This window comes from Acanthaster planci, linkage group LG13 (assembly GCF_054643075.1).
Source record: "Acanthaster planci isolate LZ-2023a linkage group LG13, COTS_SCS, whole genome shotgun sequence".
Lineage (NCBI taxonomy): Eukaryota > Metazoa > Echinodermata > Asteroidea > Valvatida > Acanthasteridae > Acanthaster > Acanthaster planci.
The window spans coordinates 7,216,151-7,641,161 of NC_141789.1; the positions used below are offsets into that span (position 1 = coordinate 7,216,151).

The window sequence follows — 425,011 nt, forward strand, 5'->3', positions numbered from 1 at the left end:
ATACACAACTGTATTTGTCCTTAAAGCGTTGTAGTATTATCAATCAAACCGAAGCTGTTTCTGCAATGGAAAGTTGTAATTAGAGATGTTAGAGCTCAGATGTTTTATAACAGACTTATGTTAAATGAGAGTAAAACAGAGTTTATTTGTCTTGGGATAAAACAACAATTGTCTATTCCACTGCTGTTGGTGAATGTAATACCATGCCAGTACATTATGTTTAGAATCTCGGCTCATGGTTTGATTCATTTATGTCAATGTCCACTCATATTACAAAAGTCTCATCTGCTGCTTTCTATCATCTTCATAATGTATTATTCGGCCGGCTGCTGGATAATACAAGCAAGGTTCTCACTGATACGACCGTGATTAACGGACGACAACACTGTCTCTGTCGTTTACTCTACAACTGACAGAATATTTATTGAAGCTCTCCTCAATAAAATAGAGTTGACAGTTTGATTGGATGGTCTATGGGTAGACGGACCAATCTGATGGGTCGACAGACAGACCGACGGACCCCTGGATATGCTAACTTGGCTTCTCTCCTACTACTGGCTACATCTGCCTCGACACAATTCAACACAGATGCCACTTGAGCCCATATGGCTACTGTGTGGACTCGAGTGTCAGGCTGTTGACCAGTGGTCTGCTGGGTGGTGGTGCAGACTGAATTCTGACCCTGGCACAAGCCCTTGAAAGCCTGTTACAGTCTCTTGATGGACATTTCCATCAGGAAGAGGTAGCCGTGCTTTCTCTTCAGCCACTCCTACACCCCTACAGAATAATTTACTAGCTGATATTAGAAATCTGGACACACAAAGTCTTTTTGAAACTAAACTCAAAACTTGTCTTTTTCAGCAAGCATTTGGTGACATGTAATATGGTGTGGTTTTTAAATATCTGTTTAATTTTATTGTAAATGTCTTCTGTATAGATGATATTCCCCATGTTTGCAGGTTTTATTACTGCCTTGATATATTGCCTGTCAGCGTGTGCACTTCCTGTTTTCAGGAGTACTGTGAAAGTCTGGGTCTTGCAAGGGGCATGCTATACATTTGTGTGTAATGTTGTATGTCACGGGCAATTATTATTTTTATTTGGTATTGTAACAAAAATTAACTTGACTTAATTTTGTGCGAGTTCTTGTGCTCCATATCTTTTGTTTAATGAATAATGATATACACGTACAAATTGCACTCCATACCATTTGACCCGCTTTTTAACTTGGGGCTGTACTATTGCTCTTCAGTTCCAACTACATGTAATGGAATCAAGTACTTGTTTAATATACTAACTCCATCATTGTTGAAATAATCCTTATTCTTTACAACCTCTTCAGCCTACGGGGACTGAAGAGAAAGAGCTCAATAAGCTGAATGGTCATTTGTTGTTGCATAGATTCTTGGGACTGTACATGTTATTTCATTACTTTCATTATTGACTATCTGGCTGGCCATATAAAACCAGTGTTGTGGGAAATTTCCTTAAGGACAGACCTGGGAACAGCTAGAGGCATGGGATATTCCCATTTATCTTTTTGTTCTGTATGCAAGTTTTTGGTATTGTTTCTTTAAGACTTGGGTCAACCTGTTCAGCCACTCCTTTTTGCTCTAGATTTGCATGTTCTTGTTCATGTGGCCAGGGTATTCCTTTTCTTTTACAGGACTGTTTCAGGGGAGGGCGTTGCCAACATTTGGAATTTGCCGACATGTATAGGAACATATGGGTCTTTAAGTCTCATTGCGCCCTGTTTAAAACAGGGAGCAACTAGCTTAATAATAATTTAATTATGTATTACTCATTTTAGTAAATTATTTTGTAGACATTTAATAAATATTGAAATAAATGATTTAAGCTGCTAAAGGTGTTATGCAGCGAGGCAGATTAGCCTGTTCATACTTTAGTGGTTCATTTTCAGTGGTTTCCCTTTGTTGATACATGTAGTAAATTGGAACTCACAATTTTATACTAGCGGGATCCTGCTGGGATTTCGTTACAGTATCTCAATGGATTTTTCGTTTGCTGCTGTATTTTTAGGCACTCATTACATATTACAATTACATATCTTGCTTAATGTTACTAATGCAAATTTGTCTGGAATTTTTTTATTTGTATGTACTGTGCTCTTGAACAGGTTGATCCTGGAGGGAGTGCAATATAAGTCCAATATATTATTATTATTATAAATTATGACATACTTGGTCAGTACACAAACATGTACACACGACCAAAAATGCCGACCATCTACATGTATGCAACAGTTTTGATGGCCAAAAAAGAAGGAAGGAGGCTGATGTAGACCCTGTCATGGCTGCATTTATTCAGATGGAATACTCCTGAATGCCAGGATGGACTTTACATATTTGCAAGATAATGAATATTTAGATATCATTACAGAAGTCTGAATGTTGACAAGGAATTTTGAATATTTGGGATGCTTTCGGGTGGCTTTATCACCTGAGAATGGGTGATACTGCCAGATGCCAAGTTTTTTGGGGGGATTACATGCTGTTGAAACCCAACTTGAAAGACGGCTAGAATCCTAGCTTTGGAGGTTTTTTTTAAATGAAAGTAAACTGTGACATTTCAACAGGGCAAACTTTCATGAGGCACTAGTGGTAACTAGTTTCCTCTCAAACCATTTTCTCACAGGGAAGTACATGGATATCCCATGACAGTTGTGTAATAAAAAACAAAACAACTTGAAAACATACCCAAACCTAGAGCTAAAGGAGTGATTTATAACTGGCATGCATTCGCATAGATGCCCATGAGGGTAAGGGAGCGCGAGGGTCTGGTAAAGCAAAAATTCAAGATACCTGTTTCAGCCAGGATTACCATTAAGTAGATTTTTGGCTAGATTTGACAGATTTTTGGGGGGCAAAAAACCCTCTTTGACAGGAAATGAGTATTTTTAGCAGATTTATATCAGAACTCTAACAGTGTTTTTTATTCTAGCAGACAAGTTTAGCTGATCAATGTTTTGAGCATTTTTATCCCAACAAATTATAAATTTTCTTGAAATTCCAAAGCCATGCATGACGAGATAGGCAGGCCAGTCTATGTGTTGAGGCTTTCTGAAGTCCGGATGTTATAATACACAGTTATTACCAAAACATTACCTGGTTATAGACCCGTGCACACTGAACTGTAAATAGAATTTTCCTAGTCTTTAATTATATTATCAGCGGCTGTTACATGTATTAATACCCATCTGTATGTAAGTATAACTTGTTTATAACAAATATCATATCGTAATTAGGCAATTGTTTAACATGTGCATGTGACTTAAAGCATTTATAATGCATTTTGTTAATTTTAGGTGATTTACAGATTTTTGTCAGATATAGCAGAATTTTGAAGTGCATCTAGCAGAATTGCACCATTTTCATCAGGTCCGAGTCACCCTGGTTCCAGCATTCCTGCACATGCTGTCATGAGAGAGCTCCTTTAATCTTTAACCCTTACATTTCTGGAGATTGGAAACGTTTACGTTTTTCATGGAAAACCTTTGTTAATGAATTTGCTGTAAATTATTGCGACTCTTTGGTTCGCCTTGTATTTGGCATCTGAGGGTCTTTTTGTCAGAGTGGGTTCCATAATTTAATTGGTGGCCATTTTTCTGAAGGGGCATCAACTTCCATCATACTTCTAGTATACATCGCTATTAACCTTCCCAGCAGACCTCTTCATCTAGCTCCCAGTAGACCTTTTTCCCCCAAGGCTGACTTCACTTGTCATTGTCCCATATCTGGCTTCATTTGTAAAAACTTAATTTCTATAATCCTGGACTACATGTACACACTTCTGTACTTTTGTTTAGGCAAACTTTTCTAACAGTTCTTATTGCCTCCGTGGTTATAAAATTGGTAATGTCAGTCTAGCTGTAGTCATGGAGCGTATTCACAGAATTTTCTTTTTACAGAAGTGCATTTAGGATGTGAAAAAAATTTGAAGAGTCAGAGTGAACTATGAAGTTCGTAACCCTGTACATTTTTGATGGATTGCTTACACTCGAAAAAGAACTGGAAGTTTACATGTTCACCTAGCACTAATGTGACAGGTCACTTTTTATGTTCTTTGCCTAGTGCCCTCAGTTGGCTGTGCCAAGTCAACTGTTTAGTGCAAGTTCATTCTGAGACCCCCCGAGGACCTTGTGAGTTCATTCAGGGACCCCCCTCTAGGCACCTCTGTAGCACATTGTCCTTTGTTTCATTGCACACCGAGTCTTCAGCCAATAAACACTAAGAGTTCACCCTGCTAAATAACTACACCTAGCATCAAGTTCTCCAGAAGTTTCAGATAGCCCAGGCTGGCGTAAGTTTATTATATTGTACATTTATAAAGATTTGTAATTGAAGGAAAAGATATTTAAGGAATGTAGCCTATTTTTCCTCAGTAGATTGACTTTATAAATGTATCGATTCTTGGGTTGTGTGCAGTGTAGACCAACTATACCCATTGGAGATAACTTCCAAGTATGACTGAATTGTTGAGATTCCTCTTGCACATACTATTTAGACTCAAATCGGGCTTGTGTCAATTAAATATCATCCCATGGGATCATTTATTTTATTCACTATTTTGATTTGATTGTGGAGTTAAGTTCCCCTTTTATTAAGGACTTGAATTAAGATTATTTCAGCTTGTTTCTAGTACAACTTTACCTCTTTCCTTCTCTTTGTGCTTTATGTAGCAATTACAGTGTACATGCATCTTGTTTTGTTGGGTTTTTATATGAAGCTAGAGTCTTATTTTCTCTCAATGTGTGTCTCCTTGCTCTGAGGCCTAGAGCAGCTCTCTTCCGTGTCCATGCATGTACATGTACACTGTACCCCTGTGTTACATAGGCTAATAGGTGCATAACTAATGAGAGCCACATTCTAGGAACTGAGCCTACTGTTCACACTGCTAGAAGGGCTGGAGTGAATAGTTCATTGCCCTTTAAAGTGCACCCATTGTTTACTGGACATATGTTAACATTAGACTTGCACAAGTCCCACTACTATTATTACATGTAGAGGTGATTTTAATTCTAGTCACCACTGTTAGTTTTAGCTGTATTAGTTTCTGATTAGTTTAAGGTTGGCTTATTCCTTGTGTGCACTTGTTTCTGATTACTGATGGCATTCTATAGTTGGTAATTTCATGTAAAATCTTTGGAATGGAATAGCTGATGGACTAGGTCAAGTTTATGCATTGCATCTCTTCGCCCAGCAAGCCAGTGCCGAGTTTTGTTTACCTTTTATTAAGTGGATGACTGCCTGGGCTAGCAAGCTTAAACATTCATGTGCCTTGCTTTCCCTCCTGTATTAGTTGTGTAATAGAAGGAATTGAGATTATTTGTGTCTTTTAATGTAGGCGTCATGCTATAAATTGGTAATTTCCAATGCAGAGGTGTACAGAAAGCAGACCAGGTTTATGTTGCAGTTTTTGTCAGAGTTTATATTTGTATTTATGTTTAAGCACAATTTGCCTGAGCAGTTTGCTTTGACATAATTATTTGAACTGCTTGTCTCTCCATAATGTAAGTTGTTATTTCAGGGCATATTCTTGTAATATTTGTTTTTGTTTTGTATCTCTTAGGGTCGTCTTTTCCTGCAATGCAGCAATGCCATTAAAAGAACCAGACTAGTAAATGTACACCGTCCTTGTTGTGCATTTTCTTGTGTCACATAAAGAAGGATAATTTTTCCAAATTTCAAGCCTGAAGTTTCAAATTCGGCTGCAGTATTTAATTTTCATTTCACTCTCTAAGATAAAGCAATGTCTTAACACTTTTATGATTACTTGCAGCACCGTATAAACTTGGATGCTGGCATAAAGTACAGAAGCAGAAGCATGCTATACAATGTCAATGCCTACATGTATGCATGTTGTCTGGAAGGGGTAAAGCTCCTTTTCAAGGGGGAGGAGTAAAACAGTCAGCAGTAGCAAAAGGGCCTAATTTCAGGGTATTTTGAAGCATATTAGTGTGTCACCCAAGCTTTCCTACTCTTTAGTTCCTTTTTATCTCCTCCCCTTGCTACATCCATGCCTAGATGTATGCATTGTAATTTCAACGAGTCAAAAGATGTTCATTATTTTCAAAGAACTATCAGCAATCTTCAAAAATTCAACTGATAAGCTGATATTCATACAAGCAGCATTAAACATAAGATTAAATGCCACTGAAAATGAGGTCTTTCAGGATGTTCTTACATATCCACAGCATCAGCACATTTGAATAACTTCCTGCAAACAATTTAGAGTAGATTATAAAAAATTTACAGGTAATTAAAACTTGTTACATATTCAACAGAGAATTTCATGGAAACAAGAAACTGATGTTTTTTTAGGTGATTGCTGCAATTGAAGAGCCCGCACCCAGAATGTTATTATTTTAACATGTTGGAATGAAATGTTAATACAGCATAAGCTTGTATCTTGTACAGTTGTGATCTATAACGGTAGGTACGTTTACAGCTGTATTATCACATTTGTATGCACAACTTTCAATTTCTCTCTCCACACCATACACATCATTGTAACTGTACAATTTACATGTATTCTTCTCCTGAATTATCATTTACATGTACAGTGAATTTTCAGCCAGAAAGGACTTTGATTCACCGTTGAAAGAGAGGATGGCTTTAGACAGCAAATCCTCCTACTATTAGCAACCAGTTCATTAAAATTGGATCTATTCAGTGATGTGACAACAAATAACACAGTATTGAGAGGAATTATACACTTTTCACTGTTTGATATTTATGAAATAAGAGTCTTCAAGAAGGAATGTCTTTTGGAGGGCGCAAACATGCTTTTACTCATTTTATTAGGCAGATCCCAGGAGATGCCATTCCTGTGGGGCTATCTCAATCACACACAGGTCTTACCTTGATTGCGCATGTGCACTTTGAGCAACTCACTACACTCATTTAATTTGATGACCTGGATCTGGATGCGTTTATACAAAATACTAATAAAGCAGGTAGACTGCATCACATTAGAGTGTGATGAATCATGACTTGGCACATAATGGTATGAGTAAAAGTTTTCAGATGGTTGCAAGAAAGTATCGTGTGACAATTGTCACGTGGTTTTGGTGTCCTTAAAAAAAAAAAGGCTATTCTTCCTGTATGCTCTCTGATTTGGTTAAACCATTACTAGATAATAATCCAAAGAACCTTCTCCATACATAGACAAAATGACACTGTAAATGTATGTAACAGTTGCTCCATAGCACTGCTTTGATTATTGCTTAGCATGTTAGATTTTGTTGAAATAATGGTAGCTTGAATTAGGTGCCACATTTTATTGAGTCGAGGCCATTTTGTCCAACTTATTGTGTAAATAATAGATATTAACAAGAATTGATCAAGTGTTCATTATTCATGCAACTACCAGTCTGTTTCATTAAAAGGATCCCGTTTCTGAGTGAACTGGTAAAACAGTGTATAAAAACTAACAGGAAAATTGACTGCAGCTACACTAAAACACTCACTGTTTAAAACAAGTCTCCTCGTCTGATGCAGATGTCTCCATATGCTAATGTTTGCCAAAGTTTAATCAGCTTTAAGGCAGCATAATCTGAAATTAATGAGAAAAGTCAGATAATAACAAAAAGTGGAATACAAAACCCATGAAAATATCAATTGCAAAATGGTGATCCAGTAGATGTCACAACATTTTCTATTTTTGTGCTTTATTTGAACAAATCTTGAACAAGTTTCTTGTATTTGCAAGCTTTTAGGGTTAGTTGCAAATAACACTAAACGTTATCTAAGTTCTAAGAGTAATGTCAAACTTTGTGCAATGTTTTAAAATTGAAATCTGAAGGAGGCTGTCAATCTATGCAGGAGCAATATTCCATCTTCAATAGTAATGAGAGCACTGATAAGAATAATGTAAAGAAATTACTGATTGAATATTTGATTGCATGAGGCAAATGAATATATTCTCCCATTTACGCAAATTAAACGATAATTTTTCCCTGTGTGTAGAAGTCACATTTCAGTCAGTCAGTAAAACTTCTACTATGTACACATACTTGGTTCCTGTTTGAAGGAATTATAAAGAAGGGTGACAAAAAATCAAATCACAAGAAATATCCCTAAATAAACATACATGTATGTAACATATGAAGGAGTAGCATACAAATGAAATTAGTGGAGAAATGCCTACAGTCAGGGTGAGAAAAGAAATAAAAAACAGCAGAAAAGAAAATAATTCATCCACTGCGTTAAGTGTGGGTCAGGGCTACAAGAGAATACCTACCCAAACAGTCACCACATGTGCAAATTTTCCATGTGCCTATTATTACTCGTCGTAAAAAACCAATCACCCAAGTGCTTCCTGACCTCCCACAATGCAGCATGGTCTCGCTGCCATGATAGTCCTTCTTTTTGAAAGCAACTCAAAAGGGTCAGAGCCAAGTGGGGAGGATGGGCGGGAGAGGACTGTTTGGGTAGGTATTCTCTAGTAGACCCGACCCACACTTAATGTGGGGGAGGAGTCTATGGTGCTCTACCTACCCAAACAGTCACCAAATATGCAGAGTAGCACCGATCTACGTGTACATGTAGGTGGGGGGGTTGGAAACCACACATAATGCCAAGAATACACCTTCTCATATAAATAAGACAGAGTGTATAAATTTAAGAAATAGTCAATGAACTTCGTGATGAGTTGTTGTCCATCCATCTCACAGGAGGTCCCCTTGATCTCTGCACTGTGGACAGTACGAATGTCCTGCCATTTGCGGTGTCCCTCTGCAGGACATCCCTCAAGTAGCAGGAGATTAAAGTAGAGGGAGACTCCAACATTGCAACATGCAATGGAAACATCTCAAGGGGAAGACCAAGATGCACCATTCTTACATCAATTAACCCTGATGTAGTATTGACTATGTTTAACAGACCTTGAATAGAAGTATGGTAAATAATCCTAATCTAGCCAGCAAAAGAAAATATGAATGGGCCCACCATTGTTGGTGTTAAAGTCAGTTTCTGTTTGGTTTTGAGTGCTTGTGATGAGGGCCTCCCTCTTGACTGTTCAGATGTCCCTTTAACGCTACCTTCAGATAAGTAGGCTGCAATCAATCAGGGCACTGTCACCAAACAACCAGAAGTTCTTGTCTGGGCTGTTGCTCTTCATGGGCCTGTCTGCATTGCAAAATGGACAGTGCTTCTACAAGGTAGGGACGACTCGGCTGGTCGCGGGCCTGTTTGCCTCGCCCAGCACGGACAGTCAGAGGATTGCCTCTATCTAGGCAAAGTTGCCATCTGCAATTTTCACAGCAAATGATAATGATATACACACCCTACAAATAGCCACTTCTTCTCATAAATGAAGCAAGAGGGTTTGATCGCCTGCCTTTGTTACACGATTTCATAAATATATAATAATTAATCAAGGCTGATCATAGCTACATTAAGGCTACATGTACCTTATAAAAGATGCACACCAAAATTAAACAAGTAAGTTTCACTGTCCAAGTATCATTATGATGCCTCACTAAGACGAGGATCTTTAGATAATAATATAACTGCCATTCAGTGTTCAAAGTGACACAAACTGTACAAGAAAACAATAACAGTGAGCTCAAACTGCTGGCAGAGATATCGGTTATTGCTCCTGGAGCCCACTGCCGGTCCAAAACCTGGTCATCAGCATTTTAATTAATATCTGCAAGCTTGTGAAACTATAGTTTGCAAAGCTTGCAATCGATGTTAGAGTGGCGTATATTTTAAATTCCGTGGGGTTTGATCACATGACTTCACTGTTCAGAAGATAATCCTCAGAATGCCCAAATGATATAAAAGACCCGACCATGGCGATATAGATATTCATCCGGAATCATGCATTATTTATTAGTTCTTATAGTACACATACTCTCTGGGTATACGACAAACACGCACAATACACACATGCAGCAGTCTACAAACACGGGACACACAAGTTATTTATTGAAGCTTTGCAGGATCTGTTGTTCAGACAATACTGACACTCATACTATTGTTTTAGTCAGGTACCACTTCAGGATATGAACAAGGCACCACAGTTTATCCACATCGTCTCCAGGATGTAAGAAGATGGAGGGTACAAATATATTGGAAGGATCAAGTGGGTGAGTCTGGTCCTTCATCAGGAAGCTAATCGAAGGAATCGGCAAACGCTATGCAGCTCCCAACAGAGACAGCTTTCGGCAACGGGAAGAGTGTGTAGTTCGCTGCCTTCTCTAGAGGTAACCATTATCAAAAGAAAGTCCAACCTGACGCTGGTGTGCATAAGAGAGGCATCATTTGGGGCTCAAAGGGAGGACTGGAAAGCATCTAGAGAACCTAACTTTGGTCTCAAAACCAGAGGAATGTTAGGGCCGTGCCGAATAACCGAATATTCGACAATCGATCGAATATTCAAATATTATTTTTTGAGTTTGAATATTGGAATGCAAAATTCATGAAAAGTAAGGGAAAATTTCTATTGTTTTAAATGAGAAACATTGCACTGTGGAGACTTGTTTCAAGCAGATTCAAATAAAAAGCATCAGAAATCTTACAACAGTTTTACAAGTTAATTATTCATTAAACAATTTAAAAGGAGTAGAAATTTCCCACAGGGTTATATGTCTCATTCATCTCTTAAATCTTGCCAAATTGTGGCTGGAGATAATCCTAGATGTGAGAAGGTATTATATTGATAATAATGTACAAATGTGTGTGTTACTGCAACTGATTTTGTATAAATATGGAAATCTATTATAGCACTCAGCAGTATTGACTGGAACCAAAGCCTATCCCATTGCAGCATGTAATGAGATGCTAAATTCTGCTGTTATGAATTCAACAGGTGGGCAGACGACACCCCCATGCAGCCATGGCATCACTAGAAAGTCTCATGGAACAGAGAGATCGTTGGACAATACCAAATGTGTTAGGAGCAAATCGTCAGGAGCCGGGTGGAAAAAATCCCAATCTTGGATAGCAGAGGATGTCCGGTCTTGCCGGGAGGACAAACGGATGGCGAAATAGAAGTCCAGTGAGTCAGGGGAATCAGGCCTGACACAGCCAGAAAGGAGTGATCAGGAGTATCCGACAGTGATCTCTTTCTATTTTGGAGAGGACTTGTGGAAATAATGAGATAGACAGAAAGGCACACCCGAGCATGTCCATCCAATCAACTGAAGGGCATCTGTGGCTCATGCAAGGAGGGAGAGAAACTCCCATGCAGAGTATTGGGAGTAGAGCATTGTTCGGAGAAATCAAAAGGTGGATGTGAGGCTGCTCTATCATCCTAAGGAGAGTGCGTCCGCCACTATGTTGTTGGAACCTGCAGCTGTCATGTAGATTGTCTGCAGGCCGACTGCATGATCCCTTGTCCTTTCCGTTGATGTGGCTTTGGTTGGCAGTGCAAAAGAAGAGGCAAGAAAACTGCAAAACTTACTAAAAGACAGAGAAGACATTATCATTCAGAGCCCTTAGAATAACTGTAATGAGGTCTGGACAGTAAGGAGAACTCTCTTTTCACATCCAAGGAATTTACCTCCATAAGAGAAATATCTTGGAGACAGAGACAAAGACTGCAAGTAACTGAGATAAAGTTGGTTATCTTTATCTTTGCTAAGTCGGATGCATAAATTGTAGCAGCAGTGTATAGCTCCTCAACATGCAGAAGGGTGTTGAAGACATTCATGTCAGATTGGGGGTAAGTGTTGTCCTGTACCCAGTGTGGCTGCCGGTGCCTCAGCTACGATGGAAACTTTAACCCCTTCACAACGGGTGATTGCAAATACAGACCTGGAGAAAAGTCTAATTTCCGGGTGTCTGCGGTAGCCGCATACCACACCTGCAACTTTTATTTAGTGTACACCTGTAGTTACTGGGAGCTTTGCAATGAATGGAAATCTGGGGCAACAAGGAGAGTTGGTCGACCCCACGATACCCAGTAAATTGGATTTTATTCATCAGAACACCCCCTTTGTCTTCGATTGAATACCCTGGGTAATCTCCGTGGAGTGTCGCTGATTCCGCTGTCAGGGCTTATACAACGCGCTTTGTGTGGGCCCGCAGAGCGATGAATACAGGCCATTGACATGGTGTGCATGCCATTGTTTATGGCCCTCCTGGGCCCTGAACACGTGCACAGCACCCCAGCACCAACACTTGGGATATAGATGGTCCTTGTTCAGCATAATTGGGCATTTGTTTCATCCAAAAAGGAGTGTTTTCTGTAGCGCTTGGTATATATTTTCCTGGCTGCTCCCCGGCCCTTCAGTTGTGTTACACAATGTATTCCAGTGAAGAGGAAACTCTGACGGCGACTAGTGGTTCAGATTTCACGTCAGAATTTGAATATAGTTCAGAAATTGAAACTAGAGACAGTGATTCTAACGGGCAACCATCGTTAGCGAGGCCTGCCAAGAAGAAGGTCAAGACTTCGTCCATTCAGTGGACGGCTGATGACAACTTCCCCTGCCGACACGGCTTTCAAGGCACAGAGGGTGTTCAAGTGCAAAATCTGGATGAGAACAGCACTCTTGTCGAAATCTTCTAGCAGTTCTTCACCCCAGAGTTGACGTTGCACATTGCCAACGAGACCAACCCCTATGCCGCTGAACACCCGAAAAGTCAAGCAGCAAGTCCAAGTCATATGAGAAGCTGGTTCGACACAACACCAGATGAGACGTCAGTGTTCCTGTCCATGATAATTGTCATGGGACTGATGCCAAAACCAGAGTTGAAGTCCTACTGGACGAGAGACTCAATACTTGAGACTCCATTTTTCCCTAATTCCATGCCCAGCGACAGATTTATGAACTTGATATCCCATCTGCATTTCGTTGATAACAGCCTTGCAAATACAACCAATCGACTCTACAAGCCCCGCCCAGTGATAGACGAACCGACCGAGAAGTTCAAGTCCGTTTACATTCCGTCTAGCAACATTACTACCGACGAGTCCCTTTGGAAACTCAAAGGAAGACTGAAGTTCAAGCAGTACAACCCCAAGAAGCATGCGAGGTTTGGCATCAAGGTGTATCGAGTCTGCCAGAGCACAGGAGTTGCCGCTGGATACACCTGGAACTTCAAGGTTTATACCGAGCAAGACCAGACTGTTGGACTGGCAAGTACAAAAATCGTACTTGACTTGAACGCCGATCTTCTTGTTAAAGGGTACACCATTTTCCTGGACGACTGGTTCAGCAGCCCTGAACTGTACCTGAAACTACACAACCAGAAGATGAACATTGTTGGGACGGTGAGAGGCAATCGTCAAGACCTGCCCAGGGACTTGTGCTCCTTGAAACTCAAGAGAGGTGATGTTGTTCACTGCTCTTGCGACCAGGGCTTGCTCGCCTTGGTCTGGCGAGACAAAAAAGATGTCCGTATGCTGCCCACGATGCATAGAGCCGAGATGGCTGACTTCGGAAAGCGGAACCGCAACAGCATCGCTTTGGAAAAACCCCAGGTGTATACTCTACTACAACAAGGGGATGAAGAGTGTGGACATTGCAGACCAGCTGGCATCGTCGCACTGTTCAGTAAGAGAATTAATCAAATGGTATAAGAAAGGGTTCTTATTTTCGCTTGATGTTGCTCTTGTGAACTCTTATCTTGTGTATGAGGAAATTGGTGGCTGTTTCCGTGGAACTGCCCATAGGTAAAACCTGACTGAAGGAAAATGCTAATAATTTCCGCTCATGGAAAGGATCACCAAACACAAAAAAACACTTTGAGATTGTTGCAGACCAACTGACACCTTTTGTGGCGGACCAGCAGACTGGCCTGATCAGATATGGAATTGACCTGGCCTAACACCACAAATATATTTATTTAACCTTACGCAGGAATGAGCCGCTATCAAAATGCAAGGGGGATATCAGTTAACGAACGGTGGACTATGCCTTAGGGACTGACGTTTACTACCGCTCTGTGATGAAGTAATTGATTCCAATGTCATTAAAGGTTACAACAAATGTCAATACTCATGATACAGGACTGGACTAAATCTTAATTTTCAATTCAAGGTCAGAGCTTCAGTTACTGTTCATATACAAAAGCAATTAATCATGTACAAAATGATCTTCACGGGTAGGTAGTCCTTAGTGGTCAACTGCACCACTAACGTGATTAGTTAAGAAACTTATCCTCAACCTACACCAGGGTAACCCTCATTGTGATCAGGGTAACCCCTTAAAATAACCAGGTAAACCTCAATGACCATGTAACTCTCAAGTCAACAGGTAACCCTCAAGTCTAAATAATTTACTGATGGCTTATAACTGATGAGTCTTGACCACACAAGCAAAGACAATCTGCGTAATTATACAGCACAACAGGGTCGACTTATACGAAAATAATCTGTACTGCATTACTAAGCAACACAGTTCCCAAACTGCAACAAGGTTCGGGTGATTTAAGTAACCTTCACACCCACTTCAAGTTATTATGAAATAACACAGGGTCAGTCAATTAAGAAGGCGATTATAATAGTCTTCACCGGTCTCTATTAACAGAAACCTGCACCCAGTAAACTTCAAAGAGGAAAGCACGCTCTCAGATAACGATTGCAATGAACCGTCACTATGCTAACAAGCGTGGAACAACATACGATTCCTCCAGTCTAAGGTTTGCCAATTCCCCAATTAACTGGTTCACACAGATTCCCTAACCTTACAATCCAGCACTTCTTAAATAAACGGGACTGTCAAAACATATGCCTTTCTTAATATTTATGCCGACATCACATTTTGTGAGCCAGAGCGAGGCTATGGGCGGTACACTTTCAAGATGGCCGCAAAGCACTAGGCAGTTCCGATGTGCTCCGCAAACAAAAAGACAGCTCTGCCAGAAAGAGGCTTTCATTTATTTCCAATAGAACTCAAACACCACTAATTGTGGATACTGAAGATCAGACAAGGAATCTCTGCTTTTAGCAGTGACACCGAGAGATGGGGCCTTCAAGCAATTTCCAATGAAGACTTAGAATTTTTCAGACCATGTCTCATGACCCTATGTCTCGTACTGAGTCATGTCAAGTGAACTCCTTATACGGTCCACATATCGTAAGTCCGACACCTCATAGGTCTGATGCCTCGAGAGTCAGAATTTTCAGACTTATGAGGTGATGGAATAATGGGGCGTCAGATTTATGGGCAATTTTTTTTTTTTTGCCTCATGCCTAATAAAGCCGGTGTCGGACCAACGAGGTGTCGAGATTCAACTTTGTTCCCAACTCATGCCTACGGTACTGACCCTGTTAGGAAAACTAAATCAAGTGGACTACCTGCATAGTTCGTACACTGGTCCAGTATTTTTTAAATCCAAAATACCACTATGTGTAAGAATGATGTATGATACTTCGCTAAATATAAAAAGCATTTTTTCGACTGTAATACTTTTGAGATCTTAAAAATGTTTGTATGTGTCATCAATAGTACACCATACTTGCACCAGGAACTAGTCTTGTTCCCAGCGCTGTTTTCATATGCTCATAATGAGCGTCAATTCAAACATCAGACTTTCGAGGTGTCGGATTTTTGACGCATTGGATCTATGCCATGGGCCAAAAAAAAGTTGGAACTTTGAAATGCATTTGTCAGACTTACGAGGCATCGGACTTACGAGCTGACCCCTATGGAACTCTTTCCATATTGTGTAATAACAGGGCCTAAATGGGAGATGTTAATATGGAGAAAAATATCCGTAAATGCAGGCTCCTGGTTGCCTCTGAATGCATGGCCCTTACACACACAATTGCCTAATGACAACGTCAACGTTACATGCAACCTGGAGGTAGGAAAACAATCCTTTTAAAAATAATCACTCTTTTAATCGTGAATGTACACCTGAGAGAAGTAATTGGTAACCGGTTCCTTTCCACCGCTACAAAAAGATCCCCCCGTTGACCATTCATGCGTGATATGCTTGTCATGTTTTCCACATCCTTGGCACCATGACACTGACTCTGCAATGCAAAGTCTTGCTCCTTCTGTGACTGGACGGTCTCCCAGTTGGTGTAGTACACCTTGAAGTTTTTCAAGCAGGTATCTCTGCTGTCCCAACTGTTGTTTAAATACTCCTGCAGTTCTTCGTTGGACAACAGACTGCAGTACTCACTGTTCTCCTTTAACAAGTCCTCGTAGTTTGTATTCGACTCAAATCTCACCTTGGTCGTGCTTATCATTCATGAAAAATTCAAGCCTTTCTGTGTTTGACTTTATTTGCCTAAATAGCTGTGACACACGCTTTGCTTTCATGTCCTTTTGATAGGCAAGTCCTTTTTCAGTTTGAATTTGTGCCCGCGATGATTCATGAAGTGCAGTGTCTCCACTGTGTGTGTCAACTTTCTCATGCTCATGGCTTGTAGCTCCCAGTGCGTTAATGTTGTCCGCCCCCTTATCCATGTTGATGCTAAACGTCAATGATGAATCTGCCAAAGGATACACACGCAATGCTGTACATGTATAGTGTGCACTTCAGATCCAGATGTTTAATGTTTCTCTTCTTGTTCATGTATACAGCTTGATGCACAGGCACAGGATCAGGCACAGATTGACTAAAATAAAATTAAAATCAAACAGAGATCAAGAGTACGGTACATCCGACGTCCAGGTGATAATAATACATGTATGCCCACTTTGAACATGTAAATATACATGCACCCAATGTTTACTTCAACCTCAATTATAACTTGCACTTAGGTGTATCTAAGTGACACTCATACATGTATCTAAGTTCCCCTAAAAGAGTACGATGCCAAATATTTAAATTAGACAATACGAAACCCAATAATTTTGACTATAGCTCCAATATGTAGGCCCCCCATGTACGTATCTATATTATTTACTATTTACAATAAACTATTCCACCGATGTAACAGCATGGCCTAAATGAGTGAGTTTTGGCTTATACAAGACTATAAATAACCCAGTAATTACTTAATCAAATTCTTTGATTTAATATGAGAATCCTGAGAATAATGAGCTCTAACTGTTTAATAAACTTCGGCAGGATGGGCGAATCAAAATCTGTCAGATGCAAAACGTGATGGAGCCATCTCGCTTTCAGTGCTGTTTTTATGGTCCCCGCTTATAGCGCCCTCAATTGGTTAGAAATAAAAATGACTTTGGCCGCTACACCTGCCAACCTACACAGCCAGCGCCCTGACCTAAGGTAATACCCGCTTCTAATGCTGCTCACATGTTTAATACATGATTTCCAACCATATGAATTATTGACCCAGACTAAAGTCTAACACAGCTACCCTGTTTCGCCACACTATCCAATATTTTGAAAATGCATAACAATGGAAAGCACTTATTTCAGAAATTGACAGGGCCTTAGGGAATAACCCTCTTCGTTTCGATCACACTGGGTGTAATCGGAAGATGGCCCGGGTCACCATCACTGCAAAAAATGGGCTTATAGCAGGCCTACTTTTGACAGGTCTCCTAATAGTCACAGTGACTAGACTTTGAATATGCCCATTTTAAGAAAACATGCACCCACACAGTGTGCATGGCAGACTCTGTGGCCACTTGGAGCCACATAAACGGTTCACTCATTGCCCAGGGCCCAATAGGGAGCTGGAAATAGTGAAGGAAATACGTCACACACGGTCACAGCTAATCACGCACAGAGTATTGTGGGTAAATTTCTACCAGGCACGCGAGCTCACTCCCATGTGCTGTTATCAATAGACTTTATGCCTCTGACGTCATCTATCCTTAGTAACTGTAGGGTGCCCTCGCACAGAGGACAAGCAACTGTTCTGATCTGCGGTACAGTCACGGTACGACAAATACGTCGAGCTACGATTGGGTCACTTGCCACTCGGAACTTTGCCGCGTTGACTTTCTTGTAAGGCCACCTTATATTATTTGTGTCTGAAAACACTGAATATGGTAAATTTCTGTTGTGTCTTCGGTTGCTCTAACCGTAGGAATAGAGATAAAGGAGTGTCCTTTTTCTGTATTCCGGCTGTTCTTGAACACCTAGGGGTGCACGCAGCAAAACTCTCTCAACTGCGGCGAGACAAGCGGCTGGCAAGCATAAAATGAGAAGAATGGCAACTGTCAAAATCATGACGTGTGTTCGGCCCACTTTGTCAGTAGTAAGTGGGCCTACCATTGCCAAAATTAATGCTTACAATTGCCCATTAAGCATGCTTCATCATGATCAAAAGTCTCAGACGAGTTGGTCAAAGATGCATCACTCAGTGCCCGTACACCTAACCTAAAAATATGCAAGCTTTTTTCAAAACAAGTGGATTAGGCTTAGTCTTCAGCTTTGATGGTTCCAGCCAGCATTCCAAACAGCATGCCAAGACTCCAAAGGGAACCAGCGAAACCAAAGACCAAGCCTAATCCTGGGCCTGATTAAATTCAACTACCCTTTGGTCATGGTGGTATGTAGTACCCTGTCTCGCTCATGGGTTTGGGTGATAGGCTAGTGATCCGTATCTATGGTAAGGCCCTATGCCAGGGTTCATAATAGTTCACTCCTACCTCTGTGCTCTCAGTAACAACTGTCATGGTGGTTTTTCTCCATTGAAAAAATATCTGGTTAATTCTGGGGCCTTTAACTGTTGAAAAAAATATTATCTAGATGTATTTTTGCGTTGGGGAGATGTTAATTATATATAACGGGTTTGCCCTTACCCAACGTATATTTATAAGCACTGTATGCTCAGTGCTTGCCCGAGAACTTGCGAGAACTTACATGGAGACCCGTTATATATAATTAACATCTCCCCAACGCAAAAAAAAAATACATCTTGATAATAGTTCGCGGTACCCGCTGCTTCATTTGACTCGGACCGGCCAGCCGACCCCGGCAAGCTCGGTGGTCGAGTGGTTAAGACATCTGCACTAGTAAGCAGGAGGTCGTGGGTTCGAGTCCCACCCGAGTAAGCTTGTGAGGTTTTTTCGCAAGTTCTCGGGCAAGCACTGAGCATACAGTGCTTATAAATATACGTTGGGTAAGGGCAAACCCGTTATATATAATTAACATCTCCCCAACGCAAAAATACATCTTGATAATAGTTCGCGGTACCCGCTGCTTCATTTGACTCGGACCGGCCAGCCGACCCCGGCAAGCTCGGTGGTCGAGTGGTTAAGACATCTGCACTAGTAAGCAGGAGGTCGTGGGTTCGAGTCCCACCCGAGTAAGCTTGTGAGGTTTTTTCGCAAGTTCTCGGGCAAGCACTGAGCATACAGTGCTTATAAATATACGTTGGGTAAGGGCAAACCCGTTATATATAAGAAAAAAATATTGAAAAAAATTATTTGGTTGATGACCGGAAATGTTTGTTTTAATTTTCCCATTTGTGAGTTCCCCAATTCATATACATATACATGTACAACCTCAGGAAGAAATGTACATCACGCTGCATTTTATAAGGGCCCGTTAATCAGTCTGCAAAAAAATAAGTAAATAACTATTTTCTTTGCGTGGCAGCACATCTTACGTCTTTTTTCTTTTTACGGTACTTCTTCCATTAGCACTGAGCTGTTCTTCTACATTCACTGGTGTCATTATTTCAAAATAAGAAAGTTCAGCAATTTTATTTTGAATAAAGCAATTGAACTGAGCAGTTGAACCAAGAGTAGTTGAGCTCAGCATTGGATGAGATTCCCTGGCTGTCTTTTTTTTAATGATTTTATTGAGTTTATAGACTTTAATGAAAAACTGTTTGACATGGCACTTCGATCAGAATCGCCCGACATTAAGGAGCAACTAAAATCCTCAAGCCTTGATGAGAATGACTTCAAAGGGGACAATTCTAAACTCAAGTTCTGCACAGGACTCCCTTGTTGGGGAACTTTTCTTGCCCTGTTTAATCTTATTGCCTCTACTCTGCTCAGCAGTGGCAAGCTTTCTCAATTCAGTAGAGTGTTGCTTTTCCTAATGAAGATGCGATTAAATTTGTTTGATGAAGATTTGGGTTACAGGTTTGGAGTCAGCCAGTCGACTGTTTCACGGAACTTCCATAGCATCCTTGACATAATGGCTGTTAAGTTGGAAAGCATAATTCCCTGGCCAGGTAGAGAATCCTTGAGGTTAAGCATGCCATGCTGCTTTCGAAGATTTTTCAAAAAATGTGCTGTGATAATAGATTGTACTGAGATTTTCATTGAGCAGCCATCTGACTTGCTAGCAAGGGCACAGGTTTGGAGTAACTATAAACACCACTCTACTGTAAAATTCCTTATAGGTATAACTCCACAGGGCTCGATATGTTTTGTAAGTAAGTGTTGGGGGGACGAGCTAGTGACACAGAAATCACACAAAACAGTGGACTTATTAACAAATTAATCCCAGGTGACTTGTTTATTGCGGATAGGGGCTTTTTTGTCGGTGAATATTGTGGCATGGCGATGGCCGAATTCAAAAGTCCTCCATTCACCAGGGGTAAGAAACAGAGAAGTTAGAGGTAGATTGGAGTCGGGAGCTGTCATGTGTGAGGATACATGTGGAACGTGTAATAGGAATGGTTAAGCAGAAGTATACCATCCTTCAAAACCAGTTACCAATAATACTAGTTAGTAATGGAGCATCTATGGAAGCTACTGTTGTTTGTGCCCTTGTTAACCCTCCTATGCTAAGATGCATTCTTGACACAGTTGTCATATCAGTCAAAATCAGTCAAATTTCCCATACGTGTCTGTGTACTGGGGGAAATCAATTGGAAGGCATTTTTGACTGTTTTTGATGGTTAAAACAGAAGAAGGGTTAATCTCTGCCCAGGGGTAGTTCCAACTGAATAACTTTCAGAAACACATTCTCAGACATTGATGGTCATTAAATTCCTGATTAGAACAGTCTATGTTAAGGTAGTTTTTCTAATAATCATGCTTGTCAATTCTAAGAAGCGATTAATTTCTGTGCAGCACTAAGATTTGACACCGTGTACAAGTTGTTGCCCTACGATTGCATAAGATTGCAATTAATTGGATGTTTTGAAACCTAAAAAAAGTGGTTCTGCACCCAGAACTTGCCATGATCTGCAACTAAGTTATTTTAAAATGTAAAACTCAACAACCAAGAATAGTGGCTGAAATATCAAGATCATTTATTTCACCTTCCATCATCATTTGTATATGTCTTTAATTCAAATGCTGTACATTTTGAAGGCTTATTCTTAAAATAAATTATTTGTATGACATTATTATTGCTGTGTCCAAGCTTTTTTGGCCATGTTACACTTGTCTTCAAGACTCATTTTGCTGTATCTGACCATTTTGGGACTTCTTGTCAGAATACTTAGGCACTTTTCTGCAGTGTGGACAGAGCCATTTTCCTTTGGGAGGTACGCGTATCAGAAGTCACTCCATGTGAAACAATATTATGCTGCACTTCTTATTCTCACATTTAATCATCTGTCCAAATGATGGTTTTTCACAGTAGCACTACAGCCTCTGGTTGTTGCCTCTGGTTCTGGTATCTGTACATTTCCTGTCAAAGATTGCACTGGTTTCCGACACAGCCATTTCCCAATCAAATCTGGAAGGACACCAGTTACAAATGATGAGTTCACTGCCCCCATAGCATCTTTACAAAAGAAGGTATCTCTTGTGATCTCCTGGCCAGTAAGGCCTTCCCTTGTCCACAACACAAACACTCCTATTTCTACATCACAAACATTCAATTGGCATTGAACTTGGTAATAATACTGGTGGCCCATTTTCAGTTGCCAGCAACCATCTTTCCTCCCCATACAAAGACCTTTTGGTTCTTCTGTGATAGGAAGGCTATCTGGTATGCAGTAGGGGACTCGATTTCAAGGAGACGAGGTTGGCAGCATTTGCAGATTAGGAGACCATCAGGGGATGCCCCTACAAAAGGATGTTGGGGGCTGATGTAGAGGCCACAATATTTCACCACCAGGTCTTGATGCTTAGGGCTCTCCTGACAGCAATATGCATCCTTTGCTTCCTTCTCACGATCACATCCCCACCTGTGATTAGAAATTGAAATGTAACAAAATAAGGAAAGGATATTGTAAGACGGAATTCCAGGATAAAAAGCTTACCTTGCATACTGTTACCACTACAATAGAGAACAGGAAATGATTGGTAAACACCAAAGAACCTACATGTATCGGACAGTAAGGGGGGAAATACAAATGCCAACAAAATTTAAAAAATGCTGCGAACTGCTTGCTGACTAAAATGACGCTCGTAATTATTCCAATCCATTGTCATTCTTTTCAATAGTTTGTAAAGTAACATGTTTTATTGTCAATTTCAAAATATCCTAGCTGGCAATTCCAAAATCCCCCCTCCCGTGAACGGGTTTTTTACCTTATTGTCACTACATAACTAACACAGTACACGCATGTACCTTGTTGGTGCAATTGAGAACCGAAATGCCTCTGGATAGCAAATTTTCTCGATGAGACTTGCTGATGGCATAGCAGGATTTGTTCTTGCAGCACTTTTGGAATTTGAAGCAATAATACAACCAGCTCTCTGGGCAACCAGATCTTGCAGTTAGCCTGACCATTAGTTCCTTCTTCCACAATTTGACACTGCTGTGTTGTTATCTGTGTTGAATAGAAAATATACTTTGGCTCAATACATTTGTTACTACATTCATCTTTTCACTGAACAAATATTTTCATCATATCACGGGACTAAAACTGGTAATCAAAAAAGGAATTTTTAGACTTGGAGGCATTCTATCAGCACACTTATTTAAAAAACTGATGTGAACTGTTGGTCTTGTATTTAACCCCATACCTTGAGTGAGTGATCTAGTCTCAGTTGGGCATACTTGCTGTAATGCAAATGCTTGTTGCAAATGCAAGTCTGACTTCTGAATAGCTGCTCAAATCATTGTTATTGCTTAAGTTGATTGAACGCTTATATTCTCCATTCATGGAGGCTAAAACTATTTCAAAAAGACGATTCTTGATTTTGGGTGTATTCTTTAGGTTTAAAGGCCATTTACCCATGTGACAAACATGTAGTGAAATTACAAGAGGCAAGTTTTCAAAAGTGACAAGAGTTCTGCTGGGTGGAAAAACTGTACCTTTATTGAGTCACTGACAGTAGCACATTTCTGAAAAAGTTGAGGGTAAGTCAGGTCCAAACTGTCTGGGTCATAGAGAGATGAGAGGGCCTGTGGGTACTTGACAGTAGCAGAAGGGGGAATAAATTCTTGGGCATATGCATCCATGACACGATGAACAACTGGCTGAGCTGATACTTGCTGGAGAGATGCATGGAATACGGCCAGTTCATATGATGTAGGGGGTGCTATAGCAGCTTCTGTCTGAGGTTTCTTGCAGGTACTTGAAGGCTTTCTAAAATTGATGTGTTTCACTTCTGCAGCACATACCTGTAATTGAAAAAAAAGAGAATACTCAATGATTGGGCACATTATGCAAGAAATAACAGCTGGATAAGGGCTTCTACATTGGAAGGTTATGAGAAACAGTTTCAGGTTGTGATTATCGTTGCCTAAACCAGCCATTTTTCCAAATATTAAATGAATACTTTCCTCATCTTTTTCTTATATTTCTTTTTGCTGGTAGCCATGCACACTTCTGAGAAGTACAGGCATCTGATCCTGGAGCTTTCCTCAATTGGTTGGCTTTTACAACACTTGATATTAATGCAGCAATATGGCTACAGGCTACTTCCATTCTGCAAGGGTAGTAGATAACAATTGATAAAGACAAACATTGAATATCAGAAAGGTCAGTTTGCCTAACGGACATATCACTCAGACAACCAGGGTCATTTATTAGTCATACGCAATACGCATGAATACTTTTCACTTCACAGACAACCTGCCAATTAGGAAAATATTTTTTGGCTAAGTGACATTAACATGTATCTTCTCAGCAGCAAACCATGGAACCAGAGGGGTTGCTGTCATTCTCTAGCCGAGTTTCACCCTGCCAATCACCACATATCTGGTCTTCCCGGACCCAGATTGGTTTGTGTGAAGTCGCATATCGTGGACCCATCTAGCCTTGACAAAACAATCTGATCCTGTCATGGATTTCCATGCCTGCAATTTATGGAGGGAAAAGTGCATCTTACAAACAAAGGAAAAATTTTCTGTCCAACTACAACATCACTTTGCCTACAGAAAATTTCTTCTTCCTTGCTGGACTAAAATTATTAATATTTCCTGATGTAATCTCATCATTAAACCCAAAACACACTAGGTCCTAGTATAAATCTAGGCTTCCAACTATAAAGTAATTCACCAACCATGACAACAGTTAACAAACACTGTTAAGGGGGGGCTAATTACTAACGTTATAGTTACTGAGTTAGGAGCAGCAATAACTAGTAGAGGGAATGCATTTTGTGGCAAGGCTAGCATGACTAGATCCTAAAGCCTAGGGCAGGCTTTTCCTGGGGGGGCTTGAGTAAACCCTGGATTGCGACTAGATTGAAAACAAGAAAAACAGCCTGACTCCGCTTTGGTGCAGTCAGTAGGCCACAGATCTGGCTGTTTTCGGACTGAGTTTGGTGGGGATAAAGTTCAGTTATAAAATTTAAACTTAAGTTGAACTAGAAAGGATCAATGTTCATGACGTTTTGGAAATTTGTTCTCTAAGGCCTTTGTTTCTTTCTTTTCTTTGGTTTATTCAAATTAAAACAGACCTAGGCAAACAAGTTTTTACTGGAAAAAGCAGGAGTAATCTTACTCTAATGTCTTCCTTTGTGTGCTGGCTCGGGGTTGAAATCATGTAGATGTACATGTACATGTCATTCCACTGCATGTCAGGAATTATTTCCGGTGCAGCCTCCAGCTTTTTTGCGTTGACTTGATACGGGTCCTGTTTCAGATTACATGCCTCTAGTTTTTCTATATATCTCGCTTTAGAAGCACCCATCAAGCCTTTAGCATAGGCAGACAAAAAATCCGACATGGTAACAGTGAGGGAAACAAAGTATCGCTCTGTGAAATACGCTCTTTATTCAGGCTTTGCACCGTGTGATTCCCGGTACAACGTGTACTTGCACTAGTTTGCGTTAGCACCTGCACTTCAACGAAATTGCGCCGCCACTTGACCTCGAAGATGGCGATGCCATTGGTCGTTAAGTTGGCAGTGACGTCAGTGCATAAGGTCTATTCGATATTTTTTCCTCTTCTTCCTCATTGCTGAAAATATTCTCACAACACTTTATTAGTTCATCCAAAATTGATCAAAATGATCAATGATTTGAAATATATTGCCCAAAGACACCTGATCAGTGATACTTCATGAGAAGATACTTTGTGATTGAACCAAGGCCATGGTTCACCGTGTAAAATGACACATTTGCCTATGCCTAAGCATTGTCATTGGCTAACCAAGAACTTAAAATGGTGCTTCCCTAACATGAAGTGATAACCTCACGTTCGGAGGTTGTGTACAGTGTAGCCAATCACAGTGCAAAAGCCATCAGCCCTTCCTAGCACCCTGTTCAGGCACTGGGTGACGACTGAATGTAAACGGGGGCCACAGAATGGTCACTAGAATAGATTTGTAAAATTTCTTCTGGAGGGACCCTTCGAGAAACTCTGGGTTGCAGGGTTGACAAGGGGCGTGTAAAAAACCTCAGGGCTTGAACATTGTTAGGTTTGGATGCCTGGGGATGCGGACTGGAGAGACACAGTGGTAGGTCTGCATCATGATGGCAAATCCACTGGGGCAGAGCTAAAAATGATGGGGGGACTGCCTGGAAAAAGGTATTTGATTGTTCCTGTTGGTGCCTGGTGATGTAGTCTCGAATGAAGGTAAGAATGCCTCGAAAAAGGTATTTGTTCATTCCTGTCGGTGCGTGGTGACTTAGTCTCGAAGGCCAGTAAGTTTAGCCCTGAAGAGGTCATTAAGTATCACCAGGTGAGGCATGGACTTGCTTCCATGCGGCCTGTATGGACCAACTGATAGCAGCGAGAGAAGGCTGTGACGGAACTCTGGAATAGGGTCCACGTACCTATTGCGTATTCACTGGGGCAGCGATCTCGGAAGTTGGCCTGGAAAGTCCTGTCTCGACTATGCCTGGATGCCCATGCTGTACATGTCAGGCGTAGGTGTGTAATGGCCACCTGGTTAAGTGGGGCTGTGGCTCATGTTCATCTGAGGAGGGAGCCTCATGGACTACCGTAAAACATGTACAGTCAAAGACAAATGAGAAGATAATACAAGATCATATTTATAACAAGGAGAATTTGGGGGGAGGTGCCAGGTATTCATTTTTTTATATTCAATAACTGATAACATATAAGGTAATTTGTAAAGTCCCAGTGACCTTGTAACAGTGTTCCACTGTAGTTGTCTTGGAGAAGTTCTAGAAGGCTCAGGATGAATGGCAGGTGACGAGGAGATGCACATTGTGTGTTGCCCTGCATTGTACATGCCAGGGGCTGCTCCAGATAACAAAGAGCTAGGGAGCAGTCCGGTATTAAAGGTGAATACATGTAGTCTACTTCATGCCTGAGAGCCCTGTAGCAAGAGTGTCTGAAGGTGGAGGTCAAAGATGTGGGGTTGGTCGACTGGCACAGGTGTGGTCGGTGCCTTGCTCCAGAAGGGAGGCTGACGGAGAACTAAGAAACTTTAACATGTCATGGGGGTGAGGACACCGATGCAATCAGTGTCGTCTTTAACCGAAGACATGGTCACCTGCTTGGACTGAAGTAAGGCTGTGCTGTAGTCAGAGCCGAATGTGCTCTGTGTATTGACGGATGGTCAAGCAAAGGATTCTGAGGGCTGGAGCAGACCCTGATGGATGCTGAAATCTTGCTAGAGATTAAAATATCTCCACGTATGAATGATCAAGCGGTAGTTCTTAAAAGATTGTCCTGCGAGATTCCAGTAGTGCTTAGTGGCATTTGAACAAGCTGTGGTTGGTGTCCTCTTCCAGTGGAGCGGCTGATGGTAGGCAGAGCACTTGAATCATAGTCCCGCTGAAGGAGAGGGAAGTGGCCCTCAGCCAGAGTGAGAGTGCTGATGGAATCAACTTCAACCTCCGCGGAAGAAAGTGTTGGTTGCACCATTAAAGACAGGGTCACGCCCCATGCCAAGCAATGTGTGGTCCCAATGGGGAGAAGCCTGCTGGTGTGACTCCGGTGTGGAACCCTGTCTGGTGTCATCATGGCTTGTGGCTGAAGAGGGCGGTGGAAGCTGGTGGTGGTCTATTGTCGAGGTGGCGAACGAGGGAAATCAAGGCTTCATTGATGGATAGACAGGCCAACAGCCATGGCTCAGAAGTAGGCTCATGATGATCGGAGTGGTGTCTCTTCTTGGGTTTCAAAAAGCTTGATGAAGAGGAGGAGCGCTTGTGCTTGCCTTTCCCAGAAGCAGCTGATCCAGTGGCAGTTGGGGCCGCAGGAGGCAGAACACCTGGGAGCCTTCCTGGGTGTAAAAGCCAGGTAGGCTCCACGGAACCTGAAGAATAATTAGCAGGTGCCAGGGTGACTTGGCTTGGCGGTGCACCAGGCAGGGTGGGCCCTGGCACTCACAGGGAGCCCTGCCCAGTGACTTTAGTATCAGGGCAAGAGGGAGTATGACCAGAGGCTGCCGGAAAAGTAGTTTTCTGATGTTAACCAGCAGGTGTCGCTCTTCGGAGTCATCAGGGGAACGCTGTTTGAACACAGCATGGATTCCTCTGGGCCAATTTTTTATCTCTTTTTCTTTGACACATTGAAAATTGTAGACTCAGCAAACAAGCACGCACATGGGTTGCTGGTTTTTTTCTAGAAGCTTCACATGTACACATATTACAAGGTAGCCCACAATTTTGCCCAAGATTCAAGTGTGGGTACTCTTATGCTGACCACGTTATTCTCTATGGTGTATGAATGGTCTATATTGCCACTGCATGTGAGCACAACTGCATTCTCACATGTATGCCACGCAAATTCTGTTCCTCTTCACTTTCAACGTCTCGTGTTCTTTCATTTCAAAATAAATCTCACAATTATTTTGACCAACTAAGAGTAAGATTTTAGGTTGATGCATCTTAGAGAATACTGTATAATTTTGTGCATTTTCTACATGTCATCAAAACTTTTCCCCCACATTAACTGTGTGGGTCAGGTCTACTAGAGAATACCTACCCAAACAGTCACTACGTATGTAAATTTCCTATGTGTGTATAGCAATTCGCTGAAAAAACTTTATCATCCGAGGTGCCCTTGACCTACCACTATGCACTGCCCGTATGCGGTCACACTGCCAAATTCCTCCTTTGCAAAAGTGACTAAAAGTGTTGAAGCCAGGCGGGCAGGACTTGCGGGAGAGGACTGTTTGGGTAGGCATTCTCTAGTAGACCGGACCCACACAGTTAATGTGGGAGGAGTCTATGGCGCTCTACCTACCCAAACAGTCACTACATATGCAGAGTGGCACCGGTCTGGGGGGTTGGCTACAGAATATACAATAAAATAAAGGGATAATTGCCCATGTAACCATATGGTAGGAATATACACCAATATTGATGGCAAACTTATGTGGTAAAGGAGGTTACAAAAATTAACTCACCCTAATGGGATTTTCAATGTGTTGTCATCTGTCCTTGCCGCAGGAGCCTGCACTGTGGACAGTAAAATTGTCCTGCCATGTACTGAGTCCTTTTGCAGGACATCCTTCAGGTAGCAAAAGGTGAAGGTAGAGGGAGACTTCGAATATGCAGCTATACATGTCTGCAATGGGAACACCTTGAAAGTAAGACCATAATGTAGAAACTGCTCTAACGTGATGAGCCCTGATGTCGTATTTACTACTGTACTGAGTCTGGTTTTGTGTCAGGAAACCACCAGCTGGGATGAGTAGGACCCCGTGAGGTTCCCAGTGTAGATGACCGTTAGCCACTGAGAGTGCTTGTAATTCACAACCTTCTTCCGGAAGTAACTGCTGCTAGGAGAAATGCCAGCTTAGTACTAGTGTGTAAAAGAGTTGCGTTACCTGAGGGTTTGAAGGGAGGACTAGTAAGCATCTGGGGAACTGTCCCACGACACAACCAGTTTCTTAGTGAAAGGACATTGTATGAACATCCCACTTCAGGTGGTGAAGCACCAAGTTGTTAGAAATGGCGGAACCATCTCTGAAGCCAACATCAATAGCAGATGGGGCTGACCTGTAATTACAAATTGTAGAGACCTGCAGCCCGGACTCTAATACGTATATAAGGAAATCAGTGGTGGCACTCAAAAGGGCGTCAGTTGGAGCCAAAGCCTCTTTGTCACACCACTTGGCGAAATGCTGTATTCTGCTATCGTAAATCTTGCGGGTGTACAGGTATCTTCCCCATGTGGCCATGGCTACAGCATTGCTAAAAAGTCCCGCCAAGCAGAAGAATTGTCAGACAACGTCCAGCAAATTAAGTGTAGATCCCTTGGTGCCGGATGCATAATTCTTGATTTGGGTTAATGAAGAATGTCTCGTCTGTCTGCGAGTACCAGCAGTTGGCGCAGCAGGAGCCTTGTTAATCTGGGGAACCAGGACTGGCACGACCAGAATGGGGCAACCAGAAGTATCCGGCAATGTTTGCACTTGATTTGGGAGAGAACAATAGGGATATGGATGGGAAGGCATACCCCAGAGGGTCCAACCAATCAATTTGTAGGAAGTCCATGGCCCAAGCTTGGGGTGTGAAGTTCTCCTGTAAAAAAACAAAAGTTAATAGTTGTCCAGTGAAGCGAAGAGATCAATGTGTGGCCTCTCTATCATTGTGAAGAGGATCTTGACCATGTCTGGATGAGTCCATTCCGTTGGGCATATTTTGCAGCGAGAGAGTGCGTCTGCTATTGTGTTGTTGGGCCCAGCGATGTGGAGCGCTTGCAGGTTGACTGCATGTTCTCTTATCCACTCTAGAATCTCCCACGTGAGAGTGCACACCTGGAGAGATCGAGTGCCGCCCTGATGATGCTACTGCTGTTGAATTGTCCAAACATACCAGGACGTCCTTCCCTTTGATGTATTGAAGGAAGCGTTGCAAAGCATGGAATACTGCTTGGAGTTCTAAGACGTTGATGTAGTTCACCTAGATGGAGGGGGCCAGGTTCCCGAGATCTGGTGAGGAGGGAGGGAAGCCCGGCCCCAACCCAGAGACGACACGTCGGTTGTTATCACTACATAAGGTTTTGCGTGTAGGAACAGCAGGCTGGCTATCAGCTGATGTTCCCCTAACCACTATAGTAGATCCCGGCAGATATCCTCCAATACGGGAACAAAGTGACTGATGGGGTCTTGCTTGGGTCGGTAACAGGAGAGCAGATGGAGCTGAAGAGGTCTCATACGAAGCCTGCACCAAGGTACTAGATCAACCATGCTCACCATCAGCCCAAGGAGTCGAAGCCAAGTGATGGCTGGTGGTAACTGAGTTGAGCGAAAAAGGGACACACACTCCCGGAGGTTGGTAATGCATTTGGCCGACGGGGTGATAATGTTCCTGTGGAGGTCGAGACTCGACTTTTCCCAATTGATGATGAAGCCAAGGTGGGAAGAAAGATCGTAGGCTAAGCAAGTTGACTCTATGGCCTCCTCTAGGGTGTGGCCTACTATCAGCCAGTCATCAAGATACTGGAAAATTAACACATCCAGCAGTTGCAGATGCATGACAACAGTTTTCGCCAGCCGATTAAAACTCTGGGTGACGCTGAAGGGCCAAAAGGTTGGGCTCCAAATTTGTACATCATTTCTCTTGTACATGAACCGAGGAAACTTGCAATCTGCTTTGAGGATGGGAATGTGTAGATAAGCATCCCGGAGGTCGATCATTGATGCCAGGACGATGTCAGTATGATTTCCATCCGCATTTTCTTGGGGCAGATTTACTTGTTGAGTGGCTTGAGATTGATGATTGGTCGCCACTTGTTGGGAGTAAGAAAGAAGGTGGACACCAGGCATCCCTCATGTGGTTGGGTTGAACGTGACTGATGGCTTGTTTCTGGAGCAGGGAGTATAGATCAGCCTCCATGGCCAGGCATTTGCTTCTCTTGCATGGCACTGGGATCGGACGTAGTATCACTTCAGATGGAGGGTGCTCATAAACTTGAGGAAGTAACCGTATGCAAAAGTTGACAGGACCCAGCTGTCTGAGGTGATCTCTTGCCAGAACCCTGGAAACCTCTGTAGACAATGGCCGACAGGTTCTGAATCGGCAGCCGCTGAAGGTGAAGTGATGTAGTCTTCGACAACATCCCCCAAAGGAGCAAGAGGTACGCGATGAAGATCCTCAACCCGATCAGGTTTGGTTTGACCTGGTTGAGGTGTTAGTGGAGGGCTTGAAGCTGGGTCAGTTGCAGAGTGTTGAGAGGAGTATGCCATAGTTGGCGGTGGCTTAGGGTTCTGAGGCCAGTGGGGCTGAGTTTGCCCTTAGGCCGGGGTCATTGGTTACCAGAAGGAAAGGAAGGAAGGAAAGCGGTGATATGCCAAGGCCCGGGGGGAGGGATGAGGCTGCCAGCGTGGGAACTTACAGATTGAATTGAAAATCTCAATGCAGGAACAGTCAAGCCAGATTTCTCCAAAAGTTGGATCCGAAGATTCCAACCTGGTTACATTATGCTTAGGGCTGGCAACCATTTAGACCCGGTTTAAAAAGGGCCCCCCGGTAAGCTCGCCCTGTTGCAAAAACCCCTTTCATACTGGCCTGGCTACCGGCCTTGGATGCTGGACTGGTTGTTGATCTCGAACTTCTCCATCCTGGGGTCTATTGTCTGCAAGTACTGGTACATGTAATCTAGCCCAGAAGGACCGTGCTTGTGGTTTTTAATCCTTCAGCTCTATACAATGTTTACACTAATCCGCTTAGACCCCTATTCATCTGTGGAAGCATGGTGGGGGAAGCCTTTCATCAGGGACTTTGAAATGCCAATGTGCAGACAGGCGTGATACCGGCCTGGAGCAGCCTGAATACTGGGCAGGCATTATAACGGGTGGGCTACCGGGGGGCCCTTTTCAAACCGGGTCTAAATGGTCGCCGTCCCTTAAAGGAAGCATGTCTGGTGTCCAGTTCTGGAGGAGAAGGCACTGGAAGACCGAGGACCTGGATCATGTCTCATTGAAGAAAACAAAGATGTCCTTCAGAATGGGTAAGCTTGTTAACAGAGTTGATGTCATCTTCCTCCAACGACGTGGCCTGTTGCTTGGACTGAAGCATAGCCCTGTTAAGGTCAGACCCATGGATGCTCCTGTATGTTGCAGAGTGTTCTGGAGGGACAGTGCTGGATTAGTGTAAGCGTCAGTGAGTTCCACGCTCTGAGTAGTCATGTGTGACTGCAGAATGGGTTGAAGGTGGAGGATCCCTGGGAAGTAAGTCCACGTCCGGAGCAGTAGAAGCCGGCAGGGATTTACTGCTCAGACAGTGGACGAGGGCGGACAGAGATTCATTAATAGACTGAAATGCTGTCATGCATGGTTTAGGTGGAGACTCCTGACTTGCTTTGACTGGCATCTCTTCTTCGTTTTCAAAGAAACCGATGAAAAAGAAGAACGCTTGCCCATGGGCCTGGAATGTGGGGCTGAACTGGTGGCCGATGTGGAGAGGCCTGTCCCCCGGCAGGCAATTGGAAGCTTGGCTGTTGCAGGTGTCATTGTCTTGGGGCAATGGACCAGCCGTAGAAAGTCCGGTTTACTGGGAATACCGAGCTGAAAGCCAGAATCACGTATGGCTTGTGGAGGTCGAAAACCATGGCAGCGTAGTAGCCTGGTGGGCTCCACAATACCCGGTGAGTTTTTGTTGGATGTCATGGTACCATGGACCAAGGAGGTATTGGGCAGGCTGGACCTGATGGAGTGCAGAGTGCCCATCCTGGCATTACTGGTTTTAGGCTGACTAGATGTCTTCTCAGTCGATGATACCGAAGAAGCAGCTTTGCGTGCTGAAAAGCTACGGTGATGGTAGCCGTTGCAGGTGGTGGGGGGATGATTGGTTGCCCCGCAGGCTTTTCTGAGCTATCGGTGGAGACGATGGCTTGTTAACTCAGTTGTGTGTTGGAGGGCAGAGAGAAAAAATGGTAATGAGTCAGGAATGTTCCAAGGGGGTATCCAAGCTCGCCGTTAAGGCCTGAGTCCTCATATGAGCCACCTTGAATACGGAGTGCCCACTCATACGGCTTGACCTTTGCCCTCATTCTCTATAAGATTGGAGCTCCATTGAACAACGCAGGCTCAATCTGCTCCTTCAGTCGGTTCTGTGCTTGACTGCTGAACAGGGGATGTCCCAATGGGAAGTCTCCCATTTGCAGCTAAGACACATATTCTTGTCAGATCCAAATAGGAGTGTATCACTCAAGTGGATATTCCTCCCTGTCTGACTGCTTTATAAAGGAACGCCTCTATCCACGAACAGCTGCTTAAATAATGGAGTGCCCACTCAAGTGGTTGGACAAGAAAAAATGCTAAAATTACATTCCACTCTCTCATGCAGCTAGGGATTTTGTGGATTAAATGGGCCGCTAATGTGTGAAGTGCCCACCCAAGCGGCAAGCCCTATGGAGACTGCAGGGTTGACCGCTCCTTGTAACACTGACGGTAAACACCTGCAGAATGCACACAGAAAAAGAGAAGAGAAAATAAAAAAAAAAAGAAAGGCAGTTACACTCTTAACACCAAGATTAAAACCATACAAGGTAATAGTTTATTCGGGATAGAAGATCGGATGCTTCAAGTTGACACAGGACCATGTAGCCAAAACGGAACTCGAAAAACTCGAAGATGTCTAAAGGACACGTCTGTTGCAACACGGGGCTGACAAAAGAAAGACGAACACGGTGGCATGACTGCAGTGCATAGTTGGAGGTTAAGGGGCACCTCGGATGATTAAGTCTTTTCAGCAAATAGCTATACACGCATGGGAAGTTTGCTCATGTAGTGACTGTTTGGGTAGGTAAAGCGCCGTAGACTCCTTGTTTTAGTGCATTTGGGCCTCAACGATGCCAGTTTACATGTATCAAACTTCATGCATGCTTAATGCATTCGTGTTGAGCCTTCTTCCTGTTACATCATCAACCCAATACAAACACAAAGTTTTACCTCAGTAGTGGAGGGGGGGACAATGTAGCACATTTTGACCTTTGCTATAGAAATATGAAAAGAACATAAATATGCATAAGCATAATAATATGCGCATGATCTGAATATATGAAAATGTGTTTAAAAATTCTGGCGCACATTGACCTTTTATATGGTTAGAAATAAATTACACAGAGGGTAGGGTAAAAATTAAAGTACAGTTTGATCTTTTGTAAGGGATGAATAGAAATATAAGAAACTGTGGCACAGTTTGACCTTTCCTACGAGCAAAAATGGCATAACATCATGCAATTCGATGATAAAATTAGGTTCGACAATGGGCTGCAAGCGGCACCTGGTAATAAGGATAACCTTTAGGACAAAGGACTGTGCACGACGCTGAGTAATGGGGATAATTTTTTGGACAAACTGCAAACGGCACTGTGTGTACTAGTGTGTACTCCAGAGTGAGCTTCAGTCTGATTTAATTCTTGGACACTACATGATAGGGCAGGCACATTTTAAAGGTCTTGCGCTTGGCTCACTATGGTTATGGAGAAAACCGGATCGATACAGGAAGAAGGCCCAGCTGGCCCCTGCTGAATTTCTTAATCCTTTAAACTAGTATTTTACGTCGTATTACCCTGTACGTGTACATGGTTTTGGCTGTGACTGAATTTTTTTATGTTTTGAACTATTGTTTTATGTCCATGTATACGGTTTTTGCAAATTCAAACAGTGGAGTGTTACCGTTGATCTTTAGTATGGAGTACATATAGAACAGATACATCACGGTGGCAAGATATCAGTTCAGATTTGCACACATAGCAAAGAGGCAAATTTACCCATCGTGCTATGGAATAATGTGCAGAAGTTCCCTGCCGGTATCTGACCCGAGAATTATTACTCAATAGTCATACGGGTCAGTAAGAACACAAACCAAATTCAGTAGCCTACACATACTGATTCAAGCACTGTTTTTATTTCTCTTCTTTTTTCATCATTTTTTTTTACAATCATCACACTAATTTTAAGAATTACTACAGGAGTGATTACCATCAGTTTGTTGAATTTCATATCAGAGGCACTACATGCACTCACTTCCTTCTGGAACCATATTTTAGTCCATCAAATTGCTACAGAGGACTGCTACTACCGCACCATTGTGTGAGGATAAGTGCATACCACACATACAGTCTATTCACCATGCAGCTGCTGGTTCAATGGGGCCTGCTGCTGGACAAAGCCCTCCATTCAAGGCATAACACAGCCCAGCAAAATAATCTCGGCGTGAAGGGGTTAAGCATAACCCTATTCAAGGCTTTGTTGAATTCCATGCCTTTATTAAGTTTTTCTTTGAGCTTGTCCACAATGTCTTGGTGAGTTTCATTATCCTTCAAATGTGTGAAATTTGACAGAAACTCCTTATAGTTGTCGAAAAAGTGTTGTTTGACTGCCTAGAGGGTCTTTCTGTTCACCTTTTGCTTGACGTGATCTTCATCCATGCCTTTGTTGACGTACTTGTCATATTTTACATCCCACATGTCCATATTTCTTTCCCTGGCTTCAGCCAGCCAATCTTGGTAGGTGGCATTGTCTTCCAATTCTGGACTTTTCTCATTTACATGTACTCATGGAAGGAACAAAATGAAAATGAGTAAAGGAGCAATGTAAATGAGCAAAAGAACTATAAAATGAGTAAGGGGTCATCTATTTTTGTTATTTTCATGAACCCACAAACCGTACGCTGGGGAAGGGGGTAAATTGGTCGCAAATGCTTTAGGAACATGTTCACAATGACGATTATCATAGACCGGCCAACTATCACCCCCCAACTATTGTGTATGTGCAGCGAGCGCGCAGTTCTCATACAGGCTTGAGCAACGGCTATTTTGTAACCACTCGATGACTATGCCTCGTGTCCTACAAAATGTATATGAAACCAGTACACACACGGGTACCGGGCAAAATTCACCAACGTTGAATTCACTGCCACATGTGAAATAGTTTTCAAACTTCCCCTAAAGCTCCGCTGTGCCGTGTGTGTGTGGAAGGGAGATTTAAATATTTTGGGGGGACACTTTTTCTTTTACAAACTTCCTTAGTTTAGTCAGCAACTTGTCTGGTACCCTGTATCATCCTATAGTTAGCACTGCTTATTAAGCCTCCTGCGGTTAACTATTCAGTTTTGTGCGTGCTACTGAAGAGTGAGCATTACCACTCCCAGCTCTCTTCATCCTTCCCACATTTGCACTTGTATGCTTTTGTCCCCAGTTGCAGCTGGGCTTGTGTCTGATTGATCACTCAAGTAATCCACTTGTGGCACTGTGTTGAGTTGTTACCACTTTTTCCCCCCTTTTTTTACTTTAGTCAAGTACGCATTTCATATATTATAGAGGACCACAGGAGAGAACTATTTTTTTCTTTGTACGGCCAGTATTAGTAAAAGATGGATCTCAGTTAAAGTTCATTGGCTAACTGTCAAATTCTTTCTTTTTTATCTTGTCCTGACCCTCAAAAGCAATCGTGACCCAGTTCTCATGAATCAGATGTCTTCAGATCTCGTTACTTTCTCAAAGTCTCATGTAATTAATTTAATGATGCAAATTTCTAGGATACATTTTTGTCTCTACAATTTTTTTGGAGCCAGAACCCGGGAAGACCAATTTTCCTAGGAATTTAGCCATTTTGTCACAGTTTTTATGGAAAGACAATTTGACTCCAGAAATGTATACAAATGTAACAATGTTACACATGGCACACGTGTCATAGCAAGAGCATGTACTGTGTGTGCCATTTGCACGAAGAGACCAAAAGTCATACGAATTTTAGCATTTCAAGAACAGACAATCTTGTTTGTTTACAAAATAAACAGCTTTATTTACTTCTAAAAAAAATAGGTTTGTAGTTTGGTGTCATGTAACATCCGCTCTTTCATGGAGTACCATTGGTGATTTTACAGGAACGCTAAATTCTACGAAATTAAGCTTTTGAAAAAGAGACCAACTTCAAATGTGATTTTCTCAAAACCTCTGTTTTGAAATCCAACGAGAAAATTGTCTTCGTGAAAACTGTGACAATTTGTTTGTATGGTAAAAAAAAAATAAAAATTCATCAGCCCAGCACAGTGTCATAAGGTGGGGAGCTCTTGTGGTGCATGATGGCATCAACTCCATGCTGCCAACCTGACTCCAACCTACCATACTATGGCCCGGACGATAGCCCTCTTCTGCCACTACCCATGATGCCACAAGCAAGTCCACTCTTCCAGCTGTCGCAACCAAGGGTCACACCCAGTGAGCAGATCCAAGCCAGAGGTGATCAATCCACAAAGATGCAGCCTCCCCAGATGGTGTCAGAGGACCACCACGAACTCTCTCTCCCGTCAAACACCAGTAAGTATGTGCCAAGTCTTCAGCAGCCAAGTCATTTGAAGGATTTGAGGAGTTCCTTGACACCAATCCGGTCCCACCCTCATCAAACAGGACTCTCTGACCAGCAGAACCTTGTTCCCCTACAGTTGGCCAGTTTTGATCAACCCCTTCCAGTTGCCGAGTGCCATGTACCGTTTGCATATACCAACTCATCAGGTCAAAGACGTTGCGATTTGTTCTCAAGGTCAACCTCTGAGAATCATGGTATAAAGTTGAAGATTGGGCATGTGACATGTCATACTTGCTTGAGGCTTGAGGGACCACAACCAAGCCAGGTGCAGTTCCATGAAGTGGCGAGGGGAAAGCACGCGATGTCATTTTTAAATCTTGAGAGTCGAGGAGGAGAAACGAAAGCAGAGGCAGCTGTTACAGAACTAGAGGAATTCGGGGAGGGCTGTACTGCAGTGATGTCAATCGCTACATTCTTCCAGGCAGCGACTGGATGAGAACCCAACTGAGTTTGCAATTGCATTGGAGGCACTGTTAAGGCACACAGAAGATGTTCAGGGAAGACAAGGAAGGAAAGTATCACTCTTTGAAGACCGAGATTCGCTACCGACGACACAGTTCATGACAGGCCTTTGAGATGAAACTATGAAGCAGTGACTTGCTCCGATGTGGCGTCGACGCATGAGCTTCAAAGATCTCCGTCAGGAACTACAGTTGATTAGCAAAGAACTTCACCAGGCGAGGGATATGAGACAGCAACGTTTCCAGTTGCACCAACAAACAGTCAAAGGAGAAACAACTGGGACAGCACAGGGGCAAGGCAAGACAAATCAGCGAGGCAACCAGAATGCAGGCAATTCCAAATCAAGTAAAAGTAAGTTCACCAGTGACCAGGTCACCAAACTGACCACCCTAGTCTAACTGCAGTTAACCACATTGGACCATTTGATACAAGGGCAGCAATACCTTGGTCAATGAGTACAGGAACTGGAAGGACGCATCTCAGGTAGCCAGGTGAATCAGCAAACATGGAGACAATCAACAGGCCCATCCACTTTGCATAGGCATGACAACTGTTACTACGTGTGTGGGGCACCAGGCCATTTTTCTCACCACTGTCCCCAGCAGAATGGTCAAGGCAGGCAGCAGTTAAACTAGAGATACCAACTGATGAGGGGCGATTACAGGGTAATTTGGAGCTGAGAAGCCCAGACGACAAAGTGGAGGAGATATGTATGATTGCCTCACAGGGCTTAGAAAGCAATAGGGAACAGAAATCAGCAGATGAGCACATTGTGGGTCCTGTGAGCACTACTCGTGTTACTGTGGCTGGGCAGACATGTCAGGCTCTGTTGGACACTGGATTGCAGGTGACTACGATCACAGATCAGTACATGTCAACACACCCCAAACTGCAAGATAAAGTCATATGCAAAACAGATGTTCTTATCTATGGAGCGAGTGGCCAGAGTGTCCTGCATGGCGGTTACATCATGCTGGTCATTGTTGTTTTGGGTCAGACAATCTGTGATGTGCCTGCCTTTGTGGTGCCACCACAGACTTTCGAAAATCCACTCCCGTTCTCTTGGGAACCAACGTCGTTGTGGCCCTACATGATAGAAGATCAAAGATACGAGTTGAGGCAGAGAAGGAAAGCCAACCCAAATGCAACACCCACTCAGCTATATGAAATCAGTCGACGGTAGAACCCCAAGTCCCAGAGATTGATGTAAAATATGAAAACCTGACAGACAAGCAGGCACAACAGTTTTTCCAGCTATTCTCTGAAAACCAGAATGTCTTCTCCCAAGATGATCAAGACCTCGGCTACACCCAAACGGTAGAATATGAGATACCACTGATTGATGATGCCCCCTTCAGGCTGCCATACCGCAGGGTCCCAGCAGGACAGTTCCAAGAAGTCAGACAGCATATAGATGGGCTGAAGGCATCGGGAGTGATACAGCTGAGTCAGAGCCCTTATGCATCTCCCATCGTAACTGTACGAAAGATGGATGGTAAAATCAGGTTCTGTGTTGATTATCACCAGCTGAATGCCAAGATAGTGCGGAATGCATTTCCATTGCTTCATGTCGGAGATGCCTTAGATGCTCTGAGCAGAGCCAAATACTTAACAAGCCTGGATCTGACATCTGGGTATCTCCAAGTCAAGGTGGCTAAAAAGGATCAACCCAAGATGGCCTTCAAGTCCCCCATGGGCCTGTATGAGTTTATCAGAATGCCCTTGGGCTGATGAATGCCCCGGCAACATTTCAAAGGCTGATGACAGCTGCCCTTGGGGACATGAATTTTTATTCCCTCCTTCTGTACCTTGACAACATAATCATATTCAGCAGTACTGTAGATGAACACCGGGAGAGGCATACAAAGGTTTTTGAGAGGCTGCGTGAGCATGGCTTGAAACTGAAACCATCCAAACGCCACTTTTTCCAGTCACAAGTCCATTATCTTAGCCATGTTGTGTCCACAGATGGTTTTGCTACCGACCCAGAAAAGACATTTGCCGTCGTGGATTGGCCCAAGCCAAAGACTAAGAAGGACGTCCTTAGTTTCTTGGGGTTCAAAGGCTACTATTGGCTTTCCATTCACAATTATGCTCGAATTGCGGCACCGCTTTTTGCCCTGATAGGAGGCAGGCGTGGAACAAAAGATTCACCATTCACCTGGAGTCTGGGGTTTCAGAAAGCTTTCGAACTACTGAAGCAGAAAATGACTTCAACCCCGGTGCTAACTATTCACTCCCATTCACTGTCCAGACAGATGCCTCAGCTGATGGGTTTGGGGCAGTTCTTACACAGATGCAAGATGGATAAGAATGACCAATAGCATTAGCAAGTCACACCCTTACACCATCAGAGGCCAAGTATCCTGCTCAAAAACTGGAGTTCCGTGCTCTCCCTTGGGCAATAGTGAAGTTCCCCGATTACCTCTATGAGTTAGTTTCAACTGTCCACGACGACCTCATCCCATATACAAGTCGTGGTCAGGGTGTTGACCTCCTCACAGCACACCTGAAAGATGAAGCCATCTCCAGGGTTATATACCTGAAAGGCATAAAAGAAGGAAGACCAGGCATGACTCAATGGGGCATCTTGGTCTCGACGAGACACTACACCAAGCTAGAGAGAGATATTTCTGGCCTGGTCTCTATTCTGAAATCTGGGCCTACATCAAGAAGTGTAGACGGTGCACACTCAGGAAGACGCTGGAAAGTATCCGTACTAAACGCCTGCTGGAGTTAGTCTGCATCGACTTCCTGGGCCTAGAAAGGTCAAAGGGCGGCCATGAACACATTCTGGTCATAACCGATCACTACTCCAGACACGCCCAGGCGTACCCCACTAAAGACAAAAAAGCAACAACTATGGCCAAGGTGTTGTAGGAGAAATTTGTGGTCAATTATAGGATTCCAAACAGGCTGCACTCTGACCAGGGCAAGTCCTTTGAGTCGGATGTGATAAAAGAGTTGTGTAAGGTGCTTGGGATGAAGAAGACCCAAACTACATTATATCACCCTCAGGGGAATGGAATGATGGAACCAGATGCAGATATCAGTGTTGGGGACACTTAATCCGGAGCAGAAGGTTAACTGGGCTACACATGTGGGTGTCCTGACCCATGCATACAACTGCACAAAACATGAGTCTACTGGGTATTCCCATTTTATCTGATGTTCATGCGGAGGCCCAAGTTACCCGTAGACATCCTCATCCCATCAAAGATGACAAAGCAGAGCAAGGGCCTGACCACGATTATGACCATGATGTCTACCGGGAAGTCCAGACATCAGCTGAAAGGGCCGGGATCAAGCAGAAGGCCACATATGATCAGCGGGCGAGTGACTGCATCCTCCAGGCTGGTGACAAGGTCCTTGTAGCCATCAAGTCTCAGTGAGGAAAAGCCAAACTGAAAGACAGGTGGGAAGTAGACTCCAACATCGTTGTTAGGAAAAAGCAGGGCATCTCAGTCTATGTGGTCGGGTGGATAGGCTCTCTTAACACCAAGACTCTTCACCGCAACATGCTCATGCTCTACCCATTCGACATAGTATCGGCATCAGGAACTTCAGACTCTGGACGGTCACAAGATTAACCTCAGCTGAGGCCAGCAGGACCACCCTCCGCAGATGACAGTACAGAGAATGGTCAGTCCCGTGACAGCTCAAGATCTGAATTGTCAGGTCAGCGTGAGTTGGAAGGAAGTGGCCACATCGATGACAGCACTAAGGTTGATCAAGGCCAGGACAGCAGAAGACACCCGCCTCTACCAAGACGCCATAGAAGAGGACGGCCTGTAACACCACAGCTGGAAGAGCCTGGCTCCAATACAGACACCGAGAACAATGACTTGTCATCAAAGGAAGTGCTCTCCAGACAGCGACCACAGCAAAGGCGAAGACCACCTCAGCGCTTTGGGGAGTGCTGTACCGTAATAACTTTGGTTATATGGTGTATCACATGTATATAAGTTTCCATTGTTGAGGACAAGAAGGATTTTAAGTGGTGGCAAGTGTGGAAGGGAGATTTAAATGTTTTTCTATATGACACATTTTGTTTTACAAGCTTCCTTAGTTTAGTCAGCAACTTGCCTCATACCCTGTATCACCCTATAGTTAGCACTGCTTATTAAGCCTCCTGCAGTTGACTGTTGACTGTTCAGACTGGTGCGTGCTACTGAAGAGTGAACATTACCACTCACAGCTCTCTTCAGCCTTCCTACATTTGCACTTTTATGCTCTTGTCACCAGTCACAGCTGGGTTGGTGTCTGATTGATCACTCAAGTAATCCACTTGTGGCACTGTGTTGGATTGTTATTACTTTTTTTTTTGGTTGTTTCTTTAGTCACATATGCAATTCATTTATTATTTTCCTTAGAGGACCACAACAGAAAACTATTTTTTTCCTTTGTATGGTTGGTATCAGTACAGAGACGGATCTCAGTTAAAGTTCATTGGCCAACTGTCAAATTCTTTCTTTTTTTATCGTGTCCTGACCCTCAAAATAAATTGTGACCTTGTCCTCCTGAACCAGGTGTCTTCAGATCTCATTACTTTCCCAAAGTCTCATGTAATTAATTTAGCGATGTAAATTTCTAGCCTTTATGTGCATTGAGGTTTGGTTCCCAGACACAAGTGTATTTTACGATCAATTTATGTATGGTACACATTTTCCTTTGTGTGGAAAGGTGCCCTGATAAATACACAGCGTGCTTAACACATGCAAGTTTGTACATGGACGTGTACATACCAATGCAAAAAAATCATTGTAACCACATAGCTGTATACTTTTTACCACTTTTTATAAGCTTTTGTGAAGAGAAAAAAATCAAATCAAATGTACATTTGCTGACTGCTTTTCTTGGCCACAAAAAATGGACACTTTTATTTAAGAAACTAGTACCTGTCCATTGGGCAATTTATCCGAAATTTTTACTGACCCAAACTGAGAGAAGAAATCTCTCCCAGGCAATCGGAAAACGGCGAACGTTGAGGCCTGTCATGGGACATTGTTTTTCCTCCTGCCACTATTCTTTGTTCATCTACTGCCAGTCATACTTTTCGAGTTAGAATGGATCCTCAGGCATCATAGAGAAATCACCATTTTATTGTGTACTCTTTTAGAGGGGGCAAGAAAAGGGGGTACGCTTTGTACGCTTGAGAAAATGATCACAAAAATGGATGACCCCTAAAAGAACAATGACAATGAGTATTAAAATAGGCAATGAAATGAGCAGATATATATTGTACTAATTAGTCTGTTTCTTCTCATTTGGAGATATAACTTCCAAGATTCAACCTAAATGCTATTCCCACACTCAAACATACTCTATGCTTGTCACCAGTGTGACGACAGCTTTGAACAAAAAATGTAATCTACACAAGCACATAAAAAATATCCACACTGAAGAGGAATCAGACATATGCTAATGCCTTTTAATGGGCATGATGTCATCCAAGGCACTGAATCTCAATGTTGCACTGGTTTGTGCACAGAAAATTTCTGAATTTGCTATGGCAGATTTCATTTTCTTTGGCAATATATTGCTGTGTAAATATATGGCAAAAATCCTGCAACAATCCTGTTCACAGAAATATTCCCAGATATTAAATTTGAGGTTCACAATTTGACATGAAAACATGCAACCTGAACCATGTCTTCCTTGATTAACATCAAAGCAAAAGCGTCCTCACTTGTCCGGAAATGCTTGGTCAATTTTAATGTTTGAAAAAGTGCACAGTTCAGTTTACGTAACTCAAAAAAATGTCAAACTATCCTCATACGTAGAAAAAGAGTACAGAGATTCACAAAAAGTGATTCTAAGAAAAATTCATTTCCTGGATCCTTTAAAGAGTGCTCCTTTAATCTCATGTGATTTGTCATCTGACGATGTCATCATTGCACCAGGTCAATTTGGGTCTAAAATCTTTCCCTTTCTAGCCACACACAAAATTTCAACCCAAACGGTCAAGCACTTCATGAGATATAGCACTTTAAGAGTGCCCCTTTAATGTCACATGATTTGCCACCCGATGACATCATTATGACAAACTTGTACAGCAACCTTTCTAGCTTGTGGCCTGAGTGTGTGCCCCTAACACGAACAAGGATAACAGTGCAAAAGCAGTCTCCCTATTGAAAAACATGTACAAAACCTATATATATGAGGGACAAATAAAATATTCAAAATTCAAAAATAAATCATGTGATGACATCATCACGAAGAGTTTCTTCTACAGTAGGGCCTACCTGACATGATTATCTAAAGGTTTGCCAAGTCTGAATTCAATCAGATGTATAAATCTATTAAAATAGAGGTCAAGGGCTTTTTTGCACTCTCTTTTTAACTTCGATCGACCGATCAACTGCATGAACCTTAACGAAAGCGTAACATCATGTCCGTTTCTCTCAAGCTACCTGCAAGGTTTCAACCAAATGGCACATGTACTTCAGAAAATATTGGGCTTTAAGGAGTGCACCTTTAATGTCACTACATGGCTTGGCTCCTGATAACGTCATCATTATTCAATATACGTCTGTAACACTTCCCTTTCAAGTTATATGCAGAGTTTCAAACCGATGGGACATGTACTCCAGGAGATATAGGGCTGTAAACATTCATATTGCATGACTTGTCTCCTGCTGACATCATTATCAAATGAGGTCTTTTTTCCTTTTTCAACACTTTCCTTTTTAATTATGTGCAGTTTGGAACAGGTACGTCAGGAAATACAGGGCTTTGATGGGTGCACCTTTAATGTCACTTGACTTGTCACATGGTGATGTAATCATCATATCAGGGCAGTACTCGTCTAAAGTACTCCGATTCTAAGATATCTGCAACATTTGAACCCAATCACACATGTACTTTAATGAGATACAGTGCTTTGAAGAGTGCACCTTTAATGTCATATGACATACCGTAATAATCTGATGACATCATCATCAGTGTCAATTTTCATCTGTAACACTTCACTATCTAAATACCTGCCAAGTTTCAACCCGATCGGACACGCGCTTCAGGAGATATAGCACTTTAAAGGATACACCTTTAATGTCACGTGACCCGTCTGCTGATTTAATTGTTATCACATGAGGTCAATCTCCGTTTATAAACCTTCCCTTCCTAACTGTCTGCAAGGTTTCGACCCAATCAGACATGTACAATACAAAAGACAATACAAAACATTATTGTTCAGATTAGAGATTGCAAACATTTTTCCTGTTGGCATCCCATACAATGCAATCTGCTCTGAGCATCATGTGCTTGGTAATTTTCCGACTGCTAAGTATATGCCCTATGCACTGTGCGCTGCCTATGTTACAGGCAGATATTATGTGTCCACACACACAAACAGTAGCCGATGCACACTATGAGAATGGGATTTGAGTTTGCAAATATTGTTACGGTTTTTGTCCTCTCATGTTTCATCTGTGTGAAGAAGTTCACCACTTGTGCACTTCGTGCAGTTGACTCCAATGTTTTAGCTATCATCCTCATGCACAATTCACACTTGCATCTAATACGGTTGATTTTTTCCCGAATTTTCAAGAATAAATAACTTTTTACTGTAACTTCCTTGTAACAGGACGTAAAACACTAGTTCAAACGATTGAGAAATTCAGCCAGGGCCATCCGGGCTACTTCCTATATTGATCAGATCATCCCCGTAACCATAGTGAGATGAATGCCATGCTGTTAGCATGTGCTCGTCCTATCTTGTTTAGTGTCCACGGATTAAATCAGACTGAAGCTCACTCTGAAGTACACACTAGTCACCACACAGCTCCACGTGCAGCCCTAAGTTTGTTTGAAAGATTAACCCCCATTACCTGGTGTCGTGCACAGTCCTTTGTCCTAAAGGTTATCCTTATTACCCAGTGTCGCATAGAGCCCATTGTCCACCTAAGTTTATTATTAAATTGCATCATGTTGTGCAATTTTTCTCACAGGAAGAGTCAAACTGCGCCATAGTTTTTTACATTTTTATTCATCCCTTACAAAAGGATAATCTGTGCCAACATGCTTACCCATTCCTCATTGCTTTTTATTTCCAAAAAGGTCAGCAAAGTGTGCTGGATAGTACCACCCACTACAGACCTAATGTTCCCAACATCGACCCAGTTGGTTGTGGACAGAAAATGCCTCTCTTTTTTTATTTTCAGAGGCTAAATTCATTGTATACTTGTTTCTGGGTGGCCGATCTACCTCCCAACTCCCTAGATGTCACAAAACTTGAAGCCTTTTCTGTACCTCTTTAAGCCCTCCACAGGTTGCATATAGCAGTAGGTAGGGCAGCTTGTTCATTTATCCCAAAAAGGCAACAAAAAATGGCATATCTTACCAAGACATACACTGAACACCTTGCTTGCATCAGTACAAGTCGTAGTTACTGGTACCAGATCTTTAAATGTTATTGTCTCATCAGCTGCAGTGAGATGAGCAATTTCTCTGTCAGTGAAATAAGAGCATAAAACCCTGACATTTGTTAGAATCAGCTGTAAACTCTCTCTTGGAGCAGAATATACCTCCATTCAATTCATACCCATTCCTACATCAGCAGGTGTGAAATGCAGTGTAAATTTATAGTATAAAAACTTGTTCAATCAGTTAAAATGCGCTCTCAAAAGTTATTTCATCTTCACAATACAGCAGTGATCGAGCTAAAAACTTCATGAATTATAGTTGGCGCACTCTGACCAGATTCAGAGTAGTTTTAAACTGCTAATTAGACATTGGTGGGTTATGTAGCATGGCCCTTTACTTTAGTGACAATGATACATTTCTAAGAGTAAGTTTCTGTATGTGTTTATTTTTGTCAGAAGCCTTGGGATGAGGTTGATTAAGAACTGAAACCAACGAGCAATTTCAACATGCTTCATTTCAAATTTGTTTCTTTGGCATAAGATGCTTTGTGAGTCATATTAATTTACAAGTAGCACATTTTTCTAGGAAAGAATAAAAAAAGAACAAAATGTGGATAAGGAAACAAATATTAATTCGCTATCATAGTGAAATACCTCAGTTAATTTGTGCCTTTATCTTTTCATTTGGAATGGTCAGAATTACAGATAGTAAAACAAAAAATAGAACAAAGTGTTTTTGAGACCATCACAAGACAAGACACAAGACCGTGCACAAGTAACAGGGTGAACAATGACAAAGGAATGTTTCTGTTGCAGTTTATTTGAATAACTTGTGGCTTGAATTCAGACTGGAGGTCTTGTGTTAGTCTTGTGCGGTCTTGTGAAGGTCTTAAGTGGTCTCGACTACAACACCAGTAGAACATACACTCTCAATCACAGGGAAAACTCCCTGCACTGATTTAAACTGAATTAAATTTGAGACAACCCTTCAAAGATCATGATAAAAGGAATTTTTCAAATTAAGATAGTCATGGAGCAGGCATACCATTAATGAAAATTTACACAAACAGGAAGCTAAATTTTCCGACCACTAGCCCTACCTGAAGGTGTGTGGAGGGCCATAAGTGATCTGCAGATCAACCTTGCCAGTGCATTTAATACTGGCAGTCAGGAATGTCCTGTGTACCATGGATTTTTGCAAAACAAATTACATGATCTGTACTTTGAGTGTTAAAATGAATAGCATTTTAAACATTTTTCTTAAAGCAGTGAACTAAAAAAATGAAATAAGTCGGGGTAATGGTACACAAAGCAAATAAACCCCAAAATAAGCCAATTAAAGCAACTGCAGTACATACATGTACATGCAAATCATGCACACTACTTTTAACCATGAGACAGAGGTGCCACTACTGTCCTAATGCTACTTTGCTAAATGCACGCTGACATGTTATGTTCAACCTGATTGCATTTAATTTCATGTTCAAATTGCTACTGTTGTCTAGTCTGTGTATGTACCTTCCAATCATTCCTAATGTGTATTTGATCAAATAAAAACCACAAAGACCTTGTGTATTATTTTAATCTTAATTATTAAATGAAAAATGGTAAGAAGTTGTTCTCGTTCCCTTTTGTTGGTATTCTTTTGAAGAATAGTAAACAATGCAACCCTTTTTCATTTCAAAAACTATAAATGATAAAACCTTTGTTACACTGCTTTTTTTGTTTTTAAATACAACAAATAAAATAGGTTCATGTGTGTTTCAGAGTGAGTCTAACTTGATCAGGTGATACTAATTTCATGACACCACAGAAGTTTTGCTGCAGTAACCTCTTATTTGAGCAAAATAACCTCTTTTGTGTGAAATTTATGCTTTTGACGTGTTCTTTAGTTCTTCAATTATGTTGGCCTGAGAAGAGTACACTTTTAAGGTAATGTCAGGTTGCATGACTGCCTCAACACAATGTATAGACAAATGTGATGAGGCACCATTCTGAGGGGCCAAATTTACACTCACCCAGCTGTCTCAACCTGAACACATGCACTGTGACAACTGACTACTGCTTATTGGCCAAGGAAGAATCCCATGTGCACACACCGCTTGCGTGTGAACAGGATGGCCCTATAGTAATGACTTCAAATTGTTGTCACTGGATTTGTCTATAGCTGTGATATATCCCTGCATACAACACTATACTTTACAGCATAAAAACACCAGGTTGCCCCACTATTGCACCAATATGCCAAACCAACTAACTTGCATCTCAAAATGGCTGCTTTGCCAACTTCTTTAAGGTTTTGTATTTGTTACATTATTCCCACTTCAGAAGGAATGTGTCCTCACATCTTCTTTTCTTGTCAAAACCTTGAACCGTTTGCCATGACTGAATTTTTTTAATTTAACAGTTACAAAAGCCTTAAGCGAACATTTTAACATTAGTAACAATACAATTTTGCTCTTAACCACTTCCTGCTGGGGACTCCGAGATCGGAGACGTATGGTTTATATGGGTGGCCGGGGTCTCCGAACTCGGACAAAGGAAACAGGGCCCTGTAACAAAAGACCGTACTCCGAACAAAAAACCAGGCTGCTGAGCATTACCGACATTTTTCACTCTCAAAAGTGATGATAATCCAGCCTTGTTCTGAAACCGTATACCGGGGTTTTGGGCATTGAGAGTGAGTGGATTACCACCGGGGACAAAGGCGCTCCACCACCGCAGTAATAAGCCACACAGCACCGCTGCATGCTAATCTGGCCCCTATTGAAAAGAGGTCAGCAGTGTACTAAGCCAGGTTCGTGAACAAAAGACAGTTATACAAAACCGCACAATCTGGGCTCTGTTTACAAGGCTGCTGGCGTGGCTGAAATACTCGGGTGTCAATGAAGGTCACCTGTCAACTTAGAGTAGTGCCTAAAGATTACTTGTTGCGGCTATAAACGACCGTTAAATGAAATGATGAATTTTTGAAGGATTTTGAAAACGGACAAAAATGATAGTCATGCCGGCCCAGCATCATCAACATTGAAAAATGCCCCGGCATGAAGTGGTTAAGAAGGGTACAGTTTAAATAAACCCTGAATTTAAGCAAAGAGGCCTGAAGATGAAAGTCACTTTCAGAATCTTCGGTTGTTTTGTTTACAACAAATAACTGGTTGACTTTACAAGACTGACACACTTGAAATGACAATGTCTTTTGCTTCATTAGCTAAATTATTTAAAGTATAACTGATGAAATAGAAGTGATAAATTCTTAGTTTAGAAAATGCTCTCTTTTCAAAACCAATGCCTCTTCCCATTTCAAACCATAGTTGAGGTTAATAGGAAGATCAGTCTCTCTACTAAGCATCGTTCTGTTTGGACTTTGTCCAGTGCTCACGTAAGGTGAGGCCCTGTGTGCCATCATAAATATTAGTCCCAATCGTTTTGATTTGCTCCAAGTATGACCGCAAAAAGACAAACGTCCTCAACTCGGGCTGCTACCGTTCACTCCAGAAAGAGCCCACACCTTTCATCGGGAGGAAGCTCCAAGACAAGCTCCTCTCCCTCCAGCATTCCAGCAACATCTCTCAGCCCTTGTGGGCCTACAGACAGTTCTGGCCATCCAACTCCAAGTGCCCAAGGTTCTTCAGCCAACCCAAGATCCACAAGACAGGTACTCCACTACACCCTACATTGTCACTTCAAGAGGACACCTTACCTACAACACGGCCAAACATCTTGCCAAGATATTGCACTCCTTGGTGGGCAATATCAAACATCACATCAAGAATGCCAACCTGTTAGCCAACTTCATCCAAGGCCTCACTCTCCAGTGGAATGACATCGTGCACAGTGGTTTAGGATGCAGACATTTGTAAAAAAAAAAATTCTTGAGTTTATGCTTTTTTCTGTTCAGTGGTATCTAATAAAATTATTTTTGCTCTTGAAACGTTTTCATCCATGATATTTCTTGTATAATTTACTATTTTTCGTAATGATGACTTTCTTGTTCTGGGTTGGACATTTTACAGTGGGAACTTTCATGCAACATTAAAACCCCTCTTTTCTATTAAATAATCTAATATCTAGTAATAAACCTTTACGTTATTTTGCTGCCTATTTAACACTCTTTCAGATGATGTGACCTTTGATGTGAAATATCTAGTTGAAAGTGCAAAAATTCGCTGCAACTTGGAATGGTAAATTATGTTGCAGTTTTCAAATTAGCTTAATATACTCACCAATGTCTTTGATGATACATACTTAAAATCGGCCATTAACGGCCATGGCAAAAATGTTTACTTTATTCATAAATTGGTAAATTGATGTTTTAGCTACAAAGATAATCAAGCGGAAAATTGCCGCAATTCATCGTTGTGCCGAAAAAAATAATTTTATGAGCAGTCCTCGGCCGGAATTAACGCGCGTTGACGAAGAAATAAACAGCGCCCTCTGGTGCCGACATTCGTACAACACATTGCACGGGATCGCTATCGCGCGTTCAACGTCGTCGCTACAGCTAGACAGGAACCAGCTTCGTTTTAAGAGAACAATTGTCTCGGAAAACGACCCAAGAATATAATTTGACTGACGTCTGTCATCGTTTATGGCTGAAATCCGACCCAGTAGTGCGCTCCTGTCGTTACACCAACAACTGTACATACTGCGACGGGGATCATCATGTTCGCTCCTGCCCCAAGAAAATGACAGATTTCGGAGTCCACATCTAAGACAAACTTTTTAATTCATTCCTCATCTAGATAACCTACTCTGACAGGTAACATTTTATATATTGTTTCCTGGAGAAAAGATCAGCTGGAGGAAATATCACAGCGATATTTATTTACGTGGGCCTGCTCGGTTTGAAAGAAATTAAAATAATCAACATACCTTGTTACTTTTGCTATTGGGTCATTCCACAAAGTTGAGACACACTTTGTTACGGTGTTCCTTGTCACATCCGCAACCTTAAACATATTTTTCCAGCATGTGGATTCGAAATTGACATTGATATAAATTTTGCAAGGTTCTTGCAGGTTGTGCTTTATCCTTGCAGAGTAATATGAGTTAACTCTGTGGTAATGTAAAAATAACAGGCTGTAAGGGTTGTTTATGTAACAAGGGACACTGTCACAAAGCGTGTCTCAACTTCGTGGAATGACCCTATTATTTCATTTAGAGACCACTCAGCGAAACAGAGAACAAGATACAGCAATAAACTTACACTTCTGTAAGAACAGCTCAGAGAACACAAAAGTATGTTTTGTTCTTGTTTTGCCACAATTTTTCCTTATTTTGTGATGAACACATTTTGTCACTTTTTTGATATCAAATAACGTGACTATCCGTTTGTAATGTGAAACATCCACGAAGCAAATAGTGGCGCGTGAGAGACATTTCTTCAGAAAACCTTGTCAACAGAGGGCGCTATCGTTTACTCACGACGGACGATTTTGGCGAGCTTTTTCCATATCGCGTCTCGGAAACACCTTCCTTCGTCTAACTTGAGTACCTGGCAGACTCTAAATAACTTCCAAATACCTTTGTAATTGTTATTATAAATGTATGTCGAAGTATTTCAACTGTATTCTCTGATGTCCGGGTCAGGTACGATTTTAAACCACTGTGTCGTGGTCAACTTTTGATAGTGTCTCCCTCTTCACAATGTCCCCACCTCTGATGCCAATACTATCAACAAGGACAGCACCCTCAAGGACCACACAGATCTCACTCAAGACCAGCTTCATGAGCTGCTCCTCACCTGCATCAACTCATTGAGCTTCTGCTGGTGGGATAAATTCTATGAACAAATGGCTGGAAAAACCATGAGATCCCCTATATCCCCCGTTCTGGCCAACATATTCATGGAAGAATTTTGGCAGAATGCCATCACCACAGCATATTACAGACCCAAGACTTGGTTCTGGAATGGGAACGACACCTTTGGAATTTGGCAGCATGGGCAGGACAGCCTCCAACTCTCCCTGGAACACCTCAATGAGCTTAGCTTCACAGCAGCATCCAGTTCACCGTGGAACAAAAAACGATGGCAACATCTCATTTCTTGATGTTAAGGTATCCAGATCACAGGACGACAGTCTTACCTGCCATGTCCACTGGCAACCCACTTTAACAGATAGATATCACCATAGTGTTTCCTTCCATCACCATAAGATCAAATTTTCTGTCAACTGGGCTCTTGTTCATAGAGCAACATCTGTGACAAGGAATATCTCACTCAAAGACTCAAAGACACATGACCAAAGCACTGTACCAAAATGGATACAAGTCAAGCCAAATCAAGACTCAAGACCCAAGACCTGCCCCTGACCGAAGGATCACCTATACCCAAAGCCAACTCTTTGGGGCCCCTAGTCCTAGGCAGTATTTCCCATCACATCCAGTGCATCCTCCACAAGCATAGTATTCAAGTGTGCCATACAGCCCCCCCCCCAAAGATGGAGAACCTGCTAACCTTGCACAAGGGCTAGCCTTACCCACAACACAAGTCAGGAGTCTACAAAATCCCCTGCCAAGTGGTCAAAGTGTAAATCAGCGACACTGGCAGGGACCTCCCTACAGACTCAATGATTATAAAGCCCATGACTGGAAAGGAGAATTTGAAAGTCAGCCATCATTAAGCACTCTCACCCCAGTGACCACCTGATCATCTGTACCCAAGCTGAATTAACAATTAACAACGGCACCCTTGTCACATCAGAAAAGGCATAAAAATCCTCAAAGCACAACACAGTTCCCCAAAAGAATGGTTTCAACATCAGTGACATCAGGCACCCCATCCTCACATCCCAGCCCAAGGGGTTTCCTTGGGCCTAGGACATGTTCCCAGCCTATGGGTCTCCTATACCATTGGCTACCTTCCCCCATGCTCCCCTCCTTCAAACTGACACACCTAACCGATTGCACAGCATCCTATGTTCTGCTCAAGTGCCCTTGGTTGGATCATGAGTTGGCATCCTCTCCAAACCTCACTGCCTCCAGACACCACAAGCTACTTCAGCCGTCTGCTGACAGCCACAGACAGAGCATATGGTCTGAAATGTTGGGTACCATCCAGGTCTTTTCAGGACCACACATACTGACAAGAAATATCTTTGCATGATGCGACCACAAATTCTTTTCCCTTAACTTGCCGCCTTCATCATGAAAAGCTTCAAAGCACAAGCTATATGTGGTTTCTTAAGGCAAAATGAGGAACATTGCCCAAAACCTTAATCTGAGTAATTAGCATTCGAAGTCAGACATACGTAAAAAATGGGTTCAAAATCGTTTTTCACATTTTTGGGTAGCTTAACTATCAAAGATTTCCCCTAGCTGTGTCAAATGTGTCGGAAAGACCAATAAAGGTGTCTAAAATGAGGATTTCTGAAGTGATTCTGAGTCAGTATTTATCAAAAAATCATTGTGATTACCTTTCAGACACCATCTATCTATATGATGCAGTGTGCTAGCAACGTGTACTGTGTGTGGCTGTGGGATGGGCAGTTGCAACATGTAAAAGGCTCACATTTCAAATCGCCAGAGCAATGACATAGTTCCCTAGAACCAACGGCTCTGAAATCACCAGGTAGGAAACGTGGCCCTGAATATCATTTCCCGAAAGTTTGAAACCTGCATCTTTTTTAACTGAAGAAAAATTTGAGTTCAAAGTGTCCACGCATAATGTTTACTTGAGAATTCAAAGAAAATCCAAGTCTCGTGTTCCATCAAGTGTTTCGTTGTGAAATTCATACTTCGATTTCTCATCATTTTCGAAAAATACTGGTGTCAAACTTTCAGGATATCACATTTAACTCATGATTTCATCTGAGCTAAAAATTATAGTCCCTAGGTGACCACAAATGTGCCATTGCTGTGGGAATTGGTAGTGCATGTACTTTTAAACAGCCCGCGCAATGTATGTTGTAGACAATTGGTGGCATAGTCCGTTACCCTTTTTTCGAAGGCTGTTTTCTCAAAAACTAAATTCGGCTCTCCTGATGACACACGTTGTCTTTGTTGCTTCGTATTTTACGACACAAGTGGCACAGGGAAATAAATTTGGTACAATTGTAAAGCTTAATAAATGCTCTTTATTTTCCTGCCTGTATCTCAAAAATCGGATTTGGGGATCAATCCTCAAAATGCCATGGTAGGTCACATATACTGTATATCCTGAAACAAGGTACTCTCAAATTGTCTCAAATCTTAGTCAGTGTGGAGCTGATGGGGTGCACCAAATTTACACACAAACTCATTAACGAACACTTGGGAAATGGTTTCTGCATCAATAGAAGGAACAACATAGGCTTCAGACGACTTTGTGAAGTGGTCTAAAGCTGCTATCACATAGTGGTTGACTCTATGAGTCTCTTGAAAAGGTCCTGTTATATCTATACCAACTCTCTCCATCGGTACCCCCAACATTTGTTATTGGAGCTTCACCCTTGCATGACGGTTAAGCATCTTCTGGTGGGCGCATGCCAAACAACATTGACACCAGTCTGCTATAGTGATCAGCATCTTATACCAATAAAAGCAACTTCACATGTTTGTATATCTTATTAACTCCAAGATGACTTCCGGTTGGGCTGGGCTGTTGTTCGAATTTGTTAGGATCTCCTGTTGCAACTCTGATGGAACATCTACCGAGAAAATTACAGTCTCATCCATGTCATCCTCCCATTTCTTGTGCAGAACACCATCCCTGATGCATAACTGGTTCCGGGCACTCAAGTGCCTTCTACAGAAATCTCTTGTCAAGTCGGCCCTGTCTTTTCCAGATTTCAACCATCCAATAACTTTACTAAGTGTCTCATCTGCTGGCTGCTTCTCTCTCAGTCCAGCATTCGTGAAACCTGTAGCCAGTTGGTCTCCACTTCCTATGCTACACAACACGCTTCATATGTTGGAAAGGTTTCTGAATTGATAAGTCATCCTTGGGTTGGCCAGCAAAATCTTTATATCTCCTTGTTGGTTCTCCTCTACAATGAGGTGTGCTGTTGCAAGTCTGGTGGGGTCTTTCCCTCTGAATCTGATGGTTCTAGGCCAAGTGCACTGCTGGCATGGCATTCTTGACACAGTGTCTGCGTTACTATGATGCCTGCCCAGTCTAAGGTGAATTTCAATCTCATAGTCAGCTAGAAGTTGGATCAACCCATTGGTTTCTTAAATCCAAAGAGCCATTTCAATGCCACATGGTCTGTTTGGACAAGAAACTTTCACCTATATAAGTAATGGCAGTAATACTTGACGAAGTACATGATCACAAGTAGCTCTTTCCCTGTAACACAGTAACTGTCATTCTTTGTCAAGGCTTGAATGGAATAGGTGATTACTTTCCTGACCCCACATGTCTTGCTTTTGAGACAACACAGCCCCTAAACCACAGTCACCTGGTGTCTGTGTCAAGTATGAAACTGTCATGGCTTTAGGGTATGCCAAGATAGGGGAAGAAACCAACCTCCTCTTCAGGCTGCCCAAAGCAGTCTGACATTCCTCTATCCAGTTATAGGTGAGTGATGTCTCTGTCAGGTGGTTAAGGGGTCAGGCCAGCTAGGCAGAGCTTGGTACAAATCTCTTGTAATACAAAACAAGGCCCAGGAACCCTCGCATATCAAAGACATTGGTGGAAACTGACCAGTTCTAAATCTGCTGAATCTTGTCAGGATCTGTGTTCACAATGTCAGATGACACGACATGTCCAAGGAAGGCTGCTTCCTTTTGGAAAAGATGGCTTTTCTTGGGTTGCAATCTAAGTCCAGCAGCCTTTTTCTGGTCAAGGAGAAGTCAGAGACATTGCAGATGCTCTTCGTAGGTTTGACCTGAAATTTTTTGAAATGTTACCATGGGAACCAGTTTAATTATGGTACAACCTATAACAGAGCACCTGTCGGGTGCCTTGAAATCCTATGCACAAAGTGCTGTCGTTGTTGTCGTTGTTGGTAGGCATTATTTTCAAAATGGTGACATCCACGGTCAGCATATCAATACCACAGGCCGGGTTTTTCATGGCGCCATATACCGGAAAATATACGGTATTGGAAAACTTTTGGGGTGCTCGTATGAAAGTCTGAACTCGGAGGAATACAAGTGTGAGTAAAATTGTTGATTCATTCTGATTTCAAAAGATATTAGGATTCAAATTTTTTGACAATTCTGCAGTTTGGATTTCAGGCATTAAAGTCATGCCTTGAAGTAGGGCTGTGATGGAGACAGAAAGTGGCAAGTTTCAAAAGAGAGCAATCCACAGCCCTATGTATGAGGCTAGCTCTGTACTGTAACGTGACAAAGGGCACTAGTCACTAGGCGCGGTGCAAAATTATAGATGCCGCTCTGCCAAGTAACAGAGGCAGATGTGAGGCGTGCATAGCTGTGTGTAAAGTGAGCGCGGCACATAGGCTTCGCCTTGTGCATAGTGTGCCTTGTGAGCACGTATGCGTGTGTGGTAACAGCCGCGCGAAGGCTATAAAAGGCACTCACAGGCAAGGTTTAGTCGTCCTGATCAAGGGCTGATCCTGTGGTAAGGGTTGAGAATCCGGTGCAAGGGTTAAAGTCACCTAGCCTAGCATGACTGTGCCTAAGTCCCGAGTGATCCTGAGAGGAGCTTGCGTTCGACATAAGGGCAGATTGCTATCTCATGATGTGAGTTGAGTGTAGTGCAGCCCTGACAATAAGCCCTGTAGACTTGCTAAAGTCCCTGATTCAGCACTGGATGCCCACAATTAATTGTGGTGTTCCCTGCTCTGGGCGAAGTCCACTCACGTGTAAATCACACAGTCTCCCCGGTGTATTGGTTGAGTGTGATTGAAGGAGTGTTAACGAATAAACCAGCCACTTTGATTGTTGTATATCAGTCAGGTGTCCTGGCGAAATTTATTTCAAGTCAGGTCTGTCCGGGTTACGTCACTTAGTTTCGACCAATAAGATTAGCCATCATCTTGATGAAGGCCAACTTTCTTGGGGGACAGTATACTTCGCTCTGAACGGACTCGGCCCTAGCCGCTCAGGGACTCTCTGGCATGCCGTCCAACGCACCGCGCCTCAAGGAGGAGGGCACCCCCGCCTTCGTCGGATGGGTGTGGCGCCACAGTGCCTTCACAGTGCAGTTTTTCTTGAAAGAGCCCAGATTTTGTGGTGTTACGTGATATTCTTTTGTTCACGAACCTGGCTGAGTGCGCTGCTGACTTCTTTTCAATAGAGGCCAGATTAGCATGCAGCGGTGCTGTGTGGCTCATCGCTGCGGTGGTGGAGCGCTTTTGTCCCCAGTGGTAATCCACTCGCTGTCAATGCCCCAAACCGTTGTATACTGTTTCAAAACAAGGCAGGATTATCTCCACTTTTGAGAGTGAAAAAATGTTGGTAATGCACAGCAGCCTGGTCTTTTGTTACAAGGCCCTGTTCCCTTTGTCCGAGTTCGGAGACCACGGCCACCCATATAAAGCATACGTGTCCGGATCCGGAGTCCCCGGCAGGAAGTGGTTAACCCTTCCCATGTCACCATTTCTTTTTGACCCAAACCTGAAACATGTTTATTTTTCATTCTTCTCTGCCCCAACCGCAGAACCATTATTCTTGTTCAAAGTGTCCAACCAGTGAAAAGTATTAATTCTTCCCATCTCAGCATTTCTTAATCCAAACCTAAACCATGTGTGGTTTGTTACGATAATGCTCAGTGCCCTCTTGTGGTAAGACCTTCGGGGTGATTGACCGGGCTGGGGAGGTCACGTTGTTGGTAGCTGTATGCCGAGTGTGGACGAGCATGGAATAAAGCAGTAGCTAATGTATCCTTAAATTGCCTCTCAAAGCTGAAGCCCCTTTATTAAGCTGCAACACCACAATACATAACATGGTGTCAGACGCTGAGGATCTTTCTTTGATGCTAGTTGGAGCTCTCCCTTAGTGAAATTCCAACGGATGAACTCATGCTGTTGCCACGTCAACGACGCTGTCGAACCACACGGTTGCCTGTGTGTGTGTACATGTACGCGATGACCGGAGTGGACATGTCATGACATGTGCTGTGGATTTGAACAGACTCTGAACTGTATGGACGGCATCGGCATAATCGGTGTGTGTTTGCATTCAAACCACAGTGAATAGTAGTAAGAGGTGTTGGCTACATGTGTGTACACGTATTAAGAGCCATGATTAGATTCTTCTATAATTTTGAATAGGAACACAGTATTCAGTAAAGCTAGACTCGAGTTTGTTCTAAGCAGTTCCACTTAAGTCCTAAGTTTGTGGTGTTCATTGTATCTATTGTATGCTGGGACACACAACGCTTGAAGAATGCCAAACCCATCAGAAGACACACATATGAGTCGCATTCCTCCCCCTAAGCCTTTGCAGTTGACTGGAAATCTGAAGAAAAATTGGGAGAAATTTCGTCTCATCTGCGATAGCTATGAGGTCATAACTAACCTTTATAAAAGCCCAGACAGGGTAAGAATTGCCCACTTTATTACAGCCATAGGCCCTGAAGCATATACATAATGGATTGCCATTTAAAAGTGAAGATGACAAGAAGTCGTTGAAAGTGATCTTGGATTTGTGGGAGAAATATTGTGTTGGTCAAACAAATTTAATAACTGCTCACAGCAAGGGAAAACATTTGACAACTTCTATGTTAAGCTACGCACGCTAGTGGCTACATGCGATTTTGGTGAATTAGCAGATGATCTTATTCGTGACCGCATTGTTTGCTGAATCGCGGATAACGCTACAAGAAAATGGCTGTTGCAGAAGCCTAAGCTGACACCATCAAAGTGTCTGGACCTGTGTCGAGCCAGTGAAGCCTCCAAAGTCCATCTGAATGCTATGTCAAATGATTCCAATGGTGTTGACACTGCAGTGCATGCCTCATGTGCGAAGAAAGGGAAACCACAGAATTACCATATTGAGTGTCTGTATTGTGGTCGTAAGCACAAATTGAGTAGAGCAAATTGCCCAGCCTATGGAAAGGAGTGTAAAACGTGTGTGGTAAAGCAAACCACTTTGCTCAGAAATGCAACCAAGGTGCACCACGTGGTACTAGACATGTTAAAACAAAGAAAAAGGGCAAAGTTCATACTGTTGAGGAAACTGAATCCTCTGAAGAAGAGTGCATTTGTATTACACTAGAGGACAGTGATGCTTGTGTAGTGAATCAAGTCACTTCAGATTTGAAGAGCAAAATTTATGCATCCATGGAAGTTAGAGGTGTAACTAAGCCTGTACACATGCAAATTGACTCAGGGGTCACATGTAATGTGATGCCCTTCCGTTTCTTGCCACAAGGTACTGTTGCAGAGAAAGCAAATCACAAGTTATGCATGTATAATAAAGAAACTATGCCAGTTGAAGGAACGTGTCAGCTGCACTTGAGGAACCCAAAGAATAGGAAGAAATACTTGGTACACTTTGTTGTTGTTCAAGGTCAAGTTCAGTATCCACTACTTGGGACTAAAACTGCTCAACAGATGAAACTAATCAAAGTAGTGTATGATAACATTGCTGTGGTCGAGCAGACACAAGCTGAACGTGCCAGGCCAGATACATCTGACTGTCGACCAAGATGCGAAACCTGTGGTAGTGCCTCCACGCCATGTGTCAATCGCGATCAAGCCAAAGCTGAAGACGGAGCTCCAAAGACTGGAGGAACGCGATGTGATCGAAAAGGTCACAGGCCCGACAGATTGGGTATCAAGCATGGTCACTGTGGTCAAGCCCAGTGGTAAGCTGCGATTATGCATTGACCTACAACATCTCAACCTCGCATTAAAGTGTGAACAGTATCCTCCCCCAGTAATAGAGGATGTGCTTCCACAACTCGCGAAGGCCAAAGTCTTCAGTAAAGCTGATCTGAAGGAAGGATTTCTCCAGTGCAAACTGGACGACAAATTGGCATGCCTCACTACATTTCAGACACCATGGGGGAGATACCAGTGGCGCCGTTTGCCATTTGGTCTGTCTCCTTCGCCTGAGTTGTTCCAGATGAAACTGGACCAATGCTTTGAAGGCTTAAGCGGCATACATGTCATAGCAGATGACATCCTCATAACAGGACAAGGAGAGACACTGGAAGAGGCCATTCGCGACCATGAGAAGAACATGAGGAATTTCCTCTCCCGATGCAAGGAAAGGAACATCAGACTCAATAAGGACAAGCTTGAGTTCAAAAGTGACAAGGTCACTTTCATTGGTCATCGTTTGAAACAGTTCGAGTTAAGACTGATCCGAACAAAGTTGAAACAGTTTGCAACATGGAAGCTCCTACATCTGTAGAGGAAATCCAACGCTTTGTCGGCATGGTGAAATATCTGGCAAAGTTCCTGCCTGACTTGTCAGAGATGAGCGAACCACTGCGACGTTTGACATAGAAGGATGTCAAATGGACATGGACAAAGGAACAGACGGATGCATTCCAGCACATTAAACAGTGCGTCATGTCCGCTCCAGTTCTGAGGTACTTTGATCCTGTTGTCGAGGCTGAAGGACAAGGCGATGCATCTGACAAAGGCCTCGGAATCGTATTACAGCAAGAAGGTCAACCAGTCACATACTTGAGTAGAGCCCTCACGCCTGCGGAAACGAGATATTTGCAGATAGAGAAGGAACTGTTGGCCCAAGTGTTTGGTTTGAAGCGGAACCACCAGAACACATACACAGTGGTGCTGTGGACAGACCATCAGCCTCTGGTGTCCATAAGCCGTAAACCACTAGCAGTAGCGCCCAAGAGACTACAGTGTTTGCTCATCCGACTGAAACAGTACGATGTGGACATACGCTATAAGCAAGGAAATGTATCTCACAGATACATTGTCTCGTGCGTATCTAAAGAACACTGAACGTTCACCAGTAGAGGCAGAGACAGAAAGCATCCACATGATGGACGATCTGTCCATCTCGACGAAAACCCAGGAACTGATCGTGCGCGCCACAGAAGAAGACGCGAACCTTCAAACCGTCAAAGGCTTCATCGCAACAGGCTGGCCCGACAGCGAAGGCCAGCTGCCAGCTGTGGCACGCCCCTTTTTCAGCATCCGCGATGAACTGACATACCTAGATGGAGTTATATTCCGCGGTACATGCTGTGTCATCCCAAAGGCAGCAAGACCACGAGTGCACGAGCGTCTACACAGCACACATACAGGAGTACAAGGCACACTAAGAAGAGTGCGAGATCTTGTCTATTGGCCGGGAATGACTCGTGACTTATCAGACTATATCTCAGCCTGTGAAACTTGCAACAAATACCAACCACAGCAGCAGAGCGAACCCCTGATCTCACATAAAACACCAGATCGACCCTGGCAGAAGATTGGCATAGACTTATGCACTGTTGACAACATGGACTACCTGTGCAGTGTTGACTACTTCTCTGATTTTTTCGAAGTTGACATTCTGCCCCACAGCAAAGACGCAAAGGCTGTCATTAAAAGACTGAAACGCCACTTTGCTGCATAAGGCATACCAGAGACAGTGTACTCCGATAATGGACCACCATTCAGCTCCAAGGAGTTCGCGGACTTTGCCAATGAGTACGAGTTCACCCATGTCACCAGCTCTCCACAGTATCCACAGAGTAATGACAAAGTTGAGAGCACGGTAAAAATTGCAAAGAGGCTCATTCGCAAAACTAAGGATAGTCATGGGGATATTTACCTCGCTCTGTTAGCCTGGAGGAAAACTCCAACAGGAGGCTTAAACAGCTCCCCTGCTCAGCGTTTCTATGGACCCCGTACGAAGACCAATCTGCCTACAAAAGCACAACCGCTGGTGCCATCACAACAACCCCAACAGGCCATCCTTGCCCAAAGGAGCATCAAGCAGGCCAAGCAGAAACCGTATTTCGACAAACATGCCAAAGCCCTACCCCGTCCCCAGCCTGGAGACACGGTACGCATACTTCCCAAAACAAATTCCGAAGTTTGGGAAAAAGCACAAGTCTAGGAGCAAGTCAATATCCGTTCGTACAAAGTGATTACAGAGGATGGTCAGGAATTTCGCCGTAATCGGAAGCACCTCAGAAAGATACGTCCCGCCCTGCGACCCGCAGTTTCAGTCAGAGGGCCCAGCTTCAGAAAATCAGAGCAGCCAGGCTGACCAAACACATACACAGAGCAACAAAATCCACGACGCAGCACACGTGAACAGAAACCATCAAGCTATATAAAGGACTGTGTCACATGAACATTGGACAAGGAGCACCATCAGGAACGGACTTTATTGACTTTTGGAGTTTATCTAACTACATACCTGTATTGCAAGTTGAGGTACAAAAAAAATGGAGAAAAACAAAAAACAAATGAATGCACACCTCACCATGAAAAAAAGGGTATATTGGAAAGTTAAAAAAAAAAACACAAAACAAAACAGGCTAGTGCCTTAGGAGCATTTAAGTGGGTCTGTTGTATTGTTAATTTAAGAAGTTAAAACATCGGTCCTGTATTAAGTAATGTAAGTCCTGATAAGTCGTTATTTTTGTTTGTTTTTAGAAGGAAAGGTGTTAATATAATGCTCTAGCGCCCTCTTGTGGTAAGACCTTCGGGGTGATTGACCGGGCTGGGGAGGTCACGTTGTTGCTAACTGTATGCTCATGTATCCTTAAATTGCCTCTTAAAGCTGAAGCCCCTTTATTAAGCTGCAACACCAAACGCATCACATTGTTTTTATTGCCCCACAGCATAATCAATATTTTTTATTCTGAGCACCCAACCTACCAAAAATAATAATCCTCCCCGTCTCAGCATTTCTCTTCAATCCAAATTGGACCATGTGTGTTTTAAATTTTTTTTCCCACCCCACTGCTTAATAATTTTTATTCCAGGCATCCAACCCAACAAAATCAATCCCTCCCATCTCATCATTCGTTATCCAAACCTGGATCATATGTGGTTTGTTTTTTTTTGCTGCCCTACCACTAATTAAAAAAATTATTTTGAGCATCCAACCCACTTAATTTTCCATCTAAACTTGGATCACTTGTAGATTTTTTTCCTGCCCAGGCGCTGAATATTTTGTTATTTGGAGCATCCAACCCACTAAAATTATTGATCATTTCCATCTCAGCATTTCTTTCCTATCTAAACCTGGATCACGTGTGGTGTTTATTTTTTTCCCTGACCCACCACACTTTTTTCTGCATTCTTTTTCCAGGCATTCAACCCTCCAAATATTTTGATTCTGCCCATCTCAGTATTTCTTTATCCAAACGTGGATGACATGTTGTATGTAGTTTCTACTGCCCCACCCCTAAATATTTGTTTTATTCCAACCACCTAACCCACCAAAAATGTTAATTCTTCCCATTTCAGCATTTCTTTATCCGTACCTGGATCACATGCGGTGTTTATTTTTTGTTGCCCCACCGATAAATACATTTTTTTCTTGAGCATTTGACCAACCAGAAATATTAATCCTTTCCATCCAGGCATATCCAGTGGATTTTTTCTTTCTACAAATAATACTTCATAGGTAAGTAGGAAAGAAAGTAATCTGTATATTTATTTATCAAATAATAGCAACCAAAACTAAGAAAACAATGCCATTTGTTTTTTTGCTCCCTCACCATCATGTTGAATGAATGGAAGCCTCATTCACTTTTGAATATGCCCCCCCACACTAAAAAGCTGGACACATTGCTGTGTCCATCTCAGCATTTCTTTATCAAAACGTGGATCACGTGCAGTTTTTACCTTTTTTAATTCCCTGCATTGTCATTCAAAACCTCCTTTCTTCTATTTTACAAATGCAGACATATTAACATCTCACTGAGCCTTTTATGTATAATTGCCCACAATACTAATGATTGAGGAGTTTATAATACAATAAAGCAATAATATGAAGGAGGTCATTGATGCTTGTTTGGTTTGAATGACCCAAACCCCAATTTTTATAAGAATGCATTTAAGCCAGTGTGTTCCGTGTAATGTGTTTTCAATGTTGTCTTAAAATCAATGTCATCAATGTATTTGCACTTTCTTCACACTAAAATCGTGTTGTAAATTGATATTTCCAGAAACGCTTCATTTCAGATCCACAAGACTTGTTTAACCATTTCATTTTATTTTTTACTGAAAGCGTAAACCCCGGCAAAATACAGCTGGCTTGATAATGAGAATTTGTATTTGATATTAGTGGTTCTTGGTTAACAACAATCAATTCAAGATGGAAATGGAAGCTATTTGTAATGAAAATTAAAGGTATTATTTCATCTCTAATAAGCCCAAAACCTGCAATGTTTTGAAAGCCATGCATTCAAATAGAAGAGGCCACTGGGGTTAAATCATCTGTCCACCTGAGTCCTGACAACACTGATGAGCTAGCTGGCCCCTAAAACTACCGTATAGTTTGTCTCCTTTTTTTGTATATGCCTGTTAATGAAACACCTTAATTATCGTCAATCATTGCAGTTGGGATCTAATCGAAAAACTAATTTTTTAACACTTCACTTGCGGTTTTAAAAGTTAATGCCAGTGGTGAATATCCGCATCTCTTTATTCATATTTAAATTACCGATACTCCTGCAATGCTGCCAGCAGATTATCTGCTGAATGTCAGCCATATTAATTTAATTGCTAAAACATCAGTCCTGTATTAAGTAATGTAAGTCCTGATAAGTCGTTATTTTTGTTTGTATTTAGAAGGAAAGGTGTTAATATAATGCTCTAGCGCCCTCTTGTGGTAAGACCTTCGGGGTGATTGACCGGGCTGGGGAGGTCACGTTGTTGCTAACTGTATGCTCATGTATCCTTATCATTGCAGTTGGGATCTAATCGAAAAACTAATTTTTTAACACTTCACTTGCGGTTTTAAAAGTTAATGCCAGTGGTGGATATCCGCATCTCTTTATTCATATTTAAATTACCGATACTCCTGCAATGCTGCCAGCAGATTATCTGCTGAATGTCAGCCATATTAATTTAATTGCTAATTTACATGAGCCAGCCATATTGTGTACCATACACAAACTGGCCTGGTTGTGAAGGGCTCTTTTGTTTGGTACAGGTGAGCATGCTTGTGTAAAATCTGCAGATTGTCTGCGTCTTTGAACGGGTGGTCAACTTGGGGACAATGTCTATTCTTTTCTTTATTATTAGTATTATTTATTTCTGGTAATGACACCAAGGATTCCTCAAAAGTGCCCTAGGCAATGTAGCTCACAAGCCTGAAAAAACCTGTAGAGAGGAAACAATAAGAAGCAGTTACAGTTTAGAGGTGGGAGGAAAACCCCTGGGAAATATTCTGGGTAAAACCCATGGAATCAGATCAAGACTGAAAACCCAACCCACGTGGGCACGGTGGGCTGAGCCTGGAATTTAACCCGGACTGCAGGTCTGAGGCAGGGAAAGAACCACTATGCTTATGGGCTTACCCGACACCTGACACCCTGCAATATAACAGTGAACATCGGACTGAGAACAGTGTTTGGTCACAAGTATTATATATTAAGTGTAGGTCTTTGGCACACAGAGTAAACACGCATTCCAAAAGTGTAGTACTCACCTGATTACATTTGGGTGTGGAACACTGATAACTTGATCTTCCTCAGAGGCACCAATGTCTGGGGATTTATGTACTTCAGGTATGTCTTGCAATGTCTCTATCTGATGTTCTGGGAGTATCTCATCTGGTAAATCCATGATCAACATCTGGTCACCAGGAATAGTTACCTCTTCCTCAATACTCTTCTCTGTCAGACGACGCTTGTGCCTAAGACAGACCATAAAATATCCATAAGTTTGTGTTTCACCTGATGTAAAGTTATCCTTGAGAATGGAACAGATTTTTAACAGGAAGACATCTATTAATAACTGATGATAAACAAAATTGAGTCTTTTCCCTTTATTGGTGAGGGCATTTTGTTATTTTATAGACCAAATCTACTGCGACAAAGATCAGCATGGAACTGAATCAAACTGTACTGGTCATTATGAATGTGCATCCATGATGAGGACTATGGTAAGGTGGGAAAGTTAGGAAAGATAATCATCGGCTAACCATATGTGACGGCAAAATGTTCTTTTCTAGTGGCTACAATAAGTTTTTATTTACTCGGAATTAATAATTTAAAAAAAAGGTTGGTACAGTAGCTACACGGAAACAAAGAAGAAAGAAGAAAAATCTGAAGTAAATTCTAAAATCAAATCAAAATGATGCACATAATCGGAAGGCAAACAGCTATTACTCTGTAAAGAAAACATAATATAGTTTCCCCAAAGTCATAACAGTGTCCTTCATTGGGTACAGTTCTGGCAGATCTATAGTGCCTGGCTCAGTTGCCTCCCCCTAAATAAACAATTCACTAGCCACTGCTGCATTGTCCAACACTGCAGTAGAAAAGACTAATACATACTAATGAGCAAGGAACAGGTGACTATAATTAAGCCTCCTGCCAGGAGTTCATAAACACTCTACTGGACCTTGGAATGCACAACTGTCCCACTCACGGCATAGAGATGGTGCAGTGACCACATATCAATTATCGCCACAGTATGTATATGCAGTATAGCTGCTCAGCGCCACAATATCGATATCATCGCTAAAAGTCTTTTGAGCAATACAATAAAACTAAGAGTTGGCTACATATAATTACACAACATTAAAGTTTCCACCTTAGTAAACAAGACTTGGCAAACAACTAGTCCTTAGCAAACAGCAAGAGTTCTGCACGCATACATAAAGGAAATACAGAAAAACTGAAATGGCATGATGACTTTTCACGATTGAATGCAAAGAATCTCCGTACAAACATGAATTGTATCATTGCTGGTGGCAAAGAAAATCCACTCTACTTTTTCAAGATCAAGATTTCAAGAAAATAATACTTCCACAGTGTGACATCGTAAAATAACTCGACCCTTCACTTACATGTACACATAGGAAGTCAAACAGCAGAATAACTCAAACCAAAAATAACAATGTGATCCCAAGTCTTCCAAACACTAGAAACTTACTTTTACTCTGAAAGGACTCCAGTGCAGCTATATACATTGGACAAAACCAAAAGTCAATGCAAAAACTAGAAGTCAACGAATCCCAAGTCCTTTCAAGAAACTGGAAATTGTGAATGTAGCTAGAAACTTCCTGAGGAATCTTCACAGCGAAATATCTAGTCTCTATCCTTTAGTATGCACTTAAAATACAATATGCAGTAAGAAGCTCCCCCTAAGATATGGAAAAAAAAGTAAACTCACCCAAGAATCCTCAAAGGAACTTTCTGAACATATACAGTTGTAGGTTTAGGACTTGGTGTACCCGGTGTCACGATAGCCCAAGTAGAGAATAAATGTATGTGTGTCCATGTATTAGGCTATTATCGGAATGATGATGTGGCAAGATGAGCCACATTGACCAGTAGACCACACCACAGGAAATGGCCTGTGGTTTACCTAATTGCCTATTCATGAGGTTTACTTGGAAGAGTCTCCCCATCTGTTGCATTACTTAATAGAAAATATGGGGGACCATGCAGAGGAATTAAAGCACACTAAAACGTAAGAAAAAAAATTATCCTGTCACACATAACCCTGTGTTCTGTCTAGTGAAGATGATGAGGGCTGGCATGTGCAGCTTGTATAGCTACATCTCTTGCCGTCAGCAACACTGTTCTTCCAGATTAGCCCTCAGATTGCCGACATCGCAATCCAATCTGCCAAGTACAAACATGCACACGCTACACGTAAACCCCAGAACAGCCAGGCCTTTGTTGACCGGAACAGTCATTTTCCTAGTTTCCCACAACAAAATGTATTCAATGACTGTAGCTCAAGTTAACTTCAAATTCCAGGGAAATGTGGTCAGAAGTTTACCTTGTATGTAGCAGGCATAACAAAACCATTTTTCAAGATAAAGCATTTTGTTAGGCCATACAGGATTGATGAAAGTGCCATGAAGGCAACACTTTTGGTTGATGCTACAAAAACATCTGAATCAGGCCCAGAAAATATTCGAGCGTGAACTCAAATTTTCAACTGAGACAACTATAACTCGCACTTTTTGTGACAAAGCATTTCCTAAAATAGAGAAATCATTTTGTAAGAAATCCACAAAAAATAAACGGGGTTTGACCTCATCACTGCGGCGATCCTAGCATACACAGATAGTTGTTGCTGTACTTGCACTCAGTGTGTTCAAAATCGTGTAAATATAGATTCAATGTGAGGTGGGGATTTTTCCCATCAATTTTCATCTCGGAGCTGGAAAATCTACCAAAAGAAATTGCTCTGATTGTGACAAAATTATGACCAAACTAAACGGCAAAGTTCACACCAAAATGAAAGGAAGTTGGGTCTGCACACTGGCTGCACACAATGGACAAAGTAGCACCGATGTGAGCTTCATAAATATGCATGTCGTGTGACGTGAAAGGGCTGTACCTTGCATTTGTTGGCACTTTATCGAAATGAATATGCAATACAATGATTTCGATTTATGAGTAGTGGTTGGGATGAAAGTGCTTGGGTGGATTTTGTGATTGCTTGGTCGTGGCATAGTCGCAGCACAATGTCTGTTGGTGTGTGGCAGCAAATGAAAAATCAAGTAAAATTTATGCAAGTTCAGTAGGTATTTTTTTTATTTCCTGGAATTTTGATACATGAAGTAAATTTCCATAAATTAAGTAATACAACACTGTACTTCATTGTAAAATCAGTTTGTTATAATAGTTCTGGCTGAGGAATGGATTTCTTTTGTGGTTATAAAAAAGTTTCTCGCACAATCAAGAATTGCTTAAAACTGATCTAGCATTTACCAGCAAGAAAAGCGTCGGTATTATTCCAGTCAATCCTGTGAGTATTAAAATTCAAAGCTTACATTTGGGAAAAAGTTGTGTGGTATCTAAACACACACGGTGGACTACTAGCCAGTTTCACTGAAATTTGACATTTTCCAGATGTAATACGACTGAACAACTTTTGTGATCCAAAACTACAAGAAAACGGCTGTATCATACATATTTCAATACTTTAAGATGGTCATCTTGCCAGCCAGGCGCTACATGTACGTGATTTCACTTATTCTGTGCACTGCCAGACAGTGTTCATGTACATGTACACTGTACAATGTACATGTGCTGTACATGTACATTATTCCCAGACTCAGATAAAGGGACTTAGGAGACAGTTCATTGTGTTTTATGCCACAGCCACAGAGAAGTGTTTTATTCCGGATACCAGAGGTAGGGCATACCGGTTGAATTGTCAATTAATTGTTATAGTTTTAATAAAGGACAACACCGGGCCAAACCAGGAATGGACAACACCAGCCCAAAGCCACAACGGCATACACGAACAACGAACAGACATTATGAAGATGATATACGCATACATGTAAGAACGGACACATATGAAACACACAACTGCAACACAGCCATATGCCCTCTGGGCAAGACCAGGCCTGACCAGTAGGCAACCATGTGTCTAAAGCCACAGCGGCATAGATGATGTAGTGGACAAAAACGATATACATGTATACATTAAATTAGTAAATATATGGCAATAATTGACAACCAATAACATTGAACTTGAATACCAAAATATTATCTTCCCACTGATGATACATTCAGTCGGGAAAACATAGCCTCTTATTACTTTAGAGTGCTATGGCAAGTTTTATAACATAACAAAATAGAAAAATAAGAGATTTAACTGGATTATGAGCCTCATAACACGTGCCCACCGGGCTAGGAGGCAGACAGCCAGGCGCAATCAAGAATGGGTCCTCTAGTCAGGGCACAATATGGGACAAAATAAACTGCATCAATGTGGAAGTGAAGATATGGTTACCCCTTAAAGGATAAATGCACTCCATCATGCCAAAACAACGCAAAATCTGTACACGTACCGTGCCCATCTATTAATTGTGTGGCACTTGCATTCTAGTGCAGGCTGTGAGAACACACCAAAATAGAAAACTCGTGGCAGAATGTCTGACCACACAATCCTCATAGTGGGACACCAGGCGGCACCGTCGTGAAGCATGACTGAAACCCTTTGCCGCAAGGCATATTCATCTAGTCTCACTATGTCATTAGAACCCAAATGTATATGTAATGTATATGTAACGCTCCATATGAAAATGTGACAAAGCATCCACAATTGTATTAGACCATCCTGGCACATGTGCCGCTTTAACAGACACATTAAAATGTAAGCACTGTAGCACCAACAGCCTAAATAGTTGCATAATCCGGGCGCCGCCAGCCTGAAGATTTCTTATTGATGATCTCTATCACTGCCATGTTATCAGTATTGAAAATGACTTTGTGTCCCACTGGTAAAGGGCCCCAACACAGCAAAGCAACATACACTGGCACAAGGTCAAAAGTGCTATTGAAGGGCGTTTGCGCAACAAGCTGGTCGGCCAATGGCTTTGAACCCATTTCCCCTGGAAATATGCCCCGTACCCAATGCTGGCCGCTGCATCAGTGAACAGGGACAGGGTATCGTTAGATTCCCATTCACTAGCTGGAAAAACTGAAATGCCATTAAACTTGGACAGGAAGTCAAGCCATGTCACTAAATCCAGCGTAGCACCTGTGAAAATGCAAACCCTGTGGTACGGCTGATGAAGACCAAAACCCAACCCAATTAAGCGCCGTAAAAAGTCCCGCCGGGGCGGAATAGCTTTGCACAAAAAATTTAACGACCCGACTTGTGATTGAATGTTCTGCAAGGAAATTTTCTTCTCTGACAATGATTGTTCAGTGAGTGTAGAGGTGGCTACTACTTTGTCAGCTGGCACACACACGGTCTGTGTCAACGTGTTAATTTCTAGGCCCCAAAAAAGACAATTGTTGGGCCGGACCGAAAATCTTTTCATTCGCCAAAGGGACTCCCAATGTTGTACAAAGAGATTGAAAGCAAGACAACAACTGTTCACAGCCTGCAGCTGAAGATCCAATAAATAAGAAATCGTCCAAGTAAATGGGTCACAAATTGAGACTGGCTAAATTGCTTGACCTGATATTCAAGAAATGAGCAAACATCTGTCATAATAAAACCTGCCTTGGAATGTGAAAACCAGCAGTTCATAGTCACTAGGGGACATGGGAAGTAAACGAAATGCGGATTTAATGTCAGCTTTTGTTAACCATGCCCCTGTACCCGCACTCATAGCCAGAGCAACAGCATCATCAAATGAAGCGTAATTTACTGCACATAGGTCTTTATCAATGAAGGTATTAATTGACTGACCCTCTGGGTCAGTCAATTAAGAAAGAGAGGTGATGAATTAAGCAAAACGAATTTGGTTCGTGTTTGGGAACTAAACCGGGGAGCACTGCAAATTTGGAAAAAGTTGCTCAGCAAATGGACCAGCAAGCCCACCAAGAACTATTTCAGCTTCCAAAATCTTATGCACCACCTCTGGTTGAACAGCCGCCGAAATTAAGCATTGTGAATCTCGAGGTAAACGGGGACCTGTGTAACCCAAAGTGAACCCTTCTGAGAAACCTTTCAACAAAAGGCTGGTATCCTCCTGAATAGGACAGTCAACAAGCAAAAGTGAAACACTGATTGGTGCTGGAAGGACAAAAGGAGTGGGCCTGGTTGGCTGGGCTTGATGCTGGTAAAGGCTTAGGATTGGTACTCACTGGCGTACCACGCAACGATACATACGAGCAGGCTTTAGTCATGTTAGCGGATGCATCATTATCATGGGGGCTCCATGCAGGGGACGGTCCAGATAAGTTTGCATTGGGACTCGTTGTCCAATGCATTTGGCCTGCCAATTGGCAATGGGTGGCCCTATGGCCAGCTCGCATGCATTTCTGGCAAGTGTGTGCAAATTTACAGTTAGGGAAATTGCAGCCTGATGTGGAATTGTAAGCAAAGCAGTGGTCAGGTCGGATATTTTTGGGGCAATATGTGGGTGGACGAATATTCAAAACACCTCTTGTTGCAGGAGAAGTGACGCTCGCTGCTGCAACTTTGAGCCACAGCTTGAAATCAAGTTCCCCCCAAGCACGCGCAGGGTTGGCCTCCTGCCTCAGACAAAATTACTCGTCCAAAGCTCGCCAACCAAGCCCCGGGAATTGAATGGATGCAGTGCAAATGAGTTCTGCATACTTAAGAAGCTCCAAACAATGGGCGGGTGCTTGGAGATGTAAATTGTCATGAATACATTAAATGCTGACTGCCACATGTCAAAAGTTTCTATCTTTTCCAGTGTACTCCCGGCTTCTTTAAGACTACATTGCCCCCTTCTACTGCGAAAGTCAAATTTGTGGCTTGATGTTCATTGGACTCTGCAATGATGGCTGTAGCAGCGTCATTATATAATGGCGAAAAATTGACAAATACCCTTAGACAAATTTTGTCGCACACAGCCTGGGGGACATGTATGCCAAGTGGGGAGACAGCACTGGTTGCTTAAAGGTTGGGCAATTTTGCCAGGTTGACGGAACGTTTGATACGTCAATGTCGGCGGCTAAAAGTGTTCAAACTACAATTATTGCAATGAGGGGTATGCCCAGCACTCACAATTGTACGGGTAATTGTGGGAAAAGAAAATTGCGGCCCGAAAGGCCTCAACTCACCCCAGCCACTAGATTAGCACCATTGCCACTAGCAATGTCACTGCTACTCCTGTCAACATGGGCAGTTTGTTGTGGCCCAAAACTAGGTGGTTCCAACTGCCCTTCCTAGTACACGGTGTCACTACAAATGAGGTGAGGCACGCCTATTGTCAGTGTGAGATTGTTCAAGTTTGCTTGAATCCGACAAAATGGTCTGGTTGCACTGTTAGACAGCAGCCTGTTGGATGTAGGTGGCATGGCTGGTGGGCTTGATGACGACAGGGACATACTTGTCGCTGCTGAAGGGGCAAAACCTGCAGGGGAGTGGCCCTGGCTTGATGTCATAGAGATTGACGCCGGCTGGGTGGGAAACAGCTCTGCCGTGGTGAAGCAGGCAGGTGAGCGAACGAAACTCATTCTGCTTGATCAAAAGACTGGTACGGTAGGGATCAAAAGACTGGTACGGTAGGGATGAAAATTGTTGTCCCAGGCTGGTCAGGTGGGGACGGTTTCCTCGGGGATAGCCAGTGGAACTCCTTCTGGTATGGGGAAGGAGTTGGCTGACCAACGTCCAGGTTTTGGTGCCCTAGTGGCCTGTCTAACCGCAGCCAGTCCACCAATGGCTGCTGTCTTCTTCTTCCTTGTCTGCTTGATCATGGGGAAGCATACTGTGGTGTCCGTAAATCGGGCCGGTTGTCGATGGGTGCACTGCAAACCTCCTCGATTCATGGTGTCAAAACTAGGTAGCGGTCGGTAACGTTAGGTCGAACTTCGACAAATTCGAAACTTAATTTGTTGGGGAAAAATTCTCCTCTGTTTAGTCCTTGGGTGGCTGTGACGAAGTGACCACATGCTTGCTTCAAGCATGCTTTTAGAGACCAATGGGCCCTACATGGCTGAACTATTAAAAAGATTTATGACGATGACTCTGCCTTGGCATTCCTGAGCCTGCCCCTCCCTTGATAACCCCCACAAAGAATTCCGGACACAGTGTCTCCTCGACCACTCAATCACTCAACAACTGCACAGGTTCTGGTCAAATACCCCTTTGCTGAGAATATAACCTTTTACGGCATGAACTGGTAAAAGGGGGGTATGTACAGTGTTCATGCATACACAAATCTTGAGCTACGGCTCTGCGTGTGCAGTGGTTCACTACACGTTGTCGGTCACCTTTGTGGTCTGCGGTAACAAGCCCTGCTCAGAAAATGAGGTCCGGGGTCAGGCTTATCGTGCATTGGACCAACAATGCATGGTAAAAACTGCAAAGCGTGTATTGAACAGCGTGTCAGGTTCACTGATAGTGTTAAGCGTGTCGGCTAAAATTCTGACATGAGCATGTTTTAGCAGCCCCCTTTTTGGACCAAAAAATGACGATATAGGCCTACCAGATAGATCTGTAAAAAATCAGTCTCAGCCCCTTTTCAGACCAAAAATTACCATGTGCATTTCAGACCAACAAAGAACAGGGAGGGCGAATCATTACGGAGTAACAGTGTAATTAGGTGGGTCATCCTTTTCTAGTCTTTGATAAACCCTTACAAAAATGTCCCATGGGACCCCATGTGTACGTCATGGGACTGGCAAAAAACAATGTTGGTTGAAGTGATCACCATGGGACATTTTGTGGATACCATGGGAACACCATGAGGCTTTTATGATCAGCATGGGAACACCATGGGGTTTTTATAATCAGCATGGGAACACCATGGGGTTTTTATAATCAGCATGGGAACACCATGGGGTTTTTATGATCAGCATGGGAACACCATGGGGTTTTTATAATCAGCATGGGAACACCATGGGGCTTTTATGATCCGCATGGGAACACCATAAGGTTTTTATACTCTACATAGGAATACAATGTGATTTGTATGCGGACACCATGGAAATGCCACACAAACACTATTCAAATTTTTGCAATCATCAAGAGAACACTGGGATTTGCATTGATATGGCATCTACACAGGTACTTAATTGTTGTATTGTAAACCACATTAGCTGCTGCCATTACAATGCATTGGCATGAACTACAGTACACAGTTTGGAATGGAATGTTGATTTGTTGACTGCAACTTTGCTTGTCACCATGAGATGCACAGGACACTCACCATGGGAGGCATGGGTAAATCACCATGGGACGCAAGGAACAATTGACATGGAACAATCACCATGGGATGCAAGGGACAATCGACATAGGAAAATCACCATGGGACGCATGGGAAAATCACCATGGGATGTATGGGACAATCACCATGGGACAAATGGGGCAACCACCATGGGACAACTGGTGCAACCACCATGGGATGCATGGGAAAATCACCATGGCACACAAGGGTAAATCACCATGGGACGCATGGGTAAATCACCGTTGGATGCGTGGGAAAATCACCATGGGATGCGACAATTAAATCACCATGGGAATATTTTGGGAGATTACATGGGGTTCTTGAAATACGCATGGGCCAAATCCCATGGGTAAAAATCCCATGCTACATGGTGGCCAATTCACCATGTAATCCCATGGGAAATTTTCCCATGGGATACCCTCATGAGGGAACCCCAGGGGCAAACACAGCTACATGTCTCTTTCTGTCTCTTTGAATAGGCGATCTCTTTGAATAGGCGATTTTTTTGTCTCCTCATCCAGCACCACTGCAGCATGCTCTTTTCTTGCCCCAGCCCTTATCTCTGACTTCATTTGGTTGAACTTGCGGAGCTTGTCATTAATCAGTCAAATTTCTTCATCAGATATCCAGCCATCCATGAGCACACCTGAGACATGGTCTGCGATGGTATTCAGAACCAAATGTCGTCGTGTTTGTTGGCTTTTACTAGGAGCCGCCGAGAGAGGTACTTCCAAGCAATACCGCCCAGACCACAAAAAAGCACAGCCACCTCAAGCACAACGACAACAGGTGCAGCTATAATTGTGGAGGGCAGGCCCACGCCCGCCGCACCCATCCCAAGACTAGATGCAACCAGCACTGTGTTGACTCCCTCAATTACATTGACGGTTCTGCAATGCTTTTTATAGAGCATGGCTCTTTCATCTCTCTTGTGCTCTAGGTGGTGCTCGAGATTGTGGGTTTCAGTCAGGCAAAAGTCAGACCCCCTCATCTTGCTGCATCTTAGGTTCAGTGGGCAGTTCTCGATAAACTGATTCTACCGTGGGTGGGGAAGATGGCTGCTTCATACTATAATATTATGTCCAGTTTTAAGAGTCTAACAAACCAGTTTTATGGTTTGTCTATATGTCTAGTTCAGTTGAGAGGGTCACGGATGCACAGTCGATTAGTCTGGCACCCCCAGCCCATGCAAAGTTTATTATATCTCTAGGGGATAGCTCAAGTGTTAGTTCAAGAACTTGAGTTTCAGATCCTTAGTTAGGGGACGAGTTTGCACGATGTATGTATTGCATTACCTCATTGATTTTAAACAAATAAAAAACTGAAGAAACCCCCATGCTAATAATTCTGCCTGGAGCCATCATGACATATGTACAGTCGTCACCGCCAAAAGACCAGGCATCGTTTTCATATCCCACCCACAAGGCTATTAGGGGCTTGCGGCGAACTACATATCTTTTTGTAGCCGCTTCCTGTGCGGTGGTAGGGTCGGCCAGGTCAGTGATTTTGTGGTCGCCCCACGCGATGTCTCGAATGGGGGTTGTACCATTGAGCGAGAAGACTGTAAGTTTGACCAATTTTTCTGTCTTATGTTCTGACCAAAACTGATCTTTAGAGTCTATATATTCTTTGTGTGCGGCTTTCATAACGAATTTCTCCCATTTAAAAATCTTTCAAATCTCCACATCCTTTTCGAAGAAAAGATTAATGACAGCATGTCTCCTTGGGGATATAGGTATCTATCCAATCACTCAACATCTAACCAATCCAGACTTGCCTGTACAAGTGGTCAGTCTATTGACTTGGCATTGCCCCACCAATGACTATGCCACAGAACCACAGGTCAACCATGGGCCAGATAAGTTCTAGCTGCAGTGAATGGCTCCTCTGGGAGTATTTTACACAAACTGGTCACAGAAAATTATAATAAGGGGGAAAAAGTGGCCTACATTTACATGTACACAGTAAAAGAGTTTACCAGTACATGTGTACACAACACTTGTGGAAATACACGTACATTGTACATGCACAATGCAAATACACTTTGTAGAAGTACTGCCTGTGTGTTCTGGGATCCCATCTCGAGTAGGGATGCTACATACATTGTCCCAAGTACTTTTTGCTGGGTTCTGAAAAATATAGGTCTATTATGTACAAGTTTATAGGTTTCTACAAGGTATGAACATGTTCCTTTTCCTTTGTATTTACACTTTCAATTGTCTATTTTATTCAAGGTGTTTGTGGGGATGGAGTGGGATGGTGTTCATTTGCCCTTGTATATTTCAAATGGTCTCAACAATTCTTTCATGTTTGTATAGATTTTTGATGCTGCATTTTTCGAATAACACACCAATGTTGATTCGACTCCATAAAACCACAAAATAAACAAGTATTTTACTCAAATTCAACTAATTTTTTTTATTTTGAAAGAATAAAAGTGGGTAGTATAGCTTCACTAATATTTACAAAATCAGAGATGTGATATAAACACACTTAATTGAGGATGCAAAACCATACAGCAAATGTGAGTCCTATTTGACAGTTTTACCAAATTGGAAATAAATTACAACTAGGGAATAATGAACTTCATTTAGTTACAGTGGCGTAACTAGGGTGCCACAGCTGAGGGGGCACCTGGGGGTGCACAATTTTTTTCAGGGGGCACTGAAAATAATTGAACTAGGTATATATATTATTTATTTCAAAGCTTCAAGGGGGGGGTTGCACCCGGAGCACGGGCCTCTGTTGGGGGGGGGACGTGCACCCCTGTGCCCCCCTGTAGTTACGCCACTGTTTAGGCATGTAGAAGTGACAAAAGACTCCGAACACTTTACACTAATATAGTAATACCGGTTTAAGAAAACAAAGTGTGTTGTCTTTGTAAGATGTATATAAATTGGTGAACTATTAAAAATTTTGTCACAGAAACAGTTTCTGTAGCACATCAGTATAATTAATCAAGAAACACGAGAACATAATAATAACCAGTTTTATATAGCACCTTTAACTAACAAAAACTGACAAAAAAAAAGAACGTGGCTATACAAAATTGAAGCACAATACACAAACAACACACCTGAATTATCTTAATTAATACTAGAACAAACAAGTTATATAACCATAATCAATCTGAGGTAGTTCGGATGACAATCACTGTCACACATAATGCATAATATTGAGCATTTTAACAGATTGTCCTGATTTACCTTTTATCCTTCTCTGTTTTTTTACTGAGGCTTGTCAAACAGGATTTTTTTACTGAAGTGTTTGTCACAATATGTTGGTTGCTGATTAATTTTTCCCGAATAGTTTGTTAAGTTTAGTAAGTTCTATTCCATAACTGGATATCTCTGGTGTATGGCCTCTCTTACAATATCTGGCATTTTCTTTGAATTGATTACTGCTTGTTCGTTGACAAGGATATGTACTTTACATTGCCTGGCCCTTAGTGTGGGTGGTTCATCATGGGATAGTGGCAGGACGACTGGGGAACCATTTGTTTCTTCACTCTTAAAGTAAAACCATATTTATATGACTTATTAGCAAATACATGTAGATGGATGCACGTTTCTTTCAATATCCTGTACAGTCAACAGCACTTTAAGACTTATATTTTCTCTACATTAATCTCATAATACTTTTTTATGTTGCTTTTTCGTTTTCCTCTTTTTCATTGGTTGTTCATTGGAATCAGTACTTTCTGTTAAAGGAAATCCCAAAACACAATATAAACATCAACAAAATAGTCAATATTTAGGAGTCATGACAAAAATCAACAACAAATTGCATTCTGAGTTTTTAAATGTATTAAAAATGCATTTGCAGATTACTTCTGTGTATAGAGTCCAAACAGATTTCATTAACTAATATAAAGATAACAGAAAACATATCCAAATAGTTAAATTAAATCAAACACTAGAGTCACCTTGTTATCAAATTGCTCTCCTGGTTGTGAAAACTGGGTTTCCACAGAAAACTACATTTCATGACTTTTCCAGGATTTTTTAGGAATGAGAAGCTTTAAAAATGCATGACCAAGATGTATGTAGGAAACCCTAAAACATTTATCTGAGTAATCTTTACCTGAAAAAGGAAATGTTTTCAAGGTTTACTGCAGTTCCATCTTGCAGGACAAAGGTCCTTTTGAAGGGATCCACTGTTAGAATAGTGCCATTGTGTCCATCACTTGTTTCAACCTGGTCCCCTTGCTCTCAAAAACTGTACTGCTTCCTTTTACACTTTTGTGACGGTGATTTTTTTTGTGGCTTGCCTGCGGTTTTCTGTAACAAAGATATATGATATTTGTTGGCTGTAATGCTCACCCATGTGAAACTGTAAAATATTCAAAGGTAGAAGTCTGTGATTTATGAAGACGGGACGACTTTTCAAATATCTTTCTAGGGTTTTATGGCATTTCATTACATCAACAGGTAACAATTTTTTACATGTACCACAGAAAACTTGCCTACCGCAAATATTCCGATTTACTAATCCTTCCTAAGTGGGTTTTTTTCAGAAACATGTACAGTGCATTTACAAGGAAATAACAAATTTGTTATTTATTCATTAATTATTTGTACTAGTACCGGTATCTTTTGGAAATACATATTAATTTTTAAATCATATTGCTTTCGGATATACCGGTAGACCAGCAACTAAATGTTATAATGGAAGATGAGCATGTTACTTACGTCTCTGATGATACTCTTCATAGGGAGGTACTGGATGTCTTACGGAATGTTCATCCACCCAGATATCATGCCCAGTATATCCAATAAAACTCACTAGGTATGACCATTCTTCATCTTTGACTACTTTAGCTGCACACCATCTTCCCAACTCATCGAATGCCTGGACGCGACTTCCAACTGAGAATTTTCCTGTCATTTTGCCTTCTTTAGAAACTGAACATTTTGAGAACAGCACCAAGGCAGTAAAATGATGGATGATGAAGATGAGGAAATCACCTTAACCTGGCCCTTATATGGCAGCCAATTTACTCTTGGAGACTCCATCATGAAAGGAAAAAAGGCCTCAAAATATTTCATTTTAACTGATGACACAATTATCTCGTTGATTTTCTGACTGCAAATGATTACTTTGTTACAAATTGCTTTTTTATACGTGCACCAAACAATGAACTCTAAATTCTTATTTTTTGATTTTCAAATCACTACGCACTGACTGAGCATCAAGCCAGCGATCAATCCAGCAATGAATGACCACAACCAGCAAAGGATGACATAAATCTGTCATTCACTTTGTACCAAGGACTGGTACCTTTAGCAGAGGTCAAAAGCATAGGACCACTGGTTTATCACCACAAGGGGGCAATAAAAATTGTCCACTGGGGAAAGCTGTCATTTCAGAATGGATGTGTTCTTTCCGAGTTAGAGAGGTCTAACTCGGATTCGTTTAAATGGGAGAAATTCGTAATGAAGATACGCGTCAGGGCTGAAAATGCTCATCACGTGACATGATCTCGAGCGTCAAAGGTATAGGAAGACCGTAGTTATTTAATTGCTTTCCAGTATCACTACGTGTACCTTTAATGCATGTATTGTTCAGTCTTGCAAGCGCTTACACTCTGGACACTCAACTCGAATTGTGCCGATGTCATAGAATGATGGACTCCCGGGCCCAATCGTTGCAAGAAAGGTGGATGGGCCCCGTCTACCAAGTTTGCCGCAGTATTGATCTGCTCTAGATGTATGCGGAAGAGTTTTGTCATTGCAAAGTTGACGTGGTGGTCTCCGGTATAAACGCCCTTGTCGATATCAGCCCCCCCCAGCCCAGCTCATCTGTCATTTTCACAGAAACTTCAATAGCTATGGTCAGAGTGATCAGGCTGTTGGCTCTGCTGACCTTGAGCATGCCGCCATCCCAGCTGCCCTCAATAGCTTTTCATAACATCTCAAAGCTGTACAACCCTGGGTTGATGTGTATGGTGTCAGTATTGGCGTCAAACCATGAAAACGATTGGCTGGTCCCTACATTGTACCATCCAACTGTGTAGTGGAGCGAGCAGAGCCCCACCGGTAGGCCTCCCCAATGGGTGTCTATATTGTTTTGTAGACATACCGCACCCCCTTTGCACATTAGTGATGGTTTGAAACATGGTCAATGGCTAACCAAGCATATGCCTTTAACAGAGATGTGACTGACTATTTACTGTGACAACAGGGGACTTAGAACTGCAGAATGTGTACCTACAGGTGGCTATCAGGACGGAAGGCTTTGGCTCTGCCTTTCCAGATATCTTGTCGGTTGAGCCGTACAAGTTCCCTAAAGGTTGTCTTGGACAGGTGGCTCTCAACCTCAATGGTGTTTTGGCAAAATAAATCAAGTTTGCTGTGTAGTGTGCTACAACAGGGTGTGGTGTCTCTGCAGAGGACCATCTTAGCTTTGAGACCCTGATGATATGATTAGTCTACCGCTTTCACATGTACTACCAGATCTGCAGCATTCGATGCCTTTGACACCCCATACAACCAGAGGGCGTCTGAGCAAACCTATGCGGAGTTTGGCGTCTCTCCACACACCAACTGCCAACGAAAACAAGGCAATAACAGTGACCTGGGAATGCCATATGGCTGGTGGTATGGTAAGAAACAACCTATCAAATATGTGACACGCTCAGAAATGTCCTCGGCTCCAGCAAATGTCTGTCGTCAAACACACACAAAAAAGACTTCATGTCGTTTTCTGCATCTGGTATCACAGGAAACCTATATAATGTTTACTACATTAAAGCAGACAAGGTATGAAGACATTTGTCCTCGACAAATCAGAAGGGTTTACCCAGCCAGGGTCATTTTGGGTTCACAAGCATAGATCCGCACAAGCATTATCGGCACAGGCACCACATTTGACACCCAGAAGCAGTTCTTGGTGAACGTTAAGGATGCAATTTCAAGTCCCCTAGACCTCCAAAGTGCATAGCGCACTACCAGGACGTGCTTTGATATGCTTGCCCTAAAGTAGACTTTGCCTTTGGGACCAGGTTGTACATGGCTCCCAGCAACATGGATCTGCAGATTGGAACCATTCAGGACTATAACAATGAGATAGTCACTGTGGGACTTGGACAAAAATTGGGCATGAAAGACGACATAAACACAGCGGTTGTTCCGTCGCAGCTGCATTCAGATACAGAGGGACAAGCTGCAAGGCTAGCACAGCCTGCACAACCCTAGCCCATGCCACCCTAGCCTGCACCACGGCCAACTCCTAGCCTGCCTGACGCCCCCACGGCAGAGGATGCAGCAGCCCACTATGACAAACTCACAGCACTCGTCGTTTGTGCCATTGCTATTGGACTCGGCTGGCTTGCTCTACGATAGCCATTTTTGCACAAATACAAGCAACAGGCCCCGAATGGCAATCACGAGCCAGCCAGTGGTCTTACCTAAGAAGCTGAGGAACCAAGACAGAATGCTCCCGATGAAACCTGGGAGGGCTGCAGCGGCTTTCCCAGCTAGTTTGGCCAACAGGTGCCCAAGGGATAAGCGAAAGGGCTTTGTGGCACTGTGAAAGGAATGTTGAAAAAAATATAATTATACAATCAGTGCTCGGAAAGCAGACAATCTGCTTGCCCTGATGATGGTACCAAGTTACCAAAAGCTCGGCAATAAAATAATTCAGTATACTGATTGTATAATTATATTGTTGTCAACAGGAGCCCAAGGGATCGCAGGTATTTTTTATTCCATTCTTTGGCCCCCGAGGTAGGTGCTGCCGTAGGTGCTCCTCCAGCAGTGCCTCCTCCAGCCATGGCAAGGACCAGTGTGCTGCTGATAAAGCCTGCCGCGGTAATAATGCTGACTAGGGTGACCCCCTGTTTGTGGAACGGGGTCCACAGCCGCTCGATCAGGCTTGTGTTTCTGTCTAAGACCCTTGTTGAGGTCTCGCAGATTTGGCAGATCTGTGACCAGAGTTGTAGGTTAAGGGAGTCAATGCTGTCTGGGGTTGCTCGAGGCGCTCTTCATTTTGTATTTCACGCTCGATTAGGTCTGCTTGCGCAGCCATTGTGGGGCACTCACACTCTCCACAATAGCCCTTGAACAACTGATGGAGTGCAATCACTTTGCTTTCTTGCACCGCTTTTGTACCACACAAGGTTTTTAGGGTTGTGTTGAGTCCTTGAAGCTCTGTCAGGGGCAATAGGTCAGTCGGTAGGGTCTCTGTGGTCATTGTTCAAACAGTGATCATTGATATGCTTTTAGTATATGGATGATATAAAAACGATCTTAAGCAAGAGACCCGAAAACACTCAAGTCTCTGAACCCAAACCAAACGTCATAGTTCGTTTATGCACCGTTGTTTCTTCGGGCGAATCTAAAAAATACCTTGGAAAATAATACTCTGTCAAAGAAATTGAGGCACTTACTTCTGCCAAACAAGAAAAGTCCTCCCCCACATTAGTGTGGGCCGGGTCTCCTAGTGATACTTACCCCTGCCCAGCCTACATATGCAAATTTCCCATGAGCCTATTCGCTGAAAAGACTCGATTATGCATGCTGCCCCTTGACCCTCCACAATGCACTGTGATCCCTCCGCCATGATCGTCTTTCTTTTTGAAGTTGAGAACACCACCAAAGCCAAAGTGGGGTGATCTCTTGATCGTTCGTCCACATGAAGAGCTGCCACGCAAGGGTGCAGCATTGAGGGGAGCGAGTGCTGCCCTGGCGGTTGATGTAGGTCACTGCCGTGAAGCTCTGGACTCAAACGGAAGAATCCACAGAGGCATGGAGTGGAAAGAGAAAGGCCCCATTTGACAGCAACACATCCATCATCACAGTCACATCTGGACCTAGAGGTACAAAGGGGAGGCCGGCCAAGGGTGCTTGGTGATGGTCCACCACCGGACATTACATTGTACTATGTTCAATGTGGCCATTTGAATCCTGAAGTTGGAGGACTACGGCCATATCATTACAAGCACAGGGAATTAAGATCATTCTGAATGCATTGCAAAAACAGAAAAATTGCAGATACGGAGCATCCAAAGATGGCAGACTGCTCCATAACCAAGTACTTTCGACCTACATCATATTGAAGCATTAAAATATTTCCATTTACTCACTGGAGTAGAGATCACGTGTGCATAAAATGGTGAAATAGAAAACCGCTTGCCAAGTTATCCTTTTCGTTTCGATTATGCAGGGCACAGTAGGAAAAGGCAACAATGGGAAACCATTAACAAAAGTGAGTGCGGATAGTAGGGACACTTTTTTGTCAGACCTTGTTACAGTCACAGTATATAAACTATGGACACGCCCACGGAAGAACTCATGACCGGAAGGCAATGTGGGGAGTGGCCAGACTGAGTGGGAGAATATATGGAGATTTGCCGAATTAGGGCAGTCGAGGCGTGGATACTGGATTAAATGGTGTGATTATTGGTCAGAGATAGAGGGGGGCCATACAGAGATTGCTGTTGATTGTTACATGCCTGAGTGCCTTTGATGACGAAGTTTTAGACATCGGAGGGCTCGATGGGTCTGCAGGTAGGGCGATGACATCTACCGCAGGCATTAATGAACAGAAGGCCTATGGTCAGAATAAAACACACAAGGTAGGCTGATTGTAGTGCATTTTATTCACTGGGACAGCTCCACAAAAAGGTGAAGCGGCGCCCAGACAGCAGATTTCTCTATTTCCCACCTGGCTGGCCCCCAGCACGGGAGTCTCGGGTGCTAGCCCGCGGTTTGATGCATAGTGTAGCAATAGGCCTATGAGCAAACGTTCAAGCCGCGGTCAGGGCTTAGTATGCGTGACCTAGACTCACAAACACCGGGGCCATACAAGCAAATGACGTAAGCCAACCCAGTAGAGTGTGCATGTAGTTTCTACACATCTGGATGCCCCAAAAACTGGACAGATCAAGGCAGTGGCATAGGGGTGGAGCTAAATTTGAGTCGTAAATAGGACCCGATTAAGTTGAAAAATTATTATTATTATTATTACTATTGAATTAATTTAGCGCAAATTCAACATAAAACATACATGTGTAAACAGGCACTGTCGTCATTACTGGACCGAGCTCAGTCTAATGTGGCTTTTGCGAACCCGGGTTTCCCGGGTTCGCATTCAAGACCACCCCGCCGAGTTTATGGCCTTTCTAGTGGTAAACGACCCACGATATAATGGCTTCAATCAGTACACGGCCATGTGTGTCCACTTTTAGGTCTGATTTATGGCGGTGTGGTTTGTCTGCAGTAGGCACTGTATGTGTGGTTGCAGCGCGGCCTGGCTGCAGGCAGGAAAGTGTGGTAGTGAACTTATGTGTGAGTGATCAACGTACATGTATGTACATGTACAGCAACTAAATGTACACTGTACATGTAGCTTCATCTTGACGTCCTGTACATACTTACATATGTACATGTACAAGCACATGTACTGTACATGTACCTGTACATGTGGGTACTTGTCATTGTGTTACCACTTGCATGAAATTCCGCAATAATTCATGGCCAATATACAGCGCAATTTGGATGGTCAAGATGTCATATTTCTTGTGTATTCGAAAACAACATTACTTCTTATAAGTTCAATTGTTTTCCTTTCCTCGGCTGTCTCAAACATAAAGAGAAAATGGGCTCAATTTGACCACTTTTCCAATCATAACGGAATTGTCTGAGAGGATCAAAACTGGAACAAGAATACGCTCTCATATAAGTCTTCCCTGTTTCTCCACCCTAGTCATTTGTACGGTGGGGGTAATTTACAGTACAGTGAAGCTCAACTGAATACATAATACACTACTCAAAAGAATTTAAGGACCAAGAGAACAGAATGACATTTTGAGTATATTGTTTGAGAACCGATTGACAACACCTGAATGATTTTCACATAACTTTACTGCCTCTTGTTCCAAAACGGTAGCCCATATAGACAATGACAAAAACATTCTGTTCTCTTGTTCCTCTAATTCTTTTGAGTAGTGTATTCAAAACCATGAAGAAATTACTGCAAATGCAAAAGTTGAGAAAATGCTTTGCTGACAACAGACATGCATGGAAGTTTGGTCGGCCCGGCTGGCCGGGCTGCTAAGGATTCAAAGCTGAGAAACCATCATGCAGCCTTGTGTTGTTCGTAACATAAAAGCCAACATCATATCTTGTGCAAAATGTTACCGATGCCAGTGATCGACCCATGTTCTCAACAATATGAAAGGTGGAACAGCGTCTCGTAATGCACTGCCTCACAAAAGATATCCATGCCGGTGTCAAGGTTGTGCATTTGCTCTGTGCATTTGCTTGGTGAGGAATTTACACAAATATTTTACTGTAAAGTGACACAAAGACCAGATCTCATTTACTTCTGCCCTCAGTCCTTAAACAGACGCACTACATTTATACAGACTGAAATTTAAGTCTAATGGCCGATGTGAAACATCAGATATCTTCAGTAATCTTTCCTGGACAGACTCATAAACCTTTAAATTAATTTTCACCGCTCCTGTTTGCATTCACGGTATGCAAAAATGTCCAAAAATATTATTCCACAAAAACTGCATTTATCTGTTCACCCTATTAACTCGGACTTGGTATTACAAGTGTGGACATGGTAATTTTTGTATGCCCACATTGTGTACCACCGTGAAACAATAACGAAGTCGTTTATTCTTTTTTTTTTATTTGATTACATTTTCACCCACAACCTCCTAATTTTTTTTAGAGTACCATGGCACGCCATAGTCGCTTAAGTTAAGTTATGCCAAAAATATAGGCTTCCTATATGCAGTTTCCCGGGGAGGGGGGCTATTTCAAGTTCCCCGGATCTTGTTCCAGCTCGACTGGAGAAAAAAATAGGGAGAAATAGGGATCAGAGAACATTGGGACTGGCAAACATACGGATGCGGAAAAATTGAGACTGTGGGTAACATGGGGACCTTGCGAGTCGCAGCCTGTGTCTGTGTTGATTGTATCAACTGTACTGACACTGTAAGATCAAATTGTACATGAGCCACTTAGATGAAATTTAAAGCTAGTGCATGACCCGCCCCCATTTGATGGAGGCGAGTGCCTACCTCACCCCTGATAGATGGAGGCGCGTTCATTCACAGTTGGGTTGTACATGTACAAGAAATGTAAAAGCGTGCATTGACTATGCCCCCGTTTGATGGAGGCAAATGGCTGCCTCGCCCCCGATAGATGGAGGCGAGTTCATTCACAGTTGGGTTGTACAAGAAATGTAAAAGCGTGCTTTGACTATGCCCCCGTTTGATGGAGGCGAGTGGCTGCCTCGCCCCCGATAGATGGAGGCGAGTTCATTCACAGTTGGGTTGTACAAGAAATGTAAATGCGTGTGTTGACTATGCTCCCGTTTGATGGAGGCAAGTGGCTGCCTCGCCCCTGATAGATGGAGGCGCGTTCATTCACAGCTGGGTTGTACAAGAAATTTAAAAGCGTGTGTTGCCTATACCCCCGTTTGATGGAGGCGAGCGGCTGCCTCGCCCCTGATAGATGGAGGCGAGTTCATTCACAGTTGGGTTGTACAAGAAATGTAAAAGCGTGCTTTGACTATGCCCCCGTTTGATGGAGGCGAGTGGCTGCCTCGCCCCTGATAGATGGAGGCGCGTTCATTCACAGCTGGGTTGTACAAGAAATTTAAAAGCGTGCGTTGACTATACCCCAGTTTGATGGAGGCGAGTGGCTGCCTCGCCCCTGATAGATGGAGGCGAGTTCATTCACAGTTGGGTTGTACAAGAAATGTAAAAGAACTAACTTTACTGGATTTTTTCAGGAATTAAAGCACGTTGCATGTTCTGTATAACCAGGAATGAAAATGCTGACACCGTGGGATTTAGTGAGGATTACCTTATTTGCTTTGCAACTTTCGCACTGTTGGTTGTCACTAGTAAATGTGTACAATAGAACATGATCGCATGCCTTTATTGCTTTGTCAATGTCAAAACACTAACGGTTCATCTCCTGATTGATTCATGAATATTGCAAGGGAAAGAACTTCCATGGATTTGCACGCTCGTTCCTTCCTCCGTGGTTATTATAGAACAAACAAAATACGAATGCTTTCCAGAATAAATAGTTTCAAACTTAACTAGAATAGGCCTACAGGGGTAATAACGACACAAGCATGAAACAGAAAGTAATATGCTTAAACAAGAAAATATAAGTATTTCTCCCATGATATCATTCACTGGTGCACCCTAATTATGAATGGATGAGGCAAGCAGACCACTGTGCCAGTGCCACTGAAATAGAGATCATGCAGTGGCCAGTGCACATAAACCTATGCAACTTGGCCCTGTCCGCTTTGGGGTCAGCTGATTGATACTCTCACTCCTGCGGTTTCTTCTCTTTTGGGATCACCTGTTACCCACAATTTCAGCGACAAGTGATATATACCCGTTTAGCGCTGGACCCCCATGAAAACGAAGAAAGCCACATTAGACTGGGCTCGGTCCAGTAATGGTATCAAACAGACCGATGGAGCCCGATGTGAAGCTGGAGATTAAAATGGATCTGAAGCTGGAAGTGAAGCCGGCTACAAATCCGGAAGGAGATCCTCACACAGGGCATCCAGATCCAGGCAGTCACCAGGGGAGTGGAGATTAACTCAAGGCGGCTGGCTAAGGTGGACAGCGTCTCCAAGAGAGTGGACTGCCGTCATTAAACCCGATGAAGAAATATCTTGCTAAGGTGTAGAGTGTGATTTCTTGCACTTACGCCTCTTATGTGCAGTAATCCGGTCGTAAAACCCAAAAGAAGAACCTAAGAGCCCAGAACATCAGCGGCATGTCTGGAATGCAGGTCTTGATAGGTTGAAGTGCGACAAGCCGCCAGAGAGCTGAGACAGAAACACCATGGTCAGACAGCCCTAGCTGGTACCCAGAAGCCACAGTGATGAGTGGCGTTCGAGAACCAGGGCAATAATGCAATTCTGTAGCCTGAAAAGTGGTCAGTGAAGGGCCCACATAGGTAGGTGGTGCCTCTGAATTGGCCACCCCCGAAAACAACGGGCAATCAGCCCGAGGCGTTGTAACTTCCAAGTCACCCCTGGGTGAACTGCTGAAAAGTTCATCTGGCAGCCGTAGTCTGTGGTGTGTGGCAGTTATTGTAGCTGGCTAGGGAGGCATGGGGCCGTCCCGGTGTGTAGACTGGTGAGCCATACAATGAATACATGTCTTCCACGGTAGGCACTGGTAGTAGAGAGACCGCCAGAGGAATTCAGAGCATGGAACTGGGGGTGAAAGTCAATTCCCAGACCCCGCTAATGGGGGAGTAAGTTTACTCGCCCCAATTGCAATGCCAACAGACAGAGCCACCACGATCCAGGATATGATCGGGGGCCGGGTCCCGCTAGGGGAACAGATCTGGCTGGACAACAGATCTGTTTAGGGAGGAGGGACGGCTGTGGGGATTCGGGTCCGGTGCCGTCACCCCTGGCTGAGGCTTGGAGTCTAACTTGTGGGTGAGAGAGGTGAAGGCCTCCGAGATGGACTGGAGGGTCGTCATCCACAGGGGTGGATCCGGATCAAGGTGGTGTTGCTTCTTAGCCTTGGACGAGGAAAAAGAAGCCAAAAAGATGCCTTGGCCTTGCGCTCTTTAGCCCCACCGGTACTTGGTAACCAGAGGCCAGGATAGCTGGAGGAAGGACTGGGCGGGGGTCCCCCGAGTGGTCGGTCATCTCTTACGAGGAGTGTCCCAGGTCAGAATTGGTAGCCTTACGACCGGAGTCCATCGGCAAGCTAAAGCTGCAGATGGGGTGTGGAAACCCCGGTGCCGTAGCAGTCCAGAAGGGGGATCATTGCTTGAAACAACGGGAGGCTGATGTTAGGGAACTCGATTTTAAGTTTGTATGCACAGTATTTGGGGTTAGCCACACCCGTCAAACTTTTAGGATATAATGTCGATTTAAAATCGGAAGACGACTTGGCCAGAGACTTGAATGACGACCTGATAATTTCTCAAACGATGGGACACTTGCTAAGTGAAATATGTTACAAGTACGGAGCATACCTTTCACCCTTGGTCACCACATTGATTACAACAAAGCATTTGTCAATCAACAAAAATGCATATATAATAAAAGAAGATGGAAACAAAGACAAAATCTTAGCACTCGAGGCCAGTGAAGACTCCTCCAGCCCCGACCTCCAGCACAGTCAAGACTCACATAGAGAAAGTCACAAAAAGTAGAAACCTTAAATGTGTTGAGCAAGGCAAAAGGTTGGCAGAACAGGTTGGCACCGAGCTCGCCTGTACACAAGACTTTAGAAATGGAGTAAATTAAAATCGTTATATATTAAAAAGACCATGAGTAAAGCAAAAATCGACGTCAACGGAATAGCAAACACGGTATACTACACCGCTGTTGTCAGCAGCATCTCGATGGGATATGCCATGCTCGGTAAAAAGCTGTTAAAAAATAAACCACCCGACCTGGACTGACTAAGCATCGAAGACGCAGCTAAGATGAACGCGATCGCTAGTGGCATGTTGGCCACACAAGGTTGGCTCTTAGCTCAAGGTATATTGCCCGGGAGCTTGCCCAGCACCCCTCGGGTTAAAAACCTGTTTATTATAAAATAAACGGCTCAACAAGGCAGAAGGTGGATTTGACCCAAAAAATACCTCTTTTAGATCAAGGATGTCACAATGTGTTCTGAAATATATTAAATTTATTATTCTTTGACTCACATATACCTTGCACTGTGTTTGAGTCCCCCTCTTTAGCAATGAGGTTGACCCAGGGAGTATCTGAGTTTATCTTTCACATGGAAATCAGCATTAGGCAAATTAGGTTTTGCTTCAGTGATTTTGTTTAACACTGAGATGCCATGTGCATCCCCCAAGTCACTGCCTTACTAGCTTGCACTGTGAGCAGTCACCTCCTGTGTGGAGTGTACTTTACATTGGTACTGTGTGTACCAGGGAGTGGCCCATGATTTAAGCCAGTATACCATAACTGGCTTTCCCCCCCGTGGGTACTACATGAGGCTGGGTTGTTTGTCCTTAGTGGACCACCATTTAAAGCTTAAAATAATCCTGAGTGGATTTGGTGTGAGGTGGACGACGAGTCTACTCCTGAGTAGGGAGAGTCCGCCGTGTACAGTTGTACACAAAGCTGAGTCCTGTGTGGACTGGTGAGTTGGGGCCCGCTGCCTACGAGTACCTACCAGCCGTGTACCTACCTCAGGCGTGTCAGGCCGACGGTAGCTGGGGAGACCAGAGAGACTACTCACCGGGGAATCTGCTGCAGAGCCAGGCCATATCTTCCCTACAGTAGTGGCCGTGGAACAACCGCCAAGTCCCTGTTGAACTCGGACACTTGTCTGCTGCTGAGCATATTCCTATGCAGTGGTGGGCTAATCCCTGAAACCTGGTACCGGTACCGTAGAATTACAATATCTTGGCCCCTTTAGACAGCAGTTGTATATATATATATATTTATTTATTCTCTTGTTGATCTTACTTTTGGGATAATAAATTTACGAAATAATTGGCCTGTTTGGGATAAGATAGATTTGGTACTTAATTAAATTAAGAGTTTATTTTCTGAACACAATTTTCGCCCTCCTGAGTTTTTCCTTACTAAGTGCACACGTCTCTCAACCTTTACCGCTGCAGTCCTCCATGGGAAAGACGGACCCATGTTGTGACAAATGGGGGCTTGTCCGGGAAATCGAAAATTTCTTTTGATGTAGTGGATTTGTTGATTGATGTAAGTGGACGGTAAGGTTTAACCAGGTTAATACACTTGTAAATTGCGTAGGTTCAAGTTGAGTTTAGAGACTCTTTGCATGGGTTATTGAAAGGGTCTGTCTCTAATAGAAACCTATGTCCCTCCCCCTTTGCTTCCCTTACACAGTGTGATTGCGCGAAATTGTTGAATTATTCAAGCAAAAGGACAGTTGTTCCTGTTGTCAGAAGTGACTTTTTTACCATTGACATTCTCACTCTAAATTGCTGTTCGGTGCCGGTGTTGCATTGCAGATCTCTGCGATAAGGTCGATTCGCGATTGCTGCTTCATCGCTGTAAAGTTGCATGCGTCAAAGTACATGTGCTTATATATTGTGTCCAATGTTGAATAACTTGTGTATTGTTGTACTTTTAATCACTCAGTTGACCATTAACATGGAGTTTGAGGATTTTTTGAAATTAGGACAGGAGATAGGTCTGGAAGGGTTAGAGCTGGTTGAGTTTGCTCGTGAGCGAGAGCAATTGCTTGAAAAGAAACAGCAGGATCACTACGACAGGGAAGAACGCAGAATTGAACGTGAGGAGAAACAAAAGGTAAGAGACCACGAACGTGAAATGAAGGCGTATGAACTGCGGATTGCGCAGGAACATGTACCTCCTGTTAACCCTGCTCCTGGAGCCTCGAGTACATTGATGTACACTCGGAGCTCGGCGAAACCCCCCAAACTTCCTTGTTTTAATGATCAGACAGATGACATAGATGCCTACCTCAGACGATATGAACAGTTTGCAGAACTGAACGGTTGGCCTGAAGATGAGTGGAGCCTGTCTCTTAGTGCCCTTCTTAAAGGCAAAGCTTTAGAAGTATTTTCACGATTACCAGCAGAAAAGGCTAAGGACTTCTCTGAAGTAAAAACCGCACTTCTTAATCGTTTCAGACTTACAGAGGAAGGCTTCCGGCTGAAATTTAGAACGTCAAAACGGGAAGTGGGTGAGCGATATGCTCAATTCGCAGATCGGTTGAAAGGATATGTGGAAAGGTGGGTTGAATTAGGGAAGACAGAAAAATCGTATAATAAAGTTGTAGATCTTTTTGTTTCTGAGCAGGTCCTCGAAGTAGCGGACAAAGACCTCGCACTCTACGTGAAAGAACGAAAGCCGAAGGACCTTGCTGAATTGACGAGTATCGCTGATCACTACCTAGAGGCACATGATTGGTTACAGAGAAAACCTGACATGAGAGCAAAGCCATACACCCCTAAGGGTCAAACCCAGACGGGAGGTAAGTACTCGGGTCATAAGAGTCAAACCAATCCACATGACAACCCACACTCTAGTAGACGATGTTACAAATGTAATAAAATGGGCCATATTGCTCAGCACTGTAAGTCAAATCCAAATAATTCCCAACAGTCGAACAAGTCCAATAAGGTTGCAGGTCTGAAGGTAGATACAGAGGCCAAGGAATCAACCCAGACTGGAGCAGCCTGTCTGAACGCGACGGCAAGTCAGTCAGAGGAGATTGAGAAGATAAAGGTTCTACAGACTAACGGCAAGGCGTTTCCATTTATCAGTGCTGCGTGCACCATTGAGCCTTCTATGCCGGTGAGGAAAGGGCTTGTTGGTGAGTTACCTGTAACAGTCCTCAGGGATACAGGGTGTAGTACTGTTGTTGTCCGCCGAGATGTAGTACGAGATGACAACTTGACAGGGCGCATTCAACCGTGTATCCTTTTAGATGGAACAGTCCGGCGAGTGCCAGTTGCCCAAATAGATGTGAACTCTCCTTTTTTCAGTGGTCATGTTGAGGCCTTATGCATGGATAATCCTTTATATGATTTGATTATTGCAGTGGTGGGCTAATCCCTGAAACCTGGTACCGGTACCGTAGAATTACAATATCTTGGCCCCTTTAGACAGCAGTTGTATATATATATATATTTATTTATTCTCTTGTTGATCTTACTTTTGGGATAATAAATTTACGAAATAATTGGCCTGTTTGGGATAAGATAGATTTGGTACTTAATTAAATTAAGAGTTTATTTTCTGAACACAATTTTCGCCCTCCTGAGTTTTTCCTTACTAAGTGCACACGTCTCTCAACCTTTACCGCTGCAGTCCTCCATGGGAAAGACGGACCCATGTTGTGACAAAGGAGAAGAAGACCAAGAAGAAGATCAGCAATTTGCAGATGATAAACCAAATTTACAGGTATCTATGACATCAAAGAGCCTCCCTTTGAAAAATTTAGAATAGATCGAGATGCCATTTTCTTTAATAATGTAAGACTTACAAATATAGCAACTGGTAAATTTTTAAAATGAAGTTACATTGAAGAATTAGCTAGAGATGCCCGTTATAATGGGCCAAAATTTATTCGAAAAGTGTCAGGAATTAGAAATTATGGAACTAAATTTCAAAACAAGTTTAAACATCAAATACGCATCTAAAGTTATTAAAGATAATTAGACCTAAACCTAAACCATTTGATGATATACAAGTACAAATACTTACAGATCCAAATGACGAAACAACACCGGTTCTTCAAAATGAAGCAATTGAAGAAACCATTCTAGATACAAATGATGTGATCGACAATCTAAACACCATTGATACAAATAGTGCACTTCAAGAAGAAACAGTCAATCAACTCAGGAGCAGAAATAACAGAAATCAATGAATTATTGACTAAAACTCAATTTAAAATTGAAGAAATAGATAATCAAATATCACAACTCTAGACAAGTGAGGGTACGTCCGAAGAAGACGAACAACGAAAAGAACATTTATGCGATTTAAAATCAAAGGTAGAAGAATTAAAATTAACAAGAGACTTGTTATTGTATTGAATACAAAGTCAATTTGAACAAATTAAAAGTGTTTTCAATTATGTTTCGACATCAGATGGCATGCTGTGTGAAAAAATCAGAAAGTTGTTTTAATAAAGAACTGGGTGTGAGGATCGTATTTTAGTAGTGTTGGGTTTAGCCATTAGTACTGTCGTGTTTAGCGTCGTTGCCACTCTCAGAGGTGTCATTGCTCCTACAGATATACCCGTTCCTACGCCTGTGCCTGAACCTCCTAAGCCAGGTGTTAAAGATTGGATTCAAAGACAACAATTTAGCAAATGTACTCAAAAAAACTTTGTGTATCTGCACTGGGGCTTTACCTGGCATCATTGGAAGCATACTTTCTTGGTTACTAAATTTGGCGAGTGAAGCGATAAGGCAGATTGCTGATCACGTGTGGACATTATTTGTCGGCGTAGGTGTTATAATTTTGACTTATGTTCAGAAAATGTAAATTTGTCAAGAGTGAATATGAGACTATATTTTTTGCTTTGTATGTTTTTTTTTTGTTAAACGGAATAACACTCTAAGTTAACACTATATACCATGAAACGATAGCAACAATGGCTAAAGCTCCAACCGTTATTGTCATCTTTTCTTCGTTGAGAATATCAAGCGTTGTTTTTTTCTTTATGCTTTTGTGCTAGTGTGGCAGAGCCAGAAATGTTTATGTTAGTAAGTACACGTTTTTACATAGAAGTAGTTCCCCTTTCCCGCCATCTGCAAGTTGTTATTGTGGCTGTCAAATGTCCTGATTCTCAGGTCCATGTCGGATGGTACGAGATATAAGCCAGGTGCTACGACAAAATTAGGGGGGGTTTTAGTGTATCGCAACGAGTCCAGGAATTGGTTGATTGGCGATAGAGACAAACCGATGAGCATCTAAACCGGAGCTTGGTGCCAATACGTTTCAGATCCTAATAACACATAAACATAAGCTCTGATCGATTCGTTAGCTTGAGTCACGCCTATGTCAGTCAATTTAGACTTACATGGAATAAAGTCCCACCAGGCCAACGTGATGGATTCCGACTGCTCAATCCAAGTTATGGTATACGTACTCGAGTGATCCGAACCCTTTAGTGGCTTTGCCCTTTCAAACCCCATGCAGGTGGAGCCGGTATATTTACCGTTGGGTATGTGTAAATCATGGGTGTTGCAATTTTTGCCTGGGACCGGTACGTAACCTGTGTTGCCTGTGTCATCATAATAAAAAGCGGTTCCTAATCTGCTACTCAGTGCATCTCGCCTTTGTTAAAAGACTTGGCCAAACGACATTACACAGACGGCAAGTGTCAATGAACTTTTAAAGAGGAGGAGCGGTAGGTGTTGACCTCTCTTGACTATCTTTACTCTCCTTGCTTTATATGTAGGACAGACACTGTTCTCGTTCAGAGTATTTAACTGACTTGTTAAAACTTACACTCACTCGCCAAGTTTTTTTATAAGATTTTTTTTTTAAATTGCTTGTCATTGCTTCGACTTTTTCTTTGACTTGACGGTCAAATTCAGCCTTATCCATTGTCTAGGCTACTTCTAATTTGGTACTAAATTTCGCTCTGATTTTTTCTTTCAGTTCATTAAATTTGTTCGTTCAGACAAAATTAATACAAAATCTTCTTGTGACTCATGACCATCTTCAATAGCACAAGAGACGTATTCCTTGATCGTATTGAGCTTAGCGTCTGCCAGCAGTCTGATTTGGTCGTTGTTCTTAGTTTTTGTTGTCAAAAGGTTTAAATGCATATTTGAGCAGGGCATAACAAGCATGCATGTCTATGCTTGCCCCCTCCAACATAAGACCGATCGGAGCGCTTATAACTCCCATGATGGCGGGGATGGCCACTGCTGTCATCACCACTCCCAGGAGTTTGACCTTATGTCCTACATTTTATATCGCACATATCCACCTCTGTAGCTTTTTGTACAAGATCTCTCTCGCATTACGTTCCCTCAAGATCTGAGATTGCTGTCTGCGATGTTTCGGGGCCTGTAGACTTTGGTTTCTGCCGCTTCATTTTTGTAAGAGTCAATGCTGTTTAACTCTTGCACAGGATAAATGTTTGACTGAACCATAGTTGTCATCTCTTCTTTTTCATTATATATGCGTTTTTAAAAACTTAGCCCTCTAAAACTTCTAGTTCACTCAAAATTCCAGCGCCTTTGTTGTTTGCGAGTTCTCCTTGCTCACTTTTAACAAAAAAGGTCAACTTGCTAATTTTCCTGTCTTTTAGCTTTTGGGGCATTTTCCACACCTCAGGTATTGAGTCTGAAGACTGCTCATTGTAAAAGTTGACATCGGTGTTTAACTGACTGCAATGAATAAATGTGATTTTCACTGGGTTTAAATCGTACTTGCCTTCATAAATAATGTCAGGTAAAAGTTTGACTTCGGGTAAATTCAACAGCTTAGACACTTATTTATTTAGCCTTGACTTGAGGTTGGGGTCCGTGATCACTAATGTCACCCTTTTAGACTGAGTGAACTTTCAAAGACCTGGCCAGGAATGAGTTTTTCAAAAAGTTAAATCAGTCTATGCTATAAAAGCCAGGGGACACCATGATGCTTCCTCTTTAGTCTTGCAGTAATGGTTGAAATGAGTTTTGAGAATGAAGCCCATTGTATATAGGTTCTCTTAACCCCTTGAGAAAAAGTCTTTCAGCTATGTAATCATCTCTGTCTCTCTTGGGTTGGTTTCGGTCTTTCGCAGGGTTGGTTGGAGGAGTCCCTTCATAAATCTCTTCTATGGCTTGTCTCTGCCCCTCAAATAATTTCATTTATTTCATTTCCCGGGAAGAACAAGTTACAATAAACAAATACAAAAACAATAAGATGAGAAGAAAATAATTACAAAAAATATTTCAATCAGCCCCCGAAGGATTGCCCAAAAGAAATAAATTCTGTCAAAGGGGCTCTCCAAACTAATTGAAATAAATACAAAACATATACTACATGTATGATAAATAATTATTCTCTGATAAAAGGAATTAAGAATAAAATAAAATAAAGAATTAAAAAATAAATAAAAAGAAATAAATAAAACAAAAATTGTAAAGAAGAGGGGGGAATAGAACATTATGTTATGACTAGAAAGCTTGTGAGATGGGTTCTTGGTTAAAAAAGTGTTCACATAAAGAGCAAAGAAATTCTTTTGGAGACGGTTGAAGGCACATAATCTGGAGGCTAGAAGGAAGAGTGTTGAAAAACCTGGGAAAAGAGACAAACAGTGAGTATTGAAGGCAGTTGGTCCGACTGTATTGGTGAATGAAGAGTAATACATCAGTTCTCCTTGTATTTGGCTGAGGAAGTAGAGTTGAAGGAACATCCATGAGGCATTTCACTACAAAAGACATGCTCATATAAGTTAGCCTGTTGTAGAGGTGTGGGAGACTGAGTTTCTGTAAGTGCTGTTCGTAGGAGAGAGTGTGTGCAATATTATATGAATAAGACTTGAGGCTATGCATGGCGAAAGTACTAACTATGTGAAGTTCGCGGTGACACCATGTAATCAAATTCTCTCTTGGAGTGTGTGTGGTTCTGAAAAGAACCGGGGTTCACTCGACGTTTCGAACAGTGTGCTCTGTTCGTCTTCAGGAGAAAGAGTGCCGAACTCTGGAGTGTGTGGGGCTTAAGTACCGGTGGAGAGGATTCAGTGCAGTGGAAACTCGTTGATGCGGAACAGCTTGGCTGGTGGTTGGATCCTAATCTTGTGGGTTACTGTTGGAGGTCTCAGTGAAGCGTGTCATTGTTGCCGTGGGTGCCGTGGGGGGAGGACTGTGGACGTGGGTATAGGTGACCCATTGGTCTGTAGGGGGAGTAGGGGGCGCCAGATGTTGCTAATGTTGAAACCGATGTCTTGGGGTACTGTGTTGTGCTTGTAGATCTCGATGGCTTCTCTGATGCGTCTTGGGTGCCATCTGTTGACAGGAACAATGAGTTCTGCGTCTTTCCAGTTGATGATGTGGTCCTTGGCGTGTGAGTGTTTGACAATGGCAGATTTGTCATAGTCTCCTCTGCGTCTGTGGGCAATGTGTTCTTTGAGTCTGGTGGAGAGATCTCTGCCAGTCTCGCCGATGTACACCTGCCCACATTCACAGGGGATCCTATACACTCCAGCCTTGGTCTTGTGTTCTTGCTTGTCCTTGTGGGTCTGCAGGCTGGCTTGTAGTTTCTTGGTCGAGGAGTGGTACACCTTGATGCTGGCTTGATAAAGGATTCGTTGGATTTTGTGTGAAGTACTACCTAAGTATGGGAGGTTGACTATGGCCTTATAGTTGGGGGGTTGGCTTTGGGTATAAGAGACCTGACAGCCGGGGTGGTCTTGGGTCTTGACTTGACGCTGATGGTATCCGTTGAATTGGAGTGCCATGGATATGTGCTGGAGTTCATGGTGTAGGTGCTCTTGGTCGCAGATCTTATGCGCTCGTTGCACCAGGGTTCGGTTGACTGAGGACTTCACCCTGGGATGATGGAAAGATGAGCTGTGGAGGTACCGGTCTGTGTGGGTGGGCTTGCGGTAGACGGAGTGCCCGAGGGTACCATCTGCCCGTCGATGGACCTTGACGTCAAGGAAGGGAATGGAGTTCCCCTCCTCCTGTTCCATCGTGAACTTAATGCTGGGATGCAGGTCGTTCAGATGGTTCAGGAATGACTGGAGGTGATGGGGTCCATGCGCCCAGATGATGAAGGTGTCGTCTACGTAGCAAAACCAGGTGCTCGGACGATGATCTGTGGAGAGTAGTGCCGTGGTCTCGAAGTCCTCCATGAACATGTCAGCTAGGACCGGGGATAGAGGAGATCCCATGGAGGTCCCAGCCAACTGCTCGAAGAACTTGTCTCTCCATCTGAAGCTAGTCGACGAGATGCAGGTTAGCAACAGGTCATGGATTTGGTCGGGGGAGAGGGCTGTGCGCTCACAGAGAGTGGGATCATTTTGTAGACGTTCTTTGGCAATGAGGCAGGCCTCGCCTGTGGGGACGTTGGTGAAGAGGGAAACGACATCAAAACTGACCATGATATCGTTGGGCTGTAGGTTGAGGTTCTGGATGTGTTGGACGAATTGGTCTGAGTTGGTCACATGATGAGGGGTGTTACCCACCAAGGGTTTGAGAATTTTAGTGAGATGCTTCGCAGTGTTGTAGGTAGGACCTCCTCGTGAGGCTACAATGGGACGGAGTGGAATGTCGGGCTTGTGGATCTTGGGCTGGCCAAAGAACCGGGGGCAAGTGGAGCTAGAGGGTCTCAGTTGTCTGTACAACGAGAGAGGGATAGCCTCAGAACGCTGGAGAGCCAATAGTTTGGTGGCAATCTTACGCTCAATGGCTGGCGTGGGGTCCTTCTGGAGGGGACGTTAGGTGGGGGTAGAGAGAATGTCTGTGACCTTCCTGTCGTAATTGACCTTGTCCATGACTACTGTTGCGTTACCTTTGTCTGCCGGTAGGATGTGGATCGACTTGTCTTGGCGCAGATTCTTGAATGCAGCCAGTTCCTGTCTTGAGATGTTGGTCTTGGGTGTCTTGGCTTGCTTGAGGGCTTGGTAGAGCTGGATGGGGACGTCGTCTGCTTCGGTTTTGCTGAGGTGTTGTAGCGCTGGCTCCGTTGATTGGATGATGTCCTCAACCGGGATCGTCTTCGGCGGGAGGGCAAAGTTCATGCCTAAAGACAGGACTTTGCTCTCGGTGCTTGAGAGCGATCTCTGGCTGAGGTTCAAGACTGTCTTCTTGTTGAAGGCTTGCTGAGAGCGGAGGTGGGGCTTGGGGCTGTGCGTACGTAAGGATATAGAAGATCCTATTGTACGACTTGGGGGGGATGGAAAAGGAGATATAGAGCATCGCCTATTCCGGAGGGGGTGTGTCAGGCAGAGTTTGGAGAACTTCTTGATCTGCTTGCGGCGAGTGGTCTTGTAGATGTGGTGGCTGGACGCATCGGTTAGGGTTTGGATCTTGGTGAAGTCTCTCGGTTGGGTCGTGCTTTGGAGGATCTGGCGGGTGCTGGCTATCTGCTTGTCTAGTGCAGCTAGCTGGGATCGGGTGCTTGAGATCTGGAGTCGCAGGAGAGAGAGGCTAGATGCTTGGAGGATGTGGGCTGATCGCTGGCTGCGGAGGGGATCCCTTAGTTGTAGACCATTAGGGATGATGCATGCGATTTTCTTCACACCATTCATTAATCAAGTTGAGATCTTCTTGTAAAATGCACTGTCATTATTGGAGTTGATGATTCTGTATACAACCGTGTCGCCTGCATATTGGGGTAGCAGAGACTGTACAAGGTTTGCCAAGTCTGTGTTGAAAAGATTGAATAAGACAGGACCAAGGACTGATCCCTGAGGAACACCAGATGTTACAGGGATCCAGTCAGACTTGGCACCTGAAAAAAAATGACCCATTGTTGTCTTTTGGTAAGAAATTTACTCAACCCTGGAAGAAGATTGCCACATATACCGCAATAATGTAATTTGGATAAGACAAGTGAATGGTCACATTTGTTGAATGCCTTGGACCAATCAAGAAAGATGGCATCAATTCTCTGAGGTTTAGGTTTATCTAAAGTATGGGCCCAAGTGTCAAAAAAAATGGTCAGTTGAGTGGTACATGAGCACTTAGGTAAAAATCCATGCTGAGAATCAGGGATAATGCTGTAAAGAGAAGAACGATGGAGTAAACGCTTTGATATAAATTGTTCCAACATTTTACATGGAACAGATGTCAGAGAAATGGGTCTATGGTTTGTCGCCATGTTTAAAGAGAGCAACAACATTTGGCATTCTCCAGCACTGTGGCACATCACCTGTTGAGAGACTCAGGTTAAATATTAATAGAGAAACCCGCAAGTCTAAGCATCTGTGTGAGATTCCATCTGATTAATCACTTTCAGCACATCACCCTGACTGATTTCAAGAGAATCAACAGGGTGGATTCCTGGGTGGGCTTCACATCCCTAACTGGTAGGGATCTGGAAGGTGGTCTGAGCAGGTGTAAAGTTACTCTGAAAGAAAATGTTAAATGCATTTGCAATTGAATTGGGAGAATAAAACTCTTGGCCATTCAAATGAAAAGAATTGACAGGTTGGGATTTACATTGCTGTTTAACAATAGACCAAAATTGTTTGAGATTTCATTTACAATCCACAGCAAGGCTTTGAACATAATCATTATAGGAGTTTCTAACCAACAGCTTAAAATGGGATCTTAAAGTCTTGTACTTGTTCCATAGGTTCACATTCTCCTTGTTCTCTGTGGCCTGATGGTATGCTCTGGTCTTTTTCCTGGATGCTTGGACGATCTCGCGCGTTATCCAAGGGGATCTTCGCTGACCTTTGGAGATGACGATGGGAACTATATCCTACTATACTGCAGCATGGACCAAGGATGCAAAGTTGTCCCATGTTTCATGTATGTCAGACTCGTCATAGAATAAGTCCCAGGGGATACACATTGGGATTTCGTCTTGTTGGAAATGAGACCAGTTGTGACATGCCTAGGGATTCCTCAATGCTCAGAACTGCTGCAGAGTGACCGCTAACACTGGGTGGGTTGTGTTCATCAGAGGCAGAAGAACACGGTATTTTAAGGTTGAAGTCTCCAAGGAGAAAGATGGCTTTGTACTGATGAGAACAAGGAAGGATGTAATTGATGGAGTAGAAGAGTGCCTCATTGAAGCCTGGGGTTGAAGATGGTGGATGATAACAAGTTCCTAACAGAAGCTTGCCTTTATTCTGAGGGAGGATAACTTGAACCCAGACCAGTTCGCACTGTTTATAGTTGGCCTGGATATTAAGGGACAGCTCAAATTCAGTTTTCCTCGACGCTTGAAGATTTGATTTGCAGGCAAATAATACACCACCTCCATTACAATTTCTGTCTTGCCTGAAGATCTGGTAGTGTAACGGATTAAGAACTTTACCAGCATGAACGTCAGGGCATAACCATGTTTCAGTTATGAAGGCAAAATCAATGTCATTCATGCTTAGCCTGGTCTGGAGCTCAAGAGTCTTGTTGACAATGCTTCTTGCATTTAGAAGAACGCATTTCATTTGAGATTTAGACTCAGCTGGAGGTCCTGGATTGAGTTCGATGTCATCAGATTGAAGTAGCTGCACTTGAAAAGTGCAAATGGAGTTGCTGTAGTATAGAAATCTACATTGGCTTACTTAGCATGTCCAGTTGATCCTTTGACAGATGATGTGCTGATAACAAAGGCTGTATGATGGTCAGGGCTGATGAATAAGAGTGTTGCTAGAAGCAACAGCTTAGCCAGATAAACAGCCATTGTGTCATGGCATAGGGTAGTCACAGTTCACTGAACAGCTCCCTCCTGTAGGCAAAATGGCCACTGTTCTCTGTAGAAAACTTGAAGATTCAAGATGAAATCCATGTCAAAACTTCACAAGTGTGATGAGTTACTAGGTAGAAATTGTCCAGCAGAGACTATGCAACTGAATGTTGTTGATAATGGCAAAACTTTTGCAAAACTCACTCTCAAATAGAGTGAAAATGAAGTGTAGAAGTATAGAGCTCTGAGAAAGTATGGTGCCGCGTGGTAGGTTACTCAAGTCCATAATGATATAACGTTAGCAATTCGACTTTTTTATTGTTTTCTCAAAAGCTTGTGTGTCTTTGACCTAACTGTGCTCCTAAAACTTTGACTTCTTAATTTAGCTGTTCAATTAGCTCAGCGATGGTTGTTAGCAGCTCTCCTTAAGTACCTCTTCCAATTGCTTGTAACAATCTGTCTTTAGTTCTTTTTACTAATTTTAAATCTGGTTCTACATTTCTTCTATGCTCTGAGTTTATTCCAGGTGGTCTTTCGCCTCTGACCCCAGCGGGTCACCTTAAAATACCCAGCTTTAAACTGTATTTTTTACTCTAGTGACTTTGTTGCCTTTTGTGTTATTTTTCATTGATCAAAGTATAAAATTGTTCTAAATGTGATAGGAGATAAAAGCGAGTCACTGTCTTCTATAATTACACTGTACAATATATTTTTTAAGTCCAGTTGTTAAACCACCTTGATACAGCTGCACTGTTCAGGAGTCATGTGTAAGTTCCCACAGCAAGTACATTTTTTAGTTCCACTCAAATAGATACAGTGCAGTGACGGTATATGCCGATATACTCATTTGTCCTTGAAAGCAGCTACGTAGTTTCTCTGACGCTGATCCAAGTTTCCCTAAATATAAATAGACGCAGAACAGCTTTCAATCTCGCATTCTTTCGGTGATCGTCAACATTATGGCATTATACATCACCAATCACTCCGTTGTTTTATCGATAAAAGATGCAGACATGAACTATAACTCCATTTTCCCCATGATTACTTGATGCTTGTCAATTCATTGCTAAGCACTGCGTTGTTTCCCCTGATGGCTGTATGTACATCGCTAAGCATTCCGTTGTTTCCCTTGACGCTTGTATGTACATCGCTAAGCACTCTGTTGTTTCTCTTAATACCTTTATGTACATTGTTAATCACTCTGCTGTTTCATCAATACAAGTATTACGGGAAAAGGGAAACAACAACATATTTTGATGAGTGGTTGTCGTTTTCTTGTAGTCGTAAACTGATAGATGACATCATATAGACACAGACTTTAACTCCATTCCGCCATTGTCACTTCTACAGTACATCGCTAAGCACTCTGTTGTACGCTGTGTATTTTACTTCCTCTATGATATCACAAACACATGAGTTACTGCAGATTGAATGGAACCGAAAGTACAGTCACTTCCATCAATAGGCTGATCTTGGTTGAGCTGCAATGTAGACTCTTTGCCTGTAGGTTTCCTGGCATAAAATATAGCCCAGTTTTCCCAAGGATAATGAGGCTTATAAACATGAGCTTACAAGCAAATCTAATGAAGATCTTTAATTCATTTTAGGCCCATTGGGGCTTCAAATAGTTTATTGCCGCTAGGCTGGGTTGCTGGAGTAAATCCCCGCTGACCACACAAGCTGGATTTACGACCCAACTGTTTGGTTACAGCTTCATAGGCAGAACCAATGTGTATGCTGGTCACTTTTGTCTGAGCAGTTTGCCAGGTCGGTTCGTTCGGTTTATTGTGGGATAAATAATCAGTGCTGTTGTAAATTTGCAAAGCCCACCACCTCCCCTTCATGCCGCCAAAGCGAATGTCCATGGGATTTATTTATGTCCACCTTTGAGACCCAGTCCTGAAGCTTTTCTTGCTTGGTTGCCGAATTGCTCGGAGCCGGAAGGGAATTTTCCTCCTGTTTCTCCTCATGCAGGCGAATTGAAGAAAGTCAGAGCACTAAAAACAAGCCATCGAGGTTTTCAGGAGTTTTTCGCCCTTCCCTGGATGGGATCCTTGGCTTTTAATGGCGGAATTTCATTCTTATCACCGTCATGGGCCTTAGGATTATGAATCAATATAGCTATATAAAACCTATGCAATCAACGAATTCTTACATACATGGAAATAATATGAAGTCTATATATTGTTTATGGTTTACTTTGCAGTTTATAACCCAGATGGAATGAGTAGCCTATATACGTGTACGTACGGGTGTGACGTGAATAATGTCTATTCCGCGGATAACGCTTCGACCGGGAATGATTATGCTAGTACTTACTGCTAAACCCGATGTTATGTTTCGACCGGACTTGCTTTAATAATCGATGTTACGTCTCGCGGCTTACGTTTAGACCGGGGACTATTTGCTGCATTGATTTACAATGTATTCTGTTTTTTCGCGGCTTACGCTTCGACCGGAGACTGATCATGCTTAAGTGTCTCATACTGTTGTCCCGCGGCTCACGCTTCGACCGGGGACTTGTCTCGCGGCTTACGCTTCGACCGGAGACAGGCTATGTTTAAATGTCTTATTCTGTTGTCTCGGGGCTTACGCTTCGACCGGGACTTGATAAGTACAGCCAGTTACAGTTCGCGGATTACACTTCGATCGGGACTTGATACATTGTAAGTGCAGCCAGTTACCGTCCGCAGATTACGCTTTGACCGGGACTTGCTTAGTTTAGCTTATTTACAATGTTGTCTTGTGGTTTACACTTCGACCGGAGATATGCTAAACTAACATTTACATAAAATGCTATTGGTTATCGATCTGGAATTAAAACTACTCTGGCCGTAGGATAACAAAAGAATTAAACTTGCGCTGGTGTAAGATTTCATTCATTTTGTGTCTGACTTATGTGGCAATAAATTTGATGATTTTAATATATGTTATTTATTTAAAGTTTGTTTTTAGTTTACTCTGAGTTGTTGCTACTACTGTCAAATCCTCCTAAAGTTTGCAATGCTATTTTGCTTGAAACAATACTTGCATTGTTTGAAATCTTTAACACTGCATCATCAACTTTATATCTGACGCTGGCACTGCAAGACAAAGATCCGTGTGTGCCGTAATAGACGTTTTTGGGGCAGATTAATGAAACGTCGCACTGTTTACCAATATATTTGTTGAGTTGATCTTGCAATATTCGATTTTTATGATGGTCAAACAACAAGGTCGTACTTTGTAACTTGACATACATGCGGTTTTTTTTGTGTAAAGTAGTTTAATCACAAATTCTTCTACTTTTCTAAGTCCTTTTAATCACGACTGGCTTTGTAAGCATTAATCGTATTCGGAATGACAGAATTTTTAGTCATGTGCATGCCTATGTATTTGTAAGCTGCAAAGTTTATTTGGTCAAGTATATCCAATGATATTTTGGGGATTTTTTCTTTGACACCAAATTTATAGACTGGGTTTACACCGTGGCAGATTGTTTTTGGCATCATAATCAACAGAGGCTTTTCTTTGTTGTTGTGATTATAAAAAATGGGTGAATAACGCTGTGTATGTTTTTCACTCTCTAAAGGTTCTGCTATCATGAGTCTCTCAGGGTCAAAGGGACTGTATACAACGTTTGGGTCTGCGTTGTAAACATTGAGACATTCATGGTCATTGGTTATGATATAAGTTTGGTTAGACATGGTTTAGTTTTAAAGAAAATAAAAACAGTTTTTTATCTTTAATAATCAAAGGGCATCGGTCTGTTGCATTCTTAGAATTCACAACCGTGTAATCTGTCACAACAATATCAGTATTTGCAATCTACACATTCTTCACAATCTTGGCATTCGATACAATTTCCCATACTAAGCAATTTACACAATAGAAACATTTGTTAGATTCTATTGTTTGTTTACATCCTTGACAATCTGTACAATATTCCCAATCAAAACAATAGTCATGATGATGTTTTTGTTGGTAACGGTATATAGTGTTTAATATTAACTTTGTGATTCTGACTTGACATCTCGGTTTTTGGTTTGGTGGCTTTGATATAAGGTGTAATGATAATTTTTCCATCTTTTCAATGAGAGTGAGAGGGTTTAAACTGCCCTGTACGTGCACTCAAATATTTTCCTAAATGCACAATACAGTCCTTAACTTACAAAACATCACTGACAAAAATAGACTGACAATTTCCCACTGAATAGGCTAATTACTTCCTATGAACTATTCATCAAATTACCTTCAAGGATCAAAGAAATTTTTTTATTAGTGTACTCCATAATTTTTCAAACTTCAATCTACTGGTCCCATACACACAACTGCATGAGAACATTTTACCTAACAAAGGCATGCCTTCTGTACTGACATAGACCATAAAAATCCTTGTATACTTTGCCACAGTTACTCCTAAATCACTTTACAAATATCATTTTCGAAAATGCTTAATTTTGTTCAAACTGTCATCAAACTAATCTATAATCATCAGTGGATAAAGTAAGATAGATTAAGATAAGCAACTATTCCATTAATATGTAAAAAGTGAAGCAAAGGAAATCATGATGAAAAAATTTGTTGCAGTTACCTGTGAAAGTTGGGTGGGCACTGCCATGCGGTCCACATGGTCTGAGGCATGCAGTTTAAACACATGTACTTCATGTCTAACAGTTCAGGCAAATATGCAGGGCCTGGGTCTATGACAGTTTGGATTTAGCACAATGAAAATTAAGAAATGATGTGTAATTTCAATTATTAAAAAACCTCAAATAATGTGCCTTATTTCAAATTCAGTGTTGTTTCAATGTCCAACATTACACAAAGTCAGTGAATGTTTGTTTCCCATGACCTCTAGTAAGTTTTGGTGAGTTACAGCTAGGATGGCAAACAGCCGTAAAAGTGAGCAGTTTGTGTACATTTTGGAAACAGGGATTTAGAATTAAGATTAGAAGGGATACAACTGGGTAAAGGTAAATGGAAAATCATAACATGAATACGATTATTACGATTATATCAGTAATTTAGTTGCATGGGACCTCTTCCTTACAGTCAGAAGGAATGCCATAATTATAGTACATTGCATTTGAAAGTTAACACCAAAATGGGAAACTCTTTTCATATTTTTCTTTTCCCAGGGAATTCCTTTTCATTTCACAAATTGTGAAAAAGTGTGCCAAAAGTGGGCAAATTTTTTCACACCTTTTCACACAAGTGAGAAAATATTTTCACAGATTTCCCCCCATTGGGAAAAGATTTTCACACTTGTTTTCTCAAGTGGGAAAAGATTTTCACATATTTTCTCTGGTAGTGGGGAAATAATTTTGTAAACTTTCTTCATTAACCCTAACACTCCAAAATCCCCCGATTTCAACATGATTTTACATACACCCTTGGGGTTAGAGATAAGTAGTATTTGTGCATGTACATGTAGACATAAGGACGTTTTCTTCTCTGTGGTTTCAAACATGTGCATATCTGAATATAGAAAGAGGAGGAAAATCAGTCTGAGACAAATGTACTTTAATTCTCTGGAATAGCCAGAAGATTACTTGAGGAAGACAGCATTAAAATTTCAAGGCAGTATGTTTCTCTGTTTTGAGCAAAATATAATGTGACGGGCAAAATCAAAGCTGGCTATGGTGGAGGTCAGAGACCAGCACTGAACATCAAACAGCTGAAGTACAGTAGATTCCCGTTACAGCGCTCTCAAGGGAACCTAACAGAATTGAGCGTTATAACCACACAGCCCGGCAAAGAAGCCTGGCCCCATCAAGGGTTGTGCTTCATGACCCTTTGTGGCTCCTTTGGACGGGAAAAAGAGGACATCTGAAACACTGCTCCAGTGACAGAAGTCATGAACATGGAGTTGGTCGTGAATTGCTCAAGAGTCAGGCAGACTGTTTTCTTTAATAAATTGATGAAATAAAGCAGATGGAGGATGGGGAAGGAAAACCCTAGAAAAATGGAATGAGAAATTTAACGATTTGTCACCAAGATCTGTTTAATGATCTGTCACCAAGATCTGTTAACTATCAGACACCAAGAGAAAACAAGAAGGTAAGACAATCTAACACCAGGAGAAAACAATAAGGTAAGACAGCCGACACGCTGCAGGGCATGCTGGGTACAAAGCATGGTGGGTAGCCCATTGTGTGAACTCTTAGATGATGTATTGTGCCCTCCAGGGAAATATGCATAGTTAGTGGCTTATGGGTAAGATGAGCACTGTAGACTTGACAACTTACTCTTGGCCTGTGGAAAACTGCTCCTTTTAAAGGGAAAGAGACCAGTTCATCTGCATATTGACCCTGTGTGCACATTGTTCACTCACTAGGAACACCCTGAGGAGTTTTGTGCAAGACAAAGTATAAGATCTTTGATTGACCGTTGAAAATGCACAGTGTTTTTCTTGATTTCCATCCAAGCCGTTCACTCCAAACACGAAACAAGTCAGTGGAATGAAAACTGCAATAAATTTTAAATCCCCAAATCAGCCAATCTTGTGAAATTAACCATTTCCTGCTGGGTGCTTTTTAAAACTGCAGTACCTACATGTACATATGGGCAATTTTCAAAAATTTATGTTTTCAAAATTCTTTAAAAATTCATTAACGGGATGTTTACACCCATACAAATGACTGTCTGGTTGCTACTCTAATCTGACAGGCAACCTCCGCTGACGTCTAAGTATTTCAGCCAGGACTGCTGCCCAGTAAAGAGAGCCCAGAATTGTGATGTGTTATGAATTTCCTTTGTTCCCAGTGAATGCCGGTGGCATCTTTTCAAACGTGGCTGGATTAGCGTGCAGTGGTACTGTATCGTGGGGCACTTCTGTCCGCAGTGCTAATCCGTGCTATGCCAAAAACAGTAGTACACTGTTTAAAAACAATGACGGATTACCTCCAATAAATGCAAGCTGAGAAATGATGGCAATATCCAGCAGTGGGTCTTTTGTTTTGAGTACAGTCTTTTGTTACAAGGCCCAGATCTTTTGTCCGATTTCAGGCACCCCGGCTACGTGTACAAACCCAAGGTACACAAAACCAGCATATGGTTTAAGTTCCAAACCAATGGTGTATTCTACCTTTCAGAAAAATTCTGTCATAAAAATAACTTCATGAAAATGAACTAATATACCTATTTATAACCCAAATGAAGAATACTTATGATAAGCAGCTATCTCAGGCTAAGCAGCATTACTACTGGCTAAAGGTTCCAATAATGAAGCCTTTTTCTTTCAAATAATGTTAAAGTCATGCAAGAGCTACCAAACCTAAGATATCTCCCTTTTCATTAATTTTCCCAACACACCTACAAAGTGCACCCACACACACATGCAACATAGGAACACAGAACAGATATGTCTTTACTCTATGGTCACGCATGGCTTCTTACCAACAAAGTTAGTTAGATAGCTGCAGTTAGTTTAATGGATGATAATAATTAAGTCTGATTAATTGGTAAAAATTCCCAAATCAAAATGACTACTGATGAGGAGAAAAAATCTACGAAATCGCTTGTTCACAAATTTAGAAATACAAATACAAACACATTCATACCTCAGTGTGCTTTGTTCCATCTGCAGACTTGAAGGTTGTGTACTGTCTCTTGATTCAGACAAACGGCTCACATCTGTAATTGAATTAAATTATAAACCACGATTGGCGTACCAAACAAATTAGTAATTTTCATAAACATATGAACAGTGTGACATTTTCAGTTCAAAAGATATCCTCTAATTCCATAAGTTTTCTATGTGTTATACATTTCGGTACCTCTCTAAACCAGTCATTTTAGTCATTCACCACAGGTCAGGTCAAGAGTTAATTTATCCCAAGCAAAGTTACAAGTTGCTTTTCCCAAGTGAGTATTCAGCCTTAAGGCTGAATTTGAAAGTTTGTATGAATATGAAAGAATTAAAAAGTTAGATGTAAAAAAAAATGGGCTCAAACAATTTGTTGCAAAAATGAATTGTGTTATTCTTGTTCTGCAAGGTTTGACAGCTGGGAAATTGGAATGGAGGTTTGGATAGATTATTAAGAATTCTGGTTGGAGCCCGGCTCCATTATTTTGAGACGCACTGTCAGGGAGAATTTCAACAAAACCAAGACATTTCATGTATGTTTGCAACACAACATGCGGCTTTTTCACATTTCTAAGCTTAAAAGTAAAAATGTCCTTGACATGTTTGCTTATGCCAAAAACATGTAGTGTTAGAAAACGTGCACAAAATCTATGGGTTCTGCATAAAATCTGTTTTACGAAATGAATGACTTATCTTGATTTCATTCAAACATTCCACACATTAGCCTTAGTTAGGCCTACTGTGTTTAGAATGAGTGCACCTGTTCACGATGGCCTAGCCCACGCGCTGTGCATACGTTCATGCTTTTGCACCATGTGACAAAAACATTGAAAATCAATATTTTTTCGATCTGGAATTTTTGCAGTCATTTCAGGTACATTTAATTCAAGGAACAGGTTGGTAGAGTATTACAGCCAAGCAAGTATTACTAAGCAAGCTCTGGTCGTGTCAAGATGCTGTGTGCATGCATGGAAATAATACTGAACGTGAACATCTGAGCGCGAGTTAAAGATGACAATATATAACAATTTTTTCGTGCATGTATGATCTCACAAAATTACAAAAACTGTGTAAAAGTAATAGGGCAAAATAATAAGTCCTCAAGGTTTTACAATCTCTCAAAGTGTGAAAAACTGTTATTAATGAATTACTCTTTGAATTAAACAACAAATATACAAATTAGTGTGGATAAGCATTTTTCCAATTGTACTTTGCATGACTTCGCAAAAAAATCCCCAAGTCCATAAAACAAAAATGTTTAAAAAATAATGCACGATGAAATAGGTCATATTTTAAATTGAATTTTACTCGGATGTCCGTTTTGCACAAAAGAGAGGTTTTTTCAATTCATGAGATCAATGATATGTTGTGTGTCAATAGTCACTATGCACAGTCACTTGTACATGTCCCAAGCTCAATCCAGTCCCTAACCCAATGCCTTGATGGCAAGTTGTCCCAAGCCAGTGGAACCCATTATGGTGATGATGAAACAAGCAAAAAACATATTCCATTGGCCAGTGCATGACATTTGTCATGTTGAAAGACCAACTCCAACGATGTTGATTTTTCTCATATTGGATCCTATTCTGAAGAACCAAGTCTAATAAAACTGGCACTTATCAATATCTCCCTTGCAATACATGTTTTTGTGTTATAATAAAACAGAGGTTTTGTACTTATTTCATAGCATGTACTAGGCTAATTATACACATGTCCATGTACTGTACAACTGTACAATCACAGTAAACATCGTACCAAAGAAAGTATTGAAATAATGAAGTCAATGTGAATCGCTTTACTGAAATGTCTCTGCTGTTTTTCTTGTGTATGAGCTGATTTTGACACTAATATCAGGAGCCCCAATTTACTTATGTCTTACGGTTAGTTTTATTACCCCTTGTGGGCCAACTGTGCCTTTCCCGCAACCAGTGGTAAGCAGGGCTCAAGGAGGACTAGAACAAGGGCGGATCCAGCCTCATTAACATACAGAAACACACAGGGGTGAGGGTTCCATGGCCCCCTTTTGTTCCGGCCTGTCCTTCGTATTCCTGTATTTTAATGGGGCTGGATCCGCCTGTCGAGACGGAAGGCCCACTTGGCTGTTTCCTTGACAGAGAATGGACCTATGTACTGATCTTTATGATGATGTTTACACTCTGTTTCCATGTGTGCTTTCCTATGGTACTCAGTGGACTGTGCCCCCCCACCCTCCATGCGTGGAGGGAAAGGTGGGGTGCGAGAAGGGAAAAGGGGGTGCGGAAACAAATTTGCGTGGGGAGTATTCAGTATTGTTGAGTCAAAATCGAGGTTCAAGAACGAAAAAGAGGGGTAAAAGAAGGGAAAAGTGGGATGCGGGAGTAAATTTGTAGTGTGCAAAGTATTCAGTTTTGTCGAGTCAAAATCGGGGTGTGAGAACAGAAAAGAGGGGTGCGAGAAGGGAAAAGAGGGGTGTGAGAAGGGAAAAGAGGGGTGTGAAAAGGGAAAAGAGGGGTGTGGGTGCAAATTTGCATTGTGTTGAGCCTTCAGTTTTGTCAAGTTAAAAGTGAGGTGCCTAAAGGGAAAAGAGGGGTGCGAGAAGGGAAAAGTGGGGTGTGAGAAGGGAAAAGAGGGGTGCGGACGAGAATTTGCAATGTGTTGAGCTTTCAGTCTTGCTGAGTCAAAAGCGGGGTGCGTGAATGAAAAAGAGGGCTGCGAGAAGGGAAAAGAGGGGTGAGGGCACGAATTTACGTGTGGGGAGTATTCAGTATTGATGAGTCAAAAGCGGGGTTCAAGAACGGAAAAGAGGGGTGCGAGAAGGGAAAAGAAGGGTGCGGGCGTGAATTTGCAATGTGTTGAGTCTTGTCAGGTCAAAAGTGGGGTGCGAGAGGGGAAGAGAAGGGGCGCGGGTGTCAATTTGAAGCATGTTGTGTCTTCACGTTTGTTGAGAAAAAGAACAAAGGGACTGCATGCGGTATTGTCTTTGAAGCTGGTGGTTGTTGGTCTGTCAGTCAGTCAAATTTTTTTTTGTTTTTGCTTTGTTGGATCGTCACCTTCGTTGTTGCTACTTAATGTTGCCCAAATACACACTCAAAACATCAATCCCGAGGGTTTTCAGTGGATAGAGCTTTTCTGTTGTAGTTTTCCTTTTCTTCTCTGGCAATGCACGTCACTCCTTGCAAATGTTTTGATTTGCAGCTGTAAAATTCACCGTACTTGCTAGAGCTTGTTGCAAAATAAATAAGCAGAGTACATGTATTTTGATAACGGTGACTTTAAGCAGTGGTCTTGAGATTTTGTTTTATTGGATTGACATGTTACAGGTTCACATTTATGAGACGGGAAACAGTGCTTTTCAAGCATCATCGTCAACGTCAAATGGATTTCGTAATGAATTAAAATTCATAGCCATATTGTTGCTCGATCAAACTTCATTTTTACTATATTTCAGAATCCCCTTTTTATGACATATGTATGTTTATAACCGTTTTCTTTCTTTCTGTGTCACCGGGGGGGGCAGGAAGATTCTTCAATGATTGGAGCAGTTGTGGCGGAGCATCCTTCAGTTTTTGCATGCCAAGTTGGTAGTTATTGACACCTATATCATGGCCATCTCTGGCACAGTGGTTCAAGTAGTCATTGGATACAACAATCCACCCCCTCCGATATCCTTCTGCAAGATTGTGTGCAACGTGTCCTGGATCCTTATTGTACTCAGCTTGAGATGACACAACTATCCACCTTAAAGGAAATTGTTCATCTGGCAACGTGCTACCTCTCCATACCCTTCCACCAAGGCGTCTTATCTAAGAAGATACTGTATCCTGGGAAGCACTCAGCTTGCCAGCAAGGACGAACATTTGGTTAGCTAGAATGCTCTTCGTCTGCAGTGCATCTTCATTTCCAGTGCCATCTTCAGATGCTTGATCTTCTGCCATACTCAAAGGTCTGTTTTCTCCATCGCTGTGACTCTCTTCATCAACATCATATATTGTCAGATGGTCTTTAACAAACTCATCAAAAGCCACAACAATTTCAGATGGACAAAAACATCTCCACTGCCATTCGAACAGAGCTTGCAAAACTGTGGGTCTGTTTTTACCACTACCTCTCAAAGTGTGTTGATAAAAATATGTCATGTTTAAGTAATGCTGGTGCTCACCGGCTTCTTCGCTAGCCTCAGCATGGAATGAAAAGGGAAATTCTCCAACAGTATTGGCACAACGTCAATGAGTTTCATCATGTATGGAGTACATCAAACTCCCCAAGCTGTCCTCCTTGCTCACCCAGATTCACCTCCAGATGGGGCCGTGTGTCTTTAAGAAAGAAAAGATTGGTCATCCATACCTCTTTTGGGCTATGAAGTTTCACGCCATTAAGAACCTGCGAGTTGTTGATGCAAGTGAAGCCTATCAGACGGGTTTGCTCCCTTCCTAACTTGCTAGGTCTGCACCCTGAAGCCTTTGAGTACTTTCCTTTACGCTCATTGCCAGTGCCAAACAAAAGTCTTCCTTCCCCCCATTGTGCACTCTTGCTACTATGTTAGCGATTTCCTTCTCTTGTGACTCATTTCTTAGAGTTCTGAAAGCCTTTGTCTGCCTATGTTCTTGAGATTGGGCCTCGCGGGATATCTGAATGAGCTTGAGTGTCACGGAGCCCTGGATGCCTCCTGGTGCAATTCTGCCCATTTTGCTCAGGCTGACCAGCTTTTTCGACGTTTATTTCTACCTCATTGTCTTGAAGTTCATTATTATGACCTACGTCCACCTCATCATCTTCATCACTCACTTGAACTCTGACCGCACGTTCACCATCAACCACATCATCAATGGGAGGGAATCCTCCTATCAGAGACTGAACACATTGCCCTCTTACTCATGCAATTTTGTCTAAAAATTTGTGACTTTCCCTCTTCGTTTACAACACCCTTGCAATCTTGAAGTGGAGCTCCACCAAATAGAGGGGCAAGAAATGCCTCAATGGACAAAGCTTTCCTGTAATTGCCAGATGTATTAATATGGTTCTGAACATTCAGTTTTTGTTTAGCCAGAAAGTTTTTGAACAGACCCCAACCCTTGTGTTTTCTTCGGTTATCATGTCCCAGAAAACGATGAGGTTTCTCGGAGTCAATAAAAACTGTATCATTGACTCTGTAAGCCCGGACATTCTCTTGCCAGAAAGGAAACGACAGCATGTTGGGACATTGTTTTCTTGTGTCGTGTACATGACATTTCATCATTAAATGATCAAATGCATTATTCTCACCGCTGTTGTTGTGCGCATGTGGTAAAAAGTACTATGCATATTAATGAGCTGAAAGGGTCACCTTAATTAAATCCTTTTTGAGAGGCACTGTATAATGAATATTTATAGAATAGGCTTATTAACAAACACAAAATTGGCCTTTAAATTGTCAGTACGTTTGGCCATTTTGGTCGCCGGATACGCGTGAGAAGAGTGTCTAAAAGTTAACGTCTGTTGGTGATTGATCAACGATTACGGGATTTTTGACAGTTGTTAAAGCCTCAAAAGCATTGCTCCTAGAGTTTTGCCAGTCTAGGCTCCACATCCAGCATGAAGAACGGACCTTTTATAATGTATTTGCGCTCTGTGAACTGTGCAAACCTAACGGTATGCATTTGCAAGGTATTACACGACACGCCAATTTTTGCATTGATACACAACATCTTGTAGCAATATCTACGAGAGCTATACGTGCGTGATGGTTTCATGGGTGTCCTCACCGTGAAGGAGTTGCTCCGAAGTACATGCCGTCAGTTACGTATCTTCAAATAGCATTGCTTTTAACAAGTTTTACAAAGACATACATATACACTACAAATAGGCCTGTGTGTTTACACCATTGCAAAGTACATGTACGTTCATTTATAAATATGTCAGCTTTTGGTTTATGTTATTATTATTTGCGAACCGTGCTTACAACATAGCTAAGGCTATGCATGCCTCTACAAATCAAAAGTTACTGCATGATTGGAATATCTCTTAATGGAATATCTCTTAATATCTTCTCATCAACAGGTGCTGAACTTTGTGGATTACTGCAGTCATGTCTTTCTGCATTTTTGAGCCAACTGCTTTGGTTGCATTTCTTGCACTTGACCCTCCCATTCATGAGGACATTCAGAAAGCATTTCTTGGCAGGTTGGATATGCAGAAGGCTGATTTGCTTCTTACATACTGGGCAAAGAACTGTTTAAGATGACGATTTGGAAAACAGCTCTTCTAGGCATTCCAAGCAAACAATGTGCTCACACTGTGTTTCAGTAGGTCTGTTGAAGATTTTGCAGCAGTACTTGCAAATGAAAGAACTATCATCTGACTGAAAATCCTGCCTCATTGTCGGAGTCTTTGTTTGCCTAAGCCACTCAAAGTTCCTCTGCACAGTTGCCTTGGCTTTCTCCTCTTCCCTGTCAAGAGTCATAAGACGAGCATGATTCCCTTTTGAAGGACGACCACCTCTTTTGGAAATGTTCACCTTGTCACAAATGAAGCAGGGGCCTGTTGGAGGGTGGGGGGGGCAATCATTTGGCACAGGATGTATCTTTGCAAGATAAAAATTTGAACTGCAAAGATTGCACATGAAGGGAGGGTGGCAATGTGGCTCATCAGTTTCTACATTGATTTTATACTTTTCTTGTATCTTCTCTTGATTTTCTGAGCAAGGCTTAGGTTGCCTGTTATGGATTTTCCATGGATTTCCAAAAGTCTATCAATTAAAAGTAATAAATGTACATGCTTGTATCCTTGAAACTTTCGTCAAGAGTAGCTTTGTTATTTCCTTTTTGATTGGTATGTAGCACCACAACCATTTTTTTTATTTAAGGTATTAAAAGTGACAAATTAAAACAAACAGTTTCAGTGTAAGAAAACGATTTCAAATTTTCTTTCAAAGCCTTTCCAGTAAAAGTGATCCACATGTTATGTAGTTTTTGAAAGTACATGTACATGTATTCTGAATAGAGGACTATTTCATTTATCAACCTCTTAGGATGTTATTTAAAATACCAGTCATTTAAAGGTTTGACAATACCCCACCCAACCTGTTTATATATCAGAAAGTGGAGGTTATTTTGCACTGCTGGGAGGTCATAATTTACCAAAGAATATCGAGTTAAAGTGCTTGTTGCCCCACATTTTTTTCTAGTCAGGCGGGTATGCAGTAGTCAGTCAGACAGATCGTCTGCATGTGATGTACATGTAGTCTGACACCGGTACCGCGCTTACGCGGGCTACCGAAATGGTGGTTCAGGCTGAAAACATCACCCATGTAAAGTCCACATTTCTCGAAAACCTTGGGGTTTGCACAGAAGAGAAAATACAGTTTGTAAGATGGAGAGTTATTTTGTGGCATTATGTGTTGTTTTAGGCTAGGAAAACTCTAGGTCATATAGAATTTTCATCTGTAAATCTTACCTCGCCAGAAACACAAAATCGGAGCAGCTCCGTTTAGCTTTAAATTTCGTGCTTAAGAAATCCATTTCAGTTCGCTTCTCCTGTTGCACTTGTCAGTAAAAAAGTGTAAACGTGTGGGAGTGATCAAAAAATTTCATCAAAATCGTGAATATTCAGAATTATTATGACTTTTAGGCAGTGTTTACAAAATGGGTCAAGATTCGTGAATTATGCAACTAGCCTGTACTCATCAAAAAACTGATGCATGAGCACAACTGGTGTTCCCCGTTCAACACAGACGGATACAGCGGTGTTCTCAGTATTCCATATAAGTGTTCAATTGGTTTGTCACAGACAATTTCATTAATGAGATGCAACAATATGTTCTTTGAATTAATTAATGATAAGATATGCCAACATCGGCTAAAACCAAAGCACATTAGAAGATTTGTACATGCACAGATTATGCTTACACAGTACATGTATAAGTAATGCATGTATTTGGATGTACTGCTTATTTACTGCACAGAATGCCATAAGCAATTCTGTGTCAACACGGGATCCTGTACTATTGTAGGCAGCTAATCAGCTGCTTTGAGGCAACATTGTGATGAATATTCATTGGGCTCTGCCAGTGCTGTAGGCAGAGTGTGGAAAACATACATCTTCATGAAGGTGTTTGCAATTGGTTTCTGGTACATATGTGTGTATTTCTCATGTGTGTAATAGTTGGTGTGCATTGTAACACTTTGCAAGCAATTCTGTGTATTAGCATGGCTCTGTGAAGCTGACTAGCTAAATGATCCAATTTTACTGCAAATTTGGACAAGAAAAACTGAGAAATCTCTCCTATGCCTGACTACAAAGAAGTAGTTCTTGAACTATTGGGTAGTGTTTTTTTACCAGCTTTCCTTATCTGCAGGTATATGTGGAATTGGAAGGGAGCATCTTGGTCAAAATATCTTTATAAAATTAGTAGAAAACGCATAATTCTAAAAAGGATCCACTGAATGATTAGCATAATGTGTCAGGCATTTACCTTAGAGAATTTACACCAATAAGGGAACTTCTGAGACAAAACTTTTAACAAATGGGACACCTTCTTAATGGGAGGCAGGGGTTGATGGATTTAGGGAATGTAGTTTAGGGTCAGTTTTGTCACAGCCTTTATAGGTTAAAGATTTAATAGACAGTGCAACTTCCAAACTTTTGTTTATTCAGTTTTGATAGCATTTTTCTTGGACTTTATGGTATGGCCTGCATAGGGATTATAATCTAAACAGGCCATTCACTGATTTTGACTTCACTTGATTTTCATCACCTTTGGGCTTTACTTTGAGGACCTTTCTGGAAGAAGATACGGCGTAGTAGGCCTAGTTAGGCCAGACCATTTCACTGGATCTTACCACTTTTGAGGAGGACTTTTCCTGCCCTTCTGCAGAGGATTCGGCTGGTCCATTTCTCTGGATTTTATCACCTTTGAGGATTAGGCCTACGTCTTTCTTTACATTATAGCATGTACAGTATTTCTGCCTTTCTAGAGAAGGATTTGGCCATTCGACCTACCTCAAAGGTGATAAAATCCAGAGAAAGAAAAAACCGAGTTGTAAGCTCTGCGAACAAGGGCTCGGTAGACAGATGACATGATTTTTGTGGTGATGGAAGGAGGACATGTTCGACAAGGCTTCCAAACACGATTGGACGCGACTGCAAGAAAGATCCTTTTGTTGACGACCAAGCATGCTTATCGCTGTTGCGAAACTCCCGGGGCTGTTTCTAAAGAGAGCTCCATTCCCTAATGTCAAGTGGGAGCTGAAGAGAGGCAGTATCGGAGTACTTAGAAATGGTCATAGTGTGTGTATTCACATGGTTTTAGTTGCATTACCTGCAGGATTCATGCCGTAAATATTTCCAGTTAAATTCTTTTTCTCTCGTGTAGAACCACTTCACATGTGTAGAGGCCTGGCTTAAAAACATTCAGTCGCAGATTGTTTAAAGTACTCAGTTTCTCGCGTAAACACTGTCATAATTATATTATAAACCATTGATTTTATATATTATATTCCATTCCAAACCGTCTTCAGTTTGCATGTTTGGATTGTACATTAAAATAAGAACATTGCACAAAAGAAAAACCCCTGAATTGTAACCTTTATTAATGTTTATACATGTAGTGGAAATGGGGGAGCGTCTTTTCCACAGAACAGCTGTTGGTATTCATGAGGTCCATAGAAATCATGCTTATTCATGATGCTTTTTGTCACAATGACAAAAGGGTGAATGGCCACCCCGCTCATTAAACACCGCACACTTCAGCGCACACTTCCGTCGCATCCATGGATTTTCCCTCACTTAGCAACGCCAGACTGATTGGAAAAAATGCAGACAATGCACGAAAGAACGGTCAGTCAATTTGGAAATGGCGCCTAATTTGTAGGTGTATCTTCATTTTAAGAGCAAATCTCGTCTTTTCGCGGACTGTGTTAGGCGTGACATGTAGGATCTGTTTTCAGTTGGGTTTTCTAATGACGTATAACTTCCTGTGCTCACATGGTTATTGTGAAAAGTAGCGGTCGGTATGCCGTGGTGGGTGTAGATGCAGTTTACGTGTCTTCCGCGATGCAGCATGCATGAGGTCCTGTGTCCAAAGAGATTTGGTGCATGAAGGCACGATTAGAAACGCACGTGAGCTTTACAGATTTGTGTTGTGTCTGGTTCGCAATTACTCTATATTTAGGGTTATCATGCATGCATGCTTCACGAACATCGACAGTACATATACATTACGTAGGGCCGTGTCCAAATCACACGGCTGTAAGCCATGGCCGCCAGCGTAGACAGGTGATTCGGACTAGGCCAGGATCTTGCGCATGTGGTCACTGTGATACATCAAACGCAGAGAGGGATTGAAAAAGTTCTCAAGATTTTGAAAAATAGAGACCTAACTTTATGTAAAATGTCGTAAGCACACCTTGGATCACATCTTGGACCAAAAAGGTCCCACATTCAGGTTTACAAAAATTAGGAGGAAAAATGATGTTTAGGTCTACTTGGTCCTTTGCAACAGCCGCAATATACAAATTTTTTTCCCAAAAAATTCCAGACCGGTCCCTCTAATTCCACAAAACTTGATGTAAGATGTAAGCACCCATTGGATCACATACTGGATCACAAAGGTCCACATTCAAGTTTGCAAAAATTAGGAGGAAAAATGATGTTTGGTCTACTTGATCCTTTCCAACAAAAGACGTTTCCATACAATGTACAACCCCATTGCACTTTTTTCTCGTGGTTTCTTTCAATATGCGTGCATTAATGTACATTGGTGTTTAATTAATAAACCAAACTGTCCATTCTTGAAAGCTTAACGTCAACAAACAGCATTGGCTGGAGAAAGTGTTTGAGAAAACTTTGGGGAAAACAACATGACGTAGAAAGCTTCCTGTTCCCTTCATTCCCTCACGATGCTACAGACCTAAGATAGCGGCCTTTCAATACAAATTTATTCAAACACATGAGAGGTAAAATGGATGCTCTCTCGAGTGCCAGTATGTGTGCACTGGCGCGGGGAAGGAAGAAAATGCACAAGCGTGAACAGCTGGGACTAAAGTACATGTACATGTACCGACAAACGCGTGCTTGAATCACATGTACTGTAGTTGTGCCTAAACAAACACAAGTACGGCACCTCAAAATCGATCTTGCAAAATGCACAAGAACGGGCACAAGTTTAGTTTTTGGACTCACAGAATTATTGGTCATTCGAGAATGGAGTTCAAGTTTTGGATCATTTTTAACAATGCTGCATAACAGGTTTTGCACCACACGGTTCTTCCATCCTTGTCTAATCACATAAATCCTATTTTCAGCACAATGCGTTGCATAATTCATCCAGCAGTTGGCTTTCAACTGGTTCTGGGTATGTTATTGATACATTTCCAGTACCAGTATACTATCCGTTACCGCATGTGATTAAAAAAATGAAGGGAAATGCGGTTGAACGGTTGTGCGTGCAAGCACAATGTCAGCGACCGTATCTCATCCAAGGTCATTCCTGTCATTTTCGTTCGGAACGTCGGGGGTAATCATGCCAATACTGAACAGCAACTGGCAAGCGCCAAGTGGACAAAACTGAGCAGGCCCGTTGCCTGACCAGAGACTGGGGGCGTTCGTCAAACCCAAAAGTGAAACTTTTGGCACTGTGAACACATATTTTTATACAAAGGCCTATCACAATGTGCTTTGGAGCATAACATCAAACAAGTTCCATGTTTGTTGCAAACCAAAGGATGCATGTAAGACTTGTGTAGGCCCCCTTACTTCAGTTTTCAATATTCCATCGTAAATTGGCCTGGTAATGAATTCGCTACTTCACCCTGCACCTTGAATTGGGCACTGGGTGACGGTGAGCGAATGATATGAACATTATTATTTAAAAAAAAATCTCAGAAAATCCCACAAAAAATTTCAGAAGTTCTAAAAAATTGATACATTCTAGCAAATCATTACTACCTCCACTCACCTAACTAAAAATGGTAAAACAAATATTTTTGGGGCACATTGCATTTTGCCCTTCACAAAAAAATCTGAAAATTGGACCAAATTAACATGTCACATGGAACTTTGTAGCGGGTATAAGAAATCGACATTTATACATTGTGTAAATATTTGAAGTTTGATGACATTAAAATGATCAAAATGAGTGTTTTCATAACGCGTAAAATTTCTAAAGTCCTAAAAAATACCAATTTTAGTGGGCTGGATTAGAGTCCTGAGTCCTAGATGGGTGGGCCATGCAGCTGTCCTTTTCAAGACCAGTAAAATGATAAACAACATGGATTACACAACTGGAAAAGACAGAAACGAACAGACGAACCATACAATATGTAAGGTGCGAACAGTACTTACAGGGCATTTACAAGTCGATTCAGTCTTTCTGGATTGGTTTCATTATTTCCAACACGTAAGTAGAACCAACAAAATCATGATTGCCTTGTCTCCATGCCCGGAACGGCCTGGGTAAGGCTGAACTGAGGCACGGAACAGCGTTTAGTGCAAAGACTGTATAGTGCCGTGCTATACAATATTTGGTTTAGTGACTGATTTTGTTCTTTATATGTTGCCGTATAAAATGCCTGAAGTTCATTATAAACCACAGAGATATTTTTCATGTGAGAATCAATGTATAAACCGCAGCTTACATTCCGAAAATTATAGTATATTAAAATATATTTATTACCAAAAAACAAACACCAACGAGCAGAACTCAGAAGCGAGCGGGGAGGTTTGTTCGAACCCACGGACACCCCCCCAGCCTACGTACCTGCTGAGGTCTATATTTGAATATCATTTTCCTAGAACTTTCTGTAATATTCTTTGTTCACCTCCCCATTGACAAATTCCCACCTCGTGGTGGCGCTCTTCCTGGCTTGAGTTCACATGAGATCAAATGCCATGTTTGCACCTATTTCAGACACTTGTCAGCCAAGTGGAGTTACTAAATTGCTGAGATTGGATGAAAATGTCAAAAGTTGGTTATTTTGTGAGGATGATACACTTCTTAATGGTTGTATGACTTAAGGAATGTCAGCATGTTGACATTTTCTAGAATCAAAATGCTTCTTTTGCTGTTGACAATATTTCCAGCAGCAAAAAATATTCGCTCTGAGGGAACAGATGTTACAGGGATAGTGAGAAATTTCTGTGCTAACTTTGACATATGAGGGAAGAGAATACTGTTATCTCGCCACCAGATCATCGGGTCTACTTCATTGTCCAAAGAGGGTCCCCGCATGTATCCATCAAACTCTGCTTGAGCTACTGTAGCTGCGTCAACCTTTGTATGTGCATTGTCTTCACTGGTTCAAAGCAAAAAGTCCAAGCCAGATGCTGATCAGGCTTTTTTCAACGGTGTTGCTTCTTCTGTGATAAAAATGATCTCTCTCATTTGGCCAGCCTCGGGCACTTGACCCGGATCCCCTTGCGGCCGTCCCTTCTCCCTCACATGGGGCCTTCTTGAAGACCAAGGTGACTTCTATTCTCCAAATAGAACTGTCTCCTCAGCGAGACCCGGCGAAAGAGCAGGCCTCAGTTCATGGTGACTCACTCCGCTTGGAGCACGGCTCAGTTTTCCCTTCTGCCAGTCTTCAGCCTCTCTCCTCAGAGGATGGTGACATCCTCTCTGTGGCTGGTCTGACTCAGCCGGAGGGCCGCCTCCCCCTTCTTGAGCGCAACATGATCCACGTTCTAGGGCTCCCGTCGTCAGATCCAATGCCGACTGAACAGGGACACACATCGTTCAAGTGCCACCCTTCATGCCTCAAGTCAACTGAGCCAGTCTTCCCGGAGATTCCTTTGGATTGTTCCTGTGTGGAGATGATGAATGCCCTTACAAAGGCTAAGTGCTGGTGTGCAACTCCTCCCAGGGCCGTGTCTTACTTTCATTTTCCCCAAGAGGATGTCTCTCACTTCCTGTCAACCCCAGATATTCCTGACGCTGCCAGAAACAAGATCTCGTCCGATTCCGGCAAACGCAACACCTTCCGGGATAAGGACAAGGCCAACTTGGACGCAGTTCTCTGTTGCCTAGATATGGCGTCCCGCTTCGGCCTCCTATGTTCAGTCTTCCTCCTCCTTCTATCAGAGTACATTACCTGAGCCTGTGATGAAGACTCCCCTGTCTTCCCAGACTTAGCAGCCCTGGCCCTGTGAAGGCTCGACGAGGGACTTAACTTGGTCTTTGAGCAGTTCACTCATATCGAGGGACTTAACTTGGTCTTTGAGCAGTTCACTCGTATCGAGGGGCTTAACTTGGTCTTTGAGCAGTTCACTCGAATCTCCCTTCTGGCCACTGCTAGCCGCAGAGCCATGTGGTGGACGCCATGAATATACCCTTTAATTACGTCAAATACAAACTCATGGATCTTCTGCTTCTTGGGGACGATCTCTTCGCCGGGAAGTTCACCAAGGTCCTTGAATCGGAGGTGAAGTGTATAGAGACCGCCATGAATATCTTGCTTTGTGAACCCGCAGGTCCTTCATGCCAGCAGCCTCTGCCTCCACAGAGACGACTGGCGAATCCGCCCCTGTCTTCCGGCAGCTCTTTCATTTGTCTGCTTGGGGCAGCTACTTGGTCATCGGACCACCGGCGAGCCCGTTACTACGCAAACGAGCCATCATGCCAGTACACCCAAGCCAGCTATCCACCAGCTTCCTCTTGTCATTTTTCGTGACTCCCATGAAAGAACCAGGACAATGGTGACCGATAATCAACTTGAAACCACTCAACAAGTTCATCAAGCCAAGATGGTTTCGGATGGAGACCCTGAGCGTGGTCCTACGCTCCCTACCAGTCCCGTGCTGGGCTACCTCCATAGATTTATGGGACGCATATCTCCATATCCTGATAAACTATCAGGACTGCAAGTTCCTCCGCTTCGAGTACTCTGGCCAAACCTACCAGTTTCCAACTCTTCCATTCGGCCTTTCAACCTTCCCAAGGGTCTTCACCAGGATCACAAAGACTCTCACCGCATATCTACGACAGTGCAACATCCTCATTTTTCAATATCTAGTGGACTGGCTGGTTGTTGGTCACTCCCCTGACAAGGCCAGGGCCTGCACTTCTCTCACCCTCGACGTCACAATGCGCGTGGGGTTCCTCATCAACCACGATAAGTTGGCTCTCAATCCACCACAAAGGCCAACCTATCTCGGGGCGGTCCTCGACCTCTGCAAAGGCATTGCAGCTCCCACACCGGACCGCATCCTCAACCTGCATCAATGCATTCTTCAGTTTCTGCAGTCCAAGGCACCTTCGGCGTTGGCTTGTGTGAAACCCCAAAATGTGACACAACAAGGATGTTGGGCCACTCTTCTGCTTAAGACATTTCTTTTTAATTCTCTGAAGCAGAACACTTTAGCACAGCATTCCACAAAATAATACTTTGTTTCTCATCAACAAAAGATCAACATTGTTTAAAGTTTTGAGAGAAGGTGTTTGTTATTGAGTAGAAACATCTGTCCAGCCTTTGAGGTTTGCTGATCTGATTGCACAATATTTTCTTTCGGTATGTGGAGCCTGCCAATACTGAACTTGAAGAAAAAACATTAGTGCTTACAATGTCAGCACTCTTCGCACTAGAATTAGGGGATTTTGAGCCCTACCAATCACATTATTTTCATTCCAGGTTGTATCCTTCCCTATCATAGCACATAATCGCCTTCACAAATTTATTCTACCATTTCAGAGTTTTGTCATTGAGATCTAGGCAAAAACATTGTAGCCCCCAACTGGCTGCTCTTTTTAAAGATTTTTAATCTTCAATTTTAAGCACCTCAAGCAACAGATTATTCCTGCCTTTGCACATTTAAAAAATCCAATGATACTTGTGCTTCGCAGGTTTGGAATTTATGTTTAATTTGCTAAACTTTTAGCAACTTTTCAATTTGCCATTTAACCATTTGGCCAACACCAAAAAAACCCCCAAACAAACAAACAAACAAACAAACACCCCAACAAACAAACAAACAAACAAACAAACAAACAAAAATCACAAGCCGCCGCACGTCAGCTCTGTTTCCACCCAACAAGTGTGTTTTTAATGCATGTACAGTATGTAGCTCAACAAAAATGCATTTGTGGTTGTCCGAGTGTATGCCGGTGTGCTGTTATTGACGAGTTGCTGCAATTTATCACTGTGTAATTATAAGAAATATATTCATTTGGGCCGTTCAGCAGAATATTTTTCCTTCCAAAAAGGTGAATAAATTTTTGTGGAAGAAGTTGTTTATAATTGTTAAGGTGTGGAAAATGCTATTTTTCATAATTTAATGTCAAGAGAAGGAGGTGAAGGAACATTGTTTAATTTATCCAAGGCTGTACAACAAAGTCTGGCTAGCGGCCAGGCAGAGTCCAGGCAGAGGCTTGAAGGGGCTCAGGATTTCCCATGGTGATACTCTTTCTTGGCAACAGTGGCATAACTTGGGACTGCGCAAGTGTATCCTACCAATGGCTGCTTTACTTGCTAAGAATCAACTTAGTAATTGACTGAGGTTTATGATCAATGTATCAGCCCCCAAGTCTTCTTATGAAGAGCGAAGAGGGGGCATCTTCAAAGATAGCCTGCATGACCCAAATACTTAAAAAGATACATTGTGTCTAATGGAACAATAGAGCTGTCAATCACTCCTCAGAAGATTTATTTTCCTGCAGAGCTGGGGTGGATTTATTCTAGAAGTTTTTATTTTCCGGATTTGCCGAGCCACTTGTAAATAATCATTTTTAATAGTCCCAAGGTTTTTTTGAGTGTATTGGCATCTAAGTCAATTAAAAATTTTAAGACCTTCAACAGTTAGTTCTGTTTAAATGTCTTGGAAAATCTCTCTAATGGATTTAATTTGTTTTGTTGAAATGGTTAAACATTTTAATAAACTTCTGACCCTTCTTAAATGGTTTTTAAATTTTCCCAGTACCTCTGCATTTTTTCATTCGGAGCACCCAACCCGGCAATAATATTAATGCTTCCTTCCTATCCTCAGCATTTACTTTCTATCCACACCTTGACCACTTGTGGTTTTTGTTTTTTTCCCAGCACCACTGCATTTTCGTCAGAGCTCCCATCCCAACCCATCAAAATATATTCATTGTTTCCTCCTCAACATTTATTTTCTATCCACACCTTGACCACTTGTGCTTTTTATTTTTTCCCAGCACCACTGCATTTTCTTCGGAGCACCCATCCCAACCCATCAAAATAAATTCATTCTTTCCTCCTTGACATTTATTTTCTATCTACACGTAGACCACTTGTGGTTTTTATTTTTTCCCAGCACCGCTTCATTTTTTATTCAGAGCATCTATCCCAACCTATCAAAATGTATAAATTTTTTCCTCCTTGGCACTTTTTTCTGTCCAAACCAAGACGTTGTCTTTGTTTTTCCTGTACCTGTTCTCGTTCTTTTTTGCTTATTCCCAGCATCCAACCCGTCAAAATATATTATTTCTTTCCTCCTCAACATTTTTGTATCCATATCTTGACCATGAGGGTTTTTATTAAGATTGTACAAAATGTTGGAAGTCGGTAAATCAAAGGGACAGAATGAGCATTTATAAGAGGGACAAAAAAAAATCTTATCGGACCAAACACTGTTGACACTTATTCAGCCAAGGCTCAAGAACAGCTTGTATGCATGTTCTTCGCATCTTTGTAGTGACCCAGCCGTTCTCCCATGTGCAGGAACGGCCAATTAACATAACAGTACTCTCTGAATCACTCGTGCAAGTGGACAGGCTGGAATGCATTCTGAGGTGCTCTTTGGAACAGGGGTTGAACGGGAGGGCGTGCAGAATGGAAGGGAATGCATGCAAACGGTCTCTGTACTGATCCCGTCCCTAAATTAAGCGGTCATTTAGTTATTCCCCTCAGCTATTCCGGATAAATTTTTCGAAAGAAATCCCTCCAAAACAGGACAAGGCCCAGTATACGACGAAGATGCATTAACCAGAACTTAGAAGCCATGCCAACACGCCCACGCCGACTTCCAAGTTCCAATATGCTTGCTTGTTTGCACAATCAGCATTGCAGCATGAAGCTGTAACGCCAGTTACACAATTTAAAGGTTCTAATCACGGCAATTTTGAGGCAATTTCTTCAGTTTTGATTGTACAATCTGTGATTTATTTCTGTAATGATTAGAATTACGATACAACATCATCAGCCATCTTTAATCATAGCCCATCATGCTCTAATTTCCCACGATCCCCCCAACTGATTGATCTTATTACCATACAGTTCGTGACATGCAGGCAATACATGTAACGTCCCGTTACTCTGTTCCCCACTAGAATCGGCCTGGGCAAGGAATGGAAAAAAAAAAAAAAAGCAAGTGTAGACGCATAGCCAACTCTTCATACAATCAGATCTGGTCTAAAGGGTGATAAATGTAGCATGTTTGTCGTCTTCATACGTCTCACCAAAGAGAGAACCTCCAAATGTCCTCAGCTCACAACAGTTCCGCGTCTATTTAAATATGGAGATGATGTTCACTCAAAAAGGTGTTCTGTTCACTATCCGGCACATATAATTTGGATCCAAAATGTAAAAGCTACAGAATTATAGGTGTCACTTTGTTTCGCTTGTTATCACAGTTTTAAACAATTTTTTCTAATAGTTTTCTTATTCCTGATTATTCTAGTGATTTAGTGGAGGTTTTTTTTTTCTTTTGTTTGTTAATTTTTATATTTTTTTGAAAACCGAACAAGACAGGCCTTTTCACAAACAAATGCTGTCTTCTCCCGATCATCAGGGTTGAGGACCATCTGGTGGTATCCGCTCTTCAGATCAAGGGAACTAAAGACAGTGGCACCATGCAGGGACTCTAAGATGGAGTCTATGGTTGGCATTGGGTACGCATCAATTTTCGTGACACGATTGAGGCCCCTATAGTCAACGCATAGCCAGTAATCACTAGGCTGAGATTTAGGGACCATCACGACCGGTGAGGCCCATGGCAGGAAAGAAGGCTCAATGCGACCATCAGACAGCATATCCTGCAGTTGGCGCCTAAGTGACAGTTGTCGGTCCGCAGACAAATGGTATACTGGACCTTGAATAGGCTTTGCAATCCCTGTATCGATGTTGTGGTAGATATGGGCGGATCTGCCCAGTGTCTCTGAGAAGACCTCAGGATACTCCTCACAGAGCTGGCTCATTTCGGGAAAAATATCAGCATTGGACAATTGCTCTGCAACTGGCTCTGTAGTGTCAGCAATACATATCTCTGGTGTCACCTCACTAGGCAAGGGGGTTGGGGGCACCGCAACATCAGCAGTCGGGTTCCCCTCTGTGTCCTGGATCAGAAGGAGCCACTTGAGACGGGGCTCGTCTGGGCCAGACTCAATCCAGTATGAGTTGTCCTTGAAGTGGATCAGCAACTTTGCCTGTCGAGCAAAATCTCTTCCCAGCAACACTGGCACAGGCATCGTCTGGACCTGATGAAGATTCACCGAAACATCAACTCCGGTGACCTCGATTCTGTCAACAGCAACACCAGAAGTGTAGAACTTGGTGCCATCTACAGTGGTTAACGGTCCTAGGGAGGACCCCAGGGTTACAGCTAACCGTACATCGGTACACAGTTCTTCTTCGATGAGTGAAATGGCAGAACCAGTGTTCAGTAATGCTTTCACGTCGCGACCATTCGCTCTCGCAATGATGTACAGGCCACCACTGTTCTTGCCTGTCTCAGGTTTCGACATCCTGATGACATTCACCTGGGACCCCTCAATGGACTTTACAGTCTTGTCTGTGGACTTGGTCTGCTTCACATCAGATACTTGTTTCATGGTTGGCGTTGCCCTTGTTGGGGGGTGGGAGGGGGCAATCTGCTACTTTGTGTCCAAGTTGGTGATATGTTCCAACACTACAATTGTTGTTTATTTCGGATTCAACCGTCACAGTTTCACAACACCAGTTTTCCAAATTCCAAAATGTCTGACTAGTGGGTATGAGTCATACACGAGTTGACCTTTCAACCTAGATAATGATATGCACGTAGACTGATTGCCTGTCATATGTGAACACGAAATCCCTCCCCTTTTAGAAAAGACCTTCTCATCGGTCGATTATAATCGAACAGATGGTGAATTAACGGTAACAAGTTTATCTACATGTAAACACTCTAAAACTACATATATTTCTTGCAATAACACAAATTTGGGTGAACCTTCTTTTGCTCCACTTACTTTTGAGCAGTGTTAAGCTAATGTTTGACTGAGTATATGTAATACATGAGCGTCAGGCACAGTATCTGCCTCTAATGAGATTTGAGATTAAACACCGGCAAATCCACAAAAATTATCTGTCAGGTTTATGGCCAAAATTTAACATGCAGCTTATCAAGCCTGGGATAGAACATATTAAGCACAGCAACTAGCAACAGTAAATATTTTGCAAACACTGAAATAATGTTCCAAGCATAACTTTAGATATGACACATGCACAGGACAGGCTTTCGAGTGTCAATGCACTCAAGCAGTTCAGGTCAAAGTTCAGTGTCCATTCAGTCCAACACATAGTCTTTGTATTTAAGAGGCATGCCATATTGTCTCTTGGGTCTGCTGATGCGTGGATTGGACTGTTCACTCACAACTGGTGGACTTGTAATGGGTGGGGTATCTATCACCCCCTTTTGAGGGGGTGGAGCATGATCCTAGAGTGTGTCACTACTGTCCACAGTTGGAGGTTGCTTGGTAGTCTCCATTCCAGGCGGTTTGATGTCGTTCACGTTCTGTATGAATTTTCGCACATGACTTGTATTGCGCGAATACTGGGCACCTTCAGGTGACGCGACTATGACGCTGTTGCCAGATCTGCTCACAAAAGTGAATGGTTCGGGGTTGAATGGGGTGGAAAATTTGTTTGTCTTCTCCTGCCTCACAAGGTCTTCATCTCCGACTCATATTTTAGTATTTTGCTTTTTGACGAGCATCCACGTACAGCTTGGCTTTTCCTTTGTTCTCCGCATCCCTATCACGGATTTCCAGGTCAGTGCGGTCCCATTCCTGGAACACCGGTAACTTTACGCGGATTTTTCGATTGAACAACAACTCGGCAGGAGTCTTTCTCGTGGCGGGATGTTCAGTCGCGCAGTATTTTGCCACATATTTTCGAAGTTCTTTCTGCCAATTCTGGCCTGCAGCTTGTGCGATACGAATTCCATCGAGTCGTTTTGGCGTTCCACCTCACCGTTTGCTTGTGCCCACTTGGCTGTGACTTTCACTGTTTGCCCCACAAAAGCCGCGAAACTCTTGCGAGCAGAACTGGGGACCGTTGTCAGTTTTTAGTGTCAGTGGGAGGCCATGACGACTAAAAGCCTCCTCGAGGGCATCAATGACTTTGTCCGAGGTGGTGGAACCCAGTATCGGCTGTAGTAGTCGACCAATACTAGTACTGAGTGTCCAGATGGCAGCGGTCCCAGGAGATCGGTTGCAACTCAAGTACTGACGGTTCTTGTGTTGGCCCAGCATCTCTGCCTTGCACAAAGTCTGTCATAATGACGGCCTCAGTGTTCAGATTGACCTTCAGAGACTACAGGCCTTGAATCAGGTAGTCCCCTTTGCCCTTGAGAGAAATCAGATGCCTGCAAACATCAGGATGGCTGTCAATCAGCATTGAGAGCAATGCAGACAAGCCAGCCAGATCGACGGATGAGGTGCTGATCCCTTGGTCCTTGGATGACAGTTCCCCAGAAACTGGCGATGAGGTGGCATGGGTATTGGTGGCTGCAGGCGATAGAGGGGCAACCGTCAGTGAGAGGACTGCCAGTGGTGGAAGGGATGCAGGAGATGGAGTGGATGGAGGCAATGAAGGGACAGCTGTCTTTGAGAGGACTGTTGGTGGTGGAGTGGATGCAGGTAATGGATGGGCTGTAGGCAACAGAGGGGCTGCCCGTGGTGGAGGGGCTGCAAGCGATGCAAGGACTGCAGGCAGTGGAAGGGCAGCAGGTGACGGAAGGGCTACGGGTGATGGTGGCGATGAAGGGGCTGACTGCTGAAACAGGAGCAGTCTTACGCACCAGCAAGATGAGGGGTTTATCGTCTTCATCTTCTGATGACTCAATTCTTGGTCTCTTCGGTGCTGAAATGAAATAAAATCTTTTACTCATAATAGCTGTTAACTGGAAAGCATTTCAAATGTAATTAACATCAAAGATGTTAATTACACTTTGGACATTTTATAACCGATGGATAAATATGGTATATATATGTACTTAAGTTATGAAGTCCGCATTTACGTGCTCGTCATCATATCAGCGTTTGACTTAAGAAATTATTCAACGAATTAGTGATCATTTGCCAAGATGTTGCAATCTGTGCAACCCCCAGGTCGTCCTCGGCCGCAAGCGGTCTAGTCTGAGGCAGCCAAGGGAGCAGGCCTGTTTCAGGGCAGTCTACCGCCAGGTGCAGCAGGAGAGCAGCACAGGCGCACACTGGGGTAGAGGACAGGGTGGGACACAGGGAGCACCACAGACACAAATGGACACGTCTGCCTAAGATGACTCTGGTTTAATAACTGTTCACACCTCTCGAGGCGCTACTTATTACGCGACCTCCACAGGCCCTGGCAATCTCCTAGTCAGATCTTGGTCCTATACAGGTCTTGATCCCTATACAGGTGTAAGCTAAGGGCACAACCTGTTTTACATCCACCAAATCCCCTTGTAAGATTACCGCCCCGTGGATGGAGTTCCCCGAATAAACTCGTCCCCTAATTATTTATATTAAATCTAAAGATCCCCCAGTAAGTTGCTTACTTACGGGTAGGGCCTGGTAGTTCTCCCCGGAGGGAGCAGTAAAGAAACCATATGGCAACTCAACGGCACTGGAACTAAAACGGCATGTGGGACTAACTGCGAAGGAATTGACACACTTGGCGTGCGATCGCACTTATATAACTCGCGGGCCACCAGCCTGGCACCACCAGCCACAGTGCACAACAGGTCCCGTCGACGTCAGGGAATAAGCCCTGGGCCTAACTACGACGGCTAAGAATAAACACGCAAACTACTATTGCGCCACAATATCTTTTGTAAGCTGCTGATTACAAGAATTGATGAAAACCAAACCTTTGTGTTCTGCCATGACTTTTATTTGGAAATAAAAGAGTGGATGCAATGAAAGTGGTGTTTCCCTAATATACATGTATACTCACATTTGGGTTGAAGCACTCATGCTCTGTACGTCCCAGATTTGTACAGGTACAACTACACCTTCTTCCAGCGGATCTCGGCACTTGATTTGGCTCCTCTTCACCAGTTCGACGATACCAGCATATCTCGTTGGGCTAAGCCAACACACTTTGACAAAGTTGTTCATGTTCGATGGTGTCCGGTATTCTCGATAAGTTTTGCTGAATATTGAAGGAATGATGCTATCCCAGTTTGCACCTTATTTTTTAAGATCAATGGTAGCCGACACGAATAAAAGTAGAAAGCCGGGAAGGGGGCTTACCGACAAACATTGAACTTTAATGAGAGGGTTACCCTAGATGTTGCATCCAGTGTCACTGAGGCTTTTAATAAACCCTGGTAATGGTGTAAATGATGCCGACTGTGTGTCATTAAGTTCATACAGCTTTTTAAGTAGCATGATGCTGTCAGCTGAAACTCAATAACCTTTCTGACCCAGAAGGATTCATAGCCCTGTCAGGGGTAACAATTATTTTATGCGGATTATGATCAAAGAAGAGATCTATGCAAAACAATCACGCATCCGTGAAAGAACGTTACAATGCAATCCTTTAAAGTCAGAAAAATTGAAACAATAATCATCACCAGAACAATTATTTTCTAGCATTTTAATACTTAATGAGAAGACATAACATCTTAAAATTAGCTTTTCACCTTTTACTTCAGTCACCTTTTACTTCAGATTGAAGCGAAGCAATTTCGACGACATGAAAAATTTGTTACAAAATTTCACTTGAGTTGAAATGCGTTGAGGCCGGTTCTTACTTCCCACAAAACCGAAAGCGGGCATGAATTTGTGAATATTTTATGAATTTAAAATTTTATGAATTAATTAATTTTATTTTATGAATAACAATAGCGTGCTTAGCCTCCAGGAAGCTCATGTAAAAACACCATGAAACTACAATGAGCTTATCCCCGCCAAGCTGGCTCGTCTGCACTGTGAAAATGGTCATACTTTGCCATGTAAGAAAGTTTCCTGGTGAATTAAATGTAAAGTATATTTTCATGGTGTTGAGATTTATAGTGATTTATTGCCCAGAAATGCAGCGCTGGAGAGCTTTTGTCCTTGGTTGTAATCTTTCGTATTGAATGCCACAAATAGTGGTATAGTGTTTCCAAAAAAAGGACGGAGTACCTCCGCTATTGAAAACTGAAAAAATGTTCTTCCAGTCCCAGCAGCTCGATCTTTTGTTCAGAGTACGGTCTTTTGTTGCTCCTTTGTCCGATTTTGGCCTACCTGGCTATGTGTATAGACATAAGGTACCCGATACCAGGTCCTCTAGTGCAAAGTGGTTAGCTGCCTGCTGCTTTCAATGAGGTAATTTCCATTATGAGTAAATGCACAATGCTTGCAAAGGAAATGGCAATTTAATTTTGCAGATGAGAGGGCAGTGACATGGCTTCACAAGGCTATTAGTAGGGGAACCCCTTCAGAGACAACGCTGTTCAAGGAAAGTAATGGTCATTTATTTTTTTTATATCCTGGTTAGATTTACACAAAAATTTGTCAAAAGGTTTCTTACCTGAAAAGGTGAGTGCAGCTGGAGTTTCTTCCAACCTAGATGGCCTAGCAGATTCCACTGATATATCTCTGAGTTGCTCTGGACTTGCTGTCATTTCGTGCTTAGAATCTTGTACCTGAAAAAAATTCAACCAATCCTGGTTTCTGACAAATTTGACTTCAGAAACATGGAGGATTTTTAACACAGATCCTTGTGATTTAATTGCAGGGAACTCATATATTTTGACCTTCAATATTTCTGCCATTTGGACTAGGGCTTAAAAAGTCCCACTTTTTGCCACTCAATATTTGTATACAATAATGCATCCACAAACTCAGCCATGTTGATAATGGTGATTCTGATGGTTTTTCTTAAGTGCAACATCACGCCAGAGGAGGCAAACCTAGTAAGTTGTAGATATCAATCCCTAAATGCCACAGAAAACAATCTTGAAAACGACCCCAACCCAAACCACACAAAATCAAACAACAGAGCAGAACTTCAGCGAGATATTTCCAAGGGCCAAAGCTATAAAAGAATGCAAACTTCTACAATAATGACTGCAAGTATAACATGAAAATGTGAAACACATGTTCGAAAGAAATACCACACGCAAACAAGTTATCACCTCATAAGGTATTCTCTCGATGGATATCAAGAACAGAACTGTCAACATTTAAAAAAAAAATGGTTAGAACATTGCCAAATGTTCCACTGAAAGAGGAAATAACCAAATGATAGTGTCATTTTATACTTCAGATAAAGTTGAAACAGACTTTTGTCTGAGCATTGAGGAGATTCCCTTAATGGTTCAAGAGCAGGTCAAGCACACATAGCATTCAATTGCACTTCGTACACATATTAAAATCAGTACTATGGCTGATTTCTGTCTCCTAATGAATCATTCTGTTGTGTATCAGTAAAGAAAAGTATGGAAGTATGCACATTTACATGTAAGCATCTGGATAGAACTCCAGTTGGTAAAGGTGAAGTACTTTAGCGGGGATGGGATGCTAAAAAGTTCGCTTGGTAATTTTACAGGGTGTGGGTGTGTCCCAGTCTTCTGTCAATTCACACACGCTAATAAACGTTAATTTGCACAATCTGCTCCCAAGTGGTTGAAAGCACACTTGCCGGGACCTTCATTTTTAGGAAAATATGTTAGTCTATGGACGCGTTAGGAGGACCAAATAACAGACAAGGGAAGCCAGGGTTAAACAATTAAACACTGATTTCAAGAAATACTTCGGGCTATAACAGATTATTACCACGATAACAAGAAATTCTTCACACAAGGATAAGAGATGGATGGAATAATGAATTATGTGCGCAGCTCAATTGAAAACCTGGAGGTACTCTAAATACAGGGCACCACTTCTTCAAGCGGTGGATCAAAGGCACCTCAATACAACACCTCCAGGAGGGGTCTCTTTTCTCTGAACAATTAAGTGTCAAGTGTTCTTGAATTATTCCAAATTAACTCTTTAAAGTAAAAGGTTGTTTAAATACAGAAAATGCCTGACTGGAATATGACCAGACAGTGCCCTCAGTTGATGTGCCAACTGGATATAAAACTTTTGGGCTGGTAATTTACACTAGTGACTGAACTCAGCAGGCAGCAACTTAGTTATTTAATCATTGTGGCCTAGTGGTTAGGGTTTGTAGCAGCATGTTTTGATCCTGGGCAAGTCACTTTACTCTTATGTGCCCCTCTCCACCCAGGAGTAAATGGGTACCTGTGAGGGCAGACACGGTTACATGCATGTTTAGCCGTTTGTGCCGAAATGGCAGCACTTGCTAATATACTCCCAGAAAGCTGAGATGCATGGTCTCAGGAATGTTCAGAATTACGATGTGTGAGCCCAATGTGCAGGGACAATAATGGCACTTTGAAAAGTTGTGGAAAGCACATTACAAATGTTGTGATGCTAATTATTATTATTATTACTAAATTTTGTGCTGCCTATTTGGGCTACAAGAGCACCAAAACAGGCTTTGCTTATATCCTAAAAATGCCTACGCACGTGCCAAAGAATAAGATAAAGTGCACCTAATTAGGATTTAATTATACGTGCCCACACCAGCTATCTACATTTACAGCAGAATGCATTGTGGCAAAGGCCCACTATTAGGAAATGATTTGCACAACTGTGTTATGTCAAAAGAAAGTATGCATGCACAGAGACTGTAGTTTCCTTTTCCTATTAAATCAATATACTACTGAGATTGGTTGAATTTGTGTGAATAGATATGTAGAGTATTGTGGCCTTAAGTGCTGCTCAATTTGTAGTCTGTGGGGCATGGTGCTTGTGCACTCATTGCTTTTCGGGCAGATCTGCAGGCATGTGTAGGTGGCAGGACTGGTTCATGGGTTGGGCGCAGGGTTGATTCGTCGCTAGATGGCTGGACGGGTCCATGGGCTGATGGAAGGACAGGTACGTGGTTGGGTTGTAGGACTGGTTCGTCAGCTGGTTGCGGGACTGGCCCGTTTCCAGGTGGTTAACAGGTCCATGGTCGGGTGGCGGGACGGGTCCGTGGTTGGGTGGCAGAATGGGTTCGTGGGTGGGTGGCGGGACGGGTCCGTTAGTTCTCGCAGGTCGTTCATCAGGCCCATTAGTGGATACATCAACTAGTCTTTGATGAGAGGGATGGCTGTCTCTTTGCATCAGTCTTCCTCTGATGAGTCGTGAAGTGCTGGTCATAACATTAGCAATCTTGACAAATCTTCAAGACGTCGTTCCTGCAGCACATGAATTGCTGACGTCGTGTTTTTTTGTTGCTCCAGGATTCGGTTCATCATTTAAACTATCACCTCATTTTCATTGATTTGCTCTGGCCTGGGGATCAATGCAAGATGTTGGCTATCTTTGTTGTCAGACTCATCAATGGTCTTCTTGCAATATGCGGAGAGGATGACTGAGGCTGGCGAACAAAATCTGTAAAACAGAGGGCAGGAAAGGACACCTTGAATGTTCGCACTGTTCACTTGCAAGGTTCTGCCACAAGTGACCAGTACAGCCACACAATGTCAGTACCCTCCCATCCACTGCTCAGCCAGGCATCTTCCATTTCTGTAAGAGGGGTGACTCAGTCAAATGCAAGAAAGGTAGAGACTCGTCCACTTAATAAAAAAAATGGGGGTGTTCTTAAATTGACAATCTCTACACACTCCCCTGCAAAATTAAATGTTGTCTCAACATTTACATCATTAGGGTCAGGGTCAATGGGGTCGTGACTTCCATCTCTCCTCACCACACAACCTTGAACGTCAGTTCAGATGCCAGAGGAACACAAACTTGATGAAAAGCAGAGCACTTCTGTCCCATGACCTCATGCACTACCCCTGAAGCTGGAGAAGGTGTTCTCCTCATGTCCATGGGCGGTGAATCATAGGTCTCCTCTTTTCACTGCGCAGTGGTTGAGCTGTCACAAGTGCTGACTTCAGTCTTCTCGGTTTGGTACTAACTTGACGAGTTGGTGGGACAGCCTATCCTTGCTGCGGGTGTGGGTTCATCGAGGGTGTTGTAACTCAAAGGGCTTGTTGCGCATACATGTAAGGTTTGAACCATGGTAATCTTGGGCCCCTCCAGGGTGCAGGCAGCTGCTGGGCAGGCATTGTCCAAGGGGTGGGAGTGGAGACCCTTGGATGGCCATAAAGTGAGGGTGTATGTGTTGCCATGATGGTTTCCCCCAAGTGGTTGTAGCTGAAGGTCATTGGGGGGTGCTGTTCTCTGCGTGGCCTCTCATCAGTTGGTTCTTGCTGGTCAGGAGGCTGTGGAGCATGGTCACCAACTGTCTGTTGTGTAGGATCGGCCTGCTGTTGATGGTCATCAGTCACTGCATCCTGGGTTGTCTCTGTGGAGGTAGGCAAGGTAGGACAGTCTTCTTGATGATCCATAGCTGTCAAAACCTCTCAGCCAACAGCTTCAAACTGATCCTCCACTGGGCTTTGAACAAGGTCTTCTACTTGTGTTGGTTCAAAGGGTACTGCTGCAGGATCCAGAGTCACCCAGTGCATGTAAGTACCGGAGGACTGCTGACTTCGGGTATGAGGCTGATACAGCACTGCTCCAAGTCCGTCGTTAGAGGCATCAGTATGTAAGAGGAATGGCTCCTGGTAGTTGGGAAATGCCATGACAGGTGGTGACACAAGGAAACCAAGAATCTTCTCCAGGATACTCTGATGATGGTCCTTCCAGTCCACTTTCTGTTCTTGCCTTTGGTCTATCCTTTGGCGTTTGTCCTCTGCCCAGCGCCAGGTGTCACCTTCAGTAGGTCGTAAAGAGGTCTTGCGATACGTGAAAAATCTTGGATGTAACTGCAATAGTACCCAATTCAGCCAAGCAATTTTCTCACGTCTCTAATGCTGTCTGGTCTTCTCTCACTGAGGGATTTGATGGCAGCAATGTCAGATGGGTCTAACCGATGGCCCTCTGCTGACATGATTTGGCCCAAGTAACGTACCTTTGATAGAAAGAGCTGGCACTTTTTAGGTCGTAACTTCACACCATGAGCCTGCAACCGCTTCAGAACCTGCCTCAGGTGATCAACGTGGTGTTCGAAGTTGTCACTAAAGACCACAACATCGTCGAGGTAAGTCATTGCAATTTCCCCATTGAGGCCATCTAGGCAGGTTTCCATAAACCCGTGGAAGACTGCTGGGGCATTTGTGAGTCCAAAAGGAATTTGGACCCACTCTTTAAGTCCCCAAGGTGTGATGAAGGCTGTAAGGGGGCAGCTTTCTTCAGTCATGAAACCCTGGTGGTAAGCTTTCCCCTGGTCAAGGGTAGAAAACCAGTGGTTGCCCCCAAGCCATCTAGCACATCCTTGATCAGCGGGATTGTCTGACGATCAGGTATGGTCTTTCGATTCAACTCCCGGTAATCAATGCAGAGTCAAAGGCTGACATCTTTCTTCCTTACGCAGACCACTGGAGATGAATATGGTGAGGTGGGTTTAGTAATCCAATCCCGGCTAATCAAGTCTGCCAGGTATATGCGGACCTCTTGATACAGCAAGCGTGGCATGGACATGTACGTCTTCCGCACAGGTTCCTCGTCACGCAGCTTGATTTTCATCTGGAGGTCATGTATGCAGCCTAAATCAGTTTCATCTTTAGCAAATGCTGCCGATTCTTCTCGGAGTAGATTTTCTGCAATAGCTCTCTGTGCTTGTGTCAAATGGCTCAGGTCCATCAGTGGTAGCCAATTGCTCTCCGATGATACACTGTTTATTACAGTGTGATGCTGGGCATCAGTTTTGGTAGGACATGGGGTCCATTTGTGGAACACTGAGGGTTCTATGGGATGTACTGAGTGGATCAATCGAAGGTGTCTCAGGAGACTCCGCTGACGCAATGTAATGTTTCAGCTTGTGGTGTTGGTCACTCTGATCGTTACAGGGCAATGGCTACCTGGAATCAGGTTTACGACAGCCTCGTCCACTTGGAGACCTTCAGGTAACTGGCTTTCAACTGCAGGTTCAAAGAGTACTTTCATCTTCTCTGTCAGTCCTGTGTGTGTCTGGCACCGGATACCAGTGTTACTGTGGCTCAGGATGGTTACATCGTTTCATCCGGACTTAATGATGCTGATCTCCTCTGGATCATTGGTCTGGATCAAGTTGACCAACTTTTCAGCTCGGGTTGGTTCAAGGCTTTTGATGGCCTCCCCCACTATGCTTCTTGCATCCCCAACCGGAAAGTTGGATGACCATTGCTATTACGATGCAACCTATGATAGGTTGCTGCAGCTGGTCATTGGTCACCAAGGCAGGAAAGGACAGCTGCAGCTGAGTCTTGGGTGTTTTCATCTGGATCTCCATCTCAACCCAACCTTCAAATGGAACTGTCGTACCGTTAGCAGCTCGGAGATCAAGATTCTGCTCATACTGGACAAGTTCTGAGACTGGATGAATAACAATCTCAGGCAGGTTGTGGCGAAGCCAGGTGATGCTAACCAAAGAAACTTGGGCTCCGGTGTCACACAACACAGTTGATGGAATGTCGTTGAGGTAGCAATCTATGGTGCAACAGTGACCCACAAGCTTGGTGATTTTGTGGTGATGTCGAGGCGAGATGTGACAGACGGTACACATTGAAGGGGATGTTTCTTCTTTGGACTGGGATGTTTTTCTGGATCTGGCTACACTCTGTCCCCTGGGCGCAGCCTTCTGTCGTTTCCCTGATGTGTGGTTCTGGCTTGACGGCAGCCCCGTGCAAAGTGTTCTGCTGATCCGCATTGCAGTGGTCACAAGTTTCTCCTCTGCCGTTTTGCTGGCAGTCCTGGCATCCATGGCGCACACATGCTTTTGACTTAGCCACAGGTTGGGTTCTCCTGGGGTTGTCACTCAAGGATGCTTGGAGTGCCGCTACTTGATCTTTTAGGCAAGACAACTCAGCGATGCCTTTCTTCAGATGATTAATCTCTGCAAGCAGCAGGCCTTGTTTTGGGGCTGACTTCTTGTCTGGGCCCACTTCCTGGACCTCACTGAGGGTTGCCAACTTGGTTGCACACAGCTTCTTTTTCCTTTCTGCCTCGAGGCTTGAGCAAACATTTAGCTTCTCAAACAAGGCCTCGTCAGTTAGCTCGGGGTCATCCAGGTGTAGTCGGAGTTCCATCTTGATGGCATCACTGCGCAGCCCCGTGAGCACACTGTGACAAAACACCTGCTGTACTAACTGTGGCTCATAAGACAATGGGGAGTCGGCCTCCTGGCTGGCGAAAATAAATTTTTGATGCAGGTCAAGTGCACCACGCAGGAAAGCCTGTGGTGACTCCTTGGGTTCCTGTGTCTGTTGAGACAACTGTTTATACAGTTCAGTGGCCTCCTTCTCCTGGAAATGAGCACGAAGTATGCGACGCAAACTGGGCAACGATAACTTGCTTCTCCCTTCCAGATAACTGCACAGGGGGGAACTCGGGACAATAGCGCGAATCACTGCTCGGACAATATCCCGGTCCGAGTAACCCTTCTCCAATCCTGCCTCCAGCTGGTAGCTAGGCTGATGAAAGTGAGGCGATCTTTCTGGCCAGGATTGCCAATTTGTCCAGAGATCTTTTAACTCCCTCGCTAGCATCTGCACCATCTTTGCATAAGATTTCACCCCAGCTGTAGGAGTGGGTGAAGTGGCAGCCGTGGCTGTTGTGTCCGCCTTCGTTCGTGTGGGTTCCTCGGCCACTGGAGCAATGGGTGGGCGTCTCCTCAAGCATTGTGGATGATGCATCAACACCCTGCAAATATTTGGTGATGCCCTGTAGCAGTCCTAGCCCCTCAGTTGTACTGCTACTTGCTCAAGCTGAGCCGTGGTGAGACAAACAACTTGGTTGTTACCAACTCGTAAGCCTACAAAGAATCCTCCATCTTTGCTGTGACAGGTGGGTCCTGTTGCCTAGCCTTGACCACTCTCTTGGTCAGGTTACTTAAGGTACAACTTCCTCCACTCATCCGGTTCCTTGTGCGTCAGGTTCAGCCTCCTTCCACTGTTACAACCGAGTAGGACTCACCGGCTCATGCTGGAAACAACCGCTGGGTCCGCATCACTGGATGACCACAATGGCGCCTCTCTGCCCCAGGGTGATGAGCCAGAGTGACATGCTCATCCCTCTCGTGCCTCCAAAATGTAATATGCGGACAGGATGACTGAGGCTGGCAAACAAAATCTGTAAAATGGAAGGCAGGAAGGGACACCTTGAATGTTTGCACTGTTCACTTGCAAGGTTCTGCCACACGTGACCAGTACAGCCACACAAGGGCACTACCCTCCCGTCCACTGCTCAGCCAGGCATCTTCCATTTCTGTAAGAGGTATGACTCAGTCAAATGCAAGAAAGGTAGAGACTCGTCCACTTAATAAAAAAAAATGGGGGTGTCCTAAAATTGACACTCACTACATTCTGACGCTTCACTGTCAAAAACAAAAAGAAAGAAAATCAGAATGAGAAAAGCCAACAGTACAGATGTCGAAAGATAGCATTTTTCTCTAGCGATTATATTAATTGTTGTGGGTCAAAATCTCTGCGTTTTGTGTTTTCACGATGAGTCAGAGCTTTTGGTGAAATTCACAGAAACATTTGAGGGTTTTTACTGCATAATTCTTGTGTTTTGGTTACTTTTAGTTTTGTAGTTTTGAACTTGTAGAAACCTTCGGGCAGATTTTCTTACAAGCCAGTTTTCTTTAAAATCTGCACGTGGTTCTCCATGAAAACAGTGACGGTATATGCAATTTAGGTCTATCTTTTTATGCTTACATATCTTTTGGACAAGAAAATTGGCATACTTACAAATTGGTTGGATATCCATATCTAGACTCAACCTTGCAAAATTCTGGTGTTGAATCTTTGACTTTGCTTAAAATCTGGACGTTTCAAAACAGTTCTGCATCATTTGACTGGAAACTATAAGCAAATGTATCTATCAAACACAGGGAGGAAAACACCAGTCTATTTGTATGTAAATTGTGCTCATTCAACTAATAAACTTCTTTACATCGGTTCAGTAATTACAAATTGGAAGGAGGCATTCTGTTGTTATGGATCCACAGGCAAACATTGGACAGCGTTTGGGGCTAATCAAAATAGTTATATTTGACCACTCATCCATGCTCACATGTACATCTAATCTGACAGGTTGTATCTATAAAATTGAGTCCTGGCGGACACAGGACCCTTTTCTTCGTTTGATGACCTTTACGAATACAAATCTGATGACTCTTGGCTGTTTGACGGAGAGACTGACATTGAAAACGACCCCGTCAGTTATTCCCTGCAAAGGTACGTACATGTATCCCAACTAAATAAAGGGGTCATGCTAAATAGCATCAACTAACATCAACAAAGTGCCAACTAAATATCCAGGCATTTTTATACAAATATTTTAAATTTACAATATTAGTAAGGCTCCTGCATATCATACTTAACGTATCATATTATCGAAAATAATATTTGAAGGTGGAAATTTGAGCGACGAAATTTGGGCCTGCTTGTGCAGCCTGACTGGCCGCCGTCTTGTTTTTGCATGGACAGTAGCGTAAAGAAAGATGGCGGCCTCCATACATCGCGAACAAGTTTTGTTTTTCTGCGTGAATATGGAAGGGAATCTCTAAATCTGGTTAAAACTACTTTAAATCCTAAGAGTGTATTTTCAAGTAGTTGATACTTTGTTGATGCTAGTTGTATGTGTTGACGCTTGTTGAATCCAGAAGGTGCCTGGGAAAAGAGTATTTCATCAAGGACATCGAATCTCTAATTCCCCCAGAGTAAACAAAGCTGTTTAACTTGTACGATGTATGATTCGGGAAAGAAATCGTCAAAACTTCGGGCAATGTGATTTTGAGTTTATACGTACCGATTTTAGGAATAACCACTCCTATCGACCTGTTGGGGTTCAACGTAGATTTAAAATCGGAAGAAGATTTGCCCAAAGATTTAAATGAAGATCCTATTATTAATCAAACAATGAGCCCTTTCTTGAGCGAGCTGTGCTGCAAGTACGGGGCGTACCAAAAACCACTAGTAGCAATGCTAATAACAACAAAACATAAACTATCATTAAAAATCCATCTCTTATAAAAAAAAGATGTCAACAAAAGCAGAACTACCACCACCACCACCACCGTGCCAAGTGAAGCAACAGGTGCAGACTGGTGATCGGAGGAATAGCTCTAGCGTTGTTTTTAAAAGAAGAAACCTGCCGCGGTAAAAGCTCAAACAACAACAGTCCAAGCAACACTAGTTCAAGCCGTAGCACCTGCGCAAGAAATTTTAGATATAGAGTAAAAATCTGTATATAATAAGAATGAGTAACGCAAACATCAACGTAAACGGGATTGCCAATATGGCATATCACGGTGCCATAATTACAGTGATTCCAATGGGATACACCATGCTCGGTAAAAAGCAGCTTAAAATTAAACCTCCTGATCTAGACCAACTGTCGGTGGAAGACGTGGCCAAAATGACCACCGTAGCCAGTGGTGCATTGGCTACTCAGGGTTGGCTAGTTCTGCAAAGTATATTACCAGCCATTTTGCCCAGTGGTTAAAAACCGAATAAAAGTAAAGTAACATGGCAGAAGGCGGATTGGACCCGGAGGAAGAAATGCCCCTGTTGAATAAAGGGGGAGAAGAAGAAAAAGATCAACAATGTACAGATGAAAACTATTTCCCGATCAAAAAGAGACAACATTTATAGAAGGTCAAGAAACAACCATGATAAAACCCGCAGAGGATATGCTAGAACGAGTAAGAACAATATTTATAAATAATGCCAAAGTAGACAATTTCTACAATAATTTCAAACTTGCTGGCCGAACAGATATCCTGAGGCCCAAATATGAAAATTTTAAATATAAAACTGGGGAATTACAAACATGCCGGTTATCACTGGGAAGTATTATTAACCAACAAACGAAACCCACATGAACTTGTAAATCTGTCCACGATAGCACCGCATGCTAGAAAAGCCTGATATTCAAGCGGATCAAGTTTTATTTGAAACGAACTAGGTTCGGAGGAGGAGGAGATGCAAGAAGCCCCTAGAGAAGCAGATCGGGAGCTTACTGAAAACCGAGAAGCGCAAACCAAAGGGTTAAACTATAGAGAACTCGTCTCATTTGACAAATCCCTAGACGGTCAACGGAGAGCTTGTATTAAACCAGGGCAAATTGGATGAGTTGGAAGCAAAGATTTAACAAGTCAGAAACAAATTAGAGGAAGCGCAATCAGCAGCAGAACGTGCAGAAATTCGATAACAGTTGGACGATTTAGAAGTTGAAAGACAGGGTAGGTTAGAAGTCATCAATAGAAACACCGATCAGATTTGTACCCAGATCAATCGCATCAAAGAAACGATCAACGCAGTAATGAATGGTTATTTAAATTTGCGCGAGAAAATAAGGACACTGTTTAGAGAGCAAGGCAAACAGGTTGTGAGCATCTTGGCGGCTTTTTCGCTGTCTGAATTACTGTAACCAGCCACCTTGGGTGGACTGGTGTAATCTTGTCCTAATCAGTGAGTGATGGGAAGCAGTGAGGTGAGGTCTAGTGGCTGCATGCCTCAGGGCAATTCCACAGCTAGCCAGGGCCTGCACCCAAGACCAACAGGTCACTTTCCCACAGACTGTTGTTAGGAGTAGACACACGTACTGCACACCTCTAAACTGGACACGTAAAGCCGTATTTTGGGAACAATTGCCAATCCACCAACTCCTTTTATTTTGCCTAAGATCGTAAGTGGTTGTTTGCTAATAAAACAACCTAGCTTGAGGAACCTGGTCCGGTTACATTGCGTCGTAGACAGGATTCAAGCAAAAAGGGGTTTGTAGGAAAACATTGGCAACCTTGCAGGGAATGACTGGGCGTGTGATAGACACCACCAACACCCACCATGGAGGAACTGGAGGAGAAGATAAAGGAGCTCACCAAGCGGCTAGAGGAGCAGGGAGGGCCCCACCAGAAGACGAAAGTTGTGGTAGTCCCAAGAGAACGGGGCTCCAAGCTCGCTGGGCGACCCCGCACAGAAAAGGACCCAGAAGTCACAGAATGGGTTGAGGATATGCGCCGGATGACAAGTGACCTGTCAGCGGCAGAGGGGGTACAGTTCATACTGGACCATCTTGAAGGCGCAGCAAGAGATGAAACACGACTTTGCCCCGCAGCTGACAGGGACACCCCGAAGAAGAATCTGGACCGTGTGATCAAGACCCTGTGCCCGCAGGACACTCCATCGTCCCGTTGGGGTGAGTTCTACGCTAGAGTCCAGCGAGGGGGGGAGTCCATTCAAGATTTCTCCCTCCAACTCATGAAGTTGTTGAGGCTGGTCGTCCTGGTAGCCTCAGCAGACAGCATCAAGGACCAGGACGCTGTTCTCTGCGAGCGCTTCGCAGCTTGCCTGGCAGACCCCACACTGCGAAGGGAGGTTTGGAAGGTTGTACAAGAGAACCCTGATATGAAGTTTGCAGAATTACGCAGTAAAGTCATCTCCTGGGCGACACCCTCCAGCACGACAATGTCCAGGGCAGCCAAGACCACGGAGCAAACAAATATGCTGCAAGCCCAGCTTGACCGCCAGGGAGCCCAGTTACTTGCGACTCAGGAGGCAGTGACTAATCTCTGCGAACAAGTGTCGCGCCTACTGTCGCAGCAGGATGTCCAAACTCAGAGGCCTACTAGACCACCGCAGAACCCCCCCACCCCCGTGGCCAAACCTACCAGGAGGTCTGTAAAGTGCTTCAACTGTGATGGCTTTGGCCACTTCGCGAGAGAATGCCCCAGCCCCCAGTAGAAGAGACAAGCGATGACAACACCAGACCACTGGGCAGATGCACCAACATTCCACCCCTCCCAGAAGGATTACGAAGACCTGAAAATGTCCCCAAAAGCAAGCCCTCCATCGTAAGGAGCCAAGCGGTGGAGGGGAAGGAAGATGGCTCCCCTTTTGGCACTTGCAACACGGAGATGTTCCAAAGGGCAGTCGCAAGGAGCCCTGAGGTGTCCATATCAGTCCTGGGACAGAACGTTCGATTTGTCCTCGACACTGGAAGTGAAGTCACCATCCTGCCAGAGGCTATCTACCACTTGCTGGAGAATCGGAAACCTCTACAGGATATATCTGGTTGGCTTAAAGTGTACGCTGCCAACGGCATAGAAGTTCCGTATCTTGGCTACACAGAACTGGATATGGACATCCTTGGGATCCAACTAGGTAGGGTGGCAGTGCTTGTTTCACCAACGTCTGCAGCAAGCAGTGCCAGCCTCACGGGTTTGCTGGGCTGTAATGTGATCCGGGAGATTTGCTCAGCCCTGGTTAAGAAAAATGGCAGTAGTTATCTTCAGACCGTTCCGGACAACTCGTGGACAGATGCCTTGCTGGCTTGTAAGATTGAGGACAGGGCAGATGCCAAGGCGAGGTTCGTCAAGGCTGCTGGGAGGCAGCCGATTCTTCTACCGGCACAGAGTCACCGAGTCGTGACATGCACATCAACGGGGGCACCAAGAAGTCTATCTTCAAAAGAGGTAGTAATCGAGGCACCGCATGGCCACACTGGGAATCTCCCACGCAACATAGCAGTGGTCAGTACCTGTTCGTCCATCCAGAATGGGCTAGTGTCGGTAAGGGTCACCAATATTGGTGGTGAGGATGTGTGGTTACAGCCACGGACACGCCTTGGAGTAATGAGTGGTGGACAGGTTCTTGAGGCTGAGGGATGCAGTACTCCAGGAGGAAGTGGGAGCGGCACCATTGATCCAAGAGAGGTGAAGACGGCCCATGTGGAACGTGCCTCTACACACGTCAGCTGAAGGCAGACCTTTACCATTCTCTCTCGACATGGACAACACAACAATGAACCCAGACCAACAGAGACAGCTCACCAAACTTCTGAGGAGTTACGAAGATGTGTTCTGCCATGATGACGAGGACCTCGGCTACACCGCCACGATAACCCACAAAATCCCAACACATGATGAGAGACCAGTCTGCATGCCTCATCGGAGGATTCCGCCACACCAGATGGAAGAAGTAAAAGCTCATCTGCAGAAGCTCTTGCAACAAAAAATAATCAGACCATCTACAAGTCCGTACGCAGCACCGGTTGTGGTTGTCCGGAAGAAGGATGGGAGCATTTGGTTGTGTGCGGACTATCAGGCTCTAAATAAGAGAACCGAAAGTGACGCCTACCCCTGCCTCGCATCGATGAAGCACTGGACTCTCTACAGGGGGCCAAATACTTCAGTTCCATCGACTTGGCCCAAGGATATCACCAGGTGGCCATCGCTGAAGAAGACATCCACAAGACAGCCTTTCGTGGAGGCACAGGGGGCTTGTTCGAGGACTTGAGGATGCCTTTTGGGCTAAGCAACAGCCCTGCTACCTTCCAGCGGCTTATGGAGGTGATCTTGGGCGACCTCAACTATAATAGCTTGCTCCTTTACCTAGACGACATATTGATATTCTCAAGTGGATTTGAAGAGCACCTACAGTGGTTAGAGGTGGTCCTGGAATGCCTGAGACACCATGGCCTCAAGGTAAAACCGGGCAAGTGCCATTTCCTTCGTCAGGAGTGCCAGTGCCTGGGTCACATCGTCTCTGCAAAAGGAGTGGCGACAGATCCAAGTAAGACGGAAGCGATCAGCAAGTGGAAACTACCCAGGAGCGAGCAGGAGTTACGGTCCTTTCTTGGACTTGCAGGATATTACCGGCAATTTGTCCAACACTTCAGCCGAATAGCAGCACCACTCCACGCTATGCTGACCAAAGAGGGATCCAGGAAGAAAAGAGGATGACACCAGCCAAGCCCAAGTCAGGAACAAGACTTCCTCAGCCGTTGGAGCCCTAAATGCACCCAGGCCTTTACAGAGCTGCAAAAGAGATTGACATCCCCACCAATCCTTGGATACCCAGACTTCAAAAAACCCTTCATCTTAGAAACCGATGCCAGCTTCGATGGCCTGGGAGCAGTGCTGTCCCAAGACCAAGAATCAGGAAGGGTAGTCATCTCCTATGCCAGCCGAAGTCTCCGTCCAACTGAGCGCAACATGGAGCGATATAGCTCCATGAAACTCGAGCTTCTGGCCTTGAAGTGGGCAATCACGGAGAAACTTCGGGACTACTTCTTGGGGGCGGAATTTCTTGTGTTCACTGACAACAATCCACTTTCTTACATCCAAACGGCAAAACTTGGGGCAACAGAGATGAGATGGGTGAGCCAGTTGTCCCAGTTCAAGTTCCAAGTCAAGTACCAGTCTGGTAAAGCGAATGCGAATGCTGACGCCCTTAGCCGCAACCCAGTAGACATCGAAGATGCAGCAGCGGAGCTGACCCAGTCTTCATCCCTTCATGACATTGCCAGGGTGCAAGTCAGGATGGCGAACATACGAAGCACCACAGCTCTGGAGGCACCCCCTACAGCGACCACCTTACCGGGCTTCACGCAGGAGAAAATAGCAGAACTGCAGGTAAAGGACCCAGCCATTGGAGGCTTCGCAAGGAACTGGAGATACGGCACCAAGCCTACTTGGCTGCACCTGAAGCACGGCTGTCAGAGCCCTTGTGCGAAGATGGGACAGAGTGATCGAGAAGAAGGGGGTACTCTACATCAAGTGCCATGACCCCCTGGAAGGTGAGCGTCACCAGTTGCTATTACCCGCAGGACTCCAACCAATGGTACTGGAGGCACTACACAACCAGGCTGGCCACCAAGATCAGGAACGCACCCTTGCACTCCTACAGAAGAGATGTTGGTGGCCTGGCATATCCGCTGATGTGGAAAAGTGGTGCAAGAACTGCGAGAGATGCACGGTGGCGAAGGCACCTACTCCAAGAGTACGTCCGACTGTTGGCACACTTCAGACAGACAAACCACTAGATGTTCTTGCGATTGATTTCACCACACTGGATAAGGCGTCGGATGGGCGAGAAAATGTGTTGGTGATGACAGACGTCCTCAGCAAGTTCACACAAGCAGTGCCATGCCGGGACCAGAAAGCTTCCACTGTTGCAAGGATCCTGATCAAGGAGTGGTTCCAGAAGTATGGAATTCCTCGCCGTATTCATAGCGACCAGGGCAGGAACTTTGAGTCCCAGCTTGTGAAGGACCTGTGCACAGCATACGGAATCTCCAAGAGCAGAACAACCGCCTACCACCCTGAAGGTAACGGACAATGTGAACGGTTCAATCGGACTCTGCACAACCTACTTCGTACTCTACCCCCTGAACAGAAGAAACGCTGGCCAGACCACCTACAGGAGTTAACCTTTATGTACAACTGCACCCCACATGCATCCACTGGCCTTTCCCCCTTCTATGTATTCATGGGCCGGGAACCGATGCTACCAATTGACCACATGTTGAGGTTTGGCGAGGATGACAGGGAAGCACCACCAACTGAGCCTTGGGTAGCCGCACACCAGTGGAAGCTACGACAAGCAGCTGAGATGGCCCTGGAGAAAATCCAGGAGAAGAGCACGGCCAGGTGTGAGAGACGGGACAACAAGGCAAATGACAAGGGCATTGCTCCAGGGACGAGAGTGCTGCTACGGAACCACGCTCCTGGTAGAAATAAGATTGGGGATCATTGGAGGCCGATGCCCTACAAAGTCATCGCACAACCACAAAAGAACGTGTACCTGGTACAGCCTGCCGACGGCACTGGACCCATGAAGAGGGTGACACGAACGGAGCTCCTCGATACAGGAGACAGCGTTCCTCAGAGTACCCCAACCAAGACTCCCCCACAAGGTATCCTAGTGGATGACAACGGCGTGGTCAACCTGCATCCACCCGAGTTTATAATAACCATGTACACTGGGAATGCAGCACAGGGTCCAGTCAACCACGCTGCAGATCTACCCTCGCAACAGCCCCATGATCCTGGCATAATAGAGGAGACCACCCAGCAGGCTGCTGAGGAGCCAGCATGTCCAGGCATGCTCCCCCATTCCGGCACTCCGACTGTGACTGCCAAAGCCTCCGAAGAGACGACCACAAACTCCAGTGCAGCAACCCCATTCCCCAGCTTGGCCCTGATGATTCTGGCACCACCGATGCAGCACAGGATCCAGTCAACCACGCTGCAGATCTACCCTCGCAACAGCCCCATGATCCTGGCATAACAGAGGAGACCACCCAGCAGGCTGCTGAGGAGCCAGAAGGTCCAGGCACGCTTCCCAATTCCGGCACTCCGACTGTGACTGCCAAAGCCTCCGAAGAGACGACCGCCAACTCCAGTGCAGCGACCCCCATTTCCCAGCCAGGCCCTTCAGGTTCCACTGGGGGAGAACCGCCTGGATGTTGTGCCAAAGTTGACCAAATTCCTCTGAGACGCTCCACAAGGATAGGGGCTGGGCAGCACTCCAACCCCTATCATCTCCCATCTTCAGCATCGAACAGAATAACACGTGTTGACAACCTTGCCTACCGAGAATCAGCCGGATTCCATCAGTAACGGGTCAGACAATTAACAGGTTTAAAAAAAAAAAAAAAAGCCGGTCTCCTCACCAAGTAGAAGAATACCCCTGATGGACACTTTACTGAGAACTGTTGAGCTGTTGTATTTTGTTGCGTTTTGAAAATTGTATTTTGCACCCTATTTACCGTGATTTTAGTTAGTTAATTAAGTTATCGCCATCATTGCTGTGGAAAGCAATGCTTTAATAGAGGAGAGTTGTAACCAGCCGCCTTGGGTGGACTGGTGTAATCTTGTCCTAATCAGTGAGTGATGGGAAGCAGTGAGGTGAGGTCTGGTGGCTGCATGCCTCAGGGCAATTCCACAGCTAGCCAGGGCCTGCACCCAAGACCAACGGGTCACTTTCCCACAGACTGTTGTTAGGAGTAGACACACGTACTGCACACCTCTAAACTGGACACGTAAAGCCGTATTTTGGGAACAATTGGTGAGTGTCATTGTTTCCTTGTCTTATAAATCACACGATATATCAACTAGATGATTAGCCTGATTGAATTGACTGAAACATTTAGAAAACAGGTTCTTTTGGTTATTCTCTCATTTCATTTGCCTTTCAAATGGTTTTGATTGCTCTGTGACCAGTGATTATTAAGAATGTCCATTGACTGTGTAAACCAATCTAAAGTAATTATTTAGTTACATGAATGTAGTTTCTGTATAGGAATTAGATAATCACCTATATAAATTTTGTACTCGGAAGGGACCATCTTGGTTGAGCCAGTGGTGGTTTGAAACTGCAATCTTTTAATGATCATTTCAGATGCCAGTGTACGATGAATTGTTGTTTTCACTGTATTGCATTTAAGTGTGATTTTGCAGATTTGCTAGGGTTGAAATGCTCAAAGTTTGTCATGTTTTTTTGCTGAACTTTCTATGTAGTAATTGGCTCAGATCATGAGGCCACAGGCCTGTGTCTAATGTGTGTATAACACTGTTATAATGAGCAGTGCCTCTGCTTATCATCATTCCTGATCAGACACCACATGTGGCAGGGTTCTGGTAGAAATAATGAAGTTGTTATTTTGTTGGAGCCTACTGGAGTAAAAAAAACCCAAAGGCCATCTGGCTGAGTGTAATGTTGGTATTTAGGAAGTGAGCTTATCGATTGTTGTATATCCATGAACTGTAGGATTGCACCATACTGTATGTATCAATATTGCTGCTTTAGAGTTGAAGTTGTTGTGTTTCAATTTTAGTTTGCTCCAGTAACTGATATACGATCATTGCCGCATCGCTGCACAGGTTTACCCAGGAACCACTGATGATTGAAAACCTAAGTAGCATTCTGTGCTCAAGACTGTGTTCCACCATATGCTACTGCTTTTTGCCTCATTAGATATTCGCTCTGTATCAGGTCTATTATGTTTCTTTGTGGGTATATAGTTCCTGATGCATAATTATCTGTTCCGAAGTGTGTTGTGCTTAAGTTTCCATTTTACTTATTGCATGTATTTCCTCTTTTTTTCTGTTTCTAGCCAATCCACCAACCCCTTTTATTTTGCCTAAGATCGTAAGTGGTTGTTTGCTAATAAAACAGCCTAGCTTGAGGAACCTGGTCCGGTTACATTACGATTGTGTTGAGTGCAGTGGCTGCTCTTAGAACTGCTGGTACCCCTGCGCCTACGCCAGAACCAGCTCCAAAACTGGAACTACCAGATTCAGGAGGGTCAATGGGCAGCTGCGAAATTTGGCAAACGTGTTAAATAAATTGGGCTTGAAAGTGCTTGCGCATAAACCTGCACTTATTGGAAGCATTCTTTCTTGGCTGTTTAACATGGCTAGCAAAGCTGTTGGTTGGATTACTGATCATGTTTGGACCTTGTTTGTAGGTGTAGGTGTTTTGATTTTGACTTATGTACATTCGTTGATAATAGTTTTAACTTAGACAAAAATTTAACCCATTTTCCATGGGAAACAGGGCTTTTTTAATGCCTTTTACTTTTTTGTTTACTCTAAGTTAATACCTTATACAACAAAAACCACCAAAGGCAATCGCTCCTACGGTTAACGACAATTATTCTATGTTGAGAACATCCAGCTGCTTCTTGTTCATTGATCTCAGGGAAGAGTCACACGGTTCAATAGGACTTTGGCCGAACGATTGTTTGGTCATGAGCACGTGCAGGAAATGTTAAATGTTGGAACGCCTAATGTAGAATTTGTAAAACGTCTGTCCCAGGTCATAAAATCACTAAACAATGAGAAAAAAAACAGATTAATAGACGAAGAGCCCGAGGAAGCTATCAAACAAGACCAAGTAAAACAAGCACCAGCTGCCCCCATCCCAAAAAGAAGAGAGATAGAACTTCCTCCAGATGCTGCCGTTCAGTATGTATATTACCCTGGTGAACAGGAAGGTGGTACTGTCAGGAGGGCAACCGATCCGATCTGGAGTGTTGATGTTTATCAAGTGGAAAAACGTATGAGTCAGTTTAAGTGGGTCAACATTAAAAAGGTTTAATAAGCCCAATGCTGTATTACTTGCTAGACGGGCCCAAGCACTCTTTTGTGAGAAGAGCATCAATTGGTGCCAGAGGACACCGAGTTACTGCCTGCTTCGATAGTTTGATCGGTTTTTATAATGGTCGTAATCTAAAGTACTGACGCCCTTTGATAACAAGTAACGTTTTGTGTCCAAAGGCCATAGGCTCAATTTGTTTTGAACGATGGTGTAAACCACGTTTTTCTGCGACCTAATGCGATGTTGTCTCGTAAAAACCTGCTTACAACCAAACAATGCTTCTTTGTAAGCTTCCTGATGCAATTGCTTCTTATTCACAACTTTTGTTACGCCTTTAGCTTTTTTCAAGTTAACCTAACCTTTAAGTAAAATCAAATACATTTTAGGGCATGAGCAAACGACTTCTTTCACCAATTGGCCGCCAAATTCGTCTTTCATCTTACCAATGACTTTTTTGTTTTTCGGATCGTAAAGCACGTTTGTGGACGGGTAGTTTGAAAAGTCAAATAGGTCATGCTTTTGGTGTAGGTAACCTCGTAAGTCGTCGGTTTGAATCTGAACGAGTAAGCTGTCGGTGTCGGTGTACAATAGACAAAAGTCGTTGCCAAAGTCTGATTTCAACATATTGTAATAAAATTTGTACATTAACGTTCTAGACAAGTCGACCACGCTTACGCCACAATTGATTGGTCTGTTCAACTTGGTTATTATGGGATACATTTCGACAAATGAGAGATCCCACTCTGGGAATGGTGTAGTGAGGTTTAGAAACCAAGCGTTTGAACTGCTCGGCATCCTGTAAGTCTCTCAACACGTTTTCCATTGTTTTGCCAAATACTTAGTTGTTCATCAGTTTAAAAACTCTTATTCAAAATAAGAGTTGGCTTGTTTGCGCAACTCAGTGTTTTTGTCGATGCAACTTTTCTTCCAAGGTGCTTGCACAAAAGACATTACATGGTGGACCACCTTAAGTTATAAACCGAGTTCCAGATATTTTTGCAATGTGCGGTAGTGAACGACGTACTTGTGTTTTTTAGTTGAAAGTGTCGCCACGAGCTTATCTACAGAGGTGATATATTCCCTGTTGCATATCAAGTTCTTTTGGTAGTCAGACAGCCATTCACTTGGGACTGAAATGTTTTCGGGTGCGAGCGGAAAGTCGTTGTGTAAGTCGTGTAAGTGCTGGAGATAATCCAAGGTGACTTTGAACATATAACCTTTTCTAGTGAAAGGTGAAAGCTTTGAAATGAACTAGGGGGTAAACTTGTCCAAGGCTTTTACCCATTCAAGTTTTCCCATTGGTAGATACTGACTCATGGCCCAACCTTACAATTTATTTGCGCCGAGGTACATTATGTGTGATGTCGGTTTGTCTGAATCATAGTCTTTTAAAATGGGGTTATTAGCTTGTGCATAACGTTTTGCTCCAACGCTCGAAATGCCAACGTGTTTAGCCCATTCGAAAAAGAGATACTTATCAATGTTTGTCAACAGCTCGAGTTGAATGTTAGAGTGTTTCAACAGCGCGGCCCATGACAAGCCTCACGAGGTATAGTAGTTGGCTGGGCCTAGGCCATAATTCGTTTTGGAGACCTTTCGAAAGTTTTCAAACACACACGCGAGTATCATGCTAGTCTCTGAGGGTTTGACACCTAAACGTTTGCCATACAGTTTTGGCTCTTGCGTATTCTTCACTTACGGTCTCTTGCTTCAACGAGCTATAAAATGCATTTCGGGATGGCAGACTGGTTTCTTTGAACTTTTCAAACGAGTTCATATTCTCATATGGATGGATACCCTTGTCTAGCCGTAGCTCTGTGTTGTTTGGAAACCTTTCATAAAGTAACTTAAATCTTCTCTGGTGCAGTTTTTGACCAATTGATCTACTGAAGCGGCCAATAAATGAAATGAGTCTAGAAATCTAAGCTGACCAAAAGAAAACAAGATATAATTTTCCGAGTTTTTAGCGATGACTTTGATTTGACTTCCATTAAACGCGCGACCACCCTCTGTGATCAAATGTGCGTCATATTTTTCCAAGTTGTGCAACATGACCGGAATAGGTGTTTGTTTAGGCCCAACTCAGAGTTTGAGATTGCAATTGGCCTGTTCTGGGGCCCTGTACTTACTCGTGACGTGACAGTGTTCGCGAACTTTCCTAAACTTGTTGATGGGTTTCTCGCAACTCATACAGATGTAATTGGTGTAGCAACGGTCGCTTATAAAATTAAAGTCTATTTTTTTGAATTCGGTTTTTGGGCTTTGTGGGATGGGACATTTACACTGTGATTCTTTAGTTGGATATATACATGTACACTTTTCACAGATCCAGCAGATGTTGCATTTGTCTTGGCGTTTCTGTAGCTCAGGCAACCAAAGAAGCTGTTTTGGAACAGCCAACGTTTCGTTAATTGTTTTTGTTTCTCTTGATAGCGATTTTAGGAAATGAGTGGCTGCATCTTGCCCTTGGTATGCTTCGCGACTTGTGCATACACCGTCACAGCGTACATCAGGGTAAGAGTAGCCGCATGGTTTGTGGTGTTTTATTCTAATTGTGTTGGCTTGTTCTGATGGGAGATGCTCTAAAACAGATTCGAAATCTGCATAGATAACAAACGGGGCTTCTTGTTTGCTTTTGTAGTTTTCAAACTTGATAATGTGTTCACCTTTTTTGGAAAGTACAGCTTTAGCAGGTGCTGCGTCTATTCCTTGACAGTCTTCTTTGTAATTGTTTAGTCTTTCTTGACTTTGAAAGTGACACATACAATTAAAGCAAAAATATTTCTTACCGTTGTGATTGTTGACATCGCCCATCAATCTAGAGAAATTTTTAATCCAACAATAATGGTCTTTTTCACCTTGATTAAAACAAAGTAAGTTTTTCGGCTCACCTACAGCTTTGGTTTGTAAAGTATAAACACACCATCTTTTCTGGTGTAACTAAACAATATGTTGATTGCCAAGTTGTTTTGAGCTTCGATGCGTGAAATCTGTAAAATTGGAGTAGGAAAGTCCACATTTGTAAAATTTCAACCGTCTGTTGTTGTGTACGTTGAAGTTCTTTCATTGTTTATTTTATAATCTGGATTGCTTTCGAGTTGATGTTTGACGTTGTTTGAATATAATCCTAGAGCAACACTTATTGCCCAGCGTACGCACTTTTGATCTTTCACATTTTGAACGTTGATGATCACAGTTTTTACCGCCAGTTCTTTAGGAAGTGGAATGTAACTGGCACTGATGGGGTTAAAGAAAGCCATGTTGATATAAAATGTAATAACTTTGTCAAACACCCAGCCAGAACCCCATTGAGTATGAGCTTTGACATCTTCCAATTGTCTTTCTGTATGTTTTTCTAACACGTTTTTGACCTCTCATTTGGAAAACACTGAGATATTTTTACTCCTGAACATGAAAACACCAACTTTGGTTTCCGCTTCAGGCCTTTCTATTTTAAACTGAACCTTGATCGCAGTTTGCAACTTGTACATTCCTATCTCGCAAAATTCAGCCAATGCTTTCTTTTCGATGTAACTTTTGTAGAAATCGAAAAAATTTACCAAGTCGTCTGCAAAGAAACTAGGCTTCAGTTCCCAATTTCTGTAGTTACCTGGAAAGCGTCAGACATTTTGGACGTCTGCCCCTGCAATCGCTTCCGGTTGAGTATAGGTTTTAATCCCAGTAATGAGATCCTTCCGTAGCACGTTTCAGTTTGCACCAGTGCTAGTAAAGGGTATGTCGTTATCTTGCGCTACCTGTAAGAGTTGACAGTATGTTTTCCGCTGTAGGTTTCTGAACAAACGCAGGCTCGCTTGGATTGCGCGTAAAAGCTCTGGTTTCGTATGACCCCTTTGACCCGGATAGTGAGGTGAAGGTAATGGTATGTTGTGTTGCTTGATAAAGTCGGATAAAAATGATTTTTCAATTCGATTAAAGCCTGAAAACACAGGACGATGTTGTGATCTGGTTTGGTTTGCAAACACAAACGTCTGTCTTCTATTCAGATCTGATCTGGTCTGCCCTACCTCGATTCATCCAGCATCCTCACACATCAAAATCACACATTTTACCTTCCAGTTGGCAAAACACCTCAGTGTTATCACCCTAAATTTACAAAACCATAGCTTTTATCATTGCTGCTGCTAGAGATAAAACAAACCACAAGATTACTGAAAAGTTACAGACTACCAAAAAGCTGTTGGTGTTATGTGAGCAACATCAACTACATGTTGAATAAAGAAAAGGGTATCAAAGATGGCAGCCCGCTTGTTGAGAGTTTGACAGTTACATATGCGGTGAGCCACATCATAGGCTGTTGAGCTCAGTTCTTCCCACAGAGCATTGCAGGACTTGTAAGGAACCACAAGTTTCTGCACGTTCTTTGTGAGAGAGTCTGAGAGCTGAGCACCATTTGCCAGCAACGTAGCTTGAGAGGTATCCAAATGCCATTGTTGGTCCCTTTTTGTACTGGAGCGGTAGGTTTTCCTGATGTTTAGTCTAACAACTGTACGGATCATGAGATGGTCGGTGAAACAATCTGCTCCATGCAATGGAACGGGTAGAGCATACATGTATATCACTTAAATCGGCTCTGCAATCCAGAACATAATCAAAGAGATGTCATGTTTTGGACCGAGGGTGTTGCCATGAGTTGAACCACTTGTCCGGCATTTCAAAAAAGGTGATTGTATTAACAGCAAGATCATGCTCTGTACAAAGTTCCAGTAAAAGGTAACCGTTTGAGTTAGCTTTTCCACGCCTATGAGGACCCAATGCCCGGTCCCAGGTAATGTTGTCAGCTCCGACACAAGAGTTGAGGTCCCCTAGCACTGTCCACCTACTCACTCAAATATACACACATGGCTAAGATCAATCTCACATTTGTTTCAAATTTACATATTAACTCAGCTTTTAATAACTGAAGAACTCTAGAAACCAGTTGGAATCAAGAACACTCGACTTTAGGAGCCAATTTGGGACTCAACATTTTGTGGACTCTCTTAACAATGGACACTCAGACTCTAGCCTGTGTATTGTAAATGTTTTATCTTAACCAGTTTATTTCTGTTCTAAACATGGGGAGATGTTTTGTTAGCAACATGAACTACATGTTGAATAATGACAAGGGTTCCAAGATGGCAGCCGCTTGATACGACTTTGACGGTTACATATTCCAGTTATTTCCTTTATACGAGTACCTGAGATATAACAGCTGGCTGCAAGGACTATTACATAACGCTCATCTGGAGTAACATAGATTAGTTCTAAAGTGATGCAGGTAATAGTATTGGTAGAAACTTCAGGGCTTAACCATTTCCACAAAAGGGGATATACAACAAATTTTTACAGACGTCAAGATGATGAACTAGTTCGAGAATCATCCTTGGATGACTGATCGAAGGTCTGCCAAGTTTGAAGTCGATCAGGTGTATGAAACAATCGAAGCCCTATGGGACAAGAAAAAACGTGTACAAACTCTATGGGAAAAGTCTGAAAAAGGAAAGAAAAAAAAACAGAGGTCATCTGTCTGCCAACAGAACAGAGGGCTTTTTCGCATCCCTTTTAAAGTTGAACAACCAATCTACTGCACAAACCTGATGGTGTAAATCTGTCACTATGACCACTTGGGTGCAAGGTTTCAACCCAATATCAGGCATGTACTTCAGGAAATGCTGTGCTTTAACCCTTACCCTACATGATGCTAAAAATTACTAATTGTAGTAAAATGTAGTACTGAGCGCTGTCGCTTGTAAGAGGACATGACTTTCTTTTTCTGTGAAGCCATAAGATACTATAGATAAGACAATGTACCATACAGTGCTGTGGCACTATGAATGCATGGCTTCATTGTTCTCTGTACAAATAACAATTGAAGTAACCTAGCCAGAAGCAGTAATCTTAGCACTAGGTCCTTCAGGCTCAGACTTATACTTAGTATTTTGTAGTACTGTGTAGTGTAAGCCAAACAATATGCTTGTTGGTTAGGGTGAAATAAAATGTAAATTGACTCCTCGTCTGATGACATCATCATCACAACAGGTACATTTTCGTCTAAAACACTTCCTTTCCTTGTTATCTGCAATGTTTGAAATCAATGGGATATGTACGGGTATGTACTTCAGTAGATATAGGGCTTTAAACAGTGCCCCTTTAATGTCACATGACTTGTCTTCTGATGACATCATCATCACATGAGGTGAATATTCCTCTAAAGCACTTCCTTTTCAAGATATCTGCAAGATTTGAACCCAATCAAACATGGAATTCAGGAGATATAGGGCCTTAAAGAGTACACCTTTAATGTCACGTGACTTGTTTCCTGATGACGTCATCATCACGAGGTCGATATTCCTCTATAGCACTTTCTTTTCAAGATATCTGCAAGATTTGAACCCAATCGGATATAGAATTCAGGCGAGAAAGAGCCTTAGAGAGTGCACCTCTAATGTCACGTGACTTGTCTCCTGCGACAAGAAGAAGAAAAAACAGCACAAAAAGAATGCCTTTTTTGCAAAATTGCAAAAAAGCCAAACAAAAAGAAAGGAACAAAAAATAAGGAAAACAATAGCTGTTCCATCTGACAGCCAAAACAACTAAAAATGAACTTCAAGATGCACACAACAGGTTACGATGTTCATGTTATAACCATCTTTTACATGTCTTAAGACCACAACTAGGCTAATACTTGAATCATGTCATTTCAACGCAGTAACATAATGGAGCATGACTTACATGATTGTGGTTCTAGGGAGAGTGACAATGACAATACAGTCTACTGACTCAATGCTCTTGGCTGGAATAGGAGATTACATGCAAAATTTGTCGAAAATCCGGCAAGAAAGTGGCTGCCTTCACATGTGCTTCAGGTTGCACTACACCAAATACGCGCCCATAGAAAACAGTGCAAAATCGGATCAAAATAGTGCCGCCTGTTGACTCTCGTGAAGAGATTGGCCTCCGTTTGTCACTGGAAATTCAAGATTATGACCAGAAGATAACTTTTCGTTTCAATTTCATGGGGGTCAGCAATGAAAGTTTTTTTTATTGGCCTTTGAACGAAGATACCCCAAAAATAGCAGTAAAACTAGGCGCTCATTTCTGAATGTAGCCACCTGCCTCTATCCAAAATAGGCCCGCAATTTTTATTTTTTTGTGTGTGAAAGAAATACCTTGAACTGGAAACTATCAGTCCTAAATTCAGGATTGATAGAAAGAGTTCTTTGATGCCTCCTGATTATGACCTGTCTTTATGTAAAAATCCTGTGGGATCACAAAATATTAATGAGCTCGAGTGCAGAAATATAACAATTTGGTGGAATGCACCCTTGAGGAAAAACCTTACTTGCAAGGCCATGAACAGTGCCTTCAGGTGTCCTGTAGTAAGTAACTAAAGGAGAACTATTAGATGTGAAGAGCACCACCAGTATCTTGTGGTGGAGAAAGGAAGGTTGGTCACCAGGAGCACTACAAGCAGGGTTATTAATATGGAAGATGCTTTGATCCGAGTTGAAACCGCTACATTAAAAGCTGTTCGAATTATTATCATAACAATCTACATCTGGAAAAAGTCAATTAACAAATGTTTTTATGAACTTCTTTGATTCACTTACTTGAGGTGAGGAGCTCAATGGAGAAGGCTCTGTCGCAGTGGATGAATCCTTGTCTCTTCTTACCTTGAGAACATCACTTGAAATGCTTTTTCCAGCCACAAGTTTACTTTTCCACAAATCCATCAGTGTCTTGCTCTTTGTTAGGCCTTTTGATGAAGTAAAGACATAAAACAACTAAAGATGTTTTACATCTAATAAACCACAATTCGAACATTTGTAGACTACTTTTAATCAAGACCAGGCAGAGTGAAGAAACTGTGAGTTTACTGTAGCAAAGGATCTCATCTAGTCATAACAATACCCACATCAGCAATGCTGAAAATCTTAGACATTAACCCTAACTCCCTAGTGTGTATGTAAAATCATATTGAAATCGGAGGATTTGAGACTGTTAGGGTTAAGATTTAAATTTTTCTGTTAGTTTGGTAGTTCAGTTAACAGAGTTCTGGTGCAGCATTCTGGAGGTCCCCAGTTTAAATTTTACTTGACTTCTATAAGGCCAAACTTTTTTCCGGGGGGGGGGACAAAAACTTAAAGAATTTTCATATAACCTTGCATGGCCTATCAAAGGGATAAGGCTACATTTTGGGGCTTTTTACACACTTTTGAAAGGGAAGTGCTAAAGACAAAACACTCCTTTCCCTCTTGTTGTCGATGGTGAGGGCGCATGGCCCAGGATCTATCCCTGCTCATAACTTTTGAGCAATAAAAATCGAAGATGACTTGATTGAAGTATTCATGGGGTGCTCAGCCTCAGTGAATGTCACAGAATATGCAATTTCAAAGTGTACCCATGTGTAAGGGGCGACTGCAGTGTTGTAACGAGTCACTAAATTTGGTGACTAGAGTCGAGTCATTTTAACATTGTGACTCAAGTCAATTCTATAGTTCAAGAAGTTGAGTTGAGTCAAGTCACTTTGTGTAGTCAAGTTGAGTCATGTACCAAGCTTGAGTCACAAATTTTTGAAAAAAAAAATAAAAACACAACTACATGTAAGTCATTTTGGGGTATTTTCATTTTTATTTAGACATACTGAAAATAAATTAGGGTGTGAGATATCTAGCCAACTAAAATGTTGCTTTTAATTTTTTTTGAGACTTGAGTCTTATAAGCTTGTACTTAAGTCGAGTTTCCATGAGAGATCCGAGTTGAGTCATTTGGTTGCAGAGACACAAGTTGAGTCATTTACCCTTCAGGACTCAAGTTGATTCGCCAAAAATTGTAACTCAAGTTGGACTTGAGGTGAGTCCTTGACTTGAGTCATTACAACTCTGGGCAACTGCCATCTTTCTTTAATACTAGCAGAAACGAGAGACAACCAAGGACAAGATGGTTGATGTAATATGGTGTGCTCGACACAAGCTAGAGTTGTTCTGATGCTTGCTCGGTTTATTGTGTGTCAGATGCAGGGGTACAACTATATATTATATATACATGTACACTCTATACATGCTGACATGGGGCTAGGTCTAGTGGGGTACAATGACTGATGTATAGCAAGTGGGGCCATCAGGATCCAGAGGAAGACAGAGCGACAAGGACATTCTAAAAAGGGTACCGTTGCTGGGAAGGGAAGGGTTATTGTGGTCAGGAGTGGACCTGTAAGAGTCCAGGATACTACATCCCTCCTCACCTTAGAATGAACAAGTGTGTATTAGCCTGTGAATGAATAAACCCAGTTGAGGATACAAAACAGGTGTTTGCAACTCTATTGTTAGGGTTAGTTACTTGGTTGATCTTCTTAAAGATCTTAAATTCATATAATGCTTTAAGTTAAATATAACAGGAGAGGTTACTCTTATTATTGTGCTGTTATTAACACAGTCACTGTTGCTGCTTTTCCAAGGTCAGTGTTGTTGGTAACACAATGGTGTTGTTGATGACACGATGGTGTTGTTGATAACATGGTGTTTGTTCATGTTATTACTTGTCTTGCTGATAACACAGTTTAGAATGCGTATTCCTCCTCCATGTCGTCTGGTGAGGTTAGATCCTTGTTCAGCTGTGCTATGCTAAATGTGTTCGCTTGTAGGGTCTGATCCTTCATGCTTCTGCAATACTTTGCAAAATGGTTCTTCTTGTGGGATGGCACTTGGGTCGTTGCTGGACTGCATGGATGGATTGAGTTTTTCCGGCCATGTGATTCAGTTGCATTGATGCATTCGTAGCAGCTCGCATGACGGTAATGGCTTTGTCTAGTGTCAGGTCAGCATCTCTCAGTAGACGTTTTTGGATGCTTTGATTATTGATGCCCGGGATGATGCGGTCTCGGATGAGTGAATCTCTTAACTCTCCAAACTCACAAGTTTCAGCGAGGGTTTAAGGGCTGTTATGAATGTTTCAATGGTTTCTCCTTCCAGTTGGTTGCGGCTGTTGAATAAGTAGCGCTTGTATGTTGTATTCATTTTGCCTGTGCAGAATGTGGCAAATTTGTTGAAGACCTGGTAAAAGTTGTTCTTGTCGCTTTCCTCGGCCCAGGTGAAGGTGTTGTATGTATCAACAGCATTTTGGCCGGTAACAGCTAACAGAGTGGGAACTCATGTGGTGTCGTCCTTGTTTTGGACTCCTGTTGCTATGGCAAAATTTGCAAAGTTTTGCGCAAAATTTCTTCCAGCTCATGTCCAGGTTGTGATCTGCATATCTAATGGCGGTGGTGCTGGTATGTTGAATTGTGCCACGTTGATGTACACTGCGGACTGTTCAATCCCGTCCTCATCGACAACGTAATATAGTGTGCTCAACACAAGCTTGATTTGTTCTAATGGTTGCTTGGTTTATAGTGTGTCAGATGCAGGGGTACAACTATATTATATACTATATACATGTACACTTTATACATGCAGACATGGGGGTAGGTCTAATGGGGTACAATATTGTGATTGATGTACATGTATAGCAGGTGGGGCCATTAGGATCCAGAGGAGGGCAGAGCTACAAGGACATTCTGAAAAGGGTACTGTTGCTGGGTAGAGTTATGGTGGTCAGGAGTGGACCTTTAAGAGTGAAGGATACTACAGTTGACCTCAGTGGGATGGTACATCACTCTTAATCCATTTTGTTACCTGCACCACATTCACCAAAATCAACAGAATATGGGCATCACAGGAACAAATAAATTAAGACCAATAGATCTGTCAGCAGTTAGAATTTTACAATAAATTTAATATTTACATGAAGGAGAAAAAGTATACTTTGATGGACTCCACTTCAAACGATATCTAGGGAAAATATACACAAACTGGATGGCAAAGTATAGATTATATGCATGCAATGAGTATAGGTGGGGCTCTGATGTGACAGGGAATCCCTGGGTAGAAAAAAAGCATTTTAGTCAGGACTGGTGATGGTAAGCTCATCTACGGAGAGCACTGAGTCAGTCTGGGCCAAGCCTTCTAGGGAGAGCACTGGGCAAGTCTGGCCCAAGCCATCGCAGATACCAGACAACAGTAATGCTGGGTATGACTCACAACTATTGAAGAAGTCTAGTGGCCTGGTGGGCTAAATGTGAGCCCACTCTAAGCAATGTTTTGACTCAGCAGCTTGTCTTGGATGTTGACAACTAAAATATACTAGCACAGGACACACATCACAGTGACAAAGGGAAGTGGACGAAGCCTCCAGCTGACCCCATGGTATAGCTTAGCATGTGTGCCGTGAATATACTCGAGCCTGGCAACCTTTTATGTTTGCTGAACCCCAGCCTAACAATACACTGTGCATTCTACAGTCATTTGGGACAAAACACCTGATGCAGATTCAAAGAACACTTTCGTGTACTGTATACATGTAAGGTGGAAGGCTTGCGGTACATGTAGCACCATACAAGGATACCATCTCTTAGGATGAAGCTTTGCGAATGCCTATTGGTAGAGTATTCCAGATAGCTAGTACTGTTTATGAAAATGCCCTATTCCCATAAGTGGTTGGTGTCCTTGTGTGCGTATCATAAGTCTGACGCCTCATAGGTCCGATACCTCAAAAGTCCAAATTTTCGGACTTACGAGGAATAATGAGGCGTCAGATTTCTGGGACCAACAAAGTGTAAGACTTAATATGAGGCGTCGGTGCAATTGACTGTGAAACAAAGAGAAGTGCGGGCCCGAGTGACGCGTGCTCTTGAGCAAGATTCAACTTTGTTTTCAACTCATGCCCATGGTACTGACCCTATTAGGAAAACTATATCAAGTAGACTACCTGCAAAGTTTATACACTGGTCCAGTATTTTTTTTATCCAAAATACCACTACGCGTATGTACTGGGTCAGTATTACGTGTAGCCAGTAGAGACGATAACATAATCTTTGCCAGCTAGTGTCAACCACAAATTAAGAAGGTCAGGGCTTCAGTTTCCACTCAATTTAATGCACGGTGAACTGCATAAAATAAGATAAAACAATACAAAACACTAAATATCTAAATCTTACAAAGTCATCAAACTATGAACGAAGCTCAAGGAAAACTTTCCACAGTTCAGTCGATGCATATTAAATACAAAGCAACCTAAAATGGGGAGCATCGATTAACTACATATAGATGTACGATACATGTAGGCAGAAAGCTACAAGATCATTATATGAAGGCCAAACTTATTTTGCCACACAATTGTCTGTAGATATCTACATGTAAAAGCCCATTAACCCCTTCGTGCTGACAAGCGGCTTTCGCCACTGTAAAAATTGAAATCTTCAGCCCGCTTTTATTCTCGGCCCACGCTCTAGCGAACACGGTGAAAGAAGGCAGACCCTGGCTCTTGTATATATGGTAATTGGTCTTTGTGCGTAGCCCAGAAATTAAAAGACCAATTTTGCATCATAATCACCAGCTTCACAACAGTCCCCAATTTGAAAAGAGGCAACGGGAGGTGGCCTTCGTAGCTAAGCGAGGCTGGAATTCTTGGAGTTGACTTTCGGGAAGAAATTCCCGTCGCGTCGTCAAGGGTTAACTAAGGGAGGATTGAACTATCAATAATCGTCTTAATAATGTCTGGTGTCAAAATTTAATCAGTTGTCAATGAAAACTACCGGCAGGCAGACCTTTAAACACTTAATCATAAAGAAGTAAACTTTTCTTAATCTCATGCACATACATGTGCCAAAATCTAAAACATCTAAACAAAGAAACTGGTGTCTGCTAGTTGAGGAAAACAGCTTACTTGACTGTGGTTCTGGAGATCAATCATGCAGTTGACTCAGTAGAGATGTCAGAGGGTAATGGTTCAAGTGTAAAATAACAGAAATTTAAAAATCCGCTCATAAAAAGAACTGAATAGCAGAGCTCGGTGACCAAGACATTGAGGTGTCTGAAAAGGACGCCGGCATGGTGTTTGACCTTATGACCTAGGAAGTTGAAGAGCGCCACCATGAGGTGGAGTATAACAAGTAAATACACAAACAATGAATATTACACTCCCCGTCTAAAAGTCAATCTAGGGAGAATTTTTACAGAATAAGCAAAAACATCATTGTTTGTCTTTGGCACATCTCTCAGTCAGTTACTGGATGTTATTTCGTGTCAGATGCCCCGAGTTCACAATGGTCCATGCTTCTGCCATGAAGGTGATGAGGCCATCGTGGGTGAGTTGATGTTTCCCAAGTTGAATGAACATCAAATCTAAGACTCAACAGATGATTCCAATCTGTCATTCCCAGACACCTCTGAAGTGGGAAGCTCTGGGGAGGTTGAAGACCCATTCAAAGTTTCTCAATGTCAGATATCTGGTGATCTATTCTTGATTGAGCGTTCCTTTTGCGCCGATGAAATTGGTCCCTATATCACATCTCAGTCGAGCAATGGGGCCCCGGAGAGAGACAGACCTTCTAAGTGCAGAGAGCAGGGCTGAGGTGTCCATGGCTTCGGTAACTTCTATGTGCACGGCTCTGGTGCTGAGGCAAGTGAACAGCACCAGCCCATCTCTTAGCTTCAGCCGAGCCACCCCAAATATTTCTTGTAATGACAGTCCATGGGCCAAACACGTCCATTACAATGCTGGTGAATGGTGGCATCGCTTGCAGTCTGTCTGTGACAGGTCATTTACATATAGCCCTTGCGCAGCGCCCTTGTTTGATAGCTATGCTTTTTCAACATTAGTTTATTGCCAGCTCTTTGTTCAGTGAGTCATTCACCCCACAGCGCTGGTACAGACAACACCACAGTAGTCCAAGATCTACGTCATGTTAGTTGCTGGCAGAAGTTTCATTTATAGCCTTTACACCTCGTGTTAGCTCTAGATTGACTAGGGGATATTCTTGTGGCGACACCATAATAAAGAACTTGAGTGAGATAATGCACACTATCCGTGTCAATCACATCTTCTCACTATTACATTTGGCGTCGTAGACAGGATGGTGTGCTCAACGCTACAGCCCCTAGCCCAGTGAGGTGAGCTACGAGTTTCAGCTTCTCTGGTTGACGAGTCGAGCTATAACTGAGGCAGCAAGTTCACTGGAGGAAGATGGAGTTGGAGGAGCTGCGTAAGGAGCTGGAGGCCGTGAAGGCAGCACTGCAGGCCCACGAGAATAGTGCAGTTGGCAGTTCATCCACCCTGTCATCAACCCCATCATCCGCCGCGCCCAAGCAGATCTATGTCGCCTCAGGACGGAGATTGGAGCGTTTCCGGAATGCCCCAGAGAAGTCCGGAGCCCCGTCCATCCGGGAGTGGGTTAGCGATGTCAGGGGACAACTGGCATCCACGCAGCTGACCACTGAAGAGGGTGCTTCGTTCATCCTCGACCACCTTGCTGGGAAGGCCCGTCAGGAGGTACTAGGGCGAGGAGACGAGGTGGCAGCCAAACCCGAGGAAATCTTCAGGGTACTACTAAAGGTCTTTGGGGATGGCGACACACTCCCACAGTTGCAGCAGAAATTTTTCTCATACCGCCAGGAACCACAGGAAGACCTACTCACTTGTTCGCTTGAGCTGGTGGAGCTCTTCACCAGAATGGCGAAACTAGATGAGGCTTGTGAGGCATCTAGAGAAAGGACACTCAAGGGCCGACTCGCGGAGGCAGTTCGCGATGAGGGCCTACAGCGGGAGCTACGCAGGCTCAATATGGAAGCCCCCACCCTGTCCTTCTTTGATGTCAGGGATCGCGCTATTGAGTGGCTGGGTCGGAGACAAGGAAATCCCGGGAAGGAGGCTGCAGTGCAGGAAGTAAAGGCTGCAGATAGTACATGTGATATGAAGGCTTTACTCGAGAAGCAGGGGCAACAGCTGCAGCACCAACAGCAGCAAATAGATGCCCTCATCAAGGCCCTCAGTGAGAGACCACGGGGATGGAGTCAGCCGCAACCCCGCAGGTGCTACACTTGTCAGTCAACAGGGTATTTGAAGCGTAACTGCCCTCACCGCCCACGTGGTAATGGATCTCCTTCAGAGCAAGCCCAACGAAGTATGTTCAATCCCCGTGCTCAACAGTTTACTCCAGAGCAGTCCGTTCCCCAGCAGTCTACCCAGCCGCAGTTTGTTCCCCAGCATCCTTCCTCCCAACAGCCATTAAACTAGGTCGGCCTGCCATTGTGAGCCAAACGACAGGCCACCAAAGTTTGCAAGACAGAGGCTCGATTATCCAGAAAATAGTAGGGGACTACCCAGTTGCGCAAGTAAAGCTTGGAGGCACCGAGGTGATATGCCTACTTGACACCAGAGCACAGGTATCCACACTAACTGAATCCTGCTTTAGAGAGAACTTCTCCACGGAAGAGTTGGTTGATGCATGTTGTACAGTGCTCTATCAGGCCTAGCAATGATGTCTACCAAGCAATGGTTGAAGAACTTGATGTGCACACGAAGCATCTTCCGAAAGGTCTGATGATTGCACCAACCCTTGTCAGTGTTGATAAGGCCGACAGAGTCCCCGTTCAAGTTGCTAATTTCAGTGACAGTGACTTGTACCTTCAGCCGAAGACATCAGTTGCAGTACTCTCTCGTGCATTCCACGAGTACCCCTGCCCTCGAACAGTTGCATCCGACTGTGAGGTTTCTGCCCATCAAACCCCTGAGAGTGATGATCTTGTATCCGATCTGATGACGCAGTTGACGATCGGTGAGGACATCAGCGACGAGCAGCGCTGTAGTTTGAGAGGACTGATTTCTAGATACTGTGATGTCTTTAGCAAAGATGAAGATGACATCGGTTTCTGCAATAAGATAGAGCATCGGATCATCACTACTTATAATATACCTGTCAAGGTGCCCCACAGACGTATTCCCCCACACTTATGGCCAGAAGTTAGAGACCACATTCAGGCGTCCCTAGACCGTGGCATCATACGAGAGTCTTCAAGCCCATATGCCTCACCAGTTGTCCTTGTCCGTAAAAGCAATGGGAAACTCAGAATGTGCGTTGACTACAGGGCCCTGAATGCAAAGACACACGAGGACGCGTATCCCCTTCCACGAATCGATGAAGCACTCGACGCACTGAATGGGGCCAAGTATTTCTGCAGCCTCGACCTTGCCCATGGGTTCTACCAAATCCCCATCGAAGAGAGAGACATCGAGAAGACCGCCTTCCGTGCAGGTGTAGGTGGCTTGTACGAGTTCACACGAATGCCGTTTGGGCTCTGCAATGCACCTGCCACCTTCATGCGTCTCATGGACAAGGCCTTTGGAGATAAGAATTTCCAGTCCTTGATTGTCTACCTCGATGACATTCTTGTGTTTGGCAAGACGTTCGACGAGACACTTGAGCGACTCCAGATGATGCTTGATCGCCTCCGTCAATTCAACCTGATGGTGAAACCAGAAAAGTGTCACTGGTTTGCCAACAAGCTGAAGTATTTAGGCCATGAAGTATCAGCGGATGGAATTGCACCAGATCCAGAGAAGATACGTGCTGTAGCTGAGTGGAAAAGACCAACTAACGAGGGTGAGCTTCGAAGCTTTTTAGGCCTTGCTAGCTACTACCGGCGCTTTGTTCAAGGTTTTGCCAAAGTCGCCGCCTCACTTCATGCGCTGCTTGGTGGTCCAAAGAACAACAAGGGCAAAAGAGTCCTCCCATCCCAGCTTCAACTTCCCGAATCATGGAATGAAACCTGCGAAGTCTCCTTCAATGAGTTGAAGTCACTCCTAACGTCGGCTCCTCTTCTTGGCTATCCTGACTTCAAGTGTCCATTCATCCTGGAAGTTGATGCCAGCCATCTTGGTCTTGGTGCTGTTCTGTCCCAGGAACAGGACACTGGTCATGTAGTTCTTGGATATGCCAGCAGAGGTCTCCGCGGGAACGAGCGCAACATGGACAACTACAGCAGCATGAAGTTGGAGCTTTTGGCACTGCGGTGGGCAATAACCGTAAAATTCCGTGACATTCTGCTGGGAGCCGACTTTGTTGTCTACATGGACAACAACCCCTTGAGCTACCTCCACTCCAATTCCAAACTGGGTGCAGTTGAGACGAGATGGGCCACCGAATTAGCACAGTTCCGGTTCAGCATCAAGTATAAACCCGGGCAGCAATGCTGATTCTTTGAGCAGAAAGAGAGAGCACGGTGATGAACCAAAATCAGTACGGTTTGAAGAGACCACAGCTGCTGCTGCCATCAGTGAAACCAGTGCTACCAGCATCCCTGTGAATGTGAGACAACGCATCAGGAGTACCCTACAAGAAGCTGGCTTAAATGAGGTTCGTGCAAAGCCAGCTGTGACAGTTCCTATGGCAACAGCAACACTACCGTCTCTGTCACCGGAATATCTAACCGCACTTCAAAAGAGTGATGAACCTTTAAGCAGGGGAGTATGTGACAGGTCATTTACATATAGCCCTTGCGCAGCGCCCTCGTTTGATAGCTATGCTTGTTCAACATTAGTTTATTGCCAGCTCTTTGTTCAGTGAGTCATTCACCCCACAGCGCTGGTACAGACAACACCACAGTAGTCCAAGATCTACCTCATGTTAGTTGCTGGCAGAAGTTTCATTTATAGCCTTTACACCTCGAGTTAGCTCTAGATTGACTGGGCTAGGGGATTTTCTTGTGGCGACACCATAATAAAGAACTTGAGTGAGATAATGCACACTATCCGTGTCGATCACATCTTCTCACTGTTACATGTCTGTGGACAAGTCTGCCATCACCTGGGTAAGTGATTTGCCTTGTAGTTTGCAACATACAGTGCAGTGATTGATCACTCTTTGGACTAGGTCTTGGGCTTTGATGATCCATTTTCCTCCAGCTCGTACTGATGCAAGAGTTAAATGTTGTCCCTGGTGTTCTACCCCATGGTGGAAATATTGTATCATCAGATTGGAGATGTGGTTGTGCTTGGGTAAGAGTACACGATGGCGTCCCTTGAGGTTGAGATCTGCTCTTCGAAGCCTTCCTCTGACTCGAATGATTCTGTTTTCATCTATGAATGGGCTTAGTTTTTGGAGGGGGTTATCCTTGTTCAGGGCATTTGTTCCACCTGAATTGAGAGCGGCCATTTTGTCATGGAAATGCTCCATCTGAACAGTGCGGAGGATCACCTTCTCAGCCTGCTGTAGCTCTCCCGGTGTTATTTGGAATCTTCTTGGTCTAGGAGGAATTTGTCTCTTGCATGGATCTCTACAATTTTGGAGGTGTCTTCTTGGTTCCTCTGAACCACATTGTTGCATTCAGCTGGCTGGCCAGGACCGATTGAAAAGCAAGATCGGCTGGGTTTTCATCGTTGGGGACGTGGTGCCACTTGGGGAAGACACGCTGTGAATCTTGTGCACTCTGTTGGTGACATAAACATGGAAACGCTTAGATTCGTTAGAAATGTAGCTGAGGACGATTTGGCCGTCTGTGTAAAATGAAGTCCTGTCGATAGGCATTCAATCTTTGAACTCAGACTGGATGATCTTTGCTAGCTCCATTGCCAGCTCCAGACGAGGTATTGACACCACATGTTGGGGTGTTACACGTGCTTTGGCTAGTAAGAAGGGGACGTGTGGTTGGTTGCTGTCATTAATGAGCTTCAGGTATGCTACGGCTCCTGTAGCATGCTCACTGGCGTCTGGAAAATGAGGATCTCTCTCCACTTGGTGTTGCCAAGAAGATGGATTTTCTTGAGATGCTGGGTCCATCTGGAAAGGTGCTTTTCTGGTAGCGGCTGATCTCAGACATCTTGGGGTTTGCTCAGCTCTCCCTTTGTATCGGATATGAGTTGACAGAGGATGCACTTCCCCTTCAATCGTCACTGGAGTGGCAAGGCCCATTGGGTCAAATATTGAACTGGTTACTGATAGTACTCCCGTCTTGAGAAGGGTTTGTCATCTAAATTGATCTGGAAAGTGAGTGTCACGCTCCAGTGACCAGTGGACGCCAAGAGATCGTTGCATGGGTAGTACGTCATGAGCAAGATCCAGGGTTCTCAAATCCTTGGCATGTGTGTCTTGTGGGAGGGACTACATCACATCTTTGTCATTTGAAACAATTTTGTGAAAACCTGTCTTCTTTGTTGCCAATGCATCTCTGGTACATCTTATGAGACTGACGGCTGATTGGGCATCAGGACAAGATGTAAGGCTGTCGTCGACATAGAAGTCACGCCAGACAAAATCCAGCACATCCTCACCGTGAGACTCCCAGCAATCGTTGGCAATCATCCTCAGACCAAAAGTGGCCACTGCTGGTGATGATATGTTGCCAAAGAGATGGACGTTCATCTGGTACTGCACTATCTGCTTGGAAAGGTCGTTGCTTTCAAACCACAGAAAGCGTAGGAAATCTCTGTGCTACTGGTTAACATGGAAGTTATGAAACATCTGTTCGATGTTCCCCATGATTGCCACTTCTCCTACCCTGAACCTCAGCAGAATGCCGAGTAGGCTGTTCATCTGGTTGGGGCCCTGTAGCAGCACCTTGTTTAGGGAGACATTGTTGTATTCTGCACTTGCACCAAATACAACTCGGATGTCACGTTTCTTCGTATGACGGACGGCAAAGTATGGGAGATAACACACTTTGCCGAGCTGACAGGTGAGTTTGTTCTCGGGTACTAGAGATGAATGACCCCTTGTCAACAGCTTATCGAAGTACATAATATACTCTGCCTTCATTTCCGTTTTGCATCTGAGGGTCTTCACCAGGCTGTTGAGTCTACTCAGGGCTAGAGGATAGTTGTTGGGGAGCTTGGTAGATTTCCCTTTGAAAGGAATGGGAAATTCTAGATTTTCATTCACATTGATGTGTGCGCCTTCGCATTTTAATGAAGCGCCGGCCTTCTATAGACATTGCTCTCAAGTTGTCATCACAGGCTTCTTCATATATGTTAGTTATGGGCTTGGCATAGTGGGGGCTGACAGGACCTCTTTCACCTTGATGTGATTCTCACAGGTGTCGGGCTGAATGACGGTGCGGCTGACAGTGGCGTGAATTCATCCATTTGCACCAGCCATGCAGATTTTTCCGGAAACTGTCCAGCCGAGATCGGTGTGCTGTGCCCAGGGTGTACCTTTCGGCCCATATCATGACTCTTATCTTGAGGGGCTCAGGACAACTGCTGTCAATGAGTAGTATGATGTTTACATTGTCTCGTATCTCTGGTAAGTTGGCCACTACAGACTTTAGATGTGGGAATTTTACGCAGACTTCTGAGCTGGGGATTTCTCTTTTGTCTCCGGGGATGTGCGCGTTCTTGATAGCTGTTCGGAGTCATTCAGTTTTTCCTTGGGGGATTCCACAACAATACTGCTAGCTCGGCGTCCTTTGGCCTTTATTTTATTACCGCCGCAAGTGGAGAGCTCATAAGGGAAGGACGGACCTTGTAGTTCCAATGCTTCAAAGACTTCTGGGTCCGCTAGGCAAACATTGCATTGATCATCTAGTACCATGTACCTGAGGATAAATTTTGAGGAACAATCCTTATGATACAGTTTGCACAGGACAATTTTGGAGCATGACTATGCAGAGGAGCACAACAGAAACATGGTGCACTTCGTAGTCGTTTCTTTGATCTTCAAATCACCAGCAGGGGGGTTGACAGATTGCTCCCTGCCATTCTCCTTTGGGATTGTGTGCATGAAGGAGGCATGATTCGAACTTTGGCGTTTTTTGCACCGCACTTTGGTGTTGCAGTCTTTAATTCTGTGGCTGTCACCGCACTTGAAGCAAAGGCCCTTGGTTTTACAAAATTCTCTCCTTTCTTTTATGGGCTCATGGCGGAATGCAATACACGCGGAGATGTGGTGGCCCTGTTTGTCATGATAAGAACATCTGCTCACCATCTGGGGTGTAGACAAAGACTTTGCTGGTGTCAAAGTAGCCATCACTTGAAGAGATGAGCTGGGACTCCAGTGGGCAGGTGTTCTTTCTGATTTGTTGTTCCAATGGGTGGAAAGGTAGAGCTCAGGGTTGTTTTGGATTCTGGCCTTTTCTTTGATGAACTTCACCAGCATGGAGAATGGTGAGTAGACTCCGATGGACGTCTTGTACTCTGATGCTCTTTTCCTCCATGCATTGTGTGTGGGGAGTTTTTCCAGGATTGGGTGCGTTTTGAAGGAGTAATTCAAGATCTGGCTGCATGGTTGGAGCGACTGCCGTTTTACGTCCCCAGCACGTCGCGATGAGATCATCATACAAAGCACACACATAAGTACATTAACATTTTAGGTGGTAACCAACATCAGTGCTGCGCTTGTTGCACAAAAAGGGCAGGAACCAGTTATTGGTGGTGTGGATCAGCCAGTAGAGGGCGAATAAATTATTGAGTATTGTACGTGCTAATGTAATGGATAACAATACATTTGCATGCAGCTGGGGCCCCCAAAATGCTCGTCTTAAACGGAATCTCATAACATGCGAGCTCGTATAATGGATTTTTTTCCTCATAGGAACGTGCATAATTCAGTCGGGACCAGCAAATATACTGTCTTAACCGGAGTCTCGTCTTATCCAAGCTCATATTACCAAGAGTCGACTGTACTTGTGTCCAACTTCTGTCTGAGGGCCTGCTGAGTCATCTTCCACAGCTGTTACAGTTCTTTCTCAACCACTTCAATGGAAGTGATTTTTTTTTAATGATTATTTGGGACTGATGAGGTGTTGGAATTATGAGGCATTGGACTTACATGTCCTTGGGATCACAAGAAGACTCTTGTTTGATGACTGTTGGCTGCGTTGAGGAATGTATAGTGTGATAAGTTCATCCAGATAGCCTGATGCTAATCCTGCTGGGGACTCCGAACTCAGACAAAGGAAACAGGGCCTTGTAACAAAAGACCGTACTCTGAACAAAAGACCAGGCTGCTGGGCATTATCAACATTTTTCATTCTCAAAAGTGGTGATTATCCAGCCTTGTTTTGAAACCGTATACCAGGGTTTGGGGCATTGAGAGCCAGCGGATTACCACCGGGGACAAAAGCGCTCTACCATTGCAGCAATGAGCCACACAGTACCGCTGCACACTAATCTGACCCCTATTGAAAAGAGGTCAGCAGTGCACTGAGCCAGGTTCGTGAACAAAAGAGGGTTATACAACACCGCACAATCTGGGCTCTGTTTACAAGGCTGCTGGCCTGGCTGAAATACTCCGGCGTCAATGAAGGTCACCTGTCAACTTAGAGTAGTGCCTAAAGATTTCTTCGTGCTGCTATAAACAACTGTTAAATGAAATGATGAATTTTTGAAAGATTTTGAAAACGGAAAAAATGATAGCCATGCCGGCCCAGCATAATCAACATTGAAAAATGTCCCGGCATGAAGTGGTTAAGAGTAATATTTTGAATTGTATTTGCTCACGTACTGGCAACCAGAGTAGTTTCTGTAGAACAGGTGAAATGTGATCAAATTTTGAGGTCTTAGAGAGGACCCTTGCTGCTGCATTCAGGGCATGTTGTAATTTTTCTAGATTTTGTTTCGAATATTAAATAAAAGAGAATTTCCAATATCCAAACAAGATAAAACAAAGGCATGTACTAAGATCAAAGCTGATTTGTCATCCAGAGTTCTACAAAAACTGTTGATGTTTGTTATAATGCACAGACTGACCAATTTTCTTTACATGTGTATTCATAGACATATTAAAAATAACGCTAAGATTTTGTATAGATGCAGCAGGGGTGATTTGTGCACTACCAATATTTACATGTTGGGTGTTTATCAAATGCTGTTGATACTTTGACAAAACAATGAGCAATTCTGATTTAGATACATTTAACTTGTTCACAAGCATCCATGATCTCATATCTGTGAAGCAGTTTTCCAAGCGATGATTTGTGGACAATTCACAGGCTGGGTTGGATGGCTTGAAAGGTACATACAGTTGTGTGTCAGCAGCGTACAGATGAATAATTAATCCATGTCTTTGTGCAATGTTTGCGAGAGGAGAAGAATATATGATGAAAAACAAAGGTCCAAAGACAGATCCTTGGGGGACTCTGAATTTCAGCTCAGTAGTTGACCGAGGCTGGCGAACAAAATCTGTAAAAACAGAGGGTAGGAAGGGACACCTTGAATGTTTGCACTGTTCACTTGCAAGGCTCTGCCACAAGTCATTTTAATGGATAAACTCAATCATGTGAATGATATCAAAAGAAAAGTTACTCTGAACTTAATGTACAAGGCCAGTGAATAGATTTATATTCAAAGATTTCGTCCTTTTCCATGCTAGGGTTAATGAACACTCTTAGGAATCCTATAAGTACACTATACACCGTAACACCTTTGAGAATTCCAGTGGCCAAAGCTCTTATTCCTCTAAGAAATCATTCCTAGCCTGGCACTTGCCTTTTAAACAAAACAAAGAGGGAGGTTGTACACAACAAGCTAAAACAACAGATTATCCCAAGCTAGCATGGACACTACCTTGCCTCAGGCTGTAATCTGCCTTGGAGGCTAGAGTAAACATCTAATAAACAAACCTTTGTCTCTTTCTTGGAAAACCCCACAGTGTCTAATCCACAAAATTTGTAAGCCTACATGTAGCCTTACACTATGCATGTCTTTGTGCACATGCATGTACATGTACCATGCTTTTACACTGACATCAAATTTGTGCACATACAGTAAATTTACATGTGAAAGTCTATTCTTAATTAGAGAATAGAAAGTAATATCAGTGGTAATAAGAACTATTCTGTACATTCTGAACTTTCTAGCAATCTAATCACTTCTGTAAAATAACTTGGATTTCACAGGTCTAATCAAAAGGAACATCCTCACTCTAGTTCATGTGTACTACGCAAGTTACACTGTGATGAGAACTTGTATCATCACAATCTAAACTATTCTCAACGTTTCCTCAAGTTTCGGAGTAATTGCACAATACCCCGCCATGCGAAAATTACCCTTGCCCTTTCACAATTTTCGTTGCGCATTCGTCCGTTTCTTAACCTTTTTCATTTGTGTAACTTCACTTGCTTTCCATCAAAAACTAATTCCGTGTTAGCGTATAGTCCACAGCGTGTGACAGAGTATTAAAAACGGAAGCAAAGTTTGAAGGGACAACGTACTAGGCTGAACATTCGGTCCGATTCAAGGTCGTCACGCCAGTAGAACTCCGCACCCAAAACACCGCAGGGTCACAGGCATGCCGCCCCAGCGCGCCACATTGCCACAGAGGGTGCGCTCAGCAAGCCAGCACATGCGCAATACCGAACTCAGTGACCTTTCGGGCTCGGCATTTCCGTCCGAAAAGATGGATCAAGCGCTAGTGGGAACGCGACTTGCGGTTTCGTTGCCGTAAGATAACGATCACACCAAAATGCTGGATCAAGATCTACCTTTTCCCAATTCAAGTGGGAACGCGCTGTTAGTCCCGGTTGGCAGCTATGCGGATAGGATGTGATGGTGGCTAAAAAAGGACTAAGGAACACAAAGTGAATGGGATGTGTAGAAAATATTTTAAGTCTAAATCGAGTCCCGGTTGGCGGCTATGCGGATACGATGTGCTGGTGGCTAAAAAAGGACGAAGTAACACAAAGTGAATGGGATGTGTAGAAATATTCTGAGTCTAAATCGAGTCCCGGTTGGCGGGTACGCCGATTCGATGTGGAAGTGGCTACAAAATGCTAATTGTATGAATTGACGCTAGTTGACGTTGAATAGTATGAATAATTGGGAGATTAGCGGCGGACTACCCAAAACCTTGTTGGGGTCAATCACGGCTTGGCAGTTGAGCAGTACTGGAGGCAGATAAGCATGTTCATTAAGCATCTCCGGCAATCGTTGTCAGTGGCTCAAAAGAATGAAATTGGAGTGTCAGTAAGGCCGGTATGGTTTGACGTTGTTGCATGGATGGCAAAAGAGAGGTCGCATAAGAAAAGGTAGAGTGTGTGAAAAAATGGGTAGATTGGCAACAGAGCCAAAAAAAATGTCGTGCCCAGTCTGGTAATGGTAGATTAGCAGCAGGGTATCCAAAAGTTTGTGGAAGTCAAGCATGGTTTGCCTGGCTATTATGAGAAGCACTGGAGGTAGAGTCAAAAGTTTTTTTTTATTAGCAAGTCTTGCAACGCTAACAGCTTAATAAGGTGTGGTTTTTGATCACTGAAGTATATATCCCTTTTGTTGGTGCAACATTCCTTGCTGATGGAAAGAGGGGGATTGGAAAAGAAAATAAAGCCAGTTGAAATTAAGGAAGCGTGGGTTAAATAACCCAGCCACAACTAGCTATACATGTACTTGTAATCTGTCATGTATCGAAGTGAGATTTTTTCGTTGCAAAATGAGCAAGTTTGTTAGAAAATGTAACGATGGAGTCCAGCATGGCAGTTCAAGCACCAAAGACAAAAGCACCCAAGTTGTTAAGGGTCCCTCATCCTACCAGCGGCATCAGGATAACTGCATCGATGAGAGATTCATGACATACGACAGGTTGTGTAGAGAGGTTTTACGGAGCTTCGACACCACTGTAGCATGGTGCCAGAACATGGGCTTAATTGCAACAGAGATGCTCTGTCCTCACTGCTGTGAACAGCAGCAGACAGATTGGACCACCAGAAATGGGAATGCTGCCGGCAGGTAAATGGGAAGAGGCATCGCTGTGAAAAGTCCATCCGCAGCGGAAATTAGTTTTCACAGAGCAACTTGTCACTGGAGGAGACATTGAAACTAACATACTGGTGGTGTTGCGACCTCACCCAAGAACAAATTTGGATGCAGTTGCAGTTAGGAGAGCACACAGCTGTGGACTGGGACATATTTTGCCGTGAGACGTGCAAAGTAGTGATGTTAGACATGGATAAAAAACAAATCGGAGGGCTGGGGAAATGTGTTCAAATTGATGAAAGCAAGATTGGGAAGCTAAAATACTACCGGGGACACCATGTGGAGGGGCAGTGGGTATTCAGCGGCATCGAGGAAGACTCCAGAGAATGTTTCATTCTCACTGTGGAGAAGCGTGATGAGGCTACTCTTCTACCATTGATACAGGACTGGATTGCCCCTGGCACGACCATAGTATCTGATTGCTGGAAGGCATACACAAATTTAGAGCAATGTGGATACGTACATGAAACTGTAAACCATTCCAAGGAATTTGTCAATAAATTCGGAGGATGCACTAACAAGATTGAAGGACAATGGAGACAAATGAAGGCCAGTATGCCAAGTCATGGATGGCGAAAGTGTCATTACTCTTCGTATTTAGGCAAATTTTTGTACCGGTACAAAAACAAAGGATGGGACATATTCATGTTGTTTGTATTGGACGCAGCAAGGTTATATAATCCAGCAAAACAGTAGGCGATAACAATATGTAAGAAGACTGGGCAGCTTGGGTAAGTTGATCTGTGGAATGGTCCATGTAGGTTACATACTCATTAGGGAAGAAGTTAGGTATCCGTTTTTCAGTAAGAACAAATGTTTAGTTTTGCTGCGTATTACCCTTGAAAGCAAAAACGAATCAAGGAATTACCCTTAAAAGCAAAAGCTAATCTTTTACCCTTAAAAGCAAAAACAAATCAAAGCCGCTACAGCAGATTGTGCAGACATGCCACGGCTGCCGATTCGAACACGGGCAGTTCCAATTGGGCATTTGGCGGCCAATTGTGATTAGGTGAAGCTATGGGCTTACATACAAAAAACATTGAGTGCGTAGCGAAGCCCCGTGTGAGCAGTCAAGCGCGATATCGTAGCCGGCTACAATGTGGGAGAGGTGAGTGGCGGGGTATTCTGCAATTGTGCCCAAGTTTCCATCAAAGTTCACTTAAGTACAGTCTAAAGGAGATGAAGGAATTCTCAAGGCAATGTGATAAACCATAAACAAGAACTTGATATCACCAGCAGAAATCCCTCAACAATATATATCTGTTATCTATTCAAGAAACTGCATGAAACTTTAACAAGTTCACAATCTGAACATTACATTTCTATTTATTAGTTATAAGGTGTATAATCAAGGAAATAAGTACATACCTGTAAAACAGAGGGCAGGAAGGGACACCTTGAATGTTTGTTCACTTGCAAGTTCTGCTACAAGTGACCAGTACAGCCAAACAAGGTCAGTACCCTCCTGTCCACTGCTCAGCCAGGCATCTTCCATTTCTGTAAGAGGGGTGACTCAGTCAAATACAAGAAAGTAGAGCTCGTCCACTTAATAAAAAAAATGGGGGTGTCCTTAAATTGACACTCTCTACAGAATCACAGACCTTGATCACCTGCGATCTGTCCTTCAGGTATGATGTAATCCATTCAAGGACAACTATCCTTCTACTCCGAATGATCTGAGATGCTAAACTAACAATGTATGGTCTACAATGTCAAAGGCAGATGATAAGTCTAATAACACAAGAAAGGCTGCCTTCTTGTGAAGTGCACAAAGAATGTCACTAAAGACTCAGACGAGGGCTGTGTCTGTCCCATGGCCTTTCCTGTATGCAGACTGGTAGGGCTCAAACAACTGGTGATCAGTGAGATGATCAAACAGATGTAAGGCTACCACCGTCTCTAGTATCTTTGAGATAAATTTGAGATTAGAAATGGGTCTGTAATTTTTCAGTTCTTCAGGACTATCATGACAACTTTTTCAGTAGTGAGTAACAACTGCTTGCTTAAAGTCCTAGTGTTCAGAATGTAGCGAAATCCATCACAATATTCTTTAACATTGACAATTTTTGCCTTGTTACTGACATGATACAATTCAAATGAAGAGTTCAGTTGAAGATTGCTTATTTTGTTACTCACCATGCTATTCATGTGCGTAGCCATCCTTGTGTTGCCAACTGTACACGCACATGTGCTTTCTTAAGGAGGCGGCCATGTTTGTTTTGGGGCATCATTGTTTTGGTCATGTGACTTCATAAAAGCTAGTTCATTCGCAATGTAAAAGGTTACCTAAAATTATGATTCTATAGTTTGTCCTTAATTAATGTTTCCTTGTAGATTATAGTGATTGTTAGAAATATTATTTTACTTTAGTTTGAGCCATCCCATAATGCTTCACTCTGACTACACTTGGCATGATTTTCAACAATGGGCCCAGCAGATTGCTACCTTGAAGATGATTTAATTCCACTGATTCCATAACCATCCTGCATTATTTTTAGCTACCCAACTACAGGCCCACGAGGTAAATACTTGCCTTACCTTATTGTTCAATTATTAATCTTTAGTATATAGGATTTGTGCTAGAAAATGAAGGTTTATTAGATCAAAGTTTGTGTCATTTCTATCTATATAAGCCCATGCATTTAACATGCAAGTTTATTCTAGAAATATGGATATGTGTCTTGGATGAAGTCTCGAACCTTTATCATGCAAATATCTCATCGCTTATTGTCTGTTTGAACATGCAAGATTCTTAATTTGGGGAGATCTGTTCTCAATACTGTTATGTTACATGTTTTCAATTGTCAGATATCACGATGTTCACCAACGTTCACGATGTTCACTGACATTCATGATGTTCTACCGTTCAATGTCATTCAACGATGTTTCACTCGGAATAAATCACATGTTAAGTTACATCCGTGAGAGCGTGTCCGCCATTGATTGCTAGCTTGGTAGTTGGCGCAGCTACAGTGAGATCTCGGGATCATCATTTCGCTAGTCTTCGCATGAGGTGGACCACACCAATGATCCTGTCTGAACCGGCGATGCTACACAAGAGTGCCGCATGTCTATCGTAGGCCTACCGGTACCATTCGTCCTTCACCTAGCCCCATCTCGGACATCATGGACCAGGTGAAACAAGTCTTTGACCTCTCATCAGGCTTTCTGTCCACACTTATTGGCCCAAGCTTCAGCAAGTTCCAGAGACAGGAGAGTTGACCGGCATCGAAAGTTCAGCAAGTCCAAGACTAAGTCTATATGAACTGTGCAGAACTGTACGCAGAACTTAACAACGAACAGTCAGTTATTGACAATAAAATCACATAACGCTGTGCCATGAATGTCATGTAGAGCATAGCGTATGAAGTTCGTGTAAAATTTGCTGTAAGAATTTAAGAACCGATTGCATACAACTTTCCAGATCAGCCGTGGTTTGGGAAACATTTTTGCTGCATTTTGTTTACTGCACAGTGAAACACCATTAGCCTACGTGTACTCTCACATTGTTTACATTTGTGCAACATTGTTCACTACTGATTTGAGTCATTGTTTGATGCATAATGAGAGATTGTTGATTTGCATATTGTTTCATGTTACGTGCACATCACCGGCATTTCACCCATAGCGTACTGTGACATTGACAGAATATTTTCTGTGTACTTTATTGAGAAGTGTGTTGCTGCTGAATTTAGTTGCTTCTTGATATAGTTAAATGCGCACACAGTCGTAGTTAATAGAGATGCCTGATGTAGTTAGGGTGCATTTATGTATCATTCTACAAGCACATGTTATTTTTGTTGACCGTAGATTTACAGAAAGTGTGAAATTATCTTGCATTGATAATATTGTTCCCAAGTTAATGTCATGGCTAGCCAGGAAGTAAACGACCAAGACCAAGTGAAGCAGCTTGAGGAACAGATTGAAGAACACACTTCAGCTTTAGAGTCAGTAGAGGATCCTGCAGAAAGAGAGCGAATCTTGAAGGAAGTCAAAGTCAAGCAGGAGCAACTCCTCCAACTCAGCAAGCCCTCTGATGGCAAAAGAAGGAAAAGCAGCAGAGCAAAGGAGCCCACGGCCAAGATGGCAGAGCTTCAAGAATTAGAGAAAGCTAAAAAGCAAGCAAAATTGAAGAAAGCTTTCGCCCAAAAGTATGAGTCGTGGAAGGAATGCTGTAAGGCTGCAAGACGGCAGTTGAAGGGTTATTGCACGAGCCACACACTGACTGAAATCTTTTCATCACTGCATATCACCAGGGACGACCTGATAGATTCATACGATGCTTGCCGAGAAACTGGAACCCCAGAACAAGAATTGCGACGTAGAGTTGACACATGCTCAGCTTTAACGCAACAGTTGTTGAATATTGTTGCTGTCAAGGAAGATGCGGGAACAGCATATATCTCCAGGGAACTAACACAATTGCTACATGCTGACAGTAACGCATCAGTGTTCTCCACGAAAGCACCAAGCCAAGGGTCCTTCGGCTCATCCGAGAGCATCTCGAGCAGACGAGCAAAAGCTGCTGCTGAATTGGCAGCTCGTGAGGTAGAAATAAAAATGCTGGAAGTAAAACAGCAAAAACAAGCAGAATTGGATGAGCTGCAGCGGCAAAAGGAAGAGATGCAACGACAACAAGACAAGAAACAGAGAGAAATAGAACGACTAGAAAAGGAAAAGGAGCTGGAGGCAGCACGCGCCCAATTTGAAGTATACGACCGGGATTGTAATGGCAGTTAAGACGATAGTCAAGTAGGTGCCCTACTTGATGAGCCACATCTTGAGCCAACTGACGTGCAGGAACAGTCACAAATGACACAACCAAGCCCAGCCAAGTCATCAGGAGGTGGTGATGTAGCTGCACTGGCTATTAGCCTGAGAGATTGCATGGCAATCCAGAAGTTGCCTCCTCCAGAACCAACTGTGTTTGTGGGAGACCCAATCCGCTATGTTGAGTGGAAAACCAGCTTTAAGACACTAATTGAATCAAAGGCTATCTCCACGCCAGAGAGAGTATACTACTTGAAGAGGTATCTTGGTGGAGAAGCGCTTAAGGCAGTGGAGGGCTTCTTCTACAGCACATCAGCGGAGTCATATGAAGGGGCTTGGCAGCTACTTGAGGAGCGTTACGGACACCCCTTCAAAATCCAGAAGGCGTTTTGAGATAAATGATCTAAATGGCAGAGGATAGGCCCGAAGGATGCTAACGCTCTGCAACAGTTTGCAGATTTCCTCAAGGCATGTAAAGACGCCATTCCTCATGTTCCTGCCTTGAAAATACTGGATGACTGTGAAGACAACCGACGTCTTCTCTCCAAATTGCCAGACTGGGCTACAGCTCGATGGAATAGGAAGGTTACACAGATGCTTGATGAAACAGGTGACTACCCTGGGTTTGAAGAGTTCGTAGAATTCATTCGTAAGGAAGCTAGAATAGCATGCGATCCCATCTCTTCATTGCATGCACTGAAAGCGGCAGACCTACCAGAGTCAGAGGAAACACGAGGAGCTAAGAGAAGAGCCAACCGTAGCAGGGGCACAACTCTAACAGTTGGTTCTCATGAGCTGCACAAAAAGCCCAAGGAAGGCCAGCTCCCGGAGCCATGCCAGTTTTGCAAGAAGACTGATCATCATTTGAGTAAATGCCCTGGCTTTGACATGAAGTCTCTCGTCGAAAAGAGAAAGTTCGTCCAAGAAAACAGGTTATGTTTTGCCTGCCTGAAGAGAGGTCATATGTCCAAGGACTGTCATAGAAAGCTGAGCTGTGATAAGTGTAAAAGGCGACATCCGACAATTCTGCATGATGATGCCCTGGCACAGACAACTGAAACTAATCCCAAGGGAGAGAATTCCAAAGAAGAGAACTCCAAGGAAGTACATGCACATGTGATGTCATGTGGCATGCAGATGGGAAGTGGATGTGGAACTTCGATGATAGTCCCAGTATGGGTCTCATCTACAGATTCTCCTTCAATGGAAGTGCTGACTTATGCCCTGTTAGACACTCAGAGCGACTGCACATTTATCCTGGACCACACTGCAAAGTCCATTTCAGCCTGTTGTGAACCAATACGACTCAAGCTTTCCACAATGACATCAACATCTTCCACGATCTATTGCAGTGCCGTCACCAGCCTACAAGTTAGAGGCATACATTCATCCAACAGAGTGCAAATTCCTCGAGCATACACAAGGGATTTCATTCCAGTGAACAAGTGCACCATCCCTACTCCAGACACGGCACGAAGATGGCCTCACCTTGCTTGCATAGCCCACGAGATGGTTCCCGTGCAGAATTGCGAGGTCGGCATGCTCATTGGCTATAACTGCCCACAAGCCTTGGCACCAAGAGATACCATAACTGGTCAAGACGACGAACCATTTGCCATCAAAACAGATCTTGGGTGGACAATTGTGGGCTACGATGACTCCAGTTCCAGTAATTACGCCACAAGTGTCTGCCATAGAGTCTCGGTGACGGAGGCTCCAAGCATCACTCCTTTGAATGTGATAAGAGCACTGGAGACAGACTTCTCTGAGAAATACCATGCCGAAAATTCCATGTCCCAAGAGGATATCCAATTCGTCAGCATTTTGGAAGCCAGTATTCGACAGACCGAGGGTGGCCACTATACCATGCCACTTCCCTTCAGGGGGGGAAAGCCAACACTGCCGAATAACAAGAAAACAGCTGAGGCACGTCTCAATCATCTTAGTAAGAAGTTCAAGATCAATCCAAAGTACCATGCCGATTACACGAAGTTCATGGAGGAGGTCATAAGCAGGGGAGATGCTGAAATGGTTCAGGGCCAAGGAGAGAATGGCAGAATTTGGTATATTCCACATCATGGAGTATATCACCCCAAGAAACCTGGAAAAATCAGAGTCGTGTTTGACTGTTCGGCGCGTCATGACGGAACTTCTCTAAATGGTCATCTCCTGACTGGACCAGACCTCATCAACAACTTGATTGGAGTACTACTTCGGTACAGAGAACATCCAGAGGCCATCATGTGCGACATCGAGAAAATGTTCCACCAATTCCAAGTCAACAAGGATGACCGCGACTACTTGCGGTTTCTGTGGTGGGAAGGTGGAGATCTGGGCAATGAACCAAAGGAGTATCGCATGAAGGTACACCTCTTTGGTGCAGCTTCGTCACCTGGATGTGCCAACTACGGCCTGAAACACCTAGCCAGTCAACATGAGAATGAATTCCCCAGTGCAGCAGTCTTCATCAAAAGAAACTTCTATGTCGACGATGGTCTTAAGAGTACGGAAACAGAAGATGAAGCAAGGAAATTGGTAGTAGAGGCTCGTGAGCTGTGTGCCAGAGGAGGGATGCGACTACACAAATTTGTGTCAAACAGCAGGGCAGTCATTGAGGACATCCCAAGCGATGAACGGTCAGCCGGAGTTAAGGATGTAAACCTGAAGAAAGATGATCTTCCTATGGAGAGGGCCCTCGGCATCAAATGGTGTGTCGAGTCAGACATGTTCCACTTCCACATCGAGACCAAGGATCAAACGCCAACACGCCGAGGAATCCTATCAACGGTGGCCTCTATCTATGACCCTCTTGGTTTCCTTGCCCCTTTTGTGCTAATTGGGAAAGGAGTTCTCCAGGAAATGTGTCACAATGGAGTAAGCTGGGATGATCCACTTCCTGATGACTTGCGCCCACGGTGGGAGAAGTGGAAGAATGATCTGCTTAATTTGAAGCAAATCCAGATACCCGGGTGCTACAAGCCAAATGACTTCGGAAAGGTCATTGCAGTGGAACTACATCACTTCTCCGATGCAAGTACAAGAGGATATGGCCAGTGCTCCTATTTGAGATTTATTGGAGAAGATAAGGCGCATTGCACACTGGTGTCGGGGAAAGCCAGAGTTGCCCCCATCAAGGTAGTCACCATTCCTCGTCTTGAGTTGACAGCCGCAGTTGTATCGGTTCAGATGAGCCACATGTTAAAGAAGGAATTAGAGTTGGTCATCGACAGGGAATACTTCTGGACAGACTCTCAAGTTGTCCTGGGATATATCCTGCAATGAAGCTAGGCACTTCCATGTCTTTGTTGCCAACAGAGTCCAGAAAATCAGGCAGTTTTCTGATCCCAGTCAGTGGCACTACATTTCAACAGAGCTCAATCCTGCTGACCACGCCTCACGAGGAGTCTTCGCTAAGGAGTTGCAGGACTCAAATTGGTTCAGGGGTCCCAAATTCTTGTGGGACAAGGAAATGGTGATCACTGAGAAGGAACCAGTGCGTGAGCTGAATTCCGACGATCCAGAGGTGAAAGGGATAACGTCGCTCCAATGCACTGCCTCGCCAGAGTCCTTCGACTGGGAGGACTGCCTGTCCCGATTTTCAGATTGGTCAAAGCTAGCGGGAGCTGTGGCACATATAAGACGACTTAATAAGAAAGAGAAAGGTCATGTTGGCCTCTCCACTCCCCAAGAACGAAAGGAAGCAGAAAGGCTCATTGTGAAATCCGTCCAGAGGCAAGCGTTCCCAGAAGAAATCCAGTCATTGAGTGACACAGATAGAGTGAGGATGACTAGTAAAATCTGTAGCCTGAATCCTTTCTTAGACGATGAAGGCATTCTAAGAGTTGGAGGACGCCTCAAGAACGCAGAAGTTCCTGACAGCATTAAGCACCCAGCCATTTTGCCAAGAGACGGACATCTTACCAGACTACTCACCTCACACTTCCACAAGAAGGTGCATCACCAAGGAAGAGGAATGACCCTTACTGAAGTGAGGGCCAATGGATATTGGATTATCGGGGGGGGGTCAAAGTAGTTGCCAGCCACATACACAAGTGTACAACATGTCGCCGTCTACGACGGGCAGTTGAAGAACAAAAGATGGCTGACCTTCCTAAGGACAGAGTAGATCCCTCCCCACCATTCACATCTTATGGTGTAGACTGCTTTGGTCCGTTCACTGTAAGGGAAGGCAGGAAGGAGCTTAAGAAGTATGGAGTCCTGTTCACATGTATGTGCTCATGTGCGGTGCACATTGAAATGCTTGATGACATGACCACAGATAGCTTCATCAATACACTTCGATGTTTCATTGCCCTGAGGGGCCCTGTCCAGCAATTGCGCTCTGATCAGGGATCAAACTTTGTGGGAGCCAAAAATGAATTTCGAAAGGGTTCAAGGAGCTTGACATGGAGAGAGTGAAGGTTTTCCTGGCGAAGAGTCAATGCGAGTTCATACTGAATGCTCCACACGCAAGTCATGCTGGTGGTGTGTGGGAGCGACAAATCCGAACAGTCAGGAGTGTTCTGATGTCCATCATGCAGCAAGCTCTAGGGAGACTAGATGGATCCACCTTGCGCACCTTTCTCTATGAAGCCATGGCTATCGTAAATAGTCGTCCACTAACAGTGGATAATCTGAGTGATCCTCAGAGCCCTGAACCACTCACCCCGAATCACCTTCTGACAATGAAATCAACAACAGCCTTGCCACCTCCCGGGAAGTTTGTCAAAGAAGACCTGTACATCAGAAAACGTTGGAGAAAGGTTCAATACCTAGCGGAACAGTTTTGGGCAAGATGGAGAAAGGAATACCTTGCTTCTCTCACTTCACGTCAGAAGTGGAACCAAGTTAGACGAAACGTTAAGGTGGGAGACGTGGTGCTGTTGAAGGATGAAGATGTCCCTCGCTTGGAATGGCCGTTAGGTCTTGTGATCAAAACAACAGAGAATGATGATGGCTTTGTCAGAAGAGTCAAGGTACGGATTGGTACTAAGAAGCTAGACAAAGAAGGGAAACGAGTGGAGAAGCTACATGTGTCCAAAAGTTAGTTCTCCTTCTTGAGGCAGAGTAAATGAGTTACCCTGGAGGCCAGATCCATTCCATCATCCTGTATGAGATGCTACTAGTATTCTTAGTTTGTCTTTATTCATGCCTGCTTAATTCTTGTCAGTTTGTAGTTAAATGTAGAGTTAAATTACCATGATTTACCTTTAGCTGTTACATGTATTTTAAGGGATGCTTCATCTTGCAACAATACGTTAAGAAAACAAATAATGTAATGTTTGGACTCGGTGTTTAAATCATTGGTAATTTGGTGGGAGTGTAGCGAAATCCATCACAGTATTCTTTAACATTGACAATTTTTGCCTTGTTACTGACATGATACAATTCAAATGAAGAATTCAGTTGAAGATTGCTTATTTTGTTACTCACCATGCTATTCATGTGCATAGCCATCCTTGTGTTGCCAACTGTACACGCACATGTGCTTTCTTAAGGAGGCGGCCATGTTTGTTTTGGGGCATCATTGTTTTGGTCATGTGACTTCATAAAAGCTAGTTCATTCGCAATGTAAAAGGTTACCTAAAATTATGATTCTATAGTTTGTCCTTAATTAATGTTTCCTTGTAGATTATAGTGATTGTTAGAAATATTATTTTACTTTAGTTTGAGCCATCCCATAATGCTTCACTCTGACTACACTTGGCATGATTTTCAACAATGGGCCCAGCAGATTGCTACCTTGAAGATGATTTAATTCCACTGATTCCATAACCATCCTGCATTATTTTTAGCTACCCAACTACAGGCCCACGAGGTAAATACTTGCCTTACCTTATTGTTCAATTATTAATCTTTAGTATATAGGATTTGTGCTAGAAAATGAAGGTTTATTAGATCAAAGTTTGTGTCATTTCTATCTATATAAGCCCATGCATTTAACATGCAAGTTTATTCTAGAAATATGGTTACGTGTCTTGGATGAAGTCTCGAACCTTTATCATGCAAATATCTCATCATTTATTGTCTGTTTGAACATGCAAGATTCTTAATTTGGGGAGATCTGTTCTCAATACTGTTATGTTACATGTTTTCAATTGTCAGATCTCATGATGTTCACCAACGTTCACGATGTTCACTGACATTCATGATGTTCTACCGTTCAATGTCATTCAACGATGTTTCACTCGGAATAAATCACATGTTAAGTTACATCCGTGAGAGCGTGTCCGCCATTGATTGCTAGCTTGGTAGTTGGTGCAGCTACACAGAACACAGAGATTCTAATGATTTTATCTAGGGCCTATGAGGTTTTTGTTTGGATTTGTAATTAAAGAAAAATATTTCCAGACTGTGCCCTCTTTCTCATTTGGACCACATTTGGACTCTGTCCACAATTCTAAAATTAACAATCCTGACTCTGCCTAGCAAGTTGGCACTTGCCTCATCTAACTTAGACAGACAGGGGTGGGGGGGGAGTTCACCACAATATGACATGTACTGTCTCAGGCTAGTCTAGCTACTAGTCTTCTTTACAATAAATTCTAATGAACCACTTGCGAGACAGCATTTACACGCAGAAACAGGATTAGCGTGCGAACTGTGATATTTTGTTTCATTTTCAGGAGTGATGACAATAATGAATAAGTACTGTGATATCTTAAAATTCAAAACACGTATTAATTTCTATACAACACCTTAATGACTGAATGACTTAAGTATATGCATGTACTGATATTTTGATGAGCATATGTCCCAACATTTTGGAAACCTGTGCAAAATGATGCAGAATCATGTGGGCATGCATGACACCAGAACTTTAGGCGCCTCGAACCAGTTGTCACAAAGCTCTCTTTCAGTGGCAGGAAATTTTGTTCAAGCTGCAAATTTACAGTGAAATGATGCTACCGCAAGTTATAGTGGAACTTGTTAATCACTACTTCTGCTCATGCAGAAACGGCTGCAACAAGTCTCACTGACACAAATGAATATTGATATTTCGTTGCCAGCCAATCTCAGCACACTAATCTGATGGTCCGAGGATGCTGTTTACAAAGCTCTGTGCCGATGTGTGCATTACGTGAAACTTCCATTAGCCAAAACCTCAGAATGCAACTCACCAGTTTCATCCTGACTGGATCAGCAGTAAGTAATTATAAAATAGACAATCACCCCGGCGCCCACTTCCCCCTAGGCCAGTGTGATTATTGCCCTGTCAATCACGGCACACTGGCTGCGACCTGCTGTTGGTGTAAAATAACGGAACTGTTCAAGAGCATAGGTGAAGTTTGACTGTTTTTATTTCATTTCTCGGGATATACATGCATTTGGTCAATTGTTATGATTCAATGTTGCTCTCCCAACAACTTTTCACACTTTTCTCAATGCCGTACAGTATAAGCAAGAATCTAGTAGACTTTTGTAGATTTTTTTGGTCAGAAAACTCACAGGCAGTGCCATCACCAACCGCCTGTTCATACTTCAGTAATTTTTGATCAGAGAAGAAACACTGGAATGCAAACTGCTGGATCCAAAACCAGTGAGTACTGGGTCTGCTCCAAATGGGTGATTCACTTAATGTGGACATGCACCACGTGCAGGATGTTCATGTATGTGTAAGTACATCTGCTGGTCAGTACAAGTACTCCATGTACATTTACATGTCAGTAGACATTGCATGCATGCAAAGTACACAGCCGTCCTGTCTCGTCAGTCGATGGCAATTAATAAAGTGGAAAATGAAATTCTGCATGTGCAACAAAACCACGGAGATCCACTTAAAAGCAGAGATTTCACACCCTGTAGTTATATTTATTCCAAACTATACAAACTCGAAAGTGTAAAAATCAATTTATGAACACTCCCTTTTCCCATAAATCTCGCACCACAAACATTTCTGGTACACTGTTGCCTGTCGATACATTGTCATTCTAAGCATGTATATTTATTTTGTGTTTTATTTAATGTTAACTGCCTTCTTTTGTCATTCTTTGAAGAGGAGTTATTGGCTTACGATAACTCAAAACATGCAGAGGAGGACGACAGACGTACTCCGCAGAGTTACATAACTCCATGGCATATTCAGACTTCAACCAGAAAGCTGTTCCTAGCCAGCTTTGACCCACTGCAGACTCATTATAATATTGCTGTTATATGAATACCTCTGTGGAAGGCTGGCTAGCTAGCTGTTGTGACCTCTGGTGTTAGCTTACATGCTGACTAAAGTCAGGCGCCAGTGAAAACCAATTCGGAATCGTAGCCAGTATGCAGTTAGCATCCGTTCTGACCGAGAAGTGGCGCTATATACAATTACAACCACAGTTCTTTTTGGTCTTGGTAATCGTGAATGGATTCGATGTTTTTGTGGAAAATACCATAACAGTTTTTTACTGTTTTCTTAAGAAGTAGGAACTGAAACATTAACAAGTGACTTGAACTGCATCTTTGTCAATAATTTTGCCTACCAATCAGCATTCCTTTGACAAAACCAATCTATGACCCTACCTTTACACATTTCAAAGTTCTGCAGAGCTATGCAACAACTGACAATAAAAATACGAGAAATCTCACTTCCATCAAGCTCAAAAGAAGTATTAACTTTAAAGTAACTCACTTAATACTCAAAACTTCATCTAGGTACTTCAATTATTTAATTATGCCAAAAATTAAGGACAATTCCCCACCTCAAAGGAAAGACAACCAAGGACAAGGCAGATGATCTAAGTGGGATGGTACAACAGTAAAGCAAGCTGGACCACACCACTCACACCAACACACTGTCCGATCCAGGGGCCACTCCAATTTAAAGAGGGGGTGTAACTACTAATTGTATGTACAGTCCTCACAGGTTTGGAATGAACCAACATGACTCTGAGAGAGGAAAAAAGAAATCTTGGTGGGGGTGTTAAGTTTAAACAATACCTGTAAAAGGTGCCCTCTTTTACATCCTCCAACTCTAATTTATTGACATCCCTGCAAATAACTAAATGACACACAAATATTCGGTTAAAATAACACCACCAGTAGTAATCAGTGCCCTCATTATGTCCATCTTTGTGACGCCTTGGGTAGATCTTGTGTATTTACGCCTAACTAATGGTTCTTGCATTGGAGAGTCTGCTTGGACTGATATGACTGGTTCTGCAACTTCTACTGGAACCTTGGCAGGGCTAGCAGACAGCTCTACTGGAGTTCATCTCTGGATACACCAGCCTAGTAGGTAGGGCACCATGGGGAGACATCTGTGGGGAACCTGAAACTGCTCACCAGTAACTGGCAGAGTATGAAGCCATTGAGTTTACATCCCAGGGTCTCTGATTCGCATTCTTGCAGGTGGACCAGGTAATAATCTGCGTCAGGTTGTTGGGTAGGCCATGGGTATAAGCTATCCACAGGCAGGGAGGACTTGAGCATCTTGATCGAGGTTGGTGGATGGGCTGGGGTCGGGCGTGTCCTCCACTACACTGGGTGAAGCAGGGCCCGAGATAGCGGACTCTGAGGTAGACTTGAACTTGCACACAGTAAATGCATTCTGATGAAGTATCTTACATTTTTTTGTCTGCTCTTGTTCAACTTCAGAGACCAGTATTACAGCGTGTGGCTTTTTGGCAATGGTGTATAGAACAGGCTCCCATATGTTGGTCATCTTTACCCTCTCAGGCCTCTGTTGCACACAAGGAGGCATTCCTCAAGGATAAGGGGCAGATCTCTCACCTTCTTGTCAAATGCTCACTTCTGATAGTCTGTGGCTATCTAGAATGATCTCTTGACTAAGTAGACCAAGAAAACCACTTATGAGCCTCGTGTTTGCAGTTGGTGTCACTTTAACAGTACCTGGAAATAAACGGAGCTCCTATAATTGGACCTCTTTGTATATTATAAGGCTGGTGGGCTGGTTAATAATTACTACTAGCCCGAATTCGGACAGTTCAAAGGGAGAGTTGGTCACTTGTCCAATGCGCCGCCGTTACATGACTCTCAGCCGATCCTTTGAGGATGATGCAGGTGAGTCGGGGCTTGACAAAGTAGACCAAGAGGCAGGTAGGTAACCGTGTCCCCCTCCGACGGACTTGCTGTCCCTATCCGGCCAATGTAGGACCTGGCTTGATCGTGTCACAGTACTCGAAGAGGTCCAATTATAGGAGCTCCGTCTCCGTAATAAGGAGCACTGAAATATTGAATAATCATACCCATGTTTGCTAATACACATGTACATCTTACGGCAAACATTTGTGCACCATTTAACCGTATTACTAATTTTCCATACCCAAAAGGAGATATATAAAAGGAGATACAAAAGTATTTAAGGCTACCACTGCTGGACAACACCTCAGTGAGCAGGCACTATAAAACACTATTCAGGTCCCCATGCCTGGTGTGTACCCATGCGGGTGTTAACCATACAGGACCGCACCTGACTTTGCATGAAAGGGCATATAAGGAAATTTGGCCAACTTGGCAACATACAGTTTGTGTCTTTAAATTAATCAAACACTTGGTGTAAAATATCACTGACTTGTGACACCCATATTTCCTTGCTGGTCAGGAAGGTCTACCATTAGGTCAAAAGGAAGCCTGCCGTGTTGGCCATACATCGCATAGTAGGGGTATACCCAGTGGAGGAATCTTCTTGGGTACACATTGGCAGCATCATCAGTCTCCTCTCCTCCAGCAGCTTTGGGTCTCTCTGATGACTCAACAGATTTCGCGTGGGATTTACAGTAATAACTCACACATGTGCATGGAAGCTGCCATACTGACAAAACATTCTATTCACGTACACCAGGAAAAAGGTCATGCAGTGACCCTTGACATATGCAGACTGTATGCAAATCTCTTGATACTAAATTATTCATGACTAGTATACATGTATTAAACTATGCCAGTGCGGTTCCACCTTACAAATATATCACAATAGAGGATGCTGGCAATGCACTTGAGTCTCTTACTCTCCAATAAGAGGTATGGTCTTTAGACTGAACTTTCTTTGCTTTGAAGTATTTGGATACCTGCCTTCATTGATCAGCTGCCACATCAACGTCATGATCTTCCTGCTGGAGCCTGGACATATCTGCCAGGTTTATTTCCAGGTACTGTTAAAGTGACACCAACTGCAAACACGAGGCTCATAAGTGGTTCCCACCCCAAAAGCCTAACAGCATGCTTTCACAACAGCAACCATGACCTCCCTTTCATGAAGTTTCTATATCACCAAATGGTGTAGACTTGTGAAGCCTAGAGAGGGCATCACCATTGTCGTTCCTCTTACTAGGGCAATACTTTATATCAAAATTGGAACTGGACAACAGTGCCGTCCATCGTTGTTTGACTGTCTGCAGGTTTGTTGTGTTTTTCCATAGTTACCCAATGTTGATTTATTGTCAAAATCAGGTAGGCCTACCGGTAGCAATTTTATCAGCCTGAATTAAATGTTTAATCAACATTAAGCCGGTGATGTTGATTTGCTGTACGGTGTCACAATCAACAACCATAATTTAATAATCAGCCAACATTAGATATAGTTTCCGTTTCAAGTTCACATAGTTGTAATTTCAAAACTTTAATACTTCTCATTCAACACAAAATTGAGTCACCATAACCAATATTTTTTATCAACCAGAACTTTGTAACAACTGCTACGGCATGTGTGTGTGTTCCACATTTCCATCATGTAATCTTCAAGTGAGCAGTTTTTCGATTTAATTCAGAATGAATGTATAAGAAGACTCTTTGCTTTGTTCCTTTCCAGGACTTTCCAACACTATTTCAAGAAAGGGGGATTTTTATACATGAACACTGTCCATGCAGGAATCAATTAACATTCGCATCCAAATCCATAAAATTACACAAAACTGACAAGCCATGGATGACTGTTGAAATTAAGTCCTTGATTAAGCAGAGACAGATACTATTTTCTTGAAGTAATTTAAGATCGAAGTTAATAGGAAATACTGGTAATTGGATGGTAATTTTCCAGTGTGTCTTTTTGAAAATCTGTTTGAAGTGTAAAAAACTCTGTCATTTATGGGTTAAGGGTTTTTCTTTTGAAATTGGCATATAGAAATAACTTTAATTCAAAATTTCCTGACAAAAGTTTCAAGCTATGAGTTAATGTTCATAACAAAGTTGTTTGGCCATCCATGTGTGATATGTATAAATATTTGAAAGGAAAGTTGAGGTCGTAATACACGGTGTACAAACCTTTCCCACTATTAAATTTATAGATCAGCAAGTGTGACATGAACGTACAAGAAGTCCTGTACACGGAGTTGACATATCAAAAATTATGCTGAATTCAAAGCACTTCGTTTAACTGCATTATCCCATTATGGGGATCCCAGAATCCTTTTGGAGGAATTTTGGTTCCATTTACTGCATTCCTCAAGTGTGCATCCTGGAATTCATACTGAACATGAAGAGTAAAAAGAGATTCATTTCTACAAGAATGCACGCGTACATACTGTATATGCATAGATCGCTTTTGAGCAGTGCTCTATTCCTTTCATCTTTTCTATGAAATTCTTTTTATTTTTAATGTGCAGATTGTGTTTAAGGGTAAGAAGACAAATGTACTTGCACTTCTGTTGGATGTAACCACACTTCTGTTGGATGTAACCACAGAGCTAAACATAAACACTACAGCCCTAGCTACTCCGCACAAAGAAAATTGAACAGCACCCTGGGTGCCATTAAATTTTGTGCTTGTGGAACATTCGAGATCAGATAGAATGAATATTGAATGATGTACATGTACTTGATTTTTTTTGCCAACATAGAATGAACGTCAATGTATAGCTATGTGTGTTGATTTTATTCTTGTATTATTCCTGTCATCATGTGTCATGTTCACTTATTGGTAAGGATTCAAAATCATAAACTTGTATTCAATATATATTTGATGCTTCAATGTACCTTTGACAACGTGGCATTAATGCCAATTGGATGTTGTGCTTGAAATGCTCATTCAATGTTAGGGACTCCACGTGAGAAAAAAATTTCCAATGCAACCATCATTCAACAGTCGTTCTAATTACGTAACTTTTCAAAATGGTATCAATGTCAATATAATCAATTTGAGGCAAAATAAATTGCAGCTTCAAATAATTTATCACCGCAGGACATTGGAGGCTCTTGTCACTAAGTGGGTCAGTAGTGTTCACTTGCAGTTGCTGGCACGGTGATTTAATGCCTCGAATTAGTTACTGGCGTGACCTTAAAATGGTAGTAGCACTGGAGAGAGTTACTCCCGGTCACTTTTGCTTGAGCAGCTGTGGTGTTTGGTTGGAAAAGAGAAAATCTGTCTGTTTTGCAAAAGCAACCCTCCTCCACCCCTTTCAGTGCCACCAACTGTCAGCTGTAGCTTACTTTTATACCTTTTTTTGCTGCCTTGCAAAAAAATGTTGATGCCATTCCGTCGGTAGTCCACTTTGCCCATTCTAGAGTAATTGACAGCGATCCGGTAAATCCTGTACTCGGTTGCCAGTTTTACGGAGCCAGAAGAGGAATTTCCCCCTTTTTTCTCCTTAATGGTTTTAGGGGGTTTTCGCCCTTCTTAGAATGGCAAAGTCACCGACTTAGGTGGTTGTTTGGCATGAATTTCATTCAGGGACCACAAATTGACCTCGGTTTAAAGGCACTGTATTCTTATTTATGACACTTATGGGAATGTGCCGAAAGGAAAGACCCGATCCCTTCCTTTGTCGGGGGCGTCACTAGATTATTAAGGGCCAAATTAAGAAAAGCCAGTTTCCAGACCCAGTCTTTTCAGGTCTCAATACCCTGTAATCTTGATATTTTGTCTCGGTATCGTGAGTTAAATACACACCTAACTGTATACCTGCAGAATCGAGTATACTAACTCGAAATAGTATTTACCTGAATCATACACGACGTAGTGTTCTGTTCGCCAACATGTAGTTACAGAAAAAACCTTTTTTTTTTGCCCGTGTGCACAAGCTGGGACTCAGTATTGCGCGCTCGCAGGTTTTCATGTGTAGGATCGAGGAAGACACGTACACGAACTACGCGCTTTCTACTTCAAAGCTGCACCTGCACAATTTAAGGATACAAGTACATCTTTTTCTTGAAGTCAATAGTACATGCGGGCACGTTGCAATGTGTTTTGTACATACGATTCTTTTGTACTCTTTGAATACTTTGTGGCTGCACAAAATTCTTGTTGGAAAAACAAACATGTCGGGTTTTATACTTATCTCTGGTGTTTGACTTTACCTATTAAATTTTAATGCACTGTAAATTAAAACAATAAACACAATTTAATCTAGTGCTGCAGGCGAACCGCCGAACCCAGGCAAAAAACATCAAACAAGGCACTTTTGAACCGAAACAAACTGTTTAGTTCGGATGTACGGCTTTAATAAGGCATTTTATTGATGGCACGCGGGAAAACATACAAAAATACAAGAAAACTTAATAAAAAAAAACACAACGAAAAATGGATAACGAGTTATACAGCGTGCTCCACACGTGCATGAACATACTAAAACTTACAATGGCCCGCATCATGAGATGGTTGTAAAAAGCATGTGGTGAGAATCACTCAGAAATCAACCAAGAACACGCCAACGTACTGCATTGTCGCTGCATAACATTTCTAAATTCTCACTACATCCAATCGTGCTCATGTATATTCAGATGTATTATTTTATTTGCCAATCTACGATAGCCACGCCCTTACGTTCCATATTAAGGTAATGACGTTCCATATTAGGCCAATGGTCTCATAAATGGAATGCAAAACAAATTTTGGTTGGATGCCGATCACAGTCGGACTCGCGCTCGATCCAAAGCATCCCTGGATGAAAATTTTGCCAAGCGGTTCGGTGCATGCTGTGCTTCAGCGCAGCGCGAGGGGATTTTTGTTCGCGCAGTGGCCTAACTTGCCTTTCAGTTGACCATGAAGGGTTTGATCGTAGTGCAGATGCGTTGTAATGGAATTTGCCAGATCTCAAATAACAAATGCTGTTATTCCTTCAAAAGAGGCTGATGAAAAATCGCCCCTTTGGTCACGTGCACGCTGTCATCGGAAAGGTTCCCCCTCAGATATGCAATGAAAGCCATTTTCGTAGTTTTCAAAAGCCATCTATTTTGCAAAAATAACCAAAACACAATTTGCTCGAAATTTGATTTTAATCTTGTATTCTGTACTGGAGGAAAGTCCTAATTGAGCACGCTATTTTTTTCTATTTGCACAAAGCTTACGGTCGTTTTGTTGAGTCAAGCGTGGTCCGAACTCAACCGCTTCTGGTCAGCAAAACACGGTCGGAAACTGTCACACCCTCGACGATAACTTTATATGTACTCGTAAACAAACTCTGGGGAAAAAGTTTATAAAAAAAGGTATTCAAATCAAAGTTGCTCGCGGATCGGGAGAGATAGCAGATTCATAATTTTACACGTAGAAATACTTTATAGGCCTTTGCAGCACGATCGTAGCAAGCCTTTCATGTCTCAGTGTGCATTGTACTTGTACATGTGTGTACATGTCCGAACCCAACCGATCCGAAGTTCGGCAAAAAATGTCCAAGCCCTGTCTGAACCGAACACATACTTGCAGCACTATTTGATGCGGAGTTTGACATTTTTTTTATTACCTTCAAAGAATATGGTACACGGGACAGAAGTTCCAAATAAATTCACATTGCTTCTACGTGAATATTTCCTTTAATAGACGATAGATTAGGCGGTAAAATGAGGCAACTGTGTTTGGCATTCCCCGTCACTCCCATATAGACGCATTTATTTTCCAGTCTAAAAAACGCTTAAACACGAACAATTATCTTGGGGCGATGCTTTTTTGTCATGAAATACCCACTCAAAACGTATCTGAAGCTAGATAAATGTCTGTAGCCTGGAATGCAGTTGATTTTGTGTCTTCCTATCACAAGGCGTTAACCACTAATCCTCACGGCCAGCCCAGGAAGGCTGACCAGGGCCAATGAAGTTCTCCCTGAATAGGATATTTTGTTCACAACCATGGCTGTGTAAGCCACAAACTCCATTGTTGTCAGGGTTGCTCGTGAAGCCAGACCGTCCAGGTCAGACGGTTCTTTTCAAACCGTTGAACTGTCCAACACCAAAAGACGAACGGAATGAAGGGGGATTAACACCAACCGTTAAACTGTTTCTAAACCGTCTGTATTTTGACCGCACGCCTAAACAATGTGGCATCAATGACATCCTTCTGAAGATGTTGTTGAATGTCCATGTCAACTGACAAAGCTTCTTCAGCCTTTAATTTGTAAGGCATTGGTGGCCTACTTTGTGTTATATTGGCCAGTCTGTGTTATTGACCAGTCCATATTATCAACAAATTCCAATTTGTATCTAGATACAGCCTGTAGTATAATTGGATCAGAAGTTAGGTTTCCCATTCATTGACATATGACCCCAACAGCCTAAATTGTGGATGAAACTTACCCACCTGTTCTGCTGTACTTGGCTTTTTTTTCGTCTACTTCTTCGTTGGAACTGAGGAAGTTTCGGTGAATTTCTGCCGTAGTTGTAGGCTGGACGATTTGCATCTCTGACCTTGGAACTGAGGGGGATTTGGCTTTCCCCTGTTGTATCTTGAGAAGTTCTGACTGCCCCCTAAGAAAGGGTTTGAGCTGCTTTTCTAACCCACCAAGGCTGCTTGGAGTTGGAGTCTGCTGTTTGTAGTCTTAGGATATGGTAGATACCTGCTGCGACCTTGTCCCGGCTTGGCATATTTCAGCACCCCAAATGTGGCCTTTTGTGCCTTTTGCATTTCCTTGATCTGCTTGCCAAGATCCTTGCCAAATAGTTGGGACATAACTTTATTGGATGGCTTGCACAAATGTGCATATCTTAGATTGAAGTTGGGCTTGATCAGTTCCTACTGCAGACAGTTCAGTTCAAAATTGGCTGTGGCTATAAAGTAAGCACCCATGTTCCTGTTCAAGAGTGCATGGCCCATTGCAAGCTTGTGCCAGAGTAGTGATGCCTTTGATCAGCAGCTTTGCACTCTTTGAAGCTTAAGGTCACGAGACCTTGAGTTCGCATTGGTATTTTCCCAAATTTGGGGAGTGACTTCGGGCACAACAAGCACCTTGCAATTTTGGGGACAATTGACTGTCTTGAGTCATGGTCACTGGTAGTGGCAGTGCAGGTGGCAGTAGTAGGCCTATCCTCAGACATGTCAGAAGGGTATTCCAACAAAGGACCTTGGTCATTTTCGATAGAAGCCAATACTGGCGAGTCGGTGTTTGCAAAATCTACATTAGTGGAATCACGATCTGGAAAACTGGTGCTGGCATCATTGTCATTATCATCAATAAGTGCCAGTTGACCTGTTACAGCCGCTACGATGGTTTGTCAGAAGCTGTCATTGTCAGCCGCCTGCTGCTTGACAATCTCTTCCAGTCGAGCAATGCAGTGACTAACATCACTAGCAGTTTCACTTAGCTATGATGGAGTCTTGGATTTCAGTGATCCTGTGGGAGTTTTGCCTGGCTAGATGATTTTGTGATTGCCGCCTGCGACTTGGATGTGCCCGGTTGCCGGACATGAACTTCCCACACAGCGCCATCAGCGGGCTTTGCCGCCAAAGTGCGAACCTCAATTGATGAAGATTTGTCATTCTTTGGCCATGAAACATCGATCTGCGTGGGTGAAACTTCGGCGTGTGGCAGAGAGGCCGTGTCGCGGACATTGTGTACTAATTTACTTCGAAAAGAGGCCAATTCTGGTGTAAATTTATCGATGCAAAAATGATGAACAGTTACTGCTCTTCCTGTGCACAATGATATGCCCTCGCATGCGCAACTGGAATCTCACGGAATCTCTTGTGAGATTTTGAAATAAAATGGCCCTTGCCTGTGGCTCAGGCCATTATTGGCAACCAGGCCCTTCACCGTTATAAACATGCCCCACCACACTTTTATTCCCTTGTAAAACTGAAGCCTTGGAGAGCTTAGACGAAAGTTTTCATTGGACGAAGATTGCTGAGTGAATAAACGTAAATGACAATGCATTCATAGCAAAAACTTTGGATTAAGACGTGGAGCACATTGAAATTTTTTTCTTCAAGAGTTCATAAAATGATATACAGGTTTAGAAACAAGAATGAACATGGATAAAATGTACTTGGTACATGGTATGCACTTTTTTAGTGTCTGTTTTTGTAAGAATTTCACCAAATGTGAGTTTTCTCAAGGAAAAAACAACTGGAGTAGGGAACACAGGAATTACAGGAGGCTGTTGCCATTCTTTTTGAAAGCAGCGCACCTCTGCTAGACCTCTGGGTATATACATGTAAACTGCATGCCATTCAAGTCACGTGCCATATAGTGGGTATCAGCTTTCAACAAATATGGCATCCTGCACATAGAAAAGTGTGTTTTAAGTGATATTTCCCCCCCCCCAAAAAAAAAAAGCTGTGAAGGACCCATTGGCCATCATTGTGTCACCCTTTACAGTTTACAGTATTGTTTCAGAAATTACTCTGCAGCATGTTGTGGCGCTATTTAAGACTCCCATACAGAAGTCAGGAGAAAGTTCGTTGACCAGACAGCCATTTTCTCACATGCTTTGCTCTAAATTTCAGTAGATTTTCAAAGTTTTTTTCTTCAGATCACACCATACATAGTGCCATGGACCATTATTGTTTAAGAGCCCTATCCGGGAACACAGTCATGTAACTTACGTTTGTTTTCTTGAGATTTTGAAAGCTGTAAAGCCACAACTTGTAAGCTTATTTTTGCACGTCTTAAGTTTAGGCCAACAAGTTAGGTATAATAAACAAGACGATTTGTGATATATGTTTCTTTTAGACTTACGGGCCCCAGGTGTGGCCCTATTTATTATCCCCGGATTAAAATAAAGATAGTTCTAGAGTTAAAGTCATGTTAGCTGTTGTTGAGAACAATGGATTCTGAATTTTCATGATTTGAGATTATTAATTGTCCCTACACTAGTACATGTACCTGTTTGTTGAGCTCTCCAGCTTTTTCTAATTTATCTAATTTAAGAATCTACCTGGCAGGTAGGATATATGTTGCAGGGCTGTATTGTGCACACAGATTACATTTTAAGTATTATTACTTTTATTGATTTAGTCACATATATTAAAACTGTTCCAAAGATTTATGATTGTTAAAACATTTTACTTCCACAGTTCACCGCATCGAATAAAGTGTTTACGGAATCCAATGCCCTGACCTCTGGCTGTGTGTTCTTTGTTTGAAGTGGTTAAAGCTGGCTGGCAAATCCAAGTTACCCTCCCAGCTACACTTGTGGGAAATCAGTACAAAAGCTTATTTTCGTGATAGCACTCAGCACATCAGCAGTCTGAGAACTGTACCACCTGTCAACTTTATTTTTGGTAAATGTAGAGATATATGAATATTCATAACCCTGTATATATGTACAGTGCATGCGCACTGGGGATGTCTGCCCATGCGGGCACTTTATGGAATAAACATGCAGACATGACTTAGTCCACACAAGCCACCTCCGTGTTCCATCTTTATTCCACCCTCTCGACAGTAAATGACCCTTGTGATACACTTTGCTATGGGAGGATGCCATTTTTGTTGATGTTTAATTGATACCCAACATCAGCAACACTATAGGTCATGTCATTTGCTGGGTACAATCAATAGTCTGTGGAACAATTGGTCTACAGAGTCTCAGTGACAACTAATGCTTATGTGAAATCTATCTCCAAAGTTTAATACTACTTGATCCCACCTCTGGGAAAGCATTGATTTTCCTGTATGCTCACATATATACATGTACACATAATTACCTGTTCTTCCAGGCAACTCCAACAGTTCTTTCGCTTTCTGTATCGGCACTGCAGGAAGAACCTGAAAAGAAAATATGATGTGTCAAAGAAACATTGAGCTTCTCAACTGAAAATTAAAATTATACCACTGTAACCAACCATAATTTACCACTGTCTTTCAATAATCACTGTTTTTGTTTTTTTTGTTATGAAGAAATCTAGGTCAGCTGCAAATTGTAATGGAACATAAACTACAAGTTAGTCATGAAATCATTAACCTTAGGTATGTATGTTTTGGCTCTAGAAAAAGCCGAGTCACTCACACTTCCCATACTGGGGAATCCTGGAATATGACTGGTCAGTTCAGTTTACCAACTCCTGTATGGAAGAGGCAATTTGCACTTTGTCTGTGGTAGGCAAAGTATGCATAAGGCAATGTAAGGCTGGGTTTTGAGCAGATGATTGCATGATTCTTAAGTAATGTAAACACTTAAAAGTTCTCTTGATTATAAATAGAATGAGAAGGCAGATGAAGCCTTATGATGACTATTCTAGATTTATTGATTTACACCTATGTCCATGTCCTAGGGTTGGATTGATTTGGGACAATCCAATTAAATGAAACATGAGTGAAGTTCCCAGGGTAATTAAGGCACCAAGTCAAAATAGAAATGGTTCATGAAGTGGGACACGATGGACAAACGATAAGCTCCTTACCTGCTTTAGAGTAAAGCGGGCAACATACCGGGGTCTGTAGCAAAATGGCTTGCGGTTCGATGAACACCGCTCCAGGGTGATTCTTTGTAACAATAGGGGCCTTAGGGATTACATTCATTGTGGCTGGTGGATGAGTCATTGAGCTGTTCACCAACAGCTGGGACCCCAGCCCATTGATATGTCAACATTGTTTAGGGTGTTTGGGGGAGGGGTTTGCACTACCGTTTACATGGATATTACAGACTTTTTTTCTTCAGTTTGCCACACTGCCCCCAAATACCAACATTATTCGACTTTTCTTATTTACTTTTTAGATTGATTTTGAAGTCCCGTGATTGTTGCATCTATAATGTTCAAGAAAATATGCTTCGGTTTTATACATGCGTGCAGTCCTCAGTTGCCTATTCTTTCACTCTGTAATATTGCGTGTGGAAGACAACACACCCAAATAATTTTACTTTCAAATAGGCTCAGTAACGGGCTCATGTATGAGTCATTTCTGTTCTTTTGTTAAACCAGCCACCACATCTCATGGAAGAGTGATGTATACGCTTTACTTTCGTTTCTACAGAATCCACAGGACCTAGTGGAACTGTTCATTGTCTTCAAGGCGAAACGCTTTGCAGTGTTTTTGGTGTATTGCATGAAAAGATCATATTGTGTTTTAAGCGATGTTTGTGTGATGGACATGACCACATGATCGTGGCTGATGTGAAAAGGGTCCCTCTGTTACGATTGATCAAATATGTTGTGATTTGTTAAGAATAATGAACCTCAGTGCTACATGAAAATATATTCGATTCACATGTGAGATAGAAATAAAAGCATGAACAATGCCAGGGACCTTCAAGACTGTTGGACGAAACAGATGACAATGAAACAACACCGAAATAAGCCCGCGGCATGTACATGACGTGTACCTGCATGAATGTGAAAAACCATCAACTGGAGGTTCCCAATGTACATGTAAGTAGTCTTTCCAGCACAAATTGTGTCACGGAGAGACGTGTCTATTTTATTTTCCGTCCATCTTTTTGATTTACGAAACCTCTCACCAGACGTATTGATGAAGCTGCTGAATGTCGAAAGGAAGCATTTTGATTGGATACCTATGTACGGCAGGAATACGTAATTTAAAGCGCACAATTTCATTGGCGGGTGCAGTAGTTTTCTTTTCAGCGACATTAATAATTCAGCAATTGGCAATTACTCCTGTTGCGTCGTTTCTTTTGAGCTTGGGCCTTTGGTACATGCGCTCCCCCCAAAAGAACATATTTTTATACGAATTGAAGAATGAATGTTTTTGTATCAGGGGTTGTTTCAGGGGTTGCAATTTTTTATGTTTTTTTTTTTACTTGATCGTGAGAGTACAAAAAAGGGGTAAAAAGGTTTCGTTGCAATGGTGAAAGGACTTTTCTGTGTTGTTTTCAACTTTTTCTTTGCGTTTGAGGGCTTGATTTTTAAAAAAAAAGAAATTACTCTGAAACTGTTCATCTAGCTGACTTGTTCGGGGCTGTATTTTAATCGGAAATAGAAAAGGAATGCTTTATGGGAAGACGTAAAGGACTTTTGGGGGAGGGCCTCTGGATCTTTATTTGACAGCAAATCCATCTCTTTTTTGAAATATGGTGGCTCTGAAAAGAGCCGTTGGCTTTTCCTTTGTTGCTGATGTCTTGCTAGTGAAGAATTTTGTCGTGGCGATCCTTGACGGCTCTGCTCTGAAACACCTTTCTGCAGCCATGTTTGCATCTGCGATGTTCTCCCTGTAAACTTGAACTGAGCCCTTATCCAGATCCATTTTCTTGAGTTTACCCGCTGTTGCTAGAGACGCCATTTCTTCCCATGTCTTGTAGTGCCCCGGATACTTGTCTGATGGCTGGGGAGTAAAACAACACCCACCCCCAAACTCCCGAAGAAATGTCATGAGAGTGCGTGCTCGAATAGGTTTGCTGGAACAATGACGACAGGTAGTTTCTTGACACTTGACAAATTCCAACTGATGGGACCGCTGCACAGAATGCTTGCAAAGGAATTTGTACTCCTCAGCAAGTATTTTCAGTGAATCACCGCTGGAGATCTTCTTCTTGCTTGCGTCTGTTAGTTCATCAATGGTGGATTCGTCACTGTAGATGTGCGATGATGCAGATTTGACAGGAACTGTTTTAGCTTGAAAAGAGTCAAAAATTCTCCCCTTGAGGCAGCGCTGAACATCACTAATTGCAACGTCTAGAGCAGCGGCATCCTTGCGTCGTCTTTCCTTGCTGGACAGGTTGGTTTGTTCTTCTGGAGATTTCTGCTCTCCGGGAACTATAGCCAGCAGCTGAAGTCCTGTTAGCCACATCGTGAGCGGAGCCCAACTGTGCTCAATCATGTTGAACCAGCTATCTCCTGGTGCGTAGCTTACGATATTTAAATAGTCAAGTTCAAGATCCCGCCACAGTTGCCCCATCATCAACACAACTTTCACGGAGTGGAAGGGGATCTTCATGTGAAGATAGGAGAGATGTTGATCGCCTTTTCTCTGGACTTTCAGATCTTGATCGTTGGTTCCGCAGTTTACTTGTTGACTGCTTCCGCAACTCCATATAACCGCTGGGAATGATTTTATACCCTGTGGCGAAATTGTGGTCAGGATAATGTATCATATCGTCTTTCATGAAGTAGGTTTTGAAGGACATCCTCCGGTCAACATAGGGTCCTCCTCCTAAAAGTAATTTGTTTTTGTCATCCACTGACCAAACCGTAACTTCGTTTTTAAAGCAAGCAGCCATCTCCAATGCGTAATTTACAGAGGTGCGGCAGAAATGAGATGCAGGGTGACTTTTTCCGATGTCGTTTTTCTTGATGCCAATTTTGGCATCAATAATGCCGTGGTAATACTTGGATGCTCTGTGCTTTTTATTAGGAGCAACGAAAAGCCGTTTGACAGTGCTCGCAGATACTGATGCCGCAAGCCCAGGGATTTCCCTTGCAACTTTTTCTCGTAACCTCTCGGCAGACACTCCGACTGATGACCAGGTTTCAGACCTTCTTCTGTGTGCAGCAAATCCATGGTCAAGAAGTGAGCCTCCACAGTCGGCACCAGTTCGTCGTATTTCTGGTTGTACGCTTTTTTGGGAAGGCACTGCGTGCTTCAAGTGGAACTTCGTCAAACAGTCGCTTCCTTGATGCTGGACACTTTGCAGCTTGATCAGGACTGAGCAGCTCCAGTCTAATCGGAGAGATGCTGATTTCTCCATGGACAGGGCTAAATGTATGATCGCATCGCATTGGACTCAAACTGTACTCCATCTTTTTGGCTGGTTTTACAAACTAAATCATTTTCATGTGGGTCAAACACTGTGTGATTAAAAAACAAGAAGTTGGCATCGTTTGTCCAGTGGCCACGCTTCACATCATTCACCCTTTCAGCAAGCTCACCGATGCTTGAACAGTAATCCAATAATCGCACTTGTGCACATACGTTTCGGGATGCATGCACATTCATGCAATCAAGCCCTCAATACATGAAGTCCCTGAACTTTACAACCACTGTACTTTTTAGGAGTGCGACATTGATCAGTGGAAAATGGAAAGCAGCTGCCAAAAGAAACGTAAGTACATATAAGTTGTTTATTCTTGAAATCGTGTTCCAAATGATTTTGGTGTATAAACCTAAAACCCTTTGGAGAAGATTGACAACTGGAATCCGTACACTGTCGACTATGGAGCGTCAAAAAAGGACCACCTCATTTTCTGCTAGTAGATGTTCTTTTTTTTTAAGTTGCACCACCCATTTTCACAATTTTCATAGCAGAAATTCAGATTTTACTTTGCCGACGAGGTGGTCCAAAAGTGGACAAGTTAAAAACGGAAACGACCGTAGCACTCCCAACTTTACAAAACCCGAACATCTACTCTCAGAAAATGAGAAAATGGTGGAAATTTGAAGTTTTCAGTTGTCCACTTTTGACGCGCTATAAAGAATCGTAAAACAGCCTAGTGCATATAATAATCATCTACTAAAGATTTAGGATTCCAAATAAACTTGGTAATAATGGACTAAAGATACTTGCACCGAAAAGCAATATAAAGAATTTTGACTAAATGGGAAAGATCATAGAGAAATCACCAATTTAAAAAAAGTCACAGTTTCCAATTTTCAAGGCCCCGATTTTCAAAGTCATAAGAATATAATATTTTCAAGGTTATAACTGTGTTTGATGGACAGTATTTTTGCTCTGAAAATTTAAACTTTTTTTTTAACTGTTATCAGGGGTGAACGGATATGACAGTGAAGACTCCGATGATGACAACGTTGCTCTGGCTGGAATTCAGAAACGAATGCAGTCAGCAAACCAAGACAAAGTCAAGGATGTGTTTCATGGCATGAGTCATCAGGACCAAACCCTGGAGCTCATCCTTGATTTACTTGGAGACATCCAATCCAAACTGGCAGCGGTGGAAAAGAGACAGGAGCGCATGGAGCAAAAACAAGACCGTCTCCGCGAATTAGTCAAGCTGGTCCTGGTCAGGGAAAGGAGAGAGAAAGCTGCCGACCCACACTCCCTCACAGAAGATACACAGCGGGGCGATCGCCATCAACCACAGTCTGAAAATCACCCACGTGTGTTGTTCGACTCGCCGGCCGTATCCACTGCAGAGGCATCTCCCACACCGGTACCCATACGTTCCATGGCTGCAACCGAGACACCTCAAGATGACAGCCGGGATCCCAATGAGTCGGAGAAATCCGTCTCATCGCCAGCAACGTTGATGCCTCGCACTGTGACCGGTCCGGAAAATGACACCTATCTACTTGGCGGGAATGAGGGTATGGTTCGCGCGGTTGACGACTACAAGGTCATCCTGAAAGAGGTGCAGCAACGCAAACAATGCACGGACGATGACAGAGGAAGGCTAATGTGCATCAACCTACTAAAACGAGAGATCCCAAAGAAAGAGCTGGCCGCCCAAAATTTGACTGGAAATTCCAGAGACGAAAATAATAAAAGATGAAAGATCCCTCAAATAAACCGTAGCATCGTACATAGTATTTTCAGTCAAGCAAAGTTGCAGTTTCCAGGATTCACTGACTGGTACACGGACAGTGGATGTAAAACGGTTGAGGCACTCAATGAATGTTGCAAGAGGGCTAGATACGAAGTGATTATTCAAAGAACATAGTTTGCCAAGTGTATTTATAAACCTGCCATTTACTCCAAACATCTGTCCATATTACTTTAAAAGATAACTCATGCTTTCATGTTCAAACGTGAATTCCGGTTGGCTTTAATAGTGTTTGTTTTGTAGTAAAAATAACATTGTTCAAACTCTAGGACAAGATGTATACATGTACATGTAATCGTCAATCTAAAGTTTATTCACTTTATTTGAATTCATTCCAAACTACTGAATAGGATGGTGCAAAACTACATTGTAATTCAAGTCTCTTTATCCTTGTGGCTTATCAAAAGGTCCCAGTATATAATTTCCACATTAGACAGTCATACTTTTACGTATCTTTATTTCATTACTCTCACTTTATTCATAGCTTCCGTAGAAGATTTTAATCAAGTAAGATGAAGGGTTTAATTAAGTTTTAAAAGTATTGCTTTTATCCTTAGTTTTATTATGAAAAACCTCCATACATTTAGAGGCATTTGGATGAAAATTAATTCACCAGTTGTAATAGAAAGGAGTGGAAAAAAACGTTATTCTAAACTAAACTAGAAAACTAGTGTTAACGTTTCAATGAAAATGTTTCAAGTCCAAGTCAACGGGTAACTTAAAACCAATCTTCAAACAAGAAATGGATTTTAAGTAAAACAAAAATTGGGAAAACGGGTAAAAAGCAAAAAACAATGTCATGCAAATTTAGCAATTTGATCAAGAAGGTAATTGTGCCGATGGTAAAAATTTAAAGTGTATGTGTAAATAAAGATAAGAAACAGTTGATGCTGTTGGCTGATGAAAATACCTTCAGTGATGTAAGACAGTTTTCTTCTCCATTTTGTCTATTGTCTATTCCAATCTTTAACCAACCTATAATGTGGAAATCACTGCCTGACAGTGCTAGATTTGGGGAAAGAAAACAACAGATCTTAATTCAATGACACGAGAACTGATGCACGTAAGCCTGCAGACTCCAATGGACTTAGTCTTTTGTTCAAAGAGATTAGTTGTTTCGTCTGTCTAAATAAGATGTGCTAAGCCTGTGGAGGAACTGGCTCAATTTACACAACAAAGATGATGCACAATAACCATTCATGGCAAGCTGGGAGTCAGGGCTTTTGTACCAAGGTGGGGGAAATGGTGGTATGCATCAAAGAGGTTGCTGCATAGCCAACTCCTTTTCGGGAAACGCTCTCTTGCAATCATTGCCCACTTGCAGTTGAACTGGGCAATGGTTTGAAAGGGGATTAAGGGTAACCATTTCCCGCTTGGTGAACCGTTTCTATTTTGACTTGGGGCCTAACTGCATAGAGACTGAGACATCCACCTTATTCCATACCCTTCTTACTCCGATTCTGGCCACTTCCACCAGTCTGTGGTTTTATCACCCAACAAAGAAGTCATTTGGGTCTGTGGCCTACATGCCACTGCAGGATACTACACCATTAAGTCAGCATTCTGTCGAACCAGCCAGATTAAGGAGAGCTGATCTGCCATATGTCACAATATCAAGATTTGGGGAATTTGCTCTTTACTTTTTTACCCACTCTGTGTGCCCTATGTAAAAGTACCCCCAGACTCATCAGCCGCAAGGAGAGAGAGGCTGGTAGGGACTGTTTCAATTGGGTGCCCAGTCTACACACTGAAAACTATGCTTTGTTTAGGTGTCTATGATTTCAACAGAAATTGGTCACATATGCTCAGTGCAGTTGCTCAGTGCACACAGGCAGTTTGTCCTCACCAAAGGGACATCCTAGCAAGTTCACACCTATCACAATTGTCACAGGTTGTAGATTGGAATTAACAATCTGTAGTAACAATATCAGGTTCTTCAAGGAGCTCAAACTTAACCCAAAAGGTCATGCAAATTTGCAAAATGAATTCAAATTATTGAAAATCATGGACATCCACACACACAGTTCTAGCCTTTTCATGGAACTCACTTGACCTGAGCCAATTAAATTACCACATGTGGAATGATCCTGTTTTGAACATTTTACAATATGCTGTAACTTTCCATCCCATAGTTTGACTAAAGCCATGTCTCCACTGGACTTTCTTTGGTTAACTTTCATGTAGAATCCTTCCCCACAGCAATGTAGACAGAGTCTGCTGACAAATACCTAGAAAACTCTCCACAAATCTGTACCAGTTTGCATTCAATTGCCCCCCCTTTTCTTGCAGTTATGATTGTTTGTAAATTGAGGGTTTCACAAAAGGTGGATTTTAAAGAGGATTCTGGCACTAATTATTCATAAAGTGAGCCAATCAGAGTTACTTGAGCATCAACTGGTAGCCAATCACTGCCCATTATTCTGACCACTCACAGCCCATTGTTTTAACCAATCAGGCAATGGGTCAGATTACTTCTGCCAGGCGATGCTAGTTTTAGGAGGCAAATTCTCATGTGAGGATCAGTCTGTCACAGCTTGTTGGGCAAGGTAGGTTAATTGGGTCACCACCACCCCAGCACTTTTGAGAAGAAAATATCTAATATCCATGTTAGGCTTGATAATTTAACTTAAGCCGCAGAAAGCCAAATTTCCAATCCAGTACCTGAATCGCCTTTGTTGTGTGGCATTTTGTTTGACCAATTTCAACCACTAAGTAGGTCACAGGTTGAAGAACTTGTGAAGTCCACAAAGAAATCACATGATCTGGATCCAATGCCTACTAAGCTGGTGAGCGATTGCCTTGATGTCTTGCTTCCAGTTATTATCCGAATTATCAACTCTTCAACGCATTTGTGACCAGCTGTCTGGACTATTGTAATAGTCTTTTGTATAGTTTATCAGCAGCACAGATAATGAGATTACAGCGAGTCCAGAATGCTGCAGCTAGACTTCTTACCAATACACCCAAGTTTCAACACATAACACCAATATTGTATCAACTGCACTGGTTACCTGTTTTGTACAGGATCAACTTCAAAATCATCCTGTTAACATACAAAGCCATCCGTGGTGTTGCTCCTAGATACGTAATGAATCTTGTCATCATTAAGGAGTCTAGATATCATCTCGGGTCAGCAAGCAACGGTCCTTTATTAAGTTACCCTAACGGTAAAATGCTACCCACACTTGGTGACAGGGCATTTGCAATGGCTGCTCCTAAATTATGGAATGCCTTGCCATGGAATATACGGTGCGAGCAAAGCCTTGCCGTTTTCAAATGTAAAGTGAAAACTTACCTTTTTAATGTTGCATTTGTACAGAGATATATTGCACTGCAAGATTTGTGATTTTAATAATTTTATCTTGTAGGGTCATTAGTATTTTTGATTTTAACTTATGTTTAGCTGTGATTCATTATTTTAGTGTCACCGTGTCTGGTATACTTATCTTTATTTTATTATAGGTAAGGTTAGAGGCGTCTGTTGCCAGGAAAAATCGAGACATCACCGATGCCAGCAGAGTTAGGTTCTCCCTGTTGGTGGGGCAGATGTATCCCCCATATTGCAGTTTGGGTACTAGCTCGGTGACATTCATTCATTTATCCTTATCCTTTCATTTCTTAAATGTATTATTTTTTACTTTATTTTTAATTTTATGTTAACTTGTACTGTGCCGTTTTTAACCCCTTCGCACTGGGGAGCGGCTATAGCCGCCGTAAAAATTGAGGTCCTCAGCCCGCTTTTCAGCTATTATTCTCGGCCCACGTTTGAGTGAACACGGTGAAAGAAGGCAGATCCTGACTCTTGTATATACGGTAATTGGTCTTTGTGCATAGCCCAGAAATGAAAGGACAAATTTTGCATCATAATCACCAGCTTCACAATAGTCCCCACTTTGAAAAGAGGCAACAGGAATGTGGAAGGGTGGGTAGAGTCGCATGCCACCGCACAATCAGCCTTTTCACTGTGTAATTCAAAGAGTGCAGAGCACGCAGGGCCACAAACTGAGAATATGGGGTTTGGCAGGTTGCTTTCGTGGCCAAGCGAGGCTGGAATTCTTGGAGTCGGCTTTTGGGAAGAAATTCCTGTTGTCAAGGGGTTAACAGGATTTGAAGATAGCCACTTCCTAATACATACAAGATGTGACATGTATATGTTGATGTTGATGTTTGCCATAATACACTGTAATTTGTAAAGGGTCAGCCACACCCTCTTATGTACCCAAGGGGGTGGGGTGCTGTATATTCCACAGCACATCCAGCGCTGGCCCCAAAAGGTTGGATGGATCATGTTATTACTTCATGATTATTCCTTGGGCCTGGGAGCCCTTTCGTTAATGGTTGGCCTGTAAGCCAAATGACAACAGATGTACATGTACATCAGACCTGGGAGTTCTTTGTTTGTTTGATGTATGTTTTGGGGCCTACCAGCCCGTATAACTGATATCTGCTTGCCCAAAACAGATGCGGTATCTGGAAAAACAATAAATAGTTGAAGCTGTGGCAAGAAACAGAAAATATAAATATAGAAAACTACTAAATTCTCTTACCTCGTCAAATGTATGGCACAAATCACTGGATGTTGCCATATTATTCCGAATGTACTGTTTAGACAACTGTGTAAAGTCATCCACAACATCAGAAAATAAAAGCTGACGCCTGTGCCCATGCCGAATCGGGGATGAGGGAACAACAGGTGAGGGATGTAAAGGTGACAGATGCAAGACAGGGATCTATAAATGATTAATGACCAAATAAAAATAACTGGGTAAACAACAGCTGAATTTCTTCACAGTGGGTTTTAGCATAATCTGATGATCTCACTCAACTAAAATACAGGAATTGTATGTATTGTAAGATTATCAAAACGTAATTTAATAATTAAAGAGCTGGCAACATTAAAGCTTCTTATAAGTGAAGCCTAAAACTGTTGTCCCCTTACCTACAGGTAGGGACAAACTACAAGATAAATATAATAGACAAACACAAAACAGGTGTTACACACACACAAAAAGTTGAAAATTATATCTGATTTTAGTGTTACAGCTGATGAACCCAACCAAAAATAGTAGAATGTAGCTTTTAAACCTGACCAGTCTAAACCAAACCAAGCCAGGGTTTCTTTTCTTTTAATGTTTAAAGTAAACAAATTAGATTTTTTATTGAAATCATATTTCCCAAATTCAAACCACACTGGTCAGTTTTGATATTCAGCATTTTGGGTGCATGGAATGCTCATTAGACAAGGGCAACACGCGCAAGAATGAATGACAAGTTTTTCCGTTGCTTTTGCCCCTTATTATAGAAATCTTAGCAGGCTATATATCTGTATGCCTGAGACTGAAACTTTGTCAGTCCTACTTTTCCAAAATTTGAAGGAATTTTCCATTCTAGCAAAAGATACCCTATGCATATATGTCCACACATAAATGCACAAAACTCGTTGAAAGAGTCACCTACGGCACACCATCTGCACCTCCTGCATATCCCAAACAAAGGGCTGTGTAGCACAGGCAGATCCTATTTTTTTTTCTTCTTTTAATAATTCAACTGGAAGGGATGATAAACAGTGGTGAGTGTTTCCTTTCTGGAATGAAAATATCCTTCGGATTCCAATTTAGAAAACAAGTCATCTGCTTTCCTGCATTTACAGGGCAGCACCGCAACATAATAATGAAGGAGATTAGGGACTTGCCGAGTTAACAGAAGGTCTAAACTGAACCTACAGAAGTGACAAGTTATGTAGACATACCAAGGAGCTGCCTATCTATTTTGAGCTTTGCTGGTTTTGCAGGCTGCTGATTGACCAACCTCCTGGAAGTTGCCTGCCTGTAAGTCCCTCAGCTTGTGTGACATCTTTCAGGGAAAATTTGAAAGTGGCTAGGTTCTTCCAGCAGACAATTTTATATTTGAAGTAGAAAGAGCTTGCACAGGGCACCGCCATTTATTCTCTTCCACCAATGGAAATCATGTCAAGCTTGGGGGGGGGGAATCAGCTCAGCTAGCTGATTCTTGGTAAGAAATCTGTTGGTTTAGACATACACTGTGCTGGGATCCCAGTGAATGTGGCCTGGCTGTATCAATAAAGCTTGGATTTTGCTAACTCTTGTTGAGCTGCTGCTGCTGCAGCAACTAGTAACTTTTTTTATTGTAAGCTGACAAAGAGAAGAATTCTCTGCTTGTTCAAATGGATTCTTTGCAAGAGATGGGAGAACAGTACCCAGATTCCACAATGGTATGGATTTCCCTGTAGGGGACTGTTTTATAAACATACCTCATAGCAAGTGTGATTACGAAATGGGCGTATTTGAAGAGGTTGTTGAGCCATCATGGAAACTGTTTAGGACAACAATGGTTTATTTTTAATCCTTGATAGTGGAGAGCTGGGGAGTTTAATATGTAGACAAAATCCCTAGCTCCAGCTACAGAAACAGAATGGGGATCACTGATTCTTTCCTTGCATCACTTAGTGAAGTGAAGGAGTCTGCTATTGTAAATTTGTCTTGTGGACTCCTGTCTATCCTTTGATGCCAAGGCTGTAGCTTTTCCAAACCCTCTGCTGCTCAGAGGAAGATTTTTATATCATCCAGGCGTAAGGATGAAAAGAAGCCAAGTCTGGATGTACATATTTAGACCTGGTCCGAGTCATAAGGTCTGGGTGGTTGGTACGGGCGTAGCTAGACCATTTTGAAGGGGGGGGGTTGCCAACAGGCCATCACACAAAACGAGTGTACTTTATCCCCCATCATTTCTGCTTCATTCTCCATTCTTGTTTGTTCATTTTGCTGACAGACCATGATTTTCTTGACAAAACTAACCAACTGGGGTGGGGTGAGTGACACCCCCGACACAAGGGACACCAGTGGTGGTTGGGGAGCATGACTAGTGACAAACAAGCAGCCCCTCAGGACAAAGAAACCAAGGCTGCTGTGACCAAACTGGGGCTATGAAAATTTCTCAGGAAAATTTGGCCATTTTGTTAGACCTTGGTGTAGTAGGGAGATGGGACCCTTGATTCAAATGACTGCAGACGTTCTAAGTGACTGAAACGAACTCTGATTTGTTGACCTAGTATTGTCAACAGTGACTTCTCCAGCCATGTACTGAGGCATCTGTTGTGAGAGTAATCAATTGGGAGGGGTGGGGAAATTTTACTTCACACTCCATATTATAGGTTGTTCACGGTTAACCACTGTCAGAGGGCCTTGACTGTATCCTGGAAAGTAGTGCCCACTTTAAGCCAGTCGTCCAGGTACATAAAAAGTTAGACATGTATTTGATGCAAGAATGTTGTCACCCTTTTGGTTCTTGTGGAAGACCTGAGGGCAGTAGAAAGTCTGAAAGGGAGACAGAATCTGATACAAAGTTCCCTGGTACACAAACTGAAAGGAACTGCTACTAATCCACATGGATAGAAATAGGAATGTACGTGTCCTTCAGGTTATAAGAAATTACTCACCAACCAGTCATCTGAGACTAAACAATGGATGAAAGGGTCTCTATCTGGAAGCAGCAGCTGAGCAGTTGGAGGTTGATAACGGGCAGTCATTCTCCGAACATCTTTGTGCAAGAAAGAATGTTGCAGTGAAACCGGAGGTTGTCCTTTAAAGAAGAACAGCAGTGGCATTCTTTTGTCTGAAGGGGATCCATATAGGGACAGGAGTTAGTGGTCAAAGGAGAATGGGAGGTTCACTGGTAAATTCCAGGTGACACCCTGATGAAATTGTCCAATGAACTTGGCTATCTGAAGTTGTGCAGAATCACTGGTGACTGAAACCTGAGTGGATGTGCACACTTGTAGCTGACAGAAGCCCATTTTGGCTTGTGACCCCGAGAATGAGGGGAACGGGCGTATCTGGGGGCTCTCCCTTGTTGTAGGCTGACGACAATGATAGGCCTGCAACCCTCTTGGATCAATGAAACGAGCCTTAGTTGGAAGAATATATTTTGTTACTTCCATGCCAATTGGGAAGTGGTGGAAGGGCACCTGGCCAAATGCCAACAAAGATCCAACTCGTTTTCCATTGTGAAACAATGGTGTCCTGAATCATGGCCTTGATGAAGTTATTGTCTGACAGATTACCCCTCTCAAGAGGCAGATCTAATAGGTGGTCAACGGAGCCAACTAATGGGAGGAACAAAATGTCAACAACAACAGAAAGTTGCGGCAAAAACCCAGTGCAAACTCTCACAGGCAAAAATCTAGGCAATCATCAAGAAAATGAAACACCTTCGGCACACCACTTGCATGTGACAAGGAAGGATTTTCATGATATTGAGCAAGAACAATGGAAAAGGATAATATTTGGCCCTGCAACATTAATAGTAGTCTTAAGCTGAAAGTCTGGTTTCTAATGTATTGGTCTTAGCATTAACAATTGCCTCTCAAGGAACAAATTCTTACATCTGTCAGATTTTGCTTTATTGGTGGGTTTTTGTTAATCCTGTCCCTGCTTAAAGCTTTATTTATAATATCTGATGCACACACTATCTATCTACAGGGAAAGTAGGCTGTTTAGGTTTAGATGTCCCTGCATTAGAAGTCTTGAAAAAGCTGAACTGGAGATGAAAGGGGATTTGAAGCAGCTTACCCACCTCTTTAGAAGTCTGTTGGCCCGCTAAATAATGGAACGGCTATCTCCGATCAATGATTGGGTTTAGGCCTCTGAAGGTGATCTGGAACACAGATACTGTATATCAAGTCCTATGCCTCAGCTGGGACAGTGACCAGTCATGAGAAGAATGACTCTGCCTCCGATGTCAGTCTATTGAGGGCAAACAAGACAGTGAACAGATGCATGTAGGGGAGGGGGAACCCTTGCAGCTGAATGGCTGGTGTGGTCATCAGAATGACTTGGAGCAAAGGCCCCCATCCCAGGGATCAAATACATTGTGAGCAATCCAAAAAATATGGTAAATTCCCACAGTGTGGGTATAGCAATGAGAATATTCAATTCTGTGCTTTTTTGTGTGACCATGACCATCTTGGGGAACAAACTACAATTTGGTGGGGAGGCAGGGCAGGTGAGAATTGGTTTGACGTCCAAACATGCGTTGGGCAGGACTGGTTGACATGCCTTCAGTGGGAGCATTACACAGGTTCAGCATGCCAAGGTGTGGGTCTTTATGCATAGCTCTGCATTTCAGGAAGAGCTGCTTGATGATCTTTACAGCAGCTTCAGCTTCACCGTTCGCTTGGTGATTTCCTGGTCTTGACATGATGTGTTGGAAACCCCAGTTTATGGCAAATTTCTTAAAGGTGTCAGATGTGTACGGTAATCCACTGTCACTGATTACAGTGTTGGGGATACCATAATGGGCAAAGTGGTGTTTCAGCTTTGTTACGACAGTCCGGGTAGACAAGTCAGGCAGGAAGTCGACTTCAATGACGTTACTATGACAGTCACTGGTGACAAGGTAAAGTCGCCCTTGCACTTGCCAGATGTCGGTACCAATCTTCTGCCATGGTCTGACCGGTATCTTGTGCAGAAGAACAGGCTTGTGGCTTTGGGACATGTGCATCGCATGTGTCTCGCACGATTCAACATACTGTGGAATGTCTCGGGACATCGCAGGCCAAAAGATGAGGTCTTGTGCTCAAAGCAGACAGGTGTTGATACCTAGGTGACCAGCGTGTACCTTTTGCTTTATGTCTTGCACATGAAAAGAGGAATGCCAACTCTTGTCGCTACGGAGGACGATGTCATCTTGGACAGTCAGTTCATCATGATAGCTGAAGTACGGAAGGAGAACTGCCAGAAGGCTCTGCTTTGTGTCGGGCCAATCGGTCTTGATTGTGTCCATGAAGCAACTCCTCGTTTCATTGGCCTTAGTGGCTGTGTGTAGCTGGAATTATTGATGAGCGGAGAAAGGAGTGTGCTTGAGGTTATTCACGATGACTTTTTCCTCTGCGACCATGTCATTGAGTGGTGCATGTGACAGTGCATCAAACAGGTGAACTTCCTTGCCAGGATGGAAAACAAGCTCAAATTTGCATACCTGTGTGTGAAGCAGTAGGGACTGTAGGCGCTTGGGGGACTTAGACAGGGGCTTCTTGCCGATTGCAAAAAGAGGTTTGTGATTCGTGACAACAGTCTGGACAGAAAACAACATCGAGCATTTCGTTTTTGATCCGAACATAGTTCCACTTGCTGGAAGTAAGGGAGTGACTGGCAAAGGCAATGGGCTTACCTTTTTGTAAAAGGGCAGAACCAATGCCATAGTCACTGGCATCATTCTCAAGAGTCAGTTCTTTGGCTAGGTTGTAGTAGTGGAGAGTCGGCGTAGATGTAATGACTTGTTTGACCGTTGCGAATGCATTGTCCTGAGAGGAAGAACACTGCCAGGGTATGTCACACTTCAGAAGGTTGAACAGAGGATGGGTCATGTCAGTCAGATTGGATATGTACCATGAGAGGTGACTGACCATACCAAGGAAACAGCAAAGTTATTCCAGGTTCATTGGAGAAGGAAACTTGTTGATGGAACAGACCTTTTCAGGGTTGGTCCACAGACCATCCTTGAAAATGATATGGCCCATGAATGAGATTGCTCCCTAATTGAGGTGGAGTTTGTTGCAGTTTAGCTTGATGCCCTTGTCAGCGCACCTTTGCAGGAACTTGTCGAGATTGTCGTCATGTTCTTGCACGGTACATCCATGGATCAGCACGTCATCGGCTATGCATAAAATGCCAAAGAGGCCTTGCAGCATTTCCGGTAGTTTGAGTTCGAAAATCTTAGAGGAAACAGATGTACCGAAGGGTAGGCAAAGCCAACAATAGCGGCCAAAGAGGGTCTGGAAAGTTGTGGAGAAACTGGACTCCTCAACAAGCTGAATGTGACAGTAACCAGACGAGAGGTCAGTATTTGAGAACGCTGTAGACTTCCCAATTCATGTAGGCAGTCAACTAGAGCGGGCATGGAGTATTGCTCATGGAGCAAGGCTTGGTTGAGTCCCCTCGGGTCAATGCACATGCAAAGTTTGCCAGATTTCTTTCCAGGGACAACCATCTGGCTCATCAAGGGAGTTGGTGCCTCAACTGAAATGATCACACCATTTTGACTAAGTCGATTCAGTTCTGCCTTGACTTTGGACTTGATAGCGACAGGGATACCACGCTTGGCAGGGTGTGACTGTTGGTTGGACAGATGGGTTGGTTCTCAGGTGTTGTATTCCCGGGAGGGTGTCCAAGGATCCGTCAAACACAGTGGGGTGCCTGCTCACTACGTTGTCAAGAGTGATTGCAGCAATGGGTTTGAAGTTGTTGACAGTAATGTGGTGTAGTTCTTGCCAAGTCTTCAGGCCCATTAATGCAGAGAACGAGTCAAAGCACATGGTGAAATGAGTCATAACAGTCTTTTGCATCAGAGGGTTGGTGAGAGGCAGGTCACAAGTGCCCAAGGACTGAAGCTTAGAGTGGTTCCAGTGGTTGAAGGTGAGGTAATCTTAGTCGCAAAACGAGCAGGAAGAAGGTTGGCTGAGGAGCCATTGTCGACTTGAGAAGGTCACCTTCTTATCGACAAGCATGATGCACTTGATGTCGTGGCTGGCTGGGTTATGTACAACGTTAACCAAACTTCAGAGTCAGTGTCGTCATCTCCAAAGTCTTTGACAAAGTTGACCTTACAGCCTAAGATGGGGCACTTGACAGTGAAGTGATTTTTCTGCCCAGACTTTTTACACGTTTTGCCGCATGCTGGGCACTGTTCTTTGCGGAATGGATGAGAGTAGGGGCAGTAATGACATGCCTTACTGGGAGGGCTACTTTTTCAACAGAGGGTGTTTTAGGCCCCTGAGCTTTAGCCTTTGAACGAGTAGGAGACAATTTATGAATAGGGTCTGCATTCATTGCTTGCTTGTGTTAAGTAGCATTTTCAGGGGCTCTGCGAAGGTCAATGCACTTACTCAGGGTGAGGGGCCACTCGCCTAGAAGTGCTGTCTAGACAGTAGACTCCTTAATGCCTAGCACAGTCCTGTCTTGAAGGATACTGTCCTTACATGTGGGGCAGAAGTTGCAAGTTTTCAAGAGACTCCGAGGAGCAGCAAGATACATTTCAAAAGCTTCACCTTCTTGCTGGTTTCGGCAGCGGAACTTAACCGTTTGTAGGTTTCATTTACCTCTCTTATGGCATAAGTGTCAAAGTGTTCAATGATCTGCTTGACTGAGTGCAGGTCATCGGGTGTGTCAAACTTAAAGTCACTGTACATCATCACCAAGAGAGTGCAACAACAGTGCAACCCGATAGTGATCTGGCTGCTTAGTGAGATCAGTCAAAGTAGTGCATTGTTGCCACTTTTGTTTGAAGAGATTCCAGTTTTCAGCAGCATTCTGATCAGTATTAAGAGCCTAAGGAGGGCAAATATCTGAAGTGCTGGGTTTAGGAGTGAGTACAGGCGTCGCTGGCTGAGTCACGGCTGCTGCGAAGTCCGGAGATTCAGTGTCAGCCATTGTGTGAAACTGCATCATTGCAGTGACCGTTCTGCAGCTATTTCGACCTCAACACATGTCCATGGTGAAAGTACAGCAATAGCAGATCATGTTTCCTGACAAAGCAGGTGGATACAGGTCTTTTACTCTGAGAACAAAGTTTAATGTAGCTAAGCTTGTCATGACAACATGAGAGTTACACAGGTCAGGGGTCAAACATGCCATACATCACTAGGTGGCGCTACACTGCTAGTGACAGAGTACACTAAACATGGCTTGAACTCACAGTTCTCTGTCTTGTCACAAGCACAGTGACATTCAAAAAAGCTTTAGAGTACTCAATCAATGAAGAAAAAAAATGTGGGGAGTATCTGTGTTACACTGCCTTTTGTGTAGGACTTGTATGGAGGGTTTGGCTTAAATGACTTATTCAGTGAGTTTTGTGTGCTTGCATGCTGATATGCAAATGTAGGTTAACAGAGGTGAGTTGTTTTCGAACGCACGCACCTTGTACATTTACATTGTACGGAGCTCTGGAAGTGCCATCTGACATGTTTACATCCTGATATATTGTTTCTTGGGATAATGACATGATACAGGTAAAATGTTCACAACCTGAGCTAATTTATCTCTAGATGACAACATTGTTAAAGTTGGATGGCGACATCCTGCGATAATTTATCATGGGAAGAAGACATCGTAAAAGGGTAGACATCTCACTTGCAGGATGTCGTTGTCACAGAATAAATTATCTAAGGATATCAAGGCACTTCCAGAGCTCCATAATGTTGTTTTTGTATAGAAAGTAAAATTGAGACAGATTCTAGTTATCTCTTTTCTTTAATCTTCAGCCCAGTGATGACTTCAAGAGTTATGGAAAAGTTAATTTGACACAATATCCCAAGGTTATCAAAAAGCACTGAGAATCATAACGTTCCCAAAAATATGCAAATAATTTTTTGAAAAACTTCAAGTTGATGATATGATTGAAAATAATACTGATTATTCATCCTTTCACTTCAAAATGAAAATAATTTGTTATGCTGGGAATTTATTAACATTACAGTGTGCCGTGTACATGTGACATATATCGAAGTTTCCAAGTGAGAAGGGTTAACAGTGCTAAAGAATTTAAATGAAACATTCTGTCACAATTTCATAAAACCAGTTAGTAGTAGGGTAGGAGAGTTCAAGAAACATGTTTGTAGAACTCATCCATCCTGCCTCCCATTGCTCAGTCTCCACTGGTTGATGCAGTTGGACTAGAGGTCCAAACTCGGGATAGCAGCGCAGTTAAGTTGGGGGACCAGTCTAACCTGGTGAATCAGAGTTAAAAGCTGTGCTGAGCAAAGTCAAGTGTGTGTTAATTATATATAACGGGTTTGCCCTTACCCTACGTATATCAACAAGTTTGTGTGTTCATTCAACTGAGAGCTTCCTTTGTTAAGCAAGGTCAGCCTATTGTTGGAAGTTACTTTCAGTTCTATTCTGTCTGCAGTGACTCAGTGAACCACACTGTTATTGCTTTACAAACTAAACCCTGATGATGTAGTGGGATTTATCATTGCAGTGTGATTTGTGCGAGGTCGATCTATCATCACGAGTTATTTTTGGTTCTATTCAATTTATAGTGCCTCAGCGCCACGCTGTTATTGCTTTACAAAATGTCACTGTGACGCAGGGAATTCCTCATTGCAGTAGTCTTTCATTTGCGGTTAACCCTAAATTATTTCGACATTAGCCTTTGAAGTGACTGCAAGTGTTGTATCTCTGCTGTATTGAGATGACTTTTACATTGTACAGGAATGAAGATAGAGTGGTAAAAACGTCAGTACTGTATTGATTTGAGTGGTGCGTGAGTCAGAAATATTAAATTTGGACATGTATCTGTTTAGCAAAATGTATCTAACATTTGCGACAAATTGTACAATGATTTGAGTTGTGTGTGGGTTAGGCGTGAGGTCAAAATACAAACGCTTTTGAAAGCGTCGAACGCTTTGTAAACGGTAAGCCTCACGGACGGTCAACATCGCACAGACGAACGCTTCAGCGAGGCTGGCCAAACTGTTGCGGTCGAGTACACCTTGCACTCTGCAGCTTCCAGTAAACAATGGACAGCTCATCGCATAACGGCATCATAGACTTCTACGGTCTGGCGGATTAGTCATAACAATAGCTCTTTACTTTGCAGCTCCACAGGAGGATTTAGATCGGCAGACTGTTTTAAACATCCTGATAAAACACGTGTATTGAGTATGTGTTGCGCTGTCAGTTTCCAGACCCAGTCTTTTCAGGTCTCAATACCCTGTAATCTTGATATTTTGTCTCGGTATCGTGAGTTAAATACACACCTAACTGTATACCTGCAGAATCGAATATACTAACTCGAAATAGTATTTACCTGAATCATTCACAACGTAGTGTTCTGTTCGCCAACATGTAGTTACAGATAAAACCTTTTGTTTGGCCCATGTGCACAAGCTGGGACTCAGCATTGCGCGCTCGCAGGTTTTCATGTGTAGGCTCAAGGAAGACACGTACGCGAACTACGCGCTTTCTACTTCGAAGCTGCACCTGCACGATTTAAGGATACAAGTACATCTTTTTCTTGAAGTCAATAGTACATGCGTGCACGTTGCAATATGTTTTGTATGTACCATTCTTTTGTACTCTTTGAATACTTTGTGGCTGCACAAAATTCTTGTTGGAAAAACAAGCATGTCGGGTTTTATACTTATCTCTGGTGTTTGACTTTACCTATTAAACTTTAATGCACAGTAAATTAAAACAATAAACACAATTTAATCTAGTGCTGCAGGCGAACCGCCGAACCAAGGCAAAAAACATCAAACAAGGCACTTTTGAACCGAACCAATCTGTTTGGTTCGGATGTACGGCTTTAATAAGGCATTTTATTGATGGCACGCGGGAAAACGTACAAAAATACAAGAAAACTTAATAAAAAACAACGAAAAATGGATGACGAGTTATACGGCGTGCTCCACAAGTGCGTGAACATACTAAAACTTACAATGGCCGCATCATGAGATGGTTGTAAAAAGCATGTGGTGAGAATCACTCAAAAATCAACCAAGAACATGCAACGTACGGCATTGTCGCTGCATAACATTTCTAAATTCTCACTACTTCCCATCGTGCTCATGTATATTCAGATGTATTATTTTATTTGCCAATCTACGATAGCTACGCCCTTACGTTCCATATTAAGGTAATGACGTTCCATATTAGGCCAATGGTCTCATAAATGGAGTGCAAAACGAATTTTGGTTGGATGCCGATCACAGTCGGACTCGCGCTCGATCCAAGGCATCCCCGGATGAAAATTTTGCCAAGCGGTTCGGTGCATGCTGTGCTTCAGCGCAGCGCGAGGAGATTTTTGTTCGCGCAGTGGCCTAACTTGCCTTTCAGTTGACCATGAAGGGTTTGATCGTAGTGCAGATGCGTTGTAATGGAATTAGCCAGATCTCAAATAACAAAATGTTGTTATTCCTTCAAAAGAGGCTGATGAAAAATTGCCCCTTTGGTCACGTGCACGCCGTCCTTGGAAAGGTTCCCCCTCAGATATGCAACGAAAGCCATTTTCGTAGTTTTCAAAAGCCATCTATTTCGCAAAAATAACCAAAACACAATTTGCTCGAAATTTGATTTTAATCTTGTATTCTGTACTGGAGGAAAGTCCTAATTGAGCATGCTGTTTTTTTCTATTTGCACAAATCTTACGGTCGTTTTGTTGAGTCAAGCGTGGTCCGAACACAACCGCTTCTGGTCGGCAAAACACGGTCGGGAACTGTCACACCCTCGAAATAACTTTATATAGAATGTACTCGTAAACAAACTCTGGGAAAAAGTTTATAGAAAAAGGTATTCAAATCAAAGTTGCTCGCGGATCGGGAGAGATAGCAGATTCATAATTTTACACGTACAAATACTTTATAGGCCTTTGCAGCTCGATCGTAGCGAGCCTTTCATGTCTCAGTGTGCATTGTACATGTACATGTGTGTACATGTCCGAACCCAACTGATCCGAAGTTCGGCAAAAAATGTCCAAGCCCTGTCTGAACCGAACACATACTTGCAGCACTATTTGATGCGGAGTTTGACATTTTTTTATTACCTTCAAAGAATATGGTACACGGGACAGAAGTTCCAAATAAATTCATATTGCGTCTATGTGAATATTTCCTTTCATATACGATAGATTAGGCGGTAAAATGAGGCAACCGTGTTTGGCATTCCCGTCACTCCTATATAAACGCATTTATTTTCCAGTCTAAAAAACGCTTAAACACGAACAATTATCTTGGGGCGATGCTTTTTAGTCATGAAATACCCACTCAAAACGTATCTGAAGCTAGATAAATGTCTGTAGCCTGGAATGCAGTTGATTTTGTGTCTTCCTATCACAAGATGTTAACCACTAATCCTTGCGGCCAGCCCAGGAAGGCTGACCAGGGCCAATAAAGTTCTCCCTGAATAGGATCTTTTGTTCACAACCATGGCTGTGTAAGCCACAAACTCCATTGTTGTCAGGGTTGCTCATGAAGCTAGACAGTCCAGGGCAGATGGTTCTTTTCAAACCGTTGAACTGTCCAACACCAAAACACGAACGGAATGAAGGGGGATTAACACCAACTGGACAACTGTTTCTAAACCGTCTGTATTTTGACCTCACGCCTTAGAGATACTAAAACCAGTCTCGTCTCTGTTTGGCAAAATGTATCTAATAGTTACAGCAAATTGTACATTGATTTAAGTTGTGCGTTGGTTAGAGATACTAAAAGATAAACCCAGGCATGTCACTGTTTGGCAAAATGTATCTAATAGTTGCAACAAACTTGGGAAAAGCACTTTGCGAGGAAAACTTTAAACAGTAATTTCAAAACTATTTCAACATTATCCTTTGTTACACATTTAAATGAAAGCCAAAAGTTTAAAGTATACAGGAAAAAAGTTAGTAAAACAGATGAGAATTAAACTGCTTTCATTTTATTCTTTTTCTCAGACAGAAAACTACCCACCGACGTGAAGGATGATATTGCACTTTAAGTTTTTTCGTCACTAGCATGACTTGCAACTTCTTGCAATAAAAAAGCATATTGCCCAGTGGGCTTTTTTCTGCAAAGAGTATTTGAAGATAAATTTAGAAAAACGAACTGCCAGAATGCTTTTCTGTGAAGAGTTTTGGGAAGCTAAATTTAGAAAAGTGAACTGCCAGTCGGCTTCTCTGGAAAGAGTTCTTTGAAACTAACTTTACCAACAGAACTGCACTTGTGTCTTCTGCCGTGTTTGGGGTTCGTATTCCCGCACCACAGCATAGAAACACATTATTTTTTATTTAAAAAATTAAGTATGAAATTAAAAAGACAATGGCTCAGTATTATGTACTTCCACATTTAGAACAACAATATAATTTGTTGAATAAAAAGCCTCCACTAGAAGCGTTTGTGAAAGTGAAAATAAAAGAAGACAGTTGTAAACATGTCAATAAAAGGATAAAAAATGGATTTGTTAATTGTTTTGATTTTTGTAAAGGACTACAGCCTCATGCAGACATTGAAGCTGAGAACATGGGGGTCAATACAATCAGCATTTTGTTTTCAAAAAGCCAAAGTCTGAAACAAACAAAGTCTTACATCAACAATACAATTGACAAAAGATCAAGCGGGCCGCACAAAACATAATGTGACAGCTCATTTACATATCCCTCCTGGGCAGCGCCCTCGCTTGACCCTTGAGGTAAATCTCAGACTTAGCCTTTGTCTTGTAATGGGGAAAAATGGCACACTTCAAATAAGAATTAAAAAAATAAAGAAAAGACTTGAAGAAAATAAAACACTAAGGGAACTCGCTAAAAAAATACTTTCAATAGGATCAAAAAAGGGAGGAGTCGCAAGAAGTCTAAAAGAACAGGGATGCGGAAGCTGAAAGTTGATTCCAACAACAACAAAATCTTTTATTTCTTTTAAAAATATCCCCCCAAAAAAGGAAAGTAATTGAAAAACTAAAAAAACCAGGACTGTGTCAAAAATCAGATTTAAAAATATTCACCCAAAGACTTGAAAATCTAGCCAAAACAATTGCAGAAACAAAACTTAAAATTTAGGAGAAATATGACCAAATTTTAGAAATTAGACCAATCCTAAACCAAAGTAAACCCACCACAGAATCAAGATAAGGCTTAACCAATCTAAAACAAGACCAATCCAAACTAAAAGAAAAAAAAACAAGAACCAAAAAAACCAACACAGCACCTAAGAAAAGTTACAGATCAATTCAACTCAAGCGTTAACTACCAAGCCCACTGCAGGTCTGAGCTTTCAGGGCAGAACTTGACTGGTATTAAATAGGTGTGTTACTTCACCGACTGCCAACCTGCTTACTGAGACTTAGGCTCAAAGCATGCCCACAGTGCCTATCCAGTTGCATGAGTCATCATCAAGTAAACAATTATGAGGGGCACAATGCAACTTTAGGATGGGTAGACTAGGGGTTGCTACTCCTATACAGTGCGCGGACTTTTGCATTGACTACAAAGAAAAAAACTAAGTTAAATCTGCCCCTGCTACACACACTTGCTTTAGTTGTTTCCCATTTTTGTCTTTGCAAGTTAAAGCATTCACATACCTTGTATTAGTTCAATTTTGGAATTTAACTTGACTCTACTGTTAGAAGTGAATTGTGTTCTTGAGTTTGACTTATCTCTATTGATTGCAGTAGATTCTTTGAGGATTATTAGGTTTCTTCTTATAATTTATTTTGCTGGATTAGTCTTTCTGAGAGCATTGTATTTATATGGAAATTCTATTTTTGTATCTTTTCAGGGTTTCAGTTTCCCCACCATTTTAAGATGCAGTCACCAAGAAAGAACTAGACACGGTAATGTACACCGTCCTTGTCGTGTCACATTTTGGGGTGTCACAATAAGTTAAACCAAGATTTATTAGGCAAGATCTCGAGGGGGCAAGTACTCAGGTCATTGGTTGCAGTGTGTTACCAAGACTTGTATGCAGGCAAAAAGAAAGACCAAATGCCGAATAAAGTCAGAGACCTGTTTCAAGTCTCAGCAAAACTGGACAGATGCTGTCAATAAACTTTCTAGTCTCTAGACCTAAAAAAAGACCACTAGAGGGGCGCTGTCTTTTGAAAACCCCTTTATAGTAAAAGAAACTTTAGATAACAAATCACAAACGCATTCTTTTTACTTGAGTGAAACTGAGCAGACGTTTAAATTGAAACACATCAGCAATAACTTAAAAGGCAACAAAGTCGTTAGAGTAAAAAACCTACAGTTTGAAGCTGGATATATTAATGTGACTAACACTACTGAAATCCAGTAGCATACAAACTTAGACAGCAGACCTGCTGAAAGAGCACACGTTAATGGCAGACCCGCTGAAGTATGTATTGCAACAGAGCATAGAAGGGAAACAGAACCAGATCCAGCAGTGGTACATGGAACTAAACAACTCGCTGTTACAAGCAAACACACAAAGTACTCTAGGAGAGCAGCTCACAATAATCGCTGAGCAAATTGAACAGCTAAACCAAGAAGTAACAGCGTTAGAATCGCAGTTAGGACAAGACAAACAGAAGACACACGAGCAAGTTTAGTTGCACAGATCAATCACAAAAAAAAACAACTTCAATGCTCGAGGGGCAGAGACAAGCCTTAGAAGAGATTTACGAAGGTACTGAGACAACAGAGGGTTCTGAGGCAACAGAGGGCGACCCCCAGTACAGCTTGCAAGAGACTGAAATCAACGCAGAAGAGACAGAGACCATAACACAGCCCAAAGGCTTTTTCTACCGGGGATAAGTAGGCCTGTGCTTGATAGACTTCACCCCCAAAGCTCGTCTCAACCAATACCCCAGGGCGAAAGAGGAAGCATCGTGTTTGTAGCAACTACCAAAGCTAGCAATTAGTGGCAGACATGCTCTCACAGATGTAGATTAACATGTCATTTATTCTCGAGTGAAACATCATGGAATAATACTGAATGGCTGAACATCAAAAATGTCGGTGAACATCACTCATGGAACATCATAGAACATCATACTCATAGAGCATTGTGCGATCTAACAATGAAGAAGATGTAACCAACAGTATTGAGAACAGATCTCACCAAATAATTAAGGATCTTACATGTTCAAATAGACAATAAACATTGAGATATTTGCTAGATGAAAGTTCAAAAGACTCAGTTCAAAAGTTCAAAAGACTTCATCCCAAGATATAACCATATTCCTTGAACAAATTTGCATATGAAATGGATGGGTATATGTAGATAGAAATGACACAAACTTTGATCTAATAAACCTCTGTTTCTAGCACAAATCGTATATATTAAAGATTAGTATTGAGCAATATAAGGTAAGACAAGTATTTACCTCGTGGGCCTGTAGTTGGGTAGCTAAAAATAATGCAGGATGGTTACAAAAACCAACAGAATTAAGCCATCTTCTAGCAGCAACCTGCTGAGCCTATTGTTGAGAATTATGCCATGTGAAATCAGTGCAAAGCATTATGGGAAAGTTCAAACTAAAGCTACATAATTTCTCTAACAATCACTATAAAGTACAAGAATACCTTAATTAAAGACAAACTGCAGTATCACAATTTTAAGTAACCTCTTACATTGTGTATAAACTGCTTTTCCATGTAGTCACATGACTATACAACAATCATGACCAAAACAAACATGGCCGCCTCCTTAAGAAAGCACCTGTGCATGTTGAGTGACAAAAAAAAGTGATCTTCAATTGAACTATATCAAAGTCAAGTAGCAAGGCAAAAATTGGCAATGTATGAGAAAACTGTTTCACTGGATTTCGCTACAGTCATGACAGTGGTATCACCTGGCTACTGCAGCATAGACTGGTTTGACACTCGATCCCAGGTGTGTCTTTCAAAGTACACCAAGCGTCCAAAAGGGTGACATTAACGCTAAACAAAGAAGTGCCTAATCTGTTGAGCTTACATAAAGTTAAACTTTTGCCCAACGTTATTTATGAAGGCAAGCACAATTTAAAACTCGCGTTTATTCATTGTGTGAAGGTCAATTTACATAACTCCTTTGCTCAGTGCTGTCGCTTGACAGTTTGGCTGAGACCGTACAGTTCATGTAAGTACATGTAGATAGCCATAAGCTAGTGGTGAGTCATTCACCTTTAAGCCACAGTAGAGCCAACAGGCACTGTACACCTTTAGTAGTTGACACTTTCTTCAAGTTTCCATGTGCTACTGCAATGCTCGTTGGCTGGGGTAAGTGTACTTTTTTAACATACTCTGATGATGTATTTAGTGTTCTCTTATAATGTATAATGTTTCCGATTAAAGGTATAATGGTTTTCTTCAGGCCAACTTTATTGTCTAAAGTTTAGCTATGAATTCCCTGGTGATTTCAGATTAACTCTTCCAGTCCTTTGATAGTTAACAGTGAATTAGGGAAACCAAGAATTAGAGTTGTTGTATTTCATGGCATTGAAAGATGAATAGTGTGTATGAAAAATTATTAGTTTGTATAACATATTTGTAAGAGCTCTGTGTTTGTTGCATTTCTTATTTACGAAGTACTTTTAGAACAATCCAACTTGATTTGCGAGGAGGCAAAGCTCAAGCCACTTGGGGAGTGTCAGGATCAGTTTAGTTTCTTCTTATATTGATTCATTTCTTCCCTTAGACAGTAAGAACAATGTACATATGTGGACTAGTGAACTGTGTGGATTTATTCATGCTCCATGTGTTAGGTGCACTGCATGTGTGGCCCATGGTACAATGAAGTTTCTTTAATCCTCAAGTGGCCGCATATTTAATGAAGTGTAAACAGTTTTGCCCTCCCTTCAGTGCAGCTAAGGATCAGCCAGACACCAGTTTTATTACCCAGTACTGGGAAGCCTATTGTTCATGTTTAGTTAAGCAACTTTCCCCATGTCACAACTGCAGTCAGTTAAACACCATTGCCAACGTTTATAACAGTCGGTCTTCAGACATGCTAGATGTGGTATCTACTGAGCCTCTATAGACTCAACGACCGAGGTGTAAAACGCCTAAAATGCCAAACATTAGAGAGTTGACCTGTTCCGTTAGCAATGAGCAAGGAGAACTCATGAACAAAGGTGCCGGAATTTTGATTGATCTAGCTGTTTTTTAACTTATGTTGTAGAGAGTTGGTCACGGACTACTTTTTTTAAAATGCGTACTGTATATAATAAAAAGACGAAAACAAGATGGCAAAAAACCCTAATCCTATGCTAGAGTTAAACAGCTGTGACCTTGCAGTTATGGAAATAAGAAAATAAAATTGATTAGCAAATTTGCTAATCATACTGTCATTTGATTAGCATTATGATGAAATTGACTAGCCAAAAAAATTAAATGGGCCTAATTAAGAACCATTACATGTAAACATGTACCATGGTATACAGAATGATTCCCCTCATGAAAACATCCGAAAAATTGTGAATGGCTTTGATTGTGGCCTCTTACAATCTACATAACTCACAATGAAGAACAATATGTCTTCCAACTGATTCTCTTGTTTCAGCCATATTTCTACCTCCATATTTCAGCCATGGCATATCTCTCTGCCATTTTTCAACGGTACATTTGGACGGTGCTTTTGGCACTTTTATTGCGTATTGATCACCACGAAATGGCAAAAGTCAACATGTGCTTACATATGTGTGAAGGTATTGTGCTGGGGTGTATGAACATATGTGTGCTCGTACCATACAATACGTGCTATATAATCCTACCAAATTGCTGCAACCTCATTTCCCCCACGATCTGTGGGCCTCGTGCTGTGCCAAAGTAGGACAAGAAATTGGGGGCGAGTTTCTTTTGTCAAACACTTCATTTTTGCAGTGAAGCCGCTTCGCTGGGCCACTTTCGATCCGTGCTGTGAGCTCACGAGGTGCACGGTGGCCAGTGAGGATGGGTTGTGTGGCCATTGCCATGCATAAGTTTAAAAAAAATTTCTATTCCCAAAAATTGCACATCAGTTTCATGTTTGTTTTGCTTTTTGTGCAAAATGTATCACATTTTGTGATGCCAATCCAGCTGTTTCCATCATTGCCTTGTAAACACAGAAACCAAAGTTTACAGGCTTCAAAAGATCAAAGACAACAGTGGTAGCGGGTTTGGAAGCACGCTGTTGATTAAGTCTCTTTCTTTTACGAGAGACTCTACAAAGTGGGTTGCAGCATCTGGGCCTCTGTAGATTTCACTGTTTGTGCAGACACTGTCATATGGCACAACAGTGTAAGAATAACCGCATGGCTTATGAATGTGTGTGTGTTAAGGGTGGTGGTTGTTGAGGGTTGGCTGAAACAGTCTTCAGTGGTTCTAACACAAATTCACATCAGCATAGATTATGAAAGGAGCGCTTTGCTTGTATTTGTAGCTTTTAAACTTCAGCATGTTTTTCCTTCTTCGGGTAACTCAACTTTTGAAGGAGCACTGTCTGGTCCTCGGTATCTTCATTATGTTGGCCGAGTTATTTTTGTTTGTTAAAATGTGACAGACAACGATAACAGAAATGCTTTTTTCCACTGTGGTGGTCTAAACTGCTTGAAAAAAAAGTCTACAAAAGTTTTTGATCCAACAGTAGTGAGAAACTGTATGTCTGAGTCTTGTTCTGTTTCTTGTTTTGGCTTGCCATCAAACAAAAGCAGGTTGATTTTTTTTTGTCGAAAAACCGTTTACTAATGTGTAAGGGCAGCACACCGTCTTTTTTGTTTTGTAACTGTACACGTTTATCCGTAAATTTTTTTGACATTCAATGCGAGAAACTTGACACACTGGGGTAGGAAAATCAACATTTGTAAAATTTAACCGTCAGAATCTGTGTAAGTCTAGGTTCTTTCTTTATACTTCGTTTGATTCTACTTGTTGTTTGACCTTGTCTGATTATAACCCAAAAGCAGCTCTCAAACACCATCGTATACATTGTTGATCTTCGTTTGTTACGTTCATGATGGCTTTTAAGTAATAGGTCTTTGGGAAGGGGTATGTAAGAACTTCCTCCCAAGGGATGATATCGCATCACATTGATATAAAATGCCTTGACATAATCAAGTACCTAGCCAGATCCTCTATGGATAAATGCTTCAAACTTTGCTAAAGGTTCTTCTCATTGCTCAGCCAATACTCAGTTTGGGTCTTGCATGCTTAACACGACACTGTTCTGACTTTGAAACTTAAACCACACTGTGATGACGTCTTCTTCTTTTGGTCTTTCTTTATAAAACATGACTTTGATCACTGTTTGTAATTTCAAGCTGCCCAATTCTCTCAACTCAAACTTAACTTTACCTTCTATGTCTCTTTTGTGTGAACGAAAAAATCGTATCAGATATTAATATACGTTGAGTAAGGGCAAACCTGTTAGATATAATTAACATTTCCCCAACGCAAAAATACATCTTGAAAATAGTTCGTGGTACCCGCTGCTTCATTTTACTTGGACCAGCCAGCCGACCCTGGCAAGGTCGGTGGTCCAGTGGTTAAGACATCTGCACTAGTAAGCAGGAGGTTGTGGGTTCGAGTCCCACCCGAGTAAGCTTGTGAGGTTTTTTCGCAAGCTCTCAGACAAGCACTGAGCATACTGTGCTTATTAATATACGGCGGGTAAGGCAAACCCGTTATATATAATAATATATACCATTTTTTATAAAATTACCCCATTCTCATATCAAGAGAATGTCTTTTTTATCTGTGTGTTTACAACTGTCATCTTCTTATTTTCACATGGCTGTCAGTGGAGGGTTTTTATTGATCAAAGTATAGAATTCTTCTAGATGTGGTGGAAGGTAGTAATGGGGCATTGTCTTTTTAATACCAGTTTATATTTTTTAAGTCTAGTTGTTTTTGGTCCCCCGACTTAACCGCGCTGCTAGCCCCAGTTTGGACTCCCTGACTAAAGACTGTGCCTCTGGCCTGACTGCATCAACCGGTGGAGACTGAGTGATTGGCGGCATAATGGGTGAGTTCTAGAGACATGTCTCTTGAACTCTCTTACCCTACTACTGTAATTACATATGCAATCAAATACTACCATATTTAACAATAAATTTGAAGGTACATTCTATAAAAATAAAAGTTCCAGAAGGAACTGTGACTTTTATCACAAAGTAGAGTTTCACTGCAAAGCTACATAAAGGAAATACAGTGTATGGAATGTTCAGGACTGGGAAGAGTTATTAATTTTTGGATTGTATAATTTGTTTCAACACACATAGCTCATCAGAATGGTCATTACCAGTAAACACTTTTTATAAAATCAATCTTACTTGCATAGGATGCGTTGGTGTCACTGATTCCAAATGAAGAGCAGCCTCCTTTTCTAGATCAAGCTCTCTTGGCGGGGGGCCTTTGGAAGGAGATTCAGATGGAATCTCTGCTTGGTCAGACACCTTTGTTCTTTTATTGCTTAATAAAGGAAACGTAAGATACAAAAGATTATCAGAATTAAAGAATTGGCCTCATTGATGACAGACCAAGCAGCATGTTCATCAATCTTTGCATCATAAAGTTTAATAATAAACAAGCTCCACTCTTAAAGGGAGGTTACACCTTTTTTTTTTTTGGTCATGATTTTACAAGATTGGCTGATTTGGGATTGTACATTGAAATAAAATCCCAGCAGAACCCACGTGTGTTCACTCAGGCCTGCGGGTGTATCAATTTAGTTGGGATAGTATGGGGTGGCACACAACAGAGGTAGTCATCTGGTCCTGTCTTCTGCGATACGGCTTTGAATTTTGATCAAAAGAGGCAGCGGTGGAGAGGCGTAGCCAGTGTTCAATACTTGTGCATGCCGTAGTCTCACATTTAGACGTCGCACCGCGTGTTGCCAACATAGAGTACAACATAAACCATTGAAAATATTTCTTGTAGGGGTTTTCCTGAAGATATACCCAACATATATATTTGCAGTGGACATTTTTAATGACACACATGATCAAGCCAAATTTGCAAAAGTTTTTTTAAAAGAGATACAGCCGACTCTCATTAATACAAGGGCCTTGGGACTTTCTAAATTAGCTCGTATTATCCGGACCTCGTCTTATGCGAAAGCTGCTGTCCAGCTTGTCACGTGTGTAAGCGATCGACTGCATCGTTAAGCGTACATTAACATTTTAGGTGGTAACCAACATCAGTGCTGTGCTTGTTGCACAAAAAGGGTGGGAACCAGTTATTGGTGGTGTGGATCGGCCAGTAGAAGGCGAATAAATGATTGAGTATTGTACGTTTTAATTTGAAACAGCGTGTGGGTTTGGTGAAAAATTAAGTGAGGGATGCAAATTCAATGGATTGACTGATTGACAAGTTACCTTCAAAAACACTTGTGGTAATTAGATGGATAACAATACATTTGCTGGGACCCCCAAAATGCTCGTCTTAAATGGAATCTTGTAACACGCGAGCTCGTATTATGCATTTTTTTCCTCATAGGCATGTTCATAATTCAGTCCGGACTGGCAAATATACTCGTCTTAACAGGAGTCTCATCTAACCCGAGCTCGTATTACCGTGAGTCGACTGTATTTGATTCCACCACGCCTAGTTTGACTGTTCCATTAGTTGGAACTGAAGCAGCAATAGTACAGCCCAAAATTAAAAAGTGGGTCAAATGGTACGGAGTGCAATTTGTACGTGTATATCATCATTCATTACACTAAATTTATGGAGCACAAGAACTCACAAAAAAGTAAGTTAAATAATTTTTGTTACAATATTTGGGGACCCTGTTCCTGTCTTACAGAAGGGAGACCTACATTTTAACTTTTGGATTCACTTTGTTAGATGACTATGTCATCATGCTTCATAACTGTAGGGTTGATGTTGTGAAAAAAGGAAAATTTCTGTGAGTGTTTTGACACATGACACATGGTGGAGTCAAATTTGCATGGCTTGTTTAAATTTATCAGTAAGAAAGTCACATTTTCTTACAATTTACAATCTGAAATTTAAAAAAAAAAATAGGATTAGCACAATAAACAGAGTGTTACCTTTGGTTTTGGGGGACTGCGGACTAGTTTTGCAAAATTAAATTAACAAAAAAATGGGTGGGGGTTGCCTAACTATACAATCCCCAGCTGATTTAGGGGTATGCAGTTAACTACAGTTCTCGGTTCTCATTCCACCGACTTATTTCATGTTTGAGAAAAATCAAGGAAAACACAGCAGCCCTTCCCAAGGTCAAATTGAAAATCTCATAATTTCTCTTGCACAAAACCTGAGCACTACAGGGCATTGCAAGTGAGAGAACAATGTACTCACAGGGTCCGTCTGCAAATGAACAGGCACTGAAGCGCCCTTGCCCTTTAAAAAGAGTATTTTCTCAAGGCTAAGAGTAATCAGTAAATTTTCCTTGAACTTGAAGTAATACACCTCTTTGACAATGCAACACTATGGATTCAGGTAAACGGCTTTGATATCCGTGATGTGACATGATCCTGTACAGTCAACTCACGTTATTACGAGTGCCGGCGGACTTTCACAATTCTGTCATTATAGCCGGAGCGTCGTTAAAACCGGAGCTTAATTTTTCAAACTCATTTTGCACAAGTTTAAAGCCAGTTTATGTCTGTTGTAATCATGTACAGGTACACTGATACTGCACACATGAAAAGACGATGTTATCTGTCTCTTATTGATGCTTAATTTTAATCTAATGTTGATGAATAAAATGACATAAATAAAGTACATTTAAAAGTCAAATATTGGACAATCTGGATCAGAAGAAACTGAGAAGAATAGCCGAGTGAGAAGAAACATTCAAGTCCATGCTGGTAAGTATGTCACACGTCCCAAGTGTATATTTTGCTTTCGTCATGAATTGGCTAAAACCAGTCAAAAGAGGGTGCCACTATTACTGGTATGTCCAGGGTTTTTGTTGAGATGTAGATAAGATCATTTTTCTAGTGGAATTTTTCTTTTATACACACAACAACAAAAGACAATGTGATTTATTTGTGTAGTTAGTTTTAATAGCCAGAAATCAACGGCCACCAGATCACTTGCCTAATTGCTTCCTCTTGAATAGGAAGCAATTAGGTAAGTGATCTGGTGGCAATAGTAAGAGCTACTGCTTAAAATGTCAACCCGTCTTTTCTGAGTGCCCCCATTGTCCGTTTGCAGGAATAAAAAAAAAGAAACTTGGCCCACATGTCCGCACTTGTGGGCCTATTCACATTGCACTTTATCACCATCTACGTATTAAATTGGTTAAAGATCGGCGAGATGAAACAGGGTTACCTTCTGTGCGCCCCTATTGTACCTTTGCAGGAATAAAAAAGAAACCTGGCCTGTGAGTGCTGCACTTGTGAGTCTATTCACAGTGCACGGTCGGGAAATCGCAGGAGGGGATTAGCAACAACTCACAATGTAGTGTATCACCATCCATTCAATTGAGATAAAGATCGGCGAGATGAAACAACATTAGGGAAGGGATCTTCCGGGCACGGCCTACAATGTTGGAAGAAGCCGTGAGGGCAGCCTTGGCGATCAAAGGTTTCCACAAAATAGAGGAACAGAGAGAGGGTAGAAGGCCAAAATATGCTAGGATATTAGATACTGACACAGAGCGTCTTAGAGGAAATAAAGAAGGAGATGATGGCAGTATGTAAGCGTCTTGAGAATAAGATCAACCAAAGTCATCAGGAAATAAAAGAGCTAAGGGGAGAAGGGCGCAACCAAGGGGAAGGTAACGCTCGTCCAGCAGCTCAGAGCACTACGGCTGACAAAAACCATGGAAGGGGAGAAATACCAGCCGGCGACCTCATTTATTATAGGTGTAGGCAGAAGGGACACATTGTGAGAAACTGTAAACAGTCTACTGGGCAAAGCAGACGTTTTACGTGAAACGAGGATGGCTGGAGGGGCAACAGGTTCAGTAGGTGATGGCATGACAGGAAAGACAGATAGCTGCATGAAAGATAGCCATCTTCCCACAGGACCAAAGATGCAGGGCAGGGCACAAAATGGCTTATTTGTCCCGGCAGACGTAAGGGGAAGGGGAGTGCAGCTACTGGTAGATACGGGTGCGACCAATATGGTGCTTAATTCCATTTTGTTCTATGGAATGTCCCCAGGTAAAAGACCTCGGCTCAAGAGGGAAAGAACAGGTATAAAGACAGGGAATGGTGGACTACTGAACACTATTGGCAATGCAAACTTGAAAATGCGAGTGGGTAAAGTCACCTACCTGGTTAAGGCATTTTTTGGAAATTGGCCCCCTGGAGGGAATCCTTGGAATGGATTTCTTTTTGCGGATGCAGGGGAGTTTGGACTTTCACACTTTGGAACTCAGGATTGGTGACGAAAAGATAAAGTGCACAGACACCAAGGAAGATCGGTTTTGTGCCAGAGTCATGGTGGCAAGAACGACCGAAATACATGAGGCTATTGTTCAGGGGTATTTGGCCGGAGGGATCAAGGCGACTAGTATGGGCATTGTTTAACCAGCAGAGCGAAGTGAGATGGCAGATAAGGGAGTGATTGTGGCAGAACTGCTGGTGAGAGTTGGAGATGATGTGGTGCCCATTAGAGTTTTTTAATCCTGGGAGGAGATTGTGTGTTGTGATACGAGGTGAAACATCTCATTGACTTGTACAGCTGGAGCAAAGAAGGAGCAGAGCCACAGTATCATCATGGAATAGCGAAGCTTTTGCACGACTACTAGGACGTATTTTCTACCGGAAGCACGGACATCGGACGGACTGGCATAGTTCAACATGCGATAAACACTGCTAATGCTCCTTCATGAAGGGAAAGGCCATGAGGATATCCTAAACAGGAGCAGGAAGAGATCAACCGGCAGGTGAAGGAGAAATAGGCTTGCGTGGTGAGAGGGGGCTTGTGCTCACTGCATGTAATGCCCTTTGGGCTTTGCAATGCCCCCTCCACCTTTGAGAGGCTAAAGGAGCGAGTTCTTGTAGGGCTCCATTGGGAAACACTTCTTGTCTACTTGGACGATATAATCGTCTTTGCTGACACAGTAAAGGAGGAGCTTAATCACTTGAAGATGGTGTTTGAGAGACAGCGAGAAGCTGGGCTAAAGCTTAAAGCCTAAGAAATGTGAATTGTTCAAGCAGCGAGTCCTTTACCTTGGGCACATAGTGACAGGCGAAGGGATCTCGACTGATCCTGACAAAGTGAAGACAGTCAGAAAGTGGCCAACCCCCAGTCCGTGAGAGACATACAGAGCTTCCTTGGGCTCGCGTTGTACTACAGATGGTTTATAAAGGGGTTTGCGGACATTGCTTGACCCCTCTACTGTCCGACGGAGAAAGGCCGGGAGTTTCAACGGTCACCAGAAGTGGAAGGTGCTTTTCAAGAATTAAAGTGGCGACTACATGGATCACCTATTCTTGTCTACCCTGACCCGCAGCTCGACCATGTCCTAGATACAGACGCAAGTGACACTAGCATAGGAGCCTTTCTGTCCCAAGTACAGGATGGTAATGAACAGGTGATTTCCTATACGAGCGACTAAAAAGTCACAGGCAGTAATTCCGTCCGCTGATGAAGAAACAAATGGTCCAGACATTGAGAAAGAACCTCAGACAGAGGATGTAGGGACTGACGGAACATCGTTGGGACAAGCGAGTACACAGACAGCAATGCCGAAGGTTGAGGAAGAAAATAATGGCTCAGACACTGACAAAGGGTCTGGGACAGAGCAACTAGTACCTGATACAGCGTCATCAGAACAACCAAGCAGTAGGCAGATGATGCCGCCGCCGAAGCAAAACCCACCAAGGCAGCGTAGGATGCCGCAACGCTACCTGTAATAGCAGTAATTACAGTAGTAGGGGTGTACCTGCACCTGAAGGGCATCTTGGGGTGTGCCTAGAATAGCTTTGATTGGGTGCAGGGAGAGTTACACTGTTAACAGGATCTACTATTTCTATTTGTTTGCAGAAAAAAGTTCAGAGCTATAGAGCTATTGAGAGATGGGCGGAAGTGACAACAAGTCAGAGAAGGAACGACCTTAGTCCAGCACAGTGGACTGTGCCCAAAATGTCACAAGCTGATGCACAAGAGGAGCTTGGATCAGCACTTAACCGGTGAGCATGGTCCGCGACTCTTCTATTGGTGTTTTTGTTGCTCTCATAAAAACAACCGTCGGGATAATCTCAGAGCCCACTACAAGGATTGCCACCCAGACAAGATCTTTGAGGTGGAACATATGAAGGGTGAGACTTTTGAAGAACAGGAGAGGAGGAACTCCATCCCTGATAGGTCTACCCAGGGATTGACAGAGAGAAAAGAAAGCGTTGCCCTAGGAAGGAGACTAGGGATGGCAAAGCCAGTAAGTATGAGAAAGATCCCAAGAGGAAGTCTAGTGAGGACAGTGAAGAGCAAAGTAAGGACAAGAGGCTAGGGGGAGTAGTCTTAGCACCATCTACATGTAGCACTGTCTCCCGGCTGCCGGATGACACCACAATGGATCTTTCGAGCCCACGTCAGCATTCACCAAGTCCAAAGAAGGCCGAGAAGAGCAAGGAAAATGTGACAGCTGCACCTAGGAAGGTCCAAGGTGAAGCTCCTGCCAAAGAAGGCCACAAGTGTACAGAGACTGCCATTGATGTACCTGAGGCAGTGAAGGAGTTGGAGATTGGTAACCCAGGACACCGGGTGAATGAGGCTCTCAGAGGGCTTGACAAGATAGCGTTATCTCTGACAACAATACTTTGGGATCAAGAAGAAGAGCCCACTGTTGAGATACCAATGGCTAAATCTGGCGGTAAGCCGCTAGGGACGATGGGAACGCTCCAGAGTGAGTCTGCTGAGGAAAGCGTTCCTCACGAGAAGAGTAACCGGCTGCCAGGCTAGTCTCAGCACACGGTACCAGAGGAACCTACCTGTATGCCAGGGAAGGACATACCATCTGCGGCAAAGTGCAGAGAGAGTTTGACATCGTCTACTTGAAGTCACTGCTTAAACTGAAGACCAGCGAGTCTGGTCCATCGCAGAACACCATTCGACTTTCCTGACTGATCTGCTGCGGAAACGGCGAGGAGGAAATCTTGGGCACGCCAATGGATCATGATGATCTGGTGGGAGCAATGGTCGGCAATGTAACCCAAGTCCGAGAGACATCTTCGAGGAGCGTGTTCCAGGAAGGCCGAAAACTTACAAAAGACAACCCGAGTGTTTGATGTGAACTTCCGGACTGGGCTTAAGGAGTATACTTCATCTCCCAAGTTTTATGGTTGGTCTCAAAGAAAGCATTTATAGGAGTTGCATCTTGTAAAAGTTCTAAGCAGAAGTTATTGTTTGTTAAAAGTTCTGCTGTTTTATCAAGTTATTTTCAGAGAATGTTTGTATCATGACCTAACCAACTACGAACAATTTTGACTGTATAAGTTCCATTCAGTTAACTTAGAAAGTGTATAAATTGTGAATCAGGGAGTCAGGTGATTTAGTGCAAGGCGAGCCTATTTATGCAAAAACCTGTTTAGATTAAGACTTGTCTGAGGATTTCTCTAAGTTTTCAGATTTCCGGTCATGGGGACTGACCAATCTTGGGGCGTGGCTTTGTAGCAAAATAGGGGCTTAGGGCACCCCCTTATGATGCTTTAGGGGTGATAGTGGGACCATAACTGTTATGTATCCTAAGTTAAAGAACTGTTACACTCCAAAGACCTGTTCATAGAACCTCTAGACTCCTTTATTCTAACACTAAAGGGCGCCATCACAATGACTATACAATATACTACACCGTATACACACAGTATTCTACATTCCTCCCTTACCCCCCAAAAAAGTGTGTTAAAATGAACACACTCAGCAAAATGAAGTGAACATACCGTATAACACACAAGTTATCATAAGCTTTTAACCATCAACCTTCTTGACAAATGTGACATTTCAATGTGAAAATATAACTTCAAAATTTGTGCTTTGTTACAAAAACCTGTTTACCTTCTATGTGGCAAATTTTGAATTTGTGTGCACAAAATGTAGAAAAGATTAATAACCAACCCCTACAATTCTCCCCCAACGTGGAGTGGGTCGGGTCTCCTAGTGATCCTTCCCAGCCTACATATGCAAATTTCCCATATGCCTACTATCATTCACTAAAAAGATTTGATTATGCATACTGCCCCTTGACCCTCAACAATAGACTGCAGTCCCACAGCCATGTTTGTCCTTCTTTTCGAAGCGGTGAAAGCCACCGCAGCCAAAGTGGGGAAGGATGGGCGGGAGCAGCTGGGGGAGGAGTCTCCTGTGTTCACATACCCCTGCCCAGCTTACATATGAAGAGTGGCACCATACCCTGGAGGTAAGTTGGAGACGGGAGTGTAATAACTAAGAGAAGAAACATAAGGAGGGTGTCGCAAGAGCGGGTGCTCACCAGGAAAAACTCCTAAGTTGAGCTACCCACCACCCGGTCCGGAACAGTGCTGGACGCTGTCAGGACCACCAAGTGCAGGGTCACTCTGCCAAGGGCTGTTAGCACGCAGCACAATTTTCACTTTGTATCTCAGTCAAAAACAAAATTTCCATCATCAGATTAACAAATTTTGCCACATCACATTTCCATCTTCAGTTTACTTCCAAGTCTTATTCAAAATTAGGCCTATCATAAAAGCAAAGTAGTTTACCTACGATTGTCATGGCAGGCTCTGTTTTTGGACATTGGCTTAGATTTGTGCATGGGTGATATGAAGCTACCCGAATGGGGACCGTTCTCAAAAACGAACATAGCATTCTGTGTGGAATGTCACGTTCCAAATGAAATGACCGACCGCTACGGAATGAGAACACTGCGTTCCAGTGGAAACGTTCGAACAGTTCCGAATTATGAGACGCTCCCTAAAGTAGGGTCATCCCACCGCAAGCATTATGAGTCATGTTGCATAAATGGGATGGCCTGTGACTCACAGTGGCTCTGTTGCCCGGGATGCAGGGGAAGATGTGCCCGCACAGCCCAGTAAGCAGTTGTCGATTGTCACATTCCTTCCTTTGTTCAAGTAAATATGTTAATTTCACTGACCGGGTACGAATTAGAACATATTTGTTTTCTTCGAGAATAATGGGCAGAATGTACAGCTGTGGAAGGGGCGGAGAAAGGTGTAGTGGAATGTGTTGTGATGCATGTAGCATACCGTCAGGGGGGTGCGCAGGGTATAGGAGATTCACTTCATGTTGGTCTGACACAGGCGAGACACGCTTTTTATTTCTATAAAGATTTGAATCCTTGTTCTTCATTTGGCGCTATCTGTTTCAGCAGAATTTTATTCATGAATATACTAACAATATTTGTTATCTTATAGCTATGTCAAAGACTTTGCTGAAACCAGCAGTGTTCAAATCTATCTAGTTTACTTGCAATAGACCAGTTAGGTGCTGACAACCCTTCCTTGTCGATCAGGAAAGCAACATTGTCTAATGCCACCTCCACCATCAACAAGCAACAGAAGTTGATTTGCTTGGCTGATTTCATCGCATAGGGTTAAGCCATGGTTATGGAGTATGAGGAGTATCAGCTGGCTGCAGACCAGGATGACAACAAGATTACCCGTGCAGAAAATTGAGCTGCCAGAAAGATTAAGCAGAAGAGGGTAGCAGAGGTGGCAGTCGAGCAGACTAAGAAGTTCGAAAGCTCTTACGAACGGCCTGCTTCTACTTTTCGTCCCTCTGAGCAGCCCCAATATTATGGTGCCCAGGTCAACAAGCCTTGAGATTTCAGAGGAGTGTGTTTTGTGTGCAGGAGCATCTCTCATTGGAAGGCAACCTGCCCCAGCACAAAGACCGAAGTGGATGTGTAAGCTCAAACCCGTAAAGTTAAGTTCCATTCTGATGTTGAGTTGTATTCTGATACTATTCCATCTCATATTATTGACAGTTACTATGAATATGAAGAAAACCCAGGCATCTGTTCCATTAGGGCTGCGGATCGTCTTAAAAAGCATAAGGCCCTTTGGGATCTACTGCGCCCACCAGAATTTGTTTCCAACATAGTAAAAGAAGATTATGCATTGTCGTTGACTCGCGAGCCTCCTGAAATTTGTCCACTAATAACCAATTGGCATTAGATAACAGTGATTTTGATTCAGAGGCAATCTCTTAATTGGTATTAGAAAGTACTGGAGTGTAATATACCAGACCATAGAGGGCGCTAGTCAGTCACTCCTTTCGGATAGTTCTCAGAGCTCACGTTGGAAATAAAAGAGTAGATGAAGTTGTCACCTAAATGCAGGTCGTCCTGGCTCCATAATAACCCTCCACACATAACATGGTGGCAGCGCGCTCCTACCTCGCCATTTGCACTACCGATATTCACATCATCGCCTAAAACAAGGTGAGATTTGACTCGGAAATGTGTTTCTGTGAAAATGACTGAGTGACAATCCATGTGCGCATGTATACATAGACTGTGTGTGTACAGTAGCCTCGCGACGCCTGTGTATAGCTTAGGATCGTCACGGTGCAGCATGTACTGATACTCGCATAGTCTATTGAGGTCAGAGGTCATCTCAACTTACAAGAAGGAACAATGACAGACTCAGTTACACCTCGCATGACCTGGGATGACCCAGATTTGCCTAGTGCCATACAGATTTTTCGGCAACAATGTGAGCTATATTTCTCTGTCAAAAATGTCAAACCAGAGAAACAAGTCGACCACATACTTCTCTTCATGGGGCCTACTGGACTTCGCATGTATAACTCATGTAGCTTACCTGAGGCTGATGCGAAAAAGCCTGACATTGTTTGGGATCGCTTCTCTGGACAGATCACTCCGAGAACAAATTTCCGTGTTGCTCGCCTGTACTTACAGAAATTTCAGCAGAAGGATCGTGAATCTGTTGACGACTACATATCACGGCTAAAGCTACATGCCCAAACATGTCAATTTCGTGACGACAAGGAATTCGCAAACAGAATCATCGAACAGTTTATTGCGGGAACACGTCACCCAGATCTGCAAAAGCGACTTTTGGCTCGCGATGACACCTTGACCATTGATCAGTGTTTGGATATTGCTCGTACCCACGAAGCATCCTTGTCACACATGGAACAGCTAACCAATGTTCATCATAGTCAGTCTTCCAATGATGCATTACAGCGCTGACGCACATGTAGGAACTGTGGTAGGCAACACCCCCTGATGTGGGGGACGAGTCTCCTACGTTCACATACCCCTGTCCAGCTTATATATGCAGAGTAGCACCGTACCCTGGAAGAGGGTTGGTGACAGGAGAATAATTACAAGAGAACATAGGCGGGCACTACTCAAGCGAACACTCACTATTCTAGAACAAAGGAATAGCATCTACGATGAGGAATTCTTTGTTCAGTGAGGGACAGCACTGGATGTTGTCCCAATCGCTGAGCGTAGGGTTGCTGCGCCATGAGTCGTCTCACTCCGCAGGACATCCTTCAGGTAGCACTCGGTGAAAGTGGAAGGAGATTTCCAACAAGACGCCTGGCTAATGTCTGCCAAGGAGACACCTTTGAAGAAGGACCAGAACGCAGAGGCGGCCCAAACATCATGGGCTCTGATGTGATATCGAGTCATCTCGCCGAATTGGCCAGTCTTGATTTGCAAAGATGATCGCCGAGACCGCCCAACGAGCTATGGTGTCCTTCACTGCTGGATGAAAGGGTTTTGTGGTTGTGATGAAAAGTCTGGAACCAGTCTCACGGCAACACTTGGTCCTCCCGAGATACCATTTGAGGGTATGAACCGGACACCATTTTTGTCGGAGCTATCTATTGAAAGAAGGGTTATGTCAGGGACGAAAATGTCTGGAGGCCAGAAGACAGGTGTCTGGTTCTTTGTCAGGAATTTGATGGCTGGGATAAGACAAACTCTGTGTGGCTCCCAGCGTATGTGACCTTCAGCAGTTGACAGGGCATGCAGTTCACTGCTGCGTCTGGAGGTAATGACCGCGAAGAGGAATGCCAGCTTGATGCTAAGATGGAGATCAGATGCATCGGACGGCAGTTCGAAGGGGGGAGCGGTGAGAATGTGAAAGACGTTGCCAAGGTCACAAAAAAGAACAAGGCATTTGACATAAGGATGCTCGACAAACATTCCCCAAAGTAGATGGTGGATGGCAGTGTTATCAGAAATTGTTGATCCATCGTTGAACCCTGAATGAACAGCTTCAAGACTGACCGATAGTTGTGGATAGTCCCAATCTGGAGGCCCAAATGAAAGAGATACATGAAAAGTCTGCAAATGAGCTTACAGAAGCTTCGGGTTGGAGAAACATCGTGGTCGTCACACCATCTAGCAAAATGTTGTATTCGACTGTTGTAAATTTTGCTTGTGGAGGGTTGTCAACCCCGTGCTGGATGCAGCATCTACAGAAAGGCCTGATGCTCTGGATGATCGTTGGACAATGTCCAACACGACAAGTGAAGATCGTTCGGAGCTGGATGGAGGATTCCGAACCTGGGTTGACAAAGAATATCCTCCCTGTGCAGAAGGATCAGTGGTCAACAAACCAGGAGCCTTGTGAGTTTCAGGAACCATGGTTGTCGAGGCCAGAACAGGGCGATGAGGAGAATCTGGCATGGTTCTAGTTCTATCTTGGATAAGACTCGAGGAATGAAGGATATTGGAGGGAAGGCGTATTGCAGGAGGCCAGACCAATTCACCTGAAGAGCATCCGTCGCCCAAGCTCGTGGGTGTGGAAACTTGGAGCCAAATGTGGGAAGATGGATATCGTCGGCGGATGTGAAAAGAATGACGTGGGGGCGCTCGATCTCTGCGGAGGTTTGGGTAACCACACTTGGATGTAGAGTCCACTCCGTAGGGTGGACAGCACCCCAAGAGACAGCATCTGCTATGTTGTTGGACATTCCTGGTATGTGAACGGCATGGAGAGTGATCCTGTGATCGATTGCTCACATGAAGATCTGCCATGTAAGGATGCATAGCTGGGGGGAGCGAGTACCGCCTTGGTGGTTTATGTAAGCTACCACGGTGGATTTGTCACTCTGGATTCGAACCAAGAGACCCACCAACTGCTGCTGGAAGTGATGAAGAGCGTTGCCTGAAGTTCCAGCAGGTTGATGTGTTTTTTGTGGAAGGAAGAGTCCCAAACTCTTGATGCATGAAGTGGAGGAAGGGAGGCCCCTCGTCCGAATAGCGACGCATCCATTGTCATTGTGATGTTTGGCTTCGGAGGAACAAACAGATAACCCGCCTACAGGTGCTCGCTGATGGTCAACCACTGGACGTAGTTGTGAACATCTGGTAGAAGAGGAACCAAGGTAGAAATTGGATCACTCTTGGGGCAATACCGAGACAGGAGATGTAGTTGAAGTTGCTGCATCCTCAGTCGACACCAAAAAACAAGGTTGACGAGGCTCGCCATAAATCCGAGAAAGCGGAGCCAGGCCAGGACTGGAGGAGCCTTTGAGCACAGGAACAAAAGGGCACATTGTTGCAGATTGAGGATGCGTTCTGGTGACAGAGTCGTAACACCTTTGAGAAGATTGAGACCTGCCCCCAGGTAGGTCAGCCATTGTGATAGATCGAGGGCTGACTTGTTGTAATTGATGAGGAACCCTAGGCGTGTTGCGACATCGACAATGAGAGAAGTGGCAGAACTTGCTTCGTCGGGGCGGCAGCCGACAATCAACCAGTCGTCTAGATATTGAAAAATAAGGAAGCCGGTGGACAGCTGGTTGGGATGCACCAGTGTGATGGCTAATTTGCATAAAAATGCTTCAATCTCCTCCTCCAGAGCCAGGCACTTGAGTTTGTTGCATGGAGGATTGGAGCGGAAGACCATACTGGACGGTGGGGAGCTCTTGAACTTGAGGGAGTAGCCGTGAGCAATGGTGGAGAGGACCAGCTGTCTGTGGTGATTTCCCGCCAGAACCCGAAGAAGTTGCCAAGGCGGCTGCAAACGGAAGTAGTCACCAATAGGATGGAGGGCACAGCGTGAAGATCCACGGCCTGGAGGGTGCAGCTGAAAACTTCTGGGAGCCGATGTAGGAGGAGCTCGCTGCGGGGCTGATGACCGAGTAGCTGTAATATCCTAAGGCGTTTAGCTTAGAATGAGAGAGTGAGACATACGCGCTGTTTTGGTGGCTGTACTGCAATCACGAGGAGTGCGTGACCCTTGACCTTTAATGCTTTCCAAGAATACTACATCCCTTTCCACTTTGAATAATAACTGTATACATAAAAGAGTGATTTTGTAAATGTGAAGCAGATGACTAATTAAACAAGATTAAAAAAAAATGGAAATTAGCTGTCCGTTTTTGTACTGTCTCCAAAATATATGCCTTATTGTTATTATCTTTGTTTTGAGCTAGAGTCACAGTTGGTTACTATTATTACTATTATTATTTTTTTGAGCTGGTCACAGTTACAGAGTTTCATTTTTTTTCAGCCATTTTTACTTTTTCCAAACTTGAAGTTCTCTAAACATAAACAGGAAACAAATTGGGTAAACACACTTGTGCAGATGTTCTCAAACAAATTAAACAAAAGTGTCCAACATGCAGGTGTCTTTCCTACAGTCTTTAAGTCACATAGTCTTTTAGGTGAGCAGGTGGGTGGCGATTTCGAGCAGGGTTCTGGTGCAGTGCTGGGGCTCGAGTGGGAGTGTGTGTCGGATTTGTCACGTCCTCAATGTCGGATTTCTCAGGATCCTGCTGGGTTGGTGTCTTGGTCTGGATGCGTTTGTATTGCGAGAGGTTGCGTGTGACTGTGAGTGCCATGCTGAGCTGTTACCATGGATCCTTTCTTGGCAGTCACAGTGTAGGGGTGAGTATGGTCTGAGGTTTGGTGTTTTGCGACTAGTCCATCGCGTCGTAGAAGAACTGTATCACCGATTTCAATGTTCTTGGGACGTGCATGCTCTCTGTTGTCAGCCTATTGTTTCATCACGGCTTTCTTGCATTTGTCACGCGATCTGACAGGTTCGGCTCGTGATTTGTGCGTGGTTTCAGGGAGACGTGTGCGAAGAGGCCTGCCAAAGAGTAGTTTTGCGGGTGCAACTCCTGTCGTAGCATGCGGCGTCACTCGGTATTTTCGCAGGAACTTATAGAGAGTTTGTTTCCACGGTATTCTGTCTGTGATTGCGGTGCGATATGTCTTTTTGATTGTTTTCATGAACCGTTCCACCTTCCCATTGGCACAGGGCCAACGTGGGGTGACTTGCCGGTGGTGGAACCCGAGGTAGTCTGCAAAGGATGAAAACTTGGTGCTGTTGAAGGGTGGCCCGTTGTCAGAGCGTACTACCTTTGGAATGCCGAACGTGGCGAAGATACGATCCAGTTTGGGAATTACCAAACGGGCCGAAGTGGAAGTCACATGACTACGAGGAGATGTTCTCCTGTGGGGAGATCACAGAAATTGATGCTGACTTCGAGCCATGGGCCGTCTGGGAGTGTAGACATAGTGAGTGGTGTTCGAGTGTCATTCGGGGTTGTCAACTGACATGAGAGGCAGTCGTGAACCGTGTTGTCTACTAGTATGTCCATGTTGGGAAACCACACTTTCTCACAAAGTAGCTGTTTAGTATTTGTCATGCCTTGGTGTCCTTCATGAGCAATGTCGATAATCGATTGTGCGAGTGCTTGTGGAATTACGATACCATTTCAACGCAGCAGCAGGTCGCGATCAGTTGTTGCCGTTAGTTCTTCAAGCACTTTGTGTAGACTCTTGAGGGTCGCAAGAGTCTCTTGGTTGTGGAAAATCCTGACCTCGCTGGCGTTGGTGGGGTCAGGAACTTGTTGGATGGCTTCGACTTTCTTCTTGTTGGAAGCGTTGGAGTTTAATAGCAATATTGACGTTTCGCATGTGCACGCACATACGAATCTCACCTGGTCGATTAGGTTTTTCGACCACATGTGTGGGTGAGACCCACAGAGTTGGCTGATTGCGTACCGGCTCAATGATGTCAAGGCGAAGTAGCTTGTCAAGATCGTTCTCAACTTTCTTGCGGACATGGAACGGGATACGACGGTGTGGCAGGGGAATCGGTCAGACAGTCTCGTCCACGTGCAGCTTGCACTGAATGTTCTTTAACTTGCCGATACCAGTGAATTGTTCCACAAGACTGTCCATGGGCTTATGGGAGTTGTCGGGGTGAAGGTTGTAGGCCACATGGATGACGCGGAGAGCAGACGCTGTTTGGAAACTGATCAATGTGTCTCCAATGGTTTTGGTGACACAGAAGGTGCAGTTCACTTGTGACCCCTTATAAGCAATAGAAGTGTCAAATGTGCCAACAATCTCCAGGGGTGTTGAACTACCATAGGCAAAGACTTTGGCTGCATTGTCCTTGCACAGTGGTGGTTTGGAGGACAGTTTGTTGTATACAGCCAGACACATGACATTAACTGACGCACCTGTATCAATGATGGCTGGCAAGGGAGTTTCGTTGACTGTTACCGTGATAACCGGATGTTTGGTGTGATCGCGATGGCGATACTCCGAACACATACTCATCGTCAGGTGAGGTTGTAGCACTGACAGTATGATCAACTGCATGCACCGTTGCCCTGTTCTGACATTTGGCTGATTTGCCACGACTTAAACAATGTTTGGCAAAATGATTAAGTTTACCACACGAGTGGCATGTCACCCCTTTTGCTGGGCAGTGTTGTTTGTGAGGAAACGTACCTCCACAGTTGCGACAAGGTACAGAGCGTCTGGGCTTAGACGACCGTGAGGATCTGCTCGGTTCACGTTCCTTCATATAGGTCTTTGCAGTCATACGGTTGGTTGCGTCTCTGCTTGAGTGCTGGGAATGCTGTTCCATGCCTTTGGATTGGCTGTCAGCTAGTTTGTAGGCTCAAGCTGTAGTGAGCAACTTTGAGAGGCTGAGCTCTGTTTCTCAAAGTGTATAGAGTCTCAGCTTTGATGAGGTACAACCATGGATGATTTGTGATTTCACCTCACTGTCCTTGTCATGGAATTCACAAGTTTTGGCGAGTTGTTGCAGGCGGGTTGCAAAATCTGCGACAGTTTTGCTGTGTTGTTGTTTTGCCTCACAAAAAACAAAGCGTTCGTACTCGATGTTCTTCCTCCACAACACAGAAAAATCCCAGACTTGTCGCCAATTGTGATATCCTAAGGCGTTTAGCTTACAATGACAGAGCGAGACATACACGCTGTTTTGGTGGCTGTACTGCAATCACAAGGAGTGCGTGACCTTGACCTTTAATGCTTTCCAAGAATACTACAGTAGCCACCTGGAGTGGACAGCTAAAGAGATACGCAGCTGGTGGTGCCTAGTTCGCTTGTCTTCTCGGCCGTGGTGGAGGCTGACAGTGTGGAGGTGCAGGTTCAGCAAGTGAGTTTTTTTTAGCAGTCTCAATAAGTTTTATCTCCGACTCAAGGACTTAGGTGAACTTCCCAGCAAAGAGATCATCCCCCAGAAGGGGGAGGCCCATATTAAAGCCCTTTCTTGATGGACCCATGGGGGATATCTATGGCGTCCACTGCATTGTATCTGTGGGTAGAAGTGGCCAGAATGGAAATGCAAGTGAACTGTTCGAAGATCGAATTAAGGCCTCATAAAGATAGGGCTGCAAAGTCTGGAGAGACCGGACAGTCTTCTTCACAGGCCTGGACAATATACTCTGATAGAAGGAGAAGAAAGGCTGAACTTCGGAGGACAAAGCGGGATGCTGTATCAACACAATGGAGAGACAGGTCAAGGGTAGTCTTGTCCTTATCCCGGAGGGTTTTCTCCTTGCCGGACTCAAATGAGATCTTGTCTCTGGCAGTGCCAGAAATATCTGGGGTTGACAGAAAGCGAGAGACATCCTCCCGAGGAAACTTGTAATAAGATGAAGCTCTGGTCGGGAATGTGCACCAGCATTTATCCTTTACCAGGGCATTCATCATTTCCACACAAGAACGGTCCAGCGGAATCTCTGGGAAGACAGGTTCAGCTGAATCAAGGTGTGAAGGGTGGCGCTTGAATAAAGAACGTTCATGTTCTGTCGGCGCAGGATCCAATGACAGGAGCCCCAGAACATGGATCATGTCGCGTTGCAGAAGGTGGAGGCAGCCTTCCACTTGAGTCAGACCAGCCACCGAGTCGATATCATCATCCTCAGAAGAGTAGGGTTGAAGATCAAGTTAGGAGGGAGGCGGATCGCTTTGAGTCGAGGCTTGGTCCGGCGCCAGTACTTGTTGGGGAGACAGATCTGGACGGACAGAAGTTGCCCTGGACTCAGAAGGAGGCCCATGAGTAGGAGGTGGAACAGTCAGGAGAGGATCCGTATCAGGAGCCATCGCCGCTGGCTGAGGCTTAGAGTCTTTCTTGTGGGCGAGCCACGAGAAGGCCTCCAAAACAGACTGGAGATTCGCCATCCATGGAGGCGGATCCAGTTGGGAATGGCGTCTCTTCTTGGCCTTGGACGAGAAAGAAGCCAAGGAGGAGGACTTGGCCTTGTGCTTCTTGGACCTCGTCGAAGTGGGGGGGGGGCTGGAGGCCAGCACCAGCAGAGGAAGGGCCTGGCAAGGATCCCCCGAAAGGTCAGTCGTCTCTTGCAAAGAACGTCCAAGATCAAGATCAGTAGACTCATGACCGGAATCCACCTGCGGGTTGGAGCTGCGGGTGAGCTGTGGCAGATGGAAACCCCAGTGACATAACAGTCCAGAAGGGGCACCATTGTCCGAGGCAGCAGGAGGCTGGGGAGCATGCAGGGTTGTAGGCTCACCCATGACTGAAGCGATGGAGTGTGGTGATCCCGTTGTGGAGCCAGCTGTCCGCCTGGAGGGAGCCAACTGGCCTGACTTCTGAGCGGATGCCGCCTGGCGAGCAGGGGCCGGTAAAAGGCCTGTGGCAGACGGTGGACCGTTGCCCCGCTGGCCCTGCTGAGCCATCGGTTGGTAGGGCCGTCCGGGGATGCGGTAGGAATGCCCAGACCCTGCAGCATAAAAGGAAGGGACGGCTCATTACTCCCAACGGTAGTGATCAAAGGCATTGATGCGGAAAATCCGCTCGACCCAATGAATAGGTGTACCCTCGTGGCCTGCCACCTCGGGTCCCTGGACTGCTTGGCCGCACCGCAGCCGCCGGTCACGGTGCCGAGGGTGGGCATAGAAAACGACAGCAGAAGACCAGGAGGCTTGGCTTGGTGTTGGGTAGGTGGGTGGTAGTCATCAGTGATCAAGGGCTTTATTACGGAACCACACCCGGCCTACTTGGGTCTCTTCTCATCGAGGCCACTAATTGGAAAACGCAAAACCACACCACGGGGGAGCAGGGCCGGCTACCATTTAGACCCGGTTTGAAAAGGGCCTCCTGGTAAGTTCGCCCTGTTGCAAAAACCCCTTTCGTACCGGCCTGGCTACCGGCCTGGGATGCTGAACTGGTTGTTGATCTCGAACTTCTCCATCCTTGGGTCTATTGTTGCAAGTACTGGTACATGTAATCTATCCCAGAAGGAACCCGCTTGTGGTTTTTAATCCGTCAGCTCTGTACAATGTTTACACTAATCCGCTTAGACCCCTATTCATCTGTGGAAGCATGGTGGGGGAAGCCTTTCATCAGGGACTTTGAAATGCCGATGTGCAGACAGGCCTGATTCCTCTCTTTCACGTTATCTACAAAGCTTCAACATGATAGAACATGTACTTCATGAGATATAGGGCCTTAAAGAGTGCACCTTTAATATCACGTGACTTGTCTCCTGATGATTTCACGATCACATGATGTCAATATGTTACACCCGTGTATGACCGAAAGGGCATACATGTGCAGGTGTTACATTAAAATATGGTGTGATACACAGTCCTGTAAAAATAATGGAAATACACCAGTCAGGAATATAGGAAAGCTTGTGACTTTAATGAAGATGATGTTGCCTTGAACATTGCATGAGAAACAACGAAAAAATGATTGAGTCAGTACAAAAACTGGCAAAACACATAACGCAAAGATAAATTCCTTAAAACTCTGACTGCCTAGAAAACACTTGCGATATCGATATCTATCCATGAGCTAACCTATCAACCTAACACAATATCGATACTAGCTAGCCTTAGCAATTATCAATATGCTGTTCTCTGGCATCCTTGCCCATACATAAGTCTATCACCATCACACAGCCCAACTGCACTTTCCCACAGGTGGCTGAGATAAACAATCCGAGATTATATCTGGCTGAATGAACACGAGTCATGTACTGGACTCAGCATGGCCTTGGCTGACCCATGTGCATGTCTCAAGTTCCTTTGTTCTAAGTAAAGGTAGTACGGCAAAATCACAAGACACATGTAACTTACAACAACTTCTAATCTAAAACACAAATGATTGTTCAGAAATCAGTCTTAACTAAAATCACTATTTATACATAACTAATTCTGGCATCCAAGAAACCTTGCAACAATCCTTGGTCTAAATTAAGTAAACTTCACAAATCAGCTGTCTTGACATGAACCATAATTCATCATATTAAAATCATACTATCACAGCTGTCTAGAACCTCATCTTTCAGAAAACTTGGCAAAAATGCAGTAAGGTTCCAAAGAATACTTTAGTCAAGGAGGGAACCTTGTTATTCCTACAGAAAGCTTCACACTCTCAAGGAATTGACTATCTCAATGTCTCAAGACTAAACAACTGATTTCTTCATGTCGCTTGTTAGTAAAATAAAGTACCAAAATAACAAAACACAATTCCAATGATATCTATGACAAGGTATAATACAGAAATGAAAGATAAAATGAAAATCAACATACCTGTAAAAATAATGGAAATACACCAGTCAGGAATACAGGAAAGCTTGTGACTTTAATGAAGATGATGTTGCCTTGAACATTGCATGAGATGGAGAAACAATGAAGGCAACTTCCTGTCCCTGCTGATGTGGCACTTTTGGTCAAGTCCATTATGTTACAGGGGAGAACAATTCTGGGTCGATGCATTATAGGAAGGGGGAAAAAGTTAACCAACAATTAAAAAAGGGGGGGGGACTTTCCATGACCTCTACAAATATTCCTCTAAAGCACTCCCTTTTAAAGATATCTGCAAGATTTGAACACAATCGAACATGTACTTCAGGATATAAAGGGCCTTAAAGAGTGCACATTTAATGTCACGTGACTTGTCTCCTGATGACGTCATCATCAAACAAAGTCAATATTTCTCTAAAGCGCTCCTGTTCCAGGATATCTGCAAGATTTGAACCTATTTGAATCAGAAATATTCTTTGGGAGGTATAGGGCCTGAAAGAGTGCACTTTTATTGTCACATGACTTGTCTCCTGATGAAGTAATCAGCACAGCAGGTCAACATTCGTCTGTAACACTTTCCTTTCCAGTCATACGCAAAATTTCAACAAGAAAGGATATGTCCTTTAGGAGATAAAAGGCTTTGAACTTCATGCCAAGTCAAAAACATGTAAAAAAAACTATGGGGAAAATAAAATATTCAAAAATCAGTATAAAATAAGCTGATGACGTCATCATGATGACATTCATTTTAAATCAATCTTGCATCTGGGTCTTTGTTGGCTATCACTTTGTCAACGATTAAACATTCTAAAGTTACCAAAATTGTGGCTGGAAAACATGTACAAAGTCAATGGGCTATGAACTCATTCGCAGAAACACTGTCATGTGATGTGATTTGCACTTAAACTGAAATACTTTTATGAAATACTACTTCATATACGGACTCTTGGGCAAATTTCAAATCAACTAATAGAGCGTAAAGTACCCGATTTCTCTTTCGTTCTTTTTTATAGTGATCTTGAGGCGAAATAAAGGACTAATCGTTTACTAGTGATAAGTAGAAAATGTGTACAAAACCTATGCAGAAAAATAAAACATTCAAAAATCAATATAAAATAAGGCGATGACATTATCATGACGTCATAAATTAGGCTTTTATTTTGCATCATGGTCTTTGCCAGCTGTTACTATGATGACGAATGAAGATCACCAAATAACCAAAATTGAATCTTGAAAATCTTGTTTTATGCACATCTTTGAACCAATGACCCTTCAATGATGTAAGTTTGATGATGATCCAAAGTTGCATAAGGACCAAAGTTGATGGCAGAAGAAACGAGCACAAAAGACATAGCTTTCGGTCAGAAGAGGCAGAAGAAGCAAGAAACAAGAGCTTTCTGCCTGTTTGCAACATGCAGAGGGCTTTTCCTCTTTCATTTTGACTCAAAAATATTGAAATATCTTGACTGTAACACTTGACAAGTTAATAGTTACGACATGATGTTGTTAAACATTAAACGAATATTCTGAATTAACTCTATCACTTGAGGCAAAGAGCAAGAAAAGAGATCGCACAGACGGTTTGATGTTTTGAAGCATACTATCTTGCCATACACTAACACCTTTGAAAGCAAGTTAATATCTCCAAAGCTGTCCCTTGAACATCCTGACCATTTTGTCATGTTCCTGGAGGCTGTATGCCTCCCTAGAGACTTGCCATGTGAGCTCGGGAGGTGTGAGGCTGGATGTAAGCATGTTCGCACAGGTAAGACTGACAAGGACGATAATAGAAAGAAGGTACATCAAAGGCACTGAGTTGCCCTTTAAAATGTAGAGCTTGTGATGTTTTGAAGGGCACTAACATTTTCTTCTCATAAGTCAATGAAATTTTTGAAGGTGAAAGAACAAACAAGTAACGAATGTGATTGAGAAATAAGACGTAGTAGCGTAGGAATGTTCCTTGTCCGTAGTAATGGGATTAAGAAAAAGAGGAAAAACATGGCAGCCACTATTCGAGCGAATGGGGGCACACTGCTGGTGATCGAAAATTTCGCGAATGGAAGTGATGGATTAGGAAATAATGTATGTATTGGTAATCTGCATATGTTGCAGGCAGTAGACCTTAACTTTTCAAAGTCCTAAAAATTACCAGTTTTGATGAAATGGATAAGTGTCTTGGCTGGGTGAGTTTAATTTTATTTCATTTTCTGAAAACAGTAATAAAAAACATGGATTACATAACAGTAAATCAAACAAAAACAAATGGTACTAACAGTACTGCAAGTATATTTGCTCTCTCTGGACTGGTTTCATTTCTTTCCAACACATAAGTGGAGCAATGCCAACCAACCAAAAAACACGGCATGCATTGTCTCCAGCCAGAACGCTGTGTCACTGCGCTTGCATGAGGCTCGCCAGACACCTGACAGCTGTGCTAGGTTGCACTCAGGCATGGCGTAGCATCTGTGACTGATTTCATTCTCCAGATGTTGTCGTATCACCCAGAGTATAAGCTGCAGAAACATTTTCAGCACGGGAATCAATCAACGTATAAGCCACAGCCTATATTCCAAAAATTACAGTACGGTACTCTCTTTGCCAAAAACGTGTGCTCATAGTGTGAATTTGACTGAACAAATGATGAAATTGGTACAAGTGCTGATGCAAATCATTTAATAGTGCTTCGACCTTTCTCTGCAAATGCTCTACCAAAGAGAGAAAAAGTAATTCAGTAGAATAAGTTTGCCAACTTAGTGTTATTGTAATGAGAAGACCTCACCCAATGCATTATTCAGGAGGATATGATGTACATATGGTAACAATGGCACTGGAGTCGTAAGTACCTCATTAACTTTGCAACACATGACTAGGTAGAGCCGCAGGGTTCACAAACTGGAGAGTCCTTAGTAACAGACGAATTTCTGCGTAAATTCACAACGGTTCGCAGAGTTATTTTTGAAAAGAACCCTAAGATATCAATGCATTCTTCCTCTGTTTAATGTGATAGGCTGATTGAAGACAGCAGATATTATTATCACTGAAAAATATGTCAGTGTTGATGGGCAAAAAGGGATGTTTTATTTTACACAGTTATGGTGACTATAACATGACTTGTCTGTGCAAAAGGGATGACATATTCATCAATAGACAATCAATTGAGCTGACACAAAGCCCATTCACAGGCTCCTGTAATGCATTTACCTTAACAACTAGTTACGGCGTTTCAACTACACAAGTGCGATGACTTGTTTTATAACGTGAACTGACAAAACTCCTTTTCATCGGCCTATATTGTATGTGTGATGTGGTCAACCATGATTTGGATCACACATTAAAACAAATTATTATTATTAAATTTTGACCATGTCAAGAGTCGTGAACAAGACCTCAAGGTCCTTCTAAAATCACTCTTCGGATAAATGATATAAACGATTAAAGATAAAATAAGAAACACTAGAACTAAAAAGCTAAAACTAAAAACCAAATAAAACTATGCAAAACAAGAAGAAAAATGTTGTTGCATCCTAGGCAAAAGAGATGATAGCAAGATGCAGAGCTAAACTTACGGGGAAAAGTTCAACAGGACTTCAGATGTGCTCATGGTCAGGCATGACTCAACATTTGTAACATTTATCATTTTACAGTTTGAACGGACGAAAAAGGGTTTTTATGTTGGGGAGACAGGAGCTTTGGCCATAAAAATGGAAATCAAAATCTCTCCGCCGAAAACATTAATTATTTGCACACACACAAAAATTAACCCAAAAGGCAGACCTGTCCATGATCATACATTTCAAGCTCTAAATGATCAAGCAGCATTATAAAAGGTATACACTGTCAAGCGTTTGCGAGATCGGCAGTTTCTGGACTTGCCTTAGACTCAACAAGGATCCAATCAAAAGTTGCTTTGCATAGTCACTGAATGTCATCATTTGCCTATATTGCACGTCAATGTGTGCCTACCGGATGACTGACTTGCATGTATTCTGCATATACTTTTGTACTATTGAATGTAGTGGGAATTTGGCATAGTCACACTGTCATGCAGTAAAACAAATCAAAAACTTTCTTTCTTATCTTTACTCTTAAATACATTAGTTTAATTGTAAACTGGATAATATTCAATCTTTTATGACCACCTCAGGAAAGGTAATCAAAGAGCTCTGGGGAGATACTAGGGGGTCTTTTTGCCATGCACGTACGATGCATGCTTGTGGAAACTTTTCCCTACTTTCACTATGACCAGGACAGCACCTGAAACTGCAAAAATTCAACATTCACACCAACAAAGTGTGCCATATGCAGATTGTTTCTCCAAGCAGAAAGGCCAATGTGTTTGTGTACATTGTTTGTGCTGTCGTGTAAATGAAATGTGCACAGCGGTGGCACATGGTGCTGTACACTTCTCCAAGGATATTGATTAACCATGTTACTGCACTTGCGCAGTCACATTACCATTCACAACTATAGGATTTGGAAGTTGAGTTATGGTTACCAAAACTACAGCCACTGCATTCATTTTAAGATGATGGCATGACAAGCAAACCCTTAAAACATTGTATGCAAAGAACATACCCATCTACTACACTGCACACTTCCACAGGCTCAACATCAGTAGTTTCGGTCTCAGGTTCTTCAGTCTGGGAGTCCTGGAATTTCCCCATGGCCACTTGAATTTGCTCCATGAATTCTTCTATGTGCTCTTCAAGTGCAGGCAGGTCAGCATCACCAGGTATCTATATGGTATTTAATTATTTCAATAAGGGAACTGCAATACATTTAAAATTTGTTCTGCATGTACATGTGCAATTTAAATACTGTGTATATGCCATGCAAACAGAGACCGTATTGTAACGAAACAGGGTAGGCATGAATGCCAGTCTAAGCCATGAATTATTAAGCATTGCGTTGACCAATCAGCGTCGCGTAGAGCACTAGGTCTGGGCGCTTGCGGCGTGCTTAGAGCGCGCACAATCAGTTGGTTTTTTTCGCTGCTGGGTCGCAGAGTGGCAGGATCGTGGAGGACGCTTTCTACCGTTCTGTGCTGTGACTGTGCGAGGTATAGTGTGGACGTTGCACCAGGGGCGCTGCGTGTAGTGACTATAACTGGTAGGTGTAGTAGCGAACCGTATTGGGTCTAGATTACTTTAGTGATACAGCTGAGTGTCGTGAACCTAGGCTGGGAGCTAGTGGTCTTTGCTGTTGGATTGCTTGTCGTCTGTAAGCACTGATAGTGGGGTGACGGCTGGAAGGCAATCTTGTCATTGTGCTAGCTAGCCTTGAGGTTTACTTGATGTACTCAGATCGCTGTGAGGGTAATTTCCCTTTCGTTAGATCGACCCTGTTTTGCATGACACTCTGTGTTATTTGTGTGAGGGCTATCACTATTTAGAGAGGTAACCCTTGGGTTGTAGGCTAGCTGTGTTTAAGTTAGTCGGGTGGTTAGTTAACCACGTGAGGCATATTGTATTGCCTTGTGAGGTATATTGTGTACATAAACCTTGGGTGATTTATATACCTTATTGATTTTTATTGCAATAAATCAAATACTTGATTATTGTCCTTGGAAATCCTGTGTCACTGTGAGGTTTATTTAGGTTTCCCTGTGTTTCATTACTGTATAGCCAGATAAATCTAGTCTTTCCTAATTGGTGGTAAACTTCCACCCAACGAACTGCCCCTAGGCTTAGTCCGCCGGTCGTTTACTGATATCCCCCCTTGTGTCAGGGTAGCCGCTCATCCTTGCTCAAGGTTAATAAATATATTTGTGGGGTTGGGCCAGGTCAATTCCATCCCTGATCCGGCCGGTTACTGGGTCCACCACAAGAGGTGTCAGTTGCATTCGCCACAGTATCAACCTGATTACCAACATTTGACGAAATTAAATAAAACTATCAAGCACACTTGAAGGTCAAAATGCAGTCCTGATTTGAAGCCCATAGGCATGAAAAAAGCACACCTGGGTTTTTCAAAGCATATGAGTACTAACACTAAAGTATGTTCATGCTAGCAGTATAAGGAAACACATCATATGGAACTCACAAGTGATTATTTGCACTTGTTAAGTGTCACAGTCACTTCTGATGACTACCTTGTACAAATCAATGTTGAGGAAACATGCCATACACTCCAATAAAATAGATTAAAACCACTTGACAATTCTCTATCACCTATGTGCACTTCAGTTGAATTTACATGTACTTCCACCACATCTTTAAAAAACTAATGAGTTTTCTAATACATATATGTATGTATCATTTAGAAAAATTTAGGTGCACTCGTGTGTTAAGACTCCAGCACAACCATTCAGCTTCTGATTATCTATACCTACGCAAATTTTGGGTGTTATCTTTCCCAACCCACATTAGGTCACACTTAGAACCTTCATAAATCAAACTTACTTTGAAATTTGTATACAGAGAAGGCAATCTAAAGTAATGTGCAAATCACTTGATTCGATTTCAAATTGAGGTTAACTTTCAACTATTTTCATAATGCAGTTTTCAGACTTGTTGTATCCATACTTGTATGTTTTTTTTACACCAGCTCCTCAATTTTAGTCAGTTTGCGACCATTTTCCAGGATATGTTCAGTCCTTCACAATCCCAATTGTCTCTCTGATAAAACTTGAAGTTCTATATGTCACTATCAGATAAATCTCTAAATATCTTTTCGTGAACAATTTCAGACTGCATATCATTGTCAATCTCCACGTTTAACACCAACCTTTATACTTCAAGTATAAATTTCCAAGGTCTTTGAATTTACAAAATGGACTCCAAAGAACCACTTTTGATTCGAACTCATTATTAATCCTCAAAACCTTTGATAATTCTTAAAATTTCTGCATCTCAATGATACACAAAGATTCCAATCCTCCTTTTTTCCCCCCACAAAATTCAATTCCAAGAATCTCCTGCAAAATCCTTAAACTAAGACCAACTTGAAATCCGAAATTGAAAATCATAGTCACCCTACATACTGTACTAAATTGTTCAAGATCAGAGAATTTCAGTCACAGCAGAATCATTAAAACAACACATTAGTGATTCAAAATGTTCTTTGAGCATCAAAGATCTGCACAGTTCTTAGTCATGTTAGTGAAGTTGGCAATACTTGGGCAGTTCCCCACTCTGTCCACAGTGCTGTGCTCTGATTCTGAGCCACAGAGTAGTTATATCACCTCTTGGATAGTGGTCAAAAGAGAAAGTTGATCCCAGCACCCTTGGAGATGATGCCAAACTTCAAAACTTATATTTAAGTGCCATCTACCAAAATCAATAAACAATAAACTAAAGTGAGATTTACTTAATTGAACCTTCAATTTTACTCCTCAACCTTACACTCCTTCTTTTGTGTGTTCTTATAATTTGGCAGAAAATGCAGACGAATCAAAAGAGAAAAATTAATGAACTTTGATATGAAATTGAACCAAATTAATTTAACTTATGATTAGGAATATCAATATCAAACTGAATGGTGAATTGGTTCTGCATGTCAAAGGATAATGATCAAACTCAACAGTCTTCTGGCACTGACACACTGGCTTAGGTTTGAAAACCACATGCTGTTCAACGGTCTTGTAAAATCATGTCAAGCTGTAATCCCAAGTGACTGAACTGCACCCAAAGAAATACTCGCAAATATGTCACAACTATCTAACTACATTCTTGTACATACATGTACATACCCCTACACCATTATACATACCCATCGTTAAGTGTGAATACAGTCAGCAGTCGATAATACGAAGGCCTCCAGACTTACTCAATTATCTCATATTATCCAGAACTTCGTCTTAAGCGAAAAGTATTTTCCCACCCATATGCACTGTTTGTCAATTGTACTACTGATGAAGGGTAATGAATTTGCTTTTAAAACAGTTCGAGCATGTTCTTTATGAAAGTGTAATGTACATGTAGTTCTAATATAAAGGTATTGTAATAAAATATGTATTATGCTGTGATTGAGAAGAACTTGATGAAGTGGAAATTTAATGAAATGCAACAACTGGGCAAGCAGACTCATCGCCGGTCACTGTCAAAACTATTCAACCTGCACAGCATGGTCGCTGTTGTGAGCGAACGCACACAGAAGTACATTAACATTTTAGTTGGTGACTGACTAAAGAGATGCAATTTTAAACATGTACAAAGTGAAAGAAACCAGTGCATTTTGGGTAGACAGTAGCAGTTGTAGATCGGGGCCTGGGTAATATGTTTCTTGTGGGAAATGAATTTTTTTTTAAGTTTTGGGATTTAAACTCGTAAATTTGACTTTCAAAATGACATACGAGTGGATTTTAATGACAAATGAATTTTACATGGGTTTATGAGTTGGGTAGAGGCATTTTCTGCTCTATTTTTCGTGTTTTGGTGGGGAGTTTGTATATAAGAGTTTGTTCTGATCGGGCTGTCTGGTGGCCTTAGAATCGCAACGCCCACTGTCTGTCATGTTTGTTCCAATTGTGCAGCTTGAAAGCACCTACAAAGAAAACCCGTTGATCACTTTGGATGTTAAAATGCCCCAAACGGCAGTTGTGGATTAGCAAGCACTATGACTGACCTAATACAACGGCACCTGTATTGAATGGGTTCGTTGATTGACGATTTTTTTTTCAGAATGCTCGTACTATACATCTGCACTTGGCCGGACTAGAAAAAGTGCCCATTTTAACCAAAATCTTGTATTACCCAAGCTTGTAATATAGCTTTTTTTTCCTCCGGGACTGGCAAAATATGCTCGTCTTAACCGGAATCTCGTCATAACTGAGCTCGTATTATCGAGAGTTAATTGTATTAGAGAAATAAAACACACACATATAGACTAGTTTTCACTGGGATCTTTTATTCGCCTACAGGGAAAGCACACACATACTGATTAAAAAAGAAAAAAACAGGTTAAATGTGACAGGAGTACAAATGAGTGATAATATGCAGGTGTAATCATGTGCCTCAAATCAGAAGGCCCTCTCCTGTACGTAACATACATTCAAACATGCCATTTGATGACCTTATAACTTTTGTGCATACCAAAATGACTCCAGCAACAGTATGGTGATTTATGTAATGCTACTCATACCAACTGCACTTGATCAAAGAGAACAGCTTGAAACGAAACATCCAATTGTTGATTCTGTCATCAACAAAAGGGGAGCTGTTCTTTTCCAGTGGCTGCAATATGTTTTTATTCACTCGGAATATATAATAAAAAAGAGGTTGTTCACAGTAATCAAGGAACCTCAAAGAAACTTTCTGAACATATAGACTGAGGACTTGGTGGTCAAACGATGGCACAAGTGGAAAATATGTGTGTGCATGTACCAGGCTAGCATCAGAATGATGATGTGGCGAGATGGGCCACATGGACCAGAAGACAATACCACAGGAGATGGCCTGTGGTTTACCTGATTGACTATTCATGAGGTTTTCTTGGAAGAGCCTCCCTCCCAGGCGCTCAGCCAATACCTCTCCGAGACTAACAAGGGCTTGGCTAAATTAAGCAAAGTCCGGCAGCGAGGTTGTCAAATCAGTTACCATGTAGTCGCTTGTTATGCCGCGGATTGGAGTGTTGACCTGCAGTTGCACAGGTGGATCTCCTTGGTAGTAGTGGCTCAACACTGACAGAAGGAGACTGGGATGTCAGAGGGCTCTTGGGCTCAACTGCTTCATGAGGCTCCTAGGGCTGGACCATCACTAATGAACCACTCTGCTTGGGCTGATGCTGGTCCAAGGTTTCCACAGCAGCGAAAGGGCTTTGTGGTTCCAGCACCTCAACTTTGCTGTCCTCTAAAGTGCTCTGTGGGGCAGCATTAGGGGTCTCCACTGCTTCTGGAGTCGGCTGACTGGGTTCCACTAGATCAGGAGGACTCGGCAGTATGGCCGTCATTGGTTGGGTATTTCCATCCTTCAGCAAGACTTTTACATTCTGTAGTGGCGGGGCTTCCTCCCCAGTAGTGTCCGCACATTGGCTGGTTGTCGCTTCTCCGACACTCTGGTCCACTCTCCCGTCGGTGCTCCGTGGTATCTGCTTTCTGGCTGTCTGGGTCCTCAGCCACTGGGGGCACTCTCTCTGGAATTTCAGCAGGGGCACTTCTTCTGGAGCCTCTTCTGGGTCGGGGTCATCCTCCACAACCTCCAATGGGGGCACTCTCTCGGAAACCTCAGCTGGGGGTGCCTCTTCTGGAATCTCAGCTTGGGGCACTTCTGGTACAACCTCTCGAGTATCCAGTATCTCCGTCCTTGTCACTCGCTTCTTCGGGCTAGTGCCATCTGCTAGTTGTACCTCATACACATTGTCATAGGGTCTGGCTGTTATCTTGTAAGGTGTTGCCTGCCAGTGGTTGCCAATCTTATTTCGCCCCGGTAGCTGATTCCTCAGCAGTACCCACATTCCCACTGCAATGCCCTTATCATTGGCCTCCTCTTCATTACAATTACACCTCGCCTCACTCCTCTCAAGTTGCCTGCTCCTGGAGGCCTCTGTAGCAGCTCATAGTTTCTGCTGGTGTTCCTCCACCCAGGAGTCACAGGTTAGCGGTCTTTCAAAATCTTCTTTTGGGTTTAGAAGGAGATCAATGTGAAGCATTAGTTATTGTCCCATGAAGACAAAGAAAGGGGACAATGTGGGGAGTACAATTGTAGAGGAATACCAGCTCCTGGATGTGTTGGGCCCATCTCTTTTTCTGCTCAGGTGGGAGCGTGCACAGGCGGTCATGAAGTGTTTGGTTGAACCCCTCGCATTGGCAGTTGCCTTGCGGGTGATAAGCAGTCGTCCTACTCTTTTCAATACCACAGATATGGCAGAGATCCTTCACCAGTAGCGATTCGCTGTGGATGTAGCGTGGAACCCCAAACGTCTGGAACTACTCCCGGACAATGACTTGAGCCATCATTGATGAATTCTGATCTCGACAAGGTACAGCTTGGGAAAATTTACTGATGACATCTGTCATAACAAGAACATTCTCCCTGCCATCTGACGAGTTTTCAAGAATGGTAAAATCAACTGCTAATATGTCAAGTGGGCACTCCACTAGTAGCCTCCCCATTGATGGTTGGACAGTACATTGCTCACAACTCAGGCACCATTTCTCAACTGCCACAGCCATCCTAGGCTGGAAGAATCTCTTCTTGATTAGGGCCAGAGTGTGCTCCCATCCTTGGTGCCCTGCCTGGTTGTGGAGCACTTCCATAACCTTTGGTTGAAGCTCAGAAGGTAGAAGCAGCTGGTGAGAGTCGCCCTCAACTGGATCATGAGACCGAACATACAGGACATTGCTTAGGAATTCAATTCGGTCCCACCTCTTGACAAGAGCCCTCAAGGCACTAGACTCATGCCTCATCTGCCGACTTCCAGGTTTACCTCCTCGTCTCCACAATTTCAAGAACCGTGATATCAATGGATCACTCTGTTGTAACTTCGCCAGATCTTGACAGGAACAGCCTGGTATAGTTGAAGTAGCAGACGGGGCCTCAGCAGCCATGGTCATGCGCAATGTCAATCCATTGGTTGCTGTCCCAGGCTGGATATCATGCATTGCGGTGGAACAAGTAACTTCTCAAAGGGTTTGCTCTGCATGACTTTGCTGCAGGCTGAGGGCATCTGCATTGGTGTTTGACCTTCCGGACCGGTCCTTAATTTGAAAGTCAACCTGTGCCAATTGACTCAGCCATCGCATTTCAGTCGCACCCAGTTTAACCGACTTCAAGTAGGAGAGAGGGTTGTTGTCAGTATATACGATGAACTTTGCCCCAAAGAGGTATTCGTGGAATTTCTCTCTCACCAACCACTTCAGCGCAAGTAGCTCGAGCTTTATGGAACTATAGTTTTCCATGTTCTTTTGTAACGGAGCAAGGCCTCGGCTGGCATAACTGACAACAACTCACCCACCTTCCTGCTTTTGTGACAGGACTGCAAGTAGTCCCTCCCTGGATGCTTTGGTCTCCAAAATCAGTGGTTTGGTGAAATCTGGATATCCCAACACCGGTGGTGATACCAATCGTTTCTTCAACTCTTCAAAGGCTTGGGTGCAGTCTGGGCTCCACCTCTCTAGAAATACCTGCTGCTGCTGTGCGGTCGGTCGGCGCCACTTCCTCCCCTTCTGGCATCCCTCTTTAACAGAAGTGCATGCAGCAATGCAGCGATCTTGCTAAACCCCTCCACAAACCGATGATAGTATCCAGCTAGCCCAAGAAAAGAGTGAAGCTTCCTCTCAGTCTTAGGAAGTGGCCAGCTCTGGATGGCTTTGATCTTGACTGGGTCAGTTGCTACCCCGTGTGCTGAGACAATATGCCTAAGGTACCTGCACTCTCTCCACAGCAGGTGACATTTACTTGGCTTGATCTTCAAGCCATGCTGACGAAGTCGCTTGAACACCACCTCAAGCCTCTGCTAGATACAGAAGAAACGTACTGAAATTGAGGTTTCCCATCACAGCCTCCATCAATCTCTGAAAGGTAGCAGAGGCATTGCTCAGGCCAAAAGGCATCTGTAGGTACTCAAACATCCCACCAGCGCCCGCTCGGAAAGCTGTCTTGGGAAAACAGTCGACTCCCGTGATTACGAGGGCTGGCGTACTTTCACAATTCTGTCATTATAGCCGGAGCGTCGTTGAAACCGGAGTGCAATTTTTCACACTCATTTTGCACAAGTTTACAGCCACGTACATGTCTGTTGTAATCATGTACAGGTACACCGATACCGCAAGCCGAACACATGAAAAGACGATGTTATGTGTCTCTTATTGATGCTGAATTTTTATCTAATGTTGATGAATGAAATGATATAAATAAAGTACATTTTAAAGTCAAATATTTGACCACCTGGATCAGAAGAAACCGAGAAGAATAGCCGAGTAAGAAGAAACATTCAAGTCCGTGCCGGTAAGTACATGTACATCACATGTCCTGAGTGTACGTTTTGCTTTAGTCATGAACTGGCTAAAACCAGTCAAAAGAGGGTGCCACTATTACCAGTATGTCCGGGGTTTTTGTTGAAATGTAGATAAGATCATTTTTCTAGTGGAATTTTTCTGTTATACATGCAAATAATAGCTTCGGATTATGTTGATACTTTTTGTAGGGCATATTTTCCTGCACCTGTTTTAAGGGGGGTGCGTTTCACATTAGATTTGCATTTAATGAAATGGGACAAGAGAAGGCACAATGTCATTGATTAAAGATCGGTGAGATGAAACAACATTATGTTGAAGTTCTTACAAAGGTGCATTGATAAGGCCTTGAATATAATGCCCGAATCGGGACCAAAGGTTTGTCGTTGACAGCTGCAGATAATACGGTTTGGAAAAAAGTCGCTGTAAATGGGTTGAGAGCAATACTTTTGCTCGCATGCGGTCGGCACAAATCGTCATTGTAGGCGGAGTCTCGCGATATCCGTGCACGTAATAACCAAATAGTTCTCCATAGCAATGAACACAAATTGTTCAGGACTGGGAGAATATGCTTGTTGCATCCGGGTTATCGTTATGACCGAGCTTGTAATAATGGGAGTCTACTTTATCTGTTTCATCGATGGCAACTTGGTTACATCCCTGGGCCAAATCAATGGAACTGAAGAGAGTGGCCCCCTCAAGAGAATCCAGAGCCTCTTTAATTTGTGGTAGGGGGTATGCATCCTTGCGGGTCTTGACATTTAGCATCCAGTAGTCAATGCACAGGGCAAACTCTTTTCACATGGCCCAACCCGCCGCATGAATAGCACGTCAGGCCACTGAATTTCTGCATGGCTCCCATGGGGGATTTGGCTGAAGGCTTTGCAGCACGTGAACCAACTGTTGGCAGAGCTTATCCACGGCTGCCTGGGTTGCTTGAAGGTGTTCCGCCTGCTGGTCCAGACACTGCTGAAGTTTTTCATAGTCTAAGCTAACACAAGCTGACACGGCCCTTGAAACGGGCAGTGATGGAGTCTCCCATGCCAGAACTTTGCTACGGAGTGTGGCAAAGCTCACATCCTGGTGTTCCTGGACATACCACTGTAGATCCCATTGCAATGTGTGATCAGCCAGGCCAGCAGCAAACCTCTCGCACAAGATAGTGTTTTACTTCTGCATCTGGGGACAGTCCTTGGGTGATGTGAGCTCTACCCGCCAAAGGAGTTTCATAAGCTGCAATGAATAGTCTTGCAGAGACTCTCCAAGCTGCTGTTGTCTCCCGTAAAAGTCACTCCATCTGGTTGATGGCGTCTCATGGCAAGTGTATGTTGTCAAAATCCAGTTGATGACATCCTCTGCTTTCGTTCGCATTTCTGGGGGGCAAAGCCTGACTTCATCTTGGGCATGTCCAGTTGTCAAGGATAAGCTGAACACCCTTGGCATCAGTGAGGTCCTTTGTGAGCTTCTGCATGTCCTCCACCCACTCAACAACCTCAGGGTCTCTCTCTGAACTGGGCTGTCCCAAAAGCTTGGTAGCCCTGTCCCTTGGAACCACAATAAGCTTGGTAGCTTTCCCCTTGCTCTCCATTTCCCTCAACTTTGATGTGAGGGCCTTGAGCCGTGATGCAGCTCCTCCATTCTGCAGCTGCTACTGCACCAACCCTTTTTTCTGAGTAAAAACCACCCGATCCTGTCTACGATGCTACTCATCAAATCATTTTACTCATTTTCCGCATTGAAGTCAAACGGTCTCAAAGTTAATTTGCTGCCAGTAGCTTCAACTATATATTGAAAGTTTTGTTACATTTTTTTTTTCAAATGAAATCAGAATAGAATTGCTACAATCGTGAAATATAATTTTGTACATTCAGAACACATTTTCTAATTTCCAAGAGTGGTGAATTAATGCAAATTACCTACCAAACAAAGAGTAATAGAAACCAATTCTAGTGATATTTCCATGTCAAATAACTAAGGTCAGGTGTGACAGGGACATGAAAATCTCACACTTTTGGACCCCTGTTTTCTAGAATTACCCACATAAAAAAATTGAAGTACTCTTACGCTTATTTCTGTCTTTGCTTCTCGTGCTGCAGTCAGTAGTATGGACGGCTTCCTTGTCCATCGTCGCAGGTTTCAATATTTCAGTTTTGCGTCTCAGCAGGGAGTGTGGTACATGTAAGTGTTGTCATCAAGGAACAAATGTGTCATTGACTTTCTTTCAGGCTGATCGGCATTGATGCGTGTAGCGAGTTTAATAGACGCCCCCCTTTTAATCCGTTTTAATGGATTAAGGAGAGAGCGTCCACTCTTTCTGAAATCAGCAAGTGTTCTCACCCTATAAAAGGCGATAAACGAAAACTGTACATTTCAGTCTGTGAAAGATGGAGAAAACGGAAACGGACGCTCTTCAGCGGAGCTACATCAGAGGCTCGAGGTACCTTGCCTAAAAAATGTGGCAGAAAACCTTATCATAAAAAATTTGATGCGCTGGTGCCAACTGTTGAGGCAGCCCTTTTAGATCATGGGTTTGCAGCTCAAAGGAGGAAATCTGAGACCTGGTCATCGGTGGGAGTGTCAGCCAAGAAGTTACGGGACGAGCTTGTAAAACAAATTCCAGCACTTCCAACAGGTATTTCCGAACGGCTGTTTGTTGCTCCAAATCGAAATCATAAGGCATCCATTTTATCATGGCATCATTAATGCCAAAGTTGGTGTAAAGAGAAATGACATAAGAAAAGCCACGACGCATCTCACTTCTGCTGTGCAACTGTCAGCTACGCCTTGGAGATGCCCGCTTGCTTCGACGATGAGGTTACAGTTTGGTCAGTGGACGATAAAAACAAACTACTTGTTGGAGGTGGGCCATGCATTGACAGGAGGATGGCGTTCAAGTCCTACTTCATGAAGGGAGACATGGTGCATTACCCAGACCACAACTTTGCTACTGGGTACAAGATCATTCCAAGTGGTTATATGTAACTGCGCAATAAGTCACCCTCATCCAAACACCAGAATCAGCGATCAAGGTCCCTCAGCCCGGTAAAAACACAGGCAACATCTCATCGTTCTTCCCACGAAGACCCGCTTCCACCTTAACGCTGCGCTTCATCCACGTACCGGCAGGACAAGTTTGGGCGTCGCCATCTCATCTATCCAAGAACCGGTCCTTTAACGATATGTCTGAGGGGGAACAAGTTTCATAAAGCTTCCGTTTACAACCATCACACGGACTTGATGCCTCTACTTCGTAGTTCATGGTGTCTGCAAGAAAGGGAAATAAAAATGCAGCAATAATTGTATGTGATAATGGTCCAGACTGGAAAAGGAATAGCCTGAAAGTTGTAATGATGATGGGCAGACTTTGGCGGGATCTTGAACTGGACTATGTGAATGTTGTCAGCTACTCTCCAGGAGACAGTCAATATAATATGATTGAGCACAGTTGGGCTCCCGTGACAATGTGGTTAACAGGTCTTCAGCTAATGTCCACATTTCCGGGTGAGGAGAAAACTCCAGACGAACAGAGAAGAAAGGCGACACAAGGAGGCTGCTGTCCTTGACATCGCAATCAGCGAGTTAGAGCGATGTCTCAGAGGGAGAACTTATGATTCTTTTGAAGTTTCACCTGTTGCAGTCCCTTCCTTATTGTCACATATCTATAACGATGAATCAAGCATTGATGAACTGAACGACGCAAGCAAGAAGAAAATCAACAGCTCTGCTTCACTTACCGCTCTCGTCGATGAGTACCTATTCCTCTCCAACCATTCAATACAACGATCTTATCAGCTAGAATTCATCAAATGCCCAGAAAAGACGTGTCATCGTTGTTTTAAAAAACCCATACGGGCACGGGCACTCATGACCTTTCTAAGAGAATTCAGCAACAGCTGTTCCTTCACTCCCCAACTATCAGACACGATTCCAGGACACTTCCAAACTTGGCTAGAAATGGCAACACTGGCAACAACTGGGAAACTCAAGAAATCTGATTTAGACGACGGGCTGAGCTCCACTTTTTCAGGGGAAGATCGGCGATGTAAGCATGGCTGCAGAAAGGTGTTCCAGACCAAAGCTGACAAGGAAGGTCATGACAGGCTCCTTTACTAAGAGAAATTAAACCAAAAACAAACGGCTCTTTTCAGAGCCACACATCCAAAAAGAGATAATCTGATGCAGTCTGTGTCAGAGGAGGAACCAATAAATAAAAAAGAAAACCATAATTCTGTTTGTTGTCTTTATTTTCCGGTTGTTATTTAACAGATAAATACATCTTTACCGCACCATTTATTGAATATTTAAAAATCTGTAAAAGAAAACTTGAAACATATCATATAGGGAAAGAAAACTTGAGGAATGTATTTAAAAAAATCAATCAATCTGAACTCAGTATTGATGCATAAGCCAAAATAACATATTTCTTATTAATATAATAAAAAAATGATTTCTTTATATTGTTTATTGGGCATACATTTACAGCCTTTACATGCATTCATTTAATATAAACAAACAATTAAAATCACATTAATCTTTGGGCTTTGACTTTTGTGAAAAAGGCAGAGTATTAGCCTGTAACCTTGCATGATCATATGAAAGAGGAAAAAATATGAAACCATTTACTGATAGATCACACAGAATTTAGACAGAGCTTGGATTTTTTTTCTGTTGGCAGGAATTGGGAAACAAATTTGTTCAGGCAAAATGTCCACAACCAGCAAACTGTCAAGATAATTATCCCCTTTCCTGCATTGCGTTTCAAGTTAATTCCACTAGAATTATTAGTTGATCATTGAAGAAAAACATACAACACAGTGGGGGGATCTTTGCGACCAGGCTGCTATTTTCATCGTGAAGAGTACGCGCAGAGAAAAAAAATGAAATGCAAACCACTCAAACCACCACTGCAAACCTGAAATCAACGCGATGTCTTTATGCCGCAGACACATGTCGAGTTGACTAATACAAAATTAGTCCACTCGTTTTTCTATTCCTCATTTTTTTTAAGGTGATCAAGGATAGAATGCGGTTTGTAGACGTAATTTACAGTTCTGGAATCTTATCTTGAAGCCAAAACGAAAACAAAATGCAACGTGCGCACATGTACTATTGACTCGAAGAAAAAAGCAGGTGCAGCCGACGCGAAAAGTGAAAAGTGCATAGTAGACGTACCGTATTCGCGGCGTCCCAAATTTCAATCATATTCCCCAACGTAGTGTATTATTGGAAAACATTGAATTCAAAGAACTAGACTTTATTCTACGATTTTATTCCGACCCCCCCATCAGCTGGTACCATCCCACTAAAGGTGTAACATTTATACTGTACGTTCAAGAACACGACTGAAATTGGGGACGCCGCGAATACGGTCTGTTCGCGTACATGTCTTCCTCGATCCTACACATGAAAACCTGCCGGTGCTTACCGCTGAGTCCCTGCTTGCGCAAGGAGCAAAAAAAAAAGAAAAAAGGTTGTATCAATAACTGCACGTTAACAAACAGAACACACTCTCAAGTACGATTTGTGTAGATTTCGAGTGAGTATGATCGATTCTGCAGGTACACAATTAGGTGTGTGTTTGACTCATGATACCGAGACAAAAATAATACTACGATAACAGGGTATCAAGACCTGAAAAAAAGGGGGCTGGAAACCGACAGCATGGCTATTTCGCATTTTATAAACGATGCAACTATTCAATATTGTCAGGAAATTAAAACAGTCTGCAAATCCTGATGGCTGTGGAGCAATTGGAATGACTCATCCACCAGACCGCAGAAGCCCATAATCCGATAAGTTGTCCATTGTTTACTGGGAGCAGTTTGTCGCAGGGAGCAATCAACCGTGAACAGTTTAGCCAGCCTAACTGAACCGTTTGTCTATGCCATGTGGACCGTCGGTGGCGCTCAGCGTTTACAAAGTGTTGAACGCTTTCAAAGGCGTTTGCATTTTGACCTCACGCCTAACAAGGTTAAATAGGCGGCAACAATATGCACTATACAACACACTGTGTGGGTGTACTCTTACAAGGAAAATGCAGTGAGTAATGTGTCTAAGAAATGGCAAACAGGATATATACAGGAAATTAAAAAAAAGTTATCAAAGTTAAAAATTAAGATTCTGAAAGCTAAATTCAATAAAAGAAATGAATGCAGATAATTCAAGTAATTGTGCAGAAAACACTACAATGCATTGCAATGTACATGTACATGCGATCTGGGAGTCCTTCCATTGTTTGATGTATGTTTTGGGGTCTATCAGCCCATATGACAGATGCCAGCTTTCCCAAGACAGATTTGGTGTCTGGCAAAATAATAAATAATTGAAACTCTGGTAAGAGACAGGAAAATAATTTGTCTGGAAGTTTGTACATTGGTGAGTCCAAGTTTAAATTGAAATGTTGTTGCTAAACGATTGATTTACTGCGAAGAATTCTTTGTGAATCGGGTGTAATTTCAAAAGTAACATTTGTCCAGGGAGTCCTTTCTTTCGTGAAGGTAAAGGCCGATTTGCAAAGACTCCGCCACCATAGTAAGGGAAAAAGGCAAAGCACTGTTTGCAAAACTCCGGGCCGCTCTTCGTGAACGATGCGCAAACATAAGCTGAAATTCACAAACAATGCCTAACGTTGAAACACACATAATGTGTACCTCCATGTTCAGACCTCAAAAGAATTCACCAACGGAAACACCTCCACAAGTCACGAACATAATAATGCCCAGAATTGGAAGATTAGCCCAGAATTGGAAGATTCGGTATAATAAGTATTGTTGTTATAGTATTACTATATTGTGACAGGTCATTTACACATAGCCCTTGCGCAGCGCCCTCGTTTGATAGCTAAGCTTGTTCAACATTAGTTTATTGCCAGCTCTTTGTTCAGTGAGTCATTCACCCCACAGCGCTGGTACAGACAACACGACAGTAGTCCAAGATCTACCTCATGTTAGTTGCTGGCAGAAGTTTCATTAATAGCCTTTACACCTCGTGTTAGCTCTAGATTGACTGGGCTAGGGTAAGTCCATTTTGTTCTCGATGTTTCTAGATTTTTACACTTGTGTATTTTCAGAAAGTTATTGTGGTTTTCAGAGTTAGTTGAAGCTCAATTACATGTATTACCTTTGTTAAGTGTATTTTAGATAGACTTAAGACAAGTGTATCTTTGTTATGATAAGTGTGTGCTTTACTCTCAGCAATTCAGAAAGTTTAGTGTATAAATTCTTAGTTTCTTTGTTCTGCATTAGTGTCCATAGACAGTGCAGCCCTTAATCCCTTAGTTTGCTGCATGTATAATGAGCTGCACACATTTTCTTGGAAGTTGCCCATGCCTTAGTACAGGGAGACAGGATGTGAGCCACAAGGTTCATTGCCCTCTAGAGACTTCACAGACCACATTGTTTATTGGTGTGCGTACAATGGAGGTATAATGCCACTACATTGCAGTTGCTTTAGTAGACTTGCATACTAGCCCCTAAGATTCTGCTAATACTAGATGGTGGTGCAGACATGTGTTCTTATTATTATAAAATTGTGTGTTCTTTTTCTTTGAGTTTGATAATATGCTAGTACAGTATCACCGTTGCTTTGACTTGTTGAGATAAGTTATATCCTAAGTCAGTTCTTCATGGATCCTTAGGTTATAGTTATAATGCTGAGTGGACAGATTTAAGTTTGTGGCTTGGCATGCTTAGACAGTGGAAGTTGTTGCACTTTTCGAAGTTAATTCCTTTCTTGACTGCAAGTTAAAGCATACGCATGCCTTGTATTTTTAGACTGGAATGTAACTCTACTTAATTCTAGATTGGTGAACTGCACGACTTCATTTTCTGTTCTTTGATGATTTAGAATATTTTGCAGTTATAATAACTTTCTTTCCGAATTTACATTGTTTAATTGGAATTCTCCAAGGCATTGTATTTACATGGAAATTACTTATTGTATCTTTCCAGGGGTTTTCTTGTGGCGACACCATAATAAAGAACTTGAGTGAGATAATGCATACTATCCATGTCGATCGCATCTTCTCACTGTTACATTATCAACAATATTACTATAGTAATATACTAATATATTATATAATATTATATACTAATATACAATATATTACTATAGTAATACTATACAGTATTACTATATCAACAATAGTAGAGTAGGCCTGCCATTAAAAAATGCAAAAAAAAAAGACATGCTGTTCTTTGGTAGTCGGCAAACTTTTCGGTCATGAAACCCATTTTTTGACAACTCTCATGGCACTATTAAAACTGCTTGCATAATAAAAACTCCTTTCCACCTTCCCATCCCTCCAGTAAAACTAGTGTGAAAGATTTTTCAACCTCTTCGCAATGACATTTCAAGCTTTCACACAAAATTTGGATGCATTTTTAATTGAAAATTAACATGTCATATCAATGAATTTGCTTCTGGAATCAAGTCTTGAACCGCGTGCTTGGCAGTGTCTACATTGACATAGCGCCCATTTTTATTGGTCGTCAAAGTCTCCGTATGCCGCATAACAAATTTTCCAATTGGATGAAACTTCCTTGTGATTTCTGAGATGTCCTTAATACAGCCACAGCAAGAAAATTCACAGCGCCGCGACTGGCAATCTGATAGCTAGTGACATTTATTTATTTCTGTTTTGACCAATTTGCGCCAAAATGTTATTTTTCTTGCTTAATTTCTGTTGAAAGTGTGATTATTGCAGAAATATAAAATATTTTTTTACAATTGACAGATCGAACCGATCAAAAATGAAATGATTCCTTATTGAACAGAAATTCAAGTGATAATTTATTTTTTTGCTTTAGAGAATTCGGGAAACATATTTATTGATCTTAAATCTTAAAATTTTGCTTTGTTGGCCTGTTTTTTTCTGTTTCCAGTGATATTGAATTTGGTGTTAATTTTTTATAAACATTTTAAACTGCTAAGCTCTGCAGTCATTTTCATTGCCTTCTTTACATTTGATTTTTGTACATAAGGGACACGGTAAGTGGTGGCCTTGCCTTTCCCCGATGCGACGAACACGGTTCCTTCTATGGTTCTTGTTATCTTTTATCTTTGGGGGAGGCAAGGCTGATCGGTCGGGGATTAAGATGATGATTTTTTTCTTTATGTTCTAGACAGGGTCGGTGGTACAAAAATAAAGGATTTTTCTTGGTTGAAAGTGCCAGAATACGTAGAGGGTCAGTGACATTTTGTTTTCTAAGAGCCACAAATAAGGGTAAGTCACAAATGAAAACCATAGAGGTAACTACGTTTGACATAGAGAGGAAATGAAGAAACTTAATTATTTGATGTTAAGAAGCTCTTCCAACAAGCTATTTCATGTGTTGTGTCACTTGTGAACTCTAAAGAAATTCTTAAACAGTAAATGAAAAAAAAGTGTTAAGTGGTGCCGAGTAAAAGGGACTAGTTGAGTATTTTTCAGCTTTCAGTTCTTGTACTGAGTGGGAAATTTAAAAATGAACGAAGTCAAAACACAGCAAGAGCTTTGAACATTAAAACAGTATCAAATGCCTCACCAAATTATACTAGCATACATGAGCAAATATGCATGATAGAGACACAGATAGACCTGGCCCTAACTTAAACTACATGCGCAACATGTATGTATCCATATTTTGCAGAACTTCCAGGGACCTTACAGCCTCTTCTTGGGATGTATTACTTTGTATCAACGCAGTAAACGCATGTGTCTGCCAGTAGTCTAGTACATGTATGCATACATGATACAACATGCCCGTGTGTATCTCGACATGAATAACCCTGACTTTGATCGCCATCTTAAATAAGCTTTGCATGCATGTAGGCTAGATCTGTGTAAATTCTGAATTTTTACATCAAAGTTAGTATACTGCTTTCCGATTATGTGCCTCACAGTATGATTGATCCAGTAACCCTAATATGTTAATTTCAAGTGTTTCCTGTGCAATACCAGTCATACTTGGTACTTACTGTAACAAAATATTGAATGCTGCGTACCAGTCTGGTACTGGTACCCAGCTTGGTGGTTCCACACTGCATGGGTCTTTGCGCTCAATCGTGGCTAGTATAAAGGCAGTGCGCACTGGCTCTCTTGTCCCCGCTTCGCAGCATGATTGAGTGAGACAAACATAGTTACGGATCGGTATACATGCAGCTGTGCGGCTGAGTGCAACCTTCGGCGCTGATTCCAGGGTTTTGGCAGCAGCTACTTAAGCCCTCCAAGTGGGCTTGTTCATTATTGGAGAGAGTGGCCTCGGCGGTGAGTGAGCCATCTAGCCAGGAGCTTAGAATAAATAAATTTCTCATAAGTTGACACCTCCCTAGGAGTTGCCTGTAAAGGCACAGAAGAGAATAAACCAGTAGAAGATACAACAGTAATTAAGCCTAGATAGTGAGTGTTGGTGTGAGTGTTATCTGCCCTGCTGCGGTGCCTGGGGGTATATTTCTCCCAAATGGAGTTGCGTCCCGGGTCTTCCCGATAACCGCTCCTCGGGAGGGCCTAATCCCAAGCATATGTCTGGCGGTTTCGAGAGTCAGCCATATGCTTCAGTACTATTTCTATTTCTTCCCATCACTTCAGTTGTTCTCCAAGGCATAGTAAAATGTTGCTTCGCTTCAAAAAAGTAAGAAACGAAATGAAATACAACAAATGAAAAAACCCTAAGAAACTTGGATGGAACAGTCGCAGTCGATTTGTGGACTCCAATGTAGGCTGCTTTCAGCAGCACTTGGTTTCTTGCCTTTTTCCCAGATTTTTTTTTCAAGCCCTCAATCTTAATCTGTTCCCACTGAAGTTTTAGTTGGGTATGTAGAAATTAATGATGTTACACACAGTGAATCGTGGCTGTCTGCATAGGGTGCTTTTTATCCATGGGAAAAAAGACACTGTAGGCTAGATTGGTCCCATATCTATGTCCCTTTTCTTGATGCAAAAACGCAATGCGGTTTCCTCCATATTCCATGGTTAAAAAGGACACAAATTCACTTATGATCATCGAATATTATCTTCACTTTGAAAGTACACTACTTTCTGACCTTCCCCTTCTCCGAAACGTGACAACTGTTTTCTTAGGGTACTGAAAACAAATATAATTTTTCCATTTTGTTTGCCTTCTTCTTTTAGTGTTGCTGACCAAATCTTGAGGCTTTACAAGCTCCAGCCTACACCAAAGCTTTAGCCTGGATTATGCATGGCTGGCCCACGAGTACCGACGGAGCTTGTGTTCATTAGATTCACGGATTACCTGGCAATGCACTTTTATATAGATACATGTGTATCGCATACATACTGTACAGCACATATTTAGGGTGACGCCTAACCCTAATGTGCATAGCATGCATAGCATGCACATTAGGGTTATGGGTCACTCTCAACATGTACTATTCAGTATGTATGCAGAACACATGCATGCAGTACGTATAAAGTGCATTGCCATAGCATTTCTGTGGCAACGAGCTGGTCCGTTCCTCGGGTGGAGTGATCCAGATGTGTTCTTTGCCGATGAATATTCCAAACCCAAAAATAGCCGTCTTTATTTTTTGATCAGATGAATATATTTCGAACAGATCGTCAAAACATGTATAACACTGCCGTTCTTTGGAAATCAAATGCAAAATGTTCTTGTACTGTACCCATGAAGGAATCACGATTCAACTAAGCCAACACTATATGAGTTGGATGGGCCCCGACTGTCAACCTTTTTACTCTTTTAGGCAAATACAAAAAAAATCCAAATTGCTTACTGGCTGTCATGACTTAAAATACACAGTACAATTCGAAAGAAATAGAGGGCTTGACATTTCAATCCTAGCAGAATGTTTCCTTTTTTTAACAGCGGTTCTATTTAATTTACACGTCATAATGATTTGTAATAATTTCTTTGTATAACCAAAACAAAGGATAACCCTTTCATAGAATAAAAGGAAAAGTACCATATAATGAAAACTTTACGAGTAGATGCCACCATGGTGCAAACAACACGACAGATTTGTCCTTCATGCATGGTACAGGCACATGCATGGGAGATCACCTACAAACTGTCCTTTAAACACTTACAGATTAAATTTTGCAATTGATTTATCTTTCGAAATGAATGGCGGTGTTCTATATGTCATAACAATTTGCAAGAATATATTCATATTAATGGTCAAAAATAAAGACAGATATTTTAGGGTTTGAAACACACTGGCATCAGCGGAACGGACCAGCTCATTGCATGCCACAGAGCATCCACGGCAATGCGCTTTATACTTACATGTGCTCTGCATACATACTGTGTATGTTGAGAGTAACGCCTAAACCTGATGTGCATGCGACAAACAGAGCACAGGTACACGGTGAAACTAATAAACACAAGCTCGGTCAGTTTTCGAAGGTTAGCCGTGCATATATAGACAATTTCACCAACCCTCTAAATATTTTAGCATTTTCAACCAAGAAAAATCCTTTATTTTTTGCGCCACCGACACTGTCTAGAGCATAAAGCAAAAAATCATCATCTTAATCCCTGACCAATCAACCCGGCCTCCCCAAAGATAAAAATACAAGAACCATATAAGGAACTGTGCCCATCACATCAGGGAAGGGCAAGGCACCACTTACCCCGTCCCTTACGTACAAAAAATCAAATGTAAAGAAGGCAATGAAAATGAAAGGGAACGAAATGCATTAAGTTGCCGAGAAACCCCACGCCAGCTTTAATTGTTCATCAATTCTCTTTATTCTGTATTCAACTTTACCATCTGACCATAACCTTGTATACAATCTGGACTGTTGTCATTTCAGCGTAAAACAAATTACATGTACATGTATTTCATGTTGACTTCTGCAACTTTTTTCTCCCATTTAGTGGTCTGTACAGGAAATGAGGGGAATTTTATTCTGTTTTTCGTTTGACAAAGTAATATACTTTTTACTTTTTGCCCTAAAAATAAACTCCCTCTACCCATTCTATTTATTTAAAATCCAAGAAAAAAAGAAGGTTCCCGGAGAGAGATGAACAACAGAGTTTCTTTTTAATAGAAAATGAAACATTTGTAAGGATTAAAATGTACGGTAAAAGAAACATTCTCTGAACTAGCAAAAGTTTCCAGTGTCATCCTTAGTCTCCGGGAAAATTTCAAGCACAAGTGTGAAGGCAATGTTCATGTTTTGCGGAGCCTAGTAGCTTAAGATATTTGTAAGAAAAAAAAACACCAAATTCAATATCACTGGTAACAGAAAAAAAAAAGGATGAAAAACTTTAAAAAGCAAAATTTTAAGATTTAAGATCAGTAAATGTTTCCCGAATTTCCTAAAGCAATAAAAAAAATTATCACTTGAAAATCTGATCAATAAAGAATCATTTAATTTTTGATCAGTTCTCTGTTAATTGTAAAAAATGATTTGATAATTCTGCAATAATCACACTTTCAACAGAAATTAAGCAAGAACATTTTGGCGCAAATTGGTCAAAACAGACATAAATAAATGTCACTAGCTTTCAGATTGCCAGTCGCTGTGAATTTTCTTGCCACGTCTGTATTGCGGATGTCTCAGAAATCACAAGGAAATTTCATCCAATTGGAAAATTTGTTACACGGCTTACGGAGACTTTGACAACCAATCAAAATGGGTGTTATGTCATCGATATGACATTTTGTGTGAAAGTTTAAAATGTCATTCATTGCAAAGAGGATGAAAAATCTTTCACACTAGTTTTACTGGAGGGATGGGAAGGTGGAAAGGAGTTTTTATTATGCAAGCAGTTTTAATAGTGCCATGAGAGTTGTCAAAACATGGGTTTCATGACCGAAAAGTTTGCCGACTACCGAAGAACAGCATGTCATTTTTTTGCATTTTTTAATGGCAAGCATACTCTTTTAATATATCGGCGATACAGATCATACCGAATCTTCATTATTATCGGCATTATCATGTTCATGACTTGTGAAGATGTTTCCGTTGGTGAATTCTTTCAATGTCTAAACATGGAGGTAGGCATTGTGTATGTTTCAACGTTACGCATCGTTTGCGAATTTCAGCTTATGTGTGTGCATCATACACGAAGAGGGGCCCGGAGTTTTGCAAACAGTGCTTTGCCTTTTTCCCTTACTATGGTGGCGGAGTCTTTGCGAATCGGCCTTTACCTTCGCGAAAGAAAGGACTCCCTGGACAAGTGTTACTTTTTGAAAATGCACCTAATTCAAGAAGAATTCTTTGCAGTAATTGATCCCGAAAAGGTTCTATATTTCTTAGAGGTAGTGTTCTCAATGCTAATATTGGCTTAACGTCAGCAACTCAACTTCAAATATACAAACCAATCACTGTTACGTGCGGAGAATGCACGGCAGAAGAAAAATCAAAAGACGGGAATCAGGACACTAAAACATACGAGCAAAGGACAATAAAGGAACTAATTTGGAATAACATTTAATTATTAACTTAAATCAGCAAAGCAGTAAATTAAAACAAAGTAAATCTAGTGGTTTGCTGCAACTTAAACTTCTCATGCGAGAACATTGTGAATTTGAACAGTCAAAAGCATAAAAGGAAATTATTTACATTAGCACAGCCAAGCACAATTAATTACACTGAAAATTAGCTAGCCGGCAAAAACATATTAATATGCGAAGAGGCAAATTATATTCGGCCGAGTATGATTACCTTAAGGAGCCAACACAAGAACAGAAGAAAATTAGGCCCCGCCCAGTCAGTGCCATGGCTAAAAGAGCGCGGTCATCGGGCCAAGCACCTCCGCACTCCGCGCCAAAACAGCCCAGTTCAGACAGGCAGGTCAGTGTCGATCCCCCGAGATTCGGTTTCTACATGGAGCCACGACACTCCAGGGTCCACCGTCCCTCAGCGGTGTCAGCCTTGGCCACGGTGCGGCAGTAATCGAGGCGTAGACGACAAGGAGGTGCTGACCCAACGCCGGCTATTTCGAAACGCACATGCTAAAAGCTGTTGCTACGGTAAGCATGCTTCATTACCTGTTTATTATGAGGAGTACCATACATCCTCAGCAAATTTGTAAAGCAATTTGAAATTTGGCAAGATTTATTTGAAATTGCTCACCAATAAAGTTGGTGGCTCAGAAATTTCTTTGATGCTGATCTCGGATGCACTCGTGACAGTCTGAGCAGTGTGCAATACTGTAAAACAAGCAGATTAATCACATATATAAACAATGCATTACGTGCAACTTCCATTAACCAAAATCTCTAATGCTACTCACCAGTTTCATCCTGACTGGATGGCAGTAAGTAATTGTAAGATAAACAATCGCCCTGGCATCCACTTCCCCCAATGCCAGTGTGAACATTGCCCTGTCAATTACGGCACACTGGCTGCACCTGCTGATGTTGTAAAATGACAGAACTGTTCAAGAGCATAAGCAAAGTCTGACCCTTTTTTATTTAATTTCTCAGGATATACTTGGTCGATTTTTATGATTCAAAGTGCTTACCCAATAACTTGACACTTTTGACACTTTTCCCAATGCCGTACAGTGTAAGCAAGAACCTAGTAGACTTTTCATGCTTTTGTATATTTTTTTCTTGTCGCAAACTCACAGACAGTTCCATCACCAACCACGTGTTCAAACTGTGTTAACTTTTGATCAGAAACATTGTAATCAAACGGCTTGATCCAAAACCAGTGAGTACCAACCTGGATTTGTCACAGGCAAACTTGGGTCTGCTCCAAATGGGTGATTCACATAATGATAATTATGTTTTTAAAAAGTCCATTTTGATTTAAATGCTCTTGAGATGTTCCTAAACCACAGCAGTTGCTTCTGTGGAAAGTACACTAGAAATAGCACACTAGGGAAATAGCCTCTAAACTTTCCACTAAATTGCAATGTTGACACACCTTTATTACCAGAAACTGACCAAGTAATCTTGTGCATGTTCCTTAATACGACTTACCTGACCTACACAGTTAGTGCAGTGCACGTACCTGCTGCAAGATTGATATGATACTGAAGTATCATGGAGAAAAATGTCCTCTATTGGCAAACTACATTGTAGCTAACATTGTATGCGTCGCACGGGGGCCTGGTTTTGCTTGAAACAACAGCTAAGGACATTTGGATCCAAGACTAACTACTACTGCAAAATCAACCACGATCATGTAAAGTGTGCAAGCACGACGCGGTGAATTTTTTGCTGAATTTTGCAGTGAATCAACACATTCAGGAGACAAAAAAATTATTGCAGATCATTTCAGATGATGTAAACTCATGAGGAAATGAAAATTTGATGGAATCGCTGAGTACAATGCGTCACTGAGTTTTACTTATTCAACACGATCAACATTAACTGCTCCAGTTTTGTTTTCCTTGTAAGGCTTGACCACAAAATTGAATGTTCACAAGGTCAGCAAAGTTTGTGAACTAAATTTAATCCCTAGTTACCAGCCAAAAGCATTTGACAAATGAAATCAGTCAGTAGCTGTGCCTCAGCACAGCCTCATCCAGGTAGCAGGCTGGCCACATTGCAAGTGGCGCAATGCTTATTTGGGGACAAGACAGTCCTGTTTTCAATGGTTGCTGTTAAATTACAACCTACTAACATGTTGGAAATTGAAACCAGACTAGAGGGACCCAATCAAGAGGAGTGAAGAGGAAGTACCTGTACTAAGGTGAATCTCTTCAAACCAAACGGTCCTTTTCAAGACCACCACATCTCTAAAAGAGAATATTTCTAGCCACTGCTTTCTTACATAAACATGATTTTAATAAAGGAGTATAACCACAAACCCCTCAAGTATTCCCTATTTTCACTTCCTACATAGTGAATTGAGGAAAACAACCACATACCCTAAGCAGTATTCCTTATTACTACCAATCCAAAAGTCAAAGCAATGGCCAAAATAAAACTACATAAAGAAAAGAAGAGAACACACAGTCAACGGAAAAAGAATAGTTTCTCTACAACATGCCAAATAAAGGCCAAGATTACCAAATCCAACTAGATAAGTTTATTAATGGAACAATATAAAACCTTCATAAACAACCTATCCAAAGTGACACTAACATAAACCAAAAAAGACCGTTTTGGGAAAAGATCTCAACTTTGTTCCCATTCTCTCTAACCTAAATTACACCATGCTCATAAAGGACACAAACGCCTTTATTTCAAGACTCAAAATTGCATTTCTAATGCGTAATGACGATCCAAAAACCATCCTTTCAAACTTCCATCAACGTGGCATCCAAAATCAACGCCTAGTGCAACATTACAAAAATACTTGGAAGCCACCAAATTCAAACTTGCCCACATCAGAGGAAGACATTGGCAAAAAAATTTCAAAATCAGAAGTAACCACTCTCACAAAGCTAAAAAACAACCCGGACATCATAATCAAACCCTACAACAAAGACAGAGGCATGTGCATTATGAACATCCAGGACTACCTCAACATAAGTTATCACCATCTTCAGTCCCACCATCACACTGAATTGGACCAAGATATTATCTTGCAAACCATAACCCTAGTTCACAACACACTCATTGAAATGAGAAACAATAACTATATGGATAATGCTACTCTGAGATACCTACAATCCTGAACAAAATAGTTGGAACCGTGGAAAGTACGGTGAAAAGATCCCCCCTCTCCCCCTTTCAATGTCGCGGTCATTTATTGGATCAAGATTCGGCCAGACTTACCCAATGACAAACAACATTGACAAGGCACGAGGGGGGGAGGCATATTCCAACGAGATTTGTCCAGGATTGTCTGTGTACAAGGTGGGTATGTGTATCGCGCGTGATCCAAGTTTCTGGCTAAGCTGAGGGTTGTCCTTCTTGAGGAGGTCAATCAGTGGTGGTTGGCGCGAGACAGCAGGAGAAGCATTTGCCAAGATGGTCTTCCATGGGTTCATTTCCCCTGAAACTTGGGCCCACATTTGATATTTGCAAAATAGCGGCAAATGTTTCGGTGAAATTGCTGCATTATGTCAAGTATCCCAAAGTTCAGTTCACCGCATTTGTTCCAGTGACTCTGGTATTGACTGTTGTCGCCGTGGAAGAGGTGGACGGAAAAGAATTTTGACTGGTCGAGAGGAGCGCCTGTTGCAGAGAAATTTGCTGAAACTTAGAAGAACATGAGGGAGTTTACGTCGGCGAGACTACATGTGGATTCATGCATGTTTCGGACAGGACTATTAGACGCGCTATGAACCGACTGGGATTCTGATATAGACAAGCGCGTAAGAAAGGACTCGTTACGAACACTGACCAGAGGAAGAGGGTGCAATTTGCAAAGAAAACGCGTCGTGATTACCCAAGAAATGCGTGGACAAGGCGTATTGCATTTTACCTGGATGGCACGTCTTTTGCTCACAAAACGAACCCGCTGGATCAAGCACGAGCACTGGGAGCTCGGGTATGGAGAAGTCAGAGTGAAGGACTGGACCAGCATTGTACAGCGAAAGCAAGCAACCTACATCTAAAAACTTCTGGAACTCATTCTCAACCGAAAATGTTTCCATTTCGAAAAACAACTTCTTCCTCCAGAGAACTGGATGTGCAATGGGCTCCACAGCAAGCCCAGAAATTTGTGATAATACTTTTCATGAATTTGAGAATGAAATATTCAAAAGAGCACAAAACGTCCTCACATGGTGGTGATACAGAGATGACATACTAGTCATCTACAATGGAAATGTCACTCAATTCCAAGATTTCATCGCTCAGATGAATAATCTTCACCCGACTTTGCAGTTCACTTGTGAGGCCTCCGACACAACCATAAATTACCTTGACTTAACCATTTTCAAAGGAGAACGCTTACGTGAAATAGGTATCCTAGACAAAAAGGAACACAACCCAATTTTCAGAGAAACTACTCACTAGAGGTTACACCCCAACAGAAATTGAAGCAGCGACATCCAAAATATTACATGTCTAATGTTCAAGGCTAACAAATAATACAAAAGATGTTACGAACCACAACAAACCTAAAACACACAGGTCTTCGTTACCACCGACAACCCAGACATTAACCACTGTGATCTGCATCAAGCAATAAACAGATGTGACAGGATATTTTTTTCTTACATTTTAGTGGCCTTTAATTCCTCTGCATGGTCCCCATATTTTCTATTAAGTAATGCAACAGATGGGGAGACTCTTCCAAGTAAACCTCACGAATAGGCAATTAGGTAAACCACAGACCATTTCCTGTGGTGTGGTCTCCTGGTCCATGGGGCTCATCTTGCCAAATCATCATTCGGATAATAGCTGGTACATGGACACACATACATGTATTCTCTACTTGGGCTATCGTGACACCGGGTACACCAAGTCCTAAACCTACAACTGTATATGTTCAGAAAGTTCCTTTAAGGATTCTTGGGTGAGTTTACATTTTTTTCCATATCTTAGGGGGAGCTTCTTTCTGCATATTGTATTTTAAGTGCATACTAAAAGGTCCAGAGACTAGATATTTCGCTGTGAAGATTCCTCAGGAAGTTTCTAGCTACATTCACAATTTCCAGTTTCTTGAAAGGACTTGGGATTCATTGACTTCTAGTTTTTGCATTGACTTTTGGTTTTGTCCAATGTATATAGCTGCACTGGAGTCCTTTCAGAGTAAAAGTAAATTTCTAGTGTTTGGAAGACTTGGGATCACATTGTTATTTTTGGTTTTGAGTTATTCTGCTGTTTGACTTCCTATGTGTAAGTGAAGGGTCAAGTTATTTTACGATGTCACACTGTGGAAGTATTATTTTCTCGAAATCTTGATCTTTAAAAAGTAGAGTGGATTTTCTTTGCCACCAGCAATGATACAGTTCATGTTTGTACAGAGATTCTTTGCATTCAATCATGAAAAATCATCATGCCATTTCAATTATTCTGTATTTCCTTTATGTATGCATGCAGAACTCTGTTTGCTAAGGACTAGTTGTTTTCCAAGTCTTGTTTACTAAGGTGGAAACTTTAATGTTGTGTAATTATATATAGCCAACTCTTAGTTTTATTGTATTGCTCAAAAGACTTTTAGCGATGATATCGATACTGTGGTGCTGAGTAGCTATACTGCATATAAATACTGTGGCGATAATTGATATGTGGTCACTGCACCATCTCTATGCCGTGAGTGGGACAGTTGTGCATTCCAAGATCCAGTAGAACTCCAGGCATGAGGCTTAATTATAGTCACCTGTTCCTTGCTCATTAGTATGTATTAGTCTTTTCTACCCCAGTATGGAACAGTGCAGCAGTGGCTAGTGAATTGTTTATTTAGGGAGAGGCAGCTGAGCCAGGCACTATAGATCTCCTGTGATGTAAAGATAGAGGCCTACATGTAGCTCATGAAGTTAAGGAGATTAAGTTTGAGGATTTTGCATTTTTATCTGCCAGAACTGTACCCAATGAGGGACACTGTTATGACTTTGGGGAAACTATTTTATGTTTTCGTTACAGAGTAATAGCTGTTTGCCTTCCGATTACGTGCATGATTTTGATTTGATTTTAGAATTTACTTCAGATTCTTCTTCTTTGTTTCCGTGTAGCTACTGTACCAACCTTTTTTTAATTATAAATTCTGAATAAATAAAAACATATTGTAGCCACTAGAAAAGAACCCTTTGCCGTCACACACACAATGGCACCTCATTCAAAGCAATGCACTGCTCTTGGAAATCATTCTGGAGCCTCCATTCATCGCTTTAAAAAACCTAAAACATCAGAGAAAAACTAGTGAGAACTAAACTACCACCACACGGAGCAAACCCAATCTCTACGAACAACTAGAAGAACAAGATGAAACACAATAATGTACTGCTTTTCCTCCTTAAACAAACCGAAATAGAACAAAATGGCTGCCCTATAACAACAAACAAATGTGCCTACTGTTGGCTCACAAACCAAATCTCAAACCACATGCAAGTTTCTACGATTCCGTCCCCGGAATCACCCATAATGCAACTGACGAGTCCCATATGAAGGGAAAAATTTAAAGCATGCTATTGTTACCAAGAGGATCTGAAATATAGTACTCTACTTGCACCACCAATCAACTAACAAGTAAACTGAACAATTGGTCACGTTCTTATGTCCGCCCACAATCAAACCTTTATTCAACTTAAAATGGCCAGATTTCTCTTATGCTCCAACCAGGAGTTATTGCAAGTCACTAGAGACGAAATGTCACTGAATGAATTTCCACACACACGTTGGACACTGAAATCAGTTTAGAGGGACAGAATAGACTTGTATTTGTACCCTAAAGTGCTGTTCACAACTCACAAATCATGTGGGGTGTCTGTTTGTTTTTATTTGTTTTTTGTTGTGAAATCCACATTATTTATTGTTTCACTAGTCAACAAGCCTTTTGCGAGTTAAATTAAAATAAAATCTGAATAAAACATGAATATTCTGTTCACCCCGCCTTCAGAATGCCCTACCCAAATTTAGGTTAGGTCATTTAAATATCAATATCAACTGGAACGTCCGCGATTGGAATGGCTGATTCCATGACCTGTGTGTACCAAAGAGTCCGGTCAATCCCCGATTGGAGCGGCTTGTTCATTATAATGGTTGGCTATCATGCTAATCTGAGTTCGGAACTCCTGACGTGATGATACTAGGCCCGTGCGTACACAGTACCCACCAGGCCCTGCAGTGCACAACACACACTCACGATTGCCTGTTCTGAGTAGCCACACGCTGGCAGTGTACCATGCCCATTGAATGTACACACTGTCTTCTTTATTTGTCAGAAATGTTATTTTACAAATCAGTGTTTAATTTTGTGATGTGTGGTTCCAAATTCCAAGTCCTCCACCATTGAAATCCTCCCCCCACAGAAATGTGGATGAGATCTGCTATTGAATACCTACCCCAAACTGCTAAATATGCAAATTCCTCGTCTGATTCAATTCGCTAAAACTTCTGATCAACCGCAGTGCGCCCTCTAGTCCCATGACGCATAGTGGAATGGCTGCCATTTTCATCCTTTGTTTCGGTATTAAAACTGTCCGAGCGATTTCTGGGGGAAGGTGTCTTCTGCTTTCCCCCTACTCCAAACAGTCACTAAATATGCAGAGTAGCACTGAGCCCTTGAAGGGGGGGGGGTGCGGCGAGGACGCACTACATAATGAGAGTGCCAGAGGAGTATGAAATTGTCCAAACTTTATTGCGGACTCACCAAATAATGGAGTTGTTATGTCATTGCAGTGGTGGGCCACTTTGATGAGGAACCCTTCAGCATCGATGTGGCTGATGTTAGGACCGCTCTGCCATGCGCAGAGTCCTTTTGTAGAACATTGGTGAGGTAGCATGTGGTGAAAGTAGATGGGGTCTTCCAGCATGCTGCCTTTAATATTTCCTCCATGGTACACCCCTGAAGGAGGCCCAAGATGTGGAAACTGCTCGGATATCATGAGCCTTGATGAGGCGTAGTGTTTTATTGTCCACAAAGTTTGGCCAATCTGGGTTGGCAAACTTGATAGCCGAAACTACCCATCTGACTATAGTGACTCTGGTCACAGCTCGGTGAGGTTTTATTGTGGTGATGAAAGATAAGTTTTTTCGTTTTGGCTAAGTACCATTTAAGAGTCAGCACTGGGCACCATGGTTTGTCATAGGGAGTCCCAGTGTGTTTTGTAATGTCTGGTACAAAACTTTCAGGAGGATGGGGGAAAAACTGACTGGTTCTTGGTGAACAAAACCAAAGCGCTGGGATGAGACAAACACCATGGGGTTCCCATCGGATGTAGCCATCTGTGATGGACAATGCCTTCAGTTCACTACCGTGGCACGACGTAGTAACTGCCAGCAGGAATGCCAGTTTCACCGATAAGTTAATCAATAATGCATCGCTGAGAGGCTCAAAGGGAGGACAACCAAGCAGTTGGAGGACAGCTGACAAGTCCCATGAAGGAATAAGTCTCTTAGTTGGGGGATTCTCAAGAAACATCCCCCGGAGTAGATGTTTAAGAACAGTATTGTCGGGCATGGTTGAATCTGGGAAGCCATCATGTATAGCCGCAATAGCTGACTGGTAGTTACGGATAGTTGAAACATGGAGATCTGAGTTGAACAGGTACATGAAGAAATCAGCTATAGAAGTCACAGAAACTTCAGCTGGAGAAAGACCTTGCTCTGAACACCACAAAGTAAAATGTCGTAATCTGGAGTAAGAGATGCTGCGTGTAGACTGGTGTCGAGCTCAGAAGACCCATCTGATCTGAAGGACTGTTTGACAACAGCCAACAGGTCAGGTGTAGTGACGTCGGGTGAGGGTGAAGTACGCCTGACTTCGGTTGATGTAGCAGATCCGGTCTGTCGAGAAGGATCACCAGTACCCGGACAAGAAGTCTGGTCAGACGTGGGAACCATGGCTCGCCTGGCCAGAAGGGGGTGATGAGAAGGACACGGCAGCGTTCCCTTTAGATCTTGGAGAGAACTGCTGGTATTAGGGATATTGGAGGAAAAGCGTAGGCCAACATCCCTTCCCAATTGATTTGATGAGCGTTCATTGCCCAGGCTTGCGGGTGGTAAAATCTGGTGCAGAACACTGCCAGTTGGGCATACTCCGCCAAGGCAAAAAGATCGATGCTCAGTTTTTATACTTTGGCAAAGATCTGTTCAACTACACTGTTGTTCACAGTCCACTCCGTGGGATGTACCTTTCTCCAAGAGAGAGCATCTGCTCTGGAGTTGTCAACACCAAGAATGTGAGTTGCCTGGAGGTTGATGCCATAATCCTGAGCCCAAAGGAATATCTGTCTCGTCAGGAGGCATAGGCGGGGAGAATGTGCACCTCCCTGGTGATTGATTTATAACTGTGGAGTTGTCAGAACGGATGAGACTCGTTTGCCTATGATGCTTGGGCGGAAAGCCTCCAGTGAATTGAATACGGCCTGAAGTTCCAGTATATTGATGTGACTCCCTTGGAGTTGGAGGTCCCATGTTCCCGATGCTTTAAGCGGCGGTAGAGAGGCTCCCAAGCCCAGATGAGAAGCGTCCGAGGTTATAGTTATTTCCGGGTTCACCTTGGGGAAGGGAACTCCGAGAGAGAGGTGCTCCTTCACTAACCACCACTGAAGATGGGGACGGATGAAGTCAGATATGGAGACCTGGAGATTGATTGAGTCCCATTTCGGTCTGTAGAGTGTAGTGGGCGCATGTACAGCCTGCAGAGGGGAATGAGATCTACCATGCTGGCCATCAAGCCAAGGAGACGGAGCCAGGCGTGGACCGGAGCAGACTGCTCAGTGAAGAAGACTTTCACGCAGTCCAGAAGATTGTCCACGCGTTCGGTCGTCAGTAAGATTATGCCTCGTTGAGGGTCGATAGATGCCCCTAGATAACATCAGGTATTGAGTTGGGGTGAGATTCGGCTTCCTGTGGTTGATGATGTAGCCCAGTTGATTTGTGATGTCGAAAGTAAGGGGGGTAGAAACCTCTGCTTCGTTGAACGATCTGCCGACAATCAGCCAGTTGTCCAGGTACTGGAATAGCATGATGTCCCCCTTTGGAAGGTTAGCAGTGACGATCTTTTCAACCCTCGAGAAACACTCTCGGTGAGTTGGACAGGTCGAAGGGGAGAGCCGTGAATTCGAAGAGGTTCCCGTTTTATCAGAGACGTAGTTATTTGTAGCTTTGTGGGTGAATTGGAATGTGGTAGGTATCTTTCTGGTCTACGGAAGAGGCCCAGTATGGAACCTGTGGAGATTGGGTGACTGTCCGAAGGGTGTCAATGTGGAATTTCTTCAGGCGGATAAAACGGTTCAGAGGTTTGAGGCTGATAATAGGCTGCCAGCTGTTGAGTTACTTCTTCGGAGTGAGGAAGAACACTGAAATGAAGCCCTTTTTCGCTTGAGATTTGGGAACTGGGCGGATAGCATGTTTCTGAAGGAGAGAATCTATCTCGGACTCCAGTGCCTGTTGTTTGTTTTTTTTCCGTAGGAACTGAAGTCGGACGGAGGATAGGTACAGACGGAGGGGTGCTCATGAATTCAAGGGCGTATCCATTACAAATGGTAGCCAGCACCCAGCTGTCCGATGTGATATTCTCCCTAGACTCGGCAAAGAGTTGAAGTCATTCGCCGACGTGTCTGAGATCGGCAGGTGGAGGCAAATCTGAATAGTCAGTGACGCCTACCCCCAGGATGTCAGGGGTAGTGTGGCTCGGTGGTTCTTCCCTTGAAGCTCCTCTGGAGTGACTAAGTGAATCAAGAGGAGGATGGACGGCCACGATTCTTCTGGTAACTGGGTTGATGAAAGGGGCAAAAGGAACCATATTTGCCCTGACGTGGAGGTCTGAAGGGTCGAGCCGGGCGATCATCAGGGCGGTATTGGCAACGTAGAACTACCGGTGCAAAAGGTCACAGAAGCTAAGTTTACATGTTGTGTCAATGATCTTAACTTTAGACTCCATCATCTCCATGAACTTCCCCGCAAAAAGGTCTTTGCCGTAACGGAGCGATCCAGAAGGGGCCCTGGAGGTTTTGCGTGGTAAACCTCGCAGGGCCGCTGGGTTTTTCGAGGTTTCTCTTATCGCACTATAATGAGCTTATTATCTACAGGTCAGCCCACTACAGGCAGCCTTGGTAGAGGAACTTTTTTGATTAACAGCCATGCAGACGACCCCAACGCAGGGACAAAAGAGTAATTTAAGCCTCAAGATAATCTCCTAGTAATCCTTCATCTACAGAAATAGGCTTTACACTTTGTGACACAGGAAAGCGCTGAAAAGGGAGGCTCTTATAATTGTAAGCGAGTATGGGAGATTGAAATTTCTTTCTTCACATTTTCTTGAATTTCTTTTTATCTCTTTATGCAGGATTTCAGTCAAGAATAGCGATATCGATGTTCTTAATCTTCTCCGTTCCCTCACTGTCAGAATTCTCCATTAATTAATTCCATATTTTATTCCTATTTTTCTATCAGGTCAATTAATGTCAGATATTTTCTATTTCAGTGTCAGCTCCTGTGCCCACACTTCTGAACTAAACTTTAGCATGCATTATTCACTAGACTTTGGGGAGTCAGGTTGGCAAGGTAGTTTTTTCCTCACCTTCCACCTCTGTGGTCCCGGGTTCGAATCCCGGCCCAGTCCACATGTGGATTGGGTTTTCAGTCCCTACCTGACTCCGTGGGTTTTACCCAGAATATTCCTCTGGGGTTTTCCTCCCACCTCTAAAACTGTATCTGCTTTTTACAGTCTCCCCTTGACTGATTTTGGTGAATGTGGGTCGTTTGGCGGCTGCCTAAGGAGCCCCTGTATGCCATCGGCTCAACCATGTTTAAATGTATTGTACGCTTAATGTCTTCATTGTACAGTGCATTTGAACATATCCATATATCCATGCGCTTTATGAATGAATAAATTATTATTATTATTATAGACTTTCTATTCATGTTTAATTCATTACTTTACTCCTTCAGGTTACACATCAATGACCAGGGCCATGGCTTTCTGTACTCACATGCAAATTTTTCACCCACTGTGACGAGGAATTTGGATGCACTATCTTGCCCTTTTGTATTGCAGTGGAGCTTTCCTTTGTAAAGACTTGTCACAGGTTGTGTGGATAAAGAAGTTAAGGCTGGAGTTCTGTAGGCGATTTGAATGTGAACAGAGTACAACTGAGTATAAATGTGATGAACAGTGACAGACAGTAGAAACTGAGAGATGCGTCATGATGATGAAGTGTGTGGGCTGAGTTGGTAGTCCCTGTCCCAATGTTGCACGAGTTTTGTACTTTGGTTGCCGTCAATAGTCCCAACTACACCTTTTTAATTAAGAAAAGTTGGTGATGAATGCTGAAGTCTATTTTATTTGGGACTTGTAACTCATGCCAGATTCTCCATTATTAAGAATTCAATGTAAGGAATGCATAGCACCTGTAGATCTACTTAACACAGAATGGGTCAGTGGTTATTGTTCTGGGCTGAATACCTCAATCAAGCCTACCAGTCTTGAGATTCCTAACCCTTGTAATCCTTGTAATTGGAATGTTCAGCTCTTAAGTGTTCTTTTATTGTACTTTAATTGGATCTTTCCGAATGGGGTAAATACCTATTGTGTAAATAGTGGGTATATAAGGATTAGCATGCCTTGTTTTGGTAGAGAGCCACATTGACACGGTGGGAAGTGGTGGTGTTTGGACGGCCTGGCAACGGTGACTCTGATGGCCACAGACTACCGGACAGCTAGCTACCGCAGGAGCTACACTGAATCCTTCCAGCATCCACCACCACATACCCACCATTCGTGTCAATTAATTACTTATATCTGTACACTTCCTCAAATCGGCCAAGACCAGGGGCTTTTACGTCTGGTACTCTCAAGCTTCCTGGTTTTTTGCCACGGCTAGTAGCAGATTTGTCAGGCTGCTTATGAGGTAAAATTGGTTGTGAGGATCATTGTAGCGGCTCATTGACATTCCAAGATCAGAAAAATGCTTGGCTCAAAGACTGGTTGAGTTCCATTCCTCCTTACGCTCGATGGCTGGTTCTTGAATTCCGATGTAACTTTGGTCACAGCACGCTGCAGTGAGGGTTCACTTCTAAGTTGCGGAGGTGGTCCCGCAGATGTGCCAGAGTTGATGAGCAAGCTAGCAAGGGCGGATTCTTGTAATCAAGGAGGGAGGAATTTGATATTAATCGAACTGTATGTCAGACATTTTAAAATTGAGAGCAGACATAGTAATAACACTTGCAAGTTTTGACTGAAAGATCTTTCACTACATGCCTTGAGCCTTTCAGATTATTCCAGCTTATGGTATACTTTTAATCAACCTTGTTTTCTCCGGAGTTTATACTGCAATTTGCTGGGCATTTCGCCTAGTGAACTAAATTCCTCCATACCTGGTAAATTCATTGAATTGATACTGACATTTGTCTGGAAGTTTTCTTTTGAATACTGATTTTCCTCGGAAGAACTTCGATTAATAATTCTTTTATTTTTAAGTGCTTTTCAGAGCTGAAATTTTACAGCATTAAATTACAAGGGATTGAAAACTATCAAGTATATATCTCTTTGATGCACTAGATTTGTGACTTTAAAGTGAATTTGAAATTTGAATTCACCCATGCTTACCTGTAAATACTTTAATTGAAAATACTGATTTTCATGCGTGTGTGAATAGACACATTCATTTGATAAGTTTAATGTAATTTTGACCACGGAGTTGTAGCTACGCTCACTTGAGAGACATCTGATTGTAAACACAGAATTGTGTATATTTTGTATGATAGAATCAAGAAATTTTGTATATTAATTCATATCAAGTATTGTGAATAGTACAGATTGTGTTTTGTTACAATCATTTTCCGGCCTGCATCTAATCCTTCTAGTTACTCTAAAGTGACTCTAAAGTGAGCAAACTGTGACACTCACCTTCTACTCACAAGAACTGCTTCCATCTAACGTACTTAAGATGTTCATCTCAGAATTCGTTTTTTAATGTAGATGTAAATTTGCTACGGAGTTTGACAATACAAAGAACAGGCACTGATTCCTAAGGACACAAAGTGATGTTTCCATGCACATGAAATATTTACTATGGTTTGTTTCCCCGCGCTGAAATATTTTAACAAAAAACAGTGATTTTTAAAATTCTTTAACAAACCATAAGGATGGCAAAAATTAATTCTACTAAACTGTAATCCCAATTGCTTTTAGTTTTTGGTTTAAGCCTCTTTCTGAACTAGTATATAATCATAAAACAGATAATTACGTGTGATCTCGTAGGAAGACAAACACCATTGCGATGTTTTGGAAGCCATTATCGTGAGATTCAAAAAATGGAACAAATTAATCAAGACAGGCACATGTAAATTAATAGATATAGTTTGGCACAAATAGGATGACCTGTGCACATGTTTTCGTACTACAAAGCGATTGTTGTTCTAGCTGTGTCGGCATTAGTCATTAATTACTGCTCAAATCTGTGAAAAATTCTTGCCACTAACTTGCCCAGGAAACTCTAGCTCAACTTGGTCTAGCATGGCCAAGACTAGTTGTCTATCTAAACGTTCCTTTGTGATCTGTCCGTCCTTGGTCAAAACGGTAGAACCATCAAAGTTCGAACGTCTCATGACATCTGCCATGAAAAATTGGGCAACAACCCCCTCACAAATGTTGTCGCCTTTGCCAATTTTCTGCCAAGAGATTCTTAGTTTCTTACTCCTCGGCATTGATTTCAACTGGTTGGTACACTGCGGCGGCATCAGCGCTTGTGTCTCGGTTCTGCACCGGGATGCACACCTTCCCTTCCACAACAGTGACAAGAGGCGGCCTTAGGGACGGCATGGGAGGCTCCCCAGTCGGCTAACATGTAGTCTGGGGATGACCAGGTAATGTTTGGGCTGGTGTGCAGGATTCGGCTGTGGCCTTGCGGCTGTTAGATTCCCTTCGCTTAATTCTGCCCTTGACAAGGCCAAATATATTCAAAATAACAGCCATGACATTCTTAAAAGTCTCAAGGATTTTGCGGTTTTCTTCTGCCTGGCGTTGCTGTTCCTCTCGAAGTGCGTGAATCTCTTCTATTAGCAGCACTCGCTGATTTTTTTCCTCCTCGTGTTGTTCCTGCAGAATGCGAAGAGCCTGGGTCATGTGTCCAAGCTGCTGCTGGATCTCGGACAGCGTGTTTTTTGACACGTTGTCCATCGTGGATTCTTTCTGCCCTTTGGCAATGAACGAAAGTGGAGTGTCATCGTCGCTCTCCGACTCGCTGGATGTCCTTGGGCGCTTTGCTGTAAAGAACAAAAATAATAACATTAACACCAAACGTCTATAAGAGTGGTGACTATCGACTATGGCATACAATTAATTTTTAAAAAATAACTAAAATCCTCTTCACTAAAAATGAGGAACAATGCCTAATTGGTGACACTTTTGTTCTAACATTCACAAGGTAATCTAAAATTACAGATTTTGCGCACCTTGAGAGAGGGTGTTCAAAATCTTAGAATGGAAAATGAATCAATAGCAGATACTGCAATCTGTTGAGAAACATCGACCCGGACATATTTTTGTCATATTGCAAATAATTCATGTTTCAGACATTTCCGTTAACAGATAATTGTGGGGAAAATCATTCATAAATTTAACCTTAACGGTTTGCATGCTGACGCAGAGTGTTGGTCAAGCAACAAAATCTTTGGGACTGTTGTGTCAAGGAAGAGGCAGCAAGTTACGGAAGAATGTTCACTGCACTGTACATTCAAAAGGGGACGATATAATTATACAAATTGGGAAAGGGGTTTCTGTAGAGACGCGCCTTCATAAGCTACATAGTTGGCTGCCATGAATGGTGTTTGTGAGCAGGAGATGCCGAGATTTAGAAGCAATGATGCATCTCTATAGATGCAGATGAGTGCTATACCCAAGATACCGCTTTCGAAAGAATCCTCAGCGGTGGGGGGGATGCATACTTGTGTATGGTTTAGAACTCCCAGAACACTATTTTACTCTTGTATGTTCACGCATCCAACTATCCCAGCTCGTGTTCTCCAGTAATCTTCCTTGATGTTATAAATAATAAAGAAAGGAAAGATGGATGATAGTTTCTCCTCCCTAGACTCTTGGTTCAGTACATCATTTGACGATGAATGTGACTCCTCCAGAGAGTCCTGGCTGTTTGGAGGAAGTGACGTTGAGAACAACCTGAGTTACGAGTACAAACCTTTGCAGGTAAGGCTGGTTTTGTTTCTGTATAATTCAGTGTTTGAATGGGTACGATTACATGGGCCCTGAGTTGGAGACGCTGGTGTCCGCAAACTAGACCAGATTCCGGCTGAAATGACGTCGTCTGGCTATGCACAAATCTCAAGTTGATACATGGGATAGGTTATAAAAGAAGGAATTCACAAAACTTATAGGAAAACGTATCATTTTCGTTCCATTAAATACACATTTACTTCTAAACCAAAAATCTCAAAAATAACAAAACGACAACTTGGAAATGATGAGCTTGTTGTGGACAAACAAAAGCTAAACAACTACCCATATTTCTCACCATGGAATTTGATCATTAAAATGTCCCCCAAAAATGGAGGTTGTAATTAGTAGTCGATGCGATGCTGAATCTGCGTCCTTTTTTTCTGGTAGGTATTCAGGTTGCCTGATTTTACAGTCTGCTACCCATTTAACAATCACCTCATGTGACCACTTGTATAATACTGGGTACTAGATATGCACAAGAGCGACCGATGCAGCGCGCTGTGTAGCAAGCTTGCTACGACATGCAGTTTAGTACGCGCACATGTATCTGGTACTTTAAATGTAACTCGGATGTACATGTCAGAGTTGAATAGTAACCAAAAACGTCTCTGTTTGAATGTCTCAGAACTGGGAACCAGACGCAGTCTTATACAGCATAATCTTTGCTGGTTCTCTGCAACTATTGCTCCCCTGTATTCTGTAAAATATAAGCTCTTAGAATCCGAGAAAAACAGCCTTGTTTTACAAGAGCTTTACAATGTGGAAAATGTGAATTTCACTGAAACTGTCTCTAGGACTCATTCTACAAAAGTTGCTTACTTTTTGAATATTTCCACTGTGCCACTTCGTACGCCCATTTACCCACTGATCCCGACACTAACTGGATAGGTTGCATGGCCCAGTGAATGAAGCCACCGCGCGGGCATGTTAAGAGGATGGATACAATGCCAGGCTTGCGGCCACCAGAGGTCAGCAATTATAAAAATATGTGACGTCAGGACCTGAATGCCAATTCTTTTGATCCTCTCTATATGCCTGCGCGGTGGCTTCAGGGCTGGCCAAGGAGCCATTGGGCTTTAACGTAATTATAAGATGAACAATTTGATTCCAAAACCTGATGAAATGTTGTTCAAACATGAAGGGTGTCCCTCCCTTTTTTATACCTTGAGTTTTAAGAATGTGAGTTCTTGCATTAATTATTTACTCTTATCCCCTTACAGTTGCTGTCACTTGCCCGAAAATGCTGAGATCCAAAACCTCGAAACAACGGCTAAAGAAATGTCACTGGGCAGCCAGCTCTTCATGAAATATATCCACAACTGGTGGATACTGCCAAAGATTTCATCACTCAGCACAGCTACGCTGCAGACCCCAAAAGAAGGACGTCAGTTGGCCGTGCTTGCAGAACCTCCATTCCTGCCCTCAAGAAACATCTACAGAAGGAGATTCCAGGCTTGTCCATCAGCAACTCAACCTGCAAACGACTCATGGTCGCACTGGACAAGAAGAGGAAGTCTGCAAAGGACTACAAGTGCCTTGTACCTGCAAAAGTGGCGGTGAAGAAAAATAACGAACGCACATTTCACATTGACGCCCACTACTGCAACTGCAGAGTTACATATTGGATGGAGTTTGCTGCGAAATTTGCCAACGAAGTGGCACTTCTGTCATGTGACTGCATGAATACAGTCCATATTGGAAAGACGGCGGTGAGTCGTTATCACCAGACCTCGCGATTCCACATTTTGAGTGATTTGCTGAACTACCCTGATCACGACTTTCCTCGTGGAGATGGATATTTAATTATGCCTTGTGGATCCATGGTCCTGCAGCAACAAAGTGATGACACTAATGGGACAGTAAAAGACAAACTTGGCTGTTGCCACCTACACACTTCAAGAACTGGACCAATCCACATTGTAAACAGAACTCAAAAGCATCACAAAATGACCATTCAGGAGCATATCAATGACCTCCTTCCCATTGATGACTGCGCATCCCAAGGTAGAACAGGAGTGGTACTAATCATGGATGGCGGTCCCGATTGGTGTGACTTCTTTTCCTGTCCCGACTTCTTAAACGGATCAATCTCGATTTCGTCTGCATGATGAAATATGCGCCCAAGAATTCTGCTCTGAACCCGATAGAACACGGTTAGGCCCCGCTTAGCAGAATGCTGACATCAGTCAGGCTAAGGAGCACCCTGGAGGATAAGACCGAGTCACTGAGTACGCAGCGGGGACTGTCGGACAGCGAACGAAGGGAAAAGGAGTACGCAGTATTTGACAATGCCATGAGGGAATTGAACACGTTTTGGGATGGCCAGCACTTCAACGGACATCCAATTTCAAGTTCATGTCAACCTTGCAACACTCAGTCTACACCATATGATGATTATGGTGATATCCATCCCATTCTCTCCACGGGATCCAAGGCAAAATGCATTGAAAACAGGGTCCTACACCAGGAAATGAAGTTTGCGATAAAGCATGTCTACAAACGGCCGTGGGAACTCTCACTTGTAAAGTGTAAAGAGCCTGACTGTACGTTCTGTATCGCACATCCCGTGGATGTGGTATTTTGCTACTCCCCGAACAGTCACCGAGTGAATACGGCATTGGCCACTATAAGACTTACCTTGAAGTGTCCAATTCAATGGCTGATGTCCAGACGCAGGAGACAATGCCGTCGTGAGTGGCCAAGGGTCTAGGGAAATGCCCACATTGTCAGTGCTGTTTTTTTGTCGAAGCAGGACAAAAAGAGACACTTGAGCATATTTCATTCCTAAAGGAAACTGCTACGTTTAAAGCAAGGTCCACTACCAATTTTTGCCGCTCAGATTCCATGCCTTCAATCTACGTCCTCATAAAGAACCCAATATAAATTAATATTCAATCATAAAAATGGAAGGCTTAGGGTAAGTTACAAATAAATAAAACTGCAGTGATTTTAAACTAATGCTAAGATAATTGTAAATGGATATTTTGCCCATTGCTCATGGCGTATTTCTTAACGCTTCCACGAGGAAGCAACTAGCAACCATCTTGGACGACAAAAATAATATGCCTGTGTCTGCCTGCAGTATATCAGTAATATTATTGAAGTCCTTGAAGAATGAAAAGAGTGCACCATCCGAAATCTTTGCCCCTCACAATCCAACGAAAGATGTTCTGGTATTACGTAAATCTGGCATTCTAAATGAAAATTAGAATAAATGAAAATTAACGGAAATTAAAAATCAACCAGGGATGCAAAATTCCCGCATTTAATTATTTTGCAAGCTCGAAGTGTGAGAGTTTTGATACGAGTTTCTTCAGAAAATAAGCTACATGATTACACTAGTAAATATTGTGATGAAATGACAGTGAATGCAATTATTATAATTCCATGTGGATTTGATGTTATACAAAATGGCTTGTCTATTGTATATTTCTCATCACTCTTATTTACCAGTGATTTTCCGAAAAGCAAAAGCCCTATGGTTGAGCCATCTGAAAGAATATAATTATGACACCTATTTAATTTGCAAGCTCAAAGTGTTAGGGTTTGATAAGATTTTCTTCAGAAAATAAGCTACTTAATTACACTTGTAAATATTGTGATGAAAAAACAGTGAATACACTTATAATTCCATGACTTGTTTATTTCTCCCACTTTTATTTACTATTGAGTTTTCTTAATAGCAACAGCTAGCAATCTGACAAATTTGAAGTATCATCTCAGTCCTCGACGAAGTGCCTGCAAAATAAAGAAAGATAGGTTAGTATCAAACGAATTTGTTGCATTTATGAACTCCCACGTATAATTGTAGAAGTACTGGTACAACTAAAACTGAAACAAGAAAGTCTACATGTAACGAGATGAACGCTGTGTTTGTTGGTAAACAAACACTGAGCTTTTTCGGCTTTTTGTGTAAATGCTGGTTGTGTGTTTGAAAGATATAGATGATTTGTGTTTATTTATGAATGAGACCATAGATGGTGAGGTTTGTGGCATATCTGTGCAAGTTTGCTGCATTTTCTATGTGTACAAAGTCTATGGGGGAAATTGAATATTCAAAATTCAATTAAAAATCATGTGATGATGTCATTGTGACGTCATTCATTTTTGTGTAAACCTTCCATCAGGGTCTTTGTTGGCTATCACTTTGTCCATGATCAAACATGGCAGAGTTACCAAAATCATGGCTCGAAAACGTGTACAAAGTCAACGGGCCATAAACTCGTTTGCAGAAACAGTGCTCCTTTAATTTCATGTCACATGATTTCCCTTATTGAAGAATTTTTACGAAATATTACTTCATATTGGAACTGTTAGGCAAATAACACACAAAGGTACCCGATTTCTCTTTCGTTCTTATAGTACTCCTCAGCTGAAGTAAAAGACTACTCATTCACTTGTGTTAATTAGAAAAACGTGTACAAAACATTGGGGGAAAAATAAAATATTCAAAAATCAATATAAAATAAGGAGAAGACATCATCATGACGTCAGCCCTTTCCAATAAATCTTGCCTCAGGGTCTTTGTTTGCTATCACTTTGGCAACGATCAAACATCTTCAAGTTACCAAAATTGTCGCTGGAAAACGTGTACAAAGTCAATGGGTCGTACACTCGTTTGCAGAAACACTGCTCTTTAAGGTCCATGTCATGTGATTTGCGCTTAAACTGAACAATTTTTATGAATTATTACTTCGTATTCAAACTCTTCGCCATATTTCAAATCAAATTACACAGCGTAAAGTACCTGATTTCCATTTCGTTCCTATAGTAATCTTGCGCCGAAGTAGAGGACTACCCGTCCACTCACGTTAATTAGATAAACGTGTAAAAAAACTTATGGGGCAAAATAAAATATTCAAAAATCAATATACAATAAGGTGATGACGTCATCTGTTTGCAATAAATCTCGCATCAGGGTCTTTGTGGGCTATCACTTTGGGAACGATCAAACATTGCAAAGTTACCAAAATTCTGGCTCGAAAATGTGTACAAAATCAACGGGCTAGAAACACGTGTGCAGGAAAACTGCTCCTTTAATTTTATGTCATGTGATTTTTGTCTAAACTGGAAAAAATTATGGGCTGATTTTGATGTGTCAGTTGAAGCAATGCATGATTCCATTGTGCAAATAAGAGAGAAGCGGAAAGAAACACTGCAAGGTAATAATATTTGAAATTTAGAACAGGCTACAAGATGTGCTTTTATAAATGGTACATTAACCACTACCAGCCTGGGACTCCGAAATCAGAGCTGTATGGTTTATATGTGTGGCCGGGGTCTCCAAACTCGGATAAAGGAAACAGGGTCCTGTAACAAAAGACCGTACTCCAAACAAAAGACCAGGCCGCTGGGCATTACAGGCATTTTTCACTGTCAAAAGTGGTGATAATCCAGCGTTATTTTGAAACTGTATACCACGGTTTGGGGCACTGAGAGCAAGCGCATTACCACCGGGGACAAAAGCGCTCCACCACCGCAGCGATGAGCCACACAGCACCGCTGCACGCTAATCTGGCCCCTATTGAAAAGAGGTCAGCTGTGCACTAAGCCAGGTTCGTGAACAAAAGACAGTTGTATAACACCGCGCAATCTGGGCTCTGTTTACAAGGCTGCAGGCCTGGCTGAAATACTCAAGCGTCAATGAAGGTCATCTATCAATTTAGAGTAGTGCCTACAGATTACTCTGTGTGGCTATAAACGACCGTTAAAAGGAATGATGAATTTTTGAAGGATTTTGAAAACGGAAAAAATGATAGTCATGCCGGCCCAGCATCATCAACGTTGAAAAATGCCCCGGCACGAAGTGGTTAATAGAGATGAAATGATCGTTTTAACTCTTTTTTGTTCCATTTTACTGTTACAGAGATGGTCATCTCTGAGGCCGAGGCAAACTCCTAAGCCACAAAGAGCTTAAACACAGGGAGTCAGCATCAAGTGAAGAAAAAGAAGACCAAATTCCAGCTAAGGTGTCGCGTCTACTGGCCAAGTACATGTACTGTAGACACAGAAATAAAAGTGGAGCACTGGGCGAGAGGGAGTCAGCTAGTAGACAGTTTGCAAGGTATTTGGAAGCTGTGTCTAACCCGACTGTGTTACCACTAGTGCTCTGCAGTTCTGGCAGGAAATGGCCAAGAGACTTCCATCATTGTTCCAACTGGCTTACAAGGTGCTTGTAGTCCCAGTGGACAGGATGACAGAGGCTGGCGAACAAAATCTGTAAAACAGAGGGCAGGAAGGGACAAAGGTAAGAAAGGTAGAGACTCGTCCACTTAATAAAAAAAATGGGGGTGTCCTTAAATTGACAATCTCTACACACTCCCCCGCAAAATCAAATGTTGTCTCAACATTTATGTAACTAGATTACACATACAAGTACCAAAGTCCTACATTCAGTTAATCAGAGGAACAGTTCATTTTGTGTTCATCCATCGTGCATAATCCATGCAGAGGTCACACGTTCTTCCTCCACATGACAGTCATTAGGGTCAATGGGGTCATGATTTCCATCTCTCCTCACCACACAACTTTGAACGTCAGTTCAGATGCCGGAGGAACACGAACTTGATAAAAAGCACAGTACGTCTGTCCCATGACCTCATGCACTAACCTTGAAGCAGGAGAAGGTGTTCTCCTCATGTCCATGGGCGGTGCATCGTAGGTCTCCTCTTTTCACTGCGCAGTGGTTGAGCTGTCACAAGCGCTGACTTCAGTCTTCTCGGTTTGGTACTAACTTAACGAGTTGGTGGGACAGCCTATCGTTGCTGCTGGTGTGGGTTCATTGTGGGTGTTGTAACTCGAAGGGCGTGTGGCACATACATGTAAGGGTTGAACCATGGTAATCTTGGGCTCCTCCAGGGTGCAGGCAGCTGCTGGGCAGGCATTGTCCAAGGTGGTGGGAGTGGAGACCCTTGGATGGCCATTAAGTGAGGGTGTATGTGCTGCCATGATGGTTTCCCCCAAGTGGTTGTAGCTGAAGGTCATTGGGGGGTGCTGTTCTCTGCGTGGCCTCTCATCAGTTGGTTCTTGCTGGTCAGGAGGCTGTGGAGCATGGTCACCAACTGTCTGTTGTGTAGGATCGGCCTGCTGTTGATGGTCATCAGTCACTGCATCCTGGGTTGTCTCTGTGGAGGTAGGCAAGGTAGGACAGTCTTCTTGATGATCCATAGCTGTCAAACGTTCTCCGCCAACAGCTTCAAATTGATCCTCCACTGGGCTTTGAACAAGGTCTTCTACTTGTGTTGGTTCAAAGGGTACTGCTGCAGGATCCAGAGTCACCCGGTGCATGTGAGTACCGGAGGACTGCTGACTTTGAGTATGCGGAAGAAGGACCACAGGAGATTCCTCGTCGGAACTAGAGTCACCAGACCTGGGAGAAGAAATCTGGCAAGGTTGTCGATTGGAAGTCGCTTTGGGTGTACCTCTCCGCTAGGTGTTGCTCGGCTGTGGATCATTGTCCAGTGCTGTTGCAAGGCAAAAGGAGATTGCGGTGAAGGACTTGAAGTTTGCCGTTACCCTTTTCCCGACGGACTTCGTACACAGGGGAGTCAATTCCTTTTCTGCACACGACAACGTAGACATTGTCTTCCCAGTGAGAGACAAGCTTCCCAGGGCCCTCATGTCTGCCCACATTCCGGACCAGTACCCAATCTCCAGGTTGAAGGACAAAGCTGTAGGATTTACGATCATGGTATGTCTTCCCTCGCTGGGTGGACTTACCAGCTTGGAGTGCGGCTATGGAGTATGCCTCCTCCATTTGGGCTTTCCAGTTCCTCACAAACTGGTTGTGATCTGTGGTACCTGTTCCAGTATTTGGATTCAGGCCAAAGGCAAAACTGACTGGCAAGCGAGGAGATCTTCCGTACAGGAGGAAAAATTTGGCGTGCAGTTGTAGGCATGGACGACCTTAGGTAGAGACTCCTTCCAATTTGCCTTCTGTTCCTTGTTGAGCGTCTTTAGCATTGCCAGAAGAGTCCGGTTCAGTCTCTCGCATTGGCCGTTCCCTTTAGGGTGTTAGGGTGATGTTCTCAAACTTGCCACACCTGTTTGTTCTCAAATTTGCCGCCTTGATCATGGTGGATGCGGTGGGGATAGCCAAAGCGAAGGACAAAGTTGTTAAAGATCTTCTCAGCTGTGGTTCTACCAGACTTATCCCTGGTTGCATATGCTTGGGCAAATCTTGTGAAGTTATCGATTACCACCAAGATGTATTCATATCCCCCTTTACTTCTCTCCAGATGAAGGAAGTCAATGGAAATAACTTCAAAGGGGGCGGTAGTGGCAATTTTACCAAGGGGTTCTCGTGTCTGCTGGGCAGGTTTCCGGTCCTTGAGGCAGGGACATACCTTCATGCAGTACTTCTCCACGTCCCGCTGCATGTACGGCCAGAAAAAGCAGTCCCTGGCCAGGTCAAGGACACGCCCCGCACTGATGTGTCCCATGTTATCATGGAGCTCCATGTCGACCATTGGACGAAGCTGTGGTGGAACTATCACCTGGGTCTGGGATCCTTTCTTTCTGAGGAGAAGGCCATCCTCGAGACTAAGATAGGCCCAGTCACGTAACAAGGCAACTGTGTCTGGATGGTCCCGTGTTTGTTGCTTTCTGTGTGGCCACCGATCCTTCTGGACATAGGAGATCACACGGGCGACAGCCGGGTCCTCTTCTTGAGCTCGTTGGATGTCATCCCTACTGAGTATCTGGCCACTCGCAGTTGGTGTTGAGGATGGAGGGCTTATGGCAATGGTTGCAGCCCACGTGGTCATGCCGTTCCCTTAGGCTTGTATGGCATTGATGGTGGCGCCGAGATCTTTACAGGCCACTTCAGCTGTGCAGTCATCCATAAACTTTTCTACGTCCAGCAGTAACCTGGATAGTGTATCTGCATCAGCGTTGTTCCGGCCAGAACAGTACCTTATAGTGATATTTGAAATCGGCTAACTCAGCCACCCATCAATGCCCTGTGGCATTTAATCGAGCCGTGGAGATGATATAAGTCAAGAGATTGTTGTCTGTATAGACAGTGAACTCTGGTGAGTAGAAAAGGTAATCCCTGAACTTTTCCGTTATCGCCCATTTCAATGCCAGGAATTCAAGTTTCCTAGAGTGAAGGTGACAATTCCTCTCGCAAGACTGCGTGCTCGATACCCATAAGCGATGACTTGCATTTTCTCTTGTTGTCGCTGATATAGTACTGCTCCAAGTCCCTCGTTAGAGGCATCAGTATGTAAGACAAATGGCTCCTGGTAGTTGGGAAATGCCATGACAGGTGGTGACAAAAGGAAACCAAGGATCTTCTCCAGGATACATACTCTGATGATGGTCCTTCCAGTCCGGATCTTCTCCAGGATACTCTGATGATGGTCCTTCCAGTCCACTTTCTGTTTTGACAGCTTTTGTCCTGGCTTCATCTTGCCTTTGGTGTTTCCTCAGGTGTTTGTCCTCTGGCTGCCCTGCCCAACACCAGGTGTCACCTTCAGTAGGTCGTAAAGAGGTCTTAAGATACGTGAAAAATCTTGGATGTAACTGCAATAGTACCCAATTAGGCCAAGCAATTTTCTCACGTCTCCAATGGTGTCTGGTCTTCTCTCACTGAGGGATTTGATGGCAGCAATGTCAGATGGGTCTAACCGATGGCCCTCTGCTGACACAAGTCGGCCCAAGTAACGTACCTCTGATCGAAAGAGCTTGCACTTGTTAGGTCGTAACTTCACACCATGAGCTTGCAACCGCTTCAGGACCTGCCTTAGGTGATCAACGTGGTGTTGGAAGTTGTCACTAAAGACAACAAAATCGTTGAGGTAAGTCATCGCAATTTCCCCATTGAGGCCATCTAGGCAGGTTTCCATAAACCTGTGGAAGACTGCTGGGGCATTTGTGAGTCCAAAAGGAATTTGGACCCACTCGTAAAGTCCCGAAGGTGTGATAAAGGCTGTAAGGGTGGCGGCTTTCTTCAGTCATGAAACCCTGGTGGTAAGTTTTCCCCTGGTCAAGGACAGAAAACCAGTGGTTGCCCCCAGCTATCTAGCTCATCCTTGATCCGAGGGATTGGCTGACGATCAGGCATGGTCTTTTGATTCAAATCCCGGTTATCAATGCAGAGTTGAAGGCTGCCATCTTTTTTCCTTACGCAGACCACTGGAAATGATTATGGTGAGGTGGATTTAATAATCCAATCCCGGCTAATCAAGTCTGCCAGGTATGTGTGGACCTCTTGATACAGCGGGCGTGGCATGGACATGTACGTCTTCCGCACGGGTTCCTCATCACGCAGCTTGATTTTCATCTGAAGGTCATGTATGCAGCCTCAGTCAGTTTCATCTTTGGCGAATGCTGCCGATTCTTCTCGGAGTAGATTTTCTGCAGCAGCTCTCTGTGCTTGTGTCAAATGGCTCAGGTCCACCAGTGGTAGCCAATTGCTCTCCGATGATACACTTTTTATTACAGTGTGATGCTGGGCATCAGTTTTGGTAGGACATAGGGTCCATTTGTGGAACACTGAGGGTTCTATGGGATGTACTGAGTGGATCAATCGAAGGTGTCCCAGGAGACTCCGCCGACGCAATGTAATGTTTTGGCTTGTGGTGTTGGTCACTCTGATCGTTAAAATGGCTACCTGGAGTCAGGTTTACGACAGTCTTGTCCACTTGGAGACCTTCGGGCAACTGGCTTTCAACTGCAGGTTCAAAGAGTACTGTCATCTTTTCTGTCAGTCCTGTGTGTGTCTGGCACCGGATACCAGTGTTGCTGTGGCTGGGGATGGTTACATTGTTTCATCCGGACTTAATGATGCTGATCTCCTCCGGATTGTTGGTCTGGATCAAGTTGACCAACTTTTCAGCTTGGGTTAGCTCAATGCTTTTGATGGCCTCCCCCACTATGCTGCTTGCATCCCAACCGGAAAGTTTGACGACCATCGCTATTACGTTGCAACCTATGATAGGTTGCTGCAGCTGGTCATTGGTCACCAAGGCAGGAAAGGACAGCTGCAGCCAAGTCTTGGGTGTTTTCATCTGGATCTCCATCCCAACCCAACCTTCAAATGGAACTGTTGTACCATTGGCAGCTCGGAGATCAAGATTCTGCTCATACTGGACAAGCTCTGAAACTGGATGAATAACAATCTCAGGCAGGTTGTGGCGAAGCCAGGTGATGCTAACCAAGGAAATTTGGGCTCCAGTGTCCCACAACACAGTTGATGGAACGTCATTGAGGTATCAATCTATGGTGCAACGGTGACCCACAAGCTTGGTGATTTTGTGGTGATGCTGAGGCGAGATGTGACAGACGGTAGGCATTGAAGGGGATGTTACTTCTTTGAACTGGGACGTTTTTCTGGATCTGGCTACACTCTGTCCCCCGGGTGCAGCTGTCCATTGTTTCCCTGATGTGTGTTTCTGGCTTGACGGCAGCCCCGTGCAAAGTGTTCTGCTGATCCGCATCTGAAGCACTGGTCACAAGTTTCTCCTCTGCCGTTTTGCTGGCAGTCCTAGCATCCACGGCGCACACGTGCTTTTGACTTAGCCGCTGGTTAGGTTCTCCTGGGGTTGTCACTCAAGGATGCTTGGAGTGCTGCTACTTACTTAATCTTTTAGGCAAGGCAACTCAGCGATGCCATTCTTCAGATGATTAATCTCTGCTAGCAGCAGGCCTTGTTTTTGGGGGCTTACTTCTTGTCTGGGCCCACTTCCTGGACCTCACTGAGGGTTGCCAACTTCTTTTTCCTTTCTGCCTCAAGGCTTGAGCAGACATTAAGCTTCTCAAACAAGGCCTCGTCAGTTAGCTCGGGGTCATCCAGGTGTGGTGGGACTTCCATCTTGATGGCATCACTGCGCAGCTCCGTGAGCACGCTGTGTCAAAACATCTGCTGTACTATCTGTGTGGCTCATAGGACAATGGGGAGTTGGCCTCCTAGCTGGCAAAGATTATTTTTGACGCAGGTCAAGTGCAAGAAGCAGAAAAGCTTTTGGTGACTCCTTGGGTTCCTGTGTCAGTTGAGACAACTGTTTATACAGTTCAGTGGCCTCTTTCTCCTGGAAATGAGCAGGAAATATGCAAAGCAAACTGGGCAACGATAACTTGCTTCTCCCTTCCAGATAACTTCGTAGGGGGGAACCCGGGACAATAGCGCGAATCACTGCTCGGACAACATCCCGGTCCGAGTAACCCTTCTCCAATCCTGCCTCCAGCTGGTTAGCTAGGCTGACGAAAGTGAGGCGATCTGTCTGGCCAGGATCGCCAATTTGTGCAGAGATCTTAAATCCCTTGCTATCATCTGCACCATCTTTGTATCAGATTTCATAACAGCTGTTGGAGTGGGTGAAGTGGCAGCAATGGCTGTTGTGTCCGCTTTCGTTGGTGCGGGTTCCTCGGGGACTGGAGCGATGGGTGGCGTCTCCTCATGCGTTGTGGACGATGCGTCAATACCCTGCGAAAATTCAGCGATGCCCTCTAGAAGTCCTAGCCCCTCATCTGGCATCTCTTGAACTTCATCACTGCTCAAGTGATTGGTGATTTGTCTAAGAAGCCGTAGTCAGTTATCATTTTCCTTGAGTACCAGCTTCAGTTGTACTGCTACTTGCTCAAGCTTAGCCGTGGTGAGACAACTCAACTTGGTTGTCACCAACTCGTAAGCCTGCAAAGCATCCTCCATCTTTGCTGTGACAGGTGGGTCCTGTTGCCTAGCCTCGACTACTCTCTTGATCAGGTGACGTAAGGTACAACTTCCTCCACTCACCCGGTTCCTTGTGCGTCAGGTTCAGCCTCCTTCCACTGTTACAGCCGAGTAGGGCTCACCGGCTTATGCTGGAAACAACCGCTGGGTCCACATCACTGGATGAGCACAATGGCGCCTCTCTGCCCCAGGGTGGTGAGCCAGAGTGACATGCTCATCCCTCTTGTGCCTCCAAAATGTAATATGCGGACAGGGTGACTGAGGCTGGCGAAAAAAATCTGTAAAACAGGAAGGGACACCTTGAATGTTTGCACTGTTCAATTGCAAGGTTCTGCCACAAGTCATTTTAATGGATAAACTCAATCATGTGAATGATATCAAAAGAAAAGTTACTCTGAACTTTATGTACAAGGCTAGTGAATAGATTTATATTCAAAGACTTAGTCCTTTTCCATGCTTGGGTTAATGATCACTCTTAGGAATCCTATAAGTACACTATACACGGTAATACCTTTAAGAATTCCAGTGGCCAAAGCTCTTACACCTCTAAGAAATCATTCCTAGCCTGTCAATTGTCTTTTAAACAAAACAAAGAGGGAGGTTGTACACAACGAGCTAAACAACAGATTATCCCAGGCTAGCATGGACACTACCTTGCCTCAGGCTGTACTCTGCCTTGGAGGCTAGAGCAAACATCTAATAAACAACCCTTTGTCTCTTTCTTGGAAAACCACAAACCATGTGTGCCTACATGTGGCCTTACACTGTGCATGTCTTTGTGCACATGCATGTACATGTACCATGCTTTTACACTGGCATCAAATTTGTGCATATGTAATAAATTTACATTTGAACTTTCTTTAGTCTATTCTAAATTAGAGGATAGAAAGTAATATCAGCGATAATAAGAACAATTCTATACATTCTGAACTTTCTAGTAATTCAATCACTTCTGTAAAATAACTTGGATTTCACAGGTCTAATCCAAAGGAACATCCTCACTCTAGTTCATGTGTACTATGCAAGTTACACTTTGTTGGGAACTAGGATCATCACCATCTAAACTATTCTAAACTTTCCTCAAGTTTCAAACAAAGTTCACTTAAGTACAGTCTGAAGGAGGTGAAGGAATTCTCAAGGCAATGTGATAAACCATAAACAAGAACTTGATATCACCAGCAGAGATCCCTAAACAACATATCTGTTATCTATTCAAAGAACTGCATGAAACTTTAACAAGTACAGAATCTTAACACTACATTTCTATTGATTAGTTATGAGGTGTAAAATCAAGGAAATAAGTACATACCTGTAAAACAGAGGGCAGGAAGGGACACCTTGAGTGTTTGCACTGTTCACTTGCAAGGTTCTGCCACAAGTGACCAATACAGCCACACAAGGTCAGTACCCTCCTGTTCACTGCTTAGCCAGGCATCTTCCATTTCTATAAGAGGGGTGACTCAGTCAAATGCAAGAAAGGTAGAGATTTGTCCATTTCATAAAAAAAATGGGGGTGTCCTTAAATTGACACTCTCTACATCAGCTCCTGTGTAAAGGATCTTCAACAAGGGCAGAATCATCATGCGACCCCATGCGGTACGTTTATCAACAGACATCTTGTCCAATCTGATGTTCTTAAAATACAACAAGGGAGTCCTTTAAATTAATCAATTAATTAATATTTATTTATTTACACTCAACCAAATAAGAAGTAACAAACAACAACTTGGTTACAGTGAAAGAGTTTAAGGAAAGATTTGCAAGGAAAATCTACTGGAACGGGAATACAACCTGCAACCTCTACAAACTATGACATCAAGCCTCACATTGGCCGCATTCCCAATTCACCTGTAATTGAACATATTTTTTCAAGAAACAACTGCTGCAAGGCCGTAACATCACATTGAAAAAGTTTGTTAAATTTAAAAATATAAAGTCATCATGATGCATTAGCAATAACTTGTTCAACCTGCTGTTCCCATTTAGGATTGTTTTGAATCTTAACCCCAAGAAGCGTGAGTGATGAGAAAATTCAGTTGCACAATGTTAACTTTTAAATGTACAGGGGGAACCTGACCTTGCAAAAAATATAATACATATCAAACCATGCAAGTGCTGTTCCGCTGTCATTCTTTTTTGCCATTTTGATTTTTGATTTTTTTGCGGTTTTTGAACACAAGGTCTCAGATTTTCAGGTCTCGGTCTTGGCTCTAACTTCAAGGTCTCGGTCTCAGTCTTGGGCATCCAGGTCTCGAGTACAACACTGTTTGTAAGTAATTTAACTGCAGCTTTAATAACAAGCAGAACATGGAATGAATCAAGGGCACCACTGGCTCCGTAGGAAAAGCACAAACGGAAATAGAAGAGGCCACCTGTAGATACAATGTGCATTTGTCTTCAAATTATTTCTGTCTCCTTTGCAGCTGAAGCAACATAGTCTTTGCTCTCGGTCTATTTGTGGCTGTTCAACTTGATATTGTGATGTATGTTGAATATGGTTAGACGGTTTCTACGCCACAATAATTGATGTTAATTTTAAAGTGATAAAACCTTGTCTATTCATAGGCAGGGATTGCCTTCAAAATATTAAGGGCCGTTAATTCTGCACTGTGGAAAATTAGCGCAATGAGAAAGAGCCTTATGACTGCGTGATGTTGGAAATAGCGTATGGTGCCAAACATTTTACATGTACATACTGTAGCTAACTGGCACCTGTTAATTCTGTACCTTTATTGCCAGAGAGCGTGCCACTTGACTCTTGCTATTTTTGCTTGTTATGCACTATTTGTGGCCATGCCATGCTGTGAATTGTCATTTACCAGAAAACCCGAATTTAGCAACCTGAACTCCGGATTTCTGGCAGGTCCAACCAGGATTTAGAGGATCTCTTATCAGCTACTGTTATCGCCCTCAAGGGATTTTGTTAAAAGCTGAGTGCAAAACGGCAGCTGGGGCTTGACCTTCGCTTGACTGGGTGGTGAGTGGGCTTTGCCTATTGTTTTCTCAACAAACATCCAGTTTCATGATATGCTCAAAACTAGTGTGGCATTCCATTTTGACCATTTATGAAACCATATTTTCCCATTTTGATCGCTAAAATCGGTGCTCAAACGCCCGAGTTACGTTACATCTTTGCGCCTTGCAAGTGCATGAATAACACAATGCAATAGAAGGTGTTTCACGCGATGTATAATAAAATGAAACTGAAGTATACGAAAAATGGATGCTTAATTGCCTTTCTTCACATTCTGACTTAATTGTTCACAAATCCTCAATGAATCTCATAGGTCATTTATCCCAAAGTTTAAGTCGGACTATAGTTTCTCGACTATAGATGGCGCTGACGATGCCAAATACATTGGGTGCATGAATGAAGGATCAAAGTACAGTATACTTTCATATGAGAGCAGAAGGGCGAAAAACTACGGTTGAAAAATGGTCCCAAGTGCCCGAGAAAGTTGAGGGTTGCCACTTGAAAAATGGCTGCAATCGGACTTCGGAAAAATCACTTTTTTGGGGGGTGACTTTGTTTTGTGGGAATAATTAAAAATGTAATGGGTTAACCCACAAAAAATTGAAAAGAAATTGAAAGATAAATGACCAGACAAGAATTTCATTTGTGTTTCAGAAATCTCAGGGATGTTGGCGTGCATGCTATTGGGCCCTGAACGGTGCTGATTTTACACTGTTTTCAATGGGGCTTGAATTAGTGGACTGGGCCCTGTATGTGTGAGCAGAAGCAGTAACTACCAAGCTCCACTATACCTCGTGATAGTGTAGAGGATAGAGAAATTAGGCACCCCCCAAATTTAAATGGACCATTCCTAAAGTTATTTAGTGGCCCTACCCCTTGACTTATGGTAGAACCCAAAGGACAGGATGTTTGCTCTGTTGACTGTGCTGGTCACTTGAGGCACACCATTGCTTAAGTGAACACCATAGTCAGCAAGTGTCCTTTTCTGCCCTTTGTCCACAGGTGTGTTTCAAGTTCAATTCCTGTTTTATTGATTCTTTCCTACATTTTTTTGAGTTCTTTGTGTTACGTCAAGTATAGCTGTTTATGATAATAGTTTGGTATGTAAAGCTACAATTTTATTGCCTCTATTCTTGTATTTGTTTGGCAATGGACTACTTGATGTTGGATCCAAAGTATATAAGGTTTTATATAAGGTTTCCTACACCCTGTACTGACAAGAATACAATGCCATAGGAAGTGTGACAAATGCACCAGGAGGATCACTCCTAGTGAGTAATTCTAGGTGAATTATATATCCTTGATATAAATACAAATCTCTGTTTAATTCAAAGTATCAGAATTAAAAACTTGAGGCAGACCATTACTTAAGTGAACACCACAATCAGCAAGTGTCCTTTTGTGCCCTTTGTCCCCAGTCGAAGATATTGATTCCAGTTTTATCTACTTGACACCCCCCACGGGGGTACTACAATAGCACACATTTCACTGTAAATTTGCGGCTGGAAATAAAGTTAGTAAATTTTCACTTTTGCTGATAGAAGGCTTAGTGAACTGGTGCAGAGCATGTTAAGTTCGTATGTCATGCATTATCGCACGGTTTGCATCGTTTTGTGCGGGCTTTCAAACAAATTTTTCATTACCAGCACACTGTCGTAGAAGTTAGTACCTTAATACTTCTACACAAACACCCCTTGCACAAGGGGTTTGTGCACAAATCCTGTCAGACCTCAAGTATCCACTCCTAACCACGTTCAATTAACTCGGCAGTCACAGGGGAGTTCAGAGTCAGTGACTGCTGAAACCGCAGGGTATGCTGAACACACTATAAAAGTATACACTACATGTGTTTATGCATGCTCACAGTGCACATTGATTATGTCGGTGACCAGGATGGTACCAGAAGGCTGTTTCAACCTCTTCTCGTTTTAACCCTCCACTTTTCTGTCGGTTGTAAAAAAATGTAAATGCAGGATGTTTCGTCATGGGTGTGGACAGTTACTGTTGAATAAACTTCATGCAGCGGTAATTTTTTGCCAACATTTCACCAGCTTGATTGCCCAAACCTTGTTTGTCACAACTCGTCCTGTTTGTTTTCGTTTAAATGTGTTTATAAATTTACAAACCCTGATCACAGAAATTTATGAACATTATAACGCCAACTTTATTAGTTCCTTACCTCATTATGTTGTATACTTTATGCTTCAACAAAAGCTGTTTCCTTTGTGGAATTTGCTCACTTCGGAAAGGGTTACAGTTTGCAACAATGATCTAAGCTTCATGACTGTCTTTCGTGTTATTGAGTTCAGCTATAGCAGATCAATGGGCATAATAATTGTTTGAAAATGTCATTACTTTTCCATGGACGACTGGAATTACTGGTGTAATAAAAATTTCGATGCGGAGCCCATAAATGGATCAACACTCACATTCCTTGATCAAGATCGAAGACGACGCAAAAAAAAGTTGGAACCATTTGACACTTTGAGAATCAAGGACTTGTTGCAAGGTAAAATTTTTTTATTTAGGCAAGGAGACCACCAAAGACGAGCAATATCACTGACGGCCTTTCTAAGTTTGTTGTTTGGAGGTAATTCCCTCCGGAATGATAGCAGCGTTGCAGAGTCAGAAGACGTTAAACAACGTAGAAATGCTGTAAAATCAAGATGTATACGTCTTCTTTCATTTTCAAAAGAGCCAGCAGGTAGACACTTAAAAAGCAACCACGAGACACGCCAATGAATGATACAGCAGCCAAAAATTACACTACGCCTAACATACAAAATGAGCAAGAACAGCAAGGTAGAAATGAGACTGATCAGCTGGTCACCTCCGGACAGGAGAAGCACGTGATGGTGAGCAGCCCGCAAGAGAATTCCCTGACAATAATCCCCTGCTTGCAGAAAAAGAACATAATCCAGACATTCTTGACAGCTACAGAGTTCCAAGTTGGAAATGGTACACTTCCACATCACATCAGAAAGCGAGGCGCAGAGAGGAAAAGCAACAAGTCATTGCATAAGACAGTTACCAGTATTGAAAAAAAATGTGACAACCCAGATCCCCGAAACTGTGACTGCGGATCCAGAGAAATTGCCAAAAGATTAAGACAGTAGAGGGAGAGTGTCATGGGCATTGCACGCGACATTAATTTTGGTGAGAAAGAATATTTTTTTACTACGTATGGCTTTTGACTGTAGTCTGCAGAAAGGGGAAATAAATGAAAACGTGGCTGCTTGGAATGGCCTTCACGAAAGGAGACATAATTTCTATGTTGAAGATGATAGAATTGAGAGATGGATTTTCTCTGTATGATGACATTGTCCAGGTTAACTCTGCACGGCATTTCCATGTTTCCATGGAAATAATCAAGCATCTCCGACAACTATTGCCTGGTTTCTTTGCTCCTAGAAGACAAACTGCCACTGTGAAAGCTGAGATGAATGCAAGAGTTACCTATTCATCATTCTAAGCACAGAGGCAGTGTTGCATCTTGTTTCAAACTTACATGTATGTACTGATTGGAGGGTTGAGTATTGACAGGACACGCTAGAACAATTTCTTGTCGCAAGTAAAAATATGCTAAGCTGGTAAAACAACGCAGGATAATAAAAGCATGTGTAGAAATGGAAAAATAAGCCAAGGGATATGACCCAACATGCATCGGTGAATTCAAACAATACTACTTATCAATTCCCCACTTGACTGATCGTGTTCATGCACGGTGGTAATGTTTGCTAATAAATAAATGAATAAGAGTGGGTTTCGGCTCAGTAATTTAAAACCCACACTTTCTTTAATAGAAACCCTTATTTCGTGCGATGGGCTGTGTACAAACATAAGGATAACAAAAGAAAAATGCTGAAATTAAAATTTCATTAAATACATTTCGATGGAACGTTGAATATCAGTATGCATGCAACAATTGAATTACAAGTTCACTTTTGCTGTTCTATATTGATGTAATACCGATAATTTTCAGTATTTGGCAAAGGTAAATTTTAAGTGAAGTTTATTAAATCGTTTTCCAAGTAACAACATTAAAGTTCATGCTGGCGATTACAACTACGGACATTTTGAAACCATCTTTTTATCTAAGATGTTATAGCAGCCTCATTATATCTCCTTTATATCAGAGGTATATTTAGTATTATTTTCATTTGTAGAAATGAATGTAACGTTAGAAATAATTGCGACGAAAAGGGTACTTCTACAGGTTCAATCGAATTGTCACCTCATATTAGGCATGAGCCCCCTACTGAATAGAATGAAAATTCCACTTCCCCTTTCTTCCACCGGCAACCAGCTGTCTGACACGATTAATCCGGCGAGACATTTCGCATCCCTTTCTCAGCCCACTCGCATCCCCTTTTTTACCGGCAGCCAGCCCAGTCTGACACGGTCAATCCTGCAAGGCAATTCGCATCCCTTTCTCAGCCCACTCGCATCCCCTTTTGTCACCGGCAACCAGCCCCGTCTGATACGATTAATCCGGCGAGGCAATTCGCATCCCTTTCTCAGCCCATTTGCATCCCCTTTTTCACCGGCAACCACACTTCAACACAATTAAATGGAAAACTGTGACTTCAAAACTGTCCACAATTAAAGGAAGCCTTAATTTCTTGAAATTGGGGACTCGGTCAACTGAGTCCTATTCCAAATATATAATTCGGAACATTGTTTTGCAAGAAAAATCCCATATAGATTCCATAAATAAGGTCTTTGGAATGAATGGAAACCGAATATCAGGAGTTGTACAAGAGGGAAAACCATGTGATAAATGAGAGCTTGAGATGTCAAAATGTAACAAATTTGACTGCCAGTTTTAGTCCTAGTCCTTTGTAATTACAGTCTTCAATCGTCATTGCAAGATCCTAATGGAATGGTCTTCTCGTACTGTAGCTCTGTGAATAAAATAAATCCCTCTTAATTCAGAACACTTTACATTAAAAGCTTATTTGATAAAATTTTGGACCCTTCATTAAAACCTTTGATTATACAAATACATAGTTGGGGGACGAATAACCGAGGCCCATACAGCTTTATAGAATTTATGTCCCCAGCGGATTTCAAATATTTGGGTATGGCAGAAACAGACCCTTTAGACGGCCTTTTGCGGCTTTTAGATAATTGATACAAGAAAAAGTTCACTTATATTCCAATCCACGAGACATGTGGGTTTGATTCTCTTTTTTCATGCAATGTACCGGTAGAGAGAGGTTGTTTAAAAAGTCTGTTTCCTGGCAAATTTTTCTTTCTTTCTTAGTTTAAATTAATTTCTTTCTTTGCGTAGTAATTTTTTGGAAATGTCTTGAAAAGAGTATATATTATAAATCAATGCCACACCATGTACTATGGGGCAATGTTCATGATAAACATAGTACATAAAATCGTCAAACTCAGAATAGCATATTAAAATCATTTTACAAATCAACTTTTTTGCTCATCACAAAAAAAGTGTGGGATGATTCCATGGCCCATCATTCCACCACCAAAGGTGGGGGGATACATAACCTACCCCCTCAGGATTTGTGTAAATGAGAAAAATAAATTATTGGCAACAGTACTTTCCAACATTACTTTAGTCTAATGCCAGCCCCCAGGAAATGCTGCGTCAATACTGTGGCGGTTTCCCCTCCGTAGTCCACGAACCCTTGGCTCGCCGGGCCACTCAGCCCGGTCGCGGCGCCACTCGCGCGTGATTTGGCCAGGGCCTGGATCCGTTTGGGCTGAAATATACCGCCCGTTACACCAAGGACAAGGGACTCTGAACGAAATGGCCCACCCGGCAAAGATATGTGTGATACCGTCTACCTCTAGCGGGTTTATTCACTTCCACTCACTTCCTCTATGCGTGAGGTACCCTAACTAACTAGTGTTAAACATTTACAAATGGCAAGGAGGGGGCACGAGGACCCATCGCGCACCCCTTCGCCCTGCCGAAATGCACTGTCGCAAAATTAAGTAAAGGTAGAATACCGGTTCATGTACTCACATGAATTAATTACAAACGTCCCGTCAGTACCCAATCCTTGTGCACAATCCAAGATGAACTAACAGTTTGGTCACAATCGTCCACACATTAACTAAATCCCGGTGCCAAAGTTGTGTTAGTCGATCCAATCTGAACTCCTCGGCAGCTCGGCTTAGACCGACTAATTTTCCCCTTTCTGACATTATTTAATTCCCTCCCCTGTTTTCCACAGTCTTGAAAACACCATCTTAGCACAAAGATGCAAAACAATGGTCCACAATACCCATTTGGACCTTTCTTCCATTTACTAATTTTTATCGTACTCCGGATATTGTCAAACTCTCCCTCCTTTTTCCATCATGGCAGTCTTATTAGTTCCGTTTCCCACTTTCTACAACATAATTTACTCACTAAAAACACGTTGTCAATCTCCTGACAGTTACCCCAATACCCCCTTTGTTCTATATCCCCCCGACCTGACACACTTGACAGCCCCCGGTTTCCAAACTCCCGGACCTAACCCGAAACCTAATTAAACGCATCACCGGTCAACCCCACTGCCATTCCTCTAGAGTTTAAAGGGTCACCAGACATTCGAGTTACAATACTATTGAGGTGACTTTACAACATTCTGTGCTGCTATGCACTGTTGCTATACCCATTTCACTTTGTTAACCAATCAACTATGGCGATTACCTGACCGCAAATAACGTGGGCTACTGCCCAAGGCCGCCTGCAACTCAACCCCCCCAGCTCTCGTTTTTAACAACAAAAACTGCAAAACCCAGTATAAAGAGTAAGTTAGGGCAGGATTAAGGTACCAACTTTTACGACAGTGTGCTGGTAATGTGGACATAAACTCATCGAGATGTCGGAGCAACACAAATGATTGTACAAGTGTCCAATGAGGTTCTGACTTGGCTACAGTTTTGAGACCGATTCTCAAGTCACAAATCCCCGGAAATGGACTTGTATTCAATACACCGTTTTGTTAGACGGGTAGGCGACACAATCTGCACTGGGGTCAGAATATCTGCAAGCTTGGATAGGCAATCTGCATTCTCGTGGTTAGATCATGTGGGAAATTGCCAACTAACTCTACAAACCTCAATATTTACAACTTTGGTATACCTATTGCTATGAATCAATTTTGCCTTCGGGAATTTCAAATAAAATGTGAACGTAATGAATTTTTGCACCACAAAGCAGTTATATTTCAAAATTTTCCCGGGGCCCTTGACATGAAGCGAATTTCTCTTTTAAAAATCCGGCCCTCTCTGCAACCAGGATTCCTAATCTACTATCAATTACGCCATCCATCAACACACTGCAAGTGGCCAATCCGACTTTCTGCTGGATCTACTTTTCCACAACCTCCACCGTGTGGACTTTCTTATTTCATCTGTACACACTGCCATTAGTTGTGATTGCGCCCTCTTGTGTTGGTGACCCCTGACCTCATTCTCGCTTTTTGTTTTACTCAATTTCCGTGTTTTGCCCGTGTGCATTAAACCTCCTCTATATCCAACAAGGCGGTTTCCCACTAGTGGTTCTTGTGTGTCCAGGGAAACTCTTTCGTATTACAACTTTTATTGTCCATTCCAACCATTTCATATTGCACAATGGCATCTACCCACTGTGCACCGAAGCAGTGGTGCTTGAGTGAAGTGGAGGCGAAAAATATCCTCGAGAATTGGCGACAGAACTTGAAATACATCCTCTCACTCCACCCAAACTTTGCTCCATACTTAGCTGCGTGTGGGGAAAGAAAACCAAAACTGCTCCCCTGCGGGACTTTGCTGATGACACAGATACAATCCCAGTTGATAAACGGAAGACCGCTCAGCAAAAAGTCACTATGCTTGTGTTGATGCTAGGACAGATAGCAAACTATTGCCCGGTGATTGCCCGCAACACAATACACTGTAATAAAAAACTCTACTTCCGTCCAATCCATAAGGCAAGCCATACGCCTTCATTATGGTTTAAAGTCAACTGGTGCCCATTTCATTGACTTCTCTGACATCCACCTCCGCCCAGAGGAATGACCTAAAGATCTGTACCAATGCCTCATGGCCTTTGTCGAGGACAATTTACTCTGCTCAGACAGTGGAATTTTCCATCACGGCTAACTGTTGTCAGAAGACAAGGAGCTCTCCCCCTCCTTAGAGAACTTTATCGTTCTGACATGGCTGCGACTGATTCATTCTGGTCTGCCTAAGTTAGTGAAACAGCGTTACGGCACCGAGCTCTGGTCACGCACACATCCATAAAACCACAACTGTCCCAAGCCCTGGATTCCCTCCTCGAAGATCTTTTTGCCTGAGACAATACCAAGGCCATGCGTGCTGCAGCCTCATGCCTACCACTGACACGTCCCTCTCCCTTGTAGTTCTGCCCCTATCGATGCCAACCACACCCCTCCTGCTCCCAGAAATCTTGCCCAATCTGCAAACAAGTCGGACGGAGTGATTCCAACCACTTCCTGAACGAGGGCCCCTACCTTCCCAAGCAGGACTGACGTTTCATCTTGAATGCACGTCCGATCCCAAATATCATTGATGACGGTCCAGATGACGAGCCCCACATCCTACATGAAGATGAGATTGGTGACACCAGCCACAACATACACACCTACTCCTCCTACTGGGTCAAGACAAGACAATCCCCATACTTAGACATCTTCTGTGGACACCACACTATTAGTGTCCTCATCGATACTGGTGCCACAGGAAACATGATAAGTGCAGCTCCTGCAAAGCGTATCGGGGCCCCCGTCAAAAAGAGCTCCCAATCAGCCCACCAAGCAGACGGTTCTTCCCCACTCACGTTGACGGGCGAGACGCAAATCACCTTCTCCTGTGACAGGCTCGAGTTCCTGTTCGAGGCCCTGGTGGTCTAGCACCTCGATGTCAATGCACTTTGTGTCATGCCCTTCATGGTAACAAATGACTTGGCTGTTTGACCTGCCAAAGACACTTTCGCCCTCGAACCCCGATCTTACACCCTTTGTGCCAACCTAACTGGCCCCGCCACCACCTGGCCACCCCCAGACATACCAATTGACAGTGTGGCTGGCAGAATCTGCATTCCTAACCTGACTGCAGAGCCATAGGTGCTGAAACGCCACAAACACTTTTGTCAAGTCTGCCCTGTGTTCCTGCCCAACAGGAAGATGCAACACGCAAGCATGACTCCTACCATGACAGTCCAATCACCCCCCACACTCCGACAAAGTCTTCCTCGACCCTGACAAAACTCTACCTGCAGAAGCTAGAGCTGCTTTCCAGTCCCTCAACCTTGTGTTTGATGAGATTTTTAACCCAGACTTCAGTGGCTAAAATGGTTGTGCTGGATGGTTTGAAGCCATTGTCAACATGGGCTCTGTTCAGCCCCCTCTACGCAAGGGTCGACTCCCACAGTACTTTAAGGACAAACTACAGGAGTTACAACAGCCGTACCTCAAGGAACAATCGAAGCCAATAATGGCATATCACAAGTCAGAGGTCAATCCAAAAGTAAAGATAAATTAATTACTATCCAACAGTTGCTTGTGCCACCACACCTGCATGTAGGACGTCCGATTCTTATTGATAGGATAATTCCAATTTTATTACAAAATTAACAAAGTCTTCACTTCTGCGAGTGATGCCAGACACAATACATATCTACTGTTCAGAATTCATGCAATCAGCCATGAATCACGAACCATTTACTTAGGGATGTGCAACTTAAGCTCAGAACTGGTTCAGTGCGTGTTACGGCTGCCACAATATCAAAGCAGAAATTCAATTAGATTATGTAACACTTTCTCTAATAATAAAACACATATTCCTGTCTACCACTGTTTTTTTGTAATATTTTAAGTCAGGGTACACCCTTTCTTAATATGCTGCTCAAGATATTTCATCCTATACATTCCGTGAAAAGTGTGCCACAAAATTGGGAATTTTGCCTCATTAAAACTTTGTCCGTGAAATCGATAAATGAAGAAGATTTAAGCACCGCATCGGCGCGTCCTCTCGGCACAACCACGGCTGGACTCTGCATGCTGCAACGCATGCCATATGGTCAAATGTTTTTTGAGAAAGTCAAGAGCGCCTGCAGGGGTAATAACAATCTGTAACACACGTGGAACCAAGGTCGCACGTGTATTTGCACTTGGGCCGCTCGCGGTTGCACATCCCTGGGTAAATGGTCCATGCATGAATGAAGTCTCTGATGTCTTTGGGCACCTCTCACATCTTATCAGCTTGAAACGGTACTCCAGCCTACTGTCTTTGGAAGTACATATATGGCGGACGGTCACTAGACAGCTCTCAGCTTTCTAGGCCCTCACAGTGTCAAGGACAATCCGTACGACCCTCGTCTCATCTCGAGAGCAGGCCGGACATCGGAGCAGGCCGTGATTACTGATCAAAATTGTTGACTCGTCTCCCTCAAGCCAGGTTGAAAACAAACATCAAGCAGAAAATTACTCGGTAGCCACTCTAGAAATTCTACTTTTTAGCAAGCTGCTGCCTACTACCAACCAGACTGCTTGTTATTACAATCTTAGAGCCTGGATTGCCCTAAAAAAGAAAAATCATGTCGCTGCAGCAGAGCCAAGTGACACACATCTATACAGATGGAATTCAAGGAGACACTGTCTCATTTCCCACCAATTCTCATCACCTGTACCACCCTTGGCATCTCATTTCCATCCCCTCAATCAAACTTAACATCATTTCCATTCACATTTAAACATACACTCATGAATCTACAAAAGACTATCCTGGGTGTGCAGAGAAAGCACAGATGTGTATTGTGTGTGTGGAGAAGATGCTCTCCCAAGCATTGTGTGGAAGGAAGCTGTATTGTTATCATGATCACTTAACCAAGGCTTGCAAGATCCAGCCTGTTATAAAGAAACTCATAGATCAGAACGAAAGGGTTGAACAAAATACAGTCGAATCTCGGTAATATGAGCTCAGGTAAGACGAGACTCCGGTTAAGACGAGTGTATTTGCCGGTCCCAACTGAATTAGGCACATTCCTATGAGAAAAAAAATCCATAATACGAACTCGCGTGTTACGAGCATTTCAGGGGCCCCAGCTGCATGCAAAAGTATTGTTATACGTCTAATTAGCACAAGCATTTTTGAAAGCAACTTGTCAATCAGTCAATCCATTGAATTCGTAAAGGCGCTTCTGTAATTGATTGTGTACAGCAGTAAAGCGCTGCAGTTTTCACTCAATTTTTCACCGAACCCACACATCGTTTCAAATTAAAACGTACAATACTCAATAATTTATTCGCCCTCTACTGGCCCATCCACACCACCAATAACTGGTTCCCGCCCTTTTTATGCGACAAGCGCAGCACCGATGTTGGTTACTACCTAAAATGTTAATGTACTTACATGTGTGCGTTGTATGACGATTTCATCATGGTGTGCTGGGGACGTAAAATGGCATCGGTCCAACCATGCATCCTCCAACTCGACTTGACCGGTTTCTCCGTTCTTGTAGTATGTTATTGTTCTTTATTTCAAGTCTTTGTTCATAAAAAGTACAGTTACATCTCACTTTCATAAACATAAACTGTTTTGAAATAAAATTCCAAACCACGCGTACGTGCATACAAAGTACATGTAGGCCTACATGTACGTACAGGAAGTTGTCCATGATGTACGCTGAACGATGCGGTTGATCAGTTACACATGCGACAAGTGGGACAGCAGCTTTCACGTGATATGAGGTCCTGATAATACGAGCTAATTTAGAAAGTCCCAAGGCCCTCGTATTAACGAGAGTTGACTATAAAATGGAAAGAAAACACATTTATTTATACTGTGGAGTACAACAGTCATAAAACAAGGAAAGTGTGGCCTTACTCTGACGAGGACACCATCATCAAAGAGCTGTCAAACACATAGTCCAAGAGGCAGAGAAAGGGATGAGACATCTCGTTAAAGCAAATCATCTTACATATGTTGAATGGGTGACTGTGTTCTGTCAGATAGCCTGTCTTGCACATGTCCCCCCACAAATTCCTGGTGCCCCCCAGGTGCCCCTCCCCCCTGAAAAAACGGGGGAATGGATATTGAATGAGGCTAATGACACAAGGCCCCTAAAAAAATACCACTGAAAGCTTGTGCTCCCCCATAAGATGCTGGTGCCCCTTTGTCCCCCTCCCCCACCAGTAAAGTCCTCGCTATACCACTGTGTGGGAAACGGAGACGCAGAGAGATCTGCAATGCTATGGTAGATGGGTTCTGGTGACGCTGGGTAGAATGCATCCACAAGCTATCACCATGATGCCAGAAGTGGCAACAGTCAGCTGAAAATGTACAGGTGGGTGACATTGTGCTTGCTATTGGTGAGGACGAGAAATGCAGTTCTTGCAAAATGGTGGAAGTTGTGAACACCTACCTAGGGAATGATGATCTTGTGAGAATCATTGACAACAGGTTTGCCGATGATACTAAGGTGAAGAGGCCGGTGATCCTTCTCATGAAAACATCAGAACTATCACACACTGAAGAACAGTAACTATGTTGTGAGTTACAAGGTATTTTGCCATTCCATCACCTTTGAGGGATGGGATTGGGTGCGTATCATAAGTCCGACGCCTCAAAAGTCTAAATTTGCGGAATTATGAGGCGTCAAAATAATGAGACATCGGATTTATGGGCAATTTTTTTTTCAACCTCATAGTTCCGATGTCTCAAAGGTCTGATGCCTCATAAATCTGACGTCGGACCAACGAGGTGCCAGACTTAATATGAGGTGTCAGTGCGATTGGCTGTGAAACATGGAGGAGTGCGGGCCACGGGCCACGTCGCCCGAGATTCAACTTTGTTCTTAACTTGTGCCCACGGCACTGACCCTGTTAGGAAAGCTAAATCAAACAGACTACCTACACACCTCGTACACTGGTACAGTTTTTTTTAATCCAAAATAACGTCATGTGTAAGAATGATGTATGATACTTCGCTTTATAAAAAAGCATTTTTTTTACAGTAATACTTTTGAAATCTTAAAAATATTTGAATGTTTCATAAATAGTACACCATACTTGACACCAGGAATCAGTCTTGTTCCTAGTGCCATCTTCATATGCTTGTAACTAGTGTCAAATCAAATGTTGGACTTTCGAGGCATCAGATTTTTTGAGGCATTGGATCTATGCCATGGGCCGGAAAAACGTTGGAACTTTTAAATGCATTTGTCAGACTTATGAGGCGTCGGACCTATGAGGCGTCGGACTTATGAAGCATCGGAATCGTGAGGTGTCGGACTTACAAGCTGATCCCATGGGATGTCATGACATTGCACGTTGTCCATTATGTCTGGTACAGAGTCCATTTATGTGCATCTCGCATAGAGACCAGCTTACCACGTGTCACATTTAACCTGTTTTTCTTTTTTTATTAAATGTACGCTGTTTTACAAGTGAATAAATTTTCCTGTAAAAAACAGTCTCTCGGTGTGTGTTTTATTTCCCTTATTCTCATTGGTAAATAGTTAAAGCCTCATGAATATTAAATTAAGTGTATCTTGATTTCACTGTGTTAGTTTAGTTCAGTAAGTCTGCCATAAGGATAGTTATGCAGAGTGGATGTGTGTGTTGTCCAGGGAATGCATCTTTTGTTCAATGCCATGGTTAGTCAAGTGTGAACATTTTTGCCAATTTTTCTTGGGGTGTAGTCCAGTCAGTCAGGAGTCAGAGCCAGCAGAAGAAGGATTTATATTGCAGAACCTCTAAAAATGTAAAATTTCGTTTTTAACCCTGTTGGCAAAATCTGGAAAAAGAAAAGCTTGTTGAGTTAAATCAAACCCTAAGACGAGCAGATTTCTGAACTGCCTGCAGTTATTTGTCAAGGCCTCTATCCATGGCACGTAATAACTGGTTTTGAAGCGGATTTAACTAAAAAGGGTACTTGGATCCTTTTGCTGTTTCACCTGACCCATGACAATCGTCAAAAGGGGCCTATGGCTACCATTCCTTCATGGCTAAGATGGAGTGACGTACAATTGTGGATTGCTGTTGGTGTAAAGGTTTTCAGTTTTGAATAATTTGAATATTTGATTCCTTGTTTTCAAAAATGCATTCTTAAAGCAAAGGCATTTGGTATTCTCCACACTTGCATGGTCTAGCCTTGTTAATCGCATATGCAAACTTGTCACAGTGCCGATTTCAGTACCCTTAACATCGGTCTAGTTTGTTCACTCATGTGTGTCAATAACATCACAAGCTGTATACCATTGCAAAGAGGGCATTCTGCCCTTTCTACAGATATATTTCTCTTTCCCATATATAAAGTAGTTTTGCTATTAGAGTAATTTTTATCTCGGTATACTGTTTATGTGGACACCCTGTAGTTGTACTGGAGTTAAGAGACCTTGGAACTTGTCGAAAACTGTGCTGAGAAAAAAGTCTTTCTTCAAGGGGAATCAATTTAATTCAAGTTTTTAAAGGAAACAAAAATGTAGAGTATTTTTTTCCATTTATTTTATGATTGTGTACGGTATATTTCTTCAACATGTATTTGTCCGAGGGAGTCATCAAAAGTGACCATGTGACACCACGCGCCACTTATGCACACTCACGAGGTCACAAAGTCACAAGTCTCATAACCTTCTGGATTCGGTTGATTTTCTCCTTCTTATATACTCTATATAAGGAATCATACACAGATGTTGAATGTTTTTTAGCATGAGATTGAACACCATTAATTATTATGAAATGAGGAAACTGCAACAATGTTTTCACCTTTGTGATTTTGTGGTACATTTGGGGTGCCCAATGCACCCTGACTATGGACATACCATGCATGCCAGAAAGCAGTAATTGGCCGGATGTTATAGCAGGGGCATTTCAAACTCCTTGTGTCCGTCTTCCATGATTGAATGTACCATTATGCCAGAACAATGTCAAAAGGCAGTCATAAAACATAACCTATCAGGGCTTATATACATTAATGTGAGTTAAACAAAATAAACAAATTGTGGATGAATGAATATTATACATATACTTACTTTCATTTATCCTACTAAGTTTTGGGCTGATGGTATGCTCTGGGGTCATAATCACTGGAAATAGTGGTCCCACATCTTGAACAAAGTCCTTCAAAAGAATAAGTGGCAACCGATATTTATAGGTACACATCTGCAATTTTATAGTCTTCCTATTAAAAAGTAGACTGTTCCACATCCCTTTCTAGTTAACTGCATTTAAAAGTGTGCTATACAATGCTTTTCTGGGCAATTGAATGTATTCTGCCTGTGATGTGCGAGTCTGGGAAGACACTTTTTAGCTTTTCTGTTCAAATTATCAACCCAAAATTTCATCATTAAAACACCTGTGCAAAAGGGTTGCAAATGGGCCTACTGCCAGCTAACATAACTTATACAACAATGAACACACCAGTTTTAGAAAAAAAAATCTTAAGAAAGCTAAACATGTGAACTATAGAGACCTTTTGTTGCAGAAAATAATTTCAATATTAAAATTTCTGCCCAGGACAACATTGGGGCAAAAATTCACTAATGTTCAGGCTGGATAAGGTAGGACAAAAGATACCAGAGCCCAGTTGGAGACTGCAATGATCTTGCCTCGAAGGTTGTTACTTTGTGTAGCCTATCACAGAGTGCATCAGCTACATATAGGATCCTTTCATAGAAAGAACAGCTCCATGATCAAGTCTGTCATACGCAGTGCAGCCTGATTCATCATGAACAACTTGCCTAAAAGAGAACAGCGTCAACGCCATGCCTAACAGACTGGCTTGGGAAACCTTCCAAAATCAAACGGCTTCCAAGTTAAACTAACGTAATGACTTATCTACCAGCTCAGTGGCATCTCTGACAATCAGCTTATAAATTCCCCTCAACTCATGCACTAGACAAGAGCTGGAAATTCCTGGTCCATTCATCAACTTTGCTTGGACTCTTTCCTAGACGAAATCCTTCCAAAAGGCCAATCATTCCGTAAGCCTCCAACTGTGAATGTGTATGCAAACTTAATCCCCTATTTGTTCGTGCACACACATACACATCCACACACACAAACATGTTTTTTGGGGCAATCGTGGACGTTCCTATTGTCCTCTTTTGTTCATACTTTAATTTCTTTGGAAGGCCTCTAATATGTTTTGTACATGTTTGGCAATCATGGACATATCGGGAATCGTGGACGGTCATTAATTCTTCTGTTTAACGTCCACGATTGTTTGGGAACATCAGTGCACCCACACGCTCACATAACATCTAAGAATATAGAGAGATCATATTGAACTTGGTAATTGTACACTGCCTGCAGTGTGGCAAATATTGTTCAATGGCAGGGCCTTGAAGAGTGGTAAAGTATGAAACTGTGAGAATTATCGCACAAATATTGCAAAATGACTCAATCTTCAAGAGACAGTACTTGTGGTGTGTAGCTGCATTTGAAGTCTGCGGATAAATCTTGCCATATTTCAAAAGTCTGGATTAAAGCAAAAAACAGTATTCAGTGTTGTGTAGATGCCTTCAGACTCCCTTTGTTTCGTCTGTGCATGGTCTCGATTACAGCACTGACAATACTGTCTATAACTGGTTAAACTGTAGTGAAAAAATTCATGCACATACCACTGTACATCATGTAGCAATTTGTGATTGACCAAAAAAAATGTTATGCACGATGTCCAAAAGATTTTAATCGGCGTGCCACGAGCCACTGCGAGCTGCTGCTGTGCCCCACAGCGTATTTTCCAGGTCATCTGTCTCCACTCTACATATGGCGCAGTGCAGTGCCCAGACCAGTCCCCAGCTCATTATTGTCAGGAAATGGAAAAATGTATAATTGTGTGGGTTCAAAATCTTATGTTTCTTATTCTGCTCCCCTCGTTCCAGGGATACTTTCCAACCTTATACAACCCAAAATGGAACTATCTGTAGTATGCAATTGTGGAGGTCATGATGTTTACCTCACTTCCTAACCCAGTCCATTGTTTTAGGGGAACTTTCCCACAGTCCTGACCAAGTATTTTTAGAAACAGAATGCCGGTTTTCATTCTTTGGGAGATTCATCAAATTGGAGGTTGCAGGTTGTTGGACCCTGGGAGAAAATCTGCTGATTAGCAGAGTTAAACAATGAACCTTCAAAGATTTGACCAATGGGGAAGCTTATATGTAAACCAAACTTTGAGGAAGGGTTGGTCAAACTTGCAAGTGACAAATCATAGTCTTGATGGAAATGTCCATCAAGAGACTATAACAGGCATTTAAGGGCCTATTTCGGGGTCAAAATTCAGTCTGCACCACCACCCAGCAGACCACTGGTCAACAGCCCGACACTCGAGTCTACACAGTAGCCATATGGGGTGAGTTGCTGTCCTTAGTAATCTACCTGTGTGTAACTTCATTTTTAAATTTATTTTGATTACTTAGTATAATAGACTGTGTTACTTCTGAAGTTGATGGACTTGTATTGTTAGCTTGTTTTTATGATCAATCACAATCATGGCATTCACATGAAGTTATTTTACAGTGTACTCTTCTCTCCATTTGTTCTGATTATCCCCTTGTTTGGCACACTTGATTCAACAATGTCCCAGTTTGTAATTAAGGATGATTGTACACCTTGTAAGGATAAATTTCTGTTCTATTATATAGCTCAAGTGGCATCTGTGTAGGAGAGAAGCCAAGTTAGCATATCCAGGTTAGCTCCAGAATTATATTGTATATTTACATTCCAAGCAGTTTCACACTCTGACTTTTGCAACTGTTTTTACATGATTTTGTATGCCAGATTGGAAAGTTAGTATATGCTCACCAACACAGATTAAGAGGTTTTACTTTTGTTCTAAGTCATTTTGATGTGTTGTGTGACAACTACCCAAAGAAAGTGTTGTGTAATTGGTCGCATTCCTTAAGTGGTCCAAAAGGTTTAACAGCTGTGTTTTGGTTATAACAATAACTCAAGGCTACACACTCCAACCACTGTGTATGACCCATGACTTTTTACTACCAGTGTGTTATTTGCACCATGCAGGTTGTGTGTAGTAAGTGTATTATCTACTGTACATGTAAGTAATTGTATTATTTTCCTAATATTACAGGGGTCCGTCGGCCTGTCGACCCATAGACCATCCAATCAGTCTGTTAACCCTATTTTATTGAGGAGAGCTTCAATAAATATTTTGTCAGTTGTAGAGTAAACAACACAGACAGTGTCGTCGTTCGTTAATCGCAGTCGTATCAGTGAGAACCTTGAGCTTGCGGCGCAGAAACCTATCCGGTAGCCCAGCCGGATAATACATTAACAATCCTTGTTGTGGGTTTACTATTGTTATGTTAATGAGTAGCATGAATAAGGAAATCCCTCTCTAACGCAAGGCTTGCCGCGGTGCGCCAATGTCCATTGTCAATTTTGGCCACAGAGCAAGTCCTGTAGAAGCAAGTCCCAAGTTCTAAGCAAGGGATGGTGGGAGGGAACCCAGAAAAGTGTCTGAGTTTTTGAAATGTAAGCTGATAGAAAGTTAAGCCTGAATTTTACAGTCTGAGTACAGTCATTATCCTACGTCTAGATCCGAAAACTATTCAGTCTGCCTTCAGCTCAAATAGATCTCAAAGTCCAGTGAAATGTGTTAAGTACCATGTGAGCCGGAGACACATGTACATTGTACTACAAAACTATTTCCTAAAGGTAAATTTTTAATTTTGGCAGAGGATCGACAACATTAATGACGACACTCTATTTCAAATAAATTCTCTGAAGAGCTTTCATTAAAACAAAGACTGACAGCCAACTGACTGAATAAAATGTATATTTCTGCGAGGTAATGGGGCCAATTGCCTTTTTAAGGAGCTGCGTCTGTTAATTGACAAGGCCTGTCTCAGCATTTCTTTTTATTTATAAACCTAGACTACGTGTGGTTTTTATTTTTCCCCGTCCCACCGCGTAATGATGCCAAGCATCCAACCCACTGAAATATTACTTCCCCAAGCAGCATTAATGTAAATCTGGATCACGTGTGGTTTTAATTCTTCCCTGCCCCATCACGTTCTCATTATTTTCATTCCACACCTTCAATCCACCAAAAATATTAATCCTCCCCATCTCAGTATTTCTTTATCCAAACCTGGATCACATGTGGTTTTAATCTTTTCCCTGCCCCACCACATATTCATTATTTTTATTCTGTGCATTCAACCTGCCAAAAATATTCCTCATTTCCATCTCAGCATTTCTTTAACCAAACTTGGATCACGTATGGTTATAATTTCTTCCCTGCTCCAATGGGAAAATATTCCGAGGCCACAGTCCAGTTAAATATTACTGAATCCAGCATCCATTATTTTAAATCTAGGAGAAAAATATTTTTGAGCGAAGTAAAAATATTTTGAGTCCTGAGAAAAAATTGGTAGTCTGGTGAAACATTCTTTAAAGTCCAGGGAAAATATCCATGACAAGGAAAACTACAGGGGAGGAGAAAATATACATGTACATGTATTGAGCTCTGTAAAATATTTTTGAGTGCTGGGATTACATATTCTGAGTCTTGAGAAAAAAGTTCTGAGTCTTGTGGACAAATTGATAGTCTGGTGAAACATTTGTTCTGATGCAGGGAAAAATATCGTGGGTCAGGAAGAAATATTGCAAGGCCAGAGAAAATTTTTGTAGATATTCCTAGGTCCGGCATATAATATTTTGAGTCTTTGGAAAACCTTCCGAGTCTGAGAAAAACAAAAACTTTTCAAAGTTTCTAAGTGTGAGAAAACATTCTAAGGCTAGCCAGAAAATTGAGCCCAGGAAAAAATATTTCCAAGGCGGAGGAATAAATTTCAGCATGGCCAAAACTGATACCCAATGAATATATTCGGGCCCTCTGGTAATTTAACTGGTTTTGTCTCCTCTCTACCTTTCTGTCAAAAGCGCCAACTACAGTAAGGGGAATGTAATCAATGATGTCATTGTAATTGCAGAATTTCATTTCCAGCCAATGGCTGACACTACCCTTAGTTGATAATTTGGGTATCAGGCTTCAACTTTTACAACCAATAATAAATAAGAATATGGTAATATTGCGATTGATTTCTTTTTCTCTCTATTTTATGTCTCAGCGATTAGAGCATTGACAGCTGAGCATGAAGGAAGATGGAAATGAGGAATATTTTTGGCAGATTGAATGCACAGAATAAAAATAATGAATATGTGGTGGGGCAGGGAAAAGATTAAAACCACATGTGATCCAGGTTTGGATAAAGAAATACTGAGATGGGGAGGATTAATATTTTTGGTGGATTGAAGGTGTGGAATGAAAATAATGAGAACGTGATGGGGCAGGGAAGAATTAAAACCACACGTGATCCAGATTTACATTAATGCTGCTTGGGGAAGTAATATTTCAGTGGGTTGGATGCTTGGCATCATTACGCGGTGGGACGGGGAAAAATAAAAACCACACGTAGTCTAGGTTTATAAATAAAAAGAAATGCTGAGACAGGCCTTGTCAATTAACAGATGCAGCTCCTTAAAAAGGCAATTGGCCCCATTACCTCGCAGAAATATACATTTTATTCAGTCAGTTGGCTGTCAGTCTTTGTTTTAATGAAAGCTCTTCAGAGAATTTATTTGAAATAGAGTGTCGTCATTAATGTTGTCGATCCTCTGCCAAAATTAAAAATTTACCTTTAGGAAATAGTTTTGTAGTACAATGTACATGTGTCTCCGGCTCACATGGTACTTAACACATTTCACTGGACTTTGAGATCTATTTGAGCTGAAGGCAGACTGAATAGTTTTCGGATCTGGATGTAGGATAATGACTGTACTCAGACTGTAAAATTCAGGCTTAACTTTCTATCAGCTTACATTTCAAAAACTCAGACACTTTTCTGGGTTCCCTCCCACCATCCCTTGCTTAGAACTTGGGACTTGCTTCTACAGGACTTGCTCTGTGGCCAAAATTGACAATGGACATTGGCGCACCGCGGCAAGCCTTGCGTTAGAGAGGGATTTCCTTATTCATGCTACTCATTAACATAACAATAGTAAACCCACAACAAGGATTGTTAATGTCGTATTATCTGGCTGGGCTGCCGGATAGGTTTCTGCGCCGCAAGCTCAAGGTTCTCACTGATACGACTACGATTAACGAACGACGACACTGTCTCTGTTGTTTACTCTACAACTGACAAAATATTTATTGAAGCTCTCCTCAATAAAATAGGGTTAACAGACTGATTGGATGGTCTATGGGTCGACAGGCCGACGGACGGATGGACCCCCGTAATACTAGGAAAATAATACAATTACTTACATGTACAGTAGATAATACACTTACTACACACAACCTGCATGGTGCAAATACTGCCCAATAATTGCCTGAAATAACTCTGAAATATAAAGCTAAATGCTTACCACTTTTCCCCTTCCCCACTGAGGTTACGATTACATCTGTGAGATGACTACATTCTTCATGTATGGTGTGACAGGATATTTTTTTCTTACATTTTAGTGAGCTTTAATTCCTCTGCATGGTCCCCCATATTTTCTATTAAGTAATGCAACAGATGGGGAGACTCTTCCAAGTAAACCTCACGAATAGGCAATTAGAAAGTTGGATATGCTGAAATGAACATGGAGATCCTTGGGGTTCAGCTCAACCAAGTGGGAGCACTGATCTCTTCATGTAACTCTGCATCCAGCTGTCAGAAGGACCTTCTAGGGTCTAATGTGTTGTGGGAGCTGATGCTCATAGTGGTGAACATCAGCTCATCGCTAATGTTCACCACTATGACTGGAACCAGTCCTCGTTTGGCTGTTGCGTATGTGTCAGCAACTGCTATTCCCCTTGGTAGGTTAGACTCCCCGTGGATGGCCTGGACTGCCACCACTTGTGTATCTACCTGTCTAGTGATGCAGGTGACAATCCGTGCAGTGTGAGCAGGTATGCACAGTGGTTCCCGGCCTCCAACCTTAGCGAATGATGCCTTGGCCTTATGTTGCTCCTCGAGGTCATATGTAAACAATGCACCAGCCCACTGCATTTCTCCCATCTCTTCAACTTTCTTCCTGTAGTGCCTCCCATGCTGCTCCTTCATGGCTGTGTCTAGCTCCCACAACACATTAGACCCTAGAAGGTTCTTCTGACAGCTGGATGCAGAGTTACATGAAGAGATCAGTGCTCCCACTTGGTTGAGCTGAACCCCAAGGATCTCCATGTTCATTTCAGCATATCCAACATAGGGAATGTCAAGGCCATTGGCCCCATAGACTGGCAACCATCTCCACACATCCTTTCGTATGGGCACACAAGCTTTCAGATGTTGGAAGAGGGTGTCCAGCAGAACAGTCACTTCACTTCCAGTATCCAAGATGAAGGGAATCTCCTTGCCATATACTAATATAGGGACTTCTGGACTGCTGGTGACTGCTCTGTCAAACACCTCCTGTCTCATTATACTTGTTGAGCCATCATTACCCTCCACCATTTGGCTCCTTACGATAGAGGGCTGGCATTTGGGGACTTCTTACTGATCTTTGGAGATGGATCCTGGGTGGCGGGCATGAAGGTTGTTGCACTGGTGGCTGGTGTAAAGGGAGCTGCTTCCACCCAGTCACTATGGGGTGTCGATGTCTGGCCACTGCTGGTTGGTCGATGGCCCTGTCCAGTTGGTCTTGGGTTGCATCCTCTTCCACTGGGGCAAACTCGTTTCACATGGCCCAACCCGCCGCATGAATAGCATGTCAGGCCACTGAATTTCTGCATGGCTCCCATGGATGGAACTGGCTGAGGGCCTTGTAGCACATGAGCCAACTGCTGGCAGAGCTTATCCACAGCTGCCTGGGTTGCTTGAAGCTGTTCTGCCTGTTGGTCCAGACGCTGGTGAAGTTGTCGATAGTCCGAACTTACACGAGCAGACACAGCCCCTGACACGGGCAGAGATGAGGTGTGGCAAAGTTCACGTCCTGGTGTTCCTGGACATACCCCCATACATCTCGTTGCAGTGAGTGATCAGCCAGGCCAGTAGTGAACCTCTCACACAAGATGGTGTCTTTGTTCTGCATCTGGGGACAGTCCTTGGGTGATGCCAGCTCTACCCGGCAGGGAGTTTCATGAGCTGCAGCGAATAATCTTGCAAAGATTCTCCCTGGCGCTGTTGTCTCCTGTAGAAGTCACTCCATATAGCCGATGGTGTCTCATGGCAAGCGTATGTTGTCAAAATCCAGTTAATGACATCCTCTGCCCTCGTTTGCATTTCTGGGAGGCAAAGCCTGACTTCATCTTGGGCATGTCCAGTTAGGTGGTCAAGAACAAGCTGAACACCCTTAGCACCAGTGAGGTCCTTTGTGAGCCTCCGCATGTCCTCTGCCCATTCAACAACCTCAGGGTTTCTCTCTGAACTGGGCCGTCCCGAAAGCTTGGTAGCCCTGTCCCTTGGCACCACAACAATCTTGGTAGCTTTCCCATTGCTCTCCACTTCCTCCAACTTTGATGTGAGGGCCTTGAGCTGTGATTGCAGCTCCTCCATTCTGCAACTGCTACTGCACCAACCTTTTTTTCTGAGAAAAAACCACCTGATCCTGTCTACGACGCTTTTGTGATGGCAAAATGTTCTTTTCTAGTGGCTACAATAAGTTTTTATTTACTCAGAATTTATAATTAGAAAAAAGGTTGGTACAGTAGCTACACGGAAACAAAGAAAAAAAAGAAGAAAAATCTGAAGTAAATTCTAAAATCGAATCAAAATGATGCACGTAATCAGTAGGCAAACTGCTATTACTCTGTAACGAAAACATAATATAGTTTCCCCAAAGTCATAACAGTGTACCTCATTGGGTACAGTTCTGGCAGATGAAAATGCAAAATCCTCAAACTTAATCTCCTTAACTACATGAGCTACATGTAGGCCTCTATCTTTACATCACACAAGATCTATAGTACCTGGCTCAGTTGCCTCTCCCTAAATAAACAATTCACTAGCCACTGCTGCACTGTCCAACACTGCAGTAGAAAAGACTAATACATACTAATGAGCAAGGAACAGGTGACAATAATTAAGCTTCCTGTCTGGTGTTCATAAACACTCTACAGGACATTGGAATGCACAACTGTCCCACCCACGGCATAGAGATGGTGTAGTGACCACATATCAATTATCGCCACAGTATGTCTATGCAGTATAGCTACTCAGCACCACAATATCGATATCATCGCTAAAAGTCTTTTGAGCAATACAATAAAACTAAGAGTTGGCTACATATAATTACACAACATTAAAGTTTCCACCTTAGTAAACAAGACTGGCAAACAACTATTCCTTAGCAAACATTAAGAGTTCTGCACGCATACATAAAGGAAATACAGAATAATTGAAATGGCATGACTTTTCATGATTTAATGCAAAGAAACATAAACTGTATCATTGCTGCTGGCAAAGAAAATCCTCTCTACTTTTTCAAGATCAAGATTTCGAGAAAATAATACTTCCACAGTGTGACATATTAAAATAACTTGACCCTTCACTTACACATAGGAAGTCAAACAGCAGAATAACTCAAACCAAAAATAACAATGTGATCCCAAGTCTTCCAAACACTAGAAACGTACTTTTACTTTGAAAGGACTCCAGTGCAGCTATATACATTGGACAAAACCAAAAGTCAATGCAAAAACTAGAAGTCAACGAATCCTAAGTCCTTTTTCAAGAAACTGGAAATTGTGAATGTAGCTAGAAACTTCCTGAGAAATCTTCACAGCAAAATATCTATTCTCTGGACCTTTTAGTATGCACTTAAAATACAATATGCAGTAAGAAGCTCCACCTAAGATATGGAAAAAAAATGTAAACTCACCTAAGAATCCTCACAGGAACTTTCTGAACATATATACAGTTGTAAGTTTAGGACTTGGTGCACTGGGTGTCACGATAGCCCAAGTAGAGAATACATGTGTGTGTGTCCATGTATTAGGCTATTATCCGAATGATGATGTGGCAAGATGAGCGACATTGACCAGTAGACCACACCACAGGAAATGGTCTGTGGTTTACCTAATTGCCTATTCGTGAGGTTTACTTGGAAGAGTCTCCCCATCTGTTGCATTACTTAATAGAAAATATGGGGGACCATGCAGAGGAATTAAAGCTCACTAAAATGTAAGAAAAAAATATCCTGTCACACCATACATGAAGAATGTAGTCATCTCACAGATGTAATCGTAACCTCAGTGGGGAAGGGGAAAAGTGGTAAGCATTTAGCTTTATATTTCAGAGTTATTTCAGGCAATTATTGGGATTAAGTTAGTGAATTTCTGCAGCAAGTTTGCATGTGTTATGCACAGGTTACGTTGGAATGCCATGCGAATTTACATGCGCATGGGTTCTCGAAATATATGTAAAGAACATTACTTTTTGGGATTCTCGTGGATTGGATTGTGGTCTGAGAGTCCTGCTTCTCTTCCACACATTCTTATTTATTTCTGTAGCCCTTTAGGCTGACTCTGATTATTATTTAGATAGCTGTGATAAATAACCTTTCAGAGAACACTACCTTAACCTTGAGAATGTGCATGTTTTTTGTAATGGCGTTATTGTAGTTTAATATACAGCGATGTGGTTTATGTTTTTACTGTTCTTGTTGACCGCATGCATGTTCATGGATGGGAGTCACAAGGAGTAAAGACCAAGAGTGACACGCCATAGACCTGTGCGTGTCCAACTTGACCCAATTCCACCCTGGAAATCCCACTGAGAATTTTCAACCATGGTTCAACAAACTGGGAGGGCAGTCAAAAGCGTACACAGATGCCAGGCGTCAGACCTCCTTAACAAATACAGAAATAATACACAGTAACAGAAAAATGTGTGGCATGTAGACTTTCTGTAAAAACTGATGAGCCAAAAGCCTTCTTGTGAGTGAGCAATTAATTGTGACAACTCCACAATTTTGTTTAACCTCTTGGACAACATTCAAAGGTGCTTTTTCCAACAGAAAGCAAACGCCTTTAATAGTGAAAATTGCTGGCATCAGATGAGTGTCTGATACTGTCGGCACGCCGCGGCTGGCAACAAGTACTCCGAATGTAGTAATCCGTGAAAGCATTGTGCAAATCTGTACCTTTAGTTATGCAGGATTCCCAAATAGGTCAGCAGTGCTGACCCTTGGCACTGTGGGGTGAGCCGCAGCATGCTGATTTTAATCTTTTTGACATCGTGCCTAAGTAATATACTCACAATGTAAGGCAAATTAGAAGGGTCAATAGCTCTCTCATCTTGAAATCGCATTACTCCAAAATCAGATTCCCTCATGTCAATTAATGGGTCTTGCAACGTACAAAATCCACTTGTCCTGTAAAACAGAAGGATCTAAAATTGACTTCAACAGTGAGTTTAAGCTTTGCCTTCAGACAGACTTGCATTTCATTCAGCCCACTGCCAGTATCAATGAAGTTTTGGTCTTTTCAAAGGCCTCTACTTCAAAACTTCATAAACACTTCCTTTTTTAAACCTTGATTTCTGTCAAACTCAGCAGACAGTCAGAATCTAAAGGTATATACTTAATCCAATCAGTAAGATGATGTTATCAAGTTACACAACACATTAAGTTTTCAGCAATTTTGGCAGACCAATATCTCTGCAGATGGGATTTCAAGCTATTCATGGTGACAGACAACTGAGGTGGAAGGCTTGCGGTAGCACCATGCAAGGATACAATCTCTTGTGAGTCTGTATGGTTCTGAAAAGAACAATGAGGAAACTAACGTTTCGGACAGTATGCTCTGTCCGTCGTCAGGAGACTGAAGAATGCTGACAGAGAGTGGGGCTTATAAGCTAACTGGGAGCACTGGAGTGTGACGGATCCTTCTGTGTAGTCAGGTGGAACAAGGATGCAGCTGGTGGATCCACCTGGGTACTGATGCATGTCAGTTGGTCATGGGCTGTGGCGGGGGAAGGTTACCTGGGTATAGGAGACCCATGGGCGGGGGGGGGGGGAAGGGAGGGCTAGGGTATAGAGGACCCATCAGACCGGGAGGTGAGCAGGGGCTGCCAGATGTCGCTGATGGAGAAGCCGATGTCTTGAGGCACTGTGGGATGTTTGGAGATTTCAGGCCACAGCCCATGACCTACTGACATGCATCAGTACCCAGGTGGATCCACCAGCTACATTGTCATTCCACCTGACTACACAGAAGGATCCATCACTCTCCAGTGCTCCCAGTTAGCTTATAAGCCCCACTCTCTGTCAGCATCTCTTTAGTCTCCTGACAACGGACAGAGCATACTGTCCAAAACATTGAGTTTCCTCGCCGTTCTTTTCAGAACCATACAGACTCACAAAAGAGATCGTATCCTTGCATAGTGCTACCGCAAGCCTTCCACCTTAATATCTCTGCAGCTAAAAACCTTCATTGGGTGAGACTTATATGTATATGTACATGCATCTCCTTATGTAGTTGCCCCCAATATTGTTTTCCGTCAAGTTACCTTATTTTGTTTGCCTTACGTCATTTATTATTGCTGCGTCATTTGAAAACTCTGGTAGTTATTGTGAAAAACCTCTGTCATGATGTTTTAAAGCAGTACCCTACTCCAACATGTGTTAACATTCCCTTGATGTGGATTATGTGTGCACTGTCTTGGGCTAAAAACAAATGAAATCAAAGGAAAACCTTGCTATACTTTTGCATCCGGATCTTTGCCAAGTCTGTCCCTTCCTCAGTGGCTTGCAGTATCTGTTTAGCTGAAGCAAATCGCATGTATAGATCTCGAACTTCAACTGTTTTTGAAAGAAAAAGAAAAACCAATAGTGACATTCAAAAACAAAAAGAACTGACTTATGTCTTCATGGCATTATCAAATGTAAATAATCAAATTATTCATAAGTAGCAAATTGGCAATGGATTGCTTCCTGTGTTCATTTTAGGTGTTGTGCAGAAAGGATAGCATTACCGTAGATAATAGCTTCCTGCACTGTGTTTACCCTACCTGTACATGTACAGGTACATACTGTGGTGCACCTGCGAACCTCGATGGTGAAACTCTAGCGCCCCTATGTTTTACTTATTCTCATTGCCTTGCATTCCCAGGGTCTCTTATTTAGCTCAGCTATGCACAGAGAAATGTAGCAAAAATTCTAATTTTGAATTAAGTTATTCATGCTGCATTCTGGTGTGATCGCGTGTTGCTTCACTCTTTTGTCTTTGTGTTATCTCTGCTCAGTTTGGCATGTTGGAAATTCTAGCTGGTGGATTGAGTTGTAGCATTGTGGCCCATCACCCCTATGTCTGAACCATTTGCCAGGTGAGACACCCCCATGTCCCTCGCCACTCTGATCCTGCTAACTAGCCCGGTCCTCTCTGTCTTTAAGCTGAGCCAATGGTGCATAGTGTAGGGATTCAATCATTGCACTCATCACAATGCAGCATTAGCGGCAGTGCAGTTGGACCAAACATGTACCACTAGCCCTGTCCAGCTGTTGCTTGTCACCATGATGGCCCGGAACAGCTTCAACCACAGCCAGATCAGTCTGAATGGTGAGATGTGCAATACACCCTACCGTAACCATTCTGTTTGGAATTTCCAATGGTTCTGCCAAGCTCCAGTTTAGTTACACACAACTGCACCTCGTTAACTTTGCATCTCATGTGTTGCACCCAGTGTTGTAGTGCTCGTACTGGTACTCGAGTACTGTTTTCAGAGTACTTGTGTCTTAGAGGGCAACCTAATGCAGGCCTTTTTATAAGCTGGTCTACAAATTTTAAAGAACAAATTTCAAGGACAGAGAATAGTTTTTTATATCGGTAAATTACTTTTTGGTGGATCCCAGATTTTTACAAATGAAAAACTATTTTTCCGTTTTCGAATCTGAAAGGTAGACTGATCTGAGTACAAAAAAACAAAAAAACAAGAACCACTTTCCCTTACCCAACGATAAATCACGCTGACCCTGGTTCCTCGTTATGTACAGCATCAGGAGCACTTGTAAAGTCCGGCCCCCAAAAGATGGAAATATTGTCTACTGATGAATTAAAGTATTCCCTCCTGATGATCATCATGTGAGCAAATTTGGTCAAAAGGGGTTATGTTGAACCTACAGATAAGTGGCTGCAGACTTAAATGTTAGGCCTGTGATAATGCACATCAGCGGGAATGAAAATGAAATAAAACGTAAGCCTTTTCAAACAAAATTGTTTTGTTTGTGGAATTTACAAGGTGTCTGTGGGCCATTACACAGCAGCTCAAATGTTAATGAAATAAAAAACAGTATTGCTTATAGACCTACATGTAAAATAAGCTACCAAAATTTCTTAATATCATTTGAGTCCAACAACTTGTGAAAACTCACAAAGGCATTCAATGTGTATGAAATAGACCATGGAGGAATGTTTCTCTTCCTCCATGATTAGACAAAACATTGGTATGGTTGCCTAAAAGACATTCTGGAGTAATATCTATGGAGATCATTTTGTTGAAGAAGCGACTTGACAGCGAAACTTAGTGCATACCTTGATCTGCCTTCTCAATTATGAAGTAGAACTCTGATGGCGAAGTTTAGTGCACACTTTGATCCGCTCTCCCAATAAGGGGCAGAATTCTGATTACAAAGCTAAATGCATACTATGATCTGCCCTCCCAATTAAGGGGGCAGAATTCCGACATTGAAGTTTAGTGTGTACTATAATCAGCCCATACAAAGTTAAGTGTGAACTATGATTTGACCTCCCAATAAGGGGGAAAAATTCCGACAACAAATTAAGTGCATACTATGATCCGCTCTCCCAATAAGGGGGCAGAATTCTGACAACGAAGTTACTGTTCTTTGATCCTCCTTTCATGTAACCAATGTATTTGGCAACGTCAGCACCATCTACGTCCACAAGAAAATATAGTCTGACTTTAACTTCGTTATCAATTACCTATGAGATTCATTGAGGATTTGTGAACGATTTAAGTCAGAATGTGAACACAGGTAATTAAGCATCTATTTTTCGTATACTTCAGTTTCATTTTATGATGTATCATAAGAAACTACTTCTATGGCATAGTACTATTTATGCACTTGCAAGGCGGCTTTCATGCGTGCTGAGTAAGTTGTGACCCACACAAATGACTACACAACTCAAAGATTTAACGTAACTCGGGTATTTGAGCACCGATTTTAGCAATCAAAGGGGGAAAATGTGGTTTCATAACTGGTCAAAATGGAATGCTACACTAGTTTTGAGCATAGTATGAAACTGGACTTGAGTTGAGGAAACTACAGGCAAAGCACACTCGCCACCCGGTCAAACCAAGGTCAAGCACTGTCTGCAGGTTCAAGCCAAGCTTGTGTGATGCAGGAGTTATTTTTACAAGTTTATTTGATGGAAAAAAGGGTTGATGGGCAAGCTACAACAAAACCAAAGAAGTAAAAATAATAAGTAAACGTAAAATTACCTAGATAGTACGTGGAAACGAGCAAAAGCTAAAAGGGAAACTATTAAACATAAGATTCAGTCAAGTTGAAGTCAAGTTTCAAGTCCTGAAAATTCTCAAATACAAATTCCTAGTCGAGGGAAATAACAGAGTAATGAACACTATTAATGGAAACAGGGTCCTTAGTCAAGGATAACTTGCTTCCTAATCCACCTGATTAAATATTTGCAGCAGTCCAAGCAGAACAGTAAAATTGCTGGCCACTGTCCTTCTGAACAATGAGTAGTGGGCCAAAATCTTAATACATACTAATGAGCTAGGGAGTAGCCCCCACCAGAGGACTCTGGTAAAACATAAACAATCCCCACAGGTGGTCATCCTGTGCAGGTTGGTGTGTGTGCACTGATCACATAGCAACTACTCAAGCTGTACACAATCCTACTCACACAGCATCAATAAATTAACTTTCACAGGGTTGCGTGATGTGCCCAGGTAGCAAGCTTATATGGGGCCCATATGGGAAAAACCAGGGGGACGTGGTCATCTGGGAAAGGGGGATGACCCATGCTTATCCCATATAGGGCCCATATGGGATTTCTCATATCAAGATCTACATGGGCTGACCTATTTGGGTCAGATCTCATACGGGTCAATCCTGGGAAACCCCATATGAGATTCCACATGGGCCGACCCATATAGGTGTCATATAGGAAAAACATGGGCACACCCACATGGAAAATACCTGGGCCGATACACATGGGTAGTACATGGGAAAAATATGGGCACACCCATATGGGAACTACGTACGTGGGCTGTCCCATATGGGAATCATATGGATTAAACCTGGGCACACTCACATGGGAACTACATGGGCTGATCGACATGGGTATCAAAAGGGAAAAATGCAAGTACGCCCACATGGGAAGTTTGTGGGCAGGCCCATATGGGTATTGTATTGTATTGTATTGGAACAAACCTGGACACAACTCGGGCTGATCCATGGGTATCATCATATGGAAAAAACCTAGGTACACCCACATGGGAACTACTTGGGCTGGCCCATGTGTGTATCAGATGGACAAACCTGAGCACACTTGCTTGGGAATTACTTGGGTCTATCCATATGGGAAAAGGACAGGCACGCCCAAATGGAAGTACCTGGGGCATTCCACATGGTCATATTAGGGGAAAAACATGGGCCCTCCTACATGGGAACTACCGTGGCTGACCCATATGGGTATCAGGTGGGACAAACCTGGGCACACTTGCATGGGAATTATCTGGGCCTACCCACATGGTTATCATATGGGAAAAACATGGGCACACCATATGGGTATCATAATGGGAGAAACCTGGGCACATGCCCCATATATGGGAACTGTGTGGCTAGCCCATATGGGTATCATAAAGGGAAAAACCTGGGCACATATACCCCACGTGGGTATTACCTGGGCATATCCACATGGGTATCATGCGGGAAAAACATTACTCTTACATGAGAACTACCTGGACCGATCCAAATGGGTATCATACGGGGAAAAAAATGGCACTCCTACATAGGAACTACCTGGGCCGATCCACATGGGTATCATATGGGATAAACTTGGGCACTCCTACATAGGAACCACGTGGGCTGACCCGTACGGGTTTCAGATGGGGTAAACCTTGGCACACTTGCATAGGAATTACCTGGTCGTATCCACATGGGTATCATGATGGGAAAAACATGGGCACACCATATGGGTATCATAATGAGAGAAACCTAGGCACATGCCCCATATATGGGAACTGTGTGGCTAGCCCATATGGGTATCATATAAGACAAACCTGAGCAAGGCTAATAGGAACACAGAAAGTGCTATCATGTTCTCTTGAAGTGACTGAAAAAAGGGCAAGGTGCATTCCTTTCATTACAACACAACACCATCCTTGCTCTCATAGTGTCACATAGTTTCATAATCATAATGCTGGATCATGGCCGGCAACTGGCAAAGCATGTCAGCACAAATACAAAACAATATGCATGTACATGTACATGAAGAACGCATCCACCAATCCTGTGATATGCATGGCTTTTAATCGAAAGGCGGCAATTGTAAATGGCTGCGTTTCTTGAATTTGTTTTATCATCAATCATTCTTGAAAAAACCCTCACAGATTCCAAACTCAACGGGGGAAATTGTTGACGAAAAGTGGGTACATCGAGCATTGACAGGAGCCAAGGTACTGTACATGGGGTGTTTTTCACACACACAGACCTCCGACAAAGCTGGGTTGACCTATGACCTTCATGGCTGTACATTCTGTGCATGATGTGTGCTAGCTTGCTGCACGTTTGAATTTACCGTTAGGCTTCCATGAACATTGTATGCGCTTACGTCAACTAACGTATAAGTTCGTGTAGTGTTTGGGCAAAACTCCGGATTAAAACTTTCATTTTTGCACGTGACAATGGATTGGTTGACAGTGTGACTGAAGAAGAGAGTTTTGTTGACGGGTGTTGTTGTGGATTGTTGAAAAATCAATACAACTAGTGTACAAGAATTTGTTCGCGGTGTTGTGCTACTGCCAGCGTGCATGATGTTAGCCATCCTTGCTGTGTGTAGAAAGCATAGCAAAGTTGCCAGGGATGTCATTGACAAGGAATGTTAGTTTCAGTTAACGCACTTCCATGCTTAAACCCTAACTGTTTTGTATTCAAATGTCATGATTTTCATTTAAAGCATTCTTATTCAATGATCAGGGTTTAAAGTAGGCTAACCAGTGCCAGTATTCCAATTCAGTTCAGATTTGTCAATTTGATGGCTGTAAATACAAAAGGCCAACAGAGTGCAGAGCAAAACTTCCATGAAATCTGTATGAGCTACAACCTTGTCACATTTAGATGGCGCTTGCTAGCCAGGCTAAACTTCACTTGTAATTATACTGCGTGTATATATAGGCCCAGTTTACATTTAGCCTTTTGTCACAAAACTTAATAAGCACAATAAAATATGCATTGGATTATGATACCTTAAGACATTGGAAGTAATTTATTCAGCATGATTCTGCAAAAGAGTTCCATATGTGGACGCCACTTCAAACCCTGTGCACAAACCAGAGTGGTCTGAAAAAAAGTCAAGTGTTTTCTAAGTGGGGCCTAAACAACTTTTTTTTCCCCTCCTAAATTGAATTTGTCTGGATATGTTTCTGCTTTCTGATTGCTAGGTCACTATAGGGAATAATTACCGGCGTCCATATATGGACTCTTCCCTGATGCTGTATACGTACATACCTATGCCTACTTGCATATCATGAAGGATTTATTTAATACGCACAAATTAAAGCCACTTATGAGTTGTGACGTTGTAATGTTTAAGTTGAGTTTACATGATTAAGTTTCTTGTTCTGAAGTTCACATGGGCATGTCTTAGATCTTTCCGCTTTTCCTGTTTTTTTTTTTGCATGACAGGAAGGCTGTGTTTTCAATGTTGATTTTTTTTTGGAGGTGTTAATATAGTGTGTGTTGATTCAGTTATAAACTTGCATACACTTTCTGAGAAACTCGTTACATATATCTGCACATTTGTTGAATAAGAAAATCTGATTGTCAAGAATTCCTTTTTACCAATGCATCGTATATGTATTCTTAAGGTGTTAGTTATATCAGTCATTGCACAAGCACAAGTGGAACACGGAAAATTAAAATGTACTGAGTCTGTGTTCCATGAACATAGTAAAGGATGTAAAGGGGCCTTTTACGTGCTTTACATCAAAAAGAAGACAAAAGATATACAGCGCAGAGAAAAAAGAGCAACACCAATGTACCATAATTCTACAATTTTATCTTGGGAGCATGGGAATTATTTGTGTTTCAACTTATTTCATTAACATTTACAGCAGGGTTTTATACTACAGGTAAAAAAGGAAATTGTTAGAATTGTGTGTGCATTTTATAAACACATGTTACGATCAGCATGAGCAAACACGCCACTTTTGAATTTACAGTCAGCTGTGAGTTTGCTTTTAGTGTAAAAATAGCGTAATGTGTCGAGTTAAAACAGCACATGATGCAGGGTTTGATATGGACCATGCAATATGGTTAAATATCATCATGCTTGTCATGAATCCACCAATAAAAACTGATAATTTAAGTTTGCCTGAAGACAATACTTTTTACTCATGCATTCTCCTTACCTTGAAACTTTAGAGCTCCATTTCAACAAACTATAAATTAAGAGGCTCTTTTCTATAGAAGAGATAAACATAATCACCGTGGTAGATGACAAATACAGGAAAAAAATAATTGATGACTCGCGGTGTCGTGTTGCTTGTAGCGACGTTTCGGCTGCTGGTGCTGCTAACCTTCATCAGGCAACTGAAGTCTAGATGCTGCAGAGTCCGCTATATACCGCTGGACTGCGTCCTCCGCGTGCCACCCGCCGTGTATTGCAGACGCAGTACGGGTGACCTCAGCGGGCGTCGCACGCTCCACTCCATGGGCGTGAGGGGGTGTGTCCTCGGTGTGGCTCCGTTGCGCTCCGGTGCTCTTGTTGGCGGATGGTGGGGAGCCAGAGCCCAGGGATGTCGATGCCACTGTCCCTGTTGATGTTGTGTCCATTCGGGCGGATGTGGATGGCCTCCTTGACGCGTCTTGTGTACCAATGCTGGTCTTTGTCTACGCACTGCACGCTGTCCCCATTGGGGTGGTGACCAGCTCCCCAGGTGTGCTCGGCTACCACTGACGACTCCACACGGGAGAATCTCACGTCACGCTGGTGCTGGAGCAACATTAACCGGGAGCAACGCATCGCCCTGAAGGCTCTACGGCAAGATCGTTCCATCGTGATCCTCCCCGCCGACAAGGGCCGTGCCAGCATTATCCTCGATGCCCACACGTACCGGGACAAGATGGGTGAGCTCATCTCCACGGGCCCTTACCGGAAATTGGCTTAGGACCCCACCGACCGACTCTGCAGGAAGATCACAGCCCAGCTTCTCGGCCTTAACAAGTCCGGAGATCTTGACGACACCACCTACCGGAAGTTACGCCCCATCAGCAAACAGCCTCCCCGGATATATGGTCTACCCAAGATCCACAAGCTGGGGACACCCTTAAGACCCATCGTCCCAATTGGGGTGGTGACCAGCTCCCTAGGTGTGCTCGGCTACTGCTGACGACTCCACATGGGAGAGTCTCACGTCGCGCGGAGTTCCTCTGTGGGCAGCACATCGACAGCCATGAGGTGTTGATCTCTTTCAACGTCATATCTTTGTTTACCAACGTCCTCATAGATGGCGCTTCCTGTGTGGCCCTTCGTCGCCTGGAGGAAGACCCTGAGTTGCCTGACCGGAAATCGCTCTCCCCTGCCGAGATCGTCTCCCTACTAGAGTTTGTCCTGCGTTCCACGTATTTCCTGTACGATGGAGTGTGCTACGAACACACAGACAGGGCAGCCATGGGTAGTTCGGTGTCAGTAGTTATTGCCAATCTGTACATGGAATCGTTCGAGGAAGAAGCCCTGCAGAGTTGCCCACCCGACTGCCGTCCTACCCTGTGGAAGCAGTACGTCGATGACACCTTTGTCATTGCACCACGGGATCAAGCCAGCCGTCTACTCAACCACCTGAACAGCCTCAAGCCCAGCATCCAGTTCACCATCGAGAGTGAGCAAGACAACAGCATCGCATTCCTGGACACCATGGTCCACAGGGAACCCGACGGCAGCCTGACCAGCACCGTGTATCGCAAGCCTACCCACACTGACCAGTACCTGGCTTTGACTCACACCACTCAGTGTCCGTCAAGAGTGGCGTGGCCAAGTGCCTACATGACCGCGCCTCACGCCTAGTCACCATACCCCACCACACAGCCGCCGACATACCCCACCACACAGCCGCCGAAAGACGCCGAATCACCACTGCCCTCACGGTGAGCGGGTATCCAACGTCCTTCATCCAGCAGTCATCAAGACCCAAGACCAGCACCGAAGTGGAGCGACAGGAGTACAAGGCTTCCACCGTTCTTCTGTTTGTGGACGGTATCTCCGGACGGCTGAAGAGGATCCTGAAGGACCACGGTGTCCGCACCGTGTTCCGATCATCCACCACCTTGAGGAACCAACTCGTGCATCCTAAGGATCCCATCCCACCCAGAAGACACTGAGGAGTGGTCTACAGGATACCATGCAGTGACTGTGACAAAGGTATACATCGGCGAAACTGGCAGACCAATCGGCGAGAGAATCAAGGAGCACCAGCGCAACGTGAGACTCTCCCTTGTGGAGTCGTCAGCGGTAGCTGAGCACACCTGGGGAGCTGGTCACCACCATAATTGGGCCGACATGCAGTGCGTGGACAAAGACCAGCATTGGTACACAAGACGCGTCAAGGAGGCCATCCACATCCGCCTGAATGGACACAACATCAACAGGGACAGCGGCATCGACATCCCCAGGTTCTGGCTCCCCACCATCCGCCAACACAACCACCGGAGCACCAGAGCGCAACGGAGCCACACCGAGGACACGCCCCCTAACGCCCATGGAGTGGAGCATGCGACACACGCTGAGGTCACCCGTACTGCGTCCGCAATACACAATAGTGGCACGCGTACGACGCGGTCCAGCAGTATATAGCGGACTCTACAGCATCTAGACTTCAGTTGCCTGATGAAGGCTAGCAGCACCAGCAGCCGAAACGTCGTTACAAGCAACACGACACCGCGAGTCATCGATTATCTTTTTCCTGTATAGGTTCTTTTCTTTTATTTTCAGGTGTCCTTATTTTATCACTGGGATCAAATTCTACCCCAAGCTCTCCACAAAGCCAACTCTTCTTGTACAAGTGTACACATTGAAGTTCCAAGACAACCATATGATGACTGGATGAGTCTACGCGTATTTCTGAAAATCTTAAAAGAGATTTATTCCAATGTCTGTTCCGGTTTGCTTTAGCACCCTACATTTATGTGGCGTTCATAGACTACATGTATAAAGCTGGATTACTACTGCCCCCCCCACATGGAAATCTCGCGTAATGTCAATGTATTGCCCATATTATGCCTATGTACTGCTGTCCAATCTGGGCCCCAGGTTAATCCCATGTAATGCCCATACTACTAACCCCGGACCCCACGTTATTAACCCCTTCGCGCTGCGAAGCAGCAAGAGCCGCGCCCTGAGCCAAGTCTAGTAACCGGGAAGCGGCTGCAGCCACATACCATACCTGTAACTTTTATTCAGCGTACACCTGTAATTATTGGGACCTTTGCAATGAATGGAAATCTGGGGCAACCTAGAGTTCGATGATCCCCTGATACTTGGTAATTTTTTTTTCATCGAAACACCCCTTTGTCTTTGCTTGAATACCCAAGGTAATCTCTGAGGAGCAGAGCTCCAGGCAGTGGACAGGGCTTATGCAACGCATTTTTTGAGGGCCCAGAGCGTGATGAATGCAGGCCATTGACATGGTGCGCGCGCCATTGTTTTCGGCCCTGCTGGGTAGGGAACACATGGGCAGCACAGCAGTACCACGCACTCGGGGTATAGACGGGCCATTGCTCAGTGTAATTGGTTATTTGTTTCATCGGAAAGCTGCTTTTTCTGTGGTGCTGGGTATATAGTTGCCTAACACGATGTCTTCCAGCGACGAGGAAACTTTGACCGCGACTAGTGGTCCAGATTTCATGTCGGAATCTGAACATAGTTCAGAAAATGTAACTAGTGACAGCGATTCTAACGGGCAACCACCATTAGCGAGGCCTGCCAAGGTCAAGACTTCGTCCATTCAATGGACGGCTGATGACAACTTTCCCGCCGACACGGCTTTCAAGGCACAGTGGGTGTTCAAGTACAAGAACTGGACAAGAACAGCACTCCTCTCGAAATCTTTGAGCTGTTTTTCACCCCAGAGCTGACATTGCACATTGCCAAAGAGACCAACCGCTATGCCGCTGAACACCCAAAAAGTCAACCAGAAGCAAGCCCAAGTAACATGCGAAGCTGGTTCGACACAACACCAGACGAAATGTCAGTGTTCCTGTCCATGATGATAGTCATGGGACTGATTCCGAAACCCGACTTGAAGTCCTACGGGACGAGAGACTCAATACTTCAGACTCCGTTTTTTCCTGCAACCATGCCTCGCGACAGATTTATGGACTTGCTGGCCTATCTGCATTTCGTCGATAACAGCCAAGTAGACAGATAAGAAAACATTTTGCTGTAGAAATTCCCCCAAATGGAAAACGAGCTACATTATACAAATGGTGTGATGTTTGCTCTAGAAATGGCAAAAGAAAAGAGACCAAAGTGATGTGTGAAATTTGCGAAGTGCCACTTTGCGCTGTTCCTTGTTTCAAGGAATATTACCCTTGAATAATTGCTTATTTGTGCAAAGTTTCCTGTATTCCAAGACATCATAAATGAAATAGTACATGAAATTTTCTGATGCTGGTTCTAATAAAGGTAAAAGAAAAGTGACAAAATTGATGTGTGAAATTAGCCAAGTTCCACTTTTTGCTGCTCCTTGTTTCAAGGTTTATCACACTTGAATCAATTGCTTATTTATGTAAAGTTTCTTGTATTCCAAGAAATAGTACATGAATTTTGAAGCAAATCCTGCAAGGTTTATTATACTTGAACCAATTACTTATTCATGTACAATTTTGGCAAACTTTTTCACAAGAATTTTCTCCTGTGTCAAGACATCGTGTAATGCAACTACTCTCCATTTTCTTTCCTTTTTTGGCTAAGTTTTTTACAACAGTTTCCACTTATTTGACAACATGGTGTAATGCAACTACTCTCTTTTTTTTGCTAAGTTTTTACTAGAAGGTTCCTTTTTTTTTAATAAAATTGAAAAAAGATAAAATGATTGTAAATATGAGAAAAGAGAGAGAGAAAAAAAAAGAAATGACAAGTCGTCAAGAGAAGAAGAAAAGTGAGAAATTTGTCTTTTTTTTGTGTCTGTTTATTTTATAATTATGGGGAGGATTAGTTTGGAAAGATAGTTTTCATGGGAAGGTTCAAATTTAGAAGGGGCTGTTTATATGGGAAGGGGATTTGAATAGAACTTGCAAAAAAAAACCAACTTAGAAATGTTTAAGACAATTGTGACAGGTCACTTTTGTGTGTTATTTGTATAGCGCCCTCAGTTGGCTGTGCTCAGTCAACCATTCAGTGTGAGTTCATTTAGAGACCCCCTCTGGGCACTTGCAAGTTCATTTAGTGACCCCCTCTAGGCACCTTTGTAGTATATTGCCCTTTGTTTCATAACACACTGAGTCTTCAGCCAGTAAGCACCGTCCAGAGTCATCCTTTAGCTGCCACATAGCCAACAAGTGCCATGATGCCTGTCCCCGCAATTTAGTCCAGTTCATCTTTTGTATTCTATCCAAGTTTGACTGGGGTAAGTGTACTTTCTTATATTCTTATTGTGTATTTAGTGTCCATCTTATACTGTATAATTAGTGTCTTTAACTTAACTGAAAGTTTTATTATTTTCCTTAGCTCGATTGACTTTTCTTTAAGTTTAGTTAGAAACTCCCTGGCTGCCTTAACTTAAATTATCTAGTTCTTTGATAGTTTTCAGCGATCTGGGGACAGCCAGGAACGTCTTTGTTGTATTTTAAGGCATTGAAGATCAATAGTGAACATGAGTGCTTTTAAGATGGCATTTTGTGTAACATTTATGTGAGCTCTGTTTGCTGCATTTTCTATTTTTACATTTTACTTTTGAATCACTTTTTAAATAATTTACTGAAATCCACGAGAGGCAAAGTTAAAGCCATTTTGAGAGTGGCAGGATCAGTTTTTTCTTTTCTTTTTTATAATGATTTCTTTCTTCCTTTACGTATTTTGACTATACCATTGTGGTTTAGTGATTTCTTGAAGTTATCCATTTGGTGCATGTGTAAGGCACACTGCCCATGTGGCACATGGCACAGGAAGTCTTTAATCCTCAAGTTGCCGCATATTCAATGATGTGTAAATAGTCTTGCTATCCTTTAGTGCAGCAAGGAGGAAGTCAGCCACCACTGTTTATTGCCCCTTACTAGGAAGCCCATTGTTCCTGCTTAGTTAAGCACTGTGGGAAGACTTAGTGGCAGTGCATGTAGGCTGGATAGACTGGTGTGCCAGTCACCGTGTGATTTGTTTTTGTTGCTTATTACTGGCATACTGTAAAAGCATATACGTGCCCTGTGCGTCTGAGCCTAGTGCATCATGTTGTGTTTAAAGGAACTGCAGATTTTTTTATAACTTTAATATGTGTTTGATTGTTCTTTGCCAGAATGGTACATCCATTGGTTTAGTACTTATCTTGCATTATTTTGTTTCTCGTTTCAGGGTTTTTCTTGTTTTGGTTTTAGCTTTCTGCACCATTAAAGATTTGGAAAGAAACCAGACCATGCGTCAATGGCCTTGACTTTCCCCTGTGTCACACAATTATGAGCTCAGGTGGCTTGTGTCTGGTTTAGAGCCATGCTTCCAGAACACACAGAACTGGGAAATAACTGGGTCTCCATCCTGCAGTCGGCCCAGTTCCTCTGGAGTATATCCTGGCAGGGCAGCCATTGCAGATTGAGCCTCTACTGCAATGACCGAATGAGTGATGACACGAGTTGCCCTAACGGCTGCCTCTGTAATCTCCCGGAGTGATGTCGAGTTGGTCACATCTGACAGGGTCTCCTTGGCATACAGTCTGGCGACTCAAAGCATCGGTATTTGCATTTGATCTACCAGAGTGGTACCGGATTGGGAAGTCAAACTGGGCAAGCTGGCTCACCCACCTTATCTCTCCTGCGGCGAGTTTGGCCGACTTGAGATATGATAATGGGTTGTTGTCGATAAAGACTGTGCATTCAGCTCCAAGGAGATAATCATGGAACTTCTCGCCAACCGTTCATTTGATGATGTATTTTTGCGTTGGGAGATTTAATTTATATAACAGGTTTTGCCCTTACCCAATGTATATTAATAAGCACTGTATGCTCAGTGCTTGTCCAAGAGCTCGCCAAAAAAAACTCACAAGCTTACTTGGGTGGGACTTGAACCCACGACCTCCTGCTTACTAGTGCAGATGTCTTAAGCACTCGACCACCGAGCTTGCTGGGGTCGGCTGGCTGGTCCGAGTCAAGTGAAGCAGTGGGTACTGCGAACTATTTCCAAGATGTACATGTATTATGCTCCATCCTGATTTGACATGCCTTTGAATAAAATCCACCAATCTAAAACCATTGAACAATATACGCAAGTTGATCACTGGATTGTGCTGAACATATAGGACTTACATAATCACTGTTAATCGTCTTTTCCATCATTTGGACATAAGGTCACCATACCAAAATGTTCAAAGCGGCCATTTGTAGAGTTCAAGTTTCTTGGGATATGTCAGTGCAAATTTAGAGCTAATTTGAGTGAGCTCTCTTCCCCTGACATCACCGTCCAGACTTAGCACAGAAAGTGCAGACAAAAACTTGCAATTGAGAATGTTTTGTAATACGTATACCTTTGCCTAACAGACCCAGTTCCAGCACTTCATCCATCCAGCTTCTAAACCCAGCTGCCCGCTGCGGTACGTGTAGTTATTGGGCTTGGTGCACCCTTGCTAAAGATCATTGTGATCATGCCTATTCGGTGTGTCAACTCCTTCTGCAATTTCTTGTGCCAGTGCATGAATTTGGTTTCAGTTCAGCTTTTTGGGGATTACCTTGGAATCCTCTGATCAAGCAAAATCCATTAAGAACTCAATTGGTGTAATTTCAGGTCTGGGAAGTCCCAAGAGGTCCTGAGAAAACACAATCCATGTGTTGACGCGAGACCGCGCAAATGGTTAATACATGCATGGACGATTTTGTGTTGAGTATAAAAATTGGTTATGGTCTTCAACATGAAATCTTCGAGTTCATGCCCCCCCAATATTTTGCATGACTTTTTTCACAACGTTCCAGCCAAGTTATCAAGATATCATGTAATAAGACTGTCCGACAATGTTCACATCTACCGATCGCGCACAGGTCAGCTGATCCCACAAAGTACGGACATGCGCAGACGCTTAGGCAAAACAGCACTTGTATGTATGTACAAAGTCAATGGGTTTCAAAAAGTGTACAAAGTCGATGAGAGAAATTAAATCTTCAAAATTATATAATAAATCTAATTATGATGTCAAAGTGACGTCATGCTCTTAGGTTCATCTATGCTGCATGGTCTTTGCTTGTACTAAGTTTCCTTTGTGAAGTGGTCAAAGTCTACGCCATTCTGACTGTTTAAAAAACATGTACAAAACCTATAGGGAAAATTAAATACTCAAAATTCAATAAAAAATCAGATTAAGACGTCATCACGACGCCATGATTACCGGCATATCTATATTGATGGTCTTTGCTTCTACCAAGTTTCATTTTCTGAAGTGATCAAAGTCTATGCCATTCTTGCAGTTGAAAAATGTGTAAAAAACATATGGGGAAAAATTAAATGTTCAAAATTCTGTAATAAATCGAATAATAACGTCATGATTCTGCATACATCCGCAGGTGGTAGTCTAACAATGTGCCGGGTTTGAAGTAAATCGGCCCAAAATTAGGACCAAAAGTGGTGTGCAGAATGACCCCATGTTATGTCAATAGCAAAAATTTGAAAAAGAAGACCGAAAAAGCTAAAAAAAAAATAAAGAACAAAAGCAATGCCTTTTTCGCAAGTTGCGAAAAAGCCAAATATACCATCCCAGCAGAATCAACATTCATACATTCATAAATCCCCCAGCGCGATGTGGTTAATAAGTGGAAGTTCCCTGTGACCCTCAGAAATGGAGACAAACCACTTCAAGTTGAATTTGCAGTATTAAAATGGTATCTGAACGTTAAGATCATTTTAACTCTATGACCGACCCCTGTGGTGAGCAACCATTTCAATGTTTGCAGGTTTAGCAAAAATGCTGGCTGAGCGTAACCTCATCTTGCCACATAATCATTGTGATGCTTGTCCTTGTAAATTAACCCACATCTGTTTTTGTATCGTGCCATTGTTTAAGCACCAAGTTCTCAGCCTACATGTAAAATGTTTCTCTTTGAAAATCTTTGGCCACTGGAAAAGAAAATGTTTCCATCACATGAACTAGGGTTACTTGTTGGCTTGTACTTAGACAACAAGAATTCACCAAAGGAAAGTAACTTTAGGGCACCAAAATATCAAAAATTCAGCAGTTTTTGAGCACAATTTAAAAAACATGGAGTTTGCCTCTTGGAATGGCACAATGGCTTCCCCTTGAATATGTTAATATGCTAATTTGCAGTAGCATAAAAAGCCAAAGAGGCACCAAAAACTCTCTCAAGTAGCAAAACAAAAATAAAATTGAATTGGACCCTTCAATAAAACTCAATGGAATCAAACATTTAGGTTTGCAATTACTCAACTTTTCTTTTACACTATCAAACAATATTCTTTTTTAGGCTTACCGCTTAGAAATTCCACTTGTTTTCTGTATACTCTGGTCACACCGAACATAAGCTGTGAAGACAGGTAAAGTGAGAGACGTGGGCGAGCTCCATGAGGTTTAAGTGGCTGACCCTCAAGGCAAATGTACTTCAAGATATCATCACTAAAAAATTGAACAAAATACATATGTATTATAATACTTCGGTGAGTTGTCCTGTTACAAGCTGGTGCAATATAGACAAAGAAGCAAACAAACGCATTTTACATTCAAGTGTCAGCAGCATCCAACAATTAGTTTACTCTGAAAACATGATTTGTCAAAAATAAGCAGCTTTTGACAGAGTTTGTTGACGCGGTTACGCCTGACCTTTTCAATTATGAAATTAAAGGAACGTACGAAGAATTACGTGCAGAACCAGATATGAATAGCTTTAATTATTGTCAGGAAATGGAAAAATGTAAATTTTTTGTGTGGGTTATCTTGCATTTCTTATTCTGCTTCCCTCATTCCCGGGATATTTTCCAATCTTATGCAACCTAAACGGCACTATCTGTAGTATGCAATGGTGGAGGTCATGATGTTCACCCCACTTGCAAATCCAGTCCATTGTTTTAGGGGAACTTTCCAACAGTCCTGACCATTTTTTTTTAGAAACAGAATGTCAGTTTTCATTGTTTGGGAGAATCATCAAACTGGAGGTTGCAGGTTGTTGGAGCCTTGGAGAAAATCTGCTGATCCTGCTGATTAGCAGAGTTACACAATGAACCTTCGAAGATTTGACCAATGGGGAAGTTTATATGCAAATCAAACTTTAAGGAAGGTTTGGTCAAACTTGCAAGTGACCAATCACATTCTTGATGGAAATGTCCATCAAGAGACTGTAACAGGCATTTAAGGGCCTACGCCAGGGTCAGAATTCAGTCTGCACCACCACCCAGCAGACCACTGGTCAAAAGCCCAACACTCGAGTCCACACAGTAGTCATATGGGGTGAGTTGCTGTCCTTGGAATATTTTCTAGTAATCCACCTGTGTGTAACTTCATTTTAAATTTATTTTGATTACTTAGTATTAGAGACTGTATTACTTCTAATGTTGATGGACTTGTATTGTTAGCTTGTTTTTATGATCAATCACAATCATGGCATTCACATCAAGTTATTTTACAGTGTACTCTTCTCCATTTGTTCCGATTATCCCCTTGTTTGGCACACTCGATTCAACAATGTCCTCGTTTGTAATTAAGGATGATGTTTGTACACATTGTAAGGAGAAATTTCTGTTCTATTGTATACAACGTCACAAAATCCTAAATACAGGTTTAAAAATATATAGATACAACTTTGGCATTGTTTAGAAGAAATCATACTCTCGATTGTCTGCCGCATTTAATAAAAGTTTCCTATAATGCCTTTTGCAAGTTGCAATTGTCGTCATTCGACAAAGAGATCTGATTTGGTTCCAGAGAAGGGGTCCCAGGTATCAAACAGTGGAAAGGTGAATAGACGTTGTGACGCTATCAAGATGAAGCTTATTTGAAAACCTGGTGTTATAATTGTGAATATCAGTGTTCCTTGCAAAAGAGATTTAATATTCAGAGGCAGTATTCCCTTTTCAAACTTAAACATTAAATCACACAAGTGATATTTGTAAAGGTCGTAAATAGATAAGGTATTAAATTTGACAAATAGCGGGCCTGAGTGATCTTGAACGCAAGAACCATTTATAAGCCTTAACGATTTCTTCCAAATTACAAATAATTTCTCAAGGCAAGTTTTATGAGTATTTCCCCAAGCTAGTATACCATATTGAGGATGAGACAGAGATAAGGTATTATAAATGGAAAGCAAAATATGAGAGGGGACAAACTGGATAATCTTTCTAAGAATAGCAAGATTTCGAGAAAGAAGTGTAAGAATTTTCTGGCAGTGATGTTTCTAAGTTAATTTATCATCAATTATTTATAAGCAGGGAAAACCAGGTTGAAGTGTGCACCCCTTTACAATTTAACAAGTGCATAATTAAATACAGCTCACTCCTCACAGCATCATGTGTATACACTGGCAAACTATGGGAGTAATACTGCATGCTTCACTGATAGACTTAAGTGGGTAGTGCTTTCTTATGGGAGTAATTTTGTGCAGGTTTAGCCAGCCTAGGGAGTTTAGCCAATCAGATGTCTAGTTCCTTGACCAATGGATGATCAAGGTCAAGATGGCTTCAGCCAATGCATAAGACTGTAGGATGGTAGCTAGCAATGTTGGGCCTAGACCAATAGTAGTAAGGGTTTCTTGAGCAGATTAGGGAAAAGTTGGCAGGAAAAACTCCATGTGCTCACTTATGTCTCAGCCTTCAACAAGACAGTACGTGTACTTTAATTTGAGTAATAAATTAAAATAAGTATTGCGGGCATAATTTGATAATCATGACACCCGCTTACATTATTTATTTGTTTACCAGATTACGCCTTTTATTATCTGCCAATCAGCGAGAATTAATTTATTTCCAGCTAAGAAAGCAAAAGGGTTTCGCATGCTGTACGAAAATACAAATATCCTCACTTTAGACAATACATATATTCAAAAATGATGAGAAAACCCCAGGGATTCTACATGTATTTCACAAAAAAAAAAATTATGAATTAACAACGAAAATAAATAAAGGGCCTATCTTGAAGATGATCTATGCATTGAAGTTGGGGATGGCTTGTCTTGGCTTGACTTGGCACGTACCTGTGCAGCTTGCAGTTGAAGGACTTTCAGTTCAAGGGACGTGAATGGATGCCGAAGATCATGGGCCAAGTACAGATGATGTGCACGGCTCAAATGTACAGTCTCTCATTCCCCGGCTTGACTAAATCAGGTGTGGGAATGGAATTCATGTGACTCTGGTCCAAGCCACTCACTGTCCAGCATTTATGCTGCTCAATAGGCTCACTGAAGTCACTCTAGTGATGTCTTTGCTTAGAGCAGGACAGGGACGACTTTGTAAGTACGGCAGATTCATTGAAAGGAGAGGTCACAGAGACAATAGTCTCTGATCAGTCCAGTAGCCAAGTCAAGTACTAGCTGTACTAAGTAAAGTAGTTGTATGGATTATCGAAAGTGAAAGTCCCTTTAAAATGCTACACTGCGTGTAAGGTTGTCATGGTTACCACTGCTGGTCAATGTCCTCGTCTACCTGAGAACTGTTTGTGGGTGTGTGTGGGTTGGTTCACACAGAAATGACTAAGGTGCTACAAGGACAGTACACCAAGACCGGTGTTTTAATTCAGGAATTATAAGGTTACAACTGTTGCGGTCAAACTTTGGAACTCTTGAGTTTGGGGAATTTGAATGACTCATAATCAGAAGGTAAAACTTACATGTAATTAAGATTAAACATTAAAATTTCAAGTCCTGAGCAATCAAATCGATTTAGAGCAAACGATTAAACACCCGGATATGAGAAATGAAATAAAGAAAAACTAACTACTGAATATATGCAACTATGGTAAAAACTAATTAAAGGCGAATCAAGTCAAAGGATTGAAACTTATCAAATAATAAAACACAGAAGAATGTTGCAAATTCACAAACTTAATTTGCACAGGAGGAAAACATACCTCTCTTCACTTTAGTCAAGAGAATGTGATTGTTCAATGCTAGGAGTACTATATCATGAAAACGTAAGGATGATATTATTATACAAGTAATCCTAGAAGTCAGTTCTTTCTAAATTAGGTTTTAATTAGTTCAGGCTAGTTGCCAGAGGTCTTTTTACATGAGAATGGTAAGCTTCCAAATGAATGGAAACTCATACAGGAAGTTAAATTCATTCAGTGTTCAGGGACCATGAAGTCAGAATGTTTGGACAAATCGTGGAAGATATCGCAAAAGAAATGGTGTTTGTATTTGGAAACAACAGAACCTTAAAGAGATGACAACATGGATAGAACTTGGTCTAAGGAACAGACACTTCAATCTAGGCATAAATGCAAGACAAAAGTATCATTAAAACTCACCTAGAGCAGAACAGGGATGAATTTGCAAGTGTGGCAGATTCAGTGAAAGGAGAGGTCACAGAGACAACAGGACAATCTCTGATCAGTCCAGTAGCCAAGTCAAGTGGAAGGTCACTGGCCACTGAATTTATCCGCTCCTCCTCAAGGACTCCTGTGGTTGGTTGCAAGTTCTGCTACCAACCTGCCCACACGCGCTGCCAAGCAACCCACACATTTCTAAGCAATTGGACGACCTAACTCTGAGGGAGTTAGAATTTCAAAAAAATGGGGAGCACAAAGTTCATCCTATTACATAAGGTTCAGTATTTCTTCTTTTTTTGTCTCATTTTGGCAAGAACAGTCGCATTTCTGTCAATGTTAACTTTCAGTTCCTCATTTGTGACTGTTCAGTGTGAGGGGTACTACCTCACTCCTTCTCGAGTCCAATTCCAGCAAAAATAGTGGCATTTCTGCCATTTCTGGCTGGGAGTTACTCAGTTGCGACTGGTCAGAGTGAAGTGTAATGCTACTGCACACTTTTTAGACTTTCCCTTCTGGAAAAATGGCCCTGCGCTGTTGGCCTTGCAAATTCCTCCTGGAATCCAATGCTGGCAAGAACACTTGCATTTCTCTCATCTTAACTTGGAGTTACTCAGTAGCAACTGTGTACTGCGGCACACACTTTGGACTTTCCATTCTGAACTCTTAAGCCTGCCCATCTGTGAGGACAAGATGCCGCAGCCCAAGCAGAAGCCTCTGCCTCCAGCAAAATTCCATGATGGTCCCGCTGCCATGCCTACTGTCACATGTCCACCCGTCACATGAGGGCGCAAGACACTCTAACCATCATGGCGGAATAAAGCAAGGGACAGTGTAGCTGTGCGTGTGTGTTCTCATTCCTTAGGCCACATGCTAACATGGTGGCAGCGGTAAACAACTGAATTCTAAATCCAGGACACATTCCTAAGTAATCACTGATCATTCTTACCGAACTTCTGGCATGATATTTCGTCAGAAATAAGCCGTTTTTCACTGATTGTTTTGGAATGATCAACCATGTGTGCAGCGTGACTGAACATGTACATGCCACACCGCGTGCGGCAGCAATAGACCCGAAGCAACATAGCGGCACGACTCCATTGTCCCTGCATGAGCCAAGATGTGTTCCAGATGTGCATGGACCAGTTTCTCAAGTCATGTCCTGGCACGATCGGCATCGCCGATGACATTGTGGTGTATGGTGCAACAAAAGACGAGCATGATTGCAATCTCCATCACTTGATGAAGGCAGCCAGCCAGTATGGGTTGATATTCAACAGCGCAAAATGTGCGATCAAAACCCTGAGCATTAAGTTTTTTGGCATGATCTACAACAAGCATGGTGTGCGTCCTGACCCAGACAAGGTTGCAGCCATCAAACAGATGAGCCCCCAACAAGACAGGACAACACTCCAAGAATTCCTTGGCATGGTCACGTATCTCAGTCCCTTCATACCCCACCTGTCTCAATAAACAGCTAACCTCGGAGGGCTACTGAAGAGAGATGTTGACTTCGTCTGGTCTCCTTCACACCAGATGGCATTTGAGAAGGTCAAAGATTTCATCTGCACCAAGACAATACTTACCTACTTTGATCCCTCGAAAGAAACCACCATCCAGGTTGATTCATGGAGCAGAGGTATAGGAGCAGCCCTGACCCAAGATGGCAGAGCAGTCGCCTCTGCATCAAAATCTCTGAGCGAGACAGAACAGAGGTAGGCCACCATAGAGCGTGAACTCCTTGCGGTTGTGTTTGGGTGTGAGAGATTCCATACCTATGTTTACGGCAGTAGTTTTAACATTGAGAGCGACCACAAGCCCTTGGAGATGATTCAGCGGAAATCACTGAAGTAAGCCCCTCCGTGACTTCAACGTATGCTTCTTCGTCTCCAACCCTATGACATCAAGGTTGTCTACCATCCTGGTAAAGAGATGTTACTACCAGACACCCTATCCCGTATTCCGGTCCCAGATGACCACCACATTGACCTTGACCTACATGTGACATTTGTCAGATTTACCCAACCCAGGCTGCACATATTGCAACAACACACAGCCTCAGACATGACCCTCGCAAACCTGAAGGATGTCATCGTTAGTGGATGGCCAGGATGACGACACGACTTATCCAAAGTTCTCCATCCTTATTGGCCCTTCCGAGACAAGTTAGCTGGAGAAGATGGCCTGGTTGTCAAAGGTGAGTCCGTTGTGATCCCTGCCACACAGCAGCAGCATGTGCAGCATTCCCAGCTCCACGAAGGCCACCAAGGTAGCAAGAAGACTAAGCTCCGAGCAAAAGACTGCGTCTACTGGGTTGGTATAACAAGTGACATTGAATCAGTAGTCAAGAACTGCCAAACTTGTCAGCGTTTCCAAAAAGCACAACCTTGGGTAACTCTACTTCAACACACTATCCCTACTCGACCATGGCAAGTTGTAGGCACAGACCTGTTCTGCTTTGAAAGTGAGAATTTTCTCATCATAGCTGACTACTATTCAAAGTTCCTGTTAATCTGAAAGCTTCCAGTCCCTTGTACCATTGACAATGCACAACACTATGATTCCTCTGAATCCAGGCATTTCTTTGAAACCTGGGGTTTCGACCACATCACTTCTTCACCCCACTACCCCGGTCCAACGGTTTCATCAAAAGAGCCATACAAACTGTGAAGAAGACATTGACGAAAGCCCAATCCAGTGGTGGTGACATGCAGATGGCATTGCTATGCATCTGTACAACACTAGTTGACCATAAGATCCCTAGCCCGGCACAACTCCTGTACAACAGGAAAGTTCGTGGCAACCTCCCTGCGAGACTCAAGAATACTCTACCCTCGCGAGACGAGATCCAAGATCATCTCCATCAGCCCCAAGTGAGCCAGAAACAGTATCAGTGACCTAGAGCCAGTCAAGAAAACAGTGACCTTCGCTCTTGACCTCCCAAGCCGTCAAGTACCATCATCTGATTCACCAAATGCAAGTCCAGCAGAGACAACTCAGACACCTACTACCCAGGCGACAACAGAGCAACCCTACAAGACTCGCTCTTGAAGCCGAACAGACTGTCACTGTGAACTCTAGTGTCTCCTTCAGAATTTCCACCAATTAGTCTCCTTCAAATTTCCAGTCTCCTTCAGATTTCAAATTATTTCCCTAGCATAACACTTTAATTTAAATTCATTTGACTCAGGTCACCCACCTAACAGCAAAAAACCGAATCAGAACAAAACATCAGTTTTTGCAGAATTCTGGCACATTTTATTTTTTCTTAAATTTCGTTTTTTTCCATTGGATCACCATCATTATCTCCTAATTTTTATTTTTTACCAGTTTAAAGAGTAAAAGAACAGTTCCTTATAATTTTCCAAATATCCATACTGCTACTTTTTTTTTCTTTTAACAAAGAAGTCATTTTTTGTTACAGTGGATGCCTGTCGTTTATTTAGTTGTTTATTTTTCTTTCAACATTTTGTTAAGTTTTACTTTTTTCTCTAAGAAAGAGGGATGTCACATCTCCACCTGTCACATGAGGGCGCCAGACACTCTAACCATCATGGTGGAATAAAGCAAGTGACAGTGTAGCTGTGCGTGTGTGTTCTCATTCCTAAGGCCACACACTAACACTTACTACACCTCCAAGGAAACGGACATGAAGCTTGAAACCCTGCACAGGTTAGCAAGTAGCCCTGGAACTGATGGAGCCTGCAACAGCTCCAGCCGGAGGACAGTTTACCCTGCGGAAGGACTCTCACAGTGGTAGCGGTGAATGTACTTCAGTACCTATTACTAATGGCCCTGATTTCAATTTTGATAGCACATCCACCAGTGCTAATATGCCTAGTATTACTAGCCCAACTTTGAGCGTGTCAGACACTGTGACAAAGGTGGGAGCCCCCACCCCACCTTCGCTACTTGGTTCTTCCACCCCTCTAGGGTATCTCGTACTACTTTCAAGGCAAAGATATGGAACGATTCTTATATAGATTTTGTTCTTCTGTATGATGTGGGTGCGGCTGTCCTCAGTAAAACCGATGACGTAGAATTCAGACTGGTGGTGGAGGGCAACCAAATGGTTGCCTGTAAGACCTCTTCCATACGTAACAAGAAACTTGATTCTGTAGACAAGTGGGCATCTGCTTTCAATACTTTCACGGCGATCCATGTGATGTGTCACCCTAAACACACAACAGAGCTACTTAAGTATGCAGAAACGGTACGTCTGGCAGGCTGTCAGTTTCCAGGTTTCGGTTGGCAAAATTACGATGAACAATTTTGTCTGCACCAAAAACATGATCCATCTCGTTCATGGGGGTAATTGATACTAAGTTGTGGCTGACGGTCGCTGCAGCCGTTACAGTCTCCTCCATGGTTGGTGGAGCACACACATTGCAGCGCCTACCTAATGATAAGGTTTCTAACATGTCATCAAAGGGGGTGTGTTTTGCATTCAACGGGATGCATGGCTGCCTTTTCTGCACCTGCAAATACTCACACAAATGTAGTTGATGTTCCCGCACTTGCCATGGCGCTTACACGTGTAGAGTAAGTGCTGCATTGCCTTCAGGAACCCATACTCGTGGCGCAAGGATGGCCAACCTAGAAAATCTGCATCAGGTGACGTGAATCAAAACACGCGCAAACAGGGCCAAGCCAAGGTACATCAGGTCAAGGGTCCAAAGTACCCTTTACGAGTTCAACTTCTTTTCATTCCCCCAACACCAATTAACACTTGTGTTCTGCAGAAGTGGCTGAAGGGTTATCCAAATGGGGAAGATGCTATTTTTGAGACAGGGTTTTCATCTGGTTTTGCTTTGCAATACAATGGCCCTAGATGTAGCCGTCAAGGCTGACTGCCTTTCATCTGCTGCAGCCAGACCAGACGTGGTGAAAGAGAATCATGCAAAAGAAACTAGCTTGAATAAAATTGCTGGTCCATTTGAAGTTCCTCCTTTCGCCACCTTGTAATGCTGCCCTATTGGGCTAGTACCTAAGCATGAGCCACATTCATGGGTACAGTGCACTAATTCAAGCCCCATTGAAAACAGTGTAAGATCAGCACTGTTCAGGGCCCAATAACATGCACGCCAACATCCCTGAGATTTCTGAAACACAAATGAAATTCTTGTCTGGTCACTAATCTTTCAATTTCTTTTCAATTTTTTGTTGGTTAACCAATTACATTTTTAATTATTCCCACAAAACAAATTCACCCCCCAAAAAGTGATTTTCCGAAATCTGATTGCAGCCATTTTTAGAGTGGCAACCCTCAACTTTCTCGGGCACTTAGGACCATTTTTCAACCATAGTTTTTAGCCATTCTGCTCTCATATGAAAGCTCAGAGACCAGGGAGTTGATCCTGGCAAGGATGTACACAATCTCACCATTTTGGGGCCCAAACAATCTCCTTGTTCAAAAGATACTGTGGGGGGTACTTTTAATGCTAATTAGCAGGCCAGAAATTCTCACTTGAATTAGTGGTCTGCACCCTCATGGCGCCTCATTCATCATCTCTTTTTCCTTTGGGGAGTCTATAAATGACTTCATTGACAAAGTTGTATGCAAAGTTAATTATACATCATTTGATGAGGTGGTCGATTTGGCAATGCAAGTCGGACCTGGGGCATGGCTAGCAAAATCTGACATCAACTCCGCCTTTCGGTTGCTCCGTTTCCCCTAAGAATTATGATTAGGTGGGTTTTACTTTTATGGTAAATACTATTATGAGAAGTGAAGCTGGTGATTATGATACGAATTCGGTCTTTTCATTTCTGGGCTACACATAAAGACCACTTACCATATACTTAAGAGCCAGGGTCTGCCTTCTTTCACCGTGTTCGCTCGAGCGTGGGCCGAGAATAATAGCTGAAAAGCGGGCTGAGGATCTCAATTTTTACGGCGTGTTTTAACGCGTCCTGGCGTGAAGGGGTTAAGTTGTCCTTAATACTTGTATATGAAGTGGTTTCATCCTGCAAACATGATGTCATATAGGTTGAAGGAAGAATTATATAAGTGACTAAAATACATGTACCTGTACATGTATTTATGAAATTTCTTGTATTATCTTTCTGCAGATCCCTTGCAGATCACCAAGTATTGACTGTTATTTTTTTTAATATCTAAGAAATAATTCACCTGTAAAAAATAATTCAATCTTCTTGTACATAACCCCATACACATTGGAACAGAAATAAAACCACATACATATATCTGTGCCAGGATCCTTGTGCCGCCACGTTCCTGTTCATTTTTCTTGTGTTTGTTACCAAATGGGGTTTAAACGTTAGCCTACGTGCATTATCAAACAGGCGGCAATTCGGTATCTGCAGGCACCACTTGAAGTTCTTTCTGATGAAACTCCATTTAGGCCTGTTTAACAAGTAATACAACGTTGGCCCTGTTTTCTGCTTACGCTTGTTGACCCTTTTATACCGACTCATAAGCTTTCAATTTGATAAACGTTGACACTCCAAATTGGATCAGTCGCCCTTCTAAAGGTGCCACCTTCTTGCTCACCTGAGTAATATAGGTACCTAAGGACCGCATGTGAAGATAATTCAATTTTCTCTTTTTTTGGGGGGACTGGTGCAGTAGGTGCTTGTTTTATGTGGTCTATTTAACAGCTGATGTAGGTTCTTTGTCAATCAACCTGGTCTTTTCTTCATTTAGCACTTTTATAACCTGTGGCAATCGTTCTACCCATTCCACGTTTCTCGTACTGACATTTAACATTTCTTACACGTACTGATGCCCAAACAGCCGTTTGGCTAAAGTCCTATCGAACCTTTTGACGATTCCCTGGGATCTATGTATGCCGGGTTCACCTACTTGAATTTCTATCTTGTTTTAGTAAACAGCTTTTTAAACTTGCCTTTAAATTCCGCCCCTGCATCACATTGGGCAAATTTAGGCCAAGTCAAAGGTGACCCTTTATAAATCCGTTTAATAGCTTCTGACGCTGCTCGGCCGTTTTACTGGTCAACGGTTCAGCCTCTTTAAATGTTGAACCCACGTCGACGACAGTTACCGCATATTATAAGTTTTACAGTTTACCCGATCCCAGGGTAGGTATCCTGGGGCAGGTAAATAAATTTGCCAAATGGCCTGTTTCTTTAGCCAATTTCATATAACTGATTTATCCGCGTCCATCTTTTCGTGTAACTGGTCAACAGCACTTTCACCGCGCCAGTAATCCTGTGGACTGTAGAACAACCTTGAAAATTTGTTGTCCATTTTAAATAAAGTTAACTATACTGATACATCAAAAACTGACCAATGTGGTTCCCCCAACATTCCACACCGATTCACAAATTTTCTGATCTTCGGAAGGCATGTAGAAATCCGAAAACTTGGGCTCGGGTGGTAAAGGTATCACATTTTTATCGGTCAATTCCAAATAAGCATGTAACGCTTCGTCCACGTTGACAAATGTCTTGACTCATGCGTCTGTTTAAGAAATCCAACATGAACTTGCTGTGTTTCCTAGTCTTGCTTCGCTTGTGCCAGTTGTTCCAAAGCTAGGTCGTGCCGTTTGCATTCCTCGTCGACTTTTATATTTTTAGGTAAACTGCTGAATAAAAAATTGAAGCCCATAAATGCCAATGTGTTTACTTAGCTCCTCCTACCATCATTAAAGCACTTGCCATTTTTAAAATAAATAAATTAAAAGATGGATCAAATTAAAGATCAATTGGCCAACATCAGTGGTGATCAAACAAACATCAAATCTATGCCAGGCGATATGCGAGCCTACATTGATCACAACTCTGACATGGAGATCCAAAACGTGTTCGCAGAAATGAGACACAAAACGTTTCACAAGCATGATCTATTGGGTAAGCACGAGGACTTGTTTTTTGCAGCGGGTGTATCTCTGATCGCGATTTCATTTATGTTTGTAATTTGGAAGTAAACCGGTTAAAATATAAAATTGTCTATTATAAAACAAAATATCAAGTCAATACACTAAAAAACAGAACCCGAGTTGCAGGCTTAAATTTCCACGTGCTATCAAGGCGAAGGACGCGAAGTCATATGCTAAACATCAAATTTCCTGCATTGGGTATAGACGATGTTGTCGTGCCCGGTACCACAAAATTAGTGTTTAAACTCGAGCTAGACAGAGCACTGGATGACAATTGAACCATTTACAACAACCTGGCACGTAACCCTAAAAAAAATTTCAGAACTTAATGTTAGTTTACAGGGCAATAAAACTGTCAGTGATTGAGATGCAGACGTCTTTCACAACTTGAAGGACAACTGGCTATCCCTAACATGGAGTAAAAACAGGGCTTACTTTGGCCTCGAATGCGAAAACGTGGCTAAGTTGCGATTGGGCGCAGCAGACGCGGTGGCATCAGCAAACGACGGTAAAGACAAAGTGATCGCCGACGCTCATAAGAACCGATACGTGATTCCGTTGGACGTACCGTTGTTAACATACCCGGACCGTTTTTTATCCCTCAGGTTTTAAAGAGCCGTTGACTTATCAGCTGACTTTTAATTCACACGATAAAGTGGTTAAAAGTACAGACACGGTTGCGGAATATTCCATTTTGGATTTAGGCGTGAGGTCAAAATACAGACGGTTGGTGTTAATCCCCCTTCATTCCGTTCGTGTTTTAGTGTTAGACAGTTCAACGGTTTGAAAAGAACCGTCTATCCTGGACTGTCTAGCTTCACGAGCAACCCTGACAACAATGGAGTTTGTAGCTGCACAGCCATAGTTGTAAACAAAAGATCCTATTCAGGGAGAACTTCACTGGCCCCGGTCAGCCTTCCTGGGCTGGCCGTGAGGATTAGTGGTTGACACCTTGTGATAGGAAGACGCAAAATCAACTGGATTCCAGGCTACAGACATTTATCTAGCTACAGATACGTTTTGAGTGGGTATTTCATGACAAAAAGGCATCGCCCCAAGATAATTGTCCATGTTTAAGCAATTTTTAGACTGGAAAATAAATGCGTTTATATGGGAGTGACGGGGAATGCCAAACACGGTTGCCTCATTTTACCGCCTAATCTATTGTCTAGGAAAGGAAATATTCACATAGACGCAATATGAATTTATTTGGAACTTCTGTCACGTGTACCATATTCTTTGAAGGTAATAAAAAAAACTTAAACTCCGCATCAAATAGTGCTGCAAGTATGTGTCAAGGTTTGGTTCGGTTCAGACAGGGCTTGGACATTTTTTGCCGAACTTCGGATCGGTTGGGGTTTGGACATGTACACACATGTACAAATACAATGCACACTGAGACATCAAAAGGCTGGCTACGATCGTGCTGCAAAGGCCTATAAAGTATTTCTACGTATAAAATTATGAATCTGCTATATATCCCGATCCGCGAGCAACTTTGGTTTAAATACCTTTTTTATAAACGTTTTCCCCAGAGTTTGTTTATGAGTACATTCCATATAAAGTTATCATCGAGGATGTGAAAGTTTCTGACCGTGTTTTGCCGACCAGAAGCAGTTGTGTTCGAACTACGCTTGACTCAACAAAACGATCGTAAGATTTGTGCAAATAGAAAAAAAAACAGCATGCTCAATTAGGACTTTCCTCCAGTACAGAATACAAGATTAAAATCAAATTTCGAGCAAATTGTGTTTTGCATTCCATTTACGAGACCATTGGCCTAATATGGAACGTCATTACCTTAATATGGAACGTAAGGGCATGGCTATCGGAGATTGGCAAATAAAATAATAAATCTGAATATACATGAGTACGATTGGATGTAGTGAGAATTTAGAAATGTTATGCAGTGACACGGCCGTACGTTGCGTGTTGTTGGTTGCTTTCTGAGTGATTCTCACCACATGCTTTTTACAACCATCTCATGATGTGGGCCATTGTAAGTTTCAGTATGTTCACGCACGTGTGGATCACGCCGTACAACTCGTTATCCATTTTTCGTTGTGTTTGTTTCTTATTAAGTTTTCTTGTATTTCTGTATGTTTTCCCGCGTGCCATCAATAAAATGCCTTATTAAAGCCGTACATCCGAACCGAACAATTTGGTTCGGTTCAAAAGTGCCTTGTTTGAATTTTTTTTGTCTCGGTTCGGTGGTTCGCCGGTAACACTAGATTAAATTGTGTTTATTGTTTTAATTTACTGTGCATTTAAGTTAAATAGGTAAAGTCAAACATCAGAGATAAGTATAAAACCCGACATGTTTGTTTTTCCAACAAAACTTTTGTGCAGCCACAAAGTATTCAAAGAGTACAAAAGAATTGTATGTACAGACCTGAAAAGACTGGGTCTGGAAACCGACAGCGCAACACAACTACTCAATACACGTGTTTTATCAGGAAATTAAAACAGTCTGCCAATCTAAATCCTCCTGTGGAGCTGCAAAGTAAAGAGCTATTGTTATGACTAATCCACCAGACCGCAGAAGTCTATGACGCCGTAATGCTATGAGCTGTCCATTGTTTACTGGAAGCTGCAGAGTGCAAGGTGTACTCGACCGCAACAGTTTGGCCAGCCTCGCTGAAGCGTTCGTCTGTTCGATGTTGACCGTCCGTGGGGTCAAAGCGTTGAACGCTTTCAAAAGCGTTTGTATTTTGACCTCACGCCTTAACGTTAAAGTACAAGGTCATCACTAATTGAGACCTGGCACAGAGTTTGAGGCAAAAACATAAGGGAAATTGTGTACTACCTGTTGGACCGCATTTGCTCGTGGAAGAAGCAGCTAGTTAATAAATCGGACACATTGTGGAACATCAGCATTGATCAGACAATTAAAAGCTTAAAGGCATTTTGATCTTGTTCAAAGATCCATCATTCTGAACAACGTTCACAAAAAAATGACGTTTGAGACATAAAATACGATTCATGATGAAAATCTAATGCTCAGAGTTAATTTTAATTTTATTTTCAGCAGAGTTATCTCCTAAATAACCGGTAAAATGAAAATTACACATGGAATTTTCGAGCACTACATGTGACAGCATTTTCAGCATTCTCGAACGTCATGCAGTTTTTGTCAAAATTCTCGAACGTCATCAAAATTCTGTCAAATATGGTGTTCACAATGAACATATTGTACTCATTATAAATTTTTGATGCAGCCAAACTTGAAGATAATTTTTGGTGGGCGAAAGATACAAGACCTGGCAAATATGTTGGTATAGTGAGAGTGATTATTAACGGTAAGAGAATGAAGAGAGCCAAACTTTTCTCATCATTTTCCATCAATTTTGTACTTTTTTTTCATGGCTTATATTTTTAAAGTTATTTCTTAGGTGTTTTAAAATACACCAGTCGAAATATATACTGAATTCTCCTTCTTGTTGAGAGAAGTTTTGAAATCCAGTCCTCTGGTGTAAACACTTCAACGTAAAACTTTAAATGAATTCAACTCCATTTGATTTGCACTGGTAGCCAACCAAATGTCCACCATAAGTACACATTATACCTCATTATTCCCATATAATCATTTTTATAAATCTGAAGGTGCTAATTTGTTTTTTACATGATCAAAGTCACTCTTTTAGAAGTTTTGAAAAATGACTTCCGGAGTTGCATTTTGGTCCATTTTATGAAGAACATGCCCTATCCTTCATGGCCGCACACACTCCCTGTTTTACACTGCCCTCTGTCTGTGGGCACAAGTGGAACAAACCTTCCAATTTACCGCATATTTCAGGCTGTGGTCTTGACTTTCAATTGCTCTGCATAGCAACACTGCAGTATACCAATGCACTGGGCCAATTCCCGGAACAAATGAGGAATTATGCAACAACACACAATGGGGCTCTACACTGAGTGGGCAGTGTGCCTGCAATACTCAAGCATCAATGAAGTTGCTTGTTTGACTAGACTTACCACAAGACAGTCATTCTACAGGGTTTATACACATTCAGAAAAAAAAGGTATGAAGATTTTTGAAAACTGAAAATATTGAAAAACCGCCCAGCAGTGCATACTGCAAATACAAAATGCACCCGGCAGCAAGTGGTTGAAATCATCATGACACAGGAGAGAACAGATGAACAAATCTGCTACATGGGCAAGGCCAGGAATTGAACCCAGGAACACAGTCCTGAGAACTGATCAAGTGCTTAAATTTAAAGCATAAGCTAGCCATGCCAGCAAGCGCTGTAAGTATGTCATTGTACTGGTTATGTTTGGTTTAACTAACAGTACACGTGTATTTGAATGTATAAATAGAAACAAACAAAACAGTAAGTTACCATGTTTCAAGTCTTACCATGTTTTAGAAATGCTTACTGTGCAGTAATCTCGTCTTGATAGAGACACAGGTGTACATTTTGTAGCTGCAAGCCTTGAAGGAGAAAAAAAAATCTTAGCTTAATAATGAGAATGGGCAGAACATTTTACTCTAAGTTTCAATGTGCTTAAATATTTCATAGCTTGTGGGACAGAAGTGCAAAGTTGGTGAAAACGTGCAATGTCATGCACTGGAACTCATCTCACAGTAGTTCATGCTGAGTGAAGTTATCAAAATAGCATGCAATGGGACCCCATGTGTATGCCATGGGACTGGCAAAAAAATAATGTTGTTTGAAGTGATCACCACGGGACATTTTGTGGATACCATGGGAACACCATGAGGCTTTTATGATCAACATGGGAACACCATAAGGATTTATGATCAGCATGGGAACACCATGGAGCTTGTATGATCACCATTGGAACACCATGGGTTTTTTATAATCAGCATGGGAACACCATGGGGTTTTTATGATCAGCATGGGAACACCATGGGGTTTTTATGATCAGCATGGGAACACCATAGGGTTTTTATACTCTACATGGGAATACAATCTGATTTGTATGCGGACACCATGGAAACGCTCAAACACTATTCTAATTTTTGCAATCATCAAGAGAATAATGGGATTTGCATTGATATGGCATCTACACAGGTACACTTAGAGTCTTTGTTGTATTGTAAACCCCATTAGCTGCTGCCATTAACATGCAGCATTGGCATGAACTACAGTACACAGTTTGGAATGGAATGTTGATTTGATGACTGCAACTTTGCTCGTCACCATGATGCACAGAACACTCACCATGGGAGGCACGGGTAAATCACCATGAGACCCAAGGAACAATTGACATGGAACAATCACCATGGGGTGCAAGGGACAAGCGACATGGGAAAATCACCATGGGACGCATGGGAAAATCACCATGGGATGCATGGGAAAATCACCATGGGATGCATGGGACAATCACCATGGGACAAATGGGGCAACCACCATGGGACAAATGGGGCAACCACCATGGGATGCATGGGACAATCACCATGGGACAAATGGGGCAACCACCATGGGACAAATGGGAAAATCACCATGGGATGCATGGGACAATTACCATGGGACAAATGGGGCAACCACCATGGGACAAATGGGGCAACTACCATGGGATGCAGGGGAAAATCACCATGGGACACAAGGGTAAATCACCACGGAACACATGGGTAAATCACCATTGAATGTGTGGGAAAATCACCGCGGGATGTGACAATTAAATCACCATGGGAATATTTTGGGAGATTACATGGGTTCTTGAAATACTCATGCGCAAAATCCCATGGGTAAAAATCCCATGCTAGATGATGGCTAATTCACCATGTAATCCCATGGGAAATTTTCCCATAGGATACCCTCATGGGACATTTTTGTGAGGGCGCATTTAGCATGTAGACTTTTGACAATAAGGATGTTGTCAAATTCATAATTTTGGGGGGTTAAATACATCCAGACGATTGCACAATAGCAAATGCCTCCGCCAAATACTCTTTTATTATCAAAGAATTCTCAATCATTTTAAGGACTTATTTTTAGACAAGGAAGATATTCCCATTCTAAGGGGAAAAATGAGCAGTTTGTAAGTAGATTCACTTGGCCCAAAATCAATATTATTTATACAGCCGATAAATAACACAAGTGCAATGACAAGCAATTACATAATCAAAAGAATGCTAGAACTGAAAAGGAGCCAAAGGAAAAAAAAATGACTAGACAGAACTGCAGAAAGCAAGAGTAAAGGGCTGAAGAAGGAGTAATCTTAGGCCAATACAGCAGAACTTTACGTCACGTCACTTTACTTCACCAAGCTGTCAATTGGTGAAATGAAGTCACGAGAGGGTGCAACAGAAATTGCCGTGCATGGCATATCATGCTTGATAGAGTCCAATGTCGAGTTCTACCATCTCGGCCAAAGAATAAAGAAGGAGGGGAAAAGGAGCTTTCTCATTTGGAAGTTGTCCTATTCTTAATCAGTTATTGCTTCAACATGCCGTGAATTCTCATTTATCAGAAAAACCCAAGGTCGGCAACCTGAACACAGGTTTTCTGGCAGGTCCAACCAGGATTTCGAGGATCTCTTATCAGCTACTGTTATCACCCTCAAGGGATTCTGTTACAAACTGAGTGCAAAACTGCAGCCGGGGCTTGACCTTGGCTCGACTGGGTGGCGAGTGGGCTTTTTGCCTATAGTTTTCTCAACACACATCCAGTTTCATAAATGCTCAGCCCAAGTTACTTTAATTCTTTGAGTTGTGGAGTTATTTCTGTGGGCCACAACTTACTCAGCATGCATGTGTGAAAGCCGCTTTGGAAGCTAGTGCATGAATAACACTATACCATAGAAGGTGTTTCATGCGATATATCATATAATGAAACGGAAGTATACGAAAAATTGAGACTTACATTTAATTGTCTGTGTTCACATTCTGACTTCAATCGTTCACAAATGTTCAATGAATCGACCAGACATCACTGATCACAAAGTCTGACTACATTTTCTTTAGGATGTAGATGGTGCAGACGTTGTCAAGTACATTGGGTGCGTGAATGAAGGATCAAAGTACTTTGTTGTTGGAGTTCTATCCCGTTATTGGGGGGGGTGGATGAAAGTATCCACTGAATTTCGTTGTCAGTTGCCCTTACTGCGGAGGGCAGATCATATAAACACTATAAACTTCGCTATCAGAATTCTGCCCCCTTATTGGGAGAGCAGATCAAAGTGAGCACTAAACTTTGTTGTCGGAATTCTGCCTCCTTATTGGGAGAGCGGATAAAAGTGTGCACTAAACTTGGTTGAAGGAAATTTACTCCATGATTGAGAAGGCACATAATGGTATGCACTAGATTTTGCTGTCAGAAAGCCAAATTCTTCAATAAAATGATCTCTTGATGTTTTGTCTATTCATAGAGGAAGAAAAACATTCATAAGTGGTCTATTTTATACACATCAAATGCCTTTGTGAGTTTTCACTAGCAGTTGGACACAAACAATATTAAGAAATTTTGGTAGCTTATTCTATATATCGCTCTATGAAGCAATAATGTTTTTATTTGATTAACATTTGAGCTGCTGTGTAATCACCCATGGACACCTTTTAAGTCCACAAACAAAACAATCGATTTTGTTTCAAAAGGCCTACGTTTTATTTCATTTTCATTCCTGTCAACGTGCATTAGCCCCAGACGGGAGAGATCTAACACAGACACATTATTGCCCGTTCTTTTGGGCTTCACCACCGAGTTCTGTTTTATTTAACTTTCAAAAATTCTCTTGAAACCATGATGCCAATTCACAACATACAAACCAGAAGCTCAAATGCTCGGTAATTCTCCTGAGTTAAGGAATTCACAAGCTGATACACTAGAGGATAATTTATCCTTTTAATGTTCACACAGAGTACTTCAAGATGTACAAACAACGGCTTAAAACTAGAACAAGGAAAGTCCTAACTTTATAACTATATGTCAACAACCCAACAACTCTTGATTAGTAATTAGATTTGTTTGTCCCATCCAATTCGGAAGATGTGAAAGTTAGGCATCCCACAAATCACCTGCTAACTGTCAAGCAAATTTCGTGGTCGCAAGAAAATGCAGACCTCCATCCGGCAGAATTGTGTCTGCACCGGCCAAACTTCCAAATTGGGCCCTGGCCCCATTCCACCTATGCAAGGCATGCAGAGGCGTGGCCCAAGAAGAAACCTCCAGGCCGTAAGTGATGAGCAGATTCTTTGTTTACCTAGCAACTATTTCTTTCTTTTTCCGTAAATCAACTAACCTATATTCAAACCCATCCTTGTGATTGTCTGAAATTTTAAGCCTTGGGCAAAAGCAGGCCCCCTCAAGCATCCATCTCGAGCCCTGCTAAGCCTAATTTGTTGACAGAAAAATGTTTTATGACCCAACCTGAGCTGCCTGCACTGCAATAGAACCAAGATTTATCTCTACGGCACAACTGTGTCACTTGACATGGCAAGCACCCATACTTAACCTCACCCCGTATCACCTCCTCGGGGTCAAACATAATCCATAATCCAAAACTTGTGTGGCAGAGCCAGAAATGTTTGTGTTATTACGTACACGTTTATACATAGAAGTAGTTCCCCTTTAAAAATGTTTAACTTTAGTTTAGATTTCTGGACTTTTTTCTTTTTGTGCCCCCCTGTTTATTTGTTTAAGCCCCAGCTTCCCCCACATAGAGTTACCACATGGTCTGGTCACACTCAGTGTAGCAGATCAGCAGAGACCAGTCACCTTCACATGTACCTATGTATTGTTCCTCCTAACTTGAGTGTGGTTTTTCTGCTTGAGCCCTATTCTGCTAGAAGTCAGTGACTGAAGTCTGAGTGTAAACTCATAAGGTCCATTTTACGCACTGTGTTGGGTTTGGGTTTTGAGTCTTTTAAAGTCTTAGTCTTTGGGTGTTTTTAGTCCTTGAGTCCTTTTAGTTTTTTGCATTTTTCCTGTACTTTTTCATTAATAAATTATTTTTTGGTCCCTTTTTTGAAGTCAAATATTGGTGTCTTAGTCCTTATTAATTCAGTTTCCTGCGACTTTTCCTTAAAAAATTCTTGGTTTAGTTAGAGTTTTTGTTGTTTTGCGGTTTCCCCCCAGAGTTGTCTTCTTTTAGTGTTCGATTTTTCCAGGTTACACTTGTAATTCTATAAACCCGAAAACCCTGAACAGGCACCCAGGCCTAAAAATGCCCCATTTCAGCCCCACAGGGGGCAAGGCCTTATCATTCTAGTCGCTTGATAAACACACTGCACAGCACCCAGGCACCTGACGAGCCCAACCCCTAGGCCTTAACTCCTACAGCACAATTCCTGTAGGACAAACATGGCTTAATGGCTGAACCAACACAAAGCCCCAGGCTAGGAATGCCTCAATGTCAACCCAATTAGGGCCCTCTGCCTTAAGTTGCCTAACTGGGTACGGCTCATAGACCTCTAGTTCAAACTGAACATGCACAGCAGGCACCGACTACCGTAATTTTGACTTTACCCGCAAAGAGATATCACATAAACGTTGGGAGGGTGGGTGCTAATTTTTGAGAATGGTGAAGTTGTGGTGAAGGCTGAGAAGAAAAATGTTTCCCACGTATGCGACATGCTCACTTTTCTTTTGTGATTGGCCACTCGTGAGTGTGCCTTGCTAATGCCATGACCATACTCCCTCCCCCGGAGCTAAAGGGCATTTCCAGAGACAAGCACCAGAAAACTGTATTATCACAGGCCTAGCCTTTAACGACTTCCTGCCGGGGACTCCGGAATCAGAGACATATGGTTTATATGCGTGGCCGGGGTCTACGAACTTGGACAAAGGAAACAGGGCCCTGTAACAAAAGACCGTACTCCGAACAAAAGACCAGGCTGCTGGGAATTATCAACATTTTTCACTCTCAAAAGTGGTGATAATCCAGCCTTTTTTTGAAACTGTATACCAGGGTTTGGGGCATTGAGAGCGAGCGGATTACCACCGGGGACAAAAGTGCTCCACCACCGCAATGATGAGCCACACAGCACCGCTGCACGCTAATCTGGCCCCTACTGAAAAGAGGTCAGCAGCGCACTGTGCCAAGTTCGTGAACAAAAGAAAGTTACATAACACCGCACAATATGGGCTCTTTTTACAAGGCTGCAGGCCTGGCTGAAATACTCGGGCATCAATGAAGGTCACCTGTCAACTTAGAGTAGTGCTATTACTTTGTGCAGCTATAAATAACCGTTAAATGAAATGATGAATTTTTGAAGAATTTTGAAAACGGAAAAAATTATAGTCATGCCAGCCCAGCATCATCAACATTGAAAAATGCCCCTGCATGAAGTGGTTAAGTCTGCAGCCACTTATCTATAGGTTAAACATGACCCTTTTTTGACCAAGCTTACATAATGATCATCTGGAGGGAAAACTTTAACTCATCAGTAGACGACACTTTTGGGAGCCTGACTTTACGAGCGCTCTTGATGCCGTACATAACAAGGAACTACGGTCAGCATGATAGGTCCCAGGTTAAGGGACAGTTTTTGGGAAGTTGTTACTCAGATCAGTCAACCTTCCAGATTCGAAAATGGAAAAAATAGTTTTTTATTTTCAAAAATCTGGGATCCACTGAAAAACACATCGATATAAAAAAATAATTTTCTCGGTCCTCCTCGAAATTTTTCTTTAAAATCTGAGCACCAACGTATAAAAAAGGCCTCCATTAGGTTGCCTTCTAGCTTTTTGTGTCTTGGTTTTTAATTCATTCCATTCAATCAATATGTACTTTTCTATGACAGGAGACTACACTTCGAACTCATCGGAAGCTTCCCTTAAAATAATCCTTTAAAGGATTATCAAATTTTTGTAGTCGAGTTTCTCCAGCAAGATACATAAAAATGTATCACCTTCTGGTTGGACCAACACCATGTACACATACTCAATGTACGTGTACTGTGTACTGCTGTGCATAAGTCCAACCATAGTGAACACACCATGTGCAATGTTTCAGTGCGTATACAGATGAAATAAGACAGAAGGTCGGAATGGCCACCTGCAGTGTGTTGAGGATGGCGTAGTTGATAGTAGATAAGGACGCCTTCCCTGGGGTATAGATTAACATTGAAATCCTGTTTGCAGAGAGGGCCGGATTTTAAAAAGAATAATTTGCCTCATGAACACAAATACCTGGGTGTCTCGCAAGTTGCTTGTATCATATTTAATTTCTTGTTGGCATGTCAATTCCCTTATTCTCATTTCAACATACTGCTAAACCACGCAGCTTGTCCACACAGAAAAATCAGAGCTAGCTAATTTCTAGTTTGTGTGCCAAAGCTCCAAACGTGTTAAACCTTTGCTTCCTCATCCGGGTGTAACCCTGGTCCCATTTAGGTCCAGGTTACTAGTTTCATCTTTTATACATGTATATCCCTGAATATCTTACACTTCCTTTTAGATCATTACCTTTTTTATTTCTTAGTTTTGGACCCTTTTATGTCTGTCATCAGTATAGCCTTCAACCACTTTATGGCGGGGCATTTTTCAATGTTGATGATGCTGGGCCGGCATGACTATCATTTTTTCCGTTTTCAAAATTCTTCAAAAATTCATCATTTCATTTAATGGTCGTTTATAGCCACACGAAGTAATCTTTAGGCACTACTCTAAGTTGACAGGTGACCTTCATTGACGCTCGAGTATTTCAGCCAGGTCTGCAGCCTTGTAAACAGAGCCCAGATTGTGCGGTGTTGTATAAGTGTCTTTTGTTCACGAACCCGGTTCAGTGCACTGCTGATCTCTTTTCAATAGGGGCCAGATTAGCATGCAGCGGTGCTGTGTGGCTCACTGCTGCAGTGGTGGAGCGCTTTTGTCCCCGGTGGTAATCCGCTGGCTCTCAATGCCCCAAACCCTGGTATACGGTTTCAAAACAAGGCTGGATAATCACCACTTTTGAGAGTGAAAAATGTCAGTGATGCCCAGCAGCCTGGTCTTTTGTTCGTTTGCATGATATGATTTTCGCCTGGGACTTTAGGGGTTTGAATTTTATAGCTGCACAATTTATCTACAAATTAATTAAACATAAAACTGTAAAGGATTCTTGCTGACTCTGCAGTGATGGTAAGTTTTCGTCTTGGCCAGACAGTAACTCTCCGGCTGTCTTGCCGCTGAGAAGACTACGGGACAACACCAGCCTGACCCTCTCGCACACTGATCTTGACACTGGTCTTAAGGTGTGCCGTGGGTTTCTGCTGGCCACAGTCCTAAAATCCGACTGCTAGTCTGTGACCGGCCAGCCGACCCCGGCAAGCTCGGTGGTCGAGTGGTTAAGACATCTGCACTAGTAAGCAGGAGGTCGTGGGTTCGAGTCCAACCCGAGTAAGCTTGTGAGGTTTTTTCGCAAGCTCTTAGTATAGTATACTTAGTACAGTTAGTAATTCACTTCACTTGGCTACTGGACTCGACAGAGACTGTTCTGTTGTCTCTGTGAGCTCTCCTTGCATTGAACCTGCCACAGTTACATATTCATCCCTGTCCTGCTCTAGGCAAAGACACCACTAGTACTGAAGCACTAGGGTAACATCAGTGAGTCTATTGAGCTGTATGTACTGCTGGACAGGGAGTGACTTGGAGCGGAGTCACATGCATTGTGTTCCCCACACCTGATTTACCCAAGCCAGGGAAGGAGAGACTGTGCAATCGAGCCCTGTACACGATCTGCACGTAGCCAACAATCCTCAGAATTCATTCAAGCCCCCTTGAACTGCAAGTCCTTTAACTGCAGACTCCCTAGCTTATTGCTAAGTGAAGTCACGACAAGTCATTCCCAACTTCAACACAACTTCCAGCTAGGCCCTTTATTTATTTTTGTTGTTAATTAATAATCATCTTCTGTAAACAGAATCCCTAGGTTTTTCTTGTTATTTTAAAATACATGTATCCTTTAGATTTAGGATATTTGTATTTTCGTGCAGTGTGTGAAAACGTTTTGCTAGCGTAGCTGGAAACGCACTAATCTCCACTGGTTGGCTGACAATAAAATGGCGTAAACTAGTAAATTAATAAATAATGTAAGCAGGTGCCATAATTTTCATATTATGCCCGCTACATAAGCTTTCTTGACGTTTATATAAAAATAGGGTTTCATCCCTCCCCTTGAAGAGAATGGAAGTGTTGAAGTCATGTGAACGTGACTGACAATCCACGACGCACCTCGCCCGTCGACATGCATTATGCAGAGATGTAAACTCATTTAGCATTCAGGTGAGCTATTCCTGTGCGTTGCTTAAGCTTGCCATGTACATGTACATGTTGTACGTAAAACACCACGAAAGCAACGGTGCTTTTGGTTAGATAACTCCTTTTATATGAAATTTATTAGTTTAATTTTTGTCATGCTACCAAGAACACAGCAGTGGTTTGGAATTTTGCACGTAAGCTGTCGAAATGGCGACTCTCAAAAGTGACAAAACTTGCATTGATCATTTGTAAAAATATATCTAAAACCATTGATTCTTAAAATTGTATGAACAAAATGAAGTTGTGATTGCATGTATTACTCAGAATAAGCGTGGAAGCACTATGCATTACAGTCGGGTCCACATGGACAACGAACCAAAAACCACGTGCATATAAATTTCTCAAAAATTCACCTCGCTGCATGAGTGTATCGTCTCTTGTGAGAGCAGCGTAAACTCGAAATAAAGACATTATAACAATGAAAACATACACAGAAAATACAAAATCATGTTCGTGGATTAAATCTGCTGCTAATTCCCTTCTCCATCAATGTTTTTTTGACATGTTTACGAATATTACACTTGACAACTGAAGGGAGCCCGCAGCCCGATTCAGCGCGCGCAGCACGCAGCCCAGCCATAAACTGGTCCCTGTCCTTCGCTGTTGCAATCGTAGCACTGTGTCACCGGCCGGGCGCCCGTCGGACATAAGCACTGCACATAAGCACCTCTGCGAAGTTGTTGATTGCACTGCAGAACGGTTAAGGTTTTTTCCAAAAAGTGGTAGTAAGTAAGCAGAGAAGTAAAGAAGGAATATCACACGGTGTTTCTGACAAAAGATTTCATCTAAAAAAAAAAGCCTCATATTTCGTTCATGATAGCGTAAAAGTCCAACCATCCAAATGGAAAAAGTGAAACACACAGAGTGACATTATCCAAAATTAACCCCCCTGTTATTTTAATGTTATGCAACCGCAGACACCGTTTTTTAATGGATAAATAAGCAATGCAAATAGTCGCCACAACTACTAAAATACACTAGTTGCCCACACCTAGAATGGACATGTCATGCATGCTCTCTGTATACCCTTGAACCGCCAGCTACTGGCACCAGACCTATGCAACCCTGGGCACCATTGCCATGAAACCCTGATTTGAGCCTTGAGGACAGCCCAAGGTGCTGTGTTCTGTGGGGCCCATAGCTAAAACTTGTTTTTCGGGTGGACACTACACTCTTCCATGGCAGCCGAACACTTGTGCTGAGTGATGAATGAATTACTCCTAGTCCTGGCACCTTTTCTTTTTTTTTTCCTGAGCTCAGTTTATTTTTAAGTTTTGTGTTTCTTTATTTTTCATAAAATTACTTCAGTGATTTTCATTCCATGTATTACTTCTGTCGAATAAAATACATGGGTGTGATATGGGGAAAATGAAAAATCCATGAAATATTCATTCGAGGGTTTTGCAAGTCGCGTCGGCCAAACCTTCCCAACAATTCGCATATCTATTTGATTATAGGAGGAGATTCAGGTACTGAATGTAAGCCACCACAAGAGCTGTTCTTACTTAAAAGGATACAATTATAACATTTTCTGCGACAAGACCCTTGTCCTCATTCACTTCAATTCCAACTATCCATGTAAGCTATAATTGGTGACAATCAAAGACTTAGAAGTGTAATACACACACACGCAGTTATCCGTAATCTACAAAATTCTATCACAATTGATTAAAACTGAAAACTGTCTCATACAGAGGAGTACTGCATTACCAGTGACACCAGGGCATATAGTTTTTGTGTTGACTACAGTGGCAGGCTTTGATCTTTACTGCGGCCACCAAGCGGCCACTGCTGTGATGCCCCAGTGAATTGCTGTGATGCCCTTTAAAAATAGTGCGTACCTTTCGGCCACTTGGCCAATGTGCCCCTCTTCGATGATCAGTAGGCCTACATGTACCATGTATTCAACTTTCACGTTATGCACCCGTCATATGTAATCCCGGCCCTAAGGGATCTGGGACTAGCGGGGACTTAGCTGAGAAGATAAAACAGGGCCAGCGTGATAGTCCCGGCCAAGTCCGCGTAATTGGCCCGGGCAGGGCGAGGTACCCTTTTTGGTATTCCGCAACTGATCCCTGGCCTCAGCATGCCGGGCTTCATTGTGGTAACCCCCGCGCAATCCTGGGCCCAGCGTGCTGGGCGTTGTGACCAATCCCAGCACCGTCCCTGCCCCAGCATGCTGGGTTGTGATGCAACAACCGTACAACTAAAAATAAATAACTAATAACTTTCATTAATTTCTAAAAGTCCCCTACTCTTCTGCGTCATTACTAAGATGACATCGAGTCGGTCGCGGTAAGTGCAGGTAAAATACTACTGAACTAAAGCAAAGCAAGGGGCAGCTGCTAAATAATTATACCAAACTTTGGCGAAACATTCATCCGCATATCTGAAGCACCGGAATCAGGGGGCCGACGACCCAAATTGCTGCACTCTTTCTTTGCGGAAGTCTCAGAAAAAATTATGGAAATTCATTCAATAGCAAAATTTGTTACGCACTGTGTGGAGACCAATTGAAACGTTCATTATGTACATGTGGCCATGGCAAGTGCCAACCCATGAGACACTTATCAATTATCACAACACTTCATTCGTTTATTGAAGATTGATCAAGATAACCAATGATTTGAAATGTATCGCCAAAAGACACGTGACCAGTGCTTCTTGGTTGAAAGATTAAATTACCGCATTTTAATCATTTAGCAGTCAAAAAAAAGTGGCGGCATTATTTGTAAAAAAAAAGAAAGGTCTGTATTTTGCACACACTGATCCCAAAATGATGCATCATCTTTGTCAGGTTTTCCTCTGTCAGGGTAGGGGAAACACTTTGTATTTCATATCAAAGCTCAGTGCTATAAAATTTTACCAATAGATGGTTTAACAAAATTCACACGGGTGCTGGGCATGACAGCAGGCTTCTATTGAGTAAATGTTTGTGACCTAGTGACCAACTTGCTTGAATTACATTTTCTGAGTAATTACAATCAGATTTTTGAAATACAGTGTTGCCTTTATGGCATCACGAAGTGTAATAAGACACAACACCAAATGGTAAATTAAAAGTTAGTACAGTATTATTTATTTTTATTTTTACAATTCAAGCAGACTGCTCAGCATGCATGTGAACAGAGACAATGGAAATTGCAGGTTGAAAGTAAAACACCATGTTGAAATCAAAGGAAAGTCTGTTGAAGTCACCAACAAGCATGAGAAGTAAAAATTTCACAGTGGCCTTGGTGTCCTTTCAGTTGGCCTTGGTGCCCTTTGGTTTTTTGGGAGCATTCAAAGCCAAATGGCCTTGACCCTCTGAAGCTTAAGGTTGAAGCCTGCAGTAGTACCCAGGTTTGTCGATTTTCATGAGAAAGTCACAATAATATCTGGCTTTCCCCTTGGTTAATTCTCTGTCCACCTCGGTTTCCAGCCAGGAAAATTTCCAAGAATTCTTGAATTCTTTGTCTACATTCAGATCCCCTTCCCTACCTGCTACCTTGAATGACATTTTTGATGGACGTCGATGACATCGGACCACCACGAGAACGAAACAAAAGGCAATTGCAGACGGAAGCAAGTTGTACACAGTGCCTGCAACTACAACACATGTACCGTGCATACACACATAGTGAACGTAGAGTACGTACAGTACATGTACCGGTACATACACACAACGATCATACCGCTGGCCTTCCAGGGTCCCTATGTTTTAACAATGACATCAATTAATTAATTACTTGATTTTGTTTCCTTTTTTTTTAAAGAAAATAAATCAGCCGCTGAAAGATTTCTGCGGATTGGCAAGTTGGCCAAGTGTCATACATTTCAGTTATTTTCTTTGATCCCACGTTTGTTATCAAGGTCCTTCATGGATTCCGTTACAATATGAGTATTTATGAAGTTGAGATATATTCCTTTAGAAAACTTCATCTATTTGACTATCATTTTTTAGTTAAATGGAGTTTTGTCTTGTTTTTGGTGTAATTTTGACTGAAAATTCACCATTTACACTCTCTTTCTGCTCAATTTCTCACCTTCAACCCGCTATAACTCAGGCTATCACCATAATTTGACTTCCTCAATGGCAGGCTAGTTTCTTCTTATCGTCAACTGACCATGTACCAATTATTTTTGATTGGCAACTATTTCACACCGTCTTTATAGATGCAAAGTTTTTCTTCCAATGAAATAACAGTTTAGATATTGCATTCAGCTATTGGCTTCCACTAGTACGGCCTACGTATAATGGATAGTGTGCATGCATGTGGTGGCCTGGTGTTGAGAAAGTGTCCCTGTAGTTTCAATTTGCGGGTGCATGAAAAAAAAAACATGTGTTAGAAAGTCTTTTTTTATGTGATGAAAATCACTGTGCCTTTTCAACTGCTATACATTTCTATGAGTCACTACTTTTACAATGAGGTTAATATAAAAGGATCATATGGGTTTCGAACATGTCAATATTGCTGCATGACACAATTATATTACATTGGTCACCCTTATCTAAGTGGTATTGTCCATTCCGTTCAGTGTTGCAGTTGAGACGGAAGACCCTCACAAGACCAACACAAGACCTCCAGTCTGAATTCAAGTCACAAACTATTTAAAATTTTTTGGCGGCTGTTTCAGCGGTACGCGGGCAGTGGATGGAAATCTGAGATATTCATTCTCATGGCCTAAGGGGGTTCCTTACCTTTCGCAACCTGTTCCCATTATACAGGAATAAATTCTACTTTTTCGAAGTTTATTTAAACAAGTTGTTGGTGATGTCCTCATTTCATATCAGAAAGGAAAGAGGGGCTTTCGGTTTTGGAGGGAAATTTGGGGGTAAAACAGCAGCGGACATAACTGCCCCGAAGAGCTGTGAACGAAAAATAAGCGAATGTAGTCTGATTCCTGGACCTGGATGTTGTTTTGATGAATCAAAAAAGCCTGAGTCGGGTAACCAGACGAAAAACAAAATGGGGTGATTTGCGATCGCATAATCGTATAAAGAAACGCTAAAACGATGCTTTCTTACAGGAGGGCTCAAAATGCCAGAAGCTTGAAGACCTCTGTTACAAAAAAAGGTAGGGATCAAGTATTGATAAACTTGTAAACTCCGGCAAAGTTGGCACTCAGTCTTGACTTGAAAAAATAATGACTTCTAAATGCCGACATGTGCTGCTTGCCGACTTACATGGCGTGCTGCCTTAATACATTCATATAATTCATTGCACCAGTTTAATTGCTTTGATCTGCCCTGGTTTATTTCTATCTCCGTTGTCGATTCAGGTAAGTTTTGCCTCGATTTTGATCATTGCTAGCACTCCGTCCGTACTAAGGACGACCCGTGGATGCCCCTTGTACTGACATAATGCTAGCACGCACAAGCAGACATGTCATGCACTGGCGCCACGAGTATATACGTACATGTACATGTATATGCAGGCAGGATCTTGGGGGCAGGCCTAGGCGGCAAGTAAAACTTCGTTCAATAGGGCGACCCCTTTGTGGTCGCGCTCGCGTGCACGGAAAATATACATGTACATGAAGGCCTACTTCACATCAGTATCGACAACGAAGCTCCAGAAATCGATTGTTTTTTACAGCCCACTTTACACTGAGGATTTTTTTTGGTTTTGTGGAAAAGGAACCGAGAGAACATGCCGACTTGAACGAAACGACAGCTTACAAAGCCCCACTTAAAAATTATCAATGGAAAGGTATCAACACATAATCGGTACGTTTATCAAAAGGCCGATTTATGACTTGCACGATGCCAACTTGACCCGGAGTTTTCCGTAACCATTTAGCAAACAGTAAACCTTTTTGAAAGGATTCCCCCTTCACTTAAATAAAAGGATAAACACTATTTATTATATTTAAACTTAGTTTAAGTGGGTTAGGAATCCTCGAATTCTAATGGTAAAGGGATACAAAATTTAAGCAAGCATTAAATCAGATGCTGGATTCGGAAGAAATCATCCAGGTAATAGTAATTAATTAAACATGAACATTACAATTTTACACAGGGAATGCGACAAATAATAGCAGCATGATAAATACCTTTAATTGAAGGGGGGATGGCATGTTGTACAAGATCTGAATAGCTTATGGCAGGTTCCTCAAAATATGGACCATTAGATGATGTTCAACTTTGGGGGTTCATTTTTCCTGAAGTGAACAACAGTTAATTAATTTCCAATGTTTGATGTACAGGGTTCTGCCCAGGATGGTTTTAGTGCCGGTAGGACTATCTAAGCGGAGTGCCACCATCGGTTGGCGCGGAGCGTAGCAGAAAATTTTTGGAATCTAAAAGCCCCCAAATGGCCGGAAACAGCACTTTCTGGGTGTTTTCAGCTGTGTATACACAGCCTAGAATTAGGGATCTCATGTCTGAAATTTCTGAAATTTACTAAAAAAAATTGAAAATTTGTAATTTTGGTCAACTAGGATGAGGTGATAATTTTAGATGGGCAATTGAATTAGAAAAAAAAAGAGTAGAAATAAATATTGATTTTATTCTGTAAATCCCTTAAATATTGAATTAATTTCTATCTCTATGATGCCCATAATTTTTCATTGCTATTCAAATCATTTTTCATTTTTTTTGTGTGTTGAAAATAAGGCGAAACATGCAAAATCTTGGCGGAATATTTTCCTTATTTTCTTTGTACAAAAGTTCGTACAGTATGCATATGGGATAACGACATTCATAAATGTGTGCAGGGGTTTTCTGAACAGTCATTTTAAAGTCTACATGAACATAATGTAGATTGGCCATTTGCTTTTCAGACACATTTGGCCATGTGTCACGTGCATACTGAGCGCGTGTATCTTGCCATACGGAACTCGTTTACGGAAAAGGCAAAATCATGCTGTTACTTTTGAATAAAAAAATTGCGGAGTTAATATTTTCACCATGGGATAAACAACAATTAACGAATGCGGTACGATCGTTGGTTTAAAAAACGATCGCAGTGATCGTTTTATGCAACATCGAGCAGAAAATACATGCACCGAATGTTGCTAACCGTGGTCGGCACGGGGAAAAACAGTCACGGTCGATTGTCAGTTTTGCAAGTACATGTGAAATTGTTTTTCTGCCAGATTTTTAAGTGTTTAATTAAACGAAGTGTGAATGGGGTCATTTGCAATTTTGTCTTTCTGAAAGTTAAGCCAAATTTTCTTTTCAAGTTGTGGAACTGGGTAAAATGCGGAACTGGACAAACAATGCTATACATCATGGAGAGGGGGTTTTCCGATCTTCGCGCACTGAGAGCGTTGCATATGCAAGCCTATGTGTGGCCTTGCAACCAATGGAAAGATTCGTTACGCACTATGTACACGTGCATTGCGCGTAACAAAGCCTCCTATTGGTTCATGTTAATATTTGGTCCAGATATGTTGCATATGCACATACATTGGTGCACAGACGATATGCATGGCAGTGCAAAGTGCAATTTCCGAAGAAATTTTACGGTTTCTTCACGATCTTCATATCTTCACGATCGATCCCTCGACCAAGATGCTATTTTATTTGGGTTCTTGTCGGGAATACGTGCCGGTCGGAAAAGTTGATTTGGCAGATTGTGGCGGTCGGCAATTCTGCGTGCCGGTCGGGCCCGACCGGCAGCGGCAGATCCCTGGATGTAATGAGGGAAGTCATGGCTGATATCTGGAACAACAATGATTGTGTCAACCTTTCAACTTAATTGGAGTTAATTAATTAAAGTCTCAAACGTTAGCAATTTTGAGGGACATGAACTCCCTGTAAAAATCCGAGCCAATGGAATTTACTGAGGAGTGATAATCACCGAGGTTATTTTACACAGATTTGTATGTGGTGAAAGGTGATAACATTTACACATATATGTATTAAAACCATAATCAGGAAATTAAAAAGTACCTCTCACAATTAATCGGGTCCCGAAGTCGGCAGTCCCCAGTGTCATTCGATTTTGTCATTAGTGTCAAAAAAATTGACTGCAAAAAAAGCGAGTAAAACCCATTTATTGATGTACATTACAAGCTTTAAAAAAGAGTGCAAAAAAGCATCACCAAACTATCATCCTTTTACGACTGGACCGATCACATTTTCTTCAAGTATGTTCCAAAAAGCGCAGTCCAAAATACCGATCGTGGCAATTTTACGGCTTCCATCTCTCTCTTTTGGTGACGTTACAGAAACATTTCGCTGCATCGTTGTCTGTTTTTGACCTTTGACATCAACCCAGAAAGTGCGCCCTCTTTTCTATTCGATATTCATGAACACCTCCACGGAATGGCAACGATTCTGAGTATTGTTTGCAAAATGATAACGTTCCAGACATAAAATACGATTCATGATGAAAATCTAATGCTCAGAGTTGTTAATTTAAATTTTATTTTCAGTAGAGTTATCTCCAAAATAACCGGCAAAATGAAAATCGCGCATGGAATTTTCGAGCACTACATGTGACAGCATTTTCGGCATTCTCGAAAGTCATGCAGTTTCTGTCAAAATTATCGAATGTGATCAAAATTTTGTCAAATATGACGTTCGCAACAAACATATTGTACTCATTATAAATTGTTGATTAAACGTTCGAGAATGCTGAAATGCTGTCACATGTAGTGCTCGAAAATTCCATGCGCGGTTTTCATTTTGCGGGTTATTTTGGAGACAACTCCAAACACGAGTGTTTCACTTACAAGATTCATTTATGCACGTGGAGATTTTTAAATCCCCAAACCGTGCCAGCGTGCTTTGCCAACGCCATGCCTGTACATGCACAGTGTACATGTATAATACACTATATGTACATATACGAACTTGCCCAAAACCCGAGTCCTTTGTCGGATCGAATCATGGTCTAACACACAGACGTTGCTCACCTCGGTCGTAGTCGATTGATCAAATACAGACTTCCGTGACCATCGCACTTGAACCGGACTGTCACTTCTGTTTTTTCCATTTGTCCGAAACTTTGATTTTTTTAAAGAATACTCCTTGACAGAGATTCAGCGCTTACACGACAAGTACAGAATCCTCAGTGACGCAAAATAAGTTTGAGCAGAATCCGAAATTCCTCGTTAGCCCGTGATACACGCCATCTGTATAAGCACAGAATTTTCTGCTATCCTTAGCGCCAATATCTCGCTTGCGGTAAGCACAGCCAAGTTGACTGGTTCCCGTCCGAATAACCAATACCTTCGTTGGACTGACAGGCGTACACATCATGAGACAACGGAGGGAACGGGAACCAGTTTAAGCTTAGCCATGAGTATAAATAAATCGAGTTCGTTGACGCCTGGAAACAACGCGTGTTGCAAGCCACCGGTGAAAAAAGAAAGAGTGTTAAAAAATTTTCGCATAGTTTACATTCATACCCTGGACATTAGTTGCAATGTAATGTAGCGTTGTCCAACCTGGGCTAGCTTCATACGTGTGATTGCATACATATCTCACTGAACGGAATGGTTGTCTTTTGCCAAACTCGGGCCAGAAATTGTAAATTTTCTTGCTTATATATTATCAAAATTTACCTAAGGATTGAGTAATTGTGTGGAGTTTGTTTCCTTATTATAGGAACATAGTGCTAAGGTAGGCCTAATGAACCGCCTAAAAATTAACTGAATTAAAGCCTCACTCATGTCTGACAGCAGGATCTGTTAGACAATGACAGCTGACACTATGAGCGAACAAAATACAGAATGCGTGCAATTTATCAGCTCACAGGATCCAGCGGATGTCCAGTAATATCCCCGGACATCTCGAATAAACTTTATCGAAAGAAATCACTCGGTAAGGCCTATAGGGCCTAGCTTAGTACCCTTTTAGTAGGGCCCTGTTTACGGGTCTACAGGCCTAGCCTAGGCCTTCGTCATGTAAGTGGCGCGCGCTCAGGCCTAACCTAGCCCTTGCTGTTCAACGGTTCCATCCATGCCACGTGGTCGTGTTGTACATGTTGTAGGCCTAATTTAACTTACCAAACTATCCCAAACTTTCCCCCACGTCTTTGAAGAATGTCTTGTGAGAAAAACATCGCGTCAAATTCGATTAAACCTGTTGAACTTAGGCCTATTTAGTATTTGAACGACAATGCCAGTTGTCTCTTCAGCCACGACACTATGACACCAGAGGTTGTTGTGCACTAGCTAGCTAATTAGCGCACAGAATAACTTAACACCGGCCGATCTGATTGGTCACTGACTGTCGACACATGCGTTGTACGTGTACGGTAACCGGTTCAAGTCGAGTATGTTCACGTCACTGATAACTTAACACCGGCCGATCTGATTGGTCACTGACTGTCGACACGTGCGTTGTACGTGTACGGTAACCGGTTCAAGTCGAGTGTGTACACGTCACTGATCAGTGGTACACGTACGTACGCCTGTGGCGTATGCGTGCAAAGTTAACATTTAATCCGCGTCATGCATTAGAGATGTGTACGCAGATCATGCATGATCATGCATGATCTGCGTACACATATATCTCTGTTCTTAATAGAGATATTTCTATTATTAATAGATGTATCTCTGTTACTAATAGAGATATATCTATTAATAATAGAGATATCACTATTTTAATCCTGTTAAGAAAGATATCTCTAATATGTTTCCGGTCCTGCACACAGGGTAAACGGAAAGGTCATTGTAACGTAACGCACAAAGTTTCAGTGAGCCAGAGGTTGTGTAAAGTTTCCTAATGTAAACAACCACAGGAGTATGGTACATTTACAAATATACTGAGACACGGATTGAAAGCCCTCAAGATAATAGATTTTTAAACCCAAAATTTCGAGGGCGACCTGCTGACCTCGGAAGCGGTAACTTAGTAGAGACATCTCTGTTGCACAATAGATCTCTATTAGGAATAGAGATATCTCTATTCCGTAAATAAATGTTAACTTGGTACGTTTAGGAATAGAGCTATTCCGGGATTAACTTAAATGTTAACTTTGCAAGCGCGCACGCACCACTGGCCGGGTGCGTCCGATAGTTCCCTGAATACACCAGTGTATACACGCAAGGGAAACCTCGAAATGAGGCTAATCGAACAATGCGGTGTATTCTGGGGATAGAGTCAAGTACCCACCACGTTCCCATCATGTCCATGCATGGTCGCACAGTCCATCCTTGATGTCATTACACTCGGGCAACCTAAAGTTGCACTACACCACTGAAATTCACGCCAACAGAAAAGAAAATCGGATCGAAAGTAGCGCCGCCTGTTGACTCTTTTGGAAAGGAGGGCCTCTGTTTTTTCACTGGAAATTCAAGACTATGGCCAGAAGATCACTTTTCGTTTCAATGTCATGGGGTTAGCCACGAAAAAAAAATTTATTCGCCTTTGAACAAAGATACCCCAAAGTAGCAGTAAAACTAAGCGCTCATTTCTGAATGTAGCCTCCTGCCCCTGTCCAAAATAGGTCCACAATTTGGGGCTTTTGGTGAAAGAAATGCCCGAACTGGAAAATATTGGTCCCGAATTCGGGATTTATAGAAATGTTTCTATGATGACTCCTGATTATGGCCTGTATTATTGTAACAAATCTCGTGGAATCACAAAATATTAATGACCTCGCGCACAGAAATACAACCATTTGGTGGAATGCACCCTTTAACATTATGTAGAGGGCCGGTTTCGCAGTAAAATTGGCTCAAAACGAACAAAGTCTGTCCAAAAAAGAAAAACCAATTCAAAAAATTGAATACGCTTTCTTGTTTATCTTCTGATGGATAGTAAAGTATGTCCGTTACCACTGAATGCGGCAGTGTTTTGTGCGCAATGATAGGCTAATTCAGTAAAGAAACGGAGAAATCAAACATCTTCTGCAAAACTGCAGGACAAATAGAAAAACAACTAAAAGAAAGACGACGAGCAGACACAGTTGTTGATTGGACCTTTCTAATTTTCATTTCCCCTGCGCCTGGGGAGAGGTTTTTCCGGAAGAAAAAATACGGGGGTTCAGGCCTTTTTCCAGTTATTACAGGACTGAATAGTCAATAAGCCCTTCCAAGAGACACCGTGTACATTCCTCTGATCTTTGGTTATAATTGTTCCTGTTTTGAAAAGTTCCAAGGGAAACATGTTCATTTTCTCCTCCCGTAAAGAAAATAGTCTTGAAAAGAGAACAGTGCGCCCCTTTTGGTGTGCTGCCATGGGCGTGCCGCCATCTTGTCTTTACAATATCTCCTGGAGGGCCAGTTTCGCAGTAAAAATGGCTGAAAACGAAGTACATGTAAATCTATCCAAAATAAGAATACCAATTTCAAAAATTGAATACGCCTTTTTGTTTTTCTTCCGAAGGATAGTCCAGATTGTCCGTTGCGACTGAATGCGGCAGTGTTTGGGGCGCAGTGACAATCTTATTCAGTAAACGAACGGACAAATCAAACATCTTCTGCAACACTGCGGGACACAGAGCAGAACAACTATAAGAAATAGGAGGAGCAGGCAGAATTGGAGATGAGACCTTCCTAATTTTCATTTCCCCGGCGTCCGGGGGAGGTTTTTGGAAGAAGAAATACGAGGTTTCAGGACTTTTTCCAGTAAGTATAAGCCCCTCCAAAGAGTCACCGTGTAAATTCCTCTGATCTATGGCTATAATCGTTTCTGTGTTGACAACTTCTCAAGACAAAACTGCTCATTTTCTCCCCTCGTAAATATTAAAGCACTAAAAGAGAACAGGGCGCCCCCTTTTGGTCTGATTCCGTGGGCACCGCAATCTTGTCTTTACAATATCACCTAAAGGGCCGGTTTCGCAGTAAAAATGGCTCGAAAAGAAGAAAAATCTATCCAATATAGGAAAACCAATTCCATAAATTGAATACGCTTCCTTGTTTTTCGTCTGAAGGGTAGTACAGATTTTCCGTTTCCACTGAATGCGTAAGTGTTTTGTGCGCAATGACAATTGGGGTTAAATGGGTTAGGATGTGCTGGGCTGAATTTGAGAAGTGAGCAGCTCCTCTCCCACTGAAAAATCCCATCGTATACCACGGCGTCTCAACATTAGCCTCTTCTAACCAAATCCTACTGTCTGGCCTCTTCGTGCTAGCCGTTTTTTACTAAATGGCAGAGGGTTTCAGCGTGTTTCTGGCACTATAACCAGGTGCTCCGGGTACGTGGAGCTCGTAGGCTTCACTGCCAGTCCACCTAGGAGGGGGACAACTCTGATCACAAACCGGGGCAGGCAGAACTCGTTAGCCTAGGTCGGCAGTCTGCCTAGGAGATGGACAACCCCGATTTCAATCCCAGGCAGGTAGTACTCGTTAGAGCGGTTCTACAGGTGTTGTGAAAAGACCGGCCACTCCCAGCAGCCTCTCCAGTCACCGATAGTCCTGACTTCGTCATGCTATCGCTACCAGCTGCAGGTAGGTGGTCAGGTCGGTGGTGCTGAGGACTGCCCCCCCTCCCCATCACCTCAATCTCCTCATTGAGCAGGTTTTTCTCCCCCTTTTATTTTCCATGCGTCCTGTGGCGACGGTTGGGCCGTGACGGGGACAAGACCTGGATGGGACTAGCAGCCCCTAGCCTGCCCGCTGCACGTACGGCGGCGCAGGTGTAATGGCTGTCTGGGGCCGGGACGGAGCAGCGTCCCCATTTGGTACCTGCCTGTGCGACCGAGCAGCCCTTTTTAGGGCCCGCACTGCTCGCCTCTCTATGAGGACGGGCCTGGAAAAGATGGTCTAAAAATCGTCCGCTTTTTCTCTTCCTGGCGAGTAGCCACGCCCGCCAGGACATCCCTTTTGCGGTCGAAACAGAATCAATCGACAGAATATTACACCTTGCTGGCTTTTGCCGGTATATCGTTGTAAGATTGCAACATGGAACATTCGCACAATGATGGACTCCACGGTGCCCACAGCCAGTGAACGCCTACCACGGCGCACAGCCCTCATCGCAGCTGAGCTCAGACGCTACAATATCGACACTGCTGCTTTGAGTGAGACTTGGCTTGCTGCAGAGGACACCCTCGCCGAGGTTGGTGAGGGTATACCTTCTTTTGGAGAGGGCTCCCAGATGAAGCCACCAGAATCCATGGTGAGGGGTTCGCTATCAAGACATCCCTCTTTAACCATCTGCCAGAGGTGCCTATTAACTTGAGTGAGCGGCTCATGACTCTCTGTGTCCTCTTGGCAGCTCGGAGACATGTTACCATTATTGTTCTCCTGAAGACATAAAGGATGAGTGCTATGACCTTCTTGACCAGACACTCCGTGCCAACCAACAAGACTATCCTTCTCGGTGATTTCAACGCTTGGGTCGGCTCAAATTATACTGTCTGGGGTGGCGTCATCGGCAGGCACGGGGTCGGTTCTACCAACTCCAACGGAGTCCGGCTCCCAAACTTATGTGCAGATCACGACCTTACCATCACCAATACGGTTTTCTAGCTCCCCCACAAGCGTAAAACCACATGGATGCATCTCCGCTCCAAGCACTGGCACCTAATCGACTATGTTATAGTCCAGCGCTGTGATCTTAATGACGTATTCGTCACCAGAGTTCTTCAGGGTGCCGAGTGCTGGACTGACCATCGTCTAGTTTGCTCCCTTTTTAAGCTCAGTATTCTACCTCCTTTTCGAAAGAGAGCTGGCAGACTACGGCTTAACTGTGGTGCCCTACGGGATCTCAGTAAGAAGCAGCAATTGCAGGAGAGTTTGGCCAGTGGTTTGACTGTTTGTACCTCAACTTCTCTCTCCATGTTTCGTGCTGCTTCCAGGTCCATAAATGCAGCTAGCCAGTCCACCGCTTTCACCGATGGATCCTTCACGGATCAATGGAACACCTTGTCGTCCACAATCTTTGAGGTCGCCACTGGGGTCTTGGGTCACACTCGCAGACGTCACCAGGGTTGGTTTGATCACACCTCTACAGGGATTCACAACCTCCTGAAGAGGAAGAATGCTGCACACGATGCCGTTATCAATAACCCATCTTCTAGCACCCTCCAAGCCCATTTTGCTGAGCTTCACTCCTTTGCACAGACCCGTTTTCGGCAGATGAAAAATGACTGGTGGAGGAACAAGGCCTATTAGATCCCAAGACCTTGCTGACGCCCATGATCTTCATGGTTTCTATGACGCGGCTAAGACCATCCACAGACCGATCAGAGGCACTTTAGTTCCTGTGAGATCTGCTGACAACTCTACCCTCATCAAGGACCGCCAAGGAATTCTTGGCCGCTGGGCTGAGCATTTTAGCGAGCTCCTCGACCGTGTTTAACCCATTGACCCAAGTGTGATCGACCGCCTCCCCTCTCTGCTACCCGTCACTCAGCTGGACAACCCTCCATCCTTTGTCAAGATCCATCAGGCTGCTAAGTGCCTTAAAAACAACAATGCGGCTGGACCTGATGGGATCCCTGGCGTTATTTTCAAGTACGGCGGATCCGTGTTCCTTCATCGTCTGCACTACTTCATCTGTGACGCCTGGGCGGCTAAGTCCCTCCCACAGCAGTGAAAGGATGCTAACATCGTCACCGTGTACAAGAGGAAGGGGGACAAATCCGTGGCATCCCTCTCCTGGCCGTTGCTGTTCCTCCGTCTCCAACGTAGTCCTCCCTGAATCACAGCGTGGTTTTCGTAAGGACAGGAGCACAACGGATATGATATTTGTGGCTCGTCAGGTGCAAGAGAAGTGCATGGAGCAACACCGTGAACTTTACGCCGCCTTCGTTGACCTCACCAAGGCTTTTGACACCATCAACAGGAGCATTTCCTGGACCATCCTCACCAAATGTGGATGTCCCCCAAGGTTTCTTAAGATCCTTCAGGAGTTTCACACTGGAATATTTGCTCGTGTGGTTGTCGGGGGCCTGCAATCAGAGCCCTTTGAGGTCAAAGTTGGAGTGAAACAGGGGTCTGTCCTTGCACCAGACCTTTTCAATATCTACCTGGTTGCGTTGACTCTCCTTTCCCGACACCAGCTCCATCTCACTGACGGCATAACCTTCCGGTATTGGCTCGATGGCCTCTTTAACTTGCGACGACCGCTAGCCAAGACATGACTTGGTCTAAGACAATCTTTGCTCTGCAATACGCTGATGATACCGCCTTTGTCAGCCACTCAGCAGGTCTCCAAAGGATCCTTGACACCATGGCCGACACATACACCAGCTCTGGACATGTCATCAATGCCAGTAAGACGAAGGTGCTCCACCAGCGTGTGTCCTGTGAAGGCCTCACTCCTGATATGCAATTTCGGGTTGGGTTAGAGAACATCAACAAAGTCGACAGCTTTGTCTACCTTGGAAGCATCCTGAGCTCCTCCTGCAGTATTGATGAGGAGATCCAAAACATGTTACGGAAAGCTTCCAGTGCCTTTGGCCGGCTGTAACACCGAGTGTTTCTCAACCGGGGTATTTTGTTTTTCTTTTGAAGGATAGTACATATTGTCCGTTGCCACTGAATGCAGCAGTTTTGTGCTCAATGACAATTTTATTCAATAACAAATGGACAAATCAAACATCTTTTGCAAAACTGCGGGACACAGAAAAGAACAACTAAAAGAAAATGGACGAGCAGACAGAATTATTGATTGGATCTTTCTAATTTCATTTCCCCGGCGTGCGAGGGTTTTTTGGGGGGGAAGAAAACGTAGGGGGTTTCAGGCCCTTTTCCAGTTATTTCCAGGTATTGGACAGAATAGTCAACATGCCCCTGCAAAGAGACACCGTGTACATTCTTCTGATCTTTGGCTATAAACGTTCCTGTTTTGACAACTTCCAAAGACAAAACTGCACATTTTCTCCTCCCGTAAATAAAAAAAACACTAAAAAGAGCACAGGGCTCTCCCTTTTGGTCTGTTGCCGTGGCAGCGTCATCTTGTCCTTACAATATCACCTGGAAAGCTGGTTTCGCAGAAAAGTGACTCAAAACAAAGAAAATCTACCAAAAATAGGAAAATCAATTTCAAAACTTAAATACACTTTTTTGTTTTTCTTCTGAAGGATAGTACATTTTGTCAGTTGGCAGTGAATGCGGCAGTGTTTGGGCGCAATGAAAATCTTATTCAGTAAACGAACGGACAAATCAAACATCTTCTGCAAAAGTGCGGGACACAGAGAAGAACAACTAAAAGAAAGAGGACGAGCAGACAGAACTGTAGATGAGACCTTTCTAATTTTCATTTCCTGTGCGTCTGAGGGGAGGTTTTTGGGAGGAAAAACATAGTGGGGTTTCAAGCATTTTTCCAGTTATTACGGGACGGAATAATAAATAAGCCCCTCCAAAGATATAATCGTTCCTGTTTTAACAAGTTCCAAAGACAAAACTGCTCATTTTCTCTTCCCGTAAATAAAAAAAAAAGAGAACAGGGCGCCCCCTTTTGGTCTGTTGCCTCTGGCACCGTCATCTTGTCCGTACAATATCACCCGGGGTTCTGTTTTCTCAGAAAAGTGGCTCAAAACGAAGAAAATCTACCCAAAATAGAAAAACCAATTCCACAAAATTGAATATGTTTTCTTGTTTTCCTTCGGAAGAACAGTACAGATTGTCCTTTGTCGCTGAATGCGGCAGTGTTTTGTGCGCAATGATATCCTCCTTCAGTAAACAAACGGTTTTTGAAAAGAAAAAAATAGGGGGGTTTCCGGCTTTTTCCAGTTAAGAAAATCTACCCAAAACAGGAAAACCAAATTCAAAAATTGAATACGCGTTCTTGTTTTTCTTCTGGAGGACAAGATGGCCCAAGAAAGCAGAGGCGGCAAAGAAGTCTAAAGCCAAGGCTCGCAACTCTGCACGCTATGTTCCTCCTGTGCCTTTTTACCGTTACGCTCCTTTTCGTCCCTTCGACCGCAGGTACGCCTATCGCCCAGAACTCCGCACCTGCTTTCAGTGTGGAATCACAGGGCATGTCCGGACCAGCTGCCCCTCCCTTCGATCTCTCCGTCAACCTCAGCACAGTTCACAATCTTAAGTCAACGATTCCATCACAGCCTAGAGACTGGCAAGCTCAAGAATCGGCGACACCGGTCCCTACTGGAGTCAAAGGTAAGCTAAAATCTCGCATTTTATTGTTGGTGAGACATGCTTAAGTGCAGTACCTTTGTTCAGGAGGTCATTTCTGAAGGGTATAAAATTCCCCTTTGCGTGACTCTCGCCCCTATTCATTTATCAAATAATAAATCAAGCTTATCCCATTATAAATTTGTCGAATCCGCCATTGCCGATTTGCTCGCAAAATTGTGCTTTATTGAATTGTCCCCGTCGCCTTATTGCTGCAATCCCTTAACGGTCGCAGAAGGAAAGAAGTTGAGGTTAGTGCTGGACCTTAGACACCCAAACAAATATGTCTGGAAAGAGAAATTTAATTACGAGGATTTGAGTCGTATCGCACCTTCGCTTGGTTATAACCAATACTACTTCTCATTTGATCTCGAGTCGGGATACCATCACGTAGAAATACTTCCACTTCATCAAAAATATCTCGGTTATTCTTGGCACCATCATGACGTAGTTACACGTTACAATACCTTTATTGTTCTCCCCTTTGCTTTAAGTAGCGCTTGCCACTTGTCCACTAAGCTGACAAGGCCCATTATACACCACTGCCGCCAAAACGTATTATCGCATTCATGTACATTGACGACGGACTAATTATCTCGCCCAACTTTTAGTCGGCTTCCCATAATGTGTCAATTATTCGTGATCTCATTACAAGCACCAGATTCGTACCCAGCAAAACAAAATGCGTCTTGTCACCCACAAAAACAATCAAATTTTTGGGCCTCGTCATCGATTCTGACGCATTCACTTTTCAGGTTCCTCTAAACAAGATGCAAAAAATTCTCGCGTTTATCTCGTCCCTACTCGAAAACTATCACTTCAACAGAAGCGTACCCGTACGTGACTTGGCTCGTTTCACTGGCCATATAATTTGTTCTTCTCTGGCACTTGGTCCAATATCTAGGTTCATGACTCGTTGTTCCTACTGCGCGTTAGAGGCTCGTGTCTGGTGGCATGATTCAATCATTCTTCCGTCCGAAGTCATTTCCGAACTCGAATTCTGGCTTAATAACTTTCAATCTCTAAACGACTTTACCATTAGAGGCAGATTGGTTCCTTCTTTGACCGTCTATTCGGACGCCAGCGATACGGGCTACGGAGGTTACGTCGAAGATCGCCCTTAACCTTAAGGTAAATGGTGTCTGGACCCCAGTCGAGAAAAAGAGAAATTCTACCTGGCGTGAATTAGCCGCAGTGCGTGAGATTTTGCACGATTTAAGAGACGCAGTGTCGGTCAAAAATATCAAATGGTTAACCGGTAATTCAAACGTCCCAACCATTATTCAATGCGGCAGCACCAAACCTGACCTACATGAAGTGGCATATATTTCACCTGGCCAAAGACATTAACTGTGTTCTGTTCCCCGAATGGTAACCAAGAAAATAAACTTGCAGACTAAATCAGTCGAATTCGAGACTTTCACGACTGGTCTATTGACCCAGTATCATTCAGTGTTCTTAATAATTTGTAGGGGACCCTCATACTTTGCTCCACCTCACAACGCGAAAGTGAAACGTTTTTACTTTTGGCAAAGGTACGGCCGGCGTTGATGCATTTTCTCAAAATTGGTCCAGCGAGCAACTACCTTTGCCCCCCAGTATCACTGATCATTCAAGTATTCAACCGAATTCTCTCTGATAAGGCGACCGGCACTTTAATCGTGCCGCACTGGCCCACTTCGGCTTTTTGGTCAATTATTTTGCCAGATGGTATGCATTTTGACAGCATGGTATTAAGATTGGAGATCGATGAACATTTCATTAACCCCATCTTCCTTGGGAACAGATTCCGTGTTTTGTCAGACCCCATATTTTGCTTGTATAGCCGTTCATTTCGATTTCTCTACACGCCCTCGTTCATCCAACTTTGATTTTTGTGTTTCCAAACGGGGGAATTGCCCGCGGTGCGTTCTTTCCGCTTGAATATTTATATAGTCGTTTTTTTCGGCAGTTTGTATCCATGGCCATTTTCGGCCGATGCCGATTTGCATGCATCAGTAACGGTAGAAGTATAGCATGTTTTAACGATAAAGCGACCCGATTAGTGGTCCGCTCGCTTGCTCAGTGTATTATGTCAATGACTTGTATTCGATAATCATGGTTCCTTGGTACTCTGTTCGACCTTTGCCCCCTTTTTGGCGTTCTCAGCGAGGTACCTCACCTCGCTGTCCCCACCCTCCCGCCCTCATTGTTGCGCAGTGTCGTTCGGAGCAAGGGTGCACGACCTTCGTACAACGCTTGGGTCGCGCCCACGGCTCCTCCCACGCTGGGGGTTTTACGTGGCCACTGTCAGTGTTGCGCGCCGAATGCTCACTGCCTCGTTGCAAATGAACAGTTTGTTAATCTGGACCTTTCCAGTTTTCTCGCATTGGTGCGCTTTTCTGCTCTTTTGCATTCAATTTTTATTTCAGATATTTGGGACGGAATTCCCCTCTGCAAGTCGTTCGCAGGCTTGCAAGATCAAAGAAGGGATTTATAAGCACCAGTCACGGTTTAAGCTACACTAGAATTCGTGAAATCGTCATGCAAGCTCTTCGCCCCTTTGTGCCAGATATCACAAAGTTTGGCCTTCACAGCCTAAGATCAGGGGGCACTTCGGCGGCTTCAAACGCCTTAGTACCATCCCATCTAATTTCTAAGCACGGCAGATGGTCCTCTGAGAAAGCTAGGAACGCATATTTTAAAATTTGCGACAGCACTAGTTTACTGCCATCCACTGCACTAGGAATTTAAATGTTCACGTAGTTCTTATAAATACCAAACTCCCTATACTGATAACTTTATAATAACTTCAGCGTGCATTCGCCCACCCACTAACAAGTTTAGAATTAAGTCATTAATAAGTTCATATACAACATCATTTACTGTATCTAACTATTTTCAGGCAATTAATTACACTTACGCTTATACGTGTAATTACACTTAGCTACAAACCTTTACGGGTCTTCGTCCGGACCTCCCAAAAAATAAAATAAAATTGCGAGTAATTGCTAGTTTATATCGATGCTCGATGAAATTCCACCATTTGTCACTTTTAATTTACGACAAAGCGCATGTCCAAGTAATTTGTCTTTACTACTTTTAGCCTTCGTCGGGTTCTCTAAACGTTCACACTTATAATGAGTGTTTAAGCATTAATTTCAACTATCAATGAACCTCCATTATCTGCCGTGTAACGTGGGAGTGTCTTGGCACCATTCCGCTGCATGTGTTAATTGCAACTATTTTTCCGACTCTGTAACCGTCCTATCTTTTGTTTGTTGGCCATCTTCATAATTCAAGTTTGGCGTGATATTACATAAACTTATGGCCTATAATTAATCAACCCCACAGTCTTAGTGATCTGCCTTACGACTATTGAGCCCTTTTAGACAGTCGTATTAAATACTTAAATGTTAATCACTTGGTATAAAAACTAATAAGCCAAAAATTGTATAAGCTTAAACGTTTATGATTTTAGAGCGCCTTATGCTCACGTGTTTGTCTTGTTGATATGAAATTATGAAATACAGCCAGGTAGGCGGCTCTACCACACGTGCTCCAAACTACCTAATTTTTTGTTCTCTTATTTCACATGATAGAGATATAGGAAAGAAAAGAATTTTCTTACGGAAAAATGAAGAAGGAAGGTAAAGTTTGCCCGTTGGCACTGAATGCGGCAGTGTTTTGTGCCCAATGACAATCTTATTCAGTAAACAAACAGAGACATCAAACATCTTCTGCAAAACTGCGGGACACGGAGAAGAACAACTAAAAGAAAAAGGACGAGCAGACAGAATTGTTGATTGGACCTTTTTAATATTAATTTCCCCGCGTCCGGAGGGAAGTTTTTGAAAAGAAGAAATAGGTGATTTCAGGACCTTTTCCAGTTATTATAGACAGAATAGTCAATAAGCCCCTCCAAAGAGTCACCATGTACATTCCTCTATCTTTGGCTATAATCGTTCAAATTGACTTTGTTACTGAACTGTGGTTTATTCACGATTGATTAATAAATGATGCAGAAGACAACAGAAAAACAGTATGTTTTGTTTGACTTTTTTTACCCGTTTTGTAAGTACTAACATTGACTCGCTAAAATTAACTAACACTGCACTACGCGACATTATTTAGACATTATTAAGTATTAACTAAAACTAAACTACGTGAGACATTGAACAGTTTTCAATTTTTCGATTTCAATTTTCTTTACTCAGAATTTGTAACTTAACTAGATTATTATTAAGACGTTGAAAAGATTTCAAGTTTTGGATTCAATTTTTCTTCAGACAAATTTGACGACAAATAAAATCTAAGTCTAACACGGGTACATCGACATTGTATATCTCTTCGATAAAATCCTGCACCACACGTCATTGACGAGGCAGTCATCCGTAAACACGGACACAATAGCTCTCATGGAGATGTCCCTACAACGGTGCAACAGGTAAAATAGGCAGTGCTGACCGCAAACCGTCGTGGTGAAAGACTGCAAGCAAACTGTGTTGCGTATATACTGCAAATTAACTGTTCTTCCGTAAAAAAGATTGAACATGTTGCCCGTAGGTGTCTGGTGGAAGCCTGTAAGAGTCAAAAAATTCCGCTCGGCCGTCCTGAGTAAAGTAAATCGCCAGCCAGTGGGTGCCCGGGCAATCATTCTCGTCGGCGTTCACGATGAGGGCGCTGGGTTATTTGGTCATGGGCGGTAACCTATCCGATGGGAATACACCAATGACGTCACGGCGGGTCACGCTGTCCCCCTTGAGAACTCTTAAAAGTTGTACGCTGTCCATCGTTTAGTTGGCGTAATCGATCAGAATATTGCGGCTCTTGTCCACTTCCAGGATGCTCTCGAATTCACTGTACACCACCACGTTGACGGTCGTTGTCAGGGCCTCGGCAAATTTCAACTCCAGACGCATGTTACTACGCTTAACCAGGTTGAAATGAGACCCGCTCGACAAGTCCGGAGACAGATCAAAGGCAAAGAGGGAGTATCCCGACTCGTACTCTTCCCTGTTGATCTGATTGCCTTAGTCTCGAAACAGGGTATTTATACCGGAATACAAAGTCTGATAGGACATCATGTACGCTTCGTCTTTGCCGGAAAACTAAGGTTGAAGAGGTCGCCACGGCGTCTGTTCGTTATCCACGTACAGCCCCAGGTAATTTAGACCGTAATGTTTAAAGTTGTAGGGGTTTTTATGATAGTCGCCGTTGAAGGCCGCGTTATCCACCATGCCAATCACCACGCGCCGGGAGATCTGCCCCAGAAACAGATTTCGCGCGTAAAAGATTGATTTCCTAGCGGAATAGAAAACGTTTTGACCTGCACTCTGCGTAGCGGGTATTTGGCCGTAGCACTCTGTAGGGTTTTGGCGTGCCCTAGAGCTACGGTGGGACTGACGACCACCTTTCCCCCTGTACAGAGAAGCTTCCATTATCTTTACTTTGTAGTGAGTGTCCGGTAAAGCCGCCATTAAACAGAAACTGTTTTAGCTGCGATGAAACTTGAGCTTCAGGTTGACGGCGTTCAGTAAAAACGTATCTTGAAAAAATATGTCTCCGTGAATCGGTCCCAACATATCGATAACACGGCTCTCCTTCGACAGTTTGTATCTCCGCTTTAATCCCTCGTTGAAATTTTTTTCCGCGGTTGGATCGTCCAAGTCCATTTTTCCGCCGTATCTTTGTAAAACAGGGCGGCTGTCAGCTGCGATGCCTTGGCCGGTGGCCCGTAAGTGAGCAGGGTTTCCAGCAGGGCTCGCTACGGGTACGTGTTGGAGGAAGACGAAACGAGTTTGTCGTTGAGCGTGACATCCACTTCGGAGAACAGGGGGTGAAGCAGCAGATTGACGGGAGCGACGGGAACACCCTCGCCCAGGTCGGCGCCATTTTCATTGACCGCTTTAACTTTGACGCTGATCAGGGTGTGCGCCTAATCCAGGTAGTGCTCGGTGGAGCCGGTAATGTTAAATTCTATAGAGTCCGAGTCCACGACATTGGTCAGTGGGTTTTACTGTACCCATTGCCCTTTGAAAATGGAGGTCCGAGCGGGCGGGACGGAAAACAGATCCAGTTCGCACGAATGTTTACTGATGAATGCCATAGTGGTGTACACCGTTGTTAATCGAAAATGTTGGGGGTCCTCTTCGGTCGCTTGCTCCGAGCCTTTCTGCCCGACGCGCCGGGTGCTTTCCTTTCTCCTGGGAGGCAGATTGCTCGGAGAGTCGCTGCATGACCCGTGACGTCATCTTCTTTCCAGCCTGTTTTACCCGTTTCTTCGCAGCCGTCTTGTTATTCTGTCCGTCGAGGGTATCGGCGACGATTCCTACCCCGGTCTTCAAGGCCTCCTTGCCTATCATTGTGGCGCCTTGTTTGATCATCGGTAAAGCGGATCTGAACAGTCCTCCTAAAATATTGCTCAGTCCGTTTCCCTTCTGAATGGGGGCACCTCTGAAATAATAATCCCCGCCCCCGCCTGAATTTTTTAATATTTCACGTAGTCCACCATGACGGCTCAAAACAAAGAGGGACGGCTTTTGCGAAAATGAAGCATAATGGTGAGTTTCCCGCGTTGGAATGGCACTTTCTCTCCCGTGTCGGTCCTTATATCCACCTGAATCGTCTGAAAGTTTTTTCGTTTGACGGGCACGTAATGGGGCGCGCTGAAGGTGTGAGCGATGACATGGCCCTGAGTGACACCAGACTTTTGCACGGGGACGATTCCCAGTAAGGGCGCGCTAACGTCTCTCACCAGTTGGCTTTCGGAAATGTCGCAGTGCACGTACATACCGTAGAATCCTCCATTCACATCCACGGGTAAATGCCCTTCCAAGTTTTCGCTCACTTTCTTGTATTTTAATCCCAACATGCGATACAAATAATCGTCAAAATAAATGTACGCCCCTCTCGGACTTCTATTTTTACTCTCCCCGTGTACCTGTCCAAGGTGATGACGATATTGCGTTTAGCCGCGTCTCTCATTTCGCCGTTGATGGCATCTATGATTTCCTGCACGGAAGTGTAAAAGCCGTGCGATATTCTAGCGTGCGTTTGCACTCGGCCGCGTTCGCTGTACGTGAACGAATTGTTGTTATCCGTTATACCATACATGTACCACGTGAAAGGATGATGGATCTCGGTCAGGGCAACCTCCCAGTGTCCCGTCAGATTAATTGGCTTGCCCAGGTGCGTGGTGTAACTGGACAGGGTATTGTTCGGGTACAATGACATGGATGAATTATTGGACAGCGTGACGTAAAATTGCGTGGAAGACAAGGCCATGGTTGCGTCCTTACGACTGCAGGTCCGTCACGCAACTATTGAACGACGAAGGATACCCCAACCATTTAACGAAATAATCGGTCTTTCCCTTTCTCCTGCACTTCTGAATCACTTTCTCCACTCGGTACAGATCATAGGTTTTTTGCACCTTTCGCAATTCTTCCTCGCGAATAGCTTCACCGTTATAATCTTTTAATGCGTACACGGGTCTTGTTTGCCGCCCACTGCGTTTGGCAATTTTAAATATCTCCTTGGACTAGGATGGGAGGTAGGACTTTTCAAAGGTCAGCCGCCGTTTACTGACTCGAACCTTATCTCCCACTTTAAACCGAAATTTAGAGGGTGGCTTGGGCGGCGCATACAGACGTTTCCAATCAACGTTTTCATTCGCGCCGGTGACTTCCGCGGGCTTCATTCCAATGGTTCGGTGATGCGAATGGTTGTAGGCCTTCACCAGTGGCCCCAAGACGTCGATGTATTTCAACGTGTTTTTCCACGTAAAGTACCGCCACATGCGAGACTTGAGCGTGCGGTTGTATCTCTCCACGACGGATGCTTTGACCTCGCTGTTAAAGAAATGTAGAAATTAAAGAAATGTATCCCTTCCGTTTTAAGCATGTTTTGGAACGGACGGTTGGTAAATTCACTGCCTTTGTCCGTGTGAATCATCACGGGAGGTCTGCCGCTAGATCTGACATTGGTCTTGAAAGCATTCACCAGCGCCTTGCTCGATTTATTTTTTAACGGAATAACCCAGGTGTATTTGGAAAACACGTCGATCCAAGTCAGCAAGTATCTATAGCCTGTATTGTATTTGGATAATTAGATACATCTACCAAATCTAACTGGTGGATTTCATTCCGACCCACGGCCATTATTCTGTTTCTGGGATATCTTTTTCTGGCGGGTTTATGGAGCGTGTAAGCGTCCTGTCCTCGAAGAAAGTCTCGAATTTGCTTCGCGTAATCTTGTACTTTCCATCTTGCTTGGTGGCGCGATACAACCTGTTTACGCTGCTCAGACCGCTTTCGCGACCTATGTCGTATAGAGGGACTTTAGGTACTTTTCCATGATCCTGCCTCGTCGAAGTCACAGTTTGAAATGACCGCTGAATATAATTTAACCTCTTTTTAATGCCTCTGTTTTATTTCCTTTCTTGATCGTTATTATTTATTTCTCCATTTCCCTTATTTTCTATTTTGATTTATTTATCTACTTCTTTGCCTAATTTTCTTTATTAATTATTTTCTATTTTGATTTATCTATTTCTTTGCCTAACTTTCTTTATTAATTATTTTTCTATTTTGATTTATTTATCTATTTCTTTGCCTAATTCTCTTTATTATTTTCTATTTTGATTTATTTATCTATTTCTTGACTATTTCCTTTATTAATTATTTTCTATTTTGATTTATTTATCTATTTCTTTGCCTAATTTTATTTATTAATTATTTTTCTTATTTGACCCAAACCAAAATACATACACTTATAAAACAACGCAGAAGGGTCAAGAATTCCAAAGTACAACCACAACCAATTTATTGCAAATACAAATTACAATTACGTTCAAACTTTACCTATACATTACTTGAAAAAAGAAAAAGAAAAAAAAAGAAGTTAAAAAGGAGGAACCCTGTGTCGACAGCCCTGAAGAAACCCCCAGTTCTGTAAAATAAATTGTCTAAACACTTCTAATTTTTCCGCCTGCTGCAACTCAAAACACAAAAACATCAAAAGATCTAATAAAGCCATGTCCAAGTGCACGTAGTGTAAAGATAATTCCTGATTTTGTGGTACATCGTATACCTATATATCAATACACTCTTCAAGTCTAAAAAGTTTAAGTCTTTCATGGTTTTTCTCCGACATCTTTGGTGATGCCGTCATTCTCTCTTCCGGTTTAATCGGGTCTGGTTTGTTCGAGTCTATCGTAGGTTTCTCATTACGACGTTCGGAGATTGTATTAAGACCATCGGCTGAATCCAAACTCAGCCTACGCGGTGCTTTTGATGGCGCCGTCATTCTCTTTTCTAACAATGCCCTCTTTCTCGATTCTCCTTCCAGCTTGATGAGGTCTGTGAGCGTTCCATCTCGTTACGAAATTCGGAGATTGTATTAAGACTGCCGGCCACATCCCAACTATGGGTAGGTCTACACGACGGCAACGCGTTGCATACGGGGGATCACACGGCTCGTGATTTTTCCGGACAGTTCATCTTGGCTCGACTAGACCAGATTGATGTCCCTTTACCCCTTACGCGATTTTTATATCATTTTTCTGAATGAAACTCCAAACATAGATGATGAAATCATTTCCAAACACAGATATGAGATCATTTCCAAACATAGATGATGACTCATCATTTTTATATGAATCTATTACGGATACAGAAATTCGTACATTCCCACCGAAACATTACACCGTTGACACTCCGCGAGAAGCCTTTTGATCGTAGCTTTTTTATAATGACGAAGTTTCCATTGAACGAATGCGCTAAAACATTGTGCCCACGGATTATACTTATTTTCTTCCTTGTGCCTATACAAATCGGCCCTAGAAAGACCCAGAGATATCAGGAGGTCCTCCCAAGCTCCCTCCCATTTTTTGACGAGATTACCAGCCAATTCAGCGAGCCGTCGCTCCGTTACTTCGGAGGCCAGATACATTAATCGGGTAGGCCGACAGTTTGGGATTTCGCTCTCCATATTTATCTCTCGATCTGCTACCTTTCGAATCAAAAATACATCTGAATTACTGCTTCATTGCCTTCAAACTTTCATCTCACTCCCGAATTTCTTTATTAGTGTTTGCCAAACTATCGGATTGCCCCCCCCGCGACTCATTAACTTCTTTCACTTCATTAACTTCTTTCACGTTCCATTAAACCATTCCATTAAATGGCTCAAAACGAAGAAAATCTATTCAAAACAGGAAAACCGATTCCAAAAATTGAATATGCTTTCTTGTTTTCTTCTGAAGGATAGTACGTTTGTCCGTTGCCACCAAATGCGGCAGTGTTTTGTGCGCAATGACAATCTTATTCAGAAAACGAACGGACAAATCAAACATCTTCTGCAACACTGCGGGACACAGAGAAGAACAACTAAAATAAAGAGGACGAGCAGACAGAACTGTAGATGAGACCTTCCTCATTTTCATTTCCCCGGCGTCTGAGGGGAGTGTGGCGAATGCAACTGACACCTCTTGTGTTGGACCCAGTAACCGGCCGGATCAGGGATGGAATTGACATTGGCCCAACCCAACAAATATATTTATTAATCTTGAGCAAGGATGAGCGGCTACCCTGACACAAGGGGGGATATCAGTTAACGAACGACGGCCTAAGCCTAGGGGCAGTTCGTTGGGTGGAAGTTTACCACCAATTAGGAAAGACTGGATTCATCTAGCAATACAGTAATGAAACACAGGGAAACCTAAATAAACCTCACAGTGACACAGGATTTCCAAGGACAATAATCAAGTATTTGATTTATTCCAATAAAAATCAATAAGGTATATAAATCACCCAAGGTTTATGTACACAATACACCTCACACGGCAATACACTATGCCTCACGTGGATAACTAACCACCCGACTAACTTAAACACAGCTAGTCTACAACCCAAGGGTTACCTCACTAAATAGTGATAGCCTTCACACAAATAACACAGTGTCATGCAAAACAGGGACGATTTAACGAAAGGGAAATTACCCTCACAGCGATCTGAGTACATCAAGTAAACCTCAAGGCTAGCTAGCACAATGACAAGATTGCCTTCCAGCCGTCACCCCACTATCAGTGCTTACAGACGACAAGCAATCCAACAGCAAAGACCACTAGCTCCCAGCCTAGGTTCACGACACTCAGCTCTATCAATAAAGTAATCTAGACCCAATACGGTTCGCTACTACACCTACTAGTTAAAGTCACTACACGCAGCGCCCCTGGTGCAGCGTCCACGCTACACCTCGCACCGTCACAGCACAGAACGGTAGACAGCGTCCTCCACGATCCTGCCACTCTGTGACCCAGCAGCGAAACTCATTAACTGATTGTGCGCGCTCTAAGCACGCCGCAAGCACCCAGACCTAGTGCTCTACGCAACGCTGATTGGTCAACGCAGTGCTTAATAATTCATGACTTAGACTGGCATTCATGCCTACCCCTGTTTCGTCACAGGAGGTTTTTGGGAGGAAAAAATACTAGTTCAACCACTTCGCACAGCTGATCGATCTTCGTGCAAGCTTCTGCACAGCTCCCATGCACGAAACGCCAGCTGGCTATGCCATGTGGGCTTTGTTTATCCAAAATCAATCCCAGAAAGTGTCGGGCCATGTACACATACATGTACTTCTCATGTCCTATTCTATGCAGTTTTTCAGATCATCTTGGTATTTTAATGAAGTCCTTCTGTAGAACAAACTTGGTATGAATTACATTTCCCCTGACGACACCTGGGACACCAGAGATTTCCTCCATGTATGTGCTGGTGAACATTCTTCTGTGTCATCTAAAAATGGAAAATATGTTCATTATGCATCAGTTCATGTGTTGATGCCTGGAAAAAAGGTGTTGAAAGTTTCAGCGCTTTTGATATCACTTAGCTACATAGGAGTAAAAATCTGGAATTCTAGATTTCCCCCGGTACCTCATCGACCCCAAAATCCGGCTCTAAAATTACCGGGTGAATATATACATTCTGAGCCAAAACTCCCCTTTCACCTACATGCGCAGGGGATTTCCACTTCACTGACCTTGAACTTTTGACCTCGGCGCACTTTTCCTGTAAACAGCTCGTGACAAGCACCGATCGCACCAGCAATCACTCACAAACAAAAAAGGGATTTCCTGTCGACCTGAACTCGTGACCTCTACTTAAAGCATGGCTCTGTTCAAAGCAAAACACGCTATGTTTACAACCGCCTTAAATAAATGGCCTATATATAAAAATAACAATATACAAAAAAAAACATGTCAAGTCAAGTCGTTAGCAAAAAATGATACAAATTTTAGAGACCTACATATAAATAGAGACATGAGCAACCCACAACAACGACCTCTACTAACGACATTTAATCGATTTAAGAAGGCGTTTTTAGAAGATTTTTTCAAGCGGTATAACATCCCATTATCGGCACCAAAAACAACCAAAACCCGTAAATCACACACTAAACACGAGGTCATTGAAGCTTTACGGGCAGATCAAAAACAATTTAGGTACCTCCCGCGTCAGTCATATCGGCAGCTGTTGAAAACGGTTCAAAAATATAATATTCCTTTTGCAAACAAAGACAGATATGTCAAACAGGACTTTATTGAAGCGATTAAAGCTTACACTAAGCCCGAGGAAATTGTGGAAGTCGACATTAGAAACGTCCGGCGCTTTCAGGGTAATTTTCGCAATTGGAAATTGATACCCCGTTTCTTTGAATACGACCTAATACACTTTTTTGATTTTTACAAAACTTTCATCGAGAAAAAAGCTTTGGAAGAACTAAAAGAAATTGGTTCGTACAAATTGCAAACAAATATCAAAGTTCAGTTTAGATTGGAAAAACCCGAGAAAGTTGAATTTGGCGTATTCCCCTTTCCGAGCGACAACGGTGCAGTCCCAAATAAAGCCGACGTTAAAAACGCACTAACTGAACAGAGGTAAAAACAAATAAAAGAGGTGGAGGCTCATACACAAAAAGGCTCGGGTTGGATCTTTGACAAAGTCGTCGCTTTCTACATCAACGTGGTTAAATATAATCCAGTGGGTTCTTCTTACATTCCGTTGCCTAAGGAACTGTTAGACAAAAAAGCAATCATAAACGTCGAAAATAAAGATCAAGAATGCATCCGATGGGCGTTGAGAGCAGCTTTGAAGCTGTATTCAGACGGAGTCAAAAGCCAGCTAGAAACAAATCCAAAATATAAAATAAATAAGGAGCGGCCTTCGACTTACAGGTCAGAATCAGATGGTTTAAATTTTACAAACATAAGCTTTCCAACACCCATATCTCAGATCCCAAGTATCGAATCGCAAAATAGCTTGGCGATCAATGTGTTTGGTTACACCAAAAAAGACGGTCTTTACATTCCTTACAAAAGCAAGCGTCCAGAAGAACCGATCAATTTACTTTACCCGAGATGACGAAAATCACTATTGTTGGATTAAAAACTTTTCTCGGTTGACGAGTGATATCGATCATCACGAGCATAAGAAACACTGGTGTTTTAATTGCATGTCGCATTTCCAAACGGAAGAAAAGTTAATCAGACACAAAGAAGATTGTCAAGGCTTAAACGTTCCCACATGTACGGTCGAGTTGCCGGTCAAAGGCGAGAATATACTCAAGTTCAAAAATTACAAAAATAAACAAGATGTTCTTTTTGTCATTTACGCCGATTTTGAGTCTGTTTTAGAAAAATTACCGCCGACAGCGAGCGAAGCGAGCAGAAACAAGCAGAAACAAGCAGCTAAATCAACCAATATCTCCCAACCAAACACTCTCAAAACACAGATTCACAAGCCTTGTGGCTACTCATACGCGGTCGTCAGATGCGATGGAGTTTGCACTAGCCAAAAGACGTACAGAGGTCAAGACGCGGCTGTTAATTTTGTAGGGTCACTTTCTCAGGAAACAAAGAAGATCAACGAAACGTTTAAAAATAAAGCGAAGTTGATCTGGTCACCCGAGTTACAAAAAATCTACGAAAATTGTAATCGCTGTTGGATCTGCGAAAAGTTGATAGATCGAGCGAAAGCGAACGAATCTCAATGTCAGTGTGATATTCCAAATGAACCAAAAACAAAATCTGACAAAATTGATTTCTGTCATAAAAATGAAGCTGGGTTCAGAGAATGGGTATGTTTAGATTGCAAAAAGCCCATCAATAATTTTAGAAAAGTTCGCGATCATTGTCACGTGACGGGGAAGTACCGAGGCCCAGCGCATGCCAGTTGTAATCTCAAGTTAAGAATAGTGGCCAATCAAACACCCATTCCGACGATCTTACATAATTTAGAAAAATACGACGCGCATTTAATCATGCAAGGCGCTCACAAATTTTACGGGAAATCAATTAAGTTGATCGCTAAAAATACTGAAAATTATATTTCGCTTTCTTTTGGCCAACTCAGATTTTTAGACTCATTTCATTTCATGGCGGCTTCGCTAGATCGGTTGGTTAAAAATTGTTCACCCGATGATTTTAACTTACTTTGTGAAAGGTTTCCAAATAACAGTCATTTACTCTTGGAAAAAGGAATTTACCCTTATGAATATATAGCCTCATTTGATCGGTTCCAAGAGAGACAACTCCCGCCAATAGACGCTTTCTATAGCTCCTTGAAGCAGGGAGGAATAACCGAGCAAGAATACGCTTGTGCGGAAACAGTATGGCAAGCCTTTGGCTGTAAAAACTTGGGAGATTACCACGACCTATAGCCTACGTGGAAACGGACGTGTTATTGCTAGCGGCTGTTTTTGAAAACTTCCGTAAAGTCTGTAAACAACACTACGGCCTTGACCCAGCCAACTATTACACGTCACCGGGTCTGTCGTGGGATGCATTCTTAAAGCATTCGGGGGTACAGCTGGAACTATTAACCGACATTGATAAGCATTTGTTCTTCGAAAGGGCAAAAAGGGGTGGAATTTCTTCTGTAGGAGCCAAACGATATACAAAGGCCAATAACCCAAAACTACCTGATTACGACCCAAATAGCCTAAGCCAGAGTCGCACATTTTGTACCTAGACGCAAATAATTTATACGGCTGGGCGATGAGCAAATATCTGCCTGTAGGGGAATTTACCTGGGAAACAGACTTAGAACAATTTACGTACTATTACATCCAAGAGTTGCGACTAACTGACGACTACGGTTACATGTTTGAGATCACTATGGATTTCCCGGAATGTCACCATGACAAACATAATGACTTTCCACTAGCACCCAAAAATATGTCGGTACCCAACGAATGGTTTTCGAGTTACCAACAGGATTTAATTGGTAAAGGCGAAGCGAGCTCGGTAGACAAACTCGTGGCCACTTTGGACACCAAACGAAAACATGTGTGCCATTATCGTACATTGCAAAAATATCTCAAACTCGGGTTGTGGATCAAAGAAGTTCACCGGGTGATGCGTTTCCGTCAAAGGCCGTGGATGAAGGCTTAAATCGACAAAAACACAAAATTGCGTAAATTGGCCAAGTCCGATTTTGAGAAAGACTTTTTCAAATTGATGAACAACTCGGTCTTTGGCAAGACGATGGAAAATGTCAGATATCGAATTGACTGTCATTTACTGAGGGACGTACAAGATTCCGATAAGTACAGAAAATTAACTTATAAACCGAATTACAAATCGACGGTACCATTTGAGGATTGCGAGCTTTCGTTTGTGGAGATGTACCGAACCAAAACAAAATTAAATAAGCCAATCTATTGCGGTGTAAGTATTCTCGGTATCTCAAAAACGTTGATGTACGATTTTTATTACAACGAGCTAAAAGCAAATTTTGGTGAGGGGGTACGCTTACTTTACACGGAAACTGATTCTCTATTAGTTCAGATCTAGCGAAGCGAGCATTCCTTGGTCGACTACCTAAACGAAAAGCGCAATTTATTTGACGTTAGTAATTACCCGCCCGATCATCGACTTTACAGTACCAAAAACAAAAAAGTCATAGGCAAAATGAAAGATGAATTTGGTGGCAAAACAATTTTAGAAGCCGTGTGCATCAGACCAAAAATGTATTCGATTCTGACGGTCGATCAAAATTTAAAGAAGGCGAAAGGGGTTTCAAAAGTAGTAACCGAGAAACGGTTAACCCACGAGATGTATAAAAGTTGCCTATTTGACCGTGTTTCTTATTTCAATAAACAGCAATTATTTAGATCGGACAAACATCGCCTTTAGATACAAAGCGCTACATATTATCAAATGGAATCGATACGTTGGCTTACGGGCACAAGCGAAGCAAGTGAGCGAAGCGAATGAACGAGCGAAGCTACTCCCGTTATTACTCAGGCGGTAATTCGGTGTCTTCGGGTACTACCTGAAGTTCCTCTTTGACGAAACTCCTATTTGGTCCGTTTAATAAATAGTACAAAGTTGGGCCTGTTTTTATCCGCTTGCCATTCACCCGTTTAAATTGACTGGTGCGCTTTTCAATTTGGTAAACGTCCACGGACCAGACCGGATCTGTCGCCCTTTTGACGGTGCCGCCCTCTTGCTCACCCGGGTAATTGAGATACCTGACGACTGCGTCTGGAGGAAGTTCTCTTTAACGCTCGGTAATACTCGCTCCACTCGTTGCTCCCTCTGGTCGCTTTTGCTCGCTCACAGGTGCACTCGGTGCTTGTTTCACTCCGCTCGCTAATTTTATCGCTTCTGCAGGAACGGCATCGATTAAACGCGTTTTTTCCTCGTTCAACGATTTCACGACCTGGGGCAAACGTTCTACCCATTCAACGTTTCGTTCACCCACGTTTATCATTTCTTGAGCGTATTGATGACCGAATAAACGCTCGGCTAAAGTGCGGTTCAACCTTTCCACGATTCCTTGAGATCTGTGAACACCCGGCTCACCCACTTGAATTTGTACCCCGTGTTTTGTCATTAACCGTTTGAAGTCGCCTTTAAATTCAGATCCCGAGTCTACCATTACGAATTTGGGCCAGGTCAGAGGTGATCGCTCGTAAATTTTCTTAGTCGCTTCGGTTACATGTTCGGCGGTTTTGCTGGTCAATGGCTCGGCTTCTTTATACCGCGAACCCACGTCTACCATAGTCAAAGCGTACTTAAACGTTTTTCTTTTAACTCGGTCCAAAGGTAAATAAAGTATGTCCATTTGATGCGCGTAATTAGGTTCGACCGATTCTGATTGCAACATTTTAGGTCTGGGTACGTAATTTGGTTTTGGTAAATATATTTGCCAAATGGTCTGCTTTTTTAGCCAGTTCCTGATAACTGATTTGTCGGCACCGGTCTTTTCGTGTAGATGATCGACCGCGCTTTCTCCTCGCCAGTAACCCTGCGGGCTGTAAAACAACTTTGAAAATTCCCTCTCCATTTTAAAATAAGTTACGCAAATCGATAAGCTAACAACCCCACCAAAGCCGTTCCGCCTAAAATCCAAACAAACTCGCGAATCTTTTGATCTTCGGAAGGCTCGTAAAAATCGGACAATGTAGGCTTTGGCGGTAATGGGGTAATACTCTTACCGGTAATCTCCGAATAAGCTTGTAAAGCTTCGTCTACGTCTGTAAACACCTTTTGGCTCGCGCGTTCTTGTCGCATTCGTTCATTTAAAAAGTCGAGTTTTTGTACGCGGTTTTGTTCCCACTCTTGTTTTGCTTGATCTAATTGCTCTAACGCTAGGTCGTGTCGCTTTCGTTCTTCGTCGACGCTCGATTTACCGCTTTTTGATAAACTGCTAAATAAAAAATTTGAGCCCGTAAATGCCAAGGCGTTTATTATCCCAGATCCAATCGTCGTCAAAATACTAGCCATTTTTAAAATAAGGTTAAATTAAATTAAATGAACGAATGAAGCGAAGCGAGTGTTACCGAAAATAAAGATCAATTGTCGGAGATTCAAGCAGACCTAAGCAACATCGAGCAGATGTTGGGTGATATGCGCGCCGATATAGATCACGTCGGTGATATGGTTTTAGAGACCCAAAGTGAAAAATACGAAGACCTGTTTTTTACGGGCGGTGAATCCTTAATCGCGTTTTCTTTTCTTTTTAAAATATTTCAATAAGAATCGTAAATAAGACTAGTATATATTAAAAGTAATATGTCGCAACAATACACCAAAAAGCTAAACCCCAGTCGCAGACTTAAAGTTCCTCGCGCGATCAAAGGCGAAAGGAGGGAGGTAACCATTACGCAAAATCCGAGTACCATAGCCGCGGGTCACACGTTAAACGTAAAATTTCCAGCCCTAGGCACGGACGACTTCATTGTACCCGGCACGACAAAGTTGGCTTTTAAACTGGATCTAGACGGCGCCTCGGACGACAACAGGACAGTGTATAACAACGTGGCGCGAAACTTGGTTTCTGAAATAAACGTGAGTCTACAGGGAAACAAGATCGTAAGTTACCGAGATGCGGACGTATTTCACAATTTTAAGGACAATTGGTTGCCGTTGTCGCAGACTAAAAACATGGCGTACTTTGGACTAGAGAAAGAAAACGTGGCCAAGATCCGACTCGGTGCTGGCGATAAAAACAAAGCCGCAAACAACGGTAAAGACAAAGCAATTGCCGATGCTTTTAAAAGCAGATTCCACTGGACACGCCGATGTTGGCGGATCACGCTCCATTCTATCCGTCGTGGTTTAAAGAGCCTCTGACGCATCAACTAACTTTTAACAGGCACGACAAAGTGGTCAACTCGTCAGATACCGCGGCTGAATACTCTATTTCGGACCTGACCCTAGAATACGAAGTCGTCACCAATCGAGACTTGGCCCAAACACTAAAAAATAAAAAAACGATGTATTACCTATTCGACCGAGTGCATTCCTGGAAAAAAACAGGCCGTAAACAAGAGTGACATAAAAAACATCAGCATCGATCAGACGATTAAAAGTCTAAAAGGAATTTTGATCCTGTTTAGAGATCCGGCCATTAAAAATCCCCAGAGATTTTATAATCCGCATGTCACTAAAACGGTCGTCACGGTCGAAGGGAAACCTAATCAACTTTATTCGCAGGGGCTGTTTGAATATCAACATTGGAACGAAATTACAAAATATTTTGGTGATTCGGATAACGAGTCAGCGAGAGCGGTGACCAAAGATTTAAACTTAACCGGAGTAGACTTAGCCGAATATTTAAAAGATAAGTACGGTCTCTGGCTCGATTTCAGAAGTTCCCACGATAACTCGGCTCACGGATCGGGTAGACCACTCGGCGGCGGTGGAGATATATCGGTTCAAATGGAAAGAGCGAGCGAAGCGAGCGGACCTCTGACGATGTACGTGTTTTTGGTGATGGATTCTCAACTCACGGTCGAAGAAGGAAACTTCAAGAGCTTGGTTTATTAAACTGGACTTAAATTAAATGAACGAGATGTATAAATTACCCCATTGTGCCTTGATCGTGGGTAAGACGGGTAGCGGGAAGACCAACTGGATTTTAAATCTTTTAGAAACTGAATATAAATTCGCGTTTGAAGCTATCGTGATTATTTGTCCGACGCTTTTTAAGAATAAAACTTACCTAGAACGGCTGTGGATATACACTGACGAAAACGTTTACCTGTGCGATTTAGATCGGGAAAAGTTGGAATTAAACGAGGCAATCGAACTTGACAAAAAAATGTGTGACGGGGTGATTACTTTGTTTATCATCGACGACTGTGCAGCCGATCAATTTATTAAGTACCGAAAGAGGTCCAAAGCGAGTAACACCTGCGCTCTCAGTAAGATGGCGTTCTCAGGTAGACATTATAACCATTTGTGCTGGCTACTTACGCAAATGTACAATTCGGTGCTAAAAGATTTCAGAGAGAATACTGCCTGGACCGCGATATTCCACTGCAAGGATCGTGGTTCGTTCCACCAATGTCTAGACGAAAACGACGTAGTTCCCGACGAAAAATGAGATCAAATCAAAAAATATTTACGAGACGTGAAATTTAGTAAGCTAATTTTAAATACTGTACCACCAGTTCATTTCTGCGTTCAATAAAAATGAGAAAAAAAATTTAAAATCTATTAATAAAAGTAAAGTAATAATGATTGAAAGTAAAAAAAACTGCGCTAAGTGTCGTTGGCTCCTGGACTTGACAAACTTTTCCATACAGAGAACGGGTAAAATTAACGCGACTTGTAATGGTTGCATTGCTAACGTAAGGGCCCATCAAGAGCTAAACAAGTGTTCCCACGGGAGACAGAAACATATTTGTAAAGAATGCAAAGGAGCACGAAAAACAAAGATCTCAATGCGTTGAATGTAACGGGTCATCAATTTGCATTCACGAGAAACAGAGATCACACTGTAAAATTTGTACCGATCCAATTGAAGTGACGATTCGAAATTGGATAAGTCATTCTCGCTTTGAAGATAAGAAATATAATCGATTTGACCCTGACCATTTTATTGATGCGGACTTCTGCCGTGGCTTAATTGAAGATTATCCTTGCTGCTTTTACCCAGATTGCGAGGTACAGATGCAGCTTATCAAATATAAAGACGATCTAGGCACCATCGAGCGATTAGATAATGAAATTGGTCACATTAAGTCTAACGTTGTGCATTGCTGTTTAAAGTGTAACCTCGCTAAAAAGAGTGATAAGTTAATTGTCAAGTCGTCTAATGATTTAAAAACTGGCTACTAAATATCTATTAACTACTTAATTTTTGTTATAGCTAGGCTACGTCAGCCTAGTTACAACTTTTTTTATTTTACTTATAACAAATAAGCAACAATGTTAGAGCTAGTTCAACTACTTATTCAACTAGTTTTAGCGATGAATTTAACCTACTACACAATTGAGTACGTACGGTTAAAGCACAAAATTTAAAGAGTACTTATTATTAAAATGGACGACATCAAAAGCATTCTCACCGATTCAAAAAATGAAGCGAGCGTAGCGAGCGAATGTAAACAAAACGTCAAAGACAGACTCTGTTCGATAGTTGCGTCAGGCGAAAGTAAGAAGTACCTAGGTAAAGAATACTCGATCAAAGAAATTGAAGCTCTGTCACTAAAAGACCAAGAAAAGCTTTTTAACCTCTACGAAGTTAAATTTGGCAAAGAGATCGTAAAAACTCTAGGTAACGCGATTTTGAGCCTTTATTCTCGCTTGCTAGGAATAGCTACTCCGATCGATTTACTCGGGTTTAACGTCAACTTAACGTCCGAAGAAGCGCTGACCAAAGACCAAAACGACGACCCGATTATCAGTCAGACCATGGGTCACTTACTCACTGAGGTTTGTTACAAGTACGGAGTGTATCTGTCACCACTTACAGCTATGTTGATTACCACTAAACACCTGGAGTTCAACAAAAGCTCTGTTATATTAAAAGAAGATGTCAATGAACGAAACGAGCGAAGCGAGCATTCCGAACACTCCAACAAACAGCCCGGTAAAGAAGAACGTACAGACGGCAACTAAAAATAAAGTAAACGTTAAAAATCCGAAGCGTGTAGAACAAGGTAAGGAATTAGCCAAGCATGACAAAAAGATAAAGCAGCAGCTCGCCAAGATGAAATTAGCGAGCGAAGCGAGCAACCATAACTTCAGCTCAGAAAATAAAAATTTATCAAACGGTTACAGAAAACAGAAACTTGATATTTGGTGGATTGGCCATTGGAGCGCTTGCGGTCTACTTAATTTGGAAAAACAAAACCGTTCAACCAAAAAGCGAACGAGCAGAGAGAAGCGGAGCGAACGAGCAGAGAGAAGCATTTTCGAACAACGAACATTATTCCGAACCAACAAAATTGAAGAACAGATTTTAGACATGGCATAAATTTAAGATTCATTATTATTAAATATGAGTAACGCTAAATCGATCGACGTAAACGGAATCGCCAATACTGTTTACCACGGTGCAGTCGTTTCGGGGCTATCGCCCGGTTACGCCATGCTATCGAGCAAGCTATATAAAATCAAACCACCGGATTTCAATAAATTATCTGCCGAAGATGCGTTGAAATTTACCGCGCTGTCTAGCCGTGCATTGGCCACCCAGGGTTGGTTGGTAGCACAAGGTATCCTGCCCGCGAGTTTTCCTATGAGTAGCAGTTAAGTTTCCTTATTTTAAAATGGAGGAAGAGGGATTCGAAATGGAAGAAATGGAACAAGAGCGTGAACAAGAAGAATTAGAACAGGACGAACAAGACGACCAAGATTTTGTTGAGAATGGTCTACCCTCGGATCAACTAGAAACGTCCCTCGTAGAAGGCACAGATGACCCCATAATGAGGCCGGGGATAACCAATGAAAACCAACGCAATGATGTCATTAAAGATGCAATGAATAGTTTTTATAAGGAGATTAAAAATTTTGACGGACTTAAACCGATCATGGAAGACACAAATAAATTTGGCGTTGATTCTAAAAAAAACTTTATGCGAACTTTAATGGTAAAAAAATCCGCCTGACTAGATTAACCAGAGACCCAGGAGGAAGGCTCTTTCTCTCATTATCTACCTTAGAACAAAGAGCAGGCAGTATAGATTTTATCACAGGCACCTTAGAGTTATCAAATTACAAAAACCCTGCAACTGAATTAATTGCAGAGGTAGAAGCTGTTTCAGACAAAATAGAAAAGATCACAAATGAAGACGGGTCTGTAGACGAACTAGATGAGGCGCTCGATCAACTTCAAGAAATAGCGCAACAGTCTAGAAACTTAAACCCAGAAGATGCAAATTCAGAATTTACTCTCAGAGAGATTAGAGGACTCGACCAAAGCTTA

General features: G+C 42.7%; 6 protein-coding genes, 3 long non-coding RNA genes and 2 pseudogenes across 17 annotated transcripts; 7 read left to right on the forward strand and 4 right to left on the reverse strand.

The window, feature by feature from the left end:
* Window positions 1-5,711: 5,711 nt before the first annotated feature.
* LOC110982507 (meiotic recombination protein REC8 homolog) lies at window positions 5,712-394,472 on the reverse strand. Of its 9 annotated transcripts, XR_015427552.1 has the most exons (20): window positions 394,278-394,471; window positions 375,488-375,562; window positions 359,265-359,407; window positions 343,091-343,187; window positions 341,645-341,759; window positions 330,461-330,548; window positions 284,198-284,274; window positions 260,838-260,998; window positions 235,867-236,005; window positions 230,965-231,057; window positions 214,678-214,860; window positions 204,386-204,446; window positions 161,883-162,028; window positions 134,871-134,985; window positions 110,180-110,252; window positions 65,697-65,903; window positions 46,202-46,308; window positions 23,025-23,641; window positions 22,335-22,536; window positions 21,420-21,948 (listed from the first exon to the last, which is right to left on the reverse strand). XR_015427552.1 is itself a non-coding variant. In XM_087145212.1 (19 exons), exons 1-19 carry the CDS (start codon window positions 394,331-394,333, stop codon window positions 7,561-7,563), a joined length of 1,995 nt encoding a protein of 664 aa, XP_087001338.1. In that variant the 5' UTR covers window positions 394,334-394,471; the 3' UTR covers window positions 5,712-7,560. The 9 variants fall into 9 exon arrangements, 8 of the variants coding, with proteins under 8 accessions (XP_087001338.1, XP_087001336.1, XP_087001341.1 ...); XM_087145212.1 differs by lacking the exons at window positions 21,420-21,948; window positions 22,335-22,536; window positions 23,025-23,641 and adding exons at window positions 5,712-7,575; window positions 33,976-34,019; XM_087145210.1 differs by lacking the exons at window positions 21,420-21,948; window positions 22,335-22,536; window positions 23,025-23,641 and adding an exon at window positions 5,712-7,575.
* On the reverse strand, window positions 76,902-80,271 carry LOC147796960 (uncharacterized). Its single transcript, XR_015427562.1, has 3 exons — window positions 79,529-80,271; window positions 78,921-79,117; window positions 76,902-78,537 (listed from the first exon to the last, which is right to left on the reverse strand). It is a non-coding gene; the product is annotated as an uncharacterized LOC147796960 (long non-coding RNA).
* LOC147796961 (uncharacterized) lies at window positions 91,324-93,374 on the forward strand. The gene is made up of 2 exons (XM_087145103.1): window positions 91,324-92,105; window positions 92,619-93,374. Exons 1-2 carry the CDS (start codon window positions 91,857-91,859, stop codon window positions 93,372-93,374), a joined length of 1,005 nt encoding a protein of 334 aa, XP_087001229.1. The 5' UTR covers window positions 91,324-91,856.
* LOC147796962 (uncharacterized) lies at window positions 97,433-99,687 on the reverse strand. Its single transcript, XM_087145258.1, has one exon. It carries the CDS (start codon window positions 99,376-99,378, stop codon window positions 98,107-98,109), a length of 1,272 nt encoding a protein of 423 aa, XP_087001384.1. The 5' UTR covers window positions 99,379-99,687; the 3' UTR covers window positions 97,433-98,106.
* On the forward strand, window positions 167,932-169,383 carry LOC147796963 (uncharacterized). The gene is made up of 2 exons (XM_087145105.1): window positions 167,932-167,940; window positions 168,334-169,383. The coding sequence occupies exon 2, from the start codon at window positions 168,334-168,336 to the stop codon at window positions 169,381-169,383; it is 1,050 nt and encodes a 349-aa protein (XP_087001231.1). The 5' UTR covers window positions 167,932-167,940.
* On the forward strand, window positions 179,504-180,609 carry LOC147796964 (uncharacterized; annotated as a pseudogene).
* Window positions 181,988-188,634, forward strand: LOC110976501 (uncharacterized). The gene is made up of 2 exons (XM_087145206.1): window positions 181,988-182,347; window positions 182,635-188,634. The coding sequence occupies exon 2, from the start codon at window positions 185,191-185,193 to the stop codon at window positions 187,876-187,878; it is 2,688 nt and encodes an 895-aa protein (XP_087001332.1). The 5' UTR covers window positions 181,988-182,347; window positions 182,635-185,190; the 3' UTR covers window positions 187,879-188,634.
* LOC147796965 (uncharacterized) lies at window positions 206,629-208,167 on the reverse strand (annotated as a pseudogene).
* Window positions 208,591-210,902, forward strand: LOC147796966 (uncharacterized). The gene is made up of 2 exons (XM_087145250.1): window positions 208,591-208,674; window positions 209,337-210,902. The coding sequence occupies exons 1-2, from the start codon at window positions 208,650-208,652 to the stop codon at window positions 210,077-210,079; spliced, it is 768 nt and encodes a 255-aa protein (XP_087001376.1). The 5' UTR covers window positions 208,591-208,649; the 3' UTR covers window positions 210,080-210,902.
* Window positions 305,925-316,257, forward strand: LOC110982510 (uncharacterized). The gene is made up of 3 exons (XR_015427554.1): window positions 305,925-306,062; window positions 315,352-315,465; window positions 316,117-316,257. It is a non-coding gene; the product is annotated as an uncharacterized LOC110982510 (long non-coding RNA).
* LOC147796967 (uncharacterized) lies at window positions 354,968-356,213 on the forward strand. Its single transcript, XR_015427555.1, has 2 exons — window positions 354,968-355,216; window positions 356,155-356,213. It is a non-coding gene; the product is annotated as an uncharacterized LOC147796967 (long non-coding RNA).
* Window positions 394,473-425,011: the final 30,539 nt, after the last annotated feature.

What these genes read in the sequence shown, in the direction of transcription:
- LOC110982507 (XM_087145207.1), bottom strand. Translation starts at nt 394,333, where the DNA reads ATGTTTTTCTCACAAGACATTCTTCAAAGACGTGGGGGAAAGTTTGGG. An exon ending in CTTCTAATTTGCCTTACATT is followed by an intron (nt 330,549 to 341,644) that starts GTGAGTATATTA and finishes ATTCTTTTGAAG; the next exon opens with GACTTTGTTCAAGATGTGGG. An exon ending in GGAGTTGCCTGGAAGAACAG is followed by an intron (nt 162,029 to 204,385) that starts GTAATTATGTGT and finishes CTTCATCAAAAG; the next exon opens with GCCTAACAAAGAGCAAGACA.
- LOC147796966 (XM_087145250.1), top strand. Translation starts at nt 208,650, where the DNA reads ATGGAAAGCAGCTGCCAAAAGAAAC. An exon ending in AAGCAGCTGCCAAAAGAAAC is followed by an intron (nt 208,675 to 209,336) that starts GTAAGTACATAT and finishes AACTGTTATCAG; the next exon opens with GGGTGAACGGATATGACAGT.
- LOC110976501 (XM_087145206.1), top strand. Translation starts at nt 185,191, where the DNA reads ATGCTTGATGAAACAGGTGACTACCCTGGGTTTGAAGAGTTCGTAGAA.
- LOC147796961 (XM_087145103.1), top strand. Translation starts at nt 91,857, where the DNA reads ATGCGTCAAAGTACATGTGCTTATATATTGTGTCCAATGTTGAATAAC. An exon ending in AACGTGAGGAGAAACAAAAG is followed by an intron (nt 92,106 to 92,618) that starts GTAAGAGACCAC and finishes GTTTCTGAGCAG; the next exon opens with GTCCTCGAAGTAGCGGACAA.
- LOC147796962 (XM_087145258.1), bottom strand. Translation starts at nt 99,378, where the DNA reads ATGGTCAGTTTTGATGTCGTTTCCCTCTTCACCAACGTCCCCACAGGC.
- LOC147796963 (XM_087145105.1), top strand. Translation starts at nt 168,334, where the DNA reads ATGGAGTTGGAGGAGCTGCGTAAGGAGCTGGAGGCCGTGAAGGCAGCA.